The following is a 538,367-nucleotide window of genomic DNA, read 5'->3' on the forward strand; positions in this document are numbered from 1 at the left end:
CTGCTCATGAGTTCAAGCCCCACGTCGGGCTCTGTGCTGACAGCTCGGAGCCTGGAGCCTGCTTCCGATTCTGTCTCTGTCTCTCTCTGCCCCTCCCCTGCTCGTGCTCTCTCTCTCTCTCTCTCTCTCTCTCTCTCTCTTTCTCTCAAACATAAAATAAAAAACATAAAAATATTAAAACAAACAAACAAACAAAACTTAATAGCCACAGGTGCTGAGGGGCTCCCGAATGGACAGTGCAGATCTAGAACATTCCATCATCATGGAAGATCCCAGGGGATTGCGTGCCTCTAGAATGCAAGCTCCTTGAGGTCAGGTACCTTTTCATTGCTGTATCTCCATGCTGGCATTTCAATGCCAGGCATATAGCAGAGACTCAGCAAATATCACATTGAATAGGTGAGTGGGATGGACAGGTGTATGGATGGAAGGGGATAGAGCTGAGACAGGAGGCAGAAACCGTATTTTAAAGGGTGATCTGGATTATGTCACTCCTCTGTTTAAAGCCCTCCAAGGCCCTCAAATGCCTCTAAGAACACACATGGTTTAACCTCTGACGGTTCTGACTCCTTACCACCTACCCCCCTCCAGCCACCACGACCTCTTGCTATCCCTCCAACAGGCCAGCTACATTCCTGCCTCAGGGCCTTTGCATTCACCCAACACTGCATTTGAAGTGCTCTTCCCCTCCATATGCCCCTGGTGCTCAGTAGACTCCTTGCCCCTACCGGGACTGGGGACTCCTCCTCATTCCCAGATCCCTTAACCACTTTCCTGCTCCACTTTTCTCTATATCTCTTTCCATCTTCTACCATACTAACTAGGATCATATTTACTCATGTATTTTGTTCTGTGTCTGTCTCTTCCCTTCATAATGTAAGCTCCTGGTGGTGGGGGGGGGGGGGTGGGTGGCGGCGGGGATCTGTGTATTTCATTCACTGAGATAGAGCTATTCTTGGAAGAGGGCCTTGCATGCAGCAAGCACTTCATACATCACTACTGAATAAATAAAGTGCCAGAAGGGAAGGGAGGGAGGGAGGGAGAGGGAGGGAGGGAGGGAGGGAGGAAGGAAGGAAGGAAGGAAGGAAGGAAGGAAGGAAGGAAGGGCAAAAGGGAAGTGGCCACAGCAAGAAGTTAGGAAATACATTATTCTGGTTCCACTCTATTAAATTTAAATTCTATAAAGCGAGGCTATTCTATAAACCGATGACCCATTGCATACAGTTACTTAGTGGGTTTCGAAAGTGAAATAAACTCGGTGGAAGGGCGTGACACGAATCCTGTACTTTGGGGACCTTGCGTTACTGGGGCGTCCTGCCCAAGGGCAGAGGTGAGGAGGAAAAGACCCTCTGGTTTCAGGGTGCAGGTCAGCATCAGGGTGTGAGGGCTGGCCTGACTCCCCACCTACCAGAGGCAATCGCCCTGAGCACCCAGGGCAGACAGACACGGGGAAGGCAGGGCAGGGAGCTTCTAGGAACAGTTTCCACACCACCTGGCCGAGCTGAGGATTTGAGAATTCCCCCATCCTCTTTCTCTTTTGCGCGATGACATTTTGCAGGGGATTAATTCCCCGGGGATCAGCTTGCCCTAAACCTCCGTAATCCAGATTTATGGTTTAATTCAGTGGCCTGAGTATCTTATCCAAGTTATCTTACACCACGAAGTAGGAGGCGGGAGGGGGAAAAAAAGCAACCACCAGACTGTCCTTCCAGGAAATCAAGAAAACGGACTAACCTCACTTTGGAAGCCTCTTTAATGGAACCATTTCCAAGCCCGGTCTTCCCAGGAATCCTGTTTGTAGCCCCAAGATTGTCATGCCTCCCTCTTACCGACAGAAAGAAACCGAGGAAATCTGAAGCAGCTGAAGCAAGAAGGGGGAAGGGTGGACCATGGGCTGAGCTTTTGGAGAGTCTGACCCAAGAGGACACCAGGGAAGAGACTCTGCTGGGGTGTAGGCATTGGGGGTTACATGAAGTCAGGAGGTGTCATTAACCTCTGGAATTGGTGGGGTGGCGCTGACCTTGGTCCTGATCTCATTTCTAGCTTCTTATCTCATTCTAGAGAGGTTCCCCCTCACCCCGCCCGCCATCCGGGCAAAGCCATCACTTTTGGCCCAGCCTCGACTCATACAATGCAAGGCCAGTCACCACGCACCCTCCCACCCTCTCTCCTGGACGGGCCCGAGGGGATCTGGTCTTCCACAAGTGCGGGGTCCATGCCGGCCTGATGGGGAGAGACCGGGGGCTTCCAGAACCTCCTCAGCGAGACATCATCTTCACAAACTCTGCAAAGAAAAGCCCCTGGGTAAGGCGCCGATTTGTAAGAGCACATTTTGAGCCCTTTACTATGTGTCAGGAACCAAGGGTGATCTTTGGGAAACCCTCTGCTCCTCAGTTTCTTCGTCTCCAAAATGGGAATCACAGGATCGCCATATGCCTTACACAAGTTTTCCAGACGGTTGAACGACAGAATGCTTACAAGACCCATGAAGCGTTACACAATCGTTACGACTATCTTATTTCATCTTTCCAACCGATCCTGGAGGCGTAACTACCATTTCCCAGATAAGCAAACGGAGGCCAGTGAGGTTGACCAATGTGCCTGAGGCCACGTGGACGGTGAATGGAAAACCTCAGAAGGAACGCACTGACTCTGCGGTGACTCCATGCCCCATGAACTTCTGGGCCCCACCCAGGTCTTGAGGTCCATCTGTCCTTCCCCTTCGCGGGGCTGGCCCGGGGATCTGTCTCTTAGCTCGTCCAGACTTTCAGTGATGCCCCTCGTACACCTGAGCCTGGCGAGACCCAGCGGGCATCCCGACAATATTTCCTCAGTTACAGCCAGGCCATAAATGCCTCCTGAGTTTCCCTACTGGGAATTACAAGCTGATGGGTCAGAGAACATCCCTGACCGGCCTCCAGGATTTGACATCCCAGGAGGCCAACACAACTCAAGGCAGCGAGGTCTGCGGCGATTACGTCCTTTGAAGGGAGGGGGACAGGGAAGCCTTTGTAGGGCAACAGATATGGGGGATACAGCCAGCTGAGGACGAAGGGACGCTTCATGGCGGAGACCGAGCTGCGCCGATTCCTGAGGGATGGAGAACACCGGGGAAGGTACCGGAAGCGGAAGGGACGTCAGAGAGGGAGAAACAGGATTTAGAGAACACAGAGCAGGCAGCCAGTGTGCACCAGAGCGCAGCGACCCTGAGAGTGGGGACAGAAGTGCGGCCGGGGGTGGGGGTCACACCAGGGATGCACCTGAGCATCAGACCGAGAACTCAGCTTTTGTCCCCCGGCAGCAGTTAGATGCTGGGGTGCCTGAACTAGAGTCACCATGATGAGACTCTGACCCTCCCTGTTAGGTCTCCCACGAAAATGGTCTCCACTCCCATCCGCACAGGGTTCCCACGGGTTCCCTTCCGCCGATCCCTCAGTACACGTGGGACGAGCTCTGAGCCAGGACCGGGGTGTGTAGGGAAGAAGGGTTCAGTCCGGGGTCTCCTCGGGAGGAAACAGGCGAGGCGCTATTACGAGCTCGGGTGATGTCACCCTCAGCGCTGCGGCGGAGGCACAAGGGGGCGCCGAGAGGAGGGGTGGGAGCACCTTCCGGTGGCATAACTGACACTGGGCCAGCGGGAAGGGGCAAGGGCGTTCCCGCCCGGAACGAGCAGCAGCGTCACGCGTGACTTCTCTGGGTGGCTAGGACAGGTAAGAGACGACCTTGAATTTGAACCCCGTGCATCTGACCCCAGAGCCCCAGCTGGTGACCGGTCCACTCTCCCGACGGGACATTTCGTTCTCGACAAAGGCGCCCCGTGAGCCAGGGAGGGACAGGCACGGGGGAGGTAGGAGTGAGCCCTGGCTCAGAAAGCCACCCGCGCGCGGCGGCTGCCCCCTCGCGACGTCACCTTCAAAGTCGACCGTGCCGTCTCCGTTCACGTCCGCCTCCTGCACGACCTCCGAGATCTCGCGAGGGGTGAGCTTCTCTCCCAGAAGCCTCTGCATGGCCTGCTGCAGCTCCCCGAGGGTGATCTCCCCGTCCCCGTTGGTGTCAAACTGCTCGGGGCAGAGGCGCGGTGTTGGCAAGGACCGTGAGCACAACCACAGCGGTCGGGAGCTAAGCTAAGCGCCCGTCGTGCACTCGAAAATGTCCTCAGCTCCCGGAGGGCGGGTCATTTTCACGGTCGTGTTCACCGCCCCGTGGCAGGTCCCCCAAACGGTGCCTTCCCACGGTGCAATATTAGTTAAACTAATGAACTATTTTCAAACCTCCATGCTGCACACCCTTAACCAACCCGCACAGGAAGTCTCGTCCGGGCTATCTCCCCAGTGTGGGGGGCGTGGGGGTGGGGTGGGGGGTGGGGGCAGCTAACCATCCTCGTCTAGCCGCGCTGATGCTAACCCGGCTGAAGCCACAATCGTCTCTTGCCTGGACCGTCATGACGGTCCCCTGATTGGTCCTCTGGATCCCATGGTGGTCCACATCTCAGGACCTCCTGTTCCTGTTCACTTAAGACAGAAATCAGGGGCCCCTGGGTGGCTCAGTCGGTTAAGCAGCTGACTTTGGCTCAGGCCGTGATCTCCACGTTCGTGAGGTCGAGCCCGGCATCCGGCTCTGTGCTGACAGCTCAGAGCCTGGAGCCTGTTTCGGATTCTGTGTCTCCCTCTCCCTGCCCCTCCCCCATTCATGCTCTGTCTCTCTCTCTCTTCCTCTGTCTCAAGAATAAAAAAACATAAAAAAAAAAATTTAAACAGAACTCAGGGGCACCTGGGTGGCTCAGTCGGTTAAGCTCCCACTCTCAAGGTTCATGAGTTTGAGCCCCGCATTGGGCTCTGCGCTAACAGCACAGAGCCTGCTTTGGATTCTCTCTCTCTCTGTCTCTCTGTCTCTCTCTCAAAAATAAACTTTAAAAAATAACAACAACAACAACAAAAAAACATAAAACAGAAATCAGATCTTGTCGCATCCCCTGCTGAAAATCGCCCAGTGGCTTCCTCATTCCCCTCCATGATATCCTGGCTCGTTCCGAGAAGCACAGACTCCTAAGAGGCTGGCCCTGCTTCCGCCAACTCTGACCCTTGTTGATCGCCTGCTACTTTCTCTCCAGCTCGGGACTCCAAGCTCCAAGACCTTGCTCTTGCCCACATCTGCCTTCCTGCCTTCCAGCGTCCGTCCACACCTGCTGCTTCCTCAGCCTGGAACATGATCCCCCCCCCCCCCCCCCCCCCCCCCCCCCCCCCCCCCCCCCCCCCCCCCGCCCCCAGAGCAGTGCCGTCCAGGAGAAATATAGTGCGAACTGCATTACTGATTTAAAATTTGCTAGTAGCCACGTTTAAAAAAAAAAAACAAAAAAAAAACGGTGAAAGAGAACAGCGAATTTTTTAAGTAGACCTCACACCCCGTGTGGAGCCCAACGCAGGGCTTGAACTCATGACCCTGAGATCATGACCCGCGAGGAGATCAAGAGTCAGACGCGTAACCAACTGAGCCACCCAGGCGTCCCACACGTAGATGTGTGGTAGAGCTTGATCTCGGGGTCGTGAGGTCAAGCCCCATATTGGGTGTAGAGATTACTTAAAAATAAAATCTTGAGGGGCGCCTGGGTGGCTCAGTCAGTTAAGCAAGTGTCCGCCTTCGGCTTGGGTCATGATCTAGCAGTTCGTGAGTTGGAGCCCCGCATCAGGTTCTGTGCTGACAGTTCGGGGCCTGGAGCCTGCTTCGGATTCTGTGTCTCTCTCTCTCTCTGCTCCTTCCCTGTTCGTGCTCTGTCTCTCTCTGTCTCTCTCTCTCAAAAATAAATAAACATTAAAAAAATTTTTTTAGTAAAATCTTTAAAAATTATTGAGCATTACATTTTTTAATTCGCACTGGATTTCGTAAGACTTAGCATACTACCATAGTAAGTACTTATACTTAGCGTGATTAGTTAATGTGCTCAGTGAACACATATGCTTAAGCCAAGGATACTAAGTCTTAATCCAGGTGTATTTTACCACCGATAGCGCCTCTCAGTTCAAACACCAAATAGTATAGGAAATACTTGACCTGTATGCACCTTTTATACAATTTAGAGTTGAAAGGGTAGATCTACATGCCCAAGTTTTTCCAAACAAAATGTTTCCCAATAACTGAATTGAATATTTGTTTTTGTTTTATTTTACTTTACTATTTTATTTATTTTATTTTATTTTATTTATTTTATTTTATTTTATATTATATATTTTTTATATTTTATTTATTTTATTTTATTTTATTTTATTTTTTTATATTTTATATTATATTATATTTTATTTTATTTATATTTTATTTTATTTTATTTATTTTATTTTATATTATATTTCATTATATTTTATTTTATTTTTTTAATATTTATTTTATTTTATTTTATATTTTATTTATTTATTTTATATATTACTATTTTATTTTATTTTATTTTATTTTATTTTTTATATTTTATTTTATTTATTTTATTTTATTTTTTTATATTTTATTTTATTTTTTTATATTTGATTTGATTTATTTGATTTGATTTATTTTATTTTATTTTATTTTTTTATATTTTACTTTGTTTTATTTATTTTATTTTATATTTTATTTTATAATATTTTATTTTATTTTATTTATTTTATTTTATTTTATTTATTTTATTTTATATTTTATTTTATAATATTTTATTTTATTTTATTTTATTTATTTTATTTTATTTATTTTATTTTATTTTTTATTTTATTTTATTTATTTTATATATTATTTTATTTTATTTTATTTTTTATATTTTATTTTTATATTATATTATATTATATTTTATTTTATTTTATTTATTTTATTTTTTTATATTTATTTTATATTTTATTTTATTTTATTTTATTTTATTTTATTTTATTTTATTATTTTATTTTTATGTAGGCTTCACGCCCAGCGCAGAGCCCAATGCAGGCTTGAACTCACGACCCTGAGATCAAGACCTGAGCTGAGATCAAGAGTCAGACCCTTAGCTGACTGAGCCGCCCAGGCGCCCTGTGTATTCCTTTTTTAAATTCAAACAAATTGAATTTATATTCTGTTGAATGTCAAAGGAAATTAAGTAAATAATCGAACTGAAACTAACCAGAATTAGAGAAAATGAACAAATCAGTTCCTCAAGTCATACTGGCCATGTGTCAAGGGCTTGGCAGCCACAGGTGGCCAGTGGCTACCATTTTGGACAGAGTGTTCCTTTCTTTCTTTTAAAAAATTTTTTTAATGTTTATTTATTATTGAGACAGAGAGAGACAGAGCATGAGCACGGGAGGGGCAGAGAGAGAGGGAGACACAGAATCCGAAACAGGCTCCAGGCCCTGAGCTGTCAGCACAGAGCCTGACACGGGGCTCGAACTCACGAACCGCGAGATCATGACCTGAGCTGAAGTCGGACGCTCAACCCGACTGAGCCACCCAGGGGCCCTGGACAGAGCGTTTCTGAGATCACAGGCAGTTCTGTCGGACGATGCAATTCTAGATCTTTATGTGAAGCTGGGGCAGAAAAATCACACAGCTGAAAGGGGGAGATCTTCCTGGGATTGGGAACCCACGTTTGCACAGCTCCAAAGTCTTTCCTTCCAAACGCTATGCTGTTCTTTACTTTTGCCGCCTGTATTGAAAGCTCTGAGAAAAGCATTTTATCGGGGGATGAGCGCATTTCAGCAAACGCCTCACCCTCCCTGGGTCTCATGTGTGTTAAGCATCTGGGTTAAACCAGATTATCTCTTTGCGTTCCCCTCTGGGATCTCAAGTTATTGGATTCCTTCTTCCCATTACAGACAGTGAGATGAGAGGTCCTAACATGGGCTAGGGGACTGCAGGACCTTGGGTAAGATTTAGTAAATTCCACGAGCCTCAGTTTCCCCATATGCATGACTGAGATAAGGGGCTGCTTACTCCCACCGTTATTTGCGATGATTAAAAAAAAAAGAAATCGGTGTGGGTGGGTTCTGTCCCCGCTTAAAGCCCAATCGTAGACCCCTGGGCTTTCTTCAACTACCTCTAGCATCGCGAAACTCTCAACTCACTTCCTTGAAGGCATCGCGCATCTCCTGGACGCCGATCATCCCCGCCGTTTCCGCGAGCAATTTGGGGGTCATCAGCTCCACAAAGTCGTCAAAGTCTACACGGCCACCCACTGGGGACAGAAGAGGCAGGTCTAAGTGAGATTCCGTGTGCCTAAGCCACCATTACCTTCAGGGTCTGTTCAAGGTAGACCTGTTCTGATCTCTCTGCCTTCTGAGAACCTTCTCTCTCGGCCAACCCGGGCCCCAGGGTCCCTTTAATCCAAACCGGGGCGGATGGGGTGCACAGGGTGGCAGTAAGCAGCTGTCCATGTGACCTCGAGCAAATCTCTTAATTGATTCAGATCTACATTCCCTCCTCTGTTGGTCTGTGAGCGGGGGAGTGCGAATTAAACGGGAGGCACGTCCCTTCCAGATAGGAACACGATCCTGTCCTGGCGTTCGGCCTCCTTTCCTCCGTGACGTGCCCAGAAGCAAACCTCAGAGCGATTCTGGCCCAGCTTCCTTCTCGAAAAGCCGGTGGTGATGGCAGCAAACCTACATCCCTAACCAAGAGCCTGACCTGCGTCACCTCCTTTGTTGCAATCGCACAAGGAGTGACATCATTTCTGCCTGACAGGTGGGGACACTGAGACTCAAGAGTGGGGGTTGACTCCACTTTTCAAAAGGGGCCACAGTCGGGGCGCCTGGGGGTGCTCAGTCGGTTGAGCGTCCGACTTTGGCTCAGGTCACGATCTCACGGTTCGTGGGTTCGAGCCCCACGTCGCTCTCTCTCCCCCAAAATAAATAAATTAAAAAAAAAAAAAACCCACAATCAGTAAATGATAGAAATGGGCCTTGAGTCCAGATCCTGCCTCTAAGGTCACCGTTTTTATTCACTTCAAACGCTGCCTCCCCGAGTACAGGCTGAGCTGCTCGGACTCCCAGTGGTTTCCGGACTCCCAGGGCCGCCTACCCTCTTCCTTTCCTGCCGCTCAGCCTCCACATCCCTCCCGATTCCCCCCACCAGCCCGCCCCCAGCCCCAGTCCTTCTTCCCGCCCCCAGCCTCACGGTTCATGCGGATTTGCTGGCCCAGTTCAGTCAGCTCCATCTCTGTGGGCATGTAGCCCATCGTCCTCATGAGATTCCCCAAATCCTTACAAGAGATGAACCCATCTCTGTCCTTGTCGAACTCAAGAAACGCTTCCCGAAGCTCTGAAAGTGAAGAGAGAACTCTGGGGGGGGACTTGAAACGGTGAATGGGGCAGACTGGCTGGGGAGACTTGAAACAGTCAATGGGGCAGACTGGCATCCCTTGAAACCATCAGGGAGGTGCCAAATGTTAAAAAAAAAAAAAAAGAAGGCATATGGGGCACCTGAGTGGCTCAGTCGGTTGAGCGTCCGACTCCTGATTTTGGCTTACTCAGGTCATGATCTCACGGGTCATGAGATCGAGACCCATGCCGGCTCTGCACTGACAGCATGGAGCCCGCTTGGGATTCTCTCTCTCTCTCTCTCTCTCTCTCTCTCTCTCTCTCTTTCTCTCTGTCTCTCTCTCTCTCTCAAAATAAACTCATGCATGTGTCACTCCTGGATCTCCGAGACACCCGGGGATGGGTTTGCCTTCTAAACACGTTGGGAGGTGCCTAAAGTACCATGAGTTCCACAAATCATGGCTAAGTGGGAGGAGAGGGAGCTGGGACGAAAGGGTCTGCACGGAGATGCACAGAGAGCAGCTTAGTGGCAGACGACCATGGGGGGTCTTCTGGGGACAGAGGTTACCTTCGATCTCATCCTGTCCCAGCGGTCTTTCCTGGAAAGGAATGCAGGGAGAGGGAATTTGGAGAGGGTCAGGGATCCAGCATATCCACTTCTCCAACCATGTCCCCTCCCTCCTCTGAGCGATCCCTCTCCTTTCCTGTTTCTCCTCCGTTCTTGCTCGTTCCACCCACCCCTTCCTTCCCTTCCTTCGCTCACCTCCTGCCTCCCACCCACGGCTCTTTGCCTCTCGCTCTCTTGCTCATCGCTTCGCATTTCCTCTCTCCTGTCCTGGAATCTTGATCTCTCTCCCTCTGCCCTTCCTGAACGGACATCCATCCCGCTGTGCTGAAAGGGGGCCTTGGATGCCATGGAATCCAGTCCCCTCCTTTTCCAGAAGAAGACAGTGAGGCTTAGAATCAGAGCAAACGTGCTCAGAGTGCCAGCTCTGGGCCAGACGTCCACAGTCCCTTCATTTAAACCTCAGAACCACCCGGTGCAGGGTAGGACCAAATAAATAGCATTCCCATCTTTATAAAAGAGGAAGCGGAGGAACAGAGAGGTTAAGGAAACTGCCTGAGGTCACACAGCTCCTAGGGGCAGAGCCCCTCCCAAGGCGGGGAGACTTTAAATCACTCCCTCCAGGCTGTGCAGCAGGTCAGATGCAGCCTGAGATCTGAGCTCTGAGTCCGAATTCTTCCCGCTACACCCCCTGGATTCTTACCCCACCCACCCCATTCTTTCTCCCAAGGCTCAGAACCCCTTTTGTGGGGACCAGCGTTCAGCGACGGCGGGGCCGGAAGATCCGTGCCCCCCGCGACCGGTTCCTAAACCGGCTAAGAATTTCCAATCACCGTTGCCGCCCCCGTATCTGGGACACCGCGAGGGTCAGGCTTGGGGCCGTCGCACCCGACCTGGGAAATCCCACCGAGTGGCTGCTCATCTCTGAAAGCCTGACAGTAAAAAGCGTGCTGCCACCTCACCCGCTGTTTCTCGGCGATGCCTTTTCTCAGGAAGATGCAGGCGGGGCCCACGGGGACCTGCATGGAGGGACGGGGACGGCTCGGCAGGCACCAGGCTCAAGTCGGCTCCCCCTCCTTCCCGTCCCCCTCAGTGGCTCGGCCTCCTTATCTTCTCGGTCACTCCTGCACCAACTCTTCCTGCCTCTCCCTCGGCCCCTGGTGTCCAAGAGCTGTGACAGCTGGATCAGAAATCTCTACTCGGGTTGGGGAGGGGATCAGAGCTGTGTCTGCCTCCCCATCTGGCTCAAGTGAGATGGGCGGGGATGGGGCGGGCGGAGGGGGGGAGGCCAGTTTCAGGCTCTGACCTTTTATCCCCAGAATAGGACTGGAAAGATCATTGCAAAAAACGGGGATTAGAGCCCGGGGCAGCCCTTCATTCACGTTCTGGGCGCTCACCGCAGGCCGGGCCTCTGCTGGCCTGTGGGCGGGTAAAGACGTAGAGGGCACAGCCCTGGCCGCCGGGAGCTGTGTGCCACCCACGAGGGCCAGCTGGCGGATGCAGGAACCCAGGGACTGGGTCAGAACCCTGGCTTCAGGAAGCGGGCACGCATCGCGACCAACGGTGCTGTCTGGGCTGCTTCTGCTCGTCTCTCTCTTCTGTCTCCCTAAATGATTTGGGGGAGGGGAGGGGAGGGGAGGAACGAGGTGGGCATCCATACTGGCGAGGGGGAGAAGTCATAGCCACGTGTCACCCACCGCCCAAGGAGGCAACGAGGGTCTCTACCCCAGGGGTTGGGAGGGGATCCAAATAGGGGGAGGTGCCCGCAGAGAGGCGGCATGGCCCAGGGTGCCGGGTGGGAACGTGAGCGGAGTGAGGCGGCGTCTACAGGATACGTCTAGCGTCTGGGGCTTGACTTCTAAATAGCATTCTGCACTCAAAGGAACCGAGACCGGGAGACGCGGCCGCTCCCATGACTGGAACAGGACCAGCAGGCAGATGCGCCTAGAAACAAATCTTGTGCCGTGAGGCCAGCACAGCGTCGTGGGGTCACAGCAAAGGAACACGGACGCCAGCCTGAACAAGCTCCACTGGCCAGGTCGGGGGCCATTTGGAAATCCACAGAAAGAACAACAGATTACATAGCATAACACAGGACACCAGCAGTCCCCACAGACAGGAACAAAAAGGGCCAAGCTTGACCACATTTATTTACACGGCACAAAGTATCCCCTTACAACGTACTCATGGCACAGGAGAGTCGCTCTGTAGGGGGGACACCCAGCCGACACCATCTCGATCAAATGATTAAGACGAACATCACCGGGGGCGCCCGGGGGGCTCGGTCGGTTAAGCGTCCGACTTCAGCTCAGGTCATGATCTTGTGGTTCATGAGTTTGAGCCCCGCATCGGGCTCTGTGCTGACAGCTCGGAGCCTGGAGCCTGCTTCGGATTCTGTGTCTCCCCCTCTCCCTGCCCCTCCCCCTCTCACTCTCTCTCTCTCAAAAATAAATGTTAAATTTTTTTTTAATTAGGGGCACCTGGGTGGCTCAGTGGGTTAAGCGTCTGACTTCAGCTCAAGTCATGATCTCACAGTCCGTGAGTTCGAGCCCCGCGTCGGGCTCTGTGCCGACAGCTCAGAGCCAGAAGCCTGCTTCGGATTCTGTCTCCCCCTCTCTCTGCCCCTCCCCTGCTCATGCTCCATCTCTCTCTGTCTCAAAAATAAATAAAAATGTTAAAAAAAATTTTTTTTTAAATTTTGTTTTAAATTAAAAATAAGTAAATAAAATGAACATCACCAGCGGGGCACGTGGGTGGCTCAGTCGGTTAAGCATCCGACTGCTGGTTTTGGCCCAGGTCGTGATCTCACAGTTTCGTGGGTTTGAGCCCCACCTCCGGCTCTGCATGGACAAGCGAGGAGTCTGCTTGGGATTCTCTCCCTCTCTCTCTGACCCTCCCCTGCTTGCACTGTTTCTATCTCTCTCAAAATAAATAAATAAATAAATAGATAGATAGATAGATAGATCCTTCAGTTACACTGGCTACATTTCAAGGGCTCGGCGGCCGCATACGGATAAAGGGCATTTCCAGCCCTGCAGATAATCCCACCGGAAGGTGCTGGTTCAGACGGTTCCCATCTGTCCCCCGCCGTCCACGTGGGAGCTCCAGGAGCCGCGCCCCCAGCACCCAACACAGACTCTGACACCATGGTGGGGGTTCAAGAATTATTTATTGAAAACACAAACGACTGGTGAAATCCCGGATCCCAACTTAAACTGTCCCCGCGCGCGCGCACATACACCTCTGACACTCAAAACCCACTCGACCGTGACACCGGATTTGCTGAACAACAGAGGTGATGCCCCCGGTGCCCCGGGGAGGGTGGGAGCCTAGTAGAAATCTTCCAGGTCGGAGTCTAAGTCCGCGCCCTGCTGGTTCTGAATCTGACTCTGCTTCTTAAACAGAGAGGCCACCTGAGGACAGCGGGTGGGAGCGGGCGATCAGAAGCCCCGGGGGTACCCCTCCCCCCCCATTCCAGAACCCACCGCCGAGAAGCCGGCCTGGCCGGGCAAGCCCACCCGGGCCGAGGCCTCACCTGGGCACTGGTGGTAGCCTCCTCCGGCTTCTTGTCTTCGCGGACGCGAATAAACCGGGGGAAACGGAGGGAGATCCCCTTCTCGCTATCCACCTGGGGGAGGGGGCGATGATGGAGACGCTCCCGGGGTCTAGCCCACAGGCCACCTACGCCAGCAGTTTCCTATCCAGCCTCCTCTCCGCTCCCTCCCCTCCGGCCTCAGCTTCCTCGTCCACACAATGGGGCCAAGCAACAGGTTATAAAAATTAAATAAGGCAACAAAGTGCTTAGTTAGGACCATACCTGGAGCGTAATAGGTGCTTAAGAAACACCAGCTACCACAGCTGTTATTATATTATTATTCTTAGGGCCGAGAGGCAGGATAGCAGAGATGGGGTGCAGGTTCTAGAACCAGAGGCAGGGTGCGAATCCCAGCTCCCAACTCAGGAGCTGCGTGACCCCGGGCCAGTGACCTCCGCTCCCGGGGCTCTATTTCCCCAGCTGCACACTGGGGATGTTCAGTGTCGTGAGGACAGGACGCGTGCGTGTGAGTGCCGAGCCTGTGAGCACAGTGCCCGCTTCGCACAGACGTTCCATAAACGCCGCTCCTGTCACTTGTCACCGGGGCACCCTGACTGTCTAGGGTGGAGTCTGAGTGAGAATTTTCGAAAAAGAAAGTCGATTTAAAAATAGGAGTCCCAGGGCGCCCAGGTGGCTCAGCTGGTTGAGCGTCTGACTTCGGCCTAGGTCATGATCTCGTGGTTCATGAGTTCGAGCCCTGCATCAGGCTCTGTGATGACGGCTCAGAGCCCGGAGCCTGTTTGGGATTCTGTGTGTCCCCCTCTCTCTGCCCCTCCCCGCTCATGCTCACTCGCTTGCTCTCTCTCTCAAAAATAAACAAACATTTAAAATGAATAAATAAATAAATAATAATAAAAATAGGGAGTCCCACTACCAAAACTGAAACAGGAAAAAATAGAAAATTTGAACAGACCCATAATCAGTAAGGAAATCGAATTAGTCATCAAAAATCTGCCAAAAAACAAGAGTCCAGGGCCAGATGGCTTTCCAGGAGAATTCTACCAAACATTTAAGGAAGAGTTAACACCTATTCTCTTGAAGCTGTTCCAAAAAAATAGAAATGGAAGGAAAACTTCCAAACTCTTTCTATGAAGCCAGCATTACCTTGATTCCAAAACCAGACAGAGACCCCACTAAAAAGGAGAACGACCGACCAATTTCCCCAATGAACATGGATGACCGACCAATTTCCCCAATGAATCCTCAACAAGAGGAGCCAACCAGCTCCAACAATAGATTAAAAAAATTATTCACCACAACCAAGTGGGATTTATACCTGGGATGCAGGGCTGGTTCAATATCCACAAAACCATTGACGTGATTCATCACATCAATAAAAGAAAGGACAAGAACCATATGAGCCTCTCAATAGATGCAGAGAAAGCACTTGACAAAATACAGCATCCTTTCTTGATAAAAACCCTCAAGAAAGCAGGGATAGAAGGAGCATACCTCGAGATCATAAAAGCCATATATGAACGACCCAACGCTAATATCAATGGGGGAAAACCGAGAGCTTTCCCCCTAAGATCAGGAACAAGACAGGGATGCCCACTCTCGCCACTGTTATTCAACATAGAATTGGAAGTCTCAGCCTCTGCAATCAGACAACACAAAGAAATACAAGGCATCCAAATCGGCCAGGAGGAGGTCAAACTTCCACTCTTCGCAGATGACATGATACTCTATATGGAAAACCCTCAAGATTCCACCAAAAAACTGCTAGAACTGATTCATGAATTCCGCAAAGTGGCAGGATATAAAATCAATGCACAGAAATCGGTTGCATTCCTCTACACCAACAATGAAGCAACAGAAAGAGAAATCAAGGAATCGATCCCACTTACAGTTGCACCAAAAACCATAAAATACCTAGAATAATCTAACCAAGGAGATGAAAAATCTATATACTGAAAACTATAGAAAGCTTATGAAAGAAATTGAAGAAGACACAAAAACATGGAAACAGATTCCATGCTCCTGGAGAGGAAGAACAAATATTGTTGAAATGTCGATACTGGGGGCGCCTGGGCGGCTCAGTCGGTTGAGCGTCCGATTTCGGCTCAGGTCATAATCTCACAACTCGTGAGTTCGAGCCCCGCGTCGGGCTCTGTGCTGACAGCTCAGAGCCTGGAGCCTGCTTCTGCTTCCGTGTCTCCCTCTCTCTCTGCCCCTAACCCCCTCGCATTCTGTCTCTGTCTCTGTCAAAAATAAATAAACATTAAAAAAAATAAAAAAAAAAATGTCGATACTACCCAAAGCAATCTACATATTCAATGTAATCCCTATCAAAGTAACACCAGCATTCTTCACAGAGCTAGAACAAATAATTCTAAAATTTGTATGGAACCAGAAAAGACCCCGAATAGCCAAAGCGATCTTGCAAAAGAAAACCAAAGCAGGAGGCATCACAATCCCAGACTTCAAGCTGTACTACAAAGCTGTAATCATCAAGACAGTATGGTACTGGCACAAAAACAAACACTCAGATCAATAGAACAGAACAGAGAACCCAGAAATGGACCCACAAATGTATGGCCAAGTCATCTTTGACAAAGCAGGAAAGAATATCCAATGGAATAAAGACAGTCTCTTCAGGAAGTGGTGCTGGGAACACTGGACAGCGACGTGCAGAAGAATGAACCTGGACCACTTTCTTACACCAGACACAAAAATAAACTCAAAATGGATAAAAGACCTAAACATAAGACAGGAAGCCATCGAAATCCTCGAGGAGAAAGCAGGCAAAAACCTCTTTGATCTCGGCCGCAGCAACTTCTTACTCAACGCGTCTCCGGAGGCAAGGGAGACAAAGCAAAAATGAACTACTGGGACCTCATCAAAATTAAAAGCGAAGGAAACAATCAGCAAAACTAAAAGGCAACTGACGGAATGGGAGAAGATATTTGCAAATGATACATCAGATAAGGGTTAGTATCCAAAATCTATAAAGAACTTCTCAAACGCCACACCCAAAAAAACAAAGAATCCAGTGAAGAAATGGGCAAAAGACATGAACAGACACTTCTCCAAAGAAGACATCCAGATGGCCAACCGACACATGAAAAAATGCTCAACATCATCATCAACAGGGAAAGACAAATCCAAACCACAATGAGATACCACCTCACACCTGTCAGAATGGCTAACATCGGGCTCTACTCTTGACAGTGTGGAGCCTGCCTGGGACTCTCTCTCTCCCTCTCTCTCTGCCCCTCCCCTGCTCTTGCTCTCTCTCAAACTTAAAAAAATAAAAATAAAAATAGGAGTTCGCCTTTAAGTGGAAGTCCACGCCCAATCGTAAAAGCATACGCTGGCTACATTTTTGAAGGACCAGAAGAAATCACAAAAGAAATCCATTTTTAATTCAAGATTTCTGGAGGGGAAAGCAAAGAGCGACCCCAGCGCCAGCCACAGGGTAGCGTGTCCCCCATATGCTGACCCTTGACAGCTGGTGTTGAGGACTGAGCCACGGGTGACAGAAATCAGCCCGGGGAATTTTAAACCTCGGTAGCGAGAAAATGGATTGAAGGAAGTGAAAAAGTGCCATCAGCTTTTACCCAAAAGAACCGTGTTTTTAAAACTCACTGAAGAGCCAAAGGTGAGATGATTATATTAAAGGAAACAATTTCACTGTTTACTTTCTAAACCTGAGGAATTGCTTAAAAAAAAAAAAAAAAAGAAAGAAGAAGAGAGACTTTGACCCTGTTTCTGACACCCAAATAAAACCTAAGCTCAAGCTTTCCTGGCTATTATCAGCCTGGAAGCACAGGTGTGGGCTCCGTGATCCTCTGACCATCCCCCATCTAGAAGGCTGACCCCAGGTCCCTCCCGCTGCACCCCGGCGACTCACCAGGCCCCGGGCAGCGGGGTAGATGGGGGACAGGGACAGATCGGCGCATTTCACCTCCCACACGGCGCTGGGGTCCAGCCAGTGATCGGGGGCCACGGCGCCGTCGGCCCGGACGTAGGAGCGTGGGGTGGGCAGCACCAGGGCCTGTGGGGAACAGCAGCGGGTGGGAGGAAGAGAGGGTCTTGGATCTCAAAGTCAAGGCGAGGAAATGGGCAAAAGGGATAGACGGAGACACAGACAAGCCTTAACGTAAAAGCCTGGGTGGGGACAGGGGGGAAAAGGTGAAGGGAAGAAATGAAGGACAGAGGCCCTGGGACCTGAGTTAAGATATTAAAGACAGGGGTGCCCGGGTGGCTCAGTCGGTTAAGCGTCCGACTTCGGCTCAGGTCATGATCTCACGGCTCATGAGTTCGAGCCCCATATCAGGCTCTGTGCTGACAGCTCAGAGCCTGGAGCCTGCTTCGGATTCTGTGTCTCCCTCTCTCTCTGCCCCTCCCCTGCTCACGCTCTGTCTCTGTCTCTCTCAAAAATAAATAAACATTAAAAAAATTTTTTTTTGTTAAAGACATTAAAGATAAAAGGCGCAAAGACAGGGACAGAGACCCAGAGAGAGAGAGAAGCGAGAATGTCACAGAGGCAGAGACACCAGCACGCCGGAAAGGGAGTCTACCCCAAGATGCCTGTGACCACGACAACAAACAGTCCCAATTACATTACCAGGGGCTTACCCAGCCCCGCAGGGATCCGCTCAGGGCCAACTCGGGCACCCCTGCAGAAGCGCCCGCCCCGCGGCTCATCCCCCACCAGCGGGGGCAGGAGCGGGGAAGGTGGTGGAGGCCCCATGACCCATCCCGTCGGCCGGCCGAGCTGGGACTCGAACCTGGACACGAGGGGCTCCCAAGCCAGCTCCACCGCCCGCTGCCCCCCCCCCAGCGCCCCGCCCCCACCCAGAGGGTGCAGGGAGAGGAGACAAGGCCGCACCGCGCTGCCCACCTGGAGGCTGTGGAAATGGTCCTCTAGCTCCTCGTCACTGAAGCCAGTTCCAAGCTGCGGGGGGGGGGGGGACGGCGGAGGTGAGAGGCGAGCACGCAGGGCAGGCGGCCAGGCACTCCCCGCTGCTCCTGCCCCTGAGACCCGGCGACCTGCGCCTAGCAGAGGCCCCGCCCTCCCCCGGCACCCAAGAAACCGCAGAGGAAGCTGCAGGGGGGGAGCCGGGTGCAGACCCCGGAGCGGGGACGCCCTCTCCCTGCTCTGTTCCTTCTGCCCACCTGCTGCCCTTCGCCTTGTGGAGAAACCCTTGCTCCTTCCACCCGGCCTCCCGGGCCCTGGGGCCGCTCCCCCGGGGCTCCCCTCCCCCCCACCGACCCCACAACCGGATGTCCTCTCCAATCTCAGCACAGCCAAAGCAGAACTCGCTGCCCGCGAATGTAGCCAGACAGCCGGCTTCAAACCGCACGTAGAAAACTTCCCCGCCGGGAGGCCCGTTTGGGGGTCGAGAGCCTGAAACAGCTTCCTACCTGTTGTCCGACAATAGCTGTTTCGGAAAACTGTGCTAGGTGCGTTCACGCAGGGTGGTGGCGGGTTGGGGCCCTGAGATAATCGGCCAACCGTAAAGCCGCTTCGGCCACGGGTCACCCGGGCTGAGCATCGGTTTAGCGGACAGAACAAAGCCGGCCCCACGGTAGCCGGCCGACTACAGGGAGTTCGTTCCGGAAACGGGGGCGCGTGTTGAAAACTCAGCCGCAAGCGTTTGTCAACAGTCACGGGCCATGTCGCTGAAGCAGAGTCAGCGGCTAGTCGAGGGAGGACGCCCCCCCCCCCCCCCCGTCAGTGACAGACCTCCGGGTGTCAGTTACAGGCCCCAACAGAATCCCCGACAGGGAAGAGCCATCAATTACAGGCCCCCAGAGGGAAAGAGGGAGTCTGCATCCTAGAAGACGTGACCGACCGCCCCCAGCAGCTCAGCCAGTGAGAAACTGTCATCCCCCCCAAACGGACGCTTTTTTCCCCAATGGGTTTTTGTTCAGAACAACCCCTTCTTCTCCATAGAATTACATTCCTCTCCTTCGTGGGACCAGCTGTGGTTCTGCCATTCTCTGCGTGTCCCAAGCTGCAACGCTCTGCTGCTTCTGAATAAACGCGTTTTCAAATAACCGTTTTGTTTTTTAGGATTATATTAGCCCATTCAAGTCGTGTTTATAAAAGTCCTGGGGACAAGTGCAAACACCCTAATATTTTTTTATCCCTATGATACTTAAGCATATCTGACGGTATTTAAAATGGTACTTAGAGGGGTGCCTGGGTGGTTCAGTCCGTTAAGTATCTGACTTCGGCTCCGGTCATGATCTCACCTCGTGAGTTCGAGCCCCGTGTCCGGGCTCTGTGTTGACAGCTCAGAGCCTGAAGCCTGCTTTGGATTCTGTGTCTCCCTCTCTCTCTGCCCCTCCCCCACTCATCCTCTGTCTCAGTCGCTCAGAAATAAATGTTAAAGAAATAATAAAAAAGCAAAAAAAAAAAAAAAAAAAAAAGGTCCTTGGTAAAAAGTGCAAAAAAAAAAAAAAAAAAAACCCTCATATACAGAGATTACAACTTTGAAAAAGTGGAAATAAGACGTTCCCTCAAATATTAGTAATTGTTACCTCGAGGCACCGGAATTATGGGTAAGTCTATTCTGTTTCTGTGGCAAAAGCCTCACATTTGTTGGGTCAACGACGTGTGTGGCTTTAAACAAAAACAGAAGCCGCTGCATTTTCTAAGCTCCCTTGTGGATGGCGTTGGGAGCAAAATTCTGACCAATGCCACTTAAACAGAAGTTGCTTGCTGGCTGAGGCTGACACAGGTGGAACATCCCTTTGCTCAGGGGCCTTTCCCCTTCCTGATGCTTGGAGCGTGGCCGTGATGGCTGGAGCTACTGCAGCCACATTAGGAAGGTGAGATTGGAAGCACACGACAAAGGCACTGTGCGGGGCGAGAGAAGCTGGGTCCCCCAATGACCTCGGAGAGCTGCCTGCCCCCCTCCAGACTTCTCATTCTGTGGGAGAAAAACAAATCTCTCTGAAGCCATCACTATCTGTAGCTGAGCTCAGATATAGCTCATTCCTAACCTAATGTAGCTTCCTTACATCTTTCTACGCTAGTGTATTTTTCTATGCAAAGCAAGAGTTCCTTGTGGGATCAGAAACAGCAAATAAAAACTAGGAAAAAAAAATAACGCTTCACAGGGAGGCCACGAGAGCCTCTTGGTTCAGGCCCCCACCACGTTGAGTCGAATCGACTTCCCTCCAGCCTCCCGGCACCTTGCATATGGCCTGGAGCTCCTCACTCTCCTCGTCGTAGGCCGCCAGCAGGAAACCCCCGTAGCGGCCAGCCCGCTTCCCACGGCCCAGGTAGGCGCCGATCACCACGAGGTCCAGGGTGTCACCCACGCCATCGAGGTAGTCCTTCTTCAGCTGGGGAGGGAAGGCAGGAGGTGAGGGGGCGCGAGGCACAGACCTCGCTGCCAGAGGCTCATGGGTGGGTGGGAGGGGGGAGTCTCAGGAGAACTCCCGGGAGAAGACCAAGAATGGCCACCAGGCCGGGGCCGGACACAGGCTGAGCTTCTAGACTTCCCGAGTGAATGGGAAAGAGGTGACCAAACTAGGAAGGGCTAGCAGAACAGAGGACAGGTCAGACAGAGACCTCGGGGGTCCCCGTGGGTCCCCCCTTTCCATTGGGACGGAGGCGCATTCCGCTCTTTCACACGGAGAACATTTGTCATTTGTTCCAGAAACATTAACTCAGTGCCAGGCAGGGGCTCAGCCTTGGGCATGCGGCAGCAACAGTAAACGTTCCTCCCCTCCCGGTCTGGGGTGGGGGGGGGGCGGGGCAGAGGGACCACGGGCCGCTAACAAACCCACGGGGCGATCCAGCCGGCTGCCCTCCAGCTGGCCTCCTGCTGCAGTCCTCCCGCCCCTCTCCAGGCAAGCCTCCTGCCCGCCGGCTCCCGTTCTGCCCAGCACCCCCCACCCACCGTGCCATCCGCCATTCACGGCCAGCCAGATGTCCTGTGCAAAATGACAACCAGATCACGGGGCTTCCTGCCTAAAACCACCACTGGCTTCTCAAAACCCTTAGCGGAAAACCCAGCGTATTTTACAGCGACCCCCAACATGCTGTGTGATCGGGGGCCCGCTCTCCACCTCGACCTCACCTCACACCTCGATCGCCGTGCTCCCTGCACGCGCCCAGCTTGTTCCTACCTCAGGGCCTTTGCACTGGCTGCCCCCGCCCTTCTGCCCCGCCCACCCTGCTCTGTTCCCAGATCTCCATGTGGCTGACCCTTTCCTGTCGTCCACGTCTCCACACAAGAGTCACCTCGGGAGAGGCCTTTCCCAGTCACCCAGAGCACGGCCAGATCCTTGCTGGCCCCAGCTCAACTTGCTCTCTTCACAGTGCTCACTGCCCCCAACGTCGGCTCATTTATGTCCTGGCTGACTCCCTTCCCACTGGTCCCTCTCGCTGAGCCCACAAACTTCATCCAGCTTCCACGGCGCTCAGGCTTGCGGTGCTGGGAGGCAGCGGGGACCGAGGAAAGGCGCCTTGGTGCCTAACAGGGTGCGGTGTGGATCGGAAACCTGGGAGGCAAGATTTCCAGACTTGGGAAGGGCAGCCGGGGCGGCTCACCTTGAGCCAGTTGTGTGATCTCTTGGCGATCTCGTAGGTGGCGTCGACGTCCAGAGTCTTCACCATCAGCCCCTCGCAGGAGTCTGAAGGAGACAGGGAAGTGTGGCCTTCGTGAAGCCCCAGGCTCAGGACGGCCAGCCGGCTTCCACCAGGGCAATCGTCCCGGGCGGGGCGGACACACGGCGGCCGGCCCCAGGCCCCCTCACCTTTCACGGACTGCTCCAAGAACTCGGCGATCTGGTCTGTGTCCTTGGTGTCCAGAGAGGTGGCGAAGACGAACTCGCCCTCCGTCTGCACGAAGTTCTCCCGGAGCAGCTGTCGGCGCCGGGAAAGGGGCTCGCGTACCAGGGACTGAGGGGGCAGGAAGGGAGAGGAAGGGGCGTCACCGTGGGAGTAGAGAGAGGATAAACCCGACTGGGGGGAGACGGGAAGGCTGTGTCACACAAGCCACCACGCAGGGTACGACGATCGCCCTGAGAGGGAGGAGCCACACCAGCCCAAGGACGCGAACCAATTTCAAGTAGAGGTCAAGAACACCAAGGGGGCTGGAGGCCATTAGTCCTGTGCCCTCAGGTGCGTAAGACGGGGCCCCGGCCCTGCTGGAGCCAGAACGGACTCTTGTCATTGTGACTACAGTTTGTTGTTGTTGTTGTTGTTGTTTTAATGTTTATTTACTTGAGAGAGAGAGAGAGAGAGAGAGAGCAGGGGGAAGGACTGAGAGAGACCATCCCAAGCAGGCTCTGCACAGTCAGCACAGAGCCTGATGCAGGGCTCGATCTCGTGAACCGTGAGATCACGACCTGAACCGAAACCAAGAGTCAGACGCTTAACCCACTGAGCCACCCGGGCGCCCCCAAATGCTATCTTTCACATGCATCGTAAAAGTGGGTGGTTCAGGCACCGGCCGGCATTCAGCATCAGGACCTTGCCCGGCTTCCTCCGTCGAGGCAAAGGGCGAACCGGCCTCCTGGGGAAGGAACTCTGCAGACCAACAAGAGACTAACAAGAAGCCGCCAGACCGGTAAGTCACAGAAAGGCTGAAAAGATGCTCCGGTTCGTGAGTCGAGTGCAAGCGGTCGCCTTTCGGCTGCCAGATCGCCAAAGGCTAATTGCCTACAGGACGATGGTGGTGATGGCGATGCATTTCATAGAATAAACACTGGTAAGCAGTAAGCGTCAGCCAGCACGCCTATGTCCCACGGCTCCCTCTGTCCCGGCTCCCTCTGTCCCGAAGCAGGCGGGGCAAGGAGCTACTGTGAGCTCTTTATCATGGATGAGGAAGCTGAGACTCAGAGAGGTTCAATCACTTGTCTGCGGCCCCACAGCCAGGGAGGGAGAGCTGGGCTGCAGGTGACAGCAGGTGGCCCGGCTCCAGATTCTTAACCCCTGCCCTGGAGCAGCGGTGCTCACACGTTCCGGTCTCAGGATCCCCTCATGCTTTTTTTTTAATATCTTACTTTTAAGCACTCTCTACGCTGGGTGTGGGGCTTGAACCTACAACCCCAGGATCAAGAGTCGCCAGCTCTCCTGACTGGCCCAGCCGGGCGACCCACCAACCTCACACCCTTGGAGTTTACTGAGGACTCACTCCTGAGAGCTTTTGGGTACCAAAAAAAAGGGTTATTCTCCCTGATATTTACCATAGAAGTGACACAGTATCAGCTACTATGGCCCATGTTCACGCAGTTGCCGTATTAAAAGTGGGAAACCTTAACATTTATTAATTCACTTCCGGGGCACCTGGGTGGCTCAGTCGGTTAAGCGTCCGACTTCAGCTCAGATCGCGATCTCGCCGTTCCGGAGTTCAAGCCCTGCGTCGGGCTCTGCGCTCAGAGCCTGCGGCCTGTTTCAGATTCTGTGTCTCCCTCCCGCTCTCGCTCTGTCTCTCTCAAAAAAATATAACTGCAGGGCGACTGTGTGGTTTAGTCAGTTAAGTGTCCGACTCTTGATTTCAGTTCAGGTCACGACCTGTTTGTGAGTTCGAGCCCCCGCGTCGGGCTCTGTGCCGACAGCTCGGAGCCTGGAGTCTGGTTCGCATTCTGTGTCTCCCTCTCTCTCTCCCCCTCCCCCCGCTCCCACTCTGTCTCTGTCTCTCTCAAAAAAAAGTAAAAAAAAAAAGTAAAAAAGTAAAAAAAAAAAAAAAAAAAATAGTAACTCCAATATGTTAACCCAACATGCTTTTATGAAACATGCCTGTATTAGAAAAAAATGAACGAGAAGAGGGGCATTACTTTACATGTTTGCAAATTCTTTAAAGTCAGGCTTTTTTTTTTTAGTGTTTACTTATTTTTGAGACAGAGAGAGACAGACCATGAACGGGGGGAGGGTCAGAGAGAGAGAGGGAGGCACAGAATCCGAAGCAGGCCCCAGGCCCCGAGCGGTCAGCACAGAGCCCAACGCGGGGCTCGAACTCACGTGCCGTGAGATCATTAAAGTCGGGCCTTTGACGGAGCCGGACTCCCGTGTGTTCACCTGCTCTGTACAAGGAGGGTACGCGGCCAGAGACGGCTGTGACGTGTCACTCTGGCCGCAGGGCAGGAAGAGGATCTGCCTCCCCCAGCTGTGGAGCCGGAAAGGCAGGCAGGGTCTCACGCTTCCCCAGAGAGGACCTCGGAGACCCTCAGGGGTGCTCGGACCACACCCTGAGAGCCGTGACCTGCGCGTGGCCTCCCAGCTCGGTGACGTGGAGGTCGGGAGGGAAATTCAGACCGCCGGCTCCCGAGCTCCCACGCCGCCGCCCGTCACCCCCCAGGCATGCAGCCGGAACTCACCTCTCCATTGAGGTAGATGAGGTCGAAGGCATACAGACAAACCTGGACCTGAATGTCTGCTGCGTCCACCTCCTGGGTTGGGGCGGGATGGAGAGCAAGGGTGGAGGGGGGCCGGTCAGATGGGGCCCGGTTGGTTTGCCTCCCGTCATGCCTGAGGCCGACACCTGTCACTCTCTCCCCTTCTCTCCAGCCAATGGGCCACCCCCCCCCCACCCCACCCAGAGGGTGACCATGCTGCTGGCCCCAGGCTCTGCAGCGTGATGGCTCTCAGCTCATCCCAACAGCCTCATTCCCCTCTGCCAGGTATCTGCCCTCCCAGCCTCCCCTGCAGCTGACGGTGGTGACAGGACACAATTCTGGCCAACTAGAGGAAAGAAGTTTGCTGGGGTACAGGTGGTGGGCGGGCTCCTGGAACAGATCTTCCAGAATGAGACAGAGACATAGGAAAGGGGCTCTTCCCCCTTTGTACTTTAGCACGCTGGGATGAGAACGCAACGGCTGGAGCTGGGGCAGCCACCCTGCCAAAGGCCGCAAGAACCGCATCACGACTGACACCCCGTCCTCCTGGGGACGGGGCGGGGCTGGGAGGAAGAGAAAGCGGGGGACCACGGCAGGCCGCTCAGGGCGACCGGGGCTACCTTGCGTTTGCGGGTGGTGAGCATTTGGAACGGCTGGATCTGCTTCTTTTCCCGGTCCCAGGCCACGGCTTCCGTGTCCAGGATGAAGGACGTGACTGACGGCAGTTTAATCTGAAAGGTGGAGGGGGAGACCCCGGGCTGCTGAGAGGTGGGGGCGAGGCCAAAAGGCAGACGCAGGGACACAAATGGCCTTTCCCTGTTTTAGCTCCCAGGATGCGCCGACATACTGATGCCAACTCACGGACACGCGTACGAGCACAGACCCTCTCTCCTCGAAGAAGCAAAAAGCGAACTTTTCTAAGACTTCCTACTTGGTGCCATAAGCTGGGAACCCAGCGGCCCTTGTCAGGTCCCCGTGAACCTGTCCATTTCCCTTCCGAAATCTCTAAGCCGCCCATGGGCCACCCCCTCACTGAGCCCAGTCCGGCCTAGGCCACGTCATCCTACCGGTCTCCTTGCTCCCGCACGGACCCACGCCTAACCCACCGTCCTCATGGCACTCAGTGGACTCTTAGCAGATGCCAAAACAGATCGCAGTGTATCCCTGCTAAAAACCACAGCTGTCCCCGTCAGTCCCCGGCCCCCCCCTCACCTCGCCCGGCCCCCCTCAGGCCCCGCACCCCAGCACACTAGCTTCTCTGTTTCGTGGATGGGCTATGTTCCTTTAACCACCAGGCCTTTGCACATGCCGATCACCGTAGCATGCTTGTCCCCGTCCTTCACCTCCACTGGGAGGGCTTCTTTTCTCTCAGAGGAACGCTCCCGTACCACTCCAGGTGGCCCCATTCATCCTGCAGCCTGGGGCCGCGTGCGCGTGGTGGCCTGCCTCACTGACACCGGGCCTAGGTCAAGTCTGACTCTTACAGAGGCTCCCACAATGGCCGTCCTTTCCTTCAGAGCCCAGGTCTCCACACAGAACTACGGGGCCAAGAGCAGGACGCTCTGATAAGATCTGCCTGCCTCGTGAGGCCTAAGCTCAGTGGAAGAAGAGACTTAATGGGCCCGTCCGTGCTACTAGGCCCCCAGCTGCCAGCACAGGGCTCAGGACAGAGCAGACGCCTGGTAAACCCTGGCTGAGGGAACAGGGAAAGGAGCCCCGAACTGTAGGGGCTCCATCCAAACACTCCCAGGAAGCTCCGATATAGACACCACCACCTGTGCCGACAAAAAGGCGCATGGGTGGCTACTGCTTCTGGGAGACGGATGGGGGCACGGCTTGGCACAGGACACAGGGAAGCAATACAGAGCAATGCTTACATGGAAAGGTTTTTTTATGTTTACGTGGGTGTGTATAACCTTATCCGAACACACCAAGCCACATACGCTAAGATCGGAACGTTTCGTAGGAACTACGTCTAGTTGGGGCGCCTGAGTGGCTCAGTCGGTTGAGCGTCCGACTTCGGCTCAGGTCACGATCTCGCAGTCTGTGAGTTCGAGCCCCGCGTCGGGCTCTGGGCTGACCGCTCGGAGCCTAAGGCCTGCTTGGGATTGTGTGTCTCCCTCTCTCTCTCTGCCCCTTCCCTGCTCATACTCTGTCTTTGTCTCTCAAAAATAAATAAATGTTAAAAGAAAAAAAAAAAAAAGAAAAGAAACTACATCTAGTAAAACGGGTTAGAAAATCCAGGGCTTGGCAGCTAACAAGGGCTCCGCCCATGCCTGTGAATCTGTTAGGTCAGTCCTCGCTGCTCTGGGAAAGTGCCAACGTCCTGATTAACTAGGGGCAGGCAGGAAGGGCTGTTTGACCAAGGGCTCCCAAAGCAGGCCCAAGAAACCCCAGAAGCAGAGAAGCCCTTGCTCCGGGGCCCTCAAGGCCCAGCCATATTCTGACGGCGGGGCTGATGTGCGGGCCGGCTCCCTCTGCCCTCGTCCCGGCCGCCTCTCCCTGTCTGAGTGAGATTCCGGTTTTCCCGGCCTCTGTTGCGCCACGGGGCCCAGTGCGGGACAGCAACCCCAAGCCAGAGTCAGCCGGGGGTGGTGGGAGGTATCCCGAAAGCGTGAACTTTCCTCTGGAGAGGGGAGCAGTGGGAAGCCAGAACCCCCTGCCCGTCTTTCTGTCCGGAAGCATGGCAGGTATCTAGGGGCGGTCAGGGCACGAGTGTTGGAGTGAAGAGCCAACCAGCGAAGGACAGCAGAGGACAGAGACAGAAATGAGCCGGATTCTGGAGGGCTTTGGTGCACAGCGGAGCCTGGGTAGGGCCGCCCACCCCGATCTCCCCGAGAAAAGAAAAAAATCACACCTGCTTAAGCCTCTGGGAGTCAGGCGTTCCATTATTTGCAGCCAAACACACCCCCATCTCCTTGTAATAAACCCCCACCGCTCCCCGCTGCTCCCCTGCCCCCGTAACTGCAGCCCCTGCCAGAGGGGAAGCAGGTGGCAGACGCCCACCTTGGGGATGCGGCTGATGATGTCCGGGTACTTTCCGGTATTGTCTTCCTGATTCCTGCTGAAGATCTTTACCTCCCCGCCTTCCAGGACATGGATCTGTGGCAGTAGGGGACGGGAGAGGGAATCAGAGCCCGGCCCCTCCCCGCCTCCCCGTGGCCCCTCTTTTCTCTTCTGACCCCACCTTCACCGGCAGAAGGTTCCAGAAGCTCTGGAGGAGGAACTGGTACAGAGACCGGAGTAAATCATCTCCTACATACAAACAGCGACTCCCACCCGTTTGTGGAAGCCCCCCCGCCCCGTGCCCCCTGGACCCCGCCATCACCTTCCTCATCCACCCTATCCAACCCCCACCCAGATGCCGAAGTGTCTTGCTATGTCTAAGAGGATTTGCCTGGTCTCAAGCCGTAAATATCATTCTGATTTTATGGTTAATTCATTTTAAAACAGCCTGGTCACGGTCCATATGTGCCGCCTTAAACGTACGTGATCTCGACAGCTGTGTGGGCGTGGGCTGTAACGTACAGGACTTAAAAATACGCACGTATCTTAAAAATCACGGTCACTACCGTAAAATCCTTTGGTCTCTTATCTTTTCTCAGCAGCCTACAGTAAAACCTTGGATTGCGAGTAACTTGTTCTGCCAATGTTCTGCAAGACGAGCAAACACTTCTCATCAGTTTTAACTTGGTAAACGAGCGATGTCTTGCAGCACGAGCACTCCGTGACGCCGAACGTCCCATGAGCACAACTGAGCCAATGGTTCTTCTTTGTCTCTCTCTCTCCCTTTCTCTGTGGGATTGTGATCGTCTCCCATGCTCGGGTGCTTGGTCTCAAGCCACGGTGTTCGGCAGAAATCAGTGGTTTTTCAGAATATTGGAAGGTGCCCACAGCTGGCATTGGTGTATTTTTTGTCATTTCGAAGCACCTACGGACAGTCCTTTGCTTTTCCGTAACAAGGGTAAGCTTAGAGGGGCGCCTCGGTGGCTCAGTCCGTGAAGCATCTGACTTTGGCTCAGGTCAGGATCTCACAGATCGTGAGTTTAAGCCCCGAGTCGGGTTCTGTGCTGACGGCTCAGAGCCTGGAGCCTGCTTCTGATGCTGTGTCTCCCTCTCTCTCTCTCTCTCTGCCCCCTTCCCCTCTCATGCTCTCTCTCTCCTTCAAAAATAAACATTAAAACAAAACAAAAAAAAAGAATAAGCTTAGGAACGCTTTGCTTCATTCTAGGTCGGGCTGCCTGTGGATATAGACCCTTTCCTCTGCTGCCTTATTGCCAGTTACGTGAAATACAATATATGACCAGAGTTTATCACTACTGTACCGTAGTGAAGAACCTCCGTGCGGGCGTATACGACGGCCGCCACGCAGAAAAAGGCTGAAAAGAAAGGCAGGAAGAAGAAGGACGTGATTACGCTGGAAGTTAAGAAGGAAATCATGGCGAAGTACGAACGAGGCAGGCGAGTGACTGAAATTGCAAGATTTCATAAGAAGTCTACGTCGGCATCTCACCTCCAGAGGAGGAGGAGAAAAGGGTGGAGGAATCCTTCACTTCAGATGAGATCCATGGAGCCCACAGACAGCAGTGATTAGTGAAAGTGACAGTGACAGTGAAAGGCGTCCTACACAATAACCCTCCCCTCTCTCGTCTCCCTCACACCAGCCACAGAGGTTTTCAAAGGTAAGCGCAGGTTAATTTGTTTTTCTTTATGTTCTGTATCTTCCTCGTTATTTTGCGTTACGTTGCAGTATCGTAATCATTGTTTTATTTATTTTTGAAGGAGAGAGAGACAGAGCACGAGCAGGGGAGAGGCAGAGAGAGAGGGAGCCACAGAATCGGAAGCAGGCTCCAGGCTCTGAGCTGTCAGCACAGAGCCCGACGCGGGGCTCGAACTCACGGACCGCGAGATCGTGACCTGAGCCGAAGTCGGACGCTTAACCGACCGAGCCACCCAGGCGCCCCCGTAATCATTTTTATATGAATGTTTTTGGGTCACGGAACAAATCACCTGAGTTTCCATTATTTCTTATGGGGAAACTCGCTTTGATATACAAGCGACTAAGCTTACAAGCAAGTTTCCGGAACGAATTATGCTCGAAAACCGAGGTTTTACTGTATTTTGAAGATCGACGATGCTGACTCTCCAAGTTCACTGCTTGTTAAGCACCACACGGTGTCAGCCCGACACCTGCTCATCCATCCAGGCGACAAACGCTGGCTGGCCCCAGCTGGCCCCGCCAGGACAGAAGAGACCCAAGAGGCGACCTTACAGACCCAACCAAGGGCCCACGGGCGTGCCTGGCGCTGGGTCGCACGACACGTGCTTACATCACCGCACCGAAGGCTGTATAGACGCCTTCCGTAATGGCTGTTACACTGAACCCCCTGCCAGCCGGGTGTGTCTAAAGCTGGCATTTCTCGAACGCCCACTGCAGGGGTGTCGGGAATTTTGATGGCTTAATCAAATAAAATCGGCTTTCAGATAATCGGGGGAGGTGGGTGTTAACACACCCTCTACGTGAAGGTGGAAGTCTGCGGCACGAGCCGCTACGAGCTCGGGTCTGACCCCCCCCCCCCCCCCCCCCCCCAGGCCCCGGCTCTCTGGCACTTTCCCTTCTGCCAAGGGAACGCGTCCCCGGCTCTCTGGCACTTTCCCTTCTGCCGAGGGAACGCGTCCACCCCCCTACCTGTGCCCTCTGCCCGTCGTATTTGTACTCGCAGGTGAAAGCCGCCTCCTCAAAGCGTTTCAGGATCTCGCTGACACCGCGGGTGGGGTGTGCCAGCATCGGTTTCAGGGGGACCCCTGGGAGGGGAGGAGTGACAGTTAGGGTGCCCTGGGGGAGGGCCAACCCCGGGTCAGGGAGGGGTGTGTGGCACAGACAGCCCGTTGTGCCCCAGGGCCCATTCTCCTTTCCCACCGCGAAGAGAACACGCCCTCCCGGGGCAGGAGGGGGGGGGTGGCCTCCCAGCTTTGGGACATTCCCAGACTCCCTTGCAGCTAGGTAAGGCCACGTGATTAGGATGTGTGTGGTAACGATATGCGCGCCGTCGGGGTCACATCCTCACCCCTCTTCTCTCTCTCCCTCCCTCTTCTCGTTATCTAGAAATCCAAGCCATCCCTGGTCACGCACATTAGGGTGAAAACCTCTGGGAAACGAAGTGACAAGACAGAAACCTAGGTCCCCGGGGGCCCCTGGGGGTTCGTGGAGCCCAGCCACGCATCCTCCCTGATCCCTGCCTTCCTCTGGACTCTGACGGCGTGGGAAGAAGAGGCTGTGTGGCCAGACCTGCCGACTTCTGGGGGATCTCTTGTTATGGCAGATTCCCCCACGCTCCTCCTGATACAGACGGGGCCTCCAAACAAACAGATGCGCTTCAGCATGGGGAATGGGATTCGATTTTGGTGGTGACAGGAACCTATAGGTTCTCAGGGGGACGAAGAAAGCTAAGCTGGGAGGAGGGAGTGGGGCCCGCAGGAGGGCCGGCCCCGAGTTCCGTGGCCCCACGGCCGGCTCTGCCCAGGGAGGGGCTGTGGTCTCTCCTGAGGGCCCTGTACCTGGGCTCAGCCTGCAGTGCTCCGGGAGGTGCTTCAGGCCGTGCTCCAGCAGCACAGGGATGATCCGGTCCAGGTCGGGCACCTCGCTGGGGCGGGGGCAAGAATGAGCAGGTGTCCTTCCAGAACTCCGGCAGCCTGGAAACCCTGTTCTCTGGCTCTGAGATGCGCCTCTGTGAGTCTGTCACCCTGTTTGTTCCCTCCCATCCCCGACTCCCCTGGTCCCAACTCTCACGACCCTCCCTCAGTGTCACTACACATCCCTCTGTTCCCCTCGGCTTGGGCCTGCCGTCAGCCCTGTCGTCGTGAGACCAGCGGCTCTCCACCTGAGCCACACGTAAAAGGCAGTCGCGGATGGAGTAAAAAGTTCAAGGCCAGGCTCCGCCTCCGGAGATTCTGATGTGGGAGTGGGGGGCAGGGTAGAGACGGCTGTCCTGGCCCGTGGTTCTGCAGGGTTCATGGCCGTGTGCCCGAGCGGGTGCCCCCAGGGTTTCCGTGCAGACGCTCGCGGGCCCTCCTGCCACTGTCACCGGGCAGTCACGGTCCTGCTGTGGCCAGGCGGCCCTCCCCGGAGCCCTTGCTGTCACTCCATGCACGTGCTAATGCCCCGCCGCGCGTCAGTCACAGGATCCCTCACCGTTTGCCACCTTCCTAATCTCTGTCCCCAGCCTTGTGTCCGGCCCCAGTCCCGCCCGGACCACCCACCCCCCGACGGTCACTAGCGCTCACTAGCCACCGGCCCCTCCCACGTCGCCAGCAGCCCTCGGTGCCGAGCCTCCCACCCCTCCAGCTTCCCCCCCCCCCCCAACTGCCCTCGGCCCTTGGCCCCAGATCTCACCAGAACGTCTGCTTCAGGATCATGCCCTGTTCCTCCAGCCACGTCTTCCGGGCCTCCGCTGTCCGGCCCTTCCCAGCGTCCACAACAGCCGGGGGGAAATCTAAGACCAGAGCCACCGGCGGAGGCTTTGGGATGGGCCCGACCCCTCGGCTCCCCCAGGGCAGGCGGTGCTGGAGACAAGGCTGCTAGGGAAGGAAGGGGCCTGGAAAGGAGCTGGGGCGTGGACTTCGGGAAGGGAGGGCAGCCCGGGCAACCCGAGCGCCAGGCGGAGACAGCCGCAGGGCCTCACCTTGGCCGGGGGGCGTAAGGCTCACGGCCTGGGCGAGGGCGGCCAGCACCGACTGCTCTGCCAGCCCGAGGCGTAGCCGTCCGCTCAGGGCTCTGGGGAGAGAGCAGGCGAGGGCGAGCGGGCTGGTCAGCACCGCCTTGCCCTCTACCCCTTGCGCCTGCCTCCTCTGGTCTCCCAGAACCCCCTGGAACCCTCTGGAACCCTCTTGGGACCCTCTGGAACCCTCTCCTCAAAGCCAGAACAATCTTCAGGGCTGGAAGGGACCTGAGGGGTCACACAGCCCCAGTGAACAGACAAGGAAACTGAGGCCAGCCCGTAGCAGCATGGCCGCTGGTGTTCTCTGGGGCAGAACAAAGTGCCTCCTGGGGGCCTTTGCGGCTCACCTCAGATGCCCTCTGGGGAAGCAGTGAAGCTCGGGGAGGGCGAGCCGGGGCAGAGAGGAACACAGACTGTGATGGGCAAGGTGTCCCCCACACAGGCCTCTCTCTGAGCCGGGGGTCTCGGGCGTGAGGCTTATCCTCCTTGGGCCTCCCCTCCCGCAGACCAGGCTGAGGGTAACAAGGCCTGCCCGGCAGGGCCGCAGGGAGGAAGTGATGCACTGACACATGCCACACCGGGGACCCGAGAAACACCACACGACGGGGGCCGACTGAGATTTTGTTCTCACCGTCGTGTCGACCGCTTGGCTCCCGGCCCGTCCTGCACCCGCCGAGGCCCCGGCAGACACGGCTAATCAATCACCGCACCTTTTACCCACGAGCCCCGGGACGACACGAGGAGAAGAGCCTAGTGGGGACGCCCGTGGCCAGTCCCCCCCTCCTGCCACCTCCCCCAGCCTCCCGGGCCCATGCCCACCTGGCGATGAATCGGGCTTCTGAGTGTCGGCAGGCGACAAAGAGGCCTTTGATGACGTCGATCTTCTTGGCTGTGGACTGAGGCCGGGCAGGCCAGTGGGTGTCTGGGGCGCGGGGTGAGGACCCCGCCTCCTCCTGGCCAGCGAGCCGCCCCCACCTCTCCCCACTCCCAGCGCCCGGTCGCGCTCTGACACAGCGAGGAAGGCCGCGTCCGGCTCCCCTCCGTCCGCACCTTGATTCGGCCAGTGTCTACTGTCCCGTCACATGGTAGGAACAGAGCAGGTGTCGAAGGGCAAGGGGAGACCCCCCTGCCCGTCCCGAGAGTCCCCACAAGCAGGACTGAAGCGACCCGGCCGCCAGGAGCCCCCCTGTCGCCACCCGCCCGCCGTGTCTCCGGGTCCCCAGGGGAAGGGCCCAGGGTCTGGGGCCCGGGGTGGCCGCCTTGCCCACTCACAGCGCTGCCGGCGAGCCCGGCGATGTCTCGGAACTTGGCGAAGACGCCGGCGGCCGTGAGAGCGGGTGGGGGCAGCATGAGTCTCTGGGTGCTGCGGCTGTTCTCGGCCACCAGCCCCATGTCGCCCTTCTCGGCCGCCTCGGCCTTGACGGACTCCAGCTGCCGCCCTTGGGGTGCAGGGAGCCGGGGCTGAGGGGGCCGCACCGGGCCGCGGGTCCCCAGAGGACCCACCCTGCCCCTCGCCGGCTCCCCCACATGCACGCGGAGCCCCGGGGGCCCCGCCCACGTTGTTCTCCCCACATCTGCCGCTTCCCTGGGCACCTGCTCCCTCCACACCGTCTTCTCAGCCCCTCCTCCCAACCCCGCGGCCCCGCCTCCAGCCCCGCCTCCAGCTGCGGGGCCTCCCTCACCGGAACCAGCGCCCCACCAGTCTGTCCCATCCATCCGCTGTCTTCCCCACCTCCAGTCCCCTCTCCCATCCCTCACGCGCTCCCCACCTCTCCCCCTTCTCCCCCTGAGCCCCCTACGCTCCAACGGCCACCACACGCCCTGCTTACCCGTGGCCTGGGCCACCGCCTTGAGGAGGACACCGTCCCCGACGCCAAGCTCCAGGCCCTGCTGGGGCGGCCCGAGGCGGTTGAGGCTGAGGTAGAGGATGGGGAGCAGGTCTGGGGGGGACAGGGCCACCACGGAGCGCAGCAAGTTGCTCAGGGTCTCCACCATCCGGAGCCTGGGGGCGGATGGGGGGGGGGGGGGACGGGGTGTGAGCCGCTGGCAGGTTAGGGTCAAAGCTGGGGGTGGGGGGGAAGGGACCCGGGAGAGGAGAAGACAAAAGGCTTGAGCCCAGGCCCCGGCACAGCCACAGGCTGCTGGTAGGAGGGTGAGCCCGGTCCCTGCTTACGACGGAGACGGGGAGGACCATCCACAGAGGATGATGGGAGCACGGAGCGCCGTCTAGGTGCCGGGGGCCGCTTCCAAGCATCTGTGTGTTTCCGCTCACTGAAATCTCACGGCTCCCCCATCACACAGACGCTCCTATCACCCCCACTGCACAGATGAGGCAACTGAGGCGTACAGCCATCATGGAACTCGCCCGAGGTCACAGAGCCCGTGCGACTCAAGCTGAGAGGTGACCCGAGGCCGTCCGCTCCAGGACCCGCGCTCCCAGCCACTGAGCTGCGCTGGCTCTAGAAGCACGACCACGTCAGGGACGCCCGGGCGGCTCAGTGGGTTCAGCGTCCCATTCCTCACTTGGGCTCAGGCCATGATCTCCCGGGTTCGCGAGTTCGGTCCCCGCATCAGGCTCTGTGCGGACAGCGTGGAGCCTGCTTGGGATTCTCTCTCTCCCTCTCTCTCTCTCTCTCTGCACCTCCCCTGCTTGTGCTCTCTCTCTCTCTCTCTCTCTCTCCGCCTCTCAAAATAAGCTTTAAAAAAAAAACAACACAAGTAAACGTACAACGCCTCTGTCCGTGTCACAAGGAGACACTGGGGGACCACGAAGCCCGCCGAGCAGACCCCCCAGACGTGACCGTCACGGGCGGACCCACCACTGGCTCCGAAGCTGGCGGAACGGCTTGCCCCCCAAACTGAGGTCTACCCGGAGCCTCACGATGGGACTTTACTTGCCAGTTAGAAAATAGTGCAGTAACGATTTCAGGAGTAGAAACCTCAACTTCCTTTTTTTTTTTTTTTAAAGTTGATTTATCTTGAGAGAAAGAGAGAGTGAGAGTGGGGGACGGAGAGAGGGAGGGAGAGAGAGAGAGTCCTAAGCAGGCGCCACACTGTCAGCAAGGAGCCCAACACGGGGCTCAAAGCCAACAAACCGTGAGATCACGACCTGAGCCGGAAGCGAGAGTCGCACGTTCAGTTGACTGAGCCCCCCAGGCGCCCCGCCTGAATCAGCTCTCGAGGAAACGTCACACAGACCCAAAGTGAGACTTCTGCAAAGTCCCCAGGCTGGACCAAGAAAGACCGAGAAGCCGTCGAGGATGGAGACAAGGAGACAGGGTGACCACGCACCACAGGCAGGGGTCCGGGTCAGGGCGAGGGTCCAGGGTGGGTCCCGGCCTAGCAAAGCCAACGCAAAGGGGGAAACCAGCCAGACACAAATGACGTCTGCGCGTCACGTAACAGCCCACGCTAACGCTGACATCGCGGTCTCGGTAACCATCCCCCTGCCGGCGTAAACACGTCAACGTTAGAGAAAGCTGATCGCGGGTACGTAGGGGCTCGCTGTGCCATTTCTACGATTTTTCTCGAAGTTTACAGTTATTTCTAAAGAGCCTAAAAAAAAGTTGTAAAACCCTCCAACTGGGGATCATGGGGACTGGACAGTCACCCACAGTCCTCCTGAACTCAGTGACTGCCAACAGCACCTCCTAAAAGTACTTACTAGGCACCTCGCTGTGCCACCCTGGCACCCCCTCCGAGCAAACCCGAGACGGATGATCTTCACTTTCCTTACGCAGAGGCCGAAGCTCAGAGAGGTCAGGCCACCCGCCCACGGTCACACAGCCAGGAAGCAGCCGGGACGGGGCCCACTCCCAGACCTGTCTGCGCCCGGGGCTGGGCACTGGCTCCACTGCCCACAGGTCTGGCCTTCCCGGCCCTTCCCGCACCCTCTGGGCCCCAGAGGAGGCGCCTCCCGTGTTCACAAAGACACACGCTGAAGCACTAGGAACAGCCTAAACACTCCGCGATGTACGAAAATGAAAGAATCCCACAGCGCGGTTAAAAGGGGTGAGACCTACTTAAAGCAACATGGAAAGATCCGGAAACAATGCTGATGGAGCATCAGGGACCAGAATGAGGTGGGCCCCCTGACAACACCGATTGAATACACAGGGATGGGGGCGGGGCGCAGGATGGGGTGGAACGGGGACCAGGTCCAGGCAGCCCAGGGCCCCAGGGGCCCTTGCAGCGCTCACTGGGAGTGGGGTTCTCGCTGTACCCAACACCCGGACCTCCTCACGGTAAGGGCGAGGAAATCAGCCGGGCTGCGGCGACTTCTCACCAAATGCGGGTAGACGGAGCTCACGTCATAGGGAGGAGGCGGTGTCCCCACCCCAGGGATCGGGGTTCTCTCCCCTACCACGTCTCGTTCTGATCAACAGAAACAGACAGAAGCACGGGGCAGGGGCCTTCCGAGCCTGGGGCCCAAGAGGCCTCGCAGCTGCTCCCAGGGCCATGGCCACGAGAGGGAGGGAGGGTGAAGGGACCAGGCAGCAGGAGGCGTCCCTCCCCCCCCCCACCCCCCCCCCCCACCCCCACAGGGGGGTCCGACAGATTACCGAGCAGAAACCTCCTCAATCTTCTCAAATGTCCGGGCCACAGCCAGGTAAGGGACCCTGGGGGAGGAAGAGAGACACGGGGCAGTGCATACAACCCACGCCGTCCATCGTCTGTCCACCTGCCTCCCCACGCTTTCCACGCTGCTGCCTGTGTCCCCTGAACGTGGACACGAGGGACGTGGCAGTTCCCTCCAACGGAGGCCGCCAGGGAGAGGCACCCGGCGACAGGGGCGCGAGGAAGGCAGTCGGGGGCGGGAGAAGCCTCACTTCTGGCCCGGCTTCCAGCAGGCGTCGTCAACGGGATGGTAGTTGTTCTTGGCCGGATTGTAGCCGGGGGGGTCCAGGGGTCTGTGGAGGCAAAGGGGAGATCAGACACCTGGGGCAAAGCAGAGCCGCCCCTTCGACTGACACTTTCTGGAGCACCTGCTGTGCACCCGACACCGTCCGAGGCACGAGGGCACACAAAGGAACGAAAACGAAGTTGGTGAGCCTGGAGCTTCCACTCTAGTGGGAGAGTCAGGGGCAACGAGACAAAACAAAACACAGAAGCAAACGATTTCGATATTAAGAAACATTTAAAACCAAGTGGTGGGGGGGGGGCACAGTGGGATAGAAGGTGCTAGATCTGAGGAAGAGGTGGGGAAGGAGATGTTTGGGCAGAATAACCTGAGGCGTGAGCAGACTGGGTATCGGGGAGAAGAGCACTCCAGGCACGGCAACAGCCAGTGCAAAGGCCCTGAGGTAGACACGCACGTGACACGTTTAAGGAATGGAAAAGGGGTCAGCGTGGCTGGGGTGGGGGGGGGGTGGCCAGCATGATCTGGCTGCTTTTTACAGTCCATTCTAAGAGGCTAGGGACCCCTCGGGTTTCCCAACCAACGTCTCCCTTACTTTCTCTGGATGGAACAGCAGGAAAAGGGTGCCGTCTCTGGGTGCCGCAAAGGGCCAGGCACTGTGCTCAGAGCACTGCCTCTGTTCGCAATGAGCCCCACCGGGGACTCTTGTAACCCTGTTTCCCAGATACTTGTAGGTGGGAGTAGCTCCAGCCGACGCAGGGTCGTATGACAAGCAGCGCAGTCCCAGAGATGGCGTTCCAAACCTCCCCGTTCTAAATGCCTCCGGAAATGCCTCACACTGACTCTGCCGGACCCGCTCACAGCCAGACTGTGCAGTCAGACCCATCTGGGTTCCCGTCCCCGTTCCCTCCCCGAGCAGCCGCGTCACCCTGAGAGCGCAGTTTCCTCTCTCTGAAGCATGGTGCCCTCGCCTGTACCACGGAGCTCCCAAGAGTCCCCCCCATCACACGTTGTCGTGAGGGTTAAGAAATTACGGTGAAGGGGGGCTGAGCGTCCGACTTCGGCTCAGGTCATGATCTCACGGTTTGTGAGTTCGAGCCCCGTCCGTCTGTGCTGACAGCTCGGAGCCTGGAGCCTGCTTCGGATTCTGTGTCTCCCTCTCTCTCTGCCCCTCCCCCGCTCATGCCCTGTCGCTCTCTGTCTCTCAAAAGTAAATAAATAAATGTAAAAAAAAATTTAAAAAAAAAAAAGGAATTATGGTGAGGGGCGCCCCCTCCTTGGTGCACTCTACGGGGAGCTTTTTTAAAAAGTTTATTAATTTATTTAAATTAATTAAATTAAATTTAATTTTATTTTTAAAAGTTAATTAATTAATTTATTTTGAGAGAGAGAGTGTGTGTGTGTGTGTGTGGGAGGGGCAGAGAGAGGGAGAGAACCCAAAGTGCAGAGCCCGATGCGGGGCTCGAACCCATGAAACGCGAGATCACGACCTGAGCCGAAATCAAGAGTCACATACCTAACTGACGGACCCACCCAGGCACCCCTGTGGGGAGCGTTTTTAAAATGACCCGGACTCCCCAGCCTCAGGCCCGTATCTACCTCAAAACTGGGGAGGCACAAGAGGGTGGGAGAGAAGACTCAGGGAATTTTTCCAGCTCTTGCGCGGACTCTGATGCACAGACGGGGCTGTGCGGCTGAGCCGGACGGGGCGTGCGTGGGGCTCCTCAGGGGAAGCATTTCCTAGGTGGTGGTCGTCCGGTCGACCGTACGGTTCGTATGAGAGACAGCACAGCAGTTAAGAAATTCTACAGCCAGGCCGCCTGGTTCAAATCTCAGCGCGCGGGCCTCCCTCCCCACCCGTGACCTACGCGAGGCACCGACGATAAATGAATACTAACAGGAACAATAGTAGCAGCTACAACCTGCTGAGCTTGGCAGTGGCCAGGCCCTAGCCAAACGTTTCCAACCCTCGGGAGGAAACTGGCACAGAAAGGCTAAGGCACTTCCCCAAGGTCACACAGCTGGCCAAGGAGGAGCTGGGACTTCTCACCACTCCACGATACCGTCCTGCCTTCAGGCCTCACCTTCCCTGTCTGTGAAATGGGGATACCGACAGAGCCTATGCACAGTGAATGCTGGATGAAAGCGAGTGCGGTCACCGGTATCTCCCCATTTCCAAGGTGAGAAAAACTGGACGTCCCGAACGTTTGTCTGTCTCCTGGAGGCAGCCATCGGAGACAGACGAGTAATCGGGCTTGGAATGGAGTCGGAAGAATGATCTCGGTATCACGTGAAATAGGTAACAGGACGGGGGGCGCCAGGGTGGCTCAGTCGGTTAAGAGTCCGACTCTTGGTTTCGGCTCAGGTCAGGAGCTCACGGTTCGTGGGCTCGAGCCCCTGCATCTGGCACCACGCAGAGCCTGCTTGGGATTCTCTCTTTCCCTCTCTCGATGCCCCTCTCCCCCGCCCCCCACACACATGCTTTCTCTCTCTCAAAATAAACTTTAGGAAAGACAAAACCAACGAGGATGACAGAGCCTTGTAGGCAGTGGGCCACCGATTTCGTCAGAGAAACTTTTTTCTGGACGCATAAGCACGCGCACGTACCCAGGAGGCCAGACGGGCCAGAACCGAGGAGGAGCACGCCCAGGATTCAGGGGGACCCAAGTCCTAGGCCCGGCCCTACCCCCGTCTTCCTGTGTGACCAGGGAAGCTAACGCAGCCTCTCTGGGCTAATGGTTCCAATGCCTGTAACATGGCTAAAATGCCCTTTTTTGCCACAAGAGTGCTGCAAGATGAAATGCAACAGCGTAAAAGAAACCTTTAGTGCTCTACCCGACGCACAGTAGGTGTTCAAGAGGAGCCAGCGTTCCATAGCGATGTCGCGTGCTGAAACGGTGCCCTTTACTCCCGCCAACAACGTCTCAACTGGGGCACAAAAACTGACGGTAAGACTCCCCAAAACATTTTTAGCGGAATAGTTCACCGGACGGAGGCTGCGTGCTCCGTCGGTTGAACGCCCCGACTCCTGACTTCCGCCCGGGTCGGGATCTCGCGGTTTGGGAGATCGAGCCCCCATCCGGCTCTGCGTTGGCAAGCGCGGAGCCTGCCTGGGATTCTCTCTCTCCCTCTGTCTCTGCCCCTCCCTTGGTCGTACACGCCTGTGCGTGCACTCTCTCAAAATCGACAAATGAACTTTAAAAAAAAAAAAAAAGAATAACTGTAATCACAGCTTTTCAAAAAATTCTTTGTGTGCTTTTTTTTTTTTTATTTTATTTTTGAGAGAGAGAGAGAGACAGGGTGCGAGCGGGGAGGGGCAGAGAGAGAGAGGGAGACACAGAATCCGAAGCGGGCTCCAGGCTCCGAGCTGTCAGCGCAGAGCCCGACGCGGGGCTCGAACCCACGCACTGCGACATCGTGACCGGAGCCAAAGTCGGACGCCCAAACCGGCGGAGTCCTCCAGGCCCTACCGTAATCACAGATTTTTAAAGCTAAAAGAATTTTGGTGATTATCGGTCTCGTCTTTACAGGGATAAAAATCAAGAGAATTTGGACCACTGCGCTACTCCCTTTAATGCCTGTCCTCGCTACTCGACAGTCGATATCAACTCACCCTTTGGCCTCCTCCTTTCTAGGGGCGCCAGGTCCCTCTTCTTTCCCTTCTTTCTTGGTCGCCCGGCTTCCGGGGAGCTGGGAATGAAGTCAGGAAACTGTGGGCCCTTCCTCCTGAGAGCCCCCACTGCCCAACTCCTCTCGGCCCATCAGGCCAGGAGAGAGGGGTCAGGCCTTCCGTAGGGCAGGGGTAGGGCAGGGCGTGCTCCGGAGAAAGGCCCACCGGCCTCCTCCCCGCGCGGCTGGGAGCTGATGGGCGGGAGACACTCACCGAAGAAACTGCTGACCGTCTTGGGAGCTCTGGGGGGAGGCTTAGCCTGGTCCCCCTCCCGTGCTTCCTGCTTTCCGGCCACCTCAGGCTCTGAGGTGCTGTCTGTCGGGGGCTCGGCTGCTAAAGCGAGACACAGGGTCAGCTGGAGACGCCAACATCCAACCCGAAACTTCATTTGTAACCCCAGGTCATTCTGACGCCCCAGGTGGAAAACGGCCCCCGTTCTGCCCCTTTTCTCTCCGCGCGTAAGTTTTGAGCCTCTTGGGCCTGAAGCTTTTGCGTCAAGTACTAAGGGTTCTGCTCGGCATCTGGCCTGAAACTGGAGACGTTACACGAACGGCGGTAAAAAGAAATCTCAGCACGATTAGAAGACAACGCTCCCGCTTCTCCTGCCGTTGCAGCAAATCGGATGCGATTTGTATCCTCAAAATGCGCCCATGGTGTCCTTTCTCACACAGGAGTCTCACGGACGCCCAGCTGTGGGCTTGTGCTCTGGCCTGTGAGGGTAACTATACTGTCTAACTTCATAAATTCCCGCTCAGTTAGCAGCACTTAGTACCTGTGATTTCGCAGAGATACAAATATCTTATTGGAGGACGCCCAGCTCTTTTTTCTTTACCCACAACACACAGGGGAGAAATTATAACCGTAAGAACAGTAATAAAACCTACAGCTCCCCTAGAATTTGCATCTTTTTTAATGTTTATTCATATTTGAAAGAGCACGAGCAGGGGTGGGGCGGAGAGAGAGGGGGACACAGAATCCAAAGCAGGCTCCAGGCTCTGAGCCGTCAACACAGAGCCCGACACGGGGCTCGAACTCACGAACCGCGAGATCGTGACCTGAGCCGAAGTCGGACGCTCAACCGACCGAGCCACCCATGCGCCCCTCCTAGAATTGCATTTAAACAACACATTTGAGGAGCTATGTCGTGTTGAAAATTAACTGGCCTCCGAAGACATCCGACCCAAAGCAGAGCCGGGGCGGGCTGGAGGCAGAGGACCGGAAACTCACGGGAGGTCTCTAAGTGCTCAGCGGGCGTCGTGGGCCGGTCCCCTTCTGCTTCCTCCTTTTGGGCCAATTCAGGCTCTGTGAGGCTTTCTGTTGGGGTCTCTGCTTTGGATAACAGACAGAAAAGTCAGATGGCAAAAAAGAATCACTCTGACTCCCCAAAGGACATTTCAAGTCCCGAGACGGTCAGCCCCCGGCTACTCCTGTGCGCCAGTCAAGCATATCTGTAAAGTGATAGGAGGTGTGACAGTCCGTTCTTGGTCAGCCCCAAGCACGGCGGGACCCCCAACACAATCCAAACCCTGTGTTCCTTTGCCTGGGCAACCAGACCTGGACACAAACAGTCAGTGCCGTCTTAGCAACTTTTAGAATTATTCACCGCAAAATACAACCAGAAAGAGTCCCAAACGCATGTGATAACCTGATATGGGTAAAAAGTAAAAAAAATTTTTTTTTAAACATTTTTATTTATTTTTGAGACAGAGAGAGACAGAGCATGAACAGGGGAGGGTCACAGGGAGAGGGAGACACAGAATCTGAAACAGGCTCCAGGCTCTGAGCTGTCGGCACAGAGCCCGACGCGGGGCTCGAACTCCCGGACTGTGAGATCATGACCTGAGCCGAAGTCGGACACTCAACCGACCGAGCCACCCAGGCGCCCCAAAAGTAAAAATTTTTAAACTGATGGGGCGCCTGGGTGGCTCAGTCGGTTGAGCGACCGACTTCGGCTCAGGTCACGATCTCACGGTTTGCGAGTTTGAGCCCCGTGTCGGGCTCTGCGCCGACAGCTCAGAGCCTGGAGTCTGCTTCGGATTCTGGGTCTCCCTCTCTCTCTCTCTCTGCCCCTCCCCCTCTCATGCTCTGTGTCTGTCTCAGAAATAAATGATTAAAAAAAAAAGCATGTGAACTTGAGAAAAACGTGCCTTAGTATCAAGAAGCTACCCACCCTCCCGTGGCCCCACGCACTAATGCTGGCTAAAAACGCACAATTCACAGTACGAATGGATACCGACTAAAAATGGCCAACAGGAAGTCACGTGTGCCCCGGGGAAGTTGAGCCTAACAAACACTGGCAGTGGCAAAGGCTATAACTGGTAGAATCTCACACGGGCCCCCAAATGACCAATGGATCAGATCTTTACGGTGGCATTTCCCCCCCCCCCCCATTTCATATGCACAGAGCTGCAAGTCCCCCCCCCCCACAAGGTAGGATGGTTTAAGGTTCCAAGGGGAAATGGCGACATCTGGTGGACACTTCAGGAACTACTAGCTCAAGGTATCAGATTCCAGTATCCTTTGACCTCTATCCTTGGAGTTCCTGCATTACCTTTCTGCAAAGATGGGCTTTCATTGGTGGCCGTGGTAAAAAACAACAACAACAACAACAACAACAACAACAAAACAAAAACTTTGCACAAAAATCAATGTGGAACAGGAAACCAGGGGGGCAGTCTTCAATCGGATTCCACAGTTTGAGAGATTGTGCGGAGGCCAGGAGACATCCTATTTAGTCACTGATCGTGACTAAGGACGGACCAAAAAAATAACTGCTTTCCCTTTCGATGTGCGCGCACCATTTTCTCCAACGCCCAGGTTTCTAGAACATAAACAGTCGTCTGGACGTAACTACTTAACGGACGGAGCCACTGAGGTCGTGGCCTGGTTGGGGGGGGGGGGGGGGGGGCGGGTGGGGCCAGAAAAAAAAAATCACTGAGACACTAAGGGCGCTGTGAGAGGCTGGGGATCTCTGCTTCCTGATAAAATCTCTCAGGCAAAAGACGTGATAGAGAGGAAACGATTTTCCATCCAAACAAACAGAAGATAAAAATGGGCCAAACTGTGTACGAATTAACACTAAATTGCAGCGGCCCAAGGAATGGATTTCAAAACGTTTTCACAACAGCGACGCCTAGGCTGGGGGGGGGGGGCGGGGTGAGTGGGTTCTGACGGCCACATCTGGATCCAGGGACACAGGCATCAAATCGGGGATCCTAACACCCTGTCCCATCGGAGAGGCCCCCACCCTTCCAGATTCCCGCCATATACACACTCTCTCCCTCTCTCTCCCTCCTCCTGGTGACTCACCTTCTTCCTTCTTCCTCTTTGCCTCTCTGTCCTCATCCTCGTTCTGTTCTTCCAGGATATCCTGAATCGGCCGTTTAGGAAGCTGCTTCCGAGCTGGGAAGGCAAAGGGCACGGTAGGGCTGACCTCGCTGGCCTGTCTGCCCCCCTCCCCAGTGAGCTCAGGCCCATCAGTGATGGGGGCCCCTGGAGAAGTCTCTGGGACCCCCCCCTTCTGCCCCGAGGCCGGCCTCATCCTTCAAGCTGTGCTGCCTCCTGGCTGTGTGACCCAGAGCAAGTTACTTAATTTCTCTGTGCCTCGCTCGTCCGCCTGTGCAGAGTGAAAACAACCCCCAAAAGTTAGTGACGCGGTGATGCGCTCGGCTCAGGACCCAGGGAGGACTCTAGCAGACCCCCTCAGTGCCCTGCCTGCACCCCTAAGACCTGACCATCAGTGCGTGTCCCGGATGGCTCTTCCGGGGCCTCAGACGTCTGCGAGAGGCCAGGAAGCAACGGGTCCCGCGACGGGCCCTCGCTAGTGACTCACGTAAACCGAAGGAGCCACCATGAACGCCCATCTTCTCCCGGCTGGGCCGCCTTCCCTGAATCCCTCACGGTCTGCGTTCTCTGTGCTTCCCAAAACAAACGACTCGCATTTGCACTCTTGTTCTGGAACTTCTGAGGCCGCTTCTGGAAGACCCCAAGCGGATGCTCAAGCACGGTGAGGAATTCACCGAAAAGGCAACTGCAGTCTTTTTTACCGCCATCTGTCACCTTCTCCCCGGCCTCCTGGACCCGGTGGCTCCTGCGCATGGCCGCAGAGGGACCTGCTCTCAGCCGCGGCCGGCACGGTCCTCCTCCTCGCTCAGAAAGCCGCCCGTGTCTCCCCACCAGCCATTGCAGGATAGAGTCTTTGGATGTGGGCCCCTGTCCTACCTCAGCTCTCTTCAGCTGAACTTCTAACTCCTCCCACGCCACATAACCCTTTCTTCCCCCCCCCCCCCCCCGCCCCCGAACTGCTGCTGTTCCCAGACACGCCACGCTGTGTCACAACTCCGGGCCCTGGCACGTGCTGCTGCTCGGTGGCCCTCTGGGGCAAAGTTCAGAGGTCATTACCTCTAAAAAGAATTCTCCAACCCCCCTCCCCCCAACCCAGGGCCAATCTCAGCGTCAGCCCTGAGCCACTCAGCTGTGTCGTCATGACCTCCCCCTCCCGCAGCCCTCCCGTGGCGCCCCAGCACCCCCAGGACGGGCCCCGGGCCCTTGGCCCAGCACGTGCGGGCCTCCGCGAGCCAGCCCCGCTCTCCTGTCTCCCCGCGCACTGCCTTCAAGGTCTCCCTGCTCCCCGAAGTGCGTTTCATTCTCCAGAAACATTCCAGGGTGTGCGATTCCCCGAGCGCCCTCCCGAGGCCTCCGTACAGGCTGCTCTTGGCCGCATCGCGCAGTCAGCACCAATCCCTTTCCAAGGCTCAGCTCAAGGGGTCACAACCCCCGCGCTGGCTCAGTTCTGAGCTCCCACGTACGTACAGTGCCCTATTCCCACCGCTATTGTTTTTCTTTTTTTTTTTTTTTTTTTTCCGTTAAAAAAAAAATTGGGAGGGAGCCTGGGTGGCTCAGTCCGTTGGGCAACCGACTTCGGCTCAGGTCACGATCTCGCGGTTCATGAGTTCGAGCCCCGTGTCGGGCTCGCTGCTATCAGCACACAGCCTGCTTCAGATCCTCTGTCCCCCTGCCCCCAACCTGCCCTCCCCCGCTCGTGCTCACTCTCTCTCTCTCAAAAATAAAAACAAACATAAAATTGTTTACAGCTTTTGTACGCGAGTGTAATTAACATACGGTCTGTTAGTTTCATGTGTCACACCTGCGACACCCGTCGCCTGCCATCACACGAGGGTCTCTCACCTGTGCTCCCCCTGTACGAGACCTTCCTGATCCCTCAGGGGACACAGGTGCCCCTCCACAGGCCGGCTTCCCATGGACCTTCTCCAGTGTCCCTGCTCGGCGTCCCCAACCCTGTGCGCTGAGCTCCAGCACGCCAGGGCATCGGCGCCCTGAAGGGCCTTCCCGCTGCCTCCTTCCGTTAAGTCTCTTCCCTCCCCGTTCCTGCTTGTTTTTCCTTGTCCTTCAGGGCTTGGCTTGGGGAATCTCCCTTCCACAAGCCTCCCTTGCGTCGTGGCCCCAGCCCCGTGCCCCCGCCGTGAGCTGCGCTGCCTCCACGATGGCACGTAACCACGGTTAGAATAACCAACACTTCCTGAGCCCTCACTACGGGCCAGGCCCAATTCAAGCACTTTACGCCTATTTCCTCTTAATCTCTGGTCATCTCTGTCCTACAGATAAAGCAATTGACGCTCAGAGAAGGTAAGTCATTTACCCGAGGTCACACAGCCAGCGGATGGTGAAGCCATGCTCTCAACCACAACATTAAGATCAGAGCTGGGATGAGGGTGGCCGCCTGGTGCAGAAACCCTCGCGTGCACAAAGAGGAGTCACGGAAGGGGCATCCTTCCTGTGTGTCCTTACCTGTGCGCCGCTTCGGGATCCCCGTTGGGGAGAGGCCCGCAGGAGAGGTGTTGGAGAGGGGAGGGCTGCCCTCGGGAAATGTGACAGGGCTGGGAGGGGAGACCTGTGGAGAGCCTGGGGCCGGCTTCTGGAAGGCAAAAGAAAGAGCAATTCTACAGTGAGGGGAGGAATAGGGGCCACCTCCTCGTCGAGGGTTCAGTCCCAGTTCAGGCCTCCTCCTCTCTTACCTGGGCCTCACTCCACCCTCCTGTGAAATTTCATGGTACCAGACTCTCCCCATCATGGACACTAATTTTTCTAAATGGACTCTTTCTTTCTCAAGTAGCAGAACTTTTGACTTTTAGCTAGGCATATGATGGCCCAACTAAAAACCCCATTTCCCAGCCTTCCTTGCAGCTAGTGTGGTCAGGAGGGTGAGAACCTCACTTCCCAGCCTCCCTTGCGGCTAGGTCTGGTCAGGAGTCTGAGAACTACACTTCCCAGCCTCCCTTGCAGCTAGGTGTGGCCAGGAGTGTGAGAACCTCACTTCCCAGCCTCCCTTGCAGCTAGGTCTGCTCAGGAGCCTGAGAACCTCACTTCTCAGCCTCCCTTGCAGCTAGGTCTGGTCAGGAGTCTGAGAACCACACTTCCAAGTCTCCCTTGCAGCTAGGTCTGGTCAGGAGCGTGAGTACCTCACTTCCCAGCCTCCCTTGCAGCTAGGTCTGGTCAGGAGTGTGAGAACCTGACTTCCCAGCCTCCCTTGCGGCTAGGTCTGGTCAGGAGTGTGAGAACCTCACTTCCCAGCCTCCCTTGCGGCTAGGTCTGGTCAGGAGTCTGAGAACCACACTTCCCAGCCTCCCTTGCGGCTAGGTCTGGTCAGGAGTCTGAGAACCACACTTCCCAGCCTCCCTTGCGGCCAGGTATGGTCAGGAGTGTGAGAACCTCACTTCCCAGCCTCCCTTGCGGCTAGGTCTGGTCAGGAGTGTGAGAACCTGACTTCCCAGCCTCCCTTGCGGCTAGGTCTGGTCAGGAGTGTGAGAACCTGACTTCCCAGCCTCCCTTGCGGCTAGGTCTGGTCAAGAGTGTGAGAACCTCACTTCCCAGCCTCCCTTGCGGCTAGGTCTGGTCAGGAGTCTGAGAACCACACTTCCCAGCCTCCCTTGCGGCTAGGTCTGGTCAGGAGTCTGAGAACTACACTTCCCAGCCTCCCTTGCAGCCAGGTATGGTCAGGAGTGTGAGAACCTCACTTCCCAGCCTCCCTTGCAGCTAGGTCTGGTCAGGAGTCTGAGAACCTCACTTCCCAGCCTCCCTTGCGGCTAGGTCTGGTCAGGAGCGTGAGAACCTCACTTCCCAGCCTCCCTTGCGGCTAGGTCTGGTCAGGAGTGTGAGAACCTCACTTCCCAGCCTCCCTTGCGGCTAGGTCTGGTCAGGAGTCTGAGAACTACACTTCCCAGCCTCCCTTGCAGCTAGGTGTGGCCAGGAGTGTGAGAACCTCACTTCCCAGCCTCCCTTGCGGCTAGGTCTGGTCAGGAGTCTGAGAACTACACTTCCCAGCCTCCCTTGCAGCCAGGTCTGGTCAGGAGTGTGAGAACCTCACTTCCCAGCCTCCCTTGCAGCTAGGTCTGGTCAGGAGTGTGAGAACCTGACTTCCCAGCCTCCCTTGCGGCTAGGTCTGGTCAAGAGTGTGAGAACCTCACTTCCCAGCCTCCCTTGCGGCTAGGTCTGGTCAGGAGTCTGAGAACTACACTTCCCAGCCTCCCTTGCAGCCAGGTATGGTCAGGAGTGTGAGAACCTCACTTCCCAGCCTCCCTTGCAGCTAGGTCTGGTCAGGAGTCTGAGAACCTCACTTCCCAGCCTCCCTTGCGGCTAGGTCTGGTCAGGAGTCTGAGAACTACACTTCCCAGCCTCCCTTGCAGCTAGGTGTGGCCAGGAGCCTCACTTCTACACAAGGCGACATAAGGGAAAATGACGCACACTTCCCAAGGAACATCTTGCCCTTCTCACCGGCTGAATATCAACATTGACTTGGACAGTCCCTGGATAGGGATAAAAATAATGGTATAGACGCAGCCCGGGTCTTCGACACGGGGAGACTGTCACACTCATCCTGGACTTTCTGTGCTCGTTAGAAAGAAATTCCTCCCTCGTATCTTGGTTTCAAGTGCTACCCTACTCCTCTTACAGGGCCGCCTGCCAGTTATTAAGTGATCGCCCCTCAGCTCTCGGCCTACCCCGTCCCCTCTCCCTCACGACGCGGGGACTCTGAGAACCCCCTTCCCACTCTGCTGTGACGCCGCGCATCACGCGGTCCCGGAACGGGGCCCGCGCCAGCTGGATCCAACTTACGGTGTTTCCGACGCTCGCGGGGCCTGCGACGCGACGCCCCACAGACACCGGCCCCCTCCGCCCGGTGCCCCTTCCTCAAAGATCTGACCAGGCCTTCAGGGCACCACCTGCAAGCTCAGAGGCCCCGGCACCCGCCAGCCAGCGTCTGAAGGTCTGAACTTCGGCTCTCCGCTTCCAGGCGTGGGGGCCGCCTCCTGCGGTGACTACCCCACGCTGCCTGAAGGAGTTCTCCCTTCCCTTCACCCCTGCGGTCACCCACTCGCAAACCGCATTCCCGGTTGACCATTCTCTGTATTAAACTCTCCGTTCAAATCACTCGCGTGGTCTCCCGCTCCTCTTTGGACCCTCATGGATACGGGCCCCAAAGGAGTGTCGTGAAGGCTGCCAGTGACCCAACACCTCTTCCGTCTCTCTCCTGCTCAGAACTGGTCCAAGGATCCCCAGCAGCCCCAGGGCAAAGTCCAAGCTCCTGAAGGCGCCCCCGCTACTCCCTGGACCCCGTGAATATACTCAGGGATGTGGCAAAGGGCCATTCAGGCCGCAGAGGGAATTAAGGTTACTAATCAGCTGCCCGTTAAGTGACTTTTTTTTTTTTAACGTTTTATTTTTGAGAGAGAGAGAGAGAGCGAGCGTGAGTCGGGGAGAGGCAGAGACAGAGAGAGACGTTGGGTCCGAAGCAGGCTCTGCGCTGACAGCACAGAGCTCCGCGCGGGGCTAGATAGAATTCACGAACCGCGAGATCGCGACCTGAGCCAAAGTCAGTTGCTCAACCGACCGAGCCACCCGGGCGCCCCCCCCTTAGGTGACTTTTAAGCAAGGGAGGGACGGAAGCAAATGTCTTTGGAAAAGATGAAAAGCCCTCTGACCTCCGGAGAGACCGGACATCTATTTTTGAGCCCTTAGTCTGTATCATGCGTTACTCTCAGATCCGTATGTGAACAGACCCCTCTTTACGCACAAGCCCTGGGGGGCAGGCGCCACCGGGAGCTGATGGGAATTATGGCTCCTCCCAGAAACAGCGGGGAGGCTGGGGGGTGGGGGGGGAACCTACCTGGCCTTTGGAGGGCGTGAGGGCTTCGTCCTCCTCCTCCCCTTCACTGCCCAGGACCCGGGCCGCCTTCCGCCCTGGCCTCTTCACCGGAGAATCGTTCTCAGGCACCTCTCCGTTCCGTTCCTTCAGCGCCACCCTGGAGGGTGGGAAAATGGAGGCGTTCCAGCAGGCAGAGAGGGGGTATACTGCCCTGAACGTTCCAGCGCCTTCCCTAAGTTTCATTCCCTCCCTTTCCTTTCAAGCATTTAACGGGCTTCTTCTGGAGGCCTCCTTCCCTACACTCTTCATCATCCATCCATCTACCACATCCTACGTGCCCACCTCCTGTGATGAGAGATGCTGGGGAGCGGACGGGAGTCCCTGCTGAGAGCAGAGAAGGCCTCCCTTCTTCAGTCACACAAGCCCCTGGGATGTGGCGAAGGCCATGGCCTCTTGGCTAGAGACTATACTTCCCAGCCTCCCCTGCAGCTAGGCGCGGCCCTGTGACGGGTTCTGACCAACAGGATGTAAGGGGTAGGACCGATGCACGCAACCTGCTCCCGACTGCTCGTCCCCACGTTGTCTTACTGCTGGGACTCTCGGACCTGCCAACCGCCTTAACAACCCCGAGGTCCTGAATCCAGCTATGCCTGAAGCCGGACCTACCTTTGGACTTCCCAGTTACCGGAGCCAAAAAAAAATTCCTTTTAGGGCTCCAAGACATTCTGAATGGGGCTCAAAACACTTAGAGCCAGGAGGGTCCTGATTGAGAGGAACAAATTCACCACGTCCTAGCCCCGTTACCTACTTTGGAGGTGGCTCTATCTCTCTGCTGGAGGTCTCTTTCTCCGGCTTTTTCGCTTTGCCCTCCTTCTTGGGGTGGAAAAATGACCTAGAGGAACACAGGAGGAGGGGAAAACGGGAATGAATACAGCACAAATGGGTCCTCGGATCAGTGCCCCATTCTATCGCTTCCGACGCGGACTGCCATCCCAGCGCGTGACAACTCCCTTCAATAAGGAAAGTGACGCTCTGCTTATTTTTCCCATCCTGACACCCGACGGCCATGACGCATCCCAATTTTTCTTCAACAAGTACCAGCTAAGCACCTCCTAGGCGCTGGGGACCTGGCCGGGCCCTGGGGATTCGGCGGAGACCCAGACACAAAGCCCCCACCCCCGAGGGGTCGACACCCAGTAAAAGAGGCGATATTGAGTCGCTAAATATAAAATGTCAGGAGGCGTGAAGTGCTCTTATGAAGACAAATAAGGCAAGGCGTCCCCTCTCCACTTGAGACTGGCTCGCCCGAGTGGCTGGCTTCCGGAGACCGGAGTCCCGAGCAGGGATGGTGGGAACCCATTGGTGCAGGCACCTCGCCCACGCTCTGCCGACCGGGTGAGGGAGGCCAGTGTCACTGGGGATGTCCCGTGCCCCCTACTACAGGGTGATGCCAGGCTGCTGCACTTCACTGCCCGTGACCCCAGTGACAACAACATCGGACAAATTTGGGGACCGTCTGCAGGCATCCTGACAAAGTCGGAGAAACCGTCCCCCAGAGTGACACCAAAGGGAACGGAGGAGGCATGGCAACGAAAGGGAATATGGGACTCCGAAACGCAGCCTGGAACAGAAAAAAGCGTTAAGGGATAAACCTCTGAAATCCGAACATGGCGTGGAGTGTAGTCAACAGTAATGTCCCAGAGCCGGCTCCTTCCTGTGGCCGACGGACCAGGCACATGAGGCGTCAACCGTGGAAACCCGGGGCGCCGTGTGCAGGAACGGTCTCTACAGTCTGCACAGCTGTTCTGTACCTCTGAAACCATTCTAGAAGCGCCTGGGTGGCTCCGTCGGTTAAGCGTCCGACTTGGGCTCAGGTCATGATCTCGCGGCTCATGAGTTCGAGGCCCGCGCCCGGCCCTCTGCTGACAGCGCGGAGCCTGGAGCCTGCTTCGGATGCTGTGTCTCCCTCCCTCTCTGCCCCACCCCGGCTTGTGTTCTCTCTCTCTCTCTCTCTCTCTCTCTCTCTCGCAGAGTAAAACAAATAAACACTTAAAAAAATAAATAAATAAAAATAAAACCCGTTCCAGAATGGCTGACTTTAAAGCAGCCAGTCAGTCAGCCGATCCAGCCAAGAAACCATCAGACACGCTGTCCGCCCGGGACAGGCTACGCCCAGATTTGTCGTCATGTGAGAAGAACCGAGCCTGTGATCTGTGACCTCCCAGGTCTCCGGGCTGGGGGTCCAGGACTGGGTCAGCCTAGAATCCATCCACTCCTTTTGGGAGGGGCCCCTCCACACTCTCCGACCCCCCTCAGAGTCCCAGTGAGAGAGTTGGGGCCGCTGGGTCCAACCGAGTGGTTTCAACTCCACAAGCCGAGGTCTTCCCCTTCTCGTTTCCCCGAGGCCGGCCTGCATCAGGACAGGGTTTCCCAACCTGGGCGCTACTGATGTTTCAGGCCGCCCGTTCTTGGTGGCGGGGGCTGCCCTGTGCACTGTCGTCCAGCAGCGTGCCTGGCCCTTCTCCAGTAGATGCTGATGAGAAGCGCCCCCTCTCTTCCCCCTAGTTACGACGCTGCCGGCTGTTCCCTGGGGGGCCGAACCACCGACTGCAAAGCACTGGGTCAGCACTTCTGAACCCCGTGGCTCAAAACTCTGGGTCGACACACTCCCTGTCCTACGCATCGCGCTCCCTGTGTTACCTTCTGACTCTTGGAAATTCCAATTTGAAGAGTGACTTGTGTTCTTCCAGGAAAAGGCACAGAAAGAGAGAGAGAAGAGCAGAGACCTTTAGAGAGTGCAGGACAGACAGGGCGGGGTGGGGGAGTTGTTTCCTTACATGATACTCCGCTGCATGGTGACCTCCGAATTCTCTCTCCCCCTTCTCCTCCTCCTCTTCTCCAGCCAGATGTTCCTGAAACAGAAATCCCAATAGTTGGTGAGAATACGGGTCGTGCAGAGACCGAAACACACGGCCCTCCTTCTTTCAGAGAGATAAAAGCCCCACAAAGTCAGAAACATGAGTTCCTCCACCGAGATGAAACTCCCGTTTTTATGGACCAAAATGACTGGCTGGTGGGATTTATTAGTAAAGATGAAGTTCCGGAGGCACCTTGGGTGGCTCAGTCGGTTCCGCATCTGGCTCTTGATTTGGGCTCAGGTCACGATCTCCCGGTCGTGGGATCGAGCCTGCTTAAGATTCTCTGTCTCCTTCTCCCTCTGCCCCTCCCCGGCTCGCACTCTCTTTCTCTCTCAAAACAAAAAAGAAAAAGCTCCAAGTCAGAACAAGATAAGAAGGCTCCTCGATGGAACAGAGCTTTCTTCTTATCTAATATGAACACATACTTAAGACCTACAGTTTGTTGTTGGTTTTTTTTTTCAGTTTCATTTGTTTTTTTTTTTTTGCGGGGGAGTTATGTTTTAAAATTAGGGGAAAAAAACTGTTTTGAGGTGATTATCTAATATCCGAAACGGCCCTGAAACGTGGAAGTCCGTTAAATTATATCCACTGGCGTATATAAACCAGCCCCTGAGCCGTTTCTAAGGTGTGCCGCTAACAGAAACCAGGGGCAAAATATCAGGCAGAGAATACCGATCTCAGAAAGTTCTGTACTGGGGCGCCTGGGGGGCTCAGTCGTTTGAGCGTCTGACTCCTGATCTCAGCTCGGGTCTTGATCTCGGGGTCCTGAGCTCAAGCCCCGTGTTGGGCGTGGAGCCTCCCAACAAAAAAAACAAAAACAAAAACAAAAACAAAACAGAGAAGAAAAGAAAGGAAGTTGTGTACTGTACTATTCCATTTACACAACATTCTCCAAATGACAAAACTCAGGATGGAGAAGAGATCAGGGGTTTGTCGGAGCTTAGGGACAAAAGGTGGGGAGCGGCCATAACGGGCAGCACAGTGAGTGCCTTTGTGGAGCTTTTCCACACCCAGACTGTGGTTGTGGTTACACAGATTTACACATGGGTTCAAAATGCACGCGCGCGCGCACACACACCCCCCCGGACAAACTCTGTGGTCTAGTTCCCGGTACCGTCCCATGCCAACTTGCTGGTTTTGATATTGGACTCTGGGTATATGTCACCCCTGGGGGAAGACAGGGGTACTGGTTTTACAACTTCCTGTAAGTCTATAGAATTCTTTCAGTTAAAAAAAAAAAAAAAAAAAAAAGGCAGAATGAAGATACTGTCTACCTGCCGATGTAAAAAGAAGTTCTAGGTATATGTATAGTTTTAATTTTTTTTGTTTTATTTATTTAAGAGAGAGAGCATGAACAAGGGAGGGGCAGAGAAAGGGACAGAGAGAATCCCAAGCAGGCTCTGTGCTGTCAGCGTGGAGCCGGATGTGGGGCTCGAACTCGTGAATTTTGAGATCATGACCTGAGCCAAGACCAAGAAGTTGGTCGCTCCACCGACTGAGCCACCCAGACGCCCCAGTACACGTATACATATTTTTAAATGTTTGTTTGTTTGTTTGTTCGTTTTGAGGTGGGGGAGGGGCAGAGAGAGAAGGAGAGAATTTCCAGCAGGCTCCACACGGCCTGACCCGGGACTCAACCCCACAAGCCGTGAGATCGTGACCTGAGTCACGTGATCGAGTCCCTAGGAATACTTAAGTCACATTTGAAACAATAATAATAAATAAGAAAGAGGCAGAACGGTATACGTGATATGCTCCTAATTTTGTAAAACAGGAGAAAATACGATCCTGTTTATTCTTTCGTATTGCTTTTATTTGCCAGATAGAAACTACGGAAGGATAATCAAGAAGCCAACAGGTGTGGCTGGGGGCACCCAAGGCGGCTGGGAGGAAGGGTGGGAACCAGACCTGTCATACCTCTGTCCCGGTTTCATGTGAAACCCTGCGTATCTATTACCTGTTCAATTTCTAGGCCCCATGTAATTATTCAAATGTCATTATCCAGGGGCGCCTGGGCGGCTCAGTCGGTTCCGTGTCCAACTTTGACACAGGTCACGATCTCACGGTTCGTCAGTTCGAGCCCCGCGTCGTGCTCTGTGCTGACAGCTCGGAGCCTGGAGCCTGCTTCGGATTCTGTGTCTCCCCGTCTCTCTCTCTGCCCCTCCCCTGCTCACACTCTCAAAATTAAATAAACATTAAGACATATTTAAAAGAAAAAGAAAAAGAAAAAATTGTACTTACCCAGCCTCCCACTCCCTCTGGGAAATGCCCTCCCTGCCCCCCCCAGCAGCCAGGCGCCCTGCCTGGCTCTGAGCACTGGATGAAAGTGATTTTACAAATGAGGGGAGAGAAGCAGAGAGGTCGAGTAATTTGCCCAAAGTCACACAGCCTGAGGGGTTGCAAAGACCCGAAGACAGGTGTCTGGCTCCGGAGTCCATGTCCTTAACTGCTACCTATTCTTTTTTTTTTTTTCTTAATTTTTTGAACGTTTACTTATTTTTGAGAGAGAGAGCGCAAGCAGGGGAGGGGCAGAGAGAGAGGGAGACACAGAATCCGAAGCAGGCTCCGGGTTCCGAGCTGTCAGCACAGAGCCCCACGCGGGGCTCGAAACTATGAACCGCGAAATCATGACCTGAGCCGAAGTCGGACGCTTGACCGACGGAGCCACCCAGGCCCCCCGAAACCGTGCCGTGTCTTGAGCGCAGTGATCGTCACGTAATTCGACGCGTTTCAAAACCGGCAGAACCATACGCCAAAAAGAGGAAGTTGACTCTACGCAATTTTTTTAATATTAAGGAAAACAAAACCACCACCACCAACTCTTGGAGTTACCAACGACTCAACCTCTTTCTCTCACGCCCAAAACTCATCAACCCGTAAATCCCACTGGCGCCGGCTCCAAAAGATCCCCCACAGTCAACCCCGCTGCCACGAATGCTGTCCTAACCCCTCCCTCTTATCCTTCCCAGTATTTAGCACAACCGGACCTTATAGATTAGAATTTGCCCCACTCTCTAGAGCAGTGCCTCTAACACAATTTTCTGCACGATTGAAACGTTCTGTACCCACGTAGTCCAAAAAGCTCACTCTATCCACATGGGGCTTCAAGCATTTGAAACGCAGCTAGTGGGGCTGAGGAGGTTCTCATTTGTTTCTAATTTAAATTTAAAAATGTACATGTGGCGGGTGCCTGGCGGGGGGGGGGGAGGGGCTCAGTCGGTTAAGCATGAGACCCCTGGTGTCGGCTCAGGTAGTGGGTTCGAGACCCCGTGTAGGGCTCTGTGCTGACACTGCAGAATCTGCTTGGGATTCTCTCTCTCCCTTTCTCGCAGCCCCTCCCCCGATCACTTTCTTGCACACTCTCTCGCAAAACAAATAAATAGATAGATAGAATATTTATATGTGGCTAGTTGCTACTCTATTCAGCAGTGCAGAGCTAAAATGCTGAGTTCCATAAAGGTAAGGATTTTGTCTACTTTGTTCAGATTATGGCCACAGGGCCTAAACCAGTGCCTGGTCCTGAATGCATTGGCCCACACATATGACTTTATTTAAAAAAAATCAGGGTAACAAAAAACATCATTACTGAAGAATTACTAAGCAGGATCTTTCGATCTTTCAAAAACCTGGAAGCCACAGGGCAAGGAGTGAAATATAAAAGGGTCTTTAAACAGTTTAGTCTTTCTCTTCTCGTTAATGAAAGCTCACATCTCCTGACCACCCCCCCTTCCACCCACGGAAAATATTTTACACCGTTCCCCAAATCTGCTACTCTCTCTCATCCTCTGAGGCTTAGAACAGCTCAACGTCCCCCAAAGACGACTGGGGAAGCTGAGACAGGAGAAGGAAAGTGACTTTTTGCTCAGGGCCACATAGCCAGCCAATGATGGATACCAGGAATGGAGACTGCCAGCTCCACGAAAGCCTGGGATTATGTTTACAATACCCCAGCCCACTGAATCAGAAATTCTGGGAATGGGGGGGGGGGGGGGGGGGATCTGCAAGCCTAGCAAACTCCCAGAGAATCCTAACACAAAAGGATATTAAGGAGGTCTCACTTAGACTCCACTGGCCTTTCCTTCATGCCTCCCTCAGGCTAACTAACAGGTGAGAGATTCAAATGGGCTGAAATGGGGACGGGGGGGGGGGGGCCAAGAAGTGATGTCCTTGATCCCATTCCCTACCGTCTCTCCTCAATGGTTCCCCGCAGCTTTCAGATGCCAGCTCCCCTTTCCAAAGGCTCATCTCTACCAGCCACGTGCGCCCCTGCCTCGCCTTACCCTTCAAGCCGCCCCCTCACCTAAGGTCATCAACATCCTTCTCTCTCGGCTCCCCAGGCTCCTCTGACCCGCCCTCCACCCCTTCGGGCAACAATAAACCCAATACACCGAGACATTTGATTTACTCTCTCCAGGGCCCCCTCCCTTCCCTGGCCTCGGCCAACCCCACCTCAGCTCCGCTCCCTCATCAGGCATCCACAAAGCCAGACCTCTCCTTACACAGAAGGTTCCCGACCCTTCGTTTGCCCTTTGCCTAGACCTGGACCCTTCCACTGATCTCTCTCTCTGCCCCACCTCCGTCCAGCGGGATTCCCTCCCCACTTAAAGCCGACCCCACCTCTCCTGGAACCTTTTCCCTGGCCCCGCCTGCTAGCATCTGGCCCCGCCCAGTAACAAACTTTTCCCCTCCCCCCCCTTCCCCACCCCCTTCCAGGTGGGCCCGCCTCCCCGGCCATTCAATCTCCATGGCCCCGCCCACCAAGCATTTCCTCCCCCCCCCCCGCCCCTCCCCTCGAGCGTCTACGACCACGCCCCCCCCGCGGAGGCACCGCCCCTCCAGGCCTCTCCTCAAACCCCGTCCGGTCCTGCGGACTCCGGCCCTCGTCTACCCTCTACCTGGCCCTCTCTCCCCCGCGGACGCCCCCCGCCCCCTCAAGCGACCCGCTGCGGGCGCTCTCCCTTCCCTGCCACGCTCTGGGCCCCCTGAGCATCTCCCACGCCGGCTCCTCTGCAGCCGACCGACCCCGCGGAGCCGTGGGCCCCGAGCGTACGGCACGCGCTACGCCCCCCAGTCTCCCAGCCCCGCGTCGGCAGCCCCACTTGCCTCGCGCCGGCCCCGCGCGCCGCTGTCTCGCGCGTCACACCCGGAACCGCTCGGCGCTCGACTGCGGTCCTCAATTGGCGCCACGGAATTCGCGCGCAGACTGGGGCGGGCGGGGGCGGGGCCGCGCCGGGGGGGCGGGGCCCGGGCGTCGTCCCCTCCGCCGCTGCCGCCCGGGGGACGCTGGGAGTTGTAGTCTCCCCGACCGGAGGCTACTAGGCAAAGGGGTGAAGTGGGGTGAGCCCTCCCGCAGAGCACGACGGGAAACGGCCCGCGCTTTTCCCTCGCTCGGGGTGGGCGGGTGTAGCTGTGGGTCCGAGAAGTGACTGACGGGGAAAGGAGATTCAGGGCAAGCCGCTGCGCGTGGCACGGCGGGAAGAGAGGCGGGAGACCGCGCGGGGCATCCCGGGAGCAAGGGCCGGGCCTGGCCCCGGCGCGGAGCATTGTGGGAGGTGGACGCCGCTCCGGGGCGGGTAGGTGAGTGGGGAGGGGCTGGAAGGGTGCACATCTGGGGGAGGGGAGAGGCACAGCTGGGTGGGACAGCGGAGATGGGAGGGCCCGCGGCAGGAGGGGCTGGGAGGGCTTGGGGAGACCGAGGCGGGCTGGGAGGGGCTGCACCCGGTGGGGAGGCGCAGCTGGACGTGGGGGGAGCATCTGGGGTGATGAAGCCCATCTGAAGACCAGGGGCCATGTCTAGGACCAGGATGCACATCTGGGGAGTAGGATAGCTGCGAATGGGAGGAGGGAACCACAGCTGGACTTGGGGGAGCGTCTAGGCAGGAGGGACCACAGACAAATATCGGTGACACTTGTGAGAATTGGCCACAAGTGAATGGGGCACACACCTGTGGGCGAAAAGTACATACTGGATGTGGAGAGGACATCTGGATATGGGAGCGTCTCGGAGGCAGGGGCTACAGCTGGATGTGGCGACCCATGGGGTCACCTCTGGGAGAGGGGCAGCAGCTGCATATCGGAGATACATCCCGGGAGGAGGGAGCCACAGGTGCGTGAAGAATGTGACCGGGGTTGCGGGGTCCGTGACTGGACGTCGGAGCACATCTGGAGATGGAACATCTTTAGAAGAGGGCACAGATGGATGTGGGTTAGGGCCAAGAGGAGACAGAAGGGGGCGTTTCATAACAACGGGGGCGCTAGAGGTGGCGGCCAAGTGGAGGAGAGACATCAGGAGGGGGAGGAGGTCTTAACTGGAAGGAGGGAACACATTTGAGGAGGTGTCCACCACGGAACTTAAGAGTCCCATTTTGGGAGAGGGACCCCAGCTGAACCTAGGGGCACATCTACAGAGGAAGGGGCCAGAGCTGAAATTAGGGACCAGGATGACCGGCTCCAGTTGTCCCAAGGAATAATGCAGGGATGGGAGAAAGCCAGAGATGGAGCGTAGATTCATATATAAATATTAATGGGGGTGCATCCCGCCGTGGGCCCCACCTGGAAAGAGGCACCAGCACCAAAGAGGCGGGCGGAAAATAGAGGAGGTGGGGTACCCTGATGGGGACGACTCTGATATCCACGTGTCCCCTCTTCCCCTCAGGCGCCCCAGGATGGAGTCCCCACCCAGCACGGCAGGCCAGGAGGAGCAGGAGCTGCGGGAGCGGGCCTTCTTCTCGTGGGCCGAGTTCAGCCGCTTCTTCGACGCGTGGTGCCAGCAGCGGCTGGCACTCTTCTTCGTCAAGAGCTCCATGCACCTGGCGCGCTGCCGCTGGGCCAGCGCGCCCCCGCTCTACACGCTCATCGACGTGCTCAAGTACAGCTACGTGCGGCTCGTGTGCAAGGACGTGCGCGCGCCTAGCCGGCCCACTGTGGGGTGCGTGAGCTGAGCTGCCCCTTGCTGGGTGCTGGGTGGCGGGGGGGGGGAAGGGCGGAGGGGAAGCAACGGGGAGGAGTAGGCAGTGAGCCCCCGCGGAGAGAGACCCGGAGGGAGACATGCCCACTAAAACTGCTAAATGCATACACCTTGCAGAGAGGCCGAGAGTAAGGGAGAAAGGGAGACAGCCAGTCTGCTGGCAGGACAAAGGCGCACACACAGTGAGTGACAGGGTGGGCTCCAATTACAGACTTTTTTTTTTTTTTTAACCTTTATTTATGTTTGAGAGACAGAGCACAGAAGGGGTGGGGCGGAGAGAGGGAGACAGGGAATACAAAGCAGGCTCCAGGCACTGAGCCATCAGCACAGAGCCCCATGCAGGGCTTGAACTCACTGACTGCCAGACCGAGACCTGAGCCGAAGTTGGCCATTTAACTGACTGAACCACCCAGGCGCCCCAAGTTACAGACTTAAATTTTTTTTAACGTATTTATTTTTGAGAGGTAGAGAGAGTGTGTGTGTGCAAGCAGGGGAGGGGCAGAGAGAGAGGGAGACACAGAATCCAAAGCAGGCCCCAGGTTCCGAGCTGTCAGTGCAGAGCCCCACGCGGGGCTCAAACTCACAAACCATGAGATCATGACCCAAGCCAAAGTCAGAAAACTGGGTGAGAGCCACGTTTGGGACACATAGAAAGAGACCAGAGCCAGACTGAGCTGCAGAGAAAGCCACAGGACAAAGAGAAAAAGATTCATCCACGCTTTCTGTAAATACGGGGCCAGGTCCCACACAGGGGCTAGCGATACCTCACTGGGGAGAGCAGGGGTTGAGCGGGACAGACACATCCCCTCCCCTCGTGGAACTTTCAGGCAAGACAGGGAGACTGACACATTATATGAACAAGCTCACAGTTTCCTATAAATATAATGTCACAAGGGGCAAGCGAAACACCCGAAAGAGAGCCGGGACACTCACCCGGGTGGCCAAGGGTGTTTCAATCGACCCCACTTCTAAATCAGAGCATTCCCCATAAAATGTTTGGTTTCCGGCTTTTCTGGAAACACGGGAAGAGGCTGAGCCCACCTTCCTGCGAGGCAGATGGCCACTCCAGTTAGACTGGGTGATGGCGTTCAGGTTTGCCCCAGACCCCACCGCTCTCCATTGCCTCATACGTGGCCCCCGCCGCTTGTGTGTTTCGCCCGCCTGGTCCCTGTGGGTGCATAAGTTTGAGACCCTTGGCTGGAGAGCCATGGGCAAGGACGGGGCACTTAAAGACAGGCTCCGTGTTACAGGGCTGTTGTGAGTTTACCGTGAGACCAAGATGAGGGAAGGCACTTACCCGGTACCCGGAACATGGGCGGCCCGGTAAACGACAGCCATTCTAGAAGTCAGAGAGCACAGCCTCAAGCCAGCAGCCTAGCCTCCGACCCCCCAGGCCTGCTGCAGTTAGCCAGCGACACCGAGCAAGTGACGTCACCCTTCTGGGTCTCAGTCTCCTGCCTTGGAAAGTGGAGGAAGTCGTGGCATCGATCTCCTAGGTTTTGTGAGGATTAAATGAGCTAATACAGGCACGTCACTCAAAAGACGACGTGAGCACCTTCTGACAGCGATTCTGACCGTAGTTATTTAAACATTTATTGGGAGTTTACTGTTCTCGGTAGTTTACTCACTGCCTATGGAGAAACAGAGACCCAGAAGCAGAGCAGCGTCAAACACCCGTCATCACAGAGAACTCTAGAACGCCAGAGGTTGCGAGCGGCTTGGGCCCAATCCTGGCATCTCTCTTCGTTAACAGAACCCAATTCCAAGTAACAAACACTTATTGAGCACCAACTGTGTGCACGCTCTTTGCTGGGCACTTTGCTCAGCGCTTGAGCAGCTGAGTACCTAATGGAGGAGACAAAGACCCCCCCCCCCAAATGTTATTTTTAAGGGAAATGAGGGCAGTTGTGAGAGAGAAGAAGTTGAAGGGGGGAGGGAGGGGGATAAAAGAGGAGTGGGCAGCTCCATCCGAGAGCTTACGGGGTGCTCCTGGAAGCCTTCCTGGAAGAGGTGACCAGTCAATGAAAACTCGAAGGGCTCTCTCTGTTTATACACTTATGGATGTATGTATCTGACTTCAACACGCAGCTCTTGCTGTGCACAGGCACTGTCCCCAGTGCTCTGCAAATATCACAGGGAGCCAGGGGACAGGAGGGGCAGGGCTGGGGATTGACAGGCTGGTGGTGGCTTTGGGGAGACAGCAGGATGGTCCCAGGATGGGGAGCCCAGGAGGAAGGGGGGATTAGCAAGCCAGTTCAGGGATGATGACTGGGGGCCCACGGTTTCTGAGACCCTCTCTTCCCCCAACTGCTCAGGCAGCACCTGTCCGGTGTCACAACCCGGGAGCAGCCCATAGGCCAGGGTGCTATAGGGGGCGTCTGGTGTGTGACAGGGCAGCAGATGTGGGGGGAATGGTGTCAGGGTCTTGCCCGGCGGGGCTGAGTCCAGGGGCCAGGACTCATCTTGGGGGAGCCCTGGGAGGGCTGTGAGCAGGGGCAGCTCTGGGTTTAGGATGATCCCTCCGGGGGCCACGGGGGAGGGGGGGACAGACGGGAGGAGAGAGACGGGAGGAGAGAGGAGAGAGACGGGAGGCCAGGGAGGAGGCTGGGACCGAGGGTCCCAAGAACACACATCAGGACTTTGTCTCCTTGGTCACTCTGTCCCCCTTTCCCAGAGGATGGTCAGAGAAGTCTTCCTGGAGGAGGGGACACTGAGCTTGAGCCGTGAAGGATGCGTAGGAGGTAACTAGGTGCAAAGGAGGACGAAGAAGGAAAGAACCGAGTAGACCGGTGGCAGTGGGGGTGGGGGAACGTGGATGGTTGGACGAGGTGAGAAGGCACCATAGGCAGGACTTGGTGCTGGGTGGCTTGATGTAACAAGCGGGCTGCCTGGGTACTGGGGGGTTCGTACAGCAGGATTCCATCATTCCACGTCATTTATTTACGGAGCACCTCCCGGCATTCTGGCATTCTCGGCGCTGGGAAGATAGCGGTTTGCAAAACAAAGATTCCTGCCCCCTTGGAGTTCACATTCAGAGGTGGGGGGCATTATTCCCCCCCACACACCAGGTGTGAGGTAAAGAAGCTAGCAAAACTAGCTTCTGGAGGCTTCAGTAGCCAGTCCTGGGAGGTCCCGGAACCCCAGAGGGGACGTGCTGTTCTCGGGCGAGATGCACAGCTTCACGGAAGTGTGACCTCTCTTGAGCGGGGGGGGCTTGTTCTCGGGGCTGAAACACTCAGGCCACAAGACGCCAGACCAGAGAGTTTCACAAAAAGCCCGTGAGTTATCCAGGGGGAAACGTGTCGGGTTAAGAGCCCCACGAACCGGCCGTTTCGGTCAATCAAAGATGACCGCACGTCGGAAACTTCCTTCAGTCCCTCCCGACACCACTGTGGTGGCTGGACATTTTTGTGTCTTGTGTATAACGACTTGTGTGCTTACGGTTTTTCCAAACTTGTGTTATTTTTGTTACTTTAAATAAGGCAAAGCGTCTCACGCGTTTTTGGCAGACTTTTACAATCTAGCAGGCTCCCTGGAGGAACATGCCGAGGGTCCCCTTCTGGTTTAACGGAGACAGTTCTGAAATATTCATCCTGGCTTCTGAGGAGCCTCACCCTTCTCAGGGGCCATTTGGAAACAATCTGGGAGCGTTTTAGGGAGCGTGCCTGGCATTTACTGCTTGGGAGTCAGGCTTCGTAATGACTCGCCAAGCCCTGGACAGCCTGTGTCACCGGGGTCGACAGACTACAAGGCCCTTGGCCAGGTGCACCCTGCAGCTCTTTTTCGTAAATAAAGTTTTATCGGAACACAGCCAGGCCCATGCATTTACATGGGCTCTATGGCCGTGTTCACCAAATAGAGTATATTTACTGTCTGGCCTTTTGCAGAAAAAGCGCGGCCAGTCCCTGGTCTGCAAACATAAAAACCCCCTGCCAAAACTGCTGCTAGCCTCCCTCGCGGAGAAACACGGAGCCTCCTTTCCAAAAGCAGATGTCAGTTTTAAGTATTATTATCAGGGAAATACACCCTGATTGTCCCCCAGCCCCGCCATTTCTCTTTCGTTTTTCACAACGCTGGTTGTACCCCCTCGATCAATTTCAGCTACGGGGCCAGGCCCTGCAGTCTGAGGACCATTGTCCTAGACAGACAGGCTCTTTTCACACACAGACGGGTGAGAGAGTTGGGTGTCATCAAAGCGTTGTTTGTAAGAAGAGAGAACTAGAGACGAACTAGAACTAGAGAACTAGAGGGGCGCCTGGCCGGTCAGTTGGAGCGTGCGACTCTCGATCTCGGGGTTGTGAGTTCGAGCCCCACGTTGGGTGTAGAGATTATATGAAAATAAAAATCAAACAAACAAACAAAGCACCCCAACGTAGAGCTGGAAGAATTGTGAGTGGAACGTGGGGCAGCCAAAGGAAGGAAACAGCGTTGAAAAACTGATGGGTGGAAAAGCACGGAGAAAGCAAGTTGCAAAAGTATATATAGAATGTGATGCTCAGGCTAGTTTCCTGTTGCTGCCGTGACAAATGATCACAAACCGGAGGGTCTTAAAACAATGCAAATCTGTGATTTTACAGCTCTGAGGGGGGCGCAAGTCCAGCACGGGACTCCCGGGGCTAAAAAATCAAGGTGTCCGCAGAGCTGGATGTTCCAGGGGAGAATCTGCTGCCTTCCTTTTTCCAGCTTCTAGAAGCACCTGTGATCCTGGGCTTGCAGCCTCTTCTGGGTTTGCCGCTCCTCCAGCAGAGAAGCATCTCTCTCTCTCTCTGTCTCTCTCTCTCTCTCTCTCTCTCTCTGATTTGCCTCTCTTGCTTCTCTCTTCCCCTTACAAAGACCCTTGTCAGTACACAGGACCCACCTGGATAAGCCAGGATCACGTCCCCATCTCAAGACCCTTAATTTCATCACATGTTTAAAAAAGCACACGCAGCATATGTATGCAACTCAGTGAATTTCCCGGAAATAATATGCATATGTAACCAGTACCCAGAACAAGGGATACACGCGTCCAGTGCCAAGAACCCCCTCACACTCCCCCCTCTTAGGGTTAACCACTCGAGGTCGTGACCTCTCTTTGATCTCTCCACAGCAGAGTCTAGCTTTCCTCTTGAAATTTCTTTTTTTTTTTAATTTTTTTTTTAACCTTTATTTTTGAGACAGAGAGAGACAAAGCATGAACGGGGGAGGGTCAGAGAGAGGGAGACACAGAATCGGAAACAGGCTCCAGGCTCTGAGCTGTCAGCACAGAGCCTGATGCGGGGCTCGAACTCACGGACCGTGAGATCGTGACCTGAGCCCAAGTCAGCCGCCTAACTGACTGAGCCACCCAGGCGCCCCTCTTTTTTTTTTTTTAATGTTTACTTTTTGAGAGAGAGAGAGAGACTGAGAGAAAGAGAGACAAGGAGCGGGGAAGGGGCAGAGAGAGAGGGAGACCGAGCATCTGAAGCAGGCTCCCCTCTAATAGCAGAAAGCCTGAGGTAGGGCTCGAACTCACGAACCTAAGAGATCACGACCTGAGCCGAAATCAAGAGTCGCACGCCTACCCACCTGAGCCACCCAGGCGCCCCTGAACTCGCGATAAACGGGACGCGTGGTGGTTTATCATCCTTCACGTCGGGCTTCCTTCGTACGGCGGGTTCGGGAGATGATCCACGTTGCCGGGGACGGTAACGATTTGGTCCCTCTTCCTGTTGGTTAGTGCTGCGTTTGAGGAACATATCCCTGCTTACTTCCCCACGCTTGAGTGGAAATCCTGGGTCCCGGAGGGGCACATCCGTGATCAGCGTTAGCAGATCGTGTTACGCAGTGTTCCACAAGTGACTTAGGTTTTACGCGCCCGTGGTCTAGAAGTACGAATCGGGCCTGCCCCGCCTCCTGGCCTGCGCTCCACGATTATTTCGTTTATTTTGTCCTGGCAGCGTGTAGTGGCATGTCCTTGGGGGTTGCTGTTTGCATTCCCTCCATGCCTGGTGAGCTGGAGCGCCTCGTCACGTAGACAAAGTTTCCGAACCTAAGAACCTACCTCCTGCTGCTTAGGGGTACCTAAAAACATACGCAGGAAGGCAAAATACCCACTTTGGGAGGTGGCCACTTTGGGGGGCAGAGGAGGGAGGGGTCCTTTTTGGGGGAGGGCAGGTGCACAGGGGCCCTGCACTCGCGATGTTGTTACTGCTAAATGGGAAATGGCAGTGTTTTCTTTCTTAAAATTGAGATAAAGATGAGAAGCTAAATCGTTCTCGAGGTGCCGTGGTAGGTAAAGGGCCGCGGCAAACCCTGAGCACACGGGAAGCCAAGTGCTTTCCATACATCAACTCTTTCAACCCTGACAACAAGCCTAGGAGACAGGCACCAAGCATATTATCTCCCTTTCAACTCAGGAGGAAACTGAGGCACAGAGGCTGGAAGCCACTCGCCCAGGGTCACACGACCGGCGGAATCGTGAGGCCCTCTCTCTTCTCTGTGCGGGAAACAATTCTTAATTTTAGAAAACAATCAGGGGCGCCTGGGCGGCTCCGGGGGGCGGGGCGGGTGAAGTGTCCGACACTTGATTTCGGCTCAGGTCATGATCTCAGGGCTGTGAGATCCAGCCGGAGCCCAGCATGGGGCTCTGGGCTGAGTGTGGAACCTGTTTAAGATTCTCTCCCTCCCTCGCCCTCTGCCCCTCCCCCATTTGCGTGCGCACGCGCTCGCTCTCTCTCTCTCTCTCTCAAAAAATAAATTAGAAAAAAAAAGTATATAAAATGAAAATGTAAAAAAGGAGACAGAGAGAGAGACAGAGAAGGAGGACAAGGGCAGAGGGTGATGTGACGGCGGCGGTGGTCGTTCCTCCCGCAGGCCCCCCCAGCCCGGCTGCCCGGCCTTCATCATCGTCAAGCTGAGCCCGCTGCGGGACCGCCTCGTGGTGACAGAGTGCCAGCTGACCCACTCGCACCCGGCCTGCCCGCTCGAGTTCGCCTACTACTTCCGCCCGGGCCACCTGCTGGCCAACGCCTGCCTGCCCGTGCGCACCACCAACAAGATCTCCAAGCAGTTCGTGGCCCCCGCCGACGTGCACCGCCTGCTCTCCTACTGCAAGGGCCGCGACCACGGCGTCCTGGACGCCCTGCACGTGCTCGAGGGGCTCTTCCGCACCGACCCCGAGGCCAAGGTGGGGTCTCGGGAGAGGCAGCCGGGGGCGGGGGACGGCCACGCCCAGAGCCTCGCGGGTCATTCATTCACCCATCCGCCCACTCCTCCATTCGCTCCTTTCATCCATTCCTCCGCGCCGGTCATTCGCCAGGTGCTTATTGCTAGGTGCTGGGGAGGCCGCAGCCTGCAAGACGCGTGGTCCCCGGCCGCGGGGACCTGGCCGGGCAGCGCAGCGCTGGGCCGGAAGAGCTCCCTGCCCCCACGGAAATGCGGGGGAGCGGGATTCTCCGGAACGGTAGCCCCTGGCCACGCGTGGCTATTGGGCACTTGAAAGGTGGCCAGTAGGACCGAGGAACCGAGCTTTAAGTTTCGTTTCTTTTTAACTAATTGCGATTGAAATAGCCGCGCCTGGCCCTGGGGCTGCCTTGCAGAGGAACGGGCTTGAATTCCCTCGCCTCCTCGCGTCCTGAGTCACACCCCAAGGTGATCAGATGTCAGTAGGGTTGGGGCTAGGAAGAAGACGAGTCAGAAGGGCAGGAAGTGCCCTCTAAAAGACATCTTGCAAACCTGGACGACACGCGTAGAAAACGCACAGACGCGAAGCATGTAGTCTGACGAATGCCCGCAGAGTGGAAACACCCAGATCAAGGCTCAGAAGGGAGGGGGCTTCCTCACCGAAGGTGACGGGAAGGAGGTGGCAGAGTGAGGGGTAGGGTCGGGGAGCATCAGGTGAGGACATGGAGAGGGACGGTTAGTTGGAAGGGCGCGGCTTTAGTTTGAGTGGTCACCGAAGGTCTCTCTAAGGAAATGCTGGCGAAACAGGGGAGACAACGGAGGCAGGGGACCCCCCCCCCCCCACTCGATCTGCAGAGGCAGGGGAGTTCCAGGCAGAAGGAATAGCCCATGTAAAGGTTCAGAGGCTGGAGCATGCGAGCTGTTTGTCCAAGAGAAATCTTTCTGCTGCTTTCAGAGCTGGGGTGGACGTGAAGGAAGGGGGTGAGGGGGGTTGGGGGACTTTTCTCTTGTGCAGGGAAGAGGTCCCAAGTCAGGGCACCTGGGCGGCTCAGTCAGTTAAGCGTCTGGCTCTTGATCTCGGCTTTGATCCTAAGCTCACGAGCCAAGCCGTGATGATCGAGCCCCACGACGGGGTCTACGCCGACCGTGCGGGGCCTGCTAAGGATTCTCCCTCCCTCCCTCCCTCTTCCCCTCCCCTGCTTGCACTGGAGGGCACACGGTCTCGCTCTACCCACACCTAATACTGGTGCTAACGTTAGTTAACATTTGTCAGGCACTTAACCGTGGGCTAAGCACGACCCTAAGCGGCTGTACATTGAAAGCTCACCAGAGCGTGTGGAGGAAGGACGTCACCATTCTTACCTCCGTTTCACAGACGAGGAAACTGAAGCACCGAGAGGGCAAGCGAGTGGCCCGAGGCCACACCGCTACCTAATGACGGAGCTGGACTTCAGCCCTACACCGTCTGAGATGCGGGGATGTTCTCTTCACTGCTCGGCTACTCCCCAGTTTGGGAATGAGGCTCGGGCCCCCTCCCATCAGTTCTAGCCTCCAGAGAGTTGAGGGTCGCACCCAAGTCAGTTTGCTGCTCTGTCAAATGGGGCTTCGCACACACGTGCTCCCCACCCCACTGGTCTTTGCCGAGCTATTCCGTCCTCCACTGTCCACCATCAAATAAATCAGCCTCGGCTGTCTTTTCTGGAAACACCTGTGCTGTGTAGGGCTGCCTCCATGAGAAGCAGCTTGCTGACAGATGAAAGCTTTCAAGGTCAAGGGATTGTCCTTTTAACTTCCAGTTTGGAAGCTGCCATAGACCCCGGCTAAACCAGGGTCGGCTCCCGGGTCTGTGGTTTGGCCTTGACAGTTTTTTGTTATTTTTAAAAAATTTATTGAGAGAGAGAGAGAGGGAGAGAACGAGCAGGGGAAGGGCAGAGAGAGTGGGGGACAGAGGATCTGAAGCGGGCTCCATGCAGACAGCAGAGAGTCCGATGCAGGGCTCAAACCCACGAACCACGAGCTCGTGACCTGAGCCAACACCAGGGGTCTGATGCTAACCCACTGAGCCACCCAGGCACCCCCACCTTAATACTTGTAAAAGAAATGAGGAAGATGTTCTGGAACACCAAGAGACAGACTAGTGAATGGGTTATTCCTTTTTTTTTTTTTTTTTAAGTCTTTCTTTTTTGAAAGTGAAGAAGGGAGGAGGATGGGTAAAAGTCAGGCTGCCAGCTTCCAGGAACCAAACGGGGGAAGAGGGCTTTGGGATGCCCTGTCCCTCATCAGATGGCCCTGTGGTCCGCAAGGCCAGGGACCCTTTCTGTTCTACGCTCTTCGCAAAAGAAACCTCCAGCCACCTGGGGATGAGAGGCAACTTGACCTTGAGAGGTCTAACTGCTTCTTAAACGGCCACCAATTTGTCTTTTTTGACCCCCCACCCTGCCTCGTGCTGCCAATTCCTTTTGAAGATGCTGCTGTCGGTCCTCAGCATTTTCCAGTTGCAGGTTCAGGAATCACGAGGTTTGGGGTTTGGGCTTTATTTTGCGGGGAGTGGGGAGCGATCGGCTTGTCCATCTGTTTTCCAGCTTCCTGAGTTTGGTTCCTGCTCTTTCCTTTTCTGTAGCTCCTCCCAGCCAGCTCCTGTGGGAGGGATTCCTTTTTTTGGTTTGCTTTTGTTTTGTTTGTCTGTTGGAGGGATTACTTTGCAAAGCCAGATGCCCGGGACCCCCTGAGTGGCCGTGGCCCCGCTCGGTCTGTGGAGCGGACCGGACAAGAGTAGTGTGCCCCAAAGCCACTGCCACGGTTCATGGCCAAGACTTCCGTAGCCGCTTCATCCGGGGAGGTGTTAAGACCTTTTATGATCTGCCCCAAGGCAGCGATGATGGGCTGAGGTATTCCGTCACATCTCCATTACCTCATTTCTGGCAGGCTCTAGGGTAACCAGCTGGCCAACTGGCTTTCTGGGCAGAGAGGGAGCTGGAACAGAAACGTGGTACCTTCTCTCACAGGTATGCCCTGCCTTCTGAGAAAGGTGGCTATTGATCTGAGTGTGCTACCTACCTGTACGTACGCTAAAAGGTCAACCGGTACAGGCACAGTGGAGGACAACTGGACAATGTCCGTCCACACGACCGCTTTGGCCCCTCTCCTGCGGGCGGGAATCGATGCTACAAATGACTCTGGCAGCCGATCCGAACAGATCGCTCAGATACGGTTTTGAGGTTAACGACACCGCGAAGCAAGGTGCAAAACTGTGCGTAACGTGCTGTTTTGTGCGCGGGAGGCAGAGAATGAGGCTATGTGGCTATGCTGGCTCGTGTTCACAGAAAGAAGCTCCAGAAGACACCCAGGAGGTGGAACAGGCACAGGAACAGCGAGTGGGTTGGCGTGGGTGGAAAAGCAGGGGAAGAAGGCCGTGGCTGTGGAGCTTCATATGATTAGATTTCTGGACCCTGTGCACTTTTTTCTTTTTAAGCTTCTTAATTTAATTTTATTTTTAGAGAGAGTGCACGTTTGAGAGAGGCAGACAGCGAGAGACAGAGAGAGAGAGAGAGAGAGAGAGCGCGCGAGAGAATCCCAAGCAGGCTCCATGCTCCATGCTGAGCCCGACACGGGGGCTCGATCCTATGACCCTGGGATCATGACCTGAGCCCAAACCAAGAGTCGGTCGCTCAACTGACTGAGCCACCCAGACACCCCTGGACGCTGTGGGATTTTTGCACGTTCAAATGGTTCATTTTAGAAGAGAAGGTGAGGGGCGCCCGGGCGGCTCAGTTAAGCGTCTGACTTTGGCTCAGGTCATGAGCTCATGGTTCGTGACTTCGAGCCCCACGTCGGGCTCTCTGCTGTCAGCCCAGAGCCCGCTTCAGATCCTCTGTCTCCCTCTCTCTCTCTCTCTCTCTCTGCCCCTCCCCTGCTCTCTCTCTCTCTCAAAAATAAATAAACATTAAAAGAGAGAGCGAGAGAGAAGTGAAAATAGGCCAGGGTCCCAATGTACCACACTGATCTGTTTCTATGTAGAAAAGAAAAATCAGGGGGTGAGCGATAGAGTATCTTAAAACTGGGTCAGTAGGGACGGCCCGGAGTTCGCGGTGGCGATGACCGGACCTCGAACAGCAGCAGCCCCGACGTTTATTCCCTGCTCACGCCGTGCGCCCGCTATGGGTTTTTGGTAATAGTTCTGCCCACCTGAGTCATCCTAACACGGTCCGCGTATGTATCAGGAAGGGACACGCCAGGTCAGGTCGCTTCCGCTCCCGCTTCCTTGGCCAAAGCCAGTCACATGACCCTGCCCGACTGCAAGGTGGCAGGGAGGTGCATTGCTGCCCCGTGCCCGGGACACCGTGACTTGGCACGTGGCGAAGGGCGACCGCGGGCGGAGAGAGGGCCGTCGCGCCCGGGGTTCTCCAGAGCCCTGCCCGGACCCAGGCTCGTGTTTCCCGGACAGCCTCTGGTCAGCGCTCCCCCAGGGCCTGTCCCCTGAGCCCCACAGCCTTGGCACACCAGACCAGCCGCTTTCTGGGTGCTCTGCGAAGAGCTAGACGCTGACTTTGTCGATGCCGTTAGGTGCCAAGAGCTGTAGGCACCTTCCAGCCGGGCCCCTTGCCAGCCGTGGGACACCCCCTGTGGTACAAACGCCTTGCTCCCCGGGGCCTCCGCGTGTTCATCCGTAGAACGGGGGTAACAGTGCACACACCCCTTCGTAGGACGTGTGGATGTGTGCGTCCCTGCGGCAACACTGCCCGAAAGCCAGGAGGCCCTGTACGTTCGGCTATTGAGCTATTATTATCTTTATTCCCTCAGGTCGGGAATAGTCTAGAGACCAGGGCCGTTCCGATCGTGTGGAAAGGGGGCGCATGCTCACACGGAGGAAGGGGTGTGGGTGGCACGTGTCGCGAGCCGTGGTTTCCGGGGTTCACGTCTGTGGAACCCACCGTCTACGGCGGCCGCATCTGTTTGTGTGTCTGAGATGACGCCCTGGCCGCGCCTGAGTCCTCACATCTGTCGGCCGCGCGCCCTTGAACCAGGCCCGTGGGATCGCTTTCGTGAAGGCCGAGGGGGTAGCGTGGGCAGGAACAGGGACTCGAGGCCCCAGCCGCCTTGGGTGCGAATTCCTGCTCTGCCGCTCACTGCCCGCGGGACCCCGGGCGAGCAGCGGAAGCTCTCTGTGCCTCAGTTTTGCCATCTGGAAAATGGGGGCGGTAACAATGGTAGCTGTTTCACAGGACTGCTGTGAGCGTTGGAGGAGGTGAGGCCTCGGCACAGAAAAACCCCCGTCCTGTGTGGTGCCGACGCGGGGGCTCGAACCCACGGACCGCGAGATCATGACCTGAGCTGAAGTCACACACCCAACCGACTGAACCACCCAGGTGCCCCTCACCTCCTCCTACTCTTAAGATGTCCTGATGGCACCCCCCTCAGTGCCCGAACTGGTAATTGGCACATCAGATTTGTTCCGTAAATATTTGGTAGCGAAACTCATATTTGGGGGAAACTGAGGTATCCCCCACCTTTGGCAAAGGCCGCCACACACACCCCCCCCTCGGCAGCGTCCCCCACACGTCTCCCTCGGCTCCTTGCTTTTTTTCCCCCCCAACAATTTCAGGGATCTGGACTTGGATCCCCAGCCCCGTTACCTGTTAGCTCCGTGGCCCTGGGCAAGTCACCCCCCTCTCCCGGTGTAGTTGGGGACCCTAAGGCCGCCCTCAGTTGCCAGGAGGACTCACAGAGCTCAGCAACACTGTTACACTCCCAGCTAGGGTTTATTACAGCGAAAAGGACACAGATTAAGAATCAGCAAAGGGAAAAAGGCACGTGGGGTGGAGGCGGGAGGACACCAGGCGTGAGTTTCCATTTGTTCTCCTGGCGTTCAGCTCTGCCAGCAACATTGTGTTACAGGCTTGGAGCATTGCCAACCGAGGAGGCCCCCCCCCCCCCGAGCCCCGGTGTCCAGAGATTTTGCTGGGGTTCGGCCACATAGACGCGCCTGACTGCCTGAGTGGCCGCCCTGGGTCTCCAGCCCCTCTGGAGGTCAGGATGACACTGTGTGGCTCAAGCGCCCCCCCATCATAAATCATTCCCGTCTTCGCATAGACTATCTAGAAGTGGTCCAAGGCGCCCAGACATTCTTATCCGGCAGGACGTTCTTATCTCCCAGCAGCTGGGCAAGAGCCAGACCTTTCTTTGGAATACGCTGAGCTCAGACAGCCCAGACGGGTTGAGGTAATCCTTCACTGCCTCGGTTGCCCTATCTTCAATAGAAGGAAAATGATCGTCCCCTCTCAGCAATGGCCCTCGCTCACTCGGAGGTCCCCGCACCAACCTCAGTCCCATCAGCCTTTCTCTTGAGCACGCTGTCCGTGCGCGGGGACCCATAAAAACAGCCGACACTCAGCACATACTGATCTGGGACCAGGCACTGCTCTTCATGCTTCGTGCAAATGAGCCCATGTGATGGTGCGCCCCACCTTTGCAGGCGCGAGCAGCGGAGGCCCAGAGAAGTTCAGACACTTGCCCTGAGCCACACAGCCGGTGCGGAAGCTCGCACAGCTGGTAAGAGGAAGCACCACAGCCTGGCTCCAGGGTCTGGAACGCTTAGCCGCCCTGGGTTCATTTATGCCCGTGTGCCAGGCCCACAGTAGACTGTCCATCAACGCCATTTGATGAACAAACAGGGGTGGAAGGAAAGCCTCCGTGCGCTCTTTAGAAAGAAAACCCAAGATCAGAAATCTGAGTTATCCCTTGAAGAATGGAGATCAGGTTCAAACTCGCCAAGTGCCTGCCTGCTCTGGGAAAGCCTCTTGGCAAATACATTTTGCTTTATTTACTTTTCTGTTACTCCTGACTCCGGAGGAGAGATGGACAAGAACTCAAGACTATAGAAACAGGTCGCTCTTTTAAACCCGTTCCACTTAGGACAACTTTGTCTTTGCATTAATTTCTACACCAGCGCTGTCTGACAGGAATTTCTTTTTTTTTTTTTTTAAGTTTATTTTATTTAGTTTGAGAGAGAGAGAGAGAGTGAGTGAGTGCAGGGGAGGGGCAGAGAAAGAGAGGGAGAGAGAGAATCCTAAGCAGTCTCTGAGCTGTCAACGCAGAGCCCGACGCGGGGCTCCAACTCATGAACCTGTGAGATCATGACATGAGCCGAAATCAAGAGTCGGACGCTTAACTGACTGAGCCCCCCGGGCGCCCCTGACACAACTTTCTATGATGGTGCAAATGTCCTGCGGCATTCAGGAGAGCAGTCACTAGCCTCGTGTGGCTAGGGTGAAATATGTCTAATGTGACTGATGAACTGAGTTTTTATAGGTTTTCAAATATTAATTCACTTAAATTTAAATAGTTACAGGTGGCTATACAGGTTGGACAGAGCGCAGTTCTAGATTGAAACATTTGCTGAGATAAATCGTCAAGCAATGATGTCAAAACTCAGGATAGGTTGAAAAAAATCGTAGGGGGATAGTAACTAATCAGCTGTAAGATTACGAGGCTTTTTCATAACATTTATTGAATTCGGACACTGGTTAAGATGCTGACTATAAGGCTTCTGGGTCAGGAAGACAAAATTTTTTTTTCCCTTGGGACTCTACCAGACCTTTTTTTTTTTTTTCAATTAGAGGATATTTTTTCTTTCCCCTTGAAAGCTAAGAACAATGCAGTGCTTCCCTGTAGGAAGAGGTTGGATGATGGCAGAACAGTTTGTGGAGAGATCTGTGCTTAAGTTATTCAGATCCTGGCCCTGCGGCTGGGGGTTGGCACCGACAGGGACCTGCAGGACGAGGCTGACCATCAACCCTTTGCCCCCTTCAGTGGCTTTTGTGCGATGACGATGCCCAGAGTGACTAAGGCCGAGGAGGACAAGAGGGACCAGAAGATGAGGTCCAAGGGTCTGATCGCCCAGCCCACAGTGTGGCGTGAACTCTGGGGGTGGGGGGGGGGGGTACCTGTAGTGGGATTGGGGAGTCCTGGGAAAGGAAAAGCTTTCAAGCAGGGGAGGGGGTGATCTGATCTGAAGTTTTGAAAATGAAACAGAGATGGGGCAGGTTGGGGCGGGGGTGGCGGGGGGGGGGGGGGGGGTGGTCAATGAGCATCGAGTATGGCTTGGGGCTGCCCACCTCTGGAGGGCGCTGGAGACGTCCAAGGGGCCATGTTCCTGCAGAGGCAATCCAGTGGATGGATCTGGAGGCTGGAGATACAGAACTGAGAGTTACCAGCTGACAGATGATAAAAGGCCGGGTGACCAGAGGCGATCGCCTGGGCAGAGCCTAGAGACTGGAAAGAGCAGAGGAGAGGACAGGACCGCAGCTCAGCAACATTTTAGAAGTGGGGAGTGGAAGAGGGGCGAGGCAAGCGAAGGAGACAGAGCAGGAGACGCCTGGGAAGAAGGAGGACAGCCAGGAGTTTTCAGGGTGACAGAAGCCAAGAGAGATTCGTGTTCCAGAAAGGGGGGCAGCGTCGTCCCTGTCCTCTGAGTGCTGCGGTGAATCAAGTGACACAGAAACAATAGCGGGATTAGATCCGCATCAAGCCTGGGACACAAATGATCTCATTTTGGCCTCTCCACGACCCTATTCTATAGACATCGCCTCAGTTTTGCAGTCAAGGAAAGTGCAACTCAGCCCAGGGTCCCACACCGGTAAGAGCCGAAGCCAGGTTGCAAGATAAGACTCTTCCCTGAACTCCAGAGACGTGGCCTGTGGGTATCGCTGCACGCTTTGTGCCTTCGTCCACCCCGGGGAGGTAGCAAGCTGATGCCACGGTCTCCATTCAACGTATCAGGAATGCAAAACACAACATCCCTCACCTCGTGGGGCTCCCATCTCCGGAAGGGTGAACGGGCAACAAGCAAGTCGAGATGTGACGTCCTTCGGGGTGATTAAGTGCCAGGGCCAACGGTGGCTAGAGAGAGCCGGGGTACTTGCTAGGAAGGGAGGGCCGGAGCGGGCCTTTAGGAGGACACGGTTTTGGGGGCAGGGGCGATAATCGTAGCGACTGCGAATGCTTGGAGAGCCCTTCCTATTTCTTGAGCGCCTATTGCCGAATGTATCGTTTGTGCCAGGCAGTGTTCGAAATGCTTCCGTTCGTTTCATCCTTCCCGTCGCGGGGAGTATCTCGTAACATTCTTCCAAGGGGGTGTTGGTCAGGGAAGTGGCCGGGAGCCACACACAGCCAGGAAGTGGGGGCCCCAGGGTCTCGGCCTTGCGCTGGCTCTAGACCCCACGCTGGACCTGCCCCCCTGAGCACGAAGGAACGCGTCTGCAGCTCCCAGACGCGGAAATGGGGGGAACGACGAGGTTAAGGAGGAAACTGAGGCTCGGAGAGGTTACGTCACAAGGTTAGAAAGTGATGGGGCCGGGACTCAAAATCAGGCGATCTTTCTGCGCAGCCTACGGCTTTATTGCTAGATAGACCGGTGGCTCTCAACCTGGAGCGCGCGTGGGGATCCCGTGGAGGGCTTGTCAAACACGGATGGTGGGGCCCTCAGAGTTTCTGACTCAGCAGGTCTGGGGTGGGCCTAAGAATATGCGTTTCGGTCAAGGTCCCAGCGGGCGCCGCTGCTCCCAGCCCTACACTTTGAGAACCTTTGCCCCAGCCTGCCTCTCAGCGCAGGAAGGAATGAATACCCAGCCCCCAGTAGGTACACTGAGGCTCAGAGAGGCTGGCCCGTGGGCAGAAACCCCACAGCTATTAGATGGCGGTGCCTGACCTCAAGCCCGGGCAGTCCGCCTCCAGAGGTCGCGTTTTTACACCATCCCCCCCCCCCCCCGCACCGCCGCCTGCCGGTCGGAGGAAGCAATGCCTGCACGCGGGAATGAATGAATTCCCATTTCCCCGTCGGGGACACCGAGCTCCGGGGACCGCCGGGCTCCCTGCCCCCCGCGCCCCCCCCCCCCGGGCGATCCCTGACCGCTTTCCCTGCCTCCCCGCCCCGCCCGCAGGTGAAGCTGGTGTTCGTGGAGGACCAGGCGGTGGTGGAGACCGTGTTCTTCCTGACGTCGCGCACCCGGGCGCTGCTGCGGCGCTTCCCGCGCATCCTCCTGGTGGACCGGCTGCCCGGGCTGCAGGGCGCGCTGGACCTGCTGGCGGTGCTGTGCGTGGACGGCGCGGGGCGCGCGCGCCAGGCCGCCTGCTGCGTGGCGCGCCCGGGCACGCCGAGCCTGCTGCGCTTCGCGCTGGCCTCGCTGCTGCAGAGCGCGCCCGACGTCAAGGGCCGCGTGCGCTGCCTGACGGCCGGGCCCGAGGTGGCGGCGCAGCTGCCGGCCGTGCGCCAGCTGCTGCCGGGCGCGCGCGTGCAGATCTGCCGCGCGCAGGGCCTGGAGACGCTCTTCAGCAAGGCCCAGGAGCTGGGCGGCGCCGGCCGCGAGGACCCGGGCCTGTGGCCGCGCCTGTGCCGCCTGGCCGGCGCCTCGTCGCCCGCCGCCTACGCCGAGGCGCTGGCCGAGCTGCGCGCCCACGGCCCGGCCGCCTTCGTCGACTACTTCGAGCGCAACTGGGCCCCGCGCCGCGACATGTGGGTGCGCTTCCGAGCCTTCGAGGCGGCCCGGGACCTGGACGCGTGCGCCCTGGTGCGCGGCCACCGGCGGCGTCTTCTCCGCCGCCTGAGCCCCTCGCGCAGCGTGGCGCAGTGCCTCCGCGACCTGGTGGCCATGCAGTGGGCCGATGCGGCCGGGGAGGCGGCGCCCGAGGGCCCCGACGGCGGGGGGCCTTGGCCAGAGGGCGAGCCGGGGAGGGGAGCCCACGTGGAGAAGGAAAGGATGAAGGGCCTGGAGAGCGGGGACTGGGCAGGGGCCCCGAGAGAAGGAAGTATTTGGCGAGGCGCCCAGTTGGAGAAGGAGTGGGCCCGAGGAGTGGAGGCCAGAGACCGGGGAGGGGCTCAGTTAGAAAGTGACTCGGGGAGAGGGTTGCAGGTCCAAGACTGGAGAGGGTCCCAGTCGGAGAACGAACACTGGAGAGGGCCAGAGATCAGAGACTGGAGGGGGGCCCCGTTGGAGGCCGAGAAAGATTGGGGACCAGAAGGTTACGCAGGGAGAGGGGCCTGGTTGGAGGACGGTGGGCCGAGAGCATTGGAAGGGTATACCTGGAGGATGGCCCAGCTGGAGGGTGACAGCATTAGGGTGCTGGAGACCACAGAGCGGAGGGGGGCCCCGTTTGATCCTGAGAGGGCCAAGAGTCTTGAAGGGAGCACCTGGCGGGGGGCCCAGCTGCACGATGAGAGGGCACACGGACTGAAAACCAGAGACTGGAAGGGGCCTCAGCTGGAAGCCGAGAAGGGAAGAGGCCTGGAGGTCAGGACCTGGAGGGGGCACCATGTGGAGAAGCCCAGGGAGTTGGTCCCTGAGAATGGAGACCAAAGGGGGCCCCAGTGGGGAGATGAGAGGCAGAGAGGGCCAGAGGTTGGAGAAGAGAGGGAAGTGAGGTTGGGGGTCAAAAGAAGAAGGGATCTGGAAGACGTAGTTCTGGTCCATCTGGGGGACACGAGGGTGACAGGCCTGGAGAACGGAGAGGGAGCCCGGTCTGTGGGCCCCAAGGGCCGAGGAGAACAAGGGATGGGGTGTGGGGGTGCAGGAGGGAGGTGTCTAGGGCTGGGGAACGGAGTCCCGTGTGGGCCCGCCGTGGGAACTGTGTGTGAAGGCGATCCAGAATGGGCAGGGACGCGGAGAGTGTGCCTGGCCGCTGGGGAGAGCCCGCAGGAAGGGGGTCAAGAAGAAGGTCCACGGGAACCAAAGAGGCCTTGCTGCCCCTCCGCAGAGGAGGAGGTGGACTGGGAGCCCCTGGCCAAGTTCCGAGCGGCCTGCGGGCCGGAGCTGGCGGAACTGGTGGCCGAAGAGCTGGCCTTCGCCAGGCAGCACGGGACCCGGGGTTTCCACTGGACTGGAGCTGGGTTTGCCCTTAAGGACGGAACCTCGGACTTCTTCCTGGACAGGGCCCTGACCCGCTGCAGCTGCTCTATCCACGCCGCCCGCCGTCTGCCCTGCCGCCACCTCTTTGCGGCGCGCCTCCTCACGGGGGCAGCCTTATTCCACATGGACCTGCTCAGGGACTGCTGGGGGAGAGCCCCAGAGCCCTGACCCATCGGGCCCCCGCCTGCCACCCTCCGCTGTGAGGGCAGGAGGGTGCTCTTCGATCCCAAAGATAACAGGGCTGAGGCCAAGGAGGCCACCTCAGTCCCTCTGGCCACTTCCTGTGTCATCCAGGGACCTCACCTTGGCCGTTTGCCTCTCTGGGCCCTAGGGGAAGCTGACAGTGGTCTCTGAGGTCCTGGAGGCACAGTGTGGAAGAGGGTGGCAGCTAGGACGGCTCCTGAGGGCCTCCCTCAGGAGAGGAAATGTGTGATGAGACAGGGGATAGAAGGGGGGGTCAGACGGGGGGGCAGAAGGAAGGAGGGGACAAAGCTGGGGGAGGGGAGGACACCAGGATACGGGGAGAGCCCAGGCAGGAGCAGATGGTCCGTCCAGAGAGTGCAGGGGTGAAGGAGAAAGCAAAGGGGAGTGTCAGACAAACGGAAGGGGGGGAGGAAAGAGGAGAGAAGCTAGCAGGGAGACCCGCGGAGAGAGGACAACAGAGGCAGAAATGGGGGAAAGCAGAGGGAGGCAGGAGAGAAGGAGGCCAGGGTGGAGGACAGAGGGGGAAAAAAAAAAAAAAAGACGCATGGAAAGGAAAGGTATAGGAGGTAGGGAGAGAAGGAGCAAGAGGGGAGTGATTTGAGAGTCCCCAAAGCCTGGAGGCTTGGATCCCCTTGGCCTTCTGGTTGGTCATTTCCAGAAGAGACTGGATGGGGGAAGGGGTATGGGGGGAGGGGCGGAGGCTCTCCAGTGGGAGAAGGGAACAGTCTGGACTATTGTGCTTCAAGATCGGAATAAAACAGTATTATTTTGGTTTCTGTACTGAGTTCCTGGCTTCTCGGGGGAGGCGGGGAGGCCCAGACCCGGAGAGAAAGTCAGGTGGTCCAGCGGTCCATTCTATCGACAAGACCTCCTGGGGCCAGATGGCATGGAGGGGCCGGAAATGAGTAGATTCCCCCGGGCAGCTCGGGCCTCTTCCTCCCTCATCTGGACCGGTATGCCAAGGTGACAACTTGGCCGACATCGGTGGAGTCTACCCTCAAATGACTAGCCCAGGCCGATCTCAGCCACGGTGCCAGCGATTGGTTTAAGAAGGGGCACGTGACTGAATCCTGGCCGATGGGTCTGCTCAGGGTGGGAGGTTACTGAAGGTTCTCTCAGTCCTAGGAAGAGGCCCCAGGATGAGGGGGTCTTGACCTAGACCTGCTTGCCAGCATCTTGATAGAGCCTGGGAATGAAGCCCGCGCTGAGGGTGACAGCTAAGAGATGCCCTCTATGATCCGCCCCCCTCCCAACACCCTGGGAGGTGGACATTGTGCCCATTTTCCAGCTGTGGAAATTAAGTCACAGAATTGCAGTGACTTGCCAATGGACACACAGCGGAGAGTCCCCCGTCCCCCGAGCCAAACCTCCACCTCTGCACTCACAATGGCTCCCATTTGTTTTTTTGAAAATGTTTATTTATTGAGAGAGAAAAAGACAGAGAGCAGGGGAGGGGCAGAGAGAGGGAGGGAGGGAGGGAGGGAGAGAGAACCCTAAGCAGGCTCCCCCATTTCAGTGCAGAGCTGGACACGGGGCCCAAGCCCACAAACCATGAGATCGTGACCTGAGCCGAAATCAAGGGTCCGATGCTTAACCAACGGAGCCACCCAGGAACCCCAAGCCCTCAGTTTCTTGATGTGGAAAATGGGGCTAAATACTAACTCTGCTGCCAAGGCTGGTTGGAGAATTGAAAATAATGCCCTTATTCTCTCTAGTGCGTGCCAAGAACCCCGGTGATTGGTTGTCGTTATATACCGACTCTCCCGTTCTCTTTTTGAGAGACTGAAGATGTGGGTTGGCATTTGGTGACGCTGCATGGGGAGGGTCTCCCATTATCTGTTAGACCAGATCAACATCACGACAAATGCCAGCGAATTCTTCCGAAAATGCACCACGCATGCGCTTGAGGCGGTCGGAAGCGCGTGAATGGACCCGCGGACGGCTGGGTGTCTGGCCCGAAGGATGAGGATCGCAGCACTAAGTGGGGAGGGGACAGCGATAGGGAGGTGGCGAAGTCTGGGGAGACACCGCTCGAATCTGAAAGGCACCAGGGGAGCCAGCGGTGCGGCCGGTCCCTAAACAGGGACGCCCTTCCTGTGTCTCCCCCTCTTCGGGTAATGGTCTCGCCCGATTCCCGTTCCCTTCTGCCACTCCGGGACACACCAAGTTTCCAGCAGAGGGGTGGGAGAAGTGGGCCTGGGTACTGAAGGGACGTTTGGGCGGGCGGGACCTTTGTCGCGGAGGCCGGGGGTAAATGCTGGGGGGGAAAGGGGGAAGAGACAAACGGGTCGAAACAATTGGAAGAGGGGAGGCCTTCGGGGGAACCCAGGTTCGAAGGGCGGGGCGGGGCTTAGAAGACCGTGCCAAGGAAAGAAGGCGGGGCCTCTGGCTGGGCGAGTTCACCGTGTGGGGAGGCGCGAGGTTGGAGTGGGCGAGTTCATTGTGAGTCCGGGTGAGGGGGGTGAAGTTGGTTGGGAGAGACCATCGTTTGTACGGGGGGGATCCGGGCCGTGCTTGGGGGTGACCTCTGCGTGTGTAAGAGGGGGGAGGGTCCAGGTTGAGTGTGTGCCTCCGGAGCAGGTTTGAACTGTGCCTTGTAGCAGGAGTTGGATTCTGACCGAGGCTCAGAGAGGGCCTAACAACAGGTGCTAGCGCCCCTTGGTGGAAGAGTTAAGTACCTACTTGCAGAAAGGAGAGGCTGCCCTTGGAATGTAAGGACCACCGGCAAATATCTCGAGAGTTATGCTGGAGCGGGTGCGGGGAGCCTATCAAGGGGGCTGTCGCTGGCGTCGGCTGCTGGGGAGCCACGAGCAGGAGAGGGGCAAGAGCAGCCTTGGGTGAAGACAGCCATCTGGGGCCGTGTGGGGGGTGGACTGGAGTGGGGACACTGGACAGGCGGTCTTAAGCTTCTCCCTCCCTCCTTGGGGCACCCGGGTGGCTCAGTGGGTTAAGAGTCCGGCTTGAGCTCAGGTCATGATCTCACGGTTCGTGAGTTCGAGCCCCGCATCGGGCTGTGTGCTGACACCTCGGAGCCTGGAACCTGCTTCGGATGGTGTGTCTCCCTCTCTCTCTCTCTGCCCCTCCCCCGCTCATGCTCTGTCTCTCTGTCTCAAAAATCAATAAAACATTAAAAAAATAAATTAAAAAAAATAAGATTCTGGCCCCCTCGCCCGCTCACGCTCCCTCTCCCTCTCCAAAAGAAAAAGAAAACTGTTGGATATAGCGCATTTTAAATTCTTGTGCGCGAGGTGTGTTCATGAACACGGGTGCATTTCAACTGGTTTTGATGAACCCTCATCCGACATACTTAGTATTTTACTTGCTTATTTTCTGCTGGGCCACAGTAGAGGGGAGGGAGGTCACTGCTCTGTTACCAGAATCTAGGGCAGTGCACGGCACATGGCCGGCAGTCAGGCTGTTGAATGGTGAGGAGTGTCCCCTCCCCCAGAGCTCCTGACTCGGGAATTGTGGGTGACGCGCAAATTTGAGCCTGCTTCGCCCGCCTTTCCCCACGATGCCGATGGGGGCGCTCTGAGCATCACATTTTGATCCAGACCAACCCCCTTGTTTCCCTCTGTGTTGAGTCTCGCTGCAAAGGGCATGTATTAGTTCCTTACGGCTGCTGTAATAAATGATGACAAACTTGACGGCTTAAAGCCACCCACACTCATTCTCTCACAGTCTGGAGATCAGAAGTTTGAAGTCCGTTTCCCTAGGGCCGAAATCAAGATGTTCGCAGGGCTGTGCGCCCTTTGAATCTCTAGGGGAGAGGCCGTCTGCTTCCCTTTTCAGCTTCTAGAACTTCATCCCTCACAACCCTTGGCTCCGGCCCCTTCTTCCACCTTCAGAGTCAACAGCGGAGCATCTCGGTTCCTTGATCCCGTCGCCTTCACTGCATCGAATCTCCCTCTTATAAGAACACTTGTAGACATTTAGAGCCACCGAGATGATCCAGGATAATCTCCCCATGTCAAGACGCTTAATTTCATCCTACCTGCATAGTCCTTGTTTCCAAAGTCACAAGCACCTGAATATAGTTGGAGGCCATCATTCAGCCTACCACATGGCAGAAAACCCAAGCCAAGCTTGCTGAAGCAACAAAAGGTAATTCATTGCCTCATGCAACCAAAAAGTTAAGGAGGGGATGCTTCAGGCACAGCTAGATCTAGGTGCTCATCCAGAAGCTGTCCCTGCCTTCTCTGGGAGCTGTTTGTGTCTATGACAATTTCATTGCCAGGCTGACTCTACTCCGCGTGGATGCGAAAGGTGGACGTGGGCAGCCCCAGGTTCACATCCAAAGATAAGTGCCCCGGAGAAAAGTAAAGCCAGGAAGCAGGTAGGGCAAGACAGAAGGGTAGCGTGAGTTTCCATTTTAAATAGGTGGTGAGGAAAGGCCTCTAGTGAGAAATGACATTTGAACAAGGACCTGACCCAGATGAGGGGGAAGCCAGGCCGCTGTCTTGGGGAAGAGGGTTCCAGACAATGAGTCCGTTGAAGAGCCTTGAGGCCAATGTGGCCAGAGCCTAGTGAGACAGCGGGAGAGGGGGAGAGAGGACAGATCCCAGAGGGAAAGCAGGGGGGTCACGCAGGGCCTCCTGAGTCCTGCTGAGGACCTGGGCATTTCTTTGAGTTAGAGGGGACAATGCGGGAGGGCTCTGGGCTGAGGAGGGACGTGAACTGATCTAGGTGTTAACAGGCACACTCTGGGGAACCTACCTGGGGGTCGAGGACTGAGGCGGGAGGTCCAGACAGGCAACAGGTGTCCTCGCTTGGGGTCAGAGAGGATATGAGCTTAGGGGAGGCGGCCGGGGAGAGAGTGAGAAGTAGCCGGATTCTGGGCGTACTTTCCGGATAGAGCCAACATCGGAGGGATTCGATGAAGGGGTATGAGCGGGAGGAGCAGGTTTCTGCCCTGCAGGTGTGGGATGGAGATGACCAGGGACTGAGCCCTCTCTCCTCTCCCAGGCGCCCGGAGGAGGCGGGGCGGAGGCTCCGGCCCTGGTGCAGCTCGTCCACGAACACCGGGCGTACTCGATCCCTCGCCGGGTCCCCGATGCCGCGGCCGAGGCGCGCCTCCGCCAAAGTGGCGGCGCCCGGCTCTCTCGTCCCCGGCTCTGAGGTCCGGGCCGGATGGTTTGGCCGCGAGGCCTGCGGGAAAGCCTTCAAGCGCGCGTGGAAGCTGCTGAGCCACGAGGTGGTGCACACGGCCGCGCCTTCAAGCGCCACTCGACTGCAAGGTGCACGGGGACGAGCGGCTAGCGCTGTGCTGCCTGCGGCAAGCGCTTTACGCGGGGCCCGCAACGTGTAGGCGGGAGCGATGGGCGGGGCTAGGGGCGGAGACAGGAGTGGGTGGCCGGGGAGAGGCGGGGCCAGAAGGAAAGGGGCCGGGCGGGAAGCGAAGGTGGGAGGGGCCTGAGGGAAAGGGGCCGCACAGTGGATGCGGGGCGGGCGGAGCCTGGTAGAAAGGGGCCGGGCGGTGGATCGGAGGTGGGCGGGGCCTGGGGGAAAGGGGCGGACGGTGAATCTGAGGTGGGTGGGGCCTGCGGGAAAGAGGCCGGGCGGTGGGCCGGAGGTGGGCCGGGCCTGGGGGAAAGGGGCGGACGGTGAATCTGAGGTGGGTGGGGCCTGCGGGAAAGAGGCCGGGCGGTGGGCCGGAGGTGGGCGGGGCCTAGGGGAAAGGGGCGGGCGGTGGATCTGAGGTGGGCGGGGCCTGCGGGAAAGAGCCGGGCCCGCTGTGAACGGGCCCGCAGGGAGAGGCGAGCCTGCCCGGTAGGGCGAGAGCCTGGCTGGACCCGAAAGGAATGCGGGAGTGACCTGGAGAGGGAAGAGGGGTCACACGGATGTAGAGGTGGGCTAGAAGGTGGAAGTGGCCCAGGAAGGATGTGAGCGGAGGCCTGGAGAAAGTAGAGTGGCCACTTGTTTGACTTCTGAAAAGACAAATCTGTACGTGATGTGAAATTTTTTCTCCTGTAGAGTATTGGATGACATTTTACCTCTAAACCTACATGATCCAAAATATGGCTTTTTTTTTGTTTTTTTTTACAGAAAATGTCACTTTAAACATGTGAAGTGTAGGGTGTATATTTGAACCTCTTTTGCAGAGTTTTGCTGCACTATGCAATTCTTCCAAGAAAATTATCGTATTAAACATTCACCTAATACAGACTTGCCCAAGTGGGGCCATTTCTTCACCACTCATGGGACAGTTGACAGTGTCCTGAGACATTTTTGTCACAACTGGCAGGGTGCTGCTGGCATCTCGTGGGCAGAGCCAAAGGATTCTGCCAAACACCCTACAATGTACGGAATTGTCCCCACAGCAAGGAATTTTCTGGTCTAAATGGCCATCATGCTGAAGGTGATAAATCCTAGTCTGAAACCTCTACCATGTATCTTCCTGACTTCTACGTATTTGAAATCCACCTCCCTCCCCGCCCCCCCCCCCGAACATTCTGTTTATGTGCTTGTTATTGGCAACAGAATTGATAGGTTCACACATATAGTCAGGATACTATGGCATTCCTTAAGGCTGGCATTCAAATTCCAAAGGTTGTTACCTCAACAAGCTGGAAGCTAGACCCTGCTAGGAGCTTCTGTCTATTGTTGAGGCTGAATCATACCATATTACAAGAATCAAAGGCCTCCGCCTCATTCCCACCTCATTCCCACCTTCCCACCTCATTCCCACCAGGGGGTCCACTACCAATCCATTCTAATCCAGAACCTTACCGGGAAGGTACTGTAGGAAGTGTGGCTCTGAGTCAAGAAAGTGTCAGGCTGACAATTGAAATCAAGCATGGCTCATCCCATGTCACTTGCCCAACCATATCTACCCCCTGTTTCTTCTAGGTAAGGATAGCAGACAAAGTATACTTTCTTATAACATGATGCAATTATCTCTCAAAGAACTGAAATCACACAAAACCCTTTCCCCAAAGAAGCCCCATAGGTTTGTCCTCGTAACAAAGTTTGTCACTCCTATAACCTTTGACAGCCTGTAAGTTAAATTCTGTGCACAAGGCTCAAAACTATTAACAGGGCTTAGGTTAGAAATTGGGAGAAAGACAACAAGAAACATCATCAAGATTATATTTGTAATGTACAATATGTGCAATTCATTATATAATTTATATATAAAATATATATGTGCAAATGGAAGGAAGCTTGATATTGCCGCTAGGTCGGACACGCCAGTTAGATTATTATTCTTCTCAGGTGAAAGAAAATCGCTTCTGGCGGTCTTTATTAATCAAGTATAGAGAAAATAAATGAATTCACCAGATCAAGTACCAGCAAAACAGGTACCAAAAACTCTTGCTTTGCCCCAGCAAAGAAATCACGACTGGAGCAAAGGTACATTTAGAATCACTTCTCAGGAAATTCAAGACAATCTCTTGTCTTCTGCAAAATACATTTGTCTTCTGCACACACCAAATACCTGAGTTGATGGTGGATGTGGCAGGAATCACTACCCCCTCCATCTTTCAGATTCTTGATCGTGACATTAAACTGTACTGTGTAGAACCTCTCCAAAATGGAGTCTTGCTTTGGTTTACTACTTCATTAGGTTGATGAGCCTATTTGATTAGGCTCTAGAGAAACCCACTGGATCGTTCCAAACAAAACAGGCTTGTTCAATCAGCAACCAATATGAGGATTCTGCTAATCATGTCCATGTTGATTACAACCATAAACTATGGAAGTGGGTAAATAACCATGGGGTGGGTTCATGGACCCAATGAGCTCCTCAAACAACCTGCATTATTATATGACTGATATAAGCCCTACTCTGCCCTGGGGGACTACGGTGGCATCTTGGATCCCCAGGATCAGAACCAGTGTCAATCAAGTCCCCAAATATATGGATATCTTTCTTTACCCAATGCAGAATAGCTTCAGTTGGGGCACCTGAGTGGCTCAGTCAGCCGAGCCTCTGACTTCTGCTCAGGTCATGATCTCATGGTTTGTGAGTTCAAGCTCCACGTAGGGCTCTGCGCTGGCAGTTAGGAACCTGCTCTCTCTCTCTCTCTCTCTTGCTCTCTCTCTCTCTCTCCCTCTCTCTGCCCCTCCTCCACTTGTACTTTCCCTCTCTCTCAAAATAAATAAAATAAAATAAATAGCTTTAGGGGTGCCTGAGTAACTCGGCTGAGCGTCTGACTCTAGATTTGGGCTTGGGTCATGTTCTCAAAGTCCTTGGATTCGAGCCCCACATCAGGCTCCCGCTGGCAGTGTAGAGCCTGCTTGGGATTCTCTCTCTCTCCCTCTCTCTCCCCAGCACGCATGCGTGCTCTCTCTCTCTCCCTAAGTAAACAAAGTTTAAAAATTATTAAAAATTTTAAAAAATAGCTCTGATAAAAGGTCAAATAGTTCCCTTTGGAGAAGGATAGAAGAAAAACTTACATACATAAACTTTTGTGAGAGTTTCTGATTTCCTCCTCAGAATGATTGGGCTTTCATTAATTCAGGGGTCTCAGAATCTAAAAATTGACTTGCATGCCTGAGGAACCATGACCCTTTATTGTGGTGGCTCAGGTCATATCAACACTGTTCACCAGACTATCACTGCTAGAAACCAAGACTTGAAGTCATATTTCGATTTCGATTTCGATTTCAGTTCTAGTTCTTTCTATCTCTCTTAGTTCAGTGGACCTGTGACTATGACAAACCACCAAAGATCTCTGCAGATCAGACATTCTGACACTACTCTTATTTTTTTAATAATTGTAATTTTATTTAATAATTTTTAAATAATTTATTTAATAATTTTTTAATAATTTTTAAAAATTTAATAATTTTTTAATGTTTATGTATTTGAGAGAGGGAGAGAGAGCGTGAGTGGGGGGGGGGCAGAAAGAGAGAGAGAGACAGAGAGAGAGAGAGAGGACCAGAAGTGGGCTCTGTGCTGACAGCAGAGAGCCTGAGGTGGGCTCAAACCCACAAACCATTATTAGATCATGACCTGAACTGAAGTCAGACGCTTAACCAACTGAGCCACCCAGGCGCCCCCTGACTGCTGATAACTCGTATAGTAATCTACGTCCTCTTGCCTTGGCAATTTGACTCGATTTGATTTGGTCACCACTTTATCTGTGTATTTCCTCAATCCTTGGTGAAGGAGGTGGTGTTCCTGGGGGGAGGGATATAGAGAGGGGTTTGTCGAATTATTATGAAAACCCATTTCATTATTGCTGTCTCCCTTAGCCTCCCTCAACAATATACCGAACAACACAGGACATCAAAAATAGACGATAAAGCAAAAAACAGCACAAACCTGACTCAACCATACCAATTATTACAGGACATGACGGGACACACTAATCAAAAGGCAGAGAACACAAGCCTACCATGTCCCGACGATGTGCTAATCTAGTTACATTTTATTTTATCTATTTTTTAAAAGGTTTTATTTTTAAGTAATCTCTACAGCCAATGTGGGGCTCGAACCCACAGCCCCAAGATCAAGAGTCACATGCTCTACCGACTGAGCCAGCCAGGCGCTCTGTAACTACCTTTTATTTATTTATTTTATTTATTTTTGAGAGAGAGAGAGAGAGAGAGAGAGACAACACAAGTGAGTGAGTAAGGGGCAGAGAGAGAGGGAGAGAGTGAGAATCCCATGAGGTTCAGAGCAGAGTTCAGTGCAGAGCCTGAAGCAGGGCTTGAGCTCACAAATGGTGAAATCATGACCTGAACTGAAGTCGGATGCTTAACCGACTGAGCCAGCGGGCACCCCCATGACTACAATTTAAATACAAAGACACAGGGGCGCCTGGCTGGCTCAGTATGCGACTCTTGATCTCCGGGTCATGAGTTCAGGCCCAACGTTGGGTGCAGAGATTACTTAAATAAATAAGCTTTAAAAATAAATCAATAAGTACAAATACACAAACAGGCCAGAAGCAATAGAATGAAAAAACATACACCATGCAAAAGCTAACCAAAAGGAAGCAAGCGTCACTATCTGAATAGTGGAAAAACCACACTCCAAGACCATTTTATATGTGTTTTATAAGAAACACCAAAGAAGAAATTACACAAGTTTTCAAAATAAAAGTGCAGAGAGGCACCTGGGGCGGGGCAGGGGGGGAGGGGGTCAGTCGGTTTAGCGTCCAGTTTCGGCTCAGGTCATGATCTCACAGTTCATGAGTTCGAGCCCCTCGGGGCTCACTGCTTTCAGCACAGAGCCTGCTTTGGATACTCTCTCTCTCTCTCTCTTTCTCTCTCTGCCCCTCCCCTGCCGATTCTCTCCCTCTCTCTCTCTCAAAATAAATACATAAACATCAAAAAATAAAATAAAAGCACAGAAGGTGACAAGCTATGTAAAAATCTAATTAACCACAAACAGCCACATCTTCTATAATAACAGACAATATATCGGGGCACCTGGGGTGGCTCAGTCGGTTAAGCGTCCAGCTCTTGGTTTCAGCTCGGGTCATGATCTCACAGCTAGTGAGTTCCAGCCCCACATCAGGCTCTGCGCTGACAGTGCAGAGCCTGCTTGGGGTTCTCTCTCTCTCTCTCTCTCTCTCTCTCTCTGTCCCTCCCCTGCTTGCACACTCTCTCTGTCTCTCTGTCGCTCTTAAAATAAGTAAATAAACTTTTAAAAAGGTTAAAATCAAATAAAGAGAATAAGAAAATTAACAACACGCCTGTAAGACTCTGTGTCTTTCCCTAAAAGGAAGGAATAAATAAAATCAGAATTGAACATTTTTTTTTTACAGGGCGGGAGCACCTGGCTGGCTCAGACAATGGAGCACGTGACTCTTGATCTCGGGGTCGTGAGTTCGAGCCCCACATTGGGTGTAGAGATTACTTACAAATAATAAACTAAAAAAAAAATCTTTTTTTAAAAGAAACAGCAATAGAGAAGCTGCATATACTTTAGTGAGATGCTGAGATCAATTAAAATTAACTATGCCAATAAATTTGGGACTTCAGGAAATACGAAGACATGACTTGTCTAAGCATATAGTACAATAATAGAAAGTCATTCCCCGCACAATCCCAAGAATGCGTCACTGGAGGGGGCACCTGGGTGGCTCAGTCGGTTAAGCATCAACATCAGCTCAGGTCATGATCTCACAGCTCGTGAGTTCTAGCCCCATGTCGGGCTCTGTGCTGACAGCTCAGAGCCTGGAGCCTGCTTCGGATTCTGTGTCTCCCTTTCTCTGTCCCCTCTCCTGCTCGCACACTGTCTCTCTCTCTCTCAAAAATAAACAAACATTTAAAAATGCTTAAAAAATAATAAACTTTAAATTTTTTTTTAGACTTTTAAATTTTTTCGAAAAGGAGGAAGACAAAAAAGATGGCAAAAAAATTTAAAAGAAGGAAACATACATATGTCATAACAGATGGAATATGAGAAAAATACACATGAAAAAAACCCTGAAGCCTCTGTAAGGAAGTGTGGGGCAAGCACAGGAGCATTGAGGGGCTTCACGGGTCCCTGTCATTCTCCCAGCAAGTGTCACCAACTCCTTACTTAAGGCTGCCAGCTTCCCAGCAAAGGGACACCTGCTGGGAAGAAAGGCTGGGTCTGATGGGCACAGACTGCATATCAGGGATGGGATGGCAGGACTGCTCCTCCCCGCGGACACTGATGTCACTCGCTGTCTCCATCAACTTGTTTATCGGGGATCTTTGTGAGGAGCCCACGGGAGCAGCTCATCACCTCCTGGTACAGAATGATTCTCCTGCTAAATGTATCAGGTTTATAGATGAGGGGTTCAAGTCCCTGTTGGAGGGTGAACATTTTCCCCAGTGAGCTACATCACAGCGTAAACTTCAGGCTCACAAAATGGGATCACGGGGCTGAGGGAAACTCTCACAGGTCTGGCTAGACGCGGAGCTCGCGGGAGCCCTGCAGAGGACACGTCCCCTCTTCCCGCTGGGCCTGTTGTGCCCCCGGCTTTCACAGCCTGTCTCCCTCCCTTCAATTCCGTAAATGTGAGCAGACAGCAGTTCCATGAGTTTCATGGTGGTACAACCATCACGGAGATCTCTTAGGATCGTGACATAGGTGGTTTGCTAAGGACTAGCTCTCATTTTATTTTATTTTTTAAGTTTATTTTTGAGAGAGAGAAAGCATGCACAGGTGAGGGGCAGACTCTCTGCCCCTTCCCCGCTCGCGCTCTGTGTCTCTCTCCCTCTCAAAAATAAATAAAAATTTAAAAAATCATTCTACACAACAAATAACAGTACTCAAATATATTTTGTGCTTTATATATTCTCCCATACTAGATACAAGAAACTAAAATTTGGCAATTTAACGATGCAAAATGGTATCTCCTTATAGTTTTTATAGAAGATCCCTGCTAACTAGAAGTTGAAATGGTTTTCATTGATTCATGGCCCCTTGTGGTTCATGTTCTGTAAAATGTTACTTCATAACTTTAGCCTGTTTTGAACCAGGGGTTTTATTTTTCGATATTGATGCCCAATGCTTTTTTTTGTATATTATAACAATAATCTGCTGTTCACATCTTTTAGTTTGTGGATTATTTATCTGACTCTGATTCTGAATCTTAACACACTCAGATGTATCTATCTGACTCATCATTTTGTGCTTTTGAATTTTTTCTAATTAAGATGTTTCCGGTTTTGTTGGGAAATTTTTAAAGTTAAAATTCAAATTCAAGTTTGCTTCAACTTCAAGTTAAAGATACCAAAAATCACAAATTACCATTGTTCCCACTAGCACAATAATGAAGAGAGACAGGCTCTGGAATGAGGACTCATAGTCATATGAATTCCTATGCTCAAGCTTAACCTGTGTATACATAGATCTGGCCTTATTTAGGATTCTGAGAACTTTGAGAACTGAGGTAATGGGGAGACCCATGCCCAGTCCCCATAGATACATACATAAGATAGGCCTGAATAGCCGGGTAAAGACTTTGAAAACTGGAAGGTTAGGGGTGCCTGGGTGGCTCAGTCGGTTAAGCAACTGACTTCGGCTCAGCTCTTGATTTCACGGTTCGTGGGTTTGATCCCCGTGTCAGGCTCTGTGCTGACAGCTCAGAGCCTGGCGCCTGCTTTGGATTCTGTGTCTCCCTCTCTCTGCCCTTCCCCCACTTGTGCTCTCTCTCTCTCTCTCAAAAATAAATAAAATGTAAAAAAAAAATTTAAAAAAAAAGAAAAGAAAACTGTAAGGTTAAAAAAAAAATCCAGGGATGCACATCTGGCTCAGTCAATGAAGTGTGCGATTCTTGATCCTGGGGCTGTGAGTCTGAACCCCATGTTGGGTGTGGAGGTTACTTAAAAATAAAATCTTGGGGTGCCTGGGTGGCTCAGTTGTTTAGGCTTTGGGCTCTCGATTTTGGCTCAAGTCATGATCTCATGCTTCCTGAGGATGGAGACCCACTTTAGCCTCTGGGCTAACAGCATGGAGTCTGCTTGAGATTTCTCTCTCCCTCTGTGCCTCTCATGATCTCAACATAAATAAATATTTTAAAATTTTTTAATAAAATCTTTTTGAAAAATCCACAATCTGCCTTGCACATAAATAAGACCCAGCGTCTCATAACATAACATTCAAATGTCCAGAATACCAACCAAATTTACTCAAAATGTAAGGAAAAGCCACAAAAATCTCCACTTACGTGGAAAATAACAATAAACACCAAAAAAGTAACAATAATCATCAAAGAATGAGGTGACACCAATGATGGGATTACCTGACTGCCGGAGTCCAGCTCCAGCAGGTCCAAGGGTTCCCAAAGGATGAACGACGTCGGAGAAAAAGTGAAAATAAAACAAAACAAAAATGAAATGGATGCAGACAAACGCAGTGTGTTGAACTGGCCGATTGATTGTAGCAAACTTGGCATTATATTTGCTAGTGATCTCCTTGTAGCATACGTCATCTACGTTTTCTGGCATTACCCAGTTCTAAAATTGTTCGTTTGGGTCATCACCCAATAAGGAATACCATGATTGTTTTCTCATAACGTCCCCTCCTGCCCTTTGCTTATTGATTAATTTCTTTCATTGTTTTTATTATGTGTCTATGCTTATCTATAATCCATAAAGTATTTGCTTTGCTGTTCTCATGAAAGGTCATTTATCTCTCAACACCTCAAGTGGAACAGTTACAGGGACATGACCTCTTGGTTGTTTCCCTGAACCATTCGTGGTTTTGAAGAACAAAAGTGTTCGCCTGGGTCTGAGGTGCCAGGAAGGGGCCAAGAGGGCCTTAGAAACCCACGCCTTGTACATTCTCAGAGAGACAATGCACCTAGGAACCAATGAACCATTCTGTCCCTTAACTGACTAGGTTCAATCATCATCTGGAATGCCTCCTGGGGGCCAGGTGGGCCCAGGGGTTAGAGTGACCTGAGTCCATAGATACACTCCTTAGTTACTGGAGTGGGGCTTTCAAATCCATATGTCTCTCCTTTATTGGCCTCCTTTGCTGGCAAATGCATGAGGCTATCCTTTCTGTAAGTAGAGAAGTCTCCATAGGGGGTGGCAAGGGCTAAACGTAAGGCCGCACAATTTCTTGCGGAACCTTCTTTTCTTTCCTAATGGCTCTTTTCCCAGGGGGCCTGTCGAGGGCAATTCCCCAACAGACAATACCCCAGGTGGTTTTAAGGCCGAATTACCTAAGAGCGGGAGTACAAGAAGCTTCACTGTCGCTGGGCCGCCTTGCAGTCGCCAATCCATCCACGGCCCGGGCCTTGCCACTCAGGCTGGGATAGCTCGGCTTCCAGCACCTGACAAAGATTTAAAAAAAAATTTTTTTTAACGTTGATTTATTATTGAGAGACAGAGAGAGACAGAGCATGAGCAGGGGAGGGGCAGAGAGAGGGGGAGACACAGAATCCAAAGCAGGCTCCAGGCTCTAAGCTGTCAGCTCAGAGCCCGACGCGGGGCTCGAACTCACAAACTGAGAGATCATGACCTGAGCCGAAGTCAAACACTTAACCAACTGAGCCACCCAGGCGCCCCTCCTCATGGGTTCTTAAAGCATACTCAACAATTGCAAGTAGAAAACATATATAACATTTTTCTGTTTGGGACTTTATTATATATAGAGAGAGGTAATATTGAAGACAACCCGGTCATAAAAGGTAACATGGCCAAAATGGTGGTAAGGCTTTTAGATTCCACTTTATCTTTATTTTTTCCTTAAGTAGACACCCCACCCAGTGCAGAGATCAATGCAGGCCTTGAACTCATGACCCTGAGATCAAGATCAAGACCTGAGTTGAGATCAAAAGTCAGACACTTAACTGACTGAGCCACCCAGGCGCCCCTCTAGATTCTACTCTAACACAATATTGATACTACCACTGAGGCATTCAGTGTGTATCTTTTCATCCCTAGTGCAATCACCAAAAAATACACGACCACATCTTGTCAAAAACACAACAGATAAATTAAGGTGGAATCTGAAAAAACTCTTCACGTAACCCCTGAAAAGCCAAGAAAGGAAAGATAGCCATGCAACACAAAGGGCATAAACAGAAAACAAATACAAAAATGGCTGACCCAGGCTAGATTCTAACATGTCAACGATTACGTTCAATGTAAACGGCTCTACGTGCCAATTAAAGCAGAGATTGTCAACGTGGGTTAACAAAACGAAAACAAACTGACTCAACTCTATGCCGTCTTCCACAAAAACTCACTTCAAATATAATGAAATAAGTTGAGTTCAAAGTCAAAGGGTAGCAATAATTATGCCATGCAAACACTAGTTCAAAGACGGCTGGGATGGATAGAAAATGGCAGGGCCCAATGGAGACTCCAAATGTCAGGCTTATTTTTGTGACATCCTTAGCCAGGAGGGCCTCTCTCAGAATCAGCTGGATGCTCTTCATCTTTCCTCTCGCTGGTTCTATGCAGGCCATTTATCCATACTTCACCACTGTGTGGACCTGCCTAAGCCCAGTACCAGCCTATATTCCAGCAGGAAAACGTTTTCTGCCAACGTTCACATGGGCTTCCATTCCTGTGCTCTGTTCCATGAAAGGGACTCAGATCATTCTGGGATAAATACCAGTGGATAAAATGTTAAAGACACAGCATGTTTTTAATAACGACAACATTAAGACTTAGGAATGCCATGAATGTCCTCAACAGAGAGGTTTTTTAAAAAATGTTTATTTATTTATTTTGAGAGAGTGAGAGAGAAGGGGAGGGGCAGAGAGGGAGAGAGAGAATCCCAAGGAGGCCCCACACTGTCAGCGCAGAGACTGAAGTGGGGCTCGAACCCACCAACCGTGAGATCATGACTTAAGCCAAAGTCAAGAGTCGGACGCTCACCTGACTGAGCCACCCAGCCCCCCCACCCCACCGCCAACAGAGAGTTTTTGTAAGACTTCCTGCCTTTTGTTGTGAGACGGTAACATCCCAGAGGTAATGTTCACCGGAATTGCTTCTCACATTGCTCAGGAGAACTGGTCTCCCTGGGCCTTGTCAATCACGAACACACTTGCGTTTATCTGCCTCTGCCCAGATGTCCAAGAAATGTGCCAATGGATGAAACAGGATTTTTTTAAAATTTTTTCAATGTTTATTCACCTTTTTGAGAGACAGAGACAGAGCATGAGCAGGGAAGGGGTAGAGAGAGGGAGGCACAGAATCCGAAGCAGGCTCCGGGCTCCGCGCTGTCACCACAGAGCCCGACGCGGGGCTCGAACCCACGAACCGTGAGATCATGACCAGAGCCAGAGTCGGATGCTCAACCGACTGAGCCACCCAGGCGCCCCAGGATTTGTTTTTAAAAAGCACTTCGAGGCAGTAGTCCTCTCTTCAGATATTCTTGACGTTAAGATATTAGGATACACTAATAGGTCTCCGCAAAATTACACATCAGTCCTCAGGAAAGCCTGTGTGATGTGTTGGTGTTACCTGGACCTCGTGCCTTGGACCCTGAACTCAATGATCACCCGTCCGTTTATCCATTTGCAGCGGAGAACGCTGGATTCTCTCTTCCTGAGTATCGGTCTGAATCACTGTTGTAAGCTCTGCTGGTTGAGGTAGGACATCAGATAAGGGTCTCTTCTACTAATGCTTTTGAAGAGCACCTTCTGGGCCTGGTGCCCTTTATTCTCCACCATCCTCAGTAGGGTCTCGTTCCTTCTCTGCTGTGTTGGCATCTGCCGCACCATCTCCTTCTCTTCCTCGGTGAAGACCCCACGGTCCTGAAGATCATCCAGGACTCCATTCAGGTTCCCCAGCCTGGCTTGAAGATGACGATGGTGCTCCTTCATAAAGGCCACAGCTGGACAGAAGGAAGAGTTGCAGACTCAGAAAGGGGAAGCTTGCTTCTAGGGGTCAGGACCCATGCCCAGCTGCAAGACATAATTCTGCATGGAGACGTTGCTCGTTCTCTTTTGCGGGCTGCCCGGGTCTCACAGACGCACGCTCGGGACGCACAGTCCATTCTCGGGGGTCAATGAACCTAGGGAGAACTCAGTGAGACCTCTTCTTCAATCCCAGCACCCTCCCCTCCAAGCTCTGAGCACCTCGCCTTCGCTACTTTCCGGTTGTCATCGGAACCCTAGAGAGAGGGCTCTACGTTGCCATCCATCCAACTACTCATCCTTCTAACCGTCTCTGAGTTCATACATTGCCAGCAGCTGTGCATGACACCAGAGAGGCAGATGGATAAGGCTGGCTCCCCACCCCCAAGGGTCTTCTGCTGCTGAACTGTGTAGAAAGAGATTTACCTGGTTAAGGACCACACAGGAGGGACAGGGGCACTGGACGGAAGAAGGTATTTTGCATCATGCTGACTCAGGGTTCCTGTTGGTGCCCATGTATAGTACCTCTGTGACCTTGGCCAAATAACATTGCTTTCTTGTTCCTCAGTTTCTTCACTAAAAGTGGGGGGGGGGGGCGCCTGGGTGGCTCAGTCAGTTGAGGTTTCAACTTCGGCTCAGGTCATGATCTCGCGGTTCGTGAGTTCAAGCCCCACATTGGGCTGTCTGCTGTCAGCACAGAGCCTGGAGCCTGCTTCAGATCTTCTGTCCCCCTCTCTCTGCCACTCCCCCGGCTTGCACTCTCTCCCTCTCTCTTTCTCTTTCAAAATAAAACAGCATTTTTTAAAAAGTGTGATTGCTTTTTATGTACAAGTCATGCCTCTAGAACTTTTGCTCTTAACACGGTGGCACAGGTAATTCATGCCCAGTCATCTGTGGCTATAGCCAAACAGCTTAATTTAATGACGTGATTCCTGTGAAGTCTCGGTCTTTGTACTGAAAAGTCATTGCAAGTGTATGGTCAGTGACCCCACAGTTTGAATGAATGATGTTGCTGCCACAGAAAGATTCTCAGCTTAACCTATTCTTGCTGCCTCGATTGTCTCAACCTTCCCGTTTGTTTAGCAACTGCTATTCAACCTTCTTTTTCTTAAGTGTATTTACTTTTTGAGAGAGAGAGAAAGAGCACACGCGCACGAGCAGGAGAGGGGCAGAGAGAGAATCCCAAGCAGCCTCCACGCCATCAGCGCAGAGCCCGATGCAGGACTCGAACTGGGACATCATGACCTGAGCCGGGATCAAGAGTCGGACGCTCAACCGAATGAGCCACCGAGGCGCCCTTGCTATTCGATCTTCTTAACTGGACATAAACTTCACTTTTTCCTTTTCTCCAGGATGCACTCTGAGACGTTTTCAGCTCCCTCAATGCTAGATCCAAGCTCCTCATGTTATCCTCTTCTAAACCCCTCCAGTTTTCCTTGGCAACACGCGCCACAAGTATATTTTGATAAGCAGTGTGGAACAGGCTTCATTGTTTTCACCTGCTGGAATAGAAACCCCATGCGTGCAGAGTGTGTCTGTCTCAGGCTACACTGCATGCAACCTTGTTACTTCACGGCCACTACCATGTCCGCACTCTGACGCTCCTCTGTGATTGGGGAAGCCAGCCACCGTTTATTGACAGGACTAAACAGAAGTGGACCATATAAAGCACAAATACAGGTACCCTGATTATTTAGCATGCTACAGGCCTTTGATAAGCTGCGTTTGTCATCAAGATCATTTTTATCGCCATAGTCCCATGAGGGACAAATGTCACCACAGCCTTCAGGTCACAAAGGAGGGGATGACTAGACTGTGAAGCAAAGTCTTCACGGAAGAATTAGTATCAAAGGAGGATTTGAAGGATTTGTAGGACTTCTTTAATGTTTACTTATTTTTGGAAGAGAGAGAGAGCAAGCAGGGTAGGGCCAGAGGATGCGAAGCTGGCTCTGGGCTGACAGCAGTGAGCCCGATGTGGGGCTGGAACTCATGAACCGTGAGATCATGACCCGAGCCGAAGTCGGATGCTCAACCAACTGAGCCACCCAGGTGCCCCGGAAGGAAAAGAATTTTGGTATTAAGTGCAAGATGCCACCATGCCAAAAGGGAAAGAGGGGTAAAGAGGTGTCATGATTCATGGCACATGGTGGCCAAGATAAAGATTTGACTCAAGATGTGGGCCGGCAGAAGCTTCTGAAAGCTCTTCTAGACAGAGTGAATGAGTGTCAGTTTCATCCTTCAGACGACAGGTGACAGATATCTCTTGCTCAAGAGCTTGTGTGATAGGAAGGGTAGAGACCCTGTATTAATGCTACACACTCACCACCTGCATTAAGTCCTTTCAATTTCCTTTATGAAATCACCTTTACCTGATTCTTCACCAAGAGCTGTAGCTGAGTTTGAACCCAATTGCAACTCCAGGTGTGGGGCCTGATTTTCTCCAGCTAGTCTGCCTCTCTGGACCTCCTGACAGCACCCGCTGGCCAGGATGGGTCTGTTGCCATTTCAAGCGAATGCGATACCCGAGGAGCCTTCTCCTCCCTGAGAGACACCAGAAAATGCTCTCCTTCTCCTCCTGGATGATCTGTTTTGACAAAGGGGGCCCGTCACTTCTACTGTGTGGAGCCTGACAATCATGGCCAACAACATGGAAGGCAGAATGGAGTCCTCTGAATCTTGGCTCCTTATTTTATTTTATTTTATTTTATTTTATTTTATTTTATTTTATTTTTAAAAGTTTAGTGCGATTGAGTCCCACGCTCCTCCGACTGAGCCAGCCAGGTGCCCTTTGGCATTTTATTTTAAATAATTTCTTTCCCCGCTACCTACCATTTCCATTAACCTTAACCAATTCCCAGCTAACACCTGATCTTGACATTTACAACAGCCTCATAAGCCAATGCCCACTTCCTGTTCATTCCTCACTCACAGTCATCCACACAGTTCCGAAGAGTGAGTGCATTGTTACTCACCCTTCAAAAGCCCCCCTTTGCCTTCGGACTAGGCTCCAAAAGAGTTCAATGATCATCCTTATGCTTACAAGTTCTGTTTCTTGCCTGCCCCTCTGGTCTCATGTGGTCTCCGTCTCTCTAAAGTTTGATCCCCAGCCGCCTCAAACTACTCTTACTTAAAGTTCAGCGGATGCAAAATGGTTTCCCAAAAAAGTGTGGTTGCACGCTCAGAGTCTGCGTATTACAGCCTCATGTGTTTGCTGAAGTGCATCAGACTCTGTGTTTGTCTCTGGAACCACTTAGTCTTTGTAAATGAAGAGAAGGTATGAACCCACATTGAGCGACATCACTCAAAGATCTCCTGAAATCAGACTTTTGGTGGAAACACTGCACTGACCTGGGAGGGGAGGAGGGGCCGATGTAGCACCAAACTGGAGCTCCTCTAGGAAGGAAGGAAAAGTTGGAGAATGATATGAAATCAGCTGTATACCTTTATTTAGTTTTTCTTTTCTTTTCTTTTTTAAGTTTATTGTTTTAGTAATCTCTACGCCTATCTTGGGGCTGGAACTCATGACCCCGAGATCAAGAGTCACATGCTGTACTGATCGAGCCAGACAGGTGCCCCTTGGTTTCTCTAGGCTTTGATGTTAACACACTAAAATAATTTTTTAAAATTTTTAAATGTTTTTATTTATTTTTGAAGGAGAGAGAGAGAAAGAGACAGAGCATGAGCAGGGAAGGAGCAGAGAGAGAGGAAAACACAGAATTCGAAGCAGGCTCCAGGCTCCGAGCTGTCAGCACAGAGCCCGATGCAGGGCTCAAACCCACAAACCATGAGGTCATGACCTGAGCCGAAGCTGGACGCTCAACCGACTGAGCCACCCAGGCACCCCTGTAACACACTAAAGTAATTTAATTCCATTTCCTAAGTGAAGGATCCCATTCGAACATTAATATACAAATGGAACCCCATGAGGTAGAAGGTCACTCCCTACCCATTAGGGAAATGCATCAGAGGAAGGAATATATTTTCCCAACATTCCTTCTATTTCTATTTATAAGCCAGTATGTGAGACAATGTGAAGCCAACCCTTAAGTTATCATACTGTTCTACATAAATTATCCTCTAGGAAACAGAACTACCCTATGACCCAGAAGTTGCACCAGAAATTATTTAGCCAGAGGATACAACAAGGTCCAGATTTGAAGGGGTTCATGAGCCCCAATGTTTATAGCAGCATTATTTACAACAGCCAAACTATGGAAGAGCCCAAGTGTCCATCAACTGATGAATGGATAAAGAAGATGTGGCATATATGTGTGTGTGTGTGTGTGTGTGTGTGTGTGTGTGTATTACTCAGCCATCAAAAAAAATGAAATCTTGTCATTTATAGCTATGTGGATGGAGCTAGGGTATACTATGCTAAGTGAAATAAGTCCGTCAGAGAAAGATGAATACCATAGAATTTCGCTCATATGTGGAATTTAGGAAACAAAACAGATGGACATATGGGAAGGAGAAAAAAAAAAAGAAAGAAAGAAAGAGGAAAGCAAACCATAAGCGATTCCTAATGATAGAGAACAAACTGAGGGTTGATGGGAGGGAGGCGGGTGGGGGAGGGGCCAGGTGGAAGATGGGCACTAAGGAGGGCACTTGTAATGATGAACACTGGGTGTTGTATGTAAGTGACAAGTCGCTGAGTTCTACTCCCGAAACCACTATTGCACTAGATGTTAACTGACCAGAATTTAAAGAAAAATTAGGAAGAAAACAATTATCTTCTAGGCAAACGTGTTTTGGCATGAAATACCATCATGAAGTGGTTAAATGTGAACAATAAGCGAGTATATTCCTTAAACCTTCTAACACTGGGGTTGTTGATAGTGCAGAACTTTGGACACTATAAACTGTCAGTAGATTTATTTTCTTCTCTGGGATGAGACCATAAACAGACCTTCTCCTGTGATAGACTTCACTGCAACCAAGGAGACAGGTGCGTGATTTCCCCCCCCCCCCACCAATTCTAGCCTTATATATATATATTTTTTTTACCTACCTGGCTTCACCAAAGTGTACCAGATCAAAGTCTTGTATCTTTTGTCAGTAATTTCAAGCATGATTGGTTCCTTCATCCTCCCAGCATAGACTTTAGAGAAGACCTGGATTTCTCCAGGGTTCCTGTAGGATAATTTCAACTCCTAGAGGAAACACATGACTTAAAGCATCGGTGGGGGGGGGGGGGGGTGAGGGGGGTGGCAAGTTCTGTTTGCCTACAGGAAACTGGCCACTGAAATATAATCCATTTCCCATACAATCTCATGGCTGGTTGAGAGGAAAACAGAGGGAGAAAGGTCAACATTCTTGGTAAGTTTACAATTTCAGGAAATATTATTGTTCCATGGAAGGAAGAGTAGACCAGCTCTTATCAGGACATGGTTCAGAGAATAATCTCTCTTTTTTTTTTTCTTCAAAAGTACAAAATATTTTTGAAACATGTGTTCAATTTGAGTTAGATCCAATTCTACTGACCTTGGGTATTATTTCCAGGGGAGGCAAACAAGACACAATATAACGGGAACCAAAATTCAGTGGGTCCACTGGGGGCGAGGTCTGCAGACGCACACCTTGAAATTTAGCTTCCTCCTCATCTATTGCCTGAGGAAGAAGCAGCAGAAGCAAATCAGAGGGCAAAGCTAAAAGGAAATAAGCAAAAGCAGTCGCATACAAAGTTCTCCATACACGGTATCAAGTAGCACGTATGACATCATTCAATGGACGTAAAGGTTCATGTACAGACTGATACATTCAAATATATATGTATATACCTATATATATGCATATTCGTATATATATGAATATGTCTCTGTATATAAGGAAGGAATGTCTTTTTGAAAAGGCTCAGGTCATCATCTCACAGCCGTGAATTCAAGCCCCGAATCAGGGTCTGTGCTGACAGCATAAAGCCTCCTTGGGATTCTCTCTCTCTCTCTCTCTCTCTCTGCCCCTTCCCTGCTCTCTCACTCAAAATAAACAAATAAACTTTAAAATATTTTCTCTTGTATTTTAAATACCCACGGTTACTCACAACCTAACAACCGCCAGGCCCACACTTGCCTCTTACTGAGCTGTAGGAAAATTAACCAATTGGCCAGAAAATCAGATGAGTCTTCCCCCACTACCCTCTCCACCGAGGTTGGAGGAACAGAAGTGATACTCTATCCAGGGATGCAGTAGCTAGGGGGCCACAATGGCCACCAACACTTCTGCTTCAGCACTAACCCTGGAAAGGGGGGGGGGGGGAGGACTCTGAGCCTTTCACAAATGCACAGGAGGAGGATGACTGCAGAGGGGCGCGTGTGTGTTTCATTTAGATATTACTAATGTCCATTTCTACAATGAAATCTCTGCATCACCTCTTCTGCCAGTCCCCATAAGTCTCCTTTCCCTTTTTTGCTTCTCCTTAAAAGCCGGAAAAGGTAGCTCCATTTTTAGCAGAACCAAACTCCTATTGGGATCATTGCGTATCGTTCTAGAGTCAGCACCTACAGATTGACCTTGTGAAGGGTGATTCATGCTTCTATCAATGAAAGCTGTGCCTTGACTTTTCCTTTCTATGTTTGTTTGTTTGTTTGTTTATTGTGTGTGTGTGTGTGTGTGAGAGAGAGAGAGAGCGCCAAGGAGGGGCAGAGAGAGAGGGAGAATCCCTAGCAGGCTTCAAGCTGTCAGCACAGAGCCCAACACGGGGCTCGAACTCACAAAACTGAGATCATGACCTGAACCAAAATCAAGAGTCCCACGTTCAACCTACTGAGCCACCCAGGTGCCCCTGTGCCTTGACTTTTCCGTTCAATAGGGAGACAGAAGGTCCAAGGTGATAGGCTGAAAATGTAATTCTCACATCTTCTCCCAAATCTGCAGGCCTTACCTTCGTTAGCAAGGAGTCGCTGGGGATAAGATACAAGTGAAATTTCACATCTTCGGGGTGGAAGTGATAATAGATTAGTGCCGTGGATGTGATGGGGACCGAAAGACAGGTCTCTCTGGCAAGTCTCAGCAGGATCCCCATCAGAGAGAAGCTAGGGTTTTCCAGGATGGCATAGAAAGGCTCCACTCGGGCTGGTGGCTCCAGGACCATCCCTTCATCCTTAAAATGAGCAACTTGGAACCAAGAGATATCGACCTCATTTGCTGCAGGGCAACCAGAAAGGCCATTAGACAATGTTCCCCACCGTCCCCACAGCCTCCTCTCTCCCCTCTGTACCTGGGAGGGAGATGACGTGGGGGAGGTGGATTTCAGTGATGACCCCCTCAGGCTCCACAGAGATGTCAAATAAAGGGCCGGCCACCATCCACTTCTCGTGATGCTGTAACTTCAGGTCCAGGTGCCGACCCCAAGAATCGAACGTAATCGTCACGGTCACTGCTGCTGATACCAGGAAGCCAAGGCCTGTTGCTGGCCACAGATAGAAGCCGGCCACGGGGAAGTGGACACTGAAAAGAGTCAGAATGATAGTCATACAGGGACAACACCAGGACTTTGATTTAAAGAACAAATGTGCAGAGGCACCGAGGTGACTCAGTCAGTTGAGCGTCTGACTCAATTTCAGCTCCAGTCATGATCTCACAGTTTGTGAGTTCGAGCCCTGCATTGGGCTCTGTGCTGACAGCATGGAGCCTGCCTGGATTCTCTCTCTCTCCCTCTCTCTCTCTCTCTCTTTCTCTCTCGCTCTCTTTCTGCCCTCCCCACCACCATCAGAAATAAATAAACATTTAAAAAATAAAGAACAATTGTGCAGAGGGATGTGATGTTGTGGAGCAAGGTTCAAGATTCATCTGTGACTTTCACCACATTAGAAAATTCTGTGGGGGGGAGGGGGCCCCTGGGTGGCTCAGTTGGTTGAGCGTCCAACTTCGGCTCAGGTCATGATCTCACGGTTTGTGAGTTCGAGCCCCGTGTCAGGCTCTGTGCTGACAGCTCAGAGCCTGGAGCTTGCCTTGGATTCTGTCTCCTTCTCTCTCTGCCCCTCCCCCACTTGTGCTCTGTCCCTCTGTCTCTCAAAAATAAATAAATGTAAAAAAAATTTTTTTTTAAAGAAAATTCTGGGGAATTAATTAGGCTTTCTGGGCCCTGATTTCTCTGTATTCTACATCTGTCAAAATTAAAATACCAACTCGGAATATGGAATACAGAGAATATTGACAAAATTTCAGATGTCTTAAGAGATATGTCATGTACGTGTATACATGTTAAGTATCACACATTATATACTTTCTTTATAGCAGAATTGTGTTTAAACAATCAGCATCTTCGATTCTTACCTGTATCTGTTTGCACTCTTATCAATCATCTCAATATCCACATTTCCTTCAGGTCCCAGAAACTGATTACTTTTACAAACCGGTTCAGTCCCAGAACAGAGTTTAGCAACCAGGTGGGGCACTACTGTCTTCTCTTCCCAGCAAGTATCTTCTGAAAAAAATATATTGCATGTGTCATATGTGGATTGTTGAAAAAGGCATGGCCTGAAGGGGTCCTGGATGTTGAATTGCACATGCACTGTTGGGAATCCAGATATCAGAGAGAAGGGTATAGGACTAGCACAAGCGGCTTTGTTTTGAATCCACACAGAGAAAGCCACAAGAAGGTTCTTTGTTACTGCTGAAATTACACCCCCAAATTTAAGAAGGAAGTCAGGCTGGGCAGCATGAGGGGCAGGGGGTGTATTTGCCTAAGTCAGGAACCACAGCAGCTAAATTTCTACATGGTCCCAAGGAGCAGAAAATGCTTGTTGCTGGTGAGGGAAGCCAAGTCCATAAAGCGAACAAGCATGAAAGCTGAAGAGGCAAAGACACATCTGTTCACTCTCGTCCTCTCCACCATCCATCTCGTGGCACCCCCAGACCATCGCCCGTTCCCTGAACGCTTCCAGGATCCGGCTGCGCAACAATGCTTGGAGACCCTCCGTGCACGCACTGCTGAATTCATTTCCCACTGCTTAGGCTCTGGGCGAGGATGATTTGCATAGAACAAATATCTCTAACCTGGGCGATAGAAATCTTTTAGCCACTGTCCTCTGACGAAAATTGGTTTATGAGGAATTATATATGATGGAATCTCATTTTGCAGAGAGTAGAGATCTTGTATAGGAAAAATGAAAAGTCTCAATTAAACAGTTACTTAACCTCTCTGAGTTTTTTTCCTCATGTAGAATTGCTCTGAATCTTGGTACCTGGCTGTGTGATACCCAGCGAAAATAGCACACAATGTTAGCTATTCATGTGATTAGCTTACCCAATGACCACATGACTGGGAAGACAGGAGTTGGGCTGGGCATCAAGATACAGCCAACACCAGTGCCCTGCTCTCCTTGAATCTCGCATGGCTTTCAAACTACTTCACACCATGTGGGACAGTTTTCAACCATCAGCACTTAGAGGTGGAGCAAGTAATGACAGAATCTAAAATAGTCATGTTGGGTAATTTTTTCCAGCCCAACACAATGAGCATAGATATATGGGCTGAATTTGAAGATGGAACCTATAAGAAGGTATTACTGGTTAAATGAGTCATAAGAGGGGTGCCTGGGTGGCTCAGTCAGTTAAGTGTCCAACTTCGGCTCAGGTCATGATCTCATAGCCCATGAGTTTGAGCCCCGCATCAGGATCTATGCTGACAGCTCAGAGCCTGGAGCCAGCTTCAGATTCTGTGTGTCCCTCTCTCTCTGTGCTCATCCCCTGTTCATGGTCTCTCTCACACACTCTCTCTCTCTCTCTCTTAAAAATAAATAAACATTAAAAAAATTTTAATGAGTCATAAGAAAGAACTCTTTATCCAATAGGAAAGGTGTCCTGGTGTCCTTACAAGAAAAGGAAGGGGGACCAGATCTCTCTCTCTCTCTCTCTCTCTCTCTCTCTCTCTCTCTCTGGATGCACAAAGAAAAAACCATGTGAAGACCCAGGGAGAAGGTGGCCATCTACAAGCCAGGAAGAGAGTCTTCACGAAAGACCAAATCTACCAGCCTTTGATCTGAGACTTCTAGCTTCCAGAACCATGAGAAAATTAACTTCTATTGTTTAAGGCTCCTAGTCTACCGTATTTTGTTATGGCAGTCCTAGTAGACTAATACAATGGAAACGTCTCCTAACCAAATACAATCCAATGCTGCCACACCTCACTTACCAGCTGGAAGATTTCTCACCTCTAAGTTTGCTTTATTTGTCTTTGAAGTAGAATCTATATAATCCACTCATAGAGTTTCCATGGATAATAAAAAGAGAATATGTGTAATAACCCTAATAGAGTATTTGGAATATGGAATTCATTCCTGATATAACGTCCAAGATTTTGAGTACTTCATATCCCCATTTAAGTTGTATGGAGGATGGTGTTAGAGATAAGAAAATTTGTTTTTGGTTGTCACTGCCATAAAGGACTTCAACACTGTCTTCTCTATGTAAAGCCACGGGACATTTCCATCAACCCACTGACACAGCCCTGGCCTCATCTCTATGTTAGCCAATTACCTGATTCTTGACTCTGTGAAGATTCCTGGTCTTCAGATTCGCTTCTGAATGGAGAACTTGAGTGTCAAAAATGAGGAAAATATTAGAAATTAGTTCACAGCAGGCACCTGGCTATCAGTAGAGCATGAGGCTCTTGATCTTGGGGTCATGAGTTTGAGCCCCATGTTGGGTGTAGAGATTACTTACAACCAAAACTTAAAAAAAAAGAAATAAATCAGTTCACACACACGCAATAATAATAATAAATAATAATAATAATAGTAGTAATAGTAATGAAAGGGATGTGATTAAAAACCAGAGCTGTTTGGCCCAAACAGTGGCCACTAGCCAAAAGAGGCCATTTAAACTTTTAATTTAATTTAATTTAATTTAATTTAATTTAATTTAAAATTCAGCTCCTCAAGGGTGCCTGGGTGGTTCAGTTGGCTAAGAGTCCAACTTCATTCAGGTCATGATCTCACAGTCCATTGGTTTGAGCCCCTCGTCGGGCTCTGTGCTGACAGCTAGAGCTTGGAGCCTGCTTAGGATTCTGTATCTCCCTTTCTCTCTGTCCCTCCCCCACTCATGTTCTGTCTCTGTCCATCTCTTGAAAATTAATAAAATTTAAAAACAATTTAAATTCAGCTCCTCAGCTGTACTATCCACATTTCAAATACTTAATACCTACATGTGGAAAATGGATAACATATTGGCTACTGCAGAACAGAACATTTCCATCATCATGGAAAGTTCTACTGGACAGTTGTATTAGACTCTCAAAAAAGAGATAACTTGGACAAAGAGAGATTTGTTAACAAAATGTAAGCATAGTAGAACTAAGAGGATCTCTCAAACCAAATGTGTTTTCACCACTCTACCTCTTCTCCTATTATACCAGTGTCCAAAGTGGCCATACCTAACTTCTATTGTTTAAGTTGCTCTGGCTGGGGGGGTGCCTGGATGGCTCAGTCAATTAAGTGTCCCAACTCTTGATTTCGGCTCAGGTCATGATCTCATGTTTTGTGGGTTTGAGACCCACATCGTTCTCTGTGCTGACAGTGCAGAGCCTGCTTGGGATTCTCTCTCTCTCTCTCTCTCTCTCTCTCTCTCTCTCTCTCACTGCCTCTCTCTCTCTCAAAATAAATAAACTTAAAAAAATATTTAAGTTGCTCTGACTGTGTCACTTCAGCTGGCAGTAGGGGCAGGACTGGAGGGGGACAAGAATTTTGTGACCACATGGGTTTGTGAGATGCGACTGCTTATATTTCCAAATCCAATGGGCATGATGGCAAAGGAGGTCTGAGAGACAATATTCCAGGGCAAGTTAGATGCACGCTACCCACTCTGAGTCTTTTACTGTGGAGTCTTTTTACTACCAACAAAGTACTGTGAACACACGTGCCTGGTGTCACTAAATGTCAACAGTGGTTAGAGAAGGATTTTCCAATTTTAGTATATGTGCTGCCGAAGCAAACACTAGAGAAGAATTTTCGAAATGAGCCTGCAAAACTTCCTGGAGAAAATTCACAGAAACAAGAAGCTGACATGGGTGAGGGTCAAAAGACACAGCAGGGGAAGAGGAAGAGAAGAAAAAGCAGAAGAGAGGTAGAAGAGGTCCAATAAAGCAAAAAAGAAGACTGTACCACAAAAGATTCTGATCGCCAAAATTCCCAGAGTGAAGAAGAAATATGTGACAGGACTACGTGGCTTTGCAACTTTCGAAATTGATCTTAAAGAAGCACAGAGACTTGATGCTCAAAAATTCTCCTGTGGGGACTCAGTAACAGGAGAGGATGAGATCATCATTCAGGGAGACTTTATATATGACATGATTGATGTCACTCAGGAAAAAATGGCCAGAGGTGGATGATGATGGCTACAAAGATCTTAGAAAAGCAAAGAAGTGATTTTGAAAATTTGTCTGTAGTTAATGATCATAACTGAGAGTTGATGTGGCCAAAGGGAGAGAGGACTTAAATACATATATATATATATATATATATATATATATATATACACACACACACACACACACACACACACACACGTACACACACACACACATGTTTATGTGTGTGTGTGTGTGTGCACATGTGTCTGTGTGTGTGTGTGTGTGTGTGTGTCCTACAGTAAAACTGTAGATTTCAGCACACTTGGTATTTTCACTGTTCTGGATAAGGTTGGTTCGTTTTTTTAACTGCCAAAGTCTGATAAACAGAGGGGAGACTGTAATGCTTATACATGAAATAGAATTTAGTCAAATAAACATTTTGGGTCATTTAGCATTAATTAATTAATTAATTGGCTCTCATTTGTGTCATATAACTTTTGGAATAAAAACACTGAATTAGCAATTGACTCATGGGTGAAACACATGCTCCCATAGCAGTGGTGCCCAAACTTGACTGCACCTGGGAAGCTAAACCACTCGCCCCCCCCTCCCCTGCAACTCACACACATACCTATCACAAAACACAGGTCACAGCCCGTACCAATTAAGTCAGGAGGTTGGTGGTGAGACCAAAGCACCATTACTTTTAAAGCTTCCATGATTCCACTATTTAGACAAAGCTGAAAATCATGATCTATGGGGTGAACTAGTGGTTCATGAGGCACCTGGTTGTGAGAATCTGTCCCTAACACATGACGACAACCAACACAATCCAGCCTCTGTCTTGGGGAGTTGGAAATTTGGAATGAATCAAGACCTGGGGTATCACAAGGCAAGAATCCTAGTTCCTAAAAAGAGGTATGATGAAGGACGCCTGAGTGGCTCAGTCAGTTGAGCGTCTGACTCTTGATCTCAGGTCATGATCTCATGGCTGTGAATTCGAGCTCTGTGTTGGGCTCTGTGCTCGTCATGAAGCCTGCTTAAGTTAAAAAAAAAAGGGGGGAGGGGGAGATGTGATGAAAGAGGAAACAAAAGCATTGTTTTCTGTGGGTAAAGTAGTTATTGCATAATTGCTTCCATGGTATCATGAAATGTCTAGTTTCACTGATGTGTTCTTAGATTCCCTTCATTTCTTGATCTATACGCGTAATCCTTGATCCCCAAACTCCTTATCTATTCCTTGCTATGTCTATTCACTTCAACATGATAAGGGATTAACAGAGAAATTGATACACAGGCTATGGATAAAAAAGAACACATATTTGCAGAAGTGGACTTAAAGAATCTGTGGCTCTTTTCTCAAAAGCGTTCTTGGGCAAGCCACGTGCGAGAAACTTGACCTGCCCTGCTCAGTCTTGGCGCTATGTCTGAGGCTACAGAAGCAGTCATGGATTGTGTTGGCCCCATGCAAAGCACGGAGGTTACATACACTGCCTTCTGTGTGATGCTCCTGCACGCTGGATTCCAATGGGTGGCAGAGGTTGGGATTTCGGTGGTGGGAGGAACCCCTGGTGAGCGGGAGCCAATTCATCCCAGTAGGTGGGATCCGACTGTTAAATTTTTCAGGAATTTTGTGTGCAGGTTGTTAAACACAGCTATTATTAAGAATTAAGTTACTGGGGCGCCTGGGTGGCTCAGTCGGTTAAGCGGCCGACTTTGGCTCAGGTCATCATCTCACAGTCCGTGAGTTCGAACCCCGTGTCAGGCTCTGTGCTGACAGCTCGGAGCCTGGAGCCTGTTTCAGATTCTGTGCCTCCTTCTCTCTCTGACCCTCCCCTGTTCATGCTCTGTCTGTCTCTGTCTCAAAAATAAATAAACATTAAAAAAAACAAAAGAATTAAGTTACCTAAGACTTTCATTTAAATAGACCATATTACAAATAAATAAATGCTCGCATTTTTACTACATCTTACTCTGCACTCTTTTCTCTAAGTTTGTTATTTATTCTTTTGTCGTCTCTACACTCAACATGGGGCTCCGACTCAGGGTCCTGAGATCAAAGAGTTGCAAGCTCTTTCTACTGAGCCACCCAGGCACCTCTATACTCTGTACTCTTGAGGTTATGCTAGTAGTTTGAGATCCACCATGATACAAGTAATCACCCCACAGAAATTGGACGGCACTACAAATAAAAGCTCTCTCCCTCCCCTGAGGAAGCTGGTGTTGAATATTTTCCACCACACCCCTTCAGGGACTCCCCACTCCGTCCTTCAGCCTCGTCACGAGCCAGATTCCCAAGGCACTGAGCTAGCAATTTGTTTTGGTTCCCATCTTAACCAATGACACAGTGATCTTTGCATCCATGACTGCCTTTTCGTGTATAGCTTCTCATCCTGCCTTCCTGGAAGAAGAGGTGGTTGATCTCATTCATAAATTTGTGGGTTTGCTGGTAAGACTGTATAACCTCATTCATTCTCCCCCTGATTCCCATATAAATGACCAAATTCCCCTGATTCCTGTGCGCCCCTCTGGTATCGAGGAACAGAATCCAGTACTGTTACAGCTTTTTCCATATAATCATTCCCCTTACCAGGAAATCTCTTCCTCACAGGACTCAGTTCCAAGAGCAGTGATGTGCGGTGGTGGCTCTGATATCAACACTTCACAATATCCTCCATTTTCTGAGAAAGTAGAAAACTGGTCATCCTGTATGTGCGCAGCCGAAGAGCAGGGGTGAGATACGTCATCATATCCACTGCACACAGAACGGAAGTTGTGTTATGAATACAGCATGGAGGCCTGGTGGAAGGACAATCTTGGCAGCATGATTTTATGTTAAAAGCCATGGACCCCATGCTTTGTCTTTTTAGAAGTCTTCTCTCAAGCCCCCATGAGCCCATCTCACCCCGCTTCATACCAGATTTCACTGTGTCTCTATTTCCCATTCCACATTGCTCTCTCCATCCCGGGAAGCAGAACTCAGTCGATTCTCAACACCAAGTACTTGCTGTAACATTTTGTTTCATACTAGATTGTTGACCTAAGTGACCTTGTTGAGAAGTTTAGGGAGAAGAGAAGATTCCTAGCTTATATTCTGCCTTCACCCATCATTGGTGCCCGAGAGAATGGGACCCTAATGTGAGTGTGTGAAATTCCAGGATATCAGTGAGATTATGTTCTGTAAGAACCCGCCCAGAACAGGGGCACCTGGGTGGCTGAGTTGGTTAGCAACAGACTCTTGACTTTGGCTCAGGTCATGATCTCATGGTTTTTGGGTTCAAGCCCCAAGTTGGGCTCTGCGCTGGCAGTGCAGAGCCAGCCTGGGATTCTCTCTCTCTGCCGCATCCTTGTTCATGCTCTCTTGTTTTCTCTCAAAATAAGTAAACATTTAAAAATGTAAGAGGAGGGGCGCCTGGGTGGCTCAGTCGGTTAAGCGGCCGACTTCAGCTCAGGTCACGATCTCGCGGTCCGTGAGTTTGAGCCCCGCATCGGGCTCTGGGCTGATGGCTCGGAGCCTGGAGCCTGCTTCCGATTCTGTGTCTCCCTCTCTCTCTGCCCCTCCCCCATTCATGCTCTGTCTCTCTCTGTCTCAAAAATAAATAAAATGTAAAAAAAAAAATTAAAAAATAAAATAAAATAAAATAAAATAAAAATGTAAGAGGAAAAGAACCCATTCAGTACTAATGCTCCTTTTCTACCTCCTGCCTCCACATGATGAGATACACCTGAGATGCTAAACGATGGCTATCAGGCTTATTTCCTTCTTCCACTGGGGATCCTCGTCAAGATATGGAACAGAAAAGTCCTATGCTAGGTCCTTTCTTCTTCTTCACACTTGAGAGCTGGGGTCCAGGGTCCCTTGGCTGGCTGATATCAAGATTGGGGTTAAGAGCAAGGGAGCATCCTTTCGGCCAAGACCTGTACTGTCTAATATGATAGCCACTAGACACACGTGCCTATTTAAACTTAAATTTTAATTAATTAAAATTTAAAATCAGTTTCTCACTTGAACTAGCCATATTTCAAGTGGCCAAACATCGCAGGTGGACAATGGTTTTCATATTAGACACCACGCATATGAGCTATGTCCATGCTGGCAAGAATTCTATTGATGGCCCTGACCTTAATCATCTACGATGGTTCACTTGACTAGAGATTGGCATTGGAGTAACTGGCATTGGTTCAACCAAATAAAGTGGTTTATTGAGTCCTACAAGCCACGGTACCCTGTATAGAAATATCCTATTGAGAAAGGGTGGATAGACGAAGCAACACTGAGAAATTCTTGTGTTCATCGGCAATATATTCCAGCCTGTCAAATATTACCTTGAAATAAAATCTATATCTGAGTTACTAGTACTGGGTCAATGTCAATTTCCAAATTGTGGCAGTGATATTTTTGTTGTTGTTGTTAATGTAGTTAGAGACAGAAGAGTGGGGGAGGGGCAGAGGGGGGGGAGAGAGAGAGAGAGAGAGAGAGAGAGAGAATCTCAAGCAGGCTTCATGCTCAGCTCTGAGCCCAATTCAGGGCTGGATGCCACGACCCTGGGATCATGACCTGAACTGAAATCAAGAGTTGGCACTCAACCGACTGAGCCACCCAGGCGCCCTGACAATGACTATGGTTATAAAAGATATCATCATTAAGGGAAGCTGGGTTGAGTGAACATTTTTGCTCATTCTGTACTACTTTGGCTACTTCCTGTGGGTCTTAAACCATCTCAAAATAAAAAGTCATAACGACGAAAAAGAAAGAACAAATACGCTGATTTTTATGCAAATAATCTCAACGTCTTTGCTTTTCACTGATCTCTCTGAGACAGAGGGACAAGATCCAGAATCTTCCATTTTATCCACACTGAATATAGTATCTCTTACCTGAGAAAGTCAATTTTGCATCGGTCCTGAGAAGGGGTAGAGATCTGTTTTTGTTTTTGCTTTGACCGGGCGGACATCCTCCACGGTGACAGGTAGAAGTTCTCTGAGTGGTAGGCGTTCTTTTCCACTTTGTCTGCATCACTGCTGCACACACACAACCTGGAAAACACAAAGGGTGTTGTGATTTGTGTGTATGTGCAGGGAACTGGATGGGGGGATGGTCTCCTCACTGTGATGCAGTGGAAGTAACACAAACCAGATGCCTCATCCTCAGAGTGATGCATTTTCTGATGTCCACCTTGGGATTCACTTATTTCACTGTGTTGACTGTTACCCCATCACCACTCAGCAGACAGTGAGCTCATCTCAGGAGACATGGCTCATTTGATTCTCAATGCTTCAGGTTCATCACATGTATATGTAATACTTGGTAAGACTTAATACAGACTCGAATATAACTTGTACAACAATATTGTATGGTAGTAAAGTAGGGAGTGTGAGAAGTTCCTTACTCTTCTGCTGCCCTTCATCGGTCCTAAAAAGGGGGAACTTTTGTACAATTGCACCACACTAGATGAATTAAACTTCCCCCAAAGCAACATCTGTTTATTTAGTGTGAGTTTGTCGTGACTATGGCGACCAAAGAGAAGAGAATCCAAAGGCTGGTTCTTGGCACTTATAGCCAAATCGACATTGTTGCTTAACTCTCTGAGGGAAGTATCGGTTTCCTGACTTGTAAAGCAAGGATATAACACCATCCTCGCAAATCCTTGTGATGATTAATTCTAGCAGGGTAATATTACCCAGTACCCAACCTAAAAAATGTTAGAGTCCCAAAGAAAATAACTCACGTCAGTCACCCTCAATACTCCCTAGCATGGGGGCTTGTACACCTGTCATATTGGCTGCATCTTTGGTCCAATTCATTTCTGTCCAGTTCCAAGATGAGGCAAAAATGTGCTTTCATTGGTCACAAAGAAAACAAGAGCCTCTGGAAGGTGTGCTGTTGAGGAGTAGCTGAAGCGTTCATGGATACAGCCTAGTGAGTTTGCCTTGTGCCTTGGGATGGTCAAAAGCACAGCCATGGCATCAGGGAAAGAGTTGGAGAGACTCACTTGTGCTCAGGTATGAAGTTGTGGTCAGAGTCAAGGTCATATTACCCAACGATGGAGAGAGAAAGTCTAGGTAGTGCATCTGGCCATCCAGGAAGGTGTTCCCCCTCAGGTATGTTGACACGAGTGAATGAATAAGAAATGTAAGCAGAGCCTTTTCTTTAAAAAGAAAAAAGAAAAAAAAAAAAAAAAGCAAGGACACCTGGGGGGACTCAGTCGGTTAAGCGTCTGACTCTTGGTTTCGGCTCAGGTCATGATCTCACAGTTCATGAGATTGAGCCCCGCGTTGGGCTCTGGGCTGACAGCACAGAGACTACTTGGGCTTCTCTCTCTCTTCCTCTCTCTCTGCCCTCTCTCCCCCTCAAAATAGATAAATACACCTAAAAATTTTTTAATAAAATGAAATAAGTAATACAAAAAGACCGTAGTACTCAGTATTTCATGCATCAATAATGAGGAGGCAGAGGAAAATAATGAGGTACAGAGGATACAAAGCCATCAAGAGTCCTCGAAGGGCAGTATATATACTCTCACCATGTCAAAGGGCATCTCTTAAATATGCGTATCCTTTTCTTAGATGTATATTTTTCCATTTTATCAGCCGGTGTGTTTACCTCTCTGCTACGTCTCTATTAACCCTGAGAAAAGAAAAGAAAATTGTATTCACATAAGTTGGAAGAACCTGCAGATAAATGTTAGCTTTTATGTCGCCACACAATTGCCAACATTGTTTATTGTCCGCTCAAAAGAGGTACATCAGGTGAATTGTTCCCAGTAATGCTAGGCAATTGGAAGAGAGACCCAGAAAAGACTGTGAAGTTTAAAAATTATTTTTTAATTTTTCAATTTTTTAAGTGTTTGTTTCTTTCTGAGAGAGAGAGAGAGTGCAAGCAGGCTAGGGGCGGGGGGGGGGGGGCGGACCGAGGATCTGAAGTGGGCTCCCTGATGACAGCAACGAGCCCAATGCAGGGCTCTCTCTCTCTCTCTCTCTCTCTCTCTCTCTCTCTCTCCTTCTCTTCTCTGTCTCTCTCTCTCAGAACAAATAAACTTTAAAAAGAAAAAAAAAACCCAGAAATCAGAACCACATGGTAAACACGGGCAAATACCAAAAACCATAGTACTGATTAAAACTCAAAGAGATTCATTACAGCCCGATACCGAAGAAAGATTTGTAGGAGGTTATTACAGACTCTGCAGAAGTGAAGGTTTTTTCCAGGTTAATTTATTTATTTTGAGAGAGAAAGGGAACAAGTGGAGGAGGGGCAGAGAGAGGAGACAGAGAATCCCAAGCAGGTTCCCCACCACCAGCATACAGCCCAACACAGGGATCAATCCCAAGAACTGTGAGATCAAGACCTGAGCTGAAACCAAGAGTCTGTCCTCAACTGACTGAGCCACCCAGGCACAGAAGTGACTTTGATTTTGCTTTCTTCTGAGTCAGATGCCAGCTCTGTCTGGCTCAAATCTACCCACAACCAGCTTCAGGGGGTTCTGAAAGCCCACTTCCCCTGCTGATTTCAAAAGGAGCTTGGAACTAGGCAATCTGCAGCCAAGGGCATCCTCCCATCTGTCCCTCCCTCCCCTGAAGCCACCCTACTTGATCTTTTCCTGCAGTACTTACCTAAGTCTCGGTTTCCCCAGGGCACAGAAAGGAGAAGGCAGAGCTGGTGGCTCAGACATCCCCGGGCTGCCCCAGGTTGTGTTCATCTGGGGAAAGACTGCCCCAAAGTGAAGAGGCTGAGGCTGAGTCAGAGGAGAATTAGGGACCTCCTCTTATTAAAAGAAGAAGTCCGGCCTCTTGTTATTTATGACATAATACTTTCCCAAGAATGTGTGATCACTGATGCTCAATTTTACTTTTTTTAACGATTTTACTTGTAAGTAATCTCTACCCCCAACATGGGGCTCAAACTCACAACCCTGAGATCAAGAGTTGGGTGCTCTACCCGCTGAGCCAGCCAGGTGTCCCACTGATTCTCAGTTTGAAATGTAATTATAATAATACTTTTACAGTAATGTTGATATTAATAATTTTGAATTGTGCATGTAATACTGTAATTATTAGAAGGTAGCTTTGTTGGGGCGCCTGGGTGGCTCAGTCAGTTAAGGGTCCGACCTCAGCTCCGGTCATGATCTCACAGTTTGTGAGTTCGAGCCCCACGTTGGGCTCTGAGCTAGGCATGAAAACTAATTAAAAAAAAAAAAAAAGGCAGTAAGGGGAGCCTGGGTGGCTCAGTAAGCTAAGCATCCAACTCTTGGTTTTGGCTCAGGTCACGATCTCACAGTTCCTGGGTTCAAGCCCTGCATCAGGCTCTGCACTGACTGTGCAGAGCCTACTTGGGATTCTCTCTCTCTCCCTCTCTCTGCCTACTCACACTGTCCCTGTCTCTATCAAGATAAATAAATAAATTTTAAAATAAATTAAATAAATAGATAATGGCAAGAAAAAGCAACCCAACTTTATTATTTAAGAAAAAATTTTTTAAAAGCTTATTCATTTTTGAGAGGCAGAGACAGAGCACGAGCAGGGGAGGGACACACAGAATCCGAATGGGATCCAGGCTCTGAGCTGTCAGCACAGAGCCCGACATGAGGCTGGAACTTAGGAACTGTGAGATCATGACCTGAGCTGAAGTCGGACGCCCAACGGACTGAGCCACCCAGGAGCCCCAAGCAACAACCCAACTTTAGATGTTGGCCAGGATCTGGATGTCATTGTCCTAATGCTCACTTTTTTTTTTTTTTTTAATTTTAAGTCATCTCTGTGCCCAACATGGGGCTCAAACTCACAACCTTGAGAACAAGAGCCACGCGCTCCCCTGGGTGGCTCAGTCATTTGAGCGTCAGACTTCGGCCCAGGTCATGATCTCGAAGTCTGTGAGTTCAAGCCCCGCGTTGGACTCTGTGCTGACAGCTCAGAACCTGGAACCTGCCTTAAGCATAAACACTGCTTCAAATTCTACATCTCTCTCCCTCTCCGCCCCTCCCCTGCTTGCGCTCTGTCTCTGTCTCTCTCTGTCTCAAAAATAAATATTAAAAAAAATAAAAACAAACAGACAAACAAACAGTCACGTGCTCCACCAACCGAGCCAGAGTATCGAGTAGGATATAGAGCACCGTTGTTCAGTTGGCCAGGGACACTGGCGGCAAAGGATTGCAGAAAGGAGACCAATCAGCAGGGCAGAGTTTACTCACTCTTCTGGGGAGGAGAGGGGCCAGACATCTAGAGATGAGCTGAGTTCCCGCCAGGGAGTTTTAAGGGTTTGAGAGGGCTGAGGCTCTGTCCTCAGAGGGGCCAATTTCTCGACAGGGTAGTTAGACCTAGAGGTGGTAGGTTTTTAAGAAACGCTGTCCAGGATGTGGGTTGTGGTCAGGCTAGAGAAGAGTATGGTGCCTACTTTCTGAGGTTGGCGGGTACCCTGACCTAGAAAAACAAAGAGTTCAGGGTCAAGGGCACACTTGACCCTGTGAGTCTTGCCACTAAGTGTGGCTGGTGGGGCAGAGAGCTTTGAATAGATTCCTTTCAACAGTCATTTTGGCTTCAGTGCAAAACATCCTAGGGGACGCCTGGGTGGCTCAGTCTGTTAAGCATCCTACTTCAGCTCAGGTCATGATCTCTGGGTTCGTGAGTTCAAGCCCCATGCCGGGCTCTGTGCTAACAAGCTCAGAGCCTGGAGCCTGCTTTGGATTCTGTGTCTCCCTCTCTCTCTCTGCCCCTCCCCAGCTCATGCTCTCTCTCTCTCTCTCTCCCCTCTCTCTCTCTCTCTCTGAAAAATAAATAAACATTAAGAAAAAAAATGTTAAAGATCCCATAATTTGCATACTTTGAAATTTTCCTTTTATTTCAAAATAATACGTGTATTTGTAGCCTTGGGTTGTTTTAGGGGTAAACAAAATAAAACCTTTATTTTTCCAAACCTGTCATTGTACCTTAATTGTACAGTATGATGTGTGTGTCACTACTGATATATTTTTTTATTTGTTTCTACCATATATTTTGTGATTTCTATTTTGCCTTATTTAAATGTTTATTTATTTATTTTGAGAGAGAGAAAGGGAGAGGCAGAGAGAGAATCCTAAGCAGGCTCCACACTGTCAGCGCAGAGCCTGACACAGGGCTCAAACTCAGGAACTGTGAAATCATGACCCGAGCGGAAACTAAGAGTCGGACACTTAACTAACTGAGCTACCCAGGTGCCCCTATTCTGCCTTATTTTAGGAATTTTTCTTTACCCTTTCTTGCTTCAAGTTTGATGAGAATGTTTTCTTGTTCTGTTTTTTTTTTCCTCTCCCTTTCTTGGTTTTGAAATCTATGCTCTGTTTTTTTACAACGACCTGAAAATTGTAGCACGCATTTATTTAATTTTTTTTAATAAACTTTTTTTTTAAGTAAGCCCAGTGCCCAACACAGGGCTCAAACTCATGACCCCAAGATCAAGAGTCATTTACTCTACTGACTGAGCCAGGCGGTCGCTCTGACACGCATTTTAAACTGAACAAATTCTCTAAAAACATTTTTTATTGCTTCTCACCAAAATGAAAACGTATTCCAACTGTCTTCCTCCTAAATTCAGTGCCTTTGCTGTCCAAGTTCCAGAGTTAACCCACAAGTCAAATGTCTTCTTAGATAGTCACCTGTTATGGATATTCTCACGCCTGGTTGCCATTTTCCTTTCGCGGTATTTTTCCTATCCTTCTGGTCTGGCAAGTATTTTCCCATCTTCATTCTTGAGATGTTTTGTTTTTAATTTTTTTAATGTTTATTTATTTTTGAGAAAGACAGACAGAGCATGAGCAGGGGAGCTGAAGAAACAGAGAGAGAGGGAGACACAGAATCCGAAGCAGGCTCCAGGCTCCCAGCTGCCCACACAGAGCCTGACGTGAGGCTCAAATCCACGAACCGTGAGATCATGACCTGAGCTGAAGTCAGACACCCAACCGACTGAGCCACCCAGGCGCCCCTCTTGAGATGTTGTTTGGTTGAATATTCAGTTCTAGGTTGACAGTTCTTTGTGTTATCAGCATTATTTAACACATAGCATCAGATAGCATTTAAGGTGAATGTTTAATGACTAATGTTTCCGGCCAGAGTCAAATCTTGACACACTCATCCCTCTTTCTCAGAGACAAGAAGGCATTTCCTTCCAGTTGCTTTTTCTGTTTGAACCTCAGTGTTGCCCTGTGGTTAGGTGTGGATCGCCTATCCTACCCTCTCTATGATCTCATTACAGGATTTTCAATACACAGATGTGCATCCTTTGCTCTATAATCTGTATGTTCTTTTTTTTTTTTTTTAAGTAGGCTTCATGCCCAACCGTGGAGCTTGAACTCACGACCCTGAGATCAAGAGTCAAGAGTTGTGTTCCACCCACTGAGCCAGTCAGGCGCTCCTATATGTTATTTTATTTATTTTTTAAATTTTATTATTGAAGCAGAGCAGACATACAATTTGTTTCAGGTGTACAACGTAGTGATTCGACAATTCTATACATTACTCAGTGCTCACTGCGATGAGGGTAGTCCCCAGCTATCACCATATAACATTATTACAATATTGTGTTCCTTCCTTAGGCTGTACTTTTCATCCCTGTGATTTACTTGTTTTATAACTGGAAGCCTGTACCTCTTAATCCCCTTCCCCTATTTTGCCTGTCCGCCATCCCCCTCCCCTCTGACACCCACCTGTCTGTTCTCTGTATTTGTGACATATTCAAACCTTGATCGCCATTTCTGTGACTTCCCAGGCTGCCCTCTGGATAATTTCTTCAAATCTACCTTCCGGTCACTAACGATCTCTTCCGGGTTGTTGTTTTTTTTCCCCCTAATACATTGCTGAATCCACCTATCGAGGCTTTATTGTCATGCTGTCCTTCAAAGATCAAATTAGCTAGGGGTTAAAAAGCACAATGTTTTCTTGCGCTGGTGAAGAAAACTCTTCCTTCCTCCCTTTGTGAATTTCTTTTCCACCTGTGATGTGCACCATATCGCAAGCCCGCCAGGCTGTCCACGTTTGCGTTTTCCTGTGAAACTGTCTCTCCTTCTAGTCTTTCTGCCTCTCGTCTCTGGGTATTTCCCCACATTTCTTGTTGTCTTGTCTATTTCTGACATAATCAGAATGATGCTCATGCTGATGCCACCATGGCAGAGAAGGAGCGCTCTGCAAACATTGCTGAACAAACACACACAGCTGGTCCTGAGGCCACAACACAGCGCTGGGTCTCCTTGTGCAATATTTTACTGTAGTTTTAACAGTCCAGCCGCAACACAGGTGCAGGAGATACAGGGACTGGTCTGGGGTGCTTGAACCCAGAGAAGAGAAGACACAGTCATGACTCTTGTCTCCAAATCTCAGAATACATATTCTGGGGAAGACTCCATTTGTGTGTCCCCAGATGGGGTCCCGAGGGCTAGCGCATTGTTCTGAATAATAGTAATTCACGATAGCCACACTTTCAGTTTCATAGAGGAAAACTTTAATAATCTAAGGGAAAGGGGATATAAGGAAGTATAAATTATAGGAAACATAAAGAAAAGAGAGAAGAAGGGTTAATACATCAAATCGGGAACTCACAACATCCAACCTTCTGGCTGGATGAACAGCCTGGTTGGAGTCCCGAGCGAAGGTCCTGGGCAGAGCGTCCTCCCCTCAGGTGAGACTTCCAACTAACCATTCCCGCCAGGGCAATATATACACTGCCCATGTGTGATTTATGGTTAGTCATTAAGTTTGCCTAAGTGCTGTTCGGAGCAAGGTGTGTGTGTGTGTGTGTGTGTGTGTGTGTGTGTGTGTGTGTGTTTCTCTGTTTCTCTTATGGTATCTCACAGTCTTAGGACCCTGGGTGCCTGCATATTTCTCTTTCCACCCTGATCCATTCCAGGGGGCCAGCCTGGTCTGGCTCAAGATGAGGCAAGTTAATCCGTCTTGGCGTCAGAACCGAAGGGGCAGTTCTGATCCAGAGGCCAGATACGGAGTACACGCCAGCTAAGCCCCCCCCCCCCCGCCCCGTGATTGTGTGTGTGTGGCTATGGGCAGAAGTACACAAGCCACACAACTTGTATACAGAACGCACATGGGCACTGAATGGGACAGGAGGGTAATTGGTCACCATAAGGGGCTCCTGAGTGGTGGCCGTTAAAAATGCTAATCCAGTGGCGCCTGGGTAGCTCAGTCAAGTGTCCAACTCTTGATCTCAGCTCAGGTCTTGATCTCACAGTCATGAGTTCAAGCTCTGTATTGAAAAAAAAAAAAGAGCCAATCCAGTTTAATCCACTTCCACCAATGCAGCTGATGGAAAGTAGTTCTTTTTTTCCTTTGTTTTGTTGTTGTTGTTGTTTATTTTTTTACTAAAAAAAAAAAGTTTTTAAGGGGAGCCTGGGTGGCTCAGTCAGTTGAGTGTCCGACTTCGGCTCGGGTTGTGATCTCACAGTTTCGTGAGTTCGAGCCGCGCATCGGGCTCTGTGATGACAGCACTGAGCTTGGAGCCTGCTTCGGATTCTGTGTCTCCCTCTCTCTCTGTCCCTTCCCCCACTTGCACTCTGTCTCTCTCTCTCTGTCTCTCAAAAATAGTAAATAAAGATTAAAATTTTTTTTAATTTTAATATTTATTTATTTTTGAAGGAGAGAGAGAGACACAGCATGAGCAGAGGAGAGGCAGAGAGAGAGGGAGACACAGAATCCCAAACAGGCTCCAGGCTCTGAGCTGTCAGCACAAAGCCTGACTCGGGGTTCAAACTCACGAACCGCAAGATCATGACCTGTGCCCAAGTTGGACACTTAACCAACTGAGCCACCCAGGCGCCCCTATTTTTAATTTTTTTATTTGGGTGAGAGAGAGAGAGAGAAAGAGAAAGAATCCTAAGCAGTCTCCACATTCAGCACGACCCTGAGATCGTGAACTGAGCTGAGATCAAGCGTTGGAAGCTCAACCACCTGAGCCCCCTGGTGTCCCTGGAAAGTAGTTGTTGACATAATTCAGTCCATAGACTTCATCTACAGGCTCCATAGGTAAGGAAGTTTCCATTAGCAGATGTATTCAAGTTGAGGTTGAAAAACCATTGCCAGGGAAACTGTCCTTGGTCAAGGATCCAGCAACCCAAAATTGTGTTGAAAATTTGGAGTGCACATATGTCTGCTCATTGAGGGAAGGAACCTTCCTTTCTTTGGGGTCTCTAATTGATATGGCGTCCTCAAGTCTTTACCTATCACTGATCTGGCAGGAATGACTGGGGGAAAGGGGTTGAACGTCAAGCTATATGTTCTTGAACTCAGCACTGGGATCGTAGAAATTCTATCTTTTGACTCTGTAGTTTCTCTTCTCAGAGTCTTTCTCCACCAACAACCATACTTCCCGTTTCGGTGTGAACAGAGGAAATGGCTTTCTCACTTTATTTCAATTCTGTTGACAACACACTACCAGAGAGGCTCTTCCCTGAAGGATGGAACCGTGGGGATCCTTATACTTTCCTTGGCTCTCTTTGCCGTGCTCTATGACCTTTCTCTCTCTCTCTCTCTTAATCTCTTGCATTCATGATTCCCCAGTGTCTCGCAGACCCTACTCCCATTCACTTCGTTGGATATTCTGAGTTGGCAGGATTTTGTAATCATGAAGGAGCTGTAGTCCAGTAACATAACCTCAGCTCCTAGAAGCAAAACCAGTGATTTGGAAGTCAGTGGGTTACGTACAGACTTGGGATTCATGCCTCGGGTTCCACTCTGGCGGAGCTACTTCCTCGTTCTCTGAACGGGTGCATGTCAGCTAATCCTCCCCAGGGGAGGGATGTGAGGACAAAATGGAGAAGTGTGAAAAAATAAAATAAAACACATTAACTGCAAACTGTGACTAACTGCCCTATTCGTTGCTACTATTGTAAGAAAGAAGCACCCAACTTTCAAAAATAGTTCATCATCCAGGAAATTATTTCTCAAGCTCCCAAACTAGTCCAAATCCTTCGCACTGTGAACTTTTGGCACTCACTGTATCAATACAACAGGTGGATCTGACATATCAGAGTTTTCTGATTCACAGAAGGGAGGAAATCTACCATAGGTGAACAGTAAATCTGTGAATTTAAAAAAAAAATGGAAGAGGGGCGCCTGGGTGGCTCAGTTGGTTAAGTGTCCGACTTTGGCTCAGGTCATGATCTCACGGTTCGTGAGTTCGAGTCCCGAATCGGGCTCTGTGCTGACAGCTCAGAGCCTGGAGCTGCTTCAGATTCTGTGTCTCCCTCTCTCTCTGTCTCTCCCCTGCTTGTGCTCTGTCTCTGTCTCTGTCCCTCTCAAAAATAAATAAACATTAAAAAAATTTCTTTTTAATGGAAGTGGGGCACCTGGGTGGCTCAGTCAGTTGAACGTCCAACTTCGGCTCAGGTCATGATCTCACAGTTTGTGAGTTTGAGCCCCGAATCAGGGTCTTGGCTGTCAGAGCAGAGCCCATTTAGGACTCTCTGTCTCCCTCTCTCTCTGCCCTTGCCCCACTCATGCTCTCTCTCAAAAATGAATAAACGTTTATTTTTTTAAATTTTTTTTAATGTTTATTTATTTTTGAGACAGAGAGAGACAGAGCGTGAACGGGGGAGGGTCAGAGAGAGAGGGAGACACAAAATCTGAAACAGGCTCCAGGCTCTGAGCTGTCAGCACAGAGCCCGACGCGGGGCTCAAACTCATAGACCGTGAGATCATGACCTGAGCCGAAGTCGGACGCTTAACCGACCAAGCCACCCAGGTGCCCCTAAACGTTTATTTTTAAAAGTGGAAGTATGCTGTTGTCAACTGTACCTCAATTTTTTTAAAAAATGGAAAGATAATGGGGATTACTTACTCTTGACTTGTTAATAAATTTTTTCACGGGGTCCTATGCCATAGGACACTTTAGTTATGGTGCCAGTTGTGTCCTGGCATCATTTTGAGAGCACTAATTGAGAGTTTAAAGAATCAGTAATTGACTATATTAAAAAAAAAAACAACTTTTTTTAATGTTTATTTATTTTTGAGAGAGACAGAGTGCGAGGGGGGAAGGGCAGAGAGAAAGGGAAACACAGAATCTGAAGCAGGCTCCAGGCTCCGAGCTGTCAGCGCAGAGCCCCACGCGGGGCCGGAACCCATGAACTGGAAGATCATGACCTGAGCTGAAGTCTGACGCTCAAGCGACCGAGCCACCCAGGCGCCCCAAGTAATTGACGATATTAATGTAGACGTGACGACTTCTTTGAAGCCAAAAATTCTTCCTTATAACTTCTCAAACGGGGTGTGGAAAAGCCACGGAAGCATTTCACAGGGGAAGTCGATGTATTGCATACGGTGGCAAAGCACACAAAGGAATAGCTGAAAAATTACTGAAGCCTCATAAAGCTGACGCTGCTGCGTTTCCGCAAGGTGTAACGTGAGTTCAAAGAAATAAAGACACGGGGCTGTGGAAAGTGCACGGAAACACGATGGATCCCCACCTGAAATTTTGTCCAGACACTGAGACTGATGAGCCCCCCCATGTGTGTACCTGCGTGTACACGTACCCAAAGAGAGTATCGAAGGTTTATTTATTATTCAGATGTCAAGGTTTCTGGGGAGAGCAGGGTGATTTCCAAGCAGGTCTAAAAATAACAAGAGAGGGGCCCCTGGGTGGCTCAGTGGGTTAAGCGTCCAACTCTTGGTTTCAGCTGGAGTCATGATCTTCTGGTTCATGAGTTTGAGCCCAACTGGGATTCTCTCCCTCTCTCTCTCTCTCTCTCTTCCTCTCTCTCTCTGCCCCTCTCCTGCTCGTGCTCTCTCTCACACACACAATAAATAAATAAACTTAAAAAAATAAATAAAATAAAAATAACATGAGAGAGCAAAGAAAGAAGACTGGCGTGGAGGTTTTGTGTTCATTAGTGGGTGGCCCGGATGAGGATTCTCAGTCACAGGAAGGGGCTTCTGTGGTTTGAAACTCTAACAGGCAAACAAGGAGGTGGCACCAAGGCTTTTAGCGTGTGCAGCTGGGGGGCACCTGGGTGGCTCGGTGGGTAGGCGTCCGACTTCAGCTCGGGTCATGATCTCCGGTTCGTGAGTTTGAGCCCCGCATCGGGCTCTGTGCTGTCAGCTCAGAGCCTGGAGCCTGCTTTGGATTCTGTGTCTCCTTCTCTCTCTCTCTCTCTCAAAAATAAATAAACATTTAAAAAATTAATAAATAAAAATAAAAGACATTCCTTTGGGGGTGCCTGGGTGGCTCAATCGGTTGGGTGTCCAATGGGCTCAGGTCATGATCTCACGGTTCGTTGGTTCGAGCCCTGAGTCGGGCTCTGTGCTGACAGCTCAGAGCCTGGAGCCTGCTTCGGATTCTGTGTCCCCCTCGCTCTCTGCCCCTCCCCCACTCACACTCTGTCTCTCAAAACTGAATAAACGTTAAAAAAAATTTTTTTTAAACTAGCTCCTTTTTTACTTGAAAAAACAACTAATGGGCAAACCATGGTTGTTCAGACTTGAATATGTGGCAAACATTTTCATGAAAACTCAACAAAGAAAGCCTGCCGTTTCAAGGAAAATAAGAAACAGCTCATTTTGCCAATAATAAAATTTAAGCATTTGCCAATAATAAAATTTGAGCATTCAAGTGAAATTTTGAAGTTTTGAAAACTTGTATCTGTCATCTGGGCTTTAACTACCCAATAGTTAAAGACTTCCCTTTTTTGAGATCAGTGATGACATTAACAGATGTGATTTTTTTTTTCATATGTGAAAAGAAATGGGTCAACATTTGGAAGTTCTAATTCCATGTCCCATATTATCATAACATCTAGCTTCATCGACATAACTAGTATCACCAAAGTTATAAGATATTTACTTTTCTTTTTTTAAATTGTTTTTAATGTTTATTTATTTCTGAGACAAAGAGACAGCACGTGAGAAGGGGAAGGGCAGAGAGAGAGGGAGACACAGAATCCGAAGCAGGCTCCAGGCTCTGAGCTGTCAGCACAGAGCCTGAAGCGGGGCTCGAACCACGAACCGTGAGATCATGACCTGAGCCAAAGTCGGACGCTTAACCAACTGAGCCACCCGAGCACCCCAGATGATACTGAATTTAAACCATCTATTTTTCCATGTGGATTCAGGCATCCATTCTTCCATGTAGTCATTGATTTAAGGAAACCTCACTGAAAATGACTCTACACCAGGCCCTGAACAAGGTATGCTTTTTCAGATAAATCCTGGTCTAGTAGTAAATGAAATACAGGTGGTAAATGCTGGTCAGCAGAATAAACTACAGAGAAGAAAACTAGAATTAATTTTTTAAACATTTACTCATTTTTGAGAGAGAGAGACAGAGACAGAGCACAAGCAAGGGAGGGGCAGAGAGAGAGAGAGAGACATAGAATCTGAAGCAGGCTCCAGGCTGTCAGCACAGAGACCCACACAGGGCTCGAATCCATGAACCTCAAGATCATGACCTGAGCTGAAGCTGGACGCTTAACCGACTGAGCCACCCGGTGTCCCCATCTAAAATTATTTTTAAGTGTCCTTGGATTGGGGTCCACAGTACTGACATGAGCTTTCCTTTTGGATTTCTTCTCTCTGTAGATGCATTTCCCTGAGCAACTCAAGACTCATGACTTAATGAATCCATAGCCTTGGGGTGAGATTAGTGGGACCACACAGGTCGTATATTTGTGGGTATAACATCTTATTGGCCCTGGTTGTTCTGGACTGTCTAACAAGTTCTCGACCTTTAGGACTATAGCCTGGAGCTATGGTGTGGATTTATAGTGTGGATATATGGTGTAGGGTTATGGTGTGGGTGTTTGGTGTGGGTTTATGGTGTAGGTACTTTCCGTTGGAACATCAGATGGCTTTGACATTTAGCCCTGCACTTTCCATCATACTCATCATGGTAAATTATTTTGATATTTAAATGTTCATATTTCCAAGTAGGTAGACCCGCCCACCATACCTCTTCCTTCCATTTTACTGTTCACCATGACTAATCAATCTGAAGACTGAATATATGAAGCTCTTAGAGATTCATCTGAAAGATGTGTCTGGTTTTTTTTCTTTTCCTTTCTTTTTACTTTTTTTTTTTTTTTGAGAGAGAGAGCACACGCACTCGCTCACAAGTGGGGTGGGAGAGGGGCAGAGGGAGAGAGAGAATCTTAAGCAGACTCCGTGCCCAGTGCAGACCCCGATGTAGGGCTCGATCCTGTGAACCATGAGAACATGACCTGAGCCGAAATCAAGAGTCAGATGCTCAACAGACTGAGCCACCCAGGCACCTCTATTTTGCTTCCCTTAACAAGGCTTGCCCTCAAAAGATGATCAGTTTAAGCATTGAGCTGAGCCCAGATGAAAAGTCAGGGCCTTCACTGGGATGAAAATCATTCCAAGGTAGGATGTGTCTTTGAACAGAGCCCCATGCTTCAACATTAAAGGTAATTACAGTAATCTGACCTAAAAATCTTCCACCGTATACACAGTCTTTCTTCCTAAGGAAAGAACAGAAAATATTTTCAGGGTGTTCACCTCATTAATTACCGGTCAAGAATTTAAAAAGCCAACAGAAAAATGAATCAAGCCCAAAGATCATATCTTTCAGCACACCTGGGATGTATGGAGACAAGAGACAAATTTTGCTATTTAACCCGCTGAGGTATTGATGGGCTACCATCAACTTTTACAAGCTGTTTTATTGTATTTTGAGAAACAGTTGAGTCAGCGGGTATATACTGCCTTATAAAACTTGTATTCTTCCATGCATGTGTTAGGGAAACCCATAACAAAATGCCAGCTGTGTATGTATTTAATCTTAATAAATTGATCAGCCATTTTAATGAAGAGACCTTCCTCCACCTTAATTCTTCTAAAGAAGGTGCCCTGGGTGAATTAGGGGAAAAGTTTTTTGTCACTAAACTGCCAATCAATGACCAGCTAGGGGCACCTGGCTGGCTTGGTCCGTGGAGTTGTTGGCTCAAGCCCCATGCTGGGTACAGAGATTGCTAAAAAATAAAATCTTAAAAAAAAAAAAAAAAAAAAAAGGACCAGCTAAAAAAGTAATCATTCTTCAGAGGTAATTGGGATGGTGGCAGTGACCCCCGTTTTCCTCTATTACAGTATTATTTAGCTTTGGAATCTCAACCCCCTCTATTCCTATTGCAAGGCTGTTTCTTTGTATTTCATGTTGGCTAAAACATAGTCTGATAGATGGTACCTTGGCTTCCTACAGCTGTCATAACAAATTTGGTGGCTGAAAACAACAGAAACGTCTTCTCTTGAAGCTCTGGAGGCCAAAAGTCCCAAATCAAGGCATCAGCGTGGCTGTGCCCCCCTCTGAAAGTTCCAGGGGAGAAGACTTGCCTTCACCGCCTTCATATCCTCTGTGTATGTGTCTCTCTCAAAACTCTGCTCTGCCTTGCTTCTCTAAGGATCCGTGTGATTGCATTTGGGGCCCTCTTGGATGAGTCAGGATCCTCTCCTCTACTTAGGGTCCTTTTCCTGATCACATCTTTTGCTACTTAAGGTAACGGACATTCACAGATTCCAAGGATTTGACGTGGATATCTTCTGAGGGGCTATTTGTCAGCCTACCCCAAATGGTAGGCATGATTTTGTTCAACTTTCAGCCTGTAAGAATAAATAGAAAGCTGACTTCGTTGTCCTGAGGTTTCTGTTTTTACCTAATAGATGACCTGTTGGCGTTGTTGTTTTAATAGAGAATAATATTAATAACCAATTCAGCATTTACATAGCGCTTATTATGCGCCAAGGATTTCCCCACATTTTGCGTTGTGTGTATTAACTCCTCTAATCCTCATGACAAGTCTATGTGGTGGTTACAATCATTAACGCTCATTTCACAGAAGAGTTAGCTGAAGCACAGAAAAATGAATTAATGTTACCGTGGTCATATATCCGAGGAGCAGTGGGTCCAGAAGTTAAACCTAACTTCTGTCTCTCGGTCTGTACTGCCAACCACTCTATTTTACGACCTCTCCCACCTCTGACGAAGTGCCCATCCTTTATAGGCCATCGTTACCCCCGAATAATTATTGGATAAATAATATCATTTGTATGGTTAATGGATTATTAGGTCTTAACTCTATGATTTAGTAGCTTACGCTGTGACTGGATATCCATGATGGAGTTAGGTCCTGGAAAACAAGTTCAAAATCTTCTTGGGGCACCTAGGTGGCTCAGTCAGTTATGCATCTGACTCTTGATTTCCACTCAGATGAAGATCTCACAGTCGTGGGATTGAGCCCTGCATTGGGCTCTGTGCTGCACGTGGAATCTGCTTGAGATTCTCTCTCTCTCTCTCTCTCTCTCTCTCTCTCTCTCTCCCCCTCTGGCCCTCATTCCCCACTTGCTCTCTCTCTCTCTTGCTCACTCTCTCTTGTTCTCTAAAATAAATAAGTAAACATTTTTTTAAATTTATTTTTATTTTTATTTTTTAACGTTTATTTATTTTTGAGACAGAGAGAGACAGAGCATGAACAGGGGAGGGTCAGAGAGAGAGAGGGAGACACAGAATCTGAAACAGGCTCCAGGCTCTGAGCTGTCAGCACAGAGCCCGACGCGGGGCTCAAACTCACGGACCATGAGATCATGACCTGAGCCGAAGTCAGACGCTTAACCGACCAAGCCACCCAGGCGCCCCAGTAAACATTTTTAAAAATCTTTCTTATTGAAAGACAGCCCAAGTCTGTGAAAATATTTATACAACCCAGAATACAGACATGTCAGTCACTGTGGCAGAGACTTCTGAACCTCAAGGTCTTGTATACAAATGAATTTGATCTTTTTAGCTAAATTCATGACTATTAAGACCATTCCTTGGGCAGGTTTTGTTTGTTTAGTTATGGCTATCATTCCGTAATAAAAAATCAAGATGTTTCTGGCTAAATAACAGAGCTTCTAATCTAACAATTAAGTGTTTGCTTAAATGGTGGGCATTATGTATGGTAGGCCTTAGAAGCTATGAATAATGATATCTTCTTCAAGAGTGTGTTTCTATCCTCTTATCAGCAGATACATTGGAGACAAATTAATCTGATCCAAGACAACTTAATTGGTGCTGGGTTGTGTGTTTGTAAGACTACAGCTACCTATGTTTCACCCCCTAAAAGGTTCCCAGAGAGCATAATGGGATGTTTACTAGGACCACTATCCATTGGCTTGTTCCAAAATTTAATGATCTATCTTTGATATGGACCGCTCTCATGAAGTAATGGTGAATTGATTACAGTCTCCTCATGGACACAGGAGTTGGATACATATTTTTTTTATTTGGCTTGTCTTCCAAAACTCACCATATCCATGAATTTTAAAAGTCTCATTTACCCCCTTTTATTCTGTACAACATTGCTTCTGGCAAGGAAAATCATTTTTCATGAAGGAAGTGCTTACCCTGATGGAAATGTCTGGTATTGTTCTATGCCCATCACTGATTAGGAGCTGGCGGGTGAAAAATTGGAATAGCCTACTTAAGGTTAATTTCTGGCACCCTGTGAGTTTTGAGTGCTTCCTTAAAAGATGTGGTATACGTAAGGGCCCCTGGGTGGCTCAGTCGGTTAAGCATCCGACTCTCAATTTCAGCTCAGGTCATGATCTCACAGTTTCCTGAGTCAGAGCCCCACATTGGGCTCTGTGCTGACAGCACAGAGCCTGCTTGGGATTCTCTATCTCCCTCTGTCTCTGCCCCTCCCCCACTCCCGCTGTCTCTGTCTCTCAAAATAAATAAACTTTAAAAAACTACGAAATAGAAGATGTGATATATGTCCTCACAAGTACCTGTGATTTTGTGCTCTTTCACTCATAGCCAGTGCACACGGATTCATGAACATGCCATAAACTTGGGAGCGGCCCCTTTCAATGATACACCTATTATCCCATTTCTGGAATTTTTGCTTCTCAACCTCACTATCTTCGACTTAGCAGGTTCGGAGATCCTCCCTGTCAAGGAAGGAACTCTTCTACCATGGAACACAGTTACGTTCCTCTAAATCGCGTGCTTACTGCCCCCCAGCACCATTTTGTACTCCTAACACCACCAAAATGATAGAACACAGTAGCGGGGAGTGGTTTGCTTTATAGGTTAGGGCAACTGATCCTGATTACCAAGAGGAAATGGGCTGGCTGTTACCAAAGACAGCATGGAGTACTACGTTGTCCAGGAGCCAGCAGATTCAGTGGGGGTACCTTTATAATTTCCATACCCTGTCATAACTAACAGTCAAGTCATATTATTGTTGGCATTCTAACTAAAGTGTTTACATTCCAATTAGTGGGAAAGAAAAGCCAAGACATAAAATCACATGCCGGCCAATTAAGTCTTCTTTTTAAGGAACACAGTAGTATTTATGTACATGGTATTTGTCATTTGCCATAATCTAATCACACTGTCATCCCACTACAAGGAAGCCTGGCATGTTGCTAAAAGCAATTAACCACCTCCAAAATCTCAGGGTCCGTGTACTAAGGCAAAAGGAGAAAACAGATTGGAGCAAACAGCCAACAGGCAGAGTCTTTGTTTTCCTGAGGCAATCAATGATCTAGTGTCACTGAATGTTATAATTGTTTCCGAGTAATGGCTTGAAGAGCTGTGGACAATAATAATTATTCACGGTTTGATTTGCCCATGTCAGATGGCGGGGTTTGGCAGCAAATATTGGTAGTAATTTCCTTCTTACACAGATAGCCAAGATGAAATAGGTATTGGAAATGCAGCTCAACAAAGCATAAGAGACTCTTAAAAACTGAGAACAAACTGAGGGTTGATGGGGGGTGGGAGGGCGGGGGAGGGTACGTGATGGACATTGAAGAGGGCATCTTTCGGGATGAGCACTGGGTGTTGTATGGAAACCAGTTTGACAATAAATTTCATATATTAAAAAAAAAAAAGGAAATGCAGCTCAAAAGCATTATCAGGGGCGCCTGGTTGGCTCAATCAGAAAAGCATGCGACTCTCGATCTTGGGGCCATGAGTTCGAGCCCCACGTTGAATGTGGAGCCTACTTAAAACGGAAAATAAAATTAAAATATTTTTTACTTTATTTTTCAAACAGTCTTTTCAGTTTATTTATTTATTTATTTTGAGAGAGAAAGAGATAGAGAGAGCAAGCAGGGGAGGGGGAGAGAGAGAAGAAGAGAGAGAATCCCCAACAGACTCCTCACTCTCAGTGCAGAGCCCAACTCATGGCTTGATTTCACGAAATGTGAGATCATGACCTAAGCCAAAGTCTGGAGTCAGATGCTTAATCGACTGAGCTACCCACGTGCCCCAATAAAAATATTTTTAAGGCATTATTGGGGCGCCTGAGTGGCTCGGTCTGTTAAGCATTCGACTTCAGTTCAGGTCATGACCTCACAGCTTGTGAGTTCGAGCCCCGTGCCAGGCTCTGCCCTGACAGCTCAGAGCCTGGAGCCTGCTTCACATTCTGTGTCTCCCTCTCTCTCTCTCTGCCCCCCACCCCCAGTCGTGCTCTTTCTCTGTCTCTCAAAAATAAGTAAACTTAATAAACAAACAAAACAAATTTGTTCTTAAAAATTGTCTAAGCATTTCTGACCGAGCCAGCCAGGAGCCCCTCCCACCTATTTTCTTAACTCAACAACATCCTGTTTTTCTGTTCTCAGTGTTCATATGGTTTCTTCCAAATTGACTTCTCTTGTTGCCTTTACCTTCTATGCGTGTTCTGTCATCCCTTCGTCCCTCCCTACTTCCTGACCCTTCTATCGCTCATCCTGATAGAGTTGCCAATGATAGAAGAAATGGGTTATCTGACCAGGTCTGGAACCAGCAGGGATGAGGCAGTTACAAAGGGACTGATTTTGTTTGAGAGGGAGAGAGAGATTAAAAGAGCTGTGGTTTTAGGGACCCCTGGGTGGCTCAGTCGGTTGAGTATTCAGCTCGATTTCGGCTCAGGCTGTGATCCCAAGGTCATGGGATGAAGACCCTCATCATGCTTTGCTTAATATTCTCTCTCTCTCTCCCTCTGCCCCTATCCCCCACTCTCTGTCTCTCTCACAAAAAAAAAAAAAAAAAAAAAAAAAAGAACTGTGGTGGTTTTTAACACCTGTAAGTCGCTTAACGCTGACGGTGAGTTTCAGGAAGCCACAAAACTGTGTCATTTATCCATACTCAATGACATCATTTTGAAAATATATCGACGTAATTCATCTCCTGGGTGCTAGAATGCTCAATGTTAAATTACCAGTGAAACTCAAAATTTCACCTACAATTTGAGTTCTAAATCATTGAATACAGTTTATAGAAAAGTAAATGTATATATATTATAAAGTATACTTAAGTGGAAATATTTTCTTAAAAAATAAGGTATAAAATATAATTCTACAAACACTCTGAGATATAGAGCTATACAGAACGCTTGTTTGAAAAATGACATATTTGGATAGCAGCACGAAAATCAGAAGATGGTCCAATTTGCTGTAAAAATGGTATTATTTTCACTGGCAGTCTTTTAAAGACAAGCCTGCTATAGGATGTCCTTGTGTGGCTGAAAGCTTCAATCATACTAGGGCTATAGAGTCAAATATTAGAAAAATCATCTTCTCAGCTCCCTGAAGTCAAGCACAGTACCATAAAATCACAATATTTCATGCCAGGCAAAAAATGAGTTTGTTTTCTAGAACATCCCTGTCCAATAGAAATATGATAAATACAAGACACATATGTAACAGTAAATTTTCTAGTAGCTTCATTACAAAAAGTAAAAAAGAAAAAGGTAAGTTTAATTTTAATTATATATATATATATTTTTTTTTTTTTTGAGTAATCTCTTTGCCCAACGTGGGGCTCAAACTCAAGAGTCACATGCTCTCCTGACTAAGCTAGGCGGATGCCCTTTCAATAATACATTTTATTTAACCAATATGTCCAAAATACTATCGGTTCAAAGCATAGTCAATATAATAAAATTAATAATGAGATATTGAAACCCAGGATGTACACCTAGGGCACATCTCAATTTGGACTCACTTCATCTCAAATGCCCAGCAGCCACACACTGGGGGTGGTGGCCATATTGGGTAGCAGCACTTCTAGAACTTACCATGTATCGGCCAAGGACGCCTATGAATAATGGAATCATTCTCAGCCTCAATATTTTCATATGTAAAATCAGAACCATTCCAAGGTTGTTATTAGATTTAAATCTGCAAAGCACTGAGATCGACCCCAGGTTCATGTGTTTCCCTGTGACCTTACAGACCCATTTCTGGCCTTGGCTGCCTCTACTCTGCTCTCCACAGTTGTACCTTACACTCACTCCACCTCAGTCGCCTGGCATTCTGACTTGTGCTCAAAACACTCATCATTCAGGGCCTTTGTACATGCTGTTCTCTTTTTCTGGAATGTTCTTCCATGGATATCTATGGAGCCCCATCCCCTCATTCCCTTAGCATCTCTCTCATATATCCCATCCTAGCAAGGCCCACCACACCCATCCAATACCTCAGAGACCCACACCTCTTCTCCTGCTCTATTTTTTTAAGTCCATTTATTTATTTTAAGAGATAGATTGCACATGCACAAGAGAGAACAGAGGAGGGGCAGAGAGAGAGAGAGGGAGAGAGAGAATCCCAAGCAGGCTCCAGGCTCAGCACAGAGCCCGATGTGGGGCTCGATCTCATGAACCATGAGATCATGACGGGAGCCAAAATCAAGAGTCTGGCGATTAAACCACCAAGACACCCAGGCGCCCTGCCCCCTGCTCTATTTTTAAATAAAGCATTTAACTAATAGGACCACTGCACATGTCTTAGTCTTACTGATTTCTTTCTTTTGTCCCCTAACAAAATGGGAGCTCTGTGAGAGCAGACATTTTATCTGCTGTGTCCTCTGCGGTTTTCTCTTCTACTCAAACGTCATGCCTCGCTTAGTAATTACTGATGAATAAATGTATTCAGGAGAGATGCATGGAGGGAGAAGAAGTATTCAATCAGTGTCAGGTTTGAATACTCCTCATCTCCTAACTGGAGAGAAATTCTCAAATAAGATATGGTTTTCGGCCATGGCACTATCCCACCGCTGATGATACAGGATAAACACAAGGAAATATCAGGTCCAATTTTTAATCTGCTCCTCCCCAAAAAATCCAAAAAAACTTGAAAGCTTCCAGCAATTTAATGCTTTTTTTATTTATTTTTGAAGGAGAGAGACAGACAGAGCATGAGCGGGGGAGGAGCAGAGAGAGAGGGAGACACCGAATTCGAAGCAGGCTCCAGGCTCTGAGCCATCAGCACAGAGCCAGATGCGGGTCTCGAACCCACAAATCGCGAGATTGTGACCTGAGCGGAAGTCGGATGCTCAACCGACTGAGCCACCCAGGCACCCTGAAAGCTTCCAGCAATTTAAAAGAGCAATGGGGGCACCTGGGTGGCTCAGTCGGTTGGGCGTCCGACTTCCGCTCAGGTCATGATATCACGATTCGTGGGTTCAAGCCCCTCATCGGGCTCTGCGCTGACAGCTTCAGATTCTGTGTCTCCCTCTCTCTGCCCTCCCCCACTCGTTCTCTCTCTCTCTCTCTCTCAAAAATAAATTTAAAAAAATTTTTTTTAAATAAATAAATAAAGGAGCAATGGTCATATGAATGTTTGCCCAGGAATATTTAGCAAATATGGGCCCTCAGATTAGTTGATAAGTTCATCCATGTAAAAAAATTGAGGGGGGTGGGGGTGGTGAGGAGCACCTGGGTGTCTCAGTGGGTTGAGCACCCAACTCTTGATTTTGGCTCAGGTCATGATCTCAAGGTCGTGGGATGGAGCCCAGCATCAGGCTCTGTGCTGAGGGCGAAGAGACTGCTTGGGAGTCTGTCTCCCTTTATTTCTGCCCCTCCCCTGCTCACTCTCAAAATAAATAAGCTTTAAAAAAATATTAGGGTACTAAAAAAAATGTTAAAAAAGTAAAAGTTAGGGGTGCCTGGGTGGCTCAGTCAGTTGAGTGTCCGACTTTGGCGTAGGCCATGATCTCATGGCTCTTGGGTTCGAGCCCCGCGCCGGGCTGTGTGCTGACAGCTGGGAGCCTGGAACCTGCTTCGGATTCTGTGACTCCCTCTCTCCCTGCCCCTCCTCTGCTTGCACTGTCTCTCTTTCTCTCTCTCAAACATTTAAAAAAAAATTTTAATTAAATTAAATTAAAAATCAGGAACAGAGCAAACATTTCCATCCCTCGGCATCCCTTGAAAACAGACTCCAAAGGTCCCTTGCACGTTTTAGGGAGGTGGCTGTCCCTGGCTGGTACGCACTAGAGATCAGTCATGACCATGTTTAAAATGTCACAAATTCATTCCCTCCGAGAAAGACTGCAAGATTTTCCATCCACCTCTCTCTCACTCACAGACTCAGGGGGAGAGCTATTTATACATGATACGTAGATGCCAGAAGGTATGTATTGTTTTTCTAGTCTGCATATGTGACAATGCGTCCTGACTTCCCTGGTGATTGCCCTTGGTAGGTATTATAGCCTCGCCTCCTGAGAGCAAGAGGCGGCCTTATACTGGGCATTAATGCATTCCGCTCGAATCTTCCATTAGTTAGCCTCCAGGATAATAATCAGGATGCCGCTCTTGTATTTATTCTGTCAGAAGATCCTGAGGGAGTCGTATGCAAATCCTCTGAAGGAGCCTGAGATACAACCCATTTTTTTCTTGAGAATCTGATGTTTGGGGAGACAAATCGCTCTTCCCTTCCAACCCTGCATAACCCTCGCATAATAAAAAAAAATTTTTTTTTAATGTTTATTTATTTTTGGGAGAGAGGGAGACACCGGAGAGCACGAGCGGGGGAGGGGCAGAGGGAGAGAGGGAGACACGGAATCTCCAGGCTCTGAGCTGTCGGCACAGAGCCTGATGCGGGGCTCGAATTCACAAACTGTGAGATCGTGACCTGAGCTGAAGTCGGATTATTTGGGGAGCCTGGGTGGCTCAGTCGGTTAATCATCCGACTTCGGATCAGGTCATGCATGATCTTGGTGTTCGTGAGTTCGAGTCCCGCGTCGGGCTCTGAGCTGACAGCTCAGAGCCTGGAGCCTGCTTCGGATTCTGTGTCTCCCTCTCTCTCTGTCCCTACCCCTGCCCATGCTCTGTCTCTCTCTCTTTCTCAAAAATAAATAAAAATCATTAAAAAACTAAAGTTGAAAAAAGCATCTCTAGTCATAAATCACATAAATTAGAAACTACCCCAAACAAATGTCCCTCAATGGCTGAATGGATAAACAAATTGTAGTACGTTACTTAGAAACTTAGAAATAAACAGGAACGAGGTTCTCAGTCATCCATATGATAAATGTCACATGCCACATGCCGAGGAGAAAAAAAAAAAAGCCTGTGTCAAAAGCCTTCACGTTTTGTGACTGCATTTCTGTAGCCTTCTAGCAAAGGCAAAGCTATAGGGATAGAGAACAGACCAGGGGTTGCCAGGAGTTAAGGCTCAAGAATGAAGGATGTTTGACCACAAGGGGGCAGCACAAGAAAAGGTTTTTGACAGCCCTGAAGTCCGCCTTCACCTTCTGTATCTTGAAGGCAGGGGTGGCTACAAAACTCTCTGCATCGTCAAAAGTCACAGAGTTGTAATTTCAAAAGGATGAATTTTATTAAAGATAAGTTTTATTTTATTGACTTTTTTAAAAGATTTTACTTTTAAGTAATCTCTACACCCAACATGGGGCTCGAACTCCCAACCCTGAGATCAAGACTGAGCTGTCCAGGTGCCCCTAAATATAAATTTTATTTATTTATTTATTTATTTATTTATTTATTGCTTATTTATTTTGAGAGAGAGAGAGAGCAAGAGAGAGCAAGCGGGGGAGAGGCAGAGAGAGAGGGAGACACAATCTGAAACAGGCTCCGGGCTCCAAGCTGTCAGCACAGAGCCCGACGCGGGGCTCGAACTCAAAAACCGTGAGATCATGACCTGAGCCAACGTCGGACGCTTAACCGACTGAGCCACCCAGGTTCCCCTGTAAATTTAAAAACAAACTTTAAATAGGAAGTCCAGAACCTTTGAAAATGATGTAATATGGCTCACTCATTGAGTCCTGATGATTTTTATGATTATCTCAAATTCGAATTTGTCATTTCCTTGGGTATCTCCCAGCAGAGTAAAGAACATAGTAACAGAACCCTCTAATTCAGTGGTCCCCGAATTTGTCCCCACCATAAAACACCTGAATATACTCATTAATCGGTCACTCCCTATCCCACCTTCCTCCAGCCCCTGGTAACCATTAATCTGCTTTCTGTTTCTACCATTTGCCCATTCTGGACATTTCATATAAATAAAGCCATTTATGTAATGTCTTTCGTGACAGATTTCTTTCCCCTTAGCATAGTGTTTTCAAGGTTCGTCCACGTGGAACCATCTATCAGTATTTCATTCCTTTTTTAATGGCTGAATAATATTCCATTGTATTCATAACCACATTGTGTTTACCCGTCGGTGGACATTTGGGTTGTTTCTACCTTTTGGCTTTTGTGGATAGCCCTCGCATGAACATTCATGTATAAGTTTTCGTATGGATACTTGTTTTCAGTTCCTCTGGGTATACACCTAGGAGAAATCCTGAATCATATTGTAATTCTGTTTAACTTTTTTTTTTTAAGTAATCTCTACACCCAATGTGGGGCTTGAACTTACAACCCCAAGATCAGGGTCACATGTTCTTTCAACTGAGCCAGCTAGGCGCCCCTATGTTTACCTTATAGAAGAAACCTGGGGAGTAAATTTCCTGGGATCTTAGGAATTTTTTTAAGGTGATGATCATGTGAAGTCAGCTTTCAGAATCGCTGGCCTAGGGAGCATCCTGATCAGATTGTAAGTAACATGCACCCTCCTTGTTGAGCAAGCGTTTGGTAGAGAAGATCTCCAAAGTATCCCACAAGGCGTTTGAGAAATATCCTTCGGTGTTTCTTATAGTGGGACTCAGAGTTTGGAGAAAGTAGATGGGAACAAAAACCGGGGTGATAATATCCAAGATTGTGGATGGTTTTCAAATGTCCAAATCACCTAGGAGACATATCAGAGAGAGTCGTGCAGTGTTCTCAATAGTAAGGTTCAGATTTTGGAGAAATTAGAAAAAAAAATAATCATCGATGACTTTATGAATGATACATTTCTTCACATGACTGCCAGAGTCCTTGCTAAGTGACCAACTCATCCTTCCCAGCTGAGAGAGGGTCAGACATCGATTTCCCGGGACTCGGCTGCAGGAGGCAGGGAGGGGGACAGGACGTCCATTTGGCGACCTGACCTCCCACATCCACGAATCATGGCGTCTTTCCGCTTCCTCTGAACACCTGTAGCTAGGGCTGAGAACTCCATATGAAGCGGCCTTGGCCGATTCCTAGGAAGGCTCCCCCCCTCTGTGAATTGCTCAAGTATTGATGGTCTAAGAACTGCTTTTCTCTGGGAATCAGCTTTCCATTTCACAAGGAGCAATTTAGATTTCCATTTCAATCTAGCATTTCACATCTGTTGTCCTCCAGGGGGCGCCAGGCTGGCCCCGTCAGCGGAGCAGGCCCCTTTTGATCTTGGAGTTCCAAGTGCAAAGCCCCAGGGTGGGTGGAGAGATTGATGTGGGAAACAAAGGCAAATGAAAAATTAAGTCTCTTTTACAGCTTACAGCCCATTGACAAGTCCTTGAGATAATCAGAGTGACCCCCCCTCTAGGAGCTCAGCTGCCTCAATGATGACACTTTGCTAAGGGCAAAAGGCAATCTTAGCCAGACCCTGCAAGATCCTTTAAGTCTACTTTAACGTGTATATAAAAATTCCTTTGGGGGGGCACCTGGGTGGCTCAGTCAGTTGAGCTTTTGACTTTGGCTCAGGTCATGATCTCACAGTTTGTGAGTTCGAGCCCCACATCGGCTCAAACTGCTGTCTCATCGGGCTCACTGCTGTCAGTGTGGAGCTGCTTCAAATCCTCGGTCTCTCTCTCTGCCCATTCCCCACTCACACTTCTCTCTCTCTCTCTCTCTCTCAAAAATGAATGAACATTTAAAAAATTAAAAAGTAAGGGGCACTTGGCTATCAACAATAGCCAAAGTATCGAAAGAGCCCAAATGTCCATCGATGGATGAACGGATAAAGAAGATGTGGTAACTATATATATACAATGGAGTATTACTCGGCAATCAAAAAGAACGGAATCTTGGGGCGCCTGGGTGGCGCAGTCGGTTAAGCGTCCGACTTCAGCCAGGTCACGATCTCGCGGTCCGTGAGTTCGAGCCCCGCGTCAGGCTCTGGGCTGATGGCTCGGAGCCTGGAGCCTGTTTCCGATTCTGTGTCTCCCTCTCTCTCTCCCCCTCCCCCGTTCATGCTCTGTCTCTCTCTGTCCCAAAAATAAATAAAAAACGTTCAAAAAAACAAAAAAACAAAAAGAACGGAATCTTGCCATTTGCAACTACGTGGATGGAACTGGAGGGTATTATGCTAAGGGAAACTAGTCAGAGAAAGACACAAATCATATGACTTCACTCATATGAGGACTTTAAGGGACGAAACAGATGAACATAAGGGAACGGAAACAAAAATAATATAAAATCAGGGAGGGGGACCAAACAGAAGAGACTCATAAATATGGAGAACAAACTGGGGGTTCCTGGAGGGGTTATAGGAGGGGGATGGGCTAAATGGGGAAGGGGCACTAAGGAATCTACTCCTGAAATCATTGTTGCATTATATGCTAACTAACTTGGATGTAAATTAAAAAAATAAAATTAAAAAAAAAAAGTAAGGGGCACTTGGGTGTCTCAGTCAGTTGAGCCTCCAACTCTTGGTTCTGGCTCAGGTCATGATCTCATGGTTCGTGGGGTTCGAACCCCGCGTGGGGCTCTGCGCTGACAGCTCAGAGCCTGGAGCCTGCTTCGGATTCTGTGTCTCCCTCTCTCTCTGCCCCTCCCCTGCTCGCGCTCTGTCTCTGTCTCTCAAAAATAAATTTAACAAGTTAAAAAAATTCTTTTTAAATCTAAAAAAAAAGAAAACGAAAGAAAAGAATGTTGTCCTCTGATTCAAGGCAAAGGCAGTGATCTGAATACCGGAGATTATGGGCATTTCAAAGCCTGTTCCATGCAAAAATATCATTAAAATCCACGAGACGGGTAAAATGGCATCATCTTCACTTGACTGTATTGTTTATGCCTTAAGAAAATATAATGTTGAGAAAGAAGTTGCTCCTACTTCAGATAATATATTTCGTGGAGTTTTGAAGTGGGGGGAAACGTCATTTATTGTGTCACAGACACCTGTCCCCACGACACAGATTAGGTGAATGGGTGTCCATTTAACAAAGGTTTTTCCTAAATTCTATTAGTTGGGAAAGATGTCTGGTGACCAGAGACCAATTTGGGGGGGTTTCTTGATCATTCAGCGTTATTGCATGGTTCTTGCCAAAAAAATACGATTTACCTCTTATCCAAATAACTTGGATTTTTACCATCAAAAAAAAAATTCCTTTGTTCTTGAATATATTTTTTACTTCAAATTTCCATTATAAAACAGTGTTCTCTGGCCGCTTATCAGTAATATGGCACATTTGTTGATCAATGAATTTCTGAAATTTATACTTAGAATAAGAACTTTGGAGGCAGTTGGAATGATCAGAATCTATTAAAATGACTTGTAGGCGGGATAGTTCAGCGACAAGACAGATTGGGTCTTAATAATTTTGCTATGATCAAATCGCTGTATTTGTCCATGGTGTTGGGACTGGGGTTCATGAGGGAAATAGCAGGTAATTTTTTTTTTTTTTTTTGGAGGATCTAGTGTCAGACCCTATTTCAGAAACATCATGTATACATACAAAATCTAACTAGGAAGGGGCGCCTGGGTGGCTCAGTCGGTTAAGCGTCTGACTTCAGCTCGGGTCATGATCTCATGGTTTGTGAGTTCGAGCCCCATCTTGGGCTCTGCGCTGACAGCTCAGAGCCTGGAGCCTGTTTCAGATTCTGTGTCTCCCTCTCTCTCTGACCCTCCCCCGTTCATGCTCTGTCTCTCTGTGTCTCAAAAATAAATAAACATTAAAAAAAAAATCTAACTAGGAAGTAGATGTCCTCTGTTCTTAATAACGAGTTAAGAAAGTCAGAAAATTGAAAAAACTCTGTCACCAACACATAATTTAAAAAACAAGAGTGACTTAATCGATTAAGCATCTGACTTTGGCTCAGGCCAAGATCCCATGGTTTGTGGGTTCGAGCCCCGCGTCGGGCTCTGTGCTGACAGCTCGGAGCCTGGAGCCTGCTTCAGATTCTGTGTCTCCCTCTCTCTCTGCCCCTCCTCAAAATAATAATAAATAATAAATAAACACTAAAAAATTATTTAAAAAATAAAGATTTTATTTTTTTAAAGCACTTATTTATTTTGAGAGAGAGTGAGAGAGCAGGGGAGGGGCAAAGAAAAAAGGGGAGAGACAGAGAACCCCAAGCAGGCTCCACGCTGTCGGCACGAGCCCAACCTGGGGCTCGATCTCACAAACAGTGAGATCATGCATAACCTGAGCCGAAATCAAGAGCCGGACGATTAACCAACGGAGCCAGCCAGGCGCCCCTCAAAGATTTTATTTTTAAGTAATCTCCACCCCCAATGTGGGGCTTGAACTCACAACCCCAAGAAGAAGGGTCCCTCTCTGCTCCACTGACTGAACCAGCCAGGTGCCCATAGTGAATTTAAATTTAAATGGCCACGGAACCTACCCTACTGGAAGGCTCAGGTCTAGACGTATCAGATACCAAAGCCAACGGTCTTTCTGGTACAGCTCACACTCTGATAAAGTGTTTCATATTCTGCAAGATAACATGATTTCTTCAAGAAACTTTCCACACGTTGTGGGGGAAAAAAATGTTATAACTTGTTTTGGGTTAAAATTGGAAAGAAGACCTTTAAGTCATGACTAATTCATAAGCCACTGACTGCCGGATCTAGAAGACAGAAGTCTTGAAGCCACATAGATACTTAATTTCTAGAGCTTCACTGAGGTGGAAAGAGGACAACCTAAATGAGGGTAATAGACGAGTCATTCCTGGCCATCGGTATGCAAATGAACAATTCCTAAAATTAGCCCTGGAGAGAAGTCTTCTCAGAAAACAAGGTTCAGACTGCTGCCTTCCCCCGGAGTTTGTGTAGAGAGAATTACCCATGAGGATTTTTCAAACCCACACTTTCCTTTGCCCGTTAGCGATGCCCCCACGCTCTCCTGTCTCTGTCGCGTTTTCCTTCTGTGGAGTCAGCTACCTGCATTCTGCGTCTGGAAGATACACATGTCCCGATCCCTCGCGTACTTCACATACCATCCGATTCATCCACGTGGAGATAAATTTGCCCTTGCTTTCCAGCGCCTTCCCAATTTTCTCTCTCCCCTATGAAGCGGTCACCCACAGGCCATGCCTTTTCTTTTTCCTTTTTTTTACTGTATCTTTTTGAGTTTTTAAATTTTCTAAAAATAATTTATTTATTGTTTAATTTACATCCAAGTGCGTCAGCCTAGGGTGCAACAGTGATTTCAGGAATAGGTTCCTTGATGCCCCTCCCCCATTTAGCCCATCCCCCCTCCCACAACCCCTCCAGAAACCCTCAGTTTGTTCTCCAGATTTATGAGTCTCTTCTGTTTGGTCCCCCTCCCTGTTTTTATATTATTTTTGCTTTCCTTCCCTTATGTTCATCTGTTTAGTGTCTTAAAGTCCCCATATGAGTGAAGTCATATGATATTTGTCTTTCTCTGACTAATTTCGCTTAGCATGATACCCTCTGGTTCCAACCACGCTGTTGCAAATGGCAAGATTTCATTCCTTTTGATTGCCGAGTAATACTCCATTGTATATATATACCACATCTTCATTATCCATTCTATTTTTTTTTAATGTTTGTTTATTATTTTGAGAGAGAGAGCACGAGCAGGGGAGGGGCAGAGAAAGAGGGAGACACAGAATCCGAAGCAGGCTCTAGGCTCCGAGCTGTCCGCACAGAGCCCGACACGGGGCTCCAACTCATGAACCACGAAATCATGACATGAGCCGGATTCGGACGCTTAACGGACGGAGCCACTTTTTAAGTTTATTATTCATTTTGAGAGAGACAGAGTGAGCAGGAGAGGGGCAGAGAGAGAATCCCAAGCGGGCTCTGAACTGTCAGCACAGAGCCCGGTGCGGGGCTTGAACTCACGAAATGTGAGACCACAACCTGAGCCAAAATCAAGAGTCAGACACTTACTGGACTGAGCCACCTATGCGCCCCAAGATCCCGAGGGTCTTTATAAAGACCCTTATAGAAAGAGGGAATTGGGAGCATCAGTCACAGACCAGAGAGTAGAAGTGATTGGTGAAAAGATGCACTTTCAAGATGGAGGAAGGGGCCATGACCAAGGAATTCAGGCAGCCTCTAGATGCTGGGAGAGGCAAGGAAATGGATTCTCCTCTTAACTTGGTTCCAGTACCAATCCCAAAGTATGTGGTGGGGGAGGGGCACGGCACACCAACAAGCAACTCTCAGGATACCAGCTGGGTATCCTAGAATTCGACTCAGTTTTTTATTTTATTTTATTTTATTTTATTTTATTTTATTTTATTTTATTTTATTTTATTTTTAAGTAATCTCTACACCCAACGTGGGCCTCGAACTCACAATCCCGAGATCAAGAGCCATGTGCTCTACCACTGAGCCAGCCAAGAGCCCTCATTCGCCTCAGTTTGGATACTGTCTACCCAGCGATGTGTCAGATTCCCATGAGGTGAAGAGCTCAATCCCACAAGACTGTCCCCACCCCTGCAGACACCAGTCGAAAGCCCACGCATTGTGCTTCTGACCAACTGGCAACAGATCAGAGGTTCCTGATGATGTGGTTTGAAGTGATGGGGTCTGGAGCCAATAGCCAAGAAAGAATTCTTGAGACGCCTTTGTGCAAAAAGGTGGTTTTACTAAAGCATGCTGACAGGACACGCGGGCAGATAGAGCTGCCTGGGGTTGTGACGGCTGACTGATTATATAAGATTTTCTATCCTTTGGAGGGGAAGGTGACGTCAGGGTCACAGGAAATTGAATCTACAGGTTTCCGGAAGTTTGGCTATTGATAAGATTGCTCTGTGTTTCCTTGTAAATCATTAAGACATTTGCAAACTGATCAAGACTCCCGTCCTGCATGACTGTGATCTCTGTCAGTTAGCCACTTGCTTTGCCCTTTAGCAAAGCATTAACACTGAGATAAGTAGGAACTTCCTGGAAGAATCTCATACTCTGACAGACACAAGTATTTGTCAATGGGCTGCAGGTTCCAAGGAAATTTAATTGTATCTACTTTTTTTTTATGCCTTTGTTCCCTCACATCACTAAGACCCCCTCCTTGGGTTTGATTAATTTGCTAGAGTGGCTCACAGAACCCAGAGACACATTTTACTTGCTAGATCGCCAGTTTATTATATCCGTGCCCTCTCCAGACACAACTCTCTCCCCAACCCAGAATCTCTGCGAACCCTGTCCTTTTGGGTTTTTAGGGAAGTTTCCTTACATAGTCATGATTGAGTAAATCACTGGCCATTGGTGATTGATTCCACCTCCAGCCCTTCTCTCCTCCAGGGAGGCAGGGGTGCGGAGCGGGATGCGTGTGTGTGTGTGTGTGTGTGTGTGTGTGTGTGTGTGTGTGTAAGCTCCAACCCTCCAATCACAAGATTGGTTGCTCTGGCAACCATCCCCATCCTCGGGTGGAGGACCCACCCCATTAACTCATTAACATAACAAAAAGACTTTTGTCACTCTTAACACAGGAAATCTAATGTTTTTGACAAAACGAAATTGTCCTTTTTTAAAAAAGTAATCTGCACACCCAGAGTAGGGCTTGAACTCAAGACCCTGAGATCAGGAGTCACATGCTCTACAGACTGAGCCAGCCAGGTGCCCCCAAAATGAAATTGTTCTTAAGAGTAAAATCATTTTGGGGCACCTGGGTGGTCAGTCGGTTGAGCGTCCCACTTTGGCTCAGGTCACGATCTCGCGGTCCGTGAGTTTGAGCCCTGCGTCGGGCTCTGTGCTGTCAGCTCAGAGCCTGGAGTCTGCTTCGGATTCTGTGTCTCCCTCTCTTTCTGCCCCTCCCTTGCTCACACTCTGTCTCCCTCTCTCTCGAAAATAAATAAACATTAAAAAAATTTTTTTTAAGAGAGAAAAATCATTTTGCTGTAAGAGTGAAGGACCAGGCTCTTCCACGGTCAAGGCAACTCTTGCCAACAGTGTGGAAAGCTAAGTAGAGAACCCCCAAAGGCCATCCTCTTGCCATCTGCACAGGGACCCATCTCATTCCCTATCAACAAGTGCTCCAGCTTCCAGGGACTTTCACTTTGGGGCTGGCCGCTGGACATCCGCTCTCCAGGGTACTGATTAACTGTGGACTTGATTCCTTTCATCTCCCCTTGCCTGGAATAATAGTGTGATTGGTCTGCCATTGGTTTGGAGTATGTGATTTCCTTTTTTTTTTTTTTTTATAAGTTTATTTATTTTTGAGAGAGAGCGCGGGGGATGGGCAGAGACAGAGACAGAGAGACAGAGAGAGAGACCATCCCAAGCATCCTCCGCGCTATTCAGGCAGAGCCCTTCTTGGGCCTCGAAGTCATGAACCGAACCGGGAGATCATGACCTGAGCCAAAATCAAGAGTTGGATGTTTAACTGACTGAGCCTCCCAGGCGTCCCTGGATTGTGTGAGTATGGCTTAATGGAGACATTATCCTGCATTCAGCTGTAAGTAATCCCTGCACCCAACGTGGGGCTGGAAGAACTTCCAACCCCTGGATTTCAAGAGTTCCTGGCTCCAATGACTGAGGCAGACAGGTGCCCCGCCCCCTTTAAAAATAGAACTCAGCCCTCAGGCATAAAGCAAGATCAGTTAATATCATATAGAAGACCATGCTTTGAAATGCCTTGGTGGAGGAGAAAATACCTTCGGGGGAAATTCTTGCTTCTTTTATTTTGTATTTTATTTTCAAAGTGGATCACTTTCAAATCAAGGAATAGGGCCAGAGGATGCTACAAAGTCATTTTCCCTTTCTTAAAGGGCCCTCTATCCTCATTATGTAAACAGAGTCACGTGATCTTCAGTGTTTGTGATTTCCTGCACCGTTTTTTCCCACGTAAAGGAGGAAACATTTTTCCTCTACCCTCTTATTTACTCTCCTGGGGGCCTGCCAATTAAGCCAACAAAAGACAGATTTATTAATAGCTTTATGTTCAGGACTTCACAGTAATGAAGCGAAACTCAAAGAAGCAGTAAGAAAGAGGTTTTGGGCCTTAAGGGACAATCCCTAGTGAGGGAAGGGACTAGGAAACATAGGGAGAAACTAATGGAAGATAGGAGCTATTTTAGAAGGTCGGTTTATGCAAATTCATCTTTGCGTTGACTCCCCACCTTCTAGGATAAAAGTTGCTTTTCTCTACCTGATCCCGAGCTGGGAAGGGAGCACAGGTACCTTCCTCAAAGAGACACTTATGGTCTGCTTTCAGTGGTTTTTAAAAAAAATTTTAAATTTATTTTTGAGACAGAGAGAGACAGAGCATGAGCAGGGGAGGGGCGGAGAGAGGGGGAGACACAGAATCTGAAGCGGGCTCCAGGCTCTGAGCTGTCAGCACAGAGGCGGACGCTGGGTTCAAACTCACAGAGTGTGAGATCATGACCTGAGCTGAAGTCGGACGCTCAACCGACTGAGCCACCCAGGAGCCCTGCTTTCAGGGACTTAAGGGAAGGACTGAGAGCTCGTCTTGCATCTGTTGACGCTCAAAATAATCCTTATGCCAAAGTGACATTTTGGGGTGGTATATTCCCCCACCATCACTCCCTCCCCAGCTTTATGGAGATATTGACATGTAATATATGCAGGTTTAAGGTGGCTACAGTGTAAGGGTTAAATTGTAGTGTAGGGCTAACCTATAGCCTTAGGAAATTTGACACTGTAGGTTAAGAGATAACAGCCTTGTCCTATCAATCAAGGGAACAAAAGTTCAAGGGAAATCAACTGGATTGGTGTTTGACTGGAAAACTTTGAAAAAGTGGGCCAGAGGCAGGGTCAAGGAGGTCAACTGGTTGTGGCTTAGCTGCAGAAGGTCTGAACTGTGTCCACCCCCATCTGGGAACTATTTCCTTTGTTCTGTCCCCAGGTGATGATGATAAGACAATGTGGTTGGCTATAAAAACTCTGTACCCTGCCTGTTCCAGGCCGCACTCTGGTCAAGAGTGTCGGTCCCGATCCGTTGGCCTTGCCTCTCATTGCAATAAACTTTGTTGTGACTGTCCCTAGTGCCCGTAGCATTCTGTTTCAGGAGTCGTGTGGATGCAACAACCGTATAATTGGTGCTGGGTTGTTGAGCACAACAGTCAAGAAGGATTTCTTGGGGCACCCGGGGGGTGGCTCAGTCGGTTGAGTGATGGACTTCGGCTCAGGTCATGATCTCACAGTTCAGTTCATGAGTTCAAGTCCCAAATGGAGCTCTCTGCTGTCAGCACAGAGCCCGCTCCCGATCCTCTGTCTCCCTCTCTCTCTGCCCCTCCCCCAATCACGCATGTGCTGTCTCTCTCTCAAAAACAAATAAACATTACAAAATAAAGTTTTTTTTTAAAGAAAGAAAGACTTTCTGGGGCATCTGGGTGGCTCAGTCGGTTAAGCATCTGACTTTGGCTCAGGTCATGGTCTCACGGTTCGTGGGTTCGAAGCCCCGCATCGGGCTCTGTGCTGACCTCTTGCTCAGCAACTGGAGCCTGCTTCGGATTCTGGGTCTCCCTCTCTCTCTGCCCCTCCCCTGCTCTCACTCTGTCTCTCAACAATTAATAAATATTAAAAATTTTTTTGTTTTTAATCAAATCTTAAAAGAAAGAAAGAAAGAAAGAAAGAAAGAATTCTTGAGACGTTTTTGCCGTGCGAAAGAAGTGCTTTGATTATAGCATGGGGACAAGACCCGTGGGCAGAAAGAAAGAGGCGCACCGGAATTGTGAGGTGCGACTGATTATATATTTTTTAAGTTGGAGGGGTAGGTAGAGTTTACGGAAGTCTCTAAAGGGATTTCCATATGTTAAAGAAGACTTATAGAATCCTGGAGGCCTGACTAATGTCAAACTAAGGTTGCTTTTTGTCTCTAGCAAAGCCTTAACATTAAGGCAGCTGTGAGTTCCTGAAGGAAGGTCTCCTGGGGCTCTTCCGGTCCCCAGGTATTTATCTGTGGGCTGCAAGAGGTAAGGAAATTTAATTTTATCTGCATTTCTCTTCTCTTTGTTCTCCTCATCATAATGATTTTGCAAGGAAAGCAAAAGTCTTCCTCTATCCCTCAAGGTTTCCCAGCTGGACTAAGAATTAAACTTACACGAACTAATTAATTAATTAATTAACACGAGACAGATCAATGAGAAAACAACAAAGTTGTATTACAGACACACAGAGGACCCATAATGAAATCGAGACCCAAAGAGATAACAATGTAAATGTTTTTAAATTAAAAAAACTAAATAAAATAAAAATCAAATTAAATTTAAAAAATAAATAAATAATAAAAACTTTTACTTATTTTTTCATGTTTTATTTTATTTTTGAGAGAAAGAGACAGAGCATGAGTGGGCAAGGGGCAGAGAGGGAGGGAGACACAGAATCCAAAGCAGGTTCTGGGCTCGAAGCTGTCAGCACAGAGCCCGATGTGGGGCTCAAACTCAGGAACTGTGAGATCATGACCTGAGCTGATGCTTAACTGACTGAGCCACCCAGGCGCCCCAATAAATAATATCGCTCTGGTTCCCACTTTAAGCAATGGTGTAACAAGAATTCTGGGTGTGTGTGTGTGTGTGTGTGTGTGTGTGTGTGTAAATATTATTCATGTGTGTAACCCTGTGACTGGGTCCCCTGAAGTTTTGTGAGGTTTTTTTAATGTTTTGTTTATTTTTAAAAAATTGTTTAATGTTTATTCGGTTTTGAGAGAGAGAGACAGAGAGCGAGCATGGGGTGGGGGGTGGGTGGAGACAGAGAGAGACGGAGACACAGAATCCAAAGTAGACTCCAGGCTCTGAGCTGTCAGCACAGCAGGGGAGGGGGGGGGGGGACAGAGGATCCAAAGCGGGTTCTGAGATGAGAGCACAGAGCCAGATGCGGGGCTCAAATTCACAAACTGTGAGATCATGACCCGAGCAAGGTCACTTAACCGGCTGAGCCACCCAGGTGCCTCTGGGTATCTTTTGAGGAACTACAAGGAATGTAGGGACATTCTGTTGGGACAGAGGGCAGGGGGCTGGCCTTTTTCTCTCTGGTTCCCATCAGCCTTCAGTCAGGGGCTGCCAAGAAAGTGTGATGCCTTCCCACTTTCAGGTTGGAACACATACCAGTGCGAGTGGCCACGTGGGCTCCCCCAAGATCACTTCCTGCAGAAGCAGAGAAGCTCTGGGGTGAAGCATGAGATGAAAAGCACTTTTATAATTAATTCTTTATGAGTTTTTATGAATAATCTCAGATTATGCACAGCTGAAGAAAATAACAAAGAACAGGAGGTTGGTAGGGGAAGCAAACCCGAATGGAGTATAAGAGAAGGAAATACAAAAAAGAATGGAAAAAGAGGGCACCTGGCGGCTCAGTCAGTAGAGGGCTCGACTCTTGATCTTGGGGTTGTGAGTTCAAGCCCCACATTGGGTGTAGAGATTACTTAAAGATAAAACCTTAAAAAAAAATCTTAGCAGTATTGGGGAGGGAGTGGGGAGTGCATATTACCTTTAAAAGAATAAAAATTATAATGACAGCTGAATTTCCAATAGAAAGATCAGACCACAGAGAAAGTTATGGAATGATGTCTTCAAAGTACCAAGGAGAAAAAGCCAATCTAGAATTCTATACCCAGTAAAAATATCTTTTAAAAATAAAAATGAGTGTGCCTGGGTGGCCCAGTCGATTAAATGTCTGACTTCGGCCTCAGGTCATGATCTTCTGGTTCATGGGTTCACGCCCCACATCAGGCTGCTGTCAGTGCCCCTTTCCACCCATGTTTATAGCAGCATAATTCACAATAGCCAAAAGTTGAAGACAACCCACCGGTCCGTAGATGGATGCAGGGATAACCCAATGTGATGTATCCATACAATAGAATATTATTCACCCATTAAAAAGGTGCATGAGACATTGACACAGGCTATGACACGGGTGGACCCTGAAAACATTATGTCAAATAAAAAAGCCAGACACAAAAGGACACGTATTATATGCTTCCAATTCTATGAGGTACTTAGAGTTTATTTTTGTTTATTTTGAGAGAGAGAGAGAATCCCAAGCAGGCTCATGAGCTATCAGCACAGAGCCCGATGCAGGGCTCAAACTCGTGAACTGTGAGATCATGACCCGAGCCAGAATCAAGAATCAAATGCTTAACCAACTGAGCCACCCAGGTGCCCCTCTATGAAGCACTTAGAACTGTCATTCGTAGAGAGGGAAAGCAGATAGACGTTATCAAGGGCTGGAGGGAAAAGGAAGCAGGAAGCAAGCACTCAAATTGTGGCAAGTGACTGATGTCAGCCTTCTGTGACCATCTCAAGTGACCTCAAGGAAGAATCAAAAACAACTGGGGCACTCAGGTGACAGTCTGTTGAGCGTCCGACTTCGGCTCAGGTCACGATCTCTCGGGTTCGTGAGTTCGAGCCCCGTGTCGCCTGCTTCGGATTCTGTGTCTCCCTCTTTTTCTGCCCCTTCCCTGCTCATGCTCTGTCCCTCTCCCTCTCTCAAAAAGAAATAAACATTAAAAAAAATTGTTTAAGAATTAAAAAAAAAAAAAAAGGAAGAGCTGAAAACCCGGTTAAGCAGAGGCACGCAAGCAATATTTTTAATCAGATAGGATAGATACATAATGTATTGAGGTGACTTGAGGGTCTCTCTCCTGTCTCCATGGAGACGTAATTTTTAGGCCGGAAACAAATTACACCTTGTGACGCTCAAGTATTTGGAGAACTGGTTGCAAACAAAGATATGCTTCTCCCTTTTGTATATATGATCCCCAGCAGCTAACAAGCTTTGGAGCAGTTCTTTTAATGTTTATTTATTTTTGAGAGAGAGAGAGAGAGAGAGAGCGCGCGCGCGCGCGCACGTGCGCGAGCGAGTGGGGGAGGGGCAGAGAGCAAGAGAGACACAGAATCTCGGAAGCAGGCTCCAGGCTCTGAGCTGCCCGCACAGAGCCCTACGCGGGGCTGGAACCCACAAACTGCGAGATCATGACCTGAGCTGAAGTCAGACGCTTAAGGGACAGAGCCCCCCAGGCGTCCCTGGAGCAGTCTTCAGAGCAACGGAGAAGACTGTTTCCCAGGCGGTGGTGAACAGAGGTCGGTTTTCTCTCAGTGGACAGGATACAGAATTTTAGCTTGGAAAGATGAAAAGGTTCTGGAGACGGACGGTGGTGATGTTTGCACAACAGTGTGAATGTGCTGAATGCCACTGCACTGTACCCTTAAGGATGGTTAAAGGGGACATGTCTGTTGCTGTATATTTTATCACAACAAAAACTCTGTCGCAGTGTAGGTGGGGGTGGAGGGAGATGCATAGAGCGCAGAGGATTTGGGGGGCAGTGAAAACACTGTATAAAAGTGGACACGGGTCGTTATACATTCGCCCAAATCCACAGAATATACAACATCAGAGGCACCTGACTGCTTCGGTCGGAGAAGCAGGCGACTCTTGATCTCGGGGTTGTGAGTTCGAGCCCCACGTTGGGGGTAGAGATGATTTATAAATAAAATATAAATAAAATAGTTTAAAAAAAAAAAAGAACATACAACACCGAGAGTGAACCCAAACACACAGTAAACTGTGTAATCACTTTGGTGATTACCCCGTATTCAATGTAGGTTCGTCTCTAGTTTAAAAAAAAAAAAAAGTACAGGGCACATGGGTGGCTCAGTGAGTTAAGCAGCTGACTGTTGATCACAGCTCAGGTCTTGATCTCATGGTGGTGAGTTGGAACCCCGCATTGGGCTTCACACCCAGCGTGAACAATAAATTAATTAAAATAATTAATAATTAATTAAAAATAAATTACTTAAAATTTAAGTGAAAAAAAGTAGCATTCTGGTGCCTAATGTTGATACGGGAGGAAACTGTGCATGTTTGGGGACGGGGGCATATGGGAAATCTCTGTACCTCAGTTTCGTTGTAAACCCAATACTGCTTTCGTAATAATAATAGTCTTCTTAAAATATATTTTAAAAAAAATTTTAAGGCTTATTTAATGTTGAGAGAGAGAGAGAGAGACACGGAGACGGAGCGCAAGCAGGGGTGGGGCAGAGAGAGGGAGACACAGAATCGGAAGCAGGCTCCAGGCTCTGAGCTGTCAGCGCAGAGCCCCAGGCGGGAACTCGGGAACGGGGAGATCATGACCTGAGTCAAAGTCGACCGCTTAGCTTAACCACCTGAGCCACCCGGGCGCCCAGAAGTGTTTTTTTGTGTTTGTTTGTTTGTTTGTTTGTTTTGTTTTTTTGTTTTTTTTTAAGTAATCTCTACACCCAATGTGGGACTTGAACTCACAACCCCAAGATCAAGAGTCGCGTGCTCCACGGACTGAGCCAACCGGGCGCCCCCATGAAGTCTTTTTTTCCAACACAAGTTTAGGGGCACCCAGCTGTCTCAGTCAGTGGAGCATTGGACTCTTGATCTCAGGGTTGTGAGTTCGAGACTCACCTTGGGTGGGCGATTACTTTTTAAAAGACGAGTTTAGGTGCAGGGTACTAATAGGCAATGTAAGCTTTAGGGTAGAATTGCATTTCTAGAGAGGAGACATTTCATAAAAGGTTAATTGACTTGACTTTTAGCGGTTCCCTGCCCTTTCCTAGAGAGCCGGGGAGCTGGCTGGGCTGGCCTCCGTCTTTGGGGGAGGGGAGGAGGGGAGGAGGGGTGGAGCAGGGGTGGAGGTGGGGCGGGGAGGGGGCGGGAACGGGGCGGGGTTGGGGGGGCGGGAACGGGGCGGGGTTGGGGGGGGCGGGGATGTTAATCAGGCCTGGCTGGGGACCTTCCAAAAGAAATCCCCAGTCGGGGTTGAAGTTATTCCGCGGACGCTCTTCGCCGGCACCTGCAGGTCAGGTGACCCTCCAGTTTAAACAGATGTAGGTGATTTGTTGTTGTTGTTGTTGTTTTAACAGGGTCGCGGGGAGCGGGGGCCGCGTCCTCGCCGGCTGGATTCAGGCAGCTGTTCTCTTTCCCTGGAATCGGGGATCGGAGGACGTTCTCGTTCCTCGCGGGAGGGTCGCCGGTTCAGTCCCAGTAACGGTCAGCACAGTATTTTGTTACAACTGTTGGCGCGGACCTCGCAGGTCACCGGCTGGTCAACGCTCGCGGGGTGAGGAAGGCGGCGGAAGGAAAAGAGGGAAACTGAGGACCCCTCCTCCCGACCGTGTCCTCTTCCAGGGCAGAAAAAAGTCTTCCTTTCCTTGGGAAGCGCCTCTCTTTCTGGACGCCTCTAAGGAGCAGAAGTGGCTGGGGAGACCCTGGGTGCGGGGGGGGGGGCCCCAGGGGGGGGGCTGGGGGGGGCAAGTCCCGGGATCCCCTTCCTGCTGGCTCCTCCTTCCCCTGCTCCCACCCCTTAAACCGTCCATTTTGAGGAGCCGGGGTCCGGAAGCAGATACAAAAGGCCCGCGCAGGATGAATCTCTGTCGTCGATCCCTGTTGGGGGGGGGGGGGGGGGGGGTGAGGGCGTGGTTTTTTATTTTATTTGCTTATTTAATTGTTCTTTTTGCAATCCCACCCCTCTCGTCTGCAGCCCTGCAACCCTCTGTCCGGTGCAGGGAATGAGCTCTTGGGCGGCGCCACCCACAGACGCGTCCAGAAGCCGGTGCAGCGGGGATGGTGAGTGTGCCGGCTTGTCGCACGATCCAACACCGCGGGCGGGACCGGGTCGGATCCCGGGGAGTCGGGGGCAGCTGTCTGCGGAAGCCTGATTGCCTCCGCCCTGGAGGAGAGGGGAAGCCGAGAGTGGCCCACGTGCTGAGCCCTAAAAGCCCCCGGGGGAAGGGGCGGTCCCTCCACGCTGTGGTCCCTGGAGTGGGCAGGGAGATACCTGCGTGCGGGGGGGGGAGGAAGGGGTTGGGGAGGGAGGGCAGGGACGGGGGAGGGGGGCTGTTCAGACCCATTAAGTGTTGGGAGTCCCTCAGCGATTAGGAAAATTCCGGGCACATTCACATGGAGAGGGTGGCCATCGGGTTCTCCTCTCCTAGAGAAAGGATTTCGGGGTGTGGGTTTGGTCCAGTGAGCACTTTCTTTCTTGGGGGGTGGGGGGAACTGAGACCTCCGTAGAGAGCGTTTCTAAAAGAACACGTTGAAAGGAGTTCAAGTGAAGTTGTCAGCATGGAACCCCATGGTCTGAACAAATTGCCTGTCCTTAGTCTCCTCCAGGAAGGTCTGGTTCACGGGAAGCTCCGCGCACAGGGAGGGGGGATGCGCTCTATCTGCCAGACGTGGGGGTTTTCTTTCCCACCTGCTTCCCTGAGACGACCCCAAATTACACATTCTCTTTGTTCGTCTGTTTTCTCCCACTGTCCCAAACATTATAATGTGTCTGAGATCGCCCGGGACTCACCTGGAGCCCCCGTTGTAATGGTTTGTTGCAAGGAGAGAGATCGATTGCACCTGAGAGGAACCTGCGGAAGGAAGGGCTGGCGTTATTATAGGATCCCAAGGTGGGGGGGTGGGGGGGGGGAGGTGGTAGTAATTCAGGGTAGGTGTATGTAAATGGATCCGGGCTTAGATAGGCTCAAACTGAGCCCAGGGTAAAGGAGTTATCTGGTCTGGACGTTCCCTTGGAAACTACAAGGTCAAGATAGATGTGGAATGTTGTGTCCCAAACCCCTTATCAGGAGTCCTGCCCCAGGTTGCAGATCGGAGGCGAGGCCGCTTCTCTGTCCCAGTGACTCAAGATCCCCCAGGCAAGAGTGGAATGTTCTCTTCTTACCGATATGATAGGATGTCAAATGGGCTACGAGTTTTAGGGGATAAAGTTTATCAGTGAGTTAGAAAACAGTTGAGTAAGGGGGGAGGGGGGGGGAGGGACAAAAGTCCTTTTGTCTTTGCTGCTGGTTTCATCCTTGTCTGATTTGCAACTCGGGGGACGGGACGAATGGCTGGGAGGCGGTTCATTCACAATGGCAGAGTTGCCTAAAAGTCTCCTGTTTGCCCCAAGCACCTAATGACTTTATATTATTTGAGGGTCACAGTTCTATTTTGTGAAAACCTGGGTTCGCGTAAACCCCAGAGTAGTGAATACAAGGGGAACCCACCTAAACCGGTGACATTTTTGAGACCAACGTAGTATGGTTGCCTCTTACTTAAACGGAATCAGTATATTTAAGAAGATGTGGGAATTCAGTTCGTGAGTTTGAGCCCCGCATCGGGCCCATGCTGACAGCTCAGAGCCTGGAGCCTGCTTCGGATTCTGTGTCTGTCTCTCTCTCTCTCTCTCTCTCTCAAAAATAAATAAACATCTAAAAAAAATTAGAAAGTTCTTTTGTACTAAGCTTTTCTTCCCCCTCTCTCACTATTTAAAGATTTTATTTTTAAGCAACCTCTGCACCCAACACGGGGCTCGAACTCGCAACCCTGGGATCAAGAGTCGCGCGCTTTACAAACAGCCAGCCGTGAGCCCTGTACTACTAAGCTTTTTAAAGCCAAGAATGAGAGGTACCTACCTGGCTCAGTCAGCAGAGTGTGGGACTCTTGATCTCAGGATTGTGGGTTCGAGCCCCACATTGGGGATAGAGATTACTTAAAATAAAATCTTTTCAAAAGTAAATAAAAATAAAACAAAAGCCAGGATGGATTGGCTGTAAGATTACACGGCAGAATAAATAAAATTAAGCTTTAATATATGAATTAAGTTTGTGAAAAATTTCATAAAGACAAGAGTACATAAAACTTAACAAGTAGAATTATTCTATTTTTTACTAGTTTTATTTTATTTTACTTTATTTTAATTATTTTATTTTAGTTGTAGCCTCCATGCCGAACAGGGGACTTGAGCTCGGGACTCAGATTAAGAGTTGCACGCTCTACTGACTGAGCCAGCCAGGTACCCCACAAATAGATTTAAAAAAAATTTTTTTTTTCAAGTTTTATTTATTTTTGAGAGAGAGAGCATGAGTTGGGGAGAGGCAGAGAGAGAGGGAGACACAGAATCTGAAGCAGGCTCCAGGCTGTAAGCTGTCAGCACAGAGTCCCACGCGGGGCTCGAACTCGCAGACTGCGAGATCATGACCTGAGCCGAAGTCGCACACTTAACCGAGCCACCCAGGCTCCCCAGAATTTTTAAAATAATGTAATAAATAGGTAGGTCCTCAGGTTAAGGAATCAGACACTGCTGTTGGTTAGAGGCCCTCGGCCCATCCCTGCCTGACCCCCTTGCCCTGCTTCCTTCTGGGGTTAATCACCATCTTGAAATTCTTTTTAAGTTTATTTATTTTGAGAGAGAGCATGCACTCGAGTGGGGGTGGGGCAGAGAGAGAGAGAGAGAGAGAATCCCAAGCAGACTCTGCACTGTCAGCTGAGAGCCTGACTCGGGGCTCAAACCCACGAACCCTGAGACCGTGACCTGAGCTAAAACCAAGAGTTGAACCCTCAACCGACTGGGCCACCCAGGCGCCCCGCCATCTTGAATGTTCTGTCGATCATTCTTTCGGTCTTCCTTTTTTTCCCCCGTTAAGTGTATAGTTGAAGCATTTTCAGACCTGCGGTGAATGTATAGTAATAATAAAACAAATACCCATGGAACCGTAAAGATTCGCAGATTTGCTAATATTTTGCTTTATTTGCTGTCTGTATATGAACACATGGTCGCGTAAAGTCAGGTACGCAGGTTGCCCTGTTTGCTGTCTGTATGCGCGTGTGTGTTCACAGATGCTCGTGCACACTTTTTTTTTGTTTGTTTTTTGCTGAACCACCGGAGAGAGACTTTTAGATATCGCGACATCTCACCCCTTGCGCCTCAACACGTCTCCCCTGAAAACAGTGCAGTTCCCAGGTTTCTGCAGGGTGTCACTGAGTCCGCCCCTCTGTTGCTTAGGGATGTGGAACCGTCCCCACCTTGGCTGCTGCTCGGACAGAACTGCCGGGATCACTTTTGTCCTTCCTGCTTCTCACGCGGAAGAGTGTCCCCTGCCACTCGGCTGGTAAAGTGCGGGCTGCAGTCCAGCAAAATGGGCAACAAATGGGACCTTGTTAGAAATCCCAGGCCCAGGCTCCTCCCCAGGCCTGGGGAACCCGATTCAGTTTCGGAAGGCAGTTCCACAATATAAATCTTGGAGTAGGATTATAGGTAGTAGATTCGGGACTGTCAGATTTTCTTTTTCTTTTTTAATTTTTTTTTTAATGTTTATTTTTGAGACAGAGAGAGACAGAGCATGAACAGGGGAGGGTCAGAGAGAGGGAGACACAGAATCCGAAACAGGCTCCAGGCTCCGAGCCATTAGCACAGAGCCCGATGCGGGGCTCGAACTCACGGACCCTGAGATCATGACCTGAGCTGAAGTCGGACATTCAACCGACCAAGCCACCCAGGCAACCTCTTTTTTTTTTTTTTCAACGTTTTTTATTTTTTATTTTTGGGACAGAGAGAGACAGAGCATGAACAGGGGAGGGTCAGAGAGAGGGAGACACAGAATCGGAAACAGGCTCCAGGCTCCGAGCCATCAGCCCAGAGCCTGACGTGGGGCTCGAACTCACGGACCGCGAGATCGTGACCTGGCTGAAGTCGGACACTCAACCGACTGCGCCATCCAGGCGCCCCTCTTTTTTTTTTTTTTTTAATTAAAAATGTTTAATATTTACTTTTGAGAGTTGGGTGGGGGAGGGAGGGGCACAGAGGATCCGAAGCAGGCTCCGCCCACCGTTGACAGCACAGAGCCGGAAGTGGGGCTCGACCCCAGAAACCACGAGATTGTGACCTGAGCCAAAGTTGGACGCTTCACCGACTGAGCCCCCCGGGTGCCCCAGGGCTATCAGGTTTTCTGTGTAAAAGAAATGTTTTTCACAGTATGATTGTGGCAGTTTGCATCCACACAATAGGTTTTTTGGTTTTGTCTTGTTTTGTTGTTAGTAGGCTCCATGCCCAACATGGGGCTCGAACCCGTGACCTCAAGGTCCGGAGTCGCATGCTGTACTGACTGAGCCAGCCAGGTGCCCCACACAACAGTTTTCCATATAGAAATTACAGTACACAGTGCATATCACGTCGGGATCGGCGCCGACAGCGTGGAACCTGCTTGGGATTCTCTCCCTTTCTCTCTGCCCCTCCCCGCCCAAATAAACAAACATTAAAAAATATATACTAAAAAAAAAAAGAAAGAAAGAAAAAGAAGAATCGCACCCTCTCCCAACTGAGCCAGCCAGGCGCCCCGGGAGCGGGATTCCTTTTACGCAGGGCGCAAACACCAGGCATAGGTGCCATTCGTTCCTCGTACAGGCTCATGGTGTGACGGGGCACTCGCTCCCCTCCCTTTCGTTGACCACCCGGGAACAGTTGGTGCGTGGGAAGGTCCCAGCCACGTGACCGCTCCCTGGCGCAGTTGAAGCCAAAATCCAGAGTTGGATGCTTAACTGGCTGTGCCCCCCCCCCCAGGCGCCCCCTGAGGATTTTTGTTTTCTTTTATTCTTATTTATTTAATTTTTTTTTTTTTTAAGAGAGATCACAAGCGGGGGAGGGGAGCAGAGGGAGCGAGAGAGGAGACAGAACCCCAAGCAGGCTCTGTCAGCCCAGAGCCCGACGCGGGGCTCAAACTCACGAACCAAGAGATCATGAGCTGAGCCGAAATCCAGAGTCTAATGCCTTCCCCGACTGAGCCACACAGGTGCCCCGAGAAGTGCTGTTTTATGGCCCCTTTGGTTTCCCCTTTTTGGGGATCATGATGAGTTCGCATGTTAGTAACCAGTCCGTTTCAATCAGTTGCACAGTTAGGGTTCAGAATCTCCCAAACTGGGCCATTGGCAGATCGTTAATAGTCAACGTCTGTATTTCTTTTTTCTTTCTTTCTTTCTTTCTTTCTTTCTTTCTTTCTTTCTTTCTTTCTTTCTTCCTTCCTTCCTTCCTTCCTTCCTTCCTTCCTTCCTTCCTTTCCAGCCTCTGTATTTCTTAACACAGTCTAGGGTGGCTTCTCCGCCTTCTGACAGCACAGGGTCCCTCAGACTCACCCTGTGGATTTTCTCTTCCTAAATCAGCCCATTTCTCAGGGCTTCCTGCTTATTTCTTCTGGGCGCTTTCTCTCCAGAGATTTGCCAGGGAAGTGTGTGTGTGTGTGTGTGTGTGTGTGTGTGTGTGTGTGGTTCCTGCTGATACTTTATCCTAAAGTCGGCCATTTTTGAACTCTAAAAAAAATGTTTTTAAGTTTATTTATTTTAAGTAATCTTTTCGCCAAACGTGGGGCTCGAACTCACAACCTCCAGATCAAGAGTCACACGCTCTTCTGACTTTGAGCAAACCAGGCGCCCTGACTTTTTAATGTTTTTATTTATTTTTGAGAGAGAGAGAGGGAGACACAGAATCCGAAGCAGGCTCTGGGCTCCGAGCTGTCAGCACAGAGCCCGACGCGGGACTGGAACTCGTGAACTGCGAGATCATGACCTGAGCCGAAGTCAGACGCCCAACCGACTGAGCCACCCAGGCGCCCCCCTGACTTCTTAAAATTTTAGATTTGAAATCTTTCTTCTCGGGCTAAAAGCCTTGCTTCCTTATGAACACAGTCCCTTTGACTGATCCTGCAGTGTATATAAAATATCTGTAAGAGGGCGCCCGAGTGGCTCAGTCGGTAAGCGTCCGACTTCGGCACAGGCCATGATCTCACAGTTCGTGGGTTCAAGCCCCGCATCGGGCTCTGCGCTGACAGCTCACAGCCCGGAGCCTGCTTCGGATTCTGTGTCTCCCTCTCTCTCTGCTCCTCCCCCACTCACGCTCTGTCTGTCTCTCAAAAATAAATAAACATTAAAGAAAAATAAAAAATAAATAAAATATCTGTAAGATATTTCTGTAAGAAATATCTTCTGTAAGAAGCAGGGTCAATATTGGCCTAGCAGTAAGGCGTAGTTTCCTTTCTTTCGGATGACGGGCTATTATTACGTGCTAAGGTTGTAGCGTCCCTCAAATTAACTTTCCACCCCAAGTGGTTGATCTGCCGGCTTGATGGGCTCCTGGCGTCATTTATTTGACTTTCCCTATTTGGGGGATTTTCTTATCGAATGTGTGAACATTACCTCGTTCCTAATTAAAGTCTATATAACAGGGTTTGGGGGCAGCTGGGTGGCTCAGTCGGCTGTGTCCAACTCTCGGCTTCAGCTCATGTCGTGATCCCAGGGTCATGGGATCGAGCCCCACATCAGGCTCCGAGCTGAGTGTGGTGCCTGCCTGGGATTCTCTCTCTCTCTCTCTCCCTCTGCCCCTCCCTCCCCCCCTCACACTCTCTCTCTCTTTCCCTTAAATTGTGTGTGTGTCTGTATGTATGTGTGTGTATATATATATATATATATATATATATATATATATATATATACACACACAGACCACGTGATATCACTTTACATCCGTGGATAAGAGATCTCACTCATTCTTTTTTTTTTTTAAGTGTTTGTTTATTTTTGAGAGAGAGAGAGAGACACAGCCCGAGTGGGAGAGGGGCAGAGAGAGAGGGACACACAGAAGCCAAAGCAGAACTCTCAGCACATCTCAGTTCAGCCTGATGTGGGGCTCGAACTCACGAACCCTGAGATCATGAACTGAGCCAAAATGAAGTCGGATGCTTAGCTGACTGAGCCACCCAGGCGCCCCGAGAGGTGGGCTAGCTTAATATACGACTGGCAAACGCCTTTCCTTGGCCCGCCTTCGTTGCAGACAACCCACCCCAGTCTCCACTTCTGAAGAATATCGTGTGACATTCTTCCCCTCCGTGTGTCTGTGTCCAGATTTCCTCTTCTTGTGAGACCTCGGTCGTTTGGAATAGGGCCCACCTACTCCTGCGTGACCTCCTGGTACCCCTTGCGAATCCGCAAATGCCTCATTTCCAAATCGGGGTCACATTCATAGGTACTGGGGGGGGGCGGTTAGGACTTCGGCCTGTCCTCGGGAAGGGTCGCGACTCCGCCGGTAACAGCGCCCCAAACGGGCGTGTTGTTTTAGGACGCCGTGACCTTCACAGACGTGGCCGTGAATTTCACCAAGGAGGAATGGGCCCTGCTGGACCCCGCGCAGAGAAATCTCTACAGAGACGTGATGCTGGAGAACTGCAGGAACCTGGCCTCCGTGGGTGAGGATGCTACCCTCCCTCGCTTACCCGCGGGGGCCCAACGCGAGTCTGGCCCTTCCTGAGTTCCCGGAGGGTTGCTGAGAAACGGGGCCAGGACCGTTAAGCAGCGGCGCTGCGGCCCCTGGCCCCCCGGGGGTGGACGCAGGGTTTGACCCCATGAGAGGGGAACTCTGTCCGTCGCGGTACATTTGTATTCGTTTCACGATTCACAGCCCTCGGAGGATCCTTAGGTGGGTGAACACAGAGCGCAGAGGGTGTTGGCGCATTCGTGAGGGAAGCGGAGGGACCGCTTAGGTGCGGCAGAGTCATACTTGCTTGGCTTCAGAACCCCTGCTTCAGGGAGTTTCTGTTTCTGGCACCGCTGTCTTCCCCCCCACCCCCCCACCCCCCACCCCCCACCGTGACCAGGATCTCAATGAGGCACCCCCTAGTCTGGTCTCCCATTTGGACGAGCAAGGAGCAGGTCTGGGAATGGTGCAGGGGGGTAAGTTGACCCCTGCACCTGCTCGCCAGGCAGATAGGAATCCTCACAAGGAAGGCTTTTACGAGGTGGAATTTATTTTTCTTTTGCTTATTGGTGAGAGAGACCCAGTGCGAGCAGGGGAGGGGCAGAGAGAGAGGGAGACACGGGATCTGAAGCAGGCTCCAGGCTCCGAGCTGCCAGCACCCCAGAAGGAGACCTTCTGGGCCACGAAGCGGTCACTCCCTTACTCTCCCCTCCAGCCCTGGGCGACCACTAATCTGCTTTCTGTCTCTGTAGATTGACCTACGCTAGATATTTCATATACGTGGAACGGGACAAAACGTGGTCGTCCGTGTCTGTCTTCTTTCACTTGATACGATGCTTTCGAGGTCCAGCCCTCTTGCCATCAGCTATCTGTGCATCACGGAGGGTCTGTGGCCAGACTATCTTTTGTTTCTCCACCATCTGCTTGATGGGCAGTTGATTTATTTTCACTGTGTGAACACGCCTATACCTGTATCTGTTACGACGTCTGTTTTCAACTCCCGTGGGTAGATACTCGGGAAGTGGATTGGCCGGGTCGTATGGTAATTCTCTGTTTCACTCTTTGAGGAACCACCGCTGTTTTCCACAGGGGTGAGAGGCGTTCTTCATCAACATTTCCACATTGGTTGGGCATGGACGGGGGGGGGGGGGGGGGCGCCTGGGTGGCTCAGTCGGTCAAGCGTCCAACTCTTGGTTTCGGCTCAGGTCACGATCTCATGGTTCATGGGTTTGAGCCCCGCAGCGGGCCCTGTGGGGCTTGGGATATTCTCTCTCTCTCTCTCTCTCTCTCTCTCTCTCTCTCTCTCTCTGTCCCTCTCCTTAAGAATAATAAAAAGAAAGAATCCATTTCATCTGGGAGGCAAGCAAAGACTCTAAGACGCATCAGAATCGTCCAGGCTTTTATTCTTTCTTTTTGTCCCAAAGACCTGTGCCCCTTTAAAGTCACACACGGACTCTGACTTAGTCCGTCCGGGCTGACGCCATACCATGTTCCAGGTGGCTTTCACACATTTGTCTCTTCACTGGGAAGTCCAAGGTCAAGGTGCCAGTAGGTTTGGTTCCCAGCCAGGCCTCTCTTCCTGGTTTGCAGACGGCCGCCTTCTTGCTGTGTCCTCAACGTGCTAGAGAGAGAGCGAGCTCCGTTCTGCTTTTGTAAGGACACCAGTCCCATCGTGGGGGCCCCACCATCACATTCTCATCTAGACCTGATTACCTCCCAGAGGCCCCCCCCTGCAAATCCCCTCATCACATGGGGGATGAGGGCTTCAACATAATGGATTTCTGGGCGACACAAAAACAGTCCATGGCAGACTCTTTGTCCGGTTCTCTTCCATGAGGCTACACCTTCCTGGCGACTCCTTTCCTCGATCCCTGAACAAGCGTTTCGTAGCGGGTCCCGTCCACACAGCACCCGTCCTCACTGCAGTCGAGCTCCCGGCACGGCCCAAATCCTGATGTCTTTCCGCTCTCTTGCTCACTCTTCCTTCCCTCTCGTGCAGAGTGACCGTTTGACAAGAAACCCACCTGGGCACTTCCCTGTCTTATCCTCCCCAACCCACCTTGACTCTCAACAAAGAACTTGACTTTTGTGCACTTTATTTCAGACTCGCTGAATCAACATAAGACCCAAAACTCAACCCCCCGGCAGGACATTCTCGCCGAGAAGACCCCTCAAGGAGCGAACAGAGTGTGTGCCGTGAGCCACAGTTCCCGGCCCTCCCCGCGGGGAAAAGACTGGAAATGCCATGAGACAGGGGAGCCGCCCAAGCAAAGGGACCCAAAGTGGCAGCAAGCTGTGGGCGTTCACAAGAAGGGCGAGTCTCTGGTCAGAATCTGTGAATATCGCGAAACGAAGGACAATCCTAAACCAGGCTCCAAGCTTGTGCCTTCCCGGAGAGATGCCTCAAGAAACCTTATCCCAAACTGGGGCTCAGATATCCTGAAACAAAATCCTGTCCTAACCAGTAATCAAAAGATCTATAAAAACTACGGATATGATAGACTCTTATGGCAAAGCATTGTCTTGATCCCGTTTGTGAGGAGTCAGATGGGGCCGGAGTCAAACGTGTGGCCTCATGATTACAACAATGTGCTTCACAGCCATAATAACATTCGCATGGGGACGGACGTTCATGAATGGGATCCATTTGGAAAAGCCTTTGGTGAAGACATTTGCCTCAACGTATGCAGGACTCACGTTACAGAGAAAACCTACGCGTCCGATCCATGTGGAATCACCTTCCAAGATAGCTCGATCCATGAGGCACAGAGGCAATCCTGTATGACAGAGGCAAATCATGAGAATAAGCAAGATGAGAAGTCCTTTGCCCACCCTGCAAATTCTGACTCACGCAAGGAGACTAAGCCCGGAGGGGGGAAATACAAATGTCAAGAATGTAGGAAATCTTACCTGTATCAGTCGTCCCTCGTGAGACACATGGAAATTCACACCGGAGAGAAACCCTACGAATGCCAGACATGTGGGAAAGCCTTTAAATATTCCTTACACCTTAACAAACACTTACAAAAGCACATTATCAAGAAGCCCTATAAATGTGGGCGATGTGGGGAGACCTTCAATGAGTTCTCAAAGCTTGCCGAACATAGAAGGGTTCATATCGTAGAAAAACCCTATAAATGCGAGGAATGTGGGAAAGCCTTCATCAGTTCTCACAGATTTAAAAACCACCTAAAAACTCACAGTTGACGGGCACCTGGCTAGCCCATTCAGAAGAGCGCGATCTCAAAGTCACGCCTTCAAGCTCCACGTGGGCTGTGGAGATTGCCTAAATAAATAAACTTGAAAAAAAAACAAAACAAAACGAAACTCACAGTTGAGAGGGGTCCTGCGAATGAAAGGAATGTGGGAGAAGTTTCATTAGTTTTCTCGAAATAACGAGCACATGAGGACGTTTTGGGAGGGAGCTCGAGTCTTCCCTGAACGACAGAAATGTGAGAACCCAACACCTTGACATATTCACACCGTATGTAGGTAAGGTCTCTGGAAAGTTTGTCATCTTTTTTCAGCTTTGCTAGACGTTTCCCCTTGCACTGGAGACACGCCCTGTGAATCTAAGGAATCTGGAAAAACCTTCAAGGTTGTCTCAGTGTAATCCTTGCACGAATTCACACTTTGGAGACTCGTCGTGGGAGTAAGGAACATGAGAAACACCTCTTTAAACATTCGTCCCTTAAGTTACCCAAAAGACTACATCCTGGAGATGATTCTAAGATTGTAATAGATCCAGGAAAGTCTCCCCGCTTCCAAGGCACAGATGAATACATAGTAGGAGAGAAACACAGTAAATTTAGGATTGCTGCCACTGCCTTGCCTCATCCTTCATCTGGGACCAAAATTCATTCCTTTCCAGTTTTGGTTCTCTAATAAAATCCTCCGAGATGATGAATATGCTCTCTGTGTGCCTTTCCAGCTCTGAATTTTCAATATGCAGTAGCTTTGTTAGTATTTACACACAGGTGTTCTCACCAACACGACGCCCCGTTTGAGCCTCATTTATTTTTTGATTTTTTTTAATACTTATTTCTGAGAGAGAGAGAGAGAGACAGCATGAGCAGGGGAGGGGCAGAGGGAGAGTGAGACAGAGAATCCGAAGCAGGCTCCAGGCTCCAAGCTGTCAGCACAGAGCCTGATGCGGGGCTCGAACTCATGGACCTCAAGACCATGACCTGAGCCAAAGCCGGACACTTAACCAACTGAGCCGCCCAGGCGCCCCTGAGCCTCCTTTAATTCAAGTTGGGGTTTGGTGTGCTCTGGGATAACATTTTTGTTGTCAGTTGGTTGTTATTGGTCATGATTTGGCTGCATTATGGTCTGAGTATGTGGTCTTTGTGATGCTGCTGGGGGACATGTGTTCTGATGTTCATTTCAGTCCCATGGGGCTGACTTCCGTCAACTGCCTGGCCACATGCATTCTTCTCATCCTCTTTAGTAAGTATAAGGGTCCATAGACTTGTTTTTGCAGAGTTAGCCCTGTTGAAGGTTTGTAAATGCATTTTCTACATTTTCTCATAACGGGTAGTGGGTAGATCTTAGAGCCCTGACAGAATTCACTGGCTTGGATTCCTAGAAAGCTGTACGAAAGACGAGAGTGTCACTCGTTTTGTCTTAACTAAGTTCCCGTTGCTCTCTTTCCTAGCTGCTCTCTGGAGACCGGCTGAAATTCCCTGAAGTAGCACAAGCAACTTTAGGATCATTGAAATGAAGGTCATGGTCCCAATAACACAACCTTCAAAACACAAGAGTCCTCACTCCCCTGGACATGTTTTTGGGTGTCTGGCTGCAACAGACTGTGTGGCTAGACTAAGTAGATGAAGCAAGCCTCTGATTTGATTAAGAAGCATTTTAAGGGAGATTTTTTTAAACACGGAATTTCTTTGGTGTTGGGTGGGATCAGGGTTCAGTACCTGTCTGAATGGTCAAGATTCTTGAGTGTTTCACATTCTCTTACTAACAAAATTTTTGATTCTTGATCTTTTACTGAGTAAGCTTGTAATACAATGCCCCATTAGAGAAGTGTATTCTCAAAGTCTTTTAAAGTTTTTTTTAATGTTCATTTAATTTTGGGGAGAGAGAGAGAGAGAGACAGTGAGCATGAGTGTGGGAGGGGCACAGAGAAAGGGAGACACAGAATCCAAAGCAGGCTCCAGGCTCCTAGCTGTCAGCACAGAGCCCGACGCAGGGCTCAAACTCATGGACCTCGAGATCATGACCTGAGCCAAAGCCGGACACTTAACCAACTGAGCCTCCCAGGTGCCCTGATGGAAGTCTTACAGCTTTGTCAATTCTTGCCTAATGTATTTGTAGACAATGTTATTAGATGCATAGGAGTTTGGGCATTTTCTTTATTACAGGTGAGTTCTTTGCTTCCTGTATGTTTTAACCATCTTTTCTACTAACACTTTATTTTTGTTCATTCATATATTGAGGGAAAGCCCCTTACTATGTGGAAGACTTTACATATATCACTCCACTTATCACTCACCACCACTCCACAAATAAATGCTTATCTCCTTCTTATAACTGAGGAAACTGAAGCACAGACGTTAAGGAAACTTGCTGATGTTAAACACCTTCCTTTGAGTTTCAAAGCAGTGGGTGTTTTCATGGTCAAGTTCAGGCTTTCACACATGTATTAGTTTCCTGTTGTTACAACAAATTATCACAAATATAGGGGCTTTAGACAACCCAAATCTCTCATGTTACATTGCTGGCAGTCAGAAGTCCAGAATGGGTCTCGCTGGGTGAAAATCAACGTGTCCGCAGGGCTATATTTTCTGGAAGCTCTGGGGGAAAGTTTATGTTCTTGCCTTCTCCAGCTTTTAGAGGCCACCCACATTCCTTCGTTGATGGCCCCTTCTCCATCTAAACCAGCAACAGGGGTTGAATTCTCACATCACATCCCTCTGACTCATGATTCTAAGAGTCCTTCCTCTTTCATTTATAGGGACACCTATGACTACATTGGGCCCATCCAGATAGCCCAGAATCATCTCCCATCTCAGATCAACTTATTAGCAACTCTTAATTCCATCTGTGACTTTAATTCCCTTTTGCTATATAGGATAACATACGCACAGGCTCTGGACATTAGCACATGCATATCTTTGGGGGCCATTCTTCTGTCTACCACAGTAACTTATGAAATTATCAAGCTTATTAACTGACTGAAAGAAAACCTTCAAAACTTAAAGTTATTCTGGCCTTTTGGAGACTGTGCTGTTCATCACAGATATTTTCCTGAGCATCTCCTTGAGGCCAAGGACTGTGGAAGACTCTGGGTCTCTATCGGGTCAGCAAATTTTTTCCATAGAGAGCCAAAGAGGAAACATTTTAGGCTCTGTGGGCCAGATTGTCCCTGTCTCCACTGCCCAGCTCTTCCATTGTTGCATAAAGCAGCCGTAGACCATACATAACAAATGGATGCGGCTGTGTCATTTCTAGACACTAAAACTTCGAATTTCACATACTTTTTCCATATCACAAAATAGTCTTTTGATTATTTTTTTTTCCAATTTAAGTTTTGTTTTTATTTAGGTAATCTCTCCACCCAACACGGGGCTTGAACTCACAATCCCACAATCAAGAGTCACATGCTCTACCGCCAGCCAGGTGCCCCCCAAAATGTAAAAGCATTCTTGGCTCACGGGCCTGATTTGGGCAACAGGCTGTAATTTGCTGGCCACTGGTCTAAAGGAAAGAACAAAACAAGCTTTTATCTCATGCTTTCTTGTGGATAAGACATATATAGAGGCGTGGCTCTCTATCCTGATGTTTTTATTTTTCTTCTCAATTTTTTTAAAAATTGGAAAATGTGGCGACCCAAATTCTACAGAGATGAATAGATACAGTTAAAAGTCAGTCGGGGCACCTTGGTGGTTCAGTCACTTACGTGTCTGACTACAGCTCAGGTCATGATCTCATGGTTCACGGGTTCAAGCCCCTCAGCAGGCTCTCTGCTGTCAGCACGGAGCCCGCTTTGGATCCTGTCTCCCGCTCTCTCTGCCCTTCCCCCACCTGCGCTCACTCTGTCTCTCAAAAACAAAACATTAAAAAAAATTCTTTGAAATAAATGTGTTTAACCAATTTGTAAATAAATACGTACATACATACATAAATAGAAGTCAATAAAGAGATCCCCACATACCATCCAGGCCCATCACAAATTTATTTTGAATTTTTTTGTGTGTGTTTACTGCCCCTGCATAAATTCCCGAATCTATTTTCTGATTTTAGCCGTCATTATTGCTGCGTTGTACCGGACGCACGAGTCCAACCGAAAAGCATTTCAGACAGGCGATGAATTGGATGATTCCATTCCTATGAAATTTCCAGAAGAAGCAAATCTGGAGAGACAAGATCGCCCCAGCGGGAGGTGGGGCAGGAAGCTGACCGCAGGCTGGCAAGAGGGAAACTTCGGGGGACGGAGGCAATGATCCAAGACAGGGCTGTGGTGATGATTGTAGGACTCTGTAACTTTGTGAAAAGTCACTGCATATTCACTGACAATGAGTGGCTTTTAAATTACCCAAGAAAGGGGGAAAGGAGAGGGGAAAAGGGACATCAAAGGCCTTCTTGGGTGTCCACAGCTGCGGGGTGCCCAAAAGCTCTGCGAAGTTCAGCTCAGGGTGTTTGGGGAGGGCCTGGGGGCGGGGGCGGCCTGTGGATGAAAGAGCGCTTGGCCCTTTCCCCCTCCCCCCGAAGCCCCACCGCCTGCGACTGTCGCCCACCGATTTGTCCTCGGATCACGAATGGATGCATTCAGTCTCTCCCTGTCGGCCTCAGACCAGGCTGAGGGGGCTGGAGCCACTGTTACCCCCCCAGGGAGCACCGTGCGGAGAGAAAGGATCCTGGCTGGGAGTCCATCCCTGAACTCAACTCCAAGGAGAGGCGAGGAAGGGTGTGGCTTTGGGGATTCCTCCTGCCGCCCCATTGCCTCCGTCCTCGGTTCCTACAGGTGCAACATGAGAATTTGTAACCATTGGTTTCACAAAAATCCTAGGGCTTCTAAGTGCTTTGCGGACACGAACTCGTTTCATGCCCACGCCAACCCTGTGCGGTGGGTGCTATCTTCCCACTTTATAGCAGAGAAAACTGAGGCACAGAGAGGCTAAGCCAGCTGCCCAAGGTCACACAGCCAGCTGTCCGGCACCACACTTGCCTCTAAGCCCTAGGCGGGGAGGCGTCCCTGCAGTGGCGGGGTCGCGACTGTGGCTTCTTGTCTGTCCTCCCCACTGGGATGCGAGCTCTGGGAGCAGCGACCCCGTCTGGGGCACAGAGAGAGGCATCGGCTGAACACTGCAGAATAAGAAGGGAGGGGTGGGGCTCAGGATGGCCCCATCCCTTGCCGGCCTCCCAAGCCCCCCCACCGCGCTCTGCTCCGGGAGCTGTCTTCCTGGCGGGGCCTCCAGTCCCAGCGAACGGATCCTCTGGGCGACGCTGGACCAGAAGGAAACCCGGGCCTGGAAGGTCGGACCGAGCCGAGCCCGCTCGCGGCGGGACACGGGCGCCACCTGGCGGCGCCGCCGAGAGACGGGGGTTCGCTCTGGGAGAGGCTCTCAGAACGTTCCCGGCGGTGGTCCGGAAAGCAGTGTGAAGCTGGGAACCGTCTATTGGCTTCCAGACCTTTCTGACCGTGATGCACAGCAAGAAATCGTCTCACATCACCATAGTTTCGGGAAATGCCACCCTGTACGGCATGATTTTTTTTTATTCTACTCTATTCCTGTTTTGAAATGCCGGTCCGGTCCCCTTGAACTGAATTACTCTCTAATAAATCTCCGCTGGTAATCAGGATAGAGTTATCCATGGCCTCGATTATCCTCAGGTGTTTTGTTTTTCTTTCCAGCCGACAAAGGTTGCGATGGAGAAAGTGTTCGCACCCGGACCGCTCCCCAGCGGTCGTCTCTCGCCACCTCCCCAGGGAGTCCCCTGCCGGCCCCGATTCAGGATACACTGGGCTCAGAGAGGCTAAGACACTTGTCCAAGGCCACACAGGTTATATGCAGCATGGCTAGTGTCTGCCTCACTCCTGGAGGATAGAAATCACCAAGTGCTCCAAATATCAGTGCTATGAAGTATAGTTTAGTTCAGTCCTTTCTCCGTTTTTGCCAAGAAGATTGTGCTGCGCCGGCCTGCTGGGGTTTTGATGCTTTTTAATATAGATTAATGACGTTCCAGAGCTCGTGCTTAAAAATGCGAGTCGTCAGGGGGCGCCTGGGTGGCTCAGTCAGTTGAGCGTCCGTCCGACTGCAGCTCAGGTCATGATCTCGCGGTTCGTGGGTTCGAGCCCCACGTCGGGCTCTGGGCTGACGGCTCGGAGCCTGGAGCCTGCTTCGGATTCGGTGTCTCCCTCTCTCTCTGCCGCTCCCCTGCTCATGCTGTCTCTCTCTCTCTCTCAGAAATAAATATTAAAAAACCAAAAAATAAACAGGCTCAAACAGGGCCTCGTGTTGGTGAGAACACCCGTGTGGAAATACTAACAAAGCTACTGCATATTGAAAATTCAGAGCTGAAAAGGCACACAGAGAGCATATTCATCATCTCGGAGGATTTTATTAGAGAACCAAAACTGGAAAGGAATGAATTTTGGTCCCAGATGAAGGATGAGGCAAGGCAGTGGCAGCAATCCTAAATTTACTGTGTCTCTCTCCTACTATGTATTCATCTGTGCCTTGGAAGCGGGGAGACTTTCCTGGATCTATTACAATCTTAGAATCACCTCCAGGATGTAGTCTCTTGGGTAACTTAAGGGACGAATGTTTAAAGAGGCGTTTCTCATGTTCCTTACTCCCACGACGAGTCTCTCCCGTCTCTCTGCCCCTCCCCTGCTCGCGCAAACTCTTTCTCTCCCTCCCTCTCAAAACAAATAAAAACATCGAAATTTAAATTTTTATCAAAGTTTGTTGATTCATGGGAATGCAAGCTGGTGCAGCCACTCTGGAAAACAGTATGGAGGTTCCTCAAAAAACTAAAAATAGAACCACCCTACGACCCAGCCATCGCACTATTAGGCATTTATCCAAGGGATACAGGGGTGCTGTTTCGAAGGGACACATTCACCCCAATGTTTATAGCAGCACTATCGACAACAGCCAAAGTATGGAAAGAGCCCAAATGTCCATCGATGGATGAATGGGTAAAGAAGATGTGGTCTATATATCCAATGGAGCATTACTCGGCAATCAAAAAGAATGAAATCTTGCCATTTGCAACTACGTGGATGGGACTGGAGGGTATCATGCTAAGTGAAATTAGTCAGAGAAAGACAAACATCATATGACTTCACTCATATGAGGACTCTGAGACAAAACAGATGAACATAAGGGAAGGGAAGCAAAAATAATCTAAAAACAGGGAGGGGGACAAAACAGAAGAGACTCATAAGTAGGGAGAACAAACTGAGGGTTCCTGGAGGGGTTGTGGGAGGGGGGATGGGCTAAGTGGGGAAGGGGCACTAAGGAATCTCCTCCCGAAATCATTGTTGCACTCTATGCTCATTTGGATGTAAATTAAAAAAAAAAAAGTTTGTTGATTCAGAAAGGAAGGAATATTCTTCCTAGAGTTGCCTAGTAAACATATTCCCTTGCTATTCAAATGTGCATGCAGCTGTTGGGATCCTTGTAATGCTTGTACCTAAAATTCTGTACCTGGAATTAATCGCCTGTCCAGTAAAATAATTGGACAATCAAAGGTGGAGAAGCCAGCTGTGATCGCTAGTGGGGTTATGATGACCTCTGACCTCCAGAAGGTCAACCAGGTCCGTCTTGAATGGACAGGGCTCGACATCACTGGCTTGACCCTTAAAAAAAATATCTCTTTAAGATGGGGATATGTTAATGCAGGGGACACCTGGGTGGCTCAGTGGGTTGAGCGTCTGACTCTCGATTTCAGCTCAGGTCACGATCTCTCGGTTTGTGAGTTCACACCCCGCGTTGGGCTCCATGCCGACGGTATGGAGCCTGCTTGGGATTCTCGCGTCCTCTCTCAAAAAATAAGTAAATAAGTACATACGCAAATACATACATAGATCTTGCAGTGTAAATAAACACAGTCTTGCAGTGAAAATACGCATCTATAGTTCAGTTGATAGAACTTCGCGGGGAGAGAACACACAATTTGTCACTCCAGGTAACCTGTACTGGAAAGGGTGTGCACAAAAGCTCAGAAGTGCAATTAAAGTGTTTTGCTCTTATAATTGACCCTGCGATGCTCTGTGTGTGTGTGTGTGTGTGTGTGTGTGTGTGTGTGTGACAGTAACCTACGTGATTGCAGCATCACAGAGCATCCACGAGTTCAGGGATGTCACCGGTGAAATACGCAGCTGGTCATTCATGCTCCCGGGGCAAAGTCAAAGCCAACGTTGATTGGCACATTCTGTTCTGGGGGATTTTTTTTGGTGTGTGGTTCTCTTGAGATTTTTTTTTTTTTTTTTTTGGGACAGAGAGAGACAGAGCATGAACGGGGGAGGGGCAGAGAGAGGGAGACACAGAATCGGAAACAGGCTCCAGGCTCCGAGCCATTAGCCCAGAGCCTGACGCGGGGCTCGAACTCACGGACCGCGAGATCGTGACCTGGCTGAAGTCGGACGCTTAACCGACTGCGCCACCCAGGCGCCCCTCTCTTGAGATTTTTAAGTGATCGCTACACCCAACATGGGGCTCGAACCTACAACCCTGCATGCTCCATTAAACTGAGCCAACCAGGTGCCCCAACTGGCACATTTTGGACAATTACTGAAGCCAAGGACAAACTCCGATGTGCCCCAACGTTGCTCCCCAACTCCCCGCCCAAGGCATTTAGAGCTTCCACATAAAAAAAAAAAGTGGGAAACCACACCTTCTTTTCCAGCTCAAGACCCAGGTCCCAGATAAGTCTTTGCAGCAAAAAGCTCCTGAAAACCTCTGTGATCAAGCAAAGGAGAAAAAATGGGGTCTCCTGTATTAGCATTTATTTACTTATTTACTTTTTTGCTGTCAAAATTTGAAGGCAACTTCCACTTTGTTCTAAGTTGATTTATTTTGAGGGCAGAGAGGGGCAGAGAGAGGGAGAGAGAGAATCCCAAGCAGGAGCCTCACCGTCAATGCAGAGCCCATCGCGGGGCTCGGACCCACGAACCATGAGATCATGACCTGAGCCGAAATCCGAGAGTTGGGCACTCAACCAACTGAGCCCCCAGTGCCCCGAGTTGTTAAATATTTACCGACGGGCAGGCCTCACCAGGTTATAGGGCAGGATGTTGGGAGGGGAAGACTGGATTATCTGAACAAATGAGAAACTATGCCAATTTTAATCTTCAGTCTGGATTTAGATTAAATTCAGACAGGGCATTCAGCAGGACTCGACGGCCAGAAAGAGTGACCCGTGGTGTTCTAACCCTCTCCTTCCCAAACCACCTCCCCAACCCCAGCAGGAAGGGAGACAGTCTGCTCGATCTCTGGGGCCATGCGGCAGGCATTAGGGCTGTCCACAAATTTCTTCTTTCTCTCTCCTTCCAGACACATGGACAGATTGCATTTCCCACCCTTCTTTGAAGTTCCACATCACCGGGGGCGCCTGGGTGGCTCTGTCGGTTAAGCGTCCGACTTCGGCTCAGGTCACGATCTCACAGCTCGTGGGTTAGAGCCCCACATCGGGCTCTGTGCTGACAGCTCAGGGCCTGGAGCCTGCTTCCGATTCTGTGTCTCCCTCTCTCTCTAACCCTCACCCACTCGTGCTCTCTCTCTCTCTCTCTCCCTCTCTGTCTCTAACCCTGTCTCTCAAAACTTAACACACATTAAGAAAAAAAAATTTTTTTGAAGTCACACATCATGATATGACCTGCTTGGGTCAATAAATGCAAGTCCAGTGACACAGATCATATCCAGACAGAAGCCGTAAGAACTTTGTCAGCCTCACCACGTTCTGTTTCCCAGGGCCAAAGAATTAGCAACGCTCCAGGCGGATGCTGTGCCACCGGCCTGGGTCACAAAGGTGACGCAGAGGAGAGCCCTTAGGGGACCCACAAAAGACCAGGAACACCAGCAAGTAATAAGCCTTTGCAGTATCAGGCCACTGAGATCCTGGGGGGGGGGGGGGGGGTGTTCGTTACTGCGGCATAACCCAGCCCATCCTGACTGATACATCCCAGTTCTCAGTAGAGCCTGAAATGTGGAGGTCTCAAAAATAAATAAATAGACAGAGAGATTAAATAAATAAATAAATAAATAAGAATGAATGAATTGCAGGGAGTAGGGACAAAGGTCATACATTTCCCCCTGGGCCAGAGGTAAAGGGAACTGCCATGTGTCCAGCCTGGTCGCCCACATATACACCTGTAACTGGGCTGGGGTAACAGGCTCTGACCTTTATTTTCTAGGGTCGCAGCTCATGCTGACATCTTTCCTCCAAGTCTTCCCCTGCTGCCCAGTCCTGGGGGGGGGGGGCAGTCCTGGGGGCTCTGGGGGGAGGGCGAGGAACGAGGAGCTGCAGAGACGGGGTCATGAGGCACAAGGAGAGCCCGGCAGGTAGAGACAGGAGAGGGAATTAGAAGCGGGGAAGCAGACACAGGACGGGGGAGGCGGGGGACCAGCAGTGATGGGGGCAGAGATGTGGACAGGAGACAGAAACACACACTGAATGGGAAGCCAAGACGACAGGAAAATGGGGGGACGGGGAGGGAAATGGGGGGGGCGGGGTTTGGAAAGAGAGAAAGGGACCAGGAGACATCGCTGAGGAGACGACAACCAGGGGATGGGCACAGGGACGACGGGAAGGGCAGGGGCAGACAGATGCGGAGCAAAGACTCACAGAGGGCCTGGAACCAGGAGGGTGCGGGGAAATCTCAAGGCAGAGAAGGGCCTGCAGGGAGCCAAGGGCAAGGGGGGGTGGGTGCAGGCCGCTAGTCTTTGCTGGTGCTGGTCCCGAGGCCTGCGCTTGACTCTGACTCGGTGCCCCTGCTCTCCGCACCCACGGGGCTGTCCTGGCCTCCGCTGGACCTCAAGTATCCGGTGGAGCCCAGGTAGCTACTAGAGCTGGGCGTTCTGAAGGTCACGCGGCCCCCAGTCGAGCCCCGGCTGGACACGGGCGCCCCCACGGCGCTGGCAGAACCGAAGGTCACGCGGCCCGCGCTGGAGCCGGGGTCTCCCAAGGCGACGCGGCCGACGTTGGTGCTCGTGGTGCGGTCTCCACTGGATGCCAGGACGCCACTAGTCCTCTGGCTCAGGATGGACCCGGGGACCCCGCCGGGGCTCTTGGCGGTCGTCAGGGGTGAGCCCGAGCTGACCCTCTGGATGCTGGGGAGGCTGGGGACGCTCAGGTTGCTGTTGACCTTCCTCAAGGCCTCGGCTAATTCCTTCTCTTGCTGCTCCTGCGCCTCGAGCTGTGTGGGGGGAGGGGAGGGGGCGAATGAGGGCCCCACCAGGGGGCTGAGGACCTGCCCCGGGAGGGAGGACCTGCCTCCCGTCCTCACCATCTGCGTCACTTGGCTGCGCAGCTCTTCCTTGCTCATCGGATAGTCGTCTTTGGCCTCGAAGCCTGGGAGGTCGTCCCTAAAGTGGGGGGTGGGGGGGGCGGGAGGCAGGGAGGACACTCAGCCCCACAGGAGGCCAAGGGCTCCCCGTTGCGCTACCCAGAGGCCTTGCTCCGGCCAGCCCGAGCGCCCTTGGCCCTTTCTGGTCTCCCTGGGGCCAGCTCCGTCCTTAGCAGCCCCCTACTCCCTCTCGAGGCGGTCACTCCCACCTTCTACTCCGCCCCAGAGCCGCACCCGCCCTCCGGGATCCTGGAGCCCCCCCAAAAGCCTCCATCCCACTGTCGCCTCTGCCCCCACGGAATCTCCTCCTCCTGCCCCTCCTTCCCGCCCAGAGGCCTCACGGATTGTCAGGGAGCTGCGGCGGGGCCAGCTTCTTTGGAAGATCCTCAGGGCTCTGGCCCAGAACCAGGAGGGCAGCGTTAGCCAAGCTGGAGGGGGTGGGGGTCTGGAGGGTGGATAAGCCAGTGGTCGGCTCACCCCCAAGGCCCTGGCCTCCAAGCTTCTGGCTCCCTGTCACCCCCACCCCGGCCCACCCGCCCACACAGTACCCCCCACACCTCCACCCGGACATCTACGAAGGCCTGCACCGTCAAGAGATCAACCAGCCGCTTCTCGATGAGGCCCAGGAAAAGGCCGATGTCCCGGTCTCTCATGTGGGTCTTGACCCCCAGGAGGTCCTTGATGATGGTGTTGTCACACTGGGCCCTGGTGAAGAGCTGCTGGATGCCTGAGGTCGGAGGGGACGGGCCGTCACGGATGCGACGCCCTGCCTCTCCCTGCCCTCCGGTCTCCGCTGCTCCGGAGCGACGGAGATGCCAAGCCAGGCTCCGGGATGGAAAGCCACTTGCCCGAGCTCAGAGGGCACGAGAGCGACACTGTGGGCCTGGCCACCCGGCTCCCGAGGAACCACAGGGGTTCAGAAAGTGAGGGGGGTCAAGGGGAAAGCGGACAAAGTCACCACCTGCTGAAAGACTTCTTCACGCAGCTCAGGAGCACCCAACTCCCAGCCTGCCCAGTGACCGCCCCCCCACCTCAGGAGCTCCCCCAGAGAGGTACTCACACGGGTGCTCCCCTGGGGGGGGTGCTCCCCTGGGAGATCCACCACTGAGGCTGTTTCCTGTGTTTTTTAAATATTGCCCCCCTCCCCGCCCCGACTGCGTTAACCACTGCCCCCGGCGGGCCCGCTGGCCACTGTCGCGACCCGTGCTCATCTGTCATGGTTGGCCCCCACGTGGCCCGCTTGCATCTAGCTATTGTTCGGCTGTGACTGGTTATTGTTAGTGACATCAGGCGGCACCCGTGACCTTGACGCAAATCTCACATGGCACACCTCACCTCACTGCGTCTCTACCCCTTGTCCCCGTGGTCCCGGGGGTCCCTCCCTGAACGTCCCCCCGCGCTGCTCACTCTGAATTTCAGGGGCATCTCCAAACCCACTCTTTCTCCCACATTCCCTGTCTCATAGAGGGGTCTTACCCCCGCCAGGCCAGACCCCGTGTGCTTCACCCCCCCCCCCATTACCCATCCGTCTGCTACTTCTGGGCTCCCTTCCCTCCTCTCTCCCTCCTCCTCTCCTAACCTCCCCATCCATGGCCTCTCCTGCTCACAGCCCTACCATGGCTCCCCAGTACCCCAGCCTGGCATCTCTTCAGGATCCACCACCCTGCACCTCCCACCCACACCCTCACATCCCCTCTCCACACAATGAGCCGACATTCCTGGGAGCACCTCCAGGCCTCAGCCCCACGTGCTGGGAGCACCTACCCCTCCCAGCTCTGCAGTTAAACACTCACCCCTCAAACTCAGCCTCCAGCATTTCTGCTCCCAGGAAGCCATGGGTCACCCCCCCCCCCTCCTTCACAGAGCAGATGTCAGCCGGCTGTAGGCCCCTGCACCATTTTTTTTTAACAAGGGACCCCGCCTTTTGGTCATCAGCCGGGCCTCGCACATTACCGTCCCCGCATTCCAAGCGGGGTCGAGGCTCCCACCCCGTCTGAGGGTCCGTCCTTCACCCTAGCCCCTCTGAAGGCTGCGGAACACCCAGCGCCCAGGCTGGTCTCCTCTCCACCCCTGCCCCCCCTCCACCCCACCCCTGCCTCCTCACCTAGCACAGGGCAGCAGTCATGGTCACCACAGAGCAAAGGAGGATCTCCTACTGTGACCACAGGTGGCCCCCCCTGCTTGCTCAGAGGCACCAGGGCCACCTTCTGTCCCTTCCCGACGGTCACCCCATCCAATTCTCGTGACAACCCAGGAATCCACGCGCGGCCGCCCATTCCAGTTGCCAGAGGGGCTCAGGCCCAGGAAACCGCACCCAAATGACGGCGCTGGCTTCAAACCCGGGGCAGCCTGACTCTTGGGCCCCGCACCCCGGAAGGATGGCAGGATGGATGAGTGGATGGGGGGCACCGGGTGGGCAGACGGGCCCATCTCCAGGCGGCCAGCCCGGGGCCGGCCACGCATCGCGTCCTCCCAGGTGAAGGAGCTGGGGCCGGCGCTCACCGGCCTTGAGCTTCTCCAGCTGCCCCCGAAGGTCCTGGAAGCGGGCCTCCACCTGGTCGGCCTCCGCGCGCACCTCGTCGGTTCGCTGCTGCAGGGCCCTTCGCCGCTGGTCTCGTTGCTCGCGAAGTTTATCCTCGCTCTGGCGGGTGCTCGCCAAGGTCTCCTGCAACTGCGGGGCGGGAGCGCGCGGCCGGAGGTAGCGGGGGCGGGGTGGGGGGGGGGGGCGTCGCGCGCGCGCGGAGGAGGCGGAGGGGAGGGGAGAAGGGAGTGGGGCAGGGGGGCCTCCCTCACCTCCTTGATCTCCTCCCGCAGGCGCTCCAGTTCCGAGTTCTGCTCGTTGATGAAGGTGAACTCCGCGAAGTTGCGCCCCTCCCCTGGCGAGAGGCGGGAGAGGCGGATCCAGGGGGCGGGAGAGGCGGATCCAGGAGGCGGAGGGACCCGCGGGACAGGGGAAGGGACGGGGCGGACGACCACGCAGAGACAAACACGCAGAGGCCAAGGGAGGCAGAGACGGAGGGGCACAGAGGCAGGCAGAGCAAGTCGGAGTGAGAGAGACGGCGGCCAAGTCCAGAGAGAGACCCAGAGATACCGAGAAACGCAGAGCAAGAGAGAAGTGAGGCAGAGAAAGCAGCAGGGGTGGGGGGAGAGAGGGGGAGAGAGAGAGAGAGCGCGCGAGCGAGCCCAGGCCCCGGGGGACTACAGCAACAAGCACCGGAGGGAGACTCCCAGAGGTCGAGGGCAGATCTGGAGAGTGGCCGGCAGGCCCTCGAAGGGGGGGGCGGCGGGGACGGGGACACAGACACGCCCAGAAACAAACACCAAACGGAAATAAAGACACCCCGAGGGGACTGAGCGTTCCGGGGCCCCAGGGGGACCAGCGCAGAAGGAAGAGACAGGGGAGGGAGAGAGACGGGGGCGCACGGAGCCGGGCGAGTGGCGCGTCCCTGACGCCTCGCGTCCGCATCGCAGGTGCAGAAGCCCCCGGGGCCCAAGCGGAGGCCCCCCGATGCGGGTGACCGAGCCCATCCCGCGCCTGGACGCCCGCCCGCCGCCGCCGCGGCCCCGTACTCACTCTCCAGGTACCTCTCCACCAGCACGTCCGGGTCGCTCTCCCCAGTCAGCTGGGACAGTTTGTTCATGGCGTCTTCGCAGTGCAGCACCAGCTTCTCCTGGGACGTCTTCCGGAGGCCTTCGGCCACCTCCCGGGCTGCGGGAGTTGGGGCGGTGGGGTCGGCGGAGGGGCCGGGAGCCCCTGAGCCCCGTCCGCCTCCTCCCTTCCCCCCCCCCGCCCCCGGCCGGCGGCCCGGTCTCACCCCGCTTCTCGCGCTTCTCCACGACGGCGGGGTCCAGCTGCCGCTCGTCGTTCTTGAGCTTGAGGAAGTGGTGGAACTGGTCCAGGTGCGCTATGTGCCGCTGCAGGGTCTGCAGCTCCGTGTCGTTCTGGGCCACCTCCTTATCCGCCCTCTCCCGCAGCAGGCCCAGCTTGGTCTTTGCCTCCTCCCTGGGGGGGGAGGGGGGGGGCGAGCCCAGGGGTCAGGGAGGACGGCGCAGCCTGGGGTCCCAGGGATGGGGCAGAATCAGGTGGCAGTCCCCCCCCCCCCCCCAGGTCACAAAAAGGCAGAACACTTTCTAGGATCCCGCAAGGGAGTCAGGTGACGGGGGTGGAACCAGGGCGGGGACGGGGCCACATAAGGGACTGATGGCCTCGCCCACGAGGGGGGAGGGGGCCGTGCTGCGGAGCACACACGGGGTCCTGGGGGGGGGGGGGCTGTGCATTATTGTGTGAGCCGTGGGACAGGAGGCCACAATTAGAGATTCTGCTCCCGCCCCGGGAGGGTTAGACCCCAGGCGTTAAGGCAGTCGGCCGAGTCCGGGGGTCGTGTGATTGGAAATAGCGGCCCGGACCATTCGGGGCCTCATGTTGGACACACAGATGACATCAGCCGCGTGTCAGGATATCGGGGACGCTCTGGAAGCCTCGGTCACTGAGCTTTTCAGCTTTTACACATAGTGCAGCGGAAATTCCTAGTGCCCCACACGTCACAGGGTCAAAGATCACCCGGTCATTATGTTGGGAGAACAGCAGGCCCATCTCCGCAGGTCCCTGCCCTCCGGCCATTCTCCTTCCCACCTTCCCGCCTGTGCCAACTTTGGTTGCCTCCAGCCCCAGCCCCAGCACCAGCTTCTATTTCTTTTTCTTTTTTTTTTTTAGTTTATTTATCTATTTTGAGAGAGCGAGCTCCTGCGCACAAGTGAGGGAGGGGTAGAGAGAGAGAATCCTAAGCAGGCTCCCTGCCGACAGAGCCGGATGCGGGGCTCGAACTCATCAACCGTGAGATCGCGACCTGAGCCGACGTCAGGAGTCTGATGCTAAACCGAGCGAGCCACGCAGGCGCCCTCACCAGCTTCTTGTTCTTTTCAAATTCCTTCAAGGCCTTCTCAAGTCAGCCCTCCTCGGTGGGAGGCCTCACCCCACCCTGCCACCAGCCCCCAGTGACACCTCCATCTCCAGGTGCTGGTGGCAGCCCTTCTCGGGGATTGGGACTCGTGGCGCTTTCCGTGCCTTGGGTTCCATGCCAACTGAGGGGCGGGGAAGAGGGATCCCGACTTCCCGACCTCTTTCTACAACAGCATCCCCGTGAGGTAGCCGCCATTATGACGGGTCCTGTCACCGCGGGGGGGGGGGGGGGGGGGGGAGCAGGCTCAGAGAGCGGATGTGACCGGCCCCGGGTCATCCAGCAAGGAAGCGGTGGACCCACTGGCAGGTCTGACGGGAAGCGTCAATACGACGAGACCACCCTGTCCTGGTACCCAGCTAGCCTGCCCTCGGCCATCTGCCAGAGGAGTGTCATCGGAGGCCCCAAGCAAGGAAGAAATCTCAGCAACCATTAAGGTCGATCTGGGCTATAATTGATGTCCTGAGGAATCATGTGCCATGAGTAAGCAGACGTCATGAGGGACAAACAATATTCCTACCTGAAGAGAAGGCAGGAAACTGGGCGCCCGGGTGACTCAGTCGGTCAAGCGTCCGACTCTTGGTTTCGGTTCAGGTCTTGATCTCACGGTTTACAAGATCGAGCCCCACCTTGGGCTCTGTGCTGACAGCTCAAAGCCTGGAACCTGCTTTGCTCTCTCTCTGCTCCTCCCCTGCTCATGCTCTGTCTCTCACTCTCTCTCTCCGAATATATAAATAACATTTAAAAAAATTTTTTTTAACGTTTATTTATTTTTGAGGGAGAGAGAGCATGAGCAGGGGAGAGGCAGAGAGAGAGAGGGAGACACAGAATCCGAAGCAGGCTCCAGTATCTGAGCTGTCGGCACAGAGCCTGAGGCCGGGCTCGAACCCACAAATGGCAAGATCATGACCTGAGCCGAAATCGGACTCTTAACGACGGAGCTCCCCGGGCACCCCTGTATAAATAAAACAAAACAGAATAGAGTGTAAAAAATAAAATAAAATAAAATAAAATAAAATAAAATAAAATAAAATAAAATAAAATAAAGAAGGTAGGAAACCATTTGGAGCAAGAGAAGGGGTCCAAGCTCAGAAAGAAGCAGGGCTGGGGCAGGAGCCAGCACGGGAGCCCCCAGACACAGGCCAATATGTACAAAGGCGGGGACTTCGGGACTCCACACAACGTGACTCATTCTGAAGGGGGCCTGAGAGGATCTCCTACCTTTCAGCATAACAATCTAATGATCTAATTACTCTCATGCCGCAACGCTTCCCAGGTGGCTGTCCCCGGGGCCACCCGCGCCAGGGCAAGCAGCGTCTGGGTTCACTCTCCCCACAGCCCGTGTGCTACAATGCCGTTCACGGACTGGGGCCAAAGAGGTTCCTCCATACCCCCGAGTGGGACCTCGCCCCAAGGGACTGGGAAATCACTGGAAGGAGAGAAAGGGGGCACCTTATTTTAAAAAAAAAAAAGGTTGCGACAGTCTATTTCTGGAGTTCCGACCCGCCTGCCACAGCCTACCGCAAAGCGCGTGCTGCATGAGCGCGGCCCCCAGGCGGGAGCCAAAGCGGGGTCCTACCTGACGGTGTAGGCGGCCGCAGAAGAGACCATTAGGGCGCTGACCGTGCGTCGCAGGGCGCTGATTTCCTGCCAGAGGACAAGACAGAACCGATGTCTTTCTTACGGCCTCCTCACTGTAGGGCCTTCTTTTAGGCCCGGCGCGCCCCCCCCCAACACCCCACCCCGCAATAAGAAGCGGGACTCGTGCGCCTCCCAGATGCGTGGACCTTCCTCGTTGGTGGCCGCGGGGCTGGCCTGCTGGCTCAGAGGGCTTCTCGCCGTGAAACCCTCACCCCAGAACATTCCTAAGAACACCCACCCAAGTTGGGTTCAGAAATGTGCGTGAATTTCCTGTGACCACACCCATCCATTTTCTAGTTGCAAAGAAATGTCTTGGCGGTTATTATGGGTACAAAGGGTCCTTTCAGGAGAGAGAAGGAGGAAATATATATATATAATATAAAATATATATAATATATATAATATATAAAATATAATATATATAATATATATTATATATTATATATAATCTATAATCTATAATATATATTAATTATATATTAATAATTATAATATATATATATATTTACCCACGGATATAATGCGTATTATTTGAATGCAATTAGAAATGATGTTTCTCTGGGGTATCTTTTGGAAGACTTTTGGTTTGGGAACCTCTGTTAATGGTTTCTATGTTCATCAAGAATATCGAATCAACAGTGACGGGAGGAAGGGGGAGAAGTAAACCAGAATACAAAACAGAAGCAAATGAACCGAACTATACTTTAAACAGGTTTTGGGGGAGCGCCTGGGGGGCCGAGTCTGTTAAGCGTCGGACTTGGGCTCAGCTCATGAACTCACGGTTCGTGGGTTCCAGACCCGCGTCGGGCTCCCTGCCGACAGCTTGGAGCCCGAACGCGGAAGGAGCAGAGAGAGAGAGCATCTTAAGCAGGCTCAGCACAGAGCCCGATGTGGGGTTCAGTCCCACAAACCGGGACATCATGACCTGAGCCAAAATCAAGAGTCAGATGCTCAGTCTATTGAGCCCCCAGGCGTCCCGAACCCAGCACTTTAAACAAAGAACATAAGCACACAGAACCCCCACCAAAACCGGGAATTAATTCAAGTGCCTTCTGAATACAATAATTCCGGATAGAGAGACAGATCCCTGGACCCTCAGAGGGCAAAACGAAGGAGTCGGGCTCTGTGCTGACAGCTCAGAGCCTGGAGCCTGCTTCAGATTCTGTTGTCTCTTTCTCTCTCTGCCCTTCCCCCCCTTGTACTCTCTCTCTCAAAAATCAACATCGGGGAGCCTGGGTGGCTCAGTCAGTTAAGCATCCGACTTGGGCTCAGGTCATGATCTCACAGTTCATGGGTTTGAGCCCCACGTCGGGCTCTGTGCTCCCTCTCTCTCAAAAATAAACATTAAAAAAATTTTTTTTAATAAATAAATACACATTTTCAAAAAATTTAAAAGGGGCACCTGGGTGGCTCAGTCGGTTAAGTATCTGCCTTCAGGGGCGCCTGGGCGGCTCAGTCGGTTAAGCGGCGGACTTCAGCTCAGGTCATGATCTCGCGGTTTGTGAGTTCGAGCCCCACGTCGGGCTCTGTGCTGACAGCTCAGAGCCTGGAGCCTGTTTCAGATTCTGTGTCTCCCTCTCTCTGTGACCCTCCCCCGTTCATGCTCTGTCTCTCTCTGTCTCAAAAATAAATAAACGTTAAAAAAAAAAAAAAAAAAAAAGTATCTGCCTTCAGCTCGGGTCATAATCTCAACGGTCCGTGAGTTCAAGCCCCACACTGGGCTCTGTGCTTTCCTTGCAGAGCCTGCTTCGGGTCCTCCGTCCCCCTCTCTCTGCCCCTCCCCCTCTTCAGTGCGCTCTCTCCCTCTCTCTCTTAGAAAAAAATTGTTTTAATTAAAGAACAACAACAAAGTATATGCGTGTGTTCCCTAGTTCTCTCCAGAAAAAGGGCCTCAAAGCAATATTGCCCCGGGGTCACTGAGGCCCCTCTGGCAGTGGCTGTCTCATCATTTCTCAACACCTCCTCCTTTCCAGAAGGAACCAGGACTCCCGGGAGTAGCATAGCGGCTAACTCCAGGGTTGGGGCGGAACAACTGCAAATTACCTGGACTATCTTCCTGTGCCAGAAGGAAATGTTAAAACAAACAACAAAAACAAAAACGATGGGGCCCATCAAAAGGACACAGAGGCCAGCTTAAGGTCTCCCACTAGCCAAACCCGGGACAATTTGAACATCCTAATGAACGATGTTGTAAGAATACTCGAAAGCTTGCTGATAACCCACAAAATATACAGCGGAGAATGTGAGGCCCTTCCTTGAGTAAAATGCTAACTAATAAATGCAGGAGAGATGACGGAGGTCGAGAAAAGGGTCACCATTCGGCAGCCGTTGTGACAGTAATAATCATGCCGGCAAGAATCATTCATGGATGCCAAAACAACCGAGTGAAAAATGTGCCGGGGACCAAGATATTTCCTTAGTCTCCAAGAATCTCTACTTACTCATCACAAAGGGAAACGTCCGTGGGAGAAATCTGGTTAACCAAGGGATCAATGTCGACATCGCTAGTTAAGGGACCGACGTGCCTCCTACCCACTGCATACCAAGGACACAGCATCACTTCTCTGGTGTTCCGCCAAAAATGCGCAAGGTGCATCTCATCGTGAAGAAAGATCGGACAAACCCACACGGAGGAGACTTGGCTCCAAAATGTGAAAGTCATGAAGACAAAGAAGGGCCCAGGGATGGTTCTAGATGAACAGAGCCAGGACAACCAAATGCGACGTGGGGCCCTGGCTTGGAGCCTAGAGCCGGAAAATCAAATCGGCTGCAAAGAGCATCACTGGGACCATCAGAGAACTTTAAATAGGGACTGTTTAGGATTGTAATAACTTTGAAGTCCCTGACTTGGAAAACTGCCCTGTGTTTTGGTAAGAAAATGGTCTCATTCTCGGGAAATTCACATGGAAGTTCTTAGGGGCATAATGTCTGCCCTGCGCTCTCCCAAGTCCAGCAATTGTGATTATTTTCAGTAAAAAAAAAAATTAGAACATGTGTATGTGTGTGAATATGGCAAATTATCAATCTTGGGGAAGGCTAGAGTTCTTTGCACTATTTTTTCAGGGAAGGGAAAGGTGGAGGAGAAAGAGAAGGTTCCTCGAGGGCCATCGAAGATTACAGAAATACCCGTAGAACGGAAATGGTCTTGCTCGCTCATGGACTGCCCCGGCTGATAATATGCAAAATGACATCCCTGGCTTCTGCAATTCGAAATGAGGCTGCTTTCTTTGCGAGAGGCGTCCGGGAACAGTTTCGAGGTCCCCCATTCCCTCTGGACTGAAGTCAACCTATGGCTCCAGTGGATTCCGTACTTGAGGCCAGAGTGCTGGAGTCGAATCCTCTCCCTACCCCAGCTGGGCCGAGGGCTCCTTGGCCCTTCGAGGCCACTGACCTTCTGCAGCTTATGGTCTATGTTCAGATAGCGGTTCCTCTCAATGCGCAGGAGACCCAGCTCTTCCCGCAGGGCCGCATTCCGCACCAGCTGGATGTCAAAGCGACAGGTGACCTGGGGGGTGGGGTGGGTACAAAAGTCTGTCTGAGGCCCCGCCTGCCTCCCTCTTCCACACTCGGCCAAGGCTGGGCGCTTGTCACGTGCGGGGGCCCATTCCCTATTTGGGGACCCTGAGAGCATTGCCCAGCTCCCCTAAGGACCCAGGCATCAGTCTCCTTTCCCTGGGGACACTCCATCCCTCAGGATGCCCCCTGATCCTTCTCAGGGAGCCCAGCATTTCAGGCCTGCCCCCCTCCGGGCATCTGGTCCACCATTTCTGGAACTTGACCCCATGCTCAGTTTCCCCACCCCCCCAACCCCCAGAGCTCAGGTCTGGAGAGAGCCAAGAGGCTGGCCCTCACCCTGTCCAACTGGTCTTCCAGGATCTTGATCCTTCGCCGGATCTTGACTTTCTGATCCAGGACGAGTCCCGGGGCCTTGATATCCTTACTGTGGTTAAAGATCCGGGTCTCCCACTCCTGGATCTGGAGGAGAGAGGATGACAGTAACTGTCTGATGGCTGAATGTGGGAGTGACTGAGGCACCAAGAGAGGTGAGTGGCCGTGTGGCCGCCCTCTGCCATCCTTCTGGCCCCAGCCATCTGTTCTATCCTTCTTCTGCTGGCGGGCCCCCCTTTCCGTGTGGTTCCAAACACAACGAGCCGCCCTACCAGCCACATGACCCAGGTTCCTACGGTCCATGTGACCGTCCTAGGGATGGACACGTGAGCCAAGCGGAACCGGCCCGAATCCCTTCCTGGTATTTGGGGGGGGGGGGGGGGGGACATGCATGCGGTAGACGGACGGGGCTCTAGAACTTCCGCTGTCCAAGTCCCCAGCACACGGAGGGTCCTGGGAGGATGAGGCCAGTAGACAAAGTGGAGACAAGAGACTGAGACAATGACGAGAATGAGCCCTGATGCCGTGAGATTCCCCTGGGCGTAGCTGTGTGTGAAACCTTTGCCAACCTGTCCTCATTTTCCATATTCATCTTTACTCATTTGGGGCACGCCGTCTCCCCGATAAAATGGGAAGCTCCCTGAGGGCAGAATGCTGTCTTTTTGGGCGTGTGCCTAACACAGTAGGTTCTCACTAAAACGTGCAGATCAAACGAATAAATGGAATTGCTTTAAGGCTGCGTTTCCTAATTCGTGTACCCTTATGGGTTAGATGGTGTCCCGCCCCCCCCCCCAAATTCCTATGTTTAAGTGCTAATCCCCGGGACCTCAGAACGTGACCCGATTTGGAGACAGGCTCTTTACAGAGATAATCAAGTCAAGATGAGGTCATGAGGGTGGGCCCCGATCCAGTATGACTGGTGTCGTTATACAAAGGGGAAATTTGGACCTAGAAGGTGCAAGAGGGAAAACGCCACCCTCCAACACTTCCATCTTGGGCCCCCAACCTACACAACATGGGACAACAAATTCCTGTCATTTAAACCACCCAAAGTTTGTGGTTCTTTGTTACCGCGTCCCCTAGAAAACGAACTCATGCACTCAGGCACCCCCGAGCACTGCAACAAGTTCAAAGGGGCAAGCAACCATGGGGATATTTTCAGGGTTTTTTTAGTTAAAAAAAAAAAATTTTTTTTACGTTTTTATTCATTTTTAAGAGACAGAGTGCGAGCAGGGAAGGGACAGAGAGAGAGGGAGGCACAGACTCCGAAGCAGGCTCCAGGCTCCAAGCTGTCAGCACAGAGCCCGACGTGGGGCTCGAACCCACGAACTGTGAGATCATGACCGGAGCCAAAGTCAGACGCCCAACCAACTGAGCCACCCAGGCGCCCTGATATTTTCAGTTTTGAGGGAGGCACGCTGACATTGGTCAGACACCGCATGAACTACAAGCTCAAGGTAGTTCACAGGTTCAACATAAGACAGTGCTATGTTCCTTTTGATGAGTCATGTCTTTGTGAAACTGAGTTTCAAACATCCACGGGGGCGGGGGGGGGGGGCAGTTCCTGGGTGGCTCAGCTGGTTAAGCGGCCAACTCTTCATTTCGATTCAGGTGGTGGTCTCGTAGTTCAGGAGATCAAGCCCCATGTCGGGGGGCTACCAAAAGCACAGAGCCTGCTTGGGATTCTCTCTCTCCCTCTCCCTCTCTGTCCCTGCCCCTCTCGTGCACAAAAATAAATGAATAAACATTTTTAAATAAATCAAATATCCAGAAATGTTACCAGTGGGGAAAACTAGCCAAAGTGTACAACGAACCTCTATTTCTTATTTCTTCCAATTGCCGTGCATCTATAATTATCCCAAATTTTCAATGAAAGAAAGAAAAAAGGAAGGAAGGAAGGAAGGCAGGAAGGAAAGGAAAGGAAGGAAAGGAAAGGAAAGGAAAGGAAAGGAAAGGAAAGGAAAGGAAAGGAAAGGAAAGGAAAGGAAAGGAAAGGAAAAGAAAAGAAAAGAAAAGAAAAGAAAAGAAAAGAAAAGAAAAGAAAGCCAAGTACTGCACAGAAGTCAGCACAGAGCAAGAGTGGTGAGTCCAATCTGACTCCAAGACCCAAAGGCACAAACATCCCACAGGTAAGTAATTGTGGTTTTTAAGAATGAAACACAGGGGACACCTGGGTGGCTCAGTCGGTTAAGCATCCGACTTCGGCTCAGGTCAGGATCTCACAGTTTGCGGGTTCGAGCCCTGAGTCAGGCTCTCTCTGCTGTCAGCTCAGAACCTAGAGCCTGCTTCGGATTCTGTGTCTCCCTCTCTCTGTGCCCCTCCCCCCACTCATGCTCTGTCTCTCAAAAAGTGCATAAACATTTAAAAAAAAGAATGAAATACAACTTTGTTTTCTACTTGTGTATTCTCAAATGGTCTCTAGGTTGTTAGGATGAAAACACTGGTTTGTTTAAAAATGTTTTGAATGTTTATTTTTGAGAGAGAGAGACCGTGAGTGGGAGGGGGCAGAGAGAGAGGGAGACACAGAATCCAAAGCAGGCTCCGGGCTCCGAGCTGTCAGCACAGAGCCCGAGCACAGAGCTCGAACTCAGGAGCCCTGAGATCATGACCTGAGCCAAAGTCAGATGCTTAGCCTACTGAGCCACCCAGACGCCCCTAGTAAGGGACAGTCTTTTTTTCATTATTATTGAATGTTTTTATTTGTGTGTGTGTGTGTGTGTGTGTGTGTGTGTGTGTGTGTGAAAGAGAGAGAGAGAGAGAGAAGGGGAGGGGCAGAGAGAGAGAGAGAGAGACAGAGACAGATGATCCAAAGCGGGCTCTGAGCTGTCAGCACAGAGCCCGATGCGGGGATCGAACACCACGACCTGCGAGATCATGACCTGAGCCAAAGTCAGACACTCAACGGACTGAGCCACCCAGGTGCCCCAAGGGGACAGTCTTAGATGGCATAACCTAATGAAGGGAGTGACATCCCCTCAGGCTGTATTTTCTTGGCCAGAAGCAAGTCACAGGTTCTGCCCCCAACTGAAGGGGAGGGCGTTGCACAAGCGTGTGACTCACTGGGGGTCACCTTAGGATGTGTTCACCACAGCCAAGTCGAGAGTACAGGTTTCCCCATCATCTGAAAGTAGAGCGCTCCTATGAGACCCTTTATAAGCCAACACGGCAGAAAGGGAAGAAGGAATTACCAGTAATTTGTACGGGAAAAAGCGTATAGCATTCCGAGACCCCAAAAATAACCTCTTAGGCTTTTCTGATACCTTAGGACACACCTTGCTAACAGATGCACAAAATAAACCAAGATAAAACATAGACGCCGACAGACCGAGTTCACACCTCTGGCATGCTGCGTATGGTCCCCAGGAAGGAGCTTGGGGGGGCACAAATGCTGAATGCTATTTTTTCTTTTTTGCCTTTTTTTTTTTTTCTGGTAAAAGTTCAAGTCCTCCTCAGTCGTCTTTCGCTTAGCGAAAACAGGTACTAACACAGGTCTTCTGAAAAAGCAAAGCGGTATAACGCGCAATTTTCAAACAGCAAGGGATACCTGTATTTGTTAGGAACATCGGCCAAGGCTATATAAATCAGGGCGTTTTTCCTCCCTATCTGCTGGTTTCACGGTACACCGCTGACTGTTGGAGGTTAGAGGTTCTAAAAATATTACTCAGAAATTAAGGGTTCTGGGCACAAGGAAAGTTTAGGACCCACTCGCTTCAGAAATTCCTCCCAAGATTAGAAAACACGCTCCTCAAATTTTGCTTTTCACATTTGGGTCTCTAATAACACTAGAATTTATGTGTGTTTTATTTTAGAGAGAGAGCATGAGTGGGGGAGATGGGCAGAAGGAGAGAGGGAGAGGGAGAGGGAGAGGGAGAGGGAGAGGGAGAGGGAGAGAGAGAGAGAAAGTCTCAAGCAGGTTCCATGCTCAGCATGGAGTCTGATGCAAGGCTTGATCCCACAACCCTGGGATCATGACCTGAGCGGAAATCAAGAGTCAGATGCTCAACCGACTGAGCCGCCCAAGTGCCCCAGAACTTACGTTTTTATACGGTGTGAGGTAGGAAACTTTTCTGACAGCTTTATCGAAGTATAAATAACATAAAAACTACACTATTTAAAGTATACAATTTGATAAGACTGGCATAATCAAGATTAGTGAACATATCTCCCCCAAAAGTTTCCTTGTGTCCCTTTGTCATTCTTCTGTGCACTTGCTTCCTACGGTCCCCTCCCCCTGGCAGTCACCCATGTGTTTTCTGTCACTAAGGAGTTTTGTAAAGGAAGTCATAGGGGTGCCTGGCTGGCCCAGTCAGTAGACACTTGATCTTTGTAAGTTCGAGCCCCACGTTGGGTATAGAAATTACTGAAAAATCAGTCAGTCATTCAATGGACTCTCATAGTGTATACTCTTTGTGAGGGGGAGGGGTCTGGCTTCTTTCATTCCGAGCAGTTATTCTGAAATTCATCCACCTTGTTGGGTATATCAATAGCCCATTCCTTTTTATTGGTGAGTAGCTTTCCATTGTATGGATGTACCACAATTTCCTTATCCATTCACCTTCTGGTGGACATTTGGGTGGTTTCCATCTTGAATTTTACAGATAAAGCTGTTACGAAGACTCGCGTACAAGTCTTTGTACCAACGAACATATGCCTCGTTTTCTCTTGGGTAAATGCCTAGGAGGCAGAATGTCTGATTCGTATGGTTAGGGTACATTTAGTTTTTTAGGAACTGCCAGAGTGGTTTCCAAAGTGGTGGTGCCATTTACATTCCGCCCAGCAGGCTGTGAGAGTTCCAGTTCCTCCACACCCTCATCAACACTTGGTAGTCTTTTTAATTCTAGCCATTCTAAAATGGCGTGTAGAAGTTTCTCGTGACTTTAATTTGCATTCCTTTAATGACTAACACCACTGAGCCTCTTCCACGTGCTTATCATCTTATATGTTTTCTGGTGACGTGTCTGTTCGAGTCTTTCGCCAGTTTTTCCTGATTGGATCCGCTGTTTTCTTATTGAGAGTCCTTGATAAAGTGTAGATACAAGTTCTTTATCAGCTGCACACGTGACAAATATTCTCTCCCCTTGTAGGGGTTAGCTTGTCTTAACAATAACTTTTGAAGGGAAGTTTTCAAATTTTATGGAGTCCGGTTTGTCAATATGTCCTTTTATGGATCATGCTTTTGGTGATGTAGCTAAGAAATCTTTGCCTAAGCTTAAAAAAAAAAAAAAAAAGGAGAAAGAAAGAAAGAAAGAAAGAAAGAAAGAAATCTTTGCCTAAGCCAAGCTCACAAAGCTCTTCTCCTGTTTCCTTCTAAAAGTTTTATAGTTTCAAAAAAATTTTTAATGTTTATTTTTGAGAGAGAGACACACACACACTCACAGAGTGTGAGCAGGGGAGGGGCAGAGAGAAGGAGACACAGAATCTGAAGCAGGCTCCAGGCTCTGAGCTGTCAGCACAGAGCCTGATGCGGGGCTCGAACCCACGAACCATGAGATCATGACCTGAGCTGAAGTCGGATGCTTAACTGACTAAGCCACCCAGGTGCCCCTAAAAGTTCTATAATTTTAGATTTTACATTTAGGTCTACGATGGCTAACATCTTTTTTTGTTTTCTTTAAAAAAATGTCACTATGGGGCCGCTTGGGTGGGTTAGTTGGTTAAGCATCCAACTCTTGGTTTTGGCTCAGGTCATGATTTCACGGTTCATGAATTCAAGCCCTACATTGGGCTCTGAGCGGACAGTGTGGAGCCTGCTTGGGATTCTCTCTCTCTCCCTATCTCTCTCTCTGCCTCTCTCTGTCTCTGTCTCAAAAATAAATAAACTTTTAAAAAGTCACTGTGCACCGAAAAGGGCATAGATGATGTACGTACAACTCATTATACATATTTTTAACTGAACATCCTTGAACCACCTGCCAGGTCGAGAACCAGAATGCTGACAGCAATGCAGATCCTCCCCCCCTCATCACTCCCCCCTTCCTCTCAGACGTGCCACTGCCCTCCCTCTGTCAGTTCCTATTACTGCTGGAACAAAGTACCACACACGGACTGGCTTAAAACACCACGACCTTTTTTCTTACAGTTCTGAAGGTCAGAAGTCCGAAATCAATTTCACCGGTTTCAGAAAATCAAGGTGTCAGCCAGGCTGAATTCCTTCTGGAAGCTCCGGGGGAGAATTCCGGTTTAATCTAGGGTAATCTCCCCAACTCAAAATCCTCAATCACATCCGAAGTCTCTTCTGCCATGTAAAGTAAGATACTCACAGGTTCCCAGGATTAGGAGGTGGACATCTTACAGGGATCACTCTTCTGTTTACCATACTTCCTTAAGTGAAATTCATGTTTTTACTTTACGGTTTTATCACCCATGTACGTACCCTTAAAACAAAAGTTGCATTTGGCCTGATTTTGAATTTTATGTGAATGAAATCATGCTACCTGTATGGGTTTTTTTTTTTCCTCTGTTTTAAGTGTATTTATTTTGAAAGAGAGAGTGCGAGTGGGGGAGGGGAAGCGAGAGAGGGAGAGAGAGAATCCCAAGCAGGCTCTGAACTGACAGTGCGGGGCTCAATCCCATGAACCGGGAGATCATGACCTGAGCTGAAACTAAGAGTTGGTCGCTTAGCCAACGGAACCACCCAGGCGCCCCACTCTCTGTATGTTCTTTGTCTTGCTTCCTGCAAATGTGTGTTAGACTCACCCTTGTGGCTGTAATTGTGATTCACTCATTTTTCGTTGCTGTATACTATTTCATTATGTGACTATTCCACAATTTATTTATTCACTCACATACTGATGGACCTTTGGGTTATTTCCAGTTTGGAGCTGGCCGATACGTGATCATGCTTCTTTCAACATCTCTTTACATGAATCCTGGTTCCAGGGCACATGCTCAGAAGCGCACTTGCTGGGTGGGAAGAAGAGTTAACAATAGGTCTAAACCTGTTCTCCCTTAGAAGGTGAGTTTGGCTTACCTTCTTCTGACACTGTTTTCATGGAAACATACCGGGTTAAGGTAACTATGGAATGCCAGCTCTGTCCCCAGGCAACGGTGTTTATTATAAAAACGACCTGATTGGTGAACTACATTGGACTAAAAGGACTTCGAGTGGGCTCATAGATCCCAAGAGCCTACATGACCAGGACTGAGCAGACGTCTGGCTTCTCTGTGGGGTTTTTCTTATCACTGAGTGGGGGGTTTAGACTTAGGCTTTGTCTTCATGAGCTGTTACAGAGATGACTCCTCCTGGGTGTGATGCCTCCCTCTGCCAAGGTGGGCATCACCCACCCGCTTGCGTGGGATCACCCAGCTGGAGGTGCTGAGAAGCAGCCCCTGGATGCTCAAGGCAGATGTGTTTGATGCCGTCGTGAGAAGAAGCAGAGAGACTGCTTCCGGTGATCATGCCGAGTGGGTGTGACCCTGAAACCCAGGGTAGGTCTATCTTTAAAGGTAATAGATAATGGGGGGAAAGGCTTTTCAGAATACGTGTGACAATGTATGTCCCCACCCGCTCCTTTACTCCCCAACACTTGGTATTTTCGGACACTGAGTTTGGAAAATTTGGTGAGTGATTAATGGAACCTCATTGCGATTTCCATTTGCCTTTCTCTGATTACTAATGAGTGGTGAGTCATTCCTACATTTATTGGGACATCTGAATCTCTTGTTTTGTGATATGTCAGCCCAAATCCTTTGGCTATTTTTTTTTTTTTATTGGGCTGACTCTTCAATGATTTGTAGTTGTTCTTTATATGTTCTTGATAATAGTCCTTTGTCAGCTACATGCGTTGCAAATAACTTTCCATTCCACGACCTTCTTGGCACACTCTATGTTTCTTTCAACAAAAGTCATTAGCTTTAAAGTCACCGGAAGTAACAGTCTTTTTCTTTAGAAGTAGAGATTTCTATAACTAATTTAAGAAATCCTTCCCTACCTTCACACGGTTAGATCTGATCCGTCTGGAATTAGTTATGGGGGTTGGAGGAGAGATAAGGGCCTCTCTTTCATCTTACAGTATGAACATCCAGTTTTCACAGCACCGTTATCAAAGCCCTCTTTTCCCGTGTCCCAAAGTTGTGCATCAGATGTCCACATGTGCATTGGTCTCTTACAGGGCTCTCTCCTCTGTCCCATTGATCCATTTGATTAGCCCTGCATCAATTACAAGAATTTTATACTAGATCTTGAGAAGTGAGAAAGCACATCCTTTCGCATTGTTCTTCTTCTTTTAAGTCAGTCTCTGTCAATGTCATCTCGTCCATTGACTGCCATAGAAACCTTAGAATCTGCTTGTCAATTTCGTCCATTGAAAAAAGACTTTCCGTGCTTTGGTTGGGATTACATTGAAACTATAAATTATTTTGGAGACCTGGCATTTTAGGGCACTAACTCTTCCAATCCATGGATAGATCTCTATATTTATTAAGCTGTTCTTTAATATCCCTCAATAAAATTTTACAATTTACTCCATAGAGGGCTGGCACACTTTTGTTAGATTTCTTCTCAGGTACTTCTGTGGCTTATTATAAGTGCGTGTTTTCTTCTTTTATTTTATCATAGTTGCTGCTAATACAGGGAAATATCATTAACTTGGAACATTAATTCTGTATCCAACCACATTGTTAAAATAGCTTGTTAATTACAAAAAAAGTTAGTGTTAGAGTCTTCTGGATCTTCTCTGTACACAAATACGTCATCTACAAACAATGACAATTTCATTTTTTCCTCTCCAATGTTGTTTTTTTTTTTTTCTTGGCCCCACTGCACCAGATAGAACCTCCAGTACAATATTAAATGGAAGTGGTGCTAGGTGACATCCTTATATTGTTACTGATCTCAAAGATAATTTTTTTTCATGTTTTGCTATCAAATATGATATTTTCTATAGATGTTTTATAGTTGTCCTTTGCCAACTCAGGAAATTTCCTTTTATTCCTTGTCACCTTCTAAGAGTTTCTAGCATGGATGGATGCTGAATTTTATCAGCTTTTTTTTTTTTAATGTTTATTTACTTTTGAGAGGGGGGGGGCACAGAAAGAGAGAGACACGGAATCTGAAGCAGGCTGAGCCGTCAGCACAGAGCCCGACGTGGGGCTCGAACTCACGAATTGCAAGATCATGACCTGAGCTGAAGTCAGATGCTTCGCAAACTGAGCCATCCAGGTGTCCCTAGTTTTTTTTATTTCTACACAGACCGCTGAGCGTTATAAACTAGTGCAAGTCCAAGGGCTGTCTGTCATCAGTCTCTGATGTGACAGGCTCAGAAAATGAGAGACAGAATGTAAGCAAGCATCAGAAACTGTGTTTTGAGGCTATTCTGAGTGCAAGTGTCAAGGCAAAAGCCTTATACAGGTAGCCGTTGGTAGTAGATTGGAAGTTTTAAAAGTCAGTTCATTAACACAGATAGTTTGAGAAAAACTATGTCTAAGCCTATCTATCTATCTATCTATCTATCTATATATATATATATTTTTTTTTTTTTTTTTTGCCAGAAAATGTCTATTCTTTCTCGTTCATGGATGACATTTTCATTGGGCATAAGATTCTTAGTTGACAGCTTTCCCTCCCAGAACAGTGAGGGTATAACCTATCTTCTGACTCCCAGTATTTCTTTTAAACAATCCATTTTGTTGTGGTTCCTTATTTTATGGCTACTTTTATATTCTCAAATTTCCCTATGTTCTATATAAGTGGATTTTTTATTCATCCTGTTCTGGACTCTAAGGTGTCCTTGAATCTGTGGATTCGTTCTTTCAGGGACTCTGGAAAATTCTCAGATATCATCTTACCACACATTATCTCTGTCCTATTCTCTTTTCTGTTCTCCTGAAACTCTTTTTCTTTTTAAAGATTTTATTTGCGGGGGGGGAGGGGGCGCCTGGGTGGCTCAGTCAGTTAAGCGTCCAGTCTCGGCTCAGGTCACGATCTCACGATTCGTGAGTTCAAGCCCTGCGTCGGGCTCTGTTGTGACAGCTCAGAGCCTGGAGCCCGCTTCGGATTCTGTGTCTCCCTCTCTCGCTGCCCCTCCCCTACTCACACTCTGTCTCTTCAGAAGAAAGGCTGTCTGCTGATACCCTGAATTTAGCCCAGGGAGACCCATTTTGGCCTTCTGTCCTCCAGCACTGTAAGAAAACTAATTTGCATTATTTTAACCCACCAAGTCTGTAGTAATCCGTTACAGCACAAATAGGAAAGTAATACAGACCACCAAGATAAGCAACCTTCAAACTCCTGTTTGTGATCCAATCGTGTGCAGGAAATCATTTGGTCTAGGGAAGCAACTTTTTCTTTTTAATGAAGAATAGAACAGAAAATAGCAGAATGAATCCCACCCGGGGGGGGAAAAAAAAAGAACAAACTATTCCCTGGTGAAAACTTTTGTTTCCCAAATACGTGTGTGTTTACATCCACAGGCGTGTGAACTGCCTCAGGAGTGATGGTCATAGAAACCCGGAAGAACCCTGCCCTAGAAAAGTCACGCTGTGTCCCAGGTCAAGGTCTTGGGGCAGGTGGGATTAGAGACCCAGGTAGACACGGCTGGGTTACCAACGTCCCCTTTTTGCAGATGCAAAAACTAGGGCCCAGAGAGGTCGAAGAGCTGCCCGTGGTCACACAGCTCTGACGCGGCAGGGCCAGGACTCCAGTGCAGGTTTTGCTGACGTCAGGAGGTGAGACTTTCTTTCCCCTTTAACCGCACCAGCTCCGTTTTGGGGTGTGTGGGGCTGTGCTAAGCACAAAACACCTGCATTCCTATTGAAGTCTGAATATAACTCAGCCACGGGCATGATTTCAAATGGGCCCATTTTCAGACCAGGAAGCCAAGGCTCAGAGCAGTTCCGATCCACAGAGGCTGGCGTCCGAACCCACCTGCTTGTCCAGGGCTCTGGTCTGTTCCTGTAGCTCCTTGACCTCGGCCTGCACCCGGACCCGACACTTCAGCAGATGACCAGTGTTCTCCAGCCTCTCGCTGTCCCGCAGCCGCTTGACCTGGCTCTGGGCCACGCGGATCTGCACCTGAAGGTTATCCCGCACCCCCTCCAGGCGCTGGATCTCCTCACTGCCCAGGCCGGGAGGTGGAGAGCAAGCCAGCAAGGGGCAGAGTCTCAGAATCACTAACGGCCAGACACCGGGCCTGCCCCTGCCCCTCTGGGACCCAGGAGGCGGGCCCCCAACCCCTTTCAGAGCCCCCTCGCTCCCCAAGCTCCGGGTCCAGGCAGGGGGCTCACAGTTGCTTGTTGATGCGCTGGTGGACTTCCTTGCTGTAAGCCCGCCTCTCTCCCTCCATCACTTTGCACTGCCGTCGCAGTCGGCTCAGCTCCCAATCCGCTGAGGGCAGGACCCGCCAACTGGGCTCAGTAGAGATCCCGGCCCCAGCCCCTTCCTCTCCAGGACCTGGGAACTCCGGCTCCCACAGACTGCAGCCGAAAGGCCCACCCAGTCCCCAACACCCCTCTAGCCCTGCACCCCAGTTCCTGTATCCCTCACGCCTACCTCACCCCCTTGGTACTCCCGGACCCCAAGCTGACCTCGGGGGGGGGGGATTTTCCCCCCAAACCCACGTCTACTCCCGGTTTGGACACACTTCCGCCTCCCCACTAGAGGGCGCTCCCGGAAGGCCTCAGGGTCCTCAGGCGCCGGCCACAGAGGATCTGGAACTTGCGGCCAAGATCTGGGGACCGCAGTCTTGTTCCCCCTCGCCCCTTCAGCCCCCGTAGCCCAGCAGTCCTCGGTCCTGTCCTCTGGCCTCCTCACTCGCAGCCCATCCTCCAAGCTCAGGCCTCGTCTTGTCCTGCCGGGACCATCACCCCAGCCTCCTCCCCAGCCTCCGGGCCTCCCTTCACAATTCCGGAAGGTCTTTCTACACCCAGAACGGAGTTCCAGGGCCTGAGAACAAAGCCGCAGGTCCTGGGCCCGGGGTTCAAGGCCCCATATGACCTGAGCCTAACCACCTCTCCAGTCTGGGCCACCAGCTAGCTCCCCACCTCCCAAGGCCCAGTGGTTCTCAACCAGTGATTCTGCGCGCAAGGACAGTTGGCAATGTCTGGAGACACTGCTGATTGTCAGGATGTGGGGACGGGGTGGGACAGGCTGCTCCTGGCATGTAACAGAGGTCAGGGATGTCCTACAATGCCCAGGACAGCCGCCATGACTAAAGAATGATCTGACTCCAAGCGTCAACTGTGTGGAGGCTTAGAAACCCTGTTCTAGGCACATGTTCCCTCTGCTGAAACGCTCATCCCTTCCTTCTCCCATCGGTAACTCCTGGGAGGAGTTCCAAGCCCCACACAAACTTCTCCTCCTGCAGGAAGCCCTCCAGGCTTGGCCTATCCATCTGCCCTGCTCCACCTCCATTCCCACGCATGTGTGTTTCCCGCTAGAGGACTCTCCTGGAAGGCCTCCCCGCTTCTCCCCACCCCCCACCCCGTGTCCCGCAGCACAGTACCTAGAGCTTGGGACAACTGAGGAATGAGTGGGAAAACAAGCCAAGAGCGTCTGAATTACCCGTTCCTTCCAGGAAGGCCTCGGTTCCATCCTCGGAGCGGGTGCTCCCTGCAGAGAGTCCCAAAGACATCTTGGCCAAAGGTGGGGGGGGGGGGGCTCCTGTAGGGGTGACACAGGAACCCCTTCAGACAGAGAGCAGGAGGGCGCCGGAAGGAGGGTGGGGACGGACCGCGAGGCAATTGGAAGGTGACCCCGGAACCAACTCTGGCCTCTCTTTGAGTCTCAATGCCTCCAATGAGTTGTCGGGGAGCACCTCTCAGGCCTCTCCCCACATCCCTCCCGACCTCCCACCTCTCATATTCTCTGTCTTGTGTTTCCACTCTGACTCTGGCACGGGGGCAGGTCCCCTGGGCTCTCGGTATCTCTGAGGCGTGGCTGTTTGGGGGAAGGAGACACGGAGGAGAAGGAAACCCCGGCCGGCTGTGGGGAGCGAGCCCTGTCCCTACCTGCTGGAGTGCCTGACCTGTCCTTGGTTCTCCAAGCTCACTGTTGTGGCCTGGTTACTGGGGAGATAAAGGGCCAATGAGGCCTGAGGACCGCGACGGGGGTGGGACGGAGGCCTCTAGGAGTGGCCATGCGAGGGGAGGCTGGGGAGGAGGGGCCTGGGATGGGAGCTGGGGAGGAGGGGCCATAGGCGGGGAGGTTGGGGAGGTAGGGCCGTGGGAGGGGAGACTGAGGAGGAGGGGCCTGGGTAGGGAGCTGGGGAGGAGGGAGCGCCGAGGAAGAGGGGTCGTGGGAGGGGAGGTTGGAGAGGAGGGGCCGAGGCGGCCGGGAGACCTCAGGAGACCTCAGGAGACCTAACAGGCTGTGAACAGAAGGGCTGAGAGGCGGGGAGCCCTGCGAGGGGCGGGGCAGAGGGCCGTTGAGAAGAGAAACTGGGCGTGCCTTGAGGGGCGGGGCTACAGGGCTTGAGACGGCAGGGAGACCTGTAAGGGGCGGGGCTGGCAGGGCCAGCGAGGGTTGGAACCTGTGGGAGGAGCACGGCTACCTGTGGAGGGAGGGGCTGCGGGGAGTGGCGAGGGGTGGGGCTATGGGGGGGGGGCTGCCGATGGGAGGGGCACCGGTACCTGCCGAGGCCGTAGTTTCACGGACTTGCGAGGGGCGTGGCTAGAAGTACTCGTTAAGGGACCCGGTGGGAAGGCACCTCCCGACAGCGAGGGACTGTGAGCGGCGGGCTGTGCTTTCGGAAGGGAGAGGCAGTGCTCGCTTCGGCAGCACATATACTAAAATCGGAAGGGAGAGGCAGAAGCTGAAAGACCCTATGGAGCCAGGACTGGGAGGGAAACGTCTGGAAGGCTTTGGAGCTAGGCCCAGGTCTTTCGGGACGAGGCCCGAGAGATGCGTGTCTTAAGTCAAGACCACGTTGTTTGAAGAGTCATTAGCAGGAAGACGGTGCCGATGCCGGGAGTGGAGAGAGGGAGGAACGTTCACCACCGACGCAGGTCCTTGCAGTGACTCACTACGCATGCGCGGCCAACGGCCTCCAGCGAAGCCGCCAAAAACTTCTTGTGGGTCCGCGCCCTGAGAGGCGGGAGTGGGCGGGGCCTCGGGCTATTCGGGCCACCCCCGCTTTTCCGGCCACGCCCCTCCTGGCCACGCCCCCTTCGCGCTGCAGGCGGGCCGCCCGCGCTGCAGGCTGCTGCCCACGTGGGCCTCCCCGGAGCGGGCGGGTAGTGGGCGCCGCTCCCTGCCGGCTGGGTGTGCCCGAAGCCTGCGGTTTCCTGTGGGAGGAAGCAGCCCGCGGGCGCTCAGCTCAGCTCGAAGCCTTGGAGGCCCAGGACGGGGAGATCCCGTTACCGCCCTGGGGCTCCCTGGTTCTCCCTCTTCCACAGGGTCCTAGCACGAGGGACCTCCTCCACGTTCCCAAGGTCCCCAAGTCTGGCGCTCATTGCACTTCGGGAACTTGATTTCGAGTCCTAGCCTCCTGTTTTCCACCTTGCTCTCTCACAGTTCCATCTCCCTAGCCCCTGGGTTCCAGACTCTTTCCGGGGCCAGTCTGGTTCCCTGTGCCTGCGCTCCATGAAGATCACTTGACCCTCCAGCCTCATTTTTTTTTTTCTCAGTGACCCTGGCCCCCAGTCTGTGTCCTTCTCAAAGACTTAAGTTTGGGACTACTTATTTCCCACCCCCCAGGAACCCTCATTTTGTATTCCCAACTGTTTAGCCTTTGGGGCCCAATGGACCCAAGAATTTTCTCCTTCCCCCCAATCCTAGAGACCCTGAACTAGAGTCCCCCAGTACTACCTCCATTCAGGGTTCCAGTAGTTGGTATAATAATGTGCCCGACAGTCTAAGAAATACCCTATGATGTATTTACTATTATTATCCCTATTTTACAGATAAACAGGCATAGAAAGGTTATTAGTAACTTGTCCTAACTCACAGCTGTTGAGTGTAGCAGTTTGGAACGCTGCCCACTGGCCTCTATAGACTGCCATACTGGTGCCCCAGTTTCTGTGTCTCCTGAGTACCCACCTAAGTCACTGAATTGCCCAGCCCTCACCCCTTCAGGGAGCCGAGATGACCATCCACTCTCCTTCCCCATCAAGATACCCAGCCACCCTATTGGCCAGTTTCCTTCCCTTGTAGGAACCTAGAATTTCAGTTCTCTAACTCAATTCTTTATCAGGACCCCAGACATCTGGTCCCTTATTCTAATTTTTCACTAGCACCCAAACCTTCCAAGAGACCCAGGTATAACTTAATAATAATAACAATAACAATAATAATAATAATAATAATAAGTAGTAGTTAACATTAAGTCCCTGGTGCTGCTCTTCTGTTTAAAACCCTCCAATGGCTTGTCACTGCACTTAGAATAAAAAACAAACTCCTCCCCTAGTTCTTCAAGGGCCCTCTTTGATTTCTCTTCCTACCACTCCCTCCAACTCCCTCTCTTCCAGCCACACTGGCCCTTCTGTCCACTCCCCAGACAACCTGAGCTTGTTCTCCGGAGTCTTGCACTTTCCCCTCCTCCAGCACTGAAATGACTGTCCTGTCCTCAGGTCTCAGCTCAGAGATCACCTCCTCACAGAGGTCTTGCCTGATCACCTTGTTTAAAGTAGGCTCCTCCTACGTGGTCATTATCACCTCCACTCTATTTCCTGAAAAGCACTTAGCACTGGCTGCAATAGATCAGTCTTCATTGATGGGTTTTCTCTTTAAAATCTGCCCCTACAGGGAAGGTAAGCTTCATAACAGCAGGCATTGCCTCTGTTTTCTTTATTCTTACCTCCTGGTTCCTAACAGATGTTCAATAAATGTTTGATGAAGAAAGGAATGAACCTGAACGTGTAGGTGTGTTAGTGTACTGGTATTACCTTATTCATTTGTCTTTTTAAATGTTTACTTATTCATTGTTGAGAGCAGAGCGGGAGATATAGAATCCAAAGCAGGCTCCAGGCTCCTGGCTGTCAGTGCAGAGCCTGACGAGGGGCTCGAACCCATGAACCGTGAGATCGTGACCTGAGCCACCCAGGCGCCCCTACCTTATTCATTTAGAATAAGTATCCAAATTATGACGACCAGTATCTTGTCAGTATTATCAGTATCATTGTACCCATATCACAGATGAGGAAAACGAGGCTCAGAGAGTTTAAATCAAGGGTCAAGGACCCCTAGGCAGGAAATGGTGGCACCCGGATTAAATCCCACCGCCTGCCCCCTTCCAGAGTTCGATGTGTTCCCATTTTCCATCCCGACTCCCACTATCGGGTCAACTCTCCCAGCTCTCAACCAGACCTCCACCTGGTCTGGTCTCCTCCGCCAGACCCCCATTCCTCAGAGTATCCAGTCCTAAGCCCCATCAAGGAAAGCAGACATCCGGGTCCGGGGCAAGACCCAGAGCAGAGGCCTGAGAACCGGGCCCTCCCACTCTTTGATTCTTGCCCCACCCTGGCCCTGCTCGGCTCCCTTGGCTCCAAATTCTCGGCTCAATCCTGGGAGGGAGCCCCAGAAGATGTCTGTCTGGGAGCAGTGGGTGGGGGCCCAGAGAATAAGGAACCCAAGTGCTTAGGCCCTCCCTCTGGCTGCAGACCTCAGCTGGGCTGGGCGCGGCACGGGTGGGTATAAAAGGGTCAGTATATATTGAGAGGAGCGGAGAGAGAAACCAGGAGGGTGAGAAGAGAGCGAAAGAAGGAGGTGTAGACAGTGAGGACTGGAGAGACAGGAGGCAGAAGGAGAGAGAAAAAGGGAGGAAAGGAGGGAGAGAGAAAGAGAGAGTTCCGGATTGAGGGGGAGAAGGGGGGAGAGAGCCAGAGGAGAGAGCGAGGGAGGGAGGAAGGCGGCGGGAGAGGCGAGAGGCGGGGGCCTCGAGAGGGTGGAAGGAGGGAGGAGAAGGGCGGGGCGCGGAGGCCCTAAGCAAAGGACGAGACTCCAACTCTGACTTTTTCTGCCGCTCGCGGTAAGTTTCCAGTCCGTTATTCGGACTGGGATTTCTTTCTTTATTTGGGAGTGCAGCAGTTTGCGAAGAATAACCCCAGGCTGGGAGAGACGCCCCCACTCTCAGATCCCATGGAAATCCTTGTAATTTAAGAAGTGATCTCTTAGCACTTGGGGTGGAGATTCGGGAAGGGGTGGGGCCCTGCAAGGTTTGGGGGTTCTCAGCAGAGCCCTCCACTGGTAAACTTTCTTTAGCTTTTCCCCACGGCCGTCCACTCTCTCCTGAGGACGCTGAGCTCGGGGCTTTGCCCGAGTACACCCCAAGTCTGGGGGACCTCCAGGCACCCCGCCCCCCACCCCGTTCTAGACACTGAAGGGTCCTTGGGAGGCTGGCTCCTTCTTTTCAAGCCTCCCCCCGCCCCAAACCCAGCCTCCTACCCCCAACCTGGATCTTGCCCATTTTCCCCAGAAGATGTTCAGCAGGCACCAGTCTGGCACCGCCAGTCTGGCAGCAGGGTGGGGTGGGGACCTCGTGGGCATAGCCAGGGGCTGGGGTTTCCCTGGTGCTTGGAGGCAGGGGGGGGGGGGATGAGTCACCGGGTGACTCACCGGTCCCCCACCCCCCACACCCCAGGAGAGGAGGGGGGTGAGTCAAGGATGCCTGTCTCTGGGGGAAGCCCCCAGCTTCTGATGAACCTGGGATGGCATGAACTTGAATTTTCATATCCCGGCCCATATGTGCCCAGGGTCAGGACTCTGAGGAGACACTGCTGGTCCAACTCACTCCTGCACCCGAGTCCACCCCTGGCCTGCTTCAACCCCTGGGGGATCCAGGAGTTCAGGCCCCCAGCCTCCTCCCCGCGCAGACTCAAAGGGTCCGGGTTCCCGGCCCCTCTTCTCCATCACGCCCTGGAGTCTGGACTCAGCCCCCTTCTCCACCAGGATCCGAGGGGGCTCAGCCGCCCCTGTCCCAACCTCCTGAAACAGCCATCTCCTGACAACCCCCCATCGCCGGCTTCCACGTAGCCATGTCCCTCCTCCTGCTGGTGGTCTCTGCCCTTCACATCCTCATTCTCATCCTGCTTTTCGTGGCCACTTTGGACAAGGTAAGCCTACTCCAGCAGCGGGCTATCTTCTCCCGAAGGCTCCCGCCACGCCCCTCTTCTGAAGCCACTCTGGCCCCGCCCCTTCTCCCTAGCATCTCTCCTTCTGAGCCCTGCCTCGGATGCGTCTCCCCTGCCCTTTTCTGCCCTGACTGTCCCCCCACCCCCACCCCTTCTTACTAAATCCATGCTTTGCCCCCAGTTCAGCGCCCTCCAGCCCCTCACCCTTTCCCTAACCCTCCCCACAATCTCCCTGACCCTGCACACTTGCCTCTCCTAACCCTGCCCTTGTCTCTTGGTCCATCCCAGTCCTGGTGGACCCTCCCGGGGAAGGAGTCCCTGAATCTCTGGTATGACTGCACATGGAACAATGACAACAAGACGTGGGCCTGCAGCAACGTCAGCGAGAATGGTGAGGGGCATCGGGGACCCGTCTGCCAGGGGAGGGGTAACCCCGGCCTCTTCCCAGAATCAAGAATTAGGAACCCTTCAGAGTTTGAGAGGGCACGTCTGGGCCCCAATGCTCAGTGAGTGGGGCTGATTGTGACCCACTTTTCTGGGTGGCAGGGGGTGATACGCTCATGTTCTAAGGAGGTTCGGCTAAAGGCCCCCCTCCCTTTTGATTCAGAAAGAGTGGAGGCCACATGCTATAGATTTAAGGAATGGAGAGAGAGCTCCCAAGATTCTGAGAAGGGAGAATTATGTTTTTGAAGTTCTAAGGAGAGGAGACTGGGGTTTGGAATGGGTGGCTGGGACCAATTCATCTGAGTTCCAACGAAAGAGTGGGGCTGAATCCTTCCAAGTCCTGAACAAGGCGGCGGGGGGGGGGGGGGGGTGGTGCTGCTCCTGATGTATTTGAGCTAGAAGGGAGTGGCACTGTACCCCTTTAAGTTTCTGGAAGTGAGAGATTAAACGCTTTTCCCCAGAGAGCGAAGCCAGAACTTCTGTTCTCACCGGTGCTCTCCGGTGTTGTCCTGGAGGTAGCCAACGCAACAGGGCAAGAAAAAAGAAATAAAAGGTGTAAAGATGGGAGAGGCAAAAGTTAAAAAAAAAAAAAAAAAAGAGGTCTCTATTCCCAGGGGACGTGTTCATGTAGAAAAGCCTAAAGAATCTTCAAAGCAGCTTTGAGAACTGATAAGGGGACTCAGCAAAGTTCCGGGAATCAAGGTCAATAGAAGTGGCCACCAAACTTGTATGGCCCACAATGGGGCGATGAGCGAGCGGACGGGGCCGGAACCCCGGAACCTACTGTGACTTCCACCCCTCTCTCCTCCTTATTGCAGGCTGGCTGAAGGCGGTCCAGGTCCTCATGGTGCTGTCCCTCATCCTCTGCTGTCTGTCCTTCATCCTGTTCATGTTCCAGCTCTATACCATGCGGCGAGGGGGGCTATTCTACGCCACCGGCCTCTGCCAGCTTTGCACCAGTGAGCACTGCCCCCTGGGGAAGGGGAGGGGAGGGGAGGGGGGGAAGGGGAGGGGAAGGGCACTGTCAGGGTGCTGGGGGCCCTGAGAATGGACATCTGGTCAAAGACAGTGACTATCAACAGCCCAGGGGCCACCTGAAGTGCCTCCGTGGGCTACCTCTCTGCCAGGGAATCAGTAGTTTTCACTGATTCCGTGGTTTGCAGTCTGTGTCTCTGAGTCATGTGGAAACTGACACTTAGAGCTTCAAGGAGCCAGAGCTGGGGAGGGTGGTGTGGGTAAATAATGTAGATCCCAGGAATGGGAGGGCAGAGGCAGTGGCTAAGTAATACTCCAGGAGAGAACTCTGAATCATAATGGTAGTGGTTTTATAACGCACCGTGTATCAGACACTTCAGAAGGGAGTTTATGTGCTTTTCAATTTTCTTGACTTCGGCTGCAAAGAGCTAAGTGATCATAGTCCTCGGCTTCGGGAATCGAACCTTCTTAGGTTCCTACAAAGCCCCTGCCGTCTTAAATCACTATTTGCGTGCTTAGCTCGTAGCAAGGCATAAAAAAACATTCCTTGAAGGGATGGATGGATGGATGGATGGATGGATGGATGGATGGATGGATGGATACTATCGTCCCATTTTATGGATGAGTAAGGGGCACCCAGCTAGACGAACTGAATTGCCCAAAGCCAGTCTGCAGTAGCCTCGTTGCACGGCGCGGAGGCAGCGAACCACAACTCCCAGAAGGCAGCGGTGCTGCGCACGGGCCTTCCCGAGGCTTCTTTGCCCCATGGGTTGCTGGGAAATGCAGTCTTCTTGCGGGTACTGCGTGCCACCCGGTTCCCGTCTCCCCGCAGGCGTGGCCGTGTTTACAGGGGCGCTGATCTACGCCATTCACGCGGAGGAGATCCTGGCGGAGCGCCCGGCGGGGGGCAGCTTCGGCTACTGCTTCGCCCTGGCTTGGGTGGCCTTCCCCCTCGCCCTGGCCAGCGGCGTCATCTACATCCACCTGCGGAAGCGGGAGTGAGGGCCCCGCGTCGCCCTGCAGCCCCCTGCCCGCTCCCGGACCCTCGGTCTCACCCCGAAGCCCCGGCCCCGCCGCGTCCTCCAGAAAATAAAACCAATAAACCCTTTAACCGCCTGCTCTGTCTGCTTCCTTCCTTCCTGCCTCCTCCAGGGACCCAGGTCGCTCACTTCTGGGGTCTCCTAAACCGGGGACGGCCGCTCCAGCAGGCAGCCTTCGGAATGCACAGCTCCGGGCCTCCCTTCTAAAGCAAGACACAGGGGCCCGGTGTCCCAGCCGCCTTTCCCCTTACACAGACCGGGGGCCCTGGGCCCTCCCGTCCCAGGATTCCTCCTGAGTCTAGACTTCTAGGCACTTGTGGGGAAGAACCAAGACTGTGGGTTTCCTGTCCTCTTTCCTTGTACAAGGGTGTCTTTCTCTCAACCGGGCAGGATGTGTGTTGTTCTAGATTGTTGGTCTCGGCCCCCACCGCCCCCACCGAAGACACTTTTCTATTTCCTTCTTGGAACTCAGTCTCCTTCTCTCATTAGGACAACCCCTCTTCTTTCCCCTCCCACATCCAATTCTGCCTCTGACCCATATGACACCTTAGTAAAAATGAGCTGCCACCCACCCCCCCCCCCCACCTTCTCCAGGCTTACTCAGCCCATTAGGAGGCATGTGGGGGGGTGGAGGGATGGCTGGATTTTACCTCCACCGGTGCCCTGGCTTGTGTGCCTTTTGCAGTGAACAACTTGCACAACGGCACATGGCTGTCCTATCTCCCTTGCTCATAAGACCCAGTCTTTCGGGGAGCCAGGTTTTCTCTCAGATCCTCTTCCGTTACCACAGGCAGTCTCCTTCACCAACTGCGAACCCAGTCTCTCCCTAGGGTGACAGCTTTTTCTGCCTAGGACCCACCCAAATGCAGTTTTCCCCAAGACCCAGTCTCTTCCTTCAAGGATTCTGATGCTTTCCTTCTCTCCAACCCCTGCAGCTACCCCCACTCATCCAGATTCATTGCACACGATTTATTCCTTTGGGAGAGAGGACGAGGGCGAAATTGATAGACCAATAAATATTGCACAGGCCACTGGTGGAAGAAAGATCCAGACCGAGGTAGTTTCTGCAGAAAGGGTGAGGGGCCCGGGCAGGAAAGGCACCTGAGGTTGTTGGGGCCCGAGTTGGAAATGCGTCTTGGAGGGAGGGTAGTCGCTGCTTCCTCCTGACCCGCGGTTTTCTGCCTGACACAAGGCTCGCAACCCCTTCAGCCTGGACAAGCTGATCAGCAGCTGACCAGATAGCCTGCCTTTATCAGCAGCGTCAATTCATGGAAAGATCAGGTTTCCTTTTAGAAATGTTGCCTGGTTTCTTCTACGCAGCGCCAACTGGCAGCCCAGGGTTGCTGGTGCCCGGCAGCTGTCGTTGGCAGTTTGCCAGAAGAGCAGGGCTGAGCGGCTCCCGTTGGCTGTGGGCTGGGGCCCCGCCTCGGCGAGCAAGTTGGGCAGTTAGCCCGGAGCGGGCTGAAAAGACAATGATCTCTGGCCTCGGGAAGATACAGTCTAACAACTGTGCCCAGTGGTTTGTAGCACTGAGCAGCTCTGATTGGCTGACACTCCCCCTCGGCCGAACCCCGTTTGGATGTTTACGGCGGGGGTGGGACTAAGCGATGGAACCGCCGCAGAAGCCAAAAAGCTTAGATTGGCTGCGCTGGGGCGGGGGCTTGCCTAGCAACCCTAGGCTGCCTCAATTGCCGGCTTTGTTTGAGGATACGGAGTAACGAAAGCGATTGCTTGTGGGTAAGTGGAAGTTGGGGACGGGCAAAGCACAAGTGGCTGTGATTGACAGCTCAGCGTGGAGGAGGCGGGGCTTAGTTCCTAACCAGGTGGCTGGGCGAGGCTGGGCAGTGGTTTCGCTCAGGGCTTGTCACTACTGGGTGCGGACCGCGGGGACTCGGAAATGACTGCAGGCAACGCGTCTAGTTTGGGGAAACCCGGGGGCGGGTACATCCCGAGGCTGGGGGTCAGGGCTTGCAGGTGGGCCAGGGCCCGAGTTCCGTTGAAGGCCACGTCACAGCCCGACTGGGCCAGAAGCCAGTTCTCTACCTCGGACTGGAGCCACAGGGAGGTCTCTGCAGGGGGAGAAGCAGGTGTTGTGAGGAGGTGACTGGGGCCTGGAAGGACCCGGAAGGGACAGCAGGGAGGGCGCAGGACAAGGAATACAAGGGGTCCGGGTTTGGGAGCAGCCTAGAGGTCCGCTTGAGGCTAGGAAGGGTCCGACTCTGGGGCTCTCGTCTAGGGACAAGTCAGGGCCTCTTGTTCAGGGAAGGGTGGAGGTTCCTGTCAACCTGGGGCTCCCAGGGGGAGGGGGCAAGAGCCTCTTTTGGAAGGAGCGCTGGGCAAGGTGGGAGCAAAGGAGGGCGTGCCACAACAGGAGACTGATGACCCGAGACCCTAATCCAGGAGGAGGTCAGGATAGGGAAGTCGGTCACCCCAGGGAGGGACCAGATCCATCAAGATCGGAAGCTGGGTTCAGGGGTTCCCATCGGCATGCTGAGCGCCGAGGTCACCTGGGATGTTATAGGTCAGACTCGCCCGTAGGAACCGGGAGTACTGGGCCTGCGCGGTGAGGGGGGGGGGGGGGGGGTGGTGTCCTCAATGGGGTGGGGCCAGTTGGCAATGGGGGGCGGAGTCTTGACCCTGTTAGGGTATGAATGGTGTTCGTCTCAGGTGGGGCCACGTCAGTTCTGGGCCGCGAGGGGCTGCGGGCGGGGGCGGGGCCCCGGGGCCAAGTCCTACCTTCCGGCGCGCCGCGGGCGGTCCGGGGCAGCCGGGCCAGGAAGCTGTGCGCCAGCAGGGCCTCCTTGGCGTGCTCCTCCTGCGCGCGCAGGGCCAGGGCGCTGAGCAGCTCCGAGTTGTTCGAGGTGCTGCGGTAGTAGAGCATGTGCGCCAACTCCAGCGCCTGCGCGCTGCGCCGCTGTCCGAACATCTGCGGGCGGGACAGCGCCCCGCGGGCTCAGCGGCGCGACGGGGTGGGAGGGGGCAGGGCCGCCCGGGGCCCCACGCCCCCCCACCCCGACACCCACCCCACCCCCAGCCACTCAACGCTGGCATGGTCCTTTCCGCGGGCTCCCGGGCCCTCCCCGGACCTCTTCGGGTTCAGGTCCCCGGGGCTGGTGCCCGGGTATTTGTATTTTTCACACACACACACACACACACACACACACACACACACACTCGCTCCCGCCCCACTGACCCCGAGGCCACCGACAGCTTTTAGCCACCGCTTCACTGGTCTGCTTAGCTGAGCCACATAGTAATGGATTTGCTCAAGGGTTTCCAGACCATTTGAGCTGCAGCCTTGGAACTTTCTGCTACAGTGATTTTTTTTTTTTTTTTTAAGTCCTTATCTTTTTAGACACACACTAAAGTATTTCCAGAGGGCATGTCTAGGATTTGCTTCCGAATAACCCAGTGGTGGGAGGGCAGGGGGCGTGTAGGTGGACCCGGATGGACTGTTTGATAATTAGAGACTCGGGGATGCCCAGGAGCTCATCAAGTGCTTTTAATCCCACAGTTGTTTGAACTTTTTCCATAGTAAGAAGAAGCGTTTACATATGAAATTGTCAAGAGAAGTGCTAACAGAAAACGAATACTCCAAACCTCCTTGAGGGAAAGAAGTCTGGGGCCTCCTTCTCCACACTTTGCCCCCTCCTCTCCCGGACCCCGATGCCCATGCTTGGTGTCCCCCAAGGAAGGAAATGAGAGCCCACCAGTGCCCTCTGGGGCGCACGCTAGAATCCTCCACTCAGATACTTCCATCCAGCCACAAAATGAGTTCAACACTGCTGGATCTCATAGCCTGGCAGGCTGGGGCCAACTGTGAGCCCTTGGCCAAAACCTAAATCCTCGGGGAACACTATCAGTGAGCTCGGCTAGATGGCAGGAAAGGGTCAGAGAGTCAACAAGAGGTTTAAGAGGCTCTTGGCACGAAGCCAGGCCCACAACGGCCAGGGCGTTTCAACATCAGCTACTATGGAATATTCGTCCACGCTCCAGGCTGGCTGCTGTCTTTTATTTTTTTATATTTTTATTTTAAGAAAATTTTAAATTATGTTTATTTATTTTGAGAGAGACAGAGTGTGAGTCGGGGGACGGGTAGAGAGAGAGGGAGACACAGAATCTGAAGCAGGCTCCAGGCTCCGAGCCGTCAGCACAGAACCCGACGCAGGGCTCGAACCCGCGAACCATGAGATCACGACGTAAGCTGAAGTTGGACGTTTAACTGACGGAGCCACCCAGGCGCCCCAGGCTTCCATCTTTTAAATGCACGGGCTGTCTGCCCATCTTGCGCGGAGAGCTAAGGTGAAATGCCTCTGAAGGCAGCCTAGCCGTGGAAATCACTCAGATCACTGCCAGGGACCGATGACACGGTTGTGCGCGACCGTGCCCCCTCTTCTTACGAGCCCAGCCCGGCACGGGGTGCGTCCCTGCGTTGGAACGAATCGCCATCGCTTCGGTTGAAGGCGAGGTGTAAGAAGGGCGCGTGTTAGGGACGGTCTGGGATGAAATACACGTTGGGTTTTGTGTCTGCTTCGGCCAAGCTCATGGAGCTGAAGTCTCTTACGTTAAGTGAGCAGGTCACGCCACATTCCGTGGCACGCAGATGAGGCCGGGCCTCTCGCTGAGGACACACCGGCTGCCACCTGGGTGTTCCCTTCAACAACCAAAACGCCGGCTGCCGGCGCCTCCCCTCAGCCCACCTCCTGGCCTGCCGGTTCCCCCTCTCTGCGCCGTCCCCTCCTCTCCCAGCCGCCTGGTGCATGGCCTCCTCCCGCCGGCCTCTGCCCCTTCCGGTCTGTCTCTGCACAGCCCCAGAACGGACCCCGCTCCCCCCTTGCTCACAGCCCTGCCGTGGCTCCCCAGCGCCCTCAGAGAGCCCGAGCTCCCTGGCCAAGGCCCTGTGTGGCCCGGCCCCTGAAGGTTTCTCCCGCTGGCCTCCTGCTCCTCCTCTCTGAAGGCAGCCCGTGCCGATGAGCCAATTTAACCCCTGAACAGTATCCCGAGCTGCCCTCTCTCTCAGGCCTCTGGGGCCTCAGAACAAGCCAAGTCACCCCTGGGCTGCTCTTAGAAAACACTCACTGCCTCAATCCTCGAGGCTCAGTCCTCAAGGACGCCGCGTCCCCCAGATGGGCAGCTGTGTCATCGGGCTCCTGCGACCTCCACGTGTCTCCCTCCAGGGAGAGATCTCTGGGCTGCTTGCTTCTCAACAAGCCCGGGCCTGCTCTGTGCTGGGCTGAGGGGGCCCACGCTGAACCAGGGCCAGCTCCGGGGACCTCGGGGATGGGCTGGAGGGGACCGACGGGGAGTCTGGGAAGGCCTGGGCTGGGGCCAGGACAGAGGGAACGAGACGGGGCACAATATCGGGGCGGGAAGGACAGACTAGGGGGTAGGGCGAGGGCAGCCTCAGGGGTCTAGCGGTGACAGGGGGCACAGGGCCCTCTGCAGACAGAGAACCAGGACGAGGAGCAGGTGTGTGGGGAGCCGCCGGCGGAGGGGAGGGCAAAGGGGGCCCGGAGCTGGCGGCCCCAGGCTGGGCGCGGAGCATCCGATCCGGGAGACGGTAGAAAGCTGTCGGCGGAAACGCCAGAAGTGGGTGAGCTCCTTGAGGGGGGGAAAGAAAGAGGGACGTGCCTATCGCGGCAAAATCACCTGAGACCGGCCCCTTAGACAGGGGCTCGGGATGAAGGGGGGTTGGGGAGGAAGGATCCTGAGCTCAGTGGGATGTGGGGCGTGTGGGAAGGGCTCGGGCGTGTCCAGGGGGCGGGTGGGGTGGGGGGCTGGAGACTGGGAGAGACGCCTGCACCAGAGACAGATATCTGGGAGCCACCGACACACAGGAGGGAACAAGTGTGCACGGGGAGGGGCGGCGGGAAGGAGGCTGGGAGGGCTCACGGTCAAGGGTTGGAGGCTCCGCGCAGAGCGTGGGAAAACATTTAACGGATGCGTCACATTAACTAGTGAACCGGGTTTGGAACTGGGCCCGTCAGAGGGGCGCCCGGGGGGGCTTAGTCCGCTAAGCGTCTGACTCTTGATTTCGGCTCACGTTTTCGTGAGTTCGAGCCCCGCGTCAGGCTCTGTGCTCAGATCCCTACCTGGGATTCTGTCTCTCCTCTGTCCCCCCTCTCCCCCACCGCTATGCTCGTTCTCTCTCTCTCTCTCTCAAAATAGATAAATAAACTTGAACAAATAAAATAAAATAAATAAATAGGGGCCTCTGAGGCGGGACGGATGGTCTCCCTGGGGCTGGGACTCTGGGTGCCCCCCCAGACGACTTGACACCCTTCCCAGCCTCCCTGCTCTTGGTCTCATAGCCCCACCCCCTCCACGGAGGCTGCAGGCTCCCTCGGGGCCTGCAATTCTTCCATAGCAGCTGCTGCCCAGTGGCTAAACCCCAGGGTCCCTATTCTGGCATTCAAGGCCCTTGCCACTCTCTAGGGCCTCACTTCTCCACCCTGGCCCCCAGACTCCAGCCCTGCAAGATCCCCCCCCCCAAGGCTGTGCCTGCCCAGCCCCTTTCTCCACCGGGTTCACTCCTCCCCTTTCAAACGGGAGGCTGACTGACGTCAGTCCAGGTCATGATCTCATGCTTCGTGAGTTCGAGCCCCACCCTGCGCTCACTGCTGTCAGCGAGGAGCCCGCTTTGGATCCTCTGTCCCTCTCTCTCTCTGCCCTGCACACACACTCTCTCTCTCTCTCAAAAATAAATAAACATTAAAAAAAAAAAAAAAAGCTTCCTTTAGATCCTGCCTGACCCCTGGTCCTCAGCAGCTACCCCCACCCCCAGCCCTTCACCCTCTCAGCCAGCACAGCCTGGGTATTATCTGCGGGATTTATTATCATTGTCCTAAGAGCCTGCTGGGATGGCTGTAAACAGCTTGAAAACCAATGAACCAGCGAGTGAATGATCAAGCACAATGCACTCCACACATCAGTCCACACTCCTGGGGCCGGTGCCAACCCTGGGGAGAATTGGTAAAAGGCAGCCCCTCTCCCCCGGCCGGCTCAGCCTCAAGACAGCACACAGGGCACAAGTTAGGTTTCAGCCCCACCCCACCCCCCTCAGCTCTGAATCCTTGGATGGTGAACAACCTGTGCAACTGTATCAGGCGGCCCTGCATTCACATGTAGCAGAATCAGGAAGGGAGTGTGTTAAAAATATAGTTTCCCGGGCCCCAGGCCCAGTTTCCCGTTGAGTCCGTTCGGGCTGGAGCTCAGGGAGGCCCGATAAAACATGCTCGCCTGGTGATAACGACGCCCCGGCCAGGATGAGGAAGGAAGGAAGGAAGGAAGGAAGGAAGGAAGGAAGGAAGGAAGGAAGGAAGGAAGGAAGGAAGGAAAGAAAGAAAGAAAAAGAAAGAAAGGAGGCGGGAGGGAAAGGAAGAATGACTGAGGGAAGGAGGGAAGGCATGAAGCAGATTAACGCCGGAAATAAACCAAAATAGAGGGTGGCCTGACCTTGGGGCCCAACGAACGCGCAGAGGCAGGGGCCCAAGAAGCGTGGCGGGCAGTCCCCTTACCTTGGAGGCCCGCAGGCCCATGAAGGCGGCAAAGAGCAACAGCAGCAGGGAGGTGGCCATCTTGAGGTCCGAGAGCACCACCATGCCCACGTTGACAAAGAACACCACGCCCGAGACGAAGAGCGTGACGTTGAGCAGCGCACGCTGCAGGGTGGGCGTGCGCACCTTCAGCTCGGGCAGCAGCTGCTCCAGACCCTCCAGCGGCGTGTCCTTGAAGCTCTTCAGCACCAGGTGCCCCCGCTTCGTTCGGGCCGCTAGCACCACCCGCTTGAAGTACCTCCTGACGGACCAAGACAGAAGGGGCGAGGTGGTCAGGACCGCCCCGGGGAGCCCCCCTCCAGCCCCTCGGGGGCGCCCTCTCTAGCTCGGCAGTAGCGCGGGCATTTTTCAAGGCTGCTACCCCAAGGTGGTGGGAGGGGGGTCAGAACTGCGCCAAGGGTCCAACCACCGGGCGTCAGCTGAACAATGCAATCCCCAGTTGTTGCACACAACCGTGGCTTCCGGTTCCCGGGGCTCCCTTCTCATTTACCGAATGAGAGCCGAATAGACTGTCTTTTCTTTAGTTCTGGGTTTTGTGTGTGTGTGTTTTATTTATTTATTTTATTTTATTTTTTTCAAATTCAAATGCTACTTGTAACTTAGAGTGCCCGCTAGGTGCCAGGGAGTGCTACGAAGCTCTGGAGAGGCAATCGCCGCCTTGCTGGAGCTTATAATCCAGCGCGAGAGACAGACAATTAAACACACAGCCTGCGAAGTATAAATATCTCCTTGGAATAGATTCCTGGAAACGGAATTGCCGCTTTAGGGGCGTGAGGGCTTTTTGTCTTTGGCGGTGTTTTTTTGTTTTGTTTTGTTTTGCTTTGCTTTGCTTTTTTGGATTCGTGACCATATCTGGTAAACTGATTTCCAGAAAGATCGGGTAATTTATAGGCCCGGGAGAAGATCTGGCTCTCCTGACCCTACTCTGTATGTGAAGGGCCTCCGTTCAAAATAGGAGGCTCATCGGAGTCCTGGTGGCGCCATTTTTTCAGAACGTGGCCTTCCTTTGCTTGAGGCTCCGCTTTCCTCATTTGGAAAATGGGGACAAGTGTCGCTCCCCTTCCTCTTCCCCGGGGAATGCTAGTTTCTTATTTTCCCCCTGGGAAGGAAAGGCGGCATTTGGATGATCTCCCCGCCCCCTTTCTCGACTTCCCACCCAGGGCCCAGACACCCAAATGCAGACACTGACCTGCAGTCCCCTCTCGACTCTAACCTCGCTCCCTCTCGCTGCAGCTGGGGAACAAGGGCCGCCTCACCTCTCTGCGGGGGGCGACCTGATGAAGCCACGTTTGGAGCCCACGCTGGACTTACGGGGGATCTGCCCGACTCGCTGGCCCAGCGCCCAGAACTGCATGTAGATATACTGATCCAAATTTACTGTCACCTGACAAGGGGGACAAAGGAAGCAGAGGCGGATGAGCGTGGTCTGCGGTGAGAGCACAGGTTACTGGAATTAGATGCCCCTTCTCCCAGTGATGTCCACCCTCCTCCCAGGCTCATCATCACCCGGCGTTTAGGCAGGGTGGCCCTGTACGGTTGCTCGTGTTGTATACTGCGCAAGGGCATACTCTCTCAGGTGGCACCATTTACCTCACAGTCATTTTTACTGCCATGTTTCTGAGACTCTAAGATGCCACTGATTGTAAGATACGACATGTGACATTGTGTAAGCTTAAGGTACACGACACTTGTTACACATGTGACATTGTGTAAGCTTAAGGTACATTGTACTTTGATGCCTTTCTCTATTGTAATATATTGGATCCTCGATTACCTTATGAAGCAATTGAAAGAGAAAATATATCGCCCATTAACACTAGGCCACACCACCACTTAGAAGTTATATTCCAATTTCAGGGACAATAGAATGTGACTTCAGTAAAAAGTATGTCTTAACATCGTTAAAATGGGGGAGTTTGGAAGATGACAGTACTTTTATTATCTTTTTTTTTTTTTTTTTTTTTTTTTTACTTTAAGGATGAGCATTTCGTATTACTTATTGCCACAGTTTTCTGGCAGATGGCGAGAAAGCCTCCAGTCCTAAGAAGGTCCGTTTCTTACGTTTCCTTTTTCCAACAGATGGCAGTGGACCGACTGGGAAAGAGGTGCCCTAGTCTAATTCACCGAGAACGCTGCATGGGCTCACGCCCTGCGTTCAGGACAACTCCCAGCAGCCTCTGCCTCCCAAAGGCTCATCCCTGCCCCCAGGTCTTCCGGTGTTTTGGTCCTCCTCTGGAAGACAGGCACCTGGACCTCATCCTGAGGGTGGTGGACCACCAGAGCGTAGGCCAGAGCGTCCTCAGACAGCGGGGAGAAATTGGCCTGGGCCAGCAGGGGCTCCAGAGCCTGGAGCACCTCCTGTTCGTTGGACAGACGCTGTGGGTCCGTAAGCGAAGGCTGGTCGAGGGTCTCCCTGTCGGGGTTGATGGGGTCATACAAGGCCTGAGGAGAGAGTCAGAGAGAAGAGAGATGGGCTAGGGCGCGCCATGAGGGATTGCTCCCGGCCCCATCCCTCAGATGACGGGGGACCCCAGGGCTTGTGCCGGGCCCTCTTCCCTTTTCTCTCTCTGAGCGCACCCTAAATAGCCTCGTTATTCCCGTGCCTTTAAACACCACTCTGGGCGTCTCTATGTATCTCGCAGCTCCAGCCCGGACCCGTCCTCCAGGTTCTGGACCTAATATCCAGTTCCGGGGCCTGAGCGTCTGTCCTGTCCCTCCTCCCCCAGTAACAGACGGGAAGGTGGACGCAGGGATGCACAGAGAGAATACGTTTCCCGGTTTCCTCTCCCAAACCTACTCACCCCCACCTCCAGTCAGCCTTGGCCTCTACCCTGAGCGTCAGACTCTCATATTCAAAGATCTCTGACATCTCCCGTTGGAAACGCCACCTTGCATCTAACACGGCCCAAGGAGAATGCTTCGTTCCTTCCTCTCCCTCCCCCCAGCCTTCTCCCTTCAGGAAAGGACACTGCCTGATTCATTCGGATGCTCTGATCAGACACCTCGGAGGCATCCTTCATTCCTTTCTTGTGGTCGCCCCCTTGTCCAGACCTTTTGCAAGTTCACTGGCTAGACCGCCGAGGCGTCCTCGAATCCATCGTCCCCCCCCCCCCCACCCCCATCTCCAGTACCCCCTTCTCGTCCCGGCTACCTGTCCTCTGCCCCAAACAACTGCATTGGGCTTCTTCTCTCGCCACTCTTTTAAATTTTTTAACGTTTTTATTTATTTTGAGAGACAGAGCGAGGGGGGGGGGGGAGGAACAGAGAGAGAGGGAGACACGGGAGCCGAAGCAGTGGCTCCAGGCTCTGAGCCGTCAGCACAGAGCCCGACGCGGGGCTCGAACCCACAAACCATGAGACCATGACCTGAGCCGAAGTCAGATGCTCAACCGACTGAGCCACCCAGGCGCCCCTTCTCTCGCCTCTCCTACCCCGTGCTCCACGAAACTGTCGCACCAAGAGCTTATTTATTATTTAGGCTATAAACGGATCCCACACCCTCTCCCCGCGGTGGCTTCCCCCCTGCCCTTGGAATAAATACCAGAATCGTTCCACCGCCTCCAAGGCCCCTGGCAAACTGGCCTCCACCCTGCCCACCTCATCTTATGCACCCATCCCTCCCTACCCACCTTGCAAAAACTTGTGGACTGAATGGATGGACGGATGGACGGATGGATGGATGAACAAATGAATGAGTGAGTGAGCGAACTGCTGGGTGCCTAGCCTATTTGCCGGTTTCAGGAAGACACGTGACTCACGCCAGACTATGCGGCACAGGGGACTCAACTGGTCCATAAATCGAGCCCAACTCTCCGTGTCTCCCAGGAGAGGTAGCCTTAAGGAACCACTTGTCCGGGCCAAGTGCAGGGTTGAATGAGTGGAAGGGAAGAGGGTCTACCAGCGGCAGGAACGGCCTGGGCAGAGGTCCGGAGGTGGGAAGGCCCACGACCTTGGAGGCGACGGAGCAGGAAACAACCTGGCAGCCGAGCCTAGCAAACCCCCTTTGGAACGAACTCCCAGGGCCGGGGCGGGCCGCCAGTGGGGCGGGACTGCAGCCCAAAGCCCCCCCCCCCCCCGTCTGTGCCGGAAGTCCCGGAAGTCCCTCCTGTTCTCAGACTCAGAGAGTGACCTTGAGAAATTTCACTTCCGGGATAGAGCTGGGGTTTGACAGGGAGGGAAGCTCAGAGCTGGAGGAGAGAGAGAGAAATCGGTATTCGGCAAGCATCCGCCGCGCGCTAGATTCTCCGCTGGGCACCTGACATCCACGCAGGGCTTCCGGCCAGAAACCTGGAGGCCGCAGGTGACCCCCCCCCCCCCCCCCCCGGCTCCTCCCCTCCCCCACACGTTGAACCCTGCTGATTCTCCCTCCGAAACAGGCCCCCTTTGCCCACCGGCCCCACCCCGTCCACACCACCAACTCCTCTTCCTACCTGGATGAGTCCAGCGGCCTTCTCGGTGGCCTCCCCAAAGCCCCTCGCCCCACCCTCAACCACCTGTCCTGTCTACACGGCAGCCAAGATTCCATCGAACCACGAGAACAACAGTAATAAATGATAACGCGCGGTTATATAGCGTTTGCCGTGTGTCGGGCACCGTTTGAAGCAGGTTGTGCACGCGTTATGCACATAAGGTGATGATGGCCCCTGTGGTTATCCTCGTTTAGAGATGTGGGAAATGAGGCACAGAGAGGTTAAGGAACTGCCTGAGGTCACACAGCCAGGAAGTGGCATATCAGGAATTGCACATGTAACCATGTCAGTCTCCTGCAAAACTCATTCCGAGGCTCCCACTGCCCTCAGGAAGTAGGACCGTGCTCTGGACCGTGTCCTTCCCGCAAGGCCTCCCAGGACCTGACACCACGGTCCCCCTTGGTGGCTCACAATGGTTTTAGTTCCTCCAGGCACAGGGATGTTGCACATGCTGTTAAGAGACTCTCCCTGCCCCCCACTCCCCTCCTCCTTGCCTTTCCGCGACTGAAGTCCCACTCTTCTATGGTATTCCAGCTCCCTTCTCGCCCTCAAAAAGCCCCCCTCCATTCCTTAGGCTGAGCAGAGCCGCCTTGCGTGGTTGGGCAGATTGTACACTGCACAAATGTGCCAGTCTAACATAAGCACCGTTGTAGATGCTGTCGACCCATACATTTATCGGAACAGTCGCCCTTTCAGATGGAAATAAAGGGTCTAGAGCAGCACATTCCAAAAGAACTGCCTCCAAGGATAGAAACACCTAGATCTGCACCATCCAATACCTCACCACTGGTCACCGGTGGCTCCGGAACACTTGAAACATGGCGAACACAACTGAAATTTCGGACGGAATTTCTAAATTTTATTTCATTCCAGCGCCCTCACATTTAAACAGCCACATGGGGCTAGCAGCTGCCAATGTCGCGTGCACAGCACCAGGCGACGGAAAGGGGTGCGTTTTCTGATACGCACACAGACTCTGGTTCAGAAACCAAGGTCAAGCTTCCTTACGCGCTGACACGAACTGCACCCTGGGAGTTCACTGTGTGGCTGTATCTGTTCGTCAGGGGAGGGTGTCTGACTCACAGCTGTCCCTGCCACCCAAGTTCAGCTCTCTGAGGGCAGGGTACGGGCCCGAGTCTGCTGCTCAGGTGGGTCCTGAGCGCCAGACTTACATGCCAAGAGCCTACTCGACGCGTGGCCACAGACGGGCGTCTCGACACCTCCACGCGGGCATCCGACGGGCATCCTCTCAAAGGCACTACGTCCCAAACTGGGGTCCTGAGACCCCTCCCCAGACCTGTTCCTTCTGCCACATTACCCAGCTTAGAAGCGTCCAAGCCCATCCTCCCAGGTGCCCACCCTGAACCCATCGGCAAATCCCTGATGGACCCCCATTCAAAACGGATCCGGAATCCAACCACTTCTTCCCACCACCCCTCCTCCTCCACGCGCAAGTCTGAGCCCCCCCTTGCACTTGCCCTGCTCCCATCCTCCAGCCCCAACCCAGTCTGTTCCCCGGGAAGCTGCCGGAGGGCGCCCGTCGTCGTAATAGAAGGCAGCTCACATCCCGCTGCTTAGAGCCCTCTGGTGGCTTCCACATCACTTAGAGTCCAAGCAAAGTCCTCACTGTGTCCCACAAGGCTCTGGGCCCTCATCTCCAGCCCTCTCCCCTGTGCTCACTCAGCTCTAGCCCCACCAGCCTCCTTGCTATCCCTCCTATACACCATGCACAGCCCTGCCTCAGGGCCTTTGCACTTACTGTTCCCACAGATCTCCTCATGGCTCTCCCTCTTGCCTCCTTCTGGTCTCTGCTCAAATGTCGCCGCCTCAGTGAGGCCTCCCCTGACTATCTCCCTAAAATTGCAAAACATTCCTGTTGTCTAATTTCTTCTTAATTAGGGTTACCAGATTTAGCCAAAAAAATTCAATACAGTATACCAGGTGAGATTTGATTTCCAGATCAACAACTAATAAGTATTCAGCCTCAGTATGTCCCGTGCAATATTTGAGGACTGCGTTACATAGGACATGATTATACTAAAAAAAAAAAATTATTCCCAGCTTATCTGAAATTCAAATTTAACGAGGTGGAGAGGGTTGAATGGTGTCCCCTCAGAACCTCAGGATCTGACTTCATTTGGAAATAGGGTCTTTGCAGGTCTAAGGAGTACGAATCCCAGGACCCTGGGATTCGGGTGGGCCCTGTATCCAGTGGCGGTGGCCTTTATAGGAGACAGAGAAGGGCACGCAGGGCCACAGAGAAGAAGGTGATGTGAAGACGGAGACAGAGATTGGACGGTCGTGGCTACGAGCCAAGGAAGGCTGACAATGGCAGTCACTGTCCTCCAGGACCGCGCACGGGGTGGTTCCCCGCTCAGAGCCTCCGGGAGAAACCCACCCCGCCCACACTTTGATTTTGGACTTCTGGCCTCCCGAACTCCCGAGAGAACAAATTTCTGTGGTTCTCAGCCACCCGCTTTACGGTGATTTGTGATGGCAGCAGCTGGAAACAAATAAACTGGGTGCCCTCTGCTTGATCTGGCAACTTCCTCCTCAGTACTTGGCGCCTCGTCACACATTTCGCTTCCTTACCGTCTTTTTTTTTTTTTTTTTTTTAACTCTTTTAAGTGAACTCTACCCCGACATGGGGCTCGAACTCACGCCCCCAAGATCAAGAGTTGAATATGCTCTACCGACCCGGCCAGCCAGGCGCCCCTGCGTCTTCGCGGTCTTGAAGATCTGGGTCCTTCCCTAGAACATGATCTTGTGAGGCAGAGACGCCCATCGGTCAGGCTCACCACTACGTCCTGGGGCCTGGAACCATCTGGAGGACACAGTAGGTGCTCAAGAAATATCTGCGGTGCACTCACGGATGAATGAATGAGGGAAAGGAGGAACAGACGGAGGTCACCTGCCAAGGTCACCCACACAGGTAGTGAACAATGAAGCTAGCTGTTCTTTTCCTGCCCCAGGCCGCTTCCTCGAGGGACTCAGGTCACCAGCAAAGGGTCACTCATGTGTCCCACCTGTCTCTATAGCTCTTCCCTTCTCCTCCTAGCATCTCAGCTTAGAATCTCCTACCTCAGTGGAAATATGCATCTCTGCTGTATACGTTTTCTATGTTTCCATATGTTTTTTAAATTCTTAAAAATGTTTAAGTTTATTTATTTATTTTTGAGAGACACAGAGAGAGAGAGAGAGAGACAGACAGAAAGAGCACAAGCATGAACGGGGATGGGAGAGAGAGAAAGGGAGAGAGAGAGACTCCCAAGCACGCCCCACCCTGTCAGCACGGAGCCCAATGAGGGGCTTGAACCCACAGACTGTGAGATCATGACCCGAGCGGAGATCAAAAGCCGGACGCTTAGCTGACTGAGCCGCCCATCGCCCCATGTGTTCCTGTATATTTAAATGTTCACATAATAAAATGCTTTTGGGGGCACCTGGGTGGCTCAGTCGGTGAGTGCCCGACTTGGGCTCAGGGCATGATCTCACAGTTCGTGAGTTCAAGCCCCACATCGGGCTCTCTGCTGTCAGCGCAGAGCCCGCTTCGGATCCTCTGTCCCCCTCTCTCTCTGCCCCTCCCCTGCTTGCACTCTCTCAAAAAATAAATAAAAAACATTTTTTTAAATCATAAAATGAATGAATGAATGAATGAATGAAGAAAGAAAGAAAATGATCTTTTTCAGCAACGTTTTTGAAAAACCCTGCCTCCTGGGGTCCCCGGGCTAGGGCTCAGAAGCAGCTGGACATGGGGGCAAATCATAGCTCAGCCAGGCCCTCTCCGTGCCTCGGTTTCCGCCTCTGCAAATGGGGCTCCGAGCGGCTCCCCCTCGATTCCACAGGGAGGAGCCGACGAGCGCGACCCAGAGTGAGCTCAGCAATAAGGGGCCGATGTCACTGCTACTCAAAGCAGAGAGGGGCCGTGCCCGAGGGCAGCGGCAGGGAGCAGTGAGGGGCTGGCTGAGCAGGCCTGGGGTGTCCAAACCCCGCACCTTCCAAAGGACCGGCCGTCGACTGGGCTCTTGGGATAACTTCCAGGCCCTTGGAAATGTTCTGCCCGATCGGAGGGTCTTGCTCGGACGCACTCGAACGGGTGGCTCAGTCGGGTACTCGTCGGACTCTCGATTTTGGCTCATGATCTCGGGGTGCGTGAGATCGAGCCTCACGTGGAACTCTGCGCTGAAAGCCTGTGCCCTGCTTAGGATTCTTTCTCTTCCCCTTTCCCTGCCCCGTAGCTAGTCTATGCTAACAATGTGGTTTATGGCGGGGCCTCGGGCCATGAAGTAGCAGTTCGACCTCTGGAGGGGCTGGTGACTGAGTAGCTCAGGTCAGCTACGCAGGCGCTGACAGACCCCCTCCCCCCACCCCCTGCCCCGTAAAATCCTGGACACCAGTTGGGGCACCTGGCTGCCTCAGTGGGCGGGGCATGTGACCCTTGATCTCCGGCTTGTGAGTTGGAGCCTCCCGTTAGGGGTAGAGATTCCTCGAAAATGAGATCTTTCGGGGACGCCTGAGTGGCCCAGTCAAACATCCGACCCTTGATTTCAGCTCAGGTCATGATCTCATGGTTGTGAGATCGAGCCCCGAATCTCTGCGAAGCTCTGCACTGACAGTGTGGAGCCCGCTTGGGATTCTCTCTCTCTCTCTCTCTCTCTGGCTGCCCCTCCACTGCCCCCACCCCCCACCCCGGCCCCATCGCCTTTTCCCTTTCGCTCGTTTTGTTTTGTTCGCCCTCCTTTCGTTGCAATAAACCACGAATGTGAGCACAAGGGCTTTTCTGAGCTCTGGGAGTCCCTCACAGAAGATCCCTGAAGCTGATCACTGTCTCCAGGACCCCCCACGCGGCCGGCATCCCGGGACGGGGAAGGAAGGGGACCGGAGCATGTGGCTTCCTGACATCCCTCCCTCCAGGGGTTCCGCTTCTCTCTCCGGCTGGCTCTTTGGCCGCCCCCCTCCCGGGGTCTCGTTCCCCATTCTGATCTCAAGGCTGGGCGGATCCCAGGCTAAGCGAACCCCCTTGGTGGTCTTGTCTAGTACCATCTAAGTGCTCCCAGGGATGCTTCCCGGCCCAGCCCCCTCCCCCGACCCCCAGAGCCCACATCCGGGTCCATCGCTCTACCAGGCTGGCTTGGAAGCATCTAAGATTTCTAAGACCGAGCCCTCGTCTTCCCCACAGACCTGCCTCCCGCCCCCGCCCCGTCTTCCGCGGCTCGGTAAATGGCAGCTCCGTTCTTTCAGAGGAATTGGAGGCACCCCCTGACTTTCTCCTTCCCCCACCCCCATCGCCCGCCCGCACAGCCCAGACCACTTTTCCCCGCGTCCACCGCTATTACTCTTGCTGGGGTGGCCATTATCCCTCAGCTGGACAAACATAATAGACTCTGAATAGATCTCCCTGCGTCTGACAGGCTGTTCCAGAAGGCGCCCGCTAACACCTAAATCAGCACATGTCCCTCCTCTGCTCAGTAGCCCTCCCAGCTAACTTAGAAATCAAGGCGAAGTCCCCCCCACTACCCACAAGGCCAGGCACAGTTTGCCCCCGATGCCTCTCTGCCTTCATCTACGGCACAGTAGCCCCCTTGGGTTCTTCCAACACCCGCACCCCAGGGCCTTTGCACTTGCTTCCCCCCCCTCCCCCCCCGCTTGGAATGTGCCCACCCCCACCCCCACCCCCGCCCGGGCCACCAGACACCCATCAGGCTCTCTCCCTGTCTTCACGCGGGTCTTCACTCAACCATCACTGCTCAGAGCATAGCCAGGTTGTGTACCGGATGAATGGGTTAGGGCACAGGCACCCCAAGGCCAAGGTGGGCGGGGCCACGTCCTCACCTGCAGCCGGGCCAGGATGTGGTGGTAGTGGAACAAGGTGCAGAAGTCCACGTGCGCGGCAAACAACTCCAAGGCTGCCTTGTCCGCGGGGCTGGAGTGGAATTCCTGTAACCCCAGGAAACAAAACTCCTCTGTAGGCCTCCTTCCCCTTCCTCACGGGGAGGATTTCTTTCTCTGGCAGCTCTGGGCTTTCTAAAATTTTGTTTTGGGGGCGCCTAGGTGGCTCAGTGGCTCAAGCGTCAGACTTTGGCTCAGGTCATGATCTCCTGGTTCAGGTCCTGATCTCCCGGTTCGTGGGTTCGAGCCCCACGTCGGGCTCTGTGCTGACAGCTCGGAGCCTGGAGCCTGTTTCGGATTCTGTGTCTCCCTCTCTCTGACCCTCCCCCGTTCATGCTCTGTCTCTCCCTGTCTCAAAAATAAATAAAACGTTAAAAAAAAAAAAAAAGAAGAAGAAGAAGCCGAGACTCCCAGCCAGGCCTGTCTGACTCCAGAACACACATATTTAACTCTTTCTTTGTGCTTCCTACCTCCATGACCTAGGTGAACGCCTTTACCTTTCTAGGCCTGTTCCCTTATCAGCAACTGAGGATCACACCCACTTTGTCGGAGATCGATGGTGACAATCTAATGCCATTGTGTGTCCATATACATGCGTGTGTGTCTACGTATGTCTGATTTACGTGTGTGCTTGTGGGTCGAGTCTGGCACAGGCCTTAGTACAGACAGGTGTTCAATCAATAATTTTAAAATGAATGAATGATAACCCTCAATCATGACAAGTAGGATGATGACAGTGGGGCAGGAGCTTAGCTCTGGAGCCGGACCAGGACTCTCAGTGGAGTAGGTGACTAATGCCTCACCATAGACCACAGTCCCTGCCCTGCTCTGGTCAGGCCACTTCGGTGCAAACCTGGGCCACAACGACACAGCCTTGAGTCGGTTACTTTCCTTCCCCTGCTTCAGTTAGCTCATTTGTACAATGGGGATGATGGAAGTGTCTCTCTTACTGGGTTGTTCTGATGATCCAACAATGCATGGAAAATGCTTAGCACAGTGCCAAACAGTAAGAGCTCAAACAGTGTGATAATAATTATGATTAAAGCTTCATAAGTATAGTGATTATTATTAGGTAGCAGTAAGAGTACTGGTGAGGATGATTATCATACCCATTTTGCAGAGGTAAAAACCATGCCCCAGAGAAGGCTTGTTCAAGCAAGACCCCAGAACAAGCTGGAGTCCGGAATCTCAACTACATCCGCGGCTCACAGAGCCCCCCCACCCCCGCCGCATTCCAACGCCACGCCCACCTGGGCAGCGCAAAGGGAACGGGAACTACAACTCCCAGGAGGCGCCAGGAGAGCCCTCTGCGGCACGTAGGGCTGTGCCGCCGCGATGCCTGCCGGGAGTCATAGTCCCCGGGCTCTTGGACCCGGGACGGGCGGTACCTGTATCAGGAGGCGGAGCAGTTGCTCCTTGGAGAACGGGATGAACCGCTCGCGGTACTGCTGGGCCCAGTCGCGGGGCTCCGTGGGGTTCCACATCTTGCGGTACTCCCCCATCTTGGCCGCTAGCGACGACAGGGCCCGGGGGGGCCCGAGAAGCGTGGGCAACAGGGACCATACTCGGACCCTGGATCCCCAGACCCCCCGGGTCACCAGCAGCATAGCCAGACCCTTTCCCTGGAGCCTAAACAAGGGAAATGGGCAGGGGTCAAAGGTCATCTACAGGAAAAGCGCCCTCTCCACCTCCAGGGACCGTCCATACCCCAGGCAGGGCACAGAGCCCATCTGCCAGTCTTGTGGCCCGTCTTGCCTGTGCCCTCCCACACTGCTCATTTGGTCTGCGCCCCAGGCAGGAGTCGGGAGATTTTGAGTCCTGGGCGTTTTTCGGGCCCAGAGGCCCTTTAGTTGTATAACGGGTTTCTGCGGGGTCTAAGCAACAGGTGGATCTTAGGAGCATAGGAGAGGCTCGGAAAGGCTACATAGGGGCTGCAGGGCGGCCCTCCCCCGGCCATGCAGTCCGCCGTCTCCCTCACCTTAGCCAACGCTCGACTGTCATTGAGCCTCCTGCGCATGCGTACGAAGGTGTCCTGGGTCCCCAAGGTTCGGCTTCAGCCTGCAGTAAGACGCATGCGCAAAGCCTGGGTCACGGCGCGCTGTCCATCTTCCCTCCGAGGCCCTGTCTCAACCGCGCGTGCGCCATCTGCCCGCCTTTCTTCTCTCGCCTTGTTTGAGCGCGGCGCACGCGCTGCGGAAGTCTCTCCGTGTCCGCGCGCTTCAAAGAGAAGGGGGCGGAGCGGGCGCGAGACTCCCAAGGAGGACTGGGTCGGGGCAGGGCTTCCGCGCGCCGCCAGCCAACGGCGGGCGGCCCAACGTCCGCCGAGGCCACGCCCCCGCTCGTGTCCGCTCCCGAGTAGGCGGGGAAAGGGCGGGGGGCGGGACTTGGCCGCAGCCAATCAGCTGTGGAGGAGCGAAAAGGCGGGAAAAAGCGGAACCAAAAGAAGGCGGAGGTGGCGCCGGAGACCGGGAGCGAAGGGTGGGCGAAGGAAGCGCCCGCCTCCAGGTGACGCAGACCGGGCCTCCGGAGTAGGGGTGGCCCTTTCTCAGGCAGCATCACCCCCAAGCCCCACCACCCCCATTCCAGGTCCTTAAAGGGAAGACTCCAGTTCTAAAAAGGTAGCCTGGTGCCTGGGGCGTGGCCTCCAATTCTGACCGGACAGCTCAGTTCGGAGCCCATGTTCCCCAGACCTGTGAGCTCCAGACCCCCACCCCACCCCCCCAGCTTGAGGAAAAAGCACTTTCGGGAAAATGGAGTTGAATTCGGAGGGGAGGCCCTCATCCTACGAAAATAACCCCAAGCCACGAGGACAGCCTGAAATCCACCCTGAGATGCCTGGGTCCTCCATTATGGGTGCTGTCACCCCAAAACGTGGCAGGGATTCCTGTGGTTCAGACCTCCCCCAGGGGACGCCGATCTACAGTCTGGCACCCCCTGGTCCCTGGAAAGTCCTACTCGCGTCTCCTTAGAGAACACAGTCCTTAGAATGAGCCCTTTGGCTTCTGGGTCAGGGAGGTGACCCGGGTATCCCAGCCCTCTCCCCACGCCTCCTCCCTGCGCTGGGATCCCCTCGCCCTGCACCTCCACCTCGGGGGCCCCAGGCAGCCCCCCTCACCCTACAGCCTCCTAGGATTGCATTCCTGACCCCTGGAACCCCCAGCAACCCCTTCACACTGTATCCCCATCTCCGGATTTCTCAGGAGCTCCCCTACCCTGCACCCAATTCACGGGCCCCTCAGCCACCCTCTCACCCTGCACCCCTAACTTCTGGGACCCCTACCAGCCCCTTCGCCCCATGCCCCCAATCCTCAGAACCCTGGTAGACCCATCACCCCACATGACCCCAGTCTTGGGACCCCCCCCCACCCCCACCCCAGCACCCTTTACCCCGTGCCCCTATTCCTGGGACTCCTGGCAGCTCCTTCACCCCACGCCTGCGCCTCTAACCTCCCACCATCCGTCTCGTCTTGCAGGAGCCGAGCCCAGGGCGGGCCTGGAGCCTCTGGACGGCGGCGCCCAGCAAGCAGCACCCAGCATCCCTGCTCCCGCCTCCCGGGGCCCCAGGAGCAGAGCACCCGCCATGCACATCCCTGAAAGCCTCCAGGACCTGGCTGACAGTGAAGCCGTGCAGTTTCTGAAGAGGCCAAAGACGATCACCCGGATCTTTGCAGGGGTGAGGCCCTCCTGTGGCCCGACTGCCCCACGGGCGACAGGAAATAGTTCTCGCCCCGCAGACACAGGGTGGAAAGGGTGGGGGGACGGAAGCGGTCAGATGGGGACAACAAGGCAAAAGGCAGCTAATAACCGAAGTCACCTTTTACTGAGCACCTAGCTATAGCTATACCCTGTGCTACTGGGACCACTTACTAACTCTCACAGGAGGAAACAACTCGTCCCAAGTCCAAGTCGTGCTATGAGCCCCATGGATGAGCTCAGAAAACAGCATCAAAGGAAGTTAAGTCACGGTTCCAAGGCTGCACTGTCCAATGGCGTAGCCACAAGCCACGTGTGGCTCTCGCAATTTAAACTCATTAGAAGAAAAGATTCCGTTCCTCAGTCACAGCGGCCACTTTTCAGATGGCCACCAGCCACACGTGGCTCTCGGAGTGGATGATGCAGATCTTAGAGCATTTCCGTCATGGCGGAAAGTTCCATTGGACAGTGTTGGCCAAGGGCACACAGTGAGAGGCAGGGCCGGGATTCAAAGTGGGGGTCTGTGACAGGCATTGGGGTGGTCACTGTGTGCCAGGCTGTGTACCAAGCAAGGGCTTTACAGGCGTTTTTTGATCCTTACCACGTTCCCAGAGTCAAGGCACCTGCACTCAAATCTTCATTCAGCCCAGACTTGGCTGTGTGACCTTGAGCCAATCACTGGGCCTCTCTGGGCCTCCTCTGCTGTCCTTTGACGGAGCTGGAAACTGAGGCCCGAGGAGGTGATCGACAGGGACTTGTGGACATTGCCGTTCTTCCCCAGGGGAATTACGAATTCCCCGTCCGAGTCCCTCACTGGCGTGAGCTCTTGTCACCACGAGGAGTTACTACTGGGACACTGGTGTTACTACCCTTGTTTGACCCAAGGGAAAACTGAGGCTCACGGTGGGGGGTGGGGGGGGGGTTGCCCAAGGATGTCACCCAGCTGGCGGGCGAGTCAAAAGGATTCTCGCGCCTCCACAGCTCCGGAAGGAAAAGTGGGTGGCAAGGGAGAAGGAGACCCAGCTGGCGCGGACTGGTGCGGGGAAAGGGGAGGGAAGGGCCGCCAACCGCGCCAGACGTTTTGGTCACGGACTTTGCCTGCCGCCTCCCTCCCGCCCGCCCTCTCCTCCTTCCCCCCTGGCCTGGCTCCCCAGTAGGGAGTCTCTGGGCAGCTGGTGCCCTTGTCCTCACTGCCGCCTGCCAGCTGGTGCCTTAACTGATGAATCTTTGCTCCTTCCCTGGGGACGGGCCAAGGAGGGTGTGGAAGGAGGTTGGACTCTGGCTTCAGGGGGCCGGGGTCCCTTCTGCCCAGCTGGGCCCCCCTCCCTGAGTCTCCAGTGCCCTGGGCGTGCGCCACAGCCCAAGGTTTCCAGGGTCACTGGGCCGACAGCCCACTGGCCCGGAAGTCAGGAGGGTTGGATTCCAGTCCCCGCTCCTTCGCTGACTGACCTTGAGAGGACACTTCGCCTCTCCGGTCATGAGAACTACCATCAGGCCTAGGCCCCCACCCCCTCTTCACAGCACTGAGACAGACTGGGAAACTGAGGCTCCAAGGGGTGCGTGATTTGCCCAAGGCCACACAGCTGGCAAAGTCAGACGCGTCTGGCTCTTTCCACCGCACCGTAATGGCTTCGATTTATCACCTGTGAAACAGAAATGAATCAGTAACGTCTACCACGTGGGGCTGGCGCGAGGGAGGGAGCGCAGGTAAAATGGACACAGGCTCAAGTGATCGATGGTCCTTCCAGTCCTGGACCTGGCTCTGTCCCCAAGCGGCAGGGCGAGATGCCCCCCTTCTGTGGACTCCTGGCCCCGAAACAGAGAACAGATGTGGACAGCCTTGGGTAATGCTATAGGGCCGAGCGAAAGCAGCACTGGCTGTTATTGTGATCGTGATATTTTTTAATGCTTATTTATTTTTGAGAGAGAGAGAGAGGGAGAGCACGGGGGGAGGTGCAGAGGGAAGGGGGGACAGAGGGTCCGCAGCGGGTTCCACACCGACAGCACAGAGCCCGACGCGGGACTCAAACTCACGAACCGTGAGATGATGACCTGAGACAAAGTCGGACGCTCGACCGAGGATAGAGACTCCAATGGAGGAGAAAAGAAGTGTCCAAAGTGACTTCCAGCACGCATTGGCTGAGGTCCAAGCTGGCGCTGGGCATAGAGAGAAGGCTCTCACACCCTTCTATCCGGGAGGAGTCCAAATTCTAGTGAATTCCTTCCCCTCGCCTCCTCCCCCCACCCCTGCTCCGTCCCCAACACCACCACGTCCAGTCAGTCACCAAGTCCAAATTTACATCCTGACTGTCACTGGGTTCCCCAGAGCTCTGACCTCAGCTCAGGCCCCAGCATTTCTGCCCAGGCCTCTTCCCACCAATCTCTTCTCTGGTCTTTCGGCCGCTCGGTCTCACCCCCTCCAATCCATCGTGACCCTGGAGATTTTCTCAGACTCCAGGGCCACGTCTAACCCTGGCCACCCTCTGCTCAGAACACTTCCCTGCATGAAGTTAAATCCAAGTAAGAAATTTCACTCTCCATGGCTCCCAAGTACAGGCCCCTCTGTGGTGTTCAAAGCCTCTGAGGGTCTGGCTCCTGCCCACTTTTCCAGGCCTCCTCTCATACTGGATCCCTCCGATGAGGTTTCTCTCCAGCCCCTGAAAGAGCCCTATTCTGCAGCATCTGGCTTTTGCACACACAGCCTGCCCCCCTGGAATGCCCTTCTTCCCCCGTCTGCCTGAAAAACTCCTCATTCTTTAACACGCAATCCACACCTGCCTTTATTTCTTCCTAAAACCTTGACTCTCTCCCAGACCCCAGGCCGCAGCCTCCTCTCTAGCCTCCCGACCTCCAGTCTCACCCTCCCCAGTCTGTCTGCACACAGGCCCCAGATCTGTCCCTATTCTCCCCTGCTCGCAGCTCTGCTGTGGCTCCCTATTGCCCTCCAGACAACGTCCTCATTCCTCAGCCTTCCTCACCCCGCAACACTCCGCAGACCTGCCACGTCATCCAGAAAGCCTCCCCGGAACAACTCCCCCCTGCCCCATACACACACCCATTCCTTCCATATCTGTCTGGGGCCAATCGCCATCGGGCAAATTTCCACCCAGCTGTACTGATGGGAACCTTGCCCCGGAGGCGTCTGGTTCAGCGTGAGGCGGTATAGCAGGGCCTTAAAGCAGGTTCAGGAGCCAGGCAACGTCCATGGCCACTGCCACTTACCAGCTGATTGGCTTTGGGCAACTCCTCAGCCTCTCTGGGCCCGGGTTCCATGATCGAAAGCAATGGGGGTGTTGGTGGTACCCACATGCTAGCGTGGCTGTAAGGCTGACTCTGGCTCCCACGCTCGCTCGCTCACTGGCTCGCTGGTGGGGAACTTCAGTGGCATTTAATAAATAAACACTGTCGTACTATGTACAGCCTGCTGTCCACAGCACGCACAGGCAGGGGGCTGCTGTATCTGTGAGGTTCTGTTTTCCTTTTAAGAAACTCCTGAAGCAAATAAAAAAACGGTGTGGCGGGGGGCGGGGGCGGGGGGGGGGTGGGTAGGAGAAAAATGGTAATGTTTGTTAGGTACTGAAGGTTTGTCACGTTTTGCTCTGTACTTTTTTGTGTGTTTGGACTATTTCACAAATTTATTTTTAAAAATTTAATAGGAGGAGTGCCTGGGTGGCTCAGTCGGTTAAACATCTGACTTCATGGGGAGCCTGGGTGGCTCAGTCGGTTGAGCGACCGGCTTCCGCTCAGGTCACGATCTCGCAGTTCGGGAGTTCGAGCCCCGCATCGGGCTCTGCGCTGACAGCTCGGAGCCTGGAGCCTGCTTGGGATTCTGTGTCTCCCTCTCTCTCTGCCCCTCCCTCCCCCACTCATGCTCTCTCTGTCAAAAATAAATAAACATTAAAAAAAAACTTTTTTAATTTAAAAAAATTAACAGGAACTAAGCGAGCGGGGAGGGAAGGGGAAGAGCAGGCAGAGGGGAGGGGTGGAGGCAGAGAGAACGATCGTGATGGCAAATGCTGACGGAGTTCCTCACGTGGTGTCCCCGGCACCACACTGGGCATTTTGTACCGGCACCTGGGTCTGGTAACAGGGACCTGTCTGGGGTGGCGGGAGGGGAGCGTGGGCAAGGCAGGGCCGAGTGGGGAGAGGTGAGACCGGAAGAGCGAGGACGATACAGACCACGCAGGAGGGCGTGGAAGGACCTCTCTGGGGCCTTGGGGTGGAGGGTGGGCTCGGGGGCCGAGACTGGAGGCAGGGAGGCCAAGGAGGAGGCCGCGCGGGAGGGCCCAGGGGGAGAGGACGACGCCCACGCCAGGGTGGACAAGACGAGCAGCAGGAGGGACAGGCTCGGGGGGGGGGGGGGGGGGCCCGCGGACGTGACAGGGGGAGAAGGAGCGGGGCCCAGGGTCCGGACGGGGACCTGGGCGGAGACGCGGATCGGGTGGACTCTGAGCTCCGCTCAGGCGGCTGGGAACCCACCCCCACCCCGTCCCCATAGGTGTTCTCCCTCGTCGTCTTCTCCTCCCTGCTGACCGACGGCCACCAGAACAACACGGAGTCTTCGAGGCTCCACTGCGTCCTGAACAGCAACAGCACGGCCTGCGGCTTCGCCGTGGGGGCCGGCCTCCTGGCCTTCCTCACCTGCCTGGCCTTCCTCGCCCTGGACACCCAGGAGAGCCGCATCGGCAGCAGCCGCTTCAAGACGGCCTTCCAGCTCCTGGACTTCATCCTGGCTGGTGAGCCCCTGCGCCGGCCCGCCCAGAGCCGCCCCCTCGGTCCCCCAGGACGCCTCCCTTCGCCACCGTCCCCCACACGTGACCTGAAGCCTCGCCCCTCCCTTCCAGAAGCTCTTCTGCGCCCGCTGGTTCCCCCCTCCAGGGAATTATTACTCATCCTTTAGACTCAGCGTGAGGGTCACCTCTTCTGACCCCCAGGCTAATTCTAGCAGCCTCCCTTCTGCCCTGCTTTTTCCTCGCATTCACCTCCCCTCTTCACAGAACATTTCTTGAAAAGCCACCCGGTGGCGGGAGGTGGGGTTCCAGCCCGGAGCCAGGCAAACTGGAGTCTGAAATCTCCACTCGGGCGCCTCGTCGCCCCGTGGGCTCGAGCGGCTCTCTTCCCCTCTCCGGGCTTCAGCAGAAGCTGGGATGAAAACCCCCACAAGGCAGAGCTTTTCTGAGGCTGCAGGAGAGGAAGGAGGCCTCTAGTAACGTTGACCTTTTCTGGGCACTTCCCACGTGTCAGGCACAGAGCGAAGGGCTCCACGTGCCTCGTCTCATTTGTCCCTCAGAACCACCTGAGGTGGGAAGTCATGTCCCCATTGGGCGGAGGAGGAAACTGAGGCTCGAGGAGATTATGTAATTGGGCACACGGCTGCTAAGTGGCAATTCCAGGCTTCGGAGCGAAGTCTCACATCCTAACCACTGGCCGAGTGCTCTAGATAGAGACTGGCACACAGTAGGCGCTAAATAATGAGTTCCTTTACCTCAGGCCCTGGGCTTTCCACCCCCAGTCTGATCTCAACTGTCTCCTTCCCCCTCCTTTCCCCTCCCTCTCCCTCCTCCCTTCCTCCTCCTCCTCCTCCTCCTCCTCCTCCTCCTCCTCCTCCTCCGCACCGGCTGGGTTCCAGCATCTCAGGGCTGGGAGGACCCCCAAAGGTCACTGAGTCCAGGGCCATCCGAGAGAACTTTCTGTGAGGCTGGGAATGTTCGCACCTGCATTCCCGGCTACGGGAGTCACCGGCCACACGCGGCCACTGAGCACTCGAGGTGTGGCCGGTGCAACAGAGGGGCGGCATGTTTAAATCCTGTTTTAAGTGATTGACACGCAACCTGCCATGTGTGGCCCGCGGTGGCTCCCGGAGAGGACTGCCCGGCGGCGCCCCACGCTTCCCGCACCCGGCCGCCCTTCCTGGGCCAACCCCCCCCGGCCCTCCACCCCTCTTCTCTCTTGCGGCCCCCCCAGTCCTGTGGACAGGCATCTGGTTCGTGGGTTTCTGCTTCCTGGCCAACCAGTGGCAGCACTCACCCCCCGAAGGGCTCCTCCTGGGAAGCAGCAGCGCCAAGACCGCCATCACCTTCACTTTCTTCTCCGTCCTCGTCTGGGTGAGTTGGGGGGGGCCCTCCTCAGGGCGGGGCCGGGGGGCTGGAACACCCCCCCCACCTCAGCTCCCCTGGGAGTGGCGCAGGGCGCCTCCCAGGGCCTCTGCTAGCCCCTTCTGTGACTGGGAAAACTGGAAAGAAGGCGCCCCCCACCCTGAGCGGGTGCAGCCCGGCGTCGGGCGTCGCGCTGGGTGCCCTTGTCCACGTGAGCGGTGGGCGCAGCCGTGCCCCGTGTCTCCCTCCCGAGGCCAGTCCCCGGCCCCGGTCCCCCCGCTTCCCTGCCCGACCCGAGCCAGCCTCCGGTGTGCCCTTCTCTGCCCACAGGCATTCCAGGCCTACCTGGCCCTCCAGGACCTCCGGAACGACGCTCCAGTCCCTTACAAGCGCTCCCTGGATGAGGGTGGTGTGGCGCTAACCACCCTCTCCCCACCCTCTGCTGCCAGCCCTGTTAACACACCCCCCGCTGGCCCCAACAGCCTGAATTACGCCAGCTCTGCCCTCTCCCCCTACCTGGCCACACCGAAGGCCCCCCGCCTCGCTATGATGCCCGACAACTGAACATCCCCCTCCGCATCAGTAAAGAGGTAACCCTCCCTCCAGAAGGGTTTCTGAAAACAGCCCTCCGTCCTTCTCATGTCTGTTCCTCTCTGGTCTTTTGAGTGGCCAGGGGCGGGGAGAAATCCTCCCAGGTCACCTCAGGGGTCTCTGCGGCAAGCCACGTTTCCATACTACCTCCCAGACTCTCCATCTGGGTACCACCGTGACAGCAGCAGATTACAGAGGTGGTGGCAGGAAGGGGACACTCCTTCGGGGCCCTTCAGTGCTCACGATGGCCATAGGAAGGAGGCACGAGGCGCCCCGATGCATGGTCGAGCAAGCTCACATTCAGAGACGGGAAACGCTTCTGCCCATGGAGAGACCACTAAGAAAAACCAGGGCCAACACTGGGATCGACCCTTCTACTCACCCCAGTGACAAGGGTCCCAACTCAAAACCAAAGAACGGGGGACGGTGAGTCCGTGAGTGGGACCGAGGGCGATCCTTGTCTGCAAACATTTGCAAGCCCGTCTTGGGGAAGAGGAAGGGATTTTATTCTAGAACACAGGAGGCGACTGGAATTTGGTCGCAGGCGGAGCAGGTGGTCCCTGTGGGCGAAGCCCCCAGTAAGGGACTGATGGGGACAGGGGCCGTGCCTTGGAGCCGCGGCCTCCACTCAGCACCCACCCTTCGGCACCGCGGGCCTGGGGTGTCCAATTAAAATGTAATGCAAGCCGGGGCAGAATTTTAAACTGTCTAGTTTAAAATTCAGAAAGGCCGGCTGAAAGCAGTGAACTTAATTTTCATGTATCTTATTTAACCCAGTATATGCAAAATATCACTTATTTCATTTCAACACGTCACTGGTATAAACACGAGGCCTCTTACATTCTTCCGTACGAAGTTGCCGAGATCGGCGGACGGCACGTCTTGGTCCGGACCCACCAGATCTCAAGTCCTAATGGTTGCACAGAGCGAATGGCTACCGTATCAGACAGCAAAGCTCCAGAACCTTCTGGTTTTTCTAGAACAATCAGAAATCCGTTTCTTTTTGTGTGGAGTTAGTTCCCAGCGAATAGCAAAAAAAAAAAAAAAAAAAAAAAAATGTTAATGTTATGCAGGGGAAACAAAACACACCCACACAAGGGCCACTGTGGCCTGCAGAGCATTCATTTACAAACCGGACAAAGGGACACCAGTCGTGGGGGGGAATCACACGTGGGTTCTATGGTCCCTTTTTTTTTTTTTTTTTTTGAGGTTTCTCTGTGGCAGGCCCCATGCTCAGTCCTGAAGCTACAAAAATAAGTAGGACGTGGTCCCTGTGGGCATCTGGGGAAAAGGCAGCAGGGCAGCGGAGTGGGCAGTGTTCTGATGTTCGAACGGGGATTCTGAGCGCCAGTCCCCACTCCGTCGCCCGCTGGACAAGCTGGGATGTGGCACTTAATTGCTCAGGGCCGAACTGTCTTGGCTGGAAAACTAAAGACTCGGACCAGATTTAGATTGATGGTTTTCAGACCACATGCGGAGATGTGCCACCCGCCAGCCCTGAGTCAACCCAAGCATTTTCCATATCAGGCTTCTGGGCACAATTCCTCTCAACAGAGGGACCGGTCCCGCCGGTCTAGAAGAAGCAACAACGGTTGAAAAACCGCACAGCAGTGGCCAAACACACAGGCTCTGGCGTCGGGGAGCCCCGCTACAAACCCCACCTTCGCCACCTGCCCCGGAAGCCTTGGTTTCCTCCCCCACGAAGTGCCCCGCCCCCTTCAGGGCTGCCCCAGAGTGTCCCACGGACCCAACCGTGGAACGCACGCTGCCCGGCGCTGACGCTTGGGAAACGCCACCTCCCCGCCCCGCTGAAGCTTCCAGAGCCAGCCTGCAGAACCCAACACGCCTCAGGAAGGTCTCGGCAGGCATCGAGGGGGTCTGGCTGAATCAGAAGGCAAACCCCCGAAGGCTCCTGGGGTCCGGGCAGGGAACGCGCGTGAAGGACACGGGCCAGGGGTGAGCCGATCTGCAGGGAGACGTCGAAAATCTTTTCCTTTTCTTTTAACTCCACACGAGCAAACCAAACCAACCGACAAAAAACAAACAAACAAAAAAAAGCCCGACAGCGTGGGGCTGGATAATAAATGGTGGCGACCCCTCAGCCAAGTCCCAGGGATGGCAGTGGAAGGCCCACAGCCCATCCATTCAGCTCCAGCCATCTGTTGCCACCCGGAAGCGAGGACCCAGCATTGTCAGAGTGACAGATTTTTTTTCAAGAGGAGCCAGAAATCCAGATTTCGATGTGGAAGTCTGATTTTGAAAGGCTGGCAACAGAGCCAGCCTCTCTCTCTCCCTTTCTTTTCTTTTCTCTTCTTTTCTTTTTTCTTTTCTCTTTTCTTTCTTTCTTTCTTTCTTTCTTTCTTTCTTTCTTTCTTTCTTTCTTTCTTTTTCTTTCTAGAAAGATAGAGCAGCTCAACAAAATGCCTAATAGGGGTAGGACAGGGGCTGCCTATTGGTGACCTCTAAAACACACGCTCTCGAAGGCCCTCTGTAACCCTGAGATTCGGGAAAGGCTCCAAGGAGGTTCTGTGCCAAGGTAAAGAGAATCTTCAAGATTTGTTTTTTTTTTCTTCCGAAACCTCTTCCCCAGCACAGCCATGAGGAGTGAGGACACGGCTCAGAGTCTCGGGGAACCCGGTGTCTCACCTTTCTGCCCCTCCCAGGCCTCGGTCACCTCCAGACCGTCAACGGCATAAAGCAGAAGCAGAGACAGGGGCTGGGAGGGACCCCACAAACACCAGAGAGATGGCAAGGAGTAGCGAAAGAGGCATCATTTTCCTCGGTTTATTTCAAGAGAACAAAGAATCAACCGTCAATTCTGTACAAAAACATGGCGGCCGAGCCACACTGACCCTCGGGCCAGCCCCCTTGCCACGCCCAGCCCCTCGCCCCCCTCAATTGTCAAAAAAATGAGGACAACACCAAAAAACCCAAACTCTGGGAAAAAAATTGTATTGAAAAATCAGGGAGACCGTCCCTCCCCTCCTCCCTCTCCCCATTCCAGAACTTCTGGGGGGCGCCGTGTTCATGGCCAGCGGGGGGAGGCCAGAAGGGTGGGTGTCTGCAGATTTAGTGTTTGGCAACTGGCGGGGCTGGCAGGGTAGGATCTGGAAGGGAGCCGGGGGGCTTGCGGGAGGGAAAAGATCTCGGACCCTGCCCTGCCCCACAGGACACTCGGAAACAGTTTATAAAAATCAGGGGGCCAGAGAGTAGAAGAGAAAAGGAGTCATCTGAATCGAAAACTAAATCGTGGAAAGATTTTTTTTTGTTTTGTTTTCTTCTCTAAAAGGCAAAAAACTACAAACAGCCCAGGTCCTGAGTTCCCCAAGACTCGGGTCCTCCACCGCCCCCCTGAAACCTGGCAGGAGGGAGGCTGGGGAGTGCGGAGAGGTTGGTTCTTTAAAAAGTCACCCCTGGACGGGAAGGCGCTTGTCTTCTCGCTGCCTTCCTCTGCCTCTCGCGGGCTGCCGAGGAGAGGGATGGCCAGGACCAGGGCTACGCCGGCAAACTCAGCTTCTTCCCCTTCAGGACTGCGAGGAGACAGAGCAGGGGCGGGGGGGGAGGGGGGAGCATTACCAAGGGGCCCTGCGGATGGGACGCTGGGCTGGCGGGGGGTCCTCGAGGGTCCTCGAAGGACTCTCGGGTCGAGGCCTCAGATCGCGGAAGGATGGGGTCCAAGAGTCTGGCAGGGCTGGCCAGGTGCCCCCCCACACCCTCCCAGCCTTAACCCGGAGGCCAGCTGCCTCCACACCTCCGCCCTCCACCACCTCCCCGCTTTCCTTCGCACTGACCGACTCCTCATTTCTCGGGTCCCTGCTTTCACCGTCGTCTCCTCTGACCACCTCCCCGTGTAAAGCAGCCCCCCGTTCTTCACTGACACATATCCCTGGTTTCCTTCTCTCTCGGCATTTCTCCCTGTTTGCAACCATCTCTCTCTCCTTGTTCGCGCACCATCACCCCCAGTCGGAACCCAGGGAAGGGGAAGGGCCACCTTTGCTCCTTCCGCTGCACCCCCAGAGCCTGGCCGTGGCCGGGGCCCCAGGAAGGGCCCAACACGGTTGTTGGTTGGTCGGGTGGGTGGGTGGTGGGTTGGTTGAATGAATGAATGAATCTTTGTGGGCCTGAGTCCCTAGAGGGTGAGGACGCAGATCAAGCAACAGGGAGGAGACCCTCCCTTCTCGGAGCGCTGCTGGGGTTGGGGAGATAGAAACTGATTTTTTTTTTTTTTTCCTTCCGGGATCTGGACCCTCAGGACAGGTTCCGAGAGAGGAAGAGTCGGTGGCCAGTGCTGCCCTCTTTGTCCTGTCTCTTCCTCCCCAAAATGCCCAGGGGCCGGGGTGAGGGATGCCCGCCCTTCGTGAGGTCAAGGGAGGAAGCCGCTCTGCCAGAAGGCAGCCCCCTGATGCCTTGCTGGTCTCTCCTCGGGACGCAGGAGCCAAGGCGACCGCCGCACGGCGGGGGAGGGTGGCTGGAGGTCTGAATTCCCAGCAGGGCCGGGAGCCGGGGACCCAAGACCCTGGGAGACGGAACCTTCCCACCCTAGAGGGAGACGGGGGCCGCGGAGACGGAGCCTGGGCCCCGGGGCGGGGGCAGGAGCGGGGTCCCCTGCAGCCGGCTACCTTTGGTGATGTAGAGGTAGAAGAAATCGCAGTAGAGGACCGTCTGGACCAGGCCCGCCACGATGGCGATGAGGTCGAAGAAGCCCTCAAAATGGTAGCGCCAGATCCAGTTGAAGAGATAGAGGGTCCGGTAGACACCCAGGGCGAACAGGTAGTGGCTCGTGATGGTCTCCGCCTCCCCCGTCTTGCTCACCATGAACAGCTGCGGCAGGATGGCCACCGACTCCAGGTAGATGGAGAAGGTCCAGAGGATCTGCGGGGGGGGGGGGGGGGGAGGACGGAGAAGCAGGGGCGGAGAGCAGGGTGAGGCGGGAGGGGACAGGGCGGGAGAGAAGGCGGAGGCTGGAATCTGGCGGCGCGGGCACGGGCGCGGCGACACGGGACCGCTCGCTGGGCAGTCACCGTGTGCCAGACGCTGCCCTGCCCGTGGCGCATCTCTTCTCCCTTCTAATCCTCACGACCACCCCGTGAGACGCTGTCCCTGGCATCCCCATTCTCCAGACGAAGGAACCGAGGCCCAGAGATCTGCCCCACACCACGGGGCCAGTAAGCGGCGCGGCCGGGATTCGAACCCAGGGTCCGGAGGCAGGGCTCACGAGCACCTGCCCCTTCAAAAGGCAGACCAGGTCGGAATCTTGGCTCTGAGACTTGCGTTCTATGAGACCTTGGGTAGGAGACCCAGATTCTCTGAGCCTCTCCTTCCTTATTTCTAAAATGGGAATTGGGGCGCCTGGGGGGCGCAGTGGGTGAGGCATGTGACTTCGGCTCAGGTCACATCTCTTGGTTCACGAGCGAGCCCCACCACGCGGGGCTCTGTGCTGACAGCTCGGAGCCTGGAGCCTGCTTCACATTCTGTGTCTCCCTCTCTCTCTGCCCCTCCCCCGTGCGCTCTCTCTCTCTCTCTCTCTCTCTCTCAAATCAATTTAACAATTTTTTAAATAAAAATAAGAAAACTTTTTTTTAAACAAAGAAAAAACCAAATACATACATAAAATAAAATGGGGATGACTTCCGTGCCCTTGTCGGGACGACATTCAACGTGCAATCTTCAGAGACACAAATCACAGCCTGTCACTCCCTGGCTTAAAATCCTCCAGTCACCGCTGCTGATCACAGCCAGAATAAGATCCAAAGTCCTAACTTGGCCCTCAGGACCCAATTCAGCTTCATCTCCTACTTCCTCCCTCGCTCTCCAGGGTGCGGCCACCCAGGCCTTCGCTCTGGTCCCCCAAGCTCCATCCTGCCCCAGGGCCTTTGCACCTGCTGTTCCCCCCAGCTCTTCCCTGCGGATTGTCGCAATCTGCTTCCCCTACCTCCTTCCAGCCTCACTCGTCAATCACCTCTGACAGGGGCCTCCCCTGACCGGTCCTACCCCCAGGACGGTCACATCACCCCCTCTGCTCCTCCCTGGCAGCTCTCACCAGAACAAAGCGGCCTCTGTGAGGCCCGGGATCCTCCGTCTAGCTCACCCCGCGGCCACAGTGCCAGCCACGTACTCGGTGAACGACTGAATGTGTGAATGAGAACAAGCCTCCCGTTCGCTTGTCCGTCACGGGCCCCCATTTAGGAAGCGGTCACAAGCATCACCGGTGAGCCGGACAGGGCAGCGTCGGAGGGGGACGGAGAGGCAACAGACATCTGCCAGCCCCTTTTCAGTCCTCGGCAATCTGAAAGTCCCACCTGGGGGGACTCTTGGTCCCTACACCCACCGAAACCTCCCGTGAGAGGACCGGGCCAGATGGCAGGTGTGGCTCCCCCTCAGTTGTTTTGGTCGGGGACAGAAAAGTGGGGACCTCAGGCTGTATTCATAACAACTCACGCTTACCTAGTACCTCCCACATCCCAGGCACTGCCCTACCGCCTTATGGGTATTAACTGGCTTATGTCTCAATCCTGTGAAGTAAATCCTATTATTACCCCCACTATACAGATAAGAAGACTGAGGCCCAAGGATGCACAGCTCCAATGTAGGTAGAAATGGATTCCTACACTGGTGCTAGGGCTCCAGTAATCACTCAGAGTCCTCGAGCATGGCTCTTGGCAACTCAGGTTGACTGAGGCTCGCAAAAAAACGTACCCATTAAACTGATACCCACGCAGCTGTCATCCCTGGGGTCACCCTTGGGGAAGAGAATTATAAGGTGAGAGGAGACGGAAGGTCACGTTTTCCTCGTGTTTATTTGATCTATTCGTGATGTCTGATTTTCTTTTTTAATGTTTATTTTTGAGAGAGAGAGAGAGAGAGAGCACGAGCAGGGGAGGGGTAGAGAAAGAGAGAGAGAGGGAGACCCAGGATCCGAAGCGGGCTCCAGGCTCCGAGCTGTCAGCACAGAGCCCGACGCGGGGCTCGAACCCACGAACCGCGAGAACGTGACGTCCGAATTCTTAAAGAATAGTTTCCTTCGAGGATTCAAAAAGAAGTTTCTTACTAGCACGCACCAACTAACAGCATGGCCTTTGAAAGCAGGTGGGCCCGGGATCCAATCCTACGAGCTCTCCCCTCTGAGACTCACCTTAGCGCTCCAAGAAATGGGGATGAGGAGGTCTGCGCCCCGGGTGGCCGAGGGGTCAGACAGGACGACGAGGGATTCAGAATAGCCAGCACAGAGCCAGGCACCCAGTGGGCGCCAATACCTTGCACAAATGACCTCCCCACCTCTGAATGAGGTAACTGCAAAAGTGGGAGTCAGGGGTCCTGGGTTCTGGTCCGGCCTCCTCCACCTAGAGCAAGCCCCAGTGCCTTCCCCCGGCCTCAGTCTCCTCATCTATAACATGGGTAAGTGCTCCAGAAACGTGGTAAGCATGGGACGTTCACAAAGACCGCGGCCTACAGCCAATCCCAGGGTTCCCGCCACGGCACAGTGCAGCCTCCCTCGGACATTCCTGGGACCTGTGGGCCCAAGTCATGCTCCGTCATATTTGTCTGGCCTGCACAGTGCTTTTAGAAAGAGATCTTGAGGGCGCCTGGGTGGCTCAGTCGGATGAGCGTCCGACTTCGGCTCAGGTCACGTTCTCGTGGTTCATGGGTTCGAGCCCCGCGTCGGGCTCTGTGCTGACGGCTCGGAGCCCGGAGCCTGCTTCGGATTCTGGGTCTCCCTCTCTCTCTGCCCCTTCCCTGCTTGCACTCTGTCTCTGTCTCTCTCTCTCTCTCTCAAAAATAAATAAACATTAAAAAAGTTTTTTCAAAAGAACCCTATGAAGTAGGAATTGACCATCCCGTTTTCCAGACAAGGAGACTGAGGCACAGAAACATTACAAACTTGCCCAAAGTCCCACAGCTGCCACACGGTAGAAGCTGGCTTTGAATCCCCACTCTCTGCTTCCGGAGTCTACGCGTTTCACCACAAGACCATGCTACGTAATCCGTAAAATCCTCACAGCGACCTGACCTCGGCTTTACAGACAGGGAAACTGAGGCACGGAGAAGTCAAGTCACATGCCCGTGGTCCCGCTAACAGAAAGTAGCAGATCTGGGATTCAAACCCAAGTAGCCTGGCTCCAGAGCCCCTGTTCCCGATTCCTGAGCTGTCCATTCAGCCGACGACCTTGGACAAGTCACTTAGACCCCCCTAAGCGTCATTTTCCTCATCCGTAAAATGGGTCCGCTGTACCAAGCAATGAGTTCACGCGCACGAACGGCACCAAGTGCTACTGTTATTTCTGCCTTAACATCATCTGACTCCTGAACCCGTGTGCTGAACCTGTATGTCCTAAAATAAGGAAGTCTGAGCCAACCTCTGAGAGGGTCCACTGTCAACAGCTGTCCGGCCACCCCCCGCTCCAGGGACCCTGCCAGGTAGCCTACCTCCAGAGGCGTAAAGTCATGGTTGACCAGGAACGCCAGGATGGCCGTGGGAACAACGAGGAACTCCACCCTGAATGTGTCGTGGTTGCCGTCGTACGTGGCCTTGAACTTGCTGTAAATCATCCAGACTGTGGTGAAGGAACAGGCAATGTAGACCACCTGTCAAGGGGGGGGGCGGGGAGGGTGAGGACGAGGGCGCTTCAGCTCCAAGCAAGGGGCCTGAGTCTCCCACAGACCCGAACCTAGGAGTTTGGAACCCCAGCCCCTTCCTCCCTCAGGCCCAGGAGCCCTCACTTCCGGCCCCCTTCTCCCTCGGACCCAGGCAGGAGTCTGGAACCTGCCTCCCCTGGACGGAGAAGTCTGGGATCCACACTCCCTCCTCCCTAGGACCCGGACCAGACTCCCTGCTCAGGAGGGGCCAGCAGGTGGGGGGGTGGGGGTGGGAGAGCCTTTACCTTCATGCACGTGTTGTACAGGGAGATGTAGTTGGTGAAGAGGTCCAGGTAGCGGGCCGTGAACACCACTGCAAACAGGACCTGGCTTTTCCCTGAAATCCCTGCGATCCAGAGAGAGAGTGGGGGGGGGGGGCTGGAGGCGGGCTCCGAGGGGGAATAAACCGAGGCCCGGCGGGCCTGGGACAAGCCCAGAGCCGGCTCTGGAGGGCAGCCGTCCCTGGAGGCCTCCCCAGCCCTCCCCGACGGAGCAGGGCCCTTTCCCACGGCCCACAGCCAGGGGGCAGCCCGGCCCCGGAGCTACTCCAGCCCGAGGCTCTGTCCCCAGGCTAGGCCTCATGGCCACTCCCGGCCCCCTCAGGGTCCTCCCACAGTCCGGACCCCAGGTCGGGGCTCGGAAGCGCCCCCACTTGACCTCAGCCCCCCGGGAACCGGCCGCCGCTCTCCCGCTCCCTTCCTGGACGCCACGGTCCACGTCACCAACTCCCAGCCACCTCCCTGCCTGCCACGGCTCCCCGTTCCCAGCCCCGAACCCCCCCGGGGCCAGCGGAGAAGGGCCAGGGGAGGCTGACTGGGGTGCCTCGAGCCACCCCCACCACACCGTATGCACCCCTAGTCTGGGGAAGGGAGCTGACCCGCCGGTGACCCCGGACCTGGAAGGGGGATCCCCAGCAAGCCGTTGTGGGGAGCGGGGGGGGGGGGGGGAGGGCGGGGGAGAGAGAGAGAGACCTGGCCCCCCAGTGCCTCCAAAGCCCTTCCCCAAGTCCAGGGATGTCCCCCGCACTCTCCCCCCTTCTCCCGCCCCGGTGGGCGTCTCACCGGCACAAGAGCGAGACTTCCAGATTTTGAGCAGTAGCAAAACGATGGCTAGGAGGTGGGAGAGGTCTCCCAGGAATCGGAAGAGATTCATGCTTTGGGGGGTCTGGCAGGGCTGGGCAGGAGGGAGGCAGGCTGGCGGGGGGTCTGCCCCCCGGGGCTGTTGTTCTGGCCGGGTGGCTGGGCCAGGGGGGGGGGAGACGGAAGAGAGGCCCCTCCGGTGGGCTCCGCTCCGGGGAGGGGGTTCTGGGAGGGGGAGCCGCGGCCGGAGCTGGAGGCCGAGCAGGAGCTGGGAAGAGGGAGGAGGGCGGGAGGGGGAGGAGTCCGGAGGGAGGCTCCGCCCCCGAAGGCGGAGTTCCGGCTCTCGGGCGCCCCCTACCCCGTACCTCCCGGCTGGCGGAATGGGCGCTAAAGGCACCCCCCAAGGCTGCCTGCTAGGAATTTGCGGGGTCCCTGGGATCTGAAGCCCCCAAATCCGGCACCGGCTCCTCCAGGCGGTCTGTGCCTCTGCAAGGGTGGCAGCCGGGCCTCCCAGCCCCTGCCATTGTCAGCGATTCGGGAGGGCAGTCTGGGAGCTCTAAACATCCTAGACAAGGACCCGGACGCTGGCCTTTTCAGGGGCCTCCGGCTCCAACCCACCTAAAAGACAAGAGAGCAAACCCCCAGCCCCTCCCTCAGACCCAGGAGTCTGGACCCCAGCACCTCCATCCCCCAGGACCCAGGGATCTGGAACCTCAGCCGCCTTCCTCCCTCAGACCCAAGATTTCGGCCCCTGCTTCCTTGAGACTTAGGGTCCCACCTCCACAGACTTGTGTCTCAAGCACCCTGGCCGGGAACCGAGATGCACGGTCCCTTCCTCCCTCTGGGACCCACACGTTCAGGTCCCCAGACTCTTCTTTTTCAGGGATGTGAGCCCTCACCCCGGCTTGGAGCCCACAGCCTTGCCCCCTCACTGGCGTCTACACGCACACAAACCCTCCGGGGTCTGCCCGCAGGGGCCCAGGTGTCCTGCACTCCCCTCCCCCCCCCCCCCCCCCCCCCCCCCCCCCCGCCCCAGCGCTTTAGGGCACGCTGGCCCCAGCCTCTCTAGCATGAGGGACAGAAGCTGGGCAGCTGGCCTGGCGGACCCTCCCGGGGGTCAGGCCGTGTCTAGGAGGAAAGCAGACAATGCTTTCGTCCTGGATGTTTGAGTACCCACGGGTGACAGAGGCAAGGGTGCCTCAATAAAAGGAGGGGTATTGGTTTCCTCGGAGGCCTGGATGGATTGGGTGCCTGAGGGTGACATCCATGAGTCCTGGACTCGGGGGGCCCCTGAGGATGGTCTGAGCTGGGGAGGTCGGGTTGTCTGAGTGCCTAATAGGGACTGGGCCTGGAGGAGGGGCCCAGAGGCCTGGACCTGAGGGAGAAGGGACGGGGGAGGGGGGGGAGGCAGGGGGGGGCTGGACTTTAGGGTCTGAGGGAAGAGGGGTCCCGGGACTTGAATTTCTGGATCCGAGAGAGGAGGGGGCTGGGAGCCTGGCCTCCTAGCTTCCTGAGGGAGACCCAGTTTGCAAGCCTGGCCTTCTGGGGCAATAGAAGCCAAAAGATGGGTCCTACAGGGACCTGGGAAGGGCCTTCTCAAGGCTCAGAGTGGGGAGGGGGCAGAGGGCGGCAGCCCCCAGGCCCTGGAGTCCAGGTCCCAAGCGGTTGTGTCAACGCTGGGTTCTGGGTTCTGGGTCCCTGCCCGCCCTCCCCCTGCCCCCAACACACACTTCCTCCCTTTTTATTTGCGACCCCTCATCCTCTCGTCCCAGGAGGAAGGCAGAGGCCCCGGAGCTGGGGGGCTGGTGGGGGGGGAGGTCCCCTCCCCGCCCCCCCCCCCGGGCCTTGGCAGGAGGAGGGGTCCCCAGGGAGGCCAAGAGGGGGGGCTGTGGGTCTCCCGGCAGGGGCAGACGGGGACTGAATGTTAATCGCATCCCGAGTGAGTGTGTGTGTGCGAGAACAGAGCGAGCGTGTGAGTCCCTCCCGCTCCGGCTCCTCCAAGAGGCGGCTGCTGCCGCCACCCTCCGCCCGCAGCCGCCCTCCGCCACCGGTGCCCAGCTGGGGGGTGTCGGCCTGGGTGGGTCCGCCCGGCCCCCAGGGGTCTCTCCTGCGCCTGCCATCTGCCCGGTGAGGATCTGTGTGTCAGGGTGTCTGGGGCCGGGCTGGCGAAGGGGGGGTGTGTCTGTAAGGGCTGCGGCGGCCGAGGGAGGGAGGGAGGGAGGGAGGGAGGGGTCTGTCTGTCTGTACCCACTCTGAGCCTCCTGCCTGGGTGTCGCGGGCCCCCCAGTTGCCTCCCCCCAGACCCCCCCCCCCCAACCCCGGATGGATGGTGTGTACCTGGACTCTGAGCCTCCTGCCTGCGTCCGGCCGGGCGTCTGGCGTCCCCAGCTGCCTGTGTCCTCCTGTCTGTCCGAACAGCCCCGGACGGCAGTGGCAGCCCGGCCCCCAGTGGACCCCCGCGTGCGCGCGCGCGCGCGCGCGCGCGTGTGTGTGTGTGTGTGTGTGTCTCCCTCCTCAAGCTCCGGGGGTGTTGAGGGGGGAATCCCAGGGAAGTGAGGTCGTGCGCGTGTGTGTGTGTGTGTATGTGTGTGTTTCTGCCTGGATTTGAGTGTGGGGGTGCTGGGGGGGGGGTCTGGAGGTGGCCAAGCGAGGAAGGGACAAGCGGCTCCCCAGACAGGCAGCCTCCCGCCACACACACACACACACACACACACACACACACACACACACACCCCAGCCACCGGCTTCAGAGGTGACCCAGACAGACAGACTGACAGACACAGACGCTGGGGGGTGGGGGGGGGGGCGCTGAGGGCACAAAGGGCGGGGGTGCGAATGAGCCAGGGAGAGGCGGGACCGGACACATGGAAGGAGGGAGGAGCCGGGGCTGAAGCGGCAGGGGGGGGGGGGCACCCCAGGTGGGCGGAGGGGGGATCCCCACGGGGTCGGGGCGGCGAGAGGACACCCCGACAGCCTCCGCAATGTCCGGGGCCCAACTTCCAGCGCAACATGTGTAGCGGCGCCCTCGCCTAGTTGGGGTGGCCGCAACCTTGGGGGACAGACAGGGCAGGACGGGCCCGAAGACGAGGAGAGAGAGCCAGCCAGAGCCAGGGACAGGCAGGAGGTCCCCACCGCCGCCGCCGCCACCGCCGCCGCCGCCGCCGCCGCCGCCGCCGCCGCCCCAGGGCCTGGGCCCCCAGCGGCTCCCTGAGCCCTCCGGGGAATCTTCGGGTCGCTGGACTCTGGGTTCCGGTCCTGCCCCCCGCAATACCCCCCCACAGAACAGGGTCATGAAAAGGTAAGGCCGGGGTAGGGGATGCAGGGGTGGGGGGGTGGGGGTGGGAACGCGGACCCCCAGAGCTAGGACCGGGAAAGTTGGCCAGGGGCCTCAGGGAAGGAGGGGGACTGAATGGTGAGCAGAGGTCTTTGCCCCTCCCTCTCCAGCTCCCTTGTCTCCTGGGATCTCTCCTCCGCCCCCTCTCTGAGCCCCTTTCTCCTGGGTGCCTACACCTCAGACCTCCTAATCCCCCATTTCTCGGACACTTTGCACCCTCTCCCCAGCCCCGCATACCTGACGCCCCGTATCCCTCTGCCTCCCATCTCTCCATCCCTCTTCCCTCTGTATCCCCCTGCCCGCATTGATCTCCCCCCCTCCTCGCCGGCCGTCCCTCTCCCTCTCTCCTCTCGCTCTTCCCCTCCCTTCTCAGAGCTATGAGTCTGCTATTAATACCCCCGCCAAGGACCTTGAGGGCATCCAGGCCCCGAGCCCCCCGAGCCCCAGGCTGCCACCCCTTCCTCAAGGTTCTGGAATACCCTTCCAGCTTGTTCTGGGCACCAGGATTAGGGTGGGGAAGAACGGTGTTGGAGGTGGGGTGGGGGGGGGAACGGGATGCCGTCTGCAGCACGACGCGAGGTGGGGGGGGGCGGGCTGTTGATCGAAGTGGCCTCTCCTCTCTCCTGTGATGGATTGGGGGGGGAGTGATGGAGACAGGGACACCCCAGGAATCTCTGGCACCCTCCTCTTCCTCAGCTGGGGGACAGCCTGAGGACCTGAGTGGGGGGACAGGAGGCTGGAGCTGGCTGGGGTTGGGTGGGGGGAGCTCCCAGGATGTTGGGACTGACTGACGGGGCTTGAGACAAAAAGCGGGTCCTTCAGGGAGAAGAGGGCCAGGGGCCTGGACTCCTGGTTTCTGGACATAGAGGAGGCTGGGCACCCAGTCTGGGGGGCAGGAGGGGGCCAGGACTCCTGGCTCCTGGCAGAGGGCAGAACTGAGCACCTGGGCTCCAGAGCCAAGAGTCTTGAGTCTCTACGGGAGAAGTTAGAGCTTCTGTGTCTGAGGGAAGAGGGGGCTGGGGGCTCAGTCTCCTGAGTCTCTGACAGGGCAAGGTGGGGGGGAGGGGTCTGGCTCTTTGGCCCCATGGGAATGGACCTGGGGACTGAGCCTCAGGAGGTGGACCTTGGGGGCCTGGGCAATGTGATCCCTGCAGGCACAGGTCCTGGACAGGGCCTCCAGAGGCCCCCCAGCTGCTGGGGGTGCCACGTCTCAGACCCTGGAGGTGTGGGCACCTGCCCTCCCCGATGGCGGACTGGTCATCCAGCTTCCTGAAGGGTGGGGCTGGAGCCGTCCTCCTGGACCTCCGCAGGGAGCAGGACCCTGAGGTCCCCTAGGACCCAGGCCAAGCAGGGGAAGGTCTGAGGCAGAGGAGAGTCAGAGGGATGAGAAGCCACGGGGAAAAGAGGAAAGAGCGAGTGTTAACCCCGCGGGGGCCAGGCCACAGCTGTGGGTTATTTTGGGGTGGGGGGGGCTATTCTGAGCGCTGATTGAGCCAGCTGCTTGGGGAAGGGCAGAGGAGAGGAGGGGCCGGGGGGAGCCAGGATTTGGGGGGGCCAGGCATACTTGGAGTCCCCACCCCCATCCCTGGGGTGACAGTGGCCCAGGATCGCTGGGAAGGCAGGTGGAGGGGGGCAGAGCAAGGCCTCCAGGCAGGGGAAGGGGTGTGGGCCTCTCCCCCACCCTGGCTATCTGTGGGGTAGAGGAGGCCTGCGCTACCATGGCAACCGGATAGGAGCCTGATTGACAGCCAAGAGGGAACTCTTCCCTGTCTGGACCCCCTCACCCCTTCAGGAAGCCCCTAGTGCAGACTCTAATCTCTCTCCCGGGAACCAGGAGCCCAGGCCCCCAGTGCCCTCCTCCTTCAGACCCAGGAGCCAGGAGTCTGGGCTCCCAGCCCGACCACCCCAGGCAGCTAGCATTCAACAGGGGACACAGGAAGAGATGCTGTATTTCCTCTAATTTACTAAATTGCTCTGGGCTGGGAGCCAGGGACCCCCGCCACCCCCCCCCCCCCAGCTCTCCACAGCTGTGCCCCCCAACCCCACAAGCCAGCCTGGACTGGGACTCTCTTTCTAGCTCTGAGAACAGTGCGGGGTTGGGGGGGAGGGAGATAGAACAGGAGTAACGGGGCAAAAACAGGTTGGGGGTTGTGGTCGAGGTGGGGGGTAAGGCCCTGGGGGCGTTTTCTCCCCTTGGGATGCCCCACTCATTTCTTTTTGTCTCTTCTTTCTCTCCCCCCACACACCTGACCCCTTTTCCCTTTCTTTTTTTTTTTTTTCCCCTCACTTTTTCTTCCTTTCATTTTTGATCCCTCCTGCCACCCGCCTTCCTGGCCTTCCTTTCATGTCTGTGCTGGGCACCTCCCTGGTGGGGGTCTTGATCTTTCCCTTGGTTCGCTATTTCTGTCTTCCTATGTTTTCTGTCTGCTCTGCCTGCCTCCTCCCTCAATCTCTGTGCTGCCTGTTTCTCTCTCGTGTGTCCGGGTCTCTTGGTGGCCGTGGGGTCTGTCTCCGGCTCTCTGGGCTTCTTTCCGTTTTCCGCCCTCTGTCCAACTTTCTCGCCTCTCCTATCTCTCCCGCCTTCCTTGCTTATCTCTGCCGTCTCTCCCGGCCTCCCTGTCACTCCCCCCCTACTTCTGTCGCTCTGGCTTATCTCTGCCACCTTCCTCTCCCCGTCTCTGTCACTCTGCGCCTCTCTACCCCCCCCCCCCCCCGTCTCTGTTTCTCCTTTCCCTCTCCCTCCTTGTTCCCGTCCATGCCTCCCTCCAACCATCTCTCTGTGGCTGTTTTCCTCTCACTCCCTATCTCCCTGGGTCTCTCTCTCTGCTCCCATTCTGACCCCATCGCTGTGGGTTTGTTACCCATCCGTCCTGCATCATTGTCCACCCCATTCTTGCCTCGTCTCTTGTCCCTCCCTCTGCACCTGCTCTGTCCCCGTTACCCACCTCTACTTTCCCTGGCTCTGTGGCCGTCCCTGTGCCTCGCTCTCTCCGTCTCTGGCTCTCCCCGTGCCCGTGCCTCTCTCCGCCTCTACTACCCCGACCTTTCCCTCTCCTCCCTCTCTCTGCGTCTCCCCTTCCCTGTATCTCCTCTTCTCCGTGTCTCTCTGCATCTTGTCCCCCCCGTCTCGGTCTCCCCATCTCTGTGTCTCCCCCTCCTGTGTGTCTCTCTCCGCTCCCGGGGTCTCCCCGGCTCTGCGCGCCCCCTCTCCCGTGTCAGAGGCCGCCCGGAGGGGCCCGCAGGCGATGCGCGGCGCCGGTGGCCCCCGCGGCCCTCGGGGCCCCGCTAAGATGCTGCTGCTGCTGGCGCTGGCCTGCGCCAGCCCGTTCCCGGAGGAGGCGCCGGGACCGGGCGGGGCCGGCGGGCCCGGCGGGGGCCCCGGCGGGGCGCGGCCGCTCAACGTGGCGCTCGTGTTCTCGGGGCCCGCGTACGCGACCGAGGCGGCGCGCCTGGGCCCGGCCGTGGCGGCGGCCGTGCGCAGCCCGGGCCTGGACGTGCGACCGGTGGCGCTGGTGCTCAACGGCTCGGACCCGCGCAGCCTCGTGCTGCAGCTCTGCGACCTGCTGTCGGGGCTGCGCGTGCACGGCGTCGTGTTCGAGGACGACTCGCGCGCGCCCGCCGTCGCGCCCATCCTCGACTTCCTGTCGGCGCAGACCTCGCTGCCCATCGTGGCCGTGCACGGCGGCGCCGCGCTCGTGCTCACGCCCAAGGTGCGCGCGACCCGCGGGGGGGGCGGGGCCGGCCGCAGGGGGCGGGGCCCAGCCTGAGGGTCCGCATCTGGGCCGCAGTGGGGCCGGCGGGTGGAGTCAGATCTAGGTAAGGGGCGGGGTTGACACGGAGGGGCGTGGTCTATACAGAACTCGCGGGCCCCTCCGGGGGACTGACCTAGGAGCAGGGTCTGAGAGAGGCCTTGCGTGGCGTGGACGGTCAGAGTATGGGGAGGGTTGAGGGTCTGCGGGAGAAGCGAGTCGGGGGGGGAGTGGCACCCGGGGAAGAGGCGGGGCGGGGCGGGCCAGCGAGGGCCGGGGGCTGGTTACAGATAGGGACCCGCCCGGGATGTAAGCTCTGAGGGCGGGGTGGGATCTGGGATGGGCAAGGGGAGAGTCGGTTGGAAAGGAATGGGGTTCAGGAAGGGGTGAGGCCTAGTGAGGAGGCGGGGGCCAGGAAGGCAGGGAGAGGGCCAGGAAAGAGGGTACTGAGGTCAGGGACGGGCAGGGGCTTGGCCTGGAGGGCATGGGCTCCAGAGGTCGAGGTAGAAGGACGGAGCCATCCGGTGAAAGGAGGGGCAGGAGAAGGGGAGGAGTCGTTAGTGAGAGGTGGGCCGGGGAAGGTAGTCAGGGAAGGGGCAGAGCTAGCCGGTGAGGAGCCAGGCCAGGAAGGTGGCAGGGCCTACGCTGTGGACTAAAGGGGCGGGGCCTAGACAAGGAGACAGTCGCGGAATGGGGGTTGGGCAGAGGCATGCCCCAGTTGTAAAGTGTGGAAAGAGAGAATCCGGAGGGTGGGCCTGCGAGGATGAAGGGCCACCAGAGAGGCAGGCCCAGCCGAAATGAAAGATCAAACCCAGGACCCTGCAGGGGAGAGGGGGCGGCGGCTGGAGCTGGCTGCGGCCCCGCAAAGAGGTCTGCAGCCCGAGGGCACAGGGGGACCAGCTGGAGCGGACTTCTGGTAGGAAAGGACAGAACTGGACCAAGTCTGGTGTGCGGACTGACAAGGAGAAGGGATCCGCTAAGAGGAGGAGCCTGAGAAGGGGCGGGGCCTGTTCAGGGGTGGAGCCAGCGGAACAGAGGTGGCATTTGCCGTGGATGGGGCCATCTGAGTGGGCGGAGCCTAAGTCCCCAGCAGGTCCCTGCTGAGAGGGCCGGTGGCCTTGTGACTAGGTCAGAATTACATCCTGGGATTCGTAGCTCTCTCCTGACCGGAGCATTCTGGGAAGGGCCTCTGTCCAACTTTCTTCTCTGAGACAGGAGTTGCCCAGAGATTTGCAGGCAGATCCCCTTCGAGGTGACTTCTTATGACGGCGTGGCTGCCACCTTAGTCGCCTACCGAGGGATGTGGTTCCTCCTGCCTCCGTTGCCCCTGATAAATGTGGGCCTCTCTGTTTACGGCCACCCGGGAACTGGGACCCTGCTCAGCGCCCTCTCGTTGCCTTCCGGGAAATGTAGTCCCTTCAGTATCCCTGGATGGAAGAAGGCGTGGTCCTCGCAGGGCCATCATGCCTCCACTGAATGCCGGGACCGGGACCCCCTCAGCACATCTCCACTTGCCAAGGACGAGGCCCTCTCGGGATTCTCGTTGCACGCTGGGAGGCCTCATCCCCTCAGGACAACCGCCCAAGTCTCCTACCCGTATAACCACAGGCACACGCCTGGGAAGAAAGTCCGTTTCTTGTCACTGAGGGCTGATTCTGTGCCAGGGCTGTTTTAGCTTCTGGGGAAGAGTTATGAAAGGAAAAAAAAAAAAAAAGATACGCCCCCTGCTGTCTTGTGTAGTTTGCATTCTAACGGCGGAGAGGCAGGAAGCAAATAGCAGATGCCAAAATCTGTCCTGGAGGAAAGGTAATGACTGAGGATGGGGCTCCATTCAGTAGATGGCAGTCAGGGGAGGCCTCCCTGAGGAGGCGATAACCGAGCTGGACCTGACGAATGAGGAGCGGTAGATCCAGCGTGAAGGAGCTGGGGGAAAGTGTGCCCGAGAGAGAGAGAGAGAGAGAGAGAGAGAGAGAGAGAAGCCAGCTACGGGCCAAGCCCTCCAAGCTGGAAGGAACTTGATGTGTTTGAGGAAGAACAAAGAGGTGGGGGGTGGCGGGGAGGTGGGGAGTCGGAGAGGCAACGAGGGCCTGTTCGTGCAGGGCCTGTGGACCACAGTCAGGACTTTGGCTTTGACTAGAAGGTAGAATTATTGGAAGGTGTTCAACCCAGAAGGGATTTGATCCAACTGGTATTTTGACAAGATTGACTCTGTCTGGCTGCTGGATGGAGAATGGACTGGAAGACTGGGGGGAAAAAAAGTGTTAGCGGAGAGGGGTCAGGAAGCTGTTATAGTTGTCTAAGCCAGAACGTGACCAACGAGGGTTGTGATAAGGCGGCAGACCAGAACATCTGTGGAAGAACAGATGACTGGGGTTATGTTTTGAACGGAGAGCCGAGAAGACTGGAAAATGGCCTGGATCAGGCAGGAGAGAAAGAGAAGGAAAGGAGAATTTAGCTTTGGGACCTGAGCATCTGGGTGAATAAGGATAGGAAGAGAGGGAACAAGTTTGAGGCCAGGGGGAAAGATCAAGATCAAAATCCTAATCTTGAGATGCCTCTGGGAAATCCAAGAGGAGAGGTTGAGAAGAAAGGGGGCTAGGTCCGTCTGAAGTCCACGAGAGAGGTGGTAACTGTATAGGAGCCAGCAACGTTCCGTCCCGGGTAGTAGAACTTTCTGCGGTGATGAAGATGGTCTATATCTGCCCGGTCCAGTCTGTCGGCCACTAGCCATGTGTGCTGTTGAGAGCTTGACGTGTGGTTAGTGCAGCCAAGGCGCTAAATGTTACTTAACTTCAATTAATTGAAACGGGCAGCAGCTACCATATTGGACAGCACGGGAGGCAGTTTTTTGGTTCTTTTTTCTTTTTTTTTCAGTGTTTAGTTTTGAGAGCGCGCGCGCGAGACAGAATCCAAAGCAGGCTCCAGGCTCTGAGCCTGAGGCGGGGCCTGAACTCACGAACTGTTAAGATCATGACCTGAGCCAAACAACCGCCTGAGCCACCCAGGCGCCCTATGGAGACAGTATTTAAATGCGCGGGTCTGGATGAGATCGCCAGGGAGGGAGGACGGAGAAAAAAGAGGAGACAAGGGCACTACTGCATTTAGAATACTGAGGAACTGTCCAACAAAGGAAAAAGTCATGGAGGTAGCAGGCAAACATCAGAGAAGGGCAAATCCACCCAGCGAAGCTGCTTCCGGCTGGGAGTGACAGTACCTTCGGCACCCTCGTTGCATGCTGGGAGATGTAGTCCCTCTCGGTGGAGGCTGGGGACTGTAGTTCCCTCCCTGGATGCTGGGCGTGTCCTAGGGTGATGTGAGCTGCTGTAACAGATAAACCCCCACGTCTCGGTGGCTCAGCCCCACAGAAGGCTGTTTCTCACGCGTATAAGGTCCAAACAGGTGTTCCTGACCGCAGGGGGCTCTCCTCCAAGGGATGTCTCAGGGACTCAGGCTCCTCCCTCTTGCGGCTCTGTAATCCTCTAGGACCTCAGAGCTCTCTGCTGGGGCCTCTGCCCGGTGCTCAGGCAGGGAGGAGAGTCAGGTGCACGGGGAGGCGAGAGAGCTTTGACGGATAGGCCTAGAACTCAGTCACGAGGCGACACCTACCCCAGGCCCAGCTCTGTGCTCCAGCAAGACAGGCAGAGGGGTCTGGTGAAGAGCTAGGCCACCGGGGTGCCCTTGTCAGCTGCCGGGAGATGAGATCCCTCTTGACCACTGGGAACCGAAGGCCCCTCAGGGACTGCTGGGAGCTGTGGCCTCCGCACGTCACGGGGCCTGACATCCCCCTCCTCCCCGCGCAGGAGAAGGGCTCCACCTTCCTGCAGCTGGGCTCGTCCACAGAGCAGCAGCTCCAGGTAATTTTCGAGGTGCTGGAGGAGTACGACTGGACGTCCTTCGCAGCGGTGACCACGCGCGCCCCCCGGCCACCGGGCCTTCCTGTCCTACATCGAGGTGCTGACGGATGGCAGCATGGTGGGCTGGGAGCACCGCGGGGCCCTGACGCTCGACCCCGGAGCGGGCGAGGCCGTGCTGGGTGCCCAGCTCCGCAGCGTCAGCGCCCAGATCCGCCTGCTCTTCTGCGCCCGCGAAGAGGCCGAGCCGGTGTTCCGGGCCGCGGAGGAGGCGGGCCTCACCGGGCCTGGCTACGTGTGGTTCATGGTGGGGCCCCAGCTGGCTGGAGGCGGCGGCTCGGGCGCCCCGGGCGAGCCCCCTCTGCTGCCGGGAGGCGCCCCACTGCCCGCCGGGCTGTTTGCAGTGCGCTCGGCCGGCTGGCGGGACGACCTGGCCCGGCGCGTGGCGGCCGGCGTGGCGGTGGTGGCCAGAGGCGCCCAGGCTCTGCTGCGTGACTACGGCTTCCTGCCCGAGCTCGGCCACGACTGTCGTGCCCAGAACCGCACCCACCGCGGGGAGAGTCTACACAGGTGAGCGGGGGGTTGCTGTAGGAGGGCTGTGGGAAGCCTCTAGAGCCGGACTACCCGCTCGCCGGCCGAGCAGCCTCGGACGGGTCGCGGCCCCTCTCAGAGCCCCGGTGTTCTCTTCTGTAAAGTGGACACAGTGGGGTCTCCTTCCTGGGGTTACACTAGATAACTTGGAAAAGAAACACCCAAGACACAGTGAGCGTGTTATTACAACAGTTCGCGATTTTCAGACGATGGTTTGTTTGTTTCACAGTGTAATGTCTCTGAAATCAATATATGCCTGACGATTGGCGGCTTCTCGCGGTTTAATTGGCAGTGCGTTTTTCTTTCCTTGTGGTACATAGAAATAATGATACATCTTAAGGATTTACTTATTTTTGAGAGAGAGCGCGCGAGCGGGGAAGGGGCAGAGAGGAGGGGTGGGGACAGAAGAGCTGAAGCAGGCTCTGCACGGACAGCAGCCAGCCCGAGGCGGGGGCTCGAACTCACGAACCGTGGCAATCGTGTGGCGATCGGCCTGGGCCGGAGTTGGACGCTCAACCGACTGAGCCACTCAGGCGCCCCGAGTTACATCTTCTACTTGCGGGCACCTCAGATGTGGTGGAATGTATCCAGAGTATAAGCTGGATTTCAGTAACAAAATGACCCCAACAATTCAGTGCCCCAAACGAGGTACAAGTTGTTCTGTCGATCCGGAAATGAGGGGCACCTGGCTGGTTCAGGCGGTAAAGAGTGCGACTCTCCATCTCTGGGTCGTAGGTTCGAGCCCCCGGTGGGGAGTAGAGATCACTTAAAAATAAAATCTTAAAGGGGCGCCTGGGTGGCGGTTAGGAGTCCGATTTCGGCTCAGGTCATGATGTCACGGTCCGTGGGTTCAAGCCCCCGCGTCTGGCTCTGTGCTAACAGCTCAGAGCCTGGAGCCTGCTTCGGATTCTGTGTCTCCCTCTCCCTCTGCCCCGCCCCCGCTCAGACTGTGTGTGTGTGTGTGTGTGTGTGTGTGTGTGTGTGTGTGTGTGTCTCAAAAATAAATAAACGTTTGAAAAAATTTAGTAAAATAAAATCTTAAAAAAAAAAAAAATCCAGACATGAGTGTTCCAGGCTATCGCAGGCTCTGTTGTCCCAGGTGATCATTCAGGGACCCAGGACCCTCCCGCCTTGTTGCTCTGCCCCCCTTCTTTGCGGGGTCCAAGCTGCGTCCTTGGCGTGTCTGAATTCTAGTTCCTGAGAAGGAGGAAAGAGAGGAAGTGGGGAGCGAGCGATTTCCTTTTTGGGGCAAGTGCTACGGCAAGGACAAGGCATCCTTTCCGTTGGCGAGAATGACGTCATGCGCCCGGGGCTGCCTGATTGGTTGGTGACAGTGGCGCCCATGCAGATTGGTGAGACGGCAGTTCTGATTGGCTGGCGCCTGCGCCGTGCCGACTGTTAGAGTTCGAAGGTCCCTCCTGCGCATGCCTGGGCGCTGGCCGCCGGGAGGCCTGGGAAGCGTGGACTCTGGCTGGACAGGCCAGAGGAGGACAGGGTTTGGTGGGAAACAGCATCTCCGCCGCAGGAAGTGTCGGCAATGATGAGTCTGGTGACAGAACAGTGGAAGGAGAGCCCTCTGATCCTGAAGCGAGGGCGAGGGGAGCTTAGGAAGAGGGGGTGGGTGGGGCTTAGGAAGGGGTGGGCGGAACTTAGGAAGAGGGTGGGTGGGGCTTAGGAAGAGGGGTGGGCGGAGCTTAGGAAGAGGGGTGGGTGGAGAAGAAAACCTAGGGGGAGTGACGTGAAGTTGGTGACTTGGGGAACAGGAGCCAGGGAGGAGGTGAGGAGAGCATCCCTCGTTCATAAATACTTACTGAGCGCCCGCTGGGAACGAGGGCTCGTGCTGGGCTCTGGGAACACAAGAGATGAATAAGCCCATGGACTTCTCTTCAAAGAACACAGGGTCCTGGAGGGGTGGCAGACAGGGACGGGATCATGACAACACGGTGTGCGGCTTGCAATCCTGGGGGTGGCGCGGGCATTGTGGGAGAGCCAGCAGGAGTTACTGTCTGAGCCAAGACATTTCGGGTTGCAGGGAGCAGAGACTCATTCAACTTTCCTGAGGGAAAAGGGGGTTTATTGGCAAGATAAACACAGCAGCCCAGACGCCAGGAATTGAGGCCAATCTCTTTCTGATTGTGTCCCTCTTACTCTCTCGGTCCCTGCCTCTCCCCCCGGCCCCTTCCCGACTTGCCACGCTCTGGTTCTCTCCTTACCACTGCTCACGCAGAATCTCAGCTCTCTGCTAACCCTCATCGTTTCATCCCATCCTGTCTACCACCCATCCCCCCTCCCCCAATCTCGCAGCCAACGTCTTCCCAAAGAAAGAATTCCATTGGCCCCAATCAGCCTTCCAAACGAGGCTGCACAGTCACGGGTCTGCGTATGGAGTCAGGGAGGTTTCCAAGACGAGGAGCTCTCTGAGCTGAGACCTGACAGTTGAATTGCTCAACTCACTCATTCACTGAAAAGCCCTTTACTGCGTAGTCTTCTGTGTGCCAAGCACTGCTTTAGACACAAGAGTACATAGTATTATTAGAATAAGGTCCCCGCTCTCATAGAGCTTACCAGCTCATAGCAGAGACAAAAACAGCGAACAGACAAGACAAGGAAGAAAACATACCAGCAGGTGATGAAACAGGTAGAACGTGATAAGAAATGCCCAGGATTCCAAGTCAGGCGAGGTCGTGTGGGAAGGTCTTTCTGTGGAGGTGAAATTTGGAGGCTAAAAAAAAAAAAAAAAAAAAAAGCAGGGGGGGATTAAAGGAAAAGAGCCAACTGTTGCAAGGTTTGAGTGAAGAGAAGGGAGAGAGAGCAGCCGGTGCCGAGGCCCTCGGGCTGGAATTGCCTGTTTGGGAGCCTGAAACAAAGCCACTGTGGCTGGTGCTGAGGGCACAGGAAAATAAGGGAGGCCCACAGAGGCCAAGCGCATGTAGGGCATTTGGGCCAGGTTAAGGGGGGTGGATATGATTCTAAGAGCGGCTCGGAGTTCACCAGAAAATAGTATTCCAGGCAGAAAGATCAGCATCGTACAAAGGCCCAGAAGGGAGAAAAACTCAGGCAGGTGGCTGGACCCACAATAGCTCAGGGGGGGATGAAGGCAGGAGAATTAGGGGTTGGGGGTGATGAGGCTGGGGAGGTAGAGGGGGGCCAGGCCATAAGGGCCTTGAATGCCAGGTTGAGAGGCTGGACTTTGTTCTGGAGCACTGGGGAGCCAAGGGGCAGGGGTCCAGGAAGCCTGGGGCGATGGAGAGGAGGGATGAGGGGGGCAGGAAGGTGGCACTTGGGGACTGATGGCCTGGGCAGGGGGAGGAGGGGGTGTGAGGATGGCCGTTGAGGGTCTGGTGCAGTGACCAAGGCCCTGTGGCAGGCGTTCACGGTACAGGTACCATTGCATAGTGAACGGGGAGTCCCGAGACCCTCTGGGGCTTCCCCCAGAGGAAGGGACACTTGAGCTGAATCTTGAAGACATAAGAATCAATCAGGGTGAGAAGGGACAGAAGAAACATTTTCCAGGCAGAGAGCACAGCACCTACAGTGGTCTAGGGATAGGAAGCCACTTGATACGTTTGGGGGACACTTTGTTGTTGTTGTTAAATTTATTTATTCCTGAGAGAGAGAGCATGAGCAGGGGTGGGGCAGAGAGAAAGGGAGAGAAAAAATCCCAGGCAGGCTCCTCACTGCCAGTGCAGAGCCCAGACTCAGGGCTCGAACCCACGAACTACGAGATCACGACCTGAGCCGAAATCAAGAGTCAGACGCTTCACCGACAGAGCCACCCAGGCCCCCCTGGGGGACACTTTGCATTCAGTGTTAGTGGGGCGCAAAAAGGGCTCAGGGCGGAAAGAATTTGAGGGTAGGAAGGGATCAGAGATGCGGCTGCACAGGCAGGTGGGGCCAGAATACACAGGGTCTCTAAGAGGACCTCAAACTCAAGCGGAGGGTCTGGGACCTTGTTCAGGGGGCACTGGGCAGTGAGCAGAGAGAGAACAAAGAAAAAGAAGACTTGGGTGTTCGGGATCTGGGGGGAGAGACTCCAGCCAGGGGCTGAGGCTGGTCCATAGAAGGGAATTTTCTCTGCCTTCACCCGCCTAGGGCCAGTCCAGGTACCCACATGTCCCCTCCCTTCCTCCTGGGCAGGTACTTCATGAATATTACCTGGGACAACCGGGATTACTCCTTCAATGAGGATGGCTTCTTGGTGAACCCCTCTCTGGTTGTCATCTCCCTCACCAGAGATAGGACTTGGGAGGTGGTGAGTCCCAGCCCCAACCTCAGGCATGGGAGAGGGTCCGGACTCCTGGGCACTGAGGGAGAGGGCGTGGGGACCCAGATGCCTGGGTCCTGGCAGAGAGAAGGGCTGAGGTCCTGGATTCTGGCCTCTGAGGGAGGGAGGAGCCTGGACTTTTAGGTCCTGGGGGGGGGGGGGGGGGAGTGGGAGCCTAGACCTGTGGGTTCTCAGGGGGCCCAGACTCCTGCATCTAAGGGAGAAGGAGCTGGGAGCCTGCGCTCTGAGGAAGGAGGGCCGTGATGGGCAGAACATTCTGGAAAGTACCCTCCACCCCCGGAAGGAAGCCTGAATCCCCTTCTCTTGGCCAAGGTGGGCAGCTGGGAGCAGCAGACTCTCCGCCTCAAGTACCCGCTATGGTCCCGCTACGGCCGCTTCCTGCAGCCTGTGGATGACACACAGCACCTCACCGTGGCCACGCTGGAGGAGAGGCCCTTTGTCATTGTGGAGCCCGCCGACCCCATTAGTGGCACCTGCATCCGAGACTCCGTGCCCTGCCGGAGCCAGCTCAACCGCACCCACAGGTGACAGCCCGATCTCCAGGAGTTCCAGTTTCAAACTCCCTTGAAGCCCGGCAGCCCTGGCCCCAGCCCCCTCCTCCCTGGGCACTCAGCCCAGTCACCTTGGACCAGTCACGGAACTCCTCCGAGCCTCAGTTTCCCCAGAAAGCGCTAGCCATAGTTTTAGCTGCTGCTTGGCTCTCCCTCCACACCCTCACCCCATGGGGGAGTCTGGAGTGGGGGGTCCCCGGCATCCCCAAGCCTGCTCGCTCCCCCGCAGCCCTCCCCCGGACGCCCCCCGCCCGGAAAAGCGGTGCTGCAAGGGCTTCTGCATCGACATCCTGAAGCGGCTGGCGCAGACCATCGGCTTCAGCTACGACCTCTACCTGGTCACCAACGGCAAGCACGGAAAGAAGATCGACGGCGTCTGGAACGGCATGATCGGCGAGGTGAGGCGGGGACGCGGTCCGGGGAGGAGCCGGGCTGGGGCGGGACCAAGGCGCTAGAGCCCTGGGGCCGGAGGGGCGTGGCCCGAAGGAGGGAAGCCGGGCTCGGAAGGGGCGGGGCTGGCCCCCGAAGAGCCCCGCCTCGGCGGCGGGGCGGGGCCACGAGGAGGGACGCGACCGCGAAAGGGGCGGGGCCAGGAGGGCGGCACCCTGAAAGAAGGGGGCGGGGCCGAGGGGGATGCCGCCCAAATCCGGAGAGCGGGTTCTCGGAGCCTCACGGGGCCTGGGGCTACCTCCTCCCACTCCCGTTCCCCGCCTCTCCCCTCCGCCTTTCGTGCCCCACTCTGCGTCCCCCTCATCCACTCTCCTAACCCTCTCTGTCCCCCTGTCTCTGGTCTCCTGGGGCCGGGCTTGCCCACCATCCTCCTCTATGTGCTTGAGCCAGCCGGGTCCCTTCACCCCCTTCCTCGCCCTCACCCCAGGTGTTCTACCAGCGCGCAGACATGGCCATCGGCTCCCTCACCATCAACGAGGAGCGCTCCGAGATCGTGGACTTCTCTGTCCCCTTCGTGGAGACGGGCATCAGTGTGATGGTGGCCCGCAGCAATGGCACCGTGTCCCCCTCGGCCTTCCTCGGTGAGCCCGGGGCCCTGGGACGGCGACACTGGGGCAGCTGCGTGCCCGGGTCCCATCCTGGTGTTGCCTGTCCCCGCGGTGTGACTGGCCAAGTTGGCATGGCTTCTGAGCTTCGGTTTCCCAGTCTGTAAAACGGGAGAAGCCATCTTACCACGAGACCCAGGACACTGGAGCTTCAGGAACCTTCTCTGGCACATTCTCTTCAAGGCCCTGCGCCTTGCATTCTTGGAGTCGTAATTCTGTATGGTTTTTTTTCTTAAAGACACCCCTCCAAATTGTATAAGCTTCAGGCCCCACAAGCCCCAAGTCTTCCCCTGTATATGAGATGAGGAAAAGAGATTAGTTTGGTAATGGCACATAGTAAGCGCTCGATTCACTTATCGGTGTTCACTGAGTACCTATCATGTGCCAGGCTCCGGGGCTGCACGCAAATCCCTGTCCTCTAAGAGCTCTTGGCCTCGTGGGGAAGACAGACAATAATCTCTTAAAAGGATCCATGGGACGAAATCACTGCTGGTGGTGATGAAGAGGATGAGAAACTAAGCCAGGGGAAGAGTTGGAGGGGTACAGGCTCGGTGCCATCAGGGGAGGGCAGGAGGGCCCCTTTAGGCAGGTGACTCGGTCCTGTGGAGATCTGGCTGGAGAACGGTTCCAGGCAGAGGGAGCAGCGGGCAGAGACCCCAAAGGTGGGAACGCATGTGGAGTGTTTGGGAAACGGAGCGAAGCCTGTGTGGCTGGAGGTGGCCGTGTGAGAGGGTGGGAGGCGAGGACCGAGAGGGAACAGAGTGGATGATGCAGGGGCCTTGGTGGCTCTGGTAGGAGAGTGGGGTTTCACTCTTGCTGCGACGGCCAAGGTTTTAACTACAGGTGATGGGGAGGGGGCATATGATCAGATCTAGGCTTATAAAACATCCCACTGGAGGCCCTGTGGAGGCCGGAGGCCCCCGGGAAGGCAGAGGTCCGTGCAGAGCGGTGGTGGGTGTGGGATAAGAAAATGGCAGTGGGGGTGAGACGAGGAAGGAACCAGTCCTGGGATGCGATTGGGAAGCTGACACCCAGCGGGTTGGTGGCCTTGAGGCGCACCGGGTCGGGATCTCACTGACCGAACTGGGAGACAACAGCAAGAAAAGTGCACATCGGGCCAAGGGCAGCAGGGCACGTCAGTTCTCTCTTGCTCTCTGAAGTCTGGGCAAAGCTCCTGGGAGCAGAAAGGCCGGGAGACAGCACAGCTCTTCCTTTGTGTTTCGTTTCTGTGTATTTCCCCCGACAACGTCTCCGTGGCCTTCTCTTTGCACCAAGGTCCCTGCGGGTACACCCTGAGAGGCACATGGGGCCCCTGCTTCAGCAGGGAAGTGACAAGGTCGTACTTGTGCGCCACCACGTTGCCCAGCGGAGGCAACAAGAGCGTTCCCGGATGCCGCAGTGACAGTCCGGGTGGTGACCCTGCTGTGACAGGGGCAGTGCTGGCCCAGGGAGGTCAGATCACCTGGTAGGAATCTCGGGGAAGTGGCGATTTGGGTTCATTGTCGGTGAAACCTCCCGGAGGCGGTGTGAGGAGGAGACGCACGGATGCGAGTTTGTCTGGTAGGTAGGTCAGGGTGGTGCCCCTGTCAGGGGAGCGGTGGAGACAAGGCGGAGAGGGCGAGGCTCATTCTGGAACTGTGAGTTCTGGCCGGTTAAAGCAGTGGGTTGTTGAGAGAGTGATCATGCCGGAAAGGAGCATGGAAGCGAGGCTGAGGGGCGGTGACTTTGTCACGGAGGCACTGGGGAGCCACAGAGGGCTATGGGCAGGGGGGAGGCCAGGTCACCGCTGGGTGCAGAAGGATCCTCTAGGGCTGCAGGGGCCGGGGAGGGGGGTGGTGGCTGGAGAGGGCAGACAGGGGACATGGTCCAGGGGAGAGAATGAGGTCTGAGCTTGTTGGCTGAGAGAGTGGAGACGGGGGCCGAGTTGGGGGGCAGGAGTCGGGGGGACAGGCTGTGGCTGGTGAGGGGGAGGGGGGAAGGGTGTGCAGCTGGCAAATGGCGGGGGTTGGACTGGATGGATGGCGGGGCTCCCAGGATGGGGGGCCTGGGCGTTGGCCTCAGTGTGAAACCTGGTAGGTGGCCAGGTGGAGACTCGAGGCTCAGGAAACAGTTTAGGAGACCGTTTATATTTGGTGGCAGAAGCCACAGAAGAGGTTGAGGTGGCCGTCTTTGGGAGACACTCTCCCAGGGGTCTGGATGGGCGCCGAGACGGTCCCTGAGATGGAGAGCCTGGGCAGGGGACAGAGCAGGACAGGGTCAGATCTCTGACGCACCGTGTTCTCACGTCTGTGGTCCCCCAGTCCTCGGCTTGGCCAAGTCATGACCCCACACCCCCTTGCCCCCAGAGCCCTACAGCCCTGCCGTGTGGGTGATGATGTTCGTCATGTGCCTCACTGTGGTCGCCGTCACCGTTTTCATCTTCGAGTACCTCAGTCCCGTCGGCTACAACCGCAGCCTGGCCACGGGCAAGCGTGAGTCCCCTTCCTCCATCACCTCCGAGCACCCGGACCGCAGATAGAACTACATTTCCCAGCAGCCCCTGGGGGGGGGGGCGGGTAGAGTGGCGGCCTCTGGAGGTGCCAAGAGGCCTTGGGGGCCGCTGGGAATTGTAGTTCCTTCTGCTCCCTCATGGAGTAGAAGGGATTTGGGGTCCATGGTCCCCTCCTGGCCCCCTGCAGGCCCTGGAGGCTCAACCTTCACCATTGGGAAATCCATCTGGCTGCTCTGGGCCCTGGTGTTCAATAACTCGGTGCCCGTGGAGAACCCCCGGGGGACCACCAGCAAAATCATGGTGCTGGTGTGGGCCTTCTTCGCCGTCATCTTCCTCGCCAGCTACACAGCCAACCTGGCCGCCTTCATGATCCAGGAGGAGTATGTGGACACCGTGTCTGGGCTCAGTGACCGAAAGGTGTGTGGCGGGGGCAGGGGGAGGGAGGGGGCGGGGGGGGGGAGGGGGGCGGGGATGGGGAGCTGGCTGGGATGGGAGGTCAGGTCAGAGTTTGGCCGCCGGGAGGTCAGGGAGGATTCCTGGGAGTCTTTTCCCGGAGAGAGTTCCAAAATGGTAGAATCGAACGTTCTGGAAGAGAAAGGTTGTGTTTCTATTTAAGTGTTCCCAGGAGGAGAGAGTGTCCCTAAACGTCCTGGGGTGGGGGTGGGGGGCAGCAATGCCAAATGGGCTATTCTAGACCAGTGCCTCCCTCAAACCGCGAGGAAGGGGGCTAATCTGCGACCTTTCCCCGGTGCAGATCGGTGTTTTTGTAAGACACCATAGAAACGAATTGTGAGAAAAGAAACATAAAATGGAAAAACCAAGACGCGCCGCATTCAAACCCCAAGTTTTACTCAGTTTCAACAGACATAACACCATTCTGGCCAATCGCTCTGGGGGCACGGCACCGGGCAGGCTCAGTCGGCAGAACGTGCGACTCTTGATCTCGGGGTCGTGAGTTCGAGCCCCACGTTGGGTGTAGGGTTTCCTCCAAAAATACATGCATAAATAAACTCCTCTCCAAAAAATTGCTTTTAGTGCTCCCTCTCTCGAGGTCTGTACTTCGCCTCATCACCGATCACGGTTTGTTTGGGGGCTGGTGATATACAGAGCACGCTTGGAGACCCGAGTGGTTAGCTGACCTGTTAGAACCTATCGTGACCCATTAGAAGGCTGAGAAATCAGTTCAGTGGATTCCAACAGCTTTTTTTTTTTTTTTTTTTCTGAACACGTAATATGTTTGCATCTTTGCTTGGGTCGTATACGCACTTGACGTTGGGCCAACACACACCTGTGTGGCTACGTCTGTTGTTAAAAGAGTGAACTGTTTCGGAACGGATGGGTACATAGCAACCGCCTCCAGCCCCCCCCCCCCCCCCCCCGCCCCGCCCTGTGCCAAGCGCCTGCCCCTGGGACCTCCCATGATCCAGCAAGTTAAAGGGTTAATGCCTGGCACGTCAGGGGCCTCTGGGACCCTTCTGGGACTCTGGAGCCAGTGTCTCTTCTGATCCGGCCATGCTGGCTGTTAGAGATTCCCACAGTACTGCTGATCATGTGTACGTATACGCGTGTGGACACACATGCACGCGTATCTGTGGCGACCTGCGGATGTGTCTGCTGGGTTGGAGTCGAAAAGGGTCGTGGTGAGCGAGCTTGAGAAACGCTTCTGGACCGGGGCGCCTGCCAGATGGCCGGCGTCCCCCAGAACAGAGCGTCTGGGTCAAGGATGTCCTTGACCCAGATGGCCCCAGGGGGGCGCCCTAATAACTTCCCATTCCGCCCTAGTTCCAGCGGCCCCAGGAGCAGTACCCGCCCCTGAAGTTTGGGACGGTGCCCAACGGGTCCACGGAGAAGAACATTCGCAGCAACTACCCGGACATGCATAGCTACATGGTGCGCCACAACCAGCCCCGCGTAGAGGAAGCGCTCACTCAGCTCAAGGCAGGGTCAGCGCAGACTCGGGCTGGGGGGAGGGGGGGGGGGGCGGGGGGCCGCCGGGGGCCCTGAGGCTGCTCCGCGATAGCGAGGGGCCGGGGGGGGGGGGGGGGGGGGGGGTCGTTCATCAGCCTCAGAGGTCAGCCAGGGGTGGGCCAGCTGGGAGGGCAGAGGTCACGGACGGCGGGCGCGAGCTCCCCCTTCCAGAAGTAGCGTCCTTGTGGTGTTTTCAGAGATCTAGTAGCCACAGATTCTGGGGCCAGACTGCCAGGGTTGAAATCCTGGCTCCGGCTCTTCCCGGCTGTGTGACCTCGGGCCAGTTACTCGACCTCTCTGAGCCTCGGTTTCCCCCTCTGTAAAATGGGGATAACAAGAGAACGCGCCCATCAAGTTGTTATAAGAATGATTACGGTTCTCATTATCGGTTAGTATAATACATTATTTAGTAGTACTGCTGGGCACACTGTGGGTGTTTGCTGTTATTATTATTATTATTTTCAGCATGATCATTAGACCTGAACTCGCCGGAATCCGTACTTGGATTAGTGTTTCTTTTCTTTTTTTAATATAGATATTTTTTAACTTCAGCCTCCCAAATCACAGGGATAAAGTTAAGTTCAGGCTCCGAAGTACAGACCAAGGTTCTAACAAAGCTGGGCACAGTAACTGTCCTCCCTGTTCCTCCTCGATTGCGTTATTCAAAGTGCATATATTTCCTTAGCCCCTAGTCTATGCCAGGCTAGTGAAGAAACAGACCATAATCCCCGGCTTTGGGGGAGCTTAGAGTCCAGAGATGGGAAATGAACCAGAAACACACAAATAGAGAAATCAGTATGATTGCTGCAGAAAGTGCCGGGTGAGTTAGGACGCGTCTGAATTGGGACACATTCACCAAGGTGTTCAGGGCGGGCCTCTCGGAGGAGGTGACCGGAGCAGAGCCCCAGAGGACGTGAGGGTTAGCCAGGTGGACTTACGGAGGCAGAGCCTTGCAGGCAGAGGAAACAGGTTGTGCAAAGGGCCTGAGACAGGAGTGGTCTTGCGGCTGTAGGGCAGAGAGCTGACCGAGGGGAAGATGAGAGTGAGACGCGGGTGTGGGACCTGAGGCTGAGGTCAGGGCTGGGTTTTCTTCGAAGGGCAGTGAGAAGCCATGAAGAGGGGGGAATTTAGGCAGGGGAAGGGCGTGATCTGATTTCTGTTTGCAAATGCCCCTTCTGGCTGCCCTGTGGCCAATGGATGGTCGGGCATCAGCGGGACCAGGGTGGAAGCTATCGCGTCCTCTGGATCACGGTCCCCAAGGCCCACCCTCTGCTCACCCCTCCAGTAGCCACTCCTAACCGAATCGTTTTTTACCGCTCTGTCTCGATTGAAATTTTTGAAAAGAAAGCTAACCGGTCCGGTTGAAGGAAAATGTTGGGTACGCATCGCAAAGCGGCGGGGTGGGGGGTTGGACTCTCAGAACCAGTTGCAGACAGGAAACCGAGGCTTTGTGAGAACGTGCAAGTCATTCGTTCCTTTTGAAATGTTTTAAGGAACACCACCTCTGTGCCAGGCACAGTTCCTGCACTGGATAACAATAGACAACACAAGAGGTAAGTTGCATGGATCGTTAGGAGTAAACAGACAGAGGTGTCTTTTTCTCTCTCAGTAAGAAGTCCAAGGCGGGCATGACAGCTCAAAGATACCGTCAACGATCCCAACCCTTTCCACGTATTCGTTCCGCCATCCTTCCAGCCTAGACCTTCTTGCTCACTGTGATTGCCTCATGGTCACAAGATGGCTGCTGCCGCGCTGCAGCCTTCGTTCCAGGCGAGAAGGCGGAGGAAGCGCGAAATTGTGGAGGACTTCCTCCCGGCAAGGCCTTGCCTTTTTAGTGGGGGGAGAGTCTGCCTTTCTGGGGGAACTTCTGGCTGTTTCGCGGGCGTGTGCCAGATGGTCACTCCTAGCTGCAGAGGAGGCTGGGAAACTGAGTGCGTCAGCCTTCGGGCCACCGTTGTAGACGATGGCAGAGGGAGAGGTCACAAAGGGAGACTGTGCCAGCCAAGCCGTCCGCCGGAGTCCTGCCCTTGTGCAGTTTGTGTTTTGCCACCGAGAAGCTTCTCCCGTGTATCTTTTCCTTCTCAGGGGCTCTCCTTCCGCCGTCTGTCTTGACCCCTGGGGGGGGCGGGGATCACACGGTCTCTTGTCTCCACCTCTGCCTGTGTCCCCTTGGGGCTTCCTTCCCCTGCAGACCTCTCACTTCTGATACCGGGAGCACCTTCTCATGAGTCACCTCTTCTTTCTTTCCCCTCCTGTCTCTTCACTGCTGTTCTCTCTGCCCCACGCCCCACCCCTGCAGAGATCTGTCCCCCCCTTCTCCTTCACCCTCCCCCTCGAAGCACCACGAACTCGAGGTGTGTTGGGTAACAGGCTTTTCTTTTTAAACCGAGACTTTGGGGGCGCCTGGGTGGCTCCGTCGGTTAAGCGTCCGCCTGTGGGTTTCTGCTCAGGTCATAATCTCCCGGTTCGTGGGTTCGAGCCCCATGTCGGGTTCTGTGTTGGCAGCATGGAGCCTGCTTGGGATTCTCTCTCTCTCTCTCTCTCTCTCTCTCTCTCTCTCTCTCTGCCCCTCCTCCACTCGCACTTTATCTCTCTCAAAATAAATAAGTAAGCTTAAAAAAAAAGTACAAACAGAGAGGCTAAACAAGTTCAAGGTCAGAATTCCGCCCTGGAGAGAACCCGACTCCTTGTCCCCCAACATGAATCTGTTTCCTTGCCTTCCGCATCACCTCCATCCGTCTCGCATCCCTTGGCTCCTGGCCCTGCGTCCCTGAAACTGCTCACGTTGTCATCTCTTCTCTGACGGATCCTCCTCCCTCCCTCTTGAAAGGTCCTGGTGATTACAGTAGGTCCGCCCAGATAATCCAGGATAATCTCCCCATCCCGAGATGCTTCATTTAATCACATCTGCCATATTCGCGGGTTCCAAATATTAGGGTGTGGGTATCTTGGGGGGCATTATTCTTTCTACCCCCAGTTCTCAGAGCATAATCTCTCTCCAACCGGAGGTGTGGATTCTGCGTGGGCACAACTCCTTGGCCCCAGGGACCCCTCTGGCAATAGGGGGTGGGGCGGGGAGAGTCCTCAAAAGCAGGGGGCCCAGAACAGCACTCCCTTGCCTGAGGTCTGAGGGGTGTGTTGAGTTTGGAGAATCATGGGCAGAGGTGTTGGGACACAGAATAGCACAGGAAAAAAAAAAAAGAAAAGTTAAAAAAATTTTTTTTAATGTTTATTTATTTTTTAGACAGAGACAGAGGGTGAGTAGGGGAGGGGCATAGAGAGGGAGACAGAATCTGAAACAGGCTCCAGGCTCTGAGCTGTCAGCACAGAGCCCCACGCGGGGCTCGAATTCACGGACCTCGAGATCATGACCTGAGCCGAAGTCGGAAGCTGAACCGACTGAGCCACCCAGGCATCCCTTTATTATTTTTTTAAACGTTTATTTTCGAGAGAGAGAGGGCGTGAGAAGGGGAGGGGCAGAGAGAGAGGGAGCCAGAATCTGAATCTAGGTTCTGCGGTGTCAGCACGGAGTCCCGTGTGGGCCGCGAACTCACAAACGGTGACATCATGGCCTGAGCCCAAGTCGGGCGCTTAACCAACTGAGCCACCCAGGCGCCCCCAGGGGTGTTCAACAGCCCTGATCGTACAATCAGACGGCCCTGGCTTGGAATGGGAGCTACCCCTTACTTGCCGTGGGCCCTGGGCCAGTCAACTCAGCTTCTGAGCCCTAATTTTTGCCTTCATAACATGGAGTCAACAATCCCCCCGGGGTTACAAAGTGGCTCTGGGAAACGGAGACGCCAGGAACCAAGATTCCTGTCCGCCTTGTCGGTTTTGTCCTCTCAGGGGCCACTGGCTCTCATCGCAGGCTCTCTGCACAGATCTTGGCTTCGGCTGTGCCCATGGACGCTGTATGGCCCCCAGTTTCCCTGCAGGTGTTTAGCTCCAGGGTCCGGCGGGAGCCCTGGTGCCGCCTCGGTTCAATTTCACAGCTCGGCTAGTGAGAATCCCGCCGGTCCAGCGAGGAGTCGGGTGCCCTTGGCCGGGCCAACCAGCAGCGGCCAGGGTGGGACCTGGTCACATGGTTCCTGGGCCGCCACGCCCCTGCGCCGCTCAGGTTCTCAAAGATGAACCTCGGGGAACCTGCTGGCAAACAAAATCTGGTGCTCATTTCCAGAACGCGCTTCCTCCACCGGCCTCCTGCTTTTCCAGGGGGTTTCCTGGTGGACCCCTCAGCACCCTTCCCAGGGCTCCCCCATCTGGAGGAGAGCCCCCGTCTCTGTGCCCAGCACGACCGCCTGTCGCCTTCACATTCCCTAGCTTCTTGAACAAAATTTCCCTTCCCCCCAACTGTCTTTGAACCTCTCCTTAACGGTATTCTTTGCCTGACACTTGCTTGTTGTTAAAACTAAGGTAGGGGGTACCTGGGTGGCTCAGTCAGTTCAGGTCACAATCCCATGGTTTGTGAGTTCCAGCCCCACTAAAGGCCCTCTGCTGTCAGCCCGGAGCCGGCTTCGGATCCTCTGTCTCCCTCTCTCTCTGCCCCTCTCCCGCTTGCGTGCACCTGCTCGCTCTTCTCTCTCTCTCTCTCTCTCTCTCTCTCTCAAAAATAAATAAACATTAAAAAAATAATAACAAGGTGGAAAGAGAAGCGCTCTCCCCCACCTCTCCTTAACCTTTGTGTATGATTCCAGGAGTTTCTTCCTGCCTTTTTTTTTCCCCCCCTAGAGCAGACCTGGGGAACCATACGCGTAATTTAAATGTTTCTATCGGCCACACTCGAAGAAACGGGATAGTAATCTTAATGATGTTTACCCCAATATCCCCCATATGTTCTTTCCATAGTAATATGAAAATCAATGGCCACAAAACATTAATGAGATGGGTTCTTTTTTTTTTTTTTTTCCGTTTGGGGGCTTTGAGGCGTGTTAACACGCACAGTTGCCTCTGAATTTGGAGTCGCCACATTCCCAGTGCAAAAGAGTGACACCCGACTAGTGACTGCCATTCTGGACAGCGTAGATCCAGAACACTTTTGACCTCTTTTTTTTTTTTTTTTAAGTTTATTTATTTATTTATTTAGTAATCTCTGCATCCAAGGTGGGGCTTGAACTCACGACCCCGAGATCAAGAGCCGCGCCCTCTTTGGAGTGAGGCAGCCAGGCGCCTCTTTTTACCTCTTTTGTTGTTCCATTTTCTTCCCTTCCTTTTCCTCCTTCGTCTCCTCCTCGGCGTCGTCTCTATTTTATTTTACTTTTATTTTTATTTTTGAGAGAGACAGAGCGTCAGCGGGGGAGGGTCAGAGAGAGAGAGAAAAAAACACAGAATCCGACGCAGGCTCCAGGCTCCCAGCTGTCGGCGCAGAGCCCGACGTGGGGCTCGAACTCACGAACCGTGAGATCGTGACCTGAGCCAACGGAGCCCCGCAGGGGGCCCCTCCTCTGCCGCCCTCTTGCTCCTCCTTCTCTGGAACTTGTTCCCGCTTCCTCCTCTCCTTTGTTCGCTCCACCCCCCACACAGTGTGTGTGTGTGTGTGTGTGTGTGTGTGTGTGTGTGTGTGTGTGTGCGCGCGCGCGTGCGTGCACGGGAGGGGCAGAGAGAGAGAGAGGGGAGAGAATCCCAAGCAGGCTCCGCACTGTCAGCGCAGAGCCCCAGTTTCTAACCCAGTTTCTAACTCAGTTTCTAACTCGGAAACTGTGAGGTCATACAGGGTCATACAGGGTCTCCCCGCCCCCTTAGGATCGCTGGAACGTTGGCTCCAAACTCCCTTCCCAAGAATCCTGCAAAGTCCGGTGCTTCTCAGGGTCACTCTGGCGGATTTAATTCGCTTTCTGGAACATCTCGCCGGCCCGAGCGTATCTTCCCAGCTCCACAACCTATCGACCCAAATCGGAACCCACGCCTCCCCCGAGTCCCCAGAAAAGCCCCCCCCCGCCCCACCCCTCCGCGCTGGCCTCTCAGCTCCGAATGTCTAGGGCTGGGACCCCGCTCTCCTCCGGAATTCGAGGCGCGCCGCCGCCCGCTGCTGGGAAGTGTTTCCTGGCCGCGTTAAAAGACGTAAAAAGAAACGGGTGAAATTAATTTTAACAGTGCGTCTTACTTAACCAGGTATAATCCAAATATTGCAACGTGCGATCAGTACGGAAATGGTTGGGACCTTTTACATAATCCCCCCCGCCCCGCACCCCCGCAAGAAGCCGGGGTGCGTTTTACACTCAGCGCATCTCAGATCAGACGCGCCGCGTTGAAGGGCCCAGAATAGCCACGCGGCGTGTAGCTACCGTATTGGGCCCGCCGGGCCTACATCACGTAAATGCAGATTTGCCTAGTGAACCTTAGGAGCAAGCCCTGGGCCCCACCCCGAGCCCCCTGGGACTTTCTCCCTTCCTTACTCACCCCCAGGGTATCCGACCCAGCCAGCCAGCCGACTCCTCGCGCCCTCTCCCCTCTCCTAACCATTCGTCCTGAGCCCCTCCCTCTAGGGAGCCCCCTGGGGATTCGAGATCCTCTCCCTCTGTTCTGCACCGCGGGGCGGTCTCCCCGGGCCCTGCCTACTTCCGGGGGGGCTTGAGGCCCCATTCCTTGGGAATCGGAGGCATTGCCTTCCTCTTGGACTTATCCAGGTATGCCTCTGGTCGTCGGTCTGTTTCCTCGGGGAGCAAGAATGCAGTGACTCAGGGGGACCCCGTGTCCAGAGAATCCACTCGGTTCCTGAGTTTGGGAGAGCAGCCCCATCTCAAAAAAAAAGGACTCCAAATCTATCCCACCCCTGACTTCGCACCAGGATAGACACCTGTTTTGTTTTGTTTTGTTTTGTTCACCCAAATGTCAGCCACAACCCCCGCCCCCCAACAACCCCCTCCATTGCTTGAGGCTCCAGCCCGTGTCTTTTTATAATTCATCTCTGTGTTGTCGGGGCTGTTGTTGTTGGGATGTGACATGGACAAGCTAAGCGTGAAGCTCAAGGATTTGTCTGTGTCCCACGTGCACATGCGGACGGGCGGGCGACCACCCCCAGATCAGGGTATGGGAAATTTCCAGCCCCTCTCTGGTCACCCTAGATTGTCACTGTAAATTAGCATTGCCCGGTTGGGGATATCCCGTAAGCAGAAGCGCACGGGTTGTATGTGGTAGCTTTTGTGTCTGGCCTGTTTTGCCCGAGCTCTGTTCTGCTGGGGAACGTTGGGATTATTTCCAGTGTTCGGCCATTAGGAAGGTTCTATGAACCTTCTTTTTTTTTTTTTTTCTTTCTTAAGTTTATTTATTTTGAGAGAGAGAGAGAGAGAGAGAGAGAGAGTGTGTGTGTGTGTGTGTGTGTGTGCACGGGAGGGGCAGAGAGAGAGAGGGGAGAGAATCCCAAGCAGGCTCCGCACTGTCAGCGCAGAGCCCCAGTTTCTAACCCAGTTTCTAACTCAGTTTCTAACTCGGAAACTGTGAGGTCACGACCTGCGCTGAAACCACTCAACTCACCGCCCCCGCCCCCGCCCCCGGCGCCCCCTCTACTGGGAACATCCCTGTGGAAGTCTTTGGGGGGATGTACACATGCATTTTTCTTGGGTCAACACGCATGGGCGCAAACTACAGGGTCGTAGGGAGGTGTGTGCTTAGCTTTTAATTTTTTTTTTTTTTCAACGTTTTTAATTTATTTTTGGGACAGAGAGAGACAGAGCATGAACGGGGGAGGGGCAGAGAGAGAGCGAGACACAGAATCAGAAACAGGCTCCAGGCTCCGAGCCATCAGGCCAGAGCCTGACGCGGGGCTCGAACTCACGGACCGCGAGATCGTGACCTGGCTGAAGTCGGACGCTTAACCGACTGCGCCACCCAGGCGCCCCAAGCTTTTAAAAGATACTTCCCTGGGGCGCCGGGGTGGCTCAGCCGGTGGAGCGTCCGGCTTCGGCTCAGGTCACGATCTCACAGTTCGTGAGTTCGAACCCCGCGTCGGGTGAGTTCGAACCCCGCGTCGGGCTCTGTGCTGACAGCTCGGAGCCTGCTTTGGCTTCTCTCTCTCTCTCTTTCTGCCCCTCCCCTGCTTGTGCTCTGTCTCTCTCTCTCAGAAATAATAAATGAATAAACTTTATAAATGAAGGAAGGAAGGAAGGAAGGATGCTTCTAGACATCTGCCAAAGTGGTTGGGTCAACTTCCACACCGGCAGCGCGTTCCTCTGGTCCCGTATCCTTGCCAAGGCCTGGATCCTTCCCATCTCGTTTTCATTTACTGTAGTGTTCGTTCTACATCAAGTTCTGCTCTAACTCATGTAATGAGGTCATTCTCAGCTTTCTGGGGCTCCCGTTAAGTCTGTGGCCTCACAGTTCTAGAGGCTCCCGGTGCTCCGGGTTCCTTCTCAGGGCCAGGGAAGGAACTCCCCATGGCTCGTAGCTGGGCATCTTCCCGCCGTGTCTTCACGTCGTCTTCCATTTCCGCATCTCAGTGTCCAAAGTCCCCCCTTTTTGTGGGGACGCCCGTCTTGTTGGATCAGGGGCCGCCTTATTTTATCTTGATCACCTCTGTAAAGACCCTACCTCCAACTAAGGCAGGACTTCCATGTACAACTGTTGGGAGAGGTGACTCAACGCGGGCTTGCGCTGACAGCCGCGAGCCCGATGCAGGGCTCGAACTCCTGAACCATGAGATCATGACCCGAACCAAAGATGGACGCTCAACCGATTGACCCACTCAGACGCCCCTCAACCCATGATATTTTAGAGGTGAAGATTATCATTCCCATTTTACAGATGAGGAAACTGAGGCGTAGCAAGGTCCCACAGCTGCTGGTAGCAGCGCTCGGATTTGAACCCTGGCCATTGGATTCTGAGCCCAGCCCCTCCACCACTCCACTACCTTGCCTCGGGTGGGCAGAATCCCAGAATCACCCTCTTTGTGCCCCTCCCCAGAAGCCTCTTGGACTCAAAGAATATCTTGCGTTTCTCACTGTCCCTTCTCGCTCTGACTTCCTCCTCCGGCAGAAATTCTTTTTCTCCCCAGTATTCCTTTCTACTCTTTTCCCCCCTTAGTTCTATTTTTATCGGAGTTAGACATCCACATAGTTTGCAGAGTCAAATACAAGATCTCTCTGGTTTTTTAACGAAAGCCAACAGCGTCCCATCTGCCTACCCTTCCCGTCTCGCCCGCCCCAGAGCAATCTGCGTTTACCTCATTTATTGTATCATTTTGCTGTTTGTGTCCCTGCCTCGAAATACTGTGTTTGTATGGCTACCTCTTGATTTTTCAATTTTGGGTATTTTCCATTCACTTCTTGCTATGGGAGACACATACTCATACTCTTATTCAAATTACCCCAGCCTCCCACACTGTGATTCTGGCTAGATGAAAATGCAGTGTTTATATGTTATGACTGTGTAAATGCTCCCACAGCTGCCAGAAGTAGTAAACCATGATTACTTTCCTCTCCTACACAATTCTTTGTTTTTCCTGGAGTTAATCATTGTCTTTCTTTTTTTTTTTTCCCCCTGGAGTTAATCATTGTCTTTCTTTTTTTTTTTTTCCCCCACTTGCTTAGTGGCTGAGTTTTCTTTGTTAATTCAAAATGCTCTTAACTATGTGAATCTCTTCTTCACATACTCATTTGCATCAGGTACTCCGTTAATTTCACCATACTGACGAAGCTTCCCTCGTGGCCTCTGACCTGCTCCGGCATGCTGCATAGCTACTATCCCCATCCTTTCACCGGTCCCCTGGTTTGGATTCTGTCACATCCTAAACCTCACTCTTCCTGGATTTTTCTCTCTTGCTCTTTTGAGCTTCCTGACAAAAGGCACATGGCGCACACGCATGTGTGCCCATGTGTGTAAAATTTTAGAGACACTGCATGTCGAAAACACCTTTAGTCTTGATAGGCCTTCTGGCTGGGTATAAAATTCTGGGCTGGAGGTCATTTTCTCTCTAATTTTTTTTAATATTTATTTTTGAGGAAGAGAGAGCGAGCGAGCTAACGAGGCAGGGGAAGAAAGCAAGAGGGAGAGAATATCCAAAGCAGGCTCTGTACGGACAGCAGACAGCCCAACGCAGGGCTCGAACTCACAAACCTCGAGATCATGACCTGAGCCGAAGTCAGACACTTAGCCGGCTGAGCCACCCAGGCGCCCTTCCTCTAGAATTTTGAAGGCGTCGCTCTGTTGTCTGCTAATTACCAGCGTCACTGGTAAAAAATCCAAAATCATTCTGATCCGTAAGCCTGTGTGTCACCTGTTTTTCTTCTCAGTGCGTTGACATTTCTCAGTGAAGCGTCTTTGTTCATTTTCATCGCTGGACCTCCCAAGGGTGTCCTCCTGTCATTCATTCTGGGAAACTTCCTTGATTTCTTTCAGTTGTGATTTCCCCCTTCCCTCCATTTCTCTCTGGAACTCTTATTAATTTGATATCGGGCTTCCTGAACTATCTCTTCCTTTCATTCTCTTATTTTTTCAGCTCTTTATCTTTCCGCTCTACTTCCCGAGAGCTCTTCCTAACCTTATCTTCCACTCTTTATTCAGCTTTTCACTTCTGTGAGTGTATTTTCAATTTCCAAGAACTCTTTTTTTTTTTTTTAACTTTACTTATGTCTCTTCATCATCTCTAGACCCCATGTGGGGCTTGAACTAACGACCTTGAGATCAAGAGTCACATGCTCCTCCAACCGAGCCAGCCAGGTGCCCCCCCCCCCCAAGAACTCTTTTTTTTTTATCTCTGAATTTTTATACTATTTTCTCAATTTCATAGTATTATTTACAGTGTCCTATTTTATAATACGCATGGTTCGAAGTTACAGTATCTTGTCTTCTTCACATTTTCTCCTCTCTGTGTAATCTGTTTGCTCCAAGTCTCCCCCTCGCCGCCCCTTCCCATTTGTTGGGTTCCTTTCTATCTTTCTTCCTGAGGCTTTACTGATATCTAGTAATCCCTAGAAGTCTGCTCATACGTGTGTTTTTGTTTTCTTTTGTTTTTGTCTGTTCATATTTTGCAGGGAAGTCCAGAACTCTGGAAGCGGAGGGCTTGTGATTACGCGAGTGGGGTTTTTGGCTATGAACGTCACTGTAGGTGATCTGCCTGGACCATTTTTGTTGGGGAATTCCCAATGTCAGTATTTTTTTTTTTTTTCTTAGAGTGGTCGTATGTATGTATGCACGTGTATATGTATCACATACACGGAGAGAAACAAGGGAAACAAATACTGAATTATGATCTCCCTTACAAAATAACCCCTAATGATATGAAAGTTAAAAGACATTCATCCATTCAGCCAGTAGGGATTTTATTTATTTATTTATTTATTTATTTATTTATTTATTTAAGTTTATTTACTTTTATTTTGAGAGAGGGAGGCAGCAGGGGAGGGGCGGAGAGAGAATCCCAAGCAGGCTCCACGCTGTCAGGACATGGGGCCCGATCTCGTGAACCCTGAGACCATGACCTGAGCTAAAATCGAAGTCGGATGCCTCCCCGATGGAGCCACCCAGGTGCCCCTCCCATACGTATCTATTACGTTCTTTCACCATGCTCTCTTGGACCTTCCACTCTAGTCTGGGAGACAGACACAGATGTGTTCCTAGAGCATCGGTCTCCAATAGCCCTCTCTGCGACACAGACGGGGCGCCTGGGGGGCTCAGCAGTTGAGCATCCAACTCTTGATTTCGGCTGAGGTCGTGATGTCACGGTTCGTGAGAGCGAACCCTGCGTGGGGCTCTTCGCTGACAGCAAGGGGCCTGCTTGGGATTCTCTCTCCCTCTGTCTCCGCCCCTCCCCCCCCCCATAAATAAATAAATAAATAAATAGGGGCGCCTGGGTGGCTCGGTCAGTTGCGCATCCGACTTCCGCTCAGGTCATGATCTCGAGGTTCATGGGTTCGGGGCCCCGCGTCGGGCTCTGTGCCGACAGCTCAGAGCCCGGAGCCTGCTTCGGATTCTGTGTCTTCCTCTCTCTCTGCCCCTCCCCCGCTCATGCTCTGTGTCTCTCTCTCTCAAAAATAAATAAATATGAAAATTTTTTTAAATAAATAAAGAGAGAGAGAGAGAGAGAGAGGGAAATGTTCTCGACTTTTGCAGTCCAGTGTGGTACCCACCAATTTGCGATCGTTTGAAATGTGGTTGGTGTAACTAAGGAACTGAATTTTTCTTTTTCTTTCTTTCTTTATTTTAACATTTATTTATTTTTGAGAGAGAGAGAGAGACAGAGCTTGAGTGGGGGAGGGGCAGAGAGAGAGAGAGACACAGAATCCAAAGCGGGCTCCAGGCTCCGAGCTGTCAGCACAGAGCCCGACGCGGGGTTCGAACCCACAGACCGTGAGATCGTGACCTGAGCCGAAGTCGGACGCTCAACCAACTAAGCTACCAGGTGCCCCGGAAACAAATTTTTAAACTTTAATTTCAATTTAAATTCAAATAGCCCTACCTGGCTAGCAGCTACCACCATGGACAGCACTAGAAAATTCCATCCCTACAGAGAGGTACAAGGGAATTGGCGGCCTCACATGGTTTTGGCTGGCTCACAAATGTGGGCCCACCCTACCACAGAGGGCACAGGGGCTCACAAGAAGAGAAAGGAAATGCACCCCTTAAAAAGAAATATAAAAGGGGCACCAGGGTGGCTCGGTCATTTGGGCGTCCGACTCTTGATCTTGGCTCAGGTCATGATCTCAGGGTTCATGGGTTCGAGCCCCACCTGGCACAGAGCCTGCTTGGGATTCTCTCCCTCCCTCTCTCTGCCCCTCCCCCCTCTAAATAAATAAATAAACTTAAAAAAGTAAATAAAACAAGAAACACAGCTTCTCCTCCCAGCCAGTTCTGGAAGCCCATTCTGTTAAGGATGTTCAATTCCTCACCCTCATGGGGGGGGGGGCAAAAAAAGGAAACCTCATGTCCCCTTTCCATACAGTAAGCATTATTTTTCATTCCCCTCCTATCAATTAAACTGCACACATATACATTGTTAACTACCAGCCTGAATTCATTCATTCAGCCACTCTGTTAAGCACCTGTTGTATGCCGGGTGCCGTTCCAGACCCTGTGGCTACAGCGGTGAACCGGACAGACAAGATCTGTTCCTTCACGGAACTTCAAGCCCAGTGGGAAGAGGGCGAACCATAAACTTAATAACCAAGAACATATCATAGTTACGAGGGGATACGTGCTATGGACAAAAACACTGCCGGGAGCGCGAGTTTCGGAGACCTAGGGAGGAGGCTACGGGCTGCAGTATTTAAGAAGGTGCTCAGACAGGTGTCTTTTGAGCCAACACTTGAAGGAAGTGAGGGGTGGAGCCAGGCGGCTATCTGGGAGAAGACTGTTCCAGCAGAGGGAACAGCCAGTGCAAAGATCCTGAGGCAGGAGTGTGCTGGAGTGGTCCAGGAACTTCCTGTTTGCTGCCATAGGTTCTTGTAATGCGAGGAGACCCCCGTTACTGAGTGAAGTGAGGAGACAGCGGAGGCTAGTGAGCTGAGAAGGCGCGGAAGCTGTGACTCAAATGTTAAGATCCCTCTGGCGACGGGGGGCAGGAATAAACAGGAAAGCAAAGAGATGCAGGGCTCCCCAGTGCCCTCTCTCAAAAATGAAGACACATTAAAATAAAATTTAAAAAAGACTGAGCGGGGCGCCTGGGTGGCTCAGTCGGTTGGGCGTCCGACTTCGGCTCAGGTCACGATCTCGCGGTCCGTGAGTTCGAGCCCCGCGTCGGGCTCTGTGCTGATGGCTCAGAGCCTAGAGCCTGCTGTGGATTCTGTGTCTCCCTCTCTTTCTGCTCCTCCCCCCACTTGTGCTCTGTCTGTCTCTCAAAATAAATAAGCATTTAAAAAGAAACTTTATTTTTTTTTTAAACGACCGAGCAAAGGGGGCCCCTGGGTGGCTCAGTCAGTTAAGTGGCCGACTTCAGCTCAGGTCATGATCTTGCGTTTTGCGAGTTCAAGCCCCGAGTGGGGCTCCGCACTGACGTGTGGAGACTGCTTGGGATTCTCTCTCTCTCTCTCTCTCTCTCTCTCTCTCAATAAATAAATAAATAAACTTAAAAAAAAAGAGAAGACTAAGCAAAGGATTAAAAGTGAAGGCTCTTAGATCCTCTCTTCCTGAAAGCCTCTCACACCTCCCTGCCATTGGAAGCCTTGGTTTTTGACTCTGTCCACAATGCCTCCCAGGTCTCTCCCCCACCTCCTCCCACACCTCCCCCTTCCTCCCCGCAAGGACCCCTGGAGACCTTCCTTACATTTTACCCTAGTCCTCAAGCCCCTCCCTCCATCCCCCCCTCTTCAGCCTGACTCTGGAAACCTGCAGTTCTTTCTACTTAGACTGGGAGGCGATTCACCTTTCGCCCCCAAGGGCATTTTCCTAAACAAAGAGAAACGTAGAGGGAAATTACAGTTTGCCTACAAGGCAGTTGTGATATATATATCACAACATATATATATATAAATATAAAGTTTCCAGATGTCAGCTGGGATCTCCCTGCCTGTTAGAATCCATATAAAACCCCGTTTTCCAATTGTGGGATCTTGACTGCCCTCCCCCAGATTTCTGCTCTGTCTCCAGAGCTTCAAATTCTTTGCCTCCCCCCTCCCCCAAATGTTTGCTTTGGCTGGAATCTGTTCAGTGGGTGGTGGGGGGGAGGGGATCTGCTGTCTGTCTCTCCACTTGGGGTCTGCGGACTAATTCTGCCCTTTTCTTTCATTTCTCTGCACGTACAGAGGCAGGTACACAAGGCATTGATGTGCTCATGTGTGAGGAGGTAGAGAGGGCTTTACTGGAGATTTGACTCGGCTGGTTAAGCATCAGACTCTTGGTTTCGGTTCAGGCCATGATCTTGTGGTTCAGGGGTCCGGCCCCGCAACGGGCTCCGTGCTGACAGCGCGGAGCCTGCTTGGGATTCTCTCTCTTTCCCTTTCTCTCTGCTCCTCCCACGCTCGCTCGCTCGCTCGCTCTCTCAAAATAAATCAACATTTCAAACACTTATTTTAAATAATAAATTAATATGGAAGGGCACCCGGGTGGCTCAGTCGGCTGAGCGTCAAGGCTCTTGACTTCAGTTCAGGTCGTGATCCCAGGGTCGTGGGATCGAGCCCCGAGTCCAGCTCGGCGCGGAGCACAGAGCCTGCTTAAGAGTCTCTCTCTCTCCCTCTGGCCCTCTCCCCCGCGTGCACTCTCTCTCTCTCTCTCTCAAATAAATTTTAAAAAATTAACATGGAGTTAGGCTCTCTATGGGCCTCTACGGCTCTTTTCTTTTTTTCTTTTTTTCTTCACGGATACGCCCTGGACATCTCGATGTCAGATCATAGGCCTAGATCTTGTTTCATCGAATAGTGACACAGCCTGGACTTCTTTATCCACTCATCCGTGCGATCCACAAATATTTACAGCCCCTGTGGGTGTGCCAGGAACTGTGCTGAGTCACAGCTTGGAATGTGTCCCAGCTGGGGCTCGCAGTCTCCGAGGAGAGGCTGAGGTTCATCGGATAATCACAGAAGTACGCGGAGGGCGGCAGTTGCGAAGGAGGGGACGCGGGGCGCGTGCGCCATCGTGTATTCGTCCGTGAGGGGGAATTCTCTCTCCCTGCCTGTCTTCGTCTCAAGGTTTAGAAACCGGGGGCCTAGCGGGAGGAGGCAGGCCAAGTAAGTAAGGTGCCCGTCTGGGCCTGCGGTTCCCATCTGAGTAATGGAGATAAGTTTCCACCTCGCAGGAGCGCTGAGAGCCTTGAACGTGGTATTACCCGCCGATGGCACGGCGCCCGGCACGATACAAGCGATCGTTAGCGTTATTATGATTTGCAGGAGTCCCCTGTCTGAGCCTCAGCCCTCTGTAGAATGGAGGAGTATCCAGAACCTTCTCTGGAGGGCTGCGGTGAAGGCTGAACATAACGTTCTCCGGCACGTTCTTTGCACCAAGCCATCAACTTACCTTTGCGGCAACCGTGGAAGGGAGGTATTGATGTTGTCCCCACTTTGCAGCTCCAAACGGAGGCACCGAGAGGTGCGGTGGCTTGCTCTGGAGTTCACCACCAGTCAGGATGCGGGGCAGTTGGAGGCTATTAGGGGTGAGAGGGGGTTCCGGGAGGGCTGTGAGAGCATCTGGGTGGGACTGACCCTGCCTTTCATGCCCCCTGCCCCCCCCCTCCCCCCCCAGGAAGCTGGACGCCTTCATCTATGATGCGGCTGTGCTCAACTACATGGCCCGCAAGGATGAAGGCTGCAAGCTGGTCACCATCGGCTCGGGCAAGGTCTTTGCCACGACGGGCTACGGCATCGCCCTGCACAAGGGCTCCCGCTGGAAGCGCTCCGATCGACCTGGCTCTGTTGCAGTTCCTGGGGGACGGTGCGGCTGCGCACGGGGATGCCTCGGGGGTGGGGGTGGGGGTGGGGGTGGGAGTGGGGGTGGGGGCCAGAGCCCTGGGTCGTGGGCGCAGGAGGGGATGGGGATCAGGACACCAGGGTCTAAGGGAGGAGAGGCCAGGCGCCTAGACTCCTGTATCAGAGAAGAGGGTCCGAGGAGGGTGCCCCTGAAGTTGACCCCTGCCCCCTGCCCCCCTTTCTCCAGACGAGATCGAGATGCTGGAGCGGCTGTGGCTCTCCGGGATCTGCCACAACGACAAAATCGAGGTGATGAGCAGTAAGCTGGACATCGACAACATGGCGGGGGTCTTCTACATGCTGCTGGTGGCCATGGGCCTGTCCCTGCTGGTCTTCGCCTGGGAGCACCTGGTGTACTGGCGGCTGCGGCATTGCCTGGGGCCCACCCACCGCATGGACTTCCTGCTGGCCTTCTCCAGGGTACGCGGGGACAGAGGCAGGCAGGGCTGCGGGGAGGCAGGCAGGGATGCCTCGCAGTGGGAGACACCTGGGTCGAGGTCCCGGCCGGGCGGGAGGGCTGGAGGGGAGGCGGGCGGGTCCCGGGCGGCTCCCCGCCGCCCCCCCCCCCCGCCCCCCCACTCGCTGACCCCCGCTTCTCTCACGGCCCCCCCGCAGGGCATGTACAGCTGCTGCAGCGCGGAGGCCGCCCCGCCGCCGGCCAAGCCCCCGCCGCCGCCGCAGCCGCTGCCCAGCCCCGCGTACCCGGCGGCGCGGCCCGCGCCCGGCCCGGCGCCTTTCGTGCCCCGCGATGCGCGCGGCGGTGGACCGCTGGCGCCGCGCCAAAGGTGCCGGGCCTCCGGGGGGCGCGGGCCTGGCCGACGGCTTCCACCGCTACTACGGCCCCATCGAGCCGCAGGGCCTGGGCGTGGGCGAGGCTGCGCGCGGCGCCCCCGGGGCGCGGCGGGGCGCCCGCTGTCCCCGCCGGCCGCGCAGCCCCCGCAGAAGCCGCCGCCCTCCTACTTCGCCATCGTGCGCGACAAGGAGCCGGCCGAGCCCCCCTCCGGCGCCTTCCCCGGCTTCCCGTCGCCGCCCGCAGCCCCCCGCCTCCGCCGCCGCCCGCCGCCCGCCGCCCGCCGCCGTCGGGCCGCCGCTGTGCCGCCTGGCCTACTGAGGACGAGAGCCCGCCGGCGCCCGCGCGCGCTGGCCGCGCTCCGACCCCGAGAGCCAGCCCCTGCTGGGGCCCGGCGCGGGCGGCGCGGGGGGCGCGGGGGGGCTGCGGGCGGCGGGGCCCAGGCCGCGCCACCCCCGTGCCGCGCCGCGCCCGCCCCCCTGCCCCTACCTGGACCTCGAGCCGTCGCCGTCGGACTCGGAGGACTCGGAGAGCCTGGGCGGCGCGTCGCTGGGCGGCCTGGAGCCCTGGTGGTTCGCCGACTTCCCCTACCCGTACGCCGAGCGCCTCGGGCCGCCGCCCGGTCCGCTACTGGTCGGTCGACAAGCTCGGGGGCTGGCGCGCCGGCAGCTGGGACTACCTGCCCCCGCGCAGCGGTCCAGCCGCCTGGCACTGCCGTCACTGCGCCAGCCTGGAGCTGCTGCCGCCGCCCGCGCCATCTGAGCTGCTCGCCACGACGGCCTGGACGGCGGCTGGTGGGCGCCGCCGCCCCCCGCCCTGGGCCGCCGGACCCCCGCCCCGGCGCCGGGCCCGCTGCGGGTGTCCGCGGCCGCACCCTCACCGCCCGCGGGCCTCGCACCGCGCGCCCGCCGCCGCCCCGCACCACCACCGGCACCCGGCGCGCCGCGGGGGGCTGGGACCTCCCGCCGCCGGCGCCCACCTCGCGCTCGCTCGAGGACCTCAGCTCGTGTCCCCCGCGCCGCCCCCGCGCGCAGGCTCACCGGGCCCTCCCGCCACGCGCGCCGCTGCCCGCACGCCGCGCACTGGGGGCCCGCCGCTGCCCCGCCGCGCCCCACCGGAGACACCGGGGCGGGGACCTGGGTACCCGCAGGGGCTCGGCGCACTTCTCCAGCCTCGAGTCCGAGGTATGACGCGGCCCGGGGGGCCCCCGGCGCCCCCTCGGTCAGCGCAGGCCACGGCCCGAGGGGGCGCGCGCAACAGACAGGACCCGCGTGGGTTGGGAAGGAAAAGTTGGACCTGGCCGGACCCCGCCTGGAGCAGCGTCCTGCGCCCCCGTCGCTTTGGGGGCACCAAGAGCCGGAAGGGATTTGGCCCCCCCCTCCCCCAAATCTCACCCAGCCTGAAAGGGAGGGGGTGGGGGTCTCGGAGCCCACTGGAGGTTTGTTTTTGTTTTGTTTTGTTTTTAAACCCGACAAGGGCTTTTTAACGTCACCAGATGGGACGGGAGGTGGGGGAGGGGGTGGGGACACGCCGCGCCCGCGCCCCACCCCCACGCCCGGGGCCGTGGCCCCCACATCACTGTGCAGCTCCCCGGCCCCGGCCACGCCTCCGGGGAAGCCCGTTTTTAACCTTTCATCCATTGGGACTCAAAACTGTGAGACGCGTTCGCCAAACTGTGACCCCAGACCTTGGCCCCGCCACACAGAAATCCCTGACCCCAGACTGTGACTTCCGACCCCTAAAAATGGTCATCCGACCCCAGACTGTGACCCCTGACCCCAAACTGTGACCCGAATCCCAGACTGTGCCCCGACCAGACTGTGACCCTTGACGTCATACCGTGACACACCCTCCTCCTTTCCCCACCCTAGGTCGCTTTTCCCAATTTTGACCTCGGACACTCCCAACGGAAGCCCCGCCTCCCCCTGTCCCAGCGTTGATCCCAACAAACACCGGGCCAAACCCTCCCACCCTGTCGCACCTCACTACCGGCCCCACGTGCCACCAACCACATCCTCTCCAACTCAGCCCTTATCTGTGACCCTCCCAACGAAAACCCAGCAGACACCCCCTCCCCTCCCCCCCCCCGCCTCCCCCCCCCCCCCCCCCCAAGCCTCCTTTTCCTAGATCTCCAGCCGGGTCTGGAGCTGGGTTGTGGAGGAGACGGTCTGGGAATCCACACCCACCACCAACCTCCCCTCCCACTCTCCTGTTACACATTGCAGTGTTTGGAATAAACCATGTTTTTATGCCTCCTCAGTCCAAGTGTGAGCTCCGTGTTTGTCTCAGCCCCCCTCAAACTTCCCTGGAGGAAACAGAAACCGAGAAAAGTCCCACAGAGGAAGAGAGGGCGGAAAGAAAATTGTATTCAGAACACAGACCCTGGAAGGAGATGGGAGACAAAGACCCAGAAAGGGGCTGTGAGAATAGATCCTAAGAAGAAGACTGAGATGGTGCGAGGGAGGACAGAGACCCAGAGAGAAGGCGGGACAGAGAACTCCAGAAAGATCCAGGATCAAAACACTCTAGGATTAAGTCTAGGGTCCCATTCCTATGGCCACAGACAAGGCCTCTTGCTTGATTCTTAATATCCTGTTCTTGCAAGCGAGGAGTCTAGTATATCCCAGCCAATCCACCTATCTCGAATGCCGTGAATCTCACCAATGAGAATCGATTTCTAACATTTCATTGCCGATGAGGGATAAAGAGAGCCAAAGCGCTTGTAACGGCGGTCTCCAGAGGGCTGACTTTCTGATTAAGTGCTCGCTGACCATAGCTGCAACGTGAACGCCTGGTTAGGCAATTGACTGCCCCAAGAGGGTAGATTCAACCGACTGACTTACACATAATATCATCCTGTCTACACTAAAGCAGTTTGAAGTGAATTAAAGCCATCATAACAAGGAGGGGAGAGGAACCCGGCTTTATGGGTCCTCAGGGAGCAAAAGCCCAGTCTTCTTGCCAGTGAGAACTCTTATTTGCATACATGAATAATATAGCGGAAAGGAAGCAATGGGAGTCCAAGGTGGAAGATGGGAGTCGGGGCTCAGGACTCCTCCACTAGATGGAGAAAACTGGCTTCGTACAGAACTACAACTCCCAGGAGGCCTTGCCGCCGCTCCGCAGAAAAGCGCCGCAAAGTCACGCGAAGGGTGTACTTTCTCCGAATCCGCAAGCCTCGGTCGCTAGGCTAGGACTCCTTTGCCTTAGTTCTCCTTCACCGTCTCCCCGCCGTCCTCTCTAATTGGTGAGCTCGGAGGTTTCCAAGGCAACCGTGCAGCCGAGCGGATCTCAGAAGAAGGCAACCGCAACCCGGAAGTGACGTCCTCCCTGCGCGCCGGCGGTGAGAGGCATCGAAGATGGCGGCGCGCAAGGGGAGGCGGCGCACGTGTGGGACCGGGGAACCCATGGAGGCCGAGTCCAGCGACGCAAGGACCGAAGGCCCGGCCCAGGTCTACTTGCCCGGCCGGGGACCGCCGCTCCGCGAAGGAGAGGAGCTGGTCATGGACGAGGAGGCTTACGTGCTGTACCACCGAGCGCAGACTGGTAGGGCCGGGCACCAGGACTCCTGGGTCCTGAGGAGGAAGGGGACTGGAATCCTGACTCCCGAGCGGGTCTGGTCCGGAGTCTTTAACTTACGAGGCACTCTGAGAGAGAAGACTGGGCTCTAAGACGGATGAAAACTTCACACGCGAGGGGGGGCTGAGATCTCTGTCCCGTTCTAATTTTGCGACCTCTCTTTTTATCCCGAGGCGCCCCCTGTCTTAGCTTCGACATAGTCCGGGATCATCTGGGAGACAGCCGGACAGAGCTTCCTCTTACCCTTTACCTGTGCGCTGGGACCCAGGCGGAGAGCGCCCAGAGCAACAGGTGAGTGAAATCTGAGGTGTTCCTAGGACCAGGAGTCTGAACCCCCAGCTCCCTCTTCCCCAGGACCTAGAAATCGAGGTTTCCGGCTTCTCTCCTCCTTCCCTCTGAGTATCCTGGCATCCCGTGCCTCACTCACCCCACGCTTTCCCCCAGACTGATGATGCTTCGGATGCATAATCTGCATGGGACAAAACCCCCGCCATCGGAGGGCAGCGATGAGGAGGAGGAGGAGGAGGATGAAGAGGAGGAAGAGGAGCGGAAGCCTCAGCTGGAGCTGGCTATGGTGCCCCACTATGGCGGCATCAACAGAGTCCGGGTAGATACAGACCCAGGAGCCTGCTCTACATTGTCTGACCTCCAACCCCAACCCCCTTGTCTATGCCTTCCAGCTTTTAGGAAAGTATCTGGCACGTACCTTTATATGCATTGGCTTATGTACGTCTTACCTGCCGTCGTTATTGTCGCTATGTGCTAGAAGCAACACGGGGCGAGTTTTTATGTTCTTTCCTCTTCTGTAAAATGGCGAAGGTTACAAAGCTGGCCTGATGGAGCTGACGTGAGGGTAAAATGGAACAGTGTACGGTTATTTCAGGTGCCCAGAGACAGCACCTGGGTGTAGTGTGACACATGTTTTGTGTTATTGCTCAGGAAATGTCCTGGGCTGTGGGGCCGCTTTCGTGCTGCTGAGTTCTGGCACCTTGCGATCGCGCTGCTGTGTGAATTACACGAGACGATGTATGAACGGCACTCAGGGCAGTGCTTGGCCCACAGCCCTTGCTGTGGGTCCCCATTATATTATTACCATGTTTTAGGCATTGTTCTATGCCCTGGGGATTTCACGGAGCAAAAGTTCTCTGGCTTCATGAAACGTAATGCTAGCAGGGGAAGGGAACAAGAAAAAGCTAAGTAAATGTGCAGTGCGTCCTCATAGAGAAGAGGAAAAGCAAGGTAAGGGAATTAGGACGTTTCTAGAGTGGGTTTGCTGTTTTAAATAGTGCGGTCAGGGTCAGGGAAGTATTTGTGATAAGGTGCCATTTGAATAGAGACTCACAGGAAGTGAGGGAGCGAACCAAAGATCTCTGTCGGGAAAGGGTTTGTAGGCAGAGGAAACACAGGTGCAAAGGCCCTGGGGCAAACGTGGCACGTTTGAGGAATTGCGAGGGAAATCGGGGAGACCAATGCAGCTGCCAGAGCAAATGGACGAGAGGGAGAGTGACAGCATGTAGGGGGTTGACACAGAGGAGGTGATGGGTTGTGGAGGGCTTGTAGGCCTTACCTATTAGGGTAAGGACTTGGCTTTACTTGGGGAGAAATCGGGAGCCACGGGAGGGTTTAGAGCGGAGGACAGTTGGGATCTGACTTGTGTTTTAAAGAGATCCCCCTGAGTGCTGTGTGGAGAATAGACCGCACGGAGGCAAGGGCAGAAGTGTAGTCCCACGGGGAGGCCATCACGCAGGGGGAAGGATGACAGGAGTAGCCAGGAGTGACGACAGTAGAGGTAGTGAGAAGGGCTTGGAAGTGATGTGGGTTTTGAGTGTAGCTAGCACGGGGTGGCTGTGAGGACAAGTCAGTGAGTCCTACAGTTCGGGGCCTGAGATGGGGAGCCCCGGGGAGGAGGAGCTTGTAGGCGGCGATTAGGAGCTTGGCTTTGGCCGCGTGAAGTTTGAACGGTCGGTGTCCATAGGAGTCTGGAGTCCAGAGAGGTCAGGGCTTGGGGCTACTGGAAACCTTGAGGCTGGACGGGATCTCCTAGCGAGCAGACAGAGGCAAAGAGACCCAAGGACTGAGGCCTGGGACCCACCGACATTTACCAAGTTACAAAGACCGGTAGTCTGGGGCGCCCGGGCGGCTCAGTCGGTAGAGCATCCCAACTCTTGATTTTGGCTCAGGTCATGATCCCAGGGTCGTGGGATTCTCTCCCTCCCTCTGCCCCTCTCCCCTGCTTACGCTCTTTCTCTCTCTCAAAAAACAAAAACAAAACAAACCAAAAAAACGGGGTACCCTGAACACCCTTTCAGGGGTTGCCGGGGCCTCTGGAAGGAGTTTGCGGCCTCACCATCACTGCTGCCCAGCGTGGGCAGTTGTCCCAGGTACCAAGCCGGTCCTGCAGGCTGTCGTTTTCTTCCCTGCAAAGGTTCCTGGGAGCCAGGCTCCCAGCTGTGGGAGGACGGGGGTCCTGAGGACCTGCAGGTCCGTTTCTCAGGGATGCCAGGAGCTGTGGTCACCACCACCCTGAGCCTCCCGTCCCTCCTGCCTCCCTTTCCCTTCTCCTCCCCCCCCCCCCCAGGTGTCCTGGCTGGGCGACGAGCCGGTGGCCGCTCTATGGTCAGAGAAGGGCCAGGTGGAGGTGTTTGCACTGCGGCGGCTCCTGCAGGTGGTAGATGACCCACAGGCCCTGGCGACCTTCCTCCGGGACGAGCAGGCCCGGGTGAAGCCCATCTTTGCCTTCGCTGGCCACATGGGAGAGGGCTTTGCGCTGGACTGGTCCCCCCGTGTGTCTGGTGGGTGTCCCTGGGGTGCAGGGAATCGGCCCTGGGTGGGGCAGGGGTGGGAGGGCGGGGGGGGGGGGGTCTGTAGGAAGGGGTGGGTGCTGAGACTGTCGGGAGAAGAGGGGGCGCGGGGCCAGCTGGTTTCCTGACTCCTGTCTCCAGGGCGCCTGCTGACTGGTGACTGTCAGAAGAACATCCACCTCTGGACGCCTGTGGATGGCGGCTCCTGGCACGTGGACCAGCGGCCATTCGTGGGCCACACGCGCTCTGTGGAGGACCTTCAGTGGTCCCCAACTGAGGACACGGTGAGGGCGGGCTGGGGGTCTGACTCCTGGGTCTTGCAAGAGCGGGGGACTGGGGCTAGATCCTAATGGGGCGGGGGGAGAACACAGAAAAAGAGGGCAGGGGCGCCCGGGGCGGGGGGGGGGGGGGGCTCAGTTGGCTGAGCGTCCGGCTTCGGCTCAGGTCCTGATCTCACGGTTCGTGGGTTCGAGCCCCGTGTTGGGCTTGCTGCTGTCAGCGCCGAGCCTGCTTCGGATCCTCTGTCTCCCCCCCCCCACCCCACCCCATCCCCCTGCCCTGCTGGCTCACTCGCAAGTGCGTGTGCTCTGTCTCTCTCCCTCTCTCCCTCTCTCCCTCTCTCCCTCTCTCCCTCTCTCCCTCTCTCCCTCTCCCCCTCTCCCCCTCTCCCCCTCTCCCCCTCTCCCCCTCTCCCCCTCTCCGTCTCTCTCTCTCTCCCTTTCTCCCCCTCTCCCCCTCTCTGTCTCTCTCTCCCTCTCTCCCTCTCTGTCTCTCCGTCTCTCCGTCTCTCCCTCTCTCTCAAAAACAAACTTCTAAAAATAAAATAAGGGTAGCCCACCACGCGTCCCCTGGTCTCCAGAGTGGGGTGGCAGGCACACCAGGGTCACTCAGACCCCGCCCTGTCCAGGTGTTCGCCTCCTGCTCAGCGGACGCCTCCATTCGCATCTGGGACATCCGGGCCGCCCCCGGCAAGGCCTGCATGCTCACCACCGCCACCCCGCCCACGACGGGGACGTCAACGTCATCAGCTGGGGCCGCCGGGAGCCCTTCCTGCTTAGCGGCGGGGACGACGGCGCCCTCAAGATCTGGGACCTGCGGCAGTTCAAGGTATCTCCCCAGCTGGACGTCTGGGGCTGGAGGAGCCCCTGCTCCCGGCAGCCGCTGGGATTTGCAGGCTTCTTCCCTCGGACGGTTGTCTGCGCCAGAGCCGGGACAGCCTGTCGAGGTGGGGTGCAGATGAGGAAACGGGCCCAGGGGGGAAGGCTGTGGCTGGCGTGGGGTCGCTCGTTCCGCCGGCTGGAGAGGTGACGGGGGACGGAAGGGGCCGGGCGGCCGCAGAGGCCGCGATTCCCATCTACCTGCCTGGGGCGCAGCGCGGTGGGCCGTGTGGCTCGGGACTCCAGATCCGCGAGGAGTTGTAGACTCGTTGTTAGTGGGTTCTGTGGAATCCACTGAGAACGGGAGCCCAGATCGATCGTTACGGGGGAGGAAACTGAGGTACAGAAAGGACGGGAGCGGATAGGACATTACCCCCCGGCCGAGGATTGGCTTCGTAGAGCCGAGAGGGGTTCTGGGCAGGAGAAACTGTCTCCGGCTTCCCTGTGGACGGAGCCGGCACTTGGCGTGGCCCTGTGCCTGCCCGGGACCACCAGGATGGAGTCTTTGTTCCCCTCCTGTAGAGCCAGCCCTGAGGAAGCTTCTAGAAGCGGGCTCCGGCCCCCAAGGAAAGTGCGTGGCCAAGTTGATTGGCCACTGGGACTTCGGAACCACTTCTCCGATTTAGAATTCCCTTTGCTTTAGCATACCGCACAAGTGCCGTTTTTCTTTTCATTGGCTGCCTCCGGAGCCTGGGAGCCATGCTTCCGCCGCCCCCTTTAAGGCCTTCGTAGAATCAGCAGGGGGAGCGCTTTGAGAACCCTCCTCTTTTATAGGAAGGGAAACTGAGGCATGCCCCGGGAGGACCGAGGCCGGGGATCTTGTGACCTGGAGCTCGGAGGGGGTTCTTGGCAGGGGAAACCACAGCTCCCGGCAGCCCCTGAGACACTACGTCTTTATTACCGGTTCTGCTTTGCCCTGTGTCCCTTTCGGGGAATCTGGGAGTCCAGGGGAGGAGCCCGGGTGCACCCCTCCAGCGGGAGAGCGGTGAGGGCTCGGCCTGGGTCGCCCTGGGAGTCAGGCCGAGGTGCTCAGAGCCCCCGACTCCCTTCTTCCCGTAGTCTGGCTCCCCAGTGGCCACCTTCAAGCAGCACGTGGCCCCCGTGACCTCTGTCGAGTGGCACCCCCAGGACAGCGGGGTCTTTGCAGCCTCGGGCGCGGACAACCAGATCACGCAGTGGGACCTGGCCGTGGAACGGGACCCCGAGGCCGGCGACGCGGAGACGGACCCCGCGCTGGCGGACCTTCCCCAGCAGCTCCTGTTCGTGCACCAGGGCGAGACCGACCTGAAGGAGCTGCACTGGCACCCACAGTGCCCCGGGGTCCTGGTCAGCACCGCCCTGTCGGGCTTCACCGTCTTCCGCACCATCAGCGTCTGAGGAGGCCCGCCGTGCCTTCGCCTGGGGACTGGGGTCGAAGTTGGTTCCGCCGGAAGGGACGCGTTCGGATCGGTGCGCCAGCCCTCCTCCGAGAGAAGGACCCGGTTGGGCCCGTTAGCTGCCATGATGGATTCCGTTTGACTCGCTGTTCTTGGAGAGGACTCGCTTTGGTCCCGTGACCCCTCTTGCCAAAGGCTGTGCTTTGACCCGTGACTCTCAAAATAACCACTTGGTTTGCTGCGGTGACCCTTGGGGCAAAAGACTCGGTTTTGACGGGTGACCCCTCCCGCCGGAAGACTTGGCTTCGCCCTGTGACCCCCTCCGTCCCCCACCTGTCGGAGGACTCTGGCCTGTTGCCCAGGTGAGCCTGGTGTGGCCTCCTGTTGCTGTGGACGCTGTAAGCCGCGGACCCGGTCTCGGCCGCGGGTCTCCCCCCGGGGAGCTCGGGCACTTTACGATGGGTGGGCCACATCTGAGGGGTGGGTTCCTCTAGCAGAATCCGGTCTGGCTCTTTGTTTTCCTGCCATCAGAGTTCGGCCAGGACGTCCCAGCAGGGGACTGTGTGGGTCCTCCCTCCCTCCTGCATCCAAGGCGGGGCGCTATGCAGGAAGGAAGGTCAGGGGCTCCTGAGGCAATAAAGGACCAGAATGAGGCTCATCCTGCTGGCTCCTCCCTACGAAGAAGCTGGAGGAGGAGGCGGGAATCCGGCACCCAGCTGTCCGGAGGCCACCGCGCTGGGAGAGGCCACTGGGAATCCCCGCTTCGGGTCTCTTAGCCCATCGGGTGCCGTTCGGACCTGCCTGCCCCCAGTCTGATTCCGTGTGGAACTCGGTCCGGGTCTCAGGGGGGCTCTTTCCCCTGCGTCCCCCAACTTCTTAAGGCTTCATCTCCAGGAGCCCCCCTTCATCTCTGTCCTGCCCCCGCTGGTCCCTCATCTGTGTCCCCATCTCCCCGTGTCTCCCCGCCCCCTCCCCCTTCTGTGTCTGCCACCGCGTCTCCTCTCCAGCCTGCTTGGGCTGCGGCCCAGGCGCCCTGCCTGGCCGTCCTCCCTGGCTCCCCCTCTGCGGCTCTGAGCTGGCCCCACCCCCTGCCCCCCCTCGGCCGGGCCTCTGATCCGCCTGTAGACACAGAGGTCGGGCGCCCGGCACGAGGCCCCTGGGGCCCAGGACGCACCGCTGCCCCTCAGCACCCACAGAGGTCTCCCCGCGGCCCTGGCAGAGGATCCCCCGGCGGAGGGCATGGGGGTGGGCTGCCCCACCAGGTACGTGCCTCGGCGCAGAGGCCCCAGGCTGAGACCATCCCACCTCCCCTCCCCTCCTTGCCCGGGCCCTTCCGCCCCACGTTCCCCGTCCTCGCTGTTCCCCCGGGAAGGTCCTGCCTCACCCTCGGTGACCGATTCCAGCCCCGGAACGACCTCTCCCCCACCACCCCACTCCCAGTTCGGCGCCTCCGTCTCTGACCCCATCTCCGCTTTCTGCCTTTTCCCCCTCACCCCCACCCTCTCTTGCCCTGTCCCTGTCCGTGAGCCTGGCTCCCCAGCTCCCCATTTCCTGAGACCTCTTCCCTGCCCAGCTGCTCCTAGTCTGCCTGTCCCTCCCACCGTGTCTCTGTCCCCTCTTTCTAGGTCTCTGGCCGCCTGCTCCCCAGGTCTCTGTGCACCCCACCACCACCACCCTGTCTCTGTCCCCTTCCCTCTGGGTGTCTGTCCCTCTCTCTCTGGGTCCCTGTACCCCCTGTGGGGCCTGTCTTCCCCTCTTTCTGGGCTCCCTCTCAGCACCCCTCCTTGTCCACTCTGAGCCTCTGCCTTGGTTCCCTCTCTGTCCCCACACACCCCACCCCGCCCCGCCCCGCCCTGTCAATCTCTGCCCTCCAGCCTGCTGTCCAGACCCTGTTGGGGGGGGGGGGGAGGGGGACCACCCAGGGTCTTGGGCAGAGTGTGAAAATGCTTCTCTTTTGAGGGGGAGGAAGGTTGGGGTGGGGGGGCGGAGCTCATTGGCCCCAGATTAGACAGTGACTTTGACACCAAATTAACACACCTTAAGCCGTGCGTCTCCTTTATATGGAAACGTTAAGCTGCTCTGGCAGGTCAGGGGGAGGATGGGGGGAGGGGACTACAGGCTCTGGATCCTTTCCCTCCTGTCCTGCCTCTGCGGGGTGGGGGGTGGGCGGTGGGGACGTTGAGCCTTGTGTCCCACCCACCCTCTGAGCTGGGCCACGTTGGGTGCAGACAGGGCCCTCTGCAGGTGAAGGCCCCTGTCGACTTGGTGAACCGGGCACGGTCACCCCTGCCGCACGGGGCCGAGGGTGGGATTTAGGAGGCAGAGTCCCGGCTCGGAAAGGCTCCGGACCCAAACGGGCACCCCTCCTTCGGCACCGCGTGGGTCTGGCCAGGTCCCCGGGCCTAGTCCCCAAACCTGTGAAGCGGGGCAATGATTTGGACTTCCCAGCTTCCAGAAGAGTCCAGGTGAGGTGAGCGGCGGGGTCAGGTGGAGTCCAGTGGGCGGGCTGAAGACATCCCCTGTGCTCCTGCAAGGCCAAGGACATAGTAAGTGCTCGGGCAATAAGTGTGCCCTTGCTGAGGTTGTCCGTGGTTCGTCACTCAGGGTTTGGCACCTGAGAAACCTGGATGGGAGTCCGGGGTTTCCACTCCCCAGCTGAGGGACCCGAGACAAAGGAGGGACCTCAGTGCCTCTGTTTGCTTCACTGTGAAAAGCAAAGCCTCCCGTGCCCCAGGGTTGTGGTCACAGGTGGGTGGCTGGGTATGAGAGGACCCAGTCTGGGGTCCGCCTCCCCTCCCCTGACTTCGGTGGCCCCTGACGGAACCAGTGCCTAGTAGGGACTTCTGGGCAGGAGAGGGCCACAAACGCAAACGTCAGAGCCTGGCTTCAAACCTGGCCCCTTGAGCGGCTAGCCTCAGTTTCCCCTCTTCAGAAGGATGATCTCCAACTCCCAAGGTTGTCGAGAGCGAGAAAGAGTCAGGGTTGGGCTACATCATGGATGCCTGACGCAGCCAGGCCCAGTCCGCTCTTTCCTACCTCCGCAGAATGGGTATGATAACCACCGGACATGGCAGAGCTGTCCAGGTGGTCATGGACAGCAGGTGCAGAGCTTAGTGACGTGTGGGAGGGTGGTGTCGAACTTAACATTGACCTTCCGAGAAGCCCATGAGGCTCCCGGAGCCTGGCTCAGGGGGCACACAGTACATAGGTGCTTGGTAAATACTGCCGGTACTGATACCAAAGTGTTTAGCCCCCAGCCCAGACGGGTTCTAGAAGTCCCTCCTCCGCAGCTGCTGGGGGTGGGGTGATGAGGCCTCCAGGTCCCTGTCCCGCTCCTTCCCTCCTCTCTCCTTCACCCTATTGAGCCCCTGAGATTCCACTTCCCAGATGAGGGAGCGGAGGCTGGGGAAAGTATGCGACCTGCCCCCCAGTCCTGGAGTCAGTAAGTAGCTGAGCCGGGATTCAGCCTAGAACCGCCTGACTCGGGAGCCCAGGGTCTTTCCGCAGATGAGGCTCCTGAAAGGAAGCCAGTGGTCCCAGGGCACACAGTGGGTCGGCAACTGAACCAGGATTGGGCCCTTGGTCTATGATGACTAGAAGGCCCTTCCTGACCTGGAAAAAGTCCAACTTCCCCCATGTCACAGTTGAGGAAACTGCTCAGAAGGACTTGCCCAAGATCTGAGGGTCGGGGCTGAGCGGGGGTTTGTTTTTTGGTTTTGTTTTGTTTTGTTTTGTTTGCAACAGCTTCATTGAAATGCAATCCAGATACGGGGCGCCCGGCCGGCTCAGGTGGTAGGGCGCGTGACTCTTAATCTCGAGGTCGTGAGCTCAAGCCCCACGTTGGGTGGAGAGATTACTCAAAAATAAGACTTGGAAAATAAAAATAGAATTCAGATAAAAATACAGTGCACACGTTCAATGTATAACTCAGTGTTTCTTTAGTGTTTTCATGGAGTTGTGCCACCATCACCACAGTCAAATGGAGGGACAGCTTCAGCACCCCAACAGGAAAACCCGTGGCCTCTGGCTGTCACGCCCCAATCCCATCCCCATCGCCCCAGCCCTAGTTATCACTAGTCTGCAAGGTACAGATTTGTCCATCGGGACATATAAACGAAATTATGCGATACGTGGTCTCCTGCACCCGGCTGGTTTCACTTAGCATGATGTTTTCGAGGTTCATCTGTGCCCCAGTGTCTGTGCTTCCGGTTTTGTTTTGTTTTTAATGTTTATTTTTGAGAGACAGAGACAGAGCGTGAGCGGGGGAGGGGCAGAGAGCGAGGGAGACACAGAATCCGAGGCAGGTTCCAGGCTCTGCATTGTCGGCACAGAGTCTGACGTGGGGCTCGACCTCGTGAGCCGCGAGATCATGACCTGAGCCCACGTCGGACGCTCAACCGACTGAGCCACCCAGGCACGACTGTTTAACCACTTAGGGGACCGCCAGGCTGTTTTTCACAGGAGTGACAACATTTTCCATTCACCAGTAGTTAGGAGGGGGCCCACTTCACGTCCTTGTCAGTATCTGTCATCATCCCAAGAAGGTGGCGACAGTGTCTCATTGCGGTTTTGGTTTGCATTTCCCTGAAGGCTAATGACCTTGAGCACCTTTTTTTGTGCTTTTTGTGCTTATCTTATTGGCTCTTTGTAGATCTTTCTTAGACAAATGTCCACTCAGATACTTTGCCTATTTTTAAATCGCGTTATCTTTTTACGATTGAATTGTAACGGGTCTTTGTATATTTCAAATACAAATTTCTTAAATATAGGATTTGCAATTATTTTCTCCCGATGGCGGCTTGTCTTTCCACTGTCCCGATAGTGTCCTTTGAAGCACAAAAGTTTTAAATTCTTTTTTTTTTTTATTTTTTTTATTTTTGAGACAGAGACAGAGCATGAGCAAGGGAGGTTCAGAGAGAGGGGGAGACAGAATCCGAAGCAGGCTCCAGGCTCCAAGCGGTCAGCCCAGAGCCCGACACGGGGCTCGAACCCACAGACCACGAGATCATGACCTGAGCCAAAACCAAGAGTCGGCCGCTCAACCAACTGAGCCGCCCAGGTGCCCCTTAATTTTCATGGAACTTCCGTTCATCCACCGTTTTTCCTTTTGCTGCCTCAGCTTTCTGAGCGTGCTTTGGAGCCATCAGTGACCTCGGAGCCGGGGGCTCATCTCTCCCCGCGGACTCCACGTTGAGAAGCGGCTACCACTTTGTGGACTCTGGATTTGCTAACGCTCAAATCCTGGTTCACTCCGCTGTGGCCGTGGGCAAGTTAAACGTTCTGTGCCTCAGTTTCCTCATCTATAAAATGGGGACGGTAACGTCCACACTGGCCTAAGGCTCAAGTATGTCGATTGGCGTCAAGCGCTCACCACGGGGTCCGGTGAGCACTGTCCAGGCGTCTGCGCCAATCATCGGGGCGCTTGCTCGAATGCCGTCACGCCTGCGGTTCTGTTGCCGTGGTCGCCCCACAAGCATCTCCTATTAATATTGTCGTTGATGCTGTCCCGTTCTGGCTTTCCAGGTGAATGATGTGCCCCCCCCCCCCCCCCCCCATCTGTCAGATGAGGCCGCCGAGGCGCAGGGAGCACGCCCGGCCGATGAGCCCACCCATTCCTGGCGCCCCTGACCTTGCCTCCCCTGTCTCTCTCCGCAGGTTCGGGGCGCCCGCCCCCTACTAGGCCAAGTGGAGGGGGTGTCCCCGCCCAATGGGCCTGGCCAGGGCCCTGCGCCGCCTTAGCGGCGCCCTGGAGCCAGGAGAGGGCCGGGCCGGCGACGAGGAGGAGGCCGGTCCGGGGCTGTGCCGCAACGGGTGGGTGGCGTCGCCGGCGGGGCGGCGCCGCGGGCGCTTCGTCAAGAAGGACGGGCACTGCAACGTGCGCTTCGTGAACCTGGGCGGCCAGGGCGCGCGCTACCTGAGCGACCTGTTCACCACGTGCGTGGACGTGCGCTGGCGCTGGATGTGCCTGCTCTTCTCCTGCTCCTTCCTCGCCTCCTGGCTGCTCTTCGGCCTGGCCTTCTGGCTCATCGCCTCGCTGCACGGCGACCTGGCCGCGCCGCCGCCGCCCGCGCCCTGCTTCTCGCACGTGGCCAGCTTCCTGGCCGCCTTCCTCTTCGCGCTGGAGACGCAGACGTCCATCGGCTACGGCGTGCGCAGCGTCACCGAGGAGTGCCCGGCCGCCGTGGCCGCCGTCGTGCTGCAGTGCATCGCCGGCTGCGTGCTCGACGCCTTCGTCGTGGGCGCCGTCATGGCCAAGATGGCCAAGCCCAAGAAGCGCAACGAGACGCTCGTGTTCAGCGAGAACGCCGTCGTGGCGCTGCGCGACCGCCGCCTCTGCCTCATGTGGCGCGTCGGCAACCTGCGCCGCAGCCACCTGGTCGAGGCCCACGTGCGGGCCCAGCTGCTGCAGGTGGGAAGGCCAAGGCCGGGGGCGCGGGGGGTGGGGGGGTGGGAGACGTAGGCTCGAGGGCGGGGCGTACGTCGGGCGCGGAGGGCGCGTGGACTACAATTCCCAGCAGTCTCATGGGCGGGGACCCTGCTTCCCCCTCTTTGTGGACTGAGGCTCCTTCCCGGACCGGTTGTAGGCGATGTAAACCCCAGAGGGAGGTCGGTGACCAGTTCTAACTGGCGACCTGGATTGGAAACAGATCTTGAGACGCGAAGAGCTCACCGTGGGTTGAGGATGGGCCCCCAGTGGGGTTGTGGGGTATCTAGACCTGAGAGAGCCACACCTGGGCCGTAAAGGCTCTCAACTACAATTCCCAGAAGCGTCTGTGGGCAGGGGAGGTGCCCAGAAAGGACGGTCTGAGCAGGTGATGGCGTTTTGTGGGTGGTGTCAACCGTGGTTCAGGTTAACAATAACCAGCCGACACAGTGGTACCGAGAGTAGCCTGTGTTGAGGCCAGGCCCCCGTGGGATTGTGGCAGGTGTAGGCCCAAGGGACTGCAGAGCCACGGAACACAATACTCAGTGGTCTCTGGGCCTGGGGTCCTGCAGCATTTGTGAGAGGTTCCATTCCGTATCTCAGTGGCTCAGTCTGGCCCCCAGCCTCCTGCTCAGAGGAGTAAAGGTGGAAAACACCTTATCACCAAAACAACAACTACAACCCCCCTTGGCCCCTGGGGTAGCGGCTCCCTCTGGTGCCCTGAAGAAGGGGTCTTACTGTTTCTACAAGTGTGGTCAGACTGCCCAAAATCTAGGGCAGTAGTTGTCCTTGCCCCAGTAAAGACACTTAAGAACCCTGCGGTAAGGTTGGACTTCCGTCAGAGGGAGGACAGAATGATGGTGGGAACTACAACTCCCAGCAGCCTCTGGGGGCTCCTCCTCCATTGTTTGAGACTACGATTCAGGACTAGGAGGGATTCTCTCTCTCCCCGAAGTCTGTGGGGTGCCGACATGGGAGGTTGGGTATGGAACCAGTCAGGGTAGGTGGGGTGAAACTACCAATACCTGGCTTGGGGACTGCATTGCCCCTCCACACACACACACACACACACACACACACACACACACACACACACACTGGTATGGAGAGGCTTGTAGTTGGGTTGCGGGGACAGATAGCCCCAGATTGCTCGGGGGCTGGTCCTGTGGCTCTATGCCAATATCATTCTGTCCCTCTGTCCCCTCTCTTTTTCTCTCTCGGGTTTCCATCCCCAAACCCCTTGAGTCTCTCTCCGTCTCTCTTTATTCTCTGGGCCCATGTTCCTCCCTCCCCCCCACCCCTGCCTGTTTCTCCTCCCCTTCCTCCGTTCCTTTAATCTCGCCATCTCTGTCTCCACTCATCCCTGTGCTCCCCGCCATCTGTCTTTGGCCCCTCTCTTCTCGCTGCAGCCTCGAGTGACCCCGGAGGGTGAGTACATTCCACTGGATCACCAGGATGTGGACGTGGGCTTTGATGGCGGCACTGATCGAATCTTCCTCGTGTCTCCCATCACCATCGTGCACGAGATCGACTCCGCCAGCCCTCTGTATGAACTGGGACGTGCCGAGCTGGCCCGGGCTGACTTTGAGCTGGTGGTCATTCTTGAGGGCATGGTTGAGGCCACGGCCATGACCACACAGTGTCGCTCCTCCTACCTCCCTGGTGAGCTGCTCTGGGGCCATCGTTTTGAGCCGGTCCTCTTCCAGCGTGGCTCCCAGTACGAGGTCGACTACCGCCATTTCCACCGCACTTACGAGGTCCCAGGGACACCAGTCTGCAGCGCCAAGGAGTTGGATGAACAGGCAGAGCGGGCTTCACACAGCCCCAAGTCCAGCTTCCCCGGCTCCCTGGCCGCATTTTGTTACGAGAATGAACTTGCACTGAGCTGCTGCCAGGAGGAAGAGGAGGAGGAGGAGGCCAAGGAGGAGGACGGAGCGGAGGCAGAAGATGGCATTGCCAGCCCCCAAGTACTCACACCGACCCTGGCACTGACCCTGCCCCCGTGATGCCAGCTGGTGTCTCCCGATTTGTACCCCCTTCCCGGAAATAGCAAGGTGGAGAGAGCAAGGGTCCTCTCCTGGGATGGGGGCAGGTGTTTCCCAAGACCGACAGGCCTGCTGGGTAAATTATTAGCTGGTGAAGGTCTCTCATGCCTAGTGGACCCACCCCAGACATACTGGCTCTTAATTCCTCTGCGTTCCATGCTCCCTCTCGAGACCCCTTTATGAGCCTGATTCCCGAGTCTCCCCAGAGCTGAGGGATCCAGAATTCTGGACCACCTAAGTGGCAAAGACCGGTGGTTCTAGATTCCTCCATATGGCTGGGTTTGGTTGGTGAGCAGGGTCAGGAATCAGTGGTATGTACCTCCTCCGGGGACAGCAACAGGTGAAGAGTTTGTAGGTCTGGAGTGACTTAAGATTCAAGGAACTGTTGCTTCTAGACTCAGTTAACCAAGCAGCAAATCACTTTTTCCTAGACCACGTTAAGGAGGGTGGGTTACAGAATGCCCCAAGAATTCAAGACCGTCTTGATTAGCCAATGACAGAAAGTTGACTGCAAGTCAAGAGAAGACCTTGTGGTTCCAGAAGGCCCAAGAGTTAAGATTCTGTGAATCTAGATTGACCGCAGAGGCAAGCGCTGGTGGTTCTAGAATAGGTTTGACCTAGAATGCTGAGGAAACTCAAGAGTTATGTTTCTAGAATGCACAAAACAACAAGAGTGTCTGTGGGTCTGGAAGGGCTAACGTGACAGACTGGGAGTCCTTGATATTAGATAACTCCAGACCCCCTGCTGTAGAACATCAAACCAAGGAGATAATCAATGCTTCTTAATGATCCACAGGTTGTTTTTTTTTTTAAGTGCCATTCTAGAATGTCCAAAGGAATCAGGATTCTGTGTCTCTAGATTGATCACAGAGTCAAGGAAGGAGTGGCGATTCTGGATGTCTGAGATTTGTTGGTTCCAGTTTGCCCAATGGAGTTGAGAATCTTGATGATTCTTTGTGGTTCTGTTAATGCCAAAGGGAATCAAAGCTCTGGGGAGCCAGAGTTGTCCATTATTAAAACCTGGAAAGTTCTGGTCAGCTCCTAGAACTTGGCCATTCTAGGAGGTGGACTCGGGATTTGATTGACAGCATTTCTGGGCTGACCGAGAAAGGGAGGACCCAGAGGAGACCCTGTGGATAACAGGGCTGCTTGTTGGGCAGAGAGGAGAGGCCCAAGGCTGATGAGTCTACAGTGCTCTGGAATCCTGTACCTAGTGATGTGTGTCTATTTCTTAAAGACGTTATAAATATGTGTATTATATATATAATATAAATACAGATATCTATCTATATTTTCCCATGGTTCCTACAAAAGGGTTAGAAATTGAGCTTAAGCTAATTGGAATAGAGTCCTTTACAAGGATCCAGGAAGCTTTGCTCTAAATCCCAACTCTGCCGCCATGTACCGTGTGACTTTGGGCAAATCACTCCCCTCTCCCCGCCTCAGTTTCCCCATCTGTAAAAATGGGGCATTGGAACTTGAAATTCTCAAAGGACCTTTCCACCGGATGATTCCCCACTTCACTGAAGGGGACGGCTAGGGGTGGGGGTGAGCGTCCTGTAGATTTCCCAGCTCCCCCTGCTGCTGGAACGCATGGCCTTCTGGGGGCGACTGGGAGGGGAGATGCTCTTGGAGGTCAGCTCTGAACTTGGATGTGTGAATGACAGGGCAGGCTGTGGCTGAGGGTCAGAATCTCCTCCCTCTGGTCCAGCTCGGGGCCGGGGAAGGAGAAGGTCGCTCTGAATGCCGAGAGAAAGTGTGTGTTTCGGGGGAGAATTGTACCCCAGATTAAATCACTGGGAGCCCTGGTGTCTGTGAGTGTGCTTCTGGGGTGTGGGTCCTTGCTCCTGTCCTCCAACCCCCACCATACTGCTATCTACCTAAGTGCCCAGCAGGCTGCCAGCCAGCTGCAGAAGGAACCAGCGCCAGGGAGGAGGACACCTTCCTGCCCGTGTCCCAGGACTGAGGGCAGGCACTGTCATTGCCCATTAGCTTGCCCAAGTGCTGCACCAACCCAGGTCCCCGCTTCTGGCTTCCCCACCTCCCTTTATCCTTCAAAATCCCCACTTAAAAACCGGATGGGATTAATTAGCTAGCTGTTCTCCCAGTGCAGGGTGTCCGGGGGTAGGGACGGGGGCTAATGGGAACACAGGCACGGAGAAGGGTGTTCAATTGAGGGTGAAGGGACAGGAGGAGGGTTCTGTTTTGAAGGAAAGAGAACGGGGCTGGGCCGGCACAGCAAGGGTTTCCACTGGGGAGGACAAGGTGTGGGCCGCTCATAAAGGTCAGTGAGGGGATTAAGAGGCTCCGTGTCTAATCTGTCAGCTTAACCAGGTCCTGGCCCTGAATCTATCCCCACCTGCCTAGCCCAGGGACGGCGAATGAGGACAAGGCCCAGACACCACCTCAGACGCAGTTAGGGATCCGCCCATGACAGGGATGCCCAGACTATTCCATCCCGGCCAGCTGCCTGCCCTTGCTTTTTCTACAAGGAATGGAAATGAGAGGCTGGAGGGGGAGGGGGGAGGGCATCGTGTGTGTGTGTGTGTGTGTGTGTGTGTGTGTGTGTGTGTGTGTGTAGGGGGGGACACTCTGAGAGGAGGGAGGAGTTTAAGAAGAGGTGGGGCCTGAAGTGAGGGGAGTCAGAGCGGGGAAGGAACCAGAGAAATGGGAGGATGTTGAGGAAAAGGGGTTGTTGGGGGGGGGGGGGGAGGGAGAGGACGCTAAAATAAGGGGAGGAGTTTGAGGGCAAGAGGGAGGAGCCCGAGAGGCAGAAGGCACCAGGAAGGCGGAGCCTTCACTATACTTGGCCTTCCCCTGTTGTCCCATTCTCCATGACAGATACCCGATAGCGTTTTCGTTTGGAAGAAAGAATAAGTCTTTTGTTTCAGCACTCCGGGACTCTCAAGAGACTTCAATGGACGGGAAGGTCCCGAGAGGGGTGAAGGATCTCCGATCTGGAGATCGGAGCGGCCAGTACCAGGAGACCGGAGGCCAAAAGATGGGCCCAAGCTGCTCCCAGTTGCCTGGCAACCGCTGCGGTCAAAAACCTGCTAAGCCAGCCAAGGAGGTGTGGCTCACGGGAACAGCCGACAGTTGTGGCCCCGCCCCCTAGCAACGAGACTAACAAAGTGCCGCTCCCCAGCAACCTATTACTAGAGGCCGGCCTCCGTTGGACGAGCATCCTAGCTCCCGGACCCCTGGCGCAGGCGCAGTTCTCTGTGCTGGCCCATAGTCCCACCTCCATGCAACTCCTTTCCGAGCCTTCTCATTGGCGGACAAACCAGCCAAGTGCCTTCTTTTGTTTCGGAGGCGGCACCCGGCTCCCTACCCGCGCTCCGATTGGTCCCACAGACCGTCTACCTCCGGCCGGACCGTGCTACGTCGTCTCCTTTTGTGCCTATTGGCCCTGGAGGACGGTCCTTCGGGGTCGGGGGCGGAGCAGACGAGAGGGCCCGCCGTGGATTGGGCGGTGTCAAAACGAGGGGCGGTCTCTATTGGCGGGGCGGTTGGGAGGCGAAGGGAGAGTCTTTTCAGCGCTGAGGACTGGCGCTGAGGAGGCGGCGGTGGCTCCCGGGGCGTTTGAGCGGGCTCACCCGAGCCCGCGGGCCAACGCGGATCCAGGCCCGACCGGCGGGACCGCCCCGGACTCCCCGCGGGCCTTCCTAGCCGCCATGGAGGACGGTGTCTATGGTAGGTCGGGGAGGGGCGGGGCCGGCCGGGAGCGGATGGAGCCTTTCGACCCGAACGTTCCGCAGCGAAAATCCCTCCCGGCGCGCGCTGCGCGGAGCCGTTCGGCCCCGTCGTCGCCTCGTTCTTGCGGGGCGCGGGACGGGCTTCCGGCGGGCCCCGAGAGCAGGGCGTTCCAGGCCATTGTTTGGGCCGAGCCTGTTTCCGGTGGCGGCGGGAGGGGGCGGGATGGAGCGGCGGAGGCGAGGCCGGGGTGGAACCATTCCTGCTGGAAGGGCCGGGCGAGCCCAGTGCCTGCTGGGAGCCGGGAGGGGGGCTTCTGGGGCGGTTGGGTGGGGAGAAATCTTGGGGGCTGCAGAGATCCCGCTAAGGCGGGGGCGGGAGCCTTCGATGCCCCGCCCCCCTGCCGCAACTCTTAAAAGCTGTCAACAGCTTTCCCTGCCATAGTTACTTTTCATGGACCCAGGAGTCCGGACACCCGAGCTCCCAGTTACCTCGCCAAGAATGGAGGCAGAAAACCAAGGCCTCACCCCCCTTCCAAGTAATGGGCCCAGCAATTCGGGCTCCCAGCCCCCTTCTCCCTCAGACTCAGGAGTGCTGACCCCTACCTAGCCTCCTCCTCCCCGAGGACTTGAAAGTCTAGATCCCCCTGTCCAGACCTCCAGCCCCTTCTTCCAGCAGACAGAGGAGGCCCTACCCTTATCCTTGTCCTCTCCAACCTGGGAATCCTGCCGGCCCCAGCCCTGTCCTCCCCCAGATTGTAGGAACCCAGGCTCCCAGTCCCAGAACTGACCGCCAATCCCTGACTCTGACCCGTAGAGCCCCCAGACCTGACTCCGGAGGAGCGGATGGAGCTGGAGAACATCCGGCGGCGGAAGCAGGAGCTGCTGGTGGAGATCCAGCGCCTTCGGGAGGAGCTCAGTGAAGCCATGAGCGAGGTGGAGGGTCTGGAGGCCAATGAGGGCAGGTGAGGGCTGGGGTGGGGAACTTGGGGGTCACGAGGCCCGGCCAGGGATGCCCAGGCTTTGACCTTCCATCCCCTGCTCTTTTCTGCAGTAAGACTTTGCAACGGAACCGGAAGATGGCAATGGGCAGGAAGAAGTTCAACATGGATCCCAAGAAGGTGCTTGGGCCACAGGGCTGGGATCAGCCAGGCAGACACCTGGGCCGAGGGTTCTGGCACCTTCAGGTTCCAGAAGTGCCATAGTTAAAGGTCTGCCTGAGGCGGACAGACGTGGCCCTGATCCCCGGAATTCAGATCTGGGCCGTCCGTTTGTTCTCCGAACACTAACCAGGCGTTGGCCGCCTCCTGACCTTCGCGCGTGCTGTGCCCTCCGCCTGGGAGGCTCAAGGGGGAGCAGACCCTGCTCTTGGTGCTTGATTCACCAGGCAAAGGCGGAGGGAACGGTAGGCGCAGAGGCTCGGCTGAGGCGGGGGTATTTGAGGACCTGCGCGAAGCCTGAAAACGAAAGCTGGCCCGGTTCTGTGGAGGGCAGAGGCGGGGGTGGATGCCGGGGAGGGGGTGGGGAGTGGCTCTCCGCCGGCCCCCTGTGCTGAGACCACCCGCCCCCACCCACCAGGGGATCCAGTTTTTGGTGGAGAACGAACTTCTGCAGAATACACCCGAGGAGATCGCCCGCTTCCTGTACAAGGGCGAGGGCCTGAACAAGACAGCCATCGGGGACTACCTGGGGGAGAGGTGAGACCCCGCCAGGCTCTCATGGTCCCCCGCGCCCAGCTCCTGCCCTTTCACCGCCCACTTCCTCTCCCAAGGAAGGGCCCTGATAGACCAGCCTTCTCCCCGCGCGGGGACAGAACGGACTGACACAGGGGTCTGTGGGAGCCTGGGGACCATCCGGGGGAACCTGGGGAGGGGCGTGGGAATCTTCTGAATGTCTGGAATGTTGGGGACCGTGAAAAACATCTGTGGGTATTGTGGGCACGTGTAGACAGCTGGCTTGTGTGGGACCCTACAGGGACAGCCAGGGGGCATTGGGGTCATCTGTGAATATCTAGGGAGCACAGGGACCCCTGGGCATCTGGGGCGTGAGGATCATCTGCGATGTTTGGGGTACCTAGGGATTTGTGGACACCTGGGGCACGTAGAGACCACCTGAACGTCTGAGGTGCACAGGGCCATCTGTGTGTCTGGTTGTCTGAGAATTGTGTGGACACCTGGGGGGGTGTGGGGCCATCTGGAGGTGTCTGGGGACCGTCTGTGGGCATCTGGGGTGCATGGAGATTGTTTCACGGACATCTGGGGGGTGTGGGGACCATCCGGACATCTGGGGGACGTGGTAGCCCTCTGGGGATGTCTAGGGACCCTCTGTGGACAGCTGGTGTTGTGGGATTGTTGTGTGGACGTCTGGGGTGCACGGGGACCACCTGTGGACGCCTGGGAGATGTGGGGACCATTTCTGGACGTCTCCAGAAGCTGGGGGATCACCTAGGCGGAGCATACTTTTGCCGTGTCTCTCTTAACTGTTCGGCTAATCCAGGGATGATCTCGCAACAGATGGTCCTCCCAAGGGCGTGTTCTGAGTATTCCTGCCCTGGTGTCAGGCCTGTGATGGAGCCAGGCTAAAACTGTCACCCGCTCCAGAGGCAGCCACGGCGCAGACGAGGTGGCTCAGACTCCCCAGTCTCCCTCCTGTGCGTGACTCTGTCGCTGTCCCCCCAGGGAAGAGCTGAACCTGGCAGTGCTCCATGCCTTCGTGGATCTGCACGAGTTTACTGACCTCAATCTGGTGCAGGCCCTCAGGTGAGAGGGATGGGGTCGGAAGGGCAGGAGCGTACCTGTCAGGGCTTTCTTTACACACGACGAGCCCTGCTCAAAACGAAGACAGAAACAAAAATGGAAGTGATGGTCTCCCGTAACACCGAAGTCCACAGTAGGGCCTCCTTCAGGCATAGCTGTGTCCAGGGACTTCTGTGCTGCCAGAAGGCCAACCTTCTCTGTCTTTTGGTTGTGCTTCCCCTGTGTTGGCATTGCTGTCTGTAGGCCCTCCTCTCACAGGGCAGCAGAAGCCTCTGGTGACCGCAAGCTTTGCGGAAAGGAGGGGTTTCTTCCACTGAAGCCCCAGGCCAATCAGTGCTCACGGGCCAGCTTGGATCCATACCTGAGACAGCTGCTGAGGCCGCAGGGCTGTTTTTGGCTGGTTCCTAACACAGGGACTGAGAGCAGGGCGGGGGGGTTCTGCCAGTTCCCGGCATCCACACCCGGCTCCTCTCCAACCCAGGCAGTTTCTCTGGAGCTTTCGCCTCCCCGGGGAGGCCCAGAAGATTGACCGGATGATGGAAGCGTTTGCCCAGCGATACTGCCTGTGCAACCCTGGGGTCTTCCAGTCCACAGGTTGGGGCCCGGACTCCTGGGGCCTGGGAAGGAGGGGCCGGCGGGGAGGGTGGGGGCACCTACCCGTGTCGTCACCACCTGACTGTCTGGTGCAGACACGTGCTACGTGCTGTCCTTCGCCGTGATCATGCTGAACACCAGCCTCCACAACCCCAACGTCCGGGACAAGCCAGGCCTGGAGCGCTTTGTGGCCATGAACCGGGGCATCAACGAGGGTGGGGACCTGCCTGAGGAGCTGCTCAGGGTCAGGCCCCCCTCTACCCCCCCTCCCTGCAGCCCCTCTTTGCTGTCCCTTTCCCCACCACTGACCCCCCCCCCTCCCCCTCGCCCCCACGGGTCCCCTGGTGCCTGAGCCGTCCAGCGCGATCACGTCAACCTGTCCATTTCCTTTCTCTTCGTCTCTCCCTGGCTCCCTCGGTCTTTGTCTCTCCGGTTCTCTCTGCTGTCTCTCTCTGGCCCTCCGGCTCATTCGGGGTCTCTGTGTCTCTCGAGAACTTTGCGGGCCTTTGCAGCAGCTCAGCGTCTTTCCTCCCTCTCCAGCTTCCTTTGCTCCGGGACCCCCTCCACCCATCTGACCCCCCCCCCCCCCGTTTCTTCTTCCCTGAGCCGCTCCACCTGTGGTCCCCGTTTCCTCCCTGGCTGTCGGAGCCCCCCCCCCCCCCCATGGCCAGGCAGCCCCGGGAGGGGCCCCGGGGCCTGGAGTTGCCGACTGCCCCCGTTCGCCCCTCAGAACCTCTACGACAGCATCCGAAACGAGCCCTTCAAGATTCCTGAGGATGATGGGAATGACCTGACCCACACCTTCTTCAACCCAGATCGGGAGGGCTGGCTCCTTAAGCTGGGTACGTCCCCTACTGACCCCGCTTGGCCGTCTCTGCAGGGAGAAGTTAGGGGGCCCCTGGCTCTGGACTTGACCTCCATGTGGACCTGCTGTGTGATCTTAGGCAAACGATTTGACCTCTCTGAGCCTCAGTTTCCACATCTGAAAAATGGGGCTGAAAATGAGATTAGGCCTGTGTGCTGGGCCCAAGTACAGGGACCGGCAGAGAGGAGGGGGCCCAGAAATACTTAGGGGGGTAGGGTAGGGGTTAGGGAGCACCGAATAAAATGCTGGGCTCTGTGCTCATGAACGAAAGAGTCCCCGGCTGGGACGGAACGGGCGGGGTGGGGCCAGTCCATCTGGAAACACACAGCGCCAGCAGACTCAGGGCAAGTTAGGGGTCAGCCGGGTGCCCCTCGCGTCGGGTTATCTGAGGATTGGAGTGGTTTCTCCGCCATGGCTTCACGGGAGCTTCCCCTGGGGGCTTTTAAAACCCCGCCAGCCAAGCCACAGCCTCATGAAGCCAGGATTTTCGGGGCAGGATGGACTGTCAGTCACGTTAAAAGCTCTCCCGGGTGCTGTCAGTGCAGAGTCAAGGTTGCGAGCCGCTGGCTGGGAGCCCCGGCTGCTAATGATGGGCGCCGCGGGAGCGCTAGCTGTGGCTTTTTAGTGGAAAGGCGGTGAATGGCCGCTCCAGCAGGGATAGTGGAGAAGCTGGGGCCTCGGGAGGGCCCAGCATGGGGTGGGGGTGGGGGGCACAGCAGGGCTTTCCTCCCGCTCCCCCAACCGTGGAATTGTGCTCCTAAGCCAAGACCTCGCTTCTCCAACAGCAAGCAGGTGCCTGACTGGGTGCCCAGGTGTCCTGGTCCACATAAAAAGGGCAGACCGGTCTCTCCCGCCATCAGTGGGTAGATGGATTCCGGAGTCAGCTCCAGGGGAGGCCGATGGGGTGGGGGGGAGGTTAGACTCCTCAGAGGCCACCTGGTGCCCCCTGGCCTTGAGAGGCCAGGAGAGAGGCAAGCCAGAGGTTCCCCAGCGACTAGCCCCCCTCCAGCCCCACCCCGGCAGCGGGGAAGCTTCCCGTTTCCCGGCTGAGAACACTGAGGCTCAGCCGCATTCCGACAGCCACAGGGCAGGAGTGGCCTCGGCCCCAGATCACCTACCCGAGTGCACTTTTTCCCTTTGTGGCGGTTAGAGAGAGGCCTCTCTTCCCTCAGAAGCTAAAGCGTGTGCAGCAAAGGGGGCCTATGGTAGTTGTGTTCACCAAGATGCCCGATGAGAGCCATTACTGCTGTTCCTAACCCTCTGGGGACAAGGCACCCGGAGACAGGTCTCCGTGAAGCCGGAAGGTGTGGGCCCAAGTGGGTCTGCGGACTGGAGTCCAGAGAGGGCAGGAGGTTGTCCTAAGGTCACACAGCCAGTTGGTCCTACAGCTCACCTGAGCGCCCCCACCCGCCTCAGGCCAAGGACTGGGGGTTTTGTCTTCTCCCTTTCGGGGGGGGGATGACCTCCTCGGGGAGGGCCCTCCTGGCCCGGGACCTGTCCGGGGGGGAGGGGTGGGCTGGAGCCAGGCCCGATGCCAGGAGGTGCTCGCTCACGGTGGGGCTCAGGATCTTTGGCCCCCCCCTGGGAGGGAGCGGGTCATGTCGATGTAACTGGTTTTCTTCCCTCTCTTTCCCCCCTTCCTCCCTCCCTCCCTCCATCTCTGCGTGTTTCTCTCTGCTGTTCCTGTCTCCTACTTCCCATGCTCTCCTTCCCTCGCTCCCCCCATTTCTGTCGCCTGCGGCTTTTGGGGGCACCCCATTCTTCTGCCTTCCCTCCTCTTCGCCTGGTCCTGCCTGCTTTCTCGCTGTCTGCCCCAGGAGGTAGGTACGCAGCCCGTCCTTGCTCCCCACAGACATGACATCGGGGAGGGGGCCGCCCCGGCCTCGGGGCCCCGAAGCAGGGGGCTGGGGACTTGGATTCCTGGGCCCTGGGCCGACAGACAGGCTTAGAAAGTGTGGCGCCCCACGCCGGGGGCGGGCGGGGTCCTGGGGGCCCTAACCGCCCGTCCCTGCTCGCCTCTCTTCCCACGCAACGCTTTGCGCCAGGCCCCGCCTTCCCTGCGCTCGCTCCGCCTCAGTCCCCGCCCTGCCCTCCCAGAGGCCCCGCCCCCCGCTGAGCCCAGGCCCCCTCCCACCCCTTCCCTTTCAGGGGGCCGGGTGAAGACGTGGAAGCGGCGCTGGTTTATCCTCACAGACAACTGCCTCTACTATTTTGAGTACACTACGGTGAGGGCAGAGCCGGGCTCCGCTCCGGGGTCCTAGGAGGAGGGGCCGGGGGGGGGGGGGGTCTGGACTCACGGGGCTGAGGGAGGAAGGGGTGGGGGTCTGGTCTCCTGAGTCTGGGTGCGGGGTGGGGCTGGGGGCCTGGATTCTTGGGTCTGAGGGAGGAGGGGCCTGGGGGCGGGACTCCCGGTCTGAGGGAGGAGGGGCTCTGACAGCGCCCTAGGGCCGCCGTAACAAAGGGCCACTAATGAAACTCGGTTCTGGAGGAGGGGCTGGGGCGAGGATTGGGGGTGTGAGTCCCCCCCGACCTGTGCCTTCAGGACAAGGAACCCCGAGGTATCATCCCCCTGGAGAATCTGAGCATCCGCGAAGTGGATGACCCCCGGAAACCGGTAAGATCCGTCGGCCGCGCACTCCTTCCGGGCGTGGCGGGTGGGGCGGGGGGGGGCTCCTCTGGGCCCGGGGCCGGCTCCTACCTGCCCTTCGTCCGCTCTCGGGTCCCCGCAGAACTGCTTCGAGCTCTACATCCCCAACAACAAGGGGCAGCTCATCAAAGCCTGCAAAACGGAGGCCGACGGCCGAGTGGTTGAGGGCAACCACGTGGTGTACCGGATCTCGGCCCCGACGCCGGAGGAGAAGGAGGAGTGGATCAAGTCCATCCAGTGAGTCCGGGCTCCGGGGTCCCCGGGCAGGGAGGGCCGGGGCCGGGAGCCCTCGGCCCTCACCCCGGGACCCCCTCCCCCCACGCCGTCTGCAGGGCCGCTGTGAGCGTGGACCCCTTCTACGAGATGCTGGCGGCAAGGAAGAAGCGGATTTCTGTCAAGAAGAAGCCAGAGCAGCCCTGACCCCCCGCCCCCTCCCCCGCTATTTATTACGGAGCTGCCCCGCCCGGGCGGCCGGACCCCTGGGCCCCGGGGCGCGGATCCTGGTTCTCCAATCCCGGTTCTCCGTTTGGAAAATGCAGCACCTGTAGCTCCACTCTCGTTATTTGTAATTAACACACCGTTGGTAATCTTATTAATTATTTAACCACTCGCGGCCTCGGACCCCTCATTTCTCGGAGGGGTTAACAGCCGGGGTGCTGGGGGTCGCCCACAGGGTGACCGGGGCCAGGAGCCCTCCCCTCCCCCGCCACATCAGTCCCTTCCGGTTTCACTCCAAGCCTGTGGGGCTGGAGTAAGGCAGAAGTTTACCTGGTGGCAGTTAGTGCTGAGTTAGGATTGCATGGCATTTATCATTCTTTTAACGTTTTATTTATTTTTTCCGAGAGAGCGCACGCAAGCCGGGGAGGGGCAGAGACAGGGGGACGGAGGATCCGTGAAGCGGGCTCTGCACGGATAGCAGAGAGCCCGATGTGGGAGTCGAACTCATGAACCAGGAGATCGCGACCTGAGGTGAAGCCGGAAGCTCAACTGACCGGGCCATCCGGGCGCCCCAGAACCGTACTGCATTTGGCGCGCGGGCCAGTGGAGGCTCTGGGTGGGGGCGAGGCCTGGTGTTCATTCATTCTGGGCATTACTGGACAACCGGGAGCCAGGCAGGTGCTGGTCCTTACTTTGCTGTCACCAGGCTTGTGGTCCTGGAAGGGCGGCGTATAGTATCTGCTGGGGTCCGGAGCTGGGCCAGTGCTTCCGGAAGGAACCCTAGAGACCTGGCCGACTTCTGGGGCCCACCTACACCTTGCTGATGGGCTGTCCCTGGGGCTCAGCAAGAGGCCTGGGTGAGAGTGGCGGTTGGGCTGGGGGACCCTGGGACCAAGAGGGCAAGACTGTGGCCCCACCGAGCCAGGTTCTCAGCCACCGGAGAAGCACCTGCTGGAGGACATTTTGCACCAAGCCAGGATAGTGCAGGGAATCTGCATTTTATCTCCTTCCCTGGGACTCCTAACAGCCCCTCAAGTGTAAGGTCTGTTGGCCTTGAGGGGTGGGGTGTCCCCAAAGAACAAAGGCACATAGATCCCGAGTGGGGGAGGGGGTGAGTTGGCAGGTTGGGACACTCTCCTACGCCCAGACGTGCAGTGGAGACTGATGAGCCAGAAACTAGAACTTGGGGCAGGCCCCGGGACCAGGTCGGGTGAGGAAGTCTGGCCCCCAGGGATGTCCAAGTTGCAGTTCCTCCCTCCGGTAGGCCGCGTCCTTGAAGCGTCAACCCCCTAGCAGCGCTCCGGGTGACATGGGAAGCGCCCCGAGTCTTTTAGGACTTGGGCCTGGCTCTGCCCTTGGCCACGGGCATTCACCTGCTCGGAGCCCCACCCCCATAGCAGTATAACCGCTCCGCCACCCCCGAGGATGGGACTTCTTTCCTTCCTGCGAGACCCTCGGACTACAATTCCCAGCAAGCTGTGCGGCGCGGCCGCCCACCCACCCCCCAGCGGGAGAGCCAGTCTCGAGGTCTCCTGGGAGTTGGAGTTTCCCAAGGCTCCGATGTGGGGTTTACTTTAGCCTCGTCGCTACCCTCGTGCAAGTTGGGTAAAGAGGTCCCGGCCGCTTCAGCCCCCAGGAACTGATGGGAAATGGGGTTCCCAGGTGAGGAAACGGGATTCCCAATTCCTCCCGAAGGCTCCAGGGAAATGGGAGTCAGCAGCCCAAGGAGAAGAGAAATGAGGTCTTGGGGTGAACGGAGGGTGCCACCACGACCTCCTCCAGGCAATGAACCCATAGGTACTGAGTGTCTACCAGTCGGGAAAGTAGTTGGCTCGGCGGAGAGGCCCTGAAAGGGCATCACAGGCAGAGGGAACGGCATGAGCAGGAGCAGGAAAAGGCACGGTGTGTTGGGAGTCACCGACAGCGGGTGTCCCTGTATGACGTGACGGGGGTGGGGGGAGTGAATAAGAGACGCATTCAGAGGGGACACAGGCTTGATCATTTGGTGCCCAGTCAGCCACGGTAGGGACTCTGGGTGTATTTTGAGCTAATGGAAGCCACTCGAGGGTATGAAGCAGGCAAGCGATGTGTTTGGCTTGAGGCTGGCTGCCGCAGGAGAATAATTTGGAGATAAGTAGGGGCAGCGGTGGGGAGGTAAGTTAGGAAGCTGTGCGGTTCCCCTGGGGCAAGGGGGTGTGGCTGCGGAGGCCGAGAGTTGGGAACAGGAGCCCGCAGGATTTACTGAGGGATTCTGGGTTGAGCCACTGGCGAACCCCAATGCCGTTTCCTGAGATGGTCGGAGAGGGAGTTTTGGGGGTGGGGGGGTGGGGATCCGGGGTTCTGGTTTGGCCAACTTAGTTAAGCTGGAATCACCCGTGGACCATCCAAACCAGACCTATCAGCTCAAAATCGTCCGCTTTTGCCCCAAGGCCATCTCCTCCCCAAAGACAGAATTCTGGTTGCCGGCTCCCACCTCTCCCCAGACCCCAAGTTCCCAACCCCCTCGTTACAGGTTGAATTCTATCCCCCTTGGAATCAGGATGTTGAAGTCCTAACCCTGCAGTAACGCAGAATGTGGTCTTACTTGAACATGGGGTCATTGTAGATGCAATCAGTTAAGATTAGGTCATTAACGCGGGCACGAATCCAATATGACGAGTGTCCTTACAGAAAGAAATTTTGGAACTACACACACGGGGAGAACGCACATGAAGGTGAAGGCAGAGATTCGAGTGAGGCTCCTACACACTGGGGAGCATCAGAGATTGCCAGGAGAGCACCGGAAGCTAGGGGAGTCATTAACGGATTGTCCCTCACAGCCTCAGAAGGAACTGATCCTGAGGACCCCCGCGGAGCCCTTAATCTTGGATTCTAGCCTCCAGAGCTGAGAGAGTGTCTGTGGTTTCAGCCACCCGATTTGTGGCACTTGGTTACGGCAGCCCTAGTGAGCTAATACGGCCCTCCTCCCTCAGACCCAGGAGTCCTGCCCCCAGCCCCTCCTCCCTCAGACCCAGGAGTCCTCACACCCCAGCCCCTCCTCCCTCAGATCCTGGAGTCCTGCCCCCAGCTCCTCCTCCCTCAGACCCTGAAGTCCTGACCCCCAGCCCCTCCTCCCTCAGACCCAGGAGTCCTCACCCCCCAGCCCCTCCTCCCTCAGATCCTGGAATCCTGAGCCCCAGCCCCTCCTCCCTCAGACCCTGAAGTCCTGACCCCCAGCCCCTCCTCCCTCAGACCCAGGAGTCCTCACCCCCCAGCCCCTCCTCCCTCAGATCCTGGAATCCTGGCCCCCAACCCCTCCTCCCTCAGACCCAGGAGTCCTGAGCCCCAGCCCCTCCTCCCTCAGACCCTGAAGTCCTGACCCCCAGCCCCTCCTCCCTCAGACCCAGGAGTCCTGCCCCCAGCCCCTCCTCCCTCAGACCCTGAAGTCCTGACCCCCAGCCCCTCCTCCCTCAGACCCAGGAGTCCTCACACCCCAGCCCCTCCTCCCTCAGACCCAGGAGTCCAGGCCCCCAGCCCCTCCTCCCTCAGACCCGGGAGTCTAAGCCACCAGCCCCCTCCTCCCTCAGACCCAGGAGTCCAGACCCCCCAGCCCCTCCTCCCTCAGACCCAGGAGTCCTGAGCCCCAGCCCCTCCTCCCTCAGACCCTGAAGTCCTGACCCCCAGCCCCTCCTCCCTCAGACCCAGGAGTCCAGGCCCCCGCCCCTCCTCCCTCAGACCCAGAAGTCCAGACCCCCCAGCCCCTCCTCCCTCAGACCCAGGAGTCCAGACCCCCAGTCCCTCCTCCCTCAGACCCAGGAGTCCTGCCCCCAGCCCCTCCTCCCTCAGACCCTGGAGTCCTGCCCCCAGACCCTGTCAATCTTGGTGCCATCAGCCCTCACCCTGGGCACATGTGTCCTAAGATCAGTTTGAGCATCAACGCGTCAACGGCAGAACCCCTGGGAAGAGGTTGGAACCCAGCCCCCTCCCCCCCTCCCTTTCTCCATCCCCCAGACTTACAAGTGACCCTAACGCCTTCATCACCTTAACTCCTAGGCCAGGAGCCCACAGCCTCCCAGCTGGACCCCCACCCCTGGGCCCTTCCCTCGGGTCTCAAGTGAGTCCCTCAAATATGCCAATGGCTGCAGTAGGGAGGCGACGGGGGACAGGTTGAAGCCAGGAGATTGGAGAGGCAAAGGCAGACCCCGGGGGGGGGGGGGCGGGGGGGGGGGGAGGCAGAATCAGTCCAAGAGCCCAGGAGAAACGGAGGAAAAGGAATCGGGGTAAACACAAAGGCAGAGAAAGACATAAAAGAGACAGGCAGGCGACAGGGAGGCACAGAGGAGGAGAAAACAGTACAGCCGGAGAAACTCCAACACACAGAATTAGGAAGAGGGGCCCAGGGGGAGAGACGGGAACGTCTCATGGGAGGTGGGCGGCCACACGGAGACACAGGTAAACTGAGGCAAGGCCACGGTGGGCAGGGAGGCAGTGCCTGGCCTCGGAAGCTTCTGAGAGGTGCGGCCAGGGGCCGTGTGGGTGCCGGCAGGTCGTTCCCGAGCACCCCCTCCCCAGCACCCCCCCCTCCCCCCCCAGTCACCTTGTGTCAACGCGTCTCTTGTGTCACGCGGAGGCTGCCGCCCAGGTCAGTGCGGCCAGCACCAGGCAGAGCCGGGGGCCAGAGAAGCAGAGCCCCGCAGCCTCACCACCGCAGGGCGCTTCCGCCTTCCTGGGCCTCGACATTCCCGTCTGTGAAGGGGGCGGGCGGAAGGCGCCTTCTCCCGGGCCCTCCCCCGCGCGCCCTGCCCCGAAAGACACACAGGCCCGCCGTTCCTCCAAAAAGTTGTTTTTGTCTTTTTTAAATAATGTGAAAATGCCACGCGAAGGTTTGAACCAGAGGCCCCTCCAGGGGCCCGGCTGGGGGAGGGGGGGGAGGGGGAGGGGAGACGCGAGATGGGGGGGGGGGGGTCCAGGTCCCCGAAGCCTGCAGCCCCTCTCTGGGGCCAGGAGTGGGTGAGGAGGGGCCTCCGCTGTGCCGAGGGGCTCCAGGCCCGAAAGAGTTCAGTTCAGTTCCAAGAAAGGCGGCTCTCCAGGGAGGGGCGAGGGGCTGCCTGCCTCATTTGGCACCGAGGGGGTCGGGGGGCTCGGGGGAGCCGTCCGGGGGGCTAGGGGGTGGGGGGCCGGGGCCTCCCGTTTGGCACATGGTGGGGGAGGGGGAGGGCCCAGCCTCAGGAGCCTCCCCGGAGGCGGCGTCTGCGGCGGTGGCAGTGGCTCCGTCGTCCACAGAGGATTCTACCCTCAGCCCCTCTTCCGGGGGTGCGGGGGGGTGGGGTCTTCGGGGAGTCAGTTCTCCACGGGGCCTGAGGACGGAGGGAGTGGAGACCGAAAGCGAATTATCGGGCAGACGGGCTCAAGGCTTCTGTCTCTCTCCGAGTGGAAAGCAAAATCCGCACTGGGTCCCATTTCTGTCCTTACGCCGCCCTCCTGGCTCCTCGGCTCCAAGTACAATCCTACCCCAGGGCCTTTGCATGGCTGTCCGTCCCCCCCCCCCACTCTCCCCCCCCCCCCCATGCCCTTTCCTTATCCCTTCCCACGTAAGGCAGACCCCCTCCTCGGAGGCCCTTCTGGGTCAAGCAGTCGCCCCCCTGGTGACCCCACCCCTCCCCCCAGTCATTCTATCTGGATCCCAGTCATCGTCTGCTAGCTTCCTGTCCGTCTGTTTGCCTCCCTAGAAGGTAAGCTCTCCAGACGGGACGGCCCCAGCGCCCAGCACAGGGCCTGACGCAAAGCGCCTTCCCACCTAACTGTTGCATGGCCCCTCCTGTCCCCGCAGAAGCCCCCACCCATTCCACAGATCCGGCAAACCAAGGTCTGGGGTGGGGGAGGGTGTGGCGGATCTCACCCAGGGCCACGCAGGGGGCGCCCTCGCTCTCCACCCCGCAGTTCTTACCTGAGTGACCCGAGGGTCAAGCCGTGGCCCTCACTCCTGTCCCTGAGCCTCGGTTTCCCCTCTCTTTAAAAGGGGAGCATGACCCTCGTGTCCTTTTCGAAGGAGCGGAGAGACGCTGGGGCAGGTGGCATCACTCAGGGCACGCCGGTTGAGTGGGCAGAGCCACACCGAGCACAGGGGGGTGGGGAGGGGGGTCTGTGGGGGGGGGGGGGGGCGGAAAGGGGGCCGGGCCTGGACCCCACACCGCGGCCTTGGGAAACAGGTTCCGCAGCTTGCCTGCCAGGCCCACCGCAGTGAAGGGTTTCACACGACTGGGCCCTCCCTCCCTTCCCCGGTGATTAAAGGTGAAGTCATCTTGGCATCCTGGCCCTGCTGGCCTCAGCCCTGACTCACCACTTGGCAGTGTCCCCATGTCTGGAACCCACCCCGCCCTGTCCCCATGAAGACCTCTGGGAGGAAGTGACATTTGAGGTGGCACCTGGAGTCTGCCCTCAGCCCCGTCCTTCCCGCCCCAAACCCTGTCTGTTCTCTCCTCTCCCGCCTGGACGCTTGCCCTGGCCTCCTGTCTAGCCTCCCAGCCTCCAGTCGCCGCCATGTGGCCCCGGGGGGGGGGGGGGGGCGGGTCAGTGTCTCTGGGTTGGGTAGGGCGGAGTGGGGCTCATGTATCTTGCTCAGCATGGAATCAGTGCCCACCCCCACCCCACCCCGTGCCCAGCGCGGCACCTGTGCTTAGCAAATGCTCGGTGAACTTCGACTTCATTAAGCGCAGGGAGAGACCCCTGCGGCTTGACCAGGCTGTGCTGTGTGTGTGTGCGCGCGCGCGTAGGGTTAAACCATTGAATCCCCTCAAGAACCCTAAGAGTTAGAGCCTGTGATCGTCCCCATTCTGCAGATGAGAAAACTGAGGCACAGAGAAGGAGAGTGACTGCCTCTAGGTTATACAGCCGAGGAGTGGCAGGGCCAACAGCTGGACTCAGGCACGATCTAGGGGAGCAGGACTGTCACCCTCCCTGAAAGGGGAAGGTTGCACCTTCTCTACCTTCTCGCTCTCTCCTCTGGGAACACCTGCACCTGCCCAGCGCGGTGTGAGCTCGGCATCCAGGGCTATTCTCAGGAGCGGCAGCAGGGGGCGGCAGAGAGCCGGAGTCTCTGATTTCTCCAGACCCAGTTCGGACGGGAGAGAGACATTGCTGTGCCCTCCTCTGTAAAATAGGCCTTAGCTTGGGGGCCGTCAGAAACTAAGGGTGTGGTGACCCTCTCCCAAGATGAGGGTGAGGATTAGCTCTTTGGCGTATGTGAAATACAGGAAAGGAACACTGACTCAGGGCTGTTTGGCTGGCTCAGTCGGTGGAACATAACTATGACTCTTGATCTCGGGGGTCGTGAGGTCGAGCCCCACGCTGGGTGAAGAGGTTACTTAAATAAATAAATTTTAAAATATAAAATAAATTAAAAAAAAAAAAGGAAACTGACTCAGAGGGCAGGCAGCAGGGTTTGGATCCTGGCTCCGCATTCTTCTGTGCCTCAGTTTTCTCGTTTGTAAAATGGGGATGACACTAGAATCTACCCCCCTGTTCTCTCCGCTCCGGTTCAACTAAGCAGCTCTGAAGCACACTGGTTTCCTCTCTCTCCTTGTCTGCTTCTGATCAACCCACGTCCCCAAACGGATGTGGGATCAAGATCTGACAGGTGCCAGGCAAGAGACGGGGCAAAGAGGAGCAAGTCTGTGAAGGGATCCTTACAGAAGGGGAAACTGAGGCTCAGGGAAGGGGCGCGACTACCCCAGCCCATCTGATGACCACTGCCTGGTCTGAGCTGGTACCAGAGTCGGGTGGGGTCTCAGGACCGAATAGCCAGGGTTGACTGCGAGGGGAGGAGAGAGACTGAGGGGAGAGAGGGAAATTCAGACATGGGGACGAGAAAGTGGGGAAACAGATGGGGAGAGAGGCCAGCAGAGGGAGGAGCAGGCCAGAGGGTCTGAAGCACTGTACCTGCGGGCCGGGCGTCGGGGGCCCGGGCGGGGGGCCCCGGGGTCTCCAGCGCAGGCGAGACGGAGAAGCGGGAGAAGCACAGGGGGGGGCCTGGCGGGGGGAGGAGGGGGAAATCCTCCGCCCATTCGAAACTGCCTCCTAGCAGCGGGGTGGGGGGGGGGGGGTTAGGGAGAAGAGAGGATGCGGTCAGACCCTCGGGCGCTTTTGGAGCCCCTCAACTTCAGCTCCAGTCCTCCAACCCAGCCGGTCCTCAGGCACCTGCCTCCAGCAGTACGTCACTGCGGCCCAGACTCAGCTCTGCCCCGCCCCCAGGCCCCGCCCCAGGTCTGCCCCGCCTCCAGGCCCCGCCCCAGCTCTGCCCCCTTCCAGGCCCCGCCTCCAGGCCCCGCCCCAGCTCTGCCGCCTTCCAGGCCCCGCCCCAGATCTGCCCCGCCTCCAGGCCCCGCCCCAGCTCTGCCCCCTTCCAGGCCCCGCCCCTGCTCTGCCCACTCCAGGTCCCACGCAGCCCCTCACCAAAGCCGCTGTCGTTGCTGGGAAACCCATCTCCGGGGGTGGCGGGGTGGGGAGGCGTCGGGGGCGCTGGGGGCGTTGACGGGTCCGTGTCCCCCTCGGGGGGGCCCTGGACGCTCAGCTCGTTGGTTGGCGTCTCCTGTGGAGGTAGATTAGGGGAGGGGAGAGGGGGCGAACCGTCGCATCCCACCCACTGCATTCCCAACGAGCAACAAAGCCTGCTAACCTCTCTGGGGCTTCAGGTGTCCCAATTTACAGTCGCACCCACCCTCTCTGGAGGTGGCTGGAGCCCCTACTCTGCCTTCAAAGCCTCAGGTCAGCCTTAACCCCACCCCGGCCAGAGGCTCCTCCCCCGCCCACAGCTAAGCACCCCACCACGGGTATTCTCTCCTTAACGCAATGATTCCCTGGGAGCCCCCTAAACCAATATTGCCTCCATAAATGCTGCCTCGTCTCCATGACCCCTAACTACTTCCGACATCTCGGCCACAGGCGTCCCAAGTTCGGGACCTTGCTCCGAACTCCTGCCGTATCCTGCACACCCCGACCCTCCCTCGAGCCTCTAAGTCTCGCCCCCTGAAGTGGCCCCGCTCCGGCCCTCCGAGCCCCGCCCTTCTCTTCTGAGGCCCAGGCCCACGCTCCTGACTCTCATCTCAAGACCGCAGCCCGGTGTGCCCCGCTCCAGGCTCGCCCAGACCCATCCAGACCCATCTAGGCCCCAGTCCATAAGCGCCATCCCGCTCTTTTTTCTTTTCTCCCATATCCTCCCAGCCTTACAATTTTCAGGCCACCTCTCTAAGCCCCGCCCCGGTTCTCTAGCCCCGTCCGTCTCTGAACCCACCCCTCCTGCGCTTAGTATCTCAACACTGCAATCCGCCTCTCCTAAGCCCTACCTGCAGCCTCGCCACGGCCCGCCCCTCGTGGGTAAAACCCGCTTCATCCTGAGCCGGCCCCTTTGCCTCCACCACTAGAGCGCGCGGGTGGACCACCCCAGACCCAAACTTCACTTGGCTCCGCCCCCGTCGTCCAGACCACGCCCCAACCCTCTCCAGGCCTTCTCCCTGTAGCTTCTCCGGGCCCTGCCCTGACCACCAGGCATCTCCCCCGCCTTCCTTCTAGATCCCTTCTCACTCTCCAACTCCCCCCCACCCCCCCAACCCCGGCCCTCCCGCGCTCTCCCCCATCACAGGCCTCCCCGCCCCCCTCATTTCAGGCCTCAACCCCGCCCTGGGCTGGGCCCATCCTCCGGGCTCCGCCCCATTCCCACGCCCCGTCTCCACACCCAAGGCCTTACCCCGTCATCCAAGTCCAGCCCCGCTCCCCGGGCCACTCTCTCCCCAGCCCCGCCCTCACCCGATGGCCCCGCCCCGGCCCCGCCCCCTGCCCCTGCCCTTCCCTGGGCCGCGCACCTGGTCGAAGAGGTAGACGGTCACGTCCCCGTGGAAGGAGACCATCTTGCGCTTCCTCTCCAGTTCGCTGTCCTCGGGCTCGTCGGCCCCGCGCGGAGACTTGAGCAGCCCCCGCAACGGGCGGGCCGCGTCCGCGTCGGCGCTGCTCACCACGACGGGCACCGGGGCTGCCCGCGCCCTCCCGGGGCCCCGCGGCCCCGCCGCCGCGCCCGCCGCCGCCGCCTCCTCGTCCTCCTCCTCGTCCTCGTCCTCGTCCTCCCCGTCCTCCTCCGCCGGCCCCGGCGCCCCCGCCCCGCCGGCCTCCCCGCCAGCCGCCCCGGCGTCCGCGCCCTCCCACGGGGGTCGCCGCGGGCCCGGCCCCGGGAACGGCGTGAGCGTGAGCGGCGGCAGCGCCAGAGAGAGCCGCGAGAGCTTGGCTGCGAGGGGAGAGACCCGGTGAGCCGCTGCTCCCGGGGAAACTGAGGCATGCCCTCCTGCCTAGCTGTGTATCCTCAGGCAATCTCGGGCCGCGCTAGGAGCCTCGGTTTCCCCTCTTGTGAACCAAAAGGCTGCGGCTCTGGGGCCTTTCCCCACGCCCTCCTCCAGGGGTTAACCCTCTCCTTGACTCCCCAGTCAGTGTTCACATCACACAGCCCCAACTTCGCTGCGCCTCCCACCAGGCCCAAGTGCCCTGGCCCTGTTGCCCTCTCCGGGCTCCTCCTCCGTCCACACCTCATTCTGACTCGGCCTCCACCCCGCCCCTTGGGCCACCCCCCACCCCCCATTCCTCCCACCTCCGAGCCTTTGCATAGGCTGTTCCTTCTGCCTTCCTTTTCTAATTCAAGTCCCATTCCTCCTCCAGCTCAGCCCGGGCTTTCAAGCCTTCAGAGCTCTCCCAGGAGGTCAGGCAAGGCTGTCGGCTCTGCACCCCATAGCACCAAGCACCGCTCCTTCCGAGCAGATTATCTCAGCACGTGACTATTTCTGCGGTGTTGTGATTCGCGTGCGCCTTGCCATAGAACAGAGACTTGAATTGGGCTCATTCTGGCTGCATCCCCAAGCATATAGAGGTACTCAGCCAATATCTGTGGGATCAATGAATGAATGTTCCCTGCTACGTGATGTTGACCAAGGTACTTTCCCTCTCTGGCCCTCAAGTACCAGACCAAAAAATTGGGCTGTCTAACCATCTCCAGGTTTTCGCCCTGCCCTAAGACTCCCTGATCTCAGCCTGCTGGAAGGCAAGGACTTTTCAGGTCCCGGGTCGCTTGCTGCGCGCCCCAGGGCAAGCAGATTCACCTCTCTGGGCCTCTGTCTCTGCACTGGTAAATGAACAGGGGCCACCCACTCGTCCATTAATGCGGAAGTAAATGATGTGACGGGCCCCGTGCGGGCAGTGGCGGGGATGAGAGGAGGGTCAGGGCAGAGCAGGGACAAAGACTGGACGTGAATCGGGTCACTCTCCACCCTCCGTGCCCTCCATTCGGCTTCACTGGCCTTTTGCTGTTCCCCGAGCATGCCAAGTCAGTGCCCATCTCAGTGCCCTCCACCCGAAGCACCCTTCCCCCAGATGTCCACCCAGCTTACTTCCTTCACATCTGCTCAAAAGTCACCTCCTTGAGGCCTTCCTTGACCATCCATCTCAGGGCGATGGGGTTGGGGGCTGTGAGGGAGCTCTCAAGGAGCTCTCAGGAAGGACAGGGTGATAGCCTTTGGAAATCAGGAAGGCTTCCCAGGGAAGGGGAAATTTGAGTGGGGTCTTGAAGGATGAGTAGGAGTTCGTGCAGTTTAAAAAAAAAAAAAAAAAAGGCAAGCTATTCCCAGCATCTTCCCACCCAGCAACACCGTCCCCCACCGATCTTCTGAGGCGTCTTAGGTGCCCAGCTCCTGACATTTTCATGCTGCCTGGGGGTGGGAGGGGGGGTCTTTCCTGCCACAGCTGGTTGCAAATTGCCCACAACAATCTCAAGGAAGTGGTGTCATTCTAATACCGCGGGCTTCGAGGAAGGCAAAGTTCCGTGCCCAGCTCCTTCCCTGACCTTTCTCTCCTGATAAACAGGAAGCAGCCTCCTCTGGTAAACAGATGATAACCTTATCCCCAAGTGTGGCCGTGAGATTGCCACAGGGTCCCATCATGTATAACCTTCACAGCGCTATTTAAGGAAATCAGTCCTGCGGGTGATCCCGGTGGAACCACAGTCCCTTTGTTCATATCTAAACAGGGGCGGTTTATCTTTCTCTTAAATCAGTCCCCCTCGGTGACCAAGCATTTTCTGCGTTCCTACCCCAACTCCGTTTCCAGAAAAGGCACGTCTATTGCTTTCCGGGCACCAGTAGCATGGTGGGGTGGGGGAGACAGGGCAGCTCCCCCTGGGGTGGGGGAGACAGGGCAGGGTGTGAAGCTCTCTGGGTCCCAGCTTTGGGCAGCTCAGGGCCCGGCACCCGGGATAGATGCCTCCACTTGGTGGAAAGTTTAAACCCGGGAATCACACGCTGGCAACCCAGCGCGAGGATGGGCTTCGCTGGAATTGGTTTCGGCCATCACAACACCCGGGACTCTGGTTTAAAAGGGAAAAGCGGCAGATTTGGCCACACCAGGTGGGCGTTCCCGAGGGGGAGCTGAGAAGGGGCCGCCTTTCGACCCCCCCCTGCTCCCACCCCACCTCTCCCAGGCGACTCCTTCCACTCCCCCCCCCCTCCCCCTGTCCTGCCTGGCCCCCGTGGGCATCTGAGCTTGAGACCCCGGGGTCTAAGTGAATCGCAATAATAAAGCAGAGGAACTTAGGACTGGCGCTGAGCTAACGTCTTCAGAAGTCCTAACAGTTAAGCCTCCCAGCCCTACCAGGTGGACGCTATCCTCGTCATCCACTTTTGGCGGGGAAACTGAGGCACAGAGAAGGAAGGTGGTTTGTCCAAGGCCACAGGGCTAGAGAGGGACTGGAGCCCGGGCGGCGTGGCTCCGAGGTCTCCTCCCATTATTGCCAGCCTGACCTGTCTGCCACCCAGGAGCCTGAGGGCCTCAGCTCCGTTGTACGTCTTGGAAGGAGCCGGGCCTCGGCCCCCAACCTCGCTCCCCTGCTCCCAGCAGCCTCCTCACCTTTGATCTGCTCGCTGTTCCCCTGAGGAGGTCCCAAGTCCAAGAACAGTCGTGGCATCTCGGGGCCCTTCCTCTCGGGTTTGGGGGGGTCCCCGTCTGTGCTGGGTGCTGTGTCTCCGCCGGCCCTGCTGTCTGGGACCCCGGGCTCTCCCTCGGAGGCCACCTCCGGCCTGGCTCTCTGGGGCGCTGGCTCCGGCCTCCTCGGCTGTGCTTCCGGCGGTGGCGGCGGTGGCCTCGTGCTGTCTACCCATCCGGCCTTTGCGTCCGCGCCGCTTCCGAGGCCGCCGCCGGGGGCCGTCCCCATGCCCACTGGGGCTCGGCCCCCACTCCCGAGGTCCGGCCTCCCAACCCCGGGGGCTCTCGGTGCCCCCCCAGTCTCGGGGGCTCTCCTCTCGGTCCCGGGTTCCAGCACCCCGCTCCTGGGGGCTGGGCCAGTGGGGCCAGGGGCTGTCGCCCCGCCGTTCCGGGACAAGGCCACCGCGCCGGGCTCGGGGGCTCTCTCCAGCAAGGTCTCTGGGGCTGACACCCCACTCTCGGGCCCCTTCTCCCAGGGCCCTGGGGCTCTCCGAGGCCCAGTCTCCGGCAGCCTCTCCGTGTTCCTGGGCAGTCTCGGGCCCCCATTCTCTGACACCTTCTCCTCGATCTTTGGGGGTGTCAGGCCCCCATTCGCCAGCACTTTCTCTTCTCTCTCGGGGGACCTCAGCTCCCCATTCTCCAGCACTCTCTCCTCCCTCCTTGGTGGCGTCACCTCCCCATTCTCCAGCACCTTCTCCAGCGCTTTCTCTTCTCTCTCGGGGGTCCCTGGGGCCCCGTTCTCCGCCACCTTCTCCTCGATGCCTGGGGCTCTCTGGCCCCCGTTCTCCGACACTGTCACCCCGTTCACGGGGAGGCTCGGGTCCTCGGTCGGGCTTGGGGCTTTCTTCCCGCTGCCCAGGACTGTGGGGTCCCTGCTCGGGCCCGGGGCTTTCTCTCTGTTCCCGGGACCTCTCCCCACCTTCCTGGGTCCCGTCTCGCGGGGGTTTGCCCCCTTCTCCCCCAGGAGGTTCCTTGTCACGTCCTCCCGCAGGGACATCAGCAGCTGCTCGGTGCTCACTTGAACTACGAAGGTCGGCTTCTCCCGGGTCCCCGGCAGCGGGAGGGGACCCGGGTCTGGGGGTGGCCGGGGCGCTCCCGGGTCGGGGGGCTCGGGGGGAGCCCGCGGTCGAGGGACCCCTTCCTCCTCGGCTGCCCCCCCGCCTGGGAAGGCTCCCTCGGGGGAAAAAGGGGTCTCGGTCTCGTAGCCGCTGTCCCCCGGCTTGGGGCCCGGAGACGACAGGCCTGAGCCGGGACTGGCCACGGCCGAGGGAGGGTCGGGGGACACGGCCGGGTCCGCGGGGGCCCGGGGAGGCGGCGGCGGGGGGGGGGGGAGCGGGAGGTGGCCCCCGCCCGGGGTACTGGGGCGCCGCCGCCCCCATGAGGGGGTCCAGAAACTCGGGGGGGGGCCGAGGCGGGGGGGGCCAGGGGCAAGTCGGCTAGGGAGCCCCGCTCTGCCCGCAGGGACGAGTCGTCCTCTGGGGGATGGGGGCAGCCAAGAGCGGGGTGGCCCCCCCAGCCAGCCACGGCGTCCCCCCGCTCCAGAGGCAGGCAGGAGCAGGCCCCCTCCCGGCTGCACAGGGGACAGGGTAGGGGACCCCGGCGGCTGGGACCACCCCCAAGGCTGCTGCTGTCCTCCCCCGGGGAGCTGCCCTCCTCCTCCTCCTCCTCCTCCTCTTCTGCCCACGGGGCGGTACCCCCGCTCCCCCAGCACCTCGGCAGGGTCTCCCGCCAGGGTCTCCCCGGCGCCTCGGCCTTCGGGGTCCCAGCCGCTCAGGAGGAAGCTGCCTGATGCTGAGGGCTGGGCCGGGAAGGGCCGAGCTGCAGGGAAGAGGGGCGAAGCCCAGGTCTCGGACACCAGCTGGGGGACCTCGGAAGGGGCCTGGGAGGCCTGGGGGGCAGGCACCCCTGGGTCCAGGGGGTCCCAGTCGCTGGGGAAGAGGGGCTCTGGGGGGGAGCCGTGCTCCTCCAGGCGAATATAGTACTCGCTGCTCACAGAGGGGCTGCGGGCGCTGATGACGGGCAGCACGCTGGGCGCGGACAGCGCCTCGTAGAAAGGGTTGGAGGGGTTGGCATGGGGCGCCGGGGGCGCGGACGCCGGCTGCCAGGGCGGCGCCCCCCCTCCCCGGCCGGCCCCCCGCCGCGCCTTCTCCCACAGGCACTCGAGGTTGAGGCCACGGCTGCTCTCGGTGACCGTGAGCACGTCGTCGGGGTCGGCCCCAGGGAAGCCATCCAGAAGGGGGAACGGTGAGGAGAGGGTCCCCGGGCGGGGCGCGCTGTGCTGCGGGGGCCAGGGCCAAGGGAAGGGACCGTCCCGGGGTGGGGGTGGGGGGGGCGGGGGCCGTGGGGGGCGCTCAGAGAGCAGGTAAGTGAGCTGCAGTTGGAGGTCAGAGGCCGAAGGGCGCTGGGCAGGCGGCCGCCAGCAGGACTGAAGGATGTCGTACCTGGGGGAGAGGGAAGGAGGCACAGGTGAGTGGGGAGGAGTACCAGCGAGAGGGTGGAGGGCTCCCGGTGGGCGGGGGGGCACAGGGAGAGACTGGAGAAGAGGATTGAGATCTAGAGAGAGGGGGACAGAGACCCGGGGTGTGTGTGTGTGCCTCTGTGTGGGATAGAGATGGGGGTGCGACCAGGGGGGACAGAGAACTAGAAGAGGAGACAGCAGGGGATGTGAGAAAGTGATAGGCGGCCTTCCTGTTTGGGCCGTGGGTCCTGGAATCGGAGCCAAGCAAACAGGAGTGGAGAAACTAGGCTTCGAGCACCAGCTCAGCCCCTGCCCGCCTCAGTTTCACCCCCTCCAAGCAGCAGATGCTGGCAAAAGGTGTCCCCGCTCCTCGGGTGGGGGTGTATGTAGCGAGTCACGAGTGAGACCGTGGGCGGTGTGCACGGAGGTGAGGGGCTCCGGGACATGGGGGGGGTGGAGATGGGGGGTCATGGGCCCGGGGTCAGGCCCTGCCCTCACCAGTAGTCCCCATAGGGCAGCTTGAGCCTGGGCCGGGCCAGCTTGACGTGCTGCTGGCGGACCACGAAGGCGAGGACCTCCTCGTCTGACAGGTGGCGGTAGGGCTGGGCCCCAAACTCGAAGAGCTCCCACAGGGTCACCCCCAGGGACCTGCGGGGAGCCGAGGGCAGAGGGAGGTCAGAGCCCTGCCCAGCCTCGCCTGGCGGGGGGAGGGGGGGTTCCACAGCCGTAGCCCCCCCCCGCCCCGTGACCCTCCCACCCTCCCTGCCGCCCTCGGCTCCGCGCGGCCCGGGGCCCCCTCACCAGATGTTGCTCTCGCGGCTCTGGTCCACCACCATGAAGGTCCCGTGCAGCTCCCCAAGGAGCTCGGGCGCCGCCCAGCGCAGCGGGATCCACAGGCGCTCGGGGGTCAGGTAGTAGTCCTCCTGGGGGGGGGGCGGGCCGGAGCGGGGTCAGGCGTGGGGGAGGGGGGCGCGCCCCCCGCCCCCCGCCCCGATGGAGGGCAGCCCGCACCTTGTAGTTGCTGTGGGCTAGCCCGTAGTCTCCGATGCGCACGGTGAGGTCGGAGGTCAGTAGGCAGTTGCGCAGGGCCAGGTCGCTGGGGGCGGGGCCGGGACGGGAGGTGAGAAGGGGGGAGCGCCTGGGCCAGACCGTCCGCCTCGCCCACACTCCGCCCCCTTTCCAGGCTCCGCCCCCTGCCGCTTTTCCTTCCACCTGTTCGCCTGATTCCGCCTCCTCCCCAGGCCCCCTCCCCTCCTGACTCCTCCTTCTCCTCTAGGGCTCCTCCCCTCTCCTGACTCCTCCTCCTCTCCTCTATGACTCCTCCCCTCCCCTCCTCTCACCCCTCCCCTCCATGGCTCCTCCCCCTGGCCTCTATGGTCCCGCCCCTCTCCTGACCCCTCCCCTCCGTAGCTCCTCCCCTCCCGACCCCACCACGCTTTCTCCGGTCGTTGAGCCCCTTCGCTGTGGCCCTCCCTCCCACCCCCATAGCCTCCCCTCCTTCCCCTAAGTAGTACCCCTACACACTCTTCCCCGCGGCTCCCCTCCCCGGCAGCCACCTGTGCACGTAGTTGTGGGAGTGGAGATGTGCCAGCCCGCGGGCGATCTCCAGGCCCATCCTCTGCAGTGTCCGCAGGTCCCGTGGGGGCAGCTCGGGGGACAGGCCCTCAGGGGGCCGCTGGGCCCGGAGGTAACGCTTCAGGTCCCCCTGGGAGGAAGGGGAGGGTGGAGTCAGTACCACCACCACCACCCCCTTCCAGGACCCCCACACATCCAGCCGATTGGAGGCGAGGAGGGGGGCGACCTCTGCACTCAGTGGGCGGCCCCTCTGAGCCTCAGTTTCCCCCGCTACTTAAGAGGGCCTAGCCACAGAACCCAGCTCTCATGCTAGTTGGCCGCAGGCCGTCTGAGGGAGTGCTCGTCTACAGTAAGCCTTCAAGCCACACATGTTATTGGGAAAGATTCCTAGGACCCTAGGCTGGCTCGCAGCCCCCAGCCCGTCCAGACCCCCCCCCCCCCCCCGCCTCCCCTCTGCCCACCCTCCGCAGACCCTCACCAGTTGACAGAACTCCATGATCAGCAGAAAGGGCAGTGTCTCCACACAGACGCCCAGGCACTGGAGGACGTTGGGGTGCTGCAGGCTCCTGGGGCCAGGGCGGGGAGGGGGCAGGGTCAGGAAACAGCCCCTTCCCGCCCACCGCCGACCTCTGTCCCACCCCAGCCTCCCCTGAACCAACACGTTGCTTCGACCTCTTTGGTCTCGGCTGCTTCACCTCCGGTCTCCGGCCACACACCCACACTCACACCCCCCCCCTGCACCCACCCTCCTTCCCCAGGGGCCCATCTCAGGGCTGCCCCACTATCCCCCCCAGTTCCCAGGGCCAGACCCCCAGGTGCCTCCCGGCCCTCCTTCCTCTTCACCTTACCCTCCCCCCGCCCCCCAGCCCCTTCCCCCAGTCCCTTCTCTGGTTTGATTCTCGATCGGGCCTCACCACCTTTGCAACGGGCTCTTCCCTCTGCCCGGAACATGCTTCCCCCAAGGCTTGCGGGACTGAGTCCTCCTAGACTGACTAGATCACCCCCTTTCCCGTGATCATCCATAGCCCCCCCTCTCTTGTCACGCGCTGCCTTCTTTCCTGGTGGCACTCGTCAGCCTCTGACATTTTCTTCTGAAAATTTCTTTCTTCCTTTGTTAATTGCCTCTCTCCTCCACTAGGGGGTGCGCTCCACTAGGACAAGACACTTGGGGGCTTTTTGTTCACGTGGCCGTGTCCCCAGTGCCTAGACAGGGGCTGCGTAACAAGGTGCGCAGTGAAGGGTTTGACCCCGCTACTCGGCCGGGGCGGGGGCCGGGGGGGGGGGGGGGGTGGTCCGCAGGGAGATTAAAACATTCCGGGCTTGCAGCCCAGGGCCTGGCTCCGGGTAGGTGTGTGCTGGGTTATTTTCCCACGGGGGTCTGGAGGGGAATCGGGAGACAAACGTGTTCATAGAGAGCCCGTGCCGGGGACTTGAAAAACGGCTGGAGGCCTGAATGGAAGGTTCAGGATGGCGGATGTTGACGGACGCGCAGATGGGCTAATCCGGGACAAGGCGGGCCACTTCTGCGATCAAATCCACCCCCCCACCCCCACCCCCGGAACCCTGCTGGGCAGGATAATTTTTCCCATCTAATCCAGGAGGAAATGGAGGCCCAGAGAGGGAAGCGACTCGCACAGGGTCCCACAGCTAGTAACGGTGGCTGAGCTGGGATTTGATCTCAGGACTCTGGCTCCCTCCGCCAACGTCTACAAAGGGCCGATGGACCCCGGAGCTGTCCCCGTGTTGCCCTGCCCTCGCCAACTGAACCTTCCGTGAAGGCGGGAAGGTTCTAGATCCGAGCTGCCCAACAGGGGAGCCCCTGGCCACGTGTGGCTACGGAGCCCTTGGAGATGTGTGGCGAGTGTAGCTGAGGAAATGAGTTTTTTAACTTGATTTCATTTTATTTAAGATAAATGTAAACAGCCATATGTGGCTAGTGGTTGCCAGCATGGGTCTGGGGAGAGGCAGCCACACAAGCAAGCAAACGGAAGAAACCAATGACAAACTAGGATACGTGTTATGAAGGAAACGCAATGAATCAACGTGAGGGAGCATGGGGGGGGGGGGGGCTCCTGATGTGGGAGTGTGTGTGTGTGTGTGTGTGTGTGTGTGTGTGTGTGTGAGGGAAGGTCTTTCTGACCAGAGACCTGAGGACGGGAAAAAGAGCCCACCATCTGGGGCTGTGGGTGGGTGAGCCAGGAATGATATTCTAGACAGAGGGAACAGCAAAGACAAAGGTCCTGAGGCAGCAAAGAGACTGATATGGGAAAAGGATCAGTAAGAGGGGTCAGGGCGGCTGGGGCAAGGGGGGGCCAGGGGCTGGAAGGGGACAGGGGCAGGCCTTGCAAGGCCTGTGGGCTGTACAGAGGAGTGGGACTTTGTCCTGCAGGCAATAGGGAGCCATGAGAGGTTTAGAACATGAAGGTGATAAAGTCCAGTGTCTGAATCTCTCAGGATACACCCCGCTTTTCCAACTGTCTGATGAAGGGCCTCTGTATACATATCCCTCCCATGACAGGGCAACTGCTCCCTCGCAAGGCATTTATGTAGCAAATGTTTATCCAGTTCTTTTCTAGAAGCCCTTAGAGTGGAGGGGAGACCAAGCAAGGGCGGGTCAGACAGGGTCCTGCCTTTCCAGACCTAACCATACAGCAGGGGTGGGGGGTGGCACAACAGAGCTCCTCAAGGCCCCCCTGAGAATGTGTGGGCTTCCTGGACTCACTTTCTGGATGAAGATACTGAGGCTCAGAGAGGGCGATTCTGTCCGCCAAGTCGCACAGCCAGGAAGAAGTACATCCGGGATTCGAGCCAGGTTTGACCCCGAGCCATACTCCGCCCCCTCCCAAACGCTACCAGACCCGTATCTGTGGGCCTCCCGGGCCCACGTCCCCTGAAAAGCCCCCAATACCTGTATGGCTGTGCTTCCGAGATGAACTTGCGCTGCTCCAGGGGCCCCGCGCTGGCTCGGAGCTCCTTCACCACCACCTGGGCCGGGGTGTAGTCCGAGAAAATCTCTCCCAGGATCACCTGGTCAAGGGGGACCCGGGGGTCAGTGCCTGCAGCTTCCCCAGCCCCGTCCCCAGGGCCGCCTCCAGCCCAGTGCATGGCTCCAAGTGTCCCCCTGCCCCCACGTCCGTTCCAGCCTCTCCCCTCAGATCCCACCACCCGTGTCCCCCGTCAGACGCAGGGTGAGAGACTCACGGGCCCAGAGTCCGATGGATGCAGGGACGGATGGGAAGATGGACAGACGGACGCGTGGAGAGCCAGGTGGCGAGGCAGAGTGGTCAATGGAGTGAGGAGGGAGGCGCCGACTGACAGATGTGGGGGGGCGATGGGGTAGGTGGGAGCAGGTGAGAGGCGGACAGAGGGAGGGCACTGGGTGGGCTGAGGGGCAGGGGACAGATGACAAGTGGTGGGAGCAGGGGGGATGGACACAGAACGGAGCACAGCCCTGAATTGTACGGGCCCCCCCCCCCCCCCCCCGGCCTCCCACCCCCAGCCCCACTCACCTTCCCAAACCAGCCACTCCCAATCTCTTGTAAGTAGCTGAGTGTTGGCGGCTAAGGCCCAGGGGGGTGGTCATGTCTGGGGGGGGGGGGTGCAAAAAGGGGAGCCCCCCTTAGTCTCTCTCCCCTCCTAAGTGCCACTGACACCCCTCCCCCAACTCAGTGTGGACCGAGGTCAAAGCAGATACCAATCTCTTTTCATTGGCTGCCCCAACATTCCTTGTTGGGAGCTCAGCCTCCCCATTGGCTGCCCACGAGCTCCCAGCATCCAATCAATCCTTCCCCTTGGCGCTTCAAGATCCTATGACATGGCTTCAGCCTGCCGTTGGCTGCCTCTGAGACTGAGATCTAGGCTGACCTCACCAGCGATGGCCCCACAAGATTCCCCACATCCGGCTTGGGGTTAATCGATGGCTTTCCACCAAGATGATCTCTGAGTCCCTGGAGGCTGCTTCCAAGATCCTGCGGCTCCCACCTCTGCCTTTCCCCTTGGCTGCCTGGGACCTCAGCTCCCTGGCCCCTGAGGGGAGACCCTCAGGGCTTTCCACCCTGTCCCTGGGACCACGGGACCCTAGTCAAGGTGCGGAGAGCGGAGAGTACCTGAGTGTGAAGGCTGCGGGGGCAGGCATCGGCAGGGAGACCTCAGCCAGCGGGAGAATGTAGACATCAGGCAGCGACTGTGAGGAGGAGGTCTCCTCCGCCGGCGGAGTGTACTCCCCCGAGCAGTCCTCCCCTTCAGGGTTCTCAAACTCCTGGGGCCGGGAGAGGTGAGGGGTGGGAGAACACGGGGCTGAGACACGCCATCGTCCTTCTGGTCAGGATGCCTTCCCATCTTTCTTAGAGCTGTCCCCCGATTTCTTCCCAAGGCTCCGGATCTTGCCATAACTCCAGGCCAGAAGGTGCTCCCGGACTTACTGCCCCTCTCCCCCCACCAACGACCGGGCCTGGGGGGGACAAGGCCTCGCTGGGGTCTTCCTGCCCACGTGAATCCCCCGCATGCACCTCACCTTGAAGCCGACATCACCCCGTTTGCAACACAGACAGGTGAGGAGGAGGAAGATGAAGGCCAGCAAGCCGGAGCAGGAAATGAGGACCACGGCGTAGGGAGGAGCCAGAGGGGGCCCCGGCCAGGGGCGAATCCATCTGTGGGCATCAGGGCTGGGCTGGGGTCCCGGCTTCAAGCCCCAAGCTCCCAGCCTCCATGCACCAGCCCCCTCCAGCCCCCCCCCCTCCAGCCTGGCCAGCATTGACTACAACTCCCATAATGCTCCGCAACCAGGGGCTCCTTGGCAGAGGAGCCGGATGGCCCGGGGCATTGTGGGAGTTGTAGTTTGAGGCCTTCTCAGGTGGTTGGGTTGGGGGTGGGGTCCCTCCTCTAGCCCCAAGCTGGGACCCCCCCCACCCCCCCGCCCCGCCGCCCCAATCACCTCACCGCAGGCTTGGATGAATTCCAGTGAGGACTGAGGGAAAGACGTCTAACAGTGGAGTCTGGAGCGCTCAGAATTTAAAATACGCTCCAGTCCCGTTACCCCCCTATTTGGGCAAGAAGATGAGCCCCCAGCTGCAGGCTGGGAGAAGATTCTTGTCCCACGCTGGAACCCCCCCAGTTCCGGGGCGTTGAGGCCTGTCTCTTCCAGGCACTCGCGGAGCGCACACATGTCCTCTGCCCCCAGCCCAAGCCCCTGAGGAGGGAACCCCGCCAGCCCTGGGTCTCCCCCAAAGCTAGAGCCAGCCTCCTATGCCGTGTCCCCCTTAGAAATGCCTCCCCGCTGCCCCCAATTCTCCCCAGCGGCCCCGTCCCTCCCCGGCTCCCGGCACACACCTGCACACACACATGTTGCCCAAACGGACCCCCTCCCCACCCAGCCCCCAGCCTTCCTCCCACAGGCCCTGCTGACGGACGCACCGTCCCCGCGGCTCCCCAGGCCCCGGCTCGGCTGCGGGGAGACGCGCAGGCAGGTGACGGAGCCGGAGCGCCGGGGACAGACCACCACCCCCCCCCCCACCCCCCCGGGCAGGCCGGGGTGGGGGTGGGGGCCGCCGGACAGCCGGATGGCCAGACAGACTCACCGGGGTGGGCCGGGGACGCCAGGCAGCCGGAGGCGGAGACGGCCGCGAGGAGGATGAGGGCGCCGGGGGCAGGCATCTTGTCGAGGATGGAAGGGAGGTGGAGGTGGTGGCGGCTGGGGAGGAGGGGGGGGGCGGGCCCTCAGCCCCCAGCCATGGGGACCCGCGCGACCCTGGCCTCCCCCCGGCCCAGGAGAGGGGCAGGAGACGCAGGACAGGGGGAGGGAGGGGCTGCTTACTGGCTCAGGTACCCCCCTCCCCCTCTTTGAAGGGACAGACAGATGAAGGGATGGAGAGGCGGACAGAGGAGAGGAGCTGGGGAGCCGGGGTTGCTGGGGTGGGGGGGGAGAGGGTAGGATTGGGGGGGGGAGAATGAGGGCCCCGCCCCCGAGGGCAGCCAGGATTGGGGGAGCAGAGAGCCTGTCAGAGGAAGGGTGGGAGGAGGGAGGTTGGAGGGAGGATGGAGCGTCGTCATGGCAACTGGCTCCCCAGTTGCATTGGCTGCCAGGAGGGAGGGGAGGAGGAGGGACAGACAGGGACCAGCAGACCCTTGCGGGGGGCGCAGGGCCCACAGTGCCTGGCCGGGACACCGCCGGGACCGCCACCAGCACGGACACGTGTGCTCCACGCCAAGATGCAGCTGTCAGGCAGGTACACGCAGCCCACACATGCCTGCCACTCGTCGCAGAGACCCTCCTAGACAAGCACATCCCATACAAAGGTGGACAGCCATCGGCAGACGGGGACAGACGGGGACACGTACACGTCACACACAAAGACGCAGGGACGACGGGCTGCACGGGGAAGGCACAGGCAGGCCGGCCCCGGCACAGATGCGCCCTGCCACACGGGAACAGCAGGGCATCGCCAAGACCCGCACGCGCCACCAAGTACGCCACAGACAAAGATCCACGCGGACGCCACGGTGACATGCCGGGGCACACGGCCACAACACACAGACGTCCCACAAACGGGCAACAAAGAACACCCGTAGACACCGGCGTCACGCACACAGACACACAGCCACGCACATCTCTCACGCACACACACACACACACACACACACACACACACACACAGACATCACTCTCCCAGAGACCCGTGGACACACAGATGCCGCACGCTAACATGGATGGACGTATCACACGCGCGAATACGCACAGACACGCAGCAGGTGCGCGGAGGGGCATGTGTGTCCCAGGCACAAAAACGCACACCACACACATCCTCACAGCTACACGAAAGGGACACACAGCTCTCACACAGACCCACGTGGCACACACCCCGAAACACGCCGACAGTCGCCACTCGTACACGGCTGGAGACACAACACATCCAAAGCATCACACAGGTATACACAGCCACGCAAGTCCGGTCCATCATTCGCTGACGCCTCCGGACGCGTATCATAGCCCAACGTGCTCAGTCACACACACTTTCTGCATAAACGCACGGACACACAACGTGGGCACACATGAAATACACGACTCAAGGATACGTCGCCTCCCTGAACGCGCGGACAGACTCATCACACATATACACACTGTGTTTCACACAAGGTTACAAGGACACCTTACCCCGTCCTGTCCACACAGCACACACATAAACACACACACACGGACGCATAACACGTACCAAGATGCAGACATGCGCTTACATATACACAGACGCGCACCTCACAGATACCCACGTCTCCTGTGAGGTTACGCAGCCATCACGTAACCAGAGACACTTGCCTCGCACCAAGGACACATAATCAGAGTTTTGTTTCATTTGTGTATTCGTCTGAGCGTTTACGCTGCGCCAGGCACTGTTCTCGGCGCTTTACACGTATGACGTTTTCATCCTCAACGCCAGCCCTCTGAGACGGGTGCTTTTATCGTCCCCATCGTACAGATGCGGAAACTGAGGCCAAGCGAGGTGCGGTCCCCTAGCCCCGAGGCGCCCAGCCGGGAAGTGGCCGAGTTGGGTACTGGAACTCGGTCCGCAGCCAAAACAGACAAGGACGCACACATCGCGTGCCAGGCCAAGGCGTCGTCGGGGGGCTCACACCCCACCCCACAACCCCTCCCCCTCGAGCTACAGACACCCCGGAAGCACGGACTCCCACCCCGCGCGCGGAAGGTCCCCGCCGTCCGGGAGCACCTGCGACGCGTCCCTCCCGCGTGAGGCCGGACGGGAGCTGCGCAGCCCAGACGCAGCCTCGCAGCGCACCGCGGAGGCGACCCAGACACCCCCTCCCCTGCGCGCCCGCCCCGTCCCCGACCCCCCCCCTCCCAGCGGGGACCCAAGACCCCCCCAGGGGCGCAGCAGGGACTGGCGGCTCACGAACCCCGCCGCGCACAGCCCTCCCCATCAGGGGCCCGGGATTGGGGGAGGGGGTGGGGGGAGAGAAGCTGCCTCTCGGGAGGCCGGGGGCGGGGTTGTCTCCCTGGGGAAACTGAGGCACGTTCATCGCGCGAGGAGGCGTGGGGGTTAGAGGGCCCCGGAACCACGGCTGGACGGTGAACTAATCATTACGCGGGGAGAGAGAACGACATTGGGCGCTGGGGGGGGAGGGGGGTGGGGAAGCTCTAAAAAGAGGCAATTAACTGCCCCGGTGGCTGAAGGGCACAGAACCTGGCGAGAGCAGAGGCTTATGGAAGCGTAGTCCCAGCCGCGAGGCTTGTGGGAAGTGTAGTTCCGGTTTCATCCAGAAGGGCGGCTCGGGTTAATCGCCTCCCGGAGAGGAAGCCGTAGCGGGAGCCGGCGGTCCGCTGCCTGGGTCTTTGGGAACGACGAGGACAGGGTTCTTGAGTCCTAGGGAGCGGCACAGACGGGGCTGCCGTCCCAACCCTGTCCCTGGCTCCATATGTGTTGTTTTGTTCACCCAGCAAACATTTATTAAATGCCTACTGGGTACAGAGCCAGGCCCTACGCCAGAATTCGGGCTTGCAAGCAAGGAGCAAGTCAGACCCGTTCCCAGCCCTGCAGAGGGGGCTTGGCACAGGGGCTTTTCCGGAAGTTCCGCTAGAGTTTTCCAGGCTGTGAGCTTATGGGGGGGGGGGGGGGGTGACCTCCAGAGTTCTGTGGGAACATAAAACAGAATAAGCTAGAACATAGCAGAGTGTCTGATCGCTGGGGGTTGGGGGGGGGGGGAACATCCATGCACGGAACTTCTATTTCTGACGGATCCCACACCTGAAGCCCCGGGGCCAGGTGATCCTGGATTTGGGAATTTTTAGATTTTAATAAGGCCGCGGGAATCCACACACTGTTGGGGTAGTCTGGCTGCCCTCACTTTCGTCTTTCCGTGGTGAAATCTACGGACGGTGCCATTACCAGGGAGAAGTAATTTAAGATTGTGTGTCTGTTGAGGTCGAATTCTGCCTCCAAACTGAAGATCCAAGTTTCTGCTTTGGGAGGTTGTCAAAACCACGGACCAGCAGGCCAACAGGTCTCAAAGGGTGCTTCGGGGTCCCCGAGACCCTGTCAGGGGACCGGAGAGTTCAAAATTCTTTCCTTCCTTCCTTCCTTTCTTTTTTTAAGTTTATTTTTTTAGGTAAGCTCTACACCCAACGTGGGGCTCGAACCCGTAACCCCGTGACCAAGAGGCGCGTGCTCTACCGGCTGAGCCAGCCGGCCGTCCCCCAAATTATTTTCACCCTGACACTGACACATTGCCTGCCTTTCTCGCTCAATCCTTCGTGAGTGTGCGCTGGAGTTTTCCAGAAGCCACACGGTGAGCAATATCGTGACTAAACGCAAGGGACGAGTCTTCTGTTGAGCCAGGCATTACAGATGTCTGCAGGATGGTCAAAACAGTGCCGCTCTTCTCGCTCATGCTTTTGTTTGTGTGGAAAAGTTACTATTTTTATTAACATGGGTTTACGTGGTAACTGCAAACGGTTGATCATTGTTATTGTTCTTTAAAAGAGTTTTTTTAATGTTCATTTATTTTTGAGAGAGAGACAGAGCATGGGGGGGGAGGCAGAGAGAGAGAGAGAGAGAGAGAGAGAGAGACAGAATCCGAAGGAGGCTCCAGGCTCTGAGCTGTCAGCACAGAGCCGGAAGTAGGACTTGAACTCATGAAGCTCGAGATCATGACCTGAGCTGAAGTTGGATGTTTAGCTGACCGAACCACCCAGGCACCTCTGTTATTGTTATTTTAAAATGCAATAATACTCCATTTAAATCACTTATCGGTTTTAATTTCTTTTTTTTTTTTTTTTAAGTTTATTTATTTTTGAGAGAGAGAGAGAGAGAGAGAGATCAAACCGGGGGAGAGGCAGAGAGAGAGGGAGACAGAGAATCCTAAGCAAGCTCCGTGCTGACAGCAGAAAGCCCAGTGCAGGGCTCGAACTCACAAACCCTGAGATCGTGATCTGAGCCCAAGTCCACGCTCAACCGACTCCCCTATTGTTTTTAACTTCTAATATGGTAAATATTGATAGATATAACCCACCTAGCTAACAGCCCTTTGGGGGGGGGGGGGGGGTCCTTCATAATTTTAAGAGCAAGAGGCTTGTGAGCTCTGTTTGTGTCTATGTGTATGTCCCAGTCACAATAAAAGCATTCAGTCACTCCATTCATTCATTCATTCATTCGCTGTGTCACAGTAAAAACGGAAACAAGAGAGAACCCTGGTAAGAATCGAAATAGTCTCTGAGAGGGGCGCCTGGGTGGCTCAGTTGGTTAAGCGTCAGACTCTTGATTTGGGCTCAGGTCGTGATCTCGTGGTCGTGAGATCGAGATGTGGCAGCGCAGAGCCTGCTTCGGCTTCTCTCTCTCTTCCTCTCTCTCTCTCTCTCTCTCTGCCCCTCCCCCCCCTCCAAATACATAATGAAACATTCGAAGAAATAAACCTTTGAGATAGATACTCCCTAAGAGAAAGTCACATGAAACTGAGGCCCCGTAGAGGCCTCAGGTAGAGGGAACGGTGTGTTTGGGCAGAGGGAACCGTACATGCAGAGAGGAAGGTAGGAGGAGGGTATAAAAATATTTAGTTTGTTCTCCTCGCGGGCCAGGCACTGATGCCCGCCCATCCTCGTGGAAACCCACCCTGGGTGGCGGTGGCCACGGGGCAAACGGTCACTCACATGGCCTAGCAAGTCCAAACGGTGCTGAATGCGTTGAGGGTGAGGATGAGGGGGTGCGATCCAGGCTGGGAAGGAGTCAGGGGAGGCTTTTCTAGGAAGGTGACAGTGAAGTCCGGGCCGGAGAGGGAAAAGAAAGAGGTAGGAAGAGAGCAGGGCAAAGAGGGAATAGCACGGAGGGTGGCTGTGAGGCTGGAGAGTCCTTGGGGCATCGAGAAGTGAAAGGCGGCTGGGCCTGAGTGGGTAGGGAAGTGGGGACGGGAGTCACGTCAGAGGAGTGTGCACGGCGAGGAGTCTGGGTTTATCCTCAGCCAGCGAGGAGTTATGAAGAGTTCTGAGAGGAGGAGGGACGGGATCTGACCTGGTGGGGGAGGAGGGGGAGGGCTCACGGGCTCCCCCTGCCGGTGGCGCGGGGGAAAGACAGGGTGGAAACCGGGAACCCCGGGGGGACCGGGGGACGTCAAGGGGCAGGTGCTTCGCGCGCTACCGGCGCTGGGAGTGCAGAGGGGCAAGGGGCTTGAGGACAACCACCAGCGTCCGCGACGATGCGGAGACATCGGGGCCCTCCCCCCCCCCCCCCCCCCCCCCCGGGCTGGGGGGAACCGCGCAGCCGCCTCCGAGGACCGTCTGACGGTTCCTCCGGAGTGAAAACAGAATCCCTCCGGCCGTCCCGCTGCTAGGTAATGACCCCTAGGTGAGGACTGGCACCTGTCCACCCAAACACCTGTTCCCGAACGTTCCCAGCAGCATTGTCCAGAACAGCCCAAATGTGGGAGCCACCCAAATGTCCGCCAGCCCGCGGAGGACCGGGGAGGAACAAAGTGTGACAGATCCAGACAATGGAGGATTATTCGGCCACACAAAGGGGAGTGGATTAGCGACGGGCGCTGAGAACACGAACGAACATTGAAAACGCGGTGCTGAGGGCAAGGGGCCAGACCCAAAGGGCCGCCTACTGTGGGACTCCCTTTGCAGGAAAGGTCCTGAAGAGGCCAGAGAGAAAGTAAATGAGTGGTTGCCTTGGGATGGGCTGGGGGGCGGGGTTGGGGGGGGGGGGAGAGATCAGGGATTTCTCACGGGGGGGGGGGGGGTGATGCAAATGCGCTCCGATGGATTCTGGTGGTGTTTACACAGCTCGGTGAATTACTCACAAAACACTGACTTGTACGATTCAACTGGGCCAATTGTGTGGCGTCTGAGTTCTCAGTAGCGCCTTTGAACGGCGTTTGGGTCGGGGAGCGCCTGGGTGGCCCGGTGGGTTGAGCGCCCCACCCTTAATTTCGGCTCGGGTCGTGGTCCCGGGGTCGCGAGGTCGAGCCCGTGGGGCCTGCTTGAGATTTTCTCTTTCCCTCCGCCCCTCCCCCTGCTTGTGCTCTCTCTCTCTCTCTCTCTCTCTCTCTCTCTCTCTCTCTCTCTCTCTCTAGATACAAATAAAGAAACATTTAAAATTGTTTGGGCAGGCGACTGTAGCGATGTTGGTGATGGCTTGGGCACGGGGGCTGAGGGAAGAGGGAAGCGTCTAGAATGCTCACGGCGGGCGGGGAGCGGGGGGCGTCGAACAGCTGGACAGGCCGGTGGGTCTTCCGCCGACATCATTTGCGCAAAGCTGTTCCCACGTTTCTTGGTTAATGGGAACAGCTCGACAGACGTCCATTTTTATTGCTGGGATTCTGGTGATCCTGCTGAAACTTGAATCAGATCCCGTCCCTCCTCTGCTCAGAACTTTTCCGTGACTCCCACTCACTCAGGGTCAAAAGTGGCCCTCAACGCCCTGAAGGCTGTCCCAGCCCCCTCCATTCCCTCTGAACCTCCGCTCCTACTCTCTCTGCCTCCCCTACTCATGTGCTCTGGCCATACAAACTTCCAGGTTCCTTCCACGTCCTAAGCTCAGTCCTACCACAGGGCCTTTGCACTTGCCGCCCTCGCTTCCTCCGTATCCATTTGTCTCCTCCCTCACCGCCTTTCGGTTTACGCTCCAATGTCACCTCCTCAGCGAAGCCCTCCCTGATTGCCTTATGACTAACTGCATCCCCCCCACCCCCACCTCACACACGGAATCCCTCTGTTTTCTCCATCACCATGTGACACACTAGATCTTTCCCTTCTTTACTTCGGTTAGTGTCTTCTCTCCCCGTAGAGCCCCCATGAGGGCAGGGATCTGTCTCTCCTGTTCCCTGCTCTTTTCCCAGTGCCTGCCAGAGTTTCTGGCCCAGTACATATCTGCTGAAGGAAGAAAAGAATTCCAGGTCGTTTCCTGTTGATGCCTTTGCTGCTGGATTAAGGCCACGGCCCCTCCCCAGTCACCTCACTCGGTGCTGAGCCAGAGTCTTAAAGAGAAGCTTCAGGAGAGGTTGGCATTTGAGCTCAGCTGTAACAGAAGCAGGGGTGAGGCTGAGGGTGGGGGTGGGGAGTGCAGAAGGGAGGGCATTCCAGGCCAGGGGGAGGGGGCACACAAAGGCCCGGAGGTGTGAGACAGCTTGGGACGTTCGGGAGACATCGACCCGCCCCACCCACTGCCTCCCCGTGTCAGTGGCTCGCACCCAAAGCCTCGTAGTCCTTGTCAAGTCCTGTCTTTTCTCACACCCCCACACCTGATCTGTCAGCTGGCTGTGCTTTCAAAAGATTCCCAGAGGGGCGCCTGGGTGGCTCGGTCGGTTGGGCGGCCGACTTCGGCTCGGGTCATGACCTCGCGGTCCGTGAGTTCGAGCCCCGCGTCGGGCTCTGTGCTGACAGCTCGGAGTCTGGAACCTGCTCCGGATTCTGTGTCTCCTTCTCTCTGCCCTCTCCCTTGCTCATGCTCTCTCTCTCTCTCTCTCTCTCTTTCTCAAAGAATAAATAAACATTAAAAAAAAAAATTCCCAGAGCCTGACCACCTCTCATCGTCTCTGCCCCCACCAGCAACGGTTTGCTCGGACTATTACAGTAGCCTTCCCTCCCTCCTGCCCCCCCCCCCCCCCCCCCCACCACACAAACACGCAGTCTCTTCTTGCCACGGCAGCCAGGAAAGCCTGCCAACGCCCAAGCTCACATCCCCCTCTGTTCCCAGTTCTTCTGTGGCTCCCATCCCACTCAGAGTAAAAGCCCTTTGGCTCCTTCCCATGGCCCACAAGGCCCTAAATGGCCTGCCTTTAAATATTTCTCTGCCCTCGTCTCTGGCCCTCTTCCCCTCCCTCACCCACCTCCGGCCACACAGGTGTCATTCTTATTCCTTGAATCACACAGTGTAAGTAGGAGACTGCCCCAGGGCCCTTGCACGGGCTCTTTTCCTCTAGGGAATGCCCTTTCCCTAAATCTCCACCTGGCTGACCTCCTTGCTCCAATCAGGCCTCCGCCCACATGTGCCCTTCCCAGGCCACCAAAGCTGCAGACCCAATTCTCGCCTTCCCCCGGCCCTTAGCCCATTTCTTCACTGTGTTTAGCTCTGCCTGACTTTAGGCGGCCCATTAGGGCAGGCCCTTGGCTTATCTTGTTTCCGGCTCTCTCCCTGGCGCCTGTGCACAGCAGGCACTCAGGAATCGTGTGGGTAGTGACCGGAGGGGTGAGGCTGGGGTGACAGGGGAGAAGGGCCCAAGGGGGGCCAGGGGCGAGTTTCCCAGAAAGTCTTCTCTGCCGAGCCAAGGAGCTGAGCATCTATGGGACGGGGAGGGGCCCTTGACCGGGGTGACCAGGGTCGGGGCATACAGCCTGCTCCTCCATTTTAGCCTTGGAAGGCCGGGGGCACCTGGGTGGCTCAGTGAGTTAAGCATCCGACTGTGGCTCAGGTCATGATCTCACGGTTCGTGGGTCGAAGTCGGTTAACTTAACCTACTGAGCCACCCAGGTGCCCCGCGATCAAAGTCCTAAGTCCACAAGACCGTATTGTTTTGAAATTGTATGGATTTACCTTTTGAATTTATTTATTTATTTTGAGAGAGAGTGAGCACAGGGGAGGGGCGCAGAGAGAGAGAGAGGGAGGGCGAGAATCCCAAGCAGGCTCCGCACGGTCCGCACGGAGCCTGACGCCGGGCTTGAACTCAGGAACCCTGAGATCACGACCTGAGTCGAAACAAAGAGTCGAACGCTTCCCCAGCTAAGCCCCCCAGGCGCCCCATAGTACCGTAGTGTCGACTGTAGGCACTATGTTGTACAACAGATCTCTGGAACCTTTACAGGAAGAAAGTATTGGTACATCAAATGGGACAGTGCGACAGGTGCATTGGTTAGGAATTGTGTAGCTCCTGTTAGTCCAGAAGTAGCACCGGCTTAAGTAAGATGGGTGCTTCTATCTCACTCAGATTAAAGAAGTCTGGAAAGCAGCCGTCTGGAGATGATACGGGGGAGTCCACAGAGCCACCAGGACCAGCTTCTTCCAACTTTCTGCACCAACCTTATGGATGAGGCTGCCATCGTCAAGGTTGCTTCGTGGCCCAAGATGGCTGCTGCAGCGCCAACCTTCACGCCCATATTCCAGGCGGGAGGGAGGAGGCGGTGGTGTTGGGAGAGAGCAGGGCAAAAGGGAACATGCCAGCCGTCCGTGTCCTTCTCAAGGACTTTGCGCAGAAGTTCCGCCCTGCAGCTTTCGCTTATATCTCATTGACCACCGGTTGCAAGGGAGGCTGGGGAAGGCTGTCTTTTTAAGTGGGCATATTTCTCTCTCCGATAAAATTGGAGTTCTATGACTAAGGAAGGAGAGAGTTGACGTTGGTAACAATACGAAGTCTCTGTATTTTAAGGGAGGCCAATCATGAGAGATCTTTTTAATTTTTTTACTGTTAATTTATTTTTGAGAGAGAGAGAGAGAGAGAGAGAGAGAGACCAAGTGCAAGCAGGGGAGGGGCAGAGAGAGGGAGACACAGAATCTGAAGCAGGCCCCAGGCTCCTAGCTGTCAGTCAGCTCGATAAATATTTGTTGAACAAAGGAACAACCTTCTCTAGAGCTGATGTTTATAAGATCATGCCTCAACCGCCCTCCTAGAAGTTGTCGGCCCGAAGTCACCTAACTCTGGCTCAGGGGTTCTTAGCGTGGGGTCCAGGGACCCAGGACAGGCTCGTAGATCAAATTCATGGAGCCCCTGACCTTAGGTAAGAAAAAAGAATCACGTCCTTCTTGGCAGTGACCTCCCACTAAAATCTAGCATTTTGCCCGATTTGGGCGGTAGATCGTATGTCCCAAAGATGACCTCCCCAGCACCTCCCATTTCACATGCTTTTCCCCACGGGGAGATGAAAGCTGTGTCCTACCCCCTTGAACCTGGGTGAGGACCTCAGACAATAGGGCCTGGGAGCAAGCGAAGCCATGTGAGTGCTGAGACTCCACGAAGGACGCCGTGTGCTTCCGCCTTGCTCTCTGGGGACGGACTCGCTTAGAATTCAGCCTCCATGCCGGGAGGAAGCCCAAGAATCCATGAGGAAGGCCGGGCACGGAGAGGACATGAGGACCCCCAATCTGCACCCCCCAGCTGAGTTGGCCAGCCAACAGCCAGCACCAACTTGCCGGCCAAGTGAGGGAGCCGTCTTCAAAGAGGGGATGCCCCCCACCCCCCACCCCCACCCCCAGTTCCCAGAGGACTTGCCCCAGGGTTCAAGGCTGAGCTGTCTCCACCGAAGGAGCCCCGCCCAAATTGCAAATTCAGGAGCAAACTCAGTAACTGCTATTGTCTTGAGCCACTGAGTTTTGCAGTGTTTTGTCCCGGGGCAGATAACTCGTACAATTAATGGATGTAGGGCACGGGTCACAGCAGCACTGGCGATAACCTTGACTTTGTTGATTCAGGAATCCGTTCTTCCAGCGAGGAGAAATCACAGATGTTTCCAAATCACATCCCAGCTGCCACCGATATTTGAAACACTGTTGACCCTCTTCACCAGTTTGAAATTTAGAGTTGCTGCCGGTTCTTGTTACCTCGCATGTTAGTGGAGACCGCATCTTTTAAATAGTTTGATAACCGTCTTATTGGTTGGTTTCTTTTACAATCCTGCGCATTTAGGGGCGCCTGGGTGGCTTAGTCGGTTGACTGTCCGACTTCGGCTCCGGTCACGATCTCCCGGCTTGTGCGCTCGAGCCCCACGTCGGGCTCTGTGCTGACGGCTCAGAGACTAGAGCCTGATTCTGGGTCTCACTCTTTCTCTGCTCCTCCCCCACTCTCTCTCTCTCAAAAATAAAAACTAAAATAATAATAATAAATAGTTGAGTGGGGGCTGATGACGCTTAGGTGGGCTTGCTAGTGCCCTAGACCTGACACCCAGTCACTTACTTATCATTGGGGGCGTCCTTGGAGGTTGTCTGTTGCAATCTGGGACTCCTATCACAAGGGTTTCAAATAGCTGAATGTTGGGGCGCCGGGGAGGGGCGGGGGGCTCAGTCGGTCGAGTGTCCGACTTCGGCTCAGGTCATGATCTCGCGGTTCGTGAGTTCGAGCCCCGTGTGGGGCTCTGTGCCGACGGTGCGGGGCCTGCTTGGGATTCTCTCTCTCCCTCCCTCCCTCCCAGCCCCTCCCCGACTTGCGCTTTCTCTCTCTCAAAATAAATAAGTCAAACTAAACTAAACTAAAGTAACTAAATGTCAGGGGCACCTGGCTGGCTCAGCCGGCGATCTTGGGGCCGTGAGTTCAAGCCCCACGCTGAGTGTGGAACCGGCTTGAAAACAATTAAAATGACTGAGTAACTGTTTGTCTGTGACACTCGACCTAGCTTTCAAAGCTGCGGCTGAAATGTTCCCCGCTGGCTGATGGCACATCTCTGACAGCCTCTGGAGGACCACAGTGTTCTGTTCCCGGGGATCTTGGTGCCATTTATACATCCATCCAGGCGTCCCCAGGTCACCTTCTGGCTCTGTGCTCGTGCGTGCGCATCCGCTGAAGACAGCCTACAGTCTGAATGCAGGACTCGGAAGGTGAGGGTTTATCGTACGTTCAGCATAAAGGAAGAAAGAAGTGTGAGTGTCGATGATGTTTCACTGGTCTGATGAAGCATCCGACTTCGGCTCAGGTCACGATCTCGCGGTCCGTGAGTTCGAGCCCCGCGTCGGGCTCTGTGCTGACACCTCAGAGCCTGGAGCCTGTTTCAGATTCTGTGTCTCCCTCTCTCTGACTCTCCCCTGCTCATGCTCTGTCTCTCTCTCTCTCTCTCTCAAAAATAAATAAACATTCAAAAAATTAAAAAAAAATTTTTTTTTAAATATATGGTTCTGTAGAGTGTTTTCACCTAAGCGTTGCACACGGTGCTGTATGAGTTGTTCCCTAACGTCTCGTCCCATTGTCAGTTTACACGCCTCCAAGGGCTGAGTCTGTCGCTAGAACCGGTTTGCAACTTGAGCCACAGGCAGGGCCCCCATTCTTGCAACTTGAGCCCCAGGCAGGGCCCCCATTCGTTCGCAAAGTCCGGGCTCATTTAATTCTTTTCTTCCCGGCAGCCCCCGGGTCGTGGCCAATTCCCTTGCCGCGATGACAACACGGCGATGGGCATCCTTGCCAGTCCTGCCTTGGGTTCACGTTCATGGGCTTCTCTAGGGAGATCCGGAGAGGCAGAAATTCCGAAGGAAGAGGGCTGGTGTCCACCTGTCCTCTGGTCGGATGGGGGTAAAAAAAAATGCCTGTATCCCCCTCTGGTGAGTCCCCAGTGTGTTAAGGGTGACCTGGCCTGGTGTCCAGATTCTCACCTCCCCCCCACCCCGGCCCCTGCTCCAGTCTGAGGAAGGGGATACAGGTCACAGATGCCCTGTTCCCCCCATCCTGCCAGTGACTTTACACAGGAAGAGGCTGTGAGCCCCTTGACCCCAGTGCAGATGACAGGGTCCCTGATGCCAGAGGCTGGGAGCATCACAATTAACCTTGCTCTGCCCCATCCCAAACACGCTCCCTGGCCGGTTCCCCATTTCTCTTTCAACCCTGAAATAGACCGTGTTAGTTTCCTACAGCTGCTACAACAAAGCACCACAGACCCCCGTGACTGAAAACGCACACTTATCCCAGGCACCTGGGTGGCCGAGCATCTGACTCTTGGTTTGGGCTCAGGGCACCATCTCTCAGTCCTTCAGTTCGAGCCCCGAGCGGGGCTCTGCGCTGAAAGCGCGGAGCCCGCCTGGGAATCTCAACCTCGCTCTCGCTCTCGCTCAAAATAAATAACTGAACACGAAACACGCACAAGCGCTGTTTTCTGGAGGCCGGAAGTCAGAAACGAGTGTTATGGGGTTAAATCAAGGCAGGCCGGTTCCTCCTGGAGACCCCAGGGAAGGGTCTACGTCTTTGTCCGTCCACGTCACTCCGGTCTCTGCCTCCCTCTTCACTACGCCACGTCCTCCTCTGTGTGTGTCAGATCGCCCTGTGCCTCCCTCTCACAGGGACCCTTGTGATCGTGTTGGGCCCACCCCTCTGGAGAATCCAGGATAATCGCCCCATCTCAAGATCCTTAATTCAATGACACCCGCGAAGTCCCTTTGGCAACGCGAGCCACCACACGTACAGGCGTATTAATCGTCGAAACGTTTTCCTGCGTCTCGTGACTGGTTGACATTTTGGGGTGCCTTACAGACCAGGGGAGACTGTCCCCCGTCCGAGCTAGCTGATCCTTAAAGACGACAATGTGCCTACTAGCTCGCCTTTGGGATGCGAACCAACCAATCCCGAGCCCGTAGCCCCCCAGACACCCCTATTTATCCGCCCCTCATACCGAACCACTGTTGCCCATGCCCCAAATCACTCAGGACCGTTCCAGGGGGCTAGAGACCACCCCTGGACCCCAAAGCCCACCGGAGTGATAGGAACTAGCCCATCCTAGACGGGCCTGCCTGCAAAAACCCCCAGTAGAGACTGTGGTTCAGGCTTCCTGCTGCACCTGCTTCCGTCCCTTGACCAAACCTGGTGCCTCTCCACGGGTTTGCCTGGAATCCTGTACTGAAGGGTCACAGCTGTACATGCCCCATCCCTGGGCACTGCCACCTCCCCCCAATTATATGTGTGTGTGTGTGTGTGTGTGTGTGTGTGTGTGTGTGTGTTTGAGAGAGAGAGAGCACAAGCAGGGGAAGGGCAGAGAGAGTCGGGGGGAAGAAGGATCCGAAGCAGCCTCTGTGCTGACAGAGAGCCCGATTCGGGGCTTGAACTCACGAACCACAGGATCGTGACCTGAGCCGAAGCCAGACGCTCAACTGACTGAGCCACCCAGACGCCCCACTCCTTCTAGAACTTTCTATAAATGGAATCACACAGTGTGTGCTCTTTGGCACCCGGCTTCTCCCAGTCAACGTGATTTATGAAATCCTGCATTATCGTAGCCTGAGTGCTGAGGTGTCTTAAAGCAAACCCCAGACGATGACGTCTCACCCCCTCAATACTTCCACGTGTGACCCTAAAACACAAAGACAGCCCCACCCCCGCCCCCGGGGTACCCACAAAGCAGCATAGTAGTTCCTTAACATTGAGTTCCTGCTTCATATTCAAGTGTCCCAGTGTTTGAACCAGGACCCCAGGGGTGCCTGGCTTTCTTCATTTCGGTATCGTGAGTTCCAGCCCCATGTCAGGAGTAGAGATTTTTTTTTTTAAATGCTTACTTATTTATCTTTGGGGAGGGGAAGGGGCAGACAGAGAGGAAGACACAGAATCCAAAGCAGACTCTGACCTGTCAGCACAGAGTCCAATGCGGGGTTCAAAGCCACAAAACTGTGATGTCATGTCCTGAGCAGAAATCAAGAGTCAACCCTTAACTGACTGAGCCACCCAGGCGCCTAGAGGTTTCTCTAAAAAAAGAAAGAGAGAGAGAGAGAGAGAGAGAGAGAGAGAGAGAGAGAGAGATGCGCCTGGGTGGCTCAGTTGGTTAAGCGTCATACTTTGGCTCAGGTCATGAGTTCACGGTTCATGGGTTCCAGCCCCACATCGGGTTCTGTGCTGACAGCTCACAGCCTGGAGCCTGCTTTGGATTCTGTGTCTCCCTAGCTCTCTGTCCCCCCCCCCCCCCCACCACTTGAGCTCTGTCTGTGTCTTTCTCTCTCAAAAATAAATAAACATTAAAAGGAAGAAAGAAAGAAAGAAAGAAAGAAAGAAAGAAAGAAAGAGAAGAAAGAGGAAAGAAAATAAATAAATGAACCAGGCGCTTAGCAAAGGTCACGTGTTATGTCTGGTTGCTCGATCTTTTTAAATTCTTCTCCCTTGGGAAGTCCCGCTGTGAGACTGAACTGTAAGAAATATGTATTTGCTCTTTGGCCCGTTTCCTGACATAAGAGCTTCTAAAGCCCATGGGATTTCCCGAGTGATGGAGGCCAGAGGAGACAACCCTGGGATCAGAAGACTGGAACTTTCAATCTCCGGGAAGACAAACTACCTTAATTACCAGTGGCCAATGCTTTAACCAATCATGCCTCTGTAGCAGAACCTCCACAGAACCCTGAGCACAGCTGGTCGAGAAGCTTCTGGGTTGATGCATGCATCCACACCCCGGGAGAGCGTGGCACATCCCAACCTCACAGCCCAGAAGCTCCCACACTCCGGACCCTCTGGACATTGCCCTGTGTTCCTCTTCGTCTGTATCCTTTATAAAATCCTTCACAATAAACTGATAAACCTAAGAAAAATGTTTCCCTGAGTTCTGCGAGCTGCCATAGCAAATTGCCCAACCCGAGGAGGAGGTCGAGGGAACCCGCTCTTTATACCTGGTGGGGCAGAAGTGCGGGCGACAGCCCGGGACCTGGGACTGGCATCTGAAGTGGGGGCCAGTCTTGTGGGACTGAGCCCTTAACCCGTGGGGTCCGCGGTGACTCTGGGTAGTTAGTGTCAGAACCCAATCGGAGGGTTGGACACCCAGCTGGTGTCCAGAGAGATGGAGAATTGGTTGGTGCAGGGGGTGGGAGAGGGGGGACGCCCAACACCTTTGGTGTCAGAGTGTTATGGGTGGAGAAACAGCTTTCCCTTCCTCCCGTTTCTTACATGTTTATTTATATATTTTGAGAGAGAGCACGGGAGAGCACGCCCGAGCGAGTGGGGGAGCGGCAGAGAGAGAGAGAGAGAATCCCGAGGTGTCAGCGCGGAGCCCGATGTAGGGGTCGATCCCGCAGACCGTGAGATCATGACCTGAGCAGAAATCAAGAGTCGGATATTTTAACCTACTGAGCCAGCCAGGCGTCCTCACCCCCATTTTAATGTAAAGTATTTCAAACATGCGGAAAAAATCAAAGGGATACTCACCCCACACCCCCCCCCCCTTCGATTCAGTATAGAATGTTTCACTCTGTTTGCTTTATGACCTATCTATCCGTCCAGTTTTTAAGCCGAGATGCAATTGACATGTAATTTACATTACATTGTGTAAGTTTAAGGCGGACCCACGTGTTGATTTGCTACATTTTTATGTTGCAACGTGATTTCCACCATTGCGTTAGCTAATAGCTTTACTGCGTCACATTATTATCATTTCTTTTGCGCGCGCGCGCGCGCGCGTGTGTGTGTGTGTGTGTGTGTGTGTGTGTGTGATGGGAACAGTAAAGATCTAGTCTCTTAGCAACTTTGAAGTTGGTAAGACAGTAGAGTCGTCTTTCATCCCTGTGCCCGGCGCACTCGATTTCCAGGACTTTTCTGTTGGCTGCAAGTTTGTGTGTTGGTCTTTTTTGTGCAAGTCAGGTTGATTCAGGCACTGGGTACCTACAACCACACAATCCCGGACGATAAAAAAGTACATGGCTCAGCTTCTAAAGTACACAGTTCAATGAGTTGGTTTTCATTTTTTGATTTACAGCTTTACTGAGGTATAATTAGCGTGCAATAAACTGTGCACACTGGAAAGCGTGCAACTTGGTCAGTTTTTTTTTTTTTTTTTCTAAAGAGGCAGAGCCTCTTCTTCTTTTTTTTTAATTTTTTTTTTTTAACGTTTATTTATTTTTGAGACAGAGAGAGACAGAGCATGAACGGGGGAGGGTCAGAGAGAGGGAGACACAGAATCTGAAATGGGCTCCGGGCTCTGAGCTGTCAGCACAGAGCCCGACGCGGGGCTCGAACTCACAAACCGCGAGATCATGACCGGAGCCGAAGTCGGACGCTTATCTAGGCCACCCAGGCGCCCTGACAATCTGTTTTTCGATGTTGCTGGACCACTTGGTACCCCCTCGGGGGTACAAGAGAGCTCTGATTGCCTCAGATCCTTGCCAGCACTTGGTGTTTTAAATTGTAGCTATTCTAGTGGGTATGCGACCTTCTGACACAATTCCAATTTCAATTCGGACACCATCTACCTGGACAGTCAGAACCCGCGGGTTAAGGGCTCCGTCCTGCAAGGCCGACTGCCCCTCCCCCAACTTCAGACACTAACGGTCCAGGTCAATGTCACCTACGTGTCTGACTCGCTGATCGGAGGTTCCAATGACTCCTCCTTGCACTGGATTATTTTCGTAGGGCAGCTCACGGAACCCAGAGAAGCATTTTACTTACTAGGTCGCCGGTTTTTTATAAAAGGGTATAACTCAGTAACAGCAGATGGAAAAGACGCGTAGGGCCGGGCTTGGGGAAAGGGTGCGGGCCTTTCCATGAGGCCAGATTCTCTCCCCAATCTCCATGTGTTCACCAACTTTGGGGGTTTTACGGACGCTTCATTACGTACGAATGATTGATGAACTCCTTGGTGACCATTGGCCACTGATTCCACCTCCAGCCCCTCTGTCTTCCCCAGAGGTGAGGGGGTGGGACGAAAGTTCCTCCCCTCCATCTCCCCGGCAACCATGCCCCATCCTTAGGCCCTTTCCGGAAGTCACTTCATTAGCATCTGTTCAAGTGTGGTCGAAAGCCGCTTATGATGAGTATTGAAACGCCTTCATTTTGGTATTGCTTAGGGAATCCCAAGGCTTTTGGGAGCTGTGCCAGGAACAGGGACCAAATACAAATGCCTTTTTTTTTTTTTAAGTTTTTAATTTTTTTTTAGGAATCTCTACACCCAACGTGGGGCTCGGACTCACAACTCTGAGATCAAGAGTCGCACGCCCCACCGACTGAGCCAGCGAGGCGCCCCATGAATATCTCTTATTATAAATCCCACGCTAGAGGATGGCTGGCTCAGTCAGGGGAGCGTGTGACTCTTGATTTCAGTTCAGGTCATGATCCCAGGGTTGTGGGATCGAGCCCCAAGTCAGGGAGCATGGAGCCTGCTGAAAATTCTCTCTCTCTCTCTCTCTCTCTGTCTGCCCCCCTCCTTAAATGAATGAATCAATAGATCACAATATCACAGCATGCATCTAATCTTTTGATTCATTTAAAAGTGAGTTGCAGGGGCGCCTGGGTGGCTCCGTCGGTTAAGCGTCCGACTTCGGCTCAGGTCACGATCTCGCGGTCCGTGAGTTCGAGCCCCGCGTCGGGCTCTGTGCTGACAGCTCAGAGCCTGGAGCCTGTTTCAGATTCTGTGTCTCCCTCTCTCTGACCCTCCCCTGTTCATGCTCTGTCTCTCCCTGTCTCAAAAATAAATAAAACGTTAAAAAAAATTTTTTTAAAGTGAGTTGCAGAAATCAGTACATTTCACCCCAACCCTTCAACAAGCATAGGCTTCCCTCGAGTTCGGGGTTGGTCCACAGTCGCATCTTTTTTTCAAACGGGGTGAAGTTTACATAGTGTGAAATGCAAAAACCTTAATTTAGAGAGTTTTGTGAAATGCATAAGCTACGTGGCCCTTCTCTTCTGCTGTTCCCCGAGCTGAAGAGCCCGAGAGCCTGGGGTATTGTCCCAAATGGGACAGACCACCTTCTGGATCCATTTCTTTCTTTCTTTCTTTTCTAATTTTTTTTTTATGTTTATCTTTATTTTTGAGAGACAGAGAGAGACAGAGCGTGAGCGGGGGGAGAGGCAGAGAGAGAGGGAGACGCAGAATCCCAAGCAGGTTCCAGGCTCGGAGCTGTCGGCACGGAGCCCGACGCGGGGCTCGAACCCACGAACCGGGAGATCATGACCTGAGCGGAAGTCAGATGCTTAACCGACGGAGCCCCCCAAGGCGCCCCCTGGATCCGCCTCCTTCTCTGAAGATTCCCGTAGCTTGAACTACCCTCCCGCCTCCGTGTCTCCCTTAAACTGGAAGGGGTGTCTCTAGTAGGGCTTCTCGCCCGGGCCCTGCCGACACCTGGGATCACACGACGGTCGTGGGGCCATCTTGTGCACTGTGGGACGTTGAGGCACATCTCAACCTCCACCCACTGCTCCCAGTAGCATCCCCCGCAGCTTCTGACCCCCTTGATCTAGGGACTGGATTTTCTTTTTTTTTTTTTTAGGAGAGAGAGAGAGAGAGAGAGAGAGAGAGAGAGAGAGAGAGACTCCCAAGCAGGCTCCTTGCTCAACATCGAGCCCAACGCAGGGCTCGATCCCGCAACCCTGGTATCGTGACCTGAGCCAAAATCAAGAGTTGGACGCTCAATTGACTGAGCCACCCAGGTGCCCTGGGACTGGCTTTTAAAAGCCTTCCAGGGGATTCTGATGGGCAGCTGGGGTGACAACTTGTGACCCCAAGGTACTGTTGATTCAGCTTTTATTGTGGGCCGGGAAACGTGCAAAACTTTTTTCCTTGAGGGGCACCTGTCAGCATAGTGGGTAGAGCCCGCAACTCTTGATCTCGGGGTCGTGAGTTCGAGCCCCACACTGGGGACAGAGATTACTTTAAAAAAAAATGGTAATTTTTAAAAAATTAGAAAACAGGGGCACCCGGGTGGCTCAGTCAGTTAAACAGCATCTGACTTCGGCTCAGGTCGTGATCTCAAGGTTCCTGGGTTCGAGCCCCGCGTCGGGCTCTGGGCTGACCGCTCGGAGCCTGGAGCCCGCTTTGGATTCTGTGTCTCCCTCTCTGTCTGCCCCTCCCCTGCTTGCACTCTCTCTCGCTCTCTCTCTCTCTCTCTCAAAAATATAAATAAACATTAAAAAATTTTTAATAAAAAAATAAAATAAGATAAACAAAAATTAAAAAACAACTTTTTTCCCTCAAGCCAAGCTGATGCCAAGTTCAGATCCATGCTGGACAAGCACCATTAGCTCTCTGTGCCCCAGTTGCCTTATCTGTAAAATGGGGATAATGGGAATGCAGGCCTTATAAGGTCATCATGAGGATAGATCTCCTGGCACCGAACTGGGCATTGAGTAAGGGCCACGTCAGTCTTTGACAAATACAACAAAACTATGAGTGTGTTTCTTGGTATGACTAACAGTGTCCCTGGTTGTGTCTTTGCATTGTGCAAGGCATGTCCCTGAGCCACGAGAGAGCCGGCCACGTCAGGGGAGGCAGCGTGTGGGATCAGTGCCAGGTCACAGAGGAAAGCCGGGATGGCACCCAGCTCCCACCGCCCTGCCATCCTGCCTGTCCACCGGCCTGCTCCTGCCTCTGAGCTTCCGTTCTTGCTGAGCCTTCTGCCTTTCCTTCCTTCAGCCCCTTCAAGGGCTCGTTCAGATGCCACCGCCTAGGTTTAAAATTGCAATTCCAAAAAAAAAAAAAAAAATTGCAATTCAAGGGGTGCCTGGGTGGCTCTGTCGGTTGAGCGTCCGACCCGATCTCCCAGGTTCGTGAGTTCCAGCCCCGCATCAGGCTCTGTGCTGGCAGCCTAGAGCCTGCTTGGGATTCTCTCTCTCTCCCTCTCTCTCTGCCCCTCCCCGACTTGCGCTGTGTCTGTCCCTCTCAAAAGAAATAAATAAACTTGAAAAAAAAAAAAAGAAGAAGAGGGGTGCCCGAGTGGCTCAGTCGGTTAAGCGTCCGACTTTGGCTCAGGTCATGATCTTGCGGTTCCTGAGTTCCAGTCCCGTGTTTGCAATTCAACTCAAGGCCCAGTCCCGATCTCCCAGTGCTTCACCCTGCCCGTTTTCCTCCGAGGCACTGTCTTCACATGTTTATCTGGAAAGCTCCCTGCAGGGCAACCACATACCATGATGAAGGCAAGTTGACGATATACACATACTTAAAAAAAATTCATTTGAGAAAGGGGTGTTGTCTTTTTGCAATTGCCAACGAAGGCACAGTGTAGATCACCAGCTCCCTCCCTCAAACCCTCTGCTCCAACCACACTGGCTTCCCCATGTTCCTTCCTCGCCCGCCCCAGGCACGCTCCTACCACAGGGCCTTTGCACTGCCTGTTCTCTCTGCGGTGCTCTCCCTGAGCTATCCACCCAGCTCCCTCCCTCACGCTTCTGCAAAATATCACCTCCTCTGAGAGGCTGGTCCGGACCACCCACCTACAACAGTCCCTAGTTCATGTTCTAGCCTCTTCGCCTGCCTTGTTTTTTTCCTAGTACTTGTCCCTCCTTTCCATTTATGTAATGTTGAGCTGTTTGCTATCCTCTTTGCCTACTTCTATAGTTTCCTATTTTTAAGGTTTTTTATTTATTTTTGAGAGAGAGAAAGAGAGAGAGCAGGGGAGGGGCAGAGAGAGAGGGGGACACAGAATCTGAAACAGGCTCCAGGCTCTGAGCTGTCAGCACAGAGCCCGACGTGGGGCTTGAACTCACGAACTGTGAGATCATGACCTGAGCCGAAGTCGGACGCTTAACCGACTGAGCCACCCAGGCGCCCCTCCCCCTTTCACTTTAAAACACCCAGGATCATCTCCCCATCTCAAGAGCCTTCGCTCGATCGGGTCTGCACAGCCCCTTTGGCCGCGTGAGGTCACACGTCTGTGTGCCGGGACCGGGGTGCAGGGTCATTATTGGGCGGGCCCACGGCTGCGGCCTCTCCAGCGCCTGGAACAGCGCTTGGCACTGAACAGGCGCTCCGTAGGAGCTGCCAAAGGAATGAATGGAACACAGGAGCGGGAGGGGCAGGAGAGGTGTTTGGTGGGGCAGGTTTGGGGGGACAGGGCCAAAGAGGAAGTGTCATCCACAGAAGGAAGTGGGGGCGCCTCCCCTTGCCCCAGGCGGGCGGGTGATGGTAGGAAGAACAGGACGAGTCTGGCAGGCTGGATGATGCAGCAGTGGGGGCATCCTGTTCTCCTCCTGGAGCCCTGCCTCCCATCCACCTACTCACTGCCCTCACCCTCGGGCTGGGCTCAGGTCTTCCTGAGCCACTGCAGGGAAAGGAGGGGTGGGGGGGGGGGCACAGGGATGCCCGACTGGCACAGCTGGTTTGGCTGGTCCTGGCATCTTGGCAGGGCAGAGCCCTGGGGACAGGTGAGGATGTGGCTGGGAGCACCTGGGAGGACGGGAAGACGCGGGTCCCTGGGGACCCCACACTCCCATATCCACCCAGAAGGCTCGCGGGACCCTGTGTGTCCCAGCCCCAGGGCCCAGGCACCTAACCTCCCCATGCCAACCTCCTCCCAGACCCAGAGGCGGGGGACCTTAGAGCCTCCTCCCTCGGTCCAGGCTCCCAAGCGCCTCCTCCCTCAGACCCAGGAGTCCAGGCCCCAGTCCCCTCCTCCCTCAGACCCAGGAGTCCAGGCCCCAGTCCCCTCCTCCCTCAGACCCAGGAGTCCAGGCTCCCAAGCCGTGATCTGTCACCATTGCCACCACCGGACTTGACCTCTCGGGATCCCTCCTCTCTCTACACCTGTGCCCCTTCCCACCTCCCCCCCCCCCCCGCCCCCCTTCTTTTGTGATGGGGCCGCTGGTAAGGACCCAGCTTCTCAGGGCCCCCACCCCGCAGCTCCTGGGTCTCTGGCCCGCTCCAGGACGCCGAGTTAGGGTCCCCAGCCGTGCCCTCCCCCGGGGGAGATGACGTGTGGCCGCCCCCACCCCGCCCGGCGCAGCCCCAGGAGCAGGTGGGCGGGGCGCCCGGGTGGCCGTGCGGGGTGGGGGCGGGGCCTGCAGTATCGGCCCCGGGGCGGGCTCCTCCATGGGGCAATCGGGGTGGGGAGCACCCAGGGAGGTTTCTGCAACGCCGCACACCCCGAGATGGACCCACTGATTAGAGGGGAAAGCTTGGGGGCGGGGCACGGGCTGCCTTGGAGATGTCAGCTGCCCTCCTACCGCACCCCGTGTGATGTCTTGTTTCCTTCCCAAAGGGGCCCTCCGTAGCCCTGGGGACCAGGGCATCCCTCGCCCATGGCCCATCCCTTCCCCAGGTCCAGCTGTCCTAGTTTCGTCTCTGTCTAGGTCACAGGAGTCCCGGCCGCCCCCCCCCCACCTCCTCCCTCAGTAGGAAGAATCGGGGCCCCCAGCCCCTCCTCCCTCAGACCCAAGAGTGTGGGCCCCCAGCCCCTTGCACTGTCCTCCTCCCCACCTCATTCCGATTCTTTATTCGTGACTCCCCAGATTTGGGAGCCCTGCCCCCAGCCTCCACCTTCTCTGGGGAACCCAGCCTCTGAGCAGCCTGGTCTCCAGCTCTCCCAGAATTCCTGGCAATTACTGGCTTTTAATGGAAAGGTCAGGCTCTGGAGGTGACAATGGCCCCGATTCTGTGGCAACCTGACCTCGTGACCCAGTGACCTCCCTTTGCCCAGGTCTGAGCTCCAAGACCAAAATGGCACAGCCTGGGGCTTCCTGGGGCCCTGGTGGGGGCCTGGGGAAGCCCCAAGGAATCGATATGGGGGGCCCAGAACAGGGGGGCACCTTTGAGACCTTCCCTGATGCCTGAAGCTGGAGACCCCCCCCCACCCCCCCCACCCCCCCGATGATCAGTGGCACACACAGGTGACCCGTTCATCTCCCTGGGGGCTTGTCGGGGCAGAGGGCATGTCCTGACTGACCAGCCCGGCCCACCCTCCCTGCTATCCTTTTTTTTTTTTTTTAAGTTTATTTTTCTTTATTTTGAGAGAGATAGAGAGCAAGCGGGGGAGGGGCAGAGAGCGAGGGAGAGAGAGAATCCCAATCAGGCTCTGCCCTGTCAGCGCAGATCCCGATCCCCACTGGGGCTCGAACTCCTGAATCCCTGAGATCAGTGACCTGAGCCGAAATCAAGAGTGGGATGCTTAACCGACTGAGCCGCCCAGGCACCCCCTCCCTGCCACCCTTGAGCCCCGGGGACAAGTATCAGCTCCCACTCCAGGGCCCAGACACGCCCCCCTTATCCTCAGATGCTCCCTCTTTGGATGAAGAACATAGTTTCCCCCGTCGTCGTCTCTCCAGCATCTAAGCCTTTGCCCCACCAGGCCCTCCACCCGGTAGTTCACGGGGAGCCGCTCCCCTGCAGTGACATTCTCGTCCCTGGGGAGCCATCCCTGACCTCCCAAAGGGGCCCACGTCTGCGAGCAGCATACCCACCAGGCTGAATTTGCCCCAGGCCAGCCGGACTCCGTATGCTAGCCACACCCGTCATTTTAAACCTTCCCGTGGCCACCTTCTTCTAAAAAGTGAAGAGAGGGGCACCTGGTGGCTCTGTCTGTTAAGCAGCCGACTCTTGGACTTCAGCTCCGGTCATGATCTCACCGTTGGTGAGTTCGAGCTCTGTGCTGACAGCGCGGAGCCTGCTTAGGATTTTCTCTCTCTCTCTCTCTCTCTTTCTCTGCCCCTCCCCTGCTCGTTCTCTCTAGCTCTCTCTCCAAATAAATAAAATTTATTTTACAAAAGAACAGAACAATAAAAAGCGAAGAGAAATCAATGAGATTCATTTTAGGGATAAATGTTATTGAATCCAACGTATCTAAAATACCATCACTTCAACGTGTAATCAATATAAAAATTACTTATGAGATCTTTTACATATTTTGTCTCAATTCCGATGCTCCGTGCCCAAGGCTGAAATTGAAATGTCATCTTACTAAAGCATGAATGTTGCATTTAAGAGGAAAGTATTGTACGTTGTTTCTGTTTTTCAGGTTGATTAAAATTAAATACAACTGGAAAGGTTCACTTCCTCAGTCACACAAGCCACTTTTCAAGGGCTCAATAGCCACGTGTGGACGGTGGTTCTCTTGTTGGATGGTGCAGCTCTAAGCCGTGTGTATTTACCTTTCTTGTTTGTGGATGCAAGGCCAAGTCCTGCAGAGGAGGACCCCCCAGATATTAGTTGGAAGGATGGATGGTTGGATGGTTTGGGGATGATAGATGAATGGATGGAGGGATGATGGATGGATGAATGGATGGAGGGATGATGGATGGATGGCTGGGGGGTGGATAGATGAATGGATGGAGGGATGATGGATAGATGAATGGATGGAGGGATGATGGATGGATGAATGGATGGAGGGATGATGGATGGATGAACGGATGGAGGGATGATGGATGGATGAATGGATGGAGGGATGATGGATAGATGAATGGATGGAGGGATGATGGACAGATGAATGGATGGAGGGATGATGGATGGATGAATGGATGGAGGGATGATGGATGGATGGCTGGGGGGTGGATAGATGAATGGATGGAGGGATGATGGATGGATGAATGGATGGAGGGATGATGGATAGATGAATGGATGGAGGGATGATGGATGGATGGCTGGGGGGTGGATAGATGAATGGATGGAGGGATGATGGATGGATGGCTGGGGGGTGGATAGATGAATGGATGGAGGGATGATGGATGGATGGCTGGGGGGTGGATAGATGAACGGATGGAGGGATGATGGATAGATGAACGGATGGAGGGATGATGGATGGATGAATGGATGGAGGGATGATGGATGGATGGTTGGGGGTAGATAGATGAATGGATGGAGAGATGATGGATGGATGAATGGATGGAGGGATGATGGATGGATGGCTGGGGGGTGGATGGATGAACAGATGGAGGGATGATGGATGGATGAATGGATGGAGGGATGATGGATGGATGGCTGGGGGGTGGATAGATGAATGGATGGAGGGATGATGGATGGATGAATGGATGGAGGGATGATGGATGGATGAATGGATGGAGGGATGATGGATGGATGGTTGGGGGTAGATAGATGAATAGATGGAGGGATGATGGATGGATGAATGGATGGAGGGATGATGGATGGATGGCTGGGGGTTGGATAGATGAATGGATGGAGGGATGATGGATGGATGGCTGGGGGGTGGATAGATGAACGGATGGAGGGATGATGGATGGATGAATGGATGGAGGGATGATGGATGGATGGTTGGGGGTAGATAGATGAATGGATGGAGGGATGATGGACAGATGAATGGATGGAGGGATGATGGATGGATGGCTGGGGGGTGGATAGATGAACGGATGGAGGGATGATGGATGGATGAATGGATGGAGGGATGATGGATGGATGGCTGGGGGGTGGATAGATGAACGGATGGAGGGATGATGGATAGATGAACGGATGGAGGGATGATGGATGGATGAATGGATGGAGGGATGATGGATGGATGGCTGGGGGGTGGATAGATGAACGGATGGAGGGATTATGGATAGATGAACAGATGGAGGGATGATGGATGGATGGCTGGGGGGTGGATAGATGAATGGATGGAGGGATGATGGATGGATGGATGGTTGGGGGTAGATAGATGAATGGATGGAGGGATGATGGATGGATGAATGGATGGAGGGATGATGGATGGATGAACGGATGGAGGGATGATGGATAGATGAATGGATGGAAGGATGACAGACGGATGAATGGATGGAGGGATGATGGATGGATGAATGGATGGAGGGATGATGGATAGATGAATGGATGGAAGGATGACAGACGGATGGTTGGGGATGGGATAGATGAATGAATCAAAGGATAGACGGATAATCCTTGCTTCTCCTAGGAAGACCAGCTGACATTGGATTTTCCACTTTTTTCTTCGCACCCTGACCTCCAAGACTCTTTCCTGTCGCTCACATCTCTAGGCCCCCAGATCCATGCTGATGGGGTCAGAGATTCCGATTACTGTCCCTCCCCTCCTGTCACTGGGGAAATGTTATTCTGGCTTCTGGTTCCCCTTGCTCCCTCCTCAGGAGTCTGGGCCCCTCGCCCTCTACAACCAGGCCTTGCATTTCCCACCCCCCTGTTCTGAAGAGATTCAGCCAACTTTTCCAGGCACCTCCCCTGGGATACAAGAGGGGACAAACATAGAAACTTCATGGGGTTGACAGTCTGATGAGGAGACAGACAGTAAGACCAAGAAGTAAAACATTTAGACATCAGAAGATGACGAGGACTGTAGGAAAAAGCAACACGGGGGGTGCCTGGGTGGCTCAGTCGGTTAAGCGTCCTACTTCGGCTCAGGTCATGATCTCGTGGTCCATGAGTTCGAGCCCCGGGTCTGGCTCTGTGCTGACTGCTCAGAGCCTGGAGCCTGCTTCCGATTCTGTGTCTCCCTCTCTCTCTGCCCCTCCCCCGTTCATGCTCTGTCTCTCTCTGTCTCAAAAATAAATAAACGTTAAAAAAAAATTAAAAAAAAAAAGAAAAAAGCAACACGGGAAAGGGGGTGAAGACCTTGGCGGGGAGAGCTCAGGGAGGGGAGGCAGGACCAACTGCGGTGAACGGGGTGGGGGGGGAGCCCAAAGCATCCGGCTGTCTGGGGAAGAGCACACCAGACAGGGGAATGGCAAGTGCAAAGGCCCTGAGGTGCAAGCACTCCTATGTCACAGCGCCATCTTGTTTGGCCGGTCTCTTGCCCACTCAGGCACAGCCTCCAGGCCCACCTTCTCCCTTCAGCATTCTCCTGTAAACTCTCCCCGGGTCTTCCCAGATGTCCTTGTCTCCCAGGGTGCCCCTGCCCCCCCTCCCCGCCCCCCCCTCCCCGCCCCCCGCCCCCCCCCCCCCCCCCCCCCCGCCAGCTTCCTTCCCAGCCTCCTCAAGGATCTGAGTGTTCTGGTCCTCCTAAACTCTCCCTCTCCTCTTGACCTTGAGGCCGGCCCAGGCGGGCTTCTCCCGTGGTTCTGACTGTGCTGGGGTGGGGCTGGGGGAGGCTCCCCACACCCCAGCACCTTAGCGCTGGGCTTTTGGGCAGATGAACCAAGGGCGCGCAACGCCCCAGGTCCTTTGCCTTCTGCCCACAGTCAGAGCGAGAGCAGGCAATGCTGTGTGGCCACGGGCAGCTCACCCCACCTCTCTGAGCTGCCTTTCTCCATCTGTTTCCTGAGTCTGACCTGCCCCACCCCTCCCACTGTGCAACGTAGAAGACCGTGACTGAGGGGCGCCTGGGGGGCTCAGTCGGTTAGGCGTCTGACTTCGGCTCAGGTCCTGATCTCGCGGTCCGTGAGTTCGAGCCCCGGGTCGGGCTCTGTGCCGACAGCTCGGAGCCTGGAGCCTGTTTCGGATTCTGTGTCTCCCTCTCTCTGACCCTCCCCCGTTCATGCTCTGTCTCTCTCTGTCTCAAAAATCAATAAACATTTAAAAAGATATAAAAACAAAAACAAAAATAAGTCAGCGACAGGACAGTGGGGCTGGACGCTGACACGCTTGCGGGAGGGAACAGCAAAGCCTGGGGTGACCGGGACCCACGTGGACATCCCCCAGATGGAAACCCAGGAGGAGGCACGATTCCGGGGAGCCCCTGAGCCCCCACCCCACGCTGCGGATGGTGTGTGTCTTAGCAGCCCGGGAGGGGCCCAGAGGGGATGGTAGGGGCCCCTGGGAGACACAGCCCTCTGGGCCCAGGGCTTCCAGAAGCTCAGAGAAGAAAGTCCGAGGGGCTAAAGGCACTCACTCGGGCCTACACATGGCTCACGGGCGACGGTTCGTGACCCCCACTTTTCAGACGGGGACCCTGAGGCTCAGGAGGGCACGTGACTGGATCAAGGTCACGCACTGAGCGAGGGCTGGCCATCTGCCGGCCCTCTGGCTGTGGGGGAGCACAGAGGAGGGAGGCTCCCAGTTGGAGGGAAGCCTGGGGCTCTCCGGCGGGAGACAGGGCAGAAAGCCAGAGGGCCAGGAGAAAGGGACAGGAGAATGCGGAGCAGAAAATGCCAGGCCTTCCCGGAGCAGGGCGGGGACAGCCCGGAGCACCTCAGCCCCTCAGCCCCGGAGACACACAGCCCAGAGCCCCTGGGAGCCTTGTCTACATCACACAGCTCTCAGAGTTCAAGTGCTGGGACCCCTGGAGCCCGGGGAAGCTCCTGGCTGAGGGCAGGGAGGGCAGGGGAGGGGAGGGCAGGGGAGGGGCCCAACACTGCAGCCTGGGGTGGCTGGAGGGGCCCAGAAGGCCAGCGGACAGACTCGCCTGGCCCGCCTGCCTGGCCTGCCGGAGAGTGAGATATCAGGGGTCGGAGATCATGTAGGCAGAGCACCTTGTGATCTCGGGCTGGCTGCCTGCCCTCTCTGAGCCTCCACTCGCTCATCTGAAGATGGGGCCACGGGCAGGGGCCGCGGGGGGAGGGGGGGTGTCGCCAAGGCTGTGGAGGACGGGAGGAACCACAAGGCTGTGGAGGACTCCGGGGGCAGACCGATGGGGTTCGGGTTTGCTTCCGGCCGCCCCATCACGGCCGTGGCACTTTCCCTCTCAGCCTCAGTTTCCCCATCCGGAAAGCGGGTACCGGACGAGTGTCCGACTCACCCCCGGGAACAGAGGAGTCATGCTCCGGAGGTGGGGAGGGCTGTGCCCTGACCTCTGCCTCGAGGGCCGGGCCGAGGAGCCCAGGGCCCATCCTCCCGCCCTCCAAGCTCCCCGCCTGGGGACCCGGGGACCCGGGGACCCGGGGACAAGGGCTCTGGCTCTGGGACCCAGCTGCATCCCCGACCCTGCCCACCCCTGCCGTCTGTCTCCCATCTCCCCCAAACAGAGCAGGTGGTTCCTCCCGGCGTCCCAGCCCTTAGAACAGCGCCTGCCTTGCCCCCTGGGCGCTCAGTAAAGATTTCTTGAATGAATGCAAGTGTGGATGAATGAATGAACTCTCTGCGATGGGACTGGCCTTTTTGTCACGGTAGCGAACCGAGGCTCCAGAGAGGTATGCCCAGAACCACCAGCAGGGGAGGTTCCCTTGTGGCGCTAGACTTAGGCCTCGGACTCTGCCCCCCACCCCGCCCCTTCCCCCCCCCCCCCAGCCCCGCCACGCCACGGGCGACATTCCTCAGATGTGCCCATCACCCTCCTCCCCTCCCCACCCTCGGAGAAGGGCGGCTCTCTCCCAGCCTCTCCCCGCTGTCGGAGGCGTGGGTAGCAGCTTGGAGAACCGGCTGGGTGCTGCCCCTCCCCTTGGGCGCGGAGGTAGGCACCTGGCGGACGCCCCGGGTGGCAGGCGTCACCGCTGCACATACCCGGTCCCCGCGCGCCGCCGGCTCCCTGCGCGTCCTCCCCTCCCCGCCCTCACCCGCCGCCTGCCATGGACGGGCCCGCGGAGCCCCGGATCCCGGCCCTGTGGGACGTCCCTGAGGACATCTCGGACATCAGGTGAGGCCCAGAGCCGGGCGCGAGCCAGGAGATCCCCCCTCCACCCCGCCGCCTGGAGGAGGTGGCCTGGGGGGAGAGCCACAGGTCCGTTTCGCCCCGGTGGCTGCCAGGCTCCTGCTGCCTCCGGCCTGGCCTGGCGGGACCCAGCTGGCCCTTCCACCCTGGGATGCAGGTCCCTCCTGGAAGGGAGTGGGGCACGGGCTGTGCCGAGTTAGCGGCTGGGACCTGTGAGGTGGCCCTGACCGCTGCGGGGCCTCAGTTTGTCTCTCTTTCGAAGGCGTCTTCCTGATGCGGGGCTGGGCGAGGGCAGGGATTTGGCTCAGAGCAAACGGTCAGGACACAGGAGGGTCTGTTGTCGCCTTTTCCTCCCGGACACCCCGAGGGACCCTCAGATGGGGGTGTTGCCCCTCACAGGGGCTCAGGATGTGGTCCCTGCTCTGTTTGGGGGAGGTGGGAGACAGACGGCAGGGGTGGGCGGGGTCTGGGATGCAGCTGGGTCCCAGAGCCAGAGCCCTTGTCCCCGGGTCCCCGGGTCCCCGGGTCCCCAGGCGGGGAGCTTGGAGGGCGGGAGGATGGGCCCTGGGCTCCTCGGCCCGGCCCTCGAGGCAGAGGTCAGGGCACAGCCCTCCCCACCTCCGGAGCATGACTCCTCTGTTCCCGGGGGTGAGTCGGACACTCGTCCGGTACCCGCTTTCCGGATGGGGAAACTGAGGCTGAGAGGGAAAGTGCCACGGCCGTGATGGGGCGGCCGGAAGCAAACCCGAACCCCATCGGTCTGCCCCCGGAGTCTGCGGTTCCTCCCGTCCTCCACAGCCTTGGCGACACCCCCCCTCCCTCCGCGGCCCCTGCCCGTGGCCCCATCTTCAGATGAGCGAGTGGAGGCTCAGAGAGGGCAGGCAGCCAGCCCGAGATCACAAGGTGCTCTGCCTACATGATCTCCGACCCCTGATATCTCACTCTCCGGCAGGCCAGGTGGGCGGGCCAGGCGAGTCTGTCTGCTGGCCTTCTGGGCCCCTCCAGCCACCCCAGGCTGCAGTGTTGGGCCCCTCCCCTGCCCTCCCCTCCCCTGCCCTCCCTGCCCTCAGCCAGGAGCTTCCCCGGGCTCCAGGGGTCCCAGCACTTGAACTCTGAGAGCTGTGTGATGTAGACAAGGCTCCCAGGGGCTCTGGGCTGTGTGTCTCCGGGGCTGAGGGGCTGAGGTGCTCCGGGCTGTCCCCGCCCTGCTCCGGGAAGGCCTGGCATTTTCTGCTCCGCATTCTCCTGTCCCTTTCTCCTGGCCCTCTGGCTTTCTGCCCTGTCTCCCGCCGGAGAGCCCCAGGCTTCCCTCCAACTGGGAGCCTCCCTCCTCTGTGCTCCCCCACAGCCAGAGGGCCGGCAGATGGCCAGCCCTCGCTCAGTGCGTGACCTTGATCCAGTCACGTGCCCTCCTGAGCCTCAGGGTCCCCGTCTGAAAAGTGGGGGTCACGAACCGTCGCCCGTGAGCCATGTGTAGGCCCGAGTGAGTGCCTTTAGCCCCTCGGACTTTCTTCTCTGAGCTTCTGGAAGCCCTGGGCCCAGAGGGCTGTGTCTCCCAGGGGCCCCTACCATCCCCTCTGGGCCCCTCCCGGGCTGCTAAGACACACACCATCCGCAGCGTGGGGTGGGGGCTCAGGGGCTCCCCGGAATCGTGCCTCCTCCTGGGTTTCCATCTGGGGGATGTCCACGTGGGTCCCGGTCACCCCAGGCTTTGCTGTTCCCTCCCGCAGGCGTGTCAGCGTCCAGCCCCACCGTCCTGTCGCTGGACCCTCCACCCACACCCTCCTTCTGCCTGTCCCCCCCACGCCTCCTCTCCCACCACCCCCAGCCTCACCCCAGCCTCCCTGTCTCCGGTCCTTCCCAGAGCTGCCCCTCCTCTCCCCCCAGTCCCAAGGTTTTCTGGGCCCTGGTGGTCAGGCCTCCTGCCTGTACCCCAGGACTTCACATTCCCTGGCCACATGCCTCGCCTTCTCTGCCCCAGTGCCTTTGCATGTTCGTTTCCTCTGAGGATTCCCGGAGAAGTCTTTTCTCATCTCCAAATCCACCCGTAGCCATCCCCAGCTCAAGTTCCCTCTGTGGCTCCCTAGCGCCCATCCTGATGGTTTCTAAAACGTTTAAGACAGAGATTGCTCTGTCCCAGAGAAATCCTACTCCGGAGCAGAAATACTTACTAGAGATCAAGACGGAGCTGGCTGTAAAATGGGGGAGTAGGGCTGGGGTCTCGCCGCTCGCCCTGCTTCTTCCGTGGGAGCTCCTCTCCGCACAGTCCCCACCTTCCTCAGTGCCTGAGCCCCACCTGGTTGCCACCACACCCGCTCTCGGGGCCTGGACCTCCCACCTTCAGGCCTTTGCATGTATCCAAACATTCCTTTTCCCCGGGACGACCTCTCTCCCGCAAAGTCTTTCTCACCCAATTTCGGATCCTTGGTCCCTGACCACACTTCCAGCTTCAAAGGCATCCCACGCATCAAACCGTGGACAGTTCGCGGGTAGGGACAGAGTTGGGCCACCCCGGGGCCCCAGCAGGTCTCTGAGAAGGATGTCAAGGAGTGAATGGAGGAAAGATGAGGCAAGCCCTGAGCAAGGATGAGGCAGGACCAGAAGGCGGGTGAGCAGGGGAGAGGAGGGGCAGACAGCAGGCAAGTCTGGATCACAGGGGAGCAAAGGGCAGTGGGGACATTCCCATGGGGACCCTTGTTACGCAGCCGCCCCATGAGTGGCTCTTCATGTCCAGCGAAAGGAACGAATCACAGGTCGCCAGCTGCAGCGTGATTCCATTTTTTTTTACCAACCCCCCCAAGCCCAAAAAGCCAATATCTCGCCGTCGGAGTACAGGCACTCAGGACAAAAGTCTCTTTAAAAAAGCGAGCCACGGGGGACGGCAGGGGCGGGGCTCAGTCCGTTGAGCAGCCGCATCCGACCTCAGCTCAGGTCATGATCTCGCGGGTTCGTGGGTTCGAGCCCCGCGTCGGGCTCTGGGTTGAGGGTTGGGAGCCTGGCCGGCTTCGGATTCCGTGTCTCCCTCTCTCTCTCTCTCTCTCTCTCTCTGCCCCTCCCCCCACCCCCGAATAAAATAAACATTTAAAAGAACTAAAACCAAAAAACCAAAAGCAATGGACAAGGATTTCATCGGGATAGCGGTTGAGGAGCCCAGAGACACCCGCAAGGCAACGCTGCTCAGAATGTTCTCGTTCACGGGGTTTGTTAGAAATCAAGCCTTATAAATTGTGTGGGCGTCCCGTGTACCAAAAGGGGGGTCCCGAGGGCAAAATAAGAATTTGCCAAGGGAAATGTTAAAAGCGGGAGGCAGGCAGGACGCGTGGGCAGTTTATGTTCAGCTTACGGTCCGTGGCGCCCAAGGCGACACAGGCCCAGGGGACGTTCGTCCCTTTTCGCCCTTGCTTATGCGCTCACCGCACCGGGTGCCTGCCACACATTCAGCCGCTTCGCCTTCACAACAAGTGAGATTAACCCGCGCAGATGACTAGCTCTTATCATCCCGTTTATGGTTGAGACACCGGAGGCCCAGAGAGGTTGAGCAAGCTGCCCGAGGTCACACAGCTGTCAAGTAGGGTGTAGCCAGGATTTGAACCGAGCCTGCCCGACTCGCAGGCCCTGGCTGGGATGAGCAAGACGAGGAAGGGGAAGCGGGCCCCAGCCCAGACCGGAGGCTTAGTAGGCCGCCTCCTGTGCTCCGCCACATTTCTGGGCCAGCCCCTCCTGGAGGGGGTCAAGGCCAGGGGAAGCCAAGCAGGCATTTGGACCTGTGGTTACCACCCCTCCCTCCCTCTGATCTTGGAGAGCCTCGTGCAAGGCCCTTTCTGATCTCTGCCTCTTTATGGCTGAGGTCCCCAGGCCAGGTTTTACAATCCCGCCCTCTCCTTCCCTGGGGAGGGCTGAGCCACCCCAAAGCTTTTATGGCTAGAGCCCTGCCGGTCCCCAGAGCTGCTTGGCCCAAGGAGAAGGGGCCCGCTAATAAAAAGGTCCCGAGCAATAAACAGTAAGACATTGGGCCTTGTCGCCTGGGTGGAATCTGGGCCTCAGATTTGGGCAGAGAGGGGAGGGGTCTCCGGGCCACCGCGAATAAAGAAGGTGCCTTGGGAGATGCTCACAGCCACCCCCCTCCCCAGACTCCCACGTGCTCTTTAGGGGCCGGAAAATGGGAGCATCCGAGGACCCACTTGGAAAGAACTGAGCAGCCCAGTTTGCGGAAGATGGGAGGGAGAGCGGTGCCCAGCGGGCCCTTGGTAGCATTGAATGCCGAGGCAAGGAGGGAGATGCTGGTGTTGCCGGTGAGGCCTGAACCAGACGACTTGGCTACAGCGGACAAGGAGGTGCCACATGGCTCGCTGGCTGGGACCCGCGGGGCGGACGGGGGCGCTTGGAGCTGCGCGTCTGCGAAATGGGTGCAGAGGGGGTGATGCCTGGGGACGGGTCAGACCCGGGCGCTCTCTGCTGAGTCAGGGTTTCTGCGGTTTTCTCTCCTCCTTCTCCAAATCCTGTGACCCCTCCTGAGCCAGGAACTCAGGTGCCAGGAAGGGTGGGGTCTGGGTGAAGAACGGTAATAATTACAGCCTTCCAGAGCATTCCCCGTGCGCCAGGCCAGTTGAGGGCTTTGTGTGGGTCACCTCCCTCCAACCTCACAACAGCCCTGTGAGGCGGCCGATGTGAGGATTCCCATTTTACAGGTGGGCAAACTGAGGCCCAGAGAGGACTCGCACATCTGAGCTTTGCTCCCAGGGCCTCCCCCCCAAGCCCCCCAGAGGGGACCTCAGAGGGAAAGAACAGGCTGTCACCCACACGGGACCAATGAGTCTGTGGTCTGTCCACCCTCCAGACCAACGCTGTCCCACAGATGCACAGCGTGAACCCCCAGGCAAACATTTTCTAGTAGCCACGTTAAAAAAAAAAAAGGGGGCAAAAGACACCGGCAAAACTAATTTCAATTTTGTATTTTATTTAGCCCGCTTAATTTCAGTTTTGTATTTTATTTAACCCGCTATATCTGAGATGTTACCATTTCAACATGTAACCGATAGAACAAACTATGGATGAAATATTTTCCATTCTTCTTTTCATACTAAGTCTCTGAGGCTGAGCGGGTTTTTTTCTCCAAGGAGATGCCAAACTCCCATCAGAAAGACTTGATGGGCATGTAGCTCTCGCCCCGTGGGGCCCCCCCTGGGTGGCTCAGTCGGTTAAGCTGCCGGACTTCAGCTCAGGTCATGATCTCGCGCTCTGTGAGTTCGAGCCCCGCGTCGGGCTCTGTGCCGACGGCTCAGAGCCTGGAGCCTGCTTCGTATTCTGTGTCTCTCTCTCTCTATGCCCCTCTCTTACTCACGCTCTGCCTCTCTCTGTCTCTCAAAGAAATAAATAAATAAACATTTAAAAAAATTAAATAAACAATTGAATAAAAAATAAACACGTTTAATAAACATTAAAAACAAAAATAGACCTCACCCCGTTACAGCTACGAAAAGTCAATTCCCAGGCCCGAGTTGTTCCAAACCTGCCTAAAAAGTTTTCTCACAACCGAGTAAAGTGTCAGGGTTGCGGTTGAAATCAATACTAATTAAATAGAACTAAAAGGGCCCCTGTTATCACGGCCGCATTTCAAGGGCTCAGGAGCCACACGCAGACAAGCGGAGGTCATACTGGCCGGCGCGGAGCGAGCTGTTTCCATCATCACAGAAAGTTCCGTTGGATGCATGTTGCAAGGGAGAGAGACAAAGGAGAGCGAGAGAAGTCAAAAGGAGCCCCTGGCTAAAGGCGCAGCACACACAGACATCCGAGGTGTGCTGGAGCGTAGAGTATATAGGGAACAATTAGAACTCGATGGTGGGTACAGAACAACACCGGTCGTGCTGGTGTGGGGACCTAGGAGAGGTGGGGGCCGGTGGGGGCGCCATGAGTCTGCTGGCCCTTGAGGGACGAAGCCGGGGATACAGTACGAAGAGCTCTGAGAATTTGAAGGGAGTGATTCATTTCTTTAGCTAGATTTTTCTTTACAATTATTATAAAAGTAATATATCAAAGTGATGTATCTCACGTGTTTTTAAAAAACTACCTAAAAGTTGATATAAAAGTTTTTAAGTTTATTTCTTTTGAGAGAGAGAGAAAATACCTGGTTGTTTGCCCCAAGAAATGCGAACGTAGGCAAGGACATTGCAACAGCTTTAGGCAGAACAGCCTGATCTAGAAACAGCCGTGAACAGGGGGATGGATGGATAATCACGCGGTGATTGATTCATGCAGTAGAATTCTACTCAGCTGCAAAAAAGGAAAAAATTCGAATATACACGCAGACACCAGGGAATGTCGAGGACGTTATGCTCAGCAAAGAAGGCAGGTGCCAGAATGCATTCCATAAGATGAATGTTCTAGAACAGCCAAGACCAGACAGCTCAATTTATGAGGTAAATGCAGGACAGAGGTCACCACTCGGGCAAGGGCGGGGACAGATTAGGAAGAGACAGGAGGAAACTTTCTGGGGCCGTGGACCCTTGCATATCTTGATGGGAGTTCGGACTGCGTGAGGATGTGCGCTTGTCAAAATTCCCTTAAGATTAAGACATTTCTGGGGTGCCTGGGGGCGGGGCTCAGTCGGTTGAGAGACTTCGGGTCAGGCCATGGTCTCGCAGTTCGCGAGTTCCAGCCCTGCGTCGGGCTCTGTGCTGATGGCTCGGAGCCTGGAGCCTGCTCGGATTGAGTGTCTCCCTCTTCTGCCCCTTCCCCGCTCATGTTCTGTCTCTCTCTGTCTCTCAAAAATGAATGAACGTTAAAAAAAAAAAAAAAAAAAAAAAGAGGGGCGCCTGGGTGGCTCGGTCGGTTGAGCATCCGACTTCGGCTCAGGTCACGGTGTCACCGTTCGTGAGTTCGAGCCCCCCGTCGGGCTCTGTGCTGACGGCTCAGAGCCTGCAGCTATAAACGGAACGACATGGCTGCAGATTAACCTGAAAGAATGATCGAGGTGCAGGGCACTGTGTAAGACAGGAAATCAGTATTTTTTGGAAGGAGAGGAGAGGGGGAGGGGGAGGGGGGAGGAGGAGGGGAAAGGGAAAAGAAATCTGACGAGCTCTGAGCGCTCACCCTGTGCCTATGGTTTGCCTGTGCTTCTAAAAAAAATTTTTTTTTAACGTTTTATTTATTTTTGAGACAGGGAGAGATAGAGCATGAACAGGGGAGGGTCAGAGAGAGGGAGACACAGAATCCGAAACAGGCTCCAGGCTCTGAGCTGTCAGCACAGAGCCTGACACGGGGCTCGAACACACGAAGCCGTGAGAGCGTGACCTGAGCTGAAACCAAGAGACTGAGCCACCCACGTGGCCCCTCCCCACCTCCTCCACTCAGATTTTCTAAAGAGAAAGACAAATACGCATGTGCCTCATTAAGCAAGTCTGGCGGACTTAAATGCCCCCCCCCCAAGTCCCACCCACGTGAGGTGCTTAACACAGTAGAACTTCAAGGAGGGGTCATCATCCAGCCCCAAGGGCTTCGGGCCATGTGGTCACATGTTTGGGGTCAGGTGCTTCCACCGGTGGTTTCCAAGTCCCCTGAGATGTCTCTGGTCCCACGAGCCAAGGGCAGGGGTGGGGGGGTGGCCAGCACACAGCAGTCACTGCCACTATGATTTAATTCAGAATTCAAGATGTACGGAAGCCAGGACGTGGAAAATTCTAGTCTCACAACTACCCCAGACCCAAACCACTATCCGTCCTTATTTGTGATGCGTTTTGAAGGAAGAGGCACACATGAGAACGTTTCATTGGAACCGGTCCCAAATGTGCTCGCGGGATTCTTTTATTTATTTTTTTTTATTGGGAGGGGGAGGGGTAGAGAAAGAGAGAGAATCTTCTCAGCCTAAAGCCCCGTCACAGGGCTGGATCCCATGACCCCAGGGATCCTGACCTGAGCCGAAATCAAGAGTCCCGGATGCTTAACCAACTGAGCCACCCAGCCGCCCTAATGGGATTTTCTTTTCTTTTTTAACTTTTTTTTTTTTAATGTTTATGTACTTATTTATTTTAAATCCTTTTTAAATTTTTTTAATGTTCATTTATTTTTGAGAGAGGAGAGACAGAGCATGAGCGGGGGAGGGGTGGAAGGAGGGGGAGACACAGAATCCGAAGCGGGCTCCAGGCTCCGAGCTGTCAGCACAGAGCCCGACGCGGGACCCGAACCCATGTACCTGGAGATCATGACCTGAGTCGAAGTCGGATGTTTAACTGACTGAGCCACCCAGGCGCCCCAATGTTTATTTCTGAGAGACAGAGACAGAGTGCAAGCAGGGGAGGGGCAGGGAGAGGGGGAGACACAGAATCGGAAGCAGGCTCCAGGCTCCGAGCTGTCCGAACAGAGCCAGACAGGGACGCGGCGCTCGAACTCATGAACCACGAGATCATGACCTGAGCCAAAGTCGGACGCTTAACCCACTGAGCCACCCAGGCGCCCCGGTGGGATTTTCTTTTCATACACGATGTTTTACATCACTGATTCTTGGAGGTGGGACACGGGAGAAGGAGAATTTCCGCTCCCTCTTCCTTCCCCTACTAGTGGGGCCTGACTGGTTTTAAGAAGTCCATAGCCAAAGAAATTAGTTACTAAGTATGAAAAGGGCTGTGAAAGAAGCAAACAGGATGCTGAGCCGAATAACAATATAACAATGCGCCTGGGGGGGGGGTTGTCTCCTGCTTTAGAGGGGGTGGTCTGCATAATTAAAATGTTGCCAAGTGATCTCCCAAAGAGGTGACTCTATAATCCCCCCCCGCCCCCCAACCCCAAGAGCGGGCAAGTGAAAAGCGCCTGGTTTCTCTCTGGACTGCGGCCAAGGCGTGAGTCATGGCACTGAGAAGGAGGTGCCCAGAGGAGATGGGGAGGCTTGCCCAGATGGGCTCCAAGCTTCTGGAACTTCGGGAGGTGAGGAAAGGCGCACCCGCCACAGAGAAGGGCCCAGGCCAAGGCATGGGGCTGGGCTGGAGACCGCACGGTGTGCCCTGGGAATGAGGCACGGTGAACCCAGCTCGGGCTCGGGGAGTCTGGCAGGGCTCCCCCAGAGAAAGGCAGGTTGGTCACAGGCCCCCGCCATGAGTCAGCAGGCTGGCAGGCTGGCTGTTAAAAGCATCCTGCGGCCCGATTGCATTCCTCAAGGGTGGGGCCGCTCGCAGGAAGGGGGCGGTGCCCCTGCAGCCCCCCAAATCCCAGCAGCCCCCTCTCTCTCCTGCGCTTTGCACACACCGTTCCCCGCCCTCCTGCTCCCCCCCCATACTGCTTCCCAGGCCTCTCAAATAAATACACTTAAAATATATCTATATATAATCGCAGCCTTTCCCGCACACTCCCCAACCCCCCGCCTACCCCACCTGCCCCCATCACCGTCCGATACACCACGTTTAAAACGTTTGGGGTTCATTTTTGTCCACTCAAACACACACCACAATAGGGCTTTTTGTTTGTTTGTTTGTTTGTCCGCCTACTCTGTGCCCCAGCCTCTGGCATACCGTAGGTGCTCAATAAATCCTCGCGGGCTGAATGGAGCAATTTGACCCCGTCTCGGGCAAGAAGGCCTAACGCTTCCGGGGATATGGAGAGCCGTCTTGAAAAACATACAGGGGCACCTGGATGACTCAGTCACTGGAGCGTGGGGCTCCTGATCTCGGGGTTGGGAGTTCAAGCCCCACATCCGGCGTAGAGAGCACTAAAAAAAAGAAAAGATGGGGTGCCTGGGTGGTTCCATCAGTTAAGCCTCCACCTTCGGCTCAGGTCATGATCTCACGGTTTGTGAGTTCGAGCCCCGCGTCGGGGTCTGTGCTGATGGCTCAGACCCTGGAGCCTGCTTCGGATTCTGCGTCTCCGTCTCTCTGCCCCTGCTCCTCTCTCGCTCTGTCTCTGTCTCTCTCTCTCAAAAAATAAGTAAACATTAAGGAAAGAAAAGAAAAGAAGATCATACAGTAAAGTCGATTGGGGGGGGGGGCGTGTTTAGGTTTACGAATTTTAGCGCCTGTATAGATTTGTGTAACCATCACCAGCCTCAGGGTACAGAACGGGTCCCATCCCCCCTTGGCGGTCGCGCCCTCCGCATCCCTGAATGCCCTCACCGCCCCCCGCCCCATCCCCACCTCGACTCCTACCCCCTCGCCCACATCTCGTCTCTGTACAGCTTTGCCTTCTGGAAAACGTCCTGTCGGTTTCCCGTTGTTGGTTGCGATGATTAACCACACGCCCCTGTGGCTGCGAGCGGGTCAGAAGCCTGGCTTCGGTGCCACTGCGCGGAGATCCCCGTGTCGGCAGGAACGTGTCCCTCCTGGAGGCTCTTGGGAGAGAATTCTCCTTCTGTGCCAGCCCCGACAGGCTTCCTGTGGTCTTTGGCTCTGGAGTCCTTTTTCTGCCTCCAAATGCAGCCACTCGCCTCTTGCAAGCTCTCTCCTCGTTCCCTTCGGCTTCCGTGATCCTGGCTTCTCTCTTAGCCCCCCCACTGCCTCCCTTTTAGAAGGACCCTTGTGATCACATTTAGGGTCCCCTCCCCGGCCCCCAATAATCTCCCCATCTCGAAACCCTTCCCGTAACCACAGCTGTAAGATCCCACTTTCCCTGCAAATGTAACACACTCACATAGGCTCTGGGGACTGGGATGCGGACGTCTTCGGGGGCCACGGTCACATAGGTGGAATTCTACCTTCGAGACGCATGCATGGGTGGTCGTTCTCAGTGGCTGCTTCTCGTCTTTGCCAAGTAGTGCCGCGTAGTGTGGACGTCCCCGTTTGCCTGCGCACCTGCTGAAGGACGTCTGGGGTGTTCCCGCTTTGGGGCGATTGCGAACAGTGTTGCTATAAACGTGTGAGTGCAGATATTGGTGTGACCATACGACTTCGTTGCTCTTGGGTGAACACGCAGGAGAGGGAGAGAAGCCGTTTTAAAATGGGGGGGGGGGGATGGGGCGCCTGGGTGGCTCAGTCGGTTAAGCGGCCGACTTCAGCTCAGGTCATGATCTCGCGGTCCGTGAGTTGGAGCCCCGCGTCCGGCTCTGTGCTGACAGCTCAGAGCCTGAAGCCTGTTTCAGATTCTGTGTCTCCCTCTCTCTGCCCCTCCCCCGTTCATGCTCTGTCTCTCTCTGTCTCAAAAATAAATAAACGTTAAAATTAAATAAATAAATAAATAAATAAATAAATAAAATAAAATAAAATGTGGGGGGGGGGTTATTTATTTATTTTTTAATTTTTTTTTTTACGTTTATTTATTTTTGAGGCAGAGAGAGAGCATGAACAGGGGAGGGTCAGAGAGAGAGGGAGACACACAATCCGAAGCAGGCTCCAGGCTCCGAGCTGTCAGCACAGAGCCCGCCGCGGGGCTCGAACTCACAGACCATGAGATCATGACCTGAGGCGAAGTCAGAAGCTCAACCGACTGAGCCACCCAGGCGCCCCTATTTATTTATTTTTGAGAGAGACAGACAGTGGGAGCAGGGAAGGGCCAGAGACAGAAGGAGAGAGAGAGAGAGAGAGAGAGAGAGAGAGAGAGAGAGAGAGAGAGAATCCCAAGCAGGCTCCACACTGTCAGCACAGAGCCCGAACTGGGGCTCGAACTCGCAAAACCTCAAGCTCATGACCTGAGCTGAAACTTGAGAATCGGACACTTAACCGACAGAGCACCCCCCCCCCAGGCTCCCCGAGAGAGAATCTGCTTTAAAATCTGCTTACATTGGGGTGCCTGGGTGGCTCAGTCGGTTAAGCGTCCGACTTCGGCTCAGGTCACAATCTCACGGTCTGTGGGTTCGAGCCCCGCGTCGGGCTCTGGGCTGACAGCTCAGAGCCTGGAGCCTGTTTCAGATTCTGTGTCTCCCTCTCTCTCTCTGACCCTCCCCCGTTCATGCTCTGTCTCTCTCTGTCTCAAAAATAAATAAACATTAAAAAAATTTTTTTTAAATCTGCTTACATTAAGATAGTTCAGGGAGGGGCCCCTGGGGGGACTCCGTCAATTAGGAGTCCGACTTTGGCTCAGGTCATTATCTCGAGGTTCGTGGGTTCGAGCCCTGTGTCAGGCTCTGTGCAGACAGCAAAGAGCCTGCCTGGGATTCTCTCTCTCTGCCCCTCCCCTGTTCGTGCTTTCTCTCTCTCTCTCAAAATAAATAATTAAACTAAAAAAGATGTATAGTTCAGTGAGATATTTTAACATACAGTATATAATGCAATACAATATGATAATAATATTCCCCAAGGAGTTAAATACTCCCGTGACCAAGGGGAGGCAGGTGAAGACATACTCAGAGAGGTTATGTGAGGTCAAACCCATGTCTCCTTGACCACCCCCCCATCCCGAACCCCCCACAGCCCCTGCCCAGAAAGAGCACACCTGGAAAGAATCGAATTCGGGGGCTACCTCATGGCCCTTGGTGGTTAGGGGCCACACCCGCTTGGGTACAAATCCCGGCTCTGCCCTCTGTAGCTGTGTGACACCAGCCCAGTGACTTTGCCTCTCTGTGCCTCCATTCCACATCTGTAACATGGGGATAGAAATACCACCCACCTCCTAGCTTTGTGAAGGGAATAAATGAATTCAGGCGCATCACGTCGTGGGGATCGCTGTGCCAAGGGGGCGCTCTCAGCATTATTTAAAAAAAAATTTTTTTTTAAGGTTTATTCATTTTTCAGAGACAGAGCATGAGCAGGGGAGGGCTAGAGAGAGAGGGAGACACAGAATCCGAAACAGGCTCCAGGCTCCGAGCTGTCAGCACAGAGCCCGTCGCGGGGCCCGAACTCACGGACCGCGAGATCATGACCCCAGCCGAAGTCAGACGCCCAACCCACTGAGCCTCCCCGGGGCGCCCAGCCTTATGTTTATTTCGTCAACGAATGTTGACTGAAGGGCTTCCCTGGGTATTCGGGTGCTTGGGATACACTGGGAATGGAGACAGGGAAACAAAAGAAAACAAATACCTAAAATCCCTAGTCTCACGGGAGCTTTCTCGCCAGAAGGAAGGCGTAAACCCTCGAGGGAGGGAGGGAGGGAGCCTCTCAAGGGCTCCAGAAAACAACGCAGGGGGAGGCTCAGCTGTAAACAGGGCAGGTGGCCGAGGCCTCAGGGACAAAGTGCAGGGGTGATCTTGGAGCACAGGCAGGAGGTGAGGGTGCTAGTCACGGAATGGGAGACAGATCAGTCAGTGCAAGGGCTGTGGGGCAGGCCTGGGCCTGAAGGGCCGGGAGGGTTTCTGACAAAGGAGAGCCAACAGCCTAGTTAGTTTCTTTTTTTTTTTTTTTTTTAATTTTTTTTTTAATGTTTATTTATTTTTGAGACAGAGAGAGACAGAGCATGAACAGGGGAGGGTCAGAGAGAGAGAGGGAGACACAGAATCTGAAACAGGCTCCAGGCTCTGAGCTGTCAGCACAGAGCCCGACGCGGGGCTCGAACTCACGGACCGTGAGATCATAACCTGAGCCGAAGTCGGACGCTTAACCGACCCAGCCACCCAGGCGCCCCCAGCCTAGTTAGTTTCTAACCAATTCTGAGAACCGACCACGGTGGGGGTGGGGGTGGGGGTGGGGGGGGGCGGGGTGGTGCGCTGGAAGCAGCGAGATCAGCAAGGAGGTGACCCGGGGACCCTGGCTTTTAATCCTTCCTCCTGGTCCAGAAGCCCAGAGAGGTTATTCAAGGTCACAGAGCTAGCTGGTAGCGGAGCCTGAGTTCAAATCCAAGGTTACCCAACCTCAGCCTGTCTGCCTTCCCCACCGTCGCTGCCCCTGGAGATGGTGACGAAGCACCCCGCCCCCCGGGGGATCTGAGCTGGGGACCGATGTGCTCATGGCACAGGTCGTGTGCCAGGCACCGGGGATAAAATACTGAATGTGACGGACGTACTGTGGCCTCGTGGCAGAGGGAAGGGGTGAAGGTGCCTTGACAGGTACCTACCGAGACCACCTAGGAAGGCGGCTGTGTGGCCTTAGGGAAACGCGTTAACCTTTCTGGGCCTCCGTTCCTTCTGGCATGAGGTGATGTTCTCAATACCTGCTTCATGGGGTTCTAGAAGTCTGATAGTCTGTATGTCCTCGGCTGAGCGTTTCTTCATGAGTGGGGCCCCCCGGGTGGCTCAGTCGGTTGAGCCTCCGACTTCGGCTCAGGTCAGGATCTCACGGTGTGTGGGTTCGAGCCCCGCGTCGGGCTCTGTGCTGACCGCTCGGGAGCCTGGAGCCCGCTTCGGATTCTGTGTCTCCCTCTCTCTCTCTCTGCCCCTCCCCTGCTCACGCTCTGTCTCTCAATAATAAATAAATAAATAAATGTTAAAAAAATTAAAAAATTAAAGAATTTCTTTATGAATGCCCCCCACCCCCCACCCCCCGCCTCCTCCCCTGCTGGAGGCAGAGGGAAGTCAGAGGTCTGAGGAGGGCAGAGAAATGGGCAGACCCAGGCTATGCAGGGCATTGAGTTCCCGGCTGAGGGGCTGCGGCCAGGTGCGGGATGGGCAGGCGGGAGGGACTGGAGGCCACGAGACTGAGGAGGCTGGGTTGAGGGCCTGGGGGGCGAGGAGGAGACCAGAGCTGGATGGGGGCAGTGGGGACAGAGAAGGAGGGCCAGCGCCTGGCACACGGTGGGGTAGAAGGCCTCAGGGCCGATGCCTTGGGCCATTAGACTCTCGTGTCCGGGAGTGGGGGGGGGGGGGGGTCTCCGGAGCAGGGCAGGCCAGGCATCTTCTGGGAGGCTCAGTGGGTCCTTGACCAGCTGCCCGTCGTGTTGGCCGTGGACCCCACTGTCTGTTTCTCCTGCAGGCCTCTGACCCAGCTCGATAGTTACCCCCATGCCTCTGCTCCCATCGAGCCACTGCTGTGTGCCTGGTGTGGGACACATGGTGTGGGGACACGGCGGGCTCGTCACCCAGCGAGTGGAAAGGTCACACCGGGGCCAGGTTTGATTTACAAGGTTGGGAGAGAAGGCACACGGCACCTGTTCTAGGACACCCAGTGAGGTCCGGCCACGCGGGAATCGGGTGGGGGCTCCGTGACCTCTGCACTCTAGCGCAGACGAGGACAGGGGACCAAAGTCTTGGCTGGAGGACTGGCAGATCCAAAGGACCGGAAGGGGGAATGATGCTCAGCGCGCTGGGGAGATTCGGCTGGAGGGTGGGGTGCGTGGGGAAGGGGGGACTGGAACAGAAAACCGTCTGCAGGGCTGAGGTTCAAATCCCAGCCCTGCCTGGAACTTGCTTTATGGTCTCGGCCAAACCACTTCCCCTTCCTAATCTTCCTTTTCTTATCTGTAGCTGTGGTAACACGGAGGGACATCCCAACCCAACCGCGTTCATGCCTCAGTTATTTATCGGATACCGATTGATTCATTTATTGAGCGGTCGCTTGTTCTGGGCTCAGAGGGCACGGTCGTGAGGTTTGGAAAGAGGCCTGCAAAGAGAGCAGACTTTGGGCATCTCTAAAGGCCCGACAGGGGATTTTTGAAGGGCTGGGTACTGAGAACCACTGAGGCGGGAGGGGGGGGGGGGGGAAGCTCTTTGACTTGACTTCGTTTTTTTCTAGGGAAATCCCTTCCTTCATTCACATGAATGAAGGAACCCCCACATTCATTCAGTTAGTCAAATACTGGCTGAGCACCAACCATGTTCCCCCAGGGCCTCCTGGGGTGGGGCGACGACCCTCGATTTGCAGGTTGTAAACGCTGGGAGAGGGGGGAGGTCTGGGGGAGGGGGACACCCTCATATTTATTCATGTATGCAGTCACAGACTGTTTCAGGGACTCCTGACAGGCACAGGATCCGTTTTCCTGTCGCATAAACTGGGGAGGAAATTTCTCCAAGTTGCTGTCAGACCAAAGACTGAAATAGCACTGCCCACTAAAGGGAGCTCGTTTCCGGAGTGGTTATCAGAAGCCAAGCGCTTAACCTAGATTATCCCTTTGAATCCTCAGGTGCGATTAAAACCATGGGGTAGAGATTACCATTATCCTCATTTGACAGATGAGGCCACTGAGGCTCAGGAGGTGAGATCCGCCGCCCAAGGCACGGAGAGAGCCAAGGCCCAGGCACTTGGCCCCCAGCCGGCCTGATGGTAACTGACCACCTCGGAGCGCCCACTCATTGGGCTCATCTGCCTAGCAACCAGTGACATCACCAAGCCCACACCCACACTCAACCTTTGGGGGGGAAATGACGTCATCACTGAGCAGTAAAGTGACTAAAAGGTGCCGAGGGCTTACTGTGTGTCTGGCCACGATAATTGTAGGAGGGCCCGGCTGACTCTGGCTGATGGAGGACTCCGGATCTCAGGGTTGTGAGTTTGAGCCCCGTGTTGGGTGTAGAGATTACTACTTAAAAAATAAAATCTCGGGGCGCCTGGGTGGCTCAGTCAGTTGAGCGTCCGACTTCGGCTCAGGTCACGATCTCGCGGTCCGCGAGTTCGAGCCCCGTGTCGGGCTCTGGGCTGACGGCTCAGAGCCTGGAAGCCTGCTTCCGATTCTGTGCCTCCCTCTCTCTCTGCCCCTCCCCCGTTCGCGCTCTGTCTCTCTCTGTCTCAAAAATAAATAAAAAAACGTTAAAAAAAATTAATAAAAAAATAAATAAAATCTTTTTTTAAATTTTTTAAAAATCTGTATTTATTTTTGAGAGAGAGAGACAGCGTGTGAGCAGGGGAGGAGCAGAGAGAGAGGGAGACACAGAATCCGAAGCAGGCTCCAGGCTCCGAGCTGTCAGCACAGAGCCCGACGCGGGGCTTGAACCCATGAACTGTGAGATCATGACCTGAGCCGAAGTCGGACGCTCAAGCGACCGAGCCACCCAGGCGCCCCGAAAATCTTAAGAAAGCCCCCAAACAGTAATTCTCGCCCAGATTTATTGCATGCAGGGCTCCATTTTAATTATTTTTGTGTCTATTGACGCATTATATTTTCCCACTGTCCTTATTTTTTTTTTTTAATTTTTTTTTTTAACGTTTATTTATTTTTGAGACAGAGAGAGACAGAGCATGAACAGGGGAGGAGCAGAGAGAGAGGGAGACACAGAATCTGAAACAGGCTCCAGGCTCTGAGCTGTCAGCACAGAGCCCGATGCGGGGCTCGAACTCACGGACCGTGAGATCATGACCTGAGCCGAAGTCAGACGCTTAACCGACCGAGCCACCCAGGCGCCCCCCACTGTCCTTATTTTTTAACAAAATTAGCAGGGGTTCTCTCTCTCTCTCTGACGCTCCCCTGCTTGCTCCCCCCCCCAAAATAAACAAACATTTGAAAAGAAACAACCGTGGTTTTAAGGTAAATAGATAAATAAATAGTTACAAAATAAAATTAAAACAGGTGTTTTCATGGGAAGGTTTCCCCCCACCCCCACCCCGTCCCCTTTACTGTTTTGTTTATTCGTTCACTGAATACTTTGTTAAAGTAAAACACGGATCTTTGGTCAACAACTCAAGGAATTTTGCAAGGTAGGCATACCGCCACCAGACTCCCATCTGCCCCCACCCTGTCAGCCCCTCCTCCCAAGGATAACTGCCGCCTGCCTTCTAGCACCTTCTACCTTACTTTCTGTGCTTGAACTTCCCATAATTGAAATCATGGGGTCTGGACGCTCGTGGCTCATCGTTGGCTCAGCCCCTTGTGTTTCCGAGTTTTCATCTGTGTGGACCCCAACCCTCTTTATATAACAAGAGTATCCATAGCAGACAGGGTAACCTACTTACACACGTACTTCCCCCCCGCCCCCCCCCCCCCACCCCCGCGCCATTTCAATGTATTGTCCTCCGTGTACTTACGCGGGACACCAACGCAAAGTAGCACAGTGTCCTGGCTCAGAACTCAGATCGAGTTCTGCAGGGGGCCCGGAAGCTTGCAGGGCCCCCCCCCCCAAGCTTACACTGCTCGGAAGGGGGTCCTCCTTAAGGCAGAGGAACCAATGTGTGCGAATCCAAGCCTAGGTGGGGGGGAGGGATGTTGATTTAGGGGGAGGGAGCAAGTGACAGCCACTTGTCTCATTTTGAAAGCGGACAGACCCTCCTAACGTTCCAGAAAAATGACACAGAGTAGCCTCTGGCTTCATCCCCTTTGAACCTGTGTCTCCTCCTCCCGCACATACTTTCACGCCAGATGCCCTAGGACAGGGGAGGCGGCGATGCGACTTCTGGGAATTCTTCTGGGAATTCCTGCAGCCAGCCGGCCTGCACGAAGGCGACCACGCTCCCTGACTGCGGACCTCATAAATACCCCCAGGGAAACTCAGTAAAAGGTATCCCCACCTCTGCGTCACCTTGCTGGGTTTTTTTAATGGTTATTTATTTTTGAGAGAGAGAGCCCGTGGGCACCCAAGTGGGGCAGGGGCAGAGTCAGAGGGAGACAGAGGGTCCGAAGTAGGGGAGGGGCAGGGGAGGGGGCGGACAGAGGATCCAAAGCTGGCTCTGTGCCGGGTCCCCCAAATGCCCACCCCCTCTCCCATGCCAGGGGCAGGAGACCCCCCAGGGGAAAGCTCCGGGTGGAAAGACACAGTGGGGTACGTGGATTGCTATTAAACAGCTCACCGGGGAAAATGTTACTTCCGGGTATGGCCCTGTGGTCCCTTGGTGGGGCTTTTTCCGGAAAGGCAGGTCAAGCGAGGGGCTGAAGCGTAACAGTGTTTCAGTTGCAGGGGTGGGGGTGGGGGGTGCCTGGGTGGCTCAGGCTGTTCCGCACCGGACTCTTGATTTCGGCTCAGGTCGCGATGTCCCGTTTCATGAGTTCAAGCTGCGCGTTGAGCTCTGGGCTGGCAGTGGGGATCCTGCTTGGGACTTTCTCTCTCTCTCTCTCTCTCTCTCTCTGTCCCTCCCCCACTTGACCCGCTCTTTCTCTCTCTCAAAATGAGTAAATAAACCTAAAAAAAATGAAAAGGGCATCTCAGCCTCATGGTGACCCCTGGATGGGGTTTCATAAGTGGGCTTTGCCAGCCCTGTGGCCTTGCACAAAAGAGTGGGCACAACACATAATTTCTGTGGCTTCGATTTCCTCGTTGGTAACATGGGGGGGGGGGGGGGGTGACTTCGCCTCTCCCTCGAGGGTTGGGCCAAAGAATCGATATAAGGAAAGCACTTAACCCCACTTTGCAGATGTGGAGTGTTCCATGTTCGACCGGCTGTGTGGCTTTGGGAAAGTCACCCAACCTCTCTGTGCCTCGCTCTCTTCATTCCTAAAAGGGGGATGCTAATCACTGTCACCGCACAGGATTGTTGTGGGGTTCTGGTAAACCATTCCCAGCTGGCAGATGAAGAAATGAGGTTCAGGGAAAGTTTGCCGCCAGGGTTCTCTAGCTAGCGGGGTACCCCTCCCCCGTCTCCCTGCTCACCGTCCCTCCTGCCCTGAGATTTCTCTGCCGCCCCCCCCCCCCCCACCGCGCCTCCGGGGGTGACCTCAGTCCTCGTCTCCTCCCCGGTCCTCACGGTGTCTCCCCCATATTCCTACAGCCAGAAGTTGTCAGGCGAATACTTCAGGTACAAGGGGATCCCCTTCCCCGTGGGCATCTACTCCCCCGAGAGCATCCGCATGGTCGAGAACGCTGATGTGCAGGACGACGACATCTTCATCATCACCTACCCCAAGTCAGGTACCTGCTGGGAGGGGTTGCTGGGGGTGGGGTGGGGAGGAGGTGGCCACAGAGGCTGAGACGGGTGCACCCAGGGGAAGGAGGCAGAGGAAACAGTGGGGGTTAGGCCTGAATCTGCTCAGAACCTGGAGCTTGGGCGTTTGCACTGGCGGACCCCTCCGCTAGGTGTCGCTCTTCCGCCCCCACAACCAAGTGGGCTCCTCGTCCTCGGGGAAGCCTTCCCGGGGCCTCCTGGGCTGCAGCACCTGTCCCCACCCTGTCGCGCTCTATCCCCTTGAACTCGCCTCTACTCTTCTTCTCAGCCCTTGTCTCCACCGGCCACTTGGCTGTGTTTTTGGTTGTTGATTTAGCCTCCGGTCTCCCCCCCCCCCCCACCCCCTCCCCCACTAGAACATGAGCTCTTGGAGGACAGACAGCTTAGTGTGCCTGGATCGCGGCAGTATTCTCGGAGCCTAAGTCGGTGCCTGCCACCCATTCTGTAAATATTTGCGGAAGGAAGTGGGGGCGGAGGGAGGGACGATCTTCATTTTCTCCCTCCCTCCCCGAAACGCTGCTTATTCTCTGCCATGGGTGCAGACGCGACTGTGACCTGGGGAGACATTTGTCAGTTTCTCGGGCGAGACAGGCTTTATGTAAACCCGCGCGCACTCCTTTGACTATATAATTAGGGTTGGGGGGGGGGTTGGTAACCTCGAGGAAAGGTGCAGAGAGCGTTGAATGTAGGTAACAAGAGAACGTCTGGGGGATGAGCGCAGGCTTTGAGGGGGAAAAGATGTTCGTGCGGAGATCTGGAAGCCGCAGAGGCGTTTGAGTGGGAAAGGGTGTCCTAGACGAGGGAGGAATGGCACACGCCAAGGCCCGGGGGTCGGGGGAGGCTTGAGGGAATCCAAGGAACAAGAGGAGATCAATGAGGCTGTGGAAGAGGCTGGGAATGGGGGGGTGGGGGGGTGGGGGTGGGGTGGCGCACGGCGGATGAAACATCCCTTTGGAGCCAAGGCAAGGCTCCGTGGTGACTTTCCTCAATGTCCCCCCCCTGGGGCAGCTTTTAGGGAGAGCAGGGACAGACTTCGGCTTTCCCTTCTCCAGCATGACTACTTCATGTCTTTGTCAAAATATATTTGAAAATTTTCAAAATATGGCTCTCCGATAGAGTTCTGTGAGGGGTCCTTTTTGAGATGTTCACATACCATGCGGTTTATCCATTTTAAAGTGTACGGTTCAGGGCACGTGGGTGACTCAGTCAGTTAAGCGTCTGATTTCGGCTCAGGTTATGATCTCACGGGTCGCGAGTTCGAGCCCCGCACCGGGCTCTCTGCTGTCAGCCCAGAGCCCGCTTCAGATCCTCTCCCCTCTCCCTCTTTCCCTCCCCACTTGTGTCCCCTCTCTCTCTCTCTCTCAAATAAATAAACATTAGGGGGCACCTGGGTGGCTCAGTCGGTTAAGCGGCCGACTTCGACTCAGGTCATGATCTCTCGGTCCGTGAGTTCGCGCCCCGCGTCGGGCTCTGTGCTGACGGCTCAGAGCCTGGAGCCTGTTTCGGAGTCTGTGTCTCCCTCTCTCTGACCCTCCCCTGTTCATGCTCTGTCTCTCCCCGTCTCAAAAAGAAATAAAACGTTAAAAAAATTAAAAAATTTTTTATTAATAAAATAAACAGATAAAATAAACATTAAAAAATCTTTACAAAATAAAGTGTACAATTCTATGGCAGTAATGTATTCACGGATTTGTGCAACACGTCACCACGATCCATTTTAGAACGTTTAGAACAAGATACCCATCAGCCATCACTCCCTAAACCCCACCTCCCCGGCCCCAAACCTTAGGCAACCATTAACCTGCTCTCTGAGTCTATGGATTTGCCTTCATGTCTGGCTTCTTTCATTTAGCATGTTTTGGGGGCTCATCCATGTGGTAGCGCGGGTCCGGGCTTTGTTCCTGTTTATGGCCAAGTACGGTTCATGCTATTTTTCTTTCTTTCTTTTTTAACGTTTATTTATTTTTGAGACAGAGAGAGACAGAGCATGAACGGGGGAGGGGCAGAGAGAGAGGGAGACACACAGAATCTGAAACAGGCTCCAGGCTCTGAGCGGTCAGCGCAGAGCCCGACGCGGGGCTCGAACTCACGGACCGCGAGATCATGACCTGAGCCGAAGTCGGACACTTAACCGACTGAGCCTCCCAGGCGCCCCCTGGGCCTACCGCTTTTTTTGTGTATTCATTGGTCAGTTGATCAACACTTGGGTTGTCTGCGCTCTTTGACGGTCAGGAGTAATGCTTCTAGGAACATGGCCATTCCTTTCCATTTCCCTCAGAGGTCTGAGTTTTGAGAGACACATACGGTCATACAACCCCCATCGCAGCCAAGATACAGAACAGCTCCCTCACCCCCCAAATCCCTTCACACCCGTTCGTGGTCTGCTCTTCCCTCACCGCCAGCCCCCGGCAACCATGGCGGCTTACCCCCCCCCCCCCCGCCCCCCAGAGTTTTGCCTTTTCCAGAATGTCACACAGATGGGCTCACAGTGTGTGCATCTTTGGAGACCGATTTCTTTCACTCAGCATATTCTACTTTCGATTCATCCAAACTCTTGGATTTTTTTTTCTTTTTTTTTTTACTGCCGAGAAGTATCCCATTCTATGGATGGACTGTGGTATATCCATTCATCTCTTGAAGGACATTGGGGTTGTTCCCAGATTGGGGTGGGTAGGAATGAAAACACCTGCTATGAAGCTTTGTGTGCAATTCCACGCATGCAGATGTGTTTTCATTTATGTCGGGTAAATCCTTAGAAATGAGATTGTTGAGGGGCACCTGGGTGGCTCAGTTCGTTAAGTGACCGACTGCGGCTCAGGTCACCATCTCTTGGTTCAGGAGTGAGCCCCGCGTGGGGCTCTGGGCTGACCGCTCGGAGCCTGGAGCCTGCTTCGGATTCTGTGTCTCCCTCTCTCTCTCTGTGACCCTCCCCCGTTCATGCTCTGTCTGTCTCTGTCTCAAAAACAGATAAACATTAAAAAAAAATTTTTTTTTTTAAACAAGTGAGGGAGGATTAAACTACCAAGAGGTGAAGAGAGCCCCAGTGGACACAGGAAGAGGCCATACAGGGATCAGCCAGTCCCCGTGGGCTGAAGCAGAAACCCTAAGGAAATCTGCCGGGGGTGGGGGCGGGGGGCGGTGGCGGAGGGAGAAAGGGTCACTGAGGGTCCGCTGTCCGGTCACGAGAGCAGCAGGAAAGGGCCCGGGAGAGCCTGGCAGGGAACCCCGGCCTCCTGCGGGGTTCCTCCAGCGCCCTCTACTGGCCGCCGCCGGAGAACCGTTCACAGGGTCCGGCCCCAATATCCCCAAACAGGGCGACCAAGAATGAATTTGGAGGCGAGAGGCAACCCATTAAGAACCCGGGCGGGGTTATTGTTAGAATCCAGGGAACTAGAGGGGCGCCTGGCTGGCTCAGTCGGCGGAGCGTGTGATTCTTTGACCTGGGGTTCGTGGGTTCGAGCCCCACGTTGGTCACGGAGATTACTTAAAAAAAAAAAAAAAACCCACAGAGAATCCAGGGCAATATGATACTAATGACAGGTGATTGTCAATATTATTATTATTTTTTTCTATTTCTCATCTGACTTGCCTATATCCTCGTGGAATCCGGACGTGTGAACTGGGTCATTTGATGAGATCTCTTCCTGCTACGTGACACACGGGTGTCCCCACAGAGATCAAGGGGCTCCTCCCAAGAAGGGGCAGTGAAGAGAGCTGAGATTTTAAGTCCAGATGCCTGGATTTAATTCCAGCTCCCTCTGTGTTTGAACACGATGCTTCTGCCCTCATCCGCGAGCCGCGGAATCTCAGACACCAGGGCCTGCTAGAAGCTTCTGTGTCATTTCCTCAAACTCCAGTTGGTGGAGGGATGGAGGGAAGTTGGGGGAAATCCAGGCTGCCCCAGGCATTCTGGCTCCTTCCATCTCATGGCTTGCCATCCCCGGGAGCCCCAGTTTCCACTGGGTCCCTGCATCCAGCCAGCAGAGAGGGAAGAAGAGAGAGTGGCGGGGGGAGGGGGGGGGGACACGTAGGAGGTGTTTATGGGCCAGCCCTGGAAATGGCTGCCACCTGCACTTCCTTGGCCAGAACTCGGTCACACGGCCCCACATGTAGCTGCCGGAGAGGCCGGAGAAGTGGGGTCCCCTCATCTCCCCGGTGGGGAAGGGAAATGGGGTCGGGTGGACAGCCAGCCGGTCTCTGTCACTTCCTCGCCTCGCCGCCAGCTGTGAGGCTCTGGGCCATCATCCTCCCCAGCGAATCGCGCTGTAAAGCCCAACCCGACTCTGTTTCTCGCTCCTCTCCCCTGCACCCGTCCCCGCCCTTTGATTGACTGGCCCAATTTCTCCTGACAGGGACCAACTGGATGATTGAGATCCTCAGCTTAATCCTAAAGGACGGGGACCCATCCTGGATCCGCTCGGTGCCCATCTGGAAGCGGGCACCCTGGTGTGAGACCATCCTGGGTGCCTTCAGCCTCTCGGACCCGCCCAGACCCCGCCTCATGAGTTCTCACCTCCCCATCCAGCTCTTCGCCAAAGCCTTCTTCACCTCCAAGGCCAAGGTGCAGGAGGAGGGAGGTGTGTGGGGGCGGGGGAGCGCATAACCAAGGGATGAATTCGGCACGGTATTTACGGAGCACCTACTATGTGCCTGATCTAGAACGGCAGTAAATAAACGCGCAGCAATGCCTGCCTCGCAAGCCCACGTTCTAAAGGGTGACAGGCCGAGAGACTAGAGAAGAAAAATCTCTTCGTGGGCAAAGGTGATGACTTCACGAACAGCCCGCAGGGGTGGGCGAGGAGGGCAGAGCGCGGCGGCGGGAGGCAACGGTGGACCCCACGGAGGCTGGGGGGGGGGGGTGGCCCGCGCGGAGGTGAAGAGAAGAGGCTGAGCTGGGGTTGTATGTTGAAGGTGGAACCAGCAGTAGGATTTGCTGGCAGATGGGGCGTGGGTGTGAACCAGATGAGTCAAGGGTGACTCCAGGGCGTTTGGTTTAAGCAATTGGGAAGATGATGCTGATGTCAACTGACTTGGGGAGACCGGGAGAGAGGCTCGGGGGAAGGCGGGAGCTCTGTTGGGGCCCGTGGACGTCCAGGTGGAGGGTTGCCAGTGGGCAGCGAGGCAACCGAATCAGGATTCGATAGGACACGCATCTCTGGAATTGGCTGGTCGACACAGAGGTGGATGGGGCCATTAAAGGCAGGAGACTGGGGGCGCCTGGGTGGCGCAGTCGGTTAAGCGTCCGACTTCAGCCAGGTCACGATCTCGCGGTCCGTGAGTTCGAGCCCCGCGTCAGGCTCTGGGCTGATGGCTCGGAGCCTGGAGCCTGTTTCCGATTCTGTGTCTCCCTCTCTCTCTGCCCCTCCCCCATTCATGCTCTGTCTCTCTCTGTCCCAAAAGTAAATAAAAAAACGTTGAAAAAAAAAAATTTAAAAAAAAAAAAAAAAAGGCAGGAGACTGGTCGCATCACCAAGGAAGCGAGTGTAGACAGAGGAGGCCCCCCGGGACCCGCCCCCCCCGGCCCGGTCAGTCTCACGGCTTTGCTGCGAGGAAGCCCAGATCTCGGCCAAGCTGCTGCACCCACGGCCGCAGAGAATCCCAGCAAAAGGACCGAGGCTAAAGTCAGTGGCGGAAGGAGGCGTGTGGGTCAGCGTCCAGGTGTCTGTCCCAGAGCAGAGCTGCCTGACCCTCCCGGCAGCGACATGGGATGACACGCGAGCCTTGGCATCCGGGATGTTTGTCGGGGCGGACCGCCTGGGTGGCTGACCGTGGTCGTGGGGAAGGAGACGGTGGCCAGGAAAGGAGCCATCTGGTGGGGCTGACGCGGGCTTGGTTGTGGAGTACGAAGCTGGTAATCAGCTAGGAGCCAGGGAGTCGGAGCCTTGAACGCCAGGCCCAGAGGTGAAGAGGGTCAGTCAGTGCCTCTCACCTTGATCAACCCCATCCTGAGCCCCCCATGCCTTCCTCCTCCTGTTTTATGCATTTAGAGAGGGGTAGGGAGGGGCAGAAAGAGAGGGACAGAGAGAGTCCCAAGCAGGCTCCATGCTGAGAGCACAGAGACCAATGTGGGGTTCCATCTTGCCAACCGTGAGATCATGACCTGAGCCGAAATCAAGAGCCGGACGCCCAAACGACTGAGCCACCTGGCCCCCCCCTCCCCCCGCCCCGTCCTCCGGTCTTAATTCCCTTGAAGCCAACCTGTCACCCCGCCTGGTCCGGGAACAGTCCCCGTGTCCTGCTGGAATGTGGCTGCAGGGAGGTCTCCCCATCCTCTGGGATAAGATGAACTTGATCTAAGCCACTGTTGGCGGGAAAGTCCCCTGAGAAGTCTACCCTGAGGCCTTCCTGCTGCAGGCCCAGAAACAGAGAAGGCTTGGGGGCATGCAGTCTTTGGGGTGGGGTCCTGCCTGTGTGCGACACCTTCTCCCCTCTCCCCAACACCCATACGCAGGCGATCTACATGGGCCGGAACCCCCGGGACGTGGTGGTCTCGCTGTATCATTACTCCAAGATCGCCAGGCAGTTGAAGGACCCCGGCACACCTGACCAGTTCCTGCAGAACTTTCTCAAAGGCGAAGGTGAGGACTGGGGCAGAGTGGGGGTCCGGAAGGGGTGCCCCTCTTGGGCCCAGACAGGAAGGGGGCAGGGGAGGGGGTAAGAAGGAGAGAGAGAGGCAGCGATACAGGGCGTGATTAACAGTGAAGGCGACAGGTGTGTAAGAGACCGAGCGACGATGACAGACACAGCAATGGGAAGAAGCAGAGAGAGACTGAGAGACACAGAGTAAGCAGGAGACAGAAGGAAACGGAGACAGACGGACAGACACACAGATACAGAGAAAGGAAGAAACAAACAGAGACAGAAATGCAGAAAACGGGCAGAAACAGAGAGAGATGGGGAGACAAAGGTTCTCTCTCCGGGGGCCAGATGTGGGGAGGGGGGGCTTGGGGGAGGCATCCAGCCCTGAGTCACCGTGCCCGGGGCCACTTTGGGGGCTAGTCAGGCCCCCCTGGTCCCCCAGCGGGGGTGGCCCAGCTGCCCGGCCCTCATCCGCCTGCCCCTCCGCCCCGCAGTGCAGTTTGGCTCCTGGTTCGACCACATTAAGGGCTGGATTCGGATGAAGGGCAAAGAGAACTTCCTGTTCATCACCTACGAGGAACTACAGCAGGTGATCCCGCGCCCCCACCCCCACCCGGTGCCTCCCTCCCCCTCCCCTCCTCCTCACGCCCCCTTCCCCTCCCCCCAACACACCAGGTACTGGGGGCACCGCGGTGAACAGAGCAGAGTCCTGAGCCGGGGAGCAGGAGAGGGGCCATGGGCAAACAAAGAAAACAGATGGCAGCTGGAGAGCAGAGAGAAAAGGCAAGGCGGAAAGGAAGATAAGGAATGTGTGGGGGCACGATTTTAAATAGGGTGGTTGGGGAGGCCTCCGGGAGAAGATAACACTTAAGCAAAGATCTGAAGGTCAAGGACGACCCAGGGGGATAGCTGGTTGGGGGGGGGGGGGGGAGGTCTCAGGCAGAGGGAACCCGCCAGTGCAAAGGCCCTGAGGTGACAGCACACGCTTGATGTGTTTCCAAGGGGAGCAAAGAAGGATGTGGCCAGAGCCGCCTGAGTGGGGGTAGGGGTGGGGGTGGGAGACACAGCAAGGACCTTGGCTTTTCTCTGAGGAGGTGGGAGCCAGGGGTGGGCCGTGAGCAGGCGAGGCGGTAGGAAAAGCACGGAACCATGGCGCGTGGGGAGTGAGCTCCATTTCCTTCTTGTATGTACACACCATGGATTTTATTTTATTTGGCGGGGGGTGGGTGGAGAGAGGGGGAGACGCAGAATGGGAAGCAGGCTCCAGGCTCCGAGCTGCCAACACAGAGCCCGACGCGGGGCTCGAACTCCCGAACCGTCAGACGGGAGTCGGACGCTTAACCGACTGAGCCACCCAGGCGCTCCTCATGTATTTTTTTTTGGGGGGGGGGGTGCTTTCTGTCGGTACTTTTTGGAGGGGGAAGCACCTGAATGTTTGTGTCCGACAAAGCAGATAACGTCCCCCCAAATCTCTCAGAGCCTCAGACGTCCCATCCTTAAAATGGGTGGGAAAATGCCAGCTCGTGAGGTTGCGTGAGCCGCCGTAGGGAGCCCCCGGCATAGCACGACCATCCGACAAGGTACACCAACGTGTTAATATAGTGCGCAAAGTAAAAGCGACTAGGTCCCGAGGCAGGACCCGTGGGATCGGCAAGAACGAGAATACCACGCACCAAACACCTCACTTAATCCTCAGCGTGTGGACAGGCGAGTCACAGATTAGCTAGAACCACCTACAGCTGCCCATATCGGACCCGTTTGGATCTGCGAAAAATATAATTGTGTAGGGTGCACCCCAATATTGTTAGTACCCCCGTTTTATGGAGGAGGAAGCTGGGGGGACACTTGACAACCTGCCTGAGTCTTTTGCCCACCCCGGTAAACGTCTTTTGATGGAAAGGTCCAGACAAGATGTCCGGCGTTAACCGCCACACCCCATCCCCTCCCCCACCCCCCCACCCCCGCTTTGTTTTGTTTTGTTTTGTTTTGTTTCGTTTTGTTTTGTTTTGTTTCATCGAGCGTTTTCCTCCAAAGCCAAAAACTGGGCCATGCAGCCTGGCAGAGCTTCTGGGCTGCCCCTGGCATGTGAGGAACTGCACACATGTTAGAATTTCTGGGACACGCCGGTGGTTCAAGAAGATAAAGGGATGTAGGGTTGCGAAACCAGGAATGGCCTGGAAAACCGGAGCCGTGGGGCTGGCGGCGCTGACGAGAAGGCTGTCCTGGGCACTAAGTGTCAGGGAAGGCGGCGAGACAGAGGAGGGAAGCGTGGGCTTCGGGCACGGAAATCTGAGTTCCTCCCTAGCTGTGTGACCCTGGACGAGTGTCTTCCCCTCTCTGGGCCTCCATTTACTGACCCGGGGTAATGACACCTGTCTGCAAGGCTATTGGCGGGCTTGGCACAGATATACGAGAGAGAGAGAGAGAGAGAGAGAGAGAGAGAGAGAGAGCGGGGTGAGGGGCAGAGAGAGAGAGAGGGAGACAGAAGTTGCGAACCGCGCTCTGTGCTGACAGCACAGATGTGGGGCTCAAACCCGTGGACGGTGAGATCGTGACCTGAGCCGAAGTCGGACGCTCAACGGACTGAGCCCCCCAGGCGCCCCTCAATCCACGTGGCCTGAACGATCGATCGTTGCCAGGAGGAGGGTGATGTTTGAGCTGTATCTGGGTGGGGAAGTTTGCCTGGTGGAGGAAGGTGCCAGGGGGCATTCTCGGCCACCCCCCCGCCAAGGCTGCAGGGAGGAAAATGCAGGGAATGGTTAAGTTCTGGAATTAGAGGCCAGGCCAGGCCAGACCACTTCTGTCCTTGAAAGCCAGGCCTGGGGGCCGGGACTCCTGTCCCAGGGCACTGGGGAGCCACAGGGGGGCCGGGAGCAGCTTTGGGTGTGGGCGCCTGGAGGCAGGGAGGCCAGGGAGGAGGCCGAGTCGCGGGTCCATGGGGATGAGGACAAGGCAGGCCCAGTGCAAGGGCGCTGAGAACAGAGGAGGGGATGAGCAGAGGGAGACTGACAGGGTTGTGGGGGGGAGGGGGAGTAAGAGAGGGGAGGCCGGGCTGGGAATCTGGTCCTGTGACCCAGTGAGTGAGGCTGCTCTTCCGGGATGGGCACCCGGGGGGAGGTGCAGATCTGGGGCACAGACAGGCTGACCCCCACTTCTAACCTGAGTGAGGGGTGATTGTGCACCAGCTGCCCAGCTGACCTCTGCCCCGGCTCTGCCCCTTCCCTCCCACCCGCGGAACCCTCTGAAACCCCCAGCCTGCGAAAACTCTCGGAAGCCATCGCCCCATCCCTCGGCTTGGTGGTGGGGAAACTGAGGCAAAGCAGCAGAGCCACCCAGACGGCTCTGGGTCGGGGACTCAGACATCCAGACTCTGGGTCTGGTGCTCCTTCCTTGCCTGGGGTCCCCTCCCTCCGCCCGGCCTCCCTGACCCCCCCTCCCCGGCCCCCGCAGGACCTCCGCAGCTCCCTGCAGGACATATGCCAGTTTTTGGGCCGGCCGCTGGGCAAGGAGGCGCTGGACTCTGTCGTGGCACACTCGGCTTTCGGCGCCATGAAGGCCAACGCCATGTCCAACTTCACTCTGCTGCCCCCCAGCCTGCTGGACCAACGCCACGGCGCCTTCCTCCGGAAAGGTGCGGGGGCTCTGGGGTTCCAAGGCTCACCCGGCCACCGCCTGGCTGTGCACCTTGGGGCGGTCAGGTCACCTCTCTGGGCCTCGGTTTTCCCAGCTGAAACGTGGGGTCGCTCTGAGCAGCACCGCCTTCACAAGGTCACGAGGGACCCCCCCCCCCGCCCCCCCAGGGCTTAGCACAGGGCCCGGCATCCAGAGAGCTCCAAACGGTGACAAAACGGCCCTGTCCAAGGCCACAGCCGGGACTGAACCGTCCTGAGGCTATATAGAGTCTTAGCGAATCGAATTGTTCTTAGTGTTAAGGTTCAGCCCAGAAACCTTCAAGCGCTCGGATTACGGGAAGGGGGGGAGGGAGTGTCCTCGTTCCTATTCCTGCTACAAGACCACAAACTTAGCGGCTTAACACAACCCACGTTTATGGGGTTGGGTCAGAAGTCCCAAGTCAGTGTCCCTGGGTTAAAATCAAAAGCGTCAGAGGGACGGGTCCTTCTGGAGGCTCCAGGGGGGAGAATCTGTTCCCTGCCTTTTCTGTTTCCAGCCCCACACGGACTGCTGGGCTCCTCGCCCCTCACCGGTCTTCCCATCAGAAGGGTGGCGGTCTTCCGATCCCAGACTCTAAGCCTCCCGCCTCTTTTGCTTTTGCTTTTTCTCCCTATGTTTGTTTGTTTTGAGAGAGACCAAGAGGGAGCAAGCGGGGGAGGGGCAGACAGAGACCGGGGAGAGAGAGAGAGAATCCGAAGCAGGCTCCGCTCCGTCCATGGGGGGGGGGGGGTGGCTCGAAGGCTCGAACTCACAAACCATGAGATCGTGTCCTGAGCCCAGACCAAGAGTCGGACACTCAACCTGCCGGAGCCACCCTCCCCCTCCCCCCGGGCGCCCCTCCCCCTCTTCTTATAGGGACCCTTGTGGGTCTGCCTGGATAAACCTCCATCCTTAACCAACGACGCTTGCAAAGTCCCTCTTGTAAGGTCACATATTCATAGGTTCCAAAGACCAGGACGTGGACATCTGGGGGGGGGGGGGTGATTACTCAGCCTATCACAGGGAGCCCCACCCCCACCCTTCACTAGGGGGCGTCATGTAATTCAAAATACTGCCATCCAAATGACATTGGCCCCAGGTGAGAAGCTCGAGGCCGCCCCGGGGGGGGGGGGGGGGGGGGGGGGCCTGCGCCCGCCTGGGCCCCTGGAAGGGGCAGAGGTCACACCCCTCGCCTGCTGGGTCGCTACGAGGGTTAAGGAGGGAAACCGAGGAAGCCAGGGCCACCCTTCCGCGCGTTCCCTGGCACGGGCGTGTGGGTACATTCCCAATGGCAGAGCCATCACGGAGGTAGCCTGGGTGTTGCAGGAGCCCCGGAGTGAGGATGCCCTTTTCCAGCCAGGGAGGTTAGGGACAGGGAGCCAGGAATGCTGGAGCGGGAGGGGGAGGTTCTGGGCAGAGCGATTTAAGGGGTCAGGGGGTAAAGCTGGAGGAAGAAGGCAACAGGTCTACTGAAAGGAGAGGCAGGGTGGGGGGGGGAGCCAGGGGGAAGGAGGGGGCAAAACGGGTGCCCAGGGGTCTGGCCAGGTGACTGGAGGCCAGCGTGAGAGGCAGCCATCAGTAGGAGGTGAAAGGGCAAGAGCGGGGAGGTGCTCCTGGCCAAGGCCCGGAGGTGGGCAAGAGGGTGCTGGGATGTGGGGCGCGGGGGATGTCCCCGCCGGGCCTCACCTCGTCGCCCCTCCCTCCCCTCCAGGGGTGTGCGGCGACTGGAAGAACCACTTTACGGTGGCACAGAGCGAAGCCTTCGACCGCGTCTACCGGGAGCAGATGCGGGGGCTGCCCACCTTCCCCTGGGACGACCCCGAGGACGCCAGCCCGGACCCCGATCCCAGCCCCACCCCAGCCCAGGCCTCCGAGCACCCCCCGGACCTGTGACCTTGAGAATAAACGCATCGCTCCTGCCCCGACTCTCGATGCGCTCTGGAGGCGGCGCGCCGGGGGGACGGCCGGCAGGGGGCGCGCGAGGGGAGGAGGCCGCCGCGGTGGGGGGACCCCCACGCTGGGCGCCTGGCTCCCCCAGGGAGTCTGAGGGAGGAGGGGCCCAGGACTGGATTCCTGGGTCTGCGGCTAGGCTGTGAAAATGCAGGATTCTGGCATAAAGCAGCTTTATTTTGAGCAGAGGTAAAGGGAGCCCCAACAACTCGCCCCTCGGCACCCAGAAAACAGTCCCAGGGCCCCGACCGGTCCCCCAGCAGGGGTCCCCACCAATTTCCTGTCCCTCATTATTAAGCCCCACTCCCTGGACTGGATTCTCTCCTCTCCTCCTCTAAGCTCAGTTTACCCACAGCTCCGGAGCCTGATAGATCCAGGAGGCTCCCCACCCTGTCCCAGGGACGCCCCACCTTCGCCCCCACGCGATGCCGGCTCGGGGGCCACTCGGCCAGGCCCATCCTCAGACGAGTCCTGCCTGGCCGCAATTGGATATGCCCTGTCCCGGGATGCCAGCGGGTCGAGACTTTCTGCCCATTTTCTGAACTGCGACACTGGCATCTAGACTGGGCACTGGGCTTGCCCGAGTTCTAGAACAAAGGGGGAAACATCCCTGCCGCTTCCCGGACACCGAGGCCAGAAGCCTTGTCCAAGGCACAACACGGACGGGGGCCGGGGGGGGCTGGGAGGTGACCGTCGACAGGCCCGTCCAGGGTGGCTTTGGCTCCCGTCAGGGTCGCCCCCCGAGTCCCGCCTGGGCAGCCCAGTCTGGCTGCTGGGTGCCTCGGGGCTCCCGCGGCTTGGAGGTTGCATCCTCAGCAAACCTCCTTCTGGTCGGGGACAGATGGCGGAGGCGGCGGGCAGGGAGGACGGGGAGGGGGCCGCCTGGGGGCTGGGACCGGCCCGGAGGACGGGGTTCTGTCTCACCCCAGGGGGCCCCTCCCATGCCCCGCTGCCTCATCAGGGCCTTCGCGGGGGTGTCCTTGGAACCCCAGGATTTCTTGAGCTGTGGAGGGAAAGACAGGGAGGTGAGAGAAGGTGCTGGGGGCCGAGTCCAGGCAAGGGGAGGCGTGTGTGTGCAGGGAGGCCTCGGGGTGGGGGGCCCCCCCGGGAGCCGTGATCCCCCCCTGCAAGTCTGCACTTGAGGAGAAACAGGAAGCTGCCAGCAGCTGCCTGGGGGGAGTAAATATTTGCCGAGGGAGGTGATGCTGGGTGAGGGTGGCTCAGGACCGGGTGGAGGCGAGGACCTTGCCCCTGCTGTGCCCATCCCCACCTCTCCCCTGGACCGGAAACGGGGGAGGGAGGGGATTCCTGGGACATTTCTCCCTCCCCCTCCGAAAAGGTCCCCACTAGCTCCCACTTTGCGGATGGGAAAACTGAGCCTGACGGGGGCGCACAGCTCGCGGAGAAACTGTGCCCCAGTTCTGCCTGTTTGTCCCCCCCCTCCCCATCCCGGCTCCGCTCTTACCCTCTCGACAGCCCACTTTACAGCTGGGGGCACTGAGGCTCCCCACCCAGGATCCCAGAGAGTTAGTGTAGGCTGTGTTGGGATCCCGGTGTCTAAGCAGCTGGGGGGGGGGGCGCCAAGACCCCCTCAGAGCTCCCCAAATCCCCTCTCCAGCACCCCCACGACACTCGAATCTGGGAAGCCAGGGGCAGAGCATTTAAAAGCTTCACCCGGGAGGCAACCAGGGCCGAGTTCCAATCTCTCCCTGGTGCCTCGGTTTCCTCATCTGCGAAATGTGCGGGTGCAGAGTTGTAATAACATCCCCCCCTCCCCCCGTCAGAGGGTTGTGGCAAAGGTCCCATCTAGCCACCCCTGGGAAAGCGCCCGGCGTGTGGCAAGGTGCCCCAAAAGATGGTTGCTTGGAACTCTGGGCAAGTTACTTGACCTCTCTGGGCCTCAGCTTACCCCTCTGTAACAATGAACGTGAGAAGACTAGTAGCTCACTGACCTGGGGTGAGGTGAGGCCACGAACTCAATAAAAATAAATTCCACTTCGCGGATTTACCGGAATGATGATTGTTCTAGTTCATCCGCCCCTCACTGACTCCCTCCCGCCAAACTGAGCGTGGGGACCACTGCTGGGCCCATTTGCTAGACGAGAACATGGAGGTTCAGGCAAATTTCTGCCCCCGCCCCCGGCTCTCACAATTGGCGTGTCGTGCCCGGATTTGCACCCAGGATGGCTCCCGGGGTCTCTGCCCCAGGCCGCCCAGCGCTCACCCCTGCCTGGCACGCAATAGGGCCACACCCCTCTGAGGTGGGTGTTACTACAGCTCTGGACCCACCCATTTCACAGATGAGGAAACTGAGGCACCAGGGAGAGATTGGAACTCGGCCCTGGTTGCCTCCATCCTTTTCTAGCTATTCCTGTTCTCTCTCAGGCCACCCGCCAGGTCTCACCTCGTTGTCACCGTCGCTGGAGCCGGACAGCTGCGACAGGCGGCTCAGGTCCCACAGGGAGTGGCTGGGCCGGGCCGGGGGGCCGCTGGGGGTCCGGGCGCGCCGGACGCTCCTCAGGATGTCGCTCAGCGCTGGCCCTGGGGCGGCCGGGGTCCTCCTGCCTGTCCCTGTCAAAGACTCGGCAGGCGGCCAAGCGTTGGGCCAGCGGGCCATCGGGCGGTGGGCGGTGACACGGGGGCCACAGAGCGGCGGCGGGCCACACGGTGGGGGTTGTGGGCCAGCTGCAGCCCCCCCACAATGCTGACGAAGGGGCCCGAGGTGGGCGCGGACGGGAGTGGCCAGGAGGCCGCATACAGTGTCGGAACTCTCGCTGAAGGCGGCAGCAATCTCGCCGGTCAACAGGGTCACCAGGCCTCGGTGCAGGCGGGAGTCCGCTCCACGTGAAGCTGGGGGGCACGCAGGGAGGGGTCAGGCTCTCCGTGCAGCCCCACGGGCCCCGCCCGGACTCCATTACCAGTCCCCACCTGGGTCCCAGGGCAGGCTGTGTGACCTCAGGCAAATCCTGCAACCTCTCTGGCCCCGACATTCCCCCTCCGTAGAATGGGAACGACTCACGTACCTACCCAGAGGGTTGACGTGACCGCTACGTGAGTTAAGACACTTAAATTATCTTAAGGGACTCTGCCCCCTCCCCAACCAAGGCTGCATCAGTGCCTCGGTTTCCCCATCCGGAAAGAGATGGGATGTGTTTTCGGACTCCACAAGTCCTATTTGTCGGGCTCAGCTGCTTCCCATATAACGACCGCCATTTGTCAAGCACTTGCTGTGTGGCTGCTCCGTGCCCCTGTCTGCTCGTCTGTCATACGGAGCTCGAATGTAGGGAGACTGGAACGAGGGAACAGGGGGTTGAGCCCCGGGCACGGTGGTCAGCACTAAAAGCCTGCTGGCTGTGGTCAGCGGTGTCCCCATCGCCCCTGTTGTCACGATGGTGGCGTTCAAAGCATCTGGCTCAGGCCTTGGCGCATAGCAGGTGCTCAGTAAATGCCCTCTTTGGAATCACACGAACCTGGGCTGCAATCCTGGCCCAGGGGACCTTGGACACGTCGCTTTCCCTTCCTGAGCCTTGGTTTGCCCATCTGGAAAATGGGCTCACTGGGGGCTGTGTCTCGTGCGCCTCAGCGGGCACAGCACCCAGCGCCCAGAGAGCGACGACTCAGCCCCCAGGATGGCAAGCGTGGGTCCGATCGTCCTTACCTTGGCAGGGTGGCAGTGTCCTCCCTCGCTCCCTGGCAGGTCAGGGGGCCGTCCTGCCCTCAGATTGTGACACCCCTCCCCCCACCTGTGACCTCACCCCTGGAGCGGCCAGTGGGAACCCTGAGGGGTCTGTGAGGTCACCCCATTCCGCTGCACAGAGACGCCCGTCGGACCGCGCCCGCTGGCTTGTCTCCGTCCCGAGGATCTTCTGAGACCCAAGCGCTCGAGAGCCGCGGTCACGACGGAGCTCCTGAGACGGACACGGAGCGTTGGGAACCGAGGACACTCCAAGTGCTGACCCCGGGAGGCTAGCCCAGGGGCGAAAGTCGCAGGTGGGGGGGACTCGGGATCCTCATTCAGTGCTTCCGGGATGCCCAGGAAGCCCCACGGCCTGGCTTGGGCACCGTCACCACCGCCAGGCCACCATGGTCCCCGGCTGGCTGCTGCTTCTGGCGATGGCTCTGCCCCCGGGTGCCACGGGGTGCCAAGGACTGTGTGTTCTGTGAGCTGACCGACTCCACGCAGTGCCCCGGGACCCACATGCGCTGTGGCGAAGACGAGGGACTGTTTCACGGGCCAGGGGGTGGCCCCGGGGCTCGCCCCATCATCAACAAAGGCTGCGTGCAGTCCACTTCCTGCGGCCACGAGGAGCCCGTCACCTACATGGGCGTCACCTACACCCTCACCACCACCTGCTGCTCCGGCCACATGTGTAACAGGGCCCCCCGGTCCCGAAAGCGGCCAGCTGGAAGGGGTCACCGCCGCCGGCCTGGCCCTGGGGGCCTGCTGCTGTTCCCACATTTGCTGTGACCGACCTGAAGGGCAGGGCCTGGGACTGGTCTCCCAGCCTCGCTGCTCCCCGAGCCTCCTGCCTCCACCCCTCCCCCTCATTAAATGGCCAGAGGTCCTGGACAACCTCTCGTGGCCCTGGCCTCATCCGTTCTAGAGCCGTCCACCCGGACCCGGGGGCTCGGTGAAGCGTCCTCAGACCTGATTTGGTGGCGGGGAGCCACGCTCGGTGGGTTTGACTGTCCCCCCTACTGTATTTCATTGGTTCTAAGACGCATCTCTTTTCGCGTTTTGATCAGGATGCTGCTTTTCATCGGTGGCACCTTAGAGTCGATGAAATAGGGTTCAAAACAAAACAAAACGAAACCAAAAAACCCCGAATAATGACAATAATAAATGACAGCTGATGTTTACGGAAGGCGGCTGATGTGACGTGCCAAGGCACTGTGATCTCGTTGAATCCCCCCAGGCCAAGCCGGGAAGGTGGATTCTTTCCGAAAGGTCCCAGTCTCCACAGTGGCGGGTCCCAGAATGGGTTCCTCTGACGGGCAGCATGGGTAATCAGCGGGAGGAGCTTGCCAGGAATGCTGCTTCTCAGGTCCCATCCCAGGCCGGCTGAATGGGGGCGGGGCCCCGAGATCCGCGTTTTGATTCCGACGCAGGCAGATTATTGTGTGCTGTGATTATTCACACCTTCCCGATGGGGAAACTGAGGTTCAGAGCAGGGGAGGCACAGAGCTCAGTGTCACCGAGCTAAGAGGTCGAGGAGCCAGGATCCAGGGTCGGGTCAGATCCCAAAGACAGGAGAGAGGAGGGTCACGGACCAGTCCGAGGGCCAGGCCCTTTGCACACCGGCTGTTTTCTTTTCTTTTTTTTTTTTTAAATAGATGCTTACAGGGGCGGAGTCAACTCACTCAGGGCGGAGCTAGGACCCCAAGCCCGGTCCTCCTGGTTTGGAAACCCACACACAAACTGCGGGCCCCCTTTCCAGATGAGGAGACCCAGGGTTAAAGAGAGGACCCTCCCCCACTAAGCCGGCCCCCTGGACAGGCCTGGCTCCACCCCCAACTGGTTCTACCCGCCCCCCGCCATACCTCCTCTACCAGCAAGGGTGTTTCGACCCATTTCACAGACCAGGAAAGCGAGGCTAGGCTGGTCAAAGGGACGCCAGCTGCTCTCTGAGCACACTGGGAGATGGGGACAGGACACCGGGTGGCATCATGAGGGGCAGCCGTACCTGTAGGATCCGGAGATGACCCTCTCGCCGTCCAGCAGCACAAATTTCTCACGCACGTTGCCACTCACCTGCCGTCGCCAGCGGCTCTGGAAACTGCAGCCTCGCACGACCCGGATATCCAGGTTCTGGAACGGAGGGGGCACGCCCCTGCTCAAGCCCACCTCGCACGCCTCTGCTCACCGCGCAGGGCCTGGGAGTCCCCTGCTTAGGACTCTGTCCCAGCTTCCCCAGAGTTACCAATATCCGGCCTTGGGGGGGGGGGTCTCTTGGAGGTACCCCTAACTCAGGGGGGACCGTGTGGGAAAGCCCGCCCCTGATTCCCCCAATGCCTCAGGCATCAGGTCTCAGCAGACCCTCTCAGCTGGCATCTGCCTCGATGAGCTAGGACCCTGTGGAAGGATCTGCCCCCGCTGCCTCTGCGCCAGGAGGATGGCGACTTGGTCCCCCACCCCTGCCGGGCTCCTACCTCAGTGGCCCAGGGGTTCACCCCCAGCTGCTGGGCCAGCGTCAGGAAGGCAGGCAGCTGCTGGCGGTCCAGGAGGAGGTAGACAGGCACCCAGCGGCGTGTGGCGGCGTCTAACAGGTCCGAGAGCAGGTCTGGGTCGGTGAAGATGTCCATGACCACGGCCACTAGCTGGGGGGAGGGGTGGGGAAAAGGGCTGTGGATGGAGCCTGGAGCTCCGGGGACATTTGGGAGTGGGGGGCGGGGCCCTGGGGGGTGAGGTGCTCTGGGGGTGGGAGTTGAAGGGCCTGGCTTCCGCGGGATGTTCAGGGGACTGCGGGAGAGACCCCCCCTCCCCCCCAGACCCACACTCCTGCTCATACAGCGCCTACACGTGGATGAGGAAAAGCCTGGCTTCCCTGGAGGCCGAGGCCTCCACTGCCCGGATGACTGGAAAACTGTCATCCTAATCACAGCTGCAGTGGTAAATGATGTCCCCTGAGCTGTGACACACTGCATGGTGCCTCCCCCCCCCCCCACTCCAGGGCTCAGTGGGCTGGATGCCCGGGCAGGGCACCTGTGGCCAACTGCACAGCTGGGTCCTTGGGGGTGCCCTGGATACCCAGAGATCCCCTGGGGACTGGGGTGCTGAGCACCTGGAAATACGTAGCAGTGATGACTCCTGATCACTGGCCAGGACTCCTTGGTTCAAATCCCCGCTCGGCCACTTACCGGTGAAGACACTTAACCTCCCGTGCCTCAGTTTCCCCATCTCCTCACTTGGTTAAAATGCGTCCCAACCTCACAGGACCCTCCTGAGGGTCATTAAATGTTAACCCGTGCAAAGCACTTAAATGTGGGAGCCGGCAGGCACAAAGACCAGGCTAGGGGCGCCTGGGTGGTTGAGCCTGTGACTTGGGCTCAGGTCATGACGTCACGGCTCGTGAGTTCGGGCCCCGAATCGGGCTCACTGCTGTCTGCACAGAGCCTGCTTTGGGTCCTCTGTCTCTCTTTCTCTCTCTCTGCCCCTCCCCTGCTCACTCTCTCTCTTAAAAATAAAATATATATTAAAAAAAAAGAGTAGGCTACCTAGGGGGGGCTGCAGGGGGGAATCTGGGGTGGAGTAGGTGACTGAGCCAGGGGGTTATAGTTAAGTCCCAAGGATCGTGGATGCCTAGGGGTACCCAGGAGAGAGGGTGAGGAGGAGGTCTGAGGGATACGGACACCTGAGTCATCGGGGCGGAGCCATGTGGACCCACAAGTCCCAGGAGGGCATGGCCAAGATGCCATGGGCCCTAGGGGACGTGCACTCCCAGGGGCGGGAGCTGGCGTGTGAGGACGCGCGGGTCTGGGGAGTGGACACCGGGCCCCCCGAGCCCCCACCTTGCGGGCGGCCTGGATTTCCTGGCGCACCAGCTCCTTGAGGGGCGGGTGGCCCTCGTCGGGTGGCTGGGTGAACAGCTGCACCCGGGTGATTCCCTTCCAGGCCGGGTCCTCCGGCCAGCCCAGCCGCAGCGTGGGCACCAGCTCCTCCGACCGTCCAGGCCAGTAGGTCAGGCTGCCCGAGTCCCCATCGGTGGCGGCGGCTCCCTCTGCCGCCCTGTCGGGCCGCTGCTTGGACGCTGTCCAGTCTTCGGCCGCCGCCGCCAGACTCCGCAGCTCTTCCCCGCTCAGGAAGGGCCGCAGCCCCTCTCGCTGCACGCAGGCCTCGAACGCCGCCGCGCCCTTGCTCAGCAGGGCCTCGAGCGCCAGCCGCTGGCCCTCGGAATACAGGAAGCCGGGGCTGGCCTCGGTCAAGGGCAACCCCTCGGCCTCCGACTCCGCTCCTTCCAGCGCTGCCAGCTGGGAGGCTGACATGGGGCTGCTGGGGCGGGACGGCCGTGAGGCTGGGCGGCGGAGGGTTTGGCCGTCTCTGGGGCACTGACCATCTGGGGGTCTCCTGCCAGGCAGATTCTACGCGGCCACGGGACCCCTCAACTCCTCCTCTATGTTCCGTCCCCCAACAACTTCCGGCCTGCTGGCCACGCGATGCCCCAAATGACCGGTCTGCTGGCTCAGTCTTGGTCAAGCTGATGGCCCACCTGTCCTGGCCAGAGAGCCGGCCGACTGCCCCACCATCTCCAGGCGACAGGCCGCCTGCCTGTCTCCTACCACCCAAATGTCCCCAACTAAAGGCAGAGCGAGCTGCCTATGTGCCCCTGACCAATAGCGCGTCTAACTGATGCTCTCCTTTGGATTATCTGGCAGGCATCGATTGCTTCCAACAATGTCCGTATCTGACCACCCGGCCGTGTCCCGCAGAATCTGTTTTTCCTGACAACTCGCGGCTGGCTCAGCGGCTCTCACGGCCGGATCATTCCACGCACCTCCCCTTTGGACCTGCTCGCTCAGCTTGGGAAGAATGGGCTCCAGCCCGAAGTCTGGGCATCCCCCTTACCCAGCCAGGGAACGAGACCGGTCTCCTTGGACTGGGGACCCTGCTCCTGGGGTTTCACACCCACTCGGGCTGCCCCAGCGGAGGATCCGCTCACCAGGAGGTTTCATCACCATGGAACCGGCCCATCTGGATGGAGGGCCTGACCAACCACCGTTCCTTGGATTGGCTGCCCCTGCCGGCCTGTCTCCCAGCCAGAGTGCTCTCGGGCTGCCCTCTGATCTCTGCTGATCCCTGGCCGAGCTGCCCTGCCGGGGTTTCTACCCGAATCCTGCTATCTCCTGCTAGCTAACCACTTATTCCTGGCCAAGGACCACTCTGTCTCCTGTCCTGTCTCCCTCTCATGCTGTTCCTTTGAGGCTCCTGACCCAACGTTTGGGCTGTGGACCCCTGATCCCTGCAAACCAGCGGCCCCTCCTTCCAATCACGGCACCCAGGCGGCTTCCCTCCTCCAGACCACAGCGACCAGGCCTACAAAGATAAAGAGGAATAAAACCAGGACTCCCTCTAGCCCATCTAGAGCTCCCCCCATGTGTCCGGACCCCCATCCCCTTTCCCTCCTTGCCTTGCCTTTTCGGAGGTCAGAACAGGGGTCTGGAGACCTCCTGCCTCTATTTCTGCCGTCCTTCCGGCTGTCTCGCCTCATTCATCAGGTTTTAGCCTGGGATCCGGGGAACCCAGCCCCTTGTGTAAACACAGAGGAGGGCCCGATGCAGGTCCCCGCGGAAGGCCGAGCGCGGGTACGGGAAGGCCCCAGCCCAGGGAACACACTCACCAGGTCACTGGCGCAGGGCCCAGGGGCCCGCCAGACCCCAGCTGACTCAAGCTTCGGTTAAAGGGGAGCAACTCACCTGTTCCCACGTACCCCTCCCCCACCGCGATCCCGCCCCCTCAGCATTTCCGGGTCCACACCCTGCCCACCAGGCCGAGCCCGGGAGGAGCTCAGGTTTAGAGGGGCGGGTGCGGTTAATCCGGGGGAGGGAACAGGTGCGGAAACACCTGTCACCCGGCTCACTGAGGGGGCGGGACTTTGGCCGTGGGGGGCCCTCAAGGGTCCAACGGTGCAAGATCCAGACAAGCAAGCACCGAAGCCTCCAGAGGGCGCCTGCGGGTAGAGCTAGACTCCGCCCCCGAGGGAAGGGCTCCTCCGCCACTGGTGTCCACGGAGATGGGCGCGCATCCCACTCCCAGACTCCAATCTGATCCCTCCCGTGTCCCGCCCCCTGTCCCTCATCCCCGGAATAACACACAAGAGGACATCAACAGTCCAAATCTTTTTAATAACAAGGCAGGGTCTGGGGTTAGTTTTTGTAGCCTCGGCTGGCCCTGCGGCCTCTGGCGCGCTCGAACTTCCGGCCCTTGGATCGCACGTAGGGTCTGCGGGAGGGAGAAGAGGGTGAGACCGTGCCCACACAGGAGTGGCCAACCCCAATGGGCCAGGGACAGCTACAGAGCAGCACCGGACACGGGATGGGGGGGGGGGTGAGGGGGAAGGACCGGGGAAGGCCAGGAGTGCAGTCAGCATCAGGCACTCAGGAAGGATCCATTTGAGCTGCCCCAAGGGCAGGGTAAGAGGCAGGTTCCGTGAGGGAGGTGCAGACTCAGGCCCTACATTTATATGCTGGCTTTTCAGGGCCTCAACAGGAGCAGCTTTTTTTTTTTTTTTTTCCCCAACGTTTTTAATTTATTTTTGGGACAGAGAGAGACAGAGCATGAACGGGGGAGGGGCAGAGAGAGAGGGAGACACAGAATCGGAAACAGGCTCCAGGCTCCGAGCCATCAGCCCAGAGCCCGACGCGGGGCTCGAACTCACGGACCGCAAGATCGTGACCTGGCTGAAGTCGGACGCTTAACCGACTGCGCCACCCAGGCGCCCCAAGCAGCTTTAAGCCAAGTCTTGAGGAAGAACCAGTAAGACCAGGTTGGGGGGGGGGGGGGGATTCTACGGAGGCCTGACGGTGGGTTGGTGTGAGAAACAGAAGGGGCTGGAAGCGGGGCAAGGCCCCCAGACCCACCGGGAGGGGTCCAGGGAAAAAGTCAGGGCCGGATGGCAAGGCTGGGTATACTCACTTGGTGTGGCTGTGTGGGGTCCCTGGGGCCTTGCCGAAATGCCTGTACACCTCTCGGCCCTTGCGCGGACCTGGGGAAGGGGAAGGGAAGGACCGGATCAGGCAGGGACCCGGCTCCCAGAAGTAGCCATGGGAGCCACTAAACCCCACTCACCAGAGAGCAAGACGGTGCCACAGCCCTTGGGGGAGTCCAGGGCCAGCTGGTCGAAGGTGAGGATCTTGCCTCCAGCTTTGAGGATGCGGCTCCGGGCACGGCTGCTCACACGCAGTGCGCACACCTGGGGGACACGCAGGACAGGAGTGGTCAGACCCCTGGCACGGCCACCCACGGCTGCTGGGACTTCCTCTCCACGGCCCTGGCCCGGCAGTCACCCCACTGCTTGTGGCGCCTGCTAATACCATTAGAGTGAGCTTCCTGAGTTGACGACAACTATTCTTACCATTTTAAAAAAAGTTTACTTATATTGAGAGATAATGTTCACGTGCAGGGGAGGAGCAGAGAGAGAATCCCAGGCAGGCTCCACCCTGCCAGCACACAGCTCAATGAGGAGCTTGATCCCATAAACCGTTAGATCACGACCTGAGCCGAAATCAAGAGTTGGGACACTTGACCTACTCAGCCACCCAGGCGCCTCTGAGGCCAATTTGTTTCTAAAATTGCCTTTAACACTGCAACACCCTCAAGTTACTACGGATAAGGAAATGGGGGTAAAAAAGACCCCAGACGCTGCCCACAGGCCACAAACTGCCAGAGAAATCTAGATCGGAAGCCAGGCTACATGACTTGAGAACCAGCACTGCCAACAGGGACCCAGGAGGGACGTGCCCAGGGACACCCACCATCAAGAATGCCAAGATCATCCCCCTTCAATCCTAAAAGCTGCTCAAACGGGTAGGTGTGACGCCTGCCTCACACAGACCAGACCTGAGACAGGTCGTCCAGGCCCCGGAGTCTGCTCTCGCCCCCCCACCATGCCCCGGAGCGCCCTCCTCACCCACCTTCAGTTTGGGCACCTCCTGGACCCGCACGTCATCGGTTATCGTCCCGACAACCACGGCGGTTTTGTTTTCCCGGCCAGGCAGCTTCATCTTCCGGATCTTTGGAGGAGGAGAAATGCACGTTAAGCAAGTTCCTTCTGGTGTCTAAACCCCATCCCACTGCTCCAGGCGCCCCCAAGGGCACAAGAGACACGTGTGCCCTGACGGGGCTAAACCCACCCGCGCCCCACCTCCCAACTAGCTCCCCGCTGGTCTAGCCTGGGAAAAGCACCAGACACGACCCGCAAGCAGACTATTCAACAGATCGCTCCTGACACTTAAGGACTGCGTCATGGGACCTGAAACCACACGAACCCACTATAACTGCCCCCACTTTACGAGAAAACAAGGCCGAACCCCTCAAGTACCCACCGCTGTTCAGCCTCAAGGGTCAGAGCTCTGTGCCCACCGCTGGGTGAAGTAAACCAGCCGATGGCCAGGCTCCAGGGCTGCCCACCCCCCCACCCAGAGCCCAGCTCTAAGACAGGATCCAGTCGCTCGAGTCAGCTGCTCACCATCCGGGAAAGGGACAGAGGTGGCCGGTTGGTGCGACTCATGAACAACCTCTTCAACACAACTTGGTTAAAGGTAGAGTTGGTCCGTCTGGCCAGAAACCGGTACAGCTGGAGGAAAGAGAAAAGGAAGGATGAGAACCGAGGGCAGCCCACACCACCCCCCCAACCTTCCAACAAATGGCAAAAGAAATGATGGTTTGAGCTAGCAAGGTTTTTATGGCTTTTCCCTATCCCACTGGGCCCCAAGGAGATCCCACTGGGCCCCAAGGAGACCCCCCAAGCCCCCTCCCCAATCCCCAGATGTAGACAGCCCAGACGCTGAGAACACTGAACCTTCAGGATCCCCGGGCAAAACCAGTTATGAGCTTGCCACACAGACCCCTGGAGGAGCCTGGGGACCAATACTAGAATGTTCTAGAAGTCACAATTCTGGGGTGGTGCTAAGGGTCTCAGGCCTCAAGCTCACCTTGACCAACAGTCTCAGGTAGATGTCCTGGCTCTTGGGTTCCTTGCGCCGAACCTTTCGGTCCTTGTTGTGGCGGATGTCGACTCCCTGCAGAGTTAATGAAGCAGAGATTACGGACCCAACTCTGATCTGGCAGATTATTCGCCCGCAAAAATGAGTTGATTACTCATCTCCGAGGAAGAGCGAGGACCCCAGTCTCTGAAGACACAACAAATCCCCGGTCCACCCCTAGGTGACATGCAGAGAGTCACTTACAATCTTCTGGGCCTCAAATGACCCCTATGAAAAGCTTTAACACAGCAGTCACACCAACTCAAAAAAAGATTTTTTTTTTTTTAATTCTTTAAAATCTATTTTTCGACGACAGAAGCCAAGGGCAGAACTCTACCTAACAACGTAGCGGAGAATCTTTATTTGGAACTCACTCAACGCACAACCAATACGAGAACCTTTCCCGCAGTTACCTCCCCGAACCCCACAACCTTAGGAGGGAGTTTCCCACTTTTACGGAGAAAACCGAAGAAGCCACCGTTTCCACTACACCGTACCCCAACTTCTGCCCCGAGATTTTTTTTTTTAATAGACCAAGTTAGGAATTGCAAAGAACTACTTGGTTATCCGTAGCTCCCTTTTCTCCAACATTTAAGGTATGCAATCATCCTATGACGCGTTCTTCGGACAAACTCTTTCTTCCAAACTCACATCGGTCACACAGGATTACTGTGTCCCCAACAAACAGACCGACAAATGGGGGTACGGGCAGGGAAGGCAAGATCACGGGGCGGACAAGGAGCTGAGACTTCAGCGGCTTGCCTGGCCACGAAACCCAGGCATTGGACGGTCAGAGACACCCCCCCCACCCCCCCCAAACCTCCCGCCCCAGAACCCAACGTGCCAGGCCAGGAGGGATGACAGGTCCAGGTAGAGGCAGCACAGACAAGAGATTAAGAACGGACGTGGGACCAGCGCCTGGGTCGGAACCCTGGCTCTGCCACTTCCTGGCAGGGTGATCCCGGTCACGTCACTTAACCTCCTTGTGTTTCAATACGGCCATCTACTTAATTGTACGTATAATAACAAAAGGGCAAGGGAGGGGGCCGGAGGCTGAGATGACCGACCTATCCCTGGTCTTCGAGCCTCCCCAGTAGTTCCCCCACCGCGGCGGTCGCCCCCTCCGAGCCCCCCTGGCCTCCCTGCTCCCCTCCGGCATTCCCCCAGCCCCAGTCCGAGACGGATGGCGGCGGATAGTCGGGGCCCCCAGCTCTTCAAAGCACGCTCACCATGATGGCGCCTCCTGCTCAGCCAGGTCCGGAAAGAGAGAACAGCGCCGGGGTGGGCGGGGAAAGCCTTCAGCGAGCGGCGCCTACGTGACGTCACACGGGCACGACGCGGCGCGGCCCTCGGGCCGAGCCCCTTCACGGCGAATCGCCTCCGCGGCCGTAGGGGCGATTCCGGAATAAGCGGACGAACCACCAACGGGGAACGAGCGCTACGTCGAGGAGGAGGGGCCAAGCCCGGCGGGGGCCTCTCTGGCCCCACCAGTCCCTGTTCTCGATAGTTTTCCGGAAGAAAGGGATCTGGGAGCGAGAGAGATGTGGCGCAGAGCTAGGAGAACGCGCCGCGCGGTGACGCTCTGGCCCGACGCCGACGGCCTCTCTGTGGCTCCGGGAGGACCCGGCGGGCCGAGTACTGGAGGTGAGGAGGCGGAGCTGGCGGGGCTTGTCGGAACCTCGGGAAACTTCTGACCCCACGCTTCAGGCATTTCCTTATCTGGCTCACCTCTCTTATCTCGTGCCGCGCTTGTTTGGCGCGGCCTTAGCTCGGGAAGTCCTACCTGAGATCTAACCCGAGATCCGCTTGCTGCAGCCCAGTCTAGAGCATCCCGCATTTCCCATTTTTAGATGCCGTTTCTCCCCCTCCTCTTTCTCTGACCCCCCTCCTCAGCCTCTGCCATCTGGGGGGCTGCTTTTCCCAGCCGGAGAGATTCAGGTGACCCAGCGGGATCAGTGCGAGGGCTTTGCACGGTACCGGAATGCGGAGGGGGCGCACAGAAGCCCCGGGCCTGGGGGGGGGTGGGGTGGGGTGGAGAGGGAATCGCTGAAAGGCTCCAGAAAGAGAGGGGGAGGAGAGACTTTGAAGGAGAGGAAAAGACTCCGAGGGGAGGAGGATTGGAGACCCAGAGGGGGAGTGGACAGAGACCGAGGGTGAGGGAAATGGAGACCTAGAAAGAGACGGGAGATGGAGATTGAGGGAGAAGCAGAGACACAGAAAAGAAGGTGAGATGGGGGTCGTGTCAGCTGTAGCCAAATTCAAATCTCGGCTCGGCGAATTACTAACAGTGTGACCTTGGGCAAGTCACTTAACCTCTCTGCGCCTTACTTTGCTTGTCTACAAAAAAGGGATAATAGGCTTGGCACATATTTTCCAGAATTACATAAGTTAGTAAAAAAAAAACAACACAACAAAACGCTTAGTACCATGCTTTACACATGAGCACTCAATACAAATTAGCCTCCTTTCCTATTATCAGCCCTTATTGTGTAAGACCGGACAGACTGGCTGGGGCAGTGACAAAGCTGACCTGTCCCCTCTTTTCTCCCTCCTCAGGGAAGCCCTGCCTGCTGGGCCTCCAGCACATCCAGCCTGGCCTCCGGCCGGCCTGCCCTTCATCCTCCTACTTATCCACCTGTCCTCCACGGAGCCAGAGGCCAGGCCCGCACTGTCAGGCTTGACTCCTTGCCCATACCACCCTCCCATGGCCTCCTGCCCGGGACCAGGGCCTTGCTGATGTGGTAACAAAGCAGAGGGCCAGCAGATGAATGGACACCTCGAAACAGAGGAGCAGGGGGATCAGGTAAGGAAGGGTCCACGTGAACGTGAAGATCACCATACCGTGGGACACAGTTTTCTTCGTGTCGCTGTGCCCTTGCGTTTGTGACTTGGTGTCTGTCGTTGAGTCCCAGCCTCTTTGTCTGGTGTGCCTGCCTTTCTCCCCGACTAAGATGTGTGTTTCCCTGTCTCTCCATCTTTCTGTCCCCTGTCGCTCTCTGGATCATTCTTTGGCGTATATTATCTGGTGCCGTTGCTACTCTGGGTTTAAACACAAGGAACATTGTTTGACAGTAAATGAACTTCCTCCATTCATCACTTTTAGCAAGTTCTGTCCCTGTCTCCTTCTGCATGTGTCTTTCTGTGATTCTGTTTTTTTGGTCTCCTGATACTATTCTTGTCTTTCTCTCCATTGCACATTTTCTTTGCTTCTTTATGCCTCTGTCAACATTTTTGCTTTTTTTTTTTTAAATTTATTTTTATGTTTTATTTTATATTTGAGAGAGACAGAGACAGCGAGCAGGGGAGATACACAGAGATAGAGACAGAATCTGAAGCAGGCTCCAGGCTCTGAGCTGTCAGCACAGAGCCCCACGCGGGGCTCGAACTCATGAGCAGTGAGATCATGACCTGAGCTGAAGCCAGATGCTTAACCCACTGAGCCACCCAGGCGCCCCAGCATTTTTGCTCTCTGACTTGTGGATTTCGGTTCCTCTGGGCCTCTGGTCCTCCAACATCGTCTTCCTCCCTCATCCCTGACCTAGAGGTCTCTCTCAGATACTGGTTCTCCCCATCTCTCTCTCTTTGTTTCTTTGTCTTGCCATGTTACTGGGTCATTCAGTGGGCAGATGTCCATGTCAGGCTGCCTCCATCCTGGTTTGGATCCAAGGTAAATAGATGAATTAATGAGCCTCTTCTCCCTGGCTTTCATTCCAGAACTATCTGTCTCCATCTCTGTGTCCATCATTTTCTGGGTCTTCTTGTGGCCTTAGCCTTGCATGTTCTCAATTCTATTGTCTTTGTCTCTTTGTATATATCTCTGTTTTTCTTAGCGCTTGTCTGTCTTTCTGTAACTATCTGAAAAACAGAGGGCACTCTAAGTCTCTTACTGCCTCTGACTCTGCTTTTCTGGGTCTCTTTTACTAACTTCCGTTGCATATCTCTGGGTCTTTGTTACCTGTGTTAGGGTCAGTCTCTAATCTGCAGGCGGAGATCTTCCTCACGTCCCTTTTCTTTTATAAACTCAATAGACAGGACAGGCCTACCACTTGCCCTCCACAAAGATGGCGTCAGCGGCGCTGTCAATGGAGTCGTGACGCCCCCTCTGCTGCGCGTGTGCCCTCACCTACCATGGCAGCTGATCTCGCGGAGCGCGATGCCCCGCCCAGTTCTCGAGCTGTCCCTCGGCTAGTCCCTGCGCCAAGCTCGCGAGCCGGCCGGCCCCGCCTCCCGCACGCTTTCACTGGTGCGGCTCAGGCCGGCCGCGCGGCCATTGGCTGAGACGATGCACACCCTCCCCCCACCCCTGGGTCTGATGGGGGCGGTTGGTGCTGACTTGAGGGGCCGCCCGGAGGAGGACTCGGCGTGTGAGGAGGGTGCGGGGGTAGGATCAGGGACCCGAGTCTGGGGGACCGCGGGACCAAGAGAAACGGAGACGCAGGCCGGGACTGGGATACCAGGGGTGTGGGATGGAGACGCAGGACCAGAACCGGGATTGAGGGATCCAGGAATGGAAACCCAGGTCTGGGACTGGGTTCTGGAAATGGGGTGGGAATACAGGACCTGGACCGGAGGAACCGGAGACAGGAACTCAGGCTTATGGATTGGGGGGGAACTTATGGATGGAGACCCATGCCCAGGTCTGGGGGACCAGGAGGCAGGGGCTGGAGAGAATGGAGACCGGGCCTGAGACTTGAGGACCTGGGGACAGAGGCTCAGGCCCAGGACTGGGGGAGATCTAGGACTCTCTACTTAAGCCTGATTTGAGCTAACGGATAGGGGAGGGATCAGTTCAAGTTAGGGGTGGAGCCTGAGGGAGCTGCCCAGGACAGGGGGCAGAGGTGACTCCTGAGGGTGAGTCCATAGATGGGGGTGCATCTGGGGCAGCTCTGGGCCCAGGAAGGAGAGGGCAGGACCGGCAGGTGGCTGGGTGGGCGGGGCGGTGGGGGACAAAGGTGAGCTGGAAGGAGGCAGAAGCTGGGCAGAGGGCAGGGGGAAGGTCTCCGGGGAGGGGACCTCAGGCCCGGCTCCTACCCCCTCCCTGGAGAGCAGGCGGCCAGACGCCCAGGTCAGTGCTCGGGGTCCAGCTCTTGGCCCCTGCCCCTTGCAGGTGCCTGCATGTGGCTTCTCTAACTCTCTGACTCCTTAGCTCCTCCGTGTCACACCCCTTTCTTGATCTCCAGCTGTCTACATCCCCCCGCCCCCCCCCTCCTATCTGCCCTGTCCTTTGTCTTTCTGATCCTCAGAGGACCTCCTGGAGCCCCTAAACTCTGACTCTCCTAAGTATCTTTCATCATCTGAGCTGTCTGCTCCTTGAAGCTGGTGGTCCCCTTCTCTCAGAGTTTGTCTGGCTCCTAGAACTTCTCCCTCTCTTTGGGTCCCAGTGTCTCTCCCTTGTTACTTTCTCCATCTAGAGATGACCGTGTGAGTGTGTGCGTGTGTGCGCGTGGTGTTCTCCGCCTTTGCATGTCTGTTTCTTTATATCTCCACCATCATGATCTCTCTCCTCTGCCTTATTTTTCTCCAAAGCCCTTGTTAATCCAACATACTATATATTTTACCTCTTCGTCTTGTTATTTCTGTCTTCTGATAAGACTAAACTCCACAAAGGCAGGGATTTTTGTCTGTTCTGTTCCCTGCTGTGTTCGCTGGGCCTGGCACTGTGACTAGAACATAGAGGGCACTGAATAATTATTTGGGGGATAAGTGAATGAGTGTTTGCATGCCTGGCTGTCCACCCTCCAGGATGCTAGCCTTCCTATACAACTGACTTCTGTCCTGTGTCCTCAAGGTCTCCCCCCACCCTTGTCTGAGCCTGTCTGTTTCTGATGCTCCCATCTCGTCTGTCACCGCCCCCCTTGTCTCCTTGTCCACAGGCCCCGCCCCTGCTTTTCTCTATCAGCCATAGGGGTCTTGGACTCTGACTCCTGCCCTCCTCCCTCCCCACAGAGGCCAGACCAGGAGCTGACCTGGAGCTGGGGCCACAGGCCTAGAAGCGCCCTGGACGGGGCCAAGGCCATGGCCCCCCCACCGCCGCCACCATTGGCCGCCAGCACCCCGCTCCTGCATGGCGAGTTTGGCTCCTTCCCGGCCCGCAGCTCCCGCTTCGCCCTCACTCTCACACCACAGGCCCTACACATACAGCGGCTGCGCCCAAAGCCTGAAGCCCGGCCCCGGGGCGGCCTGGTCCCGCTGGCCGAGGTGTCCGGCTGCTGCACCCTGCGGAGCCGCAGCCCCTCGGACGCAGCAGCGGCCTACTTCTGCATCTACACCTATCCGCAGGGCCGGCGCGGGGGCCGGCGCAGAGCCGCCCGCACCTTTCGGGTCGACGGGGCGGCCACCTACGAGGAGAACCGCGCTGAGGCCCAGCGCTGGGCCACTGCCCTCATGTGTCTGCTCCGTGGACTGCCGCTGCCTGGGGACGGGGGTGAGGCACTACACAGCCACTCTGTCCCTAGGGCCACCTTGGTGTCTCTGTGGGTCTCCCTCTGTGGGCATCTCTGTCTCTACTGTGTGTCTGTCTGTGCTGTGTCTCTCTCGGCCTGTATCAAAAGAGTGATAGACAGGGACGGGCCACAGAAGGAAGAAAACCACAGGCAGAGAAAACATGATTGGTGTCTGCTGCTCCCGTAGGTGGTTGTCTTGTGTCCCCTCCTCCCTTCCATGGGCCCTGACCACAGATGAGTCAGAGGTTCCCAGGCTGGCGCGAGCAGCAGACCGAGACATGATTAGTCACCACCCAGGGACAGGCACTCACAGAGGTCCCCTAGGGCAGCCCAGGAGCCCAGAGGTGGCATCGAATCCAGCCTTTGGGGGTGGGGGGTGGCCAGAGACTTTTGGGCAGAGCGCCCCACTCCCCCCAGGCTTCTCAGTTGGCACAGGAAGGTAGAAGTTCAAGGGTCCCCAGGTGGTGAGTCTGCCTTGGTCTTCCAGGATCCTGCTGGCTGGCTGGGGGCCCTGGGGGATGGGAACGGGGAGGGGGCCTTGCACAGTGGAATAACCTGATCCTGGATTCCAGGTGTTTGAGGAAGAGGAAAGTGAAAACCACAGCTCTCCTTCCTCCTCCCACACATGGGTCCAAAGGGCATTGGGATTAGACACCCAAGTCCTGCCTTTGGGGGACGGGGGGTGCTGAGGGTGCACACCTGAGCCTCAGCAGCCGAAGCCCCAGTGGAAAAAAAAAACAAAACCCACCTTTGACTTCCCAGCAGGCTCCTGTGCCAGCCCTCCCCCAGTTCCCCTGGGGCTGTTTGCAGTTTACTGCTTCTGCGGTGAGGGGCCTGGGTCTGGGGCCCATGTAGACGCCTTCCCCTCTCTTTGCAGAAATAACCCCCGAGCTTCTGCCAAAGCCACCCCGATTGCTCCTATTGGTCAATCCCCTTGGGGGGCGGGGCCTGGCCTGGCAGTGGTGTAAGACCCACGTGCTGCCCATGATCTCCGAAGCTGGGCTGTCCTTCAACCTCATCCAGACAGGTAAGGGCTGTGTCAGGATGGAGGTAGGGGCTGGGGTGGGGGGAGGCTAGGACTCCTGAGCCTTGAGGCCTGGGGCGTGGTGGGGGGACGGAGCCGAACAGCCTGGCTCACCTCCGACTTCCCCACGCTAGAACGACAGAACCATGCCCGGGAGCTGGTTCAGGGGCTGAGGCTGAGTGAGTGGGACGGCATTGTCACGGTCTCCGGAGACGGGCTGCTGTTTGAGGTAGGGCGGGGGCATCCTGCTTGAGCCCTGGGAGGCCGGGCTGGCCTGGACCCGGGACGCAGGTGTCTGGTCTCCCGCCCTCCAGGTGCTGAACGGATTCCTGGACCGCCCTGACTGGGAAGAGGCTGTGAAGACGCCCGTGGGCATCCTCCCCTGTGGCTCAGGCAATGCCTTGGCCGGAGCTGTGAACCAGCATGGGGGGTAGGTGGGGTCCTGCGTCGTAGGTGAGCCGGATACCGTGAGGGGAGGGATGAGTCCTCCTGCGGCCTGGCACTTAATGTCCCCAAGTCCCCTTTGCCCGCCAGCCCGCTGCCAATCAGTCTGACTGGGGTGCTCCCCATACACCCCCCACCCCCCCCGACATTTTTGCCTGGTTGTTCCCAGCTGTGTCCCTAGTGCCCAGAAGTGTACCTGGCACACAGATGGCACTCGGGGAACGCTCATGGAATGAACTGACAGGGAGCCTGGCTCAGTAAGAAGAGTCCATCCCGAGGGGTCCCAATTGCTGCAGGCGGGCCAGGCCACCACCAGGCCACCACCGGCCTGCCTGGTCCCGCCCCTCCCCCCCGCTTCCTACCCCTTCTGTGTCTTTCTCCTGCTACCCTGTGCTCTGTGCCTCTCACCCAAGCCCGTCTACTCTTTCCCACTGTGTCCACCCGTCTCTGGCTGTGAAGGTTTGAACCTGCCCTGGGTGTGGACCTGCTGCTCAATTGCTCGCTGCTACTCTGCCGGGGCGGCAGCCGCCCGCTGGACCTGATGTCTGTGACGCTGGCCTCCGGCTCCCGCTGCTTGTCCTTCCTGTCTGTGGCCTGGGGCTTCGTGTCAGACGTGGATATCCAGAGCGAGCGCTTCAGGGCCCTGGGCAGTGCCCGCTTCACACTGGGCACAGTGCTGGGCCTCGCCACACTGCACACCTACCGAGGACGCCTCTCCTACCTCCCTGCCACCGTGGAGCCCACCTCACCCACCCCTGCCCGTGGCCTGCCCCGTGCCAAGTCAGAGCTGACCCTGGCCCCGGCCCCGGCCCCGGCCCCACCTGTGGCACACTCACCCCTGCATCGTTCAGTGTCTGACCTGCCCCTGCCCCTGCCCCAGCCCGCCCTGACCTCCCCTGGCTCGCCTGAACCCCTGCCCATCCTGTCCCTCAATGGCGGGGGCCCAGAGTTGGCCGGGGACTGGGGTGGGGCTGGAGATGCCCCCCTGTCCCCAGACCCACCACTGCCCTCACCGCCTAGCTCCCCTAAGGCAGCTTTACTGTCACCCATCACCGAGGGGGTCCCAGAAACGTTGGCATCCTCTGGGCTTCCCCCTCCCACCCCCGGCTCTCCGGGAGCCGTCTCTACCAGGGGCCCGCATGACCACCTGCTCCCTCCTCTGGGCACCCCACTCCCCCCAGGCTGGGTGACGCTGGAGGGGGACTTTGTGCTCATGCTGGCCATCTCACCTAGCCACCTGGGGGCAGACCTGGTGGCAGCTCCCCACGCGCGCTTTGACGACGGCCTGGTGCACCTGTGCTGGGTGCGTGGTGGCATCTCCCGGGCTGCGCTGCTACGCCTCTTTCTGGCCATGGAGCGAGGTAGCCACTTCAGCCTGGGCTGTCCGCAGCTGGGCTACGCCGCGGCCCGTGCCTTCCGCCTCGAGCCTCTCACGCCTCGGGGCGTGCTCACTGTGGACGGAGAGCAGGTGGAGTACGGGCCACTGCAGGCGCAGATGCACCCGGGCCTCGGCACGCTGCTCACTGGGCCTCCCGGCTGCCCGCGTCGGGAGCCTTGAACCCAACGAAGCTTGCGGCCCGCCGGGGGCGGGGCCGACATTCCAAGGAGGCGGAGCCTGACCTAAGGGCGTGGCCTAGCTGCTAGAGTTAGGGCGAGGGTCCCACACGCAGGGGCCCCAGCCCCGTCTCAGGATTGCGCCCGCCCCCACGGGACCAGAGGTAAAGTTGGAGTGTGGCCCGAATTCCGGAGGCTCATGATGGTCACAAACGGGCTGGCCCCGAGGGTAGTGCCTGACCGATGAGGGCGGGGCTCAGCCCAAACCCTCGCTTCCGGCTCGTAGGACGCCGGGTCGACTGAGGGCGGGGACTGTCTTACGTCTTGTCCAATGACGGGACCTGGCATGTGCGGGCTGGGGGAGGCCTTAGTTCATTAGCCAGTCAGGGCCCGGGTCTCGCCCCATCCATTCCGGTGCCTCCACTTAACTGGCCAATCAGCCCACGAGGGGCAGGTTCCCCGGGGCCGACGCTCGGATTTGCACTAATGTTCCTCCTCGCCCCCTTGCCGGTGGGGGGCGGGGAAACGACCGTCTCCTGTCTTCTGTCTCCTGTGCGTCCCGACCCCAATCTTCAGAGCAATTGAAAAGGTCTATGCAATAAAGGCAGTCGTTGCATTCCTCTCAGACCGTCGTCCCTGCTGCACCACGCAACCCGTGGGAGGGATCCAACCCTAGGTGCTTCCGGTAGCTGCTGCCTTTTGTGGCTCCAAGCCCAGACCTGCCCACGTACCGCGGCCAGCGTGACCCGATGGCCTTGAACTGGGGCCAGGGAGCTGCCTCCTCCCCCCACAACAGCTGGCTCTGGGGTTCTCAAGATTTATTCAGGGTGTGTTAACGGAGGCGGTGGGAAGATGGGGTCCCCGAAGTGGCAGGGGCAACACAGAGGACCCTCCCCGCCCCCGCGAGGGAGGGGGGAGGCTCGCTTTTTCTTAAAAATATAAATGTATTTATCTGCATCATCACGTCCCTGGGGCACCCAGCTGGCCGGCCTGTGGGCCACAGGGCGGGGAGGGAAAAGGGCGTCGGGGCGCAAGTCTGACCGAGGCGGGGAAGAGCTCCGCCAGGCAAGGGTAGGGGACGGCCTCACAGGGCTCCGTGCTGGGCCTGGTAGCGCGACAGCACGGCGCGGTAGTGGGACAGCTCCTGGCGCACAGCCACCACTTCCTGCCGCAGCAGGGCGTTCTCCTTCTCCAGGAAGGCCGCCCGGACCGATATCTGGTTTTCCTTGAGCCGCCGGGCATCTCGGGACCGCTTGGCTGCCTCGTTATTCTTGTACCGCCGGCTCCAATACTTCTCGTCCTGGGGGTGGGGTTTGAGAAGGCACTGAGGGCCAGGGGTAGCAGCTTTCCTTGTGCCTTCAAGGACAGAGGGCATCTAAGAGACCCTCTGGGGGGTTTCTTGCCCAGCAGTGGGGCTTAAAGGTTACCAGGTCTCTCCTAGGATGGGTACCCAGGGATCTGGTTGCTAAGGAGAGCAAGCCCCTAGCAACAGCTAAGGTGTGAGATCGTTCCACCCACACTCAAAGCAATTTGGTTTCATGTTTCCACTGTGCAGAGCAGACCCCACTGCTCCTCACCCAACAAAGGGCCTCCAGTTAGCCCCTGGTTGCTAAGGATGCTCATTCCCTAGCAACGGGATGGGACCTTCAGGGTCGGAGGGCTTCTCTCCATAAAAAGCACTGCTTTATGCATCACCTGCCCAGATCCTGGTTGCTAAGGAAAGCCTAGGCTCCCTAGTGATGGGATTCTGTGTCCCATAAATCTTTCCAGAGCTGGGGGCCTTTGGACCTGGTTGTCAAGGCAACCTCCTTGTTGTTTCCCCAGCAAACAAAGGTAATGTCTAGGTGGTCCCAACGACTGTAGCCAGTCTCTGACCTACTGGCCTTGAACAGAGGCCAGAGAGCTGCCTTCTTCCCAACGGGTCCTGGTTGCCAGAAGGGCTGTACTTTAGCAAAAGGGCCTATCCTGAGGCCTCCCCACACCATTACACTTAGGGTTTTCCGGTCCTAGAATTTGGTTGAGGAGGACCACTCCTTAGTAACAAGGGCCACCCAGAGCTCCAAAAGATGACCTCACATCCCCGTTTCATTAAAGCCTCGTCCCTGCTCACTAGGGTAAATCCGGTCCAGGCCCCATGACAAGAGAAACCGCCGGTCTAGGCTGGGTTTACAGGCCAATCCTCAGTGCTTCGAGCAGTCGCGTCTTACACAAGGGTGAGGTGAAGTCTGGTGAGCAGCCAGGACACCTCTTAACTAGGGGAGGCTCCAGAATTGGCCAAAGGGAGAAGACTGGAAAGAAGCGGTCGCTGCCCCAAATCAGAAGGCAGTTCTGGCTGCTGATGGGAACTTGAGGTCTCTCACCAGGGAGCAGTCCAGGCCCAGAAAACAAGGCCCAGAGGGGCTGTCAAAGTCTGCATCCTAGGCGGATGCAAGCACCCTGAACGATGCCCCAAATCAGAGACCAGAGGACCAGCCCCAGCAGGGCTAGCGGCTCAGAAGAAACAGACTGATACCCTGCTGCTAAGGAATGCTGTCCTTAGTAACTGGGCCTGGTCCAAGCCCCAAGCCTGTACAACTGGGCCCAGCAAGGCTGATTGAGACTGCATCCCATAATACCATCTTCGTAAATCTCAAGCCCAAACCTCAGCCACGTCGCACCCCACGGCTTCGCACGACTGACTGATCCTTGGCTGTAGGTTAAGGGAACCTTGAGAGCTAACCCCAATGAGAAGCCCAGGCCTGACTGGGAGGAAAGGGCCATCCCTGGCCGTAGGGCCTGTAAAGGCCATGCCTACATCCTACATCTCGCAGCGCTCACCTTCTGCTCCTCTGGCACCTGGATCTTCCGAGCCTTCTTCATGATGGGCTGGGGCTTAAGTTCCTCCTCTGAGAAGCGATGTCTCCGAGGGTCAAAGGTCTCGTGGCCAGGAATGCTCGACAGGGCTAAATCTGCTGGGTCGGGTTCAAATGTCATCAGCACCTCCACGGTGTCTGGGTCCACAGGGCTGGGTGTGTCCCGAGAGGTCAGGCCTTGGGGAAACACAATGTGCCACCTGAGTGTGTATATATTTGGTACCCGCAGAGGCTACCCCCTGCTCAGGTATCTTTTCCACCCCGAGGAAGGCCCTTATGAGGCCTACCGTAAAGCCTGCCTGAGATCAACCTCTCTAATATAAACTACGAAGGGTCCCCAAGCTACCTTGTAGCTTAGAAATCATGGAACCGACTCCACTTTTACAAACACAGAAATGAGCCCAATTATAACTGACTTACCCTAAATAACACGAGTCTGGTCTATTGCTTCTAACACCTCTGGCCCTCGGATTGGCAGCGTCAGCTTCCTTCCCATAGTCTAGCCCGAATCCTGCTTACTGAATCCCTGACCAAAGCCTAGCCCCCCCCCCCCCCCCCCCCGGGGGGCTGCTCAAGAAAAACAAATCCAATGCACTGAAAAGGCTTCAGGTAAGCTTCTTAAGAGCTGCTGGCTTCGAAGGGTTAGGGATGAAAAGCGGAAATGACAGGTTTCTGGAGGTCGGTTCAAGAGAGGGGACAGGGGCGGCCTGTGCCTTTAAGAGCGACCAAGCCGGGGCCAGCTGAGGACACAGGTTCAGGGCCAGTCACGTGCGGGCGCCTGCTTTCCCGCCCCGCCCCCCCCTGCAGCCACGGGCGCCCTCTAGTTCCCCAGGCCCCGCCCCCTCCGCGTGACCGCGCGTGCGCGAAGTCAAGACTATGGAGGAGCGAGGAGAGGACTCACGTGGCGCGGGAATGTGCGGCTGGGAAGGGGAGGGCCCTGGTTCCGCCCGGAGGTCCGGCCAGGGGCAGGTGTGTCCGGGAATCCCCAACCTGCAGACCGCCCCTGGACCCCCCAGTGCCCGAGAGAGCACACTTTTCCTTTGGCTCTTTGGGGTTTCTTAGCTCGAACCTCTCAACCTCCAAAGATCCAGGCATTCCTGCACTCTGGGGAACACACTGAGAAACGGCCCCCCCAACCTCCTTCTCCCTCGCCACTGGGATACACACTAGGATTCTGGGATCCTCGGCCCCTCCTCTCCCAGGACATAGGAGGCTCGGTCCTCGCCTCAGTGGAAGATCTAGAATGAAGATCCCCGACCTTCTCCCCTCTAGAGGATCCGGGGTGCTAGCCCTTCTCCACTGGTGGACTCAGGAACCAGGGCAGACAGTCCCTTACATCATGGTGAAACAGAAGTCTGTGCCCAGACCTTGCTTTCTCCCTTGTAGAGGACCTACGAGTTATGGTCCTTCCACACTCCACCGATTCTGGGCCCGGATTCTGGAGTGCAGTTCACTCCCCAGTAAATAATTCCGGTGTTCTGGGATCCCAGTCCCGGCTCCTCGAGTATCCGGACCCTCGGTCCCCCCGTCCCAGCGAAAAATCCACACTACCTCCCTACTGGACATACTTCCTGGAATTTGGGGTCCCAAGTCCCTTATCTCCAATGGATCCAGGAGACCCAGTACCCTGATGCATTAAGGGACACAGAATCCGGACTTCTCTCCAAACATCTCTCGCCTAGAAGGACCCAGAATTTGGGCGCACAACCCCAGCCCCACCGTCGCATCCCCGGGTCGCAGCCCCGCCCCCGAGGTCCAAGCCCCGCCCAGCCGGGGCCCTGTCCCGCCCCCGCCGTCGCACCTGCGCGGTGGCCGCCCGCGGCCCCGAGGGCAGCCCGGGTGGGGGCGTGCCCCGGCGAGGAACGAGGGGAAGCTGAGCCGCAGGAGCCGGGCCCCGGGGAGGGTGCGGGCGTGCGCACGGGCGAGGGCGCCGGTGATGGGCCGCCGGGGGGCGGCGGACTGGGCGGGAGCCCGTGCTCCAGCAAGAAGGCGTCCAGGTCCACGTACTCCACGTCGCCGAACGGCAGCGTCCGCTCCCACAGCAGCGGCGCCAACAGACCCGGGCCAGGCGCGGCCCCCGGGCGCCCCCGCGGGGATCCGCCGCCCACCACCGCCCCAGCTGGGGCATCCGCCGGGCCCGCCGTCTCCAGGCCCGGCCCGGGGACCGTGGATGCCGGCGGAGCCGCCTTGCGCTCCTTTTCCTTCAGGAGACCTGCGGGCGGGGAAAAAGACCGGGTGGGGTGGGAAGGAAGAGACGGAGGAGAGACCCCGACACAGAAAGACAGGAAGAATGGGGGGGATTGAGACCCACACGGCGGAGATCCAGAGAAAGAGGAGGGAGACGGGGGAGAAGGAGAGATCAGAGAGGGAAGGCAAGGACCCAGAGAGAAAGCAACAGAGACTCAAGAGAGCGAAAGAGACCCAGAGAGAGAAGGCACAGACGGGGGCGGCAGAGACAGAGAGGGAGGCAGAGACCGAGAGAGGGAGAGAGACTCAGAAAGGGGGGGGAGGATAGAGACCCAGAGAGGGGTAAGATAGAGACCAGGGAAGGTACAGAGCCACGGAAGGAGGACCGAAGTTCAAAAAGAGGCAGGTGGAGGGGTGGGCAGGTGAGAGAAAAAAAAAATGACGGCTCTGTAATTTCTCTCTAACCTACCCCCCTGCTCACTGTAGCCGCTTCTCCCCACCCCCACACTCTGTAAGGGGCAGGAAGGGGCTCTATTCCTGGGGCACATTCCTCATCCCCAGACTCCATGTGACCCCAGGAGGCCCCGCCCAAGCCCGTGTCAATACCGTGTGAGCATCCGACACACCCCCTCCCTCTTTCCTGGACCCCAGGGGTCCGGACTCTCATAACCCAGAGGAAGCGGGGGGCTGGGGCCTAGACTCTTGGGTCCTCCGGGAAGAGGACACGGGGACTCCTGGGTCCTCCTGGTGGATGGGCTTTAAGCAGGTACTTTTGGATCCTAGGTGCCGAGGGATCTAGGGTCCTAAACACCCTAGTAACTGTGTAGATGAAGGTTGAGAATGGACTCTCGGCACGATAGGAGGTAGTCCCCCCCCCCCCCCCGCCCAGCATTTGAATCCCTAAGGGAGTTGGGTGTCCGAGTTGGGATAGGCGGGGGCTAGAACTCACAGCTGGATGGCTCTTTGGGCTTGCTGGTCCCCTGCAGAAGGCTCCGCAGCCCAAGCAGCGCTCCCCCGCCAGGGGGGGCCCCGGCTGGGCCGCCCAGCAGCAGTGGGGCCGGGGTCCTGTCGCTCACGGGCCGCGCCATCACCGGGCACCTGCCCGTAAGCTCACGGGCTCATGGAGAGGCGAAGAGCTGGCCTGCCAGTCAGCGGCACACTCCTGTGGTTCTGGCGAGTGCCTGCCCAGGAGCGGGCGAGCGTAGCCTGCAAGCCTCCAGTATCCAGAACACTGCAAATCCTAGGAGTGACGGGGATTCGCAGTCCTCAGTGCAGAAACGTGCAACTCAAGAGGGTCCCAGGAGACCATGCAGTCCGGGTGAGGGGGTGGTCAAATCAGGCAACCGGCTCTTTGCAACCCGGAGTTCAGGGGGACACAAGGCGCTCCAGCAAGGTGGGCGAGCTAGGCTCTTGCAAAATCTGCAGCTCTCTCAGCGGAAGGCGCTTTGCAATCTGCACCAAGAGGTGTGCGCGGAGGGGCGGGGGAGGGGGCAAGAGGAGGCGGCCGCCTTGAGGCGTGGCCAACGCAAACTTCTTTCGCGGAAAAAAAAAAAAAAAAAAAAGCCAAACCAAAACACCCGACGCCACAGCGCACACCCCTCCCCTCGGCCCCCGCCTGCCTCTCGGGCCAAGCACCCCAGCCGCGTGCCTCCCTCCGGCTGAACGCACGGGCCAATCGCGTCTTGACCCCTCGAGACGCGCGGCCAATGGGACCCCAGCATCCGCCAAGGCCCGGGAGGGCGCGTGAGGGGCTAAGTGCGGGAAGTTGCTGTGCCTTTAGGTGGGAGGCGGGACCCTGACCTACATTTGCCCAATGGGAGACGGCACTGGGGGCGGGACCGTGACCCAGTTCGGGCCAATGAGGCAGGCGGGAGGGGGAAGCACATGGCTCTGCGCGTGCTGCCCGACGGGGAGGGTGAGTTGGGGGGAATCAAAGAGGCGCCACTTAAAGGAGCCGCTAATCTAAATGACGGTTTGGGGAAACAGGAAGCCAAAAAACCGAGTGGTGCGGTTTAGGAAGAGGGAGATTGGTTTCTAGAAGAAGGCTGCTGTTCTCCAATACCCAAATGTTTCCCCGCCGCGCCTAGAATCAGACCACTAAGAAACAGGAAGTATTCTGTCCCTTTAATAGCTTTGTTTTGGGGGTGACTCCCCTCCCCGAGTGGGGAGACTTGGAAAGGACAGGCGCAGTCCTCGATGGGGAGTCTCAGCGACCATGGGGGGCACCATCCACTGTAAGACAGACGACACCGGTGGGGGAGAGTTAGTTTAGGGCACCACAGGCTGGACCCTGCAGAGGGGCGGGGGCTGGGCCACGTAGGGCTCTAACCACAGGGAGGCTGCGAAGGGGGAACCCGGAATGTACCAGGTCGACAAGCTGGGGAAAACGGGCAGATTCTGGACCGGCACTGGGTTGAACCAGCAGGAGGTAGCAGGAGGGTGGAATAGGGATGTCCAGTTTCAGCATCAGACTCAACTATGTGAAGGTATTCATGGGCGGGGGTGGGGGGGGGGGTGGGTCTGGGCCAAACCATGTGGAGAAGCCGGAGAGGTGGCCTTTAGATCGCAGGGCTGAGCCACAGGGAGGCAGCAGAAAGGGAAGGGGAGTGTACCATGTTGATTTCCAGGAAGGGGGTGTGTGTCAGATTATGGAACACGATGCGATTGTACCACATGGAAACAGGGAAGGGATCCGGGCTGTACCATTGTGGAAAGCCATAGCAATAGGAACCACGGCCCAGCAGTTAATCGTACCACAGGGAAGCCAGGTGGCTCGGGTTCGGGTTATATACAAGTTGCAGGTTGCAAGCGGTGAAGAGGAAAAGACAAATCACGGACCAGCAACGGTCTGTGGCGTGGAGGTGGATTGTACCATGTTGACACACACGTAGAAGGGAGAAAGCGAGCGCGAGCTCAGGAGGCTGGACCAAATAGAAACGGCAGAGGGGTGGGTAGGACTGTATCACTTTGGGAAAACAAGGCGGGGGGTGGGGGGTGGGAAACACATAGGCGGGTTAGACCAAGACGTGCGGGGGAGGGGGGTGCAGACTGGACCATACCATGCAGGCGGTAGTTGGGGCCTCGGCAGCGCCTCTCGGGGTGCCGGGGGTCCCTGTTGCCCCTCAAGGCCCTGTGGGCCAAGGGCTGCAGGGGCCGGCCGTTACCGCTGAGGCTCTGGAAGATCTGGGACGGAGGATTCTGGCTCAGGAGTCTCAGGGAGTGCATCTGCCGTGGGAGGGGGTGGGAAACTGAGGGTGAATAAGGAACGGTCCGGGTGAATGGTCTCAGGGGAAGCTCCGCCCCTCGGGCGGGGGGGCGGGGCTTTGCTCAGCCCCAGCCCACCCCCAAAGGTTGTCTGACCCTCCCAACAGTCGGACGAGGAAGAAGGGAGGAGAGTAGGTGAGGCCAAGGAAGGATGCCCAGGCCAGGGAATGGGTTAGCCAGGCCAAAGGGGCTGCAGGGCACACTGGGTCACCTGGAGGGAGGTAATATTGAGGGCCCGGTCGATGAGGATCCAGGTGACCGTCTCCGAGCAGGGCGGGGTGCTGAGAGAGCCCTGATAGGTGATGAAGCCAAAGGATTCGGGGAACAGGAGCTCCAGGCTCAGGTCTTGAAGAAAGTAGGCATCATCTGCGGGAAAACCGGGCGAGAGTGAAGAGGAGTGCCCTTCTTGAGCTCCCGTCCAGTGCACACACTGCTCCCCCAGTCCCCCACCAACGCACCAGGGACTTACTCTTGTAGGAGATGCGGGTGATGGTGTCACGGTTAAGGAGGCGGCTGAGGAAGGGGTTTGAGCTGCCGGCCACCTGTGTGGGGGTACGAGGTGAGGAGGTAGGAATCCAGAAGCCCGAGCCCCCAATCCCTTCCTTCCCCAGGACGCGGGAGCCTGGGCCTCCCAGCCTCCTTCTGGCTCAGACCCCACCTTCCCTCAGACTCTTGCCTGGGCTCACATTGACAAAGAGGCTGAGAATGGCCAGGCCATTGGGGCCCCGGGAGGCGGCGCTCAGGTTCCCATAGAGTTCTTGGTTGAAGTGGATGAGCTGCACCTGGGAGGGAAGCACAGAGTGGGGGTCCCCCAGCAGAAGGGGAGGAGAGAACGGGTACAGCTCTGGGCCCTTGGGGTCTCAAGTCAGGTTAAAGCTTAGTGCTCGGGGGGCTGTTCTATGAAAGAGGATGGGGTGAGGCCTCAAAAGAAAGGTAAGGTGGGGAGCAATTGGGTCAACTTGGGGCGAAGGTCAAGGGTCAGAGGTCAGTGGCCACCACCTCCGCAGAGAACCCCTGGTGGTTGATCTGGTGTTCAGAGCCGGCTCCATCCCGCGCTCCAAACAGCAATCGCAGTTCACTGAGTCGGTGGCTATAGAGGAGGGGCCCCCCAGACACGTTGACCACGGGCCGGGGTGCAGGCAGGAAGGAGACATGGCGGCCGGTGTTGTAGAGGGTTCCCCGGAGCTGCGGGAGAGGTGGAATGAGGTGGGAGCCGTCACAGGGACGAAGAGAGATCTTTTCGCTCCCGCATTCCACTCCTACATTTCCTGCTTCCGACAGTCATTTAATCATTCAGCATAGTTTCAACACCAGTGACTTTGCCAGGCTCTGTTCTGGTCCGTGGCAGGTGCTCACGATCGCTGGATTTATTTCACTAACAAATATTTATTGAGCTGCTACTATGTGCCATGGACGCCAGGAGGAGAGCAAAACAAGTAGACAAAAACCCTGGGCCTCATGGAACTTGCATGCTAAGGGAGCAGACACAATAAATAAGGAATCACATAAGTAAATGCTTAATGAGTTACATCTTATGCTCATGCAGTAAAGAACTGAAAGCTCTCAGAAGGTGTAATGGGAAACCCAGCCTAGATCGGGGGTGGGGTAGGGTGGGATGAGGAAAGGCCATCACAAGAAAGTGACATTTGAGTGGAGACCTAAAAGATAAGTAGGAATTAGTTGCAAAGAGCAGAGAGAAGGGCATTCCAGGAAGAGGAAACAGCAAGTGCAAAGGCCCTAAGGTAGCCTGTTTCCATGACAGCAAGGAGGCCAGTGGGACCAGAGCTTGGTGAGCAAAGGAGAGGAGATAGGAGCCAGATGGTACAGGACCTTGTGGACAATGACGGGATGTTTTGTATTTTTATTTAAATAATAGAAAACACACACACACACACACACACACAGAGCTAGGCTCAGGTCATGATCTTTGGTTTGTGGGTTCAAGCCCCACGTTGGAGCCCGCTGCAGGTTTTCTGTCTTTCTCTCTCTCTCTGCCTCTCCCTCGCTCATGCTCGCTCGCTCTCCCTCAAAAGTGAATAAACATTTAAAAAAAAAGAAAAGAAATGGCACTGCAAAGTGGGCAAGAACGTGGAGGCTAGGACCACACCGCCTGGGTTTGGATCCCAGGGATGGCACTCTAGCTGTGTGACCTCAGACAAGTAACCCAATCTCTCTGTGCCTCAGTGTCTGCATCCATAAAATAGGGACAATGATAGCACCTGTTTCATGGTGTGGTTTCTGAGGATTAGAAGACTTATTATCAAGCTTTTAAAACGGGGCCTAGCACCAAGAGCGGTTTGTTTTACAATTGCTTTTACAGATGTGGAAAAACTAGCGAGCCATGTTTGGGGAGGGGGGAACAGGTGACCCACTTTCGAGCGGAAGGAGCCTCCTTTCCACCCAGTGTGTGCCCCTCCTTACCCCAGGCTAGATTTCCACCTCAGAGACGCACCCCCACTCGTGCCCACCCCCAGGGGATCGGGTAACCCCTCCCACCAGGCCCCTTACCTTCTCTCCCCCAGTGCTGAGTCTCAGTGGGGGCAGAAAGGGGTCATAAAGGACCCTCTTCAGCTCCACGTCCACGGGGCTTTGCCGCTTCCCCACAGCACACAGACTCCAGGCGGCATTCACCAGGCCCCAGAAGGGAGGCCCTGGAAGCAGGGATGGGGCAGGGAGGGAAAGGAGTCAGAAATAGGGACTGGATCCCAATGCTGGGATCTGCCCACAAGGCTGTGGTCTGGACTCCCGGATCCCAGGAGAGGAAGGGCAGGAGACGGCGACTCCTGGGTCTGAGGGAGGAGGGGGCTGGGATCCAGAATCCTGGGTCCCAGAAGAATCTTGGAGGAGTTTCCTAAGACCATCTAGCACCCTCCTGGATGAAACCGATCTGAAGTCATGAAGCCATTGGGGGAAGGAACTACAACTCCCAGCAGGCCTGAGGGCAGCCAGCCTGCCCATCCACTGCCGGCCCGCCCAGGCGCCCATGGGAGTCGTAGTTCTTTCAGTCTCCCGTGTCCCGCAGCTGGATGATGAATGTATCGGGGAGAGGAGTTGCAAGACAGGGCTGGCCAAGGCAGGGGAACCGGCCGGCGCCCCACTGGTTCCCAGGAACAGCCAGGACCTACCTGCCTCTTTCCTGGCAAAGGGACACGCGCTGTTTTCCACCCCCACACTCCTTCCTTCCACTCACTCCCACTCACTACTTGAAATGCACATATATAATGTCCCATGGTGAGCTCCCGGGTTCAGAGGCTGGGCCCAACTCCTGAGGGAGGGAGGGAGGGGCTGGGACTCCCGGGTCCCGTGAGGAGAGGGCTCCTGGGTCCGAGGGAGGAGGCACCCGGCAGCCCGGACTCCCGGGTCCCCGCCCTGGCTGCACCTGGCACGAAGTTTCCCTGGAGATTATCCTTGTAGCTCCACCAGTCTTCCGGATCCGGTGCAGGTCCGATGTGAGCTGCGGAGAGAGCAGCCTGAGCCCCTCTCCTGGGCACCCCACCCCACCCCCGCTCAGGGGCTCCTGCCCCAACCCCCCCTCCCTGGGCCTTACCTGCTGCCCCCAGTGCGGCCCAGAGTACCAGCGCTCGAGGGGCGCTCAGTCGAGCTGCAAGCCCCATCCCCGGGAGGCCTCTGAACGACCCCTTCCCAATGTCCCGGCCCCCTCTCTCAGCTCCTCTGGCCCCTCTTTGTGGGACCCAGTCCCTCCAGGACTGCCAGCCTGCCTCTCCTCCCCACAGGGAGACCGGTTCCCCAAACACCGAGGCGGTGGTGGGGAGGACCGAGACCCCCCAAATCCCCTCCCGCCTCCTCTCCCTGCTCTCCCTTCCTCTCCTCCTTCTCTCTCTTTTCCCCAACCCTCCAGCCTCCCTCTACCTCCTGATCTTCCTATTCCTCTCTCTGCCTCCTGCTTCTCCCCGGGGTTACCTCCTGGTTTCTAATCCACACCCCCCCCTCTTCGCTCTGTCTTCTTCCAGCTCCCCCCCCTCCCCCCAGCCACCTAACCCCATATCTCCATCCTGCTTCTCTTTCCTGCTCCCGGTCTCTCTCTGTCTCCAGCTTCTCTCTCTCCCTGCCTCCCCACCTCCTCCTCTCCTGCCTCTCCTGTTTCTTCTCCGTCTCTCTCTTCCCTCGTCCCCGCTCCCTCCTCCCCCTCCCTCTCTTCTCTCTCTGGGTGTTATTTAATTTTTTTGTCGTTGTTGCTGGGGGGGCGGGTGATCTCACAGCAGCGAACGCTCCTCGGCCTGGTGTAGGGGGGATGCCCAAGGGGCAGGATGGAGGGATCGCTGGGGGCCGATCCCCAGCTTCCAACTGTGCCGGGGCCATGGGGGCGGGGCGGGGGGGGGGGTTGGCCAGGACACCTAGGGCCCGGAGCTGGCAGTTCCCATCCTCCGCAGAAGGGGGAAGGGGGGGAGCTTAAGGTGGCGCTGACAGTCCTCCGAAGTCTCGGTGCTATGGTCCCGCTGGCGCCGGAGGATCCGAGGTCCCCCCGCTCGCGGGGACCCGGGTTGGAGCCCTCACCGGCGCCTGCAGCCCCCGCCCCCCCGCCCCGCTCGGCCTCGGCTGGGGGCTGCCTTAACCGGGCTGAGGGATCCCCTGGGAGATCGGGGTGCGGTGCGGGCGGCTGACCAGGAGGGGGAGGCAGAGACCTGGAGAGGGACCGAGAGCCGGGAGGAGGAGCCGGGGAGGCGGAGGCGAGAGAGCCGGAGGTGAGGTCGGGGAACTGCCGAGGCTTGGGAAGGGAAAGGAAGCCCGAGATGGACTCGGGGCGCCAGGGCCGGGGGAGACCGCCGGCTGGAGATGGGGAGGCCAGGAGGGAGGGCGAGAGAGACAGAGACACACGCTGAGAGAGAGATCCAGGTAGAAAGACGCGGAAAGGGATACAGAGAGAGAGAGAGAGAGAGAGATACTGATGGAGACAGAGCAAGAAACACGCATACACACTTAGCTATAGCAACAGAGAGCCCCATCCACCCAGCAGGTCGGAGATGCCAGAACAAGTCGCCAGGCAAGGCCAGAGGGGGGGAGACAGAAATAGAAAAGAGATCCAGAGTGACACAGCCAACACTACAGAGAGAGACAGAGAAACACAGAGAAAGGGGCAGATACACACACAGGCACCTGAGTAGAAACACTGCAGGGAAAGAGAGAGAGCCAGAAAGGACCAGATGGCAGAGACCCAGGGGCCCAAACGGAGGGAGAGAGACCCAGAAACAGAGCAACGGGGACGTCAAGGGAGAGAGTCGAGGCAGAAAGACAGACATTCAGATAGAGAATTGGGAACGGACATTCCAAGGACCTAGAGATGGAGGGGACAGGGACGCCCAAAGAGAGTCAGAAATGAAGAGAAAACGCGAGAAAGAAAGGCATGTATGACTTATCCATTGCCACAATGGATATGGGGGGAACAAATCTCCCCCAAACTCAGTGGCTTAAAGCAGCAAACATCTGTTGTCTCACCGTTTCTGAGGGGTTAGGGTTTGGGAGTGGCTTAGCTGGGTGGTCCAGCTCAGGGCCTCTCATGAGGGTCCAGTTAGGCTATGGGCCAGGGTGCCGTCATCTGAAGGGTCGACTGGGGCTGGAGAATCACTTCCAAGCTCTCCTACACGGCGGTTGCCGGGAGGGCCTGGGCTGGGCTCCTCACCAGTGGGCCTCACAACGTGACTTCTGGCTTCCCCAGAGTGAGTGATTGTGTGTGTGTGTGTGTGTGTGTGTGTGTGTGTGTGTGTGAGAGAGAGAGAGAGAGAGAGAGAGAGAGAGAGAGGTCTTCTATGACCTAATCTCCAAAACCACACACCATCACTTCTGTTTTCTTCTGTCCCTCAGAAGTGAGTCGCTAAGTCTCACTAAGCCTAAGAGATTAGGCCCCTCCTCTCGAAGCATCAGAGAATCCACGAGAGAGAAGAGGGAGAAGAAGAGGGAGACAGAACAACGGGGAGAGATGGACCCTGAAAGCCCCGTGAGGCTTTGAGGTCAAGGAGACACATATTCAGAAACTCAGTGACACGTGGAGAGAGATGCTTGAGGGAACTATGGAGACAGGGAAAAGAGGCAAGACAAAGGAAACAATGGCGATAACATGGTAACAACAACAACAACAACAACAATAATAATAAGTTACAGTAATAACAGCCAGCACATAAAGCAGCTACGACATCCCAGGCAGAGTTCTGAGACTTCCTGTGAACTCACTCATGGAATCCCCAGCCGCCCAATGGGGTAGAGGCTGTGGTCCCATTCTACAGATGAGGAAACCAAGGGTCAGAAGCCATCAGTGACTTGCCCAGAGTTCTCCACTTAGGAAGTGGATGAGCAGAGGAGGAAAACAAAGACGAGAGGGGGGGAGGGGCGCCTGGGTGGCTCAGTCGGTTAAACATCCGACTCTGGATTTCAGCTCAGGTCACGATCTTGCGGTTGGTGGGTTCGAGACCTGCGTCGGGCTCTGCACTGTCAGTGCGGAGCCCGCTTGGGATTCTCTTTCTCTCCACTCTCTGCCCTCCCCCCTCTCAAAATGAATAAATAAACTTAAAAAGAAAAAAGAGGAATGGAGGAAACACAATGGAGGCATAGATGCAGAAAAGTGGGGAAAGCGTCAGGAAGAGTGGAAGAGGGACCCAAATCTGATGGAGAAAAGCCGCCCTGACTGGAGTTTTCTAGACACCAGGCCATGCCATGCACCCTGTAGGCTTTATTTCAAGCCTCAAAGCTGCCCCATGAGGTGGGGTTAAAATTAGCCCCATTATAGAGCTCTTCCTGCCCTTGGGTCCTGTCCCCATGCTTTAATAATAATATAAAAAAATTAGCCCCATTATTCAGATAGAAACACTGAGGCTGGTGAGAGAGAGAAGCAGCTCATCCAAGATATAGTAGGTTGGATGGTTGGATGGTGCCCCCACACACACGAAAGAAAGAAAGAAAGAAAGAAAGAAAGAAAGAAAGAAAGGAAGAAAGGAAGGTGCCTCAAACCTGTGAATGGGACCTAATTTGGCCAAAAGGTTTTTGCAGCTGTGACCAAGTTAATGACCTTGAGATCCTCCTGCATTATCTGCCTGGACCCTAAATCCAATGACAAGTGTCCTTATGAGAGAAAGGCAGAGGGAGATCCAGATTGGAGTGATGTGGCCACAAGCCAAGAAATGCCAGGACCCACCAGAAGCTGGGAGATGCGAGGAAGGATCCTCTCCTGGAGCCTTCAGAGGGACCATGGCCCTGTCGACACCTTGATTTGGGCCTCCGGGCCTCCGGAGCTGTGAGAGAATAAATTTCTGTTGTTTTCAGTCACACGGTTTGTGGTCATTGGTTATGGCAGCCGACCTCACGGGTGGGGAGAAATACTGAGAAAGTCTTGGAACTTTTCGGAGACAGGCAATGACGGAGCCAGAGATACGTGGAGGGAGAGACAGACAAGACACTTCACTTCCTGACACGTCAGGAAGAGTAGGCTCTACCGAAGAGTTGGCTCTCCTCCTCCGGGAAGCCCTCCCTGATGCCCCAGGCTGGGTCAGTGCCTACTGAGCACATCCCTAATGCCCTGTGCTTCCTCCGTTAGAGCACAGATCCCATTAGAGGAGGGACTGTCTCCTGTGTGTCCTCTCTCAAGGGCCCAGGCCTGACCCATCTCTGGGTCCCCAGCATTGCCCCACACAGGGCACATGGGGCTGTTCCTCAGGAGAGAAATCGAACATGATTGAATGAGACCATACTTCCCATGTCTCTCCCCTTGAGACTCTGGCTCCCTCCTATCTGCTTGGGAGACACTTGGGTTTCCTGCAAGGTCCAGCAAGGGCCTCACCTCCTCCAGGAAGCCTTCTCTGATCTAACAGGGGAAGCCCCAAGCTGTCTCCATTATCACACATCACACCGATGTGACTGTATGTAGGTCTCTCCCCTACAACACCCTCCCCCTGCAGGGCAAGTCCTGGGTCTGACTCAGGTCTCCATCCCAGTATTTCCCAGGGAGACCTCAAGAGAGTATGTTGAATGAAGGAATAAATGAAGAAATGGAGTCAAAATAGAGACAGTGGCAGTGAGAAATGGTGGAGAAAACATTTTTGTGTAGGGGAGGGGGGACTAAAAGGAAGGCTTCCGCGGGCGCCTGGGTGACTCAGTCTATTGAGCACCCGACTTCGGCTCAGGTCATGATCTCATGGTTCATGGGTTCAAGCCCGGCATCGGGCTCTGGGCTGACAGCTCGGAGCCTGGAGCCTGCTTCGGATTCTGTGTTTCCCTCTTGCCCTCTGTCCCTCCCCCACTCGAGCTCTATCTCTCTCTGTCTCTCAAAAATAAATAAATTTAAAAAAAGAGAGAGAGGAAGGCTTACAGGGCCTCCTGGCTTCTTGATTTCGGCTCAGGTCATGGTCTCACGGTTCCTGAGTTTGAGCCCCACATCGGGCTCCATGCTGACAGTGCAGAGCCACCTTGAGATTCTCTCTCTCTCTCTCTCTGTCTCTCCTGCTCTCTTTCTCTCTCTTTCAAAATAAATACATAAACTTTAAAAAAAGAGAGAGAGAGGAAGTCTTCCAGGTTTAGGTGACATTTTCCCCTTTGTCTGTCCCCATAATTGAGGCCCAGGTCCAAACTCCTCCTCTCCCTGCTGGCCTCCCTCTCTTGGCTCTCCCTCTGCCTCCGGCCTACCCTTTACGGATCCCAGACCTCAGCCTGCCTCTGCCCTAGTCACAGAGGTCCCACTGATGCCCAGCACCCCTGGACAGAGTGTCCGACCCTCAGCCTTTCTTGTTGTGACCAAATCCTTCATCTGTCCTTCAAGGCCTATCTCAAATATCACTTTCTCTAAGACACGTTTCCTGATCTCCGGGCTAGGTTCACAGCCCTCTCTGGGCTCTCCCAGTGAACTGAACACCTCAGTGATTAGAGGACTGGCTCTCCCCTTTCTTTAGCTCATAGACCTCCCAGGGCTCCCCAGGGCCCCACGGAAAAAAACACACAGGCCCTCAGCCTGGCCTTAGAGGCCTCATATGCCTTGACTACCGCCAATCCCCAGCCTAATCTCTCCGGTCTAACCACACCAGGCCCTCTGGCTTCGAGAACTTTGCACCAACTCTTGCCTCTTCCTCTAAAAGGAAAGAGGTTCTCTTTTCCTCTTCTCTGCTGGGCAAATTTTTACTCGGTCTCTTAGATACTGCAGGAGTCTACTCTTCTAGGAAGCCATCAGCAATGGTGAGGTGGGCAGGAGGCTCCTTTGAGTTCTGGAAGCCACCTGTGTGGCCTCCACGATAGCACACAGACAGACTGGGCTCGCTGCCCGGAGGCGGAGGGAATGGCCAGGCCGGAGGTGGGTCCCAGATGTGGATTTCACGCCTATTTGTCTCGGTCGCTGGGAACAAAGTTTGGGTCATAGGGAACATATGGGGCTCACCTCGGTCCTTAGTTTCATCTCCTGCCTCCCTGACCCCTGGGTGGGAGGCGACAGGGCCAGGACTCTCCAGGCCTGGATGGTTCCCACAGCCTCTCTTCAACTCCTCGCCTTGAGAGCAGGGAGAGAGAGCTGTTCGCAGCTTCCGCTCTCTTGGGGGAGCTCAGCAAATTCTTGCAGATCTGTGTTCTCTCTGTCTTTTGGGCTCTCCTTTCCTGAGGGAGCTGTGGCCACCAGGCATTTATTTATTTATTTATTTATTTATTTATTTATTTTTATTATTTTTTAAATGTTTATTTATTTTTGAGACAGAGAGAGACAGAGCATGAATGGGGGAGGGTGAGAGAGAGAGGGAGACACAGAATCCGAAGCAGACTCCAGGCTCTGAGCTGTCAGCGCAGAGCCCGACGCGGGGCTCGAACTCACGGACCCACGGACCGCGAGATCATGACCTGAGCCGAAGTCGGATGCTCAACTGACTGAGCCACCCAGGTGCCCCGGCCACCAGGCATTTAAATACATACACACACACACACACACACACACACACACATATTAAAGTTTATTTCTTTTGAGAAAGAGAGAGATCATGGGATGGGCAGAGAGAGGGAGAGAGAGAGAGAGAGAGAGAGAGAGAGAGAGAATCCCAAGCAGGCTCTGCACGGTTAGTGCATGTTCTAGACCTGTTGTCTCCAGTAGGCTAGCCACCAGCCACTTGAGCTGTGGGTAATGCAACTGAGGAACCGAAGATTAAATTTTATTTCATTTTAATTAACTTAAACTTAAGTAGCCCAATGTGGCTAGTGGCTACTGTATCACACAGCTCGGCTCTAAAGAACGAAGTTTGAAGGCCTGCTGCTTGCTGTGTGACAGTTGCTAAGACTCTTGGAAGAGATGGCTAGGAATGCTGGCCAATCCTTGGGGCGCCTGGGTTTGAATCTCTGCCCTCACCTCAACATGGAGTCCGCTCCCCACCGGCCCCAGGAGCCTCAATTTCTTCATCTGTATAAGGGGGATAATAATAGGACCAACCTATGTATTCAACAAATATTTGAGTACCTATTGTGTTCTAGGGGCTGCGGTTACAACATGGAACAAAACAGACGAAAATCCAAGGTCAGGACGGCAGGAGGTGGAATGCAATGCCATGACCAGACTCCTTTGAATCTCAACTTCTCTTTTCCTGGAATTGCCAAAAGGCTGCTCTGCCTAAAAAAAAAAAAAAAAAAAAAAAAAAAAAAAAAAAAAAAAGGCTGTTCTGCCTAGCACTTCATGATGTCATAGCATACTCTGGGTTCTGGGTTCTGATTGGCTAAGGGTCTGGCCTAAAGTCAGGTTGGCCGATTGTCCGAAACATTCTTTCTTTTTCTCTTTCTTTGATAGTAAAACACCCTATTTAGCTGGCTCCAAGACAGCACAGCATTAAAAGTTGTTTTCCACCTTCTCTTGCAGCTAGATGTCATATCACCAGATTCTGGCCAATGAGATAAGAACAGAGGGATTGTATAGCAGTTTTTGGAAAATAACCCTTATAAGTCAGCTGTGTGGGACTTTTGGCCTTTTCTCTTTACCTTCTTCCATCCTGATGCACTCTATGGATGATGGAGAGGAAAGCCAGGAGGTTCCAGGTGGCTTGACTACATCCAGATTTTTCTTGTTTGTTTGTTTTTTGTAATTGGCTTCACGCCCCTCGTAGAGCCCATCGCGGGGCTTGCACTCACGACCCTGACACCAAGACCTGTGCTGTCAACGCAGAGCCCAACGTGAGGCTCCATCTCGATCAAGAGTCGGATGCTCAACCGACTGAGCCACCGGGGTGCCCCTGACTTGGGTTTTAAAGCCACCATCCCGGTTCTGTCTGAAGAAAACTCTAAGTAGGGGGGGGAGAGGGGAGACCAGTATGGACACTACCGTAATAACCCAGGAGAACAATGGTGGGGGCTTGGACCACGTGGTGGCAGTGGACATGGTAAAAATGGTTGAATTACGAACGTATGTAGCGGATGGAGGGTACAGGATTTGCAGATGGACAGGACATGCGGGTGGAGTGGGCCATTTCCTTCCTTTTTGTTGGCTGGAGGGCCCGTTCTCTCTTCCTAGCACCCAGTGACATCATGGCCCATCCTGACTCTCCATTGGCTGAGAGGCCTTCTTTCTTCTCAGGGAAGGAACAGGGTTGCTCTCCAGGCCCCAGTGGACGGTAAGTCACATCCCTTCCTCTGAGACTCCCTCAGAGCATTCCCTCGGTGACTCTCCTGCAAGGATCACCCAAATTTGAAATTGTTGTTGACTGTGGCTGCAGGGGGCAGAGGTGAGGTGGCGAGGAAAGTTCTAGGCTATGACAACCTTCCATTCCGTGGTACTTACTGCTTCTTGCTTTTTTTTAGCTCCACCCCTGTGGCCCGTAGGGACCCAACTGTTGAGTGGGAATAGAATTCTGCTTAGCAGCGGGGCGCCTGGGTGGCTCAGTCGGTTGAGCGTCTGACTTCGGCTCAGGTCATGATCTCATGGTTTATGAGTTTGAGCCCCACGTCAGGCTCTATGCTGTCAGCTCAGAGCCTGGAACCTGCTTCGGATTCTGTGTCTCCTTCTCTCTCTGCCCCTCCCCAACTTGTGCTCTGTAACTCTATGTCTCTCAAAAAATAAATAAATGTAAAAAAATTTTAAAAAAATTCTGCTTAGCACCAAGTGATGCCCATACCACTCTGTGGCTCCCAACTGGCTATTCTCTCCAGAAAGGGTTTAGGCTGGACTTCAAGACCAGATGAACCTCAGTCAGAACCCTCTTCGGATATTCACTCCAAGTCCCTTTGTTCCTTTCTCAGAGACTATCCTAGGGGCCATCAGGAACACAATGTTCCTAAAGGTGGAACTTTCTGGAAACCCGGCACTGCTGTCCTTTTCCTCTGGCGCATCTCCCGCCATTTCCATCCACCCTCCCTCCCACTGGCTTCTGGCCAATCGTCAAGCAACACAAATCTGACCAGCACATAGTGATGTCCTTCCAGCCCTTTCGCTGGGTTTGGCATTTTGTCGGGGGGCACTGCCATACTTCAGCTCCGCACGTTTTCCTCATTTTGCCCCTCCCAGGCCCTCCCAGCACATATCAGGTGTCTGTGGCCAAAATTCCCCAAGCGTTGAGACTTTATTTAGGGGACTGGCTGCCCAGATCACAGGCCAAATGTCCTCGCAAGAGGCCAAAAGCCGGGCTCCCGGCCTGCCGCCTTCGCTGAAGGGTCCCTCCAGCCTGGCGCGTGCCAGTGACGTCAGCGGCTCCACGGCTCCTGATTGGCTCGCTGAGGGACGCGCCGTGGAAGTAGAAGGTTCAGCGCGCGGTCGCTCCCAAGTTCCGTCGTCGTCGTCGTCGTCGTCGTCGTCGTCGTCGTCTGCGGAGGCCGAGCAGGTGGGGCTCTAGGGCTCGGGCCCCGGGCTCGGGGTGGGGGGTCGCAGGCCGCGGCAGCCCCCGGCGCGCTCCTGCAGCTGCAGCCGCCGCAGAGGCCGGGCCCAGCGTGGCCTCCAGGGCAGCGCGACGCCGTGGCGGTCGAGGACCAGGCGCGCGGGGTCGGGGCCGCCGGCCGCGCTGCCCAGCAGCAGGTAGTGGGTGTCGGGCCGCAGGCGCAAGCAGCCGCAGGCCAGGTCGGCGCGGGGGACCCAGGCGTCCTGGCCACCGCGACGCACGGGCCGCGCCCGCTGCTTGTACACGGCCAGCACGTGCACGGCCAGCCGCTGCCACGCCGGGCCCGCCGCCTCTGACCCCAGGACCTGGGCGCGGAGAACTGCGGGGAGGGCTGCCGTCAGGCCCGGGCTAGGTGTGGGGGGAGCCCCTGGGGTGGCGTGGGGTCGGTCTTGGTGGGGAGGGAGGCAGGATCCCCGGGAGGGCTCCCAGGATACCATTAGGAAGGAGAGAGACCTTGAACGTTTGAGGGTGGGCTGTCTGGGGGTCTGGCCCGGCGTGGGGGAGACGACGGTGGGGCTTATGGAGTGCCAGGTGGGGTTCGAGGATTGTAACTATGGAGGCCAGACTGAGAGAGGAACCCAGGAGCATGGGACATGCCAGGTGGGGCCCTTTGGGGTTCATACTGGGAGTAGCAGATGCCCAAATTGGGCGTAGGAGAGGACTAAGGGGACCCTACAGTGGGTGTGGCCGGGAGCAAGGCAGAAGAGGCAGGTCCAGGGTCTCTAATGTGGCAGCGTGAAAGATGTCAGAAGCAGAGCCCTTGGGAAAGGGTATTGCTGGGGGAGGGGCGCTCTGGGACGAATTTGGGGGCCAGAAGGAGGTCAGAACCTAGAACCTGAGGTCCTACTGGTGGTGATTCGGAAACATGTAATCGCTGAAGGGCCGAGGCGAGACATGTCAGGGGAAGGACTCTGGCTGGCAAGCTAAGTCTGTAGGGCAGAAGATCTCTGTGGGAGGTGGGAGGAGAAGTTTCCACCTTCCAAGTCCTAGGACACTAGTGGCTAGGACCAGAGGATGATGATCCTCAGGGAGGAGAGGCCTGGGGGGTCTTATACCATCGAGGAAAGTCGTGGGCTAGGCTGAACTCCTGAGTATCTAAGAGATCTCTGAGGTCACGGGGCTGGTGTGGACTGATGGATTATGGCACTTTGGGGTGCGTCTCTGCGAGAGTGGGGCTAGGGCGCAGAATCTAGGACCCCGATGGGAGGCGGAAAGCGTCTGAGATAGGCAAGACCATCCATTCAACCAGTTCCCCTTTCTCCTTCCATCCCCAAGAGGCCAGCTGTCTCCCTCAAAGATGTCCAGCTGAAGGAGATAGCGAAAGTCTGAAGGCCGAGAAGGTGGGGGAAGAGGAGACAGAGGAAGATAGGGAACGCCCCCCACTCCACTGCCCCTGCCCCCCATTTATCTTCTGTCCCGTTAGGTCCTAGGTCAGGAAGGGTCCTTTAAGAAGAGCCCCCCCCCCCCCTTCCCACTTTAGATGAGAACTGGGAAGCCCAGAGAAAGAGGCGGGCATCAGAACACCTGGCCAGCCCCCAGCCTTGTTTTTTCCTCCCCAGCACTCACCGTAGTCCTGCTGGCAATACCTCCAAAGGCTCATGTATACCCTGGTGTCCGAGACATTGCAGTAGTTTTGACACTGAGGGTCTGGGGAGGGTCAGGCCATCTGCAGTGGGCTCCCGAAGCCTGGACCACAGCATTCTGCCCCCTGCCCAGCCCCGCGTGCCATCTTGACGGACACCGGAGGGGGGCGTGCCGCAACCCTGGGGACTGGGCTCGGTGGGCCACCCCTGGATCCCCCACCTGGGGGCCCAAGCAGCCCGTCCCCGATCCCGCTTGCTGCCAGGGTTCTCCACACCAGCCTTACCGGAGCTGTAAGCGCCAGGGGTAGTAGCAAGGGGGGTCGTCGCCTCTGGAATTCCTGTGAGAGAGGAGAAATTTAACCTTAGGGGTCCCCCCCCAACAGGAATCCAGACCCCCCGTGTCTATTCCCTTAAGCACCCTTCGCCCTCCTCCTCCAGGACCTGGAGTTGGTCCCTAGTCCCTTCCTCCTTCGGATCCGGGAATCTAGACTCCCAGCCCCCTCCTCCCTGGGACACAAGAGTCCGGGCTCCCGGCTTCCTCCCTCCCAAGACTGAGGGGCCTGGAGTTGGAGGCCCCACCTCCCCCCAGGGACCCAGCGTCTGTTGCCCCGCTGGAGATGTGAGAGGTCCGCTTCCCGTCCCACTTAGGACAGGCGGCCCTGCCCCTCAGGACTCACGCTGGCAGGGCATCCTGGGAGAGCGGCTCTGCTGGTAGCCAGGACCACAGCGGTTGCACGTCAGGCCGGTGACCCCTAACTTGCAGGAGCACTGCCCGCTGGTCTGGTTGCAGATGCCACCCGTCGCCCCAATAGGGTGACACTGGCAGGCTGCGTGAGGAGAGGGGCCGGGGATCTGGAGTGTCTGGGCCCCGGGTGCTCCTTCCCAGTCGCCCGGCCCCCTCCTCCCTCAGACCCAGGAGTCAGGTCCCGCCCGCCTCTCCTCCTAGGCCCCGCTCCAGGCTACACTCACCCCTGCAGGCCTTGCGGCTGGTGATAGGCTGGCCGGGGTCCCTCCAGAACCCCGGGCGGCAGTAGTGACAGTGGCGCCCAGCCGTGTGGTGGCGGCACCGCTCACAGACGCCCCCGCTCCGGCCGCCAGACAGCCTGAACAGCTCCGAGTTGAACCTGCAGCGTCGGGCGTGCTGGTTGCAGGAACAGGCTAGAAAGAGGACGGAGCAGGCGCGCGTCAGCCCCGGCCTTGCTGCTCTGGGCCCCGGGCTCGCTCCCCACCGCCCGCAGGAGAAGAAATAAAGCGCGAGAGCGGGTACAAAGAAGAGATGGCCGGGGGTGCCGGGGTAAGCCTGGCTCCCCGAACCTCCTCGTTCTCATCTTGGGGTGCACTGGACTGAAGTGGGTAGCCCCGAGGGGCCCGATGCACCGCCCGAATGTCCCTGAGACGCTGGGGTTCAGCACGGAGCGCTGCGGGCACGGGCTGTGGAGTCAGACCCCGCACGTCCGCTCCCCACTGTGTTCCTCGAGCAAGTGACTTTTCTGCAGCTCAGCCTCCTTTGCCGTAAGATGACAGTTCCGATGTCTACTACTTCCGGAGGCTTAAAGGAAACCAAAAGGATGTGAAGTTCTTGACCCCGGGCCTGACCCAGAGCCTGCCCTTGCCTGTGGGGAGTTTCTGCGCGCCCGGTGCTGCACATTTCGTTCTCGGAACGGCCCTGTGAGGTTCACGGCTTCCAAAGTAATACAGCTGAGGGGGTGGCAGGGGCAGGGTCGGCACCCAGGCCTCCTGGCTCGAGTCTGTGCACCGCGCAAGCACGGTCCAGTGTGGCCCGCGCCCCGCGCGAGGATTCTGTGCGGTGTGTGTCTTCCTGGGGGGCTCTGGTCAGAGAGGCAGTGGGCGTCGAACCTTACTGCTTCTCACAGTTACCAGGAAACAGCTTCTCGGGGCGCACCCCCAGGGATCTGTGGTTCTGGCCAGCGAGATGCTGACTCAGGGGTTCGCGGGCCGTTCTTTGGAGAGATTTAAGGAGGGGCCTGGGCTGGCAAGGCCCGAGAACGCGGAGAAGCGGTAGGAAGGTCAGGAAACTGAGGCAGCCGTGCGTTCTTGGGAAAATGAGTCCCCTCTCTAAACCGTGGCTTCCTCCCATCCAGTGGGGACCTCAGTCCTTCTCCCCCAGGGTTTCCATGGGCCTGGAGGCGGCTGGTGCTCTTTAGATTATCAGTGGGAAGAATCTGGCTTTGGATTCCTTCTGACCTGAGGGTGATCACTTCACATCACTTGCGCCCGGAAAACTCTGGTGGCGGGAAAAGGTTCAGATCACCCCCGTCGGTCAAACCCACGGCTCTGCCACAGGACTTAGTCCCACCCTGTGCGCCCAGACCCTGCTTCCTCACGACACCGTCGGCTTCTTGCCCAGATTCGGAGTGCCGGCGCCACGCTCGGCCTGGGGCCGTGTGGTGACCCTCAGACAGAAGGCCTCCCCCGCTCCCAGGCCCTGTCTGGGCCCAGGACGACCCCCGGCCCGCCCCCAGACGTGAGTCTCCCCTCAGGGATCAGATCTGGCTGGTAGAGCGGAGTGGAGCTACCTCCCGGGGCCTGGTGCGGGGCCTGGTAACAAACGCACACCATCAGCCAGGGCGGCAGAGGCCGGAGGCAGAAGACAGGGGGCTGTCTCTGAGGAGGGGCAGCTGGCACATGGGCAGGGCAGGGCACAGACCCTGGAATCTCCCGCCTGGAAAAACCCGAGGGAGGGTGGAGGCAGGGAAGGTGTGGAGCAGGCCTGGAGCTTGCCGGGCTAGCCGGATGGCCCGGTGGATCGCCCGTTATCTAGGAAGGTCTGTCTTCCCGAGTCCAGTCCCAGCACCGCCGCTTGCTAGCATCGAGACTTAAAAGCAAGTGGGGCGGCCCCTCGGGCCCCCACCCTCTTCATCCGGGGAGTGTTAACATTGGCGATTCCGCAGCGAGGTCTTCCTTGGGGCCAGGTACCATATGCTAAGCTTTATTGTAAGGACTCTATGCATATCAACTCATTGGGTTTTCACCACGGCCTGTAGAAGTGCTGTTACCAGCCCCGCTTGACACGCGGAGGAACCGGAGGCACAGAGAGGTCAGGTCACTTGCCTGTGGTCACACAGCCACGGAGCAGAGGAGCTGGGATTTGAGCCCAGGCCGGCCGGCCCGCCGCTGAGCCCGAGTGCCCATCTGCCACCCTGGGGCACCGAGTGTGACGGCACCTGACGGGAGCCAAGACCCCAGAGCGGGACTTCCCGAGCTCAGATTCTTGACCCTGCCGCTCCCTGGCTGTGTGTGCTTGGGCAGGGGCCTTCTTCCCCTCCGGCCTCAGCCTCCTCATCCGTGCAAGGCACCCGATGACAAGCCTGCCTGGTACCCAGCAGGCGATGGGTACATATGTGTTCATGAATAAATACTTCCCCCATGTGGTTGGTTTGGTGACTCGGGAAAAGTCCCGCTGTCCTGTTCCTCACAACCGTTGGGTAAATATCACCGGAGCACCTTCAGCAGCGGCATCATAATGGTGTGTGGGGCAGAGGCTGGAGAGACTGGAGCCCCCAGTGGGCGGCAGAGAGTGGCAGGCAGGTGGAGCCTGGGGGGGGGGGGGGCGGGCGGGGGATCCGCTCAGGAGCAGTGGGGGTGAAGCAAGGAGCAAGCCCGGCTCGGGCTCGCAAGGGAGCGAGCACACTGCCCGCAGGGACCAGGGACCGGCTGCTACTGCCAGAGCCTCGGGGGCCGAGTGGTGGGTGGGGGCAGGAAGAGGGGGGGCCCAGGACTCACGCAGGCAGGGGTGGGGGTGCTGGGGCGTGGCGGGCCGCCAGGGCCAGTCTCGATGGGACGGGCGGCAGCTCTCGCAGCCTGGGCCGGTGGTGTGGTGGCGGCAGCGGCAGCGGGGCGGCCGGGCGCGGGCAGCGCAGCGGGCAGCGTGGCCGTGGCACTGGCAGCGGCCTCGAACGCCACCTGCCGCCAGCCCCGCCCGGCCCCCGAACTCCACGCGGAGGTGACTGACCACCACGCTGGACTTAGGGCCCGGCGGGGCTCGGAAGGTCACCTTCTCGGGCCCCCCCAAGGCCCCAGGCCAGGCGGGTCTGCGCCACAGTGATCTCCAGGGGCCTCCGGTGGCCCAGGCAGCAGACAGGACCAGGGCCGGGGATCCTGGCGTGCAGAAGCGCAGGCTGACGGACGTCAGGAGGAAGGGGCCACCCAGGGCCAGGGTCAGACTCCCGTTGCAGGTGGCCCGGGGGCTGAGGCCCGCCCCCAGGGAGAGGGCACAGGCCTGGGGACAGGAGGCCGCCAGGCCGGCCAGCTGGGTCACCGGTGGGAGGCAGAAGCGGGGGCGGCCACCTGGATGGTAACACGGGTCTGCGGTGGCCTGGCTCACGAGGAGCAAGAGGGCAAAGGTCACGGGCATGGTCCTAGCAGAGCAAGTACCTGGAGAGGAGGAGAGGAGAGGAGTGACCAGGCCGAGGGTCGTGGGTCACCCTCCACCCCCGCTCCCCGCAGGCTCTCTGAGGATCCCTAGCATTCCACCCCCGGCCCTGCCCAAGCCCCCCTGCCCGGCTGCTTCTAAGCGAGGAAAATAGTTCCATCTGGGGAGAATTACTGTTTACATAACCCAAAGGGAAAAGAACGCAAGCAAAATTGAGAATTTTGCCTGAACTAATCCGTAGCTTAACACCCCAGAGCTATCGTCAGTGTCGAGGGGCAGGGGGCCCTGGGGAGAGGGCAGGGGTGGGGACAGAGGGGGAATCCTAGAGAGGGCACCAGGGGGAGGGGCATTGAGAGACAGATGAAACTCAGAGACAAAGGGACAGAGGCACAGACGGCCGAAGACAGACAGGAGGGGACACAAGTGTAAGGGAAGGGCCAGGTGCAGAGAAGGAGCCATGAAGAGAGAGGACCGGACACAAGGGGAGGCCAGAAGGCCCAGATGGAGAGCGGCTGGGCACCCAGATCCACAGGGAATGGAGGGGATAGAGTGCCCGGGAGCCTGGGGCCCGGGCAGACAGACAGGCAGACCTTGAGGCTCGGAGATACCCAGGGAGCAGGAGGAGAGCAGCGAGCAGACAGCCTGGCTTGCCTGGCCCGTGGGGAGGGGGGGGAGAGAAGAGGGGAGGGGACGGGGCTGGGGGAGGGGCTCGGCAGGGGATCAGAAGCGGGAGGCCAGGCCCCCAGCCCACGAGGATCAGAGCAGAGGCCCTTTCCCACGTGGGGCCCTAACCTTGTTCTCCACACCCAGGGCACGGAGGGGGATTATCGCCAAACAACCCAGCGGCCTCCACTGCCACCCACCCCCAGCCTCCACCCTGCCTTAACCCTTTCCCACCCAGGTGCCAAGCCCAGAGAAGCATGCTGAGGAACCGGAGGGGGGACACCTGGGGACTAGAAGCCTAGGTCACTCTGGAGCTGAAAAGCGGGGTTAAGAAAGCTGGTGCACGAGTCCCCCTTAGAATTCACGGTGGGAGAACGCTGTACTTGGATTTCTGAGGACTTTCTTATAATCTCAGCCCTCCCCCCTCCCGCCTGCCATCCTAGGCCTCAGGGTCTGGAGAGCAGAGCCCCCACATTGTCCGCCCCTCCTAAGGTCCCCAGATTAGAAAGGGGAACGGATGTGGGGGTGGCAGGTGCTGAGGAAGCGGGCAGAGAGAGGGGCAGGACAGGGCAGGGCCAGATGCCCAGGCGTCCAAGGGGGCCCGAAGTCCAGACCCTGGGATGGCAAGAGCTGGGAAGGACTCGGGTGCTGAAATGCCCCCCTGGTTTCCCGCTCCAGGGCTGGCAGCCCCTAGTGAGGAACTTCCTCAGGTTTGGGGGGTCTTAGAGCCTTCCTGGGCCCCACTGTCCACGCCCCTAGCTTGCTCCCGGCCTGGGAGTCTGTGAGGCGTCTGGGGGTGCAGGTGGGGTCCCATCCTCCCCCAGCCTGCTTTCACAGCCCCGGGTGTCCCCACTGCAGTTGCCATGTGCAAGACCACGTCCCCCTGCCCCAGATGACCGGCGTCACCCTCCGCCCTTCCCGAGGGGCCTGGCGCCATTTTGCGCACTGGCGGCAGCGGCATTTGCCCCGTCCGTTACCGCCAGCCTTGTTAAGGGCCTGGCCCCCACCTCCTACCTCTCCTTTCTGACCTGGGTGGCTCATGGGGTACCACTTTCTGGCCCCTAGCACCTTGGACGACCAGGCCGTGAGTCCCCCGGTGTTCCTGAGGGGTCCAGAAGCCAGCCCCTGGCCATCTGGGAACCCAGATGTCCAGCCTCCTGTCCCTACCCGTCTGGGAACTAGAACATACCTCCCGCGCCCCCCCCCCTCCCCCCGCCATAAGGAGAAAAGCCTAGCTGTGTTCCACCGGACCCACAGTAGGCCCCCCGGGCTGGGCGGTGTGGGGGTCCGCCTGGAACCCAGGCTACTTTTCCCTGGCTTTTTTGCACACACCCTGCCCTTTGCCCCTGATGTTGGCCAAACCTGCACCCAAGAAGAGTGTCCTCTGCGGTGCGTTCCTCCCGTGCTCTCCCGTCCCGCGGGAGCTCGGCGGCGGCGTGGGCTCTCAGGAGTGAGTGCAGAGTGGCTGTCGCCAGGCCCCAGGCTAGTGGGGGTTCTGGGCGGGAGCTCAGAGCAGAGCCCGCAGAATCCAACACCACCACCGCTCCCCCCAACCTCCCCCCCCCCCCCCCCGCCCCAATCCCCTTCGCCAACCGCAGCCACGCTCTCCCCACAGGGACCCCAGCCAGCCCGCCACCCAGGACTATGTGGAGCGCCAAGGACATCGCCCGAGGGGGGGCAGCCCCAGCAGGCTGGCCCAGGAGGCTCAAGGCAGGTAGGATGGGACAGCCGGCCAGGTGGGCCTTCCTGGGTCTCGGGTCCCCACCGCACTCACACTTAGACCCCTGCCCCAGGACTCCCAAGGGCAGGCAGTCCGCTGGGCTGAGCCCACCACGTGGTGGTGCAATCGATGGGGAAGAGAAGGGGCTGACCGGCCAGGCGGCTTCAGGGCGGCCCCTGGCCCACACTGAAGGGGGACCCCCAGCCAGAGTCTCCTCCCCTCTGGAACCTTCTGTCAGCTGTGGGTGAACTGAGGATGAAGGTCAGTCACTTTCAAACCTCAAAAATCGGTGCTTTGGGGGGGGATCTGGACAGCCACCGGGAAACCCAAAGAATTGGGCCGCTTTCTGAGATGGTGGGTGGGGAAGGAGGAGAGGGGATAAGAGTCCCTCGACCTAGGACCTGGCGACCTGGCGTTGGAGGGAGGAAGCAGGGACCCCAGCTCAAAGCCGGAAAGGCCTTTCCAGCGAGGCCTCAACACTTCACTCACCGAAATTGTCATGCTGATGTGACTGCCAACCCAATGGGTTTTGACTAGAAAAATAAGGCTCTCCTTCACTTCCCGCTGAGAAAAGCTGGGGCGGGGGAGTCTCGAGAGGATAGGGCACAGATATTTGCTGCCGCGCCCTTGAGTGCCTTCTTTTCGGCGCCGCGTGGACCCGACCCTGACAGGGATTTGGGGGTCCGCTGGCGGGACCCTGTCCTGGGGTCGGGAGAGCACAGCCAAGGGGGTGTGTGATTCTCGTTCCGGGTGGCCCTCACCCGCCAGCACGAGTCGGGAGCCAGGAGGAGGACCTCGGATTTGAAATTAAGCCGGGAGGAGCAGTTAACCGCGAGAGAAGGAGATTGGGGGCAGAGACCCCCCTAGATCACAGGGCGCATACCGGTTGTGGGACGGCCGTGTGAGCGACAGGGTAACATCACTGCACGAAGCCATCCCGCAAGTGCGCCCCAGAGTCCCTCCTGTGTGCAGACACCCCCCTGAAGCTACCGCCGCGAACTCCTACAAACCTCCCCGCCCTTGTCAGCCAGGCTTACAGTCCAGAGAGAAGAGCGATCGCTTCGGACAAGTAGTAAGTAATTCTGCTCCAGAGGATGGCGGAAGGTGGCGAGGAAGGTGGCGAGCGCGGCGGAACAAAAGCGAGCAGGGAGGTGGGGGTGGGGGGGGTGGGGGTCCGGAGGGGACATCCGGGCTGAGACCCGAAAGCGGTGGGGACACACCGCAAGCCACCCGAGCATCAGAGCATCATCGTGGGGGCCGGAGCGACGCGGGCAGAGGGCAAGGCCAGTGCAAAAGGCTAGTTTGGCTGCCAGAGAAAATTCCAGGAAGTTTAGGTCGCGTTTTACTTTCCTCCCCATCTGGGACAAGAAGTTTCTTAAAGTAATGTGACCTGGAGGGAGGCTTTCTTCCTCGCGTTTGGTTTTCCTAGTACTTACTTACTTACTTATTTACCTATTTATTTATTTATTTATTTATTTATTTATTTATTTAGGAGAAGGGGTTCCTCAAGTATTGGGCACTTTCATCCCCAGAGAGGAGGAAGCAGAACCCCCCCCCCCCCCCCCCCAGGGCACAGCTCAGCCCAGCAGTGTGGGACCCACAGCTCTGGGCTTGCGGAGATCTTTTGCCCCTACCTGGGCGGCCCAGACACGGCAGAGGCCCCACAAGGCAAGGCAGGTCACATTCCATGTCTGGCTGGACTGAGAGTGTGCGGCTGAGGGCTCTCCCTGAGGAATTCTCGAAAAATCCGGGACAGTGACTGACGGCACAGATTCCTGAGCCACACGGCCTGGGTTCAGATTCACGCTCTGCCTCTCTCCTAGCTGCATGACCTAAAGCAGGTTTCTTTTTCTTTTCTTTTTTTTTTTTTTTAAATATTTATTTATTTATTTATTTATTTAGAGAGTGAGTGTGTGTTTGGGGGGGGAGGGACAGAGAGAGAGAGAGAGACAGAGAATCCCGTGCAGGCTCCCCACTGCCAGCGCGGAACCCGATGTGGGGCTCAAACCCACGAACCGTGAGATCCCGACCTGAGCCGAAACCAAGAGTCCGAGCCGCCCAGGCGCCCCTAAAGCAGGTTTCTCAACCTCCCTGTGCCTGGGTGCCGTCATCTGTTAAATGAGCATAACAGTGTGCCTTCCTCGCAGGAGATCAAGAGGATTAAATGAGTGAAGACAGGCTTTCGGTTTCCTCTCTGAAGCTCTGAAACTCTTTAGACCAGACACGTTTCAGAACCTGTGTGTTGGCACCATAATGGGGTCCCTAGACTGTATGTTAGGTAGCTCCCCTGCAGGATCTGGGCAGCACCCCATAATCCAACTCTTTCTTTCTTTTCTTTCTTTCTTTCTTTCTTTCTTTCTTTCTTTCTTTCTTTCTTTCTTTCTTTCCTTTCTTTCTTTCTTTCAATGTGTATTGATTTTTGAGACAGACGGAGACAGTGAAACCAGAGGAGGGGAAGAGAGAGGGAGACACAGAATCCGAAGCAGGCTTCGGGCCCTGAGCTGTCAACGCAGAGCCCGACGCGGGACTCGAACTCACAAACCTGGAGATCGTGACCTGAGCCGAGGTCAGACGCTTAACCGACTGAGCCAACCAGCCACTCCTAACGTTACTGTTTCTGTAGCAAAGCGCACGGACATCACATTGAGCAAAGTCTACAAATAGCCGCGGGTCAGTTCAGGCCATGTTTTGTCCCCGGATGAGTTCAATTCGGGTGGGGGGTTGGCCACCCAACTGTAGGAAAGGGGCCAACAAGGAATTGCGGACTGAGATGGTAAGTCTCAGGGCCCAGTGCCTGGTGTGTGGCAGGAACCACAGAAGCAGCAGCCTTAATTCGCTGTTTTTCTGTGGCTTTCTAGTTGTTCAGGCTGAGAGAAAGCCAGGAGAGGGAGCTCTTGAGATTCCTGGAAGCGGGTGGCTGCAGGGCCGGCTGCCTGGTGTGCAGAGCCCAGTGGAACAGGGAAATGGGGGGCCTTGTTCACATTTATTGATAATTTGTAGCTGGTGAGACCAGAGCACTAAACCAAGTGCAGCACCCCCCACCCCGGTTTGTTTTTTTTAAAACAAGTAAACTCCGCACCCAACACGGGGCTCACACTCACAACCCTGCGATGAAGAGTTGCACGCTGTACCAACTGAGCCAGCCAGGTGAAGCGAGGGGTCCTTTTGAGTGCGGGCCGTGGGCCGCTGCACGGGTCACACGCCTGGGTGGTGGGTACCTTTGTCCCGAGCGGCTCCCTCTTCCCCGGTAGCCCAGGCTCTAGTCCCGGCTCCGCTCACCCCCTCTGCTTTTGGGACCTGGCCAGCCCCACAAGCTGGCTAGAGCCTGAGACCTGAGTCCTCCATGTAGGACCCCCCAGGCAGGCCCCGAGCTGGCAGCTGGTGTGATAAGGATTGGGACAGAGTTGTCAGGAGGCACGTGAGCAGAAGGGCTCCGCCTTTGGAAACCAGAGCAGTGGGCAGGGCACTTCTCGTACACCCCGGTGGAATGTGAGGTCATACCTAGCCTTGCTGTGGAAGAGCCAGCTGACCTTGCTGGGGACCCACGCTGAACGAGCGATGTTTGAAGAGGGCCCAGGAGTGCTCAGATTTCCCACAGGGGTCAGATTAATAAAGTGAGGAGCCCCGGAATATGGGAGGAGGAGGAGAGCTGAGGCAAGGCCCACGGCACCCTGACGTTTGAGGGGAGCTGGCGGGGGGAGAGATGGGATGCCTGGAGCTGGGGAGGACAAAAGCCAGATGATGAAGAGTGGGGGGCCCCCCTCCCGCAATCCAGGGCTTCCTCCCACACGGGCCCATGAGACTCCTGAGCTGTGGCCGCTGGAATGGCCACAGGGAAACCGCAGATACAGAAGAGAACAGAAAGCGGGTCAGGACGCGCCGGACGCCGCTAGACAGGCTGGGATGAGTTGTGTGAGGAATGAACGATTCGAGGGTGAGTGAGACCCACGTGCGCCTGCCCGCCCGTCCTGACCGGGTCCTCCCTCCTCCCCGCAGCCATCGCGAGATCCTGGGCCACTTGCCCTTCCTTCTCCACCGTCTACTTCCTCTTCATCATCTTCGTGGCGTCTACCGTCTTCCACTGCCACTGGCGCCTGGCTGTGGTGCCCGGTCCCTGGGCCTACTCGGGCCGCGTCGTCCTGCTCCCCAGATCTCTGCCCCGGGGCGGCATGTTCACCATCAACGCCCAAGGGCGCCTGGGGAACCAGATGGGGGAGTACGCCACCCTGTACGCCCTGGCCAAGATGAACGGGCGGCCCGCCTTCATCCCGGCCGAGATGCACAGCACGCTGGCGCCCATCTTCCGGATCAGCCTCCCCGTCCTGCACCACGCGGCGGCCGGCAGGATCCCCTGGCGGAACTACCCCCTGAACGACTGGATGGAGGACCGCCACCGCCACATCCCGGGGGAGTACGTGCGCCTCACCGGCTACCCCTGCTCCTGGACCTTCTACCACCACGTGCGCGACGAGATCCGGCGCGAGTTCACCCTGCACGACCACGTGCGGGAGGAGGCCCAGGCGTTTCTGCGGCGGCTGCGGGTGGGCGGGCGGCGGCCGGGCACCTTCGTGGGCGTCCACGTGCGCCGCGGCGACTACGTGCACGTCATGCCCCGCGTGTGGAAGGGCGTGGTCGCCGACCGCGGGTACCTGGAGCGGGCCCTGGGCTGGTTCCGGGCCCGCCACCGCGCCCCGGTCTTCGTGGTCGCCAGCAACGGCATGGCCTGGTGCCGCGAGAACATCGACGCCTCCCGCGGCGACGTCGTGTTCGCCGGCGACGGCGTGGAGACCTCGCCGGCCAAGGACTTCGCGCTGCTCACGCAGTGCAACCACACGTTCATGACCATCGGCACGTTCGGGATCTGGGCCGCCTACCTGGCGGGCGGGGACACCATCTACCTGGCCAATTACACCCTCCCGGACTCCCCCTTCCTCAAACTCTTTAAGCCCGAGGCGGCCTTCCTGCCCGAGTGGATTGGGATCTCGGCAGACCTGTCCCCGCTGCTCCACCACTGATGGCGGCCGGCCTTCGGCGCCCCCCTCCTTCGCTGGCTCCCCCAGGACCAGCTGCCCGGGCCCCAGGGGCGTCTTGTTCCGTGTGCCAGGACGCTCGAGAGGCCGCAAGAAACCCAAGTCGCCACCGACTTGAAATAGCACGTTTCCGTGTCCCACGCAACAAGAGCGGAGGCGGCGCATCTCTGGGGTTCGTCGAGGCAGAGGCTCGGCGATGTCACCGGGAACCCCAGTTCCGTCCGTCTTGTTCAACTGCCATCAGCTCCTCTCAGACCGCTCCCCACCCCCCCACCCCCATGGTCCCAAAACGGCTGCCACATAACCGGCTGTCACATGCGGGCAACCTCTTCACGAGGCAGCCAAAAAGAGGGCCGTTCTCCGGTCCCTTTTGAAGAGTGAGGGACGCATTCCAAAGCCCTCCTGCAACTGCCCCCCCCCCCCGTCCCCCCCATAGCTCACTGGCCGGAAGTGTATCACATGCCCGCCTGACCCAACACAAGGCCAGGCGAATAAGACCCTGGGATTGGCTTAGCTGCAAATCAATAAATCTTTGCCCCCTTCAGCCGGGGTGTTGATCAGCCTCCTCTGAAGGATGTGGCGGCGGACAGGAGGAAAAGCGGGGCGCTCTTACCGAGGAGGAAGGAAGCAATGTACCTACCGAAAACAGGGAAGCCTTGAACTCGGTTGTCTGCTCGCTCCCCAAAGCCGCCTGGCCAAGGAGGCAAGCGCGGCTCAAATAGAGCGGACGACCACCTCTCCAAGCCCTGTGGCCTTGGACTGGCTCATTTTTTTCTAGTTTGCCCGGAACGGGGTGGGGGGGTGGGGGTGGGGGTGGGGGGGACCTTTCCCCCGGTTTCCGAAAGAGCGCCGCCCTGTTGGCCAGTCGCCGGCGTGCGTCCCAACACCCCCCGGGGCCCCACTTCTGCAACCCTGGCTTGCCAGGGCCTGGGATGATTACTGTTGAGAACTCCGAGCGCAGCATGGCTCAGTGGGCTCGAAGCGGGTCCATCCGTTCCCTCCGTAAACACTCGTGGCGGTGGAACCTCGCTCGGATCCCCGCTAGCGAAGGCGGGGTTGGCAGAACCTCGCGGCCGACGCCCGGATCGCCTGCGCGTGTGGCCGGTCCCCCAGGACGGCTTGGACTTCCGCCTGGAACATTCCCTCATCCGGACGCCATCGAGGTGTCGGAAGCCACCATGCTGTGAGGGGGCCCGGGCTCGCTCCGAGGCCACGCGTAGGTGCTGACAATGAGCCGTCTTAGCTGAGGTCAACTTCAAGTCCTTCGGCGTAGGCATCCCCCAGGATTCCCCCAAAGAGGTAATGGGGGAAGTAGAGAGGTCTATACTCCAAGGGCTCAACAGAGGCTCCTCGGGCCTGGAGTTCACAGGTTCACAGCCCCGGAAAGAGACAATCGGACGCCTCAATCAGAGTGATGTTTGACCCCAGCACTCACCGCGGGCCAGTTGCAGAGAGGTCACACAATACAGACAAGGCCACCGTATTTGTAAGGGAGTCGGTCTGAAAAGGAAGTGATATAGGAATGTAAGGACTGGGAGGCACCTGGGTGGCTCAGTCAGTCGAGCATCTGACTCTTGATTTTGGCTCAGGTCATGATCCCAGGGTCGTGGGATGGAGCCCCACGTTGGGCTCCGCCCTAAGCATGGAACCTGCTTGGGATTCTCTCTCTCTCTCCCTCTCTCTCCCCCTCTGCCCCTCCCCTGCTTGTGCATCACCCTCTCTCTCTCTCTCTCTCTCTCTCTGAAAAAAAGAAAAGAATATATATAGAGAGAGAGGAAGATGCTCCAAAAATCAGTACATAGGGAAAAAACGTTTACCACTCCTATTTCAGTGGCTGAAGCCAGTCAAGTGGCCACACCCAATTTCAAGAACAATCCATCCACGTACCCCAGAATATTTGTGCTCTAATAGCTACCTCACATCCTGCAGGCCTTCAAGGTCTCTCTAGGGGGTTCTCTTGGAACCCTTTTCTTTTGACTTGGGACTCATGCGATGGGGTGACACGATACTTAGTATGCTCATAGCTCTCTGCCTCAATAACTCTATGAACTCATTCAAATTCCCAGTCTGATTTTTAAATTTTTATTTGTTTTTTGGTAGTTTATTTTATTTTACTTTATTTTATTTATTTTAAAGTAGGCTCGGGGCGCCCGGGTGGCTCAGTCGGTTAAGCGTCCGACTTCGGCTCAGGTCACGATCTCGCGGTTCGTGAGTTCGAGCCCCGCGTGGGGCTCTGTGCTGACACCTCGGAGCCTGGAGCCTGCTTCGGGTTCTGTGTCTCCCTCTCTCTCTCTCTCTGCCCCTCCCCCGCTCACGCACACACACTCTCTCTCTCAAAAGTGAGCATTAAAAAATCCAAATAAAAAATAAAAAAATAAATACAAAGTAGGCGCCACACCCAGCATGGGGCTCGAACTCATGACCCCCGAGAGCAAGAGTTGAATGCTCTACCAAATGAGCCAGCCAGACCCCCCACCCCCCACCCCGGTCTGATTTTACACAGCTTGAATGGGTGATGGTTTTTGGATTGGGTTTCGGTCTTTATTTTTTATTTTTTATAATATGAAAAAAAATTTAATGTTCATTTATTTTTGAGAGCGAGACAGAGAGAGACAGAGTGCAAGTGGAGGGGCAGAGAGAGAGGGAGACACAGAGTCTGAAGCAGGCTCCAGGTGGCTCAGTTGCTTAGGCATCCAACTGTTGATCTCAGCTCAGGCCATGATCTCATGGTTCGTGGGATCGAGACTCGCATCAGGCTCTACACTGATAGTGTGGAGCCTGCTTGGGATTCTCTCTCTCTCTCTCTCTCTCTCTCTCTCTCTCTCTCTCTCTCCTTTTCTCTGCCCCTCGCTCACTCGCGCACGCTCTCGCTCTCTCAAAATAAATAAGCAAACTTAAAACAACCCTAAATGAATTTGCTTATAAATTTGGCATTCTCCCTTTTAATGTACATTTTAAATGCACGGGGGTGGCGTGTGTTTCACATGCTGCTAAATTAAAACAACATCATGGTTAGGTGTCATTTCCAACGATGGCCATGAGGACATCTCCCCTCCATTTTCAACCACCCAAACCTTCCCCGGCCCATCCCTGATCTCAGTAAATGGCACTGTCCATTTACTTGAACCCAAACTTAACTTCTTCTTGATTCCTCCTTTCACACCCCATCCACCTGCAAGTTCTGTCAGCTTTACCTTCAAAATATACCCCGAATCTGACCTTCTGTCCCTCCTCCACCGTCGCTACTCTGTCCAGGTCACCATCACCTCTGCCTGGACATCTGCAAAAGTCTCTTAAAAAACAAACTACGGGTGCCTGGGGGGGCTCAGGTTATAATCTCACGGTGCCTGGGAGTAAGCCCCTCATAGAGCTCTGTGCTGATTGTGGAGACTGCTTAACCGTCTTCCTCTCTCGGGGCTCCTGTGTGGTTCAGTCGGTTAAGCGCCGACTGAGGTTGTGATCTCGCGGTTCATGGGTTCGAGCCCCGCGTCGGGCTCTGTGCTGACAGCTCCGAGCCTAGAGCCTGCTTCGGACTCTGTGTCTCCCTCCCTCTCTCTCTCTCTCTCTCTGCCCCTCCCCATTCATGCTCTGTCTCTCGTAAAGAAACATTAAAAATAATAATAATAAATCTTAAAAAAAAAAAAATTCTCTCTCTCTCTCCCTCTGCCCCTCTCCTGCTCTCTTGCTCTCAAAAATAAATGAATTAATTAAAAAAAAAAAAAACCTAACTAAACAGGGGCGCCTGGTTGGTTCAGTCGGGAGAGCAGAGGACTCTTGCTCTCAGCGTTGTGAGTTCAAGCCCCACGCTGGGCATAGAGCCTACTTGAAAAAAAAAAAAAAAAAAAGCGTAGGTGTGTAATTCTATACCACAGCCATAAGAAAGGTACGGTATAAAACGTCTATTAAAAATATGCCTTGATCAGAGCCTGGAGCCTGCTTCCGATTCTGTGTCTCCCTCTCTCTCTACCCCTCCCCCGTTCATGCTGTGTCTCTCTCTGTCTCAAAAATAAATAAATGTTAAAAAAAAAAATTTAAAAATATGCCTTGAAGAATGAATTTGACAGTGGACCAGTGAAGTGATGGCAGAAGTGAGGCAAAGAGACCAGTGAGATTACCAGATTTCAAGATTTACCATAAAGCTAAAGTTACCATGACAAACTTGTGCTGGCATAGAAGCCAGACAAATGGGAGCCAACAAAAAGCCCAGAAATAGACCACATATATACAGTCACTTCATCGATTGATTCTTTTTTTTTTTTTTTTTTTTTTTTTTACGGTCACTTGATTTGTGACGAAGACGTCAACACAGTTCAGTGGGAAGATAGAAGAGCTTTTCAGGGCGCCTCGGTGGCTCAGTCAGTTGAGCATCTGACTCTTGATTTTGGCTCAGGTCGTGATCCCAGAGTCCTGGGCTCTAGCCCCGCATCAGGCTCTGCACGGGAATGGGGAGCCTGCCTCAGATTCTCTCTTCCTCCCTCCCTCTCTCTCTCGCCTCCTCTGCCCCCTCCCCTTCTCCTACATTTGAGTACACACTCTGTCTCTAAAAAGAGAGCTTTTCAAGAAATGGAGGCAATCCAGTATCCGTATAGAAAAAGTGAACCTTGATCCCTTCCTCACACCATTCACAAACATTAGCTCAAGATAGATCACAAAATGTGAAAGCTAACAGCACAAAGCTTCTAGAATAAATGACCTTGAGGTGGGCAAAAGTTTCTTTTTATTATTATTTTTTAAAATTTAATGTTTATTTATTGGTGAGAGACAGAGCACGAGCGGGGAAGGGGCCAAGAGAGAGGGAGAGACAGAATCCGAAGCAGGCTCCAGGCTCCGAGCTGTCAGCTCGAACTCACCACCTGTGAGATCATGACCTGAGCCGAAGTCAGACGCTTAACCGACTGAGCCACCCAGGCGCCCCTTATGTTACTTTTCTAAAATTAATCTCTACACCCAATATGGGGCTCAAACTCGCAACCCCCTAGACCAAGAGTCACATGCTCTACCAGCTGAACCAGCCAGGCGCCCTGGTTTCTTAATTAATACACACACACGCACAAAACCCCAGTAAACTGATAAACTGGGCAAACTAATAAACAGAAAAACTAGTAACCTGTACATCTTCCTAGAGAGCCCACACTGATTCCCAGTTCTTAACTGCAGTAGGCTCATAACATACCTGATGGATGGTCTAGTATAGAATTTGGGGGGGGGGGGGTTGTTGAGCACACACATCGGCCTCAGTTGTCTCCTATTCTGTATCTTGCACCATCAATGACGATGATTGCACCATCGATGATTTTTTTTTTTATGTGAAATCACAGAGGTGCCTGGGTAGCTCAGTCGTTTAAGTGACCGACTCTGGATTTCAGCGCAGGTCACGATCTCACCGTTCATGGGTTCGAGCCCCCAGTCGGGCTCTCTGCTGTCATCGCAGAGCCCGTGTCTGATCCCCTGCCTCCCTTTCTTTGCCCCTTCCTCCTCCGCTCATGTGCACTCTCTCTCTCTTTCTCTCTCTCTCTCTCTCTCTCTCAAAAATAAACAAACAAACATTTTTAAGATAAATTGATAATTTTGGCAATCTGTTGACTATATCCTTGGTCTTTCTCCTGTGCCTACTGAGATGGCATAGGACGATAACGTGGTTCAGGGGCTCCCCTGGGGCAGCTCAGGCTCCCCACCTTCCTGTGCCCCGCTTTGGTCCAGCCCTCTCTCGCTGGGGGCAGGAGAGAGCAACAGAATTGTCTGGAGAAAAGCTGAGTGACCGGTGGTGGGGAGCGTGGGGCCCAAGCCTCTCTCTCTCTGGCTCTGGGGTAAACATGCACACTCTACCCAAGCCTGTGCCTGTCTTTCAAATATCCACCGATCAGAGAATTCCTTAGCCTCGCCTAGCTGACCCCCTCTGCAGCTGCCCTCCTCTGGACCCAGGAGAGGCAGGCACAGAGTGTCACAGACACACAGAGCGTCAGGCTCAGAGTCAGGCAGACATGGAGACAGACTGTAGATGGGTTGATAAGGACATACACGTGTCGAAGGGAAATGGAGACAGACGGGAGAAGCCCCGCCGCACCCCTTCTAGATCTTTCCAGGACTGAAGGCACCCCTTTCCCACCAGTGTTCGGCCTGACACAAAGGCTCCTGCAGCCCCCAGCTGCCACCCACCTTTTGTGCCAGAAGCCCTGATCTCACAAGTTCCCCCCACCCCCACCGCCCCGTGGCCACGCCCTTCACACCTTCTCGGCAAGGACCACAGTCCTTCACACTGGTCCTCTGGCCACCCTACCCATTCCCCTCGGCTCCTGGTACTTTCTAGGAGTCACGGCCCCTCTGCCATGAAAATACCCATCACCCTGCACTGAAACTCTCTCTTGGCAAATGTCTGAACCTCCCCAGAGCAGACAGCGAGGCTCTTTTTTTGTTTCAACTCAGGCACAGGCTGTGGACTCATGAATCCGATTTAGAGCCCCTCTCTGACACCTCCCGTCTGTGTGACACGGCGGGCCGCACACCCCTCCTCTGATCTTCCGCGATCTCATCTGCAAAGTGAGGATGACAGATCCTCCCGGGTTGCTCCGAAGACACCAGAGATCGCCTTCCCTTCCCCTCGCCTGTCCTGTCGTGACTCTTGAACGCCCAGCAGGGTTTCCAACACTGGCGAACTAGGATTGTTGATCAGCAGCTAATAACGGTGGGGGACACTTATCAGCGTGGCTCCCACGCCACGTCCAGCTCGCGGGAACTCTCGGCGCACCTCTCATCCGCACTGGGCTGGAGTGCCACGGGAGCAAACGGACAGCAAGGCAAGGGGAAGTCGCCGGCTCCGGGTCCCGTCTCACGGTCCTTTTCCACCTGCAGCGGACACAGCTGGTGGCAGCCCAGGCGCCCTCAGACAGATCCCTCTTCCCGGTCCTGGGCACCCAGCCCCCAGCTGCTGCGTGCTTTCTGCATCCATGCTGCCTTTTTATTTCCTGTTTTTCTGGTGCTCTGGCCTCTGCGGCTTTGTGGACAGTGCAGGGGGGACTGCCCTTCCCAGGGCCAGCCAAAGACTGACCCAGGAGTGTGCTTTTCATATGCAAACTAACCAACCCGGAGCCCAGACTCACAACCGCTTCCTTTGTGAGCGCCTGTACTCCAGGCCACTATTCCCCAGCCTAAACACCCCAGGATCAGGTTCCAGACAACCAGGCAAGGGGGTGGGGGGGCCACACCCCGGAGCCAGCTGAAATTTATCCAAACTAGACAACCCTGAGGCTGCTTACCCTGCCTCTCCGGTTCCTTCCCTGGGAAACCACAGTAAAGACTCTTGCCCAGGGTTTCCCTCCCCCTCCCCCTCTCGGCCTCCGGACTGACCCTGGCCCTTGCCCACGTGGCCTGGTGTGGCTTGGCACGCCCCCTTCTCTTGGGATCCGTGAGAAAAACACACAGTCTTTTCAAGGAGGATAACAAAGGATCAGATCGTCCTGATCTGCCCGGCTCCGCCACACCTGAATTATACGAAAACCTACTCTTGAAAAGACGTTGCTTAAAGACAACCATTAGAAAAGAGAAATGTAAGGGGCGCCTGGGTGGCTCAGCCGGTTGGGCCTCCGATTTCGGCTCAGGTCATGATCTCATGGTTTGTGGGTTTTCTGTGCGGACAGCTCGGAGCCTGGAGCCTGCTTTGAGTTCTGTGTCGCCCTCTCCCTCTGCCCCTCCCCTGCTCCCACTCTGTCTCTCTTTCTCTCTCAAAAATAAATTAAAAAACATTTTTTTTTAATTAAAAATAAACAGGGGCGCCTGGGTGGCTCCGTCGGTTGAGCTTCTGACTTCGGCTCGGGTCATGATCTCAGGGTTCATGAGTTCAAGGCCCCATCGGGCTCTCTGCTGTCCGTGCAGAGAGACCACTTCGGATCCTCTGTCCCCCTCTCTCTCTGCCCCTCCCCTGTTCATGTTTTGTCTCTCTCTCTCTCTCTCTCTCTCTCTCAAAAATAAATAAACGTTAAAAAAAATTCTCTCTCTCTCCTCCTCTGCCACTCTCCCCCGCTCCCACTCTCTCTTAAAAAAAAAAAAAAAAAAATGACTGCAACCCCAAAGAATTGCCTTGCTGAGCCACTCAGTGGAATTGTGAGTGATCATAGTTATTATTTTGAGACTCTAACTTTGGGGATGGCTTGTTATTCAGCAATAAAAAAGGGGGGGGGGGGACAGATCTCCCTCAGCTTCAAAAGCCTAACTCCCTTGGCCTCAGGGTAGGACAGACTGCAGCTTCATTTATCCTCCAGAGCTCCCCACGGGGCCCAGTTGAGGTTGGGACTTCACCTGACGTCACACTCTTGCGAATCTTCCCCCTTCTCTGTCCAGTGTCCTCTGCTCCCTTTTGGTTTCTCCTCAGAGCATTTATCTCATGAATCAGGGGGCACGTGAGTCTTGTCTCGGGCTCTTCTTCCAAGGGAATCTGACCTCAGACACGACACGTTGATATTCTCACTTCCAACCGGAAGCCAAGGGTCTGGCTCCCCATTCTCCCTCCCGACTCTTCCTTGCCCCTCTCCTTACATCCCGTAAGCACAGACCACCTTCCAGACTCCCCAGCCCCAGGGAACCAGCTAGTAGGTGGCACAGAGGGTGGGGGGGAAGAAGGTGGGAACAAAGACATCATGAGGTCTCCGAAGGAAGGAGCAAGCCGTTTGTTGGCCCTGGCCAGCAGCAAATGACACGGACCACACAGCCATGGAGGAGATCATACGGAGGTCAGGCAGACAAGAGTCTGGCGGACGGCATGTCAGCAGCCGTTCAGGGGCCACGTGGGGATGAGAGTGTTCTCTGATTCTGTGTCCATGGTGGGAGGGGCTCTGCACGTTGTCCCCCGCCTCCCTTGGGAGCGTGCCTCTGTGACTTTCCCATCCCCACCAGTGCCCCCTCTCTGGAAGCCCCAGAATCCATCACCACGGATCGTCCAGCAGGTCCCACAGCCGGGTGCCACTGGGGTCAGATAAGTCAGCAGAGAAGACGCTCGGGGCTGGGGGACCACAGCCTAGCAGAGGACCCCCACTCAGAGCCTCCAGCCAGTCCAAGGAATCCGTGGGGCCCCTGGGAGAGGGCGACGGGGAGTTTGTGGGGGACGGGAGCGAGGAGGAGAAGACAGATGAGAGGCCTTCAGAGTCTGGGGAGGGGGACAGCACGTCGAAGGAGCCGGGGAAGTCCAGGGGGATGGGGGGCAGCTGGTCTGCAGAAGGAATGGAGTGTGAACTTAGGCAGGCAGAGGTCCGGACGCCACTGTTAATCCTCGTTTCCAGACGTCTAAGTCCCCAACCTCTAGGACCCAGGACTCCAGACCCCAACCCCTTCCTCCTTGGACTAGGAGTCCAGAACCTCAGTCTCCTCTTCCCCCACATCAACAAGTTTGACTCGGGGCGCCTGGGTGGCTCAGTCCGTTGAGCGTCCGACTTCAGCTCAGGTCATGATCTCACAGTCCGTGAGTGCGAGTCCTGCGTCGGGCTCTGTGCTGAGCGCTCGGAGCCTGGGGCCTGCTTCGGATTCTGTGTCTCCCTCTCTCTCTGCCCCTCCCCTGCTCGTGCTCTGTCTCTCTCTCTCTCAAAAATAAATAAACATTAAAAAAGATTTAAAAAAAAAAAAAAGTTCGACTCTTACCAGCGGGCTCCATCTGATCCTCCAGGATGTCATCAATGCCCCGGTTCGGAAGCAACTGCGGGACGGGCAGAAGCGGCGTGAGCCTGGGACCCGTTCCGATCCTGATCGAGACCCCTAACCAGCTCCCTCTCACCTGCGCCCTGCGGATGGCTTCCTGCAGCTCCTCCTCCAGACTCGGGGCCGCCGTGGATGGTGCCGAGGCAGGGGTCAGCGCCGGAGCCCGCGCGGGAGCCGGCGCAGTCGGCTGAGTTTCCGCGGCACGTGGAAGAGGCGGAGGGTGACAGCTCCGGCCTGACTTGAGCTAGAACCGCGGGGAAGTGTTCCCATAAGCCACGCCCACTGGGCGCAACCCCACCCCCCCTCGCAAGCTGTGGCTCCACCCCCCCCACCCCCCCAGCCTGTCGCATCCCGGCCCTGCGCTCACTCATCGACCACCCTATTGGTTTCTCTTCCCTTAAGATCCGCCCACCACGCTCTTAACCACGCCCCCACACTTCATTGGCTATTCTTCTTTCGACCTCCCGCCCCCGTCCCGCTCCGTCTTCTCCTCACTGGTCCGTACGCGCGTGGCCCCGCCCTCACCGAGCCCGGCCGCCGGACTGCTCCCAGAGCCCTGGGCCTGAGGCGCGGCCAGGGAGCGCTCGCGGGACTGTCCTCGCGTCGCGGCTTCGGCCGCTCGCGGGGCAGGGCGCCGCCGCGCATGCGCTCCAGGAGCATCGACTTAGTCCCCGACACCGGGAGGCCCCGCAGGCGCAGCTGCTGCCGGAGCTCTGAGACCTGGGGTGGGGGAGCGGGGAGAGGCCTTGCTGGGAGGGCTCCGGGGCGAGGCGGGAGCTGGGGCCGGATATTTGCAAAACCGCGAGAAGAGGGACGAGAAGAGGGACGGGGTCTCCAATGGGGCAGAGACTGGGGACTCAGACTTATGGGCACCCCCCCCCCACCCCCGAAGGAGAGGGCCAGCCTGGGAAGTGCTCCCCATACTCACCGTCAGCTCCTCCAGTTTAAGGGTCTGAAGTTCCAACTTGTGTGGAGAGGGCGAGGCGCTGGGGACTCCAGGCGGGGAGGGAGTGAGGGGGATGGGCTTCATCCTGGTGGTAGTCGTGGGGGTGGGGGGAACAGAGGTTAGACGGGGCGGAGAGAGAAAGGGCATCCGGGGGTCCTCAAAGACCTGGGGGGGGGCGGTGTGAAGAGGAAGGAGAGGGCCCAAAGTTCTGGGTCTCCGACGGGGCTAGTCCCTGTGCATGGGGAGCAGGAACCGGAGGCTCAGTGTCTTGGGTCTGGAGCCAGGACTCCTGGAAACTGACGGGAGAGGGACCAGGAAACTGGGAGAGGAAGGGGCTGGGGGCTGGACTCCCCTGCTCTTGGACTCTGGGTTTGAGTCCAAGATGCTGGGGGCCTGACTTTCCGGCAGAGAACGAAAACGGGCTGCATACCTAGGAGGTGGCCGCTGGGAGTTTGTCCCTTCCCACAGAGGTGGTCCAGGGGGACCCAGAGCCAACATTTTGGCCTGGGGGTCGACCCTGGACCCTTGTCTCGGCCCCGGGGGCATGTACTGGTGGTATGTCAAGTTCCCCTTTGGCTTGGGCTCTCTCCAATGTTGGGAGATCTTAGGAGACTCCTGTAAAAGCAGGTGTGATGTCACATGCTTCAGCTCTGTGCCCCCTCTCCTGCCCCAGAGCCTCATGCAAAGCAGGGCGAGCATCAGTCAGCTGAGCCCCGCCAGAAAGGAGCCAAAAGGCAGCAGCGAAGAGGACCAACGCTAGACTCTCAGGGGTACTTCCCTTCACTCGGTGGAGACTCACCTTCAGGGACCTCCAAGGGCCATATTCTGATTCAGGGAGCAGGTCCCCAGGACTGAAGAGGAAAGGAGCGGGACCCGAGGGCGAGGCTGGGGCCAGAGCAGGGCCCGTGGCTGAGACCCATGGATCTGGATCCAAGACTGAAGAGGTGGTGAGGGACCCCGAGACGCCTGCAGATAGCAAGCCAGGCAGGGAGGAACAAGGCTGTGTGGGAAGGAGGGCCCTGCAGGCCACAGCCCCCCACCGCAGGCGTGAGAGGGCGGGGCCAAGGAGTGAAACCCCAGGAGCCTGCAAGGCAGAGGTTCTAGGGACCCAGACTTTTATATTCTCAAGGAAGGCAGGAATCGCGTCCTTAGTCACCAAGGGGTGTGATGGCTGCGAATCGCAGCTTTCTGGGGTTCTGCTGGGACAGCCAGCACTCCTGGTTTCTTGAGGAGAGAGAGAGAAGCTGAAAGCCACATCCTGAGATGCATTAATGTGTGCCAAATGCGGGGTCTGGGATGCCTGTCTTCTCCAAAGAAACGGGATCTGGATTCACGCGTTTCATTGGGGCGGGAAAAGCCAGAAAGCAGGAAGCGGAGCTTTTGGGGGTAGGGTGGCCAGGGACCTGTGTTCTTGGGTCCTCGGGAAAGGACGGGATCGGATTTCAGTGTATCCCTGGCAGAGGGACTGAGGCTCGGGAACCAGTGCAGGAGATCTGGCCGCTGGGCCCCAGGGGAGTCTGGCCACCATCCCCTCCCTTGCAGGGCCCACACTTACTTGGGTCCTGATACCGCCTGTGGATCCGAAGCTGGAGGACTGCGGAGGAAAGAGGGAGGTGGGAGGGGAAAGGCGGGAAGGGAGTGTCCAGGAGCCTGGCCTGGCGGGGCGCCGCGCCCAGCCCCCTTACACTCCCCGGGGCAGGCGGGTGGGTGGGCTGTCAGCCTGGTCCCTTTCCCGGGCCTCCCGCCTGCTCCTCGCTCCCAGCCGCAGCCCTTCTGCGACCAGGAGCCAGCCAGCGTGCAGGCAGGAGGCGGCCCTGCCCCCCAGCTCCACCGGCCCCCCTTCAGGAGCACGTACCCACCCAACTCAAGGCACCATCGCCAACTTGGCCAGCCGGACCCGTTAGCACCCTCACCTCCTCCGGTCCATGTGCTCGAATCTGCGCAAGCCCACTCCCTCCTGTGTGCCCCTGGGCCTCCCCCCACAGTCGCCCCCTCTGTACACGCCTCTCCCCGGGCCCTGGTTTGGCACGCACGCCACTTCTGTGCACTCGTACCCTGTGGCGCTCTCCATCTTGGCTCGCCCTGTCCTGGCACCCACCCAGCCACACTGACACACTTCCCCGCACACTCAGGATCTGGCTTCCAGCTTGGGAGCAAGGATCCCGCTCCGTCACGTTCCACGTGCACTCCCCGGCACCCCCTTGGCTCTTCGGTCACCGGCGTCTTCGCACCCACCCAGCCACGGAAGCACACTCGTTCACACGCGCGTTTCACCCTCCGCGCGCCGCTGCGCGCAGGAACTGACATCCAGCGCCACTCACTTGCCCGCTTTCTGTCTGCACTGCGACCTAAGACACGACCCGTGACGCTTTCGCCGCGTGACAGCTCGCTTGTCCCCTCACCCACGCTGCTCACGCCAAAGTCCCCAGTCTGTGTACCCCGTCCACTTTGCACACCTGTCAATTTCAGCTCCTGTTCCTTCGCAGTACCCGACTCTCCACACCCACCCCTACCCGCCCACCTGCTCCTCAGTGTTTACGTGAACATTGTATTGGCCGTTTGCACGCTCGTTGAGCCACCAAAAACTCAAGCCCTTTGCTGGGGCCTCCTTTCTGCACAAGTGACCTTTTGTACAGAGGACACGTGCCTTGTGGGCCCCATGGCCTCCTTCCCACCCGACCCCCCCCTCCCATACACACTCCCAGAGTTAAGAGTTCTCAATCCCAGGGGGCGCCTGGGTGGCTCCCTCGGTTAAGTTCAGGTCATGATCTCACGGGTTCGTGAGTTTGAGGCCTGTGTCTAGCTCCGCGCTGACAGCACGCCTGGGATTCTCTCTCTCCCCCCTCCCTTCCCCCACTTGTTCTCTCTCTCAAGAATAAATAAATGAACGTAAAAAAAAAAAAAAAAAAAAAAAAAAAAAAAGAGTACTCAATCCCAGGGCCCAGAAGACTCCTTCCCTACATGCACAGAGAGAATCCTCTCACCAGATCTGAACTTGGAGCGAATGATTTGGGAGCGCTGGGAGGAAGCCGCGAGGGTCATTGCCAAGGCTGTGATGGTGACCTGGACTGAGGCGAGGGCAGGGCCCCCACAGGAGGCAGGGTCAGAGTGGAGGTCAGGAGGCTGTCCCCGCAGGCGAACGCAGCAGGGAAACAGCTTAGGGATAGGAGAGGACTTGAACCATAAGTTCTAGATCCTGGGGGGGTGGGAGGGGATCCAGGGGCTGGGAGCCCAGACTCCTGGGTCCGAGGGAGAAGGGGGTTGAGGGCCCCAACTCCTGGAGCCTGGAGGAGGAACGAACGGGATCTCTGAAAGGAGACCCCCCCCGCCCCCCTCCGGGTCTGTGAACGGAGAGGGAAGAAAAGGGGGTGAAGAGACAGAGCTCACTACTCTGAAGGGACTGGAATCCAACACCCTTGATCTAGAGGGGAAAGAGACCTGCTAGGCTCCTGGGGAATGGAAGGGTCTCTGCCACCTGCATTTAAGCAGGGGGTGGGTGGGTGTCAGCCACTATGGTCTGTGAGGAAGGGACTGGGACCAGAGAGGTGGCAGAAGGGTTAAGGCGGGTTCCCCCCAGCCCCACCCCAGGGGCTTCTCACCAGGTGGGCTCCGGCCAGTAGTGCTCCGGGGCGGGTTGAGTCCCCAGGTCAAGGCTGGAGGCCGCAGGCTCCGCCCCACCAGCCCGACACCGCCCAGGACACCCCTTTGTAGGGCGAGCAGGAGCCTGTGAAATGGGGCGGGGCAGACAGGAGCTCCGCCCGGGACCCTGAGAAGGGGCGGGAGCACGGTCTGGGTGGCACTGGGGGAGGGGCGAACGTCGGGGTTCCCCGAGTCTCTCCCTCCTCCGCGGCCTGGGGCTGTGGGGCTCAGGCGGGGCAGCGGCAGGCGGACTGACAGAAGCAGGTGCCTGGAGAGGGGCGTCGGGTGAGCAGCGGGAGCAGGTGGTCGCGACCCGGCCCTGCGGGCAGGTGCCACCTGTCGCTTATTTTTTTCCCTGACGCAGCAGCGGGAGTCGGATTTAGGGGAGTGGAAAGTTCAAACCGGAGCTCCGGACTCCTGGATCTGAGGGAGGAGGGGGCTGGGGATCTGGACTCCTGGGTCCGAGGGAGGAGGGGGTTGGGGCCTGGACTTCTGGATGGGAGGAAGGAGGGAGGCCAGAACCAGGACGAGGGGTGTCGGGATTCGGCAGTGTGACCGGCGGGCAGAAATGTCCAGATGATGGCCGGGGGACCCAGACTCCCGGGTCTGAGGGAGAAGAGGGCTGGAGTATGGCCTTTGGGGTCCGAGGGAGAGATGGCTGGTTCCGCTGGCAGGACCGAGGGCCTGATACCTGGCCGACCCAGCTTAGGGTTCTGTCCTGAAATGCGTTGCGAGGCCCCAGGGCTCCCGGTTTGGATTACAAGCCCCAGGGCAAGCTGAGGCCGAGGCTATAAATACCCCCGGGGCCTCGGCAAGAACTCAAGGCTCCAGTCGAGGAACCTGGTGCTCTAATCCGCAGAAAATCATCATCGCCAGCGTTCCCAAGTCTTAACAAGCGAGGCGGTGCCAACACCACAGATACCTTTATTCCTTGCTCCTCGCCCTCACCTCCCAAGCCCGTCTTCCCACTGTCCCATCCTCTGCGACCCGAAAACTCAAACTCCCGGCATGCCACGCGGGGGATAGAACTACAACTCCCAGAGAGCCCTGAGCTCGGGCGGGCTCCAGGGAGCAGAAGCCGAAGAATTTTCAAGGGTCGCGCGCTCGCTGGTTATTGGCCCTCAAGGAGGCGTGGCCACGGGAGGCCCGTGGCGGTGATTGGCCGGCAGTTCCTGCTGCTCCAGATCCCAGAGGAGGCGGCGGAGCCTGCGCAGTTCGCGGTGCAGGGCGTCGTCCGTCACGGGACCCGTGAGGCGCAGGCGCGAGCTGCCCAAGGGCAGGATGAGGGGCGGATGGGAGGAGAAGCTCTCGAAGATGTCCCCTAGGAGACAGAAGAAGACGGCGTCAAATTCTGAAAATGGGCGTGAGGCAGCGGTGTTAGAGAGAGGCTGCGTCACCCCCGAGGGAAGGACAGACTTCAACCAGCAATTCCCGGAGCGGGACCCACTCAAACACGAGTCTTGGGAGTCCCCGAGCATCATGGGAGTTGTAGTTCAGACAAAGAAAGAGAGGCCACCGCTGCCTGGGAGACGGGCGAGGTAGTTGGGTTCTTGGGTCTGAGGAAGGAAGGTCTGGGAACTTAGTTTTACGGATTCCTTCGTGGAGGGGCCTGGAACCCGAGCCCCTGGGTGAGAAGGGTAGGTTGTCGGGGGAAGGGGCTGGGGGCCTGAACCCTGGGGGGGGGGGGGGAGAGGAGGAGCTGGGGCTTGAAATCCCGTATCCTGGCGGAGGAGGGAGTTGGGGCCCATCACTTATTGGGTCTCGAGGGAGGAAAGGGTTAAGGGTCCAGAATCCTGGGTCAGAAGGAGGAAGGGGCTATGGATTCCTAGGTCCTGAGGCCAGAAAACAGCTGACAGCCCCCGTGCCCCTGTCCCCACCGGGCCTCACCTGTGTCCACAGCGTCTCGCTCTGCAGGGGGAGGGTCCCAGGCAGGTGGTGGCCCACGGCCAGGACCCAGCTGGTAGTGGCTGAGCAGATGGTGAAGCTGAGCAGGGGTCAGCGTGGGGTGGTCAGTTCGTAGGCTGCTCCAAGAAGCCTGGTGGGAAGATGAGGTGAGAAGTCGGTGGTTGTCATGGGACAGCTGAGAAAGCCTGAATGGAAGGCCCCCCCTAGAGGGTACCGATGTAGGGGGTCGGCCGTGGTGTCTGTGCAGCCAGATTGTGACTGCGAAGCCAGGCTGTCACCAAAGTGATGGTGAGAAAGGGGGTGCTCTCGGCTTTAAAAAAAAAATGATTTGTGGGGTGTCTGGGTGGCTCAGTCGGTTGAGCTTCCGACTTCGGCTCAGGTCATGATCTCACAGTTTGTGAGTTCGAGCCCCGCGTCGGGCTCTGTGCAGACATAAATGTAAAAATTTTTAAATAATAAAATTTAAAATAAAGTTTGGATCTACTGAACTGAGATGACAACCAAGTCATCATTGCGGTGGACCCGGATTGCCTGGGTTCAAAAATCCCGGCTGGACTACTCATTACCTTCTGGCAAGTCCCTGTGCCTCAGGTTCTTCATCTGTAAATCGGGGGTGGAGGGATTAGGCACCACCTAATAGGGTTGTTCTGAGGTTTCAATATGGCAAGATCGTAAAATACTTAGAACACGGCCTGGTGCTTATTAAGTGCTCTGTAAAAGTCTGAGAAATATCAACAAAAGAAATCAAGGAACTTATCCTGCCCGAATCTCAGTTTCCTTGTCTGTAACAAACGGTCAATTAACAACCTATTTCATGAGGCTTAATCAGCACTCAATGAGCAGTGCTTGATAGTGTTTGGTATCTAGTTTATGTTCAATGAATGTTTTGACTGTCGCATTCCTTGGTCTCATACCAGACTTTCGGAACCAGCATGACTGAGGGAGGGGGGCCTTGGAAACTATTATTCGGAAGTCCCACTGGGATTCAGGTGCACTTTGGACGCTTGGGGCTGGCTTCTAACTGCCAGTGCATCACCCACGGTGTCTGCGCTGGGACTGGGGATAACGTGAGGGCCAAGGGGATGTCAAGGGTGGGCTGAATACAGAGGATGGATGGGGGGGGGGGTTGGGGAGTCAGAGGTCAGGGATCGGGAATCACCTTGAGCAGGGAGGTGCGGGGCACACAGAGCAGGTTCACAGCTATGGAGAGTTTCCGGAAGAATTCAGTGGCAATGTCGCCCAGCCCGGCCCCCTGCAGCCAGTCCAAGACGAGGTCTAAGTTGGTCCGGATTTGGACAGCTCGGGACCATTGATAGAAAGGTCGGCCTTGACCTGTGGGGAAGGTTAGGAAGGGGAATGGGTGCGGGGACTCTGCCCTCCTGCCTCGCGGACCCTTCTTATTTTTCAGCTTGGGATCTGGAGCTTGCTCTCCAGACTCTCTAAAGATGAGGCCTGATCCTGTGGTATGTTCTGAACTGACTTGGGTCCCGATGGCTCCCGCCCCTTCGTCCCTGCCCCTTCCCCGATCTGACCCGCACCTCGTTCCATCAGCGAGTTGAGGAGGGACGCATTGGAGAAGAAGAACAAGTAACCGAAAGTCTGAGACACCAGGTCGGGATGCAGCTCACACTGGCTGGTCAGTTCCAGGGCTGCTTGGAACACGCCCAGGGTGGGTCTCAGCCCCGGAGGCATGGCCGCCAGCTCGGCGCCGGGCCCCGGAAGCTCTGCCCCGGCGGTAAAAGGGTTACTATCCAGGAGAGCAGGCAGCGTTGAATACAGAGTCTAAGAAGATACAGAGATGGAAACAAATGATTGGACTACACCTTCCTGGAAGCTTCCGGGCGGTAGAGCTTCTGGGAATTAGAGCCCATTCCACCTTCGACACCCTAAAGGCCTCTGTGAGCAAATCCCTACTTTCCAGGTGGCTTTCCGGCATTCATCAGGCCTGGGACGCCTCAAGCCTTGACATTTTTTCAGTGTTTATTTCTTTTTGAGCGAGAGAAAGAGACGGAGCTCAAGTGGGGGAAGGACAGAGAGAGAGGGGCCGACACGGAATCCGAAGCAGGCTCCAGGCTCCGAGCTGTCGGCACAGAGCCCGACGCGGGCCTCGAACTCAAGAACCATGAGATCGGGACCTGAGCTGAAGTCCGACGCTCAGCTGACTGAGCCACCCAGGCGCCCCGGGACTTGTGTTTCTCCACACGGACAGCTCGCGGAGGACAAAGGACGCTGAACAAAGAGGCCCCCTTCAGTCAAAGAGTGATTTATCCAGAATTCCCAAAGGAAAGAAAAAGAATAGAGAGTCAGGAAGTGGGAGCGAAGTGGCAGTGAGCCAGTGGAAAGTGAGATCGGGCCAAGGACAGGAAATGAGGTCAGAGCCGAAGAAGAAATAAAGCCACACGTGGCAGGAATGTACAGGAAGCGAAGCCTTGGAGGAAAGGGCTTCACAAATCCAGGCTGCTTAAGGAACATCTTTACGTTGATCAGTCCCCAAAGATCCCCGCTCCGTTTACAGACAGGGACTCAGACCCACGGTAAGCCTGAAACCCTGAGAATTCCAAGGAGCAATATCAAGGTCAAGGGTGGTTGGGGGCCTGGGGGAGAAAGCGGGTCCTCAGGACTAGCACTCCAGGGAGAAGGTCTGTGGCTTGGAAAAGGGAGTGAATTCGGAGCTATAGGAAATGAAGTCAGCAAACAGGAAGTGAAGCCTGATTACAGAGGACTTTTAGTTTAAGTGACAGTGCCTGACACTATTTGATATCTATCTATCTATCATCTATCTATTTTACCAGTCACTGAAGAGTGGACTTAGAAAACAGGAGCTTGGGGCGCCTGGGTGGCTCGGTCGGTTAAGCGTCCGACTTCGGCTCAGGTCACGATCTCACAGTCCGTGAGTTCGAGCCCCGCATCGGGCTCTGTGCTGACAGTTCAGAGCCTGGAGCCCGTTTCAGATTCTGTGTCTCCCTCTCTCTCTGCCCCTCCCCTGTTCATGCTCTGTCTCTCTCCGTCTCAAAAATAAACGTTAAAAAAAAATTAAAAAAAAAAAAAAAAAGAAAACAGGAGCTTGAGGGGCACCTGGGGGGCTCAGTCAGTTGAGCGTCCAACTTCGGCTCAGGTCATGATTTCACGGTTTGTGGGTTCGAGCCCCGTACTGGGCTTTGTGCTGACAGCCTGCTTCAGAATCTGTGTCTCCCTCTCTCTCTCTGGCCATCCCCCACTGGCGCTCTGTCTCTCTCTCTCTCTCTCTCTCAAAAATAAAAACATTTAAAAAAAGAAAAAGAAAACAGGAGCTTGAGAAAATGATAAGGGTGATATGACCAGGTCGTAAAGTTCACTTGTCACGAGGGGACAGATGCAGACCCAGGAGAAGAAGCCAGAAAGGCGGGAAGTGATGTAGGCTCCAACAGGAAGGGGTATCAGAACAGCAAAGCCCTGGGGTGAACGGGAAGTGATGTCAGAGAAGCGGGAAATCTCACAAGGTCGACTAGGAAGTGACGTCAGAGCAACACGATGTAATGCAAACAGGAAGCGAGGTTATGTCAAACAGGCAGCAGGGGACAAGACCAACCTTGGTGAGGTAGTAGACAGACTGCTGGAAGGTACACATGATGACCTCATCCAGGAGGGCCATGGCCTCATCACATAATTCCAAGTCATTGCAGAGCTGTGGGTCTGAGGACAGGCCTGGGGGTAAGAGAGAGAACCAGAGGCTGACAGGCAGGAGCCCAAGTCCCCAAGTAGAGGGAATGACAGGGATCCCGGACAGGCCTGCGCTTGGGTCAGAGCTCACCCTCCTGGTCGGCCTCCTTCTCCATTTCCAGCACCTTCTCCTGTACAAAACTCAGCAGCTCCGTGGTGTTGGCCATCCACAGCATGAGTGGCCGCAGCTCTACGGACACAGCCTCGGGAGTCAAGGGCACCTCGGGGACTCCCTCAGGGTGGCTGGAGAAGGAGGAAAGGACCCATTAATGGGACAGTCCATTATCGTAATGGGGGTGGGGTGATCTCTGCCCAACCCCCACCATAGTGTCCAAACCCCGAGCTCTGGATCTAATTGAGGGCAGAGGCCAATCCCCATTTCACAGCTGGAAAAGTTGGGGGCCAAGGAAGAGCCTGCCTGCAGAGCCCCACCCCTGCATCCCTCTATAACCCTTCTTCCCAGAATTTCTCTTACTTCTCTGGCTGGCGGTCTCCGATTTCCTTGATCTTTTCCTGGAGAACAGTAAGCTCAGAATCAAGGCGCGTGGAATTGAGGGAGAGAGACGTATGAGTTAATACCCTGGTCATTTCTGGAAGCACCTTTTTGACACAGCCTCTCCACACTCAAATGGACCCTAACCCCCAGGTTTAGAATGGTTTCACCTCTCTGTACCTTTTTTTTTTTTTTTCTTTTTTAATGTTTATTTATTTTTGAGAGAGAGAGAGTGTGTACGTGCGAGTGGGGGAGAGGAAGGGAGAGAGGAAGACACAGAATCTGAAGCAGGCTCCGGGCTCCCAGCTGTCAGCACAGAGCTGGATGTGGGGCTTGAACTCAGGAACCGTGAGTCAGTTCCTTAACGGGACTCAGTCACTTGACCGACTGAGCCACCCGGGCGTCCGTCCCTCACCTCTCCATACCTTTTAAAACACAAAGCCCTAGCGGTGCCTGGGTGATTCAGTCGGTTGAGCGTCCGACTTCAGCTCAGGTCACGATCTCACAGTTCCCGAGTTCAAGCCCCACACCCGGCTCTGCGTGGGCAGTGCAGAGCCTGCTTGGGATTCTCTCTCTCTCCCCCTCCCCCACTTTTGCGCCCGTGCGCGCGCTCTCTCTCAAAAGAAATAGAATAAACTTACAAAAAGAAAACAAAGTACAAAGCCCTATAACTGCAGGCGGTCTACCTCCCTCAGGCCCACTTCTGCTCAAATAGAAGTTTCTTCTTACCGCCCAGGCCCTTCTTTAACCCTCGCTCTGAGAAGCCCTAGCTCAATTGGATGGCGACTTTAACCTCCCCCCCAAAATCCCGAAATCTGGATGATTTCTCCCAGGTACTTCTATCTGTAGGTCCAGTGGATTTGTCCTGCCTCGCCTCCAAGCACGGTCTTGCCCACTACTGTTCAAAGCTTCCAGCCCAACGGGCTGCCCGCCTCACCTCCCACAACGGTCTCTCCTGACTTCTCATCCCAGGAGCTCTCTTCCCCCGGCTCCCAGAATCGTTTCTCCCATTATCCCATAGCCGCAAAGGTGGTTCTTCGCTACCTTCTCTTCCGGCACCTCGGATGAATCCACCACTCCCAGCACCCCGCGAGATCCCTTACTGGAGAGCCCAGGCCCCTCCTAAGCATCAGGGGAGAGGTGGCTTCATCCTGCTCGACTTCCAAACGGGCGGCAGGGGGCGACGAGAGGCTGGGGGAAGCCCACGGGGAGCAGACGGGGTTGGACGGCGGTTGGAGGCACTCACCCAGACAGCCTCCTTGATGAGCCGGGCCAGACGGCCCAGCAGGCGCGGCAGGTGGCCCAGCTCCAGTTCCCGGGCTGAATGCTGGACGCACAGCGCCAGCAGCGTGGCCGGCCCCAGCGGTGGTAGGTCCCCGGCGCCGGCCGCTGCTGCGCGCACGATCTCACCCAGCAGCGCCTCTTCCTCGCGGGGCCGGAAGCGCAGCACCGGCTCGCGGCCATCCAGGTAGGCCGCCAGCGCCTCGCCGCGCTCCTGCAGGCCCCGGCCGCACAGGCGGCAGGAGAAGGCCCAGCCGGGGCCTGGCGGGGAGGCCCCCGGACGGGTGGGCAGCCACGGCGGCCGCGCTGGCCCCGAGCCCCCAGCGCGGGGGTCCTTGTACATGAAGAGGAAGTGCTCGCCCAGCCCCAGCAGGTCGCCAGGGTGCAGCTCGGCCTCGCGCAGCAGGAGGCACCCGTTGTGCGTGACCGGGGCACCCCGGGCCGGGCGCACCATGGCCGGGGGCTCAGGGCCGGCACGCACCGTACAGTGCCGCGGCAGGATGTCGGGGGCATTGAGGAAGGTGTCCACATACGGGGCCGGGGACCCACCGCGGGCCGAGGAGTTCCCACCGCGGCCGAAGACATGCTGCTCCCGCGTCATCACATACACCACGAAGTCCTGGAGGGAAGGTGGAGGTACAGGAGAGACACAGCTCCGTGAGGAACGGATGTTTCCAAAGGGGACCCTTGGCCACAAAGGACTCTCCCATCCACCACCTCGCTTAGAATGAACGCTTTCAAGGAGATCTCCTGGGGTCCCCCAAAGCCTCAGCAATTGCTTCCCCTAACCATGAGTGGACTCTTCAAAGGCACCTCCTGCGATGGACTGGTCCAGAACGCCCATCTGGAAGACTGGCTACGTATAAGGAAACCCCTTTCTTGACATGAGTTCTGTAATTGCCCTCCCTGAAATTATTGATGTTTTCCAGGAGACATTTCTCCAAGGAGACGCCCCCCCACCTCTTCTCACCTCTTCTGAATGGACCCTTTCAAGGAAATCCATTCCCACAATGCACTCTCCCATGATACAGAGCCCAAAGAAGGGGTGCTTCCAAGAGCACCACACCCCCATGACTACAGTGGACTGCCCATTCACTTGCCCCTCAAAGAATGGAACTTTCCAAGGACATCTTTCTCCTGTGAGCCCTCCCATGTCTCTACCCCTGGCCCCATTTGCCAGTCCTTCCACCACCAGAATGGGGACTTCCAAAGACGTTTCCCCTTTTAATAAGAGCTTCTCTGAATATTTCCAAGACACAGGACGGATATCTTTAAGGCAACTGCCCCCTTTGAACAAAGGTTGCTTCCATTATGTCCACCCCATGAACATACACTTCCAGGGAGACCCCCTTTCTACAAAGGACCCTTATTTTCCCCCACCCCATGCTGAACTCGCTTCCAAGGAGAAATAATACTGCAATGGACTCACCTACTACCCCCACTCCCACGATAGAGGATTCCAAAGATCCTCTCCTTTGCATCAATGGATGCTTTCAGTATTCTCATCCCAACAAAGAACATTCTCCATGGAGCTCTCCATATAGTGGGTCTTCTAGTAACCACACCTTATGAATAGATGTTTTCCAGGAGACCCTCTTCTTATAATGGAGTGTCCCATTTCATCCACCAAATGAAGAGGTGCATTCCAGAAGACCCCCTTCCTAAATGACTCTCCCATCTCCATCCTACAAAAATGGAAGAGCTCAGTCTGGCCCCTTCCTAAAATAGACTCTCTGTTCTCTATTCACGTTGGGACAATAGTCATCCTGATATCCATAAATCCTACCCTGAACTCATTACCTTTACCTCATGGATGGACATTTCCAAAGAGACCCCTTCCTACAACGGACTTGTTCATCTGCCTCTAGAAAATGGATCTTTCCAGTATGACCACCTTCCGAAGGTAAGATCTCCTGTTATCCCTCCCTGTTTGAAGCAATGGAATGGTCCAAAATACATGAAACCCTTTTCTAAAATTACTCAACCCCAGAAGGGATTCCACAGTGCCCACAATGAACTCCCGGGTTATAGCCACTCATGAGTAGATGAGTGCAAATAAATTCCTCCCCAAGAGAGGCACCTTTGATTCCTCTTCCCCAGGAAGGAATACTTCCACAGAAGCCTCTTTCTTAGAAAGGAATTTCTCATGAACCCCATTCAAAAGAATGGATGCTCCCAACGTTCCCCCTCTTCCCAAAACAGGCTCTCTTATTCTCCAACCTTGTCTGCAAACCCCTCCCTGTAAGGAACTTGCCCCAGTAAGGAGGAATGAATTCTTCCACGCAAGCCCTTCTCTCAATAGTCTTAACCTCTCACTCATACACACCCACACACAGGCCACCGAACCCAACTGGATCGCTCTCCGACAGCACAAATGGGACTATTTGCTGAGCTCCACTACCTTCTAGAGTGGGCTTTCCCACTGATTCCCAGCAGTACCTGTGGAACTTGGCTGTACTGCTGTTACTCAAAGTTGGGCAACACCACAAACATGGCTCCCCCAATCATCGCGCGCGCGCGCGCACACACACACACACACACACACACACACACACACAAATGAGTCTTTCCAAGAGTACATTACATTTCTATTAATGAAACAATTTCCCACTAACCCACGAATCATTTTCTACTATCTGCTAATCCTTTCTCCCTCTCTGCTGCCTAACACTCAAGCAAGTTCTATTGTCACCCAAATATAGAAAACAGAAGCATCCGTACCACCTACGTCCCCTAACAAGAGTCAAATCATTCCAGTGTAAACCCGCTTAGAAAGTGGGTTAGTCCGCTCCTTCCAAGAAAATATACGCTTACCCAGAACAAGATCCCATACATCAATGAAATTATCTTCCTCCCAAACAAGATAGACAGTTCAATTACTCCTCATCAAGAAATAGACGCTTACAAGGAGATCCCTTTTCTACGATAGGCTCTCGCATTCCCCCTTGACAGACAAAGACAGTGTTTTCCCCCAACATTGCATGAAATGAACCATTCCCCACTTGTTCTTCCAGCAAAATCTTTTTCAGCCATCAACCTCCACGACTTTCACCTCTTCCCCCCCATCCCCTGTCTTCCACAATGACCTCTCCTACCCTGGAACCCTACCTTGCTGGGCCCACACCTTCCCACAAACCTGAGACTACCGCGACCCAGGGGATTCTGGGAGTTGTAATTTTGTCGCCCTGCAGAGGAAGTAAGGTCGCAGGTAGGTCGGAGCGTAGTTCTCTCCGGGGTAGGAGGGGCTGCCTTACCTGAGCGTCCTGGTAGCCCTGGAGCAGCAGGAAGTAGGGACGGTTGCTGGGAGCCTGAATGAGGCACTGGGTCAACTGATCGAAGTCGCCAGGGTCAGCAGGTCCGATTTGGGTGTCGGCTGCCCCTGGGGCCATGCTAAGCGCCTGCTGCCTGCGCTCCTGCTGCCGCCGCCGGCGACCCTGCAGGCTGAGCTCCGACACGCTGCGCCGCAGGGACAGGTTTTCCGAGCGCTCTTTGCCCCCGGACCCAGCGGGGGGCCCTGACCCGGACCCCGGGCCCGGACTGGCCAGGGCCGCCCCTCCGGACGCCGCCCGGGAGCGATTCTTCTGTGGCCGCCACGAGGGGGCACCCGTGCCTGCGGAGAGACGGAGAGGGATGAGGCAAGAGACTCCAAAGAGACCGAGACACGGTCGGAGAACCGAGATGATAAAGAGACAAAAAATTGACCACAGAGAGGTGAGGCTGCTTCCCACGTTTAGTTTTCTGTATATGCTGTTCCCTGTGCCTGGCACAGAGTGGGTGATGGTGAACGGAAGGAACGAACTAGTGATTTGTTTCTCACTAGGCCGCGAAATCTAGGAGGGTGGGAACCTCATCTGTCACGTGCTCACTGTATTCCCCCAGGGCCCTAAATAATGTGTGGCCCACAGTAGGCGCTCAAGCAATGCTTTTTGGGGGGGGGAAAAAAAAAAGACAGTGATGGTTGTAATTGCCATTCTTTATTAGGCGACCACTATGTGCCAGGCCCTGTGCTAAAACCCTTTTATACATTTTCCGATTTCATCTTCCCCTAGGGTTTTGCAGAGCGGAACCGACAAAGAACGGATCGGAATCCAAGCCAGAGTTCAGAGCTCAGGAGGTTGACCGCTACACCACTCTGTCTCCCCGATGGGAGGCTCAGAAAGAGAAAAGCGTTAGGAGGTTCTGTGAGCAGCCCCTCCCTTAGAGCCAGGCTCCATCCCTGCCGGGCCCTGCTCTGCACTTACTGTCTCACCCAGGGGACCACCTCCTGTTCCAGGAACGTTTCCTCAAAGGCCAGGCCAGCATGTAAGCCCTTGATGGTGTTACGTCTTCATTTCCCATGCGCCACCCTCAAATCTCCCACCCACAGTCTGCAGCCAACCCAGCCGAGATCCACCTGCTCCAAGGTCAGATCCTCTGAAGCTTCGATCTGTTTTTTTAATTATTCTTAAGAGAGGGAGAGCATGAGCCTGAGCACGAGCAGGGCAAGGGCAGAGAGAAGGAGACACAGAATCTATAGCAGGCTCCAGGCTCCCAGCTGTTAGGACAGAGCCCGACGCCGGGCTCGAGCTCATGGACCGAGCGATCATGGATCATGATCCGATCCGAAGTCGGAGGCTTAACTCAGGCGCTCCTAAAGCTTGGATCATTTTCGACCCCAAACAAGCCCACCATTTCTTCACTCTCCAGGCTCCTCCCCCTTAGAGGCTTAATCGACGTCAGCCCTGCCTCTCGCGAGAGGCCTTCTAGCCACGCGGACGACCACCACCACTCAACACCTCTGGCTCTGGGTTACTGTCTTCAGCAGGCGCCCCCCCCCACCCCATCACAAGCCCCGCCCATCCACTCTGGCAATAACTCCGGTCTAGCCCCAGCCCCGCCCCCGACCTGACCCGGGGCTTTAGGCTCCTCCCATTCCTCCCCCACCTCCCACTTTCTCCCGGGGGCCCCTCCTCCAGCCTACCCCTGGTCTCTCAGGCCCCACAGATCCCGGCCCCCAAGCCCCGCCCCGCCTCCCCGCTGGCCCCGCCTCCGGGACAGGCTCCGCCCCGCCCCCAGGCCCCGCCCCCGGAGTCGGGCCCCCGCCGGCTCACCGTCGCTGTCCGCCGCGCCGAAGGCCTCCTGCTCCAGGCGGCGCGCCTCCTCGCGGCCGCGCAGCTCGAAACGGCGCGCCCAGCCGGGCCGCGCTCGCCACAGCTCCTGCACCAGCAGCGGACGCTCCGAGTCGCCCAGCACGCGCAGGTGCTCCGCCCGCCACTCGCAGCTGCCCACGCCGCCCGCCGCGGGCCGGCCCAGCGCGTCGCACAGCGCGAAGGCGTCCACGCAGCTGCTCTCGCCTGGGCTGCCGCCGGGGCTCCCCGCCAGCCCGTAGCGCTCCAGCGCCTCGGCCACCAGCTCGCGTGCCGTGGAGCGCGCAGTGGCGAGCACGCTCTTGTAGTTGGCGCCCGACGCCAGCCCGGCGCCGAAGATCTTGAGGACCCCCGGGGGTGCCGTGGCGCGGGCGGCCAGCGGGGGCTCGGGGGCCACGCCCGCGGCCAGCTCAGGCAGCTTCTTCTCGCTGGCCCAGCGCTGAGCGCCCCCCGGAGTCCCGGCGCCTCCCGCGCCGCCGGACCCCGTGGCCCCGGTCCCCGAGCCCCGAAAGAGCTGGGAGATGCGCTTGGCGCGACTCCCGGAGGCTCCCCCGGCCGCCTTGACCGCGCCCACTCGCCGCAGCTCCACGTGCGGCGGCGGCGGGGGCAGCGGCTCGCTGCTGCGGCTCCCCGTGTCCGAGGAAGAAGACCTGGGAACCCGCCAGGGGCGCGGAGAGGCGGCAAAGAGACCGAGAGAGACAGGCCAGGATGGAGGCCGACGGTGGAAGACGAAGGAAGGAGGTGGGCGAAGACCCAGACGGAGGGATCAGAGACCCGGAGAGTGACAGAGAGATCCATTGAGAGGGGACACAGATCCGGACCGAAAGAGCAAAAGAAACCCAGGAAAAGAGAGGGACAGAGACACAGATAAAGAGGGAGACAGAGACCCACAGAAGGGGGAGAGACGCGAGTGTACAGATACGGAGTTGGGCAGAGGCCAGAGTCAGAGAGAGAGAGAGAGAGAGAAATAAATGAAGGTGAGTGGCACCTAAGGAAGTTGCAAGAGGTAAGCAGGGAGGGGAGGAAGGAAGGGGAATCAAACCCTTGCCCCTGTATCCCCATCGCCTTGTCCATCCAGCGAGGGCCCCTATCCAGGCCCGACTCTTCCCCGACCGGACTCTGAGAGCACTGTGGCCCACTGTCTGTCTCCTCCAGCCCGCTACCTCGCTTGCCCATTCCGGAAAGGAACTGCAGTCAACGCTCGGGGCCCCTGGCCTTCCCCGGTACAGAGACTGGATCAGAAACGAGGACAGTTGGGAGGTAGGTAGAGGAGGGACAGGGGCCTGGGGGAGGTGGGCACTCACTTAACAGAGGCGGCGCTAGGCCAGCGGCGTCCCAGCTTGGCCAGCTGCTTCCTGGGAGAATTGATCCACAAGCCCACGGGGAGGTGGAGCTTCCCGAAGCGGGGGCTTCCGCCCTCCTTCCGTTCACCAGATAGCATGGCCCTAAGGAAGGATGGGTAAGACCCCAACTCCTGAGGCCCCGAGTAGTGGGGTTTGGGATGGAGGGGCCTGGGGCTCAAACTCCTGAGTCTGGGTGGAGGAGAAGGATGGGAGCTAAGCTCCTGGGTGCTGGGATGGGAGATGGGTGGGGACTGGCCACTGGGTCTGAGGGAGGAGGGGTCTGGACTCCTGGCTCCCTGGTTCTTACCCTGCTTCAGGTCCCAACAGCACCCCGGGGCCCTGGCTCCGTTGGCCCTGGTTGGTTCCTGACCCCGCTGTTCCCGTTCAGCCTTTGCTTCTGCCCCGGCTCCCAGCACTGGGTGGGGGACAGGAAAAGGCGAGAGGAAACCCGGCAGGAAGAGCTGGGAGGGGGCGTCCTGTGAGGGGACCGGGCCTGGGGGAGGAGATCTGCGTAGGGCAGGCCCTTCTCTACTCCTTGATTGTGGAATTACATCTCAGCTAGTTGGGCTCTGCCTTGACACAGGGAACTGACTTCCCAGTCTCTCCGAGGACAGGAGACCCGCCCCAGACCTCTCCTTGGGAAACCAAAAGTGAGGATCAGACCGGAGGAAATGAATCCGATATTTAGACAACCAGATAAATCTTTATTTGCGCCTTGGTACGGTGTGCTTTTCGTTCGGTACCTTCGGAACCTGGCTCTGTGAAGGCTGACTGTGTGACACCGGGCTCTGTGACTGCCGACTCTGGGGACCCTGGTCCTCTGGGGCTGCTGCCTTGTCGGTACGGACCCAGGACTTGACGGAATCGATCAGGGTCCCAGACCTAAAGCAAAGTACGCTGGGGAAGGGTGCGGTGCAATCGTGTAAGCAGATTAGGTCCTGAGTGAGGGACACCCCTCCCAGCCTCCCTAGATCTGATCCTTTTCTATGACCCAAGCTTCGCCGCCCTGGGTAAGCACGCCCCTCTTTTCTAAGCCCCTCCCCCTAACACCTCCTCCTACGTTAGGAAGTTGGAGACCCCGCCCCTCGCCCCAAGCCCTGCCTTCTCCCGGAGGCGGCTCACGAGGTGGCAAAGCCGATGATCAGAAACACAAAGCCCCAGATCAGCATCTCGAACAGAAAGCCTCTCAGCGCGTCCTTGGGATTCAGACACTCTGTCGGCTTGAGGGATCGAAACCGCTGATACTGGGTCCCGGGGTTTGATTTCGGGATCTCCTCCATGACTCTTTTGGGCAACACTGACAGAGGAGAGAGAAGGAGCAGTCCTGGGAGGGCCGGTCGTGGCCCAGGCAAGCTCTGTCCACGCCACCCTTCCCCAGGACCCGGGCCTCCCAGGAGATAAGCACGCCCCTCACTGCCTGAAGCCAGGCCACTGTGAGAGGTGGCCGCACCCTGGGCAGGAAGCCACACCCCCTTGGCCTGAAACCACACCCCGACAGAAAGTTAGGCCCCCCAGGTCGCTCGCTGAAGCTGACTGCCTCCCAAACCCAGGACCCTGAGTCCCATACGTCTGTCGACTCCCAGCTCTGACCTGTGACTTCAAAATGGATGACCGTGGCTGGGCCGGATCGCTCAGTGCCCAACTCGCAGCGGTAGTTACCCGCGTCCTCTGGCCTCACCAGTCGCTTGATCAGGGTGGGCCGTTTCCCCTCGGACACCAAGGTCTCAGGATTGCTCCCCCAAACCTAGACCCAAGCTCAAGGGGTCACAGAGGCCTGGGGTAATTCAGGATTTGGGGCAGTACAGGTGTGAGAGCATCACGGGCTCTCAGTGGGGAAGATGGGAGTCCAGGGTTACTGGTAAGGGCATGGGGTCCCCGGGGATCCCTAGAAGTCAAACCTGGTAGGTCATGGGTCATGGGGATTGTGGCAACAAGCTTGTGGATGAGGGGGTCGGCGCTCACACAAGCCTTATGGACTTGGGGTTAAAGGGCCCACCCTGTAAAAGCTGTAATAGGTCAGGCCTTGGGATAATTTATGCCAGTCGAGCTCACAGTCGAGGATCAGGTCTTCCGTTTCATGGACATTGATTTGGAGCACTGGAGAGACAGGTTGTGCTCCTTTGCCTCTTCAAGGTTCCTGGTCCTCCCTCAACTCCCTCCACTCGGTGGCGGTCCCACCTTCTCTGGTGGGCGGGCTACAGTCTCCGCCCCCCCCCGGGCGGTGTCACAAGTCTGGCTCCGCCCCCCTGGCGCCAACCCCTGCGGCTGGCCCCAGCTCTCTCACCCCCACAATCTCTGGATTTTCGACAAGCGTGAAGCTGCTTTTTACAGTTACTGCACCAGATCAGAAGCTGCAACATTGTACCTGAAGGGACAGGATCCAGGCTGTATTCGCCCTGAGAGGCGAGGCTAAAAGGAGAGGGCAGGGCCAAGGTCTGGGGCGGAGTCAGGCGCCTAATCCCTAGAGGTCAGCCCAAGGGGCGGGGCTAGAAGGCAGTCCTCCCTGAAGAGGGGTGTAACCAGTCTCAGGAAAGAGCGCCCAGAGAATGGGACCCGCTGTCCAGGAAGTCCGCTGTGCAGAAGGACTACTGGGGACCAGGAACCTCTCAGACGGGGGGAATGAAGAACCAGGGAGACCCAAAGCCAGAGGAGAAAGGCTGGGTATTCAGGGGGCAAGGATGAAGGATAGAAAGCCAGTTCCCGTAATCCGGACTCACCACATTTGTTGGGACAGAAATCTGCCTCAGAAGGAAGAAAAAACAACACAACAACAAAAAAAGGATTATCAGATTCCTGTTAAAGGAGATGAGGGGGGAAGAAGGAATAGGTTGCGTTTGGGCTCTTGGGATGGAGGGAAGAAGGACACGGATGTCTGGATCTCTGGGTCCCAGGGAGGACGGGGTGGGAAGACGTGAGAGGCTGGGCATAGAAAGCAGGGGCTGGGGACTTAGACCCTGGACCTGTTGGGGGAAGGGGCTGTGGTCCCTGATGGAACCCATCGTCCCTCACCCTTTCTTTGGAACCGAGCGACATAGCCCTGAAAGGCTGCCTTTTCCAGAGTCAACATCCAGGAGAACTCGTTCACGAAAGTGTCATCTGGGAAAGAGCAGGGTGACAGAGTGCTTCCCCTCGTCCCACCCACCCCAGGAGGACATGCAGGAAGTTTGCCTCCATCTGAAGAGGCTGGCGTTCCACCTTGGGGCCATCTCAGGGAGGGACAGTGAAATTGAATGACCACTTAACAATGCTGGCCACTGAGCTAAGCGGCGCCTGGCGTGCAGACACTGTTAGGACCCACTTTAGAGGTGACAAACCAGGGAAATTCCTCTCTCAAGGCCACACAGCTAAGGGGTGGCCAGGCCTGAAGCTGAACCAAGGCAGGTGGGCTCCAGAGCCACTACCAGACCCGTCCTCACCAAAAATCATTTCCCTAAAAGTTTCTGGAGCCCCTCCCGTGGCCCCTGTGTGGATTTACCTGCTACACCACTGTTTCTGATAAGTCTCACACTCCTCAGAAAACTTAAGACTGACGTTTCCATTGTGGCCTCATCTGGAGGGACACAGAGGATGCGGGGAGAGGAGTTAGACCTCAGATTCCAAGCCTTAAGGTCTCATTGGCTCAGCTAGTGTCAAAAACTACAATACCCATGAGGGTACCGGGCAAGGCCAGGGCTGTAAATGGATTGCACGCCCGTTGACTTCTGGGAGATGTCGTTTTGTTGTTTTTGGTTTTTTTTTTTCTGTGGGTTTGTGTGTTTGTTTTTTTTACAAAATTGCAGGGTAAGGACTAGGGAAACAGCGTATTCCTTTGCCCAGGGGAAGGCCTGGAATCGGCATCTCAGTCTTCTCCATTCACGAACCCAGCAGACTCTGCCTCCAGCCCTTGGGTCCCGTCCCTCCCCCGCCTCCAGCAATCCGAGCACCAGACCCCTGCTTTCCCTCCACCCTGGATTCCCACTCTCTACCCTGCCCTCACCGATAACCCCCATAAAGGTGTCCTCTAAATATGGCAGGTCCCGGAAATCCCTCACGGTTTCTCTTATCCTTTCCATCACTTGTCTGTGACGCCCGGGGGCGAGGTGGGTAGGCAGGTATTCCTTTTCCAAGGCGTCCAGCGCGGCCACGACCCTTGGATCACAAATGACACAGCTCCGGGCCCGAAGCAGGCAGCCGGCTAGCGCCGCCACCAGGAGGGCTACTTGGGCACCCATTGAGGCCAGAGGGCTCAGCCCGCACAGAACCCCGGGGAGGGTCCTCCCACCCCACTCGGAGGAGGTGATCGCTAAGGGGAAAGAAGCCTATCCCTGAGACGAAGAGCCCCAATTTGCAGGCCTCCCACTTCTCCGTTAGGAAACCGAGGTGTCCGGAGTCCCGAGGCACCCTAGACAGCCGCTGCCCGACCTTGACCTTGAATGTTGTAGCGGAACAGCCGAAACCAGGCTGAGGGCTTTTGGAAGGGACGAGCAGGCCACCGTCTTCCACTCGATTTCCCAAGACTGAAAATAAGGATGTTGTTGGGGAGAGGGTGACGTTGGTCACGTGATGTGGAGGGCTTTATGACTGGAGCCAGGGTCACCTTTCACCCCGATCTACAAGGAATTCCCACACCCTCCCCCTTCTACGTTACTACCTGGCCCGCCCCCTCCCCCCCCTCCCCGCCGGACTTCCCTAGAGACGACGCTCCCCGGGAGTTTTCTTGGCCCCGCCCACAAACCCAACTCTGAGTCTGATTGGACGGCAACAAAGGGAGGCTCCGCCTATGGTTCCAGGACAAAGCAGACAGCCCCCTCTCAGACTAGAAAGTTCATCTGGTCCCCCCAGACTAGGCCCTCAGTGGTGGGGTTGCCATGCTGGGGGCTGGGGTGAACTCGTAAGTCTGGGTGGAGGAGAAGGATGGGAGCCTAGCTCGTGGGTGCTGGGATGGAAGATTGCTGGAGACGGGCTCTTGGGTGTGGACCCCCGGATGCCTGGGTCTTCCCCTGCCTCAGGTCCCAACAGCACCCCGGAACCCTGGCTCCGTTGGCCCTGGTGGCTTCCTGGCCCCACTGTTCCTGTCAGGCTTTGCCCCAGCTCCCAGCACTGGCTGCAGGACAGGAAAAGGCAAGAGGAAACCCATGGTAAATGTGGGGACAGGGTTCCTTGGAGAGGACCGGACCTGGGTGGGGGTGGGGAGAATTAGGTAGGACTGGCCCTTCCCCACTTCTTAATTCTGGAGCTACATCTCAGCCAGTGTGGCCCTGCCACGATGAAGGGACACGGTTTCCGGTCTCTCTTTCTAGGACACGAGACCAGCCCAGACCTCTCCTCTGGAGAAACCAAAACCGAGGGTCAGACCTGAGGAAATGAACCTGATGTAGAGACAACCAGATAAATCTTTATTTGCACCTTGGTACTGTCGCCTATTCCTCCGGAAGTTTCTCAGCTTTCGGAACCTGGGTTTCCGAAAGCGGACTCTGTGACAGCTGGTCATGTGACAGCTGGCTCTGTGACAGCCAACCCTGTGGAAGCTGGTCCTGTGGAGCAGCTGCCTTGTCGGTGCGGAATCTGGACTTTATGGAATCGATCACCATCCCAGACCGAAAGCAAAGTACGCTGGGGGACGGTAGGGTGCAAAATGCGGTAACAGATTAGGTCCTGACTGGGGGACACCCCTCCCACCCTCCCTTGTATTTGATCCTTTTCTAGCAATGACCCAAGCTTCGCCCATGTAGGTGAGCCCCTCCCAGTTTTCTAAACCCCACAAGACCCCTCCCACCTCAGGAAGGTGGAGACCCCGCCCCTCACGCCAAGCCCTGCCTTCTTCAGTGGTTGGCTCACCCAGTGAAAAATCCTATGATCAGCAGGAAAAAGCACCAGAGAAGCAGCCCTATCAGACGGCCGGTCTGCACATTTTCGGGCTTTGAACACTCTGAGGGCTCGAGGGTTGGGGAAAGGTCATCCCAGATTTCCTCCTCGGCCTCGGTTCTGATGGCTGGTGACTGCGTTCCAATGGTTGGTGACTGGGTTCCAGTGGTTGGTGACTGGGTTCCAGTGGTTGGTGACTGGGTTCCAATGGTTGGTGACTGGGCTCCAATGGTTGCAGACTTGGACGATGTCACCATCGCCGAGATGATTTTCCGAGGCAACACTGATAGAGAAGAGGAAAAGAACGGACCTGAGAGCGTCCCAAGCGCCCGTCCTGACCCAGGCAAGATCTCGCCACGTCAACCGTCCCCAACACCCAGGCCTCCCAGGAGATACTCCCAACCCTAACTGCAGAAAGCAGGTCAAGGTGGCCGGGGGCCACACCCAGGCCAGGAAGCCACACCCCCGTGGCCTGAAACCACACTCCGACAGGAAGTTTTAATCCAACTGAATCCCACACTTCGTTTTCACGAAGCCGAACCCCACACTTCTGTCAACAGCACTGACCTGTGACTTCAAAACGGATGGCCGAGAATAGGCTCACTCCCGGAGTGCCCAACGCGCAGCGGTAGGTACCTGCATCCGCGGGCCTCACCAGTTGCTTGGTCAGGGTGGGCCATTTCCCCATGTACAGCAAGCTGTCAGCTTTGCTCCCCCGAACCTAGACCCAAAGCTCAAGGGGTCACAGGGGCCTGGGGAATTCAGGGTTTGGGGAAGTACAGGGGCGAGAGCATCAGGAGACCTCAGGGGAGAGATGGGAGTCCAGGGTATACCCGTAAGGGCGTGGGGTCGCCGGGGATCCGTAGAAGGCAAACCTGTAGGTCATGGGTCACAGGGATTGTGGGAACAAGCCTGTGGCTACAGGAGTTGGGGGCTCACAACCCTCATGGACTTGGGGTCGAAGGGCCCACCCTGTAAAAGCTGTAACCGGTCGCGCCTGTAGCAATTTTGTGCCAGTCGAGCTCACAGTCCAGGACCAAGTCTTCCTTTTCATGGACGTTGATTTGGCGCACTGGGGACGAGGGTAATGGTGGGGTGCTTCCTCGTGCTTCCAGGCTCTCCATCAACTCCCTCCAACCGGGTCTAAGCCCTTCTTTGCTAACAGGCCAGGTTCAGTCTCCGCCCTATCAAGACTCCCTCTCTCCTCTGGCTCCGCCCCTCCTGCGCCAACCCCTCCCGCTGGCGCCAGCCCTCTCACCTCCGCAATCTGTGGACTTTCGACAAGGGTAAGTGTGCAGCAGGCAAGAATCGCACCACCTCAGAAGCCGCAACAATACACCTGAAGGGGCATGAACGAGGTTGTAATTCGCCCCAAGAAAAGGGGCTACACGGAGAGGGCAGAGCCAAGGTCGTAGGCGGAGTCAGGCCCCTAATCCCTAGAGGTCAGCCCAAGGGGCGGGGCTAGAGGGCAGTCCTCCCTGAAGAGGGGTGTAACCAGTCTCAGGAAAGAGCGCCCAGAGAAGGGGACCCGCGGGCCAGGAAGTCCGCTGTGCAGAAGGACTACTGGGGACCAGGAACCTCTCAGACGGGGGGAAGGAAGAACCAAGGAGACCCAAAGCCGGAGGAAAAAGGCTGAGTATTCACGGGGCAAGGATGAAGGATTGAAAACCAGTTCCCATAATCTGGACTCACCACATTTGTTGGGACAAGAATCCTCACCTGGAGAAAACGATGAAATGATAATCAGATTTCAAAGGTAAAGGACACCAGAGACGGGGGCCAAGGAATAGGTGGGGGTTGGGCTCTTGGGTTGGAGGGAGGAAGGACCCGGGTGCCTGGAGCTCTGGGTCCAAGGGAGGGCGCGGTCGGGAGAGGTGAGGGGCTGGACGTAGAGAAGCAGGGGGCTGGGGACAGAGACCCTGGGACTGGTGGAGGAAGGGGCTGTGGTCCCTGACGGAGCCCATCTTCCCTCACCTCCGTGAAACCGAGCGACATCGCGCCGAAACGTTTCCTTTTCCCGAGTCAACATCGCGGAGAACTCCTTCACGAAAGTGTCATCTGGGAAGAAGCAGGGTGACGTAAAGTGCTTCCCCTCCGCTCCCCACCCCAGGAGTGAGGTGCAGAAAGTTTGCCTCTGTCTGAAGGGCATGCCAATTCCCGTTGGGGACTTCTCAGGGAGCGACAATGAAATTGAATGACCACTTAACCATGCGGGCCACTGAGCTAAGCGAGGGCTGGTGTCCAGGCACCGTTATGATCCATTTTAGAGGCGGAAAACCTCCTCCAAGGCCACGCAGCTAGGGGATGACCGGGGGTGGGGGGATTTGAACCTAGGCAGGTTGACTCCAGAGCCAAAAGATTCTGGAGATTCTCCCCTGGCCCGTGTGTGCATTTACCTCTTAAACCACGGTTTGTGATAAGTTTCATACTCCTTAGAAAACTCGACGCTGCCATTTTCATTGTGGCCTCATCTGGAGGGGAACAGGGGATGCGGGGAGGGGAGCTCTAACCTCAGATTCCAAGCCTTAAGCTCTCTTGGCTCAGCTAGTGTTACAAACTACAATACCCATGTGGCTCCTGGGCAAGGATGGGGCTGTAAAGCGATTGCCCGCCCGTTGCCTGCTGGGAGTTGTAGTTTTTATCCAAGATGGCAAGGTAAGGCCTATAGGGGAAGTGTATTCCTAGCCCTGGCAAGGCCTGGATTCTGCATCCCAGCCTTCTCCACGCCCGAACCCAGTAGACTGCCTTCAGCATTTCCCTCCCGTCGCCCCCTGCCCCTAGCAATTCTAACACTAGACCCCTCCTTTCCCAGGACCCAGGGTTCCCACGCTCCCCCGTGCCCTCACCGACAGCCCCATTGAAGGTAGACTGTATATCTGGCAGGTCCTTGAAACTGTCGACGGTATCTCTTATCTTTTCCATCACTTCTCTCTGCCGCCCGGGGGCAAGGTGGGTTCGCAGATATTCTTTTTCCAAGGCGTCCAACTGCTTCACAACCCTCTCATCACAGGTGATACAGCTCCGGGCAAGAAGCAGGCAGCCCGCTAGCGCCGCCACCAGGAGGGCAACTTGGGGACCCATTTCCCCAGGGCGCTCAGCCCCAGCAGAACCCACCAGGACTATCTGGACTTTATGGGGAGGGTCCGCCCACCCCACACGGAGGAGGAAGTGATCGCTAAGGGGAAAGAACCCTTTCCCTGAGACAAGACCCCCAATTTGTTGGGCTCCCACTTCTCGGTTAGGAAACCGAGGAGTCCGGAGTCCCGATGCACCCTAAACAGCCGCTCTCCGACCTTGAGCTTGAAGGTTGTACCGTCGAATACACGTAGGGTTCACTGAATAGCGGAATCCAGGCTGAGGTCATTTAGAGGGACGAGCCGGCCACCTCCTTCCAGTCTATTTTGCCATGAATAATATTAAGGATGTTGTTGGAGCCAGGGTGAGGTTGGTCACGTGATGTGGAGAACTTTATGACTGGAGTCAGGCTCGAGGATCGCCTCAACGTACAATGGAATCCCACAGCCGCCGCCTTCTACCTGCCTACACTGGGCCCCTGACTTCCCTAGAGACACTCCCAGGAAGCTTCATTGGCCCCGCCCAGAAATCCAACTCTGAGTCTGATTGGACGGCAACAAAGGGAGGCTCCGCCTATGGTTCCAGGATGATGCAGACCGCCCCCTCTCACGCTAGAACTTTTCATCTATCCATTCCTTCCAGATGAGGCCCTTGAGCGGTCGGGTTGGGGCAGAGGGGTGGCTCAGACTAATGAGTGTGGGTGGAGGAGAAGGATGGGAGCCTAACTCCTGGGTGCTCTTATGGGAGATGCCTGGGGACTGGCTCTTGGGTCTGAAGTAGGAGGCGTGAGGATCCCCGGGTCCCCGATTCTTACCCTGCTTCAAGTCCCAACAGCACCCCGGCGTCCTGTTTCCGTTCTCCCTGGTTGGTTCCTAAACCCGCTGTTCATGTTCAGCCTTTGCCTCTGCCCCGGCTCACAGCAGTGGCTGGGGGACAGGAAAACGCCAGAGGAAAGCCGGCTGGAAGAGTGAGGAGGGGGCGTCCTGTCAAGAGATGGGCCTGGGGGAGGAGGTCTGGGTAGGCCTGGCTCTGCCCCACTCCTCGATGCTGGAATTACATCTCAGCCAGGTGGCCCTGCCACGACGAAGGGACCCCCGCTTCCGGGTCTCTCCTTCTAGGACAGGAGACCACCAGCCCCAGAGCTCTCCTCTCAGGAAACCAAAACTGAGGATCAGACCCGAGGAAATGAATCTGATATTTCAGCAACCAGATAAATCTTTATTTGTGACTTGGTCCTGTGTCCTCGTCCTTCGGTACTTTGAGAACGCGGCTCTGTGACAGCTGACTCTATGGAGCCTGGTCCCGCGGAGCAGCTGCCATTTCGGTGTGGTATCTGGACTTTATGGAATCGACCACCATCCCAGACCGAAAGCAGAGTATGCTGGGGGAGGGTGGGGCACAGAAAGTGGTAAAGGATCAGGTCCCCAGGGAGGGACACCTTCCCCAGCCTCCTAATATCTGATCATTTTCTAGCATGGCCTAAGCTTTGCCCACCTGGGTAAGCCCCACCCAGTTTTCTAAGCCCCATCCCCCGCAGGACCTCTCCTGCAGTAGGAAGGTGGAGACCCCGCCCCCTCTCCGCGTCCTGCCTCTTCAGTGGTTGGCTCACCCGGTGACAAAGCCCAGGATCAGCAGCAAAAAGGACCAGAGCAGCAGCCCTATCAGAAGGCCTGTCTGCACGTTCTTCGGGTTTGAACACTCGGAGGGCCGGAGGGTTGGGGAAAGGTCACCCCAGATTTCCTCAGCCTCGGTTCCAATGGCTGGGGACTGTGTTCTAATGGTTGGTGACTGGGTTTCAGTGGTTGATGGCTGGGTTACAAAGGTTGAAGACTTGGACGTTATCTCCCCAAAGATTCTTTGAGGCAACACTGACAGAGGAGAGGGAAAGAGCCGACCTGAGCAGGCCCCAAGGGTCCGCCTTGGCCCAGGCATGCTCTCTCCACACCAACCTCCCCCAAGACCCAGGGCTTCAAGGAGATAATTATGACCTTCACTGCTGGAAGGCCGGTCAATGAGAGCGGTGGCCACACCCAGAACAGGGAGCCCCACCCCCGTGGCCTGAATCCACACCCCGAAGGGAAGTTTTAACCTGAAGACCACGCCCCCACGCTCCCTGCCATCCCCCAAACCCAGGACCCTGATTCCCACACCTCCGTCGACTCCCCAGCTCTGACCTGTGACTTCAAAATGGATGACCGTGGCTGGGCCGGATCGCTCAATGCCCAACTCGCAGCGGTAGTCACCCGCATCCTCTGGCCTCACGAGGGGCTTGGTCAGGGTGGGCCATTTCCCCTTGTACAACAAGGTCTCAGAATTGCTCCCCCAAACCTAGGCCCAAAGCTCAAGGGGTCACAGAGGCCTGGGGGAATTCAGGGGTTGGGGAATTACAGGGGTGAGAGCATCACGAGATCTCAATGGGGGAGATGGGAGTCCAGGGTATACTGCTAAGGGTGTGGGGTCCCCGGGGATCAGAAGTCAAACTTGGTAGGTCATGGGTCATAGGGATTGTGAGACCAAGGCTGTGGATATAGAGGTGGGGGCTCACAGAAGCCTAATGGACTTGGGGTTGGTGGGGTTGAAGGGCCCACCCTGTAAAAGCTGTAATAGGTCAGGCCTTGAGATAACTTATGCCAGTTGAGCTCACAGTCCAGGACCAGGTCTTCCTTTTCGTGGACGTTGATGTGGCGCACTGGGGACAGGGGATTAAGGTCGGGTGTTTCTTCAAGGTTGCTGGCCCTCTCTCAACTCCCTCCACTTGGGCTCCGCCCTGCTTTTTCTCCAGTCCCCGCCCTCTCTCGACTCACGCTGTCCTCTGGCTCCGCCCCTCTCTTGCCAACCCCCGCAGCTGGCCCCAGCTCTCTCACCCCCGCAATCTCGGGACTTTCGACAAACGTAATTGTCCTGGACGCAATCACTGCACCACATCAGACGCTGCAACATCGTACCTGAAGGGGCAGGAACGAAGCGGTATTGGCCCCAGAGGCCAGGCTACACGGAGAGGGCAGGGCCAAGGTCCGGGGAGGACTCAGGCGCCTAATCCCTGGAGGTCAGCCCAGGGGGCGGGGCTAGAAGGCAGTACTTGGGAAGACTGATGGAACCAGGCTCAGTAAAGGGCACGCGTAGAACATGACCCGCTGCCCAGTGAGACCGCGGTGCAGGAGGACTTGGAGAACAGGAACTTCTCTGACGTGGAGGATGAAGAAGCATCGAGACCCAACGCGGGAGGAGACAGGCTGGGTATTAACCCAGCGAGGATAAGGAATAGAGGACCAGCTCCCATAATCCGGACTCACCACATTTGTTGGGACATAAATCTGCCTCGATAGAAAAAAAAAAAAAAAATCAGATCAAAGATGAAGTACTTGAGAGAAAGGACGAAGAACTACGTTTTGGGTTGGGCTCTTGGGTTTGAGGGCGGAAAGACCCGGATGTCTGGATCTCTGGGTCCCAGGGAGGACCGGATCGGCAGACGTGAGGAAGTGAACATAGAGAAGCAGGGGGCTGGGGGCAGAGACCCTGGGATTGTTGGAGGAAGGGGCTGTGGTCGCGTACAGAACCCATCATCCCTCACCCTCTCGTTGGAACCGAAGGATGTAGCTCTGAAAGGTTGCCTTTTCCCGAGTCAATATCTTGGAGACCTCCTTCTCGAAAGAGTCATCTGGGAAGGAGCACGGTGACAGAGTGCTTTCCCCTCCCCACCCACCCCAGGAGGAAGTTCCCTCTGTGTGAAGAGATTGGCATTCCACATTGGGATGGGACGGTGAGGGGAGGGACAGTGAAAATTGAATGACCACTTAACAATGCCCCCGCTGAGCAAAGTGACGCCTGCATGCAGACACTGTTAGGACCCATTTTGGAGGGGACAAATCTGGGAAATTCCTCCCTCAAGGCCACACAGCAAGGGGTGACTGGGCGGGAAGCTGAACCGAGGCAGGTGGGCTCCAGAGCCACTACCAGACCCGTCCTCACCAAAAAACATTTCTCTAAAAGTTGCTGGAGCCCCATCCCCTGGCCCCTGTGTGGATTTACCTGCTGCACCACTGTTTCTGATAAATCTCACACTCCTCAGAAAACTTAAGACTGACGTTTCCATTGTGGCCTCATCTGGAGGGACACAGGATGCGGGGAGAGGAGCTAGACCTCAGATTCCAAGCCTTAAGGTCTTATTGGCTCAGCTAGTGTCAAAAACTACAATACCCATGAGGCTACTGGGCAAGGCCAGGGTTGTAAATGGATTGCACGCCCGTGACTTCTGGGAGATGTAGTTTTTTTGTTTGTTTGTTTTGTGGGTTTGTTGTTTTTTGTTTTTTTTTTTGTTTTTTGTTTGTTTGTTGTTTTTTTACAAAATTGCAGGGTAAGGACTAGGGAAACAGCGTATTCCTTTGCCCAGGGGAAGGCCTGGAATCGGCATCTCAGTCTTCTCCATTCACGAACCCAGCAGACTCTGCCTCCAACCCTTGCGTCCCGTCCCTCCCCCGCCTCCAGCAATCCGAGCACCAGACCCCTGCTTTCCCTCCACCCTGGATTCCCACTCTCTACCCTGCCCTCACCGATAACCCCCATAAAGGTGTCCTCTAAATATGGCAGGTCCCGGAAATCCCTCACGGTTTCTCTTATCCTTTCCATCACTTGTCTGTGACGCCCGGGGGCGAGGTGGGTAGGCAGGTATTCCTTTTCCAAGGCGTCCAGCGCGGCCACGACCCTTGGATCACAAATGACACAGCTCCGGGCCCGAAGCAGGCAGCCGGCTAGCGCCGCCACCAGGAGGGCTACTTGGGCACCCATTGAGGCCAGAGGGCTCAGCCCGCACAGAACCCCGGGGAGGGTCCTCCCACCCCACTCGGAGGAGGTGATCGCTAAGGGGAAAGAAGCCTATCCCTGAGACGAAGAGCCCCAATTTGCAGGGCTCCCACTTCTCCGTTAGGAAACCGAGGTGTCCGGAGTCCCGAGGCACCCTAGACAGCCGCTGCCCGACCTTGACCTTGAATGTTGTAGCGCAACAGCCGAAACCGGGCTGAGGGCTTTTGGAAGGGACGAGCAGGCCACCGTCTTCCACTCGATTTCCCAAGACTGAAAATAAGAATGTTGTTGGGGAGAGGGTGACGTTGGTCACGTGATGTGGAGGGCTTTATGACTGGAGCCAGGGTCACCTTTCACCCCGATCTACAAGGAATTCTCACACCCTCCCCCTTCTACGTTACTACCTGGCCCGCCCCCTCCCCCCCCCCCCCCCCGCGGGACTTCCCTAGAGACGACGCTCCCCCGGAATTTTCTTGGCCCCGCCCACAAACCCAACTCTGAGTCTGATTGGACGGCAACAAAGGGAGGCTCCGCCTATGGTTCCAGGACAAAGCAGACAGCCCCCTCAGACTAGAAAGTTCATCTGGTCCCCCCAGACTAGGCCCTCAGTGGTGGGGTTGCCGTGCTGGGGGCTGGGGTGAACTCGTAAGTCTGGGTGGAGGAGAAGGATGGGAGCCTAGCTCGTGGGTGCTGGGATGAAGATTGCTGGAGACGGGCTCTTGGGTGTGGACCCCCGGATGCCTGGGTCTTCCCCTGCCTCAGGTCCCAACAGCACCCCGGAACCCTGGCTCCCTTGGCCCTGGTGGCTTCCTGACCCCACTGTTCCTGTCAGGCTTTGCCCCAGCTCCCAGCACTGGCTGCAGGACAGGAAAAGGCAAGAGGAAACCCATGGTAAATGTGGGGACAGGGTTCCTTGGAGAGGACCGAACCTGGGTGGGGGTGGGGAGAATTAGGTAGGACTGGCCCTTCCCCACTTCTTAATTCTGGAGCTACATCTCAGCCAGTGTGGCCCTGCCACGATGAAGGGACACGGTTTCCGGTCTCTCTTTCTAGGACACGAGACCAGCCCAGACCTCTCCTCTGGGGAAACCAAAACCGAGGGTCAGACCTGAGGAAATAAACCTGATGTAGAGACAACCAGATAAATCTTTATTTGCGCCTTGGCACTGTGGCCTTTTCCTTTGGAACTTTCCAAACCTTCGGAACCTGGGTTTCTGAAAGCCAACTGTGTGAGCGCTGGTCATGTGACAGCTGGCTCTGTGACAGCCAACTCTGTGGAAGCTGGTCCTGTGGAGCAGCTGCCTTGTTGGTGCGGAATCTGGACTTTATGGAATCGATCACCATCCCAGACCGAAAGCAAAGTACGCTGGGGGACGGTAGGGTGCAAAATGCGGTAACAGATTAGGTCCTGACTGAGGGACACCCCTCCCACCCTCCCTTGTATTTGATCCTTTTCTAGCAATGACCCAAGCTTCGCCCATGTAGGTGAGCCCCTCCCAGTTTTCAAACCCCACAAGACCCCTCCCACATTAAGAAGGTGGGGACCCCACCCCTCACGCCAAGCCCTGCCTTCTTCAGTGGTTGGCTCACCCAGTGAAAAATCCTATGATCAGCAGGAAAAAGCACCAGAGAAGCAGCCCCTATCAGAAGGCATGTCTGCACATCCTCTGGGTTTGAACGCTCTGAGGGCATGAGGGTTGGGGAAAGGTCATCCCAGATTTCCTCCTCGGCCTCGGTCCCAATGGCTGGTGACTGGGTTCCAATGGTTGATGGCTGGGTTACAAAGGTTGATGACTTGGAAGTTGTCTCCGCAATGATTCTTCGAGTCAACACTGGTAGAGGAGAGGGAAAGAGCATACCTGGTTGGGTCCCAAAGGCCAGTCATGGCCCAGGCAAGCTATCTCCGCGCCAACCTTCCCCAGCACCCAGGACTTCCAGGGGATAATCAAGACCCTAACTGCAGAAAGCCTGGTCAAGGGGGCTGGGGGCCACACCCAGGGCAGGAAGCCACATCCCGGTGGCTTGAAGCCATGCCCTGAAGCTGACTGTCCCCCCAACACACAACCCTGAATCCCACACTTCAGTCAACTCCCCAGCACTGACCGTTGTGAAAACGGATGACCGGGGCGCCTGGGTGGCGCAGTCGGTTAAGCGTCCGACTTCAGCCAGGTCACGATCTCGCGGTCCGTGAGTTCGAGCCCCGCGTCGGGCTCTGGGCTGATGGCTCGGAGCCTGGAGCCTGTTTCCGATTCTGTGTCTCCCTCTCTCTCTGCCCCTCCCCCTTTCATGCTCTGTCTCTCTCTGTCCCAAAAATAAAAATAAAAAACATTGAAAAAAAAAAAGAAAAAAAAAAAAAAAGAAAAAAAAAGAAAACGGATGACCTAGAGTGTGCTCACTCCCGCGGTGCCCAACTCAACAGCGGTAGTTACCTTCGTCCTCTGGCCTCACGAGGGGCTTGGTCAGGGTGAGCCAGTTCCCCTTGTACACCAAGGTCTCAGAATTTCTCCCCGAAATCTAGACCCAAGATCAAGGGGTCACAGAGGTGTCGGGAATTCAGGCCTGGGGTAGTAGCTCCCGGGGATCAATAGAAGTCAAACTTGGTAGGTCATGGGTCACAGGGATTGTGGGAACAAGCCTGTGGCTACAGGGGTCGGGGGCTCAGACAAACCTAATGGACTTGGGGTTGAAGGGCCCACCCTGTAAAAGCTGTAATGGAACCCGCCTGTAGCAATTATATGCCAGTGGAGCTCACAGTTCAGGACCAAGTCTTCCTTTTCATGGACGTTGATTTGGCGCCCTGGGAACAGGGAGTGACGGTGGGGTGCTTCCTCATGGTTTCCGGTCCTACCTCAACTCCCTCCCACTGGGTCTGGGCCCCCCATGTTTGCTAGGGTGCCAGCTTGAGTCTCCGCCCTGTCACGACGCCCTCTCTCCTCTGGCTCCACCCCTCTCGCGCCAACCCCTCCCGCTGGCCCCAGCCCTCTCACCTCCGCAATCTGTGGACTTTCGACAAGGGTAAGTGTGCAGCAGGCAAGAATCGCACCACCTCAGAAGCCGCAACAATACACCTGAAGGGGCATGAACAAGGTTGTAATTCGGCACCCCGAGAGAAGGGGCTACACGGAGAGGGCAGGGCCAAGGCCCCTAATCCCTAGAGGTCAGCCCAAGGGGCGGGGCTAGAAGGCAGTCCTCCCTGAAGAGGGGTGTAACCAGTCTCAGGAAAGAGCGCCCAGAGAAGGGGACCCGCGGGCCAGGAAGTCCGCTGTGCAGAAGGACTACTGGGGACCAGGAACCTCTCAGACGTGGGGAAGGAAGAACCACCGAGACCCAAAGCCGGAGGAGAAAGGCTGGGTATTCACGGGGCAAGGATGAAGGATAGAAAACCAGTTCCCATAATCCGGAGTCACCACATTTGTTGGGACAAGAATCTTCATCTGAAGAAAGGGAAGAAATTATTATCAGGTTTCAAAGGTAAAGGACACCAGAGAGGGGGGCCAAGGAATAGGTGGGGGTTGGGCTCTTGGGTTGGAGGGAGGAAGGACCCGGGTGCCTGGAGCTCTGGGTCCAAGGGAGGGCGCGGTCGGGAGAGGTGAGGGGCTGGACGTAGAGAAGCAGGGGGCTGGGGACAGAGACTCTGGGACTGGTGGAGGAAGGGGCTGTGGTCCCGTACAGAACCCATATTCCCTCACCCTCTCTTTGGAACCGAGCGACGTAGCTCTGAAAGCTTTCTTTTTCCCAAGTCAACATCTCAGAGAACTCCTTCTCTAAAGTGTCATCTGGGAAGAAGCAGGGTGACGTAAAGTGCTTCCCTCCGCTCCCCACCCCAGGAGTGAGGTGCAGAAAGTTTGCCTCTGTCTGAAGGGCATGCCAATTCCCGTTGGGGACTTCTCAGGGAGCGACAATGAAATTGAATGACCACTTAACCATGCGGGCCACTGAGCTAAGCGAGGGCTGGTGTCCAGGCACCGTTATGATCCATTTTAGAGGCAGAGAACCTCCTCCAAGGCCACACAGCTAGGGGATGACTGGGCAGGTATTTGAAGCTAGGCAGTTTGACTCCAGAGCCAAAGATTCTGGAGCTTCTCCCCCCCCCCCCCCCCAATCTGTGTGCATTTACCTCTTAAACCACGGTTTGTGATAAGTTTCACACTCCTCAGAAAACTCGACGCTGCCATTTTCATTGTGGCCTCATCTGGAGGGGAACAGGGGATGCGGGGAGGGGAGCTCTAACCTCAGATTCCAAGCCTTAAGGTCTCCTTGGCTCAGCTAGTGTTACAAACTACAATACCCATGTGGCCGCTGGGCAAGGATGGGGCTGTAAAGCGATTGCCCGCCCGTTGCCTGCTGGGAGTTGTAGTTTTTATCCAAAATGGCAAGGTAAGGCCTATAGGGGAAGTGTATTCCTAGCCCTGGCAAGGCCTGGATTCTGCATCCCAGCCTTCTCCATTTCTGAACCCGGTAGACTTTGCCCTCAGCGCTTCCCGTTTCTCCACGCCTGCCCCCTCCTGCAGCAATCCTAGCCCCAGACCCTTCCTTTTGCAGGACCCAGGGTTCCCAGGCTCTAAGCTCCCCTCACCGACAGCCCCATATAATGGAGGCTTTAAATGTGGCAGGTCCTTGAAATTCCTCACGGTTTCTCTTATTGTTTTCATCACTTGTCTGTGACGTTTGGGGTCACAGAGAGAGAGGGGTCTCCTGGTACTAAAGCCTGTCAACTTGAACAGATGAGCAGATGGCATGTTTTTTCCACCAAAGAAGAATTAGGCGGTCCGTGTCAGGCTGGAGAAGATAGGGAATTTCCCTAAAATGAATGGAGTTTCGGCAGCTGCTGGGGAATATTCCGTAAAGTCCCAGACCCGAGAGAGACTAATCACAATTACCTCCGATTGTAGCCGTTAACCCAGGAAATGAATGAGGTTGAGAAGCCCTCACACCGGTTAGGAGGAGGAACAGAGAGAAAGAGTCAGCGTCCCCTTGGTTGGAAATGGCCTGTGTTTCCTCCAACAGCCTGGATTCACTTAGAGGAGGCCTATTTAGACATCCAATATGTCAGGAGGGAGTTTACCAGCCAAATACACTTTGGCAAACACATTCTGCAAGAGGCCTTTGGGTCTGGGTCGTGATTTAGATCTGTGAAGGCCTGGACCTAGGGTACCTCTGTCCATTTGCCCTGTTTACTGCAGAAGAGATCTAACTGCTAGATCCTACGGATGCCATGCAGCATTACAGGAGATCAATCCTTTCCTAAATTTTGCAATCCAAATTGTTTCCAGTGGGTTAAAAGACATCCCAGGGGAGACTCCTTGGAGACAGAGGAGGAGCTCCCATGCTTCTCCTAGAGAGAAAGCATCTATTATCCTGACAACCGCCCCACCCCCCGGCTCCCTGGTGGTGTCCCAGGCACAGGAAACGTCAGAGGTTCCCGGTGCCAAAGCGACCCGACACAACCCTCAAACGAAATCGCTGTGACCACCGACTAGCCGATTAAGGGCTCCTAAAAGAGGGATGTTAGCATCCCTTCGCTTCCCCCAGACTACAGATGGGTGTCTGACCTATGGACCAAATTTGCCTTGCTGAGAAGGACAGTCAACTGTCATTTAGAGCCCGTGGAAAACACTGGAAAAGTTTTGCAAGGGGGAATGACCCAATTTGGTAATTTAAGTAGCAGTTAGTAGAGGACACTGATTGAAAACAGTAAAGACAGAAATCCACCGTGATCTAAGTGACATTCCAACATGTAAGGTCTTCACAGCCAACTTCCCTAAGAAACGGTCCCCGGTTCAATGTTCTTTCAATCGAGTAGTGGTTTCGCCAGCTCTCCGTGGGAGGTTCCGAGGCTAGAAGCAGCTAGACCAGAAATGTGGAGGGGATCACCTTGGACCAATGAGGAAGATACCTCACACGGGAATCATAAGATTGGCAGCCGTGTTAGTCCACTTGGCTACTTGGACAGGTGGCTGTCCCATGCACAAGACAGACAACTTTGCCTGAAGACAGGAGTAAAGAGAGGGCACCAAGTTTCTGGGTCTCATTACCACCCCACCCAGGTAGTAATATCCAGCCAAAAGACAGGCTTTCTCCTCCCCATAGAGTAGACACGGGCTAGAGGATCGCAGCCTGAGCAATCCACATGAAAAGGGTTCCAGTAAGACCATACTTCGCGAAAAGCCCCTAAAATGAGAGTAAAGGAAGAAAAGACAAAGTACCTCAGGAGTGCCTGAGGAATGTCACCTATATCCCACCAGGGGGTGGGGAGTGCTAGCTTCTATGTTGCTCTCAGCCTGCCTTATGCTCCCTCAACACTAAGTCTGAGGGAGGAGGGGTCTGGACTTCAGGGTCCTTGGTTCTTACCCTGCTTCAGGTCCCAACAGCACCCCAGGGCCCTGGCTCTGTTGGTCCTGTTGCTTCCTGACCCCGCTGTTCCCCTTCAGCCTTTGCCTCTGCCCAGGCTCCCAGTACTGGCTGGGGATCCAGAAAAGACAAGAGCAAACCTGGCAGGAAGAGCTGGGAGGGGGCATCCTGTGAGAGGACGGGCCTGAGGGAGGAGATCTGGGTAGGGCTGGTCCTTCCCCACTCCTTGATTCCAGAATTACATCTCAGCCAGGTGGCCCTGTCATGATGAAGGGACGCATGTTCCCAGGCTCTCCTTCTAGGACAGGAGACCAGCCCCAGAGTTCTCTCGGAAACCGAGAGTGAGGATCAGAGCAAAGGAAATGAGTCCGGTAGTTAGACAACCAGATAAATCTTTATTTGTGCCACGGTACTGTGGCCTTTTCCTTCGGTACCTTCGGAACCTGCTCCTGTGAAGGCTGACTCTTTGGGACCTAGCCCGATGGAAGACCCGCCCTGTCAGCGGAGAACCAGGTATTCATGGAATCGATCACCTTCCCAGGCCGAAAGCAAAGGACGCTGGGGGAGGGTGGGGTGCAAATAGCAGAACCAGATTAGGTCCTGAGTGAGGGACACTCCTCCCAGCCTCCCTATATTGGATCTTATTCTCGCAATGACCCCAACTTAGTCGGCAGAGGTAAGCCCCACCCCATCCCCAAGAGAACAACCTCCTCCCTTTGGAGGGTGGACATCCCGCCCCTTGCTCCAAGCCCTGACTTCTTCCGTGGGCGACTCACGCGGTGAGAATGCCGATGATCAGCACCACAAACCCCCAGATCAGCAGCCCTATGAGACGGCCTCTCAGCTTATTCTCCGACTTCGGGTACTCTACCCTCCCGAGAGTTAGGGACAGGTCATGCCCGATCTCAGCCAGGGTTCCACTGGTTGATGACTGGGTTACAGACATTGAAGGCTGGGTTACAAAGGTTGAAGACTTGGACGTTGTCTCCACAATGATTCTTTGAGGCAACACTGACAGAAGAAAGGGAAAGAGCAGACCTGAGAGGGTCCCAAGGGCCCTTCGTGGCCCAGGCAAGCTATCTCCACGCCAACCTTCCCCAAACCCAGGCCTTCCAGGAGATAATCAGGACCCTAACTGCAGGAAGCATGGTCCAGGTGAGCAGTGGCCACGCCCAGGACAGGAAGCCACACCCCCATGGCCGGAATCCACATCCCACAGGGAAGTTTTAACCCGCAGGCCACGCCCTGAAGATGGCTGTACCCCAAACCCACGAAACTGAACCCCACACTTCTGTCGACTCCCCAGCACTGACCTGTGACTTCAAAATGGATGATCGTGGATGGGCCATGTCGCTCAGTGCCCAACTCGCAGCGGTAGGTACCTGCATCCTCTGGCCCCACGAGGGGCTTGGTCAGGGTGGGTCGTTTCCCCTTGTACACCAAGGTCTCAGAATTGCTCCCCCAAACCTAGACCCAAGTTCAAGAGATCACAGAGGCCTGGGGAATTCAGGCCTTAGGGAGAACAGAGGTGAGATCATCACGGGATCTCAGTGGGCAAGATGGGAATCCAGGGTGTACTGGTAAGGGCATGGGGTCCCCGGGGATCCGTAGAAGGCAAACTTGGTAGGTCGTGGGTCATGGGGATTGTGGGAACAAGCTTGTGGATACAGGGGTCGGCGCTCACACAAGCCTAATGGACTTGGGGTTGAAAGTCCCACCCTGTAAAAGCTGTAGTTGGTCAGGCCTTCAGATAATTTATGCCAGTCGAGCTCACAGTCCAGGACCAAGTCTTCCTTTTCGTGGACGTTGATTTGGCGCACTGGGGACAAAGGTTATGGTGGGGTGGGTGCTTCCTCGTGGTTCCAGGCCCTCCATCAACTCCCTCCCACTGGGTCCAGGCCCTTCTTTGCTAACAGGCAGGCTTCAGTCTCCGCCCTGTCAAGACTCCCTCTCTCCTCCGGCTCCGCCTCTCCTGCGCCAACCCCTCCCGTTGGCCCCAGCCTCTCACCTCCGCAATCTGTGGACTTTCGACAAAGGTAAAGGTGCTTTCTGCATATGTGGCACCAGAGCAGAAGCTGCAACATCGTACCTGAGGGGAGAGATCAAGGCTCTATTTATCCTAACAGAGGAGACTAACAGTAGAGGGCAGGGTCAAGGGCTGGGGAGGGATCAGGCGCCCAATCCCGAGAGGTCAACCCAAGGGGCGGGGCTAGAAGGCAGACCTGCCGGAAGAGGGATCTAACCGGGCTCAGTGAGGAGCCCACATGGAATAGGACCCGTTGCCCAGGAGTCTGCTGTGCAGAAGGACTACTGGGGACGAGGAACCTCTCAGACGTGGGGAAGGAAGAACCATCGAGACCCAAAGCAGGAGGAGAAAGGCTGGGTATTCATGGGGCAAGGATGAAGGATAAAAAACCATCTTCCATCATCTGGACTCACCACATTTGTTGGGACAGAAATCTGCCTCAGAAGGAAGAAAAAAATAACGGTATCAGATTTCTAAGCTAAAGGACATGAGAGAGGGGGAGAAGGAATAGGTGGGGGTTTGGGCTCTTGGGTTGGAGGGAGGAAGGACCCGGGTGCCTGGAGCTCTGGGTCCAAGGGAGGGCGCGGTCGGGAGAGGTAAGGGGATGGACATAGAAAGCAGGGGCTGGGGACATAGACCCTGGGACTGGTGGAGGAAGGGGCTGTGGTCCCGTACAGAACCCATATTCCCTCACCCTCTCTTTGGAACCGAGCGACGTAGCTCTGAAAGCTTTCTTTTTCCCGAGTCAACATCTCAGAGAACTCCTTCTCTAAAGTGTCATCTGGGAAGAAGCAGGGTGACAGGGAGTGCGACCCCTCCGCTCCCCACCCCAGGAGTGAGGTGCAGAAAGTTTGCCTCTGTCTGAAGGGCATGCCAGTTCCCGTTGGGGACTTCTCAGGGAGCGACAATGAAATTGAATGACCACTTAACCATGCCGGCCACTGAGCTAAGCGAGAGCCGGTGTCCAGGCACCGTTATGATCCATTTTAGAGGTGGAAAACTTCCCGCAAAGCCACACAGCTAAGGGATGACTGGGCAGGTATTTGAAGCTAGGCAGTTTGACTCCAGAGCCAAAGATTCTGGAGCTTCTCCCCCCGCCCATCTGTGTGCATTTACCTCTTAAACCACGGTTTGTGATATATTTCACACTCCTCAGAAAACTCAAGACTGACGTTTCCATTGTGGCTTCATCTGGAGGGACACAGGGGATGCGGGGAGGGGAGACAGAACCTCAGATTCCAAACCTTAAGCTCTCTTGGCTCAGCTAGCGTTACAAACTACAATACCCATGTGGCCACTGGGCAAGGATGGGGCTGTAAAGCGATTGCCCGCCCGTTGCCTGCTGGGAGTTGTAGTTTTTATCCAAAATGGCAAGGCAAGGCGTAGGGAAAGTGTATTCCTAGCCTTGGCAAGGCCTGGATTCTGCATCCCAGCCTTCCCCATGCCTGAACCCAGTAGACTCTGCCTTCAGCTCTTCCCTCCCGTCCCCCCCCCACCCCGCCCCTAGCAATCCTAGGACTAGACCCCTCGTTTCCCATGACCCAGGGTTCCCACGCTCTACCCTGCCCTCACCGATAACCCCGATAAAGGAACGCTGTAAATTTGGCAGTTTGGTGAAGTTCCCCACGGTTGCTTTTATCGTTCTCATCACTTCTCTGTGACGCTCGGGCGCCAGGTGGGTAGGCAGGTATTCCTTATCGAAGGAGTCCAGCGCGGCCACGACCCTTCGATCACACGTGACACAGCTCCGGGCAGGAAGCAGGCAGCCGGCTAGCGCCGCCACCAGGAGGGCAACTTGGGGACCCATTTCCCCAGGGCGCTCAGCCCCAGCAGAACCCACCAGGACTATCTGGACTTTATGGGGAGGGTCCGCCCACCCCACACGGAGGAGGAAGTGATCGCTAAGGGGAAAGAACCCCTTCCCGGAGACTAAGACCCCCAATTTGTAGGTCTCCCACTTCTCGGTTAGGAAACCGAGGAGTCCGGAGTCCCGATGCACACTGAGCAGCCGCTGCCCGACCTTGAACTTGTCCGTTGACCCTCGAATACAGCTAGGGTTTGCTGAAGAGCGGAATCCAGGCTGAGGGCATTCAGAGGGACGAGCCGGCCACGTCCTTCCACTCTGTTACGCCACGACTGAAATTAAGGATGTCGTTGGAGCGAAGGTGAGGTGGCTCACGTGATGCAGAGAGCTTTATGACTGGAGTCAGACCTGAAGATCGCCTCCATGTGCAAGGAAATCCCACAGCGTTTCCCTTCTAGCTTTCCACACAGGGCCCCGACTTACCTAGAGACAATCCAGGAGTGTCCTTGGCCCCGCCCACAAACCCAACTCTGAGTCTGATTGGACGGCAACAAAGGGAGATTCCGCCTATAGTTCCAGGATAACGCCCTCCGCCCCCTCTCTACTAGAACTTTTTTCTGGTTCCTCCCAGATGAGGCCCCCGTGTGGTCGCGTTGGGGTGGAGGGGGTGGGGTCAGACTAAAGAGTCTCGGTGGAGGAGAAAGATGGGAGCTTAGCTCCTGGGAACTGGCGTGGAAGATGGCTGGGGACACGGTCTTGGGTCTGATGGAGGAGGCGTGTGGACCCCTGGGTCCCTGCTTCAGGCCCCAACAGCACCCGGCGCCCTGGCTCCGTCGGCCTGGTTAGTTCAGACCCCACTGTTCCTATTCAGCCTTTGCCTCTGCCCCGGCTCCCAGCACTGGCTGGGGGACAGGAAAAGGCAGTGGAAACCCACTGGAAGAGTGTGGACGGGTTGTCATGTGAGGGGTCGGGCCTGGGAGAGGAGATCTGGGTAGGGCTGGCCCTTGATTCGGGAATCACTCCTTGATTCTGGAAGTGCATCTCAGCCAGGTGGCCCTGCCACGCCGAAGGGACCCGGGTTCCCAGCCTATCCTTCTAGGACAGGAGACCCGCCCCAGAGCTCTCCTCTCGGGAAGCCAAAACTGAGAATCTGAACGGAGAAAATGAATCCGATATTTAGGCAATCAGATAAATCTTTATTTAAGCCTTGGTGCTGTGGCCTTTTTCTTCGTTCGGTACCTTGGGAAGCTGGGTCTGTGACACCTGGCTCTGTGATAGCTGGGTCTGTGACAGCGGACTTTGTGGACCCTGGTCCTCTGGGGCTGCTGCCTTGTCGGTACGGACCCAGGACTTGACGGAATCGATCAGGGTCCCAGACCTAAAGCAAAGTACGCTGGGGAAGGGTGCGGTGCAATCGTGTAAGCAGATTAGGTCCTGAGTGAGGGACACCCCTCCCAGCCTCCCTAGATCTGATCCTTTTCTATGACCCAAGCTTCGCCGCCCTGGGTAAGCACGCCCCTCTTTTCTAAGCCCCTCCCCCTAACACCTCCTCCTACGTTAGGAAGTTGGAGACCCCGCCCCTCGCCCCAAGCCCTGCCTTCTCCCGGAGGCGGCTCACGAGGTGGCAAAGCCGATGATCAGAAACACAAAGCCCCAGATCAGCATCTCGAACAGGAAGCCTCTCAGCGCGTCCTTGGGATTCAGACACTCTGTCGGCTTGAGGGATCGAAACCGCTGATACTGGGTCCCGGGGTTTGATTTCGGGATCTCCTCGATGACTCTTTTGGGCAACACTGACAGAGGAGAGAGAAGGAGCAGTCCTGGGAGGGCCGGTCGTGGCCCAGGCAAGCTCTGTCCACGCCAACCTTCCCCAGGACCCGGGCCTCCCAGGAGATAAGCACGCCCCTCACTGCCTGAAGCCAGGCCACTGTGAGAGGTGGCCGCACCCTGGGCAGGAAGCCACACCCCCTTGGCCTGAAACCACACCCCGACAGACAGTTAGGCCCCCCAGGTCGCTCGCTGAAGCTGACTGCCCCCCAGACCGAGGACCCTGAGTCCCATACGTCTGTCGACTCCCAGCTCTGACCTGTGACTTCAAAATGGATGACCGTGGCTGGGCCGGATCGCTCAGTGCCCAACTCACAGCGGTAGTTACCCGCGTCCTCTGGCCTCACCAGTCGCTTGATCAGGGTGGGCCGTTTCCCCTCGGACACCAAGGTCTCAGGATTGCTCCCCCAAACCTAGACCCAAGCTCAAGGGGTCACAGAGGCCTGGGGTAATTCAGGATTTGGGGCAGTACAGGTGTGAGAGCATCACGGGCTCTCAGTGGGGAAGATGGGAGTCCAGGATATACTGTTAAGGGCATGGGGTCCCCGGGGATCCGTAGAAGTCAAACCTGGTAGGTCATAGGTCATAGGGATTGTGCGAACAAGGCTGTGGATATAGAGGTGGGGGCTCACACAAGCCTAACGGACTGGGGATTGAAGGGCCCACCCTGTAAAAGCTGTAATAGGTCAGGCCTTGGGATAATTTATGCCAGTCGAGCTCACAGTCCAGGATCAGGTCTTCCGTCTCATGGACGTTGATTTGGCGCACTGGGGACAGGATTTACGGTGGGACACTTCTCCAAGGTTTCCTGCCCTCCCGCCAGTGCCACCCACTTGGTCTAAGCCCCCCTTTCTGTCTCCACCCTCCGCTCCAGTCCCCGCCCTCTCTAGGCCACGTCTCTCCTCTGGCTCCGCCCCCCTGGCGCCAACCCCTGCGGCTGGCCCCAGCTCTCTCACCCCCACAATCTCTGGATTTTCGACAAACGTGAAGCTGCTTTTTACAGTTACTGCACCAGATCAGAAGCTGCAACATTGTACCTGAAGGGACAGGATCCAGGCTGTATTCGCCCTGAGAGGCGAGGCTAAAAGGAGAGGGCAGGGCCAAGGTCTGGGGCGGAGTCAGGCGCCTAATCCCTAGAGGTCAGCCCAAGGGGCGGGGCTAGAAGGCAGTCCTCCCTGAAGAGGGGTGTAACCAGTCTCAGGAAAGAGCGCACAGAGAATGGGACCCGTTGCCCAGGAAGTCCGCTGTGCAGAAGGACTACTGGGGACCAGGAACCTCTCAGACGTGGGGAAGGAAGAACCATCGAGACCCAAAGCCGGAGGAGAAAGGCTGGGTATTCAGGGGGCAAGGATGAAGGATAGAAAACCAGTTCCCATAATCCGGACTCACCACATTTGTTGGGACAGAAATCTGCCTCAGAAGGAAGAAAAGAGAATTATCAGATTCCTGTTAAAGGGGATGAGAGGGGGCAAAAAGGAATAGGTTGGGGTTTGGGCTCTTGGGTTGGAGGGAAGAAGGACCCGGGTGCCTGAATCTCTGGGTCCAAGGGAGGACAGGGTCGGGAGAGGTGAGTGGTTGGACACAGAAAGCAGGGGGCTGGGGACAGAGTCCCTGGGCCTGTTGAGGGAAGGGGCTGTGGTCCCTGACGGAAGCCGTCTTCCCTCACCCTCTCTTTGGAATCGAGTGACGTAGCCACGAAAGGCTGCCTTTTCCAGAGTCAACATCCAGTTGAATTCCTTCACGAAAGTGTCATCTGGGAAGGAGCAGGGTGACATAGAGTGGCACCCCTCCCCCGCCCACCGCAGGAGGAGATACAGGAAGTTTCTTCTGTGTGAAGAGATTGGCATTCCGCGTTGGGGCCACCTCAGGGAGGGACAATGAAATTGAATGACCACTTAACAATGCTGGCCACTGAGCTAAGCAGCCCCTGGCCTGCAGGCACTGTTAGGACCCATTTTAGAGGTGACAAAGTTGCAAAGTCCCTCCCTAAAGGCCACACAGCTAGGGGATGACCGGCCCGGAATTTGAACCGAGGCAGGTGGGCTCCAGAGCCACTACCAGACCCGTCCTCACCAACAATCATTTCCCTAAAAGTTTCTGGAGCCCCTCCCTTGGCCCCTATGTGGATTTACCTGCTACATCACTGTTTCTGATAAGCCTCACACTCCTCAGAAAACTCAAGACTGACGTTTCCATTGTGGCCTCATCTGGAGGGACACAGAGGATGCGGGGAGGGGAGCTAGAACCTCAGATCCCAAGCCTTGCGGTCTCTTGGCTCAGCAGGTGTTAAAAACTACAATACCCATGAGGCTACTGGACCAGCCCAGGGCTGTAAATGGCTGGCACGCCCGTTGCCTTCTGGGAGTTGTATTTTTTTTTTTTTTCCCATATAAAATTGCCACGTAAGGTCTAGGGGAACAGTGTATTGGTCTGCCCTGGGGAAGGCCTGGAATCTGCATCCCAGCCTTCTCCATTCACGAACCCAGTACAGTCTCCCTCCAGCCTTTCGTTTCCTTCCCTCCTGCCCGCTCCCGCAACAATCCTAGAACGCAGGCCCCTCTTTTCCCTCAACCCCTGGATTCGCACTCTCTACCCTGCCCTCACCGATAACCCCCATAAAGGTATCCTCTAAATCTGGCAGGTCCCGGAAATCCCTCACGGTTTGTCTTATCTTTTCCATCACTTCTCTGTGACGCTCGGGCGCCAGGTGGGTAGGCAGGTATTCCTTTTCCAAGGCGTCCAGCGCGGCCACGACCCTTCGATCACAAGTGACACAGCTCCGGGCAGGAAGCAGGCAGCCGGCTAGCGCCGCCACCAGGAGGGCCACTTGGGGACCCATTTCCCCAGAGCGCTCAGCCCCAGCAGAACCCCGGGGAGGGGCCGCTCACCCCACACGGAAGGGGTGATCGCGAACCGGAAAGAACCCCTTCCCCGAGAGTAAGACCCCCCAATTTGCAGGGCTCCCCCTTCTCGGTTAGGAAACCGAGGAGTCCGGAGTCCCGATGCACCCTAGACAGCCGCTGCCCGACCTTGACCTTGAATGTTGCACCCTGGAATACTAGGGTTAGCTGAAGGGCCGAATCCAGGCTGGGGGCCTTTAGAGGGGACGAGCGGGTCACGTCCTTCCACTCTATTTGCCACGGCTAAAATTGAGGACGTTTCTGGAGCGAAGGTGAGGTTGGTCACGTGACGTGGAGAGCTTTATGACTGGGGTCAGACTCGACGGTCGCCTCAATCCCACAGAGTCCCTCTTCTTCCTTTCTACTTGGGGGCGCCGACTTCTCTAGAGACACTCTGGGCGAGTTTCCTTGGCCCCGCCCACAAACCCAACTCTGAGTCTGATTGGGCGGCAACAAAGGGAGGCCCCGCCTATTGTTCCAGGATCTCGCAGACCGACCCCTCTCTGACTAGAACTTTCATCTCGGCCTCCCAGATGAGGCCCTTGTGTGGTCGCGTGGGGGTGGAGGGGGTTGGGGTCAGACTAATGAGTCTGGGTGGAGGAGAAGGATGGGAGCTTAACTCCTGGGAACTGGCGTGGAAGATGGCTGGGGACCGGCTCTTGGGTCTGATGCAGGAGGGGTGTGGACCCCTGGTCCCGCGGTTCTTACTCCGCTTCGGGTCCCAACAGCACCTCGGCGCCCTGTCTTCGTTGACCCGGGTTGGTTCTTGACCCCTCTGCCCCGGCTCCCAGCCCTGGCTGGGGGACAGGAAAAGGCCAGGGGAAACTCGGCTGGAAGAGCCGGGAGGGGGCGTCCTGTGAGGGGGCGAGGCTGGGGGAGGAGATCTGGGTAGGGCTGGCCCTTCCCCACTCCTCGATTCGGGAATTACATCTCAGCCAGGGGGCCCTGCCATGACCAAAGGACCCGGGTTCCCGGGCTCTCCTTCTAGGACAGGAGGCGAGCCCCAGACCTCTCCTCTCGGAAGGCCAAAAAGAGCATCAGACCCGAGGAAATGAATCCGCTATTTAGGCAACCAGATAAATCTTTATTTGTGACTTGGTGCTGTGTCGTTTTCTTTCGGTACCTTCGGAACCTGGCTCTGCAGTGCGGCTACTTTGTTCGTGAGGAGCCAGGACTTTATGGAATCCATCACGTTCCCAGGCAGAAAGCAAAGTACGCTGGGGGAGGGCGGGGGAGGGGCAGAGAGTGGAACCAGGTTAGGTCTTGAGGGATAGCCCTCCTCGCCTCCCTATAATTGGTCTTATTCCAGCAATGACCCAGGCTGGATCATCACTACCATTTTCTAAGGCCTCTCCCGGAAAGGACCCCCTCCTGCATTGGGATTTGGAGACCCCGCCCCTCCGTTCGTGTCCCGCCTTCATCAGGGTTGGCTCACGCGGTGACAAAGCTGATCATCAGCACCACAAAGCCCCAGATCAGCAGCCCTACCAGAAGGCTTCTCAGCACCTTCTCGGGCTTAGGGTACTCTGAAGGCTGGAGGGTTGGGGACAGCTGCTCCTCGGTTTCAAAGTTTGATGTCGGTGTCTCCTCAATGATTCTTTGAGGCAACACTGACAGAGGGGAGAGAAAGAGCAGCCTTGGGAGGCCACCAAGGTCCCCCGTGGCCCAGGCAAGCTCCCTCCCCTCCAACCTTCCCCCAAGGCCCGGGCCTTGGAGGAGACAATCGCGACCCTCTCTGCCTGGACCCCGGCCACCGTGGCGGGTGGCCACACCCCCGCGGCCTGAAAGGACACCCCGACAGGAAGTTTTGCCCCATAGGCCACACCCCAAGCTGCTGTCCCCTAACCCCAGGACCCTGATTCCCACACTTCCGTCGACTCCCCAGCTCTGACCTGTGACTTCAAAATGGATGACCGTGGCTGGGAGGGATCTCACAGTGCCCAACTCGCAGCGGTAGTCACCCGCATCCTCTGGCCCCACCAGGGGCTTGGTCAGGGTGGGCTGTTTCCCCTTGGACACCAAGGTCTCAGAATTGCTCCCCCAAACCTAGACCCAAGCTCAAGGGGTCACAGAGGCCTGGGGAGTTTAGGGTTTGGGGAAGTACAGGTGTGAGAGCATCACGGGATCTCAGTGGGGGAGATGGGAGTCTAGGGTTACTGGTAGGGCATGGGGTCCCCGGGGATCCGTAGAAGTCAAACCTGGTAGGTCATGGGTCATGGGGATTGTGGGAACAAGCTTGTGGATACCGGGGTGGGCGCTCAACCAAGCCTAATGGACTTGGGGTTGGTGGGGTTGAAGGGCCCACCCTGTAAAAGCTGTAATAGGTCAGGCCTTGAGATAACTTATGCCAGTTGAGCTCACAGTCCAGGACCAGGTCTTCCTTTTCGTGGACGTTGATGTGGCGCACTGGGGACAGGCGGTTACGGTGGGATGCATCTTGGTTCTCCCTCAACTCCCTCGCGCTTGGTCTTGGCCCCCACTTTTCTGGTGGGCCGGCTCCTTTCTTTGGCCTCTCTAGACCCCGGCTCTCCTCTGGCCCCGCCCCTCTTGCGCCAACCCCCCACCCCCTCCAGCTGGCCCCAGGTCTCTCACCACCGCAATCTGTGGACTTTCGACAAACGTGAAGCTGCTTTTTACAATTACTGCACCAGATCAGAGGCTGCAACATCATACCTGAAGGGGCAGGATCAAGGTTGCATACATCCTGAATAGAAGAGACTAAAAGGAGAGGGCAGGGTCAAGGGCTGGGGCGGGGCCCAGCGCCTAATCCCGAGAGGTCAGCCCAAGGGGCGGGGCTAGAAGGCCGACCTGACTGAAGAGGGATCTAACCGGGCTCAGTGAGGAGCCCACATGGAATAGGACCCGTTGCCCAGGAGTCTGCTGTGCAGAAGGACTACTGGGGACCAGGAACCTCTCAGACGTGGGGAAGGAAGAACCATCGAGACCCAAAGCAGGAGGAGAAAGGCTGGGTATTAACCGGGGCCAGAATGGGGGATAGAAAACCAGCTTCCCTAATCTGGACTCACCACATTTGTTGGGACAGAAATCTGCCTCAGAAGGAAGAAAAAAAAAAAGTTATCAGATTTCTAAGTTAAAGGACACGAGAGAGGGGGAGAAGGAATAGGTTGGGGTTTGGGCTCTTGGGTCGGAGGGAGGACGCTGTTGGGAGAGGTGAGGGGCTGGACATAGAGAAGCAGAGGACTGGGGACAGGGACCCCGGGACTGGTGGAGGAAGGGGCTGTGGTCCCTGAGGGAACCCATCTTCCCTCACCCTCTCTTTGGAACCGAGCAACATTGCGCTGAAAGGCTGCCTTTTCCAGAGTCAACATCCAGGAGAACTCCTTCACGAAAGTGTCATCTGGGAAAGAGCAGGGTGACAGAGTGCAACCCCTCCTCCCACCCACCCCAGGAGGACATGCAGGAAGTTTGCCTCCATCTGAAGAGGCTGGCGTTCCACCTTGGGGCCATCTCAGGGAGGGACAGTGAAATTGAATGACCACTTAACCATGCTGGCCACTGGGCTAAGTCACTGGCCTGGGTGCAGGCACCGTTATGACCCAGTTTGGAGGTGACAAAGCTGTGATATCCCTCCCTAAAGGCCACACAGCTAGGGGATGACAGGGCCGGTGTTTGAACCTAGGCAGTTTGGCTCCAGAGCCAAAGGATTCCGAAGCCCCTCCCCTGGCCACTCTGCCATTTACCTGCTATGTCACTGTTTGTGATAAGTGTCATACTCCTCAGAAAACCCAACACTGACGTTTCCATTGTGGCCTCATCTGGAGGGACACGGGGGATGCGGGGAGGGGAGATAGAACCTCAGATTCGAAGCCTTGTGGTCCCATTGGCTCAGCTAGTGTTAAAAACTACAATGCCCATGTGGCTATTGGGCAAGGCTAGGGCTGTAAAGGATTGCCTGTCGCCTTCTGGGAGTTGTAGTTTTTTACATAAAATTGCAGGGTAAGGGGTAGGAGAACACAGTATTTCCTAGCGCTTGGAAAGCCCTGGAATCTGCCACTCAGCCCTCTCCATCACGAACCCAGTAGACTCTGGCTCCAGCCCTTCCCTCCCTCCCCCCCCACCCCGTCCCTGCTCCCAGGAATCCTAGCACCAGACTCCTCTTTTTCCACGACCCGGGGTTCCCACGCTCTACCCTGCCCTCACCTATAACCCCCATAAAGGCATCCTCTAAATATGGCAGGTCCCAGAAATTTCTCACGGTTTGTCTTATCGTTTCCATCACTTGTCCCTGACGCTCGCGCGCCATGTGGGTAGGCAGGTATTCCTTTTCCAAGGCGTCCAGCGCGGCCACGACCCTCTGATCACATATGACACAGCCCCCGGCAGGAAGCAGGCAGCCGGCTAGCGCCGCCACCAGGAGGGCCACTTGGGGACCCATTGCGGCCACAGCGCTCAGCCCGCACAGAACCCGGGGAGGGTCCTCCCACCCCACGCGGAAGGGGTGATCAGTAACGGGAAAGAACCCCTTCCCCGAGAGTAAGACCCCCCAATCTGCAGGGCTCCCCCTTCTCGGTTAGGAAACCGAGGAGTCCGGAGTCCCGATGCACCCTAGACAGCCGCTGCCCGACCTTGACCTTGAATGTTGCACCCTGGAATACTAGGGTTCGCTGAAGGGCCGAATCCAGGCTGAGGGCCTTTAGAGGGGACGAGCGGGTCACGTCCTTCCACTCTATTTGCCACGGCTAAAATTGAGGACGTTTCTGGAGCGAAGGTGAGGTTGGTCACGTGATGTGGAGAGCTTTGTGACTGGAGCCCGAGTCACCGTTTCCCCCGATCTACAAGGAATTCCCACAGCCTCCCCCTTCTAGCTTCGGACGTGGGGGCCCGACTTCCCTGGAGACACGCCCAGGAGTTTCCTTGGCCCCGCCCACAAACCCAACTCTGAGTCCGATTGGACGGCAACAAAGGAAGGCTCCGCCTATGGTTCCAGGAAATCGCAAAGAGGCCTCCTTCTCGGACTAGAAGTTTCATCTCGTCAGCTCAGGCGAGGGCATCTGGCCTTCAGCTTCCTCTCGTCCCTGAGTTTCTGAGCCCAGGCTTCGGCTAGATGCCTGGGATCTTTTGGAATATTTGGCGTCAAGCCACGGAATGGGGAAGTGGCCCTTTCTAGCGGCAGGACTACGACTCCCAGGAGGCCCTGGGGTGTCTCCTTGGCCAGAGTTCCACACTTTACTCACTCCCTCCTCCTCCTTCTCTCCGTAGCTGAGGGGCTCGATGCCAGGGTTCCAGAAGAAAGAGGCCTAGAGCCAATAAGAACCTGGAGCTCAGACCTATGGGTCCTGGAAGGTCTCTCTCTCCTTTTCTACATCATTGAATCAAACCACCATAAAAACTGGAACCGCGGGGCGCCTGGGTGGCTCAGTGGGTTGAGCGTCCGGCTTCGGCTCAGGTCATGATCTCACCGTTCATGAGTTCAAGCCCCGCGTTGGGCTCTGTGCTGACAGCTCCGAGCCTGGAGCCTCCTTCGGATTCTGCGTCCCCCTCTCTCTCCGCCCCACCCCTGCTTATGCTCTGCCTCCCTCTGTCTTTCAAAAATGAATAAACATCAAAACAAAACAGGAACCGCGACTCACACAAGCCTGAGAACAGGAGGCTGCCAGATCTCAGCAGGGACAATACCCCTAGAAGTGAGCAGTTCTGGATTTCCCCTCTTACACACACACACACAAACACACACACAGTGGACTCCAAAACACCTGCAGAGACAGGGTTTGGTGGTGTGGACTTTTAATTCATACCTCCCTCTCTCCCACCGGGGGCAGCTGAATAGTGAATGATCCCTCAAAACTCCCTGAGAAGACTAAAAAAAAGGGGGGCTTGGATTCTTCTGGGTAGGTAGGGGATGCGATCAGAGTTGTCTGTAATAAAGCTAGGTACCTTCATCCCCTACAAAAAAGCACCAAGGGGGTCCTGGAATCTGAGTCAAGAATCCCATCCTCCTTGGCCAGACCTTGTGCTCTGGCCTGGGTTTCAGGCCAGCCCGGGTCCCGTATACTTTCAGACCTTCAGATCCTTTCATTCTTTTTTTAATGTTTATTTATTTTTGAGAGAGAGAAAGAGAGGTCGAGCGGGGGTGGAGGGGTGGGGACAGCGAGAGAGGGAGACACAGAATCCGAAGCAGGCTCCAGGCCCTGAGCCGTGAGCACAGAACCCCACTGGGGCCCAAACTCACGAACCGCGAGATCATGACCTGAGCCAAAGTCGAAGGCTGAACTGACTAAGCCACCCAGGCGCCTACAGAGCCTTTGAAGCCCGAAACCGGGTTTAGTGGTTCTGTGAAATCAGAGGAAGCCCAGGTTGGCAAGGGTCCCCATACCCGTAGCTTTCTGCAAGCCCAAAAGAAACATTTATGACGTTTATTTATGCTGGCTGAATTCCAGAAAATCGATCCCGTTACATCCAACAGCCCAGCTGCAGAGAAGGAAACTTTCTTAACTGAGAAGAAAGGTAACCTTAACTCAGAGCCAACTTGTAAAGTGCCTGTCTTTGGCAGATTTTGACAAAAAAAAAAAAAAAAAAAAAAAATCCCTAGGTTTCTGGAAGGCTTTGCTCCACGAGCTGCTGTATTTCAGCATCCATACCTCTCCCCCTCCTGTGGAGGAACAGTCCCACGTTTTAGTCTATCTGCTCAAAATAGAGTCTCTGGGGCGCCTGAGTGGCTCAGTCGGTTAAGTGTCTGACTTCGGCTCAGGTCATGATCTCGCGGTTCGTGAGTTCGAGCCCCACCTCAGGCTGCTTTGGATTCTGTGTCTCCCTCTCCCTCTCTCTGCCCCTCCCCTGCTTGCTCTCTGCCTCTGTCTCAAAAATAAACATATAAAAAAAAAATTCAAGGGGCACCTGGGTGGCTCAGTCAGTTAAGCCCCCGACTTCAGCTCAGGTCACGATCTCTAGATCTGCGAGTTCGAGCCCGAGTCGGGCTCTGTGCTGACAGCTCGGAGCCTGGAGCCTGCTTCAGGTTCTGTGTCTCCCTCTCTCTCTGCCCCTCCCCAGCTTGTGCTTTGTCTTTCTCTCGCCCAAAAATAAACATTAAAAAACATATTTTTTTTTCTTTTTAAATTTCAAAAACGAGTCTTTTTCTTTTTCTCAGAGGCTGAGAGGTTGGACAGATTTCCCACCTCACAGGACAGATACTTTGTGTTCTGCCAGTCTTTCTGGCAGTGGCTGAGGTGTTGAACTTCTGAGTGTCCCTTCCTGAGATCCTCCTAGAATTCCAGAACCTCATCCCCTCTGGGGGAGCCCTGCAGGATTCTCCACAGGCCTGAGACCTGGCCTTCTCTAGAACCACTCCAGAAACACAGCAGGGGAGTGGATGAGTGCTTGCTGTGGACTACCCCTAAGTTCTTTCAGTCCTGAGGATTGTCCTTCCCTTCTAGAAAAGACCAGAGGCAACATTAGAAGGGGGGGGGGAGTTCTCCGTTTTTGGGGTGCAGCCATCCAGAAGTACCCTGGATCCATGCTGGGAACAGTGGGTAAGGCATTGCCTTCCAGAACTGACGTGAGCCTCTCTGGACATTGCCAGGCATCAGGAAAAGATCCCCTGCTGGTTCTAGAACGTCCAGGCAGTTACAGAAAGCCCCTAGGTTTCTTTTTCTCCAAGTCCTTTTTCTCCAAGTCTAGCCAACTAGGATTACTCTAGAAACGGGTGCCCGCCTGCTACAGGGCTACCACAAGCTTCTCCAGAAGCCTCTAGGCCTCCGGAGACCCAGAACGCTGGCCCGAGCTATTCCAGAAAGTCTCCCCGCTGCTCAAGGCCCAGCCAACGACCGGAGGGGAGACAAGTCTGCATTAATGCCCACCCACTCGGGCAAGAAGGCAGCCTCGGGCTTAAAGATCTTCAGGAAGTTGGAGTCGGGCAGGGTGAAGTTGGCCAGGTAGACAGTGTCCCCACCCATCAGGTAGGCGGCCCAGAAGCCAAAAGTGCCGATGGTCATGATGGTGTGGTTGCACTGCGTGAGCAGCGCGAAGTCCCTCCCCGGCGAGCCCTCCTGCCCGTCGCCGGCAAAGATCACATCCCCACGGGACGTGTCCACGTTTTCCCGGCACCACTCCATGCCGTTGCTGGTGACCACAAAGACGGGGTCTTCGTGCCGTGCCCGGAACCAGTCCATAGCCTGCTGGAGGTAAGCGCGGTCGCCTACCACGCCCTTCCAGCGGTGGGGCATGACCCGCAGATAGTCCCCGCGGCGCACGTGGACACCCACGAAGGTGCGAGGGCGGTCCCCGGTGGGGCCCAGGCGGAGCTGGCTCAGCAGACCCTGGGCCTCTCGCCGAAGGTGGTCGTGCAGCGTGAATTCCCTGCGGATCTGCTCCCGGAGGTGGTGGAAGAAGGTCCAGGAGCAGGGAAAGACGGTGAGCTTCAGCAAGGGGTCGCTCAAGCGGGCGTACTCCCGGGACATCCAGTCGTAGAGCTCCAGCTCCCGCCAGGGCGTGCGGCTGTCCACCTCGGGCGCCAGCACCGGCAGGGTGATGCGGAACACGGGGGCCAGGGCGGCATGCATGGAGGGCAGGATGAAGGCCCGGCGACCGTTGAGCTGGGCCAGGGCCAGGAGCGTGGCATACTGCCCCATCTGGTTGCCGAACCGGCCGTCTGGGTGGATGGTCCAGGTTCCCGAGAGGGAGGGAGGGGGCTTGAGGCAGGCGGAGGTGTTGGGGGACAGGCAGAGGATGGCCACAGGGGATGGCACCGGGCGGCGGCCTGGACACAGGGCCGTCAGGGCCAGGCCGTTGGGAAAGAGGTCTTGGTGGACGTAGAGGAACAAGGTGGCTGAAAGGACACACACTAGCAGGAAAGCCACGCAGAGCTGCCGTTGGCTGGGGGCCCACATGGCTGCGCGGGAGGAAAGGTGAATTAGCGGGGCCCCGGAGCCCCAGGAGGAAGTGTCCGTGGGCAGGGGCCTGGGGGACCAAGGAAACCAAGGCTTGAGACTCCTGGGTCCCAGGGAAAGGGGATCAGGGGCCTGGATCTGAGGGAGGGGAGGGAGGTGGGCCCTTGGAACTGCAGGGACGGGGACGGCAAATGTTGAAAACGGGTGTTTCCAAGATAGCAACGGGTCTCGGAGCCAGCCTGCCACATCCGCATCTCGGAATCTGGCTCTCCGGGCCGGGAAGTCCCACTTTAGTTGGGCGATGTGCCACCAACTCCTTTCTCGGGTGGGCCTGGTGGAGGGAGGGTGAGGGCTCCACCATGGGGGTGACGGGAAGGGACAGGCCGGGTGGAACATGAGAGGCTGGAGGTCGGGGACTGGATGAGGGATCTTGGCCTCTGGAGGAGCAGGCGTTGGTGGGGGGGGGGGGGGGGGAGAGGGGTGGAGACTCCTGGGGTCCTACGGGGCTAGCGGCTGGGGCTGCGCCTCCTGGGACCGAAGGCCCCGATTCCTGGGTCCCAGGCATCCTCCGGTCCCACTCACCTGAGCTCCTGGCGGGTGACAGCGCCACAGCGGGCTTAGAGAGGCCGGAGCGCGCCGACCGCAGGTGCAGCCCACATCCGGCCGCCCCCGGAACCCCGGACTCCGGGATCCTAGGCTCGGCAGCCCTCCCCTCCATGCCGCCTCCCCCGACTGGCTCCTAGGGCTCGGGGGAGGGAGGAAGGAGACGGGCGCGGTTCCGAGACTCCCAGCCTCCGCCCCTCCCGACCTGGGCAGGTAGGTCGGAGGCGGAGCCCCGCCCCCTCCCCGCCCTCCCCAGACCCGGGGACCCGCGCCCGGCCCCCTCGTCCTCGGCCCCGGCCCGCGGGCAGGCTCTCCGGGGCCAGCCTCCACAGCATGGAGACCCAGCGCCCAGCCGGCAATGCCGGACCCAGGTATTCGGGTCCCTCGACTTCTCCCCCTTCTCCCGAGCCTAGGCCCAGAGTACCTGGATGCTCCGAGCCCGGCCACGCCCCAGCCGCTGGGGAGGGCGCAGACACCAGGCCCGGGCGGGGGCGAAGATCAGCCGCCCTCTGCCGGGTCCTCCCGGTGGGGAGGCAGAACCTGTTTGCCAGGCCTGCTCCAGGAGCCGACGGAAACCTCCTCCAGCTCTCAGGGTCCCGAACGTGGGCGCCTCCGGCCCGAAGGGTGTCCCCGCGCACCCCGGGGGCCGCTGATTCCCCATCTCCGCGCGGTGCACCTGCGAACTGCGGGGCCTCTCCTTTTGAGGAATCGGACGATCCGGGGTCCGACGGCTCCTCTCCAGACGGGCGCGTCCCGGGGGCAGCGTCTCCCCGAGGGCGAGGAGGAGAAAGCAGGAGGGGAAGCGGGCCTGTCATGCCCAGCCTCACCGGGAGGCTGGGGCCCCAGGTTGGGGATCCAGGGCCTCGGCTCCGCGGTGTATACCTGAAGCCGCTTCCATTGTCCGGGCGGTTCCGCCACCCCCCCCCCCCAAACTTCCCTGGGCTGGAGCCGTGTGATCATTGTCATTCAATAAATCAAAGCTAAAGACCCTGGAATTTGACTCCCCTCTCCAGAGGGTGGACCGTGATGTCTCCAGACCCAAGCCCCTCCTTCCACAGACCCAGGATTTCCAGCCCCAGCCCCCTCCTCTGCTGGAGACGTTCACACCTCCGCACTGGAGGGTGTCCAGTCTCTGTACCTACAGTTTCCAGGACCCCCCCCCCCCACATTCCCTTTGGGCTCTGGTCTCTCACTTCCCCCCTCCAGAGCCTGGCTCTGCCCCCCCCCACCCCCACCCCAGAGGCGCTGAGTCAGACTTTCACCCTCCACCCGCCCTCCCCACCCCAGGCTATTTTGAGAACACCTTTCTGGGCCTGGGGTAGCTACTCTGGTGAAAGAGGTCCCGGGATTGCATCAGGGAGGAGAGGGAGGCTCTCCTCTGGCTCATTAGATGCCAGAGGAACCTCTGGGCTGGGGTTGGTGAGGTTGAGGTGAGAGGCTTTTGGTCACGTGGCTTTTGCTGCTCTCCTGATGATCGAGGAACGTCCGTGTGTGTGACACCCGCTCTGCCCCCCACCCCCCAGAAATCCACAGAAATTCAGGCAGGATGCCGCAATCCCGGTTATGGGGCACGGTGTCCGTCGATCAGCCAGGGAGGCAGTTTTCCAGGCCCCCAGCCCTCTCCTCCCCCAGCCCCTTTCAGCCAAGTCCCAGTCAGCAGGTCCCGGTCCCCCTGATTCCTCAGACCCGGGAGTCCAGGGCCCCAGCGGGAAGGACCCCCCCCCCCCCCCATTGCATCATCCGGCTCAGGCTGATCTGGCCACGGTGGAATCCTAGCCCTTGCCAAGTGGGTCAAATATCATGGGTCAGGTGTGGGGAAGGTGATTGGGCGGGTCTGTCTGGATATAAATTTTGGAGTGCCTGCATCCATTCTAAGAGACGGGGGTATTCTGTCAGCTGGGAATCCACGGACACGAAGACCCAGGCGTTGAGGCTCACTAAGGTGCAATCCGTGAATCTCCTGTCCCAGACAACCGGGATCCGAGACAGAATCTAGACCATTCGGCTCCTCGAGCCCCAGACCCCGGATCTCACCTGAGGACGTGAGCCAGTGATGGGCTGGGACGAGGCGGGGGTCCCAGCACCTGGGACTGTGGGTCCTGATGATGCTGGGCGTCCTTTTGCCGGAAGCCTGCCAGGCACACCCTATCCCTGACTCCAGCCCCCTCCTCCAATTCGGGGGCCAAGTTCGACAGCGGTTCCTCTACACGGACGACGCCCAGGAGACAGAGGTCCACCTCGAGATCAAGGCCGATGGCACAGTGGTGGGGACCGCTCGCCGCAGCCCTGAGAGTGAGTGCATAGACAGAGCCTGGTCTGAGGGAGCAGGGGCTGGGGGGCCCAGACCCCTGGGTCTGAGGGAGGAGGGGCTGGGAGCCTAGACCCCTGGATCTAAGAGAGACGGGCCTGGGCAGAGGTCCTCTGAGCCCCTGACCACTCTCTCCTCTCAGGTCTCTTGGAGCTAAAAGCCCTGAAGCCGGGGGTAATTCAAATCTTGGGGGTCAAAACGTCCCGGTTCCTGTGCCAGGGCCCAGATGGGACATTGTATGGATCGGTGAGTTTCTGGGGTCGCCCCCCTCCTCGTGCTCCCTCCTCCGTATCGCCTTCACCACCCAGGGTTCCACTTCTCGCACCTTGGGCCTGAGCCGGGCTTCGTTCTGTGCTCCCTGCCTGGCCCCCCCCGCCTCGCCACCTCCCCTGCACGCGGGAGCTGACCTCATCATTTGTGCACAAGGGGAAACTGAGGCTCAGGCAGGGACACACCAGCTCCGAGTCACGAGGCCCGTGAATGACGGAGCGCCTGAGTCCTGTGACCTGTGACCCCTGCTGGGCCTCATGGGCTCCTAGCTGCCTGCTGGGCACAGGGCTGCTCAGGGGACCCATGGCCTGTAAATTGACCATGACCCCTTGGGTGGAAGCCAGACGCCTCTGTCTGGACTCAGAGAGCCCTAACTGGTCCCTGGGCTGGAATATTGGTCTCTGTGAAGTGAAGCCAGGGAGGTAGGCCCTTGCAGGAGTGCCCAGGGGTAAAGGGGAGGCCTGCTTCTGTTGCCTGTGTCCCGGCGGAGGGGCTGGGGGCCGGGACTCCTGGGTCCTGCAGCAGGAAGGTGCAGAGGAATCCCATATCTCCGACGTCCGCTCTTGTCCCCTCAGCTCCGCTTTGACCCCGCAGCCTGCAGCTTCCGGGAACTGCTTCTGGAGGACGGATACAACATCTACCACTCGGAGACCCTCGGGCTCCCACTCCGCCTGCCCCCCCACAACTCCCCATACCGGGACTCGGCCCCCCGGGCACCTGCCCGCTTCCTGCCACTGCCAGGCCTGCTTCCGGCACCCCCGGAGCCTCCAGGGATCCCGGCCCCCGAGCCCCCGGACGTGGGCTCCTCGGACCCTCTGAGCATGGTGGGGCCTTCCCAGGGCCGAAGTCCCAGCTACGCTTCCTGAAGCCACAGCTGTTTGCTGTGGGGCCTCCTCTTTATTTATTGGGTTATTTGCTATTTATCTTATTTATTTTTTTATTTTGCCTACTTGGGATAATAAAGAACCTGAGAGGAGGGTCAGGGTGCGCATGTGTGCGTGTTTGAGGGAGGAACTGGGACCCGGCTTCCCTGTCTCCCACTGCCGCCCAGGCCCCCCTGCCCCTGTTGACGGGAGACCCTGGGAAGGTCCCAGCCTCCCCCCTGGGCCTCAGTTTTCTGCTCTGTGTAGGTGTCCCCAGGGACTGGACTATCCCTGCCCTTGGACGGCAGAAGGCTTGTTAATTTCCCACCACCCACCCCCAGCTTGTGTTGTGGAACCGTTTTTCTGAACGGCCTCAATCACAGGGGGACGTTGAAACGATGACACTGTAGACCTATAGCCTCATGGGAGATGTCGTTTTCTGGGTCCACTTAACACTGGGAAGGGGATGACGTCTTGGTCCCCTCAGGGCTGGGGCAAGGGCTCTTCGATCCTGGGGTGTCATTGGTGCTAGATGGGACTCGGGTCCTGAGGGATCAGAAAGCTGGACATCTGGACACCTGGGTCCCAGGAAAAAGGTGAGAGGAGCCTGGAACCCTGTGCTGAGGGAGGGACTGGAGGGACTGGAAGGCTGGGAGTCCTGGTTCTCTAGAAGAGGGCTTGAGGATCTAAATTCATCCGTCCAGGTGCTCATGGACTTGGAGTGCAATGACTGTCACAGAATGCAGTCCCAGTGAGCGGGTTGCCTGTCCTCTCTCCCCGCCCGCAGCGTAGATTTCCACGTTGTTCTTTGAGCGATTTCCTGGGTAGGACAGAAGGGAGGACAGAAATGTAGACAACTCCCCAGATTCACGGACAGCGCTGATGTCCAGGTGTCTGACCCACTCCCACGGCGTCTTGGGCCCTTCATTTTTTTTTTTTAAAATTTTTTTAACGTTTATTCATTTTTGAGAGACAGAGACAGAGCATGAGTGGGGGAGGGGCAGAGGGAGAGGGAGACACAGAATCCGAAGCGGGCTCCAGGCTCCGAGCTGTCAGCACAGAGCCCAGCACACAGCCCTACACGGGGCTCAAACTGTACGATCATGACCTGAGCCGAAGTGGAAGGCTTAACCCACTGCGCCACCCAGGCGCCCCAGGGCCCTTCATTTTTAATTCCAAGGTTCAAATGAGAGGAACATCTCATTGGAGAGGGGATATAGCTGTAGGTCCCAGCAGGTCCCAGGAGGGACCCAGTGACTGGAGGAAATGAAGCTCTCTGCATCTCGTGGCAAGTGTGGCTGTCCGCTCTGGTGGCACAGGGCTGGCTCCGGCAGGGAAAGAGTTGTCACCGGAAGCAGATTCCGAAACGCCACAAAACTCGCCGGAAAGAGCGGCTTCGTGGCTGCGGGGGAGCTTCACGTGGGATGTATGTTCCTTGGTCAGAGGAGTCCACCTGACTCTGGAAAGTCTCCCCCCTGCGAGGGAGCAGGAAGCACCTTGGGGCATCTGCCCTGATCACTTTCCCGCCCACCCCCACCCCTGCAAGCCTCCCCTGTCTTGGAGAACGGGGACCTGGCCAGCCTGGCGGGGAGGGAAGAGGTAGCGGAATGTGGGGGGTGGGTCCTAAGATAGACACCCAGAGAGAGGAAGTCAAGGACCCAGGAGGAGGAGGAGGAGAAGAGGGGCAAACGTGGGGCTCGGTGGGGGGAAGGGGGGTGTCAGAGATACCCAGAGAGGGGCGGGACCCTGGAAGAGGGAAGCCAGACAGGAAACCTACAAAACTGCAAAATGTGTTAAACAAGCAAACACCTCTCCCCCCACCTGGGGATGTTAACTCCCAATCGCATTGTCTCTCCTTTCCGCTAGAAGCAGGTTAATGTCAAAATTAAAAAAGAAAGGGGTGGGGGGGGGTGCCTGGGTGGCTCAGAATCCGCAGCAGGCCCAAGGCTCTGAGCTGTCAGCACAGAGCCCGACGCGGGGCTCGAACCCATGAACCGTGAGATCATGCCCTGGGCTGAAGTTGGACGCTCAACCGACAGAGCCACCCAGGTGTCCCTAAATCACCCTCTTCTTATGAGGGCACCGGTCACGTCAGGTTTAGGACCTGGTCTGATGCAGCGTGACCTCATCTTGATTGGATTCCACTGACAAAGGCCCTATTTCCAAATAAGGCCACATTCACAGGTTCCAGGTGAACTTGAATTTCCAGGGGATGCTCTTGAACTTGGTGCACACCTGGGCAGTCTGTTACATTCGTCTGGTCTTGCTCACCTGTCAGGACATTTAGGAGGGGTGTGGACCGGGATCGCTGTCCCGGGCTCAGAGTTCTTAAAGTTCAACTCTTTGTTCTTTCCGTACGGTGTTTAAGAACATAACCATCTCGGGGACTCCTGCCGGGCTCAGTTGGAGGAGGGTGAGACTCTTGATCGTGGGGTTATGGGTTCGAGCCCCACATTGGGTATATAGAGATAACTTAAAAATAAAATCTTTCGGGCGCCTGAGTGGCTCAGTCAGTGGAGCGTCTGAATTGGGCTCCGGTCATGATCTCACGACTCTCAGGAATTCGAGCCCCTGATCGGCCTCCCTGCTCTCAGTGCAGAGGCCACTTCGGATCCTCTGTCTCCCTCTCTCTCTCTGCCCCTACCCCATTTGCACTCTCGCTTTCTCTCAAAAATAAACATTAAAAAAAGTAATAAAATATTTAAAAAAATAATAAGTAAATAAACAAATAGAAATTACCTGTTAGTATATCCACTTCTCCAAAATTTTGTAGAGAGATCTACCTCTGTTTCCCCTCCTACCAGTACCCGAGCCTTTTCTCTCCTTTACCCCCAGAGCTCCTGCCAAAATCGACCTGGGGTTTCCTTACGCTAGTTTTCACAAGAATAGACCTTTAGTCCAACCCCTAAAAAGAAAGGATAATGATGAAACCTCATAGAGGTGTTCATAATTGCTACAATGGCAATCACATTATGTAAATGTATCAGATTAACATGTTTATGCACCTTAAATTTTTACAATGTTGTATGTCAAATACGAGCAGGAGAGGGGCAGAGAGAGGGGGAGAGAGAATTCTAAGCAGGCTCCGTGCTCAGCCCGGAGCCCAACACGGGGCTCCATCCCAGGACCCTGGGATCATGACCGGAGTTCAGAGATCAAGAGTTGGATGAAGTGCCCCCTGCAGGGAAAGTTCCAGTCTTGCTAGCTTCCTTTTCTTCCTGGGCCGGTACTGGCTTGGTCCCAGTCACTTGTATGTCAGGGGTTTGTGCAAAATGTTTGTTGGTGAATTTCTGCTATCGTAGTTGCTCTATGTGGATCTGTTTCTGTTGTTGTTTTGGGGGGGTACGGGGGTGGGGGTGGGGGTGGAGGTGGGGGGTGCAGGAGGTGGGAGGTGGGAAGATCCAGCCAGCCTTGTGCTGCCTAACCTGAATCGAATCGTGAGGGAGGAAACATTTTCCTATCAGGAGACCTTCTGCAAAACAACCGGCCTTGACGCTCTTGGAAGAAGTCAAGGTTAAGGACAAGGCCAGGAGGAAATGCTCGTGTTAATGGACACCAGAGGCAGCTCTCTGAGCAATCAGGTGACATCCCGGTGGTGAGGAAGACGCTTGATGAAATTTGAATGAGTTCAGTGCATTAGATGGTGGTAATTGATCCACGGGAAAGTTTCTGATTTTGATGATTGCCTCGCGGTTATTAAAAAGAACGTCCTTGTTCTTAGCAAATACAAATACACGCTGAAGTACTTAGGGACAAAGGGGCATGGTATCTCCAGTGTTTTCTCAAATGTTTCTGGAAATGTCAATATATAATAACAGAGAGAGATAGCGACCGGATGATAAAGCAAAACGCGGGGGGTTGCGGGGGGGACGGGAACAGCGAGAACTGAAGAACCTAGCAACGGATACATGGAGCTCTTTGCACAAGTCTCAAAACTTTTCCATTAGTTCAAAATTATATCTGCTAAAAGCTGTGCCCGTGAGAAAAAATCCCATGCTGTGGCCCTTGTTACCTGGCGTCTTTCCAAACATCCTTCTAAGTGTGTGGACAAGCTTCTAAGAAGAGGGACGCCTGGGTGCCTCAGTTGGTTGGTTAGGCATCTGACTTGGGCTCAGGTCATGATCTCATGGTTCATGGGATGGAGCCCCACATCAGGCTCTCGGCTGACAGCATGGAACCTGCTTGGGATTCTCTCTCTCTCTCTCTCTCTCTCTCTCTCTCTCTCTCAAAATAAATGGCATGTATATTGGCAGGCACACTGAACACGACTACACAGCCTTGCCTTGTCCTACCCCACCCTGCAAAAACTTTATTTACTTTTTTAGATTTTATTTTTAAGTGTGTTTCTTTATTTATTTAAGTAATCTCTGCACCCGACGTGGGGCTCACACTCATGACCCTGAGATCAAGAGTCACATGCTCTTCTGACCGAGCCAGCCAAGCTCCCCTTTCTATTCCTACTCTTGTCTGTGTTTTTTGCTGTCACATCTGAGAAACCATTGCAAAACCCAACGTCATGAAGCTTTCCCCGTTCTGTGTTTTCTTCTTTGATCTTTATAGTTGGGGTCGTTAGGTTTAGGTCCCTGATTGAATTAGAGTTAATTTTTGTATATGGCGCCCAACTTCCTTCTTTTGCATGGGGATATCCAGTGATCCCAGCTTCCTCGTTGGTTGAAAAGATCGTGGTGGGGTCTTTTAATGTCAGAAGAGCTTTTAAGGATGGACACAAATATTCACAACTATTTGGGTTTCTTTGGTAATGATTAATGAATTTTTAAGCAATCCCCTTTCCTCTAAACATTCACTGACTACGTCCACAGCTAAAAATAGCAAAGCTGTGCGTTTCACAATTTCGGATTTCTCCAAACATCTGAACACTGCGGATGTGATCAATGGGCTTCCACAAGTCTGGCGTCTCAGATTCCCCTAAATGAGTTAAGTGCCTTGAAGAGAAGACAAACATTAATGCAATCTTGATCGGACGTTTTGAAAGTCGAATATACCAGATCCTTCCAAATGCCTTTAGTATCCCAAGGACAGATCAGAGTACAGTGACCAGCAAATCAACCAGTTTCTTTACATGAAACTGACACAAAAGTGTCAGTGTCACGGGGGCACCTGGGTGGCTCAGTCGGTTAAGCGTCTGACTTGGGCTCAGGTCATGATCTCACGGTTCATGAGTTCGAGCCCCGCGGCGGGCTCTGTAGCTGACAGCTCGGAGCTCCAAGCTCGGAGCCCGGAGCCTGCTTTGGATTCTGTGTCCCCCTCTCTCTCTGCCCCTCCCCCGCTCATGCTCTGTCCCTCCGTGTCTCTCAAAAGTAAATAAACATCGAAAAAATATTTTTAAAGTGTCAGTGTCATGGATATAAAGCTGTTTGTTTCTTCAGTACCTCTCTTCTGATCAAGATTTTGATTTAAAGGTCCTGATACTTCCTCTTCCTTGTGATTTTTCTTACCTGTCAGACAGGTCAGGCTTGGGGCACCTGGGTGGCTCAGTCAGTTAAGCGTCCCACTCATGATCTTGTCTCAGGTCATGATCTCATAGTCGGTGAGTTTGAACCCCCATCGGGCTAGTGTGGAGCCTGCTTGGAATTTGGTCTCTTCTCTCTGCCCATCCCATGCTTGTGTGCTCTCTCTCTCTCTCAAAATAAATGAATAAACCATAAAAAAAAAAAAAAAAAAAAAAACAAACAAGAAGAAGAAGAAAGAAAGGGAGGCTTCACTCGCCCATAAGCCAACAATTTGGGGGTTGAAGATTCAGTCCTAGGACACGAGCCCTGCTACCTCCCAAGTTAATTCCCACCAAGCCCAGATTCCGGGACAGGTAGACTTTGTCACTTTCACACAGATTAGGAAATTGATTTGGGTGATCCTGATTTACTTCCCACGGCTGTTCGCTCAGAGCGGCAAATCCTCGTAGCACAGCCCGAAAAACATTCTCTAAGAGTCGTCCTATCATCATAGGCAGACGTGAGTTAGCCGCTGTTTGTTCTGGAGCCTTCTCTGTGAAAGGAGCACTTTCTCTTGCTCACGCACTCTTCCCTCCGCCAGTTCCCGGGAGGCCAAGGGCTGCTGTCTGTTTAGCGAGAAGCTCACCCTCCAGCTCTGTGACCCCTGGCAGGAGACTAGGGGGCGGGAGGCGGTTGCCGAGGACCTTCTTTCCCAGCCGCTCTGGTTCCAGGCTACATCCAGCGTCCAGCCACTTTAGACACTTCCAGCACCAGCCAGCCGCACCCCTCAGACCTGGTGCCACCTCCATAGGGGGCCCCTTCCTGGAAGGCAGGGTACCAGCTGCCTGGGCCACTCGTCTGACTTCTACCCTGCAGGGGCCACTCCTTCAACTTTCTACAGCCCCAGGAGCCCCAGCTGCTACCTCTACCCACCTCCGGGACCATGGTTTCTTTTTGCACTCTCCCCGCACTCACATAACCAATTCCCTTTAACGCATTCCCTGTATTTGAGGGGCGCCTGGTGGCTCAGTGGGTTCAGCGTCTGACTCTCCATCTCGGCTCTGGTAGTGATCTCAGGGCTCGTGAGTTCGAGCTGACAGCGTGGAGCCTGCTTGGGATTCTCTCCCTCTGCCCCTCCCCTGCTCTCGCTCCAAAGAAACAGATAAATAAATAAACAAATTCCCTGTATTTGAAATACCTAGGGTGGTTTCCGTTTTCCTGAGCAGACCCAGGGGCCTGGTCTGTTTCAGGTCAACTGAAAGCCTTTGGTCAATTTTGAAATCACAATGTTATCTTTCTTCCTTCCTCCCTTCCTTCCTTCCTTCTTCCCTTCCTTCCTTCCTTCCTTCTTTCCTTCCTTCCTTCCTTCTTCCCTTCCTTCCTTCCTTCCTTCTTCCCTTCCTTACTTCCTTCTTCCCTTCCTTCCTTCCTTCCTTCCTTCCCTCTTCCCTTCCTTCCTTCCTTCCTTCCTTCTTCCCTTCCTTCCTTCCTTCCTTCTTCCCTTCCTTCCTTCCTTCCTTCTTCCCTTCCTTCCTTCTTTCCTTCCTTCCTTCCTTCCTTCCTTCCTTCCTTCCTTCTTTCCTTCTTTCCTTCCTTCCTTCCTTCCTTCCTTCCTTCCTCCCTTAATGTTTATTTATTTTGGGAGAGTGGGAGAGAGAGCCAGAGAGCGAGGAGGGACTGAGAGAGAGAGGGAGAGAGAGAATCCCAAGGGGGCTCCAGCCCAGAGCCCGATGCAAGGGCTCGATCTCACAAACCGCGATATCCTGACCTGAGCTGAAGTCAGATGCTTAACCAGCTGAGCCACCCAGGCGCCCCCAACTCACCACATATCTTTCTGAAAAAGCTTAGGGTCTGTAATACTGGCAACTAGAAGATGAACACATTCAGGGACGCCTGGGGGGCTCCGTCGGTGAAGCGTCAGCCTCTTGATTTCCGCTCAGGTCGCGATCTCATGGTTTGCGAGATCGAGCCCCACGTAGGGCTCGGTATGTTCCTCCAAGAGACAAGTGGATGGAAAATCGAAGGAGACAAGGAAGGTAGAACACAACGTTCCAATAAACTTCTAGAGGAACATATAGAGCTGAGAGGAGAGATGAGTTTGAAGACGAGAATAGCTGAGCACTTCCAGAACTGATTAAAGACGTGGGTTCTTGGATGTAGGAGGCACATGTCTTGCGTGGGGGGAAGAGGGGATACACACCTGGACATTATCTAGTGACCTTGAAGAACACCAAAGACAAAGAGAAGACTTTTTTTTTTTTTTAAGAGCCAGAAGTTGGTGGGCTTCTGACCCCTGCCCCCCCCCCCCTTCAGATTGGAGGTTCCAATCCAGATTGGATGCTTTTAATTTGCTACGGTGGCTCACAGAAGTCAGGGAAACATTTTTGTTCACCAGTTTTGTTTTGTTTTTTAATTTTGTAAATGTCTATTTATTTTATTTTTGAGAGAGAGAGACAGAGCACGAGCAGGGGAGGGGCAGAGAAAAGAGGGAGACACCGAACCCCAGAATCCGAAATGGGCTCCGGGCCCCTAGCTGTCAGCACAGAGCCTGATGTGGGGCTCGAACCCATGAACCGTGAGATCATGACCTGAGGTGAAGTCAGATACTCAACCGACTGAGCCACCCAGGCACCCCTGTTCACCAGTTTATTAAAAGATGATAAGGATATGAGATGATAAGTTTATTAAAAGATGATAAAGGATATGAGTCAGCTGCCAGTTGGAGAGATACATAGGGTGAGATCTGGTGGGGGGAAAGTCTGGAGCCTCCATACATGTTCCGACTTCCATATGTTCACCAGCCTGGAACTTTCCAAACCCAGTCCTTTTGGGTCCTTATAGAGGCTCCATTGCAAAGTCATGATTGACTAAGCCATTGGCCATTGTCTGATTCAACCTCCCCTCCCCAAAGGTTGGGCAAGTGGGGTAGGAATGAGAATTCCACCCTTTCTTTCCCAAGGTGGGTCCTCCTGGCAACCAGCCCCACCTTTGGGTGGGGTCCGAAAGTCACCTTCATTAATAAGAAGACAACCACGTCACCTGCAGGGCTCCGAGGCCTTTTCAAGACGTGGATGAAGACTAACTACATCTGAGAAATATATATTTTGGTCATCTGACAAAATATGTATATTTCTCACAATCATTATCATAATGATATCCGCCCCCCCCCCCCGCCACTCCCGCATCTACCTTGGGCTTCTGCTCACCCCGCCAGTCCAGCACCCCCTCTCAGCACACACACCTTGCAAGATCCCCACTGTGCTGAGCCCTCCCCACCCCACTAAGGTGGGGACACTCCATTCTGGGCCACTGATCCTCCCCAAGCTGGCCTCGCCTGCTCCACCCAAGGGCCTGAGGGCTGTTTGTTCAAAAAGAAACAAAAAAGAAAGAAGAATGTCGGGTCCTATTTTGCCCCCATTTGAATGCCTCAGTGTTTTCTTTTCTGGCTTCTGGATTATGAGTCACAGTTTAAACGCTTTCTCCACACCCAGGTTATAAAGGAACTTTCCAATGTTGACTTCTCTTTCTTTCATGGTTTTGTATTTCACATTGAAATCTTTGAGCTATTTGGAGCCTATTCAGCGTACTATTTTTTTTCCACTCCTTCCTTCTATTGGATTGATGGGGTTTGCTTTACTGCCTTATTTTTTCACATTTACTTTTAAATCAAAGTTTTGTATGCACACAGTAAAGTCACCAAGTGCTGCTGGTCAGTTTAAAGTTCCACCTCCGGGGTGCCTGGCTGGCTCAGTTGGTTGAGCGTCTGTCCGACTTCGGCTCAGGTCATCATCTCGTGGTTTGTGGGTTCGAGCCCCACGTCGGGCTCTGTGCTGACAGCTCAGGGTCTGGAGCCTGCTTCAGATTCTGTGTCTCGCTGTCTCTCTGCCCCTCCCCTGCTCACATTCTGTCTCTCTCTGTCTCAAAAATAAATTAAAAATTTTTTTAAAAACATTAAAACAATTTAAAAAAATAAAAATGTATTTACTTGTTTTGAGAGAGAGAGCGCGCGCAGGAGGGAGGAGGGGGGCAGAGAGAGAGGAGGAAGAGAATCTCAAGCAGGCTCCACACTGTCAGCACAGAGCCTGTGGCAGGGCTTGAACTCATGAACCTTGAGATCGTGACCTAAGCCGAAATCAGGTTGGACATTTAACAGATGGAACCACCCAGGCGCCCCTAAACATTGTATTTTTGCCATTTCTACACCCAGAGTGAGGCTTGAACCCACAGTCCCAAGATCAAGGGTCACATGCCCCACCGACTGAGCCAGCCAGGCGCCCTTGGGGGTGTGAATTAATTCAACCAGTGGAGAATGGCTGATCAGTATATGCTAAACCTGGACGTATTCATAAGCTCTATTCATAAAAGCCCCAAATTGGGACGCACCCTGAAATATTGGGATTTATTAAAAAGAAATGTATATTTGATCTCCATTCTGTTTCTGGCAGAGTTCCTAAACCTTTACCATTTCCGACGTGCTGTAGAGTGTTCAAGGTGCCTTGATATTCTTAACAAACCCCTTTCAACCACATTTGCCTTTGTATGGTGACTTTGGAAAGCACCTAAGAGCGGGGGCTGGTTGCCAGGGGAACCAACCAAGTGGTTAGAGGGCTGGAACTCTCAGCCCCACCCTCTGACCACACGGGGGAAGGGGAGAGCGACTGGAGGCTGAATCCATCACCAATGGTCAGTGATTGAATCAGCCCTGCCTGTGTAAGGAAGACGCCATAAAACCCAAAAGGACGGGATTCAGAGAGCCCCCAGGGGGATGAGCTCCTGGAAATTTGGGGAAAGTTGCCCCTGGAGAGAGCATTGAGGCTCCATACCCTTTCCCCATGCCTTATCTGACTGTTCCTGGGTTATATCCTTTTTTTTTTTTTTTTTTTTAATTGGGGTGGGGGTGTGTATCCTTTTATAATGAAGCAGTAATCTCGTAAGTAACATGTTTGAGTTCTGTGAGCCACTCCAGCTAATTAATCCAACCCAAGGAAGGGATCGTGCTAACCTCTGCTCTGTAGTTTACGGGACAGAAGGACAGGTGACAACCTGGATTGGGAACGAGTATCTCAAGTTGGGGGGAGGGGGGGCAGGGCTTCTGGTACCGAACCCTTAACTTGCAGCCTCTGCGACTCTCCAGATAAATAGCGTCAGGAAGTGAGTTAAACTGTAGGACGCCCAGCTGGTGTTGGCGAGTGGCTGGTGTTGGCGAATGGGTCGGAAAACCCATCGGCACTGGTGTCGGGATGACGGACGCAGAAGTTCATTACCAGTGGAACGGGCAGTACATTGAGGTACATTCAATGAGCAAACTATAACCACGCAAAACGTCTCGCAGAAGGGCGTTAAGGGAAAGCAGTCCTGTTTTCTCTTTCTCCTCTCATACCTGATCTCTCACATCCCGTCTGACCCGTTGGTCTGACCTTCAAAATGCACCAGAACCCGATCACTCTTTGCTGCCCCCGCCCTGGTCCTGCGGCCTTTGCCCGCCCGGACTGCTCAGTGCCCGCGGCGCTGAAAGGTCCCCGTTTCCAACCTCTCCTCCCTCGACCTGTTCCCCACGTGGCCGCCAGAGGGCGCCTGTTCCCCACTGATGGGTCACTGAGGTCCTTTTCTGCTAGACACGCGTCCCTGGCCCCGGGCTCATTCCTAGAAAAGCCTAAGTGCCCACAAGGCTTTGAAGTATCTGGCCCCTTCCTTCTCTGCCTTCACACCCCCCCTCTCTCCCCAGGGCTCGCTCACTCCGTTCCGGTCACGCCTGCCTTACGGTTAGTTCCTGCAACCCTTGGCGCTTCCGCTAGCCTCAGGGCCATCGTACTGGCTGTTCTCTCGGCTAGGAACGCCCTTCCCCCAGATGCCCTCTTGGCTCATCCCTCACCCGCTTCAGGTGGCTGCTCCAATTACACCTTCTACCGGGAATTGAATGATATTCGGGAATCGTTGTTAATTTCATTATGCCGTGGGAAAGTGATTTATAGTAGGGAAAATGTCTTCACTGTTGGAAGACACAGGCTGAAGGGTGGAGTGGAGAAGATGGCTCGAATGGGTCCTAAAATGGTTCAGCAAATACAGAAACACTAAACAAAAGAGGCAAATGAGGCAAAATGTGGCAGATTGCTGAACACCAATATAGAGGGCAACCTTAGGATTCTTCCTATTTTTCTGTACATTCCAAATTTTCATAATCAAAAGGTTTTCTAAGTGCCACTTAGAAAGCCTCGGTGAGGCTTTTCTGGTCCACTATATATATATATATATATATATATATATATATATATATATATATATTTTTTTTTTTTTTTTTTTTTTTTTAAACGTTTACTTATTATTGAGAGACAGAGAGAGACAGCATGATCAGGGGAGGGGCCGAGAGAGAGAGGGAGACACGGAATCCGAAGCAGGCTCCAGGCTCGGAGCCGTCCGCACAGAGCCCAATGCGGGGCTCGAACTCACAAACCGTGAGATCATGACCTGAGCCGAAGTCAGATGCTTAACCGACTGAGCCACCCGGGGCGCCCCACCGGGCCACAATATTCAAAATTATCCTTCGGAGAGCCTGGGTGGCTCAGTCCGTTAAGCAATGGACTCTCGATTTCGGCTCAGGTCATGGTCTCATAGTCCTGGGACTGAGCCCCACATGGGGCTCCGTGCTGACAGTGTGGAGCCTGCTTGGGATTTCCTCTCTCCCTCTCTCTCTGCCCCTCCTCTGCTCATGCTCTCTCTCTCTCTCAAAATAAATAAACATGAAAAATAAAAAATAAAATAAAAATTATACACCCTTCCCTGCTTTGTTTTGCTCCATAACACTTGTTTGTATTTACCACATATGCAAGTTTTCTGTTTTATAATAAATAAATATATACATTTAAAGGTATAAGTATAGTATTCCTCCTGATATATAAATATCAGAAGGCACATAAATATACTTCATACTATACAGTACGTAAACATACTTCATAATATACAAGTATGTAAACATGCTTAATAATATATAATATATATACTTTCTACTATACAAACACACTTTGCACTAAATAAATACATAGCATATATTTATAAAATATTTTGTGTTAATATATTTATATAAAAATATTACATATAGGGACGCTTGGCCGGCTCTGTCAGTAGAGCATGAGACTCTTGACCTCGGGGTCATGAGTTCGAGCCCCAAGTTGGGGGTAGAGTTTACTTACTAAATTTTTTTAAATTATATATATATACTATACAATAGAAATTATATAATTTATAATATTGATTTTACCAGGGTGTTGTGTTTACTTTGTCACCCACCCCTACCCCACTGGAATATGACTGGCAAGAGGGCAGTCTTGTCCTCATCTAGACTCTGCTGGGTCTCCCGTCCCAGCCCAGGGCCTAACACACAGTAGGAAAGTTTGTGGCATGGATTAATTCCCTTCCCCTGGTTCCTGAGTGGGCCTAAAGATCCTTCTGGCAAGAAAAAAAAAAAGTCCTTCAGGGCCCTTCCCCCCCCCCCCCCCCCCCCAGCCTCCCAAGCCCTGCCTGGTTCCAGTGTGCCAGGCACAACTATTCTATTTAATCCCCCCCCCCAACAAACTTAAGAGTAAGGTACTCTCCTCACCCCCATTTTATAGATGGGTAAACTAAGACCCAGAGAGGCTGTCCCTTTGCCGAAATTCACACAGCTAAAAAACGAATAGCTAAGATTTTATTTTTTTGAGAGAAGCGTTGTGTTCCTTTCTTTTTTTTTTTTAAGGTCTATTTTTGAGAGAGCACAAGCAGGGGACGGGCAGAGAGAGAGGGGGCCAGAGGATCCAAAGCGGGCTTAGTGAGGACAGCAGAGACCCCGAGGCGGGGCTCGAACTCACGAACCATGAGAATTTCCCCTTGAATCCTGGACCTTCTCCCAAGCAAGCAATCATTGACAAAAGGGGGTGAGAGGGTTTGCCAGTGGTTATCAACAAATCAGAATTTTATTCCAAAGCGGATGGTTGCTGGGTAGGCCACAGACCTTGCCTGCTCAATAGTCCCCCGTGGGTCTCCCTCTAGCAAAGGGGGTCAGAGATAAAGCGACAGGCCCAAGGTCACACACCCGGCAGATGACACATCTGTGACCAGCTGGATATGCCTGGTCCTAACGTCCGGCTCTCTCTACACCTACACACATTAATAATTAAAGTATGTGTGTAAAAGAGCCAAGATCTGGCTACGAGGCACGACACAGGGAGGTAATGGTGACTA

The 538,367-nt window shown here is 55.5% G+C and overlaps 35 protein-coding genes, 2 long non-coding RNA genes and 1 pseudogene across 83 annotated transcripts; 16 read left to right on the forward strand and 22 right to left on the reverse strand.

Moving 5' to 3' along the window:
- Positions 1-1,735: 1,735 nt before the first annotated feature.
- CABP5 (calcium binding protein 5) lies at positions 1,736-11,030 on the reverse strand. Its single transcript, XM_019425846.2, has 6 exons — positions 10,770-11,030; positions 9,811-9,841; positions 9,100-9,243; positions 8,052-8,161; positions 3,911-4,058; positions 1,736-2,284 (listed from the first exon to the last, which is right to left on the reverse strand). Exons 1-6 carry the CDS (start codon positions 10,830-10,832, stop codon positions 2,259-2,261), a joined length of 522 nt encoding a protein of 173 aa, XP_019281391.1. The 5' UTR covers positions 10,833-11,030; the 3' UTR covers positions 1,736-2,258.
- A 1,927-nt stretch (positions 11,031-12,957) lies between these two features.
- On the reverse strand, positions 12,958-53,027 carry LIG1 (DNA ligase 1). Its single transcript, XM_053905563.1, is given in 28 exon segments — positions 12,958-13,220; positions 13,343-13,435; positions 17,256-17,399; positions 18,249-18,302; positions 20,552-20,704; positions 21,918-22,000; positions 22,124-22,268; positions 24,689-24,760; positions 25,327-25,437; positions 27,713-27,808; positions 30,396-30,511; positions 31,265-31,350; positions 32,100-32,199; positions 32,389-32,480; positions 33,244-33,320; positions 33,697-33,863; positions 34,254-34,426; positions 36,987-37,043; positions 37,254-37,334; positions 40,896-40,957; positions 40,959-40,972; positions 41,166-41,285; positions 42,180-42,281; positions 44,262-44,354; positions 46,761-46,887; positions 50,137-50,272; positions 50,924-51,007; positions 52,953-53,027. Coding segments are annotated over 28 exon segments (2,739 nt in total). The 5' UTR covers positions 52,970-53,027; the 3' UTR covers positions 12,958-13,136.
- A 5,298-nt stretch (positions 53,028-58,325) lies between these two features.
- Positions 58,326-240,271, forward strand: ZSWIM9 (zinc finger SWIM-type containing 9). 4 transcript variants are annotated; one of them, XM_019425842.2, is made up of 5 exons: positions 58,642-59,139; positions 59,689-59,961; positions 66,835-67,279; positions 77,082-78,805; positions 240,156-240,271. In XM_019425842.2, exons 1-5 carry the CDS (start codon positions 59,003-59,005, stop codon positions 240,166-240,168), a joined length of 2,592 nt encoding a protein of 863 aa, XP_019281387.2. In that variant the 5' UTR covers positions 58,642-59,002; the 3' UTR covers positions 240,169-240,271. The 4 variants fall into 4 exon arrangements, with proteins under 4 accessions (XP_053761526.1, XP_053761525.1, XP_019281387.2 ...); XM_053905551.1 differs by lacking the exons at positions 58,642-59,139; positions 240,156-240,271 and adding an exon at positions 58,326-58,610 and having other exon boundaries at positions 66,835-67,147; positions 77,082-79,490; XM_053905550.1 differs by lacking the exons at positions 58,642-59,139; positions 240,156-240,271 and adding an exon at positions 58,326-58,606 and having other exon boundaries at positions 66,835-67,147; positions 77,082-79,490.
- On the reverse strand, positions 93,847-116,528 carry CARD8 (caspase recruitment domain family member 8). 10 transcript variants are annotated; one of them, XM_019425836.2, is made up of 12 exons: positions 116,397-116,528; positions 115,310-115,413; positions 113,664-113,822; positions 111,376-111,540; positions 106,976-107,031; positions 104,771-104,921; positions 103,713-103,942; positions 103,377-103,639; positions 101,981-102,106; positions 101,508-101,649; positions 99,848-99,892; positions 94,296-96,477 (listed from the first exon to the last, which is right to left on the reverse strand). In XM_019425836.2, exons 2-12 carry the CDS (start codon positions 115,366-115,368, stop codon positions 96,206-96,208), a joined length of 1,668 nt encoding a protein of 555 aa, XP_019281381.2. In that variant the 5' UTR covers positions 115,369-115,413; positions 116,397-116,528; the 3' UTR covers positions 94,296-96,205. The 10 variants fall into 10 exon arrangements, with proteins under 10 accessions (XP_019281386.2, XP_053761530.1, XP_019281381.2 ...); XM_019425839.2 differs by lacking the exons at positions 115,310-115,413; positions 116,397-116,528 and adding an exon at positions 114,779-115,153; XM_019425837.2 differs by lacking the exons at positions 115,310-115,413; positions 116,397-116,528 and adding an exon at positions 114,515-115,153.
- On the forward strand, positions 107,643-108,928 carry LOC128778048 (density-regulated protein-like; annotated as a pseudogene).
- Positions 154,735-166,903, forward strand: ZNF114 (zinc finger protein 114). 3 transcript variants are annotated; one of them, XM_019425830.2, is made up of 5 exons: positions 154,853-155,052; positions 155,473-155,558; positions 162,648-162,768; positions 162,862-162,988; positions 165,101-166,903. In XM_019425830.2, the coding sequence occupies exons 4-5, from the start codon at positions 162,955-162,957 to the stop codon at positions 166,201-166,203; spliced, it is 1,137 nt and encodes a 378-aa protein (XP_019281375.2). In that variant the 5' UTR covers positions 154,853-155,052; positions 155,473-155,558; positions 162,648-162,768; positions 162,862-162,954; the 3' UTR covers positions 166,204-166,903. The 3 variants fall into 3 exon arrangements, with proteins under 3 accessions (XP_019281374.2, XP_019281375.2, XP_019281373.2); XM_019425829.2 differs by lacking the exons at positions 154,853-155,052; positions 162,648-162,768 and adding an exon at positions 154,735-154,819; XM_019425828.2 differs by lacking the exon at positions 162,648-162,768.
- On the reverse strand, positions 176,209-201,702 carry ODAD1 (outer dynein arm docking complex subunit 1). Of its 2 annotated transcripts, XM_053905554.1 has the most exons (16): positions 201,577-201,702; positions 200,956-201,012; positions 200,510-200,608; positions 199,234-199,333; positions 198,875-199,064; positions 187,975-188,097; positions 187,514-187,627; positions 184,061-184,128; positions 181,339-181,526; positions 181,098-181,232; positions 180,317-180,399; positions 180,026-180,194; positions 178,081-178,250; positions 177,865-177,968; positions 177,464-177,542; positions 176,209-177,373 (listed from the first exon to the last, which is right to left on the reverse strand). In XM_053905554.1, exons 3-16 carry the CDS (start codon positions 200,577-200,579, stop codon positions 176,894-176,896), a joined length of 2,073 nt encoding a protein of 690 aa, XP_053761529.1. In that variant the 5' UTR covers positions 200,580-200,608; positions 200,956-201,012; positions 201,577-201,702; the 3' UTR covers positions 176,209-176,893. The 2 variants fall into 2 exon arrangements, with proteins under 2 accessions (XP_053761529.1, XP_053761528.1); XM_053905553.1 differs by lacking the exon at positions 201,577-201,702 and having other exon boundaries at positions 200,956-201,383.
- EMP3 (epithelial membrane protein 3) lies at positions 204,459-208,548 on the forward strand. 2 transcript variants are annotated; one of them, XM_053905561.1, is made up of 5 exons: positions 204,459-204,911; positions 205,756-205,995; positions 206,302-206,404; positions 207,276-207,416; positions 208,265-208,548. In XM_053905561.1, exons 2-5 carry the CDS (start codon positions 205,918-205,920, stop codon positions 208,432-208,434), a joined length of 492 nt encoding a protein of 163 aa, XP_053761536.1. In that variant the 5' UTR covers positions 204,459-204,911; positions 205,756-205,917; the 3' UTR covers positions 208,435-208,548. The 2 variants fall into 2 exon arrangements, with proteins under 2 accessions (XP_053761536.1, XP_053761535.1); XM_053905560.1 differs by having other exon boundaries at positions 204,461-204,911; positions 205,832-205,995.
- On the reverse strand, positions 209,427-228,565 carry TMEM143 (transmembrane protein 143). 2 transcript variants are annotated; one of them, XM_019425819.2, is made up of 8 exons: positions 228,365-228,553; positions 227,775-228,015; positions 226,330-226,434; positions 218,276-218,470; positions 217,285-217,412; positions 215,990-216,269; positions 211,209-211,398; positions 209,427-210,541 (listed from the first exon to the last, which is right to left on the reverse strand). In XM_019425819.2, exons 1-8 carry the CDS (start codon positions 228,385-228,387, stop codon positions 210,327-210,329), a joined length of 1,377 nt encoding a protein of 458 aa, XP_019281364.1. In that variant the 5' UTR covers positions 228,388-228,553; the 3' UTR covers positions 209,427-210,326. The 2 variants fall into 2 exon arrangements, with proteins under 2 accessions (XP_019281364.1, XP_019281365.1); XM_019425820.2 differs by lacking the exon at positions 227,775-228,015 and having other exon boundaries at positions 228,365-228,565.
- SYNGR4 (synaptogyrin 4) lies at positions 228,798-236,797 on the forward strand. 2 transcript variants are annotated; one of them, XM_019425822.2, is made up of 5 exons: positions 228,798-228,891; positions 229,860-230,059; positions 234,578-234,815; positions 236,044-236,183; positions 236,505-236,797. In XM_019425822.2, exons 2-5 carry the CDS (start codon positions 229,967-229,969, stop codon positions 236,736-236,738), a joined length of 705 nt encoding a protein of 234 aa, XP_019281367.1. In that variant the 5' UTR covers positions 228,798-228,891; positions 229,860-229,966; the 3' UTR covers positions 236,739-236,797. The 2 variants fall into 2 exon arrangements, with proteins under 2 accessions (XP_019281367.1, XP_019281369.1); XM_019425824.2 differs by having other exon boundaries at positions 228,890-229,004.
- KDELR1 (KDEL endoplasmic reticulum protein retention receptor 1) lies at positions 239,522-246,765 on the reverse strand. Its single transcript, XM_053905559.1, has 5 exons — positions 246,461-246,765; positions 245,645-245,745; positions 245,190-245,348; positions 241,385-241,637; positions 239,522-240,295 (listed from the first exon to the last, which is right to left on the reverse strand). The coding sequence occupies exons 1-5, from the start codon at positions 246,549-246,551 to the stop codon at positions 240,261-240,263; spliced, it is 639 nt and encodes a 212-aa protein (XP_053761534.1). The 5' UTR covers positions 246,552-246,765; the 3' UTR covers positions 239,522-240,260.
- A 1,610-nt stretch (positions 246,766-248,375) lies between these two features.
- On the forward strand, positions 248,376-249,770 carry LOC128777999 (uncharacterized). Its single transcript, XM_053905562.1, has 2 exons — positions 248,376-248,605; positions 249,482-249,770. Exons 1-2 carry the CDS (start codon positions 248,400-248,402, stop codon positions 249,687-249,689), a joined length of 414 nt encoding a protein of 137 aa, XP_053761537.1. The 5' UTR covers positions 248,376-248,399; the 3' UTR covers positions 249,690-249,770.
- Positions 249,771-252,200: 2,430 nt separating this feature from the next.
- On the forward strand, positions 252,201-286,783 carry GRIN2D (glutamate ionotropic receptor NMDA type subunit 2D). Its single transcript, XM_053905549.1, is given in 26 exon segments — positions 252,201-253,522; positions 257,362-257,478; positions 257,480-257,982; positions 262,141-262,255; positions 262,601-262,812; positions 263,069-263,237; positions 263,717-263,870; positions 266,240-266,365; positions 266,573-266,802; positions 268,168-268,328; positions 284,455-284,605; positions 284,607-284,643; positions 284,866-285,098; positions 285,294-285,428; positions 285,430-285,547; positions 285,550-285,713; positions 285,715-285,891; positions 285,894-285,938; positions 285,940-286,092; positions 286,094-286,216; positions 286,218-286,238; positions 286,240-286,275; positions 286,277-286,402; positions 286,404-286,478; positions 286,480-286,563; positions 286,566-286,783. Coding segments are annotated over 26 exon segments (4,023 nt in total). The 5' UTR covers positions 252,201-253,057; the 3' UTR covers positions 286,659-286,783.
- On the reverse strand, positions 258,990-263,874 carry LOC109253136 (uncharacterized). Of its 6 annotated transcripts, none has more exons than XR_008423282.1 (4): positions 263,758-263,874; positions 263,175-263,215; positions 259,815-260,059; positions 258,990-259,549 (listed from the first exon to the last, which is right to left on the reverse strand). It is a non-coding gene; the product is annotated as an uncharacterized LOC109253136 (long non-coding RNA). The 6 variants fall into 6 exon arrangements; XR_002074247.2 differs by lacking the exons at positions 263,175-263,215; positions 263,758-263,874 and adding exons at positions 260,458-260,505; positions 260,620-260,675; XR_002074250.2 differs by lacking the exons at positions 263,175-263,215; positions 263,758-263,874 and adding exons at positions 260,458-260,505; positions 260,624-260,659.
- Positions 286,784-288,757: 1,974 nt separating the features above from the next.
- Positions 288,758-295,034, forward strand: GRWD1 (glutamate rich WD repeat containing 1). The gene is given in 8 exon segments (XM_053905558.1): positions 288,758-289,014; positions 289,221-289,338; positions 289,492-289,654; positions 291,626-291,839; positions 291,990-292,132; positions 292,756-292,845; positions 292,848-292,955; positions 294,065-295,034. Coding segments are annotated over 8 exon segments (1,341 nt in total). The 5' UTR covers positions 288,758-288,827; the 3' UTR covers positions 294,383-295,034.
- A 119-nt stretch (positions 295,035-295,153) lies between these two features.
- Positions 295,154-304,668, forward strand: KCNJ14 (potassium inwardly rectifying channel subfamily J member 14). The gene is made up of 3 exons (XM_019425816.2): positions 295,154-295,643; positions 300,037-300,790; positions 302,215-304,668. The coding sequence occupies exons 2-3, from the start codon at positions 300,089-300,091 to the stop codon at positions 302,809-302,811; spliced, it is 1,299 nt and encodes a 432-aa protein (XP_019281361.1). The 5' UTR covers positions 295,154-295,643; positions 300,037-300,088; the 3' UTR covers positions 302,812-304,668.
- A 1,658-nt stretch (positions 304,669-306,326) lies between these two features.
- On the forward strand, positions 306,327-314,011 carry CYTH2 (cytohesin 2). Of its 2 annotated transcripts, none has more exons than XM_053905556.1 (12): positions 306,327-306,543; positions 307,360-307,507; positions 307,597-307,663; positions 308,121-308,239; positions 309,221-309,301; positions 309,780-309,892; positions 309,988-310,136; positions 310,623-310,734; positions 312,906-312,982; positions 313,300-313,371; positions 313,487-313,641; positions 313,737-314,011. In XM_053905556.1, exons 1-12 carry the CDS (start codon positions 306,525-306,527, stop codon positions 313,822-313,824), a joined length of 1,200 nt encoding a protein of 399 aa, XP_053761531.1. In that variant the 5' UTR covers positions 306,327-306,524; the 3' UTR covers positions 313,825-314,011. The 2 variants fall into 2 exon arrangements, with proteins under 2 accessions (XP_053761531.1, XP_053761532.1); XM_053905557.1 differs by lacking the exon at positions 306,327-306,543 and adding an exon at positions 306,887-307,081 and having other exon boundaries at positions 310,623-310,735; positions 312,904-312,982.
- A 5,037-nt stretch (positions 314,012-319,048) lies between these two features.
- On the reverse strand, positions 319,049-337,163 carry LMTK3 (lemur tyrosine kinase 3). Its single transcript, XM_053905564.1, is given in 21 exon segments — positions 319,049-319,178; positions 321,760-321,897; positions 322,273-322,408; positions 323,679-324,094; positions 326,755-328,159; positions 328,161-328,232; positions 328,234-328,524; positions 328,526-329,270; positions 329,786-329,935; positions 330,089-330,210; positions 330,299-330,383; positions 330,844-330,992; positions 331,341-331,428; positions 333,771-333,889; positions 334,372-334,412; positions 334,415-334,447; positions 334,969-334,987; positions 334,989-335,120; positions 335,376-335,486; positions 335,489-335,511; positions 336,439-337,163. Coding segments are annotated over 21 exon segments (4,368 nt in total). The 5' UTR covers positions 336,515-337,163; the 3' UTR covers positions 319,049-319,161.
- Positions 337,164-366,417: 29,254 nt separating this feature from the next.
- On the forward strand, positions 366,418-398,365 carry SULT2B1 (sulfotransferase family 2B member 1). 2 transcript variants are annotated; one of them, XM_019425807.2, is made up of 7 exons: positions 366,418-366,618; positions 386,043-386,182; positions 390,569-390,777; positions 392,668-392,794; positions 393,290-393,384; positions 396,246-396,426; positions 398,158-398,365. In XM_019425807.2, exons 1-7 carry the CDS (start codon positions 366,551-366,553, stop codon positions 398,337-398,339), a joined length of 1,002 nt encoding a protein of 333 aa, XP_019281352.1. In that variant the 5' UTR covers positions 366,418-366,550; the 3' UTR covers positions 398,340-398,365. The 2 variants fall into 2 exon arrangements, with proteins under 2 accessions (XP_019281352.1, XP_019281353.1); XM_019425808.2 differs by lacking the exon at positions 366,418-366,618 and adding an exon at positions 384,588-384,838.
- Positions 398,366-398,610: 245 nt separating this feature from the next.
- On the reverse strand, positions 398,611-408,005 carry FAM83E (family with sequence similarity 83 member E). Its single transcript, XM_019425806.2, is given in 10 exon segments — positions 398,611-399,399; positions 400,801-400,953; positions 400,955-401,023; positions 401,025-401,169; positions 401,171-401,232; positions 401,234-401,246; positions 404,081-404,205; positions 404,547-404,714; positions 405,906-407,427; positions 407,732-408,005. Coding segments are annotated over 9 exon segments (1,485 nt in total). The 5' UTR covers positions 406,380-407,427; positions 407,732-408,005; the 3' UTR covers positions 398,611-399,123.
- SPACA4 (sperm acrosome associated 4) lies at positions 402,407-402,971 on the forward strand. The gene is given in 4 exon segments (XM_019425809.2): positions 402,407-402,533; positions 402,535-402,777; positions 402,779-402,832; positions 402,835-402,971. Coding segments are annotated over 4 exon segments (381 nt in total). The 5' UTR covers positions 402,407-402,479; the 3' UTR covers positions 402,865-402,971.
- Positions 408,006-408,217: 212 nt separating the features above from the next.
- Positions 408,218-412,419, reverse strand: RPL18 (ribosomal protein L18). The gene is made up of 7 exons (XM_019425804.2): positions 412,325-412,419; positions 411,045-411,131; positions 410,579-410,686; positions 410,025-410,123; positions 409,180-409,303; positions 409,027-409,096; positions 408,218-408,333 (listed from the first exon to the last, which is right to left on the reverse strand). The coding sequence occupies exons 1-7, from the start codon at positions 412,325-412,327 to the stop codon at positions 408,258-408,260; spliced, it is 567 nt and encodes a 188-aa protein (XP_019281349.1). The 5' UTR covers positions 412,328-412,419; the 3' UTR covers positions 408,218-408,257.
- A 120-nt stretch (positions 412,420-412,539) lies between these two features.
- On the forward strand, positions 412,540-421,185 carry SPHK2 (sphingosine kinase 2). Of its 8 annotated transcripts, none has more exons than XM_053905566.1 (7): positions 412,540-412,739; positions 413,652-413,898; positions 417,042-417,519; positions 418,416-418,565; positions 418,697-418,791; positions 418,877-418,992; positions 419,466-421,185. In XM_053905566.1, the coding sequence occupies exons 2-7, from the start codon at positions 413,860-413,862 to the stop codon at positions 420,562-420,564; spliced, it is 1,977 nt and encodes a 658-aa protein (XP_053761541.1). In that variant the 5' UTR covers positions 412,540-412,739; positions 413,652-413,859; the 3' UTR covers positions 420,565-421,185. The 8 variants fall into 8 exon arrangements, with proteins under 8 accessions (XP_053761541.1, XP_019281345.1, XP_053761542.1 ...); XM_019425800.2 differs by lacking the exon at positions 412,540-412,739 and adding an exon at positions 412,746-413,068; XM_053905567.1 differs by lacking the exon at positions 412,540-412,739 and adding an exon at positions 412,746-413,033.
- A 178-nt stretch (positions 421,186-421,363) lies between these two features.
- On the reverse strand, positions 421,364-427,135 carry DBP (D-box binding PAR bZIP transcription factor). 2 transcript variants are annotated; one of them, XM_019425802.2, is made up of 4 exons: positions 426,549-427,135; positions 425,214-425,624; positions 423,378-423,589; positions 421,364-421,860 (listed from the first exon to the last, which is right to left on the reverse strand). In XM_019425802.2, the coding sequence occupies exons 1-4, from the start codon at positions 426,685-426,687 to the stop codon at positions 421,645-421,647; spliced, it is 978 nt and encodes a 325-aa protein (XP_019281347.1). In that variant the 5' UTR covers positions 426,688-427,135; the 3' UTR covers positions 421,364-421,644. The 2 variants fall into 2 exon arrangements, with proteins under 2 accessions (XP_019281347.1, XP_019281348.1); XM_019425803.2 differs by lacking the exon at positions 426,549-427,135 and adding an exon at positions 426,069-426,459.
- Positions 427,136-427,701: 566 nt separating this feature from the next.
- On the reverse strand, positions 427,702-433,198 carry CA11 (carbonic anhydrase 11). Its single transcript, XM_019425801.2, has 9 exons — positions 432,411-433,198; positions 432,243-432,317; positions 431,372-431,514; positions 429,863-430,048; positions 429,550-429,645; positions 429,333-429,405; positions 429,075-429,229; positions 428,659-428,824; positions 427,702-427,831 (listed from the first exon to the last, which is right to left on the reverse strand). The coding sequence occupies exons 1-9, from the start codon at positions 432,475-432,477 to the stop codon at positions 427,806-427,808; spliced, it is 987 nt and encodes a 328-aa protein (XP_019281346.1). The 5' UTR covers positions 432,478-433,198; the 3' UTR covers positions 427,702-427,805.
- An 8,158-nt stretch (positions 433,199-441,356) lies between these two features.
- NTN5 (netrin 5) lies at positions 441,357-449,879 on the reverse strand. 2 transcript variants are annotated; one of them, XM_019425792.2, is made up of 7 exons: positions 449,689-449,879; positions 447,015-447,665; positions 444,240-444,428; positions 443,948-444,097; positions 443,555-443,608; positions 443,254-443,334; positions 441,357-442,006 (listed from the first exon to the last, which is right to left on the reverse strand). In XM_019425792.2, the coding sequence occupies exons 2-7, from the start codon at positions 447,643-447,645 to the stop codon at positions 441,642-441,644; spliced, it is 1,470 nt and encodes a 489-aa protein (XP_019281337.2). In that variant the 5' UTR covers positions 447,646-447,665; positions 449,689-449,879; the 3' UTR covers positions 441,357-441,641. The 2 variants fall into 2 exon arrangements, with proteins under 2 accessions (XP_019281337.2, XP_019281338.2); XM_019425793.2 differs by lacking the exon at positions 449,689-449,879 and adding an exon at positions 448,254-448,309.
- Positions 449,880-452,458: 2,579 nt separating this feature from the next.
- Positions 452,459-455,848, forward strand: FUT2 (fucosyltransferase 2; the record flags this gene model as incomplete). The annotated part of the gene is made up of 2 exons (XM_053906456.1): positions 452,459-452,612; positions 454,043-455,848. Coding segments are annotated over 2 exons (1,173 nt in total), but the record flags the coding sequence as incomplete, so codon positions are not given.
- On the reverse strand, positions 455,186-469,560 carry MAMSTR (MEF2 activating motif and SAP domain containing transcriptional regulator). 3 transcript variants are annotated; one of them, XM_019425796.2, is made up of 10 exons: positions 469,303-469,560; positions 468,688-468,771; positions 467,259-467,297; positions 466,503-466,927; positions 466,134-466,318; positions 465,686-465,788; positions 465,283-465,477; positions 464,834-465,001; positions 464,701-464,755; positions 455,186-456,576 (listed from the first exon to the last, which is right to left on the reverse strand). In XM_019425796.2, exons 2-10 carry the CDS (start codon positions 468,743-468,745, stop codon positions 456,533-456,535), a joined length of 1,272 nt encoding a protein of 423 aa, XP_019281341.2. In that variant the 5' UTR covers positions 468,746-468,771; positions 469,303-469,560; the 3' UTR covers positions 455,186-456,532. The 3 variants fall into 3 exon arrangements, with proteins under 3 accessions (XP_019281341.2, XP_019281340.2, XP_019281342.2); XM_019425795.2 differs by lacking the exon at positions 455,186-456,576 and adding an exon at positions 463,722-464,275 and having other exon boundaries at positions 469,303-469,557; XM_019425797.2 differs by lacking the exon at positions 455,186-456,576 and adding an exon at positions 463,722-464,275 and having other exon boundaries at positions 466,503-466,669; positions 469,303-469,550.
- A 670-nt stretch (positions 469,561-470,230) lies between these two features.
- Positions 470,231-483,623, reverse strand: RASIP1 (Ras interacting protein 1). Of its 2 annotated transcripts, none has more exons than XM_019425787.2 (12): positions 483,497-483,623; positions 483,151-483,291; positions 481,811-482,496; positions 479,975-480,330; positions 476,686-477,339; positions 475,422-475,459; positions 475,038-475,189; positions 474,816-474,931; positions 472,786-473,029; positions 472,407-472,579; positions 471,230-471,377; positions 470,231-470,663 (listed from the first exon to the last, which is right to left on the reverse strand). In XM_019425787.2, the coding sequence occupies exons 2-12, from the start codon at positions 483,285-483,287 to the stop codon at positions 470,464-470,466; spliced, it is 2,904 nt and encodes a 967-aa protein (XP_019281332.1). In that variant the 5' UTR covers positions 483,288-483,291; positions 483,497-483,623; the 3' UTR covers positions 470,231-470,463. The 2 variants fall into 2 exon arrangements, with proteins under 2 accessions (XP_019281332.1, XP_019281333.1); XM_019425788.2 differs by having other exon boundaries at positions 474,816-474,919; positions 483,497-483,622.
- Positions 483,503-487,796, reverse strand: LOC109252902 (izumo sperm-egg fusion protein 1-like). Of its 4 annotated transcripts, XM_053905574.1 has the most exons (9): positions 487,166-487,651; positions 486,665-486,739; positions 486,199-486,285; positions 485,907-485,927; positions 485,474-485,554; positions 485,186-485,286; positions 484,780-484,933; positions 484,312-484,486; positions 483,503-483,650 (listed from the first exon to the last, which is right to left on the reverse strand). In XM_053905574.1, exons 1-9 carry the CDS (start codon positions 487,398-487,400, stop codon positions 483,503-483,505), a joined length of 1,077 nt encoding a protein of 358 aa, XP_053761549.1. In that variant the 5' UTR covers positions 487,401-487,651. The 4 variants fall into 4 exon arrangements, 3 of the variants coding, with proteins under 3 accessions (XP_053761549.1, XP_053761548.1, XP_053761547.1); XR_008423284.1 differs by lacking the exon at positions 483,503-483,650 and adding an exon at positions 483,986-484,086 and having other exon boundaries at positions 484,312-484,933; XM_053905573.1 differs by lacking the exon at positions 483,503-483,650 and adding an exon at positions 487,662-487,796 and having other exon boundaries at positions 484,286-484,933; positions 487,166-487,317.
- A 747-nt stretch (positions 487,797-488,543) lies between these two features.
- Positions 488,544-501,412, reverse strand: LOC109252875 (izumo sperm-egg fusion protein 1-like). Of its 2 annotated transcripts, XM_019425342.2 has the most exons (9): positions 491,880-493,207; positions 491,430-491,504; positions 491,008-491,091; positions 490,726-490,752; positions 490,292-490,372; positions 490,005-490,105; positions 489,601-489,754; positions 489,007-489,316; positions 488,544-488,781 (listed from the first exon to the last, which is right to left on the reverse strand). In XM_019425342.2, the coding sequence occupies exons 1-9, from the start codon at positions 492,112-492,114 to the stop codon at positions 488,589-488,591; spliced, it is 1,260 nt and encodes a 419-aa protein (XP_019280887.2). In that variant the 5' UTR covers positions 492,115-493,207; the 3' UTR covers positions 488,544-488,588. The 2 variants fall into 2 exon arrangements, with proteins under 2 accessions (XP_019280887.2, XP_053761550.1); XM_053905575.1 differs by lacking the exons at positions 491,430-491,504; positions 491,880-493,207 and adding an exon at positions 501,026-501,412.
- Positions 493,301-497,183, reverse strand: LOC109253111 (izumo sperm-egg fusion protein 1-like). Of its 2 annotated transcripts, XM_053905576.1 has the most exons (10): positions 497,155-497,183; positions 496,659-496,810; positions 496,138-496,212; positions 495,680-495,766; positions 495,402-495,422; positions 494,973-495,053; positions 494,697-494,797; positions 494,283-494,436; positions 493,718-493,976; positions 493,301-493,489 (listed from the first exon to the last, which is right to left on the reverse strand). In XM_053905576.1, exons 2-10 carry the CDS (start codon positions 496,732-496,734, stop codon positions 493,396-493,398), a joined length of 948 nt encoding a protein of 315 aa, XP_053761551.1. In that variant the 5' UTR covers positions 496,735-496,810; positions 497,155-497,183; the 3' UTR covers positions 493,301-493,395. The 2 variants fall into 2 exon arrangements, with proteins under 2 accessions (XP_053761551.1, XP_019281326.2); XM_019425781.2 differs by lacking the exon at positions 497,155-497,183 and having other exon boundaries at positions 496,659-497,095.
- A 2,222-nt stretch (positions 501,413-503,634) lies between the features above and the next one.
- On the reverse strand, positions 503,635-507,589 carry LOC109253114 (izumo sperm-egg fusion protein 1-like). Of its 3 annotated transcripts, XM_019425782.2 has the most exons (9): positions 506,858-507,589; positions 506,402-506,476; positions 505,980-506,066; positions 505,699-505,719; positions 505,268-505,348; positions 504,978-505,078; positions 504,573-504,726; positions 504,036-504,270; positions 503,635-503,817 (listed from the first exon to the last, which is right to left on the reverse strand). In XM_019425782.2, the coding sequence occupies exons 1-9, from the start codon at positions 507,090-507,092 to the stop codon at positions 503,733-503,735; spliced, it is 1,074 nt and encodes a 357-aa protein (XP_019281327.2). In that variant the 5' UTR covers positions 507,093-507,589; the 3' UTR covers positions 503,635-503,732. The 3 variants fall into 3 exon arrangements, with proteins under 3 accessions (XP_019281327.2, XP_019281328.2, XP_019281329.2); XM_019425783.2 differs by lacking the exon at positions 505,699-505,719; XM_019425784.2 differs by lacking the exons at positions 505,699-505,719; positions 505,980-506,066.
- Positions 507,590-508,264: 675 nt separating this feature from the next.
- On the reverse strand, positions 508,265-512,211 carry LOC109253110 (izumo sperm-egg fusion protein 1-like). The gene is made up of 9 exons (XM_019425779.2): positions 511,521-512,211; positions 511,049-511,123; positions 510,583-510,669; positions 510,306-510,326; positions 509,873-509,953; positions 509,583-509,683; positions 509,176-509,329; positions 508,708-508,882; positions 508,265-508,482 (listed from the first exon to the last, which is right to left on the reverse strand). Exons 1-9 carry the CDS (start codon positions 511,753-511,755, stop codon positions 508,290-508,292), a joined length of 1,122 nt encoding a protein of 373 aa, XP_019281324.1. The 5' UTR covers positions 511,756-512,211; the 3' UTR covers positions 508,265-508,289.
- A 135-nt stretch (positions 512,212-512,346) lies between these two features.
- LOC109253118 (uncharacterized) lies at positions 512,347-512,914 on the forward strand. The gene is made up of 2 exons (XR_002074241.2): positions 512,347-512,574; positions 512,805-512,914. It is a non-coding gene; the product is annotated as an uncharacterized LOC109253118 (long non-coding RNA).
- Positions 512,880-517,238, reverse strand: LOC109253115 (izumo sperm-egg fusion protein 1-like). Of its 3 annotated transcripts, none has more exons than XM_053905577.1 (9): positions 515,978-517,233; positions 515,518-515,592; positions 515,088-515,174; positions 514,843-514,863; positions 514,409-514,489; positions 514,122-514,222; positions 513,709-513,862; positions 513,252-513,426; positions 512,880-513,033 (listed from the first exon to the last, which is right to left on the reverse strand). In XM_053905577.1, exons 1-9 carry the CDS (start codon positions 516,210-516,212, stop codon positions 512,901-512,903), a joined length of 1,062 nt encoding a protein of 353 aa, XP_053761552.1. In that variant the 5' UTR covers positions 516,213-517,233; the 3' UTR covers positions 512,880-512,900. The 3 variants fall into 3 exon arrangements, with proteins under 3 accessions (XP_053761552.1, XP_053761554.1, XP_053761553.1); XM_053905579.1 differs by having other exon boundaries at positions 513,305-513,426; positions 515,978-517,007; XM_053905578.1 differs by lacking the exon at positions 514,843-514,863 and having other exon boundaries at positions 515,978-517,238.
- A 1,675-nt stretch (positions 517,239-518,913) lies between these two features.
- On the reverse strand, positions 518,914-521,505 carry FUT1 (fucosyltransferase 1 (H blood group)). Its single transcript, XM_019425778.2, has 2 exons — positions 521,242-521,505; positions 518,914-520,661 (listed from the first exon to the last, which is right to left on the reverse strand). Exons 1-2 carry the CDS (start codon positions 521,375-521,377, stop codon positions 519,580-519,582), a joined length of 1,218 nt encoding a protein of 405 aa, XP_019281323.2. The 5' UTR covers positions 521,378-521,505; the 3' UTR covers positions 518,914-519,579.
- A 1,615-nt stretch (positions 521,506-523,120) lies between these two features.
- Positions 523,121-524,817, forward strand: FGF21 (fibroblast growth factor 21). The gene is given in 4 exon segments (XM_019425777.2): positions 523,121-523,333; positions 523,335-523,554; positions 523,713-523,816; positions 524,416-524,817. Coding segments are annotated over 4 exon segments (633 nt in total). The 5' UTR covers positions 523,121-523,315; the 3' UTR covers positions 524,707-524,817.
- Positions 524,818-538,367: the final 13,550 nt, after the last annotated feature.

Source organism: Panthera pardus, unplaced genomic scaffold, assembly GCF_024362965.1.
Source record: "Panthera pardus isolate Hobbes unplaced genomic scaffold, ASM2436296v1 HiC_scaffold_18, whole genome shotgun sequence".
Taxonomy (NCBI): domain Eukaryota; kingdom Metazoa; phylum Chordata; class Mammalia; order Carnivora; family Felidae; genus Panthera; species Panthera pardus.

Bases quoted from the DNA above. Each gene is read 5' to 3' on its own strand.
- ZSWIM9 (XM_019425843.2), top strand. From the start codon at position 59,003: ATGTGGAGAGGACATCTGGATATGGGAGCGTCTCGGAGGCAGGGGCTA. The intron at 59,140-59,688 runs GTGCGTGAAGAA...TCTTCCCCTCAG, and splicing joins CCGGGAGGAGGGAGCCACAG to GCGCCCCAGGATGGAGTCCC. The intron at 67,148-77,081 runs GTGGGGTCTCGG...CCCCGCCCGCAG, and splicing joins GCACCGACCCCGAGGCCAAG to GTGAAGCTGGTGTTCGTGGA.
- LOC109253114 (XM_019425782.2), bottom strand. From the start codon at position 507,092: ATGGGTCCCCAAGTTGCCCTCCTGGTGGCGGCGCTAGCCGGCTGCCTG. The intron at 506,067-506,401 runs GTAAATGCACAC...GCTTCTTCCCAG, and splicing joins CACAAACCGTGGTTTAAGAG to ATGACACTTTAGAGAAGGAG. The intron at 505,720-505,979 runs GTGAGGGAATAT...CTTCTGAGGCAG, and splicing joins CGCTCGGTTCCAAAGAGAGG to ATTTCTGTCCCAACAAATGT.
- ODAD1 (XM_053905554.1), bottom strand. From the start codon at position 200,579: ATGTCTTTGGGACTCTCTGCAGGGAGCACCCGCTCCGAGGATGGAACC. The intron at 188,098-198,874 runs GTGGGTTCGGAC...TCTCTCCTCCAG, and splicing joins CCAGAGCCCTGGACAAGCAG to ATCCAGGAGTGGGAGACCCG. The intron at 178,251-180,025 runs GTGAGCGCCGGC...CTCCGACCTCAG, and splicing joins GCTGGAGAAGCTCAAGGCCG to GCATCCAGCAGCTCTTCACC.
- CA11 (XM_019425801.2), bottom strand. From the start codon at position 432,477: ATGGGGCTTGCAGCTCGACTGAGCGCCCCTCGAGCGCTGGTACTCTGG. The intron at 430,049-431,371 runs GTAAGGGGCCTG...CCTCTCCCGCAG, and splicing joins TCAGCACTGGGGGAGAGAAG to CTCCGGGGAACCCTCTACAA. The intron at 427,832-428,658 runs GTATGGTCCAGT...TCTGTCTTACAG, and splicing joins CCCCAACTACCGCCTGCATG to TGGATGGTGCCCCCCATGGT.
- LOC109252875 (XM_019425342.2), bottom strand. From the start codon at position 492,114: ATGGGTCCCCAAGTTGCCCTCCTGGTGGCGGCGCTAGCGGGCTGCCTG. The intron at 491,092-491,429 runs GTAAATGCACAC...GCTTCTTCCCAG, and splicing joins CACAAACCGTGGTTTAAGAG to ATGACACTTTCGTGAAGGAG. The intron at 489,317-489,600 runs GTCAGTGCTGTT...CTTCTCTATCAG, and splicing joins CATCCGTTTTGAAGTCACAG to TGTTGCCTCGGAAAATCATC.
- LOC109253110 (XM_019425779.2), bottom strand. From the start codon at position 511,755: ATGGGTCCCCAAGTGGCCCTCCTGGTGGCGGCGCTAGCCGGCTGCCTG. The intron at 508,883-509,175 runs GTCAGAGCTGGG...CTCCTCTGTCAG, and splicing joins CATCCATTTTGAAGTCACAG to TGTTGCCCAAAAGAGTCATC. The intron at 508,483-508,707 runs GTGAGCCGCCTC...ACCCTTCCCCAG, and splicing joins ATCATCGGCTTTGCCACCTC to CGTACTTTGCTTTAGGTCTG.
- NTN5 (XM_019425792.2), bottom strand. From the start codon at position 447,645: ATGCCCGTGACCTTTGCCCTCTTGCTCCTCGTGAGCCAGGCCACCGCA. The intron at 443,609-443,947 runs GTGAGTCCTGAG...CCTCTCTCACAG, and splicing joins TCCCAGGATGCCCTGCCAGC to GAATTCCAGAGGCGACGACC. The intron at 443,335-443,554 runs GTAAGGCTGGTG...GACCCTCCCCAG, and splicing joins CCCTGGCGCTTACAGCTCCG to ACCCTCAGTGTCAAAACTAC.
- SPHK2 (XM_053905565.1), top strand. From the start codon at position 415,378: ATGCACACCCTCCCCCCACCCCTGGGTCTGATGGGGGCGGTTGGTGCT. The intron at 418,566-418,696 runs GTAAGGGCTGTG...TCCCCACGCTAG, and splicing joins CTTCAACCTCATCCAGACAG to AACGACAGAACCATGCCCGG. The intron at 418,792-418,876 runs GTAGGGCGGGGG...CCCGCCCTCCAG, and splicing joins GAGACGGGCTGCTGTTTGAG to GTGCTGAACGGATTCCTGGA.
- TMEM143 (XM_019425819.2), bottom strand. From the start codon at position 228,387: ATGACAGTCGAGCGTTGGCTAAG. The intron at 218,471-226,329 runs GTGAGGACGTGG...CTCTCTCCTCAG, and splicing joins ACATCCTGGCCCGGCTGCAG to GCCTTGTATGACCCCATCAA. The intron at 211,399-215,989 runs GTAAGGGGACTG...TCCCGCCCGCAG, and splicing joins TGGGCCTGCGGGCCTCCAAG to ATGTTCGGACAGCGGCGCAG.
- SYNGR4 (XM_019425822.2), top strand. From the start codon at position 229,967: ATGCACATCCCTGAAAGCCTCCAGGACCTGGCTGACAGTGAAGCCGTG. The intron at 230,060-234,577 runs GTGAGGCCCTCC...CCGTCCCCATAG, and splicing joins TCACCCGGATCTTTGCAGGG to GTGTTCTCCCTCGTCGTCTT. The intron at 236,184-236,504 runs GTGAGTTGGGGG...CTCTGCCCACAG, and splicing joins TCTTCTCCGTCCTCGTCTGG to GCATTCCAGGCCTACCTGGC.
- LOC109253115 (XM_053905577.1), bottom strand. From the start codon at position 516,212: ATGGGTCCCCAAGTGGCCCTCCTGGTGGCGGCGCTAGCCGGCTGCCTG. The intron at 515,175-515,517 runs GTAAATGGCAGA...GCTCTTTCCCAG, and splicing joins CACAAACAGTGACATAGCAG to ATGACACTTTCGTGAAGGAG. The intron at 513,863-514,121 runs GTGGGCCCTTCA...GCTTGGGTCTAG, and splicing joins CCTATTACAGCTTTTACAGG to GTTTGGGGGAGCAATTCTGA.
- MAMSTR (XM_019425795.2), bottom strand. From the start codon at position 468,745: ATGACCCTCGCGGCTTCCTCCCAGCGCTCCCAAATCATTCGCTCCAAG. The intron at 466,928-467,258 runs GTAAGTGTGGGC...TCTCTCCTCAAG, and splicing joins CAGGCGGTATCAGGACCCAA to AAACCAGGAGTGCTGGCTGT. The intron at 464,276-464,700 runs GTAAGAGTCGAA...TTCCTTCTGCAG, and splicing joins GGATCAGATGGAGCCCGCTG to ACCAGCTGCCCCCCATCCCC.
- RPL18 (XM_019425804.2), bottom strand. The intron at 410,687-411,044 runs GTGAGCTTGAGG...TCTTTCCTCCAG, and splicing joins ACCTGAGACTGTTGGTCAAG to CTGTACCGGTTTCTGGCCAG. The intron at 409,097-409,179 runs GTGAGTGGGGTT...CCCCTTCCCCAG, and splicing joins TGGCACCGTCTTGCTCTCTG to GTCCGCGCAAGGGCCGAGAG.
- KDELR1 (XM_053905559.1), bottom strand. From the start codon at position 246,551: ATGAATCTCTTCCGATTCCTGGGAGACCTCTCCCACCTCCTAGCCATC. The intron at 241,638-245,189 runs GTAGGCTACCTG...CCCCCCCCGCAG, and splicing joins ATGACTTTACGCCTCTGGAG to ATCCTCTGGACCTTCTCCAT. The intron at 240,296-241,384 runs GTAGCCGGCTGC...GTCTCCTCGCAG, and splicing joins CTACCTCTACATCACCAAAG to TCCTGAAGGGGAAGAAGCTG.
- FUT1 (XM_019425778.2), bottom strand. From the start codon at position 521,377: ATGGAGGGGAGGGCTGCCGAGCCTAGGATCCCGGAGTCCGGGGTTCCG. The intron at 520,662-521,241 runs GTGAGTGGGACC...CCTCCCGCGCAG, and splicing joins GTCACCCGCCAGGAGCTCAG to CCATGTGGGCCCCCAGCCAA.
- ZNF114 (XM_019425829.2), top strand. The intron at 162,989-165,100 runs GTGAGGATGCTA...ACTTTATTTCAG, and splicing joins CAGGAACCTGGCCTCCGTGG to ACTCGCTGAATCAACATAAG.
- CABP5 (XM_019425846.2), bottom strand. From the start codon at position 10,832: ATGCAGGTCCCCGTGGGCCCCGCCTGCATCTTCCTGAGAAAAGGCATC. The intron at 9,842-10,769 runs GTGAGGTGGCAG...ATTCCTTTCCAG, and splicing joins GCATCGCCGAGAAACAGCGG to GAAAGACCGCTGGGACAGGA. The intron at 9,244-9,810 runs GTAACCTCTGTC...CTTCACTTTCAG, and splicing joins GGGACAGGATGAGATCGAAG to AGCTTCGGGAAGCGTTTCTT.
- DBP (XM_019425802.2), bottom strand. From the start codon at position 426,687: ATGGCGCGGCCCGTGAGCGACAGGACCCCGGCCCCACTGCTGCTGGGC. The intron at 425,625-426,548 runs GTGAGTTCTAGC...CCCCGCCCGCAG, and splicing joins GCCCAAAGAGCCATCCAGCT to GTCTCCTGAAGGAAAAGGAG. The intron at 421,861-423,377 runs GTGAGCGCTGCG...CCCCACCCCCAG, and splicing joins AGGTGCCAGAGGAGCAGAAG to GACGAGAAGTATTGGAGCCG.
- LOC109252902 (XM_053905572.1), bottom strand. From the start codon at position 487,400: ATGGGTGCCCAAGTAGCCCTCCTGGTGGCGGCGCTAGCCGGCTGCCTG. The intron at 486,740-487,165 runs GTGAGGGCAGGG...GTGTCCCTCCAG, and splicing joins CACCTTTATGGGGGTTATCG to ATGAGGCCACAATGGAAACG. The intron at 485,928-486,198 runs GTGAGGGACGAT...CTTCTGAGGCAG, and splicing joins CGCTCGGTTCCAAAGAAAGG to ATTTCTGTCCCAACAAATGT.
- LOC109253111 (XM_019425781.2), bottom strand. From the start codon at position 496,893: ATGGGTGCCCAAGTAGCCCTCCTGGTGGCGGCGCTAGCCGGCTGCCTG. The intron at 494,437-494,696 runs GTGGGCCCTTCA...CTTTGGGCCTAG, and splicing joins CCTATTACAGCTTTTACAGG to GTTTGGGGGAGCAATTCTGA. The intron at 493,977-494,282 runs GTCAGAGCTGGG...CTCCTCTGTCAG, and splicing joins CATCCATTTTGAAGTCACAG to TGTTGCCTCAAAGAATCTTT.
- LOC128777999 (XM_053905562.1), top strand. From the start codon at position 248,400: ATGTTAATCGCATCCCGAGTGAGTGTGTGTGTGCGAGAACAGAGCGAG. The intron at 248,606-249,481 runs GTGAGGATCTGT...CCCAACTTCCAG, and splicing joins CTGCGCCTGCCATCTGCCCG to CGCAACATGTGTAGCGGCGC.
- RASIP1 (XM_019425787.2), bottom strand. From the start codon at position 483,287: ATGCTATCTGGTGAACGGAAGGAGGGCGGAAGCCCCCGCTTCGGGAAG. The intron at 475,460-476,685 runs GTGAGTGCCTCC...ACTGTTCTCCAG, and splicing joins TCATCAAGGAGGCTGTCTGG to GAAAAGATCAAGGAAATCGG. The intron at 474,932-475,037 runs GTGAGCTCTGAC...TCTTACCCCCAG, and splicing joins GAAGGAGGCCGACCAGGAGG to GCCTGTCCTCAGACCCACAG.
- CYTH2 (XM_053905557.1), top strand. From the start codon at position 306,997: ATGGACCCAGGAGTCCGGACACCCGAGCTCCCAGTTACCTCGCCAAGA. The intron at 308,240-309,220 runs GTGAGACCCCGC...CTGTCCCCCCAG, and splicing joins GGGGACTACCTGGGGGAGAG to GGAAGAGCTGAACCTGGCAG. The intron at 310,137-310,622 runs GTCAGGCCCCCC...TTCGCCCCTCAG, and splicing joins TGCCTGAGGAGCTGCTCAGG to AACCTCTACGACAGCATCCG.
- EMP3 (XM_053905561.1), top strand. From the start codon at position 205,918: ATGTCCCTCCTCCTGCTGGTGGTCTCTGCCCTTCACATCCTCATTCTC. The intron at 205,996-206,301 runs GTAAGCCTACTC...GGTCCATCCCAG, and splicing joins TCGTGGCCACTTTGGACAAG to TCCTGGTGGACCCTCCCGGG. The intron at 206,405-207,275 runs GTGAGGGGCATC...TCCTTATTGCAG, and splicing joins CAGCAACGTCAGCGAGAATG to GCTGGCTGAAGGCGGTCCAG.
- KCNJ14 (XM_019425816.2), top strand. From the start codon at position 300,089: ATGGGCCTGGCCAGGGCCCTGCGCCGCCTTAGCGGCGCCCTGGAGCCA. The intron at 300,791-302,214 runs GTGGGAAGGCCA...TTCTCGCTGCAG, and splicing joins TGCGGGCCCAGCTGCTGCAG to CCTCGAGTGACCCCGGAGGG.
- CARD8 (XM_019425832.2), bottom strand. From the start codon at position 113,947: ATGCATCACTCTGAGGATGAGGCATCTGGTTTGTGTTACTTCCACTGC. The intron at 107,032-111,375 runs GTAAGGGGAATG...TTGACACTCAAG, and splicing joins TGTGAGGAAGAGATTTCCTG to TTCTCCATTCAGAAGCGAAT. The intron at 102,107-103,376 runs GTAAGGCCTGCA...CTTCTTCCTCAG, and splicing joins GCGACTCCTTGCTAACGAAG to GCAATAGATGAGGAGGAAGC.
- SULT2B1 (XM_019425807.2), top strand. From the start codon at position 366,551: ATGGACGGGCCCGCGGAGCCCCGGATCCCGGCCCTGTGGGACGTCCCT. The intron at 392,795-393,289 runs GTGAGGACTGGG...TCCGCCCCGCAG, and splicing joins GAACTTTCTCAAAGGCGAAG to TGCAGTTTGGCTCCTGGTTC. The intron at 396,427-398,157 runs GTGCGGGGGCTC...CCTCCCCTCCAG, and splicing joins CGGCGCCTTCCTCCGGAAAG to GGGTGTGCGGCGACTGGAAG.